Source organism: Culex pipiens, chromosome 3 (genome assembly GCF_016801865.2).
Source record: "Culex pipiens pallens isolate TS chromosome 3, TS_CPP_V2, whole genome shotgun sequence".
In the NCBI taxonomy this organism is placed as follows: domain Eukaryota; kingdom Metazoa; phylum Arthropoda; class Insecta; order Diptera; family Culicidae; genus Culex; species Culex pipiens.
In genome coordinates, this window is record NC_068939.1 from 32,551,564 (window position 1) to 33,128,279 (window position 576,716).

The window sequence follows — 576,716 nt, forward strand, 5'->3', positions numbered from 1 at the left end:
AAAACCTGAAGTGGCACACTCTTGCTTTTACCCCACTATTAACCAGATAGGCCTGCTCCACCGCCTGCCGAAGTCGAGGCTGCTGCTGAGGCGCCCGTTAGTTTTGAATTGGATTTTCCTATTCCGGTGGCCACTACTGGTGTTTTCGTGACCGAGATATCTGGTGTTTGGGAGTAGCATCCACCCTTGGATGTACCCCTGGTCAACCTTATATTCACCACTTTTGATACCTTCGATCCTCTCTGGAGAGATCAATGACGTCACCTAGGATTAGCTCATTATCTCTGGATTTTGGTGCTAATGTGCGTGATATGGATCGACTTGTGGGTTAAAGGTGACCTGCAGGGGAATTAGGTTTAAACACACACAGTCCAATTACACAAGTTGAGCCGATAGGAGATCGCCAACAGGAGGGCCTCTGGCCCGCGCTGCGAGCGCAATTTACTTGTACTTTTTGTTAGATATTAAATGTTAATAAAGTGACGATTTTTACTCGGTTATTTTACTTAATTCCCGCGAGTTATTACTGTGCGATATCCGGTGTGGTCTAACGAGTCCTCGGTGGACTCTGGGAAGAATTGGCCGCTGCTGTTCTTGGTAAATTGACTCCGAGTGTGCACTGGACGTGTACACCCCCCCCCCCCCCTACCTGCCGCACCTACCGGTTCGTGTTGGGGTCTGGTGAACGCTGCTCAGGTTCTATCGAAGGAGGATTTCACGGTGAGAAGGACCAACCCCAACATTTGGTCCTTCGAACCGGATAAGGTGCCTACGGACAGTCTGGACCAGGTGGGGGTACGGAAACCCGCGGAAAGGATTCGCACAAAGTTGGAGAGTCGGTGCAGCAGTGATGGTGGAGGTCGCCATCTTCTCGCGGAAGGACAAAGGTCATAAGGACAAAAGGACCTTCGGAAATGGACGCCATCATTGGAGGTTGGCGTACTTCAGGACTGGACATCGGTACCGGAAATGGTTTGCCAGGTTAGTAGAACCAAGAACTATATGTCCAGCCGAAGCATTACATCCAGTCGCTTTACTAACACCCACACCTTTTCCGAATTCACTTGGACGGCAATCAATCAACCCATCGTCAACGGTGACGGTAACGGACCACTGGGAGTGGTGGTCATGGACATCTACGGTGCGAAACGGGAACATCGCACTTCCGGAAATCGTCTGGTTCGTTTTGGCTACTCGAACCACCAACCAATCAATGGAAAATGGACTCGCCATTCATCGGCAATCTACAATGGACATCCGCCATTGTCCGTGTGAGAGTAACCACGTGTGGAACGGTTGCTACCTGGTACGAGATTCGACGGCTCGGTCTCAACAATCACCAACGACCTGGAGCGTCGTGAAAGGAGCGGATTGGCAAGCTCGGATTTCATCAACTAACTTCACCCGGAACAACTGATCCCGCGAGGATTCCTGTTTTCTCAGGTAATTTAGCATAGATCAGTATATGTTTCCGCCGAAGCTTGGGCAATCACCGCATACTCACACAAATCTTCGTTCTACAACTCATTCCGAACGCGAACGACCTGGAAAATGCCATCTTCCTCGGGCGAGGAATCGATGACGTCAATGGAGCACTACCACGTGGTGAACCGCTTGGTACAGCGGTGGACGGGGCCTACCCGAGGTTACCTGTTATCATCAAGCCACACCCCATCACGTGGACATCACCACCTTATTCACCACCCCACGGAAGGCTGGTTCGCTCTGACGAGTCCACCACGCGATCGTCACCCGACAGGATCACCACAACAACCCCACGAAGGATGAGGCTACAACCTGCCAGAGCACCCACGCTGGCAACCCACTCAACCAACCATGCATCGGAGTCGAAGAGGTGGCACCATGGACTTTTCTTTAAGGTAAATAGCACGTTGCACGGTATATGCCTTGCCGAGGCATTACACTCTGGATATTACACCAAATCCTCTTCTCTCGATTGCATCATCAACCAATTTGGAGGCACGTCTCGGAACGGAGATTCCCGAGATGACGACACAACTCGCTGATGACGTCAACCCCATCGAATCAGCTGATCGCGGTTAACAAAGGGATCGCCAGCCAGGGCAGCGAGGACAAAAGGCTACCACCCCGCGGCAAAGCAGTGGAGCAATCAAACATGGTTTGTCTAGACCATGACGTCATCAACGATCGGTTTGTTTTGAGGCAGTAGGAAAGGTAGTTGCGAAAGGCACTTGGATAGGGCCAGGAACACGTACACACTTGTAAGCTGTAACATTTACACTTGGGATCAAACTACCAATACACATGAGGGTTGATGGGGATTCAACCACACACAAGCGTGACGTCACGGGACGTCGCCAACCATCTCGGACCGGCGAATGGTCGCCGAGTGTTACGTCATCGGGACGAGACACACCTACCACAGCGTGACGAGGGACGTTACGTTGGCAACCAAGGAAGAAAGCAGTCAACGGTGCACTGCAAACTCCACGAAGCACGGGCTTCGGTAACTACCAACTCAACCGGTCGACAGACATGGTCTCCTAATCCAACGAGCAGCCTAAGATCTTCCGTCTGGGACGACGGAGCAATGGTTTTACGAAGGAAGCAGTCTCGGATGCACTGCGGGTTACAACAAGGCGTCACTGGGACGTCAGACCTACGGAACGGTCACCCTAACCAAGGATCTTCAACACTTCTCGGAGCGTGACGTCATCGGTGACGTGCATGCATGTTCAACACCCATTTGGATCAAACCACCACCCCAAGGCCGGAGCAATGGGCTCCAACCACGGCCTATCCGGAGCAGGGCTCCAAGGAATCACCGGGACCGAAGCATAGGGCTTCAATCATGGTCAAGCTGGAGCAGAGCTTCACATTCCCACCCAAGGCCGGAGCAACGGGCTCCACCCACGGCCAAGCTGAAGCAAACCTCCACACATCCCAACCCAAGGCCGGAGCATAGGGCTCCACCCACGGCCTATCCGGAGCAGGGCTCCACAAGGACTATCCAAGGTCGGAGCATCGGGCTTCTTCCACGGTCAACCAAAGGTCGGAGCATCGGGCTCCTCCCACGGTCAACACCGAAGGAACTCACCAGCTGGAGATGGTCTCCACATTTCCAACCAAGGTCGGGGCAACGGGCTCCATGTACACACAACCTGAAAGCTGAAGCAGGGCTTCACAAGGGACCCACGGGCGGTCACACGGAGGTGCAGAGATTATGCGCATTCTCACACCTAGCGGACGATGCAAATCGTCACAAGCACTCACTTTGAGTCAATGCAATTGGTTTTTATTTTTGATTCACTCGGAACGCTGAACACCAAGATCTTCCAGGCGGACGATCAGGCAAGGTTGGCTTTAGACAGCAGGACGGCATCACTCCAAGGTTGACGTGGCAAGGTCACGCAGGTATCGCGGCAGATGTGCAGGTGTGCAGGTTTACAATTCCAAGACGGTCTGCTTCCAATTATGATTCCGATCACAATAGTTGCGTGGCAAGCACAAACGATCGGTAAGACCACTTCAACTATACATCTCACAACCACATAGGATCGGATTACAACGACATCGACAGCGGTTTGTCGATGGTGGGTGAGCTGGTATGCACACCACAGGAACGGTTTAGACACGATCGCAACGATCAACACGACGGTTTGCGCGACTGCTGTTTGCAGTTGGGGTTCGCCATGGGCACGCTCACATCCAGGATCGAGCACGGCGAACTGGACTTCTGTGTGTAGGATACATGCAGAAGTACTCGGCGATGGTCAACGGTGGGTGAGGTTCGGAGACACTCACACACTCACGCAGGACACCAATCCAACCAAGAAGATCAACTCAGCGTAGACACGATCTGCTGGAGCTGGTCAGCAGTACAAGGAAACAACAACATCCCGGGCAAGCAGGCAGCACATCACCATTTGGTTTGGTTTGGTCGACAATTGGTATTGGTTTCGGGGTAACCCTTAAGCTGCCATGGAATGGAATTTACACAAACGGCACATGGTTAGGCAAACACCAGTTTCGGGAGTTTTGGGTACTTGGCTTGTCGTGGTCCCCGATCACGACAGTCAGTACATGGGAATTTTGGTTGTTCAGAAATTTTAGAAATTTCAGGGTGGGTGAGGATGTTTGGGAGTAGCATCCACCCTTGGATGTACCCCTGGTCAACCTTATATTCACCACTTTTGATACCTTCGATCCTCTCTGGAGAGATCAATGACGTCACCTAGGATTAGCTCATTATCTCTGGATTTTGGTGCTAATGTGCGTGATATGGATCGACTTGTGGGTTAAAGGTGACCTGCAGGGGAATTAGGTTTAAACACACACAGTCCAATTACACAAGTTGAGCCGATAGGAGATCGCCAACAGGAGGGCCTCTGGCCCGCGCTGCGAGCGCAATTTACTTGTACTTTTTGTTAGATATTAAATGTTAATAAAGTGACGATTTTTACTCGGTTATTTTACTTAATTCCCGCGAGTTATTACTGTGCGATATCCGGTGTGGTCTAACGAGTCCTCGGTGGACTCTGGGAAGAATTGGCCGCTGCTGTTCTTGGTAAATCGACTCCGAGTGTGCACTGGACGTGTACACCCCCCCCCCCCCCCTACCTGCCGCACCTACCGGTTCGTGTTGGGGTCTGGTGAACGCTGCTCAGGTTCTATCGAAGGAGGATTTCACGGTGAGAAGGACCAACCCCAACATCTGGTGTCAGGTGTAATGGTTCATGTTTTCGGTGGAGGAGGAATCTTAGACGGAACATGCAAGCAACGGGGAGGACCAGTGGTGTGGTCTCTGTCATTGTGTTTGTCTTGCATCGGAACCAACCGTGGAACCGACCCACCGTCATTTTCGACCGTCGGTCTTGATTTATTTATTTTGATTATGTTACTGATGATCAGCAACAACAAAATTATTTCGAAACAGCTGTTAATGTTTACAATCGTTAAGGCTTGATTGTCTCACGCATACACTGACATGACACATGACAGTAATGGGTTTGTATTGGTGTGTTTGGGCTGCGCTTCGGCATAAGCTCACCAGGCAGCGCTGGCGTCGCCGTGATTTGGTGGTTTGATGAAGGACGATGGATTTCAAAAATAATTTTTATGGAGAGTCACGTCTGTTTGTCTGTGCTTGAACATTTTGTTCGCTTTTGGGTAGCATTATCGTCTTCTATGATGATTACTGACCAAACAGCCTATCCTAATAACAACTTTTCAGGTTCCTTGCGCTTGTTGGGTGTAAGCACAGCTGGGTAAACCATCTGACATGGCGGGCGCCGTTGGTGATCAATGACTGTTACCTATTCGCAACTGATCTAGTTTTAACAATCATGGTGTTTTATCTTTTCGGCGCATTCATACATGCTGTTGATAAGGGAAACACCACATGATCGTCGAAGCATATGATCAGTAGTGCTGAAAGGTTATTACGGTACTGTTTAGCAACGGAGGGGCAACTATGGCTGGCCTTTTACGCGCATATGCTCAATAGTTCTAGAGTTTTTTTTATTAGGTCCTGTACTGCCCCTGATCGCATTAATGTCCCATATGCATTTTCATCGATTTCGAGTTATTGATGCAGTTTGGTTCAAAATTGTGTGCTCTTTCAAAAGAGCCTATAACATCCAGTACTTTGTTCTAGAAATCAGGAGGAAATCCAGTTTTTTCGCGAAAACTTAACACGTAGCCTGTATGGGACAAACTTCAAATGCGTTTTTCTCAGCATGCTGTTTTTGCATATGGGACATTTATGCGAACAAGGGCAGTATAAACATATGAAAGACAATAGTTTAGTGGTCCTTTAAAAAAAAAACTCTGGAGTTGGATTTTCACAGCATTTTTAAAACTTAGTACTGGATATTTTTTAAGCATTTCTAAAAGAGCACAATGATGCCAAGCCAATCTGCATCATTAATTGAAAACGATGAAAATGCATATGAGACATTTATGCGAACAGAGGCAGTGTTGTGAGCAGTGCAGTTTGGTTCAAAATCGTGTGCTCTAGTACGTTGTTCCGTAAATCCGAAGGAAATTCAGCTTTTTGGTGAAAACTTAACATGTGCGGGACAAACTTGCCTTGCATCTTCACACACACACACACACACACACACACACACACACACACACACACACACACACACACACACACACACACACACACACACACACACACACACACACACACACACCAATTTCTCATTACTGTATTCAGTTAAATTTACTGAAATCTGCGCTACTGAAATTTTCAGTAAATGAAAATTTGCTGAAATTTCAGCAAACTTTGGCAGCTCCATACAAATTTTTACTTAAGTTGAGCGAAAAACTAACTGAGAATTTCAGTAGTGCAGTTTTCAGTAAATATTAACACTGAAAACGAACATCAGAATTTGCCAAGGAATTTGCTGTGCAGCTTACAGAACAGAACATGACTGGAGTTTTTTTAAAGGTCCAATAAATCTAATTTCCAGTTTATGCTTTTTGGGTGTTTTTGAAACCGCCCCAATCACGAAATATTCTAGCAGAGCTGGTTCTGTCAGAATCCTGTACTCAGCCAAAAATCTTCATACCTGCCATAAGTATACCATATAGATTTTTTCCATATGCTGGCCATATAAATTTCATTGGATTTCGGAATGGATTTTTTTCTGTAAGTAAACCTTATAAATATAATACATGGGAAATTGTTGCATTCATAAGCAAACCTTATAATATTCAAATGTGAGAGGTTGGCATTTAAATGGAAACTTATGAATTCATTTTTGCCTTCCTCACTTTACTGAGGAAAGGCTATAAAATCACTCGAAAAACGAACTTCTTAATTTGACCTCCTAGACCCACCTTCACATATACATATCGACTCAGAATCAAATTCTGAGCAAATGTCTGTGTGTGTGTGTGTGTGTGTGTGTGTGTGTGTGTGTGTGTGTGTAGGGATATGGGTCTGTGCACCAAAAAATATGCACTCGATTATCTTGAGACTGGCTAAACCGATTTGGACCGTTTTGGTCTCATGCGATCCGTCTTGGGGTCCCATAAGTCCCTATTGAAAATTATGAAGTTTAGTTAAGTACTTCAAAAGTTATGCTAAAAAAACGAGTTTGACTAAAGTTCGGAAGATTGTAAAAAGGGTGGTTTTTTGTAAGAAACCCCGTCATGCTATACATTTTTAGAAAGGTATTTGAAAGACCTTTCTAACGCGTCCAAGACATTGAAGATCTGACAACCCTTTCAAAAGTTATAAGCACTTAAGTGTTATTTATGCACTTTTTGGAGGCCGGATCTCAGATATTTTGATGAAAACGTTGTCCGGATCTCTCATGCAACCTGTCGTTGGATAGGTCATCAAAAGACCTGTCCAATGCGTCCAAGACATTGAAGTCGATCTCGGATCTCAGATATTTTGATGAAAACGTTGTCCGGAACTCTCATGCGAATTGTCGTTGGATAGGTCATCAAAAGACCTGTCCAATGCGTCCAAGAAATTGAAGATCTGACAACCCTATCAAAAGTTATAAGCACTTAAGTGTTATTTATGCACTTTTTGGAGGCCGGATCTCAGATATTTTGATGAAAACTTTGTCCGGATCTCTCATGCAAATTGTCGTTGGATAGGTCATCAAAAGACCTGTCCAATGCATCCAAGACATTGAAGAACTGACAACCCTATCAAAAGTTATAAGCACTTAAGTGTTATTTATGCACTTTTTGGAGGCCGGATCTCAGATATTTTGATGAAAACGTTGTCGGGCACGAATTAGATTGGAGATCTGACTACCCAATCATAAGTTGTAAGCACCTAAGTGCCCTGCAATATGAAGCTCTGACTACCCAATCTAGTGGTATGAATAATAAGTCAAATTGATAAAACACTGAAAAACACCGCCCTTTTGTGTCTTTTTTGGACAGCACCCTTTAAATGTGAGGAAGGCACCAACCACCCTAGGGTGGGTTAAGTAACGTTTTCTCATTTTATTACAAATACAATGTTTTTTTTTGGTTTTTAACATGCTCATGTTTATATTAACCAGATTAAAATAATAACTAATGACTTTGAGTGTCAGCTCTGACAAACAGTCCGTCGGCTGTGCCGCAATGAAATTAATATTGCAGTCAAAGTAGTCCTGGAATGGTAATAAAACATGTTAGTTGCAGTAAAAACGAGATAACTCACATAAACTTACGTTTTCCCAAAAAATACTATCCTATGCCTTCGGCTTCGTCTGCTTGTTTTGCCATCATGAAATTTATTTCCATAAGGTTGGCTTATGACTTTTTCACATTAACAATATTGATAGACTTCATACACAAACCTTATAAATTATAAAAGAGCAACAACCAGTCATATAGTAAACATATGGACTTAATAAAAGGAGATTTTGATAGCGTTTATATGGTTGGCCTTATGAAATTAAAAACTTTGTTTGGCTGAGTGTGCTAGAACGGTGAAACATTTCTGCTAGAATGCTGTAAGAATATCCAGTTCTGTAAGAACTCTGTAAGAATCCTGCTAGATCGTCGTGACTGGGGCTTTGAGTCAGGGGTATTAACAAACACCCAAAAAGCAAAAACTTAAAATTTGGTTTAATGAACCTTTAAAAAAAAACTCCAGATGAGCAGTTTAGGACCCTATTTAATCTTAATCTGCACTGTAAAAACAAAATTCGGTTGGCTATTCCGAATTTTGACAGCTGTCGTGTCCTACAGACGTTTTTGTTTCCAACTGGCATCACTTCCGTTTGACAGTTAACGTTTGACAGGTTGCCAAAAAAAAACTTTTCTCGCCCGCAGACGTGCGTGAGTTTTTCGACTGGTGATCCAGCTGCAATTCGTGTGTAATTTGGTGCCGTTTTTGACCTTTCAGGCCCTCCGAAAGCAAGCCCCCGCCAGCAAAACCACCAGCAATGGCATCCGCAGTGTCCAAAACTCCGATGCTTCGTGCCGCAGCGGTAAGTTTGAGGGGTGGAAAACTCGCAGTCTTTTCTTTTTTGCAACCTCTTGGAGCAATGTCAAAATGTTACGTAAATACCGAGGGTTGTCTGGATGGGAGCTTAATTGGACCGTTTTTTGTTGCGGTGTTCCGCCTTGATTTTTGCAGGCTCGTGGATTTGCCGCCCAGGCAAAGGCCGCTAGCGCCGGATGTGGTTCCGGCGAGCCCCAGTGCTCCAACCTGCCGAACAAGCTGGCCGTTGCTTCCGCTGAACCGAACGCTGCCGTCGCCCGGGTGTCCATTGTTTATCGGTGAGTTTGGGAGAGATTCTGGTATTGAATCACCTTGATTGATATTGTTTCGCTTTCAGCGCCGGATCCCGTAACGAGTCCGGTGACAACCTGGGAGCTTCCCATGTTCTGCGTGCCGCTTCCGGTCTATCCACCAAGACGGCGACGTCGTTCGGTATCGTGCGCAATCTGCAGCAGGTCGGTGGATCGTTGACCACCACGGCGGACCGTGAGACCGTCACGTACACCGTGGCCGTCACCAAGGATCATCTGGAGACGGGTCTGAAGTATTTGGAAGCTGCCGCCACCGGCCAGGTTTTCAAGCCGTGGGAGTTGGCCGATTTGACGGCTCTGATCAAGACCGACTTGTCGCGCGTTCCTCTGGAGGTTCGTGCCGTTGAGTCGCTGCACAAGGCCGCGTACCACTCTGGACTGGGCAACTCGGTGTTCTGCCCCAAGTACCAGGTCGGCAAGCACTCGTCCGAGACCATGCAGCATTACTTCGAGGCTAACTGCAGTGCCAGCCGTGCGGCCGTTGCTGCCGTTGGCGTTGACCATCAGCTGCTGGTTGGTTTTGCCCAGAGCCTGAACCTGGGCTCCGGAAAGGGTTCGGACAACAAGTCCTCGTTTAACAGCAGCGAAGTCCGACACGAACGCGGAGGAAACCGTGCTGCTGTGGCCGTTGCCACCCAGGCTGCTGGCTGGGACAACCTGAAGGATTGCATGGCCTATATCGTTTTGCAACATGCCGCTGGAACTGGACCGGTCACGAAGCGAGGCGGTAACAACGGTGCCCTCACCAAGCAGCTGTCCGGAGTCAACAGCAGCACCCTCTGCTCGACCTACTCCGACAACGGTCTGTTTGGATTCGTTGTGGCCGGTGACGCTAAGGCAGTTGGCAAGGCCGTCGAAGCCGGAGTTAAGGGACTCAAGTCGTTGAACGTGAGCGACGAAGATGTGGCCCGTGGTAAGGCCGCTACCCTTGGCTGGGTTGTGGACTACGTTGAAAATCACTCAACGCTGGCATTTGACCTCGGTGAGCAGGCCGCTTTGCTTGGACAGGTCTACAAGAAGGCCGATATGGTTGCTGCCATCAACGGAGTCAGCACCAGCGATGTCCAGTCGGTCGCCAGGAAGTTGGCCTCGGCTAAGCTGGCCGTCGGTGCCGTTGGTAACCTGAACAGCGTGCCGTACCTGTGCAACCTGAACTAAGGGGCGTTCGCGCGCGTGCTTGTGAAGGCAAAGTTTAGCTTATTATTGGAAATCCTTCCCCCTCCCTTTTCGATCCTTATAACAAACGATATCTAGAAGCCGTTGTATGACTACCGCTGTTCTACGCGCTTAGGCGCACACATGTAAAGGGATTGTACGAAAAATAAAATATCCACGGTAACCCTAATTTTTTTTTGATTTTATTAATCCGAAATTTCATTTAGTTGAATCATGACTAACGTTTAAGAGGTCAATATTTATTCTGATTTATATTTGAAATAGAATCAATAGAATAGAATGTTGGCTGATATGCCAACATTAGGTGCCCGATGGAATTAAATCCAGTCCCCTATTTCATCTAGGAATAACGGTTAATTATTATATGAAAAATGATACATTTTGAATGGACTAAATTATTACACTTCCCACACCCTACAATCAACCAATGCAATCATAAATCGAAGCGTTTGGTACTGTTTTTGCATTGCATTTGCACAGAGGGTACATATCGAGCCAAACATTTCATTAGGGCACAAAACCAAAAACCGCGATTCGAGAAAAACGCTGGCAAAAAGTGGACAACAGTTACTTGTTTTAATTCCTATTTAAAAAGAATGCTTGACTGGTGGTATTTTTACTAATGATACGATAAAACACATCATTATCCTCAACTCTGCTTTAATGCTTCTTAATTTATGTTGATTTTCGCAATAAAACTCATAATTTTATTGGGCCCTTTTAACTTTCCAACTGTTGCTCATAATGGGCCCTTTCTATATGCAATTTCGAAGAGAACTGAAAGGGCACTAAAGCGCTGTCACCTGATTGTTGTTTTTAATGATGTTTATGGGCCTTTTTGTTTAGTTAGAAATAATGAGGAATTCAGCGGAAATTTTGATAATTGGTGAAGTTTTGTGATCGAATGGTGTAGATAAGGTATGTGAAACATAAAAATTCTTCAAAAGTGTACTGAACAGCATCCGCGGGACCGTATTAAATATTGTGTTTCGACGAAGTTTTTTTTCTGCAGAAATCCTTGGTGAAACGTAAACCAAACTTTGTTTTGAAGTGAATTAGTGTTAAGAATGTATGAAAAGTTCACTTTATAACATAGAAAGTTCCTTAACCACGAAAAACTAACGAAAAAGAAAAGGGCACAATTGAACTTTTTTTCTGGTTTGGAGTGAACATTGTTATGTGCCCTTTTGTGTTTTTGATTTTTTCAATAGGAAATTGTTTGCTATCAATCTGATTCTTGGAGGCGTGTAGGGAGTGTACTGAATGGAATAGTGGAATAATCCCAAATGTTTACGTTTTGCTTTTGTGCCCTAATGAAATGTTTGGCTCGAATATATCTTCTCAGTTTAGATTTACCTTGTTGAGTGCACTTTTAGGGAAAATAAATTTTGAATTGGAACCAATTTTAACCTAAGACTTTCTAGCATGCCTTAATCAGACTGCGTTTGTGTTTGATGGACTGCTCCGATGGAATCGCTGGCGGTGCAATCCAAAGGTCGTCAGTTCGAAGCCTGGGTTGGAAGGTTCCTAGGAATAAAAAGTGGTTTGGGCTCTTCCCAGCCTTTGGACTCCATGGTTCGAGCAGAAACTTGCAATAGAGACCACAAAAGACCTTGGGGTCGTTAAAGTAGATGGTTTGATTTTTGCCTTCCTCGCCTCAATGAGGAAAGGCTATAAAATCACTCGAAAAATGAACTTCGTTATTTGACCACGTAGACCCTCCTTCACGTATACATATCGACTCAGAATCTACTTCTGAGCAAATGTCTGTGCGTGTGTATGTCTGTAAGTCCGTGCACCTAAAAAAATGCACACGATTATCTCCGGACTGGCTGAACCGATTTGAACCGTTCTGGTCTCTGGTTTTTTTTTTTTAGAAAAGTGCTTCAAAAGTTATGCAAAAAAAAAAAACAATTTGAAAAAAAAAGACCGAAAGATTGTAAAAAAGGTGGTTTTTGTAAGAAAACCCGTCATGACATACATTTTTAGAAAGGTATTTAAAAGACCTTTTCAACGAGCCCAAAACATTGAAGATCTGACAACCCTATCCAATGTTATAAGCACTTAAGTATTATTTATACACTTTATTGAGGACGTCATTCACTTTAAGAACGTGAATAAGGCACCAACCACCTAAATCTGCCCATGTTCGCATAAATGTCCCATATGCAAAAACAGCAAGCTGAGAAAAACGCATTTGAAGTTTGTCCCACATATAAGACTACGTGTTAAGTTTTCGCGAAAAAAACGGATTCCTCCTAATTTCTAGAACAATGTAATGGATGTTATAGGCTCTTTTGAAAGAGCACACGATTTTGAATCAAACTACATCAATAACTCAAAAACGATGAAAATGCATATGGGACATTTATGCGATCAGGGGCAGTAAAAGGTGAATTAAGTAACGTTTTTTATTTGTTTTTGATGAGATTATACTAACCCATAACATTTAAGCTGTTTATTTGAATTTTTTTTGAACATTTGATGAAAAGAAAAATAATAAACTTTTTTTATCGCTTTGTGCATTTTTTTAATAAATGAATTTGAAGTAAACACTGAACTCTGTATGATTTTTTCAAGGCTTTCTCAAAAATAATTGTTAATCGCTGTGAAAGTTGTTAGTATAATAAGATATTGTTTATATATTTTTGATATATGAAAATCAATTGCATCTTGTAACACTGATATCAACGTGGCTGTATGAAACATTCAAGATTACAGAGATTGACCATGTTATAAGTATTATAATAGTAATATTTGGGTGCACAATACAACTTTTCAGCTTTTCATATAGGTATTGTTATCATTGATTAAAAAGAATGGGCTTCAACCACACTTACCCTTCATGCTTGCCTCTCCCTGGTCGTGTTTACGCAAAAACTCTCGCCTTGACTGGACCGCCGAAAGCATCGATCACATCGCCATCTCCTCTGTCGCCCGCCGCCTCCCCTTCGAGAGACCCCAGCACCATTAGCTAGGGAAGGATTGCCACAATTATGATGGCAGCAGCCAAAATGCCAATAATAGTCCAGTAGCCCCAGGTCGAATCTTGGACCGTAACTACCCCAATCTGGCGCGTTTCTCGATCGAGTCGGGCATCCGTTGTTTCCATTGTGGTGGCCAGATCATCCAGAATATCTACAATAAATTAATCGATTACTTATTGCAGGGAGAAACATCCCCTCGAACTCACCATTATGTCGATCGACTTCTCCGCCAATCCTCGAGGCCAATTCCTTCTGCCGGGAAATCACCTTCGAAAGTGCATCTAACCCTTCGTTCTGATCCTCCAGGATGCGTGTCTGTTGAGCGCGCAAATCGGCCACCGTGTAGCTCGATTCAGGCCTAATAAGTGCCGGATCATCATCGTCGTCATCAAAAAGCCGCGAACTTCCGGAAGCAAACAGACTGGCCCTCTCAGCCGATGCCTCAACGGAACTAAACTGCCGCTGCAGCTGGACCAGTTTTGACTGCAAACCCTCAACCAGCCTCTGGCGACGTTCCGCCTCAGCCGAGGTCAACGAGCTGGAGATGTAGCTTAGCTTTTTGTTAAGCTGTTCTAGTTCCGATCCGAACTGCTTCAACCGTACGCGCACCTGTCCGGAAATGGACGAATATTGGCGCGACAGTTGCCCTTCCCGGTTGCGGGCCACCAGCTGGGACTGAATCTCGTTGCTCAGGCGCTCGCATGCATCTAAATCACTTAGCCTAACGCGGGTCAAGTTCAATTATTGACAAGGGTCAGAAAAGGTTTCTTTGTTAATTGAATAGAAAATTGAGAATGTCTTACCAAGGATCACCGTCGATGTTAATTAGCGCCATCGCAACGGTTTTGTGGAATCTGTTTTGCAGAAAATCACTGTATCTGGAAAACAAACAATGGTCACGGCCTCGGGGGAATGAGTAATCGATTTGAATTTTCTATCTTGTAAAACTGATAAGAACTTCGCAGCAGCAAAGAAACGGAAGATGTTTTGTTTTGGCACTTTGACTTTTGTTGTGACGGATGGTGAAATGAGTGCGTTCAATGATGACATTGATGAACATTTCGACGGTAACATTTCAAAAGGCATCATGTACATTTTGACACTTTCTGGGTTATTGCATATTCTGAAAGTACTCCTAATAAGCTACCTCTCCACCAAAAATGAGCAAAAGTTACTTCAGTAAAGTCTGTTTAATAATGATTTTAAATAAAGTAACATAAACAAAATCTCTGCCATCAGCAGTCCCTGTTTATATAGCCCTGTCAACCTGTCAAACAAAAGACTACATGAACCTCGTGACGAAAAAAAAGCAACATGAACAAAGCGCCATGTACATTCGGCGAAGAAAAACGAATCATAACAAAGCGTCCCCCTCAATGACAGCAGGGTGATATAGACGTTGGTGATTTCAAAAGAAGTTATGTTTGTTTTTCTTAAATAAAACGACGGAAATAATGTTTTATTGAATTTGGATGATCAAGTATCAATAAAAGCAACGTTTTTCATCGTTTGTTATCATTAGAACATCTTATTTTGCTTTTATATTAAAATGGGAATTGAAAATGGATGCTCAACATTCAAATGCGTTTTTCTCAAAACGCACGGTTTGTACATGATGCTTTTTGAAATGTTGGCATCGAATTGTCACTAAGATATTTGGATCTGTCATGCGACAGTTTGCATTTCCATCATTTGCGCAAATCGCTTCAAGATGACGTAAATAAATATGTGGCAAGATACAGATTTTCATGAACAAGAAACTGCAGATTATCTGTGTAAAACGAGGCAACCCTGCCCGCGAGTGCGTTCAATCCAGGGATGCCACATTTGAAGATTTTCGAGCACAGGCTCAATGCTCAAACGTATTGTTTTGCCATGTTATTCGATGATTTTTAATTAAATAAATTACTCACGAAAAAGATAACAATGTTTTGCTTCTTTTGCCAAAAACAGATTTGTAAAATATTTGTTTGCCATCAAGTTAAACTCATTTGCGTTTTTGTGATGTGCCCGAAAATCTTCAAAATCTGGCATGCCTGGTTCAATCCCACCCCATCCATAGCTGTCATCGCATCGCTCCTCTCGCTCTCTCTAGCACTTTGCCAAACTTCAAAAACGTTCAAGAAAAGCATCATTCGAGTTCGAGACGTCGTCATCGCAAGGTCCGTGTCACACTTCTTTGTCCGCGTACGTGTGCGTGTGCGTGTGTGTTTGTCCGTGTCCGCAAGGGAGGATTTTCTCGAAACGGGTCCAGTCCACTTCCGGGCGGAAGGATTTTCCAGGTGAAAATTGGTTGCACCGTGCACGGGAATCCGGTTCCGGGACGGGGGTGACCGTTGGCAGGAAGAAAGGTGCGATTTTTGTGGCATTTTCGCTGGCAGCTGGTGAAAACAAGGTTCTTTTTTTCTTTTCGTGCGAGGGAGGGTGGGTGGTGTGATGGAATGAGCAGAGGAAAAAAAGGGTTTCTGGCCATACGGAAGTGACCAAAGGGTGGAAAATTGCGTTCGATGGCAAAAAAAGTGAAAAGTTAGCAGGTTTTTAAAGCAAACTACTTGCATGTGTGTGCGCTGAAACAAGGTTGTGAAAGGTGTCCTTCATCGCCCACTTGGATCCTGTTTTCCTTCGGTGAGGGGGAATTATTTTTGACAGTAGCAGCAGCAGCTTTTCTGCAGCCAGGACCAATCAATAACACGCAAGGATAAGAAAGGTGTCACATCCTGTTTGGTTTGGGGCTTACAACCAGATGGCCCCCAACTATAGAGACAAAATGGTAAGCTTGTTTCCACTTTCAAATATTTGTACTCTAAAAAACAGTCATTCTCTTTGTGCTAATTAAATCAATTAATAATTTTGATAGCTACATACTACCTACATAGGTAATTCTGACAAGTTGTTTGTTTTGATAAAGTCATAGGATTGGCGGTAATAAAAAAGCGTGGTCTGCATTATGAAAAAAATAAAGTAGCGTTTTGACCAAGAGAAACAGTGTTGAGGAAATTAAGGATTTTGTAAGTAATTTATTATTGCTATTTTAATAATCTTTAATTGATAAATTTGACTATTTATTTTTGAAACTGGTTCTAAACTAAAGTTCCTAACTAAATAATATTACTTATGTTTAAAAATATAATATTCTTGATAGCATATTCAAGTTCAACAAAGCAATAACTAATTAAATTCAAGATGACATTCTCTAAATCGGCGCCAATGAACACCATCAAGGCAGCAGAGTTTAAACTTATATTAAGCGTTGAGCAAGTGCTATGCTAAGATAGTTCATCGCGAAGTCGTAACCGAGTCTAGGTATAAACTCGCACACTAGAAAAAACAAAACTAGAGAGCGCGTTTGTTACAAGCAAGAAAAGCAAGAGTAATTGCTGCTACAAGCTGTAGAGAGCGACTACGGCCGAAACCAGTCCACTGCAGCAGCAGCAGTACTAGTTGTGTAGTAGATGCTATAGTAGGGAAAATGTGTGTCAGATAGCATCATCTACAGCCGTGGTGGCGTGTCGATAATTATGCTCGGTTGGCATTTAGTAGAAACCACTTTGGCGACTCTCGCGCTGGATTCGACGCGGAAAGTTGATCCCACCCGAAATTTCACCACTTTGAAAGGGTGACATTGACCGCCGCTGCTCCGCCCCATCATCAGATGAACTTTCATTTTTGCGGCCTCCGAAATACTGGTTCCAGTGAGAAGCAAAAAAACTGAGCTGCTCGAGTCACTCACTAGGGGACAGGTCTGAGTCACACAGGCAGATGTGTTCGCGATAACCTTGCGCTGTGGAAAGTGACGCACTTTGCCAGGTGATTTGCAATACCTTTATAAATAATCTATACACCAATTTCTCATTGCTGAATTCAGTTAAATTTACTGAAATCTGCATGACTAAAATTTTCAGTAAATGAAAAGTTGCTGAAATTTCAGCAAAATTTGACAGCTCCATACAAATTTTAACTGAAGATCAGCGAAAAACTAACTGAAAATTTCAGTAGTGCAGTTTTCAGTAAATATTAACTGAAAACGAACATCAGAATTTGCTGTGTAGGTTGAGGCTGTGTATCCACAATAAAACGAATGTAGTTTAAAACATAGTTTGTAACAAGGCATAGATGTTTTCATCTTAACAAGAGTAGTTCAGCATACAGCTCAGATAACACCAAACATTATCAGCTGACAAACACTTAACCGGATTGGGAAGGTTTGGTCCTCAAAGAGGAACACCTTATCAGTTGGTAGATTCCTTGTCGATGTCTGTGCCCAAGTATTTCCCGATAACAACCCAAACCCTTCTTATCAGAAGCAGCTTGATTATGCGTTTTGCCAATCGATGAGCGAGCCAAGTCTATTGTTTCCATCACGTTAATTGACCTCAAATTAAGAATAGCTATAAAATAAAGCGCACGATCAGTCGCATGCTTTATGAGTGAAGCCTTCTCGCGGAAGCTGAGAATTAGACCCACTCCGCTCAAGTTCATTCCACTTCATGGCAGCGGCACTTGGACAATGGAACGAACACGTCATGATTCCGGTATAGGTTTAATTTGACCGCGAACAACGTTCACCGAAAAAAAAACGCCAAGGTCCAAACTGGTAGAAAGATTGTGGCCATTCTTCTAGCCGAAAAAAACACATCAATTTCTAACGGTTTGCAGCCGTTGTGCTTTTGTGTAAAATAATGAGGAAAATCCCTCACTCGGTGGCCTTTAATGGTACACCATTAAAAAATGAAGATGATTTTTATTGTGTGCACGTTTCAATTAGTACAGTGATGAAGATCTCGCTAGATAAAATATTTGAAAGTAACAAGTTTTAGCTTGAGTGACAATCGTCAACTCTAAGAGGTGCAGTTTAAACCAGCACGATAACAGACAGAGTTTAATTACAACATTGCTCACAACAGTCACCAAGAGTAAGATAGAAGAAGTGTAAAAATAAAACATATAAAAATCATCCACCAACGGAGGTTGCGCGAATTTTGGCCATCGAAGCGTAATGATGGAGTTGCTCGCCATGATGATGAGAGCCGAGTCGAGCGAGTGTGAATGTTGCTGTTTTTATTCAGTTTATTGAAATGTGTTTTCGTTTGACCAGTTGGTGGAACGGCGAAATGGTTTTGTAATAGTTTTCAATGGTCATGCACATTTTTTCGCCTTTTCCCCCTCTCGATCTCGCGTGTGAATGACTCTTGCAAGAGAACTCATGAATATGTTTGAATAGGTTAAAATTAAAGCAACTGAGAGGTGTTTCGATGGAAGCTTTTGTTTTCCAACATGAACAGCTTTGCTGCGAAGAGTTTTTGGTGGTCAGTGATGTAAGATGATCATTCAACAGAGCAAGTTCTCTAGAATGCAACCCTGTCTTTAAATCGAATAAATCTGCATTTCGCCGAGTATTAATTTTTCAGTCATATTTACATCTTTAAAAAGCATTTCACGGACTTTTGCCAGGTCTATTCTTATTTTTTTTCTTTTGTCTTTTTTATTTTTCGTTTTGTTTGATAATATTGTTACAATTTTAGCTCGAAAAGGGTTTGCATCGCACAAATTCGCAGAAAGATTTTCAGCACAGAGGCATCGATATGTCAAAATTGAAACCAAAAAGTGACATCTTGTTGGCAAAACTAAACCCCTTAACGCCTTTTCACCTGTCTTAAAAACAGTAAATGGTTAAATTTGGGTCCAATATATCTGGAATAACTTTACTTCGGCCCACAAACGTTGAATCCATGCAACATTTTTTTTTTTTTTAATTTGGAATGATGCACCAGTGCTCCACCAAGAAGATAATTAAGGAACTCTTTTTCTCAACCGGCCGGGACCGTGGTGTAGGGGTAAGCGTGATTGCCTCTCACCCAGTCATCCTGGGTTCGATCCCAGAAGGTCCCGGTGGAGTTTTTCGAGACGAGGTTAGTCTGATCACGCCTTCCGTCGGATGGGGAAGTAAATATTGGCCCCGGTCTAACCTAGTGGTTAGCTCAATCCAGGTGTAGGAGTCGTCAACCTGGGTCCTGTCTCGATGGAAAGCTTCGGTGTTAAAAGAGGATTGCATTTGCCTCAACAATCAGGCCTTCGGACACCTAGTTTCTAGTAGGAATCTCGTAATCGAGAACGCCAAGGCAATGCTGTAGAGCGAATAATTTGATTTATTTTTTATTTTTTCTTAACCGGCAAGAATTCTATCTTTACAAAAACAAGATTTCATGGCTAATATTTATGTAAAATTTGATAAAGTAGACTGGCACTATTTCCAACATTAGTTTTAGGGATAGTGATTTTTCAAGGCAGTAAATTTGAAATTATGCGGCACGCCAATTTCAAAACATTGAAATTTCACGGTTCTCTAAAATCTTTCTTCAAAAACACAAAAATGTGTTATTTAAGAAAAATTGTGTACAGGAAAGTTACTGAAAAAGTCAGCAGTTGTTTAAGATACCAAATTTAATCAGTTTTCTAATCTAATCTAATCTAATCAGACCCTAGCGTAGCCAATCTTTCGAAGGGATCCTGGAGAGTGCCTTAGGTTAGATGACGCCTAGCACTCTTCTTGTCATTTATTAACATTTGTAGTGCGCCATTGCATCGGAATGCATTGAAACATCACAAGCGTTAAAGCGGCCAGGCCTACTGAGTAAAGCCGTATCGCAGAGATGACTCGTAATTGGGTTGTGTTTGAGCACTAAGTGTTCGAACAACAATACAATTCTGAATCGACAGGGGAGGAAGAAGCGTGGGGACACACCACCACACGCTCCGTGATTTGGTTGTATTCGTTGGGAGCACCATGCTAAGAAGGTTTGGTACTCCGGGACCCTCTGGGATGGGACATTGTATTTCCACGAATGCCCTGGACACTATTTGCCGTGGTTATAGCGCCACAACTCGCTCTCTGTAACTGTATTCCTAATTCCAGTCCACGCTCACCAAGTCGTCATGGCCTAGTGGTTAGCATTTTTGCTTACCAATCCAAAGGACGGGGGTTCGAACCCCGCCTCGAGCGACTTTGATTTTTCGTTCATATTTATCATTTCTAATTTCTGTGTTCTAATCTTTCTCGTTGGGAGCAGATGGGCATCGAACCCAGAACCATTCGCTTACAAAGCGAACACCGTAACCAGTCAGCCACGGCCGCTCCCTAAAATTATAAGCTCAGTTTTGTTAACAACACGTATTGCATTTTAAATCAAATTGAAAGAATAAAAATTATGGCCAATTTTTTAAAGTTTCCTTCCGAGCAGACGGTAATAACAAAATTCATGCCATTTCAATAACAAATACTGCTAAAGTAACAGAAAGTGTTGTGAGATCTTCTTGAAAAATCCATTTTTGCATAAGGGTTCAATAACAGTTTATGTTATCATAACAAAATTTGTTATTAGTCTGATATTGGTTGAAAGCCAAAACTACTTTGGAATAACATTTATTGTTATGGAAGAATACCTCCTACTGTTATTGGGATGATTGGATAATTGTTAAAATAACAAAAAATAATAACAATGATTTGCTCGAAAAACAACTTAAAATGTTATTATTCTGTTATTACAATAACAATTCAATATTCATAACGACGAATAACAAATCTTGTTATAAATAACATAAAATGTTATTGGCCTAGTATTTTTAAATATTATAAAATGTTGTTCCCAATTTATCTCCGTCTGCTCGGGCTTGCAATTTTTGCAATTTGCTTATCGTTATTTTAGTAAATTTAACAAGGATTAAACAATAAAATAGCTAAAACTGCTTTGCGTTTTCTTTCTTCAATGTATTGAAGCTAGCACTTTTACATTCTTTTTGACATTTGGTGTTATAAAGAAAAAATGTGCATGTGTTATAACATGCTTTAAACTTTCGCTTGAACTTTTCGAAAACATTGTACTAAACTGTATCTTCAAAAATGAGTTCCAAAATGCCAGTTAATTTTTTTTTGTGAAATGTTTGAATAAAAATCTATATTTAAATACACTAAGGAGTAATTTGACAGTTAATTATTTCAAATTTTGCGGCATTTCGCGGTATTTACCGAAAATTCACGGATTACGCGGCTTCCGTAAAATCGCGAAAAATCACTAGCCCTATTTAATTTTATTTTCTTACAATTTATTCATTGCTAAACCATTAATAAAACTATAGTTAAACTTCTTCCAATAATTCTGTGATTTTCCCATACAATTCGAAGAATAACTAAAATATAGAAAAAAATTATGTTTTACAATTTATATAGCATAGCATAGCATAGCATTGGTGTCTACCCGTAGTTGCTACTCTGTTATTGACCAGGACTTCCAAGAATTGCTCCGTGGACCAAAGATGAAGAGTAGGAACCAATCATCACCTCTTCGCAGCTTTCAAATGTCCCTATCATGCTAGTCAATCACAGCGCCCGCCACGACCAGTGGTAAGACACGGGGAAGTGGATGGGAATTTTAGTCCGATACTTGATTGATGAAGACCGCTAAATCGGCTGCGTCTTCGACAAAGTATCACGTGAACTTGAGGGGGTTAGTAATATGGGTGTGAAGCCAGGATTCACTGTGGTAAGTGATGTGGCCGGTCAATGTTATTTATAGTCCTTAATTCTTCGTAACATATATTCTTAGATTCATCTTGAAAGCTTTCCAATTCGGTTCACAAAGCTTTTTGTGGTGAATTCTGGTCGTGTTGAAAGTTCAACAAGTTCAAGTTCTTGAATTCAACTTTGCATTCAATATTGCATTGTCTGTTCTTAGGTTCTTAGATTCCAATCAAGTTTATTAAATTCTTATAGCATTCTTAATCCTTCTAGTCAAGTAAGCCTCGATGGACTGGTGGTTAGCATTTTTGTTTGCTGACCCAAAGGACGGGGGATCGAACCCCGCCGCGAGCTAATGAATTTTTCGTTCATATTCAAGTGTTCTGAATTTCTTCCTTCCATAATTTCTCGATAGGAGCAGATGGGAATCGAACCCAGAACCTTCCGCTTACAAAGCGAACAGCGTAACCATTCAGCCACGCCTACCCCTCAATGATGTTTTTCAAACTTATTTGTCAAAAAACTATTGTTTTCCTTATATCAAATGATGATCTGGTGCACTTTTTTGAAAAAGCCGTAAAATAAATTAAATGAGTTAAAATTTCAAATTCGGTGTGCAAGGACTTTTAAGAAGGGTCCAAATGATTCCTTTTTTGTTTCATCTACAATGCTTTCGTTTCGGTTGTGTCAGCTTGTAAAAATAGTGTTTCATTCAAATCGGAGCACCTCGATACAACCTCTAGAACAAACCGAGCAAATCTACGAAAACTGCACTGTTTTTTTATTTATCAACAAAATATTCCTGATTGATCTATTTAAAAAAAATCATTTAAAAACTTCATAGAGTACCGTTTGCTGTCAGGGATTTCCAGAACGAACATTGTTCAAATCCAAACACATATTTCTGTGAATGATAAAAATAAATATAAATTTAAAGGTTGTCTCCTGCTCCTCACCCCTAATAAATTTTTGATGTTCATCAAATAATTTCCACGAAATCCTAATGCTCAAAATGTTTTTTTTCTTCTTCTACCATTTCAGTGTTGAAAACAACCATCCTGGGAACGCGAACTGCCTCTGCCGTGGGAAAAACGACGAGGAAAACCTCTGCCAACCAGAAGAAACGAAATCCGTGCCACCGTTTGCTGCTGTCCCAAAACTCCAGCCCGGCTGTTGGACTACATTGCGCAACAAATGGAATAATTTCCCGGCTGCCAGTCAATATTGTGGCCAACTGTCACCCCCGATTTAAGAAAAGAAGAAAAACCAATATCGGTGTTGCTCCGTGTGATGTGTGCTGATTTTTGAGGAGGGAGGGGGGGCATTCCGTTACATCAGAAAGGATCAGCTGGGCGACGTTACGACGGTGATTGTTTTTTTTTTTCTTCTGCTATTTCAGGTTTCGTTAGTGAGAATCAACAGTGTTGACGACGAGCGGTTGCTCGCGTGGTGTGACAAGTGTTGAGCCCCTCCCCGGGAGAGCCCATGGAAGAGGTGCGCCCGGAGTGCGCGTTCTAGATGTGGTGAAAAGGGTGGAAGAAAATTTCAGTTTCCAAAGTTCCAAGCGAAGTGCAGACTAGTGCGCCAAGTGCGTGAGTGGGGTAGCCAGGCATGAGCACGGAACATCCGGTGGTCGCAGCGGCGATGGACCTCCTGAACGGGACGGCAACGTCCACGGCGAAGCCGAACGTGGTGGGCCGCATGACGGACGCTCCGGCAGCGTTGGCCATCGATCCGCTGATTAGCCACGTCGGAGATGGCATCTTTCTGCAGACCAAAACCGCCCAAGGACTGGCGGGGATCTTCGTGTGGATCGCGCTGTTCATCACGTGTCAACAGGTGGGTGTGAAGCAAACAGCACTAGGCCGAATTACTATGCACTTTTGCTGAGAGAAGAAGAAGAGAAACAAAGCCGTAATTATTGCGAGATTGGCGAGTTTCACTCGCCATTTTTTTTTTGTACCTACACATAAAAGCATGCCTAACGTCCATCGGACGCATCTGGCGGATGGACGAAGTCAATCAGATATGAACTGAAGAGGAACGAACGAAGTTAAGTGGCCATCTCAATCAATGAAAAGCTTTTCTTGAGCAATGGCAGTCTTTTGCCTACTTGGCATACTGGAAAATATATCATTCTATGGATGGCTCGAGATTTTTTTGGGCTATTTTCAAACTCTTTCAAAACTTTGTTATGAACACGAACATTACGAGCACTGTCCGGAAAACTAATTAGGCAACTTTAATTACACAGAGTAGTTGCACTCCGGTCTACAATCTACCCAATCTGCAGTTGCAGTATGCTTTCAACCCAAAATCTTGATAACCGCAGCAGTGCGGTGCAGAGCCTTCAATCGAATTGCAAAACTTTTCGACGACGACGGACTGCACTGTGCATAATAATGATAGTTTTTGTGGCTTTTCAGGCTATAGCGTTTTGAGATCTGACTCGCACGGATTAGAAGACAAAGTTCACAACAATGGCATCGCATCACCCTGTCGTAACTAATTGCCCGTGATGAATCAAGTTATTCGTTAGTGTGGCCGCATGAAGATCTGTTCAGAATTTGACAATTAAAAGCTTTCAAAGTTCCGCGTTAGACAACGAACAAAGAATTTTGTCCACGTTGTTTGGTTTGTTTTTGTTTGTACAAACTTGAACGAGAGAGAGAGAGAGAGGTCATGATGACTCGCTGCGAGGTGAAAAACCAGCTAGATAAAAGCGGAAAACATTGCCACGACTGCCAAACTATCCGGACACATTATGTTAGCTAATGCCACGAGCAGCAGTACCGCGGGACTGCTTCTGCGTTCGTTCGTTTTTTACTCGCCAGTGGTGTTCCGGCTAAAAAATGGTTGCTGAATTTTTGTACGTCTAGCACGTAACGTAACTACTTGGTATGGTAATGCGTTTCCATTAGAGAGGTGCTGTTGCTAGTGGAGTAATTTTTCAACCAGCTTTCTTGGAATACGTGCGAAACTTGCTGGGTGGAAAGGGAAATGAGCGAAAGGAACTATTTCAAATGATTCTTGATGAAATAGTCGATTTTTATTTTTTTAAAGATTAATCTATTTGTGCCATGTTCAAATGAGCCACACTTGGTTTTAGGCATTCTAATAAGCCAAGGACGTTATAAAAAACGTTACTGAATCCACCCTTAGGTGGTTGTTGCCTTCCTCACATTTAGAGGGTAATGCTATCCAAAATAGATACACAACGGCAGACTTTTCAGTGTTCTATCAGCTTGTTTCATTATTCATACCATCTGATTGGGTAGTCAGATCTTCATAATTCAGGGCACTTATGTGCTTATAACTTTTGATAGGGTTGTCAGATCTTCAATCTTTTGAACTCGTTGGAAAGGTCTTTTGATCACCTATCCATCGACAGGTCGCATGATAGATCCGGACAACGTTTTCATCGAAATATATGAGATCCGGCCTCTAAAAAGTGCATAAATAACACTTAAGTGCGCATAACTTTTGATAGGGTTGTCAGATCTTCAAACTTTTGAACTCGTTGGAAAGGTCTTTCGAATACCTTTCTAAAAATGTATAATGTACTTCAAAAGTTATGGTAAAAAACAATTCTAACAAAAGTCCGGAAGATTGTAAAAAAGTTTATTACAAAAAAACACCTTTTTTACAATCTTCCGGACTTTTGTTAGAATTGTTTTTTAGCATAACTTTTGAAGTACTTTACTAAACTTTATAATTTTCAATAGCGACTTATGGGACCCCAAGACGGATCGAATGAGACCAATACGGTCCAAATCGGTTCAGCCAGTGCCGAGATAATCCAGTGCAATTTTTTTTGATCAACATCCCACCACACACACAGACATTTGCTCAGAATGTGATTTTGAGTCGATAAGTAAGGTCTAGGAGGTCAAATTAAGAATTTCGTTTTTCGAGTGATTTTATAGCCTTTCCTCAGTAAGGTGAGGAAGGCAAAACCTCAAATAACAACACCACACCGAAAACGACGTTTAAAAAAACTGGACTTTTCGAAATATGTACAAAAATTTACCATGGTGTAAATTCAACAGAAAATAAATGATATTTTCAGGAATTAAAAACATCAAAAAATGGTTTTGAGCAATTTTGAAAACATGCTTATTTTTGCCAAAGTCAAAAATTACTCATTTTTGAAAAATCTTAGAAATTGTCGATTCTTTGAAGCAAAACTCCTCTGAATTACACGAGCTTTTTTTTAAAAAAAAAACGAAACGCAAACATTTTGGTGTGTTTGCATAAATGTTTTAAACTATTTGTTTTTTAGATTCAAGTTTTTATTTTAAAGTTTTTTTTTTATGGAAATTTGGGTTTGGGATTGAAACCTGACTAAAACGACTTCGTTTACAACTAGGGAGTGTAAGTATGAGTTAGAGGTGGGTAAAAAAAGAGCGAACCGCTCAAAGAGCGGGTTCACTGAAAAGAGCGAACGAACCGTGGCTCACAAAAAAAGAACCGCGGTTCTTTTTTAAACTCCAGTCTTTTGAAAGAACCGTTTCAAAAGGGCATGATTTTTTTTTTGTAAATATAATTTAATGAATTTCCAGAAAAAATAGTATTAAATTTGTTTTTGAGAATTGAAAGTGCAGTTTCAATAATTTCAATGCTTATAAAAATTAATTCCAAAAGTAAATGATTTTCTTAAAAAAATTAAATAAACTTTTAACTGTATTACTGAGTGTTCATTACAACTGGACTACAAATTTGAGCATTTCAAATAGCATAATTTGTCAAATATTACCAAAAATCTACTGAATATTTGAGAGATTTTCGAAAAAAAAAATCATTTTGTCCGATTAAACTTAAGCGTTTATAGACTTTATCGATTTAATCAGAATGTAGAGAAGTGTCCACAGAATATTTTCTCCAAATAAATTATCAGCATTAGTTCAATTCTTGCAGAAATATACTCAATTTTAAAATTATTAGCAATTTTTCCAGCATCCTAAATTTAAGTTTGGATGCCATTCAATTATTCGAATGTTTAGTTTTGAGTATTTGACATGACGAAAGTTTAGTTTTGACATAGAGACCACCAAGACCTATGTTTTCAAGGCCATCTTCTCGTTTTTAGTTTTATTAATTTTTTTTTATCAAATATGGCCGTTACAAATATTTTTCAAAGTTTATGTCACCCCTCCCCTTCAAAATCGGTCCGAAAAATCAGGGGGCAAAATAATATTTTTTTCGAAAAACTTCCAAATTTCAATGGAAATAGAAGTCTTATCCACTAAAAACAAATTAAAAAGCATTTTTGGATTGATCAAAAATATTTTGAATTGTTCTGGAAATCCTTTGCACAGTAATGCAAAAAGTTTATTTTTCGGCTTGAAAAAAAGTCCATTAATTTTTCGATATTTTGAAAACTAATGATTGCAATACAACTGGGAATGTGTAAAATGCATTTTTAAACTCTTTTTTCCTAATTTTTTTTATAACATGGCCTGTTTTTTTTGTTTTGCGACTTTGGCCAGAGTGGAGGGACATAAACTTCAAAAAATATTTGGTACGGCCTAATTTATAAAAGTCCTACGTGAAATAACTTATAAAATCGCACGACCCGAACCCTTTTCATCCAAATCTTGAAAAAAGAGCCGTTCAAAAGAGCGGCTCTTTTTAAAGAGCGAACAAAAAAAAACAGCTCCTTAAAAAGAGCGGTTTGGCCACCTCTTATGAGTATTTCCGGACTCGGTTTCTGAACCTTAAACTTGCAAATCGAAGAACAACTTCAATCAATCGATTCAATATCACGGTGACTAAACTTTCCCCTAAACTGTCAAAGTCGTCCGTTAGGCGTATAGTTTCACCGAAATGGCATGCAAATTGAACGTTGGCCGTGACAAGAAACAGAGAAACCAAAGTCCATCGGTGCGTAAAAAATTGGCACAAAAACTTGTTACAACTTTAAGGGTTAACTTCCAATAGTAGGTGGTAGTTTTGGCGTGATTTAAAAAAAAAGTTTTTCGAGATGTAACAACCCGCACAATTATGCTTCTGTTTAAATTAGATTTTTACCAAAGTATATGTCTGCCTTCCGTCCTTAAACACTCGCACTCAACAAAGTGCTGACCAAGAATCAAACAATGCCTTCTTGGAGGACGGAAGGCAAAACCGGGTTGGTCGCTGCTAGCCAACTCGTACCAAAAAGCCAACAAAGACATGGACAGACCCCCACGGTTCAAACAAGAGCGAAGCCATTAAAACCCCCTTCCACAGTTCTCTCTTTCAGTGTAGAGTGGAAGGTCAGCCGCGAGTGGTGCTCTATAACAGTCTTGGCGCAAGAGCTAGGGGTGTTCCTTATTGGTTTGAGATAACATTTTTTTATTATCTGAGAAATTTAAAAACTTTTCAAAAGCGCTTTTAAATCAGTCGGCTTACTTTATTAAATTGTTGACATCCCCAGTTTGGCAAAATGTTGGTGGCAACAACATCAACAACACCACTACAACAGCTTGCGAATGATTCGAATTCGCAAGGTGGTCGTTCTTTAGATGACTGGCACATACAAAAAACAGCAAAACATGTTATTTACCTGTTTCTTCGGGGAAGGGTCAACGATTTTTATTGGCGCAATTTTTGCTATTTTCAAGTTCAACATTTTATTATCCGTGGTCCTATCTTTTTTGAACATGATTGAGAATAAAAGGTATTTTCTAACATTATCTGAAAAATTTTACCAACATTTGTAACTTACCCTAACATCCTGTATCGCAAATCGTGACGACGTGGTTTTTTAAGTTTTATGTTATCGAAATGTAGTCACATTGTTATAGTAGTCTACATTCGACATGATGTCATTTTTGTGCTACGTATACCCCAAACTGCTCTACATGAATGTTCTTCATTTCATTTTGCAATTTGAGTTCTTTTACAAAAACTGAAAATACTTTATTCTACAACCTCAAAAGAAATCCAGTTGTAATTGCGAAAAGTGAACACAATACAAACATCATATTGACGCAGTTGTTCAGCACTTGTTTTGCACCGATTTAAGCCAACGTGTAACAAGATGAACCCCAAAGGTGAATAAAATTGCCCTGACAAACGTGTCAATCAGCCTTCAGTTTCGGCTAAATTAGGTCCAAACAAAGTTTATCTAGCTCAAAAGCAAATGAGCATGAGCATGAGCATGAGAGATCACCCATGGTTGCCCCTCCGTTGCTGAACAGAACCGTAATATCCTTTCAGCACTACTGATCATAGGCTTCGACGATCTAGTGGTGTTTCCCTTATCAACAGCATGTATGAATGCGCTGAAAAGATAAAACACCATGATTGCTAAAGCAAGATCAGTTGCGAATAGGTAACAGTCATTGGCCACCAACGGCGCCCGCCATGTCAGTTTGTAGATCTCGATTTTAAGGGACGGGAATGTTAGTTAGCGCAGGTTGCTACTAGGGCAGCTGATTTACTCTGTGCTTACACCCCACAAGCGCCAGGAACCTGAAAATTGGTTAGTAGGATAGGGTGTTTGGTCAGGATTCATCATAGAAGATGATGATGCGACCCAAAATCATAGTGTTTGTTGAAAGGTATTATGTTTTATTCTCAAGGCAAGCAATCGGATGCTGCGGATGAGACATTTCCCGTTTAACTGTTGTTAAATTTTTAATGAAATGGTTTAATCTTAGACAGCCGGCTGTGGAAAGATAAAACCAAATAATATTTGTTTATAGTATGAGGTGTTAAACGCAATGCTGCAATGATAGCGTAGTCTGATTTTTAATTATATAATCATTTAGTTCATGAATTTGTTACGGAATAGACGCGACGAACTCAATCATCAAGTGCCTTCCTATCTTCTTTCTATTAGCTAGATTAGGTATTGATTTTCGTTGCCTCTCGAGCTACGATGCTATGGAGAGGGCTTAACACACAAACAACCGACGTCGAGCCCTCCGAGCTACGGAGCTATGGGAAGGTCTTTTCAACACAAAAAAGACTAGCGCACCACACGACGTTCTTGATGAATCAAAATAATTTTGTTACGCGATAAACCTAACGAACTCGGATCGTTTTTATCGAAAACTATATCACAATTCACGACAAAAATGCGAAACAAAAGGAACAAACAAAAAAAAAAAATCACTTTTCACTCCGAATATTTTTTTACGACCACGCGCTCCCTTTGCCAATTATGCACTGATGCGCTGCATTTTCAGAGGGTAATCTTCTCCTCGCAGCGCACAATTCACGACAAAAATGCGAAACAAAAGGAACAAACAAAAAAAAAATCACTTTTCACTCCGAATATTTTTTACGACCACGCGCTCCCTTTGCCAATTATGCACTGATGACGCTGCATTTTCAGAGGGTAATCTTCTCCTCGCAGCGCACAATTCACGACAAAAATGCGAAACAAAAGGAACAAACAAAAAAAAATCACTTTTCACTCCGAATATTTTTTACGACCACGCGCTCCCTTTGCCAATTATGCACTGATGCGCTGCATTTTCAGAGGGTAATCTTCTCCTCGCAGCGCACAATTCACGACAAAAATGCGAAACAAAAGGCACACACAAAAAAAAATCACTTTTCACTCCGAATATTTTTTTACGACCACGCGCTCCCTTTGCCAATTATGCACTGATGACGCTGCATTTTCAGAGGGTAATCTTCTCCTCGCAGCGCACAATTCACGACAAAAATGCGAAACAAAAGGAACAAACAAAAAAAAATCACTTTTCACTCCGAATATTTTTTTACGACCACGCGCTCCCTTTGCCAATTATGCACTGATGCGCTGCATTTTCAGAGGGTAATCTTCTCCTCGCAGCGCACAATTCACGACAAAAATGCGAAACAAAAGGAACAAACAAAAAAAAAAATCACTTTTCACTCCGAATATTTTTTACGACCACGCGCTCCCTTTGCCAATTATGCACTGATGACGCTGCATTTTCAGAGGGTAATCTTCTCCTCGCAGCGCACAATTCACGACAAAAATGCGAAACAAAAGGAACAAACAAAAAAAAAAATCACTTTTCACTCCGAATATTTTTTTACGACCACGCGCTCCCTTTGCCAATTATGCACTCTTTATCTAGCTCAAAAGCAAATGCAAGAAAAAAAAAAAGAAACGACATTTGATTTGGGACACGTTGAAAGGCCGCACGTCCACGGAATTGCCGCCGAACCGTCTCTTCAACAGTTGAGGACTATACCAGTGGTGGTGACTTTTTTGTCCCTCGATTTAGTTGGATCAAAATTGAGCTCACGTTTGGAAACTTGCGGGCTCGATTCGTGAAATGGCAATCAGCTGGGCTGGGGATGTTTTTGCTGCTTTGCAGTTTTAAAACATATTTTACATATTTGGGAGGATAAATTGAATGATTGAATATCGATGCAATGCTGCACTTTGCAGTTATAGTTATTGCACGGGCTAGGTTATTGTATGTAAATAAAATGTTTTTCCTCTTTCTGTTCCTGTGTTTCAAACCGATTTTTCATAAGTATAAACTACACAAAATGTGAGTAAAATTACATAAAAACGATGTAAAGTAACAACTAAAAGTTTAGCTCGTTACATTGTTGTCTTTTTTTTCTATGCAAAAAAATGTGATTTTATCGAGTTTTCATGAGTAAAGTGATAGGATTTTTCCGCAAAATGATGAGTACAAATTAAATACTTACGAAATGGTATGGAAATCACACTGACAGAGTTATGGAAGTGTAATTCAAAATAATTAAGTAATTAAGTCATTCCAGAAAAAAAGTTTTCATGAAATTTTTAAATGTTTAGAGAATTAGTTAACTGTAATTAGGAATATGTCGATGAATAACATGATTTTAACATTCTCAACGCATAATTAATTTCTCAATAAAAAAATGTTTCTAATCGGAAAACGGAATGCATTTTCTGATTCTCTGGATAATTTTCCACTAGAAGAAGATGAAATAAGTTTGTTAAAAGTAAATATTACAGTCCAGACTCAATTATCTGAAGGCCTCGGAAAACTTTCACTTCGGACTATCGAATCACGAAAAAAAATGTTTTTTCGCTGTCTTATTTTTTATTGTCGAGCATGGCGGCCAAAATTGCAGTGACGAAATATTGAAAAAATACATTTTTTTATTTAATAAGCAATCAACTATTCAAATTTGACTGAAATGGGATCGCAGACCTCGAATTTGATGTTCAAAACGAGAAAAAGAAAAAAAAACGAAAAAAATGCTGCTTCGAGTTCAGTTCAGAATGCAATATGAATCGACAATTTTATAAGGGTAATTCTCCGCCAACTCACACAGCAGTTGCCCCGACCCCTCTTCGATTTGCGTGAAACTTTGTCCTAAGGGGTAACTTTTGTCCCTGATCACGAATCCGAGGTCCGTTTTTTGATATCTCGTGACGGAGGGGCGGTACGACCCCTTCCATTTTTGAACATGCGAAAAAAGAGGTGTTTTTCAATAATTTGCAGCCTAAAACGGTGATGAGATAGAAATTTTGTGTCAAAGGGACTTTTATGTAAAATTAGACTCCTTATTTGATGGCGTACTCAGAATTCCGAAAAAAACGTATTTTTCATCGAAAAAAAAACACTAATAAAGTTTTAAAAATTCTTTTATTTTCCGTTACTTTACTGTAAAATTTTATGGAACATGTCATTTTATGGGAAATTTAATGTACTTTTCGAATCTACATTGACCCAGAAGGGTCATTTTTTCATTTGGAACAAAGTTTTTAATTTTAAAATTTCGTGTTTTTTCTAACTTTGCAGGGTTATTTTTCAAAGTGTAACAATGTTCTACAAAGTTGTTGAGCAGACAATTACAAAAAAAAAAATATATAGTAAGGGGTTTGCTTATACACATCACGAGTTATTGCGATTTTACGAAAAAAAGTTTTGAAAATGTATGGCCGTTCATGGTCACCCGCGACAGACACGGACGACGAAACAAAGAGAAACGCAAAAAGTAACTTTTTCATAACTTTTTCTCGTAAAATCGCGATAACTCGTGGGGTTTATTAGCAAACCCCTTATGTCTACATATTAAAATTTTTGTAATTGTCTGCTCTACAACTTTGTAGAACTTTGTTACACTCTAAAAAATAACCCTGCAAAGTTAGAAAAAACACGAAATTTTAAAATGAAAAATTTTATTCTAGATGAAAAAATTACCCTTCTGGGTCAATGTAGATTCGAAAAGTACATTTAATTTCCCATAAAATGGGAAAATGGGAGAATTTTTAAAACTTTTTTAGTGTTTTTTCGATGAAAAATACGTTTTTTTCGGAATTCTGAGTACGCCATCAAATCGGGCGTCTAATTTTACATAAAAGTCCCTTTGACACCAAAAAAATAAAAAATATAAAAATTGAAATTACAAGCCTAGGTTTCAACATTTGGATGAAAAAAGTGTTTTAAAATGCATTTTACAGGCGCCCAGTTGCTTTCCAATCATTAGTTTTGAAAATATCAAGGTATATACGGATTTTTTTTTCGCAAAAAAAAACTTTTCGTGCTACTGTACATTGGTATTTCATGAATTAAAATGTTTTCAAAGGAGTTCAAACATGCTAAACATGATTATAAACACTGGAAAATGCATTTTAATTTGGTTTCAGTTGATTAAACTTTAATTTTTATTAAAATTTTGAAGTTTTTCGAAAAAATATTTTTTTGCCCCCTGATTATTCAGGCCAACTTTGAAGGGGGGGGGGGGGGGGACATAAACTTTGAAAAATACTTGCAACGGCCTTAACCAAATTTCCAGTTTTTGCTTTTTGGGTGTTTTCGAAACCGCCTTGAGTCAGGGGTATTAAAAACACCCAAAAAGCAAAAACTGAAAATTTGGTTTATTGGACCTTTTCAAAAAAATAAAAACTCCAGATTTGAATTATAAATTTGCAGGTGTCATGATAAGGTCCAGCTTGTGACGATACACTACCTTCCCTTTTCTAAGCAATCGAATCCAGAAGGAAAAGATCGTCAGTTGTGTAGATCCGAGCTGGGACTTGAATCCTGATCTACCGCTTACGAGGCGGAAGCGTTACTTCTACACAGAAAAAAAATGTGTGAATTTTCTCGGCACGGAAAAATGAATTATGTACATGTAAACTCAGTTGATGCAATTTTGAGATTCGACGTATACGGTTGAATCACACGTAAAATCAAGTGTTTACGTATAATTTGTTGCAATCATCAAATTGCATTTAAATTTGAATGTTTAATGACGGGCAAAAGTGTTACATCATAAATGATGTAACATTCGGAAATATTTTTTTGTGTGTAGGCTACGTGGCTCTGAAATTAATTGTTTCGTTTTATAAAATGTTTGGCATATCTGGGCTACAAATTGGAATTGATGATCTAAACAGGCCTTCATTTCTTTGATATATTTAGAATCATTCTGCATAAAGAATACTGTTAAAATATTTGATGATTACATTCTCTTACTTGTATCAGTATTTTGAATGTGCCTGCATTTGAAAAAAAAAACAAACTATACACGTTGTGTTACCTGCACAATCCCGTCATATACCATTCTAAACCGGTCTTCTTCTGGCCGCTCACAGGTCAGCGCCATCATCGGGCCAGAACCTGTCGAACTGTGACGATGGCGACCGCCAATCGCGCGCTCGCCAGCTAGACTCTGTAATCGCGTTTTGTTTCTGTTTTTGTTCGAAGCCCGCGTAATGCAGTTATAAATAACAACAGCTCACCATCGTCGTCGGTCGGCCGTCCATTGACGATCCAGAATACCTAACTGTCACACGGTAACAGCCCAACTATTACGGATAGTTACTGGTTGGGGTGGTATGATGGAGCACAGTTATGGAGAGCATTCCGCGAAGAAGGCAACGACGACGACAGTCCAGAGAACACAACGTGAACTCTAAGTAATACTAACAGTTTGACGATGTTGTCGTTTCTTGCGGTTACTCTGGCTTTATGGGGTAGTTTACAGAATATCAGACGATGTTTAAATTATTTTGAGAATATTATAACAAAGTCAAATTTTCATACTTAAAAATTAAATAAAAATAGTTTAAAATTTCGTGTTCTTATTTAACGTTCAAAATCTAGCAAATCGCCTCGGTTAGCCGTACAAACCACTGGCAGGAGAGTCCGTTATGCAGAACGTGGTCCGGGCTAGAGAAGTTCGCCTTTCTCCGTTACTGCCGAGCCAAGAGCTTCTCCAGGCGATGGACTCGGTGGTACCACCGGCAAGAACCCAAACAAAATAATCTAGTTTTTCTTCTCTCTCGCTCCGCTGGTCGATGATGAAATCGACTACTTGGCCATACAACGAACAACAGCAGTCAAGAAACATCATCTTACATCATCATCGTGGGGAGCAGCGCAGTTTGGTGGTGGCTGGCATTGCAGCGGTTCGCTCGATGGAGTACACCACAGCTGTGCGATTCACAATTCCAGCAGGGAAGCCTCGGCCGACCCACGCAATCTTGTTTTCAAACTGGGAAAACCAAGCTGGCAAAAAGTAATATTTGCTTTTTTCGGTCACGTTGTAATTCAGTTGTGATTCTTGTGTCGTGGTTTGACATAGTTTCGTGCTTTCTCCGTAAATTTGAAGCGATGTCCAGCTCTATATGCGAGGGTTCATGTTTTATCTAGGTCAACTTCGTTGTAATCTGAGAAGTTGAAGTTTGCGTTCCACCGGATAGATGGAACAGCGCAAGTAAACAAATTTTCATAGCCAGCGTTGTCAGTATGATGAACTTTGTGTTGACGCCGGAATGTTTGACATGAAAGTTTAGTTTACGTTGCTTATCGCTGAGTCATAAAGATTAAATCTTCTTCTATCATAACATTTACGTATAATTATGCATCTATCATAAAGGCAACACGTACTCATCACTGAGAAGAACTAAAAATCACAAAAAAATCTTCTTGATTAGTTACCCTTTCAAACCTTTCAAGTGTTACGAGTTATGCAGCTTAACTTAAAGAACGTTTGAGGAGTTGTTTTTTTGGGTACTATATAAATGTGAGGAAGGCACCAATCACCTTATGATTAGAGCGTCCAATGTCCCGTCCCGGGAATTCTAGGAAAAAAATATTTCCCGTTTCCCGGGAAATTTGTATATTTCCCGGGAATTCCCGAAATAAAAGTGGAATTATACATTTTCCTAACTTTTTGGCATCAATGTTTTGAAAGTATACAAAAAATAATAATTAGAGAATTTAATTCATTTCAACCTTGAAATGATATTGAACTAATCAGCTTGTCTGTGAATTTTATGTCAAGGTTTTAATTCAGATAATATTTATTTACAGTCATCCCTCATATTCGGAACAGTTTATAGATATGCCAATGTTCAACAAATCATAGAAAATCGATAATTGAACATAATGTTTTGCTTTTTCGTTCATGTGAAAGCTTTTCTTGCGATCTTTCGATTGATGTATAGACCGGCTGTACATTTTTTCGTTTTATATCAAGTTTTTAAAGAAAAACATTGACCCTTGAAATCCACAAATTCGGAACACTTTTTTCTTACGATGTAAACAAACTTTCTTTTTCTCTCCAGGAGTACATATTTTTTACAAAAAAATGACTTCACACTCTGAAACCAATAAAACTCAAGCTTAGTGATGTTTTGAACATGGACTGATAATTTTTTTGTGAAAATATCAATTAAATTCAGGTGTTCCACAATTGTGGGAGGCACAATAACATTCCACAATCATGGAACAGGAAATTTAGAGGCAGTGTTTTGCTGCTCTGGATAAAATAGTCAAAAAAGAGGGTTTTTGTTCAAAAAGTACTATTTTTACTAGACTACAAGAGAATGTCCTAAAAAGCAGGGACGACAGAAAAGTTGCATTTTGCATCTTATTGACAAATTACCACAAAAGTGTTCCGAATTTGTGGGTGTTCCGAATATGTGGGATGACTGTATTTATTATTTAGGAATATGCTTATATGTTGGGCAACACAAATTACACTATTATGGATTGAATATAAACTATTTTATTTTCGACAACCTATTTTAACGATTTTTTTTGTTACATCATTCATATATATTCACCTTTTCCGGCCAGAATTAAAATTGAGATTTGTTTGACATTTTTGATTATTGGTTGAAAATTTAATTGATGTAATTAAATTATTCAAAAAGAGTTGTTCGATAAGAATTTGTTTAAAAGTATTCGAGAAATTACTGTTTGTTATAAATTTATAAAGCACGTGAGCTACCAAGGGCATAAGAGGGTTAAATATAAATAAAATATCGTTTAATTTCAACCACTTTTACACTATGAAAATTATTTTAATCTATTTAATTAATTAGCCCATTTAACCATATAACTAAAATCATACCATAATTGAAACCATGAAAAATAATTAAAAACAACCCATAGAATGCAACTATAATTTAAAAACTTGCTCCAAATATTTTAAAACATTGAATGGGACCATCCATAAACCACGTGGACACTTTTTTGGGAATCTCGTACCCCCCCCCCCCCCTTCGTGGACAATTGTCCATACAAAAAAAACTTTTTTGTATGGATCGTGGACAATCGTCATAACCTCCCCCCCCCCTCCCCTCCTAAAGCGTCCACGTGGTTTATGGATGGTCCCGAATGTTGATTTCATGAAATAGTGTATCAAGTTAAATAGCGCTAGAAATTACATGTTAAAGGCAAATTTAATGATAATCTATTTATTCACAAGTTGAAAATACTTGTTCTGGAATAAGTTTTTTTGCCATGAAAAACATTATTTTTGCATGATTTTTTCACTTTCAACTTTATGGTCACTGAGGCAAATTTAAAAGCAATTATATTGTTGTGGAGCATAGATTTTCACTGTCCAAACACTTTGAATAAAAAAATGCTGCTCAACAAAAAATACTAATTTTTTTTTAATTTGGTACGGTTTGAGAGACAGCATAAAAAATTAGAAAATCTATATATTTTCTCAAAGTTGCATGATTTTTTACAAGCAGTCAAACCATTGAATGATCCTCAGACTCATTTTGACCATTGAAGTTGCTGTTCTATACAATTCTGTTGCAAAATATTAATCAGAAACAGGATCAGAATAAATTTCGTGAAATTTCAAATTTCCCGGGATTTCCCGGGAAATTTGTTGAAAATTTCCCGTTTCGCGGGAATTTTGTAACCCCGGTAAATTGGACGCTCTACTAATTATAGATTAAGTAACGATTTTGAATAAAACATCGATCAATAGCATGATGCATTCCTCAAATATAATGGTAAATGTTGATCTTTGATCATAAAATTGTTGTACCTAATAAATACCAAACGCCTCTCTAGAATTAGGTCAAGCATTGAAAGTCATCCGCTAACCTGGTTGTTTACAAGCGATTTACTCAGTGTGATGCCTGATTGCACTTCAAGAAGGTTCCTTGACTTATTGCTTTGCTGAATAGAGAAGAAAAAGCCAAAACCGTCCAACACACACCGTAGAGTATAGGGGCTACCTTTGCGTTCCAATACCGGTTGTAATTATTACTAGCGCCCGAAGCACGCGATGAGGAAACGTGCTCCAAGCGTTCCTGAAACTCGCGGGCACCAAAACAACACCTGAGCTGTATGCACGTCGGTCGTCGTGTAAAACACGTAAAACCTCCGGTGACGTTGAAAAAGTAGCAAGAAGTTATGCTGGTATTATGTGGCATCGGATCGATCACGTTTGCAGCGATATCGATATCCGTGCTTCAAGCAGTTCTTCAAGCTGGTCCAACTTCGCAACCTCAATTAGAGTGTAGCTCATCTTCTCGAGAAGCACTCTTTGCGTATCAGATTCTCAATTACGTCTGAAATGAAGCGTTCCGGACTCGACACCACAATACCACTGCGCATAGATATTAACCATACGAGCCCCAACGCGTATAATGATGCAATCGAGGTTTCCGTCCGAGCCGGCTACTTCTCGATTTGAGCGGATTTAATAATTTTACTGCCCATCTCGGCGAGCGCGGCCAAATGTTTGGCAATATCCCACGTTCAAGTTTGGTGGGGCGGCCATGAGGAAAACCGTTTTCCGCGACTGTTGCGGCCACACACTCGCAGATCTTCATCCACCCAGGGTCGTTTGTAATTGGTGATTAGGCTTTATTGGACGCCCGGCCGCAGAACGCAGTTGAGCAATGTGTGGTAATGAATCACACTGCTCACTGCCCCTGTGAATGGGTGTAATATCGGACTAATGACCTTTGCTTTCGAGTTCGGCGTGAGACGTTCGTGGGGTGACCTCGAGGAATTTTGACGAAATCGGAGCTTTCTACAAATGTGACAAATTTGGTCAAATTTGACATCCGCAGCGCCCCAAATGGATCACGCACGCTCGAGAGCGTCGAGTTGGGATTCGTTTGTTTACTTTAGAATTTATGACCCTTCCGCGAACGAAATTAGGACGAAATCACTTCTCAGCACGCTAGCTGTTTGTGGTTTCTACAATAGTAAGGGTTGTGTGTGTACGTTATACTTTGTAGAGACTTTGCGCGATTCTAATTTACGATAGTGATGCGGAAAGTGACGCAGAATCAGAACTCGCCGGGCATCGTAATTCGCAATGCGCTAACTTGAGTGTTTTGCTACATCAATGTTTGACGTTTTTTTTTTCATTTAGTGGAAAGTTGTTTTGATATGGTGATTGTTTTCAGATCTCCCACGATGATTGGTGAGCTTGAACAGTTCATGATTCATGAAGCAAATTTCAGGTACAATCTCACGCCGGTTAAAGTTATACATTTCCCTACTTAGTTCATAGACCTTCTCCCAGGGGATTCAAGTCTACAGGTATTATGTCAACCAGACCGCACATTTTCACAAAAATAGAACGATACACGCGGGGGTTGTATTTATGAGCCTTTTTGTAAGAAGTACCAATGTCGCTTCCTTATCGTCCCGGATTCGTGAGCACATCCTCACAGGTTGTGAGAGCATTCCTTCATTGTGTCACCGTTGCGGTAGTTCAGGAAGATGCCGGCAACGGAACTCGTGCACCAGTATACTCCTGCCATGCATTGATAACGAAAGTACCGGTACACAAAGCGTATGTTTTCAATGGTTCTTTTTCGTAAACACCTGAGATTGCGAGAGAATATTGTAGGGCGCACCGTTGTCGCTTTTTTTTGTTGTACTATTTAGTATAACAAGGGTATTTGTGTTATTTATACGTAAAGCGGCCTGTCGGCCTGGGTTCGATCCCAGAGGCAAATTTTGCGACGAGATTTGTCTGATCACGCCTTCCGTCGGACGGGGAAGTAGATTTTGGCCCCGGTCTAACCTAGAGGTTAGGTCGTTCGCTCAATCCAGGTGTAGGAGTCGTCTCCATGGGTCCTGCCTCTGTGGAGTCGCTGGTAGGCAGTTGGACTCGCAATCCAAAGGTTGCCTTCGGACACCTAGTTTCGAGTAGGAATCTCGCAATCGAGAACGCCATGGCGATACGTAAAGCGTTAAAAGTCATTAATTGCTGCATTTGGTTAAATCTTCCTAATCTAAAACGTTTGTTTAAACTCTTTGAGGTAACTGTTTAATAACTTACAGTATGACTCATAAAAAATGTGACAATGTTATTAGATAAAAATCGGACCTGTTTTTACTATTTATTATGTATGTAGCATGTGTACATGTTAAATAGGTACAAAACAAACCATCAATGTATTAAAAACAAGTCCCATAACATTAAAAAACATTACAGCTAATTGAAATTTTTAATTTTCCAATTTGCTCCTCGCCAAGGCCATATAAACAAAAAAAAACATACTTTTTTCATGTTGGTCGATCTGGAGAGTCTATTATGATTTGTTATGCACTAAAAAGTAAACAGGTTGCTGTTTTTGAGAGCTGTAACAATTAGTTCTACTGAATTTTACGCATTCCATAAACCAGTTCTACTAAAGTAGTGAACTTTTCGAAAATATCCCGATTCTGAAAATGCATCATTTTTTTAGGATTTTTTGGTGCCTGCAATGTTTCAAAGAAAATTACTCATGCTACTAATGATTGTAATTGATAATAACAGATGCCCTGATGTAATTTTTAACAGTATAGAGCTGTTGGTCACTCTTTAGACCCATTAGCATAGTTTTATGTTATTGATTTATTCTGACAGAATCACACAAAATAATAACCAAAATGGCATTTTTTCACTCAGATTGTCAGTTTCAGCAAAATTTAAAAACATTATTGATTGGGCGTATTTAAGAGGGACTTTTGACGATGCTTTTGGCTTAGGGTTGGATATTTTCAACAATTTCGTTTTTAAATAGAAGGTATTTGAGCAACTCTCTACGAAATCGGCCGATTTCGACCATTTTTATTTTTTGTATTTTTTTTATTTGACTTGAACTTTGTGGTGCTATTTTGCGTCATTGGTTCACCGATACAAGTCTCCATACAATTTTGGCTGCTGTCCATACAAAAATGGTATGTAAATATTCAAACAACTGTAACTTTTGAGTGAATTTTCTGATCAATTTGGTGTCTTCGGCAAAGTTGTAGGTATTGTTGAGGACTTTTCAGAAAAAATACTTATACGGAAAAAATTGCAGATTTTTTAATCAACTTCTTTTTCACTAAAACTCAATTTCCCAAAATACGTATTTTTTGATCTTCGAGATTTTTTTATATGTTTTAGAGGAAAAAAATCCGAAACTTTTGAGCCATAGAGAAACATGGTCAAAAAATCTTCCGCTGTGTTATGAACTTTTGAAAAAATAGTGATTTTTGTAAAAAAATCGAAGTTTTATGCAAAAACAAATTTGACATAAATTTTTAATGCAAAATTGAATTTGCAATCTAAAATTACTTTCCAGATTTTTTGATAAAGGACTCCGTTTCAAGATATAGCCACCGAAAGCTCGATTTTAGCGAAATATTTGCAGTTTTTCGATTTTTAAAAATTGTGACATGAGTTACCATTTCTAAACATATTTTTTTAAAGTTCAGAAAATTTGCTATAAAATTGTCTAAGAGACATTGAAAATTGAACCTCGGGTTGCTGAGATAGAGCCGCTTTAAGAAAAAGAAACACGAAAATTGAAGTTTTCTATTTCTCACCAAAACAACTCACCATTTTCTAATGACGATATCTCAGCAACTAATGGTCCGATTTTCAATGTTAATACATGAAACATTTGCGAAATTTTCCGATCTTTTTGAAAAAAATATTTATTTTTTTTAAATCAAGAGTAACATTTTAAAAGGGCCAAACATTGAGTATTACGCCCATTTAAAATGCTAGTTTTGATTTAAAAAAATCAAAATATTTTTTTCGAGAAGATGGGAAAATTTCACGAATGTTTCATGTATTAAAATTAAAAATCGGACCATTAGTTACTGAGATATCGTCATTAGAAAATGGTGGGTTGTTTTGGTGAGATTTAGAAAACTTCAATTTTCGTGTTTCTTTTTCTTAAAGCGGCTCTATCTCAGCAAGCCGAGGTCCAATCTTCAATGTCTCTTAGACAATTTTAGAGCAAATTTTCTGAACTTTAAAAAAATATGTTTAGAAATGGTAACTCATGGTCACTATTTTTAAAAATCGAAAAACTGCAAATATTTCGCTAAAATCGAGCTTTCGGTGGCTATATCTTGAAAACGGAGCCCTTTATCAAAAAATCTGTAAAGTAATTTTCGATAGCAAATTCAATTTTGCATTATAAAATAATATCAAATTTGTTTTTGCATGAAACTTCGATGTTTTCCAAAAATCACTATTTTTCAAAAATTCATAACTCGGCGGCAGATTTTTTGACCATGTTTCTCTATGGCTCAAAAGTTGCGGATTTTTGTCCCCTAAAACATATCAAAATATACAAATATAATCCATTTCCGGTTTTGGTAGAGAATTGCTCATTTAATTAAAATAAATTTGTTCCAAAAATACATCCATTATTGTAGCCCGCCTGATTACAGTTTTGTTGAAGTGCGTGGCCGAATGGTTACGCTGTCCGCTTTGTAAGCGGATGATTCTGGGTTCGATTCCCATCTGCTGCAACCTTCCATCGGATGAGGAAGTAAAATGTCGGTCCCGGCCTTGGTTGTTAGGCCGTTAAGTCATTGCAGGTGTAGGAGTCGTCTCCATGCCATAAGTACAAACAACACACCAAACCAAGCCTACTCCGGTGGAATCGCTGGCGGCGATTGGACTCGCAATCCAAAGGTCGTCAGTTCAAACACTGGGGTGGAAGGTTCCTTGGAGTAAAAAGAGGTTTGGGTGCCCTCCCCATTCAAGCCTTCGGACTCCTAGGTTCGAGCAGAAACTTGCAACAGAGACCACAAAAAGACCCAGGGGTCGTTAATGTGGATGGTTTGATTTTTTTTTTTGAACTGCAAAAAACTATCATGACAATACCTTAAAAACATACTAAACTAACACCATAAAATATAAAAAAATCAGTTTGTTAACTACATTTTAGAATACGGCCGCTTTTCTGTGAAAAAAATGCAATTGTCGCATTTTTTATGGGCCATACTGTATAAATGTTTTATATGAATCAGCGGTTCTTAACCTTTTCTAGGCTAGGTACCCCTTTTCTGTTACTTAAGCTGCTGGTACCCCCTCGTGTACATATATGAAATTTTTCGTTTGCATGAGTTTTTTACATTCCAATTTTGTAAATTAAATTTTCATTGTCATTTTCATTTCTATAAACATATTTCCTAGCAAAAAAAAGCAAAGCAATCCACTTTAACGATCCCCGGGTCTTTTGTGGGCTCTGTTGCAAGTTTCTGCTCATTTCTAGGCGTCCGAAGGTTATGTATGGTGAGTCACCCAAAACCTCTTTTTTTTATTTCCTAGCATATAATCCATATATTTTTTTTAAATTCTTATTCGGGAATAAAAATGTAAATTTCTGATGACAGACGAATTGTTTTTGAAACAGAAATTTTGAAACTGCCCAAAATATACATTTATAATTTTAATTTAATAGTACTTTTTTTCAAATTGTAGCTATTTTCAATAAAAATACTTATTCTATTTTTGATCTCTAAAAAATCGAATGGTTGAGAAATTCTTTTCTGCTTTCTTTTTTGAACATTTTTGTTCCATTATTTTGTTGCTGAAATACAGGCCACGAAAAATATTTTAAAAAGATGTATTTTGTTTGACAATTTGAAGGAAAAATCTTTAAATTTAGAAACATATTCACTGTATTGCTGTTTTCGTACCATTGAGATCCATAATTTCCAAGATATAACAGTTACAAAAAAATCCTAATTTTTTTTTTTTTGCTAAACTAACATTTGAGCAAAGAAATGTCGAATTGATAATATTCAAAATATGAAACATATTTTTTCCAACATTTTGAATGTTTTAAATAAATGGTAGTTGGCACAATTTACAAATTTCAAACAAATATTTGTAGAAAACAATAAACAAAAAACTCAAAAACGGTGCACTTTCTTTCAAATTTTTAAACTTTCTTAACAAATGCAAATATTTTTTTATCATTCAATATGTTTTAAACATTTTCTGATTGGTCGAAAACAATTCGCCCGTAATTTACTTAAATGTGGTATTATTTGTTTGCTTCAAATCAATTTGCAATTTTTTTCAAATATTATGTTTAAATGTCCGCCATTACGGCGTTTGTTTCCCGGTACCCCCTGAGACCGCCCGTTGTACCCCTAGGGGTACATGTACCCCCTGAGACCGCTGGTCTAATATAAGTAGTAGGTACTGCTCAATCTTGAGTGCAGCATAGAGCGACAGCGTTCACGGTTCAGGTATCCCGGTTAAGGACATACTACAAGCATCTGAATAAAAATCCTTCACATCTCTGCGCACCAGAAGCGACGGGTAGTACAAAGTTAGCTGAAAAGAAAAATGCTTTCCATGTAGCGATTAAGAAAAAGGATCACTTTTCCCTTTTCTGTGTGAGCAACGAACTGAACTCAAGTTTCCCCTTATTGTTCCGTTCAAGTTCTCTTCTTTTTTTGCAAGTGAAAGTAAACCGTGCCAACTTTGTACACTGTACTAGCACTATTACAGTGAGCCAACATAATTGCTTTGTTTCTGCTGAGCCGGCAAACCCCCCAAAAGCGTTTACTTTTAAAACAACACGAAAGGTTACTATACCGCCAGCGCCGAGAGCTTGTTGCTTCCAGTAGTGTTATTGATCGTTACCCACGGTCTCCGGGGGTGTAGATACAGTGTACGCTCGTAACCTAGTGCAAGCAAAAAAAACAACAATGAACGTACAACCAACTGCACCGAGTTGTGTACATACAAACCTTTGGGAAACTGTACCGAATGAAACGCACGAGTTGTCTGGGAAAAAGTTGTAGCGATTTACTCGGGTGCGCACCGCGGCTACTTGTGGGTGATCTACATTTTGTATAATTAAAAAAAAAACTTCCAAAAAATGTGATACAAACTGTAGTGCACCAGTTTCCTTCCTTTCAACACTTTTGTTTTTACTTGCCTGTATACGACTACGAGGGGGTGGATCCAAACAAACCCCACTCTAAATTGATGGAATATTAATAAACTAGCGACGCGCTGCTTCTTCCGTTTCTGGGTTTGCGTTGCCCTGAACACGATTTCTAACACCTCCTGGGAGACAGACACGTTCAGTTCAAGTTTAATCACACGAATCAATAATATCGATCGCGCGTTTGTTTGGTCGAGGAGTCGAGGATGTCATTTGGCGCGATGATGGGAGAGCTATAACCTCACGTCTGTTGAGGGTGGTTTTGGCTTAAAAAAAAAGGTTTGAATATATACACACCAATTTCTCATTACTAAATTCAGTTAAATTTACTGAAATCTGCACTACTGAAAGTTTCAGTAAATGAAAACTTGCTGAAATTTCAGTAAACTTTGACAGCTCCATGCAGATTTTAACTGAAGTTCAGCGAAAAACTAACTGAAAATTTCAGTAGTGCAGTTTTCAGTAAATATTAACTGAAAACGAACATCAGAATTTGCTGTGATGTTTCCTTGTAAATACTTACTTTTTGTAATATGACTTAAGCTACAAAAAAAATCGTGTTTTTTTTTCAATTTTTCAAATTTTGAATAATTTTACTTAATCTGGATCATACGAAGTCCTCGCCAGAATTTCATATTTTTTGTCCTTATTTGTATATGCGTCGTAATGCTCTCTAATGCCCGAGCAGGGGTAAATAACACGGGAATACCAAATTTTGGTATTACTTGGGCAAATAACAGCGACCAAAATGTGCACATGGTTGCCCAGTAATAGATGGTAAAATACCATGAAATCATACCAAAATCTTGTATGTGTAAGGGCACAACAATACCAAACCATGTTATTCCAAGGGTAAAATAATACCTCAAAATAAAACCATTTCAATACCAAGTTGAGGTCTTCTGGATTTTTGAACATTGCTTGAATACCAAAACTTGGTATTGCCATGGTTTTAATTTTAGGTATTCCTGCGCCCTTGGAAAATCATATTTTGGTATTTCTGTGGTCTTTCACATACATGATTTTGGTATGATTTCATGGTATTTTACCATCTATTACTGGGCAACCAAGAGCACATTATGGTCGCTGGTATTTGAACAAGTAATACCAAAATTTGGTATTTTCATACCATTTTTAGTGCAGCAGTTGCAGTTAGTGAAAAAACAGAAATTATTCATATGCAACAGCCAAATCTACTCACCTGATGATTCCATGTTGTTATTAGTGATATTCTTCACCACACCGAATGCATTTGTCATTGATGAACGGCCTGTGCTTGATGTTCTTGAAGCTTCTGAAAAATAACAAGATTGAAAAATAAGTATTATTAAAATGAAACTGAATTGAAATTCACCAAAATTCATTAATCTGTCGATTGATTCGTTTTTCAAAGTGTTTGGTTATATTAGTGGGTATATCACACTAATTTTTAAAATCATCTTTAACATTTTTGGGTTTCAAGTCATTTTAGCGCAAAATTAATTAACTCGTAAAATTTTTTTAACAAATTTCCCATAGTTTCAGAGAAAATTGATGAAACCTTTCAATATTCAAATAATACCAAAATGTGAAAATTTTCCACAATTTCAAGTCATTTCTGTAGGGGGTATATCAAAAATGTTTAAAATCAAGTTTGAAATTTCCGGTTTTGAATGAAAGCATTCGCTTTGATACATCATTTTAGCGCAAAATTAATTATTTTGTCAAAATTGGTCAAAATTTTCCCATAGTTTTAGAGGAATTTGATAAAACACTTTAAAACCAAAATAATACCAAAATGTGCCATCCTAACTTAGAATATTTTCCACAATTTCAAGTCATTTCTATAGGGGGTATATCAAAAATGTTTAAAATAAAGTTTGAAATTTCCGGTTTTGAATGAAAGCATTCGCTTTGAGACATCATTATAGCGCAAAATTAATTATTTTGTCAAAATTGGTCAAAATTTTCCCATAGTTGCAGAGGAATTTGATAAAATACTGTAATACCAAAAGAATACCAAAATGTGGTGTTCGATCATTGACAAATTCTGCAATTTTGCAATATCAAAACAATACCTTAAATTGGTATGATACCACATTTTGCTCTTGCATAATCCTTAAGACAAATTTTAAAGGGTCCAGGAATACCAAAATTTGGTATTGATACCAGAGAAAGGTATTATTACGCATTTCCCTTGTTATTTACCCATGCTCGGGTGCAGGGTGACCATTCAAATCCCATTTTAAAATTCTCGACTTTTCCAGGTACTAAAATAATAGGTATTTTTAATCAATTTAAAAAAATCAATATCAATATTAAAAAAATCTATTGAAAATTATCCTAAAACAGAAACAACAAATTCCTAAAAAGTACTTAAAAAATGTAAGCACTCATTATCTTGATTTTGAGTAGAAACAATAAAACAATCAATCAGTCAGTCTTTGACAAATAACTGAAAGCTTAACAATACTTGACAATACTTGCAATTTCAATATTTATGTTGAAATTTGAATAAACGTATAGTTTTTGATACTTCGTTTTAACTGGAAATGGCAAAAAGTTAAAGATAACGGAATTAAAAAATGTATTCTTCATTTAATTTTATTTGCAATCATAGAACGCTTAAAATATGATTATTGTTATTATTCTTTCAAAGAGTTTAGAAAAATATCAAGGAATTCGCAAGAAAAAAGTTTTTTTTTGCAATTCCGTCGTGACACTACTTACTTTTCCTGTCATTCTTTAACGACGAAATAGCCTACTTTTATGTACCAAAAATAACAGAATCGAATAGCAACACTTTTCAAAATAAATGCTGAAAAGTTCTACTTTTCAGCACTCAAATGGATGCTGAAAAGTTGAACTTTTCAGCACTTGTTTCGAAAAGTAACACTTTTCAACATTTTTTCTTATTTAAACGATTTATTGACAAAATACATGAAAATTTGTCATAAAATTTCACTCAGTGTGTGTTTTTTGGAATTGCAAAAAATGTTGTATGGAACTCGTTGCAAAACTTGATTTTTCAGCACTCTTCGTATTTATCCAACTCGGTGAACCTCGTTGGATAAATGTACGACTCATGCTGAAAAAATCCTCTTTTTGCAACTTGTTGCATAAACTACTATTATCAATCCCCTTATCTATTTTGTAAATTTTTATATTGAATTTTTGAATCAATGTTGAGTTATCTGGTTGTCAGTACTTAACCGTTTTAATTTTTTTCAATAAAAAATTCATTTTGAAATGGTTCCATATTTTACCACTTTTTTATTTTAAGTGACATGTTTGAAGAGACATATTCTTTAAACATATTTGCAATAACTTGAATCAAAATTTCTTGGATTTATTTTATGACAATTTCAGTACTTTTTTATGTTTTCAAAACGCAAAAAAAGTTTTTTTTTTTTTTTCATTCAGACCGAACAACGATTGGATTTTTTATTCGATATTTAAGTTTTCCGACAACTGAAAATCATGCTATCTTTAGTTATTTACCCATACTCCCAAATAATTCAATGGTACCATTTGGAAAAAAAATATTTTAAGCGACTTAATAAATTTAGTTAAAAAATAATTAAATATTATGCAAACTTGTGTCAAATGCATACTGTATTTATTCGAATTGAATTGATTTTCAATTATTATTTGGATTTTTAATGCCTTAAGGGTGCACAGCAACCAAGGAAGCCAAAATACCAAATTTGTCAGACTTACAGACCCAATCCTGCAAGAATCTGATTGTAAAAATAGTCAAACTTTGTTGTAAATAACTTCGAAGACTGTAATTGAGGGGATAAATCATAAATCATATCGATAGATCCCGTAGTTTTGAAGATACTAAAATGTCTGTAACTGAAATATGGGTGCAAAAGCTATGGTTGATGTGCACCGTTAAAAGCATTAACATTTTCAAAAAGATTGAAAATGTGAAAGAAATCCTAAATTCAAAGAAGATTTGTGTGAATTTAATTTGAAAATTGTAATACAACATTTGTTAAGAGTTCAACAATAATTTTCAAGCAAGTATGCTTAGAATTCCTGACTCTCCTGACTTTTTAATAAAAAAATACCGGGGTTTTCCCGATTTTTGCGGATTTGGCGAATTTCCGACTTTTCCCGACTTGAGTGGCTACCCTGCTAATGTGATCTCGATGTAAACAAAAAGGTGGAAGATAATAAGGCAATGGAACAATATTAAAAATATGTTTAATCACAATAGTGCTCTATTTTTTTTTTTTTTGTAAAAAAAGTCGTAATCGTTGTTACTTTATAAAATAAGTACAATACAGGTGATATAATCCATTATCGACTCTCCTCAGATTTGATTTTCCGAAGGTTTCCATGGAGATCTCGGATAATCGAATCTTAAAAAAGAATTTGAGTTCAGTGAACCTAAATCAGTTGAGGTCGACCTGTTGGTTGCCATTACAGACTGCTGACGTATCCTAATGCTGCCATTTTAGATTAATTAAAATGAAATCACTTAGGAGTATTTTTAGAGTTATATTTTAGGTCAGAAGTCCAATCTTTTTTATGATATTTTATAAATAAATCTTGATGGAAGTGTACAGAAATATTCAGGAAGTCAATAACCACTAAAGTAAATATTTACCCCCGTAATGTGGACCATATTAATTTTTGCGTCACAAGCTCTTTTTTTTAGTTCAGCTGTTTTAATTGCTGTTGCATGAACAAACGTTGACATATATCTAGCACGTGCTTCGATTGGCAACATCCATTATTGATCAGTTTTGCGCTCTTTGCTGATTCTGCGTCAATGAAAACTCAATTCTTTTTAATTGGAGCAAACTGTGACGAAGAGGCGGCTTGGAAGCAGTTTCGCGCGAGTTGCGTCAAATTTTTTCCACCATTTCATAGTCTGAACAGTCTGAAATGGCATTTCCCACAACAACGCTATCTCAAGACCGTGACGAAACGACCCACATTAATTGTCACTCTCGAGTCGCAATTGATTTGTTGTGTACGGCCTGGGTGCCCCAGCACTATTAACAGGTATGCGATAATCCCTAAAGTGCACTCAATCTCCTGGCACCGCTGCTGAGCGCTGCAGTGTGTCGTGGGGGATGAATATTTTATCACCTTCGCGCCACCGGCTGTCGTTGGACGATCTTGGACGGATTGGTATCTACTCTGTATAGCTATAGGGCATGTTGTTTGGGGTCTGCTGTGTCATCTATAAAGAGAAGACAAAGTCGGCAAAGGCCAGGTCATTGTCGTTGAGCCTGAACGAAACTGGTATGACAGCTTTTAATGTAGTTTGTTATTAAGCAATGTACTACTTTTCTTAAATCTGTTCTATAAAGTTCAAATATTTGTGTTTTTTTTACAATTTTAATAACCCTTACGAACACGCCCGTCGAGTTATATGTAAAATAGAAACGATTTATTACGAAGCAAGTTATACAACTTTTCACAAATTAAATTTCCCCCTAAAACCTACTACCGTGATAAACTACAAACGATCCAATGTTATGGGCAGTACTAATTCGTTGTTTTTAAATAAAAAAAATAGTATTAATTTTGATGTTCTACATATAACACATCACATTTCTCAAAAGGTTTTTCACAAATTTTCCCCTTTCCAAATGTTAGCCAGAATTCCCAAGTAGGTAGCAAGCATCGAAAAGGATTCGCAACGTCAGTGTTGCCCAAGGAATGGGTCTTATACGGCTATTTTTTCAAACCCAACCCGACGACTAGGTGATGTACGGCAGCACCATAAATTGTAAACGCTTTTCTTCCGGCTTTCTTCTTCCATGGGGTTCTTTCGTTTCACCTTGTACTGTGGGTGGGTGGTGTGGCGTGGTACACACATTTGGGTGAAGGGTTTACTTGAGTGGAGCTGTACTAACTAATTTCACTTGTCCTTTTCGTGGCGCACGTGCAAGGTCACCGGACACCGGAACCACATGAAGGCTTTTCTGCAATTTAATTGACCATCTTGATACCCACTCTGTTGGATATGGCGTTTACGGATTTTGAATAGGGTTTTTTGAAGCTAAATCTAGCTGAAATAAAATTTTAATCTAAGTAAATATAGCAAGTAAATATGGTGAAGGTTTTTAATTCTTAGCAAAAACTATTAACTGTAAAAGTAGTTTTTTTTTTTAAATTATGCTATCTCGACACAGCCTAAAAATTGATATAAGTGCGACAATTGGTTAAAGGAATTTCAGGTCAGAACGCGTTTGACACAGGTACAAACTCGACTACCATAAACATTTGTAATCATAACTCGGGACTCCAGCAACCAAATAAACCAAATTTCAGAACAATGCACAGAATGGTCAACTAAATGAAACGTGTTTGTTATTGTTTACTTTGCGTGCTCTTGTTTTTGTTTATTCAAGGTCAAACATTAAAACGCGTTTTTCTCGGAACGTCAAAAAGCGACGTACGATAATTTGTTGAAACTAACCTTGTTGAAATGTCGTTTTTTCTCTTTTTTCAGGTTTTTCTTCATTATTCATTAAATTTTTGTATGCATCAACACAAAATAATTAATCATATCTTGTTTAGTTTTATTTTTTTGGTTTATTGATATCATTATGCCTATTCTACAACCTCAAACCTAGTTTTTCTTAGTTGGGACAAATTTTGTCTATGAGCACTTCTCTACGAAATCGGTATTTTTTCTTAAATTTTAATTTTTGTATTTTTTAATCCGACTGAAACTTTTTTGGTGCCTTCGGTATGCCCAAAGAAGCCATTTTGCATCATTAGTTTGTCCATATAATTTTCCATACAAATTTGGCAGCTGGCCATACAAAAATGATGTATGAAAATTCAAAAATCTGTATCTTTTGAAGGAATTTTTTGATCGATTTGGTGTCTTCGGCAAGGTTGTAGGAATAGATATGGACTACACTGAAAAAAAATGATGCACGGTAAAAAATTTTTGGTGATTTTTTTTTAACTTTTTGTCACTAAAACTTGATTTGCAAAAAAACTTTTTTTTTATTGATATGTTTTAGAGGACATCAAATGCCAACTTTTCAGAAATTTCCAGGTTGTGCAAAAAATCTTTGAGCGTGTTATAAATTTTTGAATCAATACTGATTTTTTTCAAAAAAATCGAAAAATTGGTCGAAAAAATTTTTCAACTTCATTTTTCGATGTAAAATCAAATTTGCAATCAAAAAGTACTTTTTTGAAATTTTGATAAAGTGCACCGTTTTCAAGTTAAATTCATTTTTAGGTGACTTTTTTGAAAATAGTCGCTGTTTTTCATTTTTTAAATTAGTGCACATGTTTGTCCACTTTTGAAAAAATATTTTTGAAAAGCTGAGAAAATTCTCTATATTTTGGATTTCTGAACTTTGTTGAAACGACCCTTAGTTGCTGAGATATTGCCATGCAAAAGTTTAAAAACAGAAAAATTTATGTTTTCTAAGTCCCACCCAAACAACACACCATTTTCCAATGTCGATATCTCAGCAACTAATGGTCCGATTTTCAATGTTAAAATATGAATCATTCGTGAAATTTTCCGATCTTTTCGAAAAAAAATATTTTCAAAATTTTTGAACCAAGACTAACATTTTAAAAGGGCGTAATATTGAATGTTTGGCCTGATTGAAATGTTAGTCTTGATTTTAAATTTTTGAAAATATTTTTTTCGAAAAGATCGGAAAATTTTACGAATGTTTTATGTTTTAACATTGTAAATCGGACCTATAGTTGCTGAGATATCGACATTAGAAAATGGTGTGTTGTTTGGGTGGGACTTAGAAAACATCAATTTTTCTGTTTTTAAACCTTTGCATGGCAATATCTCAGCAACTAAGGGTCGTATCAACAAAATTCAAAAGTGCAAAATATAGAGAATTTTCTCAGCTTTTCAAAAATATTTTTTTCAAAAGTGGGCAAACATGTGCACTAATTTTAAAAAATGAAAAACTGCGATTATTTTCAAAATAGTCACCTAAAAATGGATTTAACTTGAAAACAATGCACTTTATCAAAATTTTACTAGAGTACTTTTTGATTGCAAATTTGATTTTACATCGAAAAATGAAGTTGAAAAATTTTTGCGACCAGTTTTTCGATTTTTTTAAAAAATCAGTATTGATTCATAAATTCATAACTCGCTCAAAGATTTTTTGCACAACCTGGAAATTTCTGAAAAGTTGGCATTTGATGTCCTCTAAAACATATAAAAAAAAATAGTGTTTTTTGCAAATCAAGTTTTAGTGACAAAAGGTTAAATTAAAAATCACCAAATTTTTTTTACCGTGTACCTTTTTTTCAGTGTAGTCCATATCCATACCTACAACTTTGCCGAAGACACCAAATCGATCAAAAATTCCTTCAAAAGATAAAGATTTTTGATTTTTCATACATCATTTTTGTATGGCCAGCTGCCAAATTTGTATGGAAAATTATATGGACAAACTAATGATGCAAAATGGCTTATTTGGGCATACCGAAGGCACCAAAAAAGTTTTAGTCGGATTAAAAAATACAAAAAAATCGAATGACCGAAATTTGAGAGAATTGCTCCTATGCATTTCCTATGTCAAAGGAAGACATTTGCAAGGTCACATGAAACAAGTAAAACCAAAAAACTCAAGATTATCTTTAAAAAAACGTACAGCTCCTCTCTAATGCTTTTAGAAGATTCAAAATTGGCTTAAAAATTGTTTTTTGACGAATGATCATATTGAAGCCCGTCTTAGAACGTTAAAAACTGAATCCGACAAAGACAGAACTGCTCTTTTTTAAAACATTTCAGAATACGGGAAATATACTATTTTTTGGCACACTACACAACCTCCCCTGTAGGAGCCATGTTGGCATCGGTCGCGTTTTGCTTCGTCGGAAATAAGTGTGACTATTTTGTGATGTTTTTCGGTGTTTTAAGGCCAGATATATCGTTAATCTGGGAGATAGTGATGAGATCTACTTCGGGATGGTGAAGTTTTTGTAAAATAGTTTGGTTTATTGTGCTTTTCGAGCGATTTATTTGGCGGTTCTGCGTGAAAGTTTTTTTTTTTTTCGGCAGAATTCTTCTCTCCGAGAGTGAAAGTTTAAAGAGAAAGAGTGCTGTGAGTGGTTTTTTGGTACGACGATGACGGACGTGTGAATGGCTTCTTCAAGTAGATGCTGTTGCAGCGTCGTCATCATCATCATCATCCATCATTGACGACGTGACCAGCCAGTATTTTAGTGTGCCCAAGTTTCCGGTGAGTTCGCTCCAGGTTGTTTGGGCCTGTGACCCCTCTAAACAGCCTACTGTTTTCCGATTGGAAATGTGTTTGCCTCTCTTTATGTGAGTCCAGCTCCGAACTCCGAAGAGTGGCGCCCTGCTTTGTGAGTTTAACATGCGAGAGTTTGACAGATCGAAGAGATCTCCCTCCTCCCTTCTATGTGTGTCACTCAATTTACCATTCACATATTGCGCAACGGTACTCACGGCACTCACATCTGACAGTGATACAGGAACAGCGCAATCTTGATCCCACATTATTTATCTACGTTTTTTTTTTTGCTTTTTCTAAGTTGCAGTCTTTCTAGCCACTTGATAGGAAATTTTTCGTCAATCGGTTGAATGCTTGGCTAACAGCATTTACTTTGTCCATCCGTACTCTCTACCCTTGTAAAATTTATAGTATATAATTTATTTTAATTTCCATACTGCTGAATAGCAGTTCCATATGAAAGTTAAGCGGGGCCACTACGATTATGAGCCAAGTCGAGGCACTTATATTGTATTTATTTTTGTTTGTTTAACTTTCATATGGAACTGATTTATTATTAAATTAAAGTTTTTTTTTTATTTTACAACTTCCTGGACTACCCCTGATCGCATAAATGTCCCATGTGTATTTTTTATCGCTTTTGAGTTTTTGATGAAGTTTGGTTCAACATCGCGTCCCTTTCAGAAAAACCTACAACATTCAGTACTTTTTCCTATAAATCAGGAGGAAATCCAGTTTTTGTGCGAAAACTTAACACGTAACACATGTGAGGGACAAACTTCAAACGCGTTTTTCTCAGCTTGCTTTTTTTGAATATGGGCTTTTATGCGAACATGGACAGTGGAATCATTTTAAATGAACTGCTTTTATGATTTATTCATTCACTTCATGATTTTATATTTTCATATTATTCTTCATACAATTCTTTTCAATCCTACCATCCTCCAATACCATACGATCAAATTGCATCAACTAACGAAAACAAATTATAGTTTCTTAGTCTAAAGCTTCCAGGAATCATCTTTAAATTTATTGCTCTTATGTATTTTTCAAAAAATCAGCAAATGGAACCATTTGGAGCATTGTGCTTTTAATTATATTATTCATTTTACAGCTTCCTTGAACCATCTTTAAACTAACTGCTTATATTTGTCTATATCTATATTTATCTATACTCCATATAATTTATTTATATTTATATATAATTCCTTATCCTATTCCCTTTCCTTTTTCCTACTTTTCCTCCAAATCATATACGATAAAATTACATAAACCCATGACACTTAAAAAATCAGCAATGGAACCATCTGGAGTGATTGTGCTTTTAAAAATAGTTATGCATTTTACAGCTTCCTGGAATCATCTTTAAATTTACTGCTTATATGTATTTATTTGTTCACTATATAATTTATTTTAATCTTCATATCATTCCTTATTCTATTCATTTTTGTTTATCTTACCATTCCCCCATACCATATATGATCAAATTTCCATATAATTCCTTACCCTATTCCTTGTTCTTTATCTTATTATCCCCCATACCATATATGATCGAATTGCAAAAACTCACGACACTTACAAAAAAATTCACTCACAAAACACACCACATCAAAACTGATCCGGAGCGTTTGGTACGGTATGTCCACGCATCCTTCCTCCCCTGTAGATTCTGTGAAATCCGTTCTCAGAATCCTCTCTGCGGTAAACACAACGCAGTAGGGCTGGCCGTTTTAATTTTTGTATTACATTTTCGGGTGTTCTCGGATGTAGTGCAATTATTAATGTTGACAAGAAAAGTGCTTGGGGCGTAATCTAATCACAAGACTTTCCAGCATGCTTTCATCGGACTGGCTGCGTTTGTGTTAGATTAGATTAGATTAGATTAGACACTACACAACCTCCCCTGTAGATTCAGAACTGTATTGCTGTTTGAACATTCGTGTTCAAACTCAATCCAACTCAACGAATCATCTTTGCGGTTAACTTTACGCAGTTGGCCTGGCCGCTTTACGTTTGTGATGTTTCAATGCATTCTAATAACAAGGGGATGCTAGGCATTGATCAACCTAACGCATTTTTCAGGATGCCCTCGAAAGACTGGCTGCGCTAGGGTTAGATTAGATTATATTAGAAAAAAAAAATCTTGAGAAAGAAACCCTGCAAGTTTTGATTACTTAAGTGATATTTATGTACTTTTTCGAGGCCGGATCTCACTTTAATGTATGTTAATTACGTCCGGATCCATCATCCGACCCATCGTTGTTTAGGTAATCGAAACGCTTTTCCAACGAGTCCAACACATTGAAGATCTGGCACCCCTGTCTCATGTTATGACCACTTAAGTTATGACCACATACATTATATTTGTGTTCTTTTTTATTCCGGATCTAAAAAAAATCAGCTGAAATTTGTGTCCAAACCCTTCCTATTTTTGGTAAAGAGTGAGGAAGGCATCAACCAAATAGGTGGATAAAGTTAGTTCTTTAAACATGTTTTAACGGCAGTTGTTAGTTGTTAGTTTTAGAAACAGATTCTAATGTTTTAACATGTTTTAGAAACGCCAGTGTGAAATGAACATTACTGCAAAAAAGAAGAGATGTTATCAAACCTAAAAGGCAACAAGCTGTCCTGTTCCTTGGCGTCACTTCTATTACGAAATCCTTGAAATAATACCCAACCCACCCACCGCCCCAATGGGAGATTTGTAAGCACATATTTTACTCGGCAACCGGCAGTGTCCTTTTCCGCGTCACATGTGATACAAAGATATCCAGCTTCTTCTTGGGGACAGTCATTCCCAACGGGGGTGTTTTATTATAGCTGTGTTCTACTGGTTCTACTAAGGAACATTGCAATTTATATTTATGTGCATTTTACGAATTGAAAACGCTGCCCACGGTAATAACTCATGCTAATCCAACGGTTTTGTACGTTTCTCTGTTGCGTTGCAGATCTACCAACACCTGCGATGGTACACCAACCCCCAGGAGCAGCGGTGGATCGTCCGGATATTGTTCATCGTGCCCATCTACGCCACCTACTCGTGGATCAGCTTGCTGTTCTTCAACTCGGAAAGCGTCTACGTGTACTTCTTCACCGTGCGGGACTGCTACGAGGGTAATTTCAACGGCAACGGCGGGACTTCCTGCAAGGACCGTTTTAAAATCTCCCACTAATTGTTCGTTGCAGCGTTCGTGATCTACAACTTCCTGTCGCTGTGCTACGAGTACCTCGGCGGCGAGGGCAACATCATGTCGGAGATCCGCGGCAAGCCGATCAAGTCGTCCTGCCTGTACGGCACGTGCTGCCTCACCGGCAAGACGTACACGATCGGGTTTCTGCGGTTCTGCAAGCAGGCCACGCTGCAGTTCTGCCTGGTGAAGCCGCTGATGGCGTTCATCATCATCTTTTTGCAGGCGTTCGGGCACTACCACGACGGTGATTGGAGGTGAGTTGGGTTGGGAGGGAGGGGTTGGTACGCAACTAGTATCGTCACCGTAGATTGGCTTGTTTTGCGGGCAAGGAGTGTCGACAGTTCGATAAGGAACTGTGTGTTTGCCTTCGGGTTTGGGCGAACTTTTCAACAGCTCTCTGCAGTGTTATTGATTTTGCAATTATGAGAGTTACCGTGCTTCGTGCGACAAATAGACGATGGCCGATTTCCAAAACTTGTTTGTACCAATGGCCATGCTTTCCAACCGCAAAATCTGTTACTACCTTCTTATGAAACGAAGCAAGATGGATGTCTTCCTCGCCTGGTACGGCAAAAATGCAAAATCTGTGGTGGCATTTCTTTCCGGTGTGCCTAATGATGCGGTTTCCCCCCTCCCCTTTTCGAGCTAACCAACGATGCTAATCCAATTTCAGCGCTGACGGTGGCTACATCTACATCACGGTGATCTACAACATCTCGGTGTCGCTGGCCCTGTACGGGCTGTATCTGTTCTACTTTGCCACGCGGGACCTGCTGACGCCGTTCGACCCGGTGCTCAAGTTCTGCACCGTCAAGTCTGTGATTTTCCTGTCCTTCTGGCAAGGTAAGCGGGATTGACGATTGCCGATGAAAGCACGAAGATGCGATAATTGATTCCCTTTTTCTTCCTTCCCAAATCAGGTGTCGGGCTGGCCATCCTGGAAAAGGCTGAAGTAATCTCGCCCATTGTGGACGCCGGCGGTTCGACCACATCGGCCGGTACGGTGTCCGCCGGGTACCAGAACTTTTTCATCTGCATCGAAATGCTGTTCGCGGCGATTGCCCTGCGGTATGCGTTCCCGTATCAGGTAAGTGTGGGTTTGAGGGGGCGTGCGTGTGCACAAAACGTAATTGAGTCGTAATTGCCTGCTTGTTTCAATTTCAGGTGTACGCCCAGAGTTGCATGACTGATGCCCACGGTCGCTCTGTGACGATGCAGTCCATCTCGAGCAGTTTGAAGGTTTGGACACATTGTAAGTTGGACCTAATCGCTGGTCGCGCTAACTTTGTTTTGCTTTTGTAGGAAACCATGAACCCGAAGGATATTATGACCGACGCGATACACAATTTCCATCCGCAGTACCAGCAGTACACGCAGTACAGTTCAGGTATGTGACATGTTAAGGAAACTTTATTAGTTTTGAAGCAATTTCAAACCAAAATATCGCTAGTACTAGTATTTGTTTTTCTTTGAATAAGAAGTTCGCTTTCACTTTTAAATCATTTCATTTCGCACGCTATCAACACTTAGAGACACTTAGAGAGTCTCAATTGCAATTGATACTGAAATCAAATCTAAAGCTACGCTACTCTAATGCTTGATTTGTTGTTCTGGAATGCCTTTGAAACATTTTGTGTCTCAAGCTGGTACATTCGCTTGACATTTTTTACTCTTTTTAGGTATTATGTTAATGTTGTTTCGATGTTATTAATTTTATTCTTGTTATTTTTTATTGATAATTTCTCTTTGCATGATTGTTTAAATTTGTTTCATGTTTTTTGCACGTAATCATGTTATAGGGACGATTCCCAACAAAATTATAGGGATAATTGTGATTATACGTATTGAAAGATGGAACAAGAAAAATAATTGGAAAACCTTAAGAGTCAGTACGCTTTGGAATAATTAAAAAAAAATATGATCAATTTAATTTTGTTGTTGTTTTGGGTGAAACTTTTCTCATCGATGTCCTAATAAGCCATTTTACATCATTGAGTACACAGAAAAAATGATTTTGACCCCACCCTCTCGTAACGCGTAACGCCTTCGCCAGCCTGATTTTATCCAACCATCATACTGATCGGGTCTTTACAATTCTCAGTAGGTATCGGCTCTGCCCAGTTTTTTTTTGCTCTTTTTAACCCTTTACAACCAAACCCTGCCTCTAGACGGGCTTCTATCTTAAAATTCGACAAAAATCATATTTTCAACCAATTTTTGATCTTTAAAAAGCAATGGAAAGAATAACTCTTTTGATTTTAGTGAATTTTAGGGTTGGAAGTTTTACTTGTTTTATGTGTCCTAGACCATGCATCTACGCATTTTTTTCTTTTACTATTTAAATGATAATTGTGCCATTCTAGAGCAGAAAATGTAAAAAACAAGCAACACATTTAAAAATTAACTGTTAAAACACGAACAAATTAGAAAGGCAAAATTTAATGATAGAAGTTGGTAGAATAGGCCAAATACTACCAAGAACAAACATAAACTAAACAAGATAAACGCAAATTAAAATACTAAAAATGAAACAAGAAAAACATAAAACAAGAGAAATAAAGTTTTTCGTGGAACAAAAGTTGCTCAAAACAACCTCCTCAACACGGGAAAAATAAAGAAAAATGAAAAAATTGGGCAGTTTTTTACATTTGCCCATTTTTTTCATTGATTTATTGATGAAATCGGGGTTCGGTCTCGTTTCACCTTAACCAAATATTTTCTAAATTACAAATCACGACTAACATTTCAGAAACTCGAAATGATTAGTTTCAAGCCCTTTTGAAAAGTTAGCCGTAATTTAGAACTTTTGAAAATATTGGTTTCTAAGAGATGAGAAAATTTCACAAATTCGTTCAAAAGTTTGGAAACCGTTGTCGATTGAAAAATTTGGGGCTAATTAGACACTGAGAAATAAGACACGGATTTTCTAGCGACAACTTCAGTTTCACCCAAATAAAAAAAAATATAACGAAAAGTTGATTTCCGAAAACGAAGAGAATTGTTCTACAGTTCAGACTCGATTATTCGAATTCTTTGTTAGTTTGTCATGTTTTTGATTGTCGAGCTTAAGTCCCTACGTTTAAGTGAATTAGAATTTTGAATTCCAAGATGGCGGCCAATATGGCGGTGGAGAAATATTTAAAAATGCATTTTGTAGTTCAAATTTGACTAAAATTGAGTTAAAAGTAAATCTTTCCCAGTTCCTGAACTCCTTGAAGAGTATCGAGGCCGGCAGCGTTACGAGGCGGAAGCGTTACCACTGGGCTACGTGGCTCGGTCTAAAATTGAGTCGCAGAATTCAAATAACTTATTTTCAACTTGAACAATGGTAATTTAATTGATTTTCGTTTTGTAATATTGGAAAATTAATAATTTTCATGCAAAAACACATAATTAGAATACCTTTAGCACTATGCCAGTATACCCAAATCATTAGTTCATGTATCTTTCGGACTAGCTAATGCAAAAGTCACCATCAGAAAGTATGTATTCTCTCGCCAAGTAGAAAGCCAAAGCTATTAACAGAGAATCTCCGGTCTAAAACGCCGCTCTGCCCGTTTTCCAGAGTGCCCATCTCCGATGAGGAACTTCACTACCGGTCAGTTGCAGGCAGCCCAATATCTCAAAGATTACTACCAATTGCGCGAGGAAGAGCTGCACAGCATTGACCAAAACGCTCGCATTCCGGACAAGTTTGGCCACAGTTGCAATCTTGGCAGCCCCTTTTGATTGAGAGTTGTCTGATCGAACACATTTTTTTCATCACAAGATTAAGATTTTTTCCCTTCAGTTGCAATTCAATTGCACTGCCAAACACCGAATCACCTAAAAAGCAATCCTCACGTAACTTGCAGTTTTTTGGTTTTTTTTTTAGTTTCTCCAACATTTTCATCCCTATTCAAATTATTTTTAAGTTCACTAATTTCGTTTATTTTTTCATGTTTGCCCCCCTCGCAAATCCCACCCACCCCATTTAATCCGTCGTTTCATTCGTGACCAATTTGCAGAGGTGGTTTCCCAGCAGTCCTACGAGAGACTTTGAGCGGACCGAACGTCCTGGCGAGCGTAAATCTTCAAATCAAAACAAACAAAAGGCGGAGAAAAAAAACTTCTAAGTGATCTATACAATTATACTGCTGAAACCGTGCGCCTAGCCTTAAGTCGCGAAACTTGTTCTTCTTTTGAGATAGAAAGCATGAATCAAAAAAACAACCGGCAGTTGCATATGTAGGACATTGCAAACTTGCTAACTCGGTCTAGCGATCAAAATTAAAAGCGTTCTTTAGTAGGAAAAGCTGTGTTAAAAGAAAAGTCTTACAAAAATGAGCAAACCTTTTAGAATGGAAACAAACAAACGTAATGAACACAGTCCCTCGTGTCTTTTTAGATTGTAAACGTGCTGCTGTTTAGGAATGAAATGTATTATTTTATAATTATTTTACGTATTTTTTTAAAGCAAAGGCAACAGCATTATTACTAAGCAGAACAAGCGTGTACGTTAAGACGTTTTGACCTACTGAAATCAATTATTAGGAGATAGGAAAATTGCAGCAAAAGGAAAAAAAGAGCAAACAATCGGAAAACATTACCTGTGTAAGCAATATGTATCAATTAAGGTCGAAAAATTTCTCAATCCCATTTTTCAAAGTGTACTTAAAGCTCCCAGAAAACATCGAATTAATTCCCTTCTGCAGTCAGAGGGGCTCCAAATCTTAGCCAGGTCATGTTTGCACGCCGAACTTCATCCCTAATCTATGTTCCTTAAAATCATTCCAGTTTCCTAACCTTCGCTTTGCCTGTTCGCGATCTTTGAATCTATTTAACTGTTCGTGTGTTATAATGAATGTCTTTCGCCCTTTACACTCTAGTCTTGTTAAACCTTTTACTCTCTACTGTTATCGGCCTGCAAATATTACTGCTTGGATTTGTTGTGCCCTTTTTGCTTGTCTTGTTTAGAGTGTGAAGCATTTTGGAAAGTCTTTCCCCCCCTGCTCCGAGAAAAGGCACGCGAAAGAGAGTAGGTATTTCCCGGAAGGAAGGTAGAGCAGGTCAGGTGATTTCAGCACTCTACCTTTGTGATAGGGGATAGTTTCGGACCGATATTGGATAAGTCAAGAACTGGTTGGTCTCCCCCGGGGGCCAGAAAGAGCAGATGGAGAAGAGAACTCGAACTGGTGCAGCCCTACCTGCTTGTTGTAAGTACCTTGTAAGATGAGTAAGTAAAAAAATCTTGTATTTAATTATTTTTTATATTTTTAATTTATTACGAAAGAACGACGCCCTATAACGACCCCATAAAAATGTAAATTTTGTTTTTTTAATTATTTAAGCATTTCAAGGTAAGTTCTAAAAAGCATGTCAAATTAGCTGGTGTAACTTGATGTTGTTGCATTGCATCGTGTTCTATGAGCTATTGAAACGTTATATTTAAAAAATATCGCCTATTCAACAACTTTCCCTAACAAAAAAAAACAAATTGATCCCATTTCATCCGCAGGTGGCAAGAACTCGCGCGGCATTCGCGTGTCCTCGTACGATCCGGACGACCCCAGCAACCAGCTAACCCAGGGCAACGGCAACGGAACGAATGGGGGCTCGCTGTCCAGCAGTCAGCAGCAGGGCGGCGGTGGACGCGGCGCCGGGTACAGTTCGGCAAATCAGAACAGTTACATTGCCCCGCCCACGCTCGGTAGCCAGCGGAAGTTTATGCCAACAGGTGGTGGCGGCGGCAGCAGCGGAGGAACCTCCTCCCAGAAGGTGGCCACCATCAGCCAGAACTATAACGAAAAAACGATGCTGCTGAGCAGTGACGACGAGTATCAGTAAATTTGTTGAAAACGGGGTGGATTATGTTTCCCTTTTTTTTAATTACCCCCCGCTAATGTTCAACATAAAGAGAATTCACCCTCAGATTCCTCCGCGTGTAAATGTTACAACTTTCACCGAGAGTAAAGACACTTGTGGACTAGCCTGCGGGATGTGTTTAGGGTAGGTGAAATATTAACTAATTAGTGGCGTGCTGCTTTTGCTGGTTGACGTGGCAGCAGCATCAGCAGCGTAGTTATTTATAATATATGGATTAAAAATGTCTGTTTTTGTGATTGCAAAACTGGTAACAATTTATCTTTGTCGAAGTTCGATTCACACATGTCTCTCTGAATTTCTGCAGCAGATGTAAAATAAGATTTGAGAATACACACCATAGAGAGAGATTTTTACGAGTTTTTCAAACACAAGACACTAGATCTAAACCATTGCAGATTATGTATAGATTGCCAGTTGAAACTAAAATGCTAAAATCCAAGGTTGTTATCAATAACGATGACCGATGGCGAGAATACTATCGTTGTCGTCTCGGCGATATCTTCATTTTAATTTTTCTCGATCCATGATTATTGTACTGCCGCTCTAATCGAGTCCGTCCCATAAGTAAAACTAGCAAGCCGAGAAAAACGCATGTCAAATTTGTCCCGCCCATAAGGCTACGTGTTAGAGTTTCACGAAAAGGTGGAATTTCTCCGGTTTTCTAGAACAAAGTACTAAATTTTTTATTAGTTTTCTGATAGTTTACATGTTTTCGAACCAAACTGCATCATTACCTCAAAATTGACGAAATTACATATGGGACGGACTAGCTTCGAGCGGCAGTGTAGCGAAGGTATAACTTTATAAACGATAATTTACCATAGTCCATTCAAATAACTTAAGCAGTTGCGCCAACGATGCCAAATTGTTTTATGGGAGATCTGTAGTTGATATGTATCATGTCAAATTCGTAAACACAGAAGAAACTTTTGAATTTTAAAAAGCAGATTTAAGCTTTTAAATCATATGCTTTATTCAATAACTAATTTGTTGAAATTTTTAAACGTAAACATTTTAAAAAATATGTATATACCAAGGTTGTTAAGCGGTAAAATTTTCGTCGATAATATTATCGTCGGGACGATAACGAGAATCTATCGTTATCGTCATTTCGATAATTCTATCGGCGATATCTCATTTATATTTTTTTAAATCGATTAATTCAACCATATCATGTTACATTTTCAATGATTTCACGAAGAATATATTTTTTGAAAATGTAGTAAGTTTCAAAGCATAAATATATACTCAAAATTGTTCACAAAATACCATATTTTTTTCGAAAATACTCATTTTTTTTATTTTTTGCAATATGGGTATCAAACGAAGCGAAATTTTGAATATTTCTTTCACTTGATTAAAGTTTTTTTTTGTTAAATCATCAAATTTTCACAAATTACCTTATTTCTTCGAAAATACTCAAATTTGCAATATAGGTGTCAAACGAATTGAAATTTCGTATGCTTTTTCAATTTATTAGAGTTTTTTTGGAAAATATTAAAATTTTCGCAAATTACCGTATTTTTTAAAAGTACTCAAATTTTGCATGCTTCATACATACATTCAAATTGTGTATGCTTCATATCATACAAAATTTTGCGTCGTTGATACCCATATTGCACATAAAGAAATGAGTATTTGCGAAGAATACGGTAATTTGAGATTTTTTTTTAAATATTTTCGAAAAAAAAACTCTAATAAATTTAAAAAGCATACAAAATGTCGCTTTGTTCGATACCCATATGGCATATTTTGAAAATTTGGCTACTGTGTGTGTGTGTGTGTGCAACCAACCAAACGGGACCACGCGGTCGCATCTTACAAATTGAGTTGTTTCCATGTGTTTTAGATTTCCATTCTATACATGCAAATAACTCGCATAGGCATTTGGAGGGTGTTAGCTCTGCCGAGCTTCGGTGACCCATTTCTACGTAGGCTAACCGTACGCGAGGTACCTCAGCTTGAACCGACAAGCCCCGCTCTAAAAAACGTTTGCATCAATCGGATACAAACGTTATTAAGAACTTCCGATTTGGATAAGAAATCAGCGCGTATTTAGTAAGCAGATTTTTATTTTTTATGTTTGTTTTAGATGGATGTCTTAATTGGTGTGAGCGAATGTTAGAATATAAGTGAGAGGGTTTTCTGTTTTATATAAAAAGAACGGGCTTACCGAATAATAATATCTTCAAGACAAGCTTCATTTGAATTTCGGGAGTTGTCCGATTTGTTAAACTTGCGATCCGCTAAACCTCCATCGCCAAACTTGAAACAGCCGACGTTGACGACGGACCCACCCGTTGTCCGTGGAAGTGTACCAAATGCAGATTGCCATCTGCTGATAAGTTTCTGCTGCTGGAGAATTCTGACCGTGATGATTCCTCCGTTGGAATCTTAGAACCAGCTTTGATTTCTGCAACAGGCTCGAGCTTACACCATACTCCTTTTTGGAAAATCCAGAAGGTTGTGCTCCTAATTTTCCGCTGCAAATCACCACCTTTTCCACCGGATATCACCGTAATTTTTGGATGAAAATTAAAAAAAAATTGAGTAGGAGAAAAACCACGGAGTGAAATTTGCAAACGTCAACGCGCGCGCACGGTTTGCTTCGATCTCCATATTTTGAAAATTTGGCTAGTTTCAAAAAAATACGGTATGTTGTTAAAAATGTTGTATTTCAAAAAAAAACTCTATTAATGTGAAAAAGCAAACTTAATTTCGCTAAGTTTGATACCCATATTGTACATTTTGAAAATTTGTAGTATTTTGGAAAAAATATGGTAATTTTTGAAAATTGTGGTATTTTCCAAAAAGCTCTAATCAAGTAAAAAAGCAAACGAAATTTGGTTTCGTTTGGTTCCCATATTGCAAATTATGAAAATTTGAGTACTTTCGAAAAATACTGTGTTTTGTGAACAATTTTGAGTACATGTTTTACTTTGAAACTTACTAGATTTTCAAAAAAGAAAAATTCTTAGTGAAAGCATTAAAAAATTTAACATGATAAGGTTGAATAAGCGATTTTAGAAATGAGTTATCGTTCATTATCGGCGACAAGATTGTTGAACTATCGTTGTCGTTATCGAGCCTCGATAATTTTATCGTTAACATCCTTGGTAAATACATCTATGTGTGTATATGTGTATATTAGAGTGTAACAAAATGCGAAATGCGAATGCGAATATTAGAGTGTAACAAAAATGACTTTTTGGCGGGCATTCAAGGGTTTGTTCCGGTGGGCATACTAAGCTCAAATCCAAAATATGAGCTTGATTGGACGTAACAGGAGCTGGCGCTCCGCCCTTCAATTTTAAATGGGATTTAACCCGTAAAAAAAGATTTTTTCAAAAATGTCACTTTTTGAGGCATTTTGGCCACCAATGCGTTTACCAAAAACATCACTGCCGTGTAGGCCAGATCCTTGCGCATCTTTTGGTATATATAACATTGACATTTGGAGCACCCTGGAGCTCGGTACAGGCCTTCAAAGTTTGGCATTTTTTCGAAAAATCGGTCCCGGCAAAAAAGATATGCGTCGCGCCTCGCGACGCCCTAGACGCCATTTGATTTTGCCAGAGCCTCCAAATGTCAATGTTATATATACCAAAAGATGCGCAAGGATCTGGCCTACACGGCAGTGGTGTTTTTGGTAAACGCATTGGTGGACAAAATGCCCCAAAAAGTGACATTTTTGAAAAAATCTTTTTTACGGGTTAAATCCCAGTTAAAATTGAAGGGCGGAGCGCCAGCTCCTGTTACGTCCAATCAAGCTCATATTTTGGATTTGAGCTTAGTATGCCCACCGGAACAAACCCTTGAATGCCCGCCAAAAAGTCATTTTTGTTACATCCTAGTGTATATCTGTAAAATACAGATTTCACTTTATATCTGGCATGGCTGTGTTGCACACATTTTTTAAAGTTTTTGTCAGTTTTTTTTTTTGTTTCGATATGTCTCACATTTTTTTTTCAAACTAATGATTGCAAATCAACTGTACGGGTGGGTAATGCACGTTCCGACAATTTTTGCATTGAAGTGTTAAAATTTTGGCTTGCAATTGAAACTTTTATATTTTATTTTTATTTTTACAAATGTTTGCATCTGCCTCATTAAGTTCACATACTTAATTAAAATTAACCCCTGAGCAAATATCACAAGAACGACATTTTTATTATTATTTTACTTTTGACAGATTCAAAAAGTTAAGATCTGAGTTCTACGTCAATAAATTTTGTTAAAGTAAAATGTGGTCTCTTTCGACAGCGACATTTATAATTATTACAATTCGTTTTTGAGGGAATTTTGTGATACATAGTACTTTGAAATGATTATTTATCATGAAATAAATTATGACTTTACTAAATGTCTTTTCAATGGATTATCGTAAACTATCATTGATTAATTAGTTATAACTCGATGGCGATAACGATAGTACTACGGGCGATAATTTTATCGAAAAACAACGTTGCTAAAACACAAACACTCAGACTTGCTGTAACGTAACAAAAAAAAACCTTACCACACTCACAGGAAGCCGTTTCGAGTTGACTATATTTGAAGGAAAATAGTATTCAGATAATATTTTGTGTAATAGAGTACAATTCATAGTGAAGCAGAAACGTTTGTACAGACTTGTGTCGAAGCATACCATTACAGCAAAAAAAAAGTAAGTCAATGTGGTTTAAAATGTAGTAGACAAAAGCTGCATTCTTAGTAATGCTTTTTGCTATCAACTGAAGAGCAAAACATTATAAAAATATACATTCAGCTACATAACGCAAGAGTACAATATTCCTGCCATTTTAACTACACAACACTAACAAAAAAAAGGCATCCAAATTATGTAAAAACACAATTTATTAAAGATTGCCCCGTCAATCTGGAGAAAAACTAAGAAGAAACATAAACACTAACGTAATGTGTCTAATCCAAAGGTGTAATCACTCTTCTCTTTTCTAAAATAAATGTGGTCGACATTTTTCCCCGGACGGAATGAGCTTTGCCAAAAACAAAAATCAATCTTTCTATCCTAAGAACGTAAGCTGTTGCCGTACTGGACAGTTGTGTCGTGTTTCAGGATCGTTAAAATGTACACACCTTTGTTGATATTTGTTTAAAGTGGCGATGAATTGACGCAATTAGTCAGTACCGCAAGAGCTCACGTACTATCAGAACAGTCGTTCTTTGTAACATAATTGAAGCGGAATACTTTTTTCTTTTTCTCTTCAATGTACGTAAAAGTTTCCTACCAGCGTTTTCTTAGTCAGATTAGTCATGCTTGGAAATGTGTTCGAACAGTCAAAGCTGATGTCTTCAAAGAGTGACTCGCTTCGCAACTGAACACATTTCTAATTCAAAAGCAGAAATTTCTCTCTAATTCTGGGCGCTAATAGGAAACTGATCAGAGACAACAAAAATGTCCCTTATTGGCTGACTAGGAAAACATACATAATAAACACAGAAAAGAGAACCAGAAGCGCTATTATTTCCAAAAAAGGCGTATATAATATATATACATAAATAAAAAGTGAATATAATTTTAACATGTGGTTAAAAGAGATCAATTCAAAGATATCACGGCCCACTTCAAACCAGGGGTATTTTATTCGTGCCTTTCCTTATCGCTCACACAGTACTTCGTAGCTCTTCAGCGATACTTCCGCTCCGCCGTACGGTATGTACAGGCAGCCATGCGATCGATGGACCTTCCCGACGGTTAGCGCGACGTCGTGACATCCCCGCCCAACATACAACGGCTCACCGTCGGACGTCTTCCCGCCGGCCACCGCACCCTGGGGGATGCTGCCCCCGCAAGATCGTTCCCAGATCAGCTCCTTCCGGCACAGAACCTCGAAACACCGCACCAGAACTTCGTCACCACCGTGCGCAACGTAGGCCGCGTTCTTCTCGGGAATCACCTTGGCCGGCAGCAGGTCACCGTTGCAGCTGGCACGGCCCACGAAGATTGTGGAGCAGTCGCTGTCCTGACCACCCTCAACCATATTCTTGGGGAACGGTCCGCAAGCGTTTGCGGGAGTCCACTTGAACGCTGAGAATGTGAGTAGGATATTATTTTGCAAGGTTGAGTTATGTTCATAGTTTTAAGTACCCATGTAGCTGGTTGTCCTTATTATAATTGATTACAGACGATACACAGTTTCGGTTGAATGGTCCAACTTCGAACTTTTACTGAACCGCAGCATTCACAAACGTTGCTTATAAATGCATTGCAGTTTCTGCATTTTATTCAAACAAAAACAAATTTTCAACGTAAGACTCACTCAATGACGAATGTTATCAAAAAGTCGGGAAACCCAAGCATATTTGTTTGAAAGTTATTTTCGAACTATTGATTAAATTTGTCATATTTTGTACAATTTTCAAATTAAATTCACAAAAAATCTCTAAATAACTTATTTTAAATTTAAGGTTATTTCAGAATGCAAAGGCCATTTAAAAAATTAAAAATACTCATAAATATTAAATGCATTTAATACAGAATTTCATAATATTTTTTTATGAATCAACAGATTTTTACTAATTTTTGTTTATAAAACAAGATCTATTTATCAAACAAACCTAACTAAAAATAACAACAAAGTTAATTAAAAACTAACAGAAAAATTGAACCTAATTTTTACGATTATGACCACTGTAAAGTGAGGTTTCTGTTCTAATATTGGGTGAATATTTGAAAAAAGATTCCAACTTGAGTTTGGCAATGGTGGCATTTGGTGGAAAAATTTCATTAAGTAACATGAAAAAAGTATTGAAAGGCAAAAAAGATAATTTTAATATAAATTATTGCGAATATGTATGTTAAAAGCATTTGTATCGTTGAACATTTCGCATAAAGTAAGCTGAGCAATTCTCTACAAAATCGGTCTATTTTCTTAAATTTTAATTTTTTATTTTTTTAATCCAACTGAAACTTTTTTGGTGCCTTCGGTATGCCCAAAGAAGCCATTTTGCATCATTAGTTTGTCCATATAATTTTCCATACAAATTTGACAGCTGGTCATACAAAAATGATGCATGAAAATTCAAAAATCTGTATCTTTTGAAGGAATTTTTTGATCGATTTGGTGTCTTCGGCAAAGTTGTAGGTATGGATACGGACTACACTGCAAAAAAATGATACACGGTAAAAAAATTGGTGATTTTTTATTTAACTTTTTGTCACTAAAATTTGATTTGCAAAAAAAGACTATTTTTATTTTTTTTTATTTTTTGATATGTTTTAGAGGACATCAAATGCCAACTTTTCAGAAATTTCCAGGTTGTGCAAAAAATCTTTGAGTGAGTTATGAATTTTTGAATCAATACTGATTTTTTCAAAAAATCGAAAAATTGGTCGCAAAAATTTTTCGACTTCATTTTTTGATGTAAAATCAAATGTGCAATCAAAAAGTACTTTAATGAAATTTTGATAAACTGCACCGTTTTCAAGTTAAATCCATTTTTAGGCGACTTTTTTTTAATAGTCTCAGTTTTTCATTTTTTTAAATAAGTGCACATGATTGCCCACTTTTGAAAAAAATATTTTTGAAAAGCTTAGAAAATTCTCTATATTTTGCTTTTTTGAACTTTGTTGATACGACCCTTAGTTGCTGAGATATTGCCATGCAAAGGTTTAAAAACAGGAAAATTGATGTTTTCTAAGTCTCACCCAAACAACACACCATTTTCTAATGTCGATATCTCAGCAGCTAATAGTCCGATGTACAATGTTGAAAAATGAAACATTCGTGAAATTTTCCGATCTTTTCGAAAAAATATTTTCAAAATTTTTAAACCAAGACTAACATTTCAAAAGGGCGAAACATTCAATATTACGCCCGTCAATAATCGAATGACCGAAATCTGGAAGAACTGCTCAGCTGTAAAACATGGAATCTTATCAATCTGAATTTTTAATTGAAAAAATAAAACAGTTAAATATTGACAACTAGATAAATCAGATCAAAATTCACAACATTTAAAAGGGAACTTAATTTTTTTCATCAAATTCCTATATATTTTTTTTTTTTGAAATCCTGTTGTAAGCGTTCTTTAATTTTAAATAAAATAAAATTAAAAATAAAATGTTATATCCAATAACATATTTCTTAGACCATTCACCTTCCCAAAAACCGTCCAACTCCAAGCGAAACTAACTTGAGGATACCGTGGAGATTTTCCCTTAATACTCTGCAAAAAGTGGACCATCAGCACTTCCGATCTACCAAATCCCTTTACTTGTCCCTCGGGCGCGGTGGAGATGGGAGCGGCCGGCAATGGACGGCTGCCATGGTGGTGAGGATCTAGTTCAGGTGGAATCATCATATTAATACGTGATATTAGGTGACAGACATTTTCATTGAGTAGGGTATAGGGTAGTCGTCAATGAGACACTTTTAGTTTTTAACTTTCAACGAATTTTGTATTTTTTTCATCAGCATGTTTTAATGAGCTTTTGTTGCATTTTCTTTCTTTTTATGTGTTCTAACATTGACCAAAATATGAGATCGATCTGACGTATATATCCAGAGTTCTTCAACTGTCTCATTGTAGACGCACTTGGCAGGAACTATGAGACACTCTACGAAAATCATTAATACTTTTCTTGTAAAACATCATGTTTTGGTGTTGTACCATTGCAAGTGACTTGCGTTGAACATATTAAAGCAATTTTACCAACTTGAAAGTTTAATTAATAAAAGTTATGCTTAAAAGTATTCAAATATTGTAAAATTCATATATTTATACCAAATAACTTTATATTTTTGGTTAAATCAACTTCCAATTCATGTTTTCAAAGATTTCCATAGATTTTGAAAAGTTTTATTAAGAAAAATCCAAGTGCTGAAAGAAGTGAGAAACAATGAGACAGCCCTGGATTCTATGTTTATTCTTAATTTTGGTCAAACCTAATAAAAGGACATTGTAGCCCAACTGAGAAGTCGAAAGAAATTTGAAGAAATATTAGTTTTGGTGTTAATGGCAGCCTACGAGCGAAAAAGTAAGTTTTGTTCATAATTTACTTTTACACCCTAGAACGAAACATGTATGAATAACAGACGTGTATCCAGGGTGACCACTCAAATCCCATTTTCAAATTCCCGACTTTTTCCAGACTTTTCCAGAATGCTCAAATAATACGCATTTGTTATCTAAAGAATGATTTCAAGCAAAAAACTTTCTATAAGAAAAGTCAATATTAACCACCGAAAAATAATTAAATGAAATTAAAAATAATGCAAATATAGGCATTTTTTGTAAATACAGAAACTAAACAACAATCGAAAAAAACTTCACAAATGGAACTTCAGTATTATGATTCAGAAGAGAAACACAAACAATTAGTCTTTGAAAAAATTATCGAAAGTTCAACAATACCTATAACATTCATGTTATTTTTTAAATTGGCAAAAGTATAGTTTTTGATACTTCGTTTCAACTGGAAATGACAAAAAGTTAAAGATAACTGAACTTAAAATTTCGTTCCTATTTTTTTTAAACTTCATCATCATTTTAAATCAAAGAATGATTAAAACATAATTGCTGAAATTATTCATTCAAAGGATTTAGAAAAATGTCAAGAAATTCATAAAAAAAATTGCCTGGTTCCCTTTTTAATTTTGTAATATTTGATATTGTTTTTTTTAAATCAATGATAATTTATCTAGTGGTCAGTAATTAACTGTTTTTTTTTTCAATGAGCATTCAGTTAGATATGATTTTATGTTTTACCACTTATTTTAAGCAAAATGTTTGAAGAGACAATTTTTTTAAACAGTTTTGCAATAACTCTAAATTTCTTGGATTATTTTTTTTGCAATTTCAAAATTTTCTTTATGTTTTCAAAACGTAAAAAAGTTTTTAAATTTTGGATTTTATTCGATATTTAAGTTTTCCGAAAACTGAAAATCAAGCTTTATGTATAGTAGTAATTTAACCATACTCACAAAAAAAGTTGACCGGCAACATTTAAAAAAACATATTTTAATTACTTAAATAATTTAGTTAAACAATTAAAAATATTTACTAAAAAACCATTCCCGACTTGAGTGGCCACCCTGCGTGTATCCCATAGACACATCTTTCCCCCAAATGTTAGCCTGATTGGTTGAAACTACGGCTTGTGAGAGTCATTTTATCATAGTTCCCCGTGTCTCATTGATAACTACTCTACCCTAATTTACTATGAAGCAATTGCAATAGTGTGGCAAATGGTGGAGTTTATAGAACTTTTCATGTTTGTAAGTTTTCAAAAACATGAAGCAACATAGTGATCGCACAATTTAGGATTTTTCCATATTTTTTATTTGTATAGTTCCAGATTTATCATTCACATTATTTATTCCAATAAAATAGTATCAATCATTCATCATTTCAGCAAAAAATCCTCTAGCAAATTCCCGCCATCTTATCGCTCGCACAGCACCTCGTAGCTCGGCAGAGACACTTCCGCTCCACCGTACGGGATGTAGATGCAACCGTGCGTCCGCTGCACCTTGCCCACCGTTTGAGATCCCTCGTGGTAGGCGCGACCCACGTACAGGATCTCCCCATCCCCCGTATTGCCACCGATGACCGCCTCCTGGGGAACACTTCCCCCTGTTGCATGCTCCCAAACCAGCTCCTTCCGGCAGAGAACCTCAAAATTTTCCACGAGCACCTCCTCACCACCGTACGCGACGTAGGCCGCATTCTTCTGGGGAAGCACCTTGGCCGGCAGCAGATCACCGTTGTGGTTCGCCCGGCCCACGAAGATCCCACAGCCGTCACTGTCCTGGCCACCCTGCACCATATTCGGGGGAAACGGTCCGGCGGAGTTGGTCCAAACCCATTTGGTTGCTATTTGAGGTGAGTAATGTATAGTTTTGTTTTATCTGAGTTTAATAGGTATTCCCTGTTGTAATTACCCATGACGCGGATTTAGTAGATTGATATGTTCGTTCCGGGAAGGTTCCAACGCGAATGATGATTCGTGGCGCGAGTTTGTTGAGTATTCGAAATGGGGTACCATCTGCCGGTGAGTTCTTCACCCTCCTCGCCACTTTTAAACAAACTGTTGAATTGTATTGGAACGTGTGTTTGGGTGTGTGTTATCAAAAGCCGACAAGAACCGGTGTTTGCTCAAGATTGGAACAAGTGTCCCATTTATGTGTATCGTAGGTTTGTCTCTTCTACCTTGAAGCACTTTCGATCGCATCCGTTGCAGAGAGAGGTGTTTGATATTTTCGATTTCAATTTGAAAAGTTTATGTAATAATTCCAAGAAATAAAAAAAGGAATTTGATAAAGCATTATGAAAGAAGGGGATTCACATTGATATAAGATAAGATATCGCTGCATTGTTCAAACATTTATGAATTTATTGCATTAAATTAAATTTCAACTAAATTAACTTAAAAAAAATATTTTGTATGAATTTTGAACTTAAATGCTGAATGAATCATCTGGGAAAAATGCATGTTCTCAAAAATTATGTGTAATAACAGTTTATTTATCACACAAAGGTTGCTTGCTCAAAGACGTGGTATCAATACGCGATAGTAACAAAGATAAAGTTGTCATCGGTTTCCGTTTGGTACCTACATGAATAACATCCAGCTTTGATGAGACATCTGGAAGGACCTACACAACTTCAAAATTCGCGAAAAATAAGGTAAAATCACCGAGATGTGTATTCGTATATGTATTCAGGTGTTTCGTTTACGTGCAACTTTTGAAATATATAACACAAGATAACAAAAACTGCAATTGTCCACAGAAAATGGCCACACCGAGTGATAAGATATCGTATCACACAACCGGTACATTTCGGGAGTTGAAAAGATGGTAATTAGGCCGTGCTTACGTGGGACTGCTAGCTGAACCTGGCGAGCAGTGTATCGAAAGGTGCGGTGCTAGAAACATCTCGAAAAGTTTAAATTTTAAGTAAGGATACGAATATATCAAGGATCCGTTCACAATGACTGGTGAGTATGGCAAAGTTTTTTCTACAAATTAGAAAAAAAAACATTTAAATTTTTGCTGGGATACCTGCTAAATCTACCTTTGAAATTACATCAAAAGATTTGATCGTAAATTTTACACGAGAAAACTTTTAAAATTTAGAAACTTGTGCTTTTGCTTTCTTCCTTGAATTCATACATGGGTTAACTAACAAGTTATCACAAGAAATTACAAATTACTTCGAAAACAACACCAATAATACGATTGGATTACATATTAATTATTGTCAATAATTGTATTTTTAATAAATAGTTGTTTGTTAACAATAACAAATAAGCTAACAAATAAACTTATTTCCCAATTTATTAAGATTGAAACTTGTTGGAAACAAAGATTGAACCCATCATGAATTTTCATATATCCTGGATTATAGAAATTCAAAAGCTTTGACAATTAAGAATTTACATTTGATTTGGGGCCATCTACAAATTACGTGCACTCATTTATAGAAATTTTAATTTGTTTTTTTTTACAATAAATGCCAAGTTATTTTGACGCCTTTTTTGGAGCAACATTTGAAATGGATGCATACACATTTTGACAGCTGAGCAATTCTCTACGAAATCGGTATTTTTTTAATTTTAATTTTTGTATTTTTAAATCCGACTGAAACTTTTTTGGTTCGTTCGGTATGCCCAAAGAAGCCATTTTGCATCATTAGTTCGTTCATATAATTTTCCATACAAATTTGGCAGCTGTCCATACAAAAAAGATTTATGAAAATTAAAAAAATCTGTATCCTTTGAAGGAATTTTTTGATTGATTTGATGTCTTCGGCAAAGTTGTAGGTATGAATAAGAACTACACTGAAAAAAAAATGATACACGGTAATTTTTTTGTGATTTTTAATTTAACTTTTTATTACTAAAACTTGATTTGCAAAAAACACTATTTTTTTTTTTTTTTTGATATGTTTTAGAGGACATCAAATGCCAACTTTTCAAACATTTCCAGGTTGTCAAAAAATCTTTGACCATGTTATGAATCAAAAAAACAAAATATTTGCAATCAAAAAGTACTTTAGTTAAATATGGATAAAGTGCACCGTTTTCAAGTTAAAGCCAATTTTAGTTTGTTTTTTTTTTTCAAAATAGTCGCAGTTATTAATTTTTTTTTTTAAATAAGTAAGAGTGCACATGTTTGTCCACCTCCGATTTTTTTTAATGAGAAAATTCTCTACGTTTTGCTTTCTTGAACATTGTTGATACGGCCCTTAGTTTCTGAGATATTGCCATGCAAAGTTTAAAATTTTTTTTAAATCAATACTAACATTTTAAAATGGCGTAATATTGAATGTTTGGCCCTCTTGAAATGTCAGTCTTGATTTAAATTTTTTTTAAATATTGTTTTCGAAAAGATCGAATTTCACGAATATTTCATATTTTAACATTATAAATCGGACCATAAGTTGCTGAGATATCGACATTAGAAAATGGTGGGTTGTTTGGGTAAGACTTAGAAAACAACGATTTTCCTGCTTTTTAAACATTTGCATGGCAATATCTCAGCAACCAAGGTTAGTATCAACAAAGTTCAAGAAAGCAAAATATAGAGATTTTTCTCATCTTTTCAAAAATATTTTTTTCAAAAGTGGGCCAACATGTGCATTGATTAAAAAAATGCGACTATTTCAAAAAAAGTTATCTAAAAGTGGCTATAACTTGAAAACGGTGCACTTTATCAAAATTTCACTAAAGTACTTTTTGATTGCAGATTTGGTCCAAGGATGTACACGACACGGGACAAACTTTTTTCGAAAAATTTCGCCGAGACATCAAAAAAAGTCTTCTGGACGAACTCTCTAAACCCCGGCGTTCAAAAGTTACAAGCTGTTGATGTTTGAGCATTTTGGGTAAAAATGTTCAAAAAATCGTATTTTTGCTATTTCTAAAATCATTCATAAAATCTACATTTTATTATGGATTTCGATCATCTTGATTTGTATGCTCACATACAAATTTGCCCATTCTCCTTTGAGTTTACATAGAAAAATGAAGTTGAATTTGAATTTTTGTGACCAATATTTAGATTTTATGAAAAAATAAGTATTGATTCAACAGTTCATAACTCGGTCAAAGATTTTTTGAACAACCTGAATTTTTTTGAAAAATTGTATTTGATATCCTCTAAATAATAAAAATAGTGTTTTTGCAAATCCAGTTTAAATGAAAAAAAATATATTTAATATCACCAATTATTTTTTTACCGTGTATTTTTTTTCAGTGTAGTTCTTATTCATATCTACAACTTTGCCGAAGACACCAAATCAATCAAAAATTCCTTCAAAAGAAACAGATTTTTGAATTTTCATACATCTTTTTTTTGTCTTGACAGCTGCCAAATTTGTATGGAAAATTATATGTACAAACTAATGATGCAAAATGGCTTCTTTGGGCATACCAATGGCACCAATAAAGTTTCAGTCGGATTCAAAAATTAAAAAAAATCGAATGACCGAAATCTCAGAGAATTGCTCAGCTGCAACTATTTTTCAATTCCCCAGGCAATATGCAACAATTCTACAAAACCCATAGTAGTTAATAGTAACTAGGGACGAGGTCAGCTATTGTTTCCCATTTCGAATTGTGAGAAAAAGTTACCTGAAGCTTGCGAAATAGCAAGATAGTCTGTCAATATGCTTATCCGCCTTTTTCTCGTGTTACTCCAGATTTATTTAATCAAAAATGCAAGATAATAAAATAATTCATAAAGTCCAAATATTCTCGAAAAGGTCCTATAAGCAAAATTTTCATTTTTTGCTTTTTAGGTGCTTTTGAATACCCCTGACTCAAGGCGGTTCTAAAAACATCCAAAAAGCAAAAATTTAAAATTTGGTTTATAAGACCTTTAAAAAAAAAACTCCAGAAATGTATTAAATTTGTAATCATTGCATCACCCAAAGTTTCGTAACTTTAAATAAACCACACCTCCAGCTAGAAACAGCTTTGAGTGGATTCGACTTTGTAATCCTCGGTTTATCTCAGAATTAAAAGAAGTAAACTCACCTCTTATCACTTGGTGCCGGTACCGATTGGGAAAGTGCAAAAATATCGCAGCCACACTCTCTCCGTTAGCTACAGTCTCTAATCTACAATAATACCCCGACTTTGAAATCACACTTGTGTAGGACCACCACCGCCAATCGGGTTCATACACGACCACCTGCGCTATAGCGGCGGTCAACCCAGCGGAGTTGAACTCTCGTACGGATTTCCCATGCCTTGTGCGACCTTCGACCAGCAACCCCCGAGTTCTTCCAGCAGTAGTAGTAGTTCAGACGATGAAAGTGCGTCAGCAGGTGGCGGCCGTACTTTCCAGAGAGTTCTCTTTCAAGATGACTTGGACGGTAATGAGCTTACGCAAATATTACTAAACCACGCGCGTGACTAACCCCGCTTGAGAGCAGCACACATTCTTCATCAGCTAACTGGGTCATTCTTAAGTAGGATGGGTATTTTGTATGGGAATTTAACTTTTTTTTGTTGACACCAGAGTGCACCACAGTGCGACTCATACAAAGTAGCATTGTTCTTGTGTGAAAAAATAGATGGCAGCACGATCTCCCAATTTTCACTCACATCACACCACATTCCAGGAGGCTGCTGGCAACACTGCAACGTCGGAGGACCCTTCCCGGCGAACATGGTCCGAGCGGGGGTTGATGCCGACGGGTCGGTCATTTACGCCGGACGTGCCTTCCACGAGGGCGAGATGATTCCGGCCAAGGTGATTCCGTCCAAGAACGAGGCGTACATTTGCTTCGGCGGTGAGGAGATTCTCAAGGAGGATTTTGAGGTCCTGCGCGCGGGCGATTTTGTTTGGGAATTTGCGGCAAACGGCGTCGTTCCGGAGGGCGCCATTAAGATGGGTGCGACCGTTGACGGGGAACCGCTGTACATGGGACGGGCGCTGCACTGCGGAACGCAGACGCCGGGTAAGGTTCACTCATCGCACGGATGTTTGTACATTCCGTTTGACGGAGCCGAGATTAGCCTGCCGGAGTATGAGGTGCTGTGCATCAAGTAAGATTTCGGATGTTGAAAGAAATTAGGACACTTGAGTGTTGAGTACGGTGAATAAATTATATCGAGTTTATATTATTAGGGCAGAGATTTTAATTCCTTCTTGGAAAGAAAAGTTCCATCATAAAATCTTCAGAAACTATCAGTTAAACATGTATAAAAGTTGTCGTTCGACTATCGGTTAAAAGTGGTCTGCAAAAATACTGGATTGTGTGCATCTTGGTTTTGTAAAAGTACGACTTTAAAATCAATAAAACCTGACGTTTTCGTCCTGGTTGCACATACAGACCCGATGCGGATACAGCGCTCCGTGGCAGAAGCTGTCGCACTGGTGGCCACACTCCTTCACCACGCGGCACATGTCCTGGCAGCCACCGTAGCTGACCTTTTCAAAGTCCTCCGGTTGTTCAATCTGGACGAGACACATGTGCTCCTCGCACATCAACTCCAGGACGCTTCCGATGGCCGAATGTGCCTCCAGCCGCTTTCGGATCGTCTGCCACATCGGGTTTGTCTTCGCCAGCAGGTCCATGTTGCCGACGATGTACAGACCGTCTCGGGCACGGGACAGCGCGACGCAGATCCGGTTGCGGAACGCCAAAAAGCCGATCGAACCGGTGTCGTTGCTGCGCACAAGCGACAACAATACGATTTTCGCCTCTTCGCCTTGATAGTTGTCCACCACCGTAATCCGGATGCCGTGCAACTTCTCGTGACCCTTGCGTTCCTGCCAGAGTAAGTTACTTGGAATAATTTCGAAAATCAATGTGATATAGTCCTTACCTGCACCAGATGCAGCATCTGCCCATTGTACGCCGTCAGGATGACGATGTCCTCCGGTCCGTAGCCCTGCGCCACCAGGTACTCACACAATCCGAGCAAAAACTTGCACTCGTACGAGTTTCGCTTGGACTTTTCCTCATCGCGCGAAGGCCCGCTGTCCTCGGGTACGTTGTGCGTAAAGAAGAACAAATTGCGTCGCATTCCGCGCACTTTCGGCCGTTCCCGGACCGTTTCGTGGTCGGTCAGTTGGGCGTAGATTCCCGGTCGAATCAGGTCGGCCAGCTCGGGACGCATTCGGTGCTGAACGGACAGACACGCCGCGTTCACGTTGTTCCGGATCATCCGTTCGAAGAGCGAAATGTCCAGCTGGTATTGGCGGGAAAGCGCGTACACGCTGGTAGTTGGGCGGAGCTGGAAGTGGTCCCCGATCAGGATGCAGTGTTCCGTGGCGGGTGTTAGAGTGGCCACCAGGTGTGACTCCAAGACTTCGGCGGCTTCCTCGATGAGGACGATTGGGGTGCGCAAGAGTTGGAGTAGGGTGTGGTTGCGGGCAGCGAACGTGGTCGTCATTCCGATCACCCGGATGTTCTTCACAAACTCGTAGTTGGACAGCTGGTTAAGCTCGTGAATTCGACGCGAGGTCTGCTGAAGAAGGTTCAAACACTTGAAGATCTGCTCGGTTGTCCCGTTTTTCTGCAGCGCTTCGAACTCTTCCATCAGCTTGAGATATTCCTGCTTGGTGTTGTAGTAACAGGTCCTCAGGCGTTTATCAATAAGGACATCTTCGTTCAGTTGCTTCACATTGTAGCTATCCAGCGTCGAATGCTTCGACTGGCTTCCCATCCGAACCAGGCTGGTAGTGTAGTTCAAAACACCGCATAAGAACTGATCGAGCGCGTGGTTGGTCAAACAAATCAACAAGATCTGGTGATCGGTGTTTGCCACCAGCGCTGAGATAATCTCCTGACCAATGAACGTTTTGCCCGTCCCGGGAGGTCCCTGAATCAGCGCGAATTTGCGCGTCAACGCCAGCTTAAACGCATTGTACTGTGAAGGATTGAGCCCAATCGGGGCTCCACTTTCGGGCCACTCGCTCGGGACCTTTGCGTTGAACTGCTGTCCGCGATGGGTGAACAAAGCTCGGCGGTCACGCGACACGTAATCCGGAGATTGCTGCTGTGGCTGCGTGTCCACGATGTAGGACTTGAGAGGAAACGTGTCGGCCCGAAGGTTCTTCAACACGTTGAAGACATGGTGGTACGGTTCGAAAAAGATCTCACTCTCAATCATGAAAAGATCGCGCTTGAAAATATCGTTGATATTTTCCATTTTGATTATCTCGACGCAAACGTACCCATTGTACAGCTGCTCATTATCTCGGTGGCTAATAATAGCCACGATCAGGTCTTCAAACTGGGGACTGCTCGTTAGACAAACCATCGATCCGTGCATCAGCCGTTTCGAGTTTTGGAGCGCCAGCTTTTGGTATCGCACAGACCTACCAGTCGATCCACGATCGTGCGGATCCAGATCGACGATTACCAGCTCTTCCTTGGCGGACCGGCGATTTACGCTACCGGGTAGCAACAACTGAACGCACCGGTGAACCCGGATATTGTCTCCGTAGAATGGTTCGTCTTCAGACGATCGCTCGCAGTGCGCCTGGAAGTGTCGGATTCCCTCACGCAGCGGAATCATAAAGTCTTCTCTCAACAAGTTCAGGTGAACTTCCAGATAGTGTTCGACACTTGGAAACTTTCCACCGACTATGTTTGGCTTGAGGTCAATTCCTGGTCCCTTCAGGTCACTCAGCGTTGGGTAGATCTAAAGCCAATAAAATAAATAAAAATAATTACAAAATCGATCAATCATATCGATCAATTCTCACCGTGAAATTTCTACAGTTGGTCCCCGCGCTTCCCGATTGCTTCAACTCATCCGCTTTCACATTGGCCTTGTTCAGCACGTCCGTGAGTTGCTCCACGAACCCGGCGATCTTCTTGCGATACGCTCCAAACTTCCGAACAAGGGTCAACGTTCGCCCAACCGCCCCCAGCATATCCATCGTACCAACTCCCTGTACCGCCGACTTGGCTTTAACCTTCTTCTTGCGACTTTCCATCTGATTTGTGCTACGCTTGAAAAACACCACCAGATTGTCCCAGAATTGATCGTGCTTCGCCAGAATCCCGAACAACTCCTCGTTTATCTCAAACATCGGCAGCGATCCAATCTTCTGCAGGATTTTCATCGTGACTAGCATCAGCTCGTCACCGGCATTTTCCTGCGTAATTGTCCTGATCCAACTGTCCTTCTGGCTGTAAATATCCAGAAAGAGCTCGTGGCCGTCGTTCTCCGACAGATTCAGCAACTTCGAAAACGGAATCTTCTGCACGTATCGGTCACGCTCGTCCGGGAGGTGAAACTTGGTCTGGGACGAGGCCCCCGAGGATGTCGTCAAAAATGGATCAAAATAGTTCCCGTCGATGTCTGTGAAAGCACAATCGTGACAAACCCATTACAAATTATCAGAATCAAAACACACTCACCGTCAAAAAACTGTTTCGGTTTAATCTTCAGCGACTCCAGGAGTGATGTTCCGGTTTCCGCTTCTGCGTCCCCCTCCGATGGTTTCTTGATGTCCGGCACATCAAAGTCGTCAATGTCCTTGGTGAACCAATCGTCATCGTCCTCTTCCGGTTTGGAACTCATCTTCGAAAAAGATGCCTTGTCCGCTCAAAAACAATCGCCGGATCAGATGATGATGCACTTGATTGTGTGGTGGTCAGCGGCAAACAAAATGCACCCTTACCAAAAATCATGATTTTTTGAGTTCCAAATCCCACTTTTCATACGATTTTTTGAGTTCAGGTACTACAACCATAAAAATGGTTATATGGGTTGAACTGAAAAATTCGTATGAAAAGTGGGATTTGGAACTCAAAAAATCATGATTTTTGGTAAGGGTGTGCTAAACATAAACAAATATGTTGTGACATCCATCGAAAAATTTATTCACCACGCACGGTGGGGTTATAACTGCAGATTGCTCGTGTGAAAAATAGGAAAAATAATAATAAAAATCCTGGAATTTTTTTTTAAAGAGCCGAAGAGTGCGAAAAGATTCGTCAACTATTAAGAATGTTACAGAATTCATAACACCGCCGCTCAAAACTTCAAATTTTCTTCGAGCTCTTTTTAACATTTCTTAGGACTTAAATTTAAAAAAAATCATCACCAAAATTTAAACAGATTTTGTTTTTTTCTTCTCGGTGTGTGGTTAGCAGAGGTCAGTCGAGCTGTGTTCGGTCAGCAGAGGTCAGCCAGCAAACAAAAGGCAAAACATAAACAAATCTAGAGTTTTTGTTGAATAGGTCCTACAAACATATCTTGACTTTTTTTTGATAAGGTCCTATAAACAAATGTAAACATTGAGTGTATCCCTTTCACACCTTATGTCAAAGTCCATCGTAGTAAGCAAAATACACTCAATGTTTACATTTGTTTATAGGACCTTATCAAAAAAAAGTCAAGATATGAAAGACAATAGTTTATAGGATGTGATTAGAAACACAAATTTAAAAATAAAATTAAAAATTCACAACAATCTCTAAAAAATATTATAATTTTTCACTGATTTTAACAGCCAGTCTATCCTACTCACGTCAAAGGAAATTTAACATTAATAAGTAGTAGGAAAGACTTTGGAAAGACTATTTCTGGAGTTTTTTTTGAAAAGGTCCAATGAACCCAATTTCCAGTTTTTGCTTTTTGGGTGTTTTTGAAACCTTTACTGCCCATGATCGCATAAATGTCCCATATGCAAAAACAGCAAGCTGAGAAAAACGCAAGGCAAGTTTGTCCCACACATAAGGCTACGTGTTAAGTTTTCACGGAAAACTGGATTTCCTCCCGATTTCTAGAACAAAGTAGGGGAAATTCCACGGAAATTCTCGTATGTTTGGCAGGTTAAGCACTCGCTCCTAACTCCATCTAATTTGCTGATTTTCACTATTTAAACAACTAATTTTGCAAAACTTTTGATAGAAACTTGCTTGCTCACTTCTCATTGAGCTATTTATCACTCGATTTCAGTTGAAAACGATTTTAATTAGCTTTAATTGAATGTCAAAGTTCTGACCTGCCAACATTAGAGGCACGCTGGAATTAGATGCTGTTCCCCCACTGGATGTTATGGGCTCTTTAGAAAGAGCACACGATTTTGAACCAAACTGCATCAATAACTCAAAAGTGATCAAAATGCATATGGGACATTTATGCGATCATGGGCAGTTTAGGGGTGTTAAAAAACACCCAAAAAGGAAAAACTGAAAATTTGGTTCATTGGACCTTTAAAAAAAAACTCCAGATTTGTTTTCACTAACTTCGTCCTTGGTCAATTTGCATTGTTTTACTTGATACGTAATATTTATTTGAAAAGGTCATAAATAAACATAAAGAATCCTATAGCTTATAGGATCTTTTTATATATATATAAAAAAAAAACATATTTTTAAAAAACTTATGAACAAAATTAAATATAATAATTTTTGATTTAATTTTCTCGGTGTCCTATTTGTATTCACCACACCTTCGCTTCAGACTACTGTCAGGTCACCATTCACCTGTCATCACTTTCATGTTTGTAAATTATTGCCCGACAGCGAAACCAAAACCAGACCGAACTTTTGCATTTTACTTCATCAACCGACGGAACATCCGGCACAGTGTGACCATGCCGTCGCGCCACAACCGTCCCGGACGTTCCAATCGTTCGAGTCGTGATATGAACTGGAGCAAATTGGTCAGGGAGAAACCGCTGGGCTTCGGAAGAATGCTGCGAAAGGAAGCAGATTGGGCTGTGGAGCAGCAGTTCAAGAAAAAGTTTCAGTTCCGACGGCCGGTCGAACATCCACCGGGACTGCCTCCGCTCGAAAGTGTCTTTACCGTACCGGCGTATACCGTGGACCAGTTACAAAAGGACAAGTCCGACCTCAACGCGGTTAAGAACCGATTGAACGACTTCGAGATCGGCGAGTGGCATCAGCACACCCGGCGACGGTCGTCACTGTTTCCGATTCTACAGGAGCTGCGTCACCGGATCCGGGGGGAGTTCGTCACGCAAGCGTTCGCCAAGCTGTACGAATGTGTCGCCGCTTACGAGCTTGTTCCGGGGGACGCGGCCGAGTTCTATAGCGTGCACCTGTGCGAGGCCCCGGGGGCTTTCATAACGGGACTGAACCACTATCTACGGTTGACGCGTGGGGACATACGGTGGCAGTGGTTCGCCAATACGCTGAACCCGTACTATGAGGGAAATAGTATGGGAAACATGATCACGGACGATAGATTCATTTTGGAAACACTGGACCGGTGGTGCTTCGGAGAGGACTGTACCGGGGACATAATGAAGCGGGAAAACTTGGACGCGATCACGCGTCGAGCGAGCGAGTTTCCGATGGTGAGTAATCTTTAAAAATTTCTTTTGCTTGTCAGATTTTTGCAATAAGTTTTTTATTTAGTTTTTTTCTTTATCAATTTGATCCTTCTAAATATTCCAACAATTTCTCCTGGGCCGCTTCTTTTGCCAAATCAACAGGACTCTTGCCATCCGCATCCCTGACGTTCCATTCCAATCCTCCATAGCGCTCCAACAGCTGTACCACATTAATGTTGCCTCTTTCCGCGGCGTAATGCAGTGCCAACCTTCCCCTTCGGTCGGTCACATTCTGCCGAACGCCCACCTCCCGAAGCAAATACTCCACCTCGTGCAGGTGTAAGAATCCTTCGTAGATGATCTTTTCGTGCAGAACTGTGCGTCCCTCGTTGTTTCGAGCGTTCACGTCCATTCCGTAGCGTTCGACCAGATACCGGAACAGGTTCATCGCGTTACTTTCCAGATAGAAAGCGATCGTTTGCCCTTGGTTGTCCCGCGAATCGATGGCAATGTGGTACTCGGTCAGAAAGAGGTCCAGCAGGCGTTTGTTGCTTTGCTGGGCTGCGAGGTGGAGTACGCTTTGTCCGGTTTTGGCACAGATCTTGTACGCGTCTGCACCGGTTTCTAGCAGGATGTCAACAAATTGCGCTTTATGAGCACGAATCGCTTCCAGTAGTGGAGTTCGACCGGTAAACTTGCTCTCTAGATCTACGTTGTCGTATTGAGTCAGGAGAAATTTTAGAACTTCAACGTCCTCATGGTACTCGATGTAGTAGTGGAGCAAAACATCGCCGTCTTCGTTCTCCGTAAGAAAATTATATTCCAAAGAGCGTAATTCGTCTAGTCCTAGCTCAGAAAGATACTCAAATGTAATCGGGGGATCGTACTGACAGTGATCCTTAAGATATTGCCGAAGTTCAGAATTGTTTGGAGCATCCTGTATCTTTGAAAAGTCTGCGCCACGCTCTACCAGAAACTTTACTATCGGAAGATGCTCGTACCGCACTGCATTCACCAGCGCCGTACACCCGGTGCTATCCTCGATGTCCAACTGATCTTTGAATCCCTTTTCATACAAATACTCCACAATTGAGAGATTTCCCCACGCGATCGCGTTAATGAATCCGTATTGTCCACGCTCCGGATTCATGAAATCATGTCCTTCTTGTTCCACGCAGTAGCGAACCAGCTCGAGATTGTTTGAATTGCAAGCCCTAATGAACGCTGAATCTACGACGTCTTCCTCAAGTTCTGCATCGGACTCTGGCTCCCTTTGATCTTTCTGCAAACTCTTCAAATAAGTAGCTACCTCAACATCGCTCGCCTCTCCAAGCGCCGTTTGGCCGCTGTAGTCCTGTAGATCCGCGCTAAAGCTGAGCTTTTCCACCAAGAATCGACACACGGCGAGTGATCCGTTGTACGCGGCCATGTGAAGACCGGTGGAGCCCCACATGAAGCGGTACGGGGCTTCTCGCTCGTGGAGCTTCTGCTCGTGAGCGCGATTAAGAATACGAAATAGTAGATCACACTGCATGGTATCGCTGCAAACGCTTACGCTGTAGATGTTTCTCTGCGTTATCTGGTAATCCGGACGGTTTGTTAAGATCCAGTCGAGAAGGCGATGAAGGGCAGTGCTGATGCAAGACTCAACCACTTCTTCCAGTTGATCCGTGTGCATTGTGCGCAGTCGTAGGGTGGGAAAGTCATGCCGTGCGTTGTTCTGCAGCAGAAGATTGACAAACTTCCAGTCCTTGCGTTCGTCTGCCAGTTGTAGCGGAGTGTAGTCGGATAGTAGACAACGTTGCTCGTGCTGTAGACCGGCAGCGACGAGAGCTTCTTGAATGGCGAGGCAGTCGTGACTTGTGTGTAACGGATTCCGGTTTAGGTCGTCTAGCGATTCCTGGTACGAATCCAGCATGGTAAGTACCTGTTCCGTGTCCTTATTCAGCACGGCTGTGGCTATTTTGTCATGTCGGGATATTAGTTGGTCCAGAAAGCTGGTGACCCTGGGGTGTTCTCGGTAAAGTGTGAGATTGACAAGTTCTACGTGCTTTGAGAGATATCTAGCAGCCATATATTCAACAACAGTTGTGTACTTGCATTGTTGGAGAATCAGTAGAGCGGATTTCTTCTCCAGACAGAAACTGTAACATTCCCTCTCAAGATCTGCAAACTCTGTAAGCTGACTTTCGATGAAAAAATCCAACAAATCGGGGATATAAAAAGACTTTTTAGATTCATCAACTTGTTGCAGCATATCGGCTATCAATTTCAAGTTGAAAACATTCTTCGTGATGGGATATTCGACGCACGTTTCGTGAAACGCAAGCTGGACATTGCATGTTCGAGCGATCTTCAAAGTCTCTTCAATGAGTGCCGCACTCAACTCCGGTAGGAGTGTCTCCAAAAAATCCTCCTGCTGCATCTTGTCCAATTCGGGAAATTCGTGGGCTACGATTGGAAACTTGTCCTCAATTTGCTTCCGTAGTTTGTCCCTCGCAGCGATCCAAAATTTTACACTCGTTCCAAGATCACGTTCCACTTCCTCCAAAAACGTCACCAGCAAGTCTCCTACATGATTGGCATGGTCAATCAGCACCATAAGAGCACCCTTCTGTCGAGCCAACACTTCAACAACTTTACTCTCTAGCTGCGATTCCATCCGGAACAATTTTGCCAATTTTTGAACCGTTGACAACGATCCGTCGGCTAAAGCAGCTGCCAGAACTGTTCCGTCGATCAGCCGGACTAGCCCGAATGGTTGAGCTTTGCGAAACCCTTCCTTCAAACGCCTCAAAAATGTGCTCTTTCCAACGGTCTGATCAGCGTGAATCACGTTCAACCAATGCAGAGGAGGTGGGCGTTGATCGTATTCTTGAGTGTACGCACAGGTCAGATATTTGCGCAGGCTGCCCGTCCCACCGCCGGAACTTCGCTGCCAGTAGACAAGACCATAGTCGGGTCGATAGATGACCTCGTGCACCACCGGACACAATCGGCAAAGTTCGGCGTAACTTATGGTATCGCTTACCACGAAACTAGTCGTGGGTGTCAGATCCTTCAAGTCACGAATCGGTTCGACGTGAGTTATCAAGGCACCACCCTTATCTGCGTCGCGAATCAAGAACACTCCCAGGTTGAGCTTTTTGTACTTGATATCTTCGTAGAGATCCATCAGACTCATACCGTTCTTGACCACAGGGTCAACGGGATAATAATTCCGGAACGTCTCTCCAGGTCCTGCATCGTGGGTATCAAGCAACAGTTGCTGCACCGTCTTCGAGTTCAAACAAAGCTCGAAAACATTCGCACGCCCCAACTCGGAACTCAATCGGATTGCCTGTATCAGCGCAAGCAGCTCAGGCGGGTGCTCAGTCAAGTCGACACCAAATCCCTTCACTATCTCAACGTTTGCTTCGCTATCACACGTTGATTCATTGCCCAGAATAAGATATCGCTTAGCAAGCTCAGCGTCGAGTGGTTTATCGCCGGGAAAACTCCGCACGAGTCTATCGATGTCAGCTTCTCGAGAGGGCACGTGCCGGAAGTCCTCGATCGAGACTCTGTACTCTACTATGGTCAGTTCCGGCGAGCTGTCTTGCACAATGAGGACATACTTCTTCAGCTGCTCATCGATGGCTTGTCCCGAGAGAATGTGCAACCGCTTGGAGTGTTCAGCATATCTACAAAAACACCAGTTTGTGAGCATCGTAGTTCCTCCAACTAGGCAAACTTCAACGTACCTTCCGGCCAGCGACAGTAGGAACCTGTCCAGGGCGATTCCCATTTCGTCACACGTGAAATACATGGCTGTTTGTTGTACCTTCACACACCGGGAGCGCGAGCAAAATAATCAACTTTCTTTGGCTGTTGCTCTCGCTACACTGCGAGTATGACGCATCGACTTGAATTGTATCGTATACAAAGTTGAGAACCGTCGGTGATGACATTACCGGAGGTTTCAAAATTAAGAAACACAATACAATTATTTTTTTTAATAACATCCCAATTTCTTATGAATCAAAATATTTAATGTATATTATTATTAATAATTATATTATATTGTTATATTTTGTACAAACAATTTGTTTTACTCTGACGGTACTCTATGCCCTGCAATCGCTGGAAAAATCCTAGTGATATTTTTCTAATTTTCATGGGGAAAGCACAAGGGAATGAATTATGGGACCGCTCAAACAAAATTTGAAAATTGTCCAACTACCTAAATGTTTTTGCCCTCCTCACCTTACTGAGGAAAGGCTATAAAATCACTCGGAAAATGAACTTTTTAATTAGACCTCCTAGACCTACCTTCATTTGTACATATCGATTCAGAATCACCAGCTAAGCAAATGTCTGTGTGTTTGGCTGTATGTAGACATGTGTACAAAATCAATGTCACTGGAATATCTCGTCACAGGCTCAACCGATTTTGGCCGGAATGGTTTTATTCGATCCGTCTTAACGTCCCCTAAGTTGCTATTTAAATCCATGCAGTTTTATCATGTATTTAAAAAGTTATGTTAAAAAAAACTGTTTCATATTAAATTAAAATTATGGCAAAAAGGGTGGTTTTTTCATGAAACCCTCACATGTTATATATTTTTAGGAAGCATATGAGAAGACCTTTTAGGTGGAGTAAGAATTTTTAAGATCTGACTCATCTATCTTAAATTACAAGCAGTTTAAAAAATGATCTGAATTCACATAACCTCAACTGGTCGGGTCTGATCGCCACGAAAAAGCCGTGTAGAGGGATGCCATTTTCCTCAAAGGCCGTGTCTGTATAATCTTGACAAAAAGTCTGTAGGTAGTCTGTTTTATTAATCATCATTTATTTTTATTAGGACCTCTTAGGTGCTGCGAACGTTAGGGGAGATCCATAAACATGTGGACACTTTAGGGGGATTGAAATCACTATAAATGAGAGGAAGGCACCAACCACCTAAAGGTGGATTAAGTAACGTTTTTTCATGTAATTTTGCCCGCTGAATGCAGGCCAAGGATTGATACTTAAGAGCATGCAATGGCACTGATCTTATTGCGTGCTCTTTGGTTGACGTCCACGTAAGGAACATCCTGGAAGAAGCGCAACTAACTAGGGGAATTATGCCTATTTTCAGCCTATTTAGCGGCGACTCTTGATTTCTTTAAGAATTTCTCAGCTATTCTCAATTAAATCATCATGTTTTTATGTTTATTGAAAAGAGCAACTCTTCCTGAACATTTGAATATAAAATAATATGAACTTCAGTTATTTAATCTATTTTTAAAATCATTTTTAATTCACTTCATGAAATTTGTATATTCAGCCTAATCAACCCATTATAATCACTCCCAGATACCTATTCTAATCAACGCCTTTTAAGCACCACTACAAAGAAAATCTGCATGAAAGCCATAATCTCGAATTGCAAAGGGCCTGTGAAAACTGAGACAGTTTTAAAATTAGTTTTCAAAATGACCGTTATTTTGGAAATAATAAATGCTATATTTTTTCAAAATCAAGCAGCGTAATTTTAATAGAACTGCAATCTGGGGTAAATAGGGACAAAACTGACTAGATTTTATTGTAATTTAATACATATTACAAAAAGAGCATGAAAATATATCCAAATACTATAACAGCGAATATTCAGAAAATCAATTCAAAAGATCCATATCGAAGGATTCCGATCTTTTTGAACAGCTGAAATCGTACACAGCCGAAGCACTTAAAGAAAAAGACATAAAATCTAGTACTTTATTCGCAAACCCATTAAAAACAACATCAAGTCTGTTAAATCGTTTTACTTCTATGCGAAATTGTCCCACCAAGTTTTTTTTTTCGCGAAATCATCGGCTTTACGAAGTTGATTCTGATTCTGCTGGTGGTGTAGGTTCTGGGGCCGCCTCCGGGCGGGTTAGTCTCAAGGAACACCAGTTTCAATCCCGGTGCAGCAATGCACTTAGTTGCTGTTTCTGTTGGTGGCGTAGGATCCGGGACCGCCTCCGGGCGGGTTTTTCTCGAGGAACGTCTTGATTCACTCCGGTGCAACGAATGCACTCACGTTGCTGATTCTGCTGGTGGAGTATGCTGTTCCGGGGCCGCCTCCGGGCGGGTTAGTCTCGAGGAACGTCAGGTTCAACCCCGGTGCAGCGAATGCACGCATGTTGTTGGTTCTGCTGGTGGCGTAGGTTCTGGGGCCGCCTCCGGGCGGGTTGTTCTTGAGGAACGTCTTGTTCCCCTCCGGTGCAACGAATGCACTCACGTTGCTGATTCTGCTGGTGGAGTATGCTGTTCCGAGGCCGCCTCCAAGCGGATTGTTCTCGAGGAACGTCGCGTTCTCTTCCAAAGCGCCGATGTCGTCATGTGGGCCGGCAGTCACTGATTGTTTTTTGTTATTCCGGAGGTCAAGTGGTAGAGTTGCTTGGAATAAACAACGCCGATGAGGATTGTTGTCCTGGTTGCTTTCACAGCCCGGAATGGACAAATCCGGAGGGATTTCTTCGGGTTCTGAAACAAAAGATTTAAAAAATTTATTATTTGCTGCAAAATTACCTTTTTTTAACTCACCAGAAATAAAAAAAAACAACACGCCACGACAATTTTCACAATGTTGACACTGCTGAACTGTCAACCAATTTTACAAAGGGTCTAATCAGTTTTCAAGTTGAAAATGACGCATGAGTTGCCAGATTCGTGGCAAACTTGGGTTGCATGGGAGGAAAAGATTTAGGAGTCATAGAAAAACAAGAAAAATAATGTGTGCTCGTTTGGCAACACTGCAAATATGTTAGTGTTTGTGCCAGCTTGAAAGAATGCCGAAGTTTGATGAAAATATAATTGCAGCTGGTGTTTTTGAATATTTTTTAAAGTAAATTTTCTTACTAAAAACTAACATTTTCATGAAAAAAGATATTTCAGTGTAAATGTGGAAATGATTCTTTAGACGTTAGCGTCGAAAAAAGTTGTGAAGTGTGTTAGAATAAGTAAGAAATAATGAAAACAAAATGATGTGTTCCAAAAGACTGTGCTTAAGCGATCAAAAGTTATTTTCAAACCTGCCTAATCGATGCTTTCCAGACAAAGGAAAAATCGATCACAATCATGTTTTTCGCTAATTTTAGTTAAAATAGCTTACTTTTGGCTCTGAAACATTTACCAGACTGCGTGCTTACTCGTCTTTGATCGTTTGGTTGATATATTACAGTGAAAACACAATTTTTGAAGCTTTAATCGAGCAACAAACTCTCCATATGGCGAAGATAGGTGTTTGATTAGAATACATATATTTCCCCTACATCCGTAGTTCTGTTAGATTATTCGAAATATCTTAATCAGAACAGTACAGCTCTGGTTCCTTGCAAGTGTCCTATTTTCTTACCTCCACGTTGGCTTGGTTTAGTCATCATAATGACACGGATCGTAATTCTTTGACCACCGCAGGTCAGAATCGAGACGGCTAAAAGAAAGGGGCGCGACAATGTCGGAAAAGGAAGTAATTTGTGATTGTAGACGGTATTGTTTTGATTCGCAGTATGTTGAGTCAACTGCTGTGGATGTACTGAAACATCGCACAACGGGGTTTCTCTTCTCTTCATTCTCAGCTACCGTCTACCTCCAATTTTTAATAATTCTTTATATGTCCTATAAATTATCATAACTACAATCTAAGCTTGTTTTTGTTATCTCTTTTTATTAACTGTTGTCTAATTTTACATCTACTACATCCAGCTTATCATTTTTATTCTTTGAAATTCATTCTCATTCTCTTGTACTATCGATTCTTGATTTTTTATAAAATATATTCTCTTTTACTGTCTATTGTTTTCAATCTTCACCCATTTCTTCAAACAAGTGAGGTTCGAGCCCTTACTCAATTTATGGAATGGTTAAAGGATTAACACAAATATTACTATTGTACTTTTGGTAAACTTGTACAACATGCTTAAGACCAAAAATTGTAACAAAACACCGCGACAAAAGAAATAGCAGCATATAAACACGACTCAACACTACGCAAGATTTCAGGAAAAAACAATACACAGTAAAATAACAACTAGTTTTTGAATTCAAATTAAAAATAAAACAGTTTTTGCTTTAATGAAAATTGATACGCTCACTTTAAATGGTTAGGCGCTTATACTTACATCAAACCCAACACAATGTACCACCCCCGGAACGAGTTAAAATGCGTAACCGGAAAAGAAGGTGTGCATGCCTGGCACGAACACTCAAAGCGTGTTCTAGCGTGTTGCTCGTACTGACTCAGAGCATGGTTGAGATATAGGTGTAAGGGCAGTGCGTGTTCGTCGGGAACCTAGTGCATAAGATCGGTCAAGGCCCGTTCTTACACTGACAATTGCGAATTGCGAAGATATCTCGAGACTTAAAGAAAAATACAACTAGGATTTTCGGCGTTTTATATGTTACATCTCCTTTTTCAAATAGCGCTGGCGCTTTAAATTTGGACCGTGCTTTTCCGAGATATTTAAGTTTTCAATTTTTTTAAATCTTTATTACTTTACTTACGTTCAAATATCTGTGTTTTTTCTAAGCTAAAAGTTCCAAAAAAGTCACTTTTCTCCAAAACTTAATCGTGATTTGTAAAGTTGAAAAAAACTGATCCTTAAAATTTTCTCCAAATTTGGTCGTAGAAGGCGTAGATTGCGAGATAAAATGTTGGTGTATTCGACAAAGTTGCTGGGATTGACAAATCCCAACAACTTTCTAAAAGACAAAAAAAATCCCAAAAATATTCATGGAAAGTTAGATTGTTTTCAGATTTTGATGTCATTTATATGTACTTTTTGACGTTCCGAGAGCACGCAAAGTAAACAATAACAAACATGTTTTGTGTGGTTGATCATTCTGTGCATTGTCCTGAAGTTTGGTTGAATTTGGTTGCTGGAGTCCCGAGTTATAACTGAAAATGTTACTGTGTCAAACGCGTTCTGACCTGTAATGCCTTTGGCCAATTGTCGCACAAAATTTAAACTTCTTTCATATGAAATGTGACAAAATGCACGGAGTTTTTATTGAATATCTCCGGATTGAAATCAAATTTTTGGGATCTGTGAAGGTCAAAAGGTGAGACATAGTGAGCTGCACAAAATGGCGTTCTTAACTGAATTTGGCCCAAAATCGATATACGACAAGCTACTTTAACTGATTAGTGAACATTATTTACTATTTCAGTCAATTGCGGGCGGTGAGGCGACGCGGTTTCTTTGCTTTCTCGCTAGCAATGATAAAATCAGCCCTTCCTTTATCATCGTTGATCGGAAGGCACGCCACCGCGGTTGAGTTTGTCGAAATAGTTGTTACATAGCATCCTAAGTTTGTTTCTTTTTAATTTTTATTATTTCTAAATTCGTTGAAATCAATATTTTATTCTATTTTTGTAACTTTAGTAGTCGTTTAGTAAAGAGTCAATCGTCTTTTATATACTATTTTTAAATAGGCACCGTCATCTGGGCGAATCGGGACACATGGAGCGAATTGGGACAGCAGATTTTGATATTTTTGAGTGATTTTGGGTAGACCAGATTCGGAACAACAAAATGTGTGCCTTCAATTCTAAATGTGAAGCTTTAAAGTGCTCTTAACCCTCTAACGCCCATGGTTACTCCAGAGCACCACTTATTCAAAATTTAATTTTTCAGCATCCATGCATTTTTTAAACCTGGTTCAACTTGCATTAGTATATGTAGTATGTTTCAAAATTTCATCCAATTTGGTCGATCCAGTTTCAAGTAATGTAGAAAACGTAGAAAAATCTTGATTTCGCTCTGGACGGGAAGGGGTTAAACGCGCTGTCCCTGTTCAGACTGTAGTCCGGATTTGCCCCAGTTGAAGGCATTGATTAAATTTTGTAGAAACATACAGAAAAGTCCTTTCCGTATTACTACTGCTCGGTTGGCACGCGTTTTAAAACTTATCAAATGATTAATATTGTATCTTTCCGCAAAAGACTGCCCAATATTTTTTTAAAATTTCAACCGATAACACATTCCTCATGGTCGTATCACCCACCATAGTGAATCCTGACCTCATCAAGTATCTGACTAACATTGCTATCCACTTTCCCATGATCTTACTACTGGCCGTGGCCGGCGCCGTGATTGATCAGCATGATAGGGGCATTTGAGAGTTGCGAAGTGATGATTATTGGTTCTTACTTCCTTTTTTTCTGAAAAGTTCTGATCATAACCTACAACTAATTCTCATGTTTACTTATTCTGGACTGTAATGACTTTTTACTGAGTCAACAGTTGTAGTTGACCGAGCCACGTAGCCCAGTGGTAACGCTTCCGCCTCGTAAGCGGTAGATCGGGGTTCAAATCCCGGCTTGGACCAACACAACTGGTGATCTTTTCCCTTCTGGAATCGATTGCTTAGTAAAGGGAAGGTAGTGTATCGTCACAAACTGGACCTTATCACGACACCTTAGGGAGGCGACCTATGGAATGTTATCATTAACCCTAACATGTTAACATTAAGTTGAGAATGAAACTGCCACTGAATCCGCTTTGTAAATGCCAGCCCCGATACTCTTCAAGGGTGTTCCCCTCAGGAACTGGGAAAGATTTACTTTTACAACAGTTGTAGTATTACTTCGGTTCAGATTATTTAAACAATCCCTTGCTCTCCTTCAACAGGTAAACCTCGTCACCGCCGACGGCTCGATCGACTGTCTGGACGTGCCGGAATCGCAGGAAGAGCACGTGGCCCCGCTGCACCTAGCAGAAGCCGTAACGGCGCTGAAAATGCTCACCCGAGGCGGTTCGTTCATCCTGAAGATGTTCACCATGTTCGAGCATACGAGCGTCGATTTGCTGTACCTGCTGTACGTGTGCTTCGACGAGTTGAACGTGTTCAAGCCGTGCACCTCGAAGCCGGGCAATTCCGAGGTCTATGTGATTGCGAAGGGTTACCGCCGGCCGGACGGCATTGATGCCTATCTGGATCGGATGTTTGCAAATTTGAGCTCGACGAAGGCAATGTTCGATTTGGCAACGTTACCGGAGGATTTTGTGGAGCAGGTTCACCGGTGTGCGTACATGTTTTTGTGTTTTCAGCAGGATGTCATTGAGCACAATATTCATTACTATCGGAAGGTGGACAGTGAAGAAGAGCAAAAGTTAGAGTGGGTTAAAAGCCAAATGTGCAGGAAGTTCTTCGACGTGTACCGGATAAAGCCGATTCGTCCGTCGGAGGCAATCTTGAACGGGGTGGACATTGTGAACGGTTCGGTGAATATTAACCCACGAGATCACACCGGAACGTACAACGAACGCAGTACCAACAGTTCGTTGAGTGGTGATCTGAAGCGCAAACAGCTGCGGGACAAGCTGAAGAATCTCACACTGAACAAACCTCGTTTCAACCCTCGCTCCAAACTCAACGATCGTCCGTTTGGTCCGCGCAAAACGTGCCACGAGTTGATCTCGTTGAGCTGCGGAAAAACCATCGAAACTCTGTACAGCAGCAAGTTTGCGACGCTTTCGTACGTGAAATTTCTGAGCGAGGTCATCGACGCGGCTGCAACGTGGAATGTGCTGCCCAAGGACGAGCCACGACCGCCGCTCTTCACTTTGACCCGTGCCACGTACACTCTCAAGATCGACATTCAGATGTACGCCGCCCTTACCAGCTACAACCTGTACGAGAAAGAACTTTTCCGGGTCCTCCTCAAAAGCATCACGGAACTACCCCTGCAAGAGGGTATCGACCATCTTATCGTGGAAAACTGGCTGCCGTTGACGCAGTTTAGCGCGGGACTGGTATTTTTCCTCAAAACCTACGTATTTGACGGGGTCGAGTGTACTAGCGAGCCACCGATTCAGCTAAAGTTCTACGGGCTGAAAACTGACGGCATCGCCAGCTTGCAGCACTTGAACGAAGGCCTCCAGTCGGAGGACAGTCGAGAGTCGCCGGCGAAAACGGTGCTCGGAATCGTGCCCATCCGATTGCTGTTCGACGGTGGCTTCTACTACGCCCTGCTGAACTACAACAACAGACTGTGCCTGCAGTATTGCTCGGAGCTGCTTGGGAAGTGAGCCTGTTCGGTTTTGACATCACATCAAAGTGAGAGTGATTTTCACAAAGCATTTCGACTTTAAGCTTATCTTTAGAAAGAGGAAAAATGGTTACCTTAACATTAGAGTAACTCGCCTAAGTTTATTTATTTTTGTTTGTATGCTGAACTGAATAGATTCGTTGAATTCGACCAGAGATCCCACGCGTGTGAAAATTGTTCCGAAAATGTCCCTTCTTGAGTGCACGAGATATCAACAAGTCGCCACACCCAACGGTAAGTGAAGCTTTTCCTTTCAATCTAATGAAACAAACCGAAAACAATTTGCAAAACAAAACCAAGTCACTTCTTCTTATCTAGCCACTTTGTGTGGTTGTTGTTCATAGCAGGTATCGGACGTCGACAGATAAAATTCCGCAACCAAGAATGATCTTATCAGTTATTCTATGGCAGAGAATGATGTGATTTTTTGTTTTGATGTCGATTTTTCAAATAGTGGAATTGTACAAGTTCTTTCTTACTATAAAAAAGTTCTTGATTTTCATAAATAATTACTTTTTATTATGGTCTCCCACCAAAAAAAACATAAAAAATAAATATAATAAGTAATTTTTTCCACCCCCTCAAACGTAAGAACAAAAGCACCTTCCAATTTGACACTTTCCGCTGCGATAGCCACGTCCTTTGCACTGCGCGCTACAGTTGGGGTTTGTGCACGTGAGAGTTTGAACAAACTGTCGCTTCGATACATCTGTTCGACAAAAAGAAGGTATCAGCTCATTAATTTTACTCCAAAAATAATCCTTAATCAGTGCACATACTGATGGGGGCCACCTTTTCCGCCTCGGGAACATCCTCCGCTGCCCAGGCCAAGGTCAGCCCGAGCAAAACAACCAGAACGCAGCAGTAAACGTACTTCATCGTTCAAACTTCCAAATGATAATACTTTTAAAAAAATCTAGCAACTTGTACACCCGAACCTCACCACAAGAATTTTTTAATCAGACTAAAAGCAATTTTGTGCGCGCCTTTTCACTTATAGATTGATAACCGTCGTCGGCTTTCGTCCAGCAGAGACGGAGTCAATTTAAAGACGTGACGTGCAGCATTTAAAGAGAGAAGTTTCGTGGTGATGCGGTTATCGGAACTGGTCGTGAAGGAGTGGAGAATTTGTTGTTTACGAAAAAACACACCCATTTGAGGGTGAAAATTTCACTCATCAGGTGGAAAAAGCGATAAAAAGATTTCGAGCCAACTAAAAAGTATTTTTGATTGTAATTTTTACCTAACTCAAAAGCTTGTTGGCTAAATATTGAATGAGATGGTATGGAAGATAAGCCGTTCACAAACCTTATGAAAAATGACTAATAAAAGTGTCATTTCGACTAGTTTTCCCATTTTGTGTCAATATTCGAAAATCTGTAAATTTTGAAGGAAGTTCAATTCAAGTTCAAGGTCAATTTGGTGTCTTTGGCAAAGTTGTATTCAGCAAAGTTGACAAAGTTAACTATTCATAAAAAAAAAATAATTTCGCGGATTTTTTTGCCGATTTTTTTGATGATTTTTTTTTGCAAAAACTCAATTGCTTAAAATCGTAATTTTTTGATTTTCGAGTTTTTTTTCCTATATGTTTTAGTGAACCAAAACCCGCTAGTTTTGAGCCATATGGTCAAAAATGTTGCCGCCGAGTTATGACATTTTGAAAAATAGTGATTTTTAGAAAAAAAATCGTACATTTTCCATACAATTTTTTGGCCTCCTTTTTTGTATAATATTGTTTAGGCCGATGCAAATATTTAAAAAAGTTTTTGTCCCTCGGCCCTGGCCGAGGTCAAGGGGGGGGGGGGCAAAAAAATAAAAAAATATAAAAATTTAAATAACAAGCCATAGTCTTCACATTTAAATGAAAAAAGTGTTTTAAAAGGCATTTTACACTAGTTCAGTTGTTTTGCAATCATTAGTTTTCAAAAAATCTAAGATCTGACAAAAACAAAAATTGTATCGAAAAAAAAGATTTTGCATCGAAAATTTTCAAAAAATCTTAAGATTTTTTAATAAACCCAAACATGCTAAAAATGATTTTAAACGCAGAAGAATGTGTTTTAATTTGATTTCAGCTGGTTGCACTTGAATTTTAATTGAAATTTTGAAGTTTATTGTAAAAATATTTTTTTTGCCCCCTGATTTTTCGAGCCAATTTTGAAGGGGGGGCCAGCCTTATATTTATAATAATATAATATAATATTATGTAAATTTGAATTTGGGAGGGATTGGCTCTGCAAAAAAAAAATGAATTTGCAATCGAAAAGTATTTTACAGATATTTTAATAAAATGCCTCGTTTACAAAATATAAGCCTCCAAAAGCTTGATTTCAGCGAAATGGTTTTATCCCTTATCCCTGAATCCCACTTTCCCGAATCCCATATCCCCGAAAATCTTTTTCCCGAAAATTCCACATCCCCGAAAATCATTTCCCGAACATTCCATTTACAAAAAAGTGTCGACGTGGTTTGTGGATGGTCCCCAAATGATAACTTAGATATAAACTAAATTGTTATTTTGGGATTTTTTTTTTTAAATAAAAGTATGACGTAAATATTAAATTTTCCTACGTGTTTTTTAAGATTAAAAAAAAACAAATAACCGTAGAAGTCCATTAATAAACCACGCGGACACTTTAAGAGTGCGGGGTATTGAGATCATCCACGTTCCATAAAAAAAAGATTTTTTTTAAGCGGCCATTTTCAGCAAAGGACAATTTTCGAAAACGGTATCTACTTGTTAAAGATAGAACAGCAACGATAGCTTTATGCGACGACTCGATGCGCAAGATTCAGTTTGTTCTAGATTTTGTTTAACTGAACTGATTTGTCTTTATCAATTTTGGCTGGATGAAGGCTTTGATTTTTTTTTTTTACGTCCAAATCGAGTTTTGCGACCAACCCTTTTAATCAAATCTAAATAGTTGATTATTGAATTACAAAATGCATTTTTTGAATATTTCATCACCGCCATTTTAGATTTAAAATTACTAAAGAAGTTTAGGGGATATACTTAAGCTCGACAGCTGATTTTGGTTGCCAAGGTCCCGAGTAACAATCAAAAATTTTGTGGTAGTCGGGCCTGAACGTGTTTCAAACACGTTCTGACCTGAAATTTCTTTGGCCAGTTGTCGCACTTACATCAATTTGAATATTCGGGTATGGCCGTTGCCCAGAACAGCGCGCGCGCCTTCTGACCGGGTTCGGGGAAACGGCCGTTCGGGGATATGGTCATTCGGGAAAATGATTTTCAGGGATGTGGAAAATTTGGGGAAGTGGCCAATTGGGAAAATGGTATTTAGGGGAAGTTGTCATTCGGGGATGTGGCCATTCGGGGAAATGGATTGTTCGGTGAAATGATTTTCGGGTAAATGGCATTTCGGGAAAGTGTCTTTTCGGAGATGTGGCATTCGGAGAAATGGCTCTTCGGGAATGTGTGTTTCGGGGAAATGTCATAGATTCTTGAAAGTTCAGAAAATTTGCTATAAAATTGTCTAAAAGATTGGAGTTTTTACCTTTGGTTACTGAGAACTTACGCTTAAAGAAAAAGAAACAGGTAAATTGAAGTTTTCTAAGTCTCTCAGAAAGTAGGTAAGGTCAGATTTTCATTGCTAAAAATGAAATATTCGTAAAATTTTCCAATTTTTTCGAATACAATATTTTTAAGTTTTCTGAATCAAGACTAACATTTTAAATGGGCGTAATATTGAATGTTTTTCTCAATAGAATTATTTGGCCCTTTTGAAACCTAAGTGTAGTAGGCCATGCTAACTACCAGCACTCCCAGCACAGTTCGTTCCCGGCCACCCAACACGCCGGACGGAATAAACAGTTTTCTCAGTAACAAACTGTCTTTCACTGTAGCCTAGCAACAGTTACAACATTTGGCGACGAGGAGAAGAAAATTTTCCTGGAACATTCTCGAAGTCAACTCAAGCCCCCCAGGAAAATGTCTGATGTGGATCTTCGGCAAGTTATCCTCAGGCTGGACGCGCTCCTTGCAAAGCAGAACCTGATGTTGGAGAGATTTCAAGTTTCGCCAAGTTCCGAATCTGCCAACAACGAGCCCCAGGAGGAAGCACACATCTCTGTGTCTAGCGCACCGGAGAACCACGCTACGGAAGAGTGCCACCGTGTGGCCAACCTCAAGCAGGTCGTGCAGACGGACCTGAAGCAGAAGAAGAAGCACATCCGCATCGCGCTCAACGGGACGACCGTACCGATGCAGCTAGATACTGCTTCCGACACGACGCTGTGTGCCATGAATCCGGATCAACACCACGAATCGCTTGGACGCTGCAAGACAGTTCTGCGTGCCAAGAATCTGGAAGCATCCTCGGAACGAGGCCGTCATCGATCCAGATCAACCCGTCGATCTGGCCGTCTCAAGTCCAACCTACGAAGATCCCCGCACGGAGCCCTCCGACAGTGTTCCCGGACCCGATCATCGTCCGTCGCCGGCATCGAGCGACTCCATCAAGCTTGCCAACACCAGTTCCTACGCCAACTACGTCCTACGTCCTCATCCTTGTTTGGCCCTGCGGACATTCCGGAAGCTCTCAACGAAGATCAAGCATCGCATCTCTCCCACGGCTGCAAGAGGTCTCAAAAATCTTGTCGAAGGAGGAAAAGCGGTCACAGATCATCCCACAAACATCGCCTGGTTGAAGAATCATCTCGAGCCGTCATACGTCAATCGCGGACCACACCTGGCTTGGCCGCCGCGAGACGATCGGAAACGGCTACAACCGGAAACTGGTCCACCGGTGAAGCAGTTCAGTAGAAGGAAGATTGGCCGTCCGCCAAATCTCCTAAAGGGGGAGATGTAGTAGGCCATGCTAACTATCAGCACTCCCAGCACAGTTCGTTCCCGGCCACCCAACACGCCGGACGGAAAAAACAGTTTTCTCAGTAACAAACTGTCTTTCACTGTAGCAACAGTTACAACACTAAGTCATGATTTTTAAAAATCTTAAAAGTGTTTGACCATGAAATCAAAACAACAATTTCCATGATAGCTTCTTGTAATTCCGTAGCGATGAATAGGCCTAATTAAAAAAAATAGTACTTTTTTAAACTCCGCTGTTACACTATCAAATTTTACTCTACTTCAGAAGAGACGAAACGACATACTTTTCAGTACAAAAAAAAAAAGAATTGAAAGGTAGAACATAGTTTTATTGATGCTTTTTCTTGTTTTTTTTCAGTAAAACTATTTAGCTCTTTGAAACGTAAGTCATAATTTTGGAAATCCTGAAAGTGGATGAGAAAATTCCAATCGGATTTACACTATTTTAAAAGAATAAAAAAGGTTCAAGAAAACATGTTAACCTGAACATGGCTTTACCTAGAAAACGGTGCACTCTATCTAAAAATCACAAAGGCATTTTTTTATGCTTTTTTCGGGTAAACCTTCAATGCTTTCCAATTAAGGCTAATTAAAAGCGTTTTCAACTGAAATCGAATGATAAATAACTCAATATGAAGTGAGCAATCAAGTTTCTATGAAAAGTTTTGCAAAATTAGTTGTTTAAAAAGTGAAAATCAGCAAATTGGATGGAGTTAGGAGCGATGAGCTTAACCTGCCAAACATACGAGAATTTCCCCTACTCAAAAAAGTTTTCTTGAATTGCAAAAAAAAAAATGTTGTGTGCGTAGCAAAAGTCGACTCTTTTAGCACTCATTGTATATGAGCCTTGTTGGCAGGCAAATAAGTAAGTAGTTTCAAAACGGAGTTGCAAAAAGTTCTTAATAAGCTTATGACACTAATTTCGATGCTGAAAAGTACAATTTTAAAGGATTTGAAAGAAATGTATGTAACCACGTGAACTCCTATTTGCAGATTGAATTGCATAGATTCAGGTTTAATTGTTAAATGTATTTTTTTCTGGGAAACTTCCGGTTGTTGCCTATCTACAGAACATTTGTGCTAGTCTATAAATTACCAATAAAACGTTCTCAAAAATGTGTCTAACAGTAAATTAAGTGTTTGTTTGCCCCTACGGGCACATGTATTTGCACGGCACTGGGAAAGTTAGCTTCACTTAAATGGGCTGTAATCAATTCATTGGATTGATGTAATGCACCAAATAAAGCAAAGCAGAAAATTTCAAAATCAAGTTGATTCATTCCACCCTTACGGTTTCTGTATGAAATACCTCAGTGAGGAAGGCAAAAAATAAAAAAATAAACAATTTTAGCTTGAAACCTTCATTCTAGGAATCATCTCTCCAGTCAAATATTAAATTTTATCCTCCAGTTTGCTTTACGTGTTCGGTCCATTTTACGACTGGATCAAAGGCGCAAAAACAGCGGCACAATTTTGGGTGCTAATGATTCAAAGTTGTTTTTCGTACAGCTTTATGGCACAGCCGGTCAGTTAGTTTCTGAGTATCGTTATTTATTAGTGAGGGGAGGGAGGTAAAAACTATTTAGTCAATTATTTTTCTTTCTACGGGTTGTTGAACTCTCTTTGTGGTTGAAAACTTGTGATACCAAGGCTCAAATTTTCACATCCACGCAATCAAGCACTCGATATGCATTGAACACAGAACAACATTTGATTTAATCCTTGGCCCCGTGGGGAAACATTGTGTTGTTCAAACTCACTCAAATTACAAATTCATCAGAGACTCATCAATGAACATGATTGCTGCTCTCTGCCAACATTGGTAAAACGGTGATTTTTATTAATTACGATATTATTTTAAATCGATGAAAATGTGAAATTCGTTTGAAATCAGCCTCCATTTGAAAAGCTAATCTTTTTCCAATACACAAAAAACGATATAGCAAGAATTTCCTGTCCATTGCTCTTGCCTGTTATCAGAATATCGTCAGCATCTTTACGTATCTTTTCCATCATCAACTGTGGAAGGTACCACGTGCCATTAGTCACTCAATTCCCGGTGGAAACAGAGAGCATTGTATATTGCGCGTAGAGCAAGAGCAATACACTTTTCTCTTGATATCTTTATTATGTCTTTATACTGAAATACAATTTCTCATTGTACAATTTGCAAACTAATGTTTGAAAACTTCAATTACATCATCTTTAAATTTGAAGGTGAATTTTTCTCTATTAAATTCTAATTTTATTGGTAGAGGTAATGAAAAAGTGTGTTTACAGATATATTTTAACATTTAATACAACTTAGTATTTAATTTGATAAAAAATAAATGATCAATATTTGACTCATATTTTACAACCAACCATGAAAAATATTTAGATAACATACGTTTTTATTCATTATTTTTTAAACGAAATTGATAATATCTAATACAACGCACATTTAGTTCAAACAAATCTGACTTTTTGATAACTTTTCTAAGCTAAGCCAGTACTCAAATATTTGGACTCTTTTTGCCCGACACAACCATGGTGAGCAGTGGTCCTCAGCCAAACCGATATTTCGGGTAGCCTTGGCATTTCCTGGTGGAACTGTTGTTAGACACAACTCAAGATTTGGGCCCAGCTCAGCTGAAATTTTCTAGCACAACCGAACAAATGCAATTTTTGGAAAGAGAAAACAAATAAAATAATCACTTTTTTTTTGTAATGAAAAAATCCAAATCAAATTATTCGCTCTACAGCATAGTCTTGTGGCGATCTCGATTGCGAAATTCCTACTCAAAACTAGGTGTCCGAAAGCTTGATTGTTGAGGCAATTGCAAACCTCTTTTTACACCTAAGCTTCTATCCACCCCGGGATTCGAACTGACGACCATTGGATTGTTAGTCCAACTGCCTACCAGCGACTCCACCGAAGCAGGACCCAGTGAGAAACTGTCTAGTAAAATTAGAACTCATTCAAAATGTTCTATACACGAGCAATTCTCTGAGATTTCGGTCATTCGATTTTTTCTGTATTTTTTAATCCGGCTGAAACTTTTTTGGTGCCTTCGGTATGCCCAAAGAAGCCATTTTGCATCATTAGTTGTCCACATAATTTTCCATACAAATTTGGCAGCTGTCCATACAAAAATGATGTGTGAAAATTCAAAAATCTGTATCTTTTGAAGGAATTTTTTGATCGATTTGGTGTCTTCGACAAAGTTGTAGGTATGGATATGGACTACACTGAAAAAAAATGATACACGGTAAAAAATTTTTTGGTGATTTTTTATTTAACTTTTTGTTACTAAAACTTGATTTGCAAAAAACACTATTTTTATTTTTTTGAATTTTTTGATATGTTTTAGAGGACATCAAATGCCAACTTTTCAGAAATTTCCAGAATGGGCAAAAAATCTTTGACCGAGTTATGATTTTTTTAATCAATAATTTTTTTTTCAAAAAATCGAAATATTGATCGCAAATTTTTTTCAATTTCATTTTTTGATGTAAAATTGAATTAGCGATCAAAAAGATTTGATAAAAGGCACCGTTTTCAAGTTATAGTCATTTTTATGTAACTTTTTTCAAAATAGTCGCAGTTATTGATATTTTAAAAATAGTGCCCATGTTTGTCCACTTTTGAAAAATATTTTTGAGTTTCTAATGTTGATATCTCAGCAACTAATGGTCCGATTTACAATGTTAAAATATGAAACATTCGTGAAATTTTCCGATCTTTTCGAAAAAAATATTTTCAAAAATTTTCAGAGATTCCTACAAAAAAAAATCAATTAATCTTAGAGCAAAAAAATAAAAAAAAGTCTTCTCAGTCAAAGCGTGTTCGATCTGAAATTTCTCGAATGAAGATTATTTTGGAAATATATATTTTTTGTAATTGATAGACGCAACTTTTGGTTTCCAGGAAAGTATAGGTCATCTTTTTAATTTTAAAGTTTTAGTGAAAAAGTTTCTTGCTCCTGCGCGTGGCGCGTCGAGAATAAATCTGTTTTTATTTTCAAAAAATCGAATCTCAGAAACGCACGGGTTGATTCGGGTTTTCATGCGATTTTTGCAAATGTTTAGCTGTTTTTTTCCGGATCTCAAAATATTTTGCCTTAAAGGGAAACTAATCACCTTTTATTTGCGTCCAAGACAGCAAAAATCGGTTGAAATGGCACAAAGTAATGAATTTTTGAAAAATGTATTTTTTTTTTCATGGCGAAAATTGCCGTTTTTGGGACCACTATAGCACGGTGTAAATCACCCTAATGGCCAAGCATAAAAATACGGATCTAATTATTTCTGCCGAGGAACCCCAGATGTTTTTTTTGGTTATGCTCTTTTTAGATGGAATTGCATTGTTAATTTTATTTGCAACAGTATGAAGTAATTCAACCAAATATTTGGTGATCACTGCCGTATAGAAGAAGAGAAGGACACAACATCCCACGATTCAGGTTCATTCATCCGTTTTCGCTATCAGTTGAACTCTAGTCGTCGCGTCGGCGAGTTGTTCTTCTGCCCGCGGGCTAACTCTCGCAAAGTTTCGAATCTCAAAATTATCGCGCTCGCGCCAAAATCGTGCTAAACCTCCGTGGTGTTAAAATAGCTATTTTTTTTTAAATCTCGTGTTTACTCACTAATCGCTCACTTCCTAAATTAAGGAGAGTCGCGTGTGATAATTATGGCGCCGGATGACCCAAAAACCTGGCTTTGGTTGATATCGTTTGCGGTGTAAGTGTTGTGGGTTGTAACGAAATGTTATCCAGAATTTGATGCACAATATTCGGAGTGGACATGCGATTACGTGATAAGTTCAAGCTTGTCCTGCGGGGTGTGAATGTCACCGTTTGTTAGCATCACGCTGGCTGCAGAACGATTAGCTGGCTTGTGTTAATTGAATGGAGATGATTTTGCCGGTTTTTACTGCGAGTTGTTTCTTTTTCCATTTCCTTATCTGCTGAAATTTGTGTTTGGATTATTTTTGTGCAAATATGACTGTAGCCGAAAAGTGCTTCTGGAAAGATACAACAGCTATTTTTAGAGTGAATGATTGCTAAGCGCTTCTTTTGCAACTTCAACAAAAACAAAAAAATTTTAATAAAATTTCAGCAAACGATATTCACTAAGAACCAATCTGACTTTGCACGGTAAGCGAAAAATTCTCCGGTGAAGTTAAAAGGAACCAAAATTTTGAATTTTGTCGCTGGGCTATTAAAAAAAACCGCAACGCGTCCTTGTACTAAACGAGAGGCATCGTGACCCCAATCCAGACCAGATTTTGATTAACCCTGAAGCGGGCGTTCACACTGTAGAGGGGAAATTGATTTTTTTTCTGCTTTTATAGACAGAAAAAAAATCATGTAACACGTGCACGTGACTTGCGCTGATGAAATTGCGGTACAAATACGTTGAAATTTACGAACGCTGAAGAATTTGAATCGAAGAAAAAGTCTGATAATGAGATCATTTAGGTTTTCATTTTGAAGTTGGTTTAAAATAATGTTTTCATTTTAAATTTGTTCTGATTGGTCGGCTTTCTCAGTCGGTTAAAATAATCAAGCGATGTTTATATTAAAACTACTCGTTTCGACCGGTTTTGTCGGTCTTCTTCAGGGGAAACTGTAAATTTATTCACAAAATTGGCAAGGGGAACACAACGAAACATCGAAACGACTTGTATCAGAAGAAAGTGAGACATTTTCGCTAGTTCTCACTGTTCTGTGTTCTGCGTGCACGTCCGCAAATATCGACCACACACATACTAACACAAAGCGCCACCAAGAGGCAAAAGGTAGTTACGAATATTTTTGGCACTTTTGTTAAAAAATATGCGGTTTCGCAAAAACAAATAACAAAACCAACTTTTAAGTGTAGTTCGACTATCAAACTTGTAATTCGTTGCTGATTGGTTGGGATTTTTTTAAAAATAAAAAGTTTTTTTTGCAGCACCCCTTTTGGGCGGACATTTCTGTTGTCACCTTTTGGTTCCTTGGATTTTCCATGGATAATTTCACAGTGTAATAAACAGGGCAGCTACCACCACGCGGCGCCACCGTTTTGATTGAAAAAATGATACAGGTTTTTCAGACGAGTTTCAATCCCGTGCTTTTGTCTAGTCGCTATCGTACTGTTCGTTACTCTCCAACGGTAGGGTGTCCGGTTTGTAATAGTTAGATGGTGGTTTTCCCTAAGTAAGTGTAAAAAAAAACTATGAGAGGAGAGTAACGAACAGTACGATAGCGACTAGACAAAAGTGAGTCCCATATGATGTTTCGTTGTGTTCCCCTTGCCAATTTTGTGAATAAATTTACAGTTTCCCCTGAAGAAGACCGACAAAACCGGTCGAAACGTCGGGCAGTTTTAATATAAACATCGCTTGATTATTTTAACCGACTGAGAAAGCCGACCAATCAGAACAGAACATTCCAGTCAAAAAATCATCCATTCATTTTAAATTATTTTGGCAATAACTAATATTGTATAGCTTTTGCTTCTCTATTTTCATATCGGCAACAAATAAATTGGTACTACACCAACATTTATTTTCGTTTAAAAATCTTTTTCAAACAATTTGTTTTAGCTTTTTCAAGATTTTTTTTTCAAGATTGAAAACAGACATGAAACTTAATAAAATATTTCAATGAACTCTTTGACATTTTCCTAATTTTGGTAGTAGTACAATTCTCTACGAAATAGGTCTTCTTTCTTATTATAAATTTTTGTATTTTTTAAGCGGGCTGAAACTTTTTTGGTGGCTTTGGTATGCCCAAGAAGCCTTTTTGCATAATTAGTTTGTCCATATAATTTTCTATATAAATTCGGCAGCTGTCCACACAAAAATGATATTTGAAAATTCAAAAATCTGTATCTTTTGAAGGAATTTTTTGATCGATTTGGTGTCTTCGGCAAAGTTGTAGGTTGTAGATGGATAAGGACTACACTGAAAAAAAAATAACACTTTCACTTTTTGTCACTTAAATTTCTTTTTCAAAAAAACACTATTTTTTATAAGTTTTAGGCAGGCCCGTAGCCAGGGGGGGGGCTTCCGGGCTGCAGCCCCCCCCGAAATTTTTTCCATTTTTTTTTTAAATTGAACTACCTTAAAAAAATCTTAAATCAACGATTGTGTGTTCTCTTCCCAGAAATAATTTGTAAGATAGAGAATCAAGAATTGATTGATCAAACTAAGTAATTTGCCTGTCCATTGCCGGGCTCAGTTTTTGTAGATTATGGATCCAAAATTTGGATATTTAAAAATTGAGCTGCAGATTTGAACATTGTTCCATTCAGTAACATCTCATTTATCTTGTAGTTTTAGCATTACATTGGTTAGGATGGTCCAAATCTGGGCTTACTTGGGGCTATCCCCTGAAATCAAAGATTTACGCATCACTAGCCTAAGTTCCAAAATTTGAGCTTTTTCTGACCACTGACCACCAAGTTTGGGCAAAATCGTCAAATTGTATGGAGAAAAGCAACTGTTTCAGTTTTTGACCAATGGAAGGCGCAATAACTATCCAGTTCTTATCAATTTTCAGAACTAATATCTTCTTTAAATTTGGAAAAACTTTCCCGAAGACACCTTATTTTTTTGGGTTTTTTGCTAAAAAGTTATTAACCTTCGAAAATAGCAATTTCCGAGCGGACTGCTCTAAGGGGCTACATAGAAATAATTACCGTCATCTGGGGCGAATCGGGACTACAGTCTGAATAGGGACAGCAAAAATCCTAAGATCTTGTTGTCTTATTTTTGATTGTAGAACTTAAGTATGACCCCTGAAGAACCATAAAATAATTTAGAATTTTTGGATTCAATGTGGCGGTCAAAATGGAGGTCAAGAAATATTTTTGGTGTTTTTTTTAAAGGTTTAATAAACCAAATTTCCAGTTTTTGCTTTTTGGGTGCTTTTGAAACCGTCAGGGATATTAAAAAACACCCAAAAAGCAAAAACTTGGTGTATTGGACCATTAAAAAAACAGATGCCGAATTTGATGTTAAAAACAAGCAAATAAAACATGCCGATTTCATTTGTTCCTGATTCGGTTATCCGAAGTCCTTCGAACTTCGGATAATCGAAACTTTGGATAATCGAGGCATCGGCTAGTCGAATTTGGGTTGTAAAATTAATAGCCCTCCTTTATTTGCATTAAAACCTTTAAACTGTTAATACATGTTTTTTCTCTACATTTTTCAAAATTTATCATAATTTCTCAAAAATATTTAGATTTTGTTTTCAAAAACGAAAGCATTTAATATGAAAAACATTTGAGTGAATTTTGACTATTATCAGAAATACAATTCTAATTTTATCGTTTTGGTTTTAAGAATATGGATAGTTACATATCTAAGACCTTAGAGAAAAATGCTTGAGAAATATCTGTGTGTACTTTTTTTATTACTTTTTCGTAAACCTTTTTTCCGAAACCACTCGTCCAAAATGCTTTCTTTTGGTCACATTTTTTAGTTTCCACCGTGGCCAATCTCCAATTTTTATTTAATATATCAAAAATCGGAAGATCAACTAAGTGAATACTTATTATCAACTAATTTTCACTTTGTGCATGAGCTTGCGATTTTTAATGGAAGAAATAAAATGATAAAAATATTCAAAACGTTAAAAAAATTTAAGCTTGGATTCAAAAACTCTGAAATTAAATTAATTAAACATCACTTTCAAATTATATAATTTCTGATCAATAATTCATTTTTAAACTATTTAATTTCTATTTTTTGGATTTTACAGATTAGAATTTTGAAAATTTTAAAATTTCTTTATTATTTTTTTTATAATTTCTTATTTCTGAATATCAATTGTAAATATTTTCCAAAGTTTATGTTGCCACCTTTTCAGAATGGACCAAAAAACAGAGAGCAAATACAATATTTAAAAAAAAATAGCTTCACAATTTTAATGGAAATAACTTATTTCGATTAAGTCTTTTTAGGACCAGCGACCAGGTCGGTCCGGAAAACAAATTTGAAATGTTTTTCCTGCTTTGATAATCATATACGACATGTTTGGGCTCGTTTAAAAATATTTAGAATTTTTGTAACATGTCGCGGAACCGCGGAAAGTTTTTTCTCACGAAAAAAGGATTTCGCCATCAGCTAGATATTTTGAAAACTAATGATGCAAAACAACTGTACTGATTTAAAGTGTGTTTTGAACACTTTTAAAATAATAAAACCATAGCTTGTAGTTTTGATTTGTAACCCTCTCAACTTTGGTCAGAGTTTAGTGACATAAACTTCAGAATAATATTCGCAACGGCTAATTGAACATTTAAAAATTTTACACTTTCAAATTTCTGAATTTTCATAATTTTTGATTTAAATTTTTTTTGGTATAAGACAAAGAAATGCCAGAAATCAAAAATAAAAATAATAAAAACATAAAAAATTTAAGATAACAATTCAACAGAATAATATCAAAAAATCTGAAATTCCAAAAATTAAAAAATCTAAAACTGAAAAATTAATAAAATAATTGATACTTAAGAAATCCTAAACTAAAAAAAATATCATTTTAAAATTAAGTTATTCAAAATCCAATAAATTATGTTTTTTCAATCTTAATTTTTGGATGCTTTAAATATTTTTATGTTTGAATTCTAGTATTCCTAAATTAATTTATATTTACCAGAAAATTAAGTGATTTTTGTAATGGCTTTTCCCTTATTTCAGCATTTTAAGATTCAGCGTGTTGATAGTCAGCTTCATGAGGCAATTCTTCAATATTATTTAAGCGAAAACATTATTTTCAAACGTTATTTTCAGTCGCATCCAAATAAACAAATCAAAATCTCATCAACACATATTGCTCCCGAAGAAATATCAAACGACGCTTTTTGTTTCTGTTCCTTTTCAGCTGCGTACCGCTTAAGAGAAGTCTTTTCGTAAACCTTTTCTTGACCGTTCCTTGAGATTTTTTTGTATGGAGTTTTAAGAGTCTCCGTACTACAGGACATTTTTTAAAATTTTCGTTTGAAAGTAAAATATAGTTCTTGTAGCAAAATTCAGACTAAGATTTGATTTACAGGAAAAATTTAATTGATTTAAGAATTCTTACATAAAGTATTCTTTACTTTTAAAACAAAAATTTAAGATAATAATTACACATGATAATTTCAAAAAAATCAGAAATTCCAAAAATGAAAAAAATTAAATACATAAAAAAATATAAAATAATTACAACTAAAAATCCTTAAATTATAAAAAAAAACATTTTTTATCATTTTTAAATAAAGATATTCAAAAAATAATTTTCAATCAGAGTGCATAATTGGCAAAGGGAGCGCGTGGTCGTAAAAAATATTCGGAGTGATAAGTGTTTTTTTTTTGTTAGTGACTTTTGTTTCGCATTTTTGTCGTGTATTGTGATATAGTTTTCGATAAAAACGATCCGAGGTCGTTAGGCTTATCGCGTAACAAAATTATTTTGATTCATCAAGAACGTCGTGTGGTGCGCGAGTCTTTTTGTGTTGAAAAGACCTTCCCATAGCTCCGTAGCTCGGAGGGCTCGACGTCGGTTGTTTGTCTGTTAAGCCCTCTCCATAGCATCGTAGTTCGAGAGGCATCGAAAATCAATACCTTATCTAGCTAACAGAAAGAAGATAGGAAGGCACTTGATGATTGAGTTCGTCGCGTCTATTTCGTAACAAATTCATGAACTAAATGATTATATAAATAAAAATCAGACTACGCTATCATTGCAGCATTGCGTTTAACATCTCATATTATAAATAAATAGTATTTGGTTTTATCTTTCCACAGCCGGCTGTCTAAGATTAAACCATTTCATTAAAAATTTAACAACAGTTAAACGGGAAATGTCTCATCCGCAGCATCCGATTGTTTGCCTTGAGAATAAAATATAATACCTTTCAACAAACACTATGATTTTGGGTCGCATCATCATCTTCTATGATGAATCCTGACCAAACACCCTATCCTACTAACAAGTTTTCAGGTTCCTGGCGCTCGTGGGGTGTAAGCACAGAGTAAATCAGCTGCCCTAGTAGCAACCTGCGCTAACTAACATTCCCGTCCCTTAAAATCGAGGTCTACAAACTGACATGGCGGGCGCCGTTGGTGGCCAATGACTGTTACCTATTCGCAACTGATCTTGTTCTGGAAATCATGGTGTTTTATCTTTTCAGCGCATTCATACATGCTGTTGATAAGGGAAACACCACTTGATAGTCGAAGCCTATGATCAGTAGTGCTGAAAGGATATTACGGTTCTGTTCAGCAACGGAGGGGCAACCATGGGTGATCTCTCATGCTCATGCTCAAAAAAATAATTTTCAATCATTTCAATAAATTATGTTTTAATAATCTTATTTTTTTGATGCTTCGAATATTGGTATGTTTGAATTCAAGTGCAGACTAAGATTAGATTAACAGGATAAAACTAATCAATTTATGAATTCTTACATAAAGTTTTCTTTATTTTTAATTTAGCAAGGTTTCGTAAATATAAAATTTCTAAACCATAAAATATGCAGGATTTTGTTTCTAGAGTCAAGATATTGCTTGAACAAACATCGATTTTAATAAATGGTTACAATCCTAAATTATTAAACATGTATATAGATTAAAATTTTATTAAAAAATTATCTTTAGAATTGAGATCTGATTAAATTTTTTTGTCATGTTTTAAAATTTTATTTTTGCTCAAATTCTGGACCAATTTTCAGAATACAATGAGTAATGAATTTGAAAATGGCGTTTAGTCAGAATATTAAAGTTAAACATGATTCGTTTTAATGTTTGATGCAATCGAGGAAAATTTTAACGGTTACATATGCATTTAAAAATGGTTACATATGCATTATTAACAACTCTTCCAGTGAATATTTTGGCGTTAAAAATTAATTTAATACATTTTGTCTAAATTTTTTAACACATTAAAATTAAACACAGGCACTGATTTTTTTCCTTCAAATATATATTTATTATAGGCCTACACAGAAAAAAAATGTGAATTTACTCGACACGGAAAAAATGAATCACATGTAAACTCAGTTGATGTAAACTTGAGATTCGACGTAATTTTTTTTTTGTTGCCATGGAGACACTTCAGAAGCTGAAATTTCAACGATTATATTTTTTTGTATTTCATTAAAATTATTTATTTTTGAGAGCACCAGGAGCTTCGCAAAATATGAAATGGCTTCAATAGCTTAGAACAATTAAAATAAAACATTGTTTAAGTTTGTTTATAAAATTTTAAGAAAAACAAATATTCCAGTTATGAGTTTTATGTTGTGCTAGAAAAAATGAAAAATGTTAGATAAACCATCACAATTATCACACAGCTGAAAATGTAAATCCAGACGGTTTAAAATTTCTCTCAGTATAAAATACAGAAAACATAATACTTATGGTTAGATAATTCGATATTTCTTTAAAAAAAATTATGCTTTCAAAAATTTGATTCAAGTTAAGTATATTTTAAATTTAGCGACGTTTATCACGAAATTGGATTACAATTAAACAATTCAAGAAAATGTTAAAAAAACACTTTCTCTACTCCTTTAATACAAACTAGCTGTTAAAATAAAGAAAAAAAATGACGAACGAGTTTCTTCAATAAATACATTGATAACTTAATATGAAAATCTTCGAAAACTTTTTTGCATACATTACATTAAAATTTTACAATTCATCTCAATAATTATACCACAAACCAAGTGATGGTATAAATGATTTGCTGATTTTTATACTCCTTGAATTTTTGCACCCAAGCCCCCCCCGAACAAAAATCCTGGCTACGGCCCTGGTTTTAGGGGACATCAAATGCCAACCTTTCAGAAATTTCCAGATTGTGCCAAAAATCTTTGATAGAGTTATGAATTTTTGAATCAATGCTGTATTTTTTCTTTCAAAAAATCGAAATACTGGTCGCAAAAATTGTCAACATCATTTTTCGATGCAAAATCGAATTTGCATCTAAAAGTATTTCAGTGAAATGTTGATAAAGTGCACCGTTTACAAGTTATAGCCATTTTAGGTAACTAGTTTGAAAATAATCGCAGTTATTCATTTTTTTTTTTTAAATTAGTGCCCATGTTTGCTCACTTTTGAAAAAAAATATTTTTGAAAGCTGAGAAAATTCTCTACATTTTTTTTAATCAAGACTAACATTTCAAAAGGGCGTAATATTGAATGTTTGGCCCTTTTGAAATGCTAGTCTCGATTATTTTTTTTGAAAATATTGTTTTCGAAAAGATTGCAAAATTTCACGAATCTTTCATATTTTAACATTGTAAATCGGACCATTAATAACTGAGATATCGACGTTAGAAAATAGTGTGTTGTTTGAGTGAGACTTAGAAAACATCAATTTTCCTATTTTTAAATCTTTGCATGGCAATATCACAGCAACTAAGGGTCGTAGCAACAACGTTCAAATAAACAAAATATAGAGAAAAAATTGAAAGTTGGTTTATTTGTGCACCAATCCAATTTATGGGGCAGCGAATGACCGAAAGGTTAAAGCTGCCGGAAATAAAGTAATTAACAACAACAACAATCCAATTTATAAAAATTAAAAATTGCGACTTTTCTTTTCAAAAAAGTTACCGGTGTTAGTTAAAAACGGTGCACTGTATCAAAATTTCACTATAGTAGTTTATGCAACAAGTTGAAAAAAGAGGATTTTTTCAGCACGAGTCGTGCATTTATCCAACGAGGTTCACCGAGTTGGATACATACGAAGAGTGCTGAAAAAAACAAGTTTTGCAACGAGTTCCACACAACATTTTTTGCAATTCCAAAAAACACACTGAAGTGAAATTTTATGTCAAATTTTCATGTATTTTGTCAATAAATCGTTAAACAAGTGCTGAAATAGTAGTTTATGGAACAAGTTGCAAAAAAAAAGGATTTTTTCAGTACGAGTCGTACATTTATCCAAAGAGTTACACGACGGAATTGCAAAAAAGTACTTTTTGATTTCGAATTTTATTTTACATCGAAAAATGAAGTTGAAAAATTTTTGCGACCAATTTTCGATTTTTTTTAAATAACTAGTATTGATTCATAACTCGGTCAAAGATTTTTTTTTGCACAACCTGGAAATTTCTGGAAAGTTGGCATTTGATGCCCCTAAAACATCAAACATAAAAAATTGAAAAATAGTGTTTTTTGCAAATCAAGTTAAATAAAAAATCACCAATTTTTAACACCAAATTTGTAAGGAAAGTTATATGAACGAACTAATGATGCATAATGGCTTCTTTGGGCATACCGAAGGCACCAAAAAAGTTACAGACGGATTAAAAAATACAAAAAATAAAATTCATAAAAAGACCGATTGCTCAGGAGAGGGAAAGTATTGTTACGTTTGTTTTTTGTATGGTCTGTTTTGTGATGATATTTGTAAACGGAACCAGTTAGTCTTTCTTAATTTTAATGTGTAAGCACAATAGCAGAATAGATAGATTATTTCTTTCTGTGCGCGCCGACATAAATACGCCACCAGGGATTTGTTACATCAAAGTTTTCTTGCAAGCAGAAGGCGGAAACGAAATCCCCAATCGCCTGCACCAACACCCTTAACTCATCGTGAGGCAGAGAACGCCGAACGACAACCAAGCGCGCAAGTGGTTTCATTTTGTGCGAGATTACGTTCCGGCAAAGTTGGGTTTTGCACGCTAGATCCAACTTAGAAGTGAAATTGAAACGGTCCGCGTCTTCTGCAGCGCTGGAAAGATTGTGTTTGGTCATTTCCTCCTATTTTGGCCAGAACAAGGTACGTGTACACGAGCATGTGGATTGTCTTCTCTAAACGGACGCCATCTCCACAGCATCGGTCCGCAGAGAAGCAACAGGAACTGTCCGCAGAGAAGCCGCAGGATCAGCAAGCTTTCCGAGACGATTATCACGGCAAGACGGCGCAGACGGCGAGGATTAATCAGCTCAAGTGTAGCCAAGCCGAGGTAAAACTACCTTGACCTTGATTTGCTTCCATTAACTAAGGTCGATCTCTACATATATAGATCGCCTGGCCGGAAGGAGCAGAGCATCCCACAAGACTTCCAATCGCTGGCACTGATACACAGGACGTTCATCCTCTTTAGAGGCCGTATCAGGTACGTTCCATCAACTGCTGGAAGAAAACAAGTTGAAACTAATGGAATCATATCTACAATAGCTAGCCACAAGCGTTCACGACCGAGTGGGCCACGAGCGGTCACAACCGAGTGTAGAACGCCGAACCAACCCACGGAAGTCGTGCACACATTGGACAACAGAAAACCCTCTCAGAGGTAAATTTGTTCTCGTTCTGGCTGAATCCACTCCTAACGCAACTATCGCTTTTAGGGTTTTCTTTGGGAGTGCTAAGCTGTTCTTTTGTCGCTCGCTGGCGTGACGCACAGCTGTCCATGAGTGAACTTCAATACGTCCTGCCGAAAATCGGCGGTGTGCGGCGACAAGTGTGTGTGTGCCGAAAGCTGTAGGAGAAGAGGCCAAGTGAAGTTGCGGTTTTGTTGGGACGGAGCACTGAGAGAGATTCTGTTTCGGTTGAAACCGATATGAGAAGAAACCATCTCGAGCGGAATTGGTCTGGCGAAGTCGGCGCGCGTAATGTCAGTGAGTGCTAGAACTGTAAGATTAGGGTGCACCCAAGTAGAACTAGACTAAGCAAAACATTTTGGCCAAGAGCCCCTGGTATTCGATGTTAGATTAAGGAAAATATTTGCCATTTTTGGCCGTGCAATAGAAGAATGTTAAAAGCAAACGTTGTTGGTTGGTATTTATTTTGATGAGCAGCCAAAGGGTAAAGAGCTCTCGTTACAGTATTTCTTGGAGCTTTTATAAAATTTTACCATCACCTCCGTTTAATGTAGTTCATATTTCATTTCGATGCCAACATTTCAAAAAGCATCATGTTCAAACCATGCATTTTGAGAAAAACGCATTTGAATGTTGAGCATCCATTTTCAATTACCATTTTTATATAAAAGCAAAATAAGATGTTCTAATGATAACAAACGATGAAAAACGTTGCTTTTGTTGATACTTGATCATCCATATTCAATAAAACATTATTTCCGTAATTTAATTTGAGAAAAACAAACATAACTTCTTTTGAAATCAACAACGTCGATATCACCCTGCTGTCCCGAGGGGGGCGCTTTGTTATGATTCGTTTTTCTTCGCCGAATGTACATGGCGCTTTTTTCTTGTTGCTTTTTTTTCTTCACGATGTTTATGTAGCCTTTTGTTTGACAGGTTGACAGGGCTATATAAACAGGGACTGCTGATGGCAGAGATTTTGTTTATGTTACTTTATTTAAAATCATGATTAAACAGACTTTACTGAAGTAACTTTTGCTCATTTTTGGTGGAGAGGTAGCTTATTAGGAGTACTTTCAGAATATACAATAACCCAGAAAGTGTCAAAATGTACATGATGTCAAAATGTACATGATGAAATGTTACCGTCGATTTATGCTTTTCTTCACCGCCCTATCTGCCTTGCTTTCGCAATCGCTGCTGCCTGTTTGAATTTTATCTTAACCGGTTCCTTACCAAGTGCGTACTCTACTTGTTCAAGAATATGCTGCTGGTCAAATTGTCGTGATTGTCTATGACTCGTGTCATTGCTTTTTCTAAGAGAGCACCTGCTTGCAATAGGAAAAATCTCCCTTCCAAGAATGTTTTGTTTGTTTTTCTATATGCAAATTTACCTCATCGGGATGCTCCATTGCTCTTCCATAAATTGGCAATATCCGTTGGGCTCTTGTATTCATTAAATTTGAATTTTTATTACAGTTTCTGAAATAAATTGTTAATCTTTGCTAATTAATCTCAGTCTTATTATTATTTTATTTTTATTTTGAAAAAAAAAATTACGTACAAATGGCACTTAACATCGATCCCATCGATGTTGTAAATCATGTTGCCTCTCATAAATAACTACACAAATATTCTCCCCTACGGAATCCTGGGTCGCGGGTTATATTTATAACGCTGTAAGTTTGTAAATTCGGTAGCCAAAGAAGCGTTGCGCGTACACGCCCAATCAGCTGGTTGTGAGTCGTCCATCCATCTGTTTCTGCCAACGAAAGCTAGCCATTAATTAAAACTTGGCGTCAAAGTTTCGAGCTCGTAAAAGGCCAAAAACAAACACAAAAGACACACACACACAGCAGAGTCTTATGGGGGGCCCAGCCCACGCAAAATGTAGGATCAATTTACTACACCAAACACCACGCAACTTTATCGGCAGCTAGGCTTCTAATTTAGCCTTTAATTACTGTGACGTAGGATTTCGGTGTAATTTAATTGGTTTAACTTTGTCAGATAGATGTTAGATGATGCTGGCTGGGGCGTTTATTTCTAAAGTGAAACATTTGTAATTATTTTGTCTTTTTTGCAACCTTTCTCACTCTAGCATTTATATAAACCTGAATGCACCTAATATGGATCTCTTTTTCAAATGTTCTCTATTTTCCTAAAAAAAAAACCTCATTCGTTTGGCACTTTCTTTAACTCTAGCTCAATAGTCCCCTAAAACATTTTAACAAAAAATTTAAATTAAAAAATCGGAAAAATATTTTTGCGATTCCATCGAGAAATTATTTACCGTAAAACGGGGTGATTTTGATAGGTTCGCGATTTTTCCGCAAAATGAAGAGTACAATTAAAATACGTACGGAATGGTTTAGAATCATACTGACCTGACCGTGGTATTGAAGTGTTCAAAGTACTCCAAGAAAAACTTGTCATAAAATTTTGGAAAGTTTAAAAAAGTTAGTTAACTATAGTTAAGATGTTGATTAAAGTCATTATTTTAAACTTCTCAAAGTGTCATGATTTTCTCAATGAACATGATTTTGAATCGGTAAACGGAATGCATTTTCGGATTCATTGGACAATTTTCCACTAGGAGAAGGTAAAATAATTTTGTAAATAATAAATATAGTCATAGTTTTTCTTGTTAAAGTCATATGTAAGAGGTTCAAACTTTATTTGTACGTTAAATGTACCATCACTAAAGTAGTTGATAAAGTTTTTAAGAAAAAAAAATCAATGTTAATATTTAGTTAACTAAGTTTATAAGCTTTTTAACAAATTTTGCCTACAATTAGGCAAAATTGTTAAAAAGTCGGAATTTTGCCTAAAATATTTTGTTAAAACTTGCTTTGTTTATAAAATTATCGATTTATATTGCATTTTATACTGAATTCGAAGCACGAATCACAAGTTTTCACATTTTACATGATATTTGTTCAACTGAAATTGCTTATAAATTTGAAGATTATTTTAAATTGTGTTTCAAAAACACATATATATTTTTGCCTAAAATTTAAATGTATTTTGTTAAAAAGCTTATAAACTAAGTTAACTAAATATAAACATTGATTTTTTTCTTAAAAACTATATCAGCTACTTTAGTGATGGTACATTTAAAGTACAAATAAAGTTTGAACATCTTCAATATGATTTAAACAAGAAAAACTATGACTATCAAAGTCACCCCGGAATTTAAACTAAGAACTATTTTTCTAAACACTATTAAACAAACTTTTTTTTAAATAGTGCATGGACTTTGTGTGGCCTACCCCAGTACATGTTTTAAAAATAATAATCTTGAGAAAAACCTTACCTGTTGTAAAATAATCCAAAAACAAATTGAAATCCTATCAAAGTCACCCCGGTTTACGGTACTTTACCTGAATAAATCTTATTTTTGCAACTTGTTGCATAAACTACTATTTGATGTGCCCATTTTTTATTCAAATATTCAACATTCAAGTTAGCCAATTTTTATAAAACTTGTGATTTAACCGAAAATTACCTTAACATTGTAATATCCGATGTAATATTTTTTTGAAAATACTTAAAAAAATTCACTAAATTACGTATTTTAAAAAAAAATACTCAAAATTTTAGTTTTTTACAATATGGGTATAAAACGATTGGGATTTTTTTGAAAATACAAAAAAAAATTGACAAAACTACGTATTCTCAAAAAAATAAATACTCAGAATACTCAATTACCCATATTGAGTATTCTGAGTATGATGATCAGATGATGGATTTTTTTATACATTTTTGAAAATACTACAAAAATTCACAAAACTACGTATTTTCGAAAAAATACACAAAGTTCAGTTTTTTTTTCATGATAGGTATCAAATGATTGGGATTTTTTAATACATTTCGAATGTGGTAGCATTTTTTTTAAAAATACTGTAAAATTTCACAAATCTACTTATATTTGAAAAAAAAATACACAAAATTTCAGTTTTTTTTTACAATATGGGTATCAAACGATCGAGATTTTTTCACACACTTCGAAAGTTGTATCACAATTTTTTGAAAATACTATTTTTTTTACAAAGCTACGTATTTTCTAAAAAATACTCAATATTTCAAAGTTTAAAAATTCATTACATTCTGAATGTATAAAAAAATTCCGATCATTTGATAATGATGATGATATTGTAAAAAACTGAAATTTTGAATATTTTCCGATAATACGTGTTTTTGTGAAATTTTTCAATATTTGAAAAAAAAAATTCTTACATTCCAAATGTATGAAAAAGTCCTGATTGTTTGACACCCATATTGCAAAAAACTGAAATTTCGAGTATTTTTTTTAAATACGTAGTTTTGTGAAAATGTTAAGTATTTTCAAAAAGTTTTGTTATTACATTCAAAATGTACGAAAAATCCCAATCATTTGATACCTAAAATTTTGAGTTTTTTTTTTTAAACATAGTTTTGTGGAAATTTTTAGTATTTAAAAAAATGTATGACATTCGAAATTTATGACAAAAACCCGATCATTTGATACCCATATAAGGCTTTCTAGTCAGAAAATTACCAACACATTGAAAGTATGTTTACATGACAGCTGGACGTTTGTTTGCATCTGGTTATCACTTTCTAGCAATTTTTTTTTGTCTGGCGACTTCTAGCTGGTTTTTTTGACTGACCGCCCGATATGTCAGCCAATATACTTCGCAGGGCTGTGACAGCTCGAGCTCGATCATTGTTTGCATCAGGGCACTGTGACGAGGAGTTCATCATTTTTGGGTTAAATTATATTTTCTTCACTGGGCCTAGAAAGTCTTATTGCAATAACAAATATTTTGAGGTTTTTTAGAGTAAGAAATTGCATTTGCAAAATACAGAAAAAATACGTCCTTTGTGAAAGTTTTCATGTAACTTTTAAAATTAAAATGGATAGCTGCCATCCCGATTCCAAAACACTATAAATTTTTGATGTTTGTATGATTTTTCATTTGATTATAGCCAATGTCTCCCATATAGCCAAAATCCCATAATTTCGGTGCTTCAGTTATGCGGTGCTAAACCAAGGCATGACTGTAGTCGCTTTTTTTCAATTTTCATACAACACCCATAGGCCAAATGGTTCCCATGCATGAATTTTTCTTGAAATTTTGAATCGACCACTAAAAGTTCAGATCGTTCCGAGGAATTTTTTGCAAAACGAATCACGCTAATGGTGAACAAACTGTTTTACAAATTCTCATATAAAATGGACGCATGATTTTCCAATGTTTATATGAAGTTTAGGAGGGATTCGTACCTTGTACTTGTTGCATGCAATTTTTTAGTCAAATGGAGCTGCCGCAAACCATCCTAATTCTTCACCAATTATATATGACCCTTGAGACCTTTCAGTTCTTTCTTCGTAATATTTTAGTGATGACTCGTATGCATTTTTTATGTATTGACGTTTAAAACTGACCATGACTCTCACATCCTAAATGAATTTGTCAGGTGAACCCCCTTTTTGGATCCGTGTTCAAGAAGAACTGCAAAATATCAACCTGTCCCAGCTACAGGGTAAACAACGACCTCTTGTAGAGGTATTTCTCATTTATCACTTTGGCGCGCCAATCGAACTGAATCACGTGTCGTGCTCCATCCAATAAAGACATGACAAGCCATTTACGTCCAATTAGAGATGCATCGCCACAACACACAAATCAATTTACTCAAACCCGCCATGATATCGATGAATTCCACAGTTTCGTCCCCCCGACAGTGGCCGAACTACCGATGAGTCTGAAGAACCTGGCCGTTGACAACGTGATCATCGCGGAATGTTCCGACCCGGCCCGGTTGAGGATGTTCGAGGGCAAACAGCACTGTAGCTTTGAGCCGGGAGGAAGAACCGTTTGCTTCCGAGGGTTGGACACCCGCAGGACACTGCACAGCCAGGGTCGTTTCAACCGGACCAAGGAGTTGATACTGTGCGATTGGCCAACGCAACGGTTCGACCCGCGCGAGCTGGCGGAACTGGTTCCAAACGTGGAGAAGTTTGCCATCACTGGAGAGCGGATGTGGATGCTCAAGTATGACTTTCCACCGCTGATGAACCTGTGGGCGATTAACATCACCGGAACTAAGCTGAACCAGACGAGGGCGTCCTCGTTTCAACGACTTCCGGCGCTGAGGCAACTCAACATGAGGGGTAACGCGCTGGTGGAGATTGTTCCGTTCGTGTTTCGGAGCGCCCACGTGGACATCTATCTGCAAGGTAGGTTTGCAAAGTAGGTGACCTTTTAAAGATTAATTTTGTTGAACTCAATTTGTCCCGAATGATTAACAAAATAATTCCCGATGTGCGAACAAAGCCGGATCAGACGGATAATAATTAACGAAATGTCCATTGACTGTGAACGGCTTTCTGGAACATTAACCTCGAATCCCCCTCGCTGATAATGAAAAATACTTGTTTACGTAATGGATTTTGCGGTCGGCCGGTGCGCAATTCACTGTGGCCAGTCAAGTGCATGTTCATTGTCATTTGTTCCGCCCAAAAATGCCCTCTGGAGCTGCATGTTATTATCACAGCCAAAGTACAGTATCGAGGTTATTCTGTCCAACTTTACCACAGGATGTTAACATTTTAATCATCTCATTAGCAAACAGTCCCAGTCTGACAAAAATAACCTTTTTTAGGCTTCATTTTCTAATGTTGGATACCGTAAACCGGGGTGACATTGATAGGATAGGCCCCACGAGGTCCATGCCTCGGTCCATGCACTTGTTTTCGAAAATAGTTTTTCAATAGTGTTTTAAAAAAATGATAGTCTTGTTAAAAATCAGATTTACTTTATTTTCACGTCTAATATACCATCACTATAATAGTAGTTAATGCAACAAGTTGCAAAAAGAGGATTTTTTCAGCACGAGTCGTACATTTTTTCAACGAGGTTCACCGAGTTGGATAAATCCGAAGAGTGCTGAAAAAATCAAGTTTTGCAACGAGTTCCATACAACATTTTTTGCAATTCCAAAAAACACACACTGAGTGAAATTTAAAGACAAATTTTCATGTATTTTGTCAATAAATCGTTTAAATCAAAAAATGTTGAAAAGTGTTACTTTTCGAAACAAGTGCTGAAAAGTTCAACTTTTCAGCACCCATTTGAGTGCTGAAAAGTAGAACTTTTCAGCATTTATTTTGAAAAGTGTTGCTATTCGATTCTGTTATTTTTGGTACAGAAAAGTAGGCTATTTCGTGGTTCAAGAATGACAGAAAAAGTGAGTAGTTTTACAACGGAATTGCAAAATTAGTTTTTATAGTTTAGTTTTCATAGTTTTTAAGAAAAACATATTTTTATTTTGTTAACTAAGTTTATATGCTTTTTAACGTAATACTTTTAAAATTTAGGTGGAATTTTTGAAAAGTCAGAATTTTGCCTTAAAACCTAGTTTTGTGTAAAATTTTCAATTCATATTGTATTTCTGAAGTTTTTTTCATTTTACCTGAATTTACCTGATATTTTCACACAAAAAAGTCATCAGACCATATATAAAACATCACTAAGCGACATAAACTTTGAAAAATATTTGCAACGGCCTGACGATATCTATTGGTCCAATTTTCAATGGAGTTCTTTTATGGAAAAATATGTTTTTTATACCCCGATTTATCGGACCGTTTTGAAAGGTGAAGAGGAGAATATAAATTTTAAAAATTTTAGGAAGAAAATTATAGAAATTTGTCAGTTTTTGCTGATGCTTTTCTTTAAATAATTATTTTTAAATCGATAAACTTGACTCAATAAATCGAAAATGAATGTCTAAAATTAGATTAAACTCAAAAAACGGTAAATTTGATGATCAAAAAATACAGTTTAGTTTTAGTTAGTTTTTTTCCCCAAATTTTTGATATTTTCCAAAAAAACACTATTTTTTCTTTTTAAATTTTGCTGATTGAATTTTTATCATTTTCACTGCCGTTCTACGCATATTTGTCCCATGTTCAAAAAAGTGCAACTGAGAAAAATTCGATTGAATTTTTTCGACCGATTTCTGTGTTTCTACGCGTAATTGTCCCGTGGGTTCCTATTCGCCCTATGTGTCCCTAATCGCCCCAGTTAGCAGTTTATCACCCTTATTTGTGATCCTCTTGCTATACAACAGGTAAACAAGGCATAATGCTTAGTAAAACTAATGATTCCGTGTAAGAAAATACTTGGTGGGACAATCATGCGTAGAAGTTCAACGATGGGACAAACAGACTTGGTGTTGTTTTTGATGAGTTTCCGAACAAAGTACCAGATTTTATGTGTTTTTCTTAAAGTATACATCAGACTAAACTTAAAAATGGCATAAAGTCAAAATCGTCAAAAACTGACATGGGACAATTATGCGTAGAACGGCAGTTCACTGCTCTGAAATAGCCACAGCTTGATCAAAATCAGGGTTATTAGGGTTTTTGTAAAACATAAGCTTTGATATTGCGCGTATTCCCGAAAAGAACACGCGGCATACCAGCCTAGAAACGACGCGCCGCGCTTTCGGCAAATGCGCGCTGTCAAATCCATACTGTGCGTTTTGTTTTTGTTGATCTTCTTTTTCGAATTGCATGGCATTGTTGCCGGGAATGTTTTTTATTGCACCAAAAGTGCAGAAAATCGCTGGCAACAGTGTCTGCGGCACATTCTAAAATGCCGCGCGGCGTGTACCTTCGAGAGAAACGGACAATATTTTTTGCCTTCCTCACGTTACTGAGGAAAGGCTATAAAATCACTCGAAAAATGAACTTCTCAATTAGACCTCCTAAACCCACCTTCATGTATACCTATCGACTCAGAATCAAATTCTGAGCACATGTCTGTGTGTGTGGTGGGATGTTGATAAAAAAATTGTCACTCGATTATCTCGACATTGACTGAACCGATTTTGTCCGTTTTGGCGTCATTCGATCCGTCTTGGGGTCCCATAAGTCGCTATTAAAAATTATGCAGTTTAGTTAAGTACTTCAAAAGTTATGCTAAAAAAACGATTTTAACAAAAGTCCGGAAGATTGTAAAAAGGGTGGTTTTTGTTAGAAAACCCGTCATGCTATACATTTTCAGAAAGGTATTCAAAAGTTATAAGCACTTAAGTGTTATTTATACGCTTTTTGGAAGCCGGATCTCAGATATTTTGATGAAAACGTTGTCCGGATCTCTCATGCGACCTTTCGTTGGATAGGTATTCAAAAGAGCTTTCCAACGCGTCCAAAACATTGAAGATCTGACAACCCTATCAAAAGTTATAAGCACTTAAGTGTTATTTACGCACTTTTTCGAGGCCGGATCTCAGATATTTTGATGAAAATGCTGTCCGGATCTCTCATGCGACCTATCGTAGGATGGATATTCAAAAGACCTTTCTAACGCGTCCAAAACATTGAAGATCTAACAACCTTATCAAAAGTTATAAACACTTAAGTGTTATTTATACGCTTTTTGGAGGCCGGATCTCAGATATGTTGATGAAAACGTTGTCCGGATCTCTCATGCGACCTATCGCAGGATGGGTATTCAAAAGACCTTTTCAACGAGTTCAAAAGATTGAAGATCTGACAACCCTATCAGAAGTTATAAGCACTTAAGTGTTATTTACGCACTTTTTGCATTTTGGATAGCACCCTTTAAATGTGAGGAAGGCGCCAACCACCTAAGGGTGGATTAAGTAACGTTTTATTTGTAATTTTTAAGCATAACTCTCAACACATTTTTTAAGTTTTTAATGTCTGTTATATGTACTTACAACTCAGTTCCAAATAATCCCCGAAGATTCTCCCTTTTGCCCACTTTGCTAACCCGCAGGTAATCCCTGGAACTGCACCAACGACATGATCTGGCTGCTGGAGGAACGCAGCGGCTTTTACGCGGACAAATCCCTGCTGGTTTGCAAAGACTGGAAGTACACCGGTCGGCCGATGGTGACGGCCATGGAGTACAAACGAGTCCTGCGCGAGCACTGTCGAAGCCACGAGGAGATTCGCAACTGCACCTGCCGCATTTCGTACCTGCGGTTGAGCGACAGCGGGAAGGCCTTTCAACCGATGGTGACGGTCAATTGTACGGGGAAGGAGTTTTACAGATTGCCGAGCTACTTGCCGCCGAACACGACGGTTCTGCACGTGGCCAACAATCGGATAACCGAGGTGGAACTGCTGACGCGGGTGGAGATGTACATGCAGGTGAAGGACATCTATCTGGACAACAATAATATCACTTCGATTGATATTTTGGAGGACAGTGAGTGGTTGGACAATTTCCGGATTTTGAGTCTTCGAGGGAATCAAATCAAGAGGGTGAGTGATTGCAATTTTTAAATTGACTCGGAAAATTGTAAAAAAACAACTTCCATTGCAGATCCGCGTCTACACGATGGAACACGCGCTCCAGCGGAATGCCCACGTCGGGATGCTGTTCCTGTCGGACAATCCGTGGCGCTGCGGGTGCCGGTTTGCCACGCGAATGCAGGAGTTTCTGCGCAAGCACGAGTCGGTTGTGGTGGACTCGCGCAACATCACGTGCTACACGCTGAACGACGAGGGTCACAAGTCGTTCCTGCCGGTGATGACGCTGACGCCGAACGATGTGTGTCGGGAAACGGAAGATAACCGGGCGGCCATTTACGACGTGATGAGCATTGTGTTTGCCTCGTTGATTGCGTTGATTTTTACGAAGCTCGCGTACGATTATTACATCTATCGCAAGTACGGGAAGCTGCCCTGGTTGATAATGAAGATGCCCTAAAAGTGTGTGTTTGTTGCGAATGAACGTATAATTGTGATATGTAGTTATAGTGTGTCGCCAGGCGAAAGTTATCTCGAATCATTTGTACTTAATTAGTTTTGTTTGATTGCTCCGAATGCATAAAGATCTGTTAAGTTAAATTGGGTGTGATATTTAGCAATAATTTAAGATGACAGGCCCACTTTTTTCAAAAGTAATTTTCTTTATTCCTACTCGATGCACTTTATAAACTATTTGTCTTAATTTGCTTTACAATACAGTTAAAAATGAAGGTTTGTAGAAATTAAACAATCTTAAATTGCAAGACACTGATTCACTTACTTAGAAAAGGCACGTTGGCGTAAAGATTTGGACGGATGGCGGCTGCACCCAACGCTACCTGGACGGTTTCTTTATTACACGGAATGATGAGATTTATGAAGCTTTCTGAGAATTTACTCGCGCTTAAAACAGCAACTTGAGTAGCAACGCGGCCAGCGACACCACGAACGCGTTCATCGTTCCGCCGAGGCTGCTTGGCACTCCACTTCGGTAGATCAACCAGGGAAAGACCGTAATGTAGTTCTCACCCTCCTGCCAAGGGTTTTCACCGTCGTCAAAGTGCATCGGACACTGGTCCCGTTCACGTTCGTACTCGACCATGTCCAGCGCGACGACGGCTCCTTCGGTGTAATTCCACGACGTTACATCCTGCCTGACGTCGCAAAAGGCGCCCGTGGCCTGGGACATCAACACTCGGTTCAAATCGGCACGCTGATAAACCCAGCAACGGTACTTGGACAGCGGATCCAGATCGTCGTACGTCACCAGGTAGGACTTGAGATTTTCCTGCCAATAGCCAATGCACTTCATGCGGTAATCCGGATCGCTGTAAATGTCAACCGGTCGTCCCAGGTGGTCCACCGACAGGCAGTAGTTGGCATCGATTGCCATCTCCTTCTGGTCTGTGTCGCAAACGGAGAAATCGGAAATATTCTGCTTGCAGCGGATATCCGGCCGAGGACTGAGCGTCACACCGCCGAGAATTCGAGTCTTGAACGGTGACTCTCCCTTCTGGGTGAAGTTAAACTTTCCGGCCACCGGACAACGCACCGGCGTCGGTTTTGCGTTCAAGAACAAGTCGTATCGCCATTCTTCCCTGTTCGGGAACTGCACCCACGAGCAAACGGTGCTAAAATCGTCCTTGATGACGGCCATTCCCTTGCGGTACCGAATCACGTTGTGATGGCGCGGAATAAAGTCAAAGCACACGTAATCCTTCTGACAACCATCCACCGTCAGTCGAGCCGTCATGATACGACTGTCCCGCTGCTCCCTGCAAACGTAGATCGTCCTCCGGAATCGAGCCCTATCCGGGTAGTACGTCTCGATAATATGTGTCTCGTTGACCTGGACTTCAGCGTCGATGTTGGCCGTATTGATCCAATCACCGGTGAAATTCTGCGGGAAACGACAACCCGGCTCCACAACCTCACTCTTCACCGGTGTAACGCGGTACCGCTCCGGAGACTTTTCCACCGTCTTGAGCGTGTTACACTCGGCCGTGATCGACCCACCAATGTACAAATCATCGTCACGATTCTTCAAGAAACACCTATACTTTTCATCCTCTCGAGACTCCTTGGTGTTCACAACGGCAAAATAGTGATTCTTACCAATGAACCAATCGCCCAAGCAGCTGTACTCGACCACGCCGTTGAACGTGCCATCCATTCCCTGGCACTGCCGATACGTTATGTTAAACTTTTGGTTCTGGATCAAAAACTGCGACCCGGGCGTCTGGCAGGACTGGATACGCGCGTCTGGACTGTCGCACTCGCCGGTGAAGCGGAAGCGGTTCTGAAAGTTAGATATTCCAATAAAATATCAACACAGACACGCCCCAATTAACCCACTTACCTGGTACGCAAAGTGCCACACTCCTTCCAGCGACGAACGACAGCTCATCGGGTGAAAATTCTTGTTGAACAACGTGATCAGCTGCTGGTCCTTGCGCAGCGTCCGACAAATTCGCTCAATCGTAGGCTGCTCATTCCTGTCCAGCGTAATGCAGGGCGCTAGAACAAATAAATCAAACCGGTTTAGAACACCATTGCCGCGTACAAAAACCCCCCAATCAACCTACTCTCAAACTTCTCGAAAACGTTCAGCGTCCGGGGAAACGCCTTCACGCAGGAGTAGCAATCGGCACCCTTCAGAATGAAGGTATGATTCGAGCCAACCTTCTCGCTGTCAACACACTCGGTCCACACGCGTCCCTGCGTCGGACCCTGCCGCTCGTAGGACCGCGCATCGATGGTCGTGGCCGTGGGCTCACCAAACTCCCAGCTGAACCAGGTGCCCTGAAGGATCTTCGGAATAACACACTTCCGGGCGGCCGACGCTGTAATCGAAAAAAAAAACAGAAGTTGTTTATACGCGCTTTGTCTCGCACACGACACCGTGAATGCTCCTTAATTTCACAAGAGGGAGAAACAACGCAGGGCGTGTCTGGTCAGGCGTTCAAAATTTAATTCTTCGATTTTCCGCACTTACCAAACCCCAGCGTGGCCAATAATACTGTCAACAGGTGCAGCTTCATGGCGGGTGCGCGCTGCGCGTAAATTAAACTACTTTAAAACGAAACACTAAACGAAAAATCGACAAAAACCGAGGACCGAATTCAATGGCATTTGTGTTTGCACCTGAAATTCTGAATCACTCCGCACCTTCGTCGCCCCTCATTAATGACAGTTGCAAGTGCTTGAATGGGCCACAGACAACAGAGTGGGCACTTCATGATGATAGAAAAGCGTAACGCCTGTGGACGGAACTGGTGTTTGATTAGTCCGACAATGATGTCGGAGTGCATTAATCAAATTCTAAAGATTTTTTTTGTAAAAGTCCCCATATTGAAAAAAAACACTAGAATTTAATTTAGCACTGGTTGTTTAAACAATAGGGTCCTAAAGCCCTATGTTAATTTTTATGTACAGTGAAACATGGTGAAACCTCTTTTTACGTGGTGCGTTACGTTTTTCTATTTTGTCGATTTCTCTGAAACGGCGCACTATTTCTGCAATGATTTAAAAGCAATTTGTAGGTTTTGTTCATATCTACAAAATGCTTTTTAAAGCTTGCAAAAATATTGTATGGTTTAAGAGCAATCTACGAAACAAAAAGCGCGATTTTGACATTTCGGAGGTTCACAATTCGAACGCCATTTTCACTTAAAAATCTGGATAATGACCCTTTATACGACCACAAAGGTGTCAGCTGTATTTTTAAATCAATTTAAAAAAAATACTTCGTGGTCTATTTTAAATCCTTTGTGGTTGGACAAAGGGTAATTGTTGAGATGAACAACCCTGTAGTCGTCATCGAGTCGACCTAGTCGGCCGAACCCCCTGTCGACCTCACGCGCAGCTGTCAGAGCTGCAAAACAACAACAGCAAATGTGTTGCGTCATCCGTTACAAAAGCACGCGGTTCAATAAAGTCTCCAGTTTATTTGAAACAACTTACGCGTTTTTCTCCGGAACAAATCCGACCAACCTGCCACTCTGCTCATCAGTAATTGTACTCAAAAAGCAAGCTTTATCTTAGTGAATAACATTATCACAATTTCAAGTCACTTTTTACACGGCGCTCACGCACACTATCAAAACAAACGTTAGGTGGTGTGTGTGAACTCCGTGTAAAACGGGTTCCAAACTAAAAAGTGACCCCGTTCGTTTGACAACAGTTGGTGTCAAACCATCGGGGTTTGAGTATACAACGGTAAAAAGCACGATCAAAAACCATTACTGATCACTTTTTTCATTTTAATGCAAAACAAAGTTTACAAGACAACATTTTTTCGATGGATCAACTATGGTCCCCTGGCAACGAACTGTCAAGTAGGAGCTTTTCTGTCAAGAAGGACCGCGAGGTTAATTTTTCAAAATTGATTTTAAAATCCATTTTAAACTCTGTGTGGTCGTACAAAGGGTCATTGTACTCAGAAAAATAAGCTTTATCGCTGTAAACAAAAATATCAGCAATCTAAGCTTCATTTTAGGACCCAATTATAAGACCTTCACTGCCCATGTTCGCATAAATGTCCCATATGCAAAAACAGCTAGCTGAGAAAAATGCATTTGAAGTTTGTCCCACACATAAGGCTACGTGTTAAGTTTTCGTGAAAAAACTGGATTTCCTCCTGATATCTAGAACAAACTACTGGATGTTATAGGCTTTTCTGAAATATCACACGATTCTGAACAAAACTGCATCATTAACTTAAAACAACGAAAATGCATATGAGACATATATGCGATCAGAGGCAGTTCAGCTTATAGAACTTCGGATAATCGAGACTTCGCAAAATCAAATCTGGAAATAGTAAATTTCTACAATTTTTAAATTCGAAAATTATCAATTCTAAAAAAATATTCTGAATTCTACAATTTAAAATTCCAAGATTAAAATTCAGAAATTCGGGAATTCTAACTGCATTATTTAAATTTATAACTGTCAAGAGTTAGCGAGACCTGACTGTATCCACAGTGATTGCATCAGCTTATCGGACTAAGTCCGTTTCGACCTAAATGTCAAAATCCACAAAAATGTGGCAAATGAGCTGTCACACAACGTCAAACGAGCTGAAAACGTGAAAGCAAATTCGTCGGCCGTGCAGTGGACGTGATTTATTTTGGCAAATCTTCAAGTATTTCGCTGAATTATGGTATTATTTAGCATTTCATCACTATAATGTTGTACTGTTTTAGTTTTAACCGGATTAACCAAACCCCTTCCTGGTTGTGCTAATCGCGCTACCGAGCTCTGCACGAATCCTCGGACCTCTTTCCCCTCAACCAGAGCTGCCCGGCGTAGGAGGAAGAAAACGAACAAAAAATGTATGCTCTCAAGCCGATCTTAAAGCCGGTGGAAGTAGACCTTCCGTCCTGTATGTACTCAATGAAACCGGTCATCGGAAGTGCCAGTCAGCAGTCTGCCTCTCAGAACTCGGTATTTATGGATAATTTGACCGAAAAGCTAAAGGCTTTATTTCTCCAGGTTTTGTAGAAACTTTCGTACCATATTTCTATTCTATTATTTTTAAAAACACTTTCATTTGCCTCAAACCGCATCAGTTTCCGTTCTGTTATATGTCCTACACACGTGTACCTCTTCGTCAATGATTTTCTGTTCATTTTGCTAACCTGTGAATGCCGACTAAGCTTTTCTAATTATAGATCCGCAACTCGCTCGTTGATGCACCGTTTAATAATTGCTCCCACTTTTTGCAATAGAATGATCAGGAGACTCTGCAACTGCTGGCGGCAAAACAGGACAAGGTCCTGAAACAACTGGCCGAGCTGCGCGAACAGCTGGTTTCTATGAAAACCGAGCTTAATCTGTGCAGCAAACCCGCTCAGCCCGCTGCTGCGGGAAGTTCTGGTCCTACGCCGAAATCGGCCGCGAAAGTCGTCTCGAAGCCGCAAAAGATTGAACCAATCAATGTAAGAGTTGCGCTTTGGAATTTTAATTGAGCTAAGAATTTGATGATTTTCTCATTTTAGCTCTCCTACCTGCAAGATTTCGTGGTGAATGCTTGTCCAACAAATATCCCTTACGGATTGCTGGCGCTTAAGAAACTATGGATCAACAGGTTGAATCTGCAGGTTGAATGCTTCACGCACTCGACTGTACCGAAGCTGAGTGAAGAAGCGCTCAATTTCCAAAAGGTTATCACAAGTCTCGAACCGAAGATTGAAAATCTGCCTCGTCTCAAAGTCACTCTCATTTGGAAGAATGGTAATTTAACAAACAGCGTTAATTTGTTGACCAAAACTAAAAATATTTCAAATGGAGCGGCCGTGGCTGACTGGTTACGGTGTTCGCTTTGCAAGCGAATGGTTCTGGGTTCGATGCCCATCTGCTCCCAACGAGAAAGTTAAGAACACACATAAATTTGAAATGATGAATATGAACGAAAAATCAAAGTCGCTCGAGGCGGGGTTCGATCCCTCGTCCTTTGAGTTGGTATGCAAAAATGCTAACCACTAGGCCACGATGACTTGATGAGCTTAGACTGGAATTAGGAATACTGTTACAGAGAGCGAGTTGTGGCGCTATAACCACGACAAATAGAGTCCAGGGCATTCGTGGAAATACAGTGTCCCATCCCAGAGGGTCCCGGAGTACCAAACCTTCTTAGCATGGTGCTCCCAACGAATACAACCAAAATCTCGGAGCGTATGGTGGTGTGTCCCCACGCTTCTTCCTCCCCTGTCGATTCAGAATTGTGTTGTTGTTCGAACACTCAGTGCTCAAACTCAACCCAATTACGAGTCATCTCTGCGATACGGCTTTACGCAGTAGGCCTGGCCGCTTTAACACTTGTGATGTTTCAATGCATTTGAATGCAATGGCGCACTACAAATGTTAATAAATGACAAGAAGAGTGCTAGGCGTCATCTAACCTAAGGCACTCTCCAGGATCCCTTCGAAAGATTGGCTGCGCTAGGGTCTGATTAGATTAGATTAGATTAGAAAACTAAAAATATTTCAATCTTCCAGTTGGAACCTACACCGAAATGATAACGTCCCCTACCGCGTACGTCCCCATCTGCGGCGAGGTGAACATCCTGCGCTTCCTGTCGCGCTGCGGCCCCAACGAGTTCAACTACGAGCGGCAGGACGACCTTACCGAAGCTGATTCCATCCTGGACACGTGCTACCTCCTGATCAACAAGCAGAACGTCAAGGACAAGAAGCAGGTGCTGAAAACGCTCAGTTCCAAGCTGGGAAAGGTGTCCTGCTTCGGGGGGAGCGGCACGATCTCGTTGTGCGATATTGCGGCGACCAGCGCGATCAAACAGGTGCACCAGGTTCTGGCCAAAGACATTAATCCGAACATGGCGAAGCTGGTGACGCGAGTAACCGCCGAGATTGGCGCTTAGAGCAATGAAGCTGTTGCGCAAATTAGCATTTTTTGGATCGCGGATCACGCTTTCGAAACTCTGCCGACACACACATGTTAATGTAAGCTTGCAAAATTGAACAGAATAAATGTTGGAAAACTCTATTCGATGTTATGTTTTTATATCATTCAAGCGTTTTTCAAAACAATGCAGTTTTTCATCTTATTATTTTCTGCATCGTTTTAAATACACCGAATGATTACTCCAGAACCTTTTAATTTTCATCATTAAATTTGTGATATTATTCTTCACAGCGATAAAGCTTATTTTTCTGAGCACAATTACATTTTATACGACCGCAAAGGATTTAAAATGAATTATTAAATCATTTTTAAACTTTTTAAAAAGAACCCTATTCGTTTGGTTGTTCGAACAAAATTAAGTGAGAATTTTACCTTTTAATCCTGGAGTTTTTTTTAAAGATCCAATAAACCAAATTTCCAGTTTTGTTTTTTAAACCGCCTTGAGTCAGCGGTATTAAAAACACCCAAAAACAAAATTTTGAAAATTTGGTTTATTGGACCTTTTTAAAAAACTCCAGAATTGGGTACTAAAGCCCTATGCCAATTTTTATGTACAACGGTAAAAAACACGATTAAAAACCATTTCTGATCACTTTTTTTCATTTTAATGCAAATTTTTTTTTGACAAGACAACATTTTTTAGATGGATCAACTATGGGCCCTTGGAACGACCTGTCAAGTAGGAGCTTTTCTGTCAAGAAGGACCGCGAGGTTAATTCTTCAAAATTGATTTAAAAATCCATTTAAAGCTCTTTATGCTCGTACAAAGGGTCATTGTACTCAGAAAAATAAGCTTTATCGCTGTGAACAATAATATCAGCAATCTAAGCTTCATTTTAGGACCCAATTATTGAAGGAATTATATTTATTCGACCTTCCCAGCAAACTCCCAAAAAAAACAATCCGTCAAAATGTGTAACGCCTTGGCGTTACCACATCATGACAGATCTCCAAGCAAATTTATGCTGGAATTTCAAAAGCATAAAAAATGTAAATAAACCAGATCATTGCGCCAATCACTGCCACAGAGTTTTATCAGCTAAATTTTCTTTATAGTAAATTTACGACTTGCAGCAATTCAAATCAACCAAACAGTATACGCAACTACCTCAGATTTATTGGCTAAATCAGTGAAAATGTTAGTGGGCGCCAGTGTATCGAAGCTGTTGCCAATCTCCGGACTCAGGACCTTTGCCACCTCATCGCCTTCGACGTCGATCCAGAAGCGAATCTGCATCGTCGGAGCGGGGCCAGCCGGATTTTACGCGGCACAGTACCTACTCAAGAACCTGCAGGACGCACAGGTTGACGTCGTCGAAAAGCTTCCCGTTCCGTTTGGACTTGTGAGGTAATTTTATGGTTTTTAGTAAATTTGTTAGTTGTTAAAATTGAATTTATATTGTAGGTTCGGAGTCGCACCGGACCATCCGGAGGTCAAGAATGTCATCAACACGTTTACGAAGACGGCGGAGAACCCCCGGGTACGCTTCCTGGGCAATTTGAGTTTAGGCAAAGATTTCACCGTGAAGGAGCTGAGGGAACGCTATCATGCGGTGCTGCTGGTGAGATGAAACTTTCTCTTTTTTTGATCTGCTTTGTTAGAGCTAATTTATTTCAGACCTACGGTGCGGATCAGGATCGAACGCTGGGCATTCCCAACGAATCGCTGCGGAACGTGCTTTCGGCGCGGGAATTCGTTGCCTGGTACAACGGATTGCCCGGCTTTGAGGAGCTCAATCCGGATCTGAGTGGCCGGACGCTCACCTTGCTAGGGCAGGGAAATGTGGCGGTCGATGTTGCCAGAATCGTGCTTTCTGGGGTGGATCAACTCAAGAAAACTGACATTACGGAATACGCGCTGGAGGCGCTGTCCAGAAGCAATATAAGGAAGGTGTTGTTGGTAGGTCGTCGAGGTCCGCTGCAGGCTGCTTTCACGATTAAGGAACTGCGGGAGATGATCAAACTGCCACATTGCGCCACGAACTGGAGGCCAAGCGACTTTCACCGTATGCTTTAAAATCTTTGAGTGTTGGATTGGGTTCTTATTCTTTTAAATATGTTTCAGACGTGGAAGAAAGCTTGCCGAACCTAGCTCGACCTCGGAAACGAATCACCGAGCTAATGTTGAAAAGTTTATCAGAACAGAATGCACAAACCGATTCTCGCGGATGCTTCGAACCGATTTTCTTCCGTTCTCCGGTGAAATTCAACGGTACCGACCGCGTACAATCGATTGATTATGTCGTAAACGAGCTGAAAGACGACAGAGCCATTCCGACGGAGGAAACGGAAACGATCGCCACCGATCTGGTGTGTCGAAGCATCGGCTACAAATCCATCAGCCTGGACAGTGATGTGAATTTTGACGATCGCAAAGGTTGCATCTCGAACGTGGCCGGTCGTGTGCTGAAGAAAACCTTGACCGGAAGTGACCAAACCATCGACGACATCGAGGACAAGCACGAGAAGGGCTTGTATACGTCCGGATGGTTGGCCACGGGACCAACCGGCGTAATTCTGACCACGATGAACAACTCGTTTGGGGTGGCGGACCAAATTTGCAAGGATTTCCACAACAATGTGATTCGAGTGAAGGAAGCCAAACCGGGACTGGAGCTGGCGGGAAAACACGTGGTTTCGTGGAACGGCTGGAAAGCGATCGACGCTGAGGAGTGTCGGAGGGGAGCGGAGAAAGGTAAGCCGCGGGAAAAGATAGTCAAGATTGACGAGATGCTAAGCATAGCTGGTGGGCTGTAAAATTCACGACTTCTTATGGTAAGTTAGAAAGTTTATTAGAACTATTCCAAAGTTTATATTTTGCTACACGCTGGCGTTGGGATTTATTACTGTATCAAAAATGTTGCTTTTATCACAAAAAATGTCGTAAAATTTACTGTTCCGAAAGCATTTAACTAATCTTCGTAACACTTCTTCAGAACCTTCTTTGCATCTTTGCTGTCATTTCCGAAGGTGTTGCCAAACCTAAAACAAACAAAAAAAAATCTCATCACTCCCAACACGCATTCCAACCCAAACCTCACCTAAACATCGCCCCAGGAACGTGCCCCTTGTAGCTCGGCAGCAGCCCAATGTTCTTCATGTAAATCTCGTTAACCTGGGCGCTCGGTTGGCACGTGCCCGAACCCGCCGGAGCGATCGGAACCCACTCCGTGTTTCGCCGATGCTGGTAGCTGTTGGTAAAGTCGCACATCGACTTTTTCGTCAGCGGAACATTGGCCTCCCCGAACCGGGGCCACAGGAACGGTTTGTGGCCGGTGTAACCTGAGGAGCACAAAAGTTAGTGAGCTTTCGGAACGGGAGAGCCAAATTTCTTCACACACGTGTGGCGTACGACATTCCTGAACGCAGTGAAAAGCACCGTTTTGAGAGTGGCGCCGATTATTGATCAAACAATTGTTTTGGGAATTGGCTGAGCCTTTCGGTGATCTAGTTTTGATATTGACATTCATTAATCAACCCTCAAAACGAGCTTTCACGTGAAATAAAAAAATATATTTTGAAACCTGGTTAAACTTCAATTTATTAAAGTGACTAATGGTTTACTTTCTAATTCGTAACATGTAACCATGCAACATTGGGAAACATCACTTCCTAATCCGCCCATCTTTCAAACTGTATTGAGTGCAAGGCTAGAAACTAGAGCAGAAGTTTACCTAGTTTGGTGTACTTTTCGTTGTCACCGTTCTCCATAAAGTGGGGCGGGGTGTGGCGCGAGTAGGGCAGCTCTGGCAGCGGTGGCAGATTCTCGACGGGGACCTCTTTGCAGACACCCGAGGCGTCTGGCCGGGTGGCCTCCAGCGGGAAACGGTAGTCCGTTTTGTGAAACTAAGAAAAAAAAGTGTAAATTGGCAGATTTTTTTCTGTTTTCAAACTAGTTTATTATTAATGTGTTGAGAGTTGTAGATTATAGCAAAAAATATCCATGAGATTTCCAAAAAAAAAGCGTACACGTGGTTTGTGGATGGTCCTTTTTTAATATTTCATCACCGCCATTTTGGCCGCCATCTTGGATTTAACCATTCTAAATCACTTTAGCATCACTTTCGAAATTTTGCCAAGGCCTTCAGATAAACGAGTCTGGACTGTATAATTTTTGATGATAATCATACCCTACACCTTTGTCGAATACACCAAACCGAACAGAAAATCCCTCTCAAGATACACAATTTCAAAAAAAAAAAGTCGATTTTCGAAATCATAGAGAACCACTCCGTTGTTGAGTATTCTGCACTTTTCCATATAAACAATTAAAAAAAATTAATAAAATCAAGGCTTACATTTTCAGGATGTCAAAAGAGTGATTTTTGCTCATTTCGAATGTTAGGAACTCAAAAAAAGTAGGTTTATCGAAAATAGTCAAAAACGTTTTTAATACTTCAAATCTGGAGCAACATTTGAAAAGGGCGGTACGACATTGCTCTTACGGCCTTTCGTCACATTTAAACGCGTGTAATGAAAGGCCGTAAGAGCAATGTCGTACCGCCCCGTTCAAATGTTGCTCCAGCAATGGAACCAAATATTTTCCGAGATATCGTTAGTAAAAAAATGAGGTTAGTCTTAAAAGAAAAAATGCTGGAAATTTTCTCAGCTGTTTGAACGAGGGGGATGACACTCCCGCGATGAGCTCACGATTTAGCTACGATGGACACGATTTTCTTCGATTAGCCGCGATTTGGCGCGATGAGCGCGATCTGGTGCGATGTGCGCGATTTGAATACGATGAGAGTGCGATGCAAAAAAATCTCACGATGTGAGCTGTCAAACTGCTCGAATGGGAATGACAGCCACGGAATGTAATTTTTTTGCTGTCATCACATTCGAGCAGCAGAATATAAACAAACAAAATAAAAAACGTGGTCCGAAATTTGCCGCTTTGATTCCGGGTCCTACTTTTTGTTCGTTTCCGAGAAAGGATCTAGAAGAACCAGCTTGTGTGCGTTTCCAAGGCCATCAAGAATTGGATGGCGAAGTTGCACGAATCAGGCAACCTAGACGGTCGTATTCCGTGTCCGAGATCGCTCACAACAGTGCAATCATTCCCGTTCTTACCCAAACATTCGCGGTGGTGGAGGACGTGGCACCTGGTCGCGCTCTCGTGGCAACCCTGCGGCCAATGGTCGCGCTAGATTTACCAGCGCTGCCGGGAACGGGAATAGCGCCGGGCGTCGATAGAGGCTGTGGAGAAGCATGTGTGCATGATCCGTCTCGTACTTGACGGGTTGTGAAGCAACCGTAGCCCCCTTTTGCAGTGGCGAATTCAGCGTTGGTGTCACGCGTAGTGGGATTTGCCGACAGATGACGAGGACCACCCTGCAGAGACGAGTTCGGTTTGAGGCTCGCAACGTTGATGGCCAAAATTGTGAATGTTGGGAATGTTCCGCCGCCCAAAACGGCTCCACAACCTTCGCCGTAGCAGCACCCACAGCCGGTTCCAGTCGCTTCTGCGACTAAACAAAGCATCTCCTATCGCCTCTGGACTCGCAAGTAGGTAAGTTTTGTGGACTTTCAGTGCGCTGATTTTGGTATATATTTTAGTCTATGATTCCAACGTCCGAACACAACGTGCAGGTCCTTCAATGGACGCTTTCGAATCTGAGCCCGGGTGGGCGGGAATCGAGTCCGAAACACCTCCAACAACAACACCACTGGCAAAAGTTTTACGGTCGCGGCGAACAAGTCTACGGAAGTGGCAGCGGCCTACAATATGGTTCCCACGTCGTCCTCGTCCAACATCGCCGAACGCCATCCAGAAAATGAACAATCTATTCAGCCAACCGGTCGCACAACCATAAGCCGGCCGATGAAATCACCGGCGGCCACGAGCAGCAGTGTTTCCGGTGGACTTAACAATGAAAGTAGTACCGAAAGTAGCAACCCGGTTGGTAGCAGGTAGAGATGGAGGCCACACCACGACTACGACCAGTATCAATAACAACAGTGGTCCGGCAGTACCGGTTGGAGCTGTAAAGGCGGCCACGGCTGGTGCAACAGCAGCACCAGCTCCGAGCACGAGAACCAGTTCTACCAGCTGGTTCGGAATAAGCTTTGCAACCAGACGGTCCTGCAGCGGATTAAGCAACTATGTATGGTGGACCCGCCCAAGCCCCCGTCAGAAAAGCAGCCGCTCAGCTACCCATCCGGACGGACCGTCGTCGCTACCGCACAGTGGTAAAAGATTGCCCAACAGTGAGGACTCACCCGTGCTCTGTCGCCGCGAGCACGGCTCCACTCGACAGCCGTAACTAACATTCTCGCTCTCTTCTTGTTTGCACACTTTTCAGACGCCAAACTGGTCGACCTGTCGTGAATCTTCTGCGAGGTCATGCACGATATCCGGTCGGACCTACTGCCCACATCCGAGTTTGTCCAGGTGCACCAGCACGTGTCCAACATCATTCAGCACAAGAATGGAGCACGACCAGTACATGAAGGACGGTTCGGACGTGCATTTGCAGATGTCCAACAATGACAACTAGGAGATCATGTCGCTCCAGAGGATGACTGTTGACGTCAGGAACGTCGTCGCCGATCAACGATGACCAGGCACACGCCGACCAGTGTGTTTTCGGCAGGAAGCGGCCGCGGCTGGCCAGCTGATGACATTCGACTTGAACCGTCTGATCTCGCTGGACAGGCTTCAGCAGCGGAGTCGTTCGAGACGCTCGATACAATCTAGAACTACGAGAGGGTCGAGTGAATTGACGAGGTAATCTGCGCGAACTTGCACAAGTGATCGACCATGAATTGCCGCTGTCGAGCCAGTGGAAACGGATGCACTTCTGATACAACCAGAAACGCCGTTTGACCAGCTCAGAAAGACACCAGCTCGGAGCAGAAGACGCGCATTCAGTAGAAACTTGAAGAAGCAGTTAAGCGTGTAATTGTAGTCGTATTCAGGCTTCGCGTTAAATTTACCAAAGTTAAAAAAAATTTATTTAAGCAATTAAGAGTTTTTTACATAGATTAAACAATAAAACAAATCCAATGCTCCTTCTACCAGTACGCCGTTGCAAACCACGTAACGTTCGCTGTAAACCAACTCGACGATCTAGACAACAAATTTCTGATTCTAACGCTGCGGGTCAACACCTTCAAAGCTTTCCCTGCGACCATCTCCCTTTCTCAAAGACTGCCGCGAAATCTGGCTCGAATTTGACGCTCAACTCATCTTTTACGGCTTATTCGTCACTCAGGGCAGCTTACGCCCTTGGACACTTTGTGCTAGCGCGAACGAACACAAAAGGCAACCAGCACCACCTAGACGCACTTGTACAGCCTGCTGTTGATCCGCTCGGTGCACGCGTCGCAGCACACCTTGCTGTTCCCGACCATCAACTCGTCTTCGCACTGGTATCGCGGTACCAGCGTTTTGCCCCAATCGGCATGACTCACGGTCCGTTTACGTCGTTCCTTGGCCTTCGCTTTCTGCTGCTCGATGCTCATCTATCCATCATATTGGCCACGCCCTCGGCACTCAGACCCAACTCACACACCATATTCGATTCAACCTCTTTGCTCGGATTTTCCGGCGCATCGTCAAGCTTTTCCGGCCGCCCGACGACTGATTGCTATTCTGAGTCACGATCTTTTTCGACTGCCAATCTTCGGTCAGATCGACCTCGACGTCCGTGTCCAACATGCCGTCGTCGTCCTTGTCCGATTCGACAGCGCCTTTTTCGTCACTTTCCGGAACGCCACCTGCTGCGGTGGCGGTGCAGTTGTTGTTGCGGCTGCTCAGTGGTTTTTGGGTGGCTTCGCTGGAAGCAGACGCACTGTTGCCGTAATCCGATTCAGGGCTGCCTTTCCGACGGATGGGGGGTTGCGGTTTTTCCAAGTTGATCGGGAGTGACAAATCCAGGAAGGACTCGTGCCGCACCAAAATGTGACAGCAGTCCTGGCAGGTTATGGTGGACACGAGGAGGCCACGGAACACCGGTTCGGGATCGAGCATGCGGTCGGATGCGTGTCGAAGAACTTGATATTTTTTCCATCCTGTCCTCAACCGTTTTCGGGCGCTTTCCGTACCCAAGCGAGAGTACGATGGCCAGCTGGTAACGTATCAAATCCTCTTTGCGTACACTTTCCAGCAGGTGCTGCAGCAGCTCGTGCTAGTCGTACTGGTCCATGCCGATAAATTGGGGCCATTTGTTCGTAAGTTGCGAAAACAGTGTCCATAATGAGAAGAATCTACCGCCGGATTGCAGCTCAGACAGCGAACTTGCGTGAACGATCCCCACGGGTTCAAATCGCCGATGATTGGACTCAACTCCGTAGCCGTCCCCTTCTTGATGTTGAGCGACCCTTCAGGAAGCTGGAACTTATCATTCTGAACGGTAGATTCCCGTAGGACATCTAGTAGACACAGCGCCCGTGTCGACGATGGAAGCTGATGGTCGAACCTTCCGTTCCGTTCTGCCGCTAATGTCCAACCGAATGTCACAATAATTCGGCGCCGCGGCCGACAACGTTGCCATGCTGTTCCGGTTGGGCTGCGACCCGTAAACCAACGTCGCTAGAAGCGGCCGTCGAAGCGCTATCTCCATCGCTCCCCTGCTAATCTAAGTCCTGTCGAAACGAAAGGAAACAATTTATAAATCCGAAACATGCTGGGTCCAGGTCCTCGCAGGGGGAAAAGTTCCGTCTGAACGCCTTAACAATCCAGTTTCATGGAACTCCCGCAATCCGTCCCGAAATATCGAAGAAATCTTGTTTATTTACCTTTTCGGACTGCTCGAATCAATAAAAATAAACATTTCAACAGTGCGGCCAGTTTCATGGAAAACTGCTTGAATGAATATTGAATGGCAACTCTGACTGCATGAATGCAAATTTTCATTCGAGCACGATCTATGCACGATGAGCACGATGTGCGCGATCTGGCGCGATTTGGCGCGATGAGGCGAAAAACGACCACGATGAGCAATGACGCAAGAATTTAACGCGATTAGGTGCGATTTGAATGAAATCGCGGAGTGTCATCCCCCTCGTGTTTGAACATATTTTTTGCATGGCTGATTTTTTTTTCACGTTTTTTTTTCAGGATAGCCAACAAAACTGAACATTTTTCGACAATTTTGAATCAAGCAATTCTCTGAGATTTCGGTCATTCGTTTTTTTTTTGTATTTTTTTATCCGGCTGAACCTTTTTGGTTCATTCGGTATGCCCAAAGAAGCCATTATACATTATTAGGTTGTCCCTTGGTTTGTCCATATAATTGTCCATACAAATTTGGCAGCTGCCTATACAAAAATAATATATGAAATTGCAAAAATCTTTATCTTCTGAAGGATTTTTTATCGATTTGGTGTCTTCAGCAAAGTTGTAGGTATAGATAAGAGCTACACTGAAAAAAATGATTTGTCACTAAAACTTACCAAAAAACACTATTTTTAATATTTTTTATTTTCTGATATGTGTTAGAGGACATCAAATGCCAACTTTTCAGAATTTTTCTAAATAGGGAATCAATACCGATTTTAAAAAAAATCGCAAAAAAATTTCAACTTCATTTTGCGATGAAAAATCGAATTTGCAATCAAAAAGTACTTTAGTGAAATTTTGATAAAGTGCGCCGCTTTCAAGCTATAGCCATTTTAGGTAACTTTTTTGAAAATAATCGCAGTCATTTATTTTTTTAAGGGAGTGCCCATGTTGCCCACCTTTGAAAAAAATATTTTTGAAATGCTGCGAAATATCTCTATATGTATTTTGCTTTTTTGAGCTGCGACTATTTTTGAAAAAGTTACCTAGTTAATGGCTATAACTTGAAAACGGTGCACTTTATCAAAATTTCACTAAAGTATTTTTTGATTGCAAATTCAGTTTTATATCGAAAAATGAAGTTGAATCATTTTTGCGACCAATATTTCCACTTTTGAAAAAATCAGCATTGATTCAAAAATGCATAACTCGGTCTAAGTATTTTGTCCATTCTGGAAATTTCTGAAAAGTTGGCATTTGATGTCCCCTAACACATATCAGAAAATAAAAAATATTAAAAATAGTGTTTTTTTGTAAGTTTTAGTGACAAAAAGTAAAACTAAAAATCTCAAAAAAAAAATACCGTTTATCATTTTTTTTTCAGTGTAGCCCTTATCTATACCTAAAACTTTGCCGAAAACTCCAAATCGATCAAAAAATTCCTTCAAAAGATACATATTTTTGAATCTTCATACATCATTTTTGTATGGACAGCTGCCAAATTTGTATTGAGGTTTTGCAGCGCGACTGTGTTTCAAATGTAGGTGGCGCCAAAATGAGGTTACTTGCCAAAAATCGTATTCCTTTCTGCTGGATTGAAGAACAAAATCCCTTATTTCTCATGATTCCCGGCATCAATCTTAATCAATCTGATTGCAAAAGACGAGAAAAATTTTTTGCTTTAAAATAATGAACATCAATTTTTGGGCGCGCAAAAATTTGTGACCTTTTTCTTTAAAAAACATGTTTTGGAACACGAAAAAATGAGTTTCCCCGATTATATCAATGAAATAAACAGTTATATAGTTGATAACAGATGTGTTAACGTATATTCAACAATGTTTATTGATTTTTGACAGACTTGCTTGCCAAATTGTCCAAATTACTATCTTTTTATAAATTTACAGTTTTCTCATATAAAAATCAAACAAATATTGGAAAGTTGTACACCAAATTGTTGAAAATAATTTTTCTCATCCGAATCCGGCATAAGTTTTATAAAAATGTTGATTATGAAGGAAAAAACACATTTTTTTCAAAAAATCATAGGTTTACGCTATTTGTTCATAGGTGGCAACATGTGTCTTTTAGCTTTGCTGCAAATTCTCTATGGAAAATTATATGGACAAACTAATGATGCATAATGGCTTCTTTGGGCATACCGAATTCACCGAAAATGTTTCAGCTGGATTAAAAGTACAAAAATTTAAATTAAATAAAAAACCCCGATTTTGTTCCGTTTGAACAAAATCCTGAACCACCTGGAGCGAAAATATCGATTTTGCCTAAAGTGTTTAAAAGCCAAAAATCTCACCTTCATCCGATCCCCCAAGCTGTACTCCGAGATGGTGGAAATGGGCTGGGCAGTCCGATGCCTAAGCTTTTTCATCTGAGTTCGCGTTCGCAAACATTCCCGCTCAAACTCGCTGAGCCCTTCGGAGGTGACCACAGCGTACCGGCGTCCGTATTTGCTCTGCGTGCGCGGAATGTAGCCCTCGTAACCGGGCATGAGCGGCTTTTGGTAGATCGTATCCCGCAGGTCTTCATCCTCGTGCCGCGGGACAATGGTTCCGGTGGCGTCGATTTCCCTCAACGTTGGACGGGTTACCTTATCAATGACGGAGAATTGAATAATTTTATATTTTTTAATTTCAAATATCATCATAATCTTGCCTGGTACTCGTCCGTTGATCGATCCGATAAAATTAACTTTTCCGAGTGCGAAACTGAAGGGTCAATCAAAAGCCGGTGGGAAAGTGAGGAATACGTGTTACCAATCCTGTACATCAACTGCGGGCAGTATCCGGTGTAGCTGAAAGATAGTTGAGTAAAAGTTCTATTTTAAATCTCTAACCCAACAGACACGCAATCACGCGTTCCCTAATTGTAGGGAACCGCATTACTCCACGTAGAGCACCCCATCAAGGCACATGTTCATTTCCAACAGACAGCACACAGTTCACACATGCCTGCGGTTAAGAGGGATGAGTCTCCACCATATGAACACATCAAATCGCTCTGACATTTGCCACCCTCGGAATGGTGCAATTGCGTGACTAGCAGGAATTGAGCCTCTTTGGAAGCTCCGTTTACGCCCACCAGCCAAAAATAGAGGTACTTTGCTTTCACCCAAAAGCTCAAAACCACACACAAATCAACATAACATTTCCTTTATTGCATCGCCAAGAAAAACGCTCTGATCGTCCGTTTGTCTGTGGCCCTTCCTCGAAAGTTTGACTCGCGCCAACGGAAATTGCTGCCAGCAGCGAGCCGTGTGCTTCCGGGCAGGAAATTTAAAACGTCAGGAGTTGTGTTTTTTCATTGCCAGCCGTCATCATAGCTTTGTGTCCCAGACTGCAGTTTTATCGGTTGGGAGGGCGGACTGGCCTGGCGCCTCGTTCAAGTTCATGTGCTTTGGCGGGCTCTTTCAATGATGTTCGATTTTACTGTCGAACTGTTTGCTGTTTTGGATGCAATTGACACGTCCTTCGAGCGGGGGCGAAAGCTTTTACCTTTTTCCACTGTTTTCAAGGTTTAGAATCTTCGTCTGATAAAAAAACATAGATTTTTCGTTTGTTTTTTTTCTGTTTTGATAAAATAAGTATTTACAGAATTTGCCATTTTTCAAAGAATTGTGTATTCTATGAAAACGATAAAAAAAATGTGCGCCTAATCTGACATATTTTGATTTATACTGCAAATATCGGGAAAGAGTCTCACTCACAGTATGGCAGAAGGAAAATATTATAAATCGAGATGACCCATGGAGATTTATACGTAGAGAATTGATTTTCATTTTTCTGATTAAAATACATATGTTCGTTTCAAAATGTTCTATCGGTGCAAATAGCAATTTTTAGATAAAAATGGTTTTTCATCTTCATTAGTACTAAATAAAAATTAAAAAAATCAAAATTGCGTATTTCGAAAGTTTGTACAAGTCAAAAGGAAATGTTTACCGAAAGAATATTTTAGATCGAAAATGTTTTCATCAGGAAGGTCATCTTGATTTATAAATTGCTTCCGTCATACCGTGGCCTCTATCACGGATCCAAATATCAGATTTGCAACAAAAAACGTTACTTTATCCACCGTAAGCTGGTTGATATCTTCCTCACATTTTTTTTTGTATAATACAAATGTCTAACCTACAAATGTTCTCTAAATGAAACTTCATATACTCATAACTTGATAGGGTTATCAGATCATCGATGTCTTCGGCTCATTTGAAAGGTCTTTCGATTATCTTACTAACGATGGGTCGCATGATGGACCCGGAAATCATTTTTATTGAAAAATCTGAGATCCGGCCTCCAAAAAGTGTATAAATAACACTTAAGTGCTAATAACTTTTGATAGGGTTGTCAGATCTTCAATGTTTTAAGCTCATTGGAAAGGTCTTTTAAATACCTTTCTAAAAATATGTAACATGACGGGTTATCTTACAAAAACCACCCTTTTTACAAAGATGGATCGAATAAGACCGGACTGGTCCAAATCGGTTCAGCCAGTCCGGAGACGGACGGACGGACTTGCAGACATACACACGCACAGACATTTGTTCAGAATTTAATTCTGAGTCGATAGGTATACGTGAAGGTGGGTCTACGAGGTCGAATTATTAAGTTCATTTTTTGAGTGATTTTATAGCTTTTCCTCAGTAAGGCGAGTAAGGCAAAAATGGGCTTTGTATTATTTCAGTTTTTTTTTTCATTTTCACAATTCATGAATTTTAAGAGCGAGTCCACGAGCAAAGTATACCCGTCTCGCGTCGACCTCACCAATATGCCTGAAATTTTCAGGGGTTGTTTGTACATGTAAAACTAGCATCTGACCAAAATATGAGCACTTTAGGTTAACGGGAAGTGAGGCAAATCCGGACAGAATATTTTATGGTTCGAAAATTACAAAAATATTGAATAGGCTGTAACTTAGGCAAACATTAAATTTAGAAATTCAAAATGCATCTGAAAGGGCTTAAAAAATCCAACAAAATGCGGGGTGGAGAATCCCAATTGATTAGGCCGATGCAAATATTAAAAAAAGTTTTTGTCTCTCGGCCCTGGCCGAGGTCAAGGGGGGGGGGGGGCAAAAAAATAAAAAAATATAAAAATTTAAATAACAAGCCATAGTCTTCACATTTAAATGAAAAAAGTGTTTTAAAATACATTTTACACTAGTTCAGTTGTTTTGCAATCTCTAGTTTTCAAAAAATCTAAGATCTGACAAAAATAAAAATTGTATCGAAAAAAAAGATTTTGCATCGAAAATTTTCCAAAAAATTTAAGATTTTTTAATAAACCCAAACATGCTAAAAATGATGAATGCAGAAGAATGTATTTTAATTTGATTTCAGCTGGTTGCACTTGAATTTTCATTGAAATTTTGAAGTTTATTGTAAAAATATTTTTTTTGCCCCCTGATTTTTCGGGCCAATTTTGAAGGGGGGGGGGGGGGGGGGCCTTAAATCTAAAGGGAGTTATTGGCATTTTAGTGAAAAAATAGCACAATTTTCAAATTTAAATGAAAAAGTGTTCCATCCAGATATCAACTCGACTCGACCTGGAGCGTGTGGGGGACATTTGGGACTACCATCTGAGACTGATATCGCTTTGGGTAAAACAGTTTAACATATAACATAAATAGACACTTTTACTTTTAGTGAATTTTTTGGTTGTAAATTTTTGCATTGGAAAACTTTTGTATTCCATTTTATCATATTCGTGTTTCTGAGTCAATTTCACAATAAAAACATGCATAAAAATGTTTATTTTCATCCATTTGAACCATTCAAAAAATTAAAGTTTAAAAAAATCCTCGATTCACATTTATTGAAAATCAAGTCCGTTTCCAAGGATACTAGATGACATCAGAAAAGCAGCTTCTTTTTTTTTTTTTTGAACTTTAAATTTTTAAATTTCAGGCAGATTGGTGAGGTCCAAACGACGTCCCATACAAAGGGGTATGCTCTGTTCGTGGACTCGCTCTGAAAGTTTTAAGAATTAAAACATTTTTTTTTAATTGAGTAATTGAAATTTCAGCATTTTAGAATTTAGAAAATTTGGAATTTCAGAATCTTAAAATTCTGAAATTTTATTTTTTTTAGATTTTTAAATTTTAGATTTTTTTAAATTTAGATTACGAACCGTTTGATCAAGCGAACACTTGTGTTCTGGACCAAGCTGCCGAGATTGTTTATTCATTAAAATCTAAATATTAGAATTTTTGTGTTCTAGAGGATTTGAAAAAGTAAGCGAGAAGTTAACATTATTCGTTTGCCCAAGAAAACGCCATAATGAAAATCTATTACGAAGATGTTGATGAATGACAAGAAGAAAGCTAGGCGTAATGAACTTTCAGGATCCCTGCGTTGGAGTTTTATTAAGGTAAAATAAGGTTAGAAAACATAGATCCGAAACTGTAAACAATTTTATGCTGATTTATGTTGAAATAAAAATTAAACCCAATATACTAAAGGAGGTATTAGACAATGCCAAACTCGCAAAAAAAGCCGATTATATGCAGGCTGACGTTTGTACAAACAAATCAAGGCAAACAAACATACCAGGCAAACTGTCAAAAAGCTTGTTTGTTTGCGAGTTTGTTTGCTTGTTTGTCAGAGTTTAATACGTCCTTAAATAAACTGAAAGGTGCATAAATTTAATTCTGGGCAAAAACTAGAACCAAATTTTCTGAGTTTTAAAACTTGAGCTACCTTCTTTAAAAAAAAAAAAAACAAATTAAAAATGGTTACATTTACAAATTGAACAACACTTATTTTTTCCTGTTGGTTTTCCGAAGAACACGAGGTTGTGAGGTTGTGATTGAAAGAAACCATTTTCAACGATTTCCATCAAAAAATGTAAAAAAAAACAAAAATAATATTTTTATTTCCCAAGGACGTCATTAGATTGTCAATAAATTAAAACGTTTTTTTTTTCACTCACCCAGGAATATAATGCGGCTCCGGCGTGGTTATGTGTCCCACATTTAACGCCGGCATCTTCATTTCGCCTTCTTCTACTTCAATAAAAAAAAACACACAAAATTTGAATGTACTGCTTGAATTTCCCCCGATATTTTCACTCCTCTCAAAAAGCGAAACTTTTCCACAACTGATTCGCATCCGCGTCAACGGCCAGCTCGCAGCCGACTACGATTCGGCGGCACTCGACTAGCAGCCACCAGCCATCGATGAATAATAGAAGGTCACTTTTATGTCGATTTCAAGTGCCTTCTTTGTTTCACTTCGATCGCGCCAAATTGCACCACCCACCGCGAATCCCTGAACCACGTTGCCGATACCATGCTCGTCCTTGAGCTGCGCCTTGCTGATAAAACAACAACAAATACGGAAAATGTGGCTCGCAAAGAAGAAGCACCACGTGTTTAGTTCGTACGAGAAGTGAATCTCATTGGGATTTCGCGGCAAACGATTCGATTTGATTGAATTTAGCCTTTTTATGAGGCCCTCAACCTTCCCAGTGTTTCGCGGCACGGTTGTCACAAAAAAACGGTCACGTTTTGTGGTGCATCTCTTTGGAAGTACTAAGCTCAGGTTGCGGCACCAACAACCGGCAAGGTAGAGCACCGGGCGTGCTCTGAATCCGCGGACTAAATTCAAGCATGGACAAGCCTCCCCAGTGTGCTTGATTCGCGTGCTATCGCCCTGCCACGGCAGAAGCAACAAATCCTCCTCTCTCTTCTAGAAAGCACTTTCCGTGCGACGTTAACAAGACATTTGTCGGTGTGCCGAAAAGTGCTCCAACAGTCCATGTGAACCATCGCCCTACTAGTACAAAGAGCATTATAAGTTGGCACTGAAACAGCCATCAACAAAACGAACACTTCCAAAGGACGTTGGATAAAGCCCAGCATGGAACTATCAGACAGCATAAACAATCACGACCCGTTCTTTTCAACCTATTCTTGGAAGGTATCGGCAGCCATAAGTTGTAGTGGGTGTCTAGTGCTTGAACTTGAGGACCGCGAGCTTTTTTTTTGCTGCGCAAACAGCTGATGATGGATGGCTGGTATCGATGCCGTGTTTGTGGTCTTGGCTGTTGAAAATTTATCACAGCTGATCACGCCGCAGTATGGTGAGACATATAAATTGCTCGATATAAATAAATTTAGAAATTTCACGAGGTTTTGACTTAAATTGTGCAGCATTTAATCAATCGATACTTGGTTGGGGTACCCTAATCCAAGCTAATTATCGCGCGATGGTGATGGCACTGTTCATTTCCGATTGGCTATAGTTTATGTCGAGGAGAACAGTTTTATTTTATCAAACGATGGCGTGATTTGCAGTTGATGAGCTGAGCCTGGAAAGTGATAACTTTTTGATTGCTCATAAAATACTTGGTCAGTTCTTTGCTAATCAAATTGTCGACTATTGCAGCCAAATTGTTATAAATTAGGTATTTTGATTCAAGTAAAACATAAAAAATGCACCATTCTTTGAATATGTTACGAAATACATGCTAAAATTTCATGAAAAAATATTTTCAGCTGTCCAGCAATTTATTTGAGCTAAACTGAGAGGCACTCACACTTACGCACAATACTGTAGTTTTTTGAACTTTTTTCCTATGGGGCAAAATTTCGTCTATTTCTTTTTTTTTATTTATATTTATTCAGTTTTCTATTCCATGTATGTCCAATGTCCAATCACAATCGATGACTTTTCACCTCTATTTTAAATACTAGAAACATTCATTTATTCATGAAATATTGTAGCTTTCGCTATTCAGTGAGAATACTGTAGTTATTTGAATTCACTGTACAGTCTTGTTCAGTTTTCACATGGGATTTATGGAATATTCCTCTGAAACTTAACTTTTAAAATACATTCAACATTTCTGTTTTTTAAAGGTCCACTGAACAAAACAAAATTAGTTTTTGTGTGTTTTTGAATACCCCAGACTCAAGGTGGTCTAAAAACCCCCAAAATCACATTTAAGCATTAGACAATGCAAAACATACATTATTCGGAGCTTAACATTTCAAAAGGGCACACACTTTCACTCGGATGACAGTTTGCATAAAGTGTGCGAGGGATACACTCTTGTTTACAAATGTGTTGTGCCCTAATGAAATGGAAAGCACGATTTCATTAATTAAAAAAATCTCTTTATTACTCAATAACCTCCTAACATTATTTGTTAAATCATCATACTATACACTATAACATTTTAAAACATTTTTGAATCAAACACATTATAGAGAAAAGTTTTTTTTACAATTGTGTGTGTGTGTGCAACCAACCAAACGGGACCACGCGGTCGCTTCTTACAAATTGAGTTGTTTCCATGTATTTTTAGCTCTCATTCTATACATGCAAATAACTCGCATAGGCATTTGGAAGGTGTTAGCTCTGCCGAGCTTCGGTGACCCATTTCTACGCTGGCTAGCCGAGCGCGAGGTACTTCAGCTTTGTCGACAAGCCCCGCCCTGAAGAACGTTTGGACCAATCAGATTCAAACGTTATTTAGAACTTCCGAACCCTTGTCAAATGGACAAGGACCCAGCGCGTATATAGTTGATGGTGGTAACAGTATTCCTAATTCCAGTAATAGCTCACCAAGTCGCGATGGCCTAGTGGTTAGCATTTTTGCTTACCAATCCAAAGGACGGGGGATCGAACCCCGACTCGAGCGACTTTGATTTTTCGTACATGTTCAGAGTTTCAAGATTTATATTTCCTATACTTTCTCGTTGGGAGCAGATGGGAATCGAACCCAGGACCATTCGCTTACAAAGCGAACACCGTAACCAGTCAGCCACGGCCGCTCCTTAGAGAAAAGTTTTTTTTTACAATTTCCCTAAAAACATTATCAGTTTTGAGATATGCCCAATTTCGTAAAATAAAAAGATACTCCTTCGAGTACTCCTTCCAAAATTTCTGGATTTAAATACCTTTCACATGATTGACATGATGTACCCAGGAAGGTGCTGTGTCCTATCCCTCGCCTAGACCAGACCAACATCCATGATAAACCTGTCAGACCCAAGGAGATGAAGTAAGAATAAGATTCACAATTCCGCATACTTTATTGCAAGATGCTTTAGGTAAACACCGAAAATTTGGTTAAAATTTTAAATAAACAAAAAGTGCTATAAATCTTTTTATTTTATCTGTTATCGATAAGAAGTCGATTAATTGAATCATTTTATAGGCGATAGACTATTTTTCTTAGCTCCAAAGTATATTTTTTGTTGATAAAATATTTTTGTTGCAAAATTGTCTTGCCTTATTTGTGTTCACCAATATCAGTGTCTTGAGTTTGTTTATCTTTTGCTCTTTGGTCTGACAGGGGGATTGGCTGCCAAACCCGCTTTGGTCTGTCAGCTTTATAGAGTTATCTAAGCCCGATCTCACGCACACTAGCACGCCATTTGTTTTGCTGGCCGGTACAAAATTTAACCTCAATCTTTTTCGTGTACGTACACGCAATACATGCGCACGTAGATAACTCTATAGAGATCTCCACGGTTTCTCTCACGCACACCATGATTCTGTGTTAGTATTCGTATTTAAAGTATTGTTTTGGTTTTGATCGATTCCCGCATAATCAAATACCAAAGGTGAAACTGTCGAAATCATAAGAAAATTATTTCTGGTATGGTTACCATTTGTGATATTGTTGATATAATGTCACGACCATATAACAAAATTAAAATGGTACTATTTCCCGAATTGTTGCACTTATCTTGACATATTCGAATGGTTGATTTTTTTTCCTACAATTTAATGAACGGTATCTATTCGTCATACGATTAGGATGGTTCGAAACAGCTATTGTTAGAACATAATAGTACTGTAGCCGGTATGATAAAAGTTATGATACTTGGTATGATTTAGTCAAAGAAACCTAAGCGGAAAATTTCCTAAATTTCCTAAGTCCTCATAATTGAAACAATTGCACAACAATTAATGGTACGATATAATTATTCCTCATATGTTTGGTATTATTTCAATCCGTTTTTGTATGATTGAGCCAAAAATGAATTTTAGCGAAAATTTTCTTAAGTCCCAATGATTCAAACAATTGTTGAACAATTCATGGAGAAATATAACTTTTCGCCATATGGTAAGGATTTTTCGGAACAGCTATTGTTAAAACATAAGGGTACCATAGCCGACGTAGTATTTCCAACTTGAAGTTCAGCGAAAAACTCTTAAGTCCCAATAATCCAAACAATTGTACAACAATTCATGGAACGATATAACTGTTCGCCTAACGCTTAGGATTATTTGAAACAGGTATTGTATGATTGAGCCAAATGAACTACAGCAAAAAAAAAATCTTAAGTCCGAATGATTCAAATAATACTTTAACAATTCATGGAACGATATACCTGAATTCAGCGAAAATTTTCCTAAGTCCCAACAATTCAAACCATTGTTCAACAATTCATGGAACGATATACCTGTTTGCCATATAGTTTGTATGTAAAGCTAATTTATTTTCGTGATAATTTTTATAAGTCCAAATAATTTAAACAATTGATTGACCATTATCAGAACGATAACTGTTCGCCATGTGATTGGTCTATAATTAATTTGTATGGTTCTACCATACATGTTACGATATATTTATGATAAATTTTGAGGCCACATTTCATAATAAAATGCATTTTAAACCGCCAAACGTAATGTAACTGAGATAGCTCAATTAGATAAGGCGGCAGCAACCACAGAAGAATCAACAGGAGACATCATCATCAAGCGGTAACAAATCCCGGACATTACAAAAAAAAGCTCACCATTAATAATCATATACTTACCATTCCCATTAAATCCATAGTTCCCAGAACATTTGTAAAGTTTTTTTTTTGGCTCCTCCCTTTTCAAATGGTGTCGGTAAGTGTCGGTAAAGCAGTTCACCATTTAAAATCATATTTTATTAATTTGTGGTACGGTTCACATAAAATAAGAATTGAACAGTTTGGGGTAGGGTATGCCTATGATCCACGAAAAAAATCCCTTGTAAAAATGTATTGTAACATTACCTAACGACCTATTTAATAAATTGTAGGATTGTTTGGGGAATGGAAAATGTACGGTTGCACCCTATTTGGTGTATTATTAAGATCATTTAGGAAAAATCATTCGACAAATGGTGACTGTATGGTTGTTGACTATGCGGGTTGTGATTGGCTGAATTTCAAGCAGCTGATTTTGTTTACACTATTTTTACGCAAACATAGGCAAATCGAGTAGACTAGTCGCCTGCACTGATAATCAACATTACACACTGTTCAGTTCACTTTTACACACATGTATGGGATTTTTCAGTTCAAGTATGATTACACGAAAGTGTGTAATCATACTTGAACTGAAAAATCCCATACAAGTGTGTAAAAGTGAACTGAAAAAAGTGTAATGCTGTTTACCAGTGTGTAAAAACCAGCTGTTTACCACGTGCTCGTGGTATAACAAAGGACACAGCTGATTTTGACTGACGAATCATTCTACTCGATTTGCCTGTGTCTGCGTGTAACTAAACTCCAAACTAACACACTCTCGCGCGTGGATATCTCTATGCTGGATTTTGGTCTGACAACGCGGGGGATTGAGTTATCTACGTGCGCATGTATTTCGTGTTTGTACACGAAGGATTTTTAGGTTAAAATTTGTACCCGTCAGCAAAAACAAATGGTAAGCTAGTGTGCGTGAGATCGGGCTCAGATAACTCTATTGGCAGCCACACCCCCTTGGTCAGACCACAGAGCAAAAAGTAAACAATCTTGGTCTTCGACGTAGGTGTACACAAATCAAGAAGAGAAAATTTGAAAAAGAATTTTATTTTTCCTATTCAATGACTGGGTTTGGACTGCAAAATTGAATGTACGTCAGAAAATGATTAAACAGTGCGGTGTCCTGTACACCGACAAATAAATAAGCAGTTAAAAGCCTAATTCTTCCACTTTAATTTTTGATCGCGTTTTCAGTTTACACCTGAAAAATCTTGAAATAATTTATACGGATTTATGATTCCTCTCTTTCCATCATTCCCTTGGATGTACCCCACCTACTCATATATTTTTTAAAAATTAGTTAAAACTAAAAAATAACATCAGATTTTGACAAAATTTATGAAAATTATTTTTTTTAAGCCGCTGTAACTTCACATGGATTGGACTTAGGACAATGGTCAATACAGAGACTTTATGTAAAATTGGCTGGAGGATCGATTCCAGTATTCGGTTTTTTGAAAATTTAGAAGTTTGGAGCACTTCAAAAAACACTGAGGAAAGGCTATAAAAACACTCGAAATATGAACTTCCTTGTTTGACCTCCTAGACCCACCTTCACGTAAACATATCGACACAGAATCAAATTCTGAGCAAATGTCTGTGTGTGTTGGTCCGTGCACCAAAAATATGCACTCGATTATCTCAGCACTGGCTGAACCGATTTTAACCGTTTTGGTCTCATTCGATTCGTCTTGGGGTCCTACAAGTTCCTATTGAAAATTATGAAGTTTAGTAAAGTACTTCAAAAGTTATGCAAAAAAAAAAAGATTTTGGCTGAAGTTCGGAAAATTGTAAAAAGGGTGTTTTTTTGTAAGAAAACCTATCATGTTATACATTTTTTATTGAAAAGACCTTTCTAACGAGTACAAGACATTCAAGATCTGACAACCCTATTAAAACTTATAACCACTTACAGTGTACCTATCAAAAAATTGTCCGTACAGCCCTGTACGGAATCATTATTCGCTGTTATAATTCCTAATTTTATAGTAAAGTTCCAACTTTTATAAACCAACCGACGTGGGAAAATATCCTCATTACAACCTTGACATTGATTTGCCAAAAAAATTCAAATAAAAAATAACAAAAATAATTTACTAATGAAAGTCTCAAATCTAGGCCAAAAAAGTGTCCGTACACCTAATTAATCTACTAAGTTTGATTGAATTTTGATAAAGCATTTAATTAAATGTTGTAAGTTTGTCATTTTAAAGTTCCTCCAACACACTTCAAGCGATTTTTAACTTTTGATATCTTTGTTTGGTTTATATGACAATTCAATAGAAATTTCTTTATATATGTTAAACATTACGAAACATGAGTATTTCAAACCACTATATTTGGAAAATTGTTTTTTAATGCTAAAAGAACACCAACCAAACTTTTTCCATAAAAAAACCGTCGAAAAAACAATGTTACACATGTTTTATTGTCATTTGGGGGAAAAAAATAGCGTTTCAGAACAAAACCGTAGAATAATCCGGATCGATCCGGAACCAGAGTGGCCGGTTGGTTTGATTATTTCCGATGGTCAAACAGAGGATAAAATATCTTTCTTTTGCAACTTGAAGCATCCAAATCTGTTCACTACAGCCCGATTAAGACACTATAGCACGTGTTTTTTTTGCTCGAAAATCACGTTTTAGACGAGTTTTGAGGACGCTGTATCTTCTTTCAGAAGCAAGCTAGCACCATACTGTCTTGGAGAAAGTTGTAGAGCACCTTCCAGAGCATCCGAATATGAATCCAGCAAGATCGCCCCAGCAGCTGGTCACCGAGTTGCGGCTGAGGACAAAACGCAAAGGCCAGCAGAGCCAACCAAGACCCCTACACAATCCCCCTTCCCTTCCCACGCCTTGTCCTTAACATCAATCCCTTCCCTACTAACCCCGAGTAGGCCGCGGGTAATCGGCTCCCCTCCCACTAACATTTACACACAAGATCCTCTGTAATTATTAAGTCAAATGTAATTACAAAAGCCGACTCGGTCCTAACCAGGTCCCAGTACCGAAAAGGACCTAATAAAAATAATTTTATGAAAAAAAATATATATGAATCCAGTTTAAGTACAGCGTGAAACGTGGATTTTATAAACTTAAAAATAAAAAAAAGGGTTTTCCCATACAAATTGAAATTTGAGAGGGCCGGGTACAACCGATTCCTTATATTTGACATGGAATTGCTCAACATCTTTTTGGATTAAAAAAACTAGATTTTATTTGCGAAGGTCAAAGCTCCGAGGATTTAAAGTATGGTGCGTCTCCACCTGAAAAAAGCTCTTTTCATCAGAGAGGAAAGCGGAGCATAAAAATTCGTACCGCTGCAACTAAACTCAGCACATGCGCTATTTCTACGTAAACAAAACAGCATAAACGTCAATTTTTTTTCATTCGCTATCGTCAGCTGTGTTGATAAAAATTCAAAATTCCTGCGTAGTTCCAGCAAATTCAAACATTTAGAAAATTTAGACCACAAAGTAGGTAGTTCGCCAAGCTTTGCCTGAACTGACATTGAATTTTTGTTGTATTTAGTTGATAAACTACAGGATGAGCGAATTAGAGAACATCAACCCCAATGTTTACAAAAGGAGTGAAGAGCGCAAATACACGGAGAACGATGAAAACGACGACGTAGCTGATCCGTTTGACGAGCGGGAGATCTTTGGTAAGTGTGAAGATTTGTTTAAATTCAAAGAACTTTTTTCAACTTGTTCTAAATTTCCAGATCTTATCCGCAACATAAACGACCCCGAACATCCCCTAACGCTGGAAGAGCTGCACGTTCTCGAGCAGAGCCTAATAACGGTGGACAACGAGAAGAACTTCGTCAAGGTCCTGTTCACTCCGACGATTCCACACTGCAGCATGGCCACCCTGATTGGCCTGTCGATTCGCGTGAAGCTTTTGCGGGCCCTGCCACCGCGATTTAAGGTTTCGGTCGAAATCAATCCGGGTACGCACGCGTCCGAGAACGCCGTCAACAAGCAGCTGGCGGATAAGGAACGGGTCGCTGCGGCTCTGGAAAATACCCACCTCATCGAGGTCATCAACCAGTGCATTGCGGTGCCGATTCAGTAGGGGGAGGGAGAGTGAAGTGTTGGTTAAACAATAAACTACAGCTTTATTTTTAATTGTTTAAAGTAAAAGTCGCTTTGTATTCACATTGGGAAAGTTCTCTTCCTGCTTCTACCGTTTCTTAGCATTGATGGCGTTTCCCGCTGGTCGTGGCGCCGTAGGGTCGTACTTGTACGTTTTCACCAGTGGGCCTTTGCCGGCTTTCTGGAAAGAAATTTCGTCGATTCGGGCACGTTCTTCCAGCTCGCGGGTGATTTTCATGTTGGTCCAGGCTGGAAAAAGAGTAAATTTGGCTTAGTGCCTGCTTAATGATGATAATTTTAAAACAACTCACATTCTTTAACGCCCTCCGCAAACTTCTTCTTCTTGATGGGAAGCGTTTCCGGTTTGTGGGTGATCAACCGGTCAATCTTGAAGTAATCTCGCACGGCGGGAATCCTCAGGAAGCCAACCTGCACCAGCGAGAAGAAGTTGCTAAACACCCAGTACAGACAGATGGCGCCAGGGAAGTTGATGGTGAACGGCAGGATGAACAGCGGCATCGCTCGCAGCACGTACCGGACGGTTTGCATGTTGGCCGCCGACATTCGTGCGCTGTCCGTGCCCAGCTCGATCGTCAGGAACATCGTGATACTGGTGATGATGGGCAGAGCGTAAAACTGATCGCAGATGGTCAAATCCGGGAACCAAAAGAGACCTCCCTCGCGGAGCGAATCTACCGGTACGTTCGCCATCTGGCGTAGGCCCATGAAAAAGGAAATAAAGATCGGAGCCTGTGCCAACGGAACCAGCATGTTCTTCAGCGGGTTCAGGTCCTTCTCCTTCATAAACTGCACCATCTCCTGGGCGTACCGGGCGGAATCGATCGCGTTTCCAGCCTGCCGCGCTTCCGTCATCTTCATCTGCAGCACCTGCATCTGTGGCATGTTGTTGTTCATTTTGGCCGCGTTACGCTGACTCGCAATCACCAACGGAAACAGTAACATCCTCACGCAAACCGTTCCGATGGCAATACAACCCCACCAGGGTAGATCCGCCGTAATGTGCAGGAACTCCATACAGTTCTGAACCATACCAACCGGGGACCACCCTCCAAGCCCGAGCGAGGCAAACGTTGGCTCTGCTCCAGCCACCAGGTCAGCCACTTCTGGCGCAACCGGTATTGGTGGCGGTTCCGGAATATGTTCGAACAGACTCTTATCCGCATCGTTGGTACTGATATTACGCACCAAAACGGCAGCCATCGCCGGGTGAACAAAACGGTTCTGCCATTTCGTGACCTTATTTGTGTTCAGACCCTCGAACCGACTTCCGCACGCAGCTATGTGATAACACCGGTTCGCTCCAGACCCGGTCACTGCCAGCTCCTACGAAAAAGGTAAACATTGTGGTTATGAAATCACTTCCACCCAGAAAGGTAAATCAACTCACCTGAATTGTGCTGATTTTGCCACTCAGCGAACTGCGGACAAGGATTCTTCCGGCTCGGGACAACATTCTGTGGAAATCCGGTCAACTTCCTGGTGAAACTTTTATTGGAAAATCCAATTTTTAAAGACAATCCGCTCACGCAACAAAACAGACTGACACCCCGAACTGTCAGAAAAGAGGGGAAGGTGGGATACACGGAAAGAAATGTGAAGGTGGAAATGTGATTTGTTTGCAGCGGTTTGGTATCGATCATGGTAACCTTTGGTAACGCAATCAGCAACATAAAAACATAATGTGTTAAATGGAGCAACATATTTTTTTTTAAAGGGGCGGTACGACAATGCTCTTACGGCCTTTCATTCCATGGTGTGCAGGTGTGATTTTCCATAATCCATGATTTTTTTGTAGGTAGAGTACGCAGTCGGGCACGCAGTTTGAAATGGGCAGATTTAGGATCATTTTTTATTATTTATTTATTTCCATGCATAGTTTTAAGGTCTTATTGTTTAAAGAAAAACTTAAGTACAATAAGAGTTCATTTCTAGGCGTACTTCTTCAACTCAGCACGATTCAAGAAGCCCGCGATCGAGCCTATATCTTCGCAGTCCGGAATGATTTTCCCTTTGAACTCCAGGCACGCCTCGGCACAAACCTGGCCGTCGAAGAACGTTCCGTACATCCGTTTGCACTGGGCACAGTTGGTCATGCACACCGATACGATCTCGTAGCCGCCGAAGAGGTCTAGAATGTGCAAAGGTTCTTATCATGTAATTATAAAACTCTTCAACAATTTCTACATTACCCATGGTAGGATTAGAATTCGCCACTTCTATAAATGCAAATACACAGAACGCAATCAGAACAGTTGAGATTGAAAGCTTTGACGGATTCATTTCGATTTATCTTATCGAATAGTTTGTATCACAACTGATACCACCAGCTTGGAAGGATTCACCATTTATAGTCAAATGTCCTGCTGGAATCCATGCTTGAGAGTATGACTAGAGCACTGAACGATAAGGTTCGTTAGTGCCCTGCATGAAACATCCTTGCCCTTGCCATTAAATACATCAAGCTGGTGTGGCTGGGTCGTTGCTCTTCTATCATAGGTATCTACTACCAAATAAAAATAATACCGAGATTTGGTTAAGGCTGTGAAATCTGGCCAAATTTAACCGTACTAATATCCCAACAGTATTTTACAAAAACTGTAATTGTTCTTGAATTGCGATTGATAGCATAAATAAATTATTCAATTTTTATTTTCGAACGCAATACAGTCGACTCTACGGTTGTCGATCTTCTCGATATCAATATTGCCCCATCTGTCAATTTATTTTCAGTCCCTTCAAACAGCATGCTTTGATTTTTCATTAGTTTGTCCATATAATTTTTCATACAAATTTGGCAACTGTCCATACAAAAATGATGTATGAAAATTAAAAAATCTGTATCTTTTGAAGGATTTTTTGATCGATTTGGTGTCTTCAGCAAAGTTGTAGCGACGTCCGTGATTGTAGGTATGGATAAGGACTACACTGAAAAAAATGATACACGGTAAATTTTTTTGATGATTTTAAATTTAATTTTTTGATCGGTACTTCAAAAGTTATGCAAAAAAAAACGGTTTTAGCTAAACTTCGGAAGATTGTAAAAAAGGTGGTTTTTGTAAGAAAACCCGTCATGCCATATATTGTTAGAAAGGTATTTCCAACGCGTCCAGAAGATTAAAGACAAGGGGTTGGAAACCGCCAGTATACTTACCAATATACTGAGAGTATCTTAATGTACTAACAGTTTATTGATTTTCGGTTAGTATACTAACAAGTATACTAGAATATCATTAGTATACTCAGTATTCCTAAGTAATATTATAGTTTCCAGCCCCTTGATTAAAGATCTGACAACCCCATCAAAAGTTATGAGCACTTAAGTGTTATTTATACACTTTTTTGAGGCCGGATCTCGAATATTTTGATGAAAAAGTTGTCCGGATCTATTAGGCGACACATCGTTGGGGACCATCCATAAACCACGTGGACACTTTAGGGGGGGGGGGGGGGGTAAGCGATTGTCCACGCTCCATACAAAAAAGATTTTTTTTGTATGGGCAATTGTCCACGAAGGGGGGGGGGGGGGGGGTTGAGATTCCCAAAAAAGTGTCCACGTGGTTTATGGATAGTCCCGTTGGATAGGTAATCAAAAGACCTTTCCAACGAGCCCAAAAAATTGAAGATATGGCAACCCTATCAAAAGTTATAAGCACTTAAGTGTTTTCAATACACTTTTTTTGAAGCCTGATCTCTGATATTTTGATAAAAATTAGTCTTATTTATACGCTTTGTTGTGTATTCACTTTATGACTGTGAGGAAGGCACCAACCACCTAAAGGTGGATTAAGTAACGTTTTTTTTTATTTAAATAAGTGCCCATTTTTGCCCACAAAAAAGTTTTTACCTTGTATATTTTTTTCAGTGTATCCATATCTACAACTTGGTAAAAAAAATCCTTCAAAAGATACAGATTTTTAAATTTACATCCATCATTTTTGTATGGACAGCTGCCAAATTTGCATGGAAAATTATTTGGACAAACTAATGATGCTAAATGGTTTCTTTGGGCATAACGAAGGCACTCAAAAAATTTCAGCCAGAATAAAAAAATACAAAGAAAAACTCGAATGACCGAAATCTCAGAGAATTGCTCATGTATCAATTTATATATCAAAAAATCAAAGCATGCTATTTCAAGTGACAACAAAGAAAGGATGCAGCACTCAAAATACATTTAGGTTTAGTAATAAGCTAGTCTATTTCTGGAGTTTTTTTTAAAAGGTCCAATAAACCAAATTTCCAGTTTTATCTTTTTGGGTGTTTTTAGAACCGCCTTGAGTCAACCGCAAAAACTGTAAATTTGGTTTATTGGTCCTTTTAAAAAAAACTCCAGATTTTTATGAGAGCAAAGCTGTTTTTGTCCAGAAAATCTAATTACTCATCTTTTTTCAGTCGAACGTGTGCAAATCCATAGGATAACAGCAAGTTCAATGTCAAAGGGGGTTGGGAAGGTCCTTAAAGCAGACGCATGGTTGTTTAATGAGCTTTGATCGAACACCGTTACCAACCGTTATGCTACCGGAAAAGCTCTTGGCAACATCGAAAGCTCCTCTCTTATTCTCTATCTTTCTACACAACCCACCTACAGCCCACTCTCCCCACTGAAAGAGGGGGGAACCCAACTTCGAATGCGAATACAGTGGAATGGATTAAGCATGAAAACATACTAAACCATTCATACGGCGCCTGAATGACTAAATGACTTGTTTTTATTTTGCCACATCGCGTATACAGAATGTGGTGATTGCGTTTCGTGTAGCCGCACACTATCTTCTCCCAGCCCAACCCAGCTCAGCCTCCTCTTATCTTTGAACAATTTGATTGCGGTAGATTGAAGTGGAGTTTAAATAGATTCGAATTATATTATGTAATTGGGTAGAACCCAATTCAGTGGCATCGACAGCAGCAGCAGCAGTGCCAGCAATTTGTCCCCAACCTTGGAAATATCACAAACGTCGATCAACATGGAAGCCCTGGCCGTGACCCTGGAGCCTTACAAGGACCGGATCGGGATGAGCGCAGCCATTATTACGGTAGTCCAGTTCTTCAGCGGAGTTTTTGTAATCAATGATATCCGGAAGCGTGGCAGCACCGAGGGTTTTTCCGCCGGGCCGTTCCTCGGCGGAAGTGTGTTCTGCTTGCTGAACATCCAGTTTGGACAGATGCTGCGGGACGATGCGATGATCCAGGTGAACTTCATCGGGCTCGCGCTGAACATCGTGTACGTGTGTGCCTTCTATCTGTTCACGGTGGGGGCGGCAAAAACCAAGGTTTGGGGACAGATTGGGGTTGCGGGAGCGGTTGTTGCCGGAATTTTATCCTACGTACAGTACGAGGATCCGCAGTTGGTGGAGTTTAGATTCGGCGTGATATTGACCGTGATTCTGCTGCTGCTCGTCGGGATGCCGCTGCTGGGATTGGTAGGACCAAAATGGCTTGTTTTTCAATTATAGGTAGGAAATAATTTATTTTTTGTCGTTTCAGGGAGAAATTTTGAAGAAAAAATGCACTGAAGGACTACCATTCCCCATTATTTGTGCTGGTACTTTGGTTTCTCTGTCATGGCTGCTGTATGGAATTGTGTTGCGGAACGATTTTATTGTGGTAACTATAGATTTTTTTCTAAAATCAAAATTTAAATACACTCAAACCTCGTTGGTTTGACAACAACTGTTGTCAAACAAACGGGGTCACTTTTTAGTTTGACACCCCTTTTACACGGAGTTTACACACACTACCAAACGTTTGTAATGATAGTGTGCGTGAGCGCCGTGTAAAAAGTGACAGTTCGTCACCAACGGGGTCCAAACAAAAAAGTGTCAAACGAAAAAGTGACCAACCACCGGGGGTTGAGTGCACTGTTATTTTTTGCATTACGTTTTGAAAATATTTACTTTTCCTGTAAAAGAAAAGGTTAAAACTTCATTAAAGATCTAAATTGAGAGCTGAAAAGTTCAACTTTTCAGTATTTGTATTGGAAAGTAATAAAAATACACGGATTCCAAACAAAAGCAGGTATTAGACTATGTCAAACACAAACACTCGCATTTTTCCGTATTTCACAGTTTTCCAAATTCACAAACTTGTTTGCGGCAAAACTCAAAACGTATGCAGGCTAACGATTCGGCAAACAAATGCAGGCAAACAAACAAATAGAGATACTGTCAAAACGTGCGAGTTTGTTTGTCATAACCTAATGCCTACTTAAAGGGTAGAAACAAACTCGATTTTTTTGACATTCATCCGCCATACTTAAGGACGTATTAGACTATGGCAAACAAACAAACTTACCCTTCGCGATTGACAGTTTGACAAACTCGAAAACAAATTGTATGCAAGCTGACGTTTCTGCAAACAAATGTTGGCGAACAAACAACGCAGACAAACTGGCAAACTGTCAAAATTTACGAGTTTGTTTGTTTGCCGTAGTCTAATACCTCCTTTATCCAACTCGGCAGAGCCTGTACGATTCGTGCTAAAAAAAACGTAATTTTGCCACTTGCTGCATAAACTACTATTATCGTTTCCAGGTTCAGAATCTCATCGCTCTGGCCCTCTGCTCGGTGCAGCTGGCACTTTTCGCAATTTTCCCCAGCAAGCCAGCTTCGAAGGTGACCCAAAAACCCACCACCAAAAAGACTAACTAAACTAAATAACTACTGGAAAGGATATGGCCGCGAGTTGACTGTATCATATGTGGGGCGAGCAGCAATTCAACGAAACCGTTGACAATAATAGGAATGTGTGTGATGTTTTGGGGGTAAGGTTCTGAAATTTAATTTAGGAAAATTTCCACGAGTTTTACATAAAAACACAATAAGGTAAAGTTAAAAAACGATAATTTTAACTTTTTGAAATTAAATACATTAAATGTAGTCAAGTTTAAGGCTTTGCCAACAGATTCCGTAAAATCTGACAATAATAGTTTAAATTTAAGCTAATGTTTCTCCTTCAAAAGGTGTTGCTCAAATTCTCAAAACAAGTTTATTAACTATATTGTTATACATAGCTTTAAATTTAATATTTCGACAATAAAGGCTAAATAATTACGTAACAAAGTTGTCTAAATTTAACCATCCGAAATCAAAAGCTTCAAATGAATGACGAAACAAACGTGTTTTAAGTCCGGTTAATGCAGATACGAAACTAACAAAAAAAGGTTGCGATGGGGAGCCCGCGAAAATTTGCATTTTGGCAAATTTGTTCCAAACGAAATCTGCGTTTCATATCTTGGAGAATGTATCGAGCCATTCGTCGAAATCGAGTTCACCAATTAACTATCGTCGACTGTTGTGTAAATTCAACCTTGTATTTTGTTATGCAAAAATGAGTCCTTTTATTTGAAGTGAGCTAATGTGACCACATCTGGATTTGAGATACAGTCATCCCTCCTATTCGGAACAGTCGGCCAATGTTCGAAAAATCATAGAAAATCGATGATTGAACATAATGATTTGTTTTTACCTTCATGTGAAAGCTTTTCTTTGGATCTTTCGATTGATGTATAGACCGACTGTAATTTTTTACGTTTTATATCATGTTTTTAAAGAAAAACATTGACCCTTGAAAACCACAAATTCGGAACAATTTTTTTTATTACGGATGTAAACAAACTTTGGTTCTCTCCAAGAGTACATATTTTGTTTACAATATAATTACTTCACACACTGGAACCGATGAAACTCAAGCTTAGTGATGTTTTATGAAAGATCTGATAACTTTTTTGTGTGAAAATATTAGTTAAATTCAGGTGTTCCACAATTGTGGGAGGCATAATAATATCCCACAATTATGGACCAGGCAATTTGGGGGCAGTGTTTTGCTGCTCTGGATAAAAAAAGTCTTGAAATAAAGTTGTTTGCTCAAAAAGTACAAATTTAACTAGTGAAATAGCAAGAAAATGTCCAAATAAAGGTTCTAAAAATAGTAGGGTCGACAGAAAAGCTGCATTTGGCATGCTATTGACAAATTATCACGAAAGTTTTCCAAAAATGTGGAATGACTGTACTCAAATACACTCAAACCCCGATGGATGGGAACGGGGTCACGTTTTAGTTTGACACCCCTTTTACAAGGAGTTCACACACACTACCAAACGTTTGCAATGATAGTGTGCGTGAGCGCCGTGTTTCCTGAAGTCTCCGCCAGAGACGCTGTCAATGTTGTTTACGTGTGGTTTTTGAAAAGGTCGTATGTCGTATGAAATAAATACATACATTTTGTTCCCAAATTATTTTTAGTTAGTTTTTTCTATCTTTTGCATGTATTTGCGAGATAATTAAAATTATTACGTAAATTTGACAACATTTATATTTATTAGATCAATAAAACCAAGTTCTATTGGGACCATCCATTAACCACGTGGACAATTGTCCATACAAAAAAAAAACTTATTTGTATGGAGCGTGGACAATCGCCATACTCTCCCCCCCTTAAGTGTCCACGTGGTTTATGGATGGTCCCATTTGACGATTTAAGTAATACAACACAACACTCTAAACTAGACTAAAAAACTCAATAGCTTCTGTTTTCGACGGTAACATTTCAAAAGGCATCATGTACATTTTGACGCTTTCTGGTTTGTTGTATATTCTGAAAGTACTTCTAATAAGCTTCCTCTCCACCAAAAATGAGCAAAAGTTACTTTAGTAAAGTCTGTTTAATAATAATTTTAAATAAAGTAACATAAACAAAATCTCTGCCATCAGCAGTCCCTGTTTATATAGCCCTGTCAACCTGTCAAACAAAAGGCTACATAAACCTCGTGACGAAAAAAAAGCAACATGAAAAAGCGCCATGTACATTCGGCGAAGAAAAACGAATCATAACAAAGCGCCCCCCTCAGTGACCGCAGGGTGATATCGACGTTGGTGATTTCAAAGAAGTTATGTTTGTTTTTCTCAAATAAAATTACGGAAATAATGTTTTATTGAATATGGATGATCAAGTATCAACAAAAGCAACGTTTTTCATCGTTCGTTATCATTAGATCATCTTATTTTGCTTTTATATAAAAATGGTAATTGAAAATGGATGCTCAACATTCAAATGCGTTTTTCTCAAAACGCATGGTTTGTACATGATGCTTTTTAAATGTTGGCATCGTTTTCTTGAAATAAAAAGAAATGAGTTTGATTCTTCCTGACCGTTGGTTTAAAATGAATTGTGCTTTTAGAATACTTTCTAAATTTCAGTCGAAAATGCTTTAAACTAGCTGTCACTTAACACCACTAGCGTGCACAGGGTGGGGCAACATGGGGCAACTGCCTCACCATCCTCGGAAATTTGTTCTACATTTGGTCAGGGGGTGTCCACAAATGACGTATTTTTCAAAACTTCCATATTATTGCCCCACCTTCCTCAAAGAGCTGGGCACGCTAGTGCTTAACACCACAGTGCTAGGTGCTTGACGGAATAAAATACTGTTCCCCCAGTTGTCCCCTGAGATTAATTGTAAAAAAGAAAAAAAAAACTAAAAAAACTTTTTATTTTTGTAATTTATGTCCGATGAGCATACGACATTTTCAAAAGCCACGCGCCAAAAACTTGGTTCGATCTTGGTTCGATTTTGACTTCACTCGCTTTATAGGGAGCGTTCTTTTATTACGTAACGCGAAAAATCGGACTTTTAGACCCCCCTCCCCCCCCCCCTCGTAACAAAATTTCCATACAAATTTTAAAAATTTTGTATGGAGCGTAACACGGCCTCCGACCCCCCTCCCCCCCCCCCTACTGCGTTACGTAATAAAAGAACGCTCCCATATGTGGATGACAGTCGTGACGTAGCCGTGGTAAAAAGTGACAGTTCGTCACTTTTTAGTTTGACTTTGACCAACCAACGGAGTCCTAGAGAGCCTGGAGCTTAATAAGCTCCAGGCTCTCTACGGGGTCCAAACAAAAAAAGTGTCAAACGAAAAAGTGCCCAACCACCGGGGGTTGAGTGTAATAATATTTGCGAAAGTGACTTCAACGCGACACAATTAATCGAACTTTTGCGATCATTCTTTTTTGGCTTCTTCCGTACATATGTTTACAACAGGCAAAATTTAAGAGGAACCGGTTTACTTAAAACCGATTTCTTTTTTTGTAACCCGCTTGTATCCGTTACTTTTTTAAACTCACTGTTAACAGCCTTTTTCCGGCTGACGATTGCGACGTTTAGTGGGTCAGCCAATGACGACGTTTTTGCTATCGAGGGTAGTAAATCTTGAACTGATTTGGGGTTATGATGAAACGAAACCCCAAACTGTTGAAAGAACTTCAGCAGTTTTTTGATTATTATATGAGCATTTTATGTGCAGTAAAATACATAGTTTAACCAAATAATGACAGGGATAGTCTTCAAGCAGTAATATATTTTATCTTTGCAATCCTCCAAACACGACAATTACTATGTACGCTACAAAACATCCAATTACATAACGAGAATATTTACTTCCGGTTTGCGATTTGAATTCAAATCCAGCGCACAGCAAGTATCCTCCCAGTTGAACTTGAAAATGGATAGAATATCAAGTAGCATTTATTTTTGCGCCCAGGGTCATTGCCAACTTCTGAGAGAGAATCCGAAAACGCTCTCGTTAATGCCTACATTTAACTGCTGGCTCGGTCAGCCACTTTTATCCAGCATGACCAGCACACCTCGGAGGAGAACTGGCTCAACTTGAAACAATGTGTGAGCAAGTGCGAGAGAATTTCCCATCGCAAACTGATCAGATACACCTACTGCTACGGCAGGTTTACACCCTGTAATCAGATTTGTGAGTGGACGCACGCGAGCTGAGAACAGATAATGTTGTTTAGTAGGATTATTGTCATTTTTAATTAAATTACTCGCACGAAACGAAATCTTTTTAACAAATTTCAGTCTTTCAGGTTCGTTTGTCAAATACAAAACGTTATTTAAGTTGTCATTGAACCCGATTTTGTTTTATATTTAAAACCCTCACTTCAAGGATTTTCATCATAAATAATAAGAGAACGAACAAGTCAACGGTCTAAGGCACAATCACAAAATATACAGAAATCACCAGAACCTTCCACATTATTGTATTCAGCTATCTTTATTCGACAAATATCCACACAAAACATACTTTCTAAAGCTATTTATGCAGTCTCATTACAATTTAAACACCGTTCATTGGCACCTCACTATAATTGCCACTTTTTCGCATCGCAAGTTCAAACATCCACTATCCATCAACCGTTTCTTCTCGATTCGGTCATGCTCTCTTCACTGGAAGGCGTCACCGCGGTATTCTTCCTACATATATGTACTTTCACAAGTGCAAACATCTCCAGAGTGCAATGCGTATTTGACTCAAGCCACACTTCAGGAGAACGCCACTTCCCGCCAAGGGCGCGCCTGGACCATTTTGCGACCACCATCCAGCAACATTCCACAGAGGACATCCCCAACGACCGCGACGACTGCGAAGGCTCCGAGGAGAAATTTAAGGACGCGGCGTAGTGCGCTCATGGTTTTGTATGGGTTCACCGTGATAACGAGCCACGTGGTTTGCACCTGCCGATATACACGTCCGGACGAGGTGACGACTAAACTCAAACTGAGCTCCTCCCGCAAGCTCAGTGGAGTGGATGGGGAGCTTGTTTTGCGCCATCCCATAACAGGCGCCAAAACGCCAGTCACGAGTGATTGTGATAACTTTATGCTGTGCAGCAAGGAATCGGATAAACGGGGTCGAGTTTGAAAAAAACTAGTTATCCGATTGTTTAAAAAATTATATATAAAAATGTTGTCGATTTATCAACTTCAATTTTGCATTTTTCAAGTTCATTAAGTGCGTTTCGAAAAAAAAAACCAGTACAATAGGGGAAAGTAGGGCAAGTGTAACAGGCTAAGGAAATGCTCGTTAAAACACATTACACATTACATTTTTTCATGGTTTCATTGATGGAATCGGTTCTCAGATGACCAGTGAACATAACTTTTCCAAAAGTTTGAAAAAATATTTATGCAAGTCGTTTTTATCTACATTTTACGTCAAAAATCAATCCGGCCCGCGGGCCGGACCAATTTTTCACTTAAAACTTACATAAAAACAACCTGCAAACACATTTTTTCAAACCGATTCCATCAAAGAAACCATGGAAAAAATAACAATTGTAATTTTGACGATCAAAAATGTGAAAATTGAGCCGAAAAGGTTGGTCAGGCCGCTTTAATAGAACAGGTTTTTAAAAATTCTTTTGTAAAAAAATGTTTTTTTTTAATTTTTCCTGCGTTCTACTCAACTAGTGGGGCAAGACGAACAACTCGTTGGGGCAAGAGGAACAATGCAACATGTTAGTTGGTTAACAATTGAACACATCAGATTAGAATGTATTTGAAACGTTTCTTTCATTTAGGGGTCATACTTAAGCTAAAAAATAAGGCAGCGAAAAAAAATTTGTGATTCGATTTTCAAAAGTGAAATTTTTCCGAGGGCTTCGGATAATTGAGTCTGGACTGTTTCACGATATTTTGCATGGACAATCTTTTTAATAATCGTTTATCAGTTTTTAGTACAGTCATCCCTGAGGTCATCCCTCATATTCGGAACAGTTTACAGATCGGCCAATGTTCAGCAAATCATGGAAAATCGATAATTGAACATAATGATTTGCTTTTACCTTCATGTGAAAGCTTTTTTTGCGATCTTTTGATTGGTGTATAGACCGTCTGTTTATTTCAACATTTTATACCAAGTTTTTAAAGAAAACCCATAAATTCACAAATTTGGAACACTTTTTTCTTACGATGTAAACAAACTTTTTTTTCTTTCCAGGAGTACTTTTTTTGACAAAATAATGACTTCACACTCTGAAACCAATAAAACTCATGCTTAGGGAGCGTTCTTTTATTACGTAACGCGAAAAATCGGACTTTTAGACCCCCTCCCCCCCTCGTAACAAAATTTCCATACAAATTTTAAAATTTTTGTATGGAGCGTAACACGTCCTCCGACCCCCCTCTCCCCCTACTGCGTTACGTAATAAAAGAACGCTCCCTTAGTAATGTTTTATGAATGGTCTGATAACTTTTTTGTGAAAATATCAGTAAAATTCAGGTGTTCCACAATTGTGGGAGGCACAATAACATCCCACAATTATGGAACATGCAATATGAAGGCAGTGTTTTGCTGTTCAGGATAAAATAGTCTTGAAGGGCACACTCAAAATAATCCACACGTTGATGCTACGTGAAAAATCACGTAACCCCGATTTTCCCCTCGCTAGGCTCGTTTTACGTGACACACGTAAAAATAATGTGAAAGTGTACCGGCAAAAAAATGTTTTCACGTTGAAGTTACGTGAAAATCCTTATAGTATTTTTCCACTAGGTTTTTTCATGTAGCTTCTATGTGTTTTGAAATGTAACTTCAACGAGACTCGAGTGTGCCATTCGGCCGAATTTCTACGTGATACTTTTAGTATGAAAATTGATGGCGTACGGTGAAGACCTGCTGCCAGACTTGTGCTAGTGAAATTTATTTCGAAATGAAACAGACGGTAAGTTAAGTTAACTTTGAATAATTATATTTATAATTAATGATTTTTTTTTGCAGAATCCGATCTATGCATCTTTTTCCCGGCGGCCACTGGAATTCTGGCCAATTTGAACCTTACCAACCGGTGCTTCCGTGGTGCAAAATGCCACGGATGTGGCCAACGGGTTGCGATCACCCTCTCGTCGGTCCTGGCCAGTCGACGCCAAAGGTGTTCCAACTTTAGTAAATCCTACGCAGTTTGGCGAAACCGTCGATTGGCGACTAAAGTTAAGGTTAAGGTTTAGACTTTTAACATAGCTTCGTGTTAGTTGAGCCTCAATGTATCTCCCATTTCAGTACCCATCTCGTGGCCAACAGGACTGATGTAACGCAAGACCATGAACTGGTTTCGCTGCTACCGGTGGTAATTCTGCGTGTGGCCAAGAGACTCGACAGCACATCGCTGAGGTGACGCGATCACCGGCAGCCAACAGCAGCGCCGAAGGTCACGACCCGCGTTCTTTGTAGGGACAGGCCGAGAAAGAAGTCCTTTACGTGTTATCGGTTTGTTACCGACGAAAAAGCAACAGAAAAATTCAATAAAATTTTGATTTTAAATTAAATCTTGCATCGCCCTTCTTTTTCGAACAAAAGAAAAAAAATGAAATCAGACCACAGGACTAAAAGGTTCCTATAAAGTTTACTAAAACGTTCATATAGGTTTCACTAGCTGAAACATTTAGCTTTCACATGTCAAACACGTAGATTGAACGTGAATCGACCGGTCCAAGCAAATTTCATTTCTACTAAAGCTATCACGTAGAAGGTACGTGAAAACTCTAGTGGAAAAATACTACATAACTTTTCAGGTAACCTCAACGTGAATATTTTTTTGAGTGCAGGTTTTTGTTTAAAAAGTACTAATTTTACTGGTGAAATCGACGGTAACATTTCAAAAGGCATCATGTGCATTTTGACACTTTCTGGGTTATTGTATATTCTGAAAGTACTTCTAATAAGCTACCTCTCCAACAAAAATGAGCAAAAGTTACTTTAGTAAAGTCTGTTTAATTAATGTTTAAAAAAGGCTACATAAACCTCGTGACGAAAAAAAAGCAACATGAAAAAAGCGCCATGTACATTCGGCGAAGAAAAACGAATCATAACAAAGCGCCCCCCTCAGTGACAGCTGGGTGATATCGACGTTGGTGATTTCAAAAGAAGTTATGTTTGTTTTTCTCAAATAAAATTACGGAAATAATGTTTTATTGAATATGGATGATCAAGTATCAACAAAAGCAACGTTTTTCATCGTTTGTTATCATTTGAACATCTTATTTTGCTTTTATATTAAAATGGGAATTGAAAATGGATGCTCAACATTCAAATGCGTTTTTCTCAAAACGCATGGTTTGTACATGATGCTTTTTGAAATGTTGGCATCGAAATAGCAAGAAAATGTCCAAATAAAGGTCCTAAAAATAGTAGGGTTGACAGAAAAGTTACATTTTGCATCCTTTTGACAAATTACCAAATAAGTGTATTTACCTATTTCCCAATAAAATAGCGTAAACCTATGTTTTTTTTTTTGAAAAAATGTGTTTTCACCTTCATGGTTAGTATGCAGATCGGAAGGAAAGGGGTCAAGAAACAGCTTTACGAACAGCAGAACAAAGGAGAGGGAGCGATTTCTTGGGGCTTTTCTTCACCCTCTCTGACTTGCTTGCGCTGCCGCTGCTGCCCATTTGATTTTTTTCTTGACCGGTTCCTTCCGAAGTGCGTATACCGCTTCAAATTCAACATTTTTTATAAAACTTATGCCGGATTCGGATAAGAAAAATTATTTCCATCATATTGGTGATTTTTCTATGAGAAATCTGGAAATTTAGAAAAAAGATAGTGATTTGGACTATTTGGCAAGAAAGTCTGTCAAAAATCAATGAAAATTGTTGAATATACGTAAACACATCTAACTATATAACTAACTATATAACTCTGGAGTTTTTTTTGAAAAGGTCCAATAAACCAAATTTCCAGTTTTTGCTTTTTGGGTGTTTTTAGAACCGCTTTGAGTCAGGGGTATTAAAAAACACCCAAAAAGCAAAATTGAAAATTTGGTTTATTGGTCCTTTTCAAAAAAAACTCCAGAACTGTTTATTTCATTGATATAAACGGGAAACTCATTTTTTTGTGTTCCAAAACATGTTTTTTAAAGAAAAAGTTCACAAATTTTTGCGCGCCCAAAAATTGATGTTCATTATTTTAAAGCAAAAAAAAAATTCTCGTCTTTTGCAACCAGTTTCATTAAGATTGATGCAGGGAATCATGAGAAATAAGCGATTTTGTTCTTCAATCCAGCAGAAAGGAATACGATTTTTGGCAAGTAACCTCATTTTGGCGCCACCTACATTTGAAACACAGTCGCGCTGCAAAATTTCAATTACAAAGAATTTTCCTAAGATTTTTTTTGCATATTAATTAAGATCAGTAAGGGAGCGTTCTTTTATTACGTAACGCAGTAGGGAGGGAGGGGGGGTCGGAGGCCGTGTTACGCTCCATACAAAATTTTTAAATTTTGTAAGGAAATTTTGTTACGAGGGGGAGGGGAGGGGGTCTAAAAGTCCGATTTTTCGCGTTACGTAATAAAAGAACGCTCCCTAATTAGGATCAGCTAGAAAAAAAGTTTTTGTTCAATGCATAAAACGGGAATTTAGCTCTGATTTTAGAACCTTATTTGGGTTAATGATAGTTACTCAAGTATAAGCAACAATTCCAGATAAAAAATATTACCTTCTGTCACGAAATATTCAATGCAGTTTTTTACAAGTTATTTTCTTTAATTTTACAAAAATTAGACTCAACCATTGATGAATCGAAACTACCTGTTTCCAACGGTAGTAAAAAGGTATAGAACGAGTAGGTATACCAGATCGGTAGTGTATTTACTACCGACAAATTCAGGGCGAATATTTATATGCCTATTTTCGCATATTTAAACAGTGGTAGGATAACTTAATTTATTCAGTTTAAATCATTTCTTCCAACTTCAACGAACAAATCTACCGATTTGCAGTCGCCTTCCACCCGAGTACGGCCCTGTCATCGAATAACAGTAAAGTGAAAAAAAAGTGACAGCCTGTCAGTTGGCTTGGCTTGGTTCAGAACAAAGCCTCCATTTTGCTTAAAGTGTAAGTTCAGCAAATTGTAGTGCGTGCTTGAATTATTGGTGTAAAACCTGTAAAAAGAGGGTATTTCTGGTAAATTTTACATTTAATTTGTAGTGCTCTTTTCGCTCTATCGTTTGCAGCTGTTTGCAGCAAGTTTCTGATGTTTTTTAAAGCGTAAAATTGAATATTGATTTTCTTCATTTTCTAACCTAATTTTTCGCAGCATATTTTACGGGCAATCGAAATGAGCGCAGTCGAAGAGAAAACCGCGGCGGCACCTGCTGAGCAGCAGAAGACCGAAGACAAGCCGGAGGCCACTCCGGCGGCTGTCGAAGCACCGAAGGCAACCGAATCGGAAACCCCGAAACCGGAAGCCGCTGCTTCGGAACAAGCTAAGCCAGAAGGCGGTGACGCCACGGCCACTCCCGCCGCGACCGATGAGAAAAAGGCGGCCGAGGGCGAAAAGAAGGAAGACGACAAGTCTTTCAAACGCCTGAACGGTGCGGCCCGCAATCGGTTCCGCTGGTTCATCAAGAACGGTTACAGCCGGGACGAGGCAGCTGAGCTGGCCACGGATCCCGAAAAGATCAAGGAAATCAAAGAGCAGCGCGAACTCAATGGCAACGGAAAACGACCGGCGAACGAATCCGGCAACGGTCCAGCTAGCAAGCAGGCCAAAGTTGCCAATGGTCCGATTCGCATGGTTGTGGCCACCGAGAAACACCCCGGCGAAAAATTGACAACCGACCAAGTGAACCAGATCAAGTCCGCTATTTTGAAACAGGTGGTTCTCCAGAAGGATTCAATCGACGTCAAACCGCACTTTGAAGATTGCTCGTTCGTTGATGGCTATCTGCTTGTGCAGTGTTCGGACGGTCCAACCGTCACCTGGTTGCAGGACGTGGTTCCGAAGCTGGAGCTCTGGGAAAATGCAAATGTTAAAGTCTCTTCAGAGAAATTTTTGCAAAGGGCGGACATTTACGTTGGGGTCTTTGCCGACAGTCTGCAGGACAGCGACAAAGACATCTTGAGCTTTGTCGAGTCCCAGAATGAAGGTATTGCCGCTTCCAACTGGACCATTCTTGGTCGCAAGGAGAACAAGCCCAAAAAAGAGGTCGAGCTCATCCTCACGATGGACGGTCCCTCGAGCAAACTAGTGTTCAAGCAAAAGTTTGAACTGAACTACAAGTTCTCCAAGGTCACCCTGAGCAAGAAAAAGCGTATCGCCGGACCTCCTCAACAGAACAAAAAGGCCAACAACAACAACAACAACTGGGGCAATAGCAACAACAGAGCAAATGGTCAAGGTGGCCAAGGTGCCCGCAGGATCTATAACGCAGCGACGTCGTTCGTTCCGATCTGGGACAACAACCTGCCCAACTTCAACGGTGGCCCACAGCGCTTTAACAACAACCGCAACGGCGGCGGATTCAACGCGAACCGCGGCCAAGGCCCGCGTAACGATTCCGTCTTCCGGAACCAACGGCCAATGAACGGAAACGGCAATGCGTTCGGCTTGGGCGGAAATGGTAACGGTCCTCGCGGAAATCAGCGCGGCGGTAACAACCGTCAACCCCGCAGCCTGATCGACCAGTTGATGCAAACCGTCAACAGTGCCAGCAACGGCAACATGGGACAGCGACGTGGCGGCCCCAATAACGGACCAGCCTTCAACGGCGGAAACGCCGGCGGAGGTCGGCCAAACAACCGCAATAATCGCAACAACCAGTCAAGAGCGCCCAGACCGGGATTTTTCTAAAGGTGAAAAAGCGTACTTGACTTTTGCGTATTATTCGGCTATTCTCTTACACACTAGATATAAATAGTAGAACGTAATTGAAGTACTGCAAAATATCGATCAATGCTTTTATGAGGCATTATATTCGAAGTAGGATTTGCTTTGATTAAGGCAAACATTCGGATTTTATTGATACAAACCCCCCCTTTAATTTAAGGCACCTATTGAACTACAACCCAATAAACTAGTGAAACCATTCTTATCTAACTGGTAACTGAGTAATTGTTCATTATTACTGCCAAACTATCCGAAAGTCCCAAAACACAAAAGTGGCGATGTTTAATGCAACGTCTAACCAGGTCAGGGCGGCCGAACCTGTAGCCCGCAGTTCAGATCCGGCATGTCCAATCACATTGTGGCGCACAGAGATACGACCGACACGAGAGAATCTGATGTTCTTCGAGGCCCTTTCTCTGCCCATTTTTAAAGTTTTTGTCCCTCGACTCTGGCTATGGTCGGGTCAAAAAATATAATATCTGAGATCCGGCCTCAAAAAAGTGTATAGATAACACTTAACAATCTCGTTTTTCTCAGTTGCACTTTTTTGAACATGGGACAATTATGCGTAGAACGGCAGTAAATTTGGTTCAAAGTTTGAATTCATAACTAAGCGTTCAAATATCTTGAGAACAATGTAAGTAAGTTGTAAACGAAGCCGTTGTTTATCTGTTTCCGATTAGGAACAGACAGTGTTGGAATTCGAGCGAGAAGAAGGAAAGCATTTCTCGCTCGCGAACGAGGGAGAGAACTTGTAGTACTTTTCTCTTCTCGCTCGCGCTCGCATTTTCGTTCGCGTTATTGCTCCCGCCGCGAGCGCTCGCGAGCGCCTCGTGCTAGCCGTTCGTCCCAAACTAGCAATTTGTTTAGGCTGGTACAAATATTTTTAAAAGTTTTTGTCACCCCCCCCTTCAAAATTAGCCCGAAAAATCAGGGGGCAAAAAAAATATTTTTACAATAAACTTCAAAATTTCAATGAAAATTCAAGTGCAACCAGCTGAAATCAAATTAAAATACATTCTCCTGCGTTTAAAATCATTTTTAGCATGTTTGGGTTTTTTAAAAAATCTTAAAATTTTTTGAAAATTTTCGATGCAAAATCTTTTTTTTCGATACAATTTTTGTTTTCATGAAATTTTAGATTTTTTGAAAACTAATGATTGCAAAACAACTGAACTAGTGTAAAATATATTTTAAAACACTTTTTCATTTAAATGTGAAGATTATGGCTTGTTATTTAAATTTTTATATTTTTTTATTTTTTTGCCCACCCCCCCTTGACCTCGGCCAGGGCCGAGGGACAAAAACTTTTTTAAATATTTGCATCGGCCTTATCAGGCTTATTAATGCAAACCAGGTGATGGTATAGAGGTGTAACTTCAATCGCTGTGTTGTTTTTTGTTCGTTTCTAACACGTTCAACTTCTCGCGAACGGGGAATTGGGTACTAAAGCCCTTTGCCAATTTTTATGTACAACGGTAAAAAACACGATTAAAAACCATTTCTGATCACTTTTTTTCATTTTAATGCAAATTTTTTTTTGACAAGACAACATTTTTTCGATGGATCAACTATGGTCCCCTTGGAACGACCTGTCAAGTAGGAGCTTTTCTGTCAAGAAGGACCGCGAGGTTAATTTTTCAAAATTTATTTAAAAATTCATTTTAAGCTCTTTATGGTCGTACAAAGGGTCATTGTACTCAGAAAAATAAGCTTTATCGCTGTGAACAATAATATCAGCAATCTAAGCTTCATTTTGACTTTCTCTCGGCAGCTCGAGACTTGTGGCGAGAACTCGAGAGAGAGAAATTTTTCTCGCGAGAGCGCGAAAATACCAACACTGGGAACAGATTTAGGATTTTACATCATCATGTTCTACAGATTCTACAAACTCAAAATTAAAAAAAACGTTTTTATTTTTTAGAATAACATAAATTATTTTTAGATAGCAGGAAATGGAATTTACAAGAAAAGATTTGCAAAAATACATTCTCATCTTTTTGCACCATTAGTCCAAACAAAAATGTATACACTTTGGCAGCAGTGCAGGAAAAGTGCCATACAAATGTAAATACAAAAATCGGTACCTTTAAATCGGTACCTAGTACAAATTTAATTTAAAGTTTTGTCGCCCCCCTTCAAAGCTGCCCCGAAAAATCAGGGAGCAAAAAAATATTTTTTCAAAAAACATCAAAGTGAGTGCAATCAGCTGAAATCTGTTTAAAGTTCATTCCCTTGCGTTTAGAATCATTTTTAAGCATGTTTGGGTTGATTCTCTTGAATTTTTGAAAATGTTCGATCTTTAGTATCGCAAAAAGTTTTTTTTTCCGTTGACATTTTTATTTTCGTCAAATCTTACATTTTTTGAAGACAAAGGATTGCAAAATAACTGAACTAGTGTAAAATGCATTTTTAAACACTTATTGCATTCAACTATGGTCATGACTATGACTATCCCAAGTAACATTTTTTTCCAGGAGTTCTACAAGAGCTCTTCAAGATAGCTACAGCATAGCAGTTTGGACAGCGGTAGGATAAAATTCTCTTCAAAACTTCTTCAGGAGTTTGGAAGAGTATTTGAAGAGAATTTTATCCTACCGCGGTCCAAACTGCTATGCTGTAGCTATCTTGAAGAGCTCTTGTAGAACTCCTGAGAAAAAATGTTAAATATATGGCTTGTTCTTTAAATTTTTATATTTTTTATTTATTTATTTTTTGCACTGCTGTGTAACTTTTCAATTGATGCTTGAGACCTGGATTTTGAAGCATTGAAATGTCGTAAAAAATGTGTTTCAATGCTAAATTAAATATTGTTGAGAAGATAAATCTTGGTTCTAGAGTTGTTTAAAAACTTGTACTGGATAGGCCAAACAACAGTTTTCTCAATAAAGCTTCATAATAAAATGTATTTCTTTATTTCTTTTAAACTATCTACTGAAAATGTTAAAATTGGAGATATTCCTTTTGTAAAACAAATTTTCATTGACTTATTCATTTCTACAAACATCTCCCATATTTTTTCAATTTTTATTTTATGTAAATTTCTGATGTCAATTCTGACGAATTGTTTTTGAAACAGAGATTTTTGAAACTGCACAAAATATACATTCAAAAGATTTTCACGAACTGTTGTGATTTCAGATTTAAACATGCTATTAAATAGTACTTTTCAGAAGTTGTTGCTATTTTCAATAAAGAATAATTCTATTTTATCTATAAATATTGAATGTTTGGCCCTTTTGAAATGTTAGTCTTGGTTTGAAAAATTTGAAAATATTTTTTTCGAAAAGATCGGAAAATTTCACGAATGTTGAATATTTTAACATTGAAAATCGGACCATTAGTTGCTGAGATATCGACATTAGAAAATGGTGTGTTGTTTGGGTGAGACTTAGAAAACATAAATTTTCCTGTATTTAAACCATTGCATGGCGACTAAGGGTCGTATCAACAAAGTTCATAAAAGCAAAATACAGAAAATTTTCTCAGCTTTTCATTTTTTTAAAGTGGGCAAACATTAATTAAAAAAAAATGAAAAACTTCGACTATTTTCAAAAAAGTCACCTAAAAAGCATGAGCATGAGCATGAGAGACCACCCATGGTTGTCCTTCTCCGTTGCTGAACAGGACCGTAATATCCTATCAACACAACCGGTCATACGCTTCAACGATCAAATAATGTTTCCCTTATCAACAGCATTCATGAATGCGCTGAAAAGATAAAACATCACGGTCATCAAAACTAGAGCCGTTGCTAATAGGAAATAGTCATTGGCCACCAACGGCGCCCGCCATGTCAGTTTGTAGATCTCGAGGGAACGGGACGGGAATGTTAGTTAGCACAGGCTGCTACCAAGGGTGGGTTCTATACGATATCCACACCCCCGCGTGTGCCGGAAAACTACTTCTACTTGGGATTTTGTTAGTGGGAAAGGGTAATCGCCAGGATTCATCATAGAGGATGATGATGTGGCCCAATAATCAATGAATTGCGTTGAGTGATAGGGTGATGTATTATGTATTCTCAAGGCAAACAATCGGATGATGCGGATGAGACCATTCCCGGTTATTTGGTGTTGAGTTTAGCACAAATGATTTAATCTTAGACAGCCGGCTGTGGAAAGATAGAATCAACATTGTGTGTGATTAAAAGGTGAAATATTATACTCAGCGTAACACATTTACGTAGAGTTGACCTGAGACTATTTATACTTTTAAGTTTTTATAAGATGAGCGACCAATTAATTACTGATGAGTTATGAGTTATCTGAAGGACTTGAACAATCGCGTTGAAACAATATTTGTCACCGTGCTTTACGAGCTATAATGCTAAAATGTGATTTCGCGGGAAACGAAAGGTCAAATATAATTTATATTATGCTAACGCAATTAAGAACGAATCTTCCCATGAAACAATCGCAAATCATAGAACAAAGAAACTCGACTGACTAACGAGAAAGACGATCGCGATATTTGAACTTTACAATCTAACTAAGAAGAAAAAAAAGCCACGTCAATAGAAAGGAATAGACAAACATACAGGTAACCACAAAACGGACTGCCTCAACTGTCATCGTGACAACCAGAGCAAGCCGCATATTCACACACACACACGCGCGCACTCACCCGACAAACTCACCGACGACGAACGACGCGAAAAAACATGCGATCCGTCGGACAGGCATCGCAAAACGGACTCTTTTCAAAAAAGTCACCTAAAAATGGATTTAACTTGAAAACGGTGCACTTTATCAAAATTTCACTTAAGTACTTTTTGATTGCAAATTTGATTTTTGCGACCAATTTTTCGATTTTTTGAAAAAAATCAGTATTCATTAAAAACATCATAACTCGGTCAAAGATTTTTTGCACAACCTGGATATTTCTGAAAAGTTGGCCTTTAATGTCCTCTAAAACATACAAAAAATAAAAATAAAAATAGTGTTTTTTGCAAATCAAGTTTTGGTGACAAAAAGTTAAATAAAAAATCACCAAATTTTTTTTACCGTGTATCATTTTTTTTTCAGTGTAGTCCATATCCATACCTACAACTTTGCCGAAGAAACCAAATCGATCAAAAAATTCCTTCAAAAGTTACAGATTTTTGAATTTTCATACATCATTTTTGTATGGCCAGCTGCCAAATTTGTATGGAAAATTATATGGACAAAAATGATGCAAAATGACTTCTTTGGGCATACCGAAGGTACCAAAAAAGTTTCAGTCGGATTAAAAAATATAAAAAAAAATCGAATGACCGAAATCTGAGAGAACTGCTCTATATTAAAAAAAAACGATACTCAATCCACCTTTAGGGGGTTGGTGCCTTCCTCACATTCATAAAGTCAATACATTCAGTAAAAATAGCAACATTCCCTTAACATGTTTAACAAATCAATTTTATTACTGATTTCTTTTGAATGGGTTCGCAGACCTTCAATTTTTCTGGCTCATCGGCAAGGTCTGATAAAAAAAACCTATCCAACGAAAGTTCACATGGAAGATTCAGACAATATTTTTATCACAATATCTCAGATCCGGCCTCCAGAAAGTATATAAATAACACTTAAGTGCCAATAACTTTTGATAGGGTTGTCAGATCCTTGATGTTTTGGGCTCATTTGAAAGGTCTTTCAATTATCTAACTAACGATGGGTCGCATGATGGACCCGGACATCATTTTTACTGAAATATCTGAGATCCGGCCTCCAAAAAGTGTATAAATAACACTTAAGTGCTAATAACTTTTGATAGGGTTGTCAGATCTTCAATGTTTTGGGCTCATTGGAAAGGTCTTTTTAATACCTTTCTGAAAATGTATAACATGATAGGGTTTCTTGCAAAAACCACCCTTTTTACAATCTTCCGGACATTCGCCAAAATCGTTTTTTTAGCATAACTTTTGAAGTAGTTAACTAAACTTGCTGATTTTAAATAGAGACCTATGAGACCCCAAGACGGATCGAATGAGACTAATACGGTCAGATCCGTTCATCCAGTCCGGAGATAAACGAGTGCCAATTTTTTTGTCCATCAGACATTTGCTCAGAACATGATTCTGAGTCGATAGGTATACGTGAAGGTGGGTCTACGAGGTTGAATTAAGAAGTTCATTTTTCGAGTGATTTTATAGCCTTTCCTCAGTAAGGTGAGGAAGGCAAAACAAATTCGCCAAGCAAAAATATCATAGGATACAACAGAAAAAAACATCCATAGTGAAGAAGCATGAGTTTATTACACAAACTCAAACATAGTTTTCGCGAAGTCTTCATTTAGGATATTTCGGAGAAAATCACTCAAACGCGTTTCGTTTTGATCACTTTTTATTATAAATATTCCTATTAATGTCTAACTGTTTTTTTTTTCCTTTCTTCTCTCTCTTCCATTTCATCATCTTATCCTGCTTATCATCAGCTGATTTTTTGTTTGTTTGTTTACCTTGTTCTTGTGTTTTCCATATAATGCCAAGCTTCACCGCTCGCGAGCGCGCATTTTCTGCATCGCTCTCTCTCTCTGTCTCGTATTTGCTGCGAATTTATTTGTTTTGTTCGGTGTTTATTTGATCCTGCATCAACTGAGTCGATAATTTAGCGCGGACCTGCTGCTGCTGTGCCTGTCTGCTCGCAGTCAAGTTTGTTTGTTCTTTCTTTATGTTTTTTTTTCTGTTTTGCTGCTGTTTGCATTATTTTTTTTTACCATATAATTACTGTCAATTCGTTTATATATTTATAATATTTTTTGTTTGTTTTTATTAAAAGACGTCTCCATGTCACTTTTTCTTCTTGTTTTATCTTTCCATTATGTTGTTTTTTGATGATAGACTGTAGCGTGTGTTTGGGTGTGTTTGTGTGTGTAGATTATAAGAGTGAGTTTGTGGCTGGTTGTAAAAATGTATGCAAGTGGGCGATTGTTCTCTCTTTCACACACTTTGTTCAGCAGCGTGTGTGGAGTGGGGTATGATTTTTCCTTTTTTCGTTTTGCTATTATTCGAGAAAAGCGTACGCCTAATTTAATAAAGATATGAAAGTGATAAATTTGTGTTTCTTTGCTTCCTCTAAGAATACTAGTGAGTGTTTGTGTGTGTAGCTGATTTTGGGCGTTTGCATGTGTGTGTGTGTGTGGGTTTATGAGAGTGGGAATATATACGTTTAAATGGATTAATGATGATGGTGTGTGTGTGTGAGGGTGACGAAACTAACGGGTCGCGAAAATGTTTGCTGAATGTGGTGGAACTATCACTGTTGTGTTTTCATTTCTTTTTTTTATGTGAATCTGTGTGTGTTAATATTGGTTGAAGGCATTTCTTTACACGATCCGCTATTACTGTATGGTGTGTGAGTGAACCTGCAAAAACACGTTCGTCCTTTCCGGTTTCTTTTCTGTTCCTAAATGGTTGTTTGGATTTCTGTTTTTTTTTCTTTCTCTATTTAAAAAATTTGTTTCTATCGTTTTCCCTTCTTACAATTATCTATTGTATTTTTTTCTTTATTATCCGCTAGAACTGTAATTAAACAAACGCTTTCGTGTGTGAGAGTTTGAGTGTGTGTTTCATAAACTGCTATCTGCACTATTGTTTGCGCCACCATCTACTGCTGTTTAGTGAGTGCACATGTGTTTGTTGCTTCAATGTTTAAAAAAATGCTCTCCAACTGCGCAAAGTGATAGATCGGTTTCCAATCGAATTTTGCTCAGACTTCGTTTTGTTTGTTGTTGTTGTTGTTCAGATTGACTCAAGCAACGGTATAATGACCCGGGGACAGATATTGCACACAACTTGGGAGAGGAAAAAAACAGGAATAAATAGCGAAAACAGAAAATGGCACTTGTTGAAATAACTCAAGGTAAGGAAACACAGAGAACATGAACGGTGAGATTGATGAAATAGTACAACCAGTGGTTTGGACGCGACAACAAATTTTCAAACAAGGTTGCTTTCCTCAGTTATAGTGCGATTATAAGCGAGAAAAAAAAGTATAGCGTTGTATATAATAAAAAAAAATAAACAAATAAAAATATCAATCTTTCGCTTCTTGTTGTTTTTGTGTACATAAAAAAAAGATTCTCTAAAACCAAACAAATAATATAAAATAAACTAACTTTTTATTCGTCGGCACAGTTTGCGCGAGACGGTGAAAAAATTAAGGTTGGACTACCACGCAACAACACGTGTCTGGAATTCGCTCGGAATTTTCGTGGAGTCTCTGGTTTGGGTTCGCAGGAAAAAAAAACTGGCTCCGTTTTCATGGTTGGTTTTAAGGGGGTTTGATGAAAAATAACGACGGAAAAGGGCACCTTGCGTTCCAAGCTCCATCTTACTTATCAGCTTCAGAGTTAAGGTGTTAGCGAAGTACTAGATTAGAAAAAAACATAAACTAAAACATCAATGGTTTGACACCGACTGTTGTTAAACGATCGAAGTATTTTTTTTTGGTTTGATACTGCCAATTAAATTTGCTCGCTAGCAAATCACCAAACTTTGTTTTTTTGTTTTGTTGAAATACTACAATGACGTTTAAGGGTGTCTCCACTGCTGGGGGCAAACACAAGAGCGAATCAGATTTTGCACCCGATGAAAAGCTCACACTGCTACAAGAAAAAACTTATTTTTTTTTTCTAAATTTAAAAAAGCAAGCAAATCAAGCCAATGCTAATTAAATTTTAAGTTGATGTCTTCCTCTTCTTCAACAATACACCAAAAAACCAAAATTTTTAAAATTTGGGAAAATAAAAGAAAAGTTGAATTTTTCATACCTTAAAAAAATTAAAAGAATGATAATAAAAAAATAAAATATAATCCAAATTAAATAATTGAAAAAAAAAATAAAACAATTCAACGTAAAAAATATGTTTTAAATGAACAATTATCTATTTTTATGTTCAAAAATATTGAAAATTCAAAAATTACAAAAAATGATAGTCTCAGCTAGCAAAATCTAAACGTAGAAATATGTACCCTCCCAGCAAAGGCTTATGAATTGATCTCAGTTGAAAGGTTCTCCAAATCTCTGAATTGAATAGTTTTTTTTTAATCTTATGAATTTTCAAATTCTTAAATTCAAGGTATTTTTTTCTAAATTTAGAATCAATATAATTTTTGCAGTTATTTTAGACGTTTATTGTTTTTGTTTCTTGTAATTTTAAATTTTTAGAATACAAACGCTTATTTTTTTAAATACTTTAATCTTATGAATATTTTTTTAATTGATTTTTTTGGGGTTTCAAATGTCTTTCATTAATGTAATTTGAATAAAATTTTGTTTTATAAATAAATAATTTATGATTAAATAAATTATTTGCATTCAAACTAATTATAGTTTGAGTCACAACTAATTAATTTATGATTTGAAAGTATAACGAGACCAAAAATGTCACATTAATTTGGGTGTTGCCAAAATCGGGAATATTTGAAGAAATTGTTGCCAAAATCCGGTGTTGCGAAACAAGCGATAGCACTGTTATTGAAAAATTAAATAAAAAATAATCCAAATTAAAAAAGGAAAAACAATCGAAAAAACCAATCTTAGGAATTTAAACAATTCAAATGAAAAAATATAAATATTTCTTTAGTTTATTGACTGACGCCAAAATAATTTTAGACATCAAATCTTATATTTTTCAAGATAAAAAAAAACAAAAATAAAAAAAATGTTTTTAAAATGCTTGCATAATAATTCTTTTCGTTTTTTTTTTATTTAAAAAAAAAGATTTTTCTAAATTTAATTTTCGTTGAAATTCAGAAATACAATTATTGGAATAATAAAATAACGAAATACTTTAAATTTTTGAATATTCCATTTTTTAACATTAAATGTTGAAATTTCTAGGAAATCAAATGTCTCGAATGTCATTAATGTAAATAATTTAAATAAAAATATGTTTTATAATTTTTTGAATTTATAAATGTTTGAATTTGTTTGTTTTGTAAGTTTTAAATTCATAATATTTAATTACAATTGTTTCAAGTGTCTCATATTTCTATTTTTTTAAATCTTTTATCCTCGGAGGCAAGCCAGTGAGAATCAAATCAGCAAAAGGACTAATTTTCGCCGCTATAAAATTTGTACTCTTTAAAATAACAATATTTATGACAAGTTTCATACTATTGAAGCATTTTATTATAGAAATGGTGGCGACGCCCTTATTAAGTCATACCAAAAAGTAATTCAAAATGTACACAGTCTAATCTAGTACTTCACGCGATGAAGGGTAATGGAAGCTATTAAGCGGCAACTGAATCGATGGGGGGAAAAATACGACAAAGAAGAACACTGAATTTGATTAGCGCTGAGGTGCTTGTGTTTGATTGATGTGGGTGTGTTTTGCAGTTACGTGCGCGCACAGGAAGAAGTAGATTTTGATTGTGGTTTAAGGGGAGGGAGGAAAGCTTTCTCGCGAACTTTTTTTTTTGCTTTCTTGGTTGCAGGGAAGGATAAAAGGGGAAACGGGGAATTGAAAACCATGTTTTGTTTTACGTAAAGGACTGCTCGCTTCAATCCTTTCTTGATTTGCTTTTTTTTTTCTTCTTAATCGCTTAATAGTATAAGTAATATATACGATTTCTGCTTTACACTTGTCTCACTAACACATGTTTGTTTTACTTGCTTTACGTTCTGTGCTGCTGCTGCTGCATGCTAGAGCTTGCTTGCCTACTCGTAGATTCTTTAAATACCGGGAAGAAAAGTCAACGAAACTACCATAAAAGAGCTTTTGTATAAAACACCATTTGAATGACTTACTGTTACACAGCGCACACTGGCTGCGCCGGCTTGTTGGTTTCTCCTCCTCCCCACGGTTTACTTGCTTTTTGTAAATTGTATAGAACGGGTAAATGTTTTTTGACTCTCACGATTCTCACGCGAACAAAAATAAAATAAAAATAAACGAATAACACACTGCCACATTCACTCTGGTTCTCGCGCATTCCTACTCGTCGTCATCCTTCTGGTGGTCCTGATTTACCAGTTGGCCATACCGGGCTTGTTCAGCGTCATGAAGTAGATCTGACACGACGAACCACCTTTGGCACTGCTGAAGAACACCTTGTCGTTGCGCTCGCACAGGAACTTGAGGCGCTGGGCCTTCTTGTGCATGAACACCCCGTCCAGGTGGCCGGTCTCGACCGACCGGATCTGCAAGAGCCAACGGATTAGCATACATTGCTCAAATTGCGCGCCGCGTTTAAAAACCTCACCTCGATTGCCTTGTTGCCCCAGCCCATGATCTGGCCGGTGCCGATGTACGCGACCGACGTCGGCATTTCGCCCCACTGCAGCACGATGTTCTTGGAGACGCGGCCCATCGTGTTCACGTAGACGCCCTCGTTGTCGTAGCACAGCAGCAGCTGCATGCCGTTCGAGTTGGGCAGCGTCACGATGCAGTGCGGCGAGATTGGACCCTGAGTCTGGGAAATTGAAGACGTTAGTCAACTTCTTGCAACTCGGAGATTCACTTTCAACTTACATGCTTAGGAAGGTAGATGTCGTAGACCGTGGCCGAGTCGAGGTCGACCGCGTGGAAGCCTTCCGCCGAGCCGTAGATCACCTTCAGCCGGGTTTGCTCCTCCACGGTCAGGTCGACCAGCAGCGGGCGGTGCATCAGCTCACCGAAACTCTGGAATGGAGAGGCGAATTCAAGTTTTAGTGAAATGATTAAACCAAACAAGTTGCATTTGACTTGGTTCAGGGTCCCAAACTTTGCTATTGAACTGTTTGAAGTTTCGATTAGAAAAGTTCAAAATTGATGTACACTCAACCCCCGGTGGTTGGTCACTTTTTCGTTTGACAGTTTTTTAGTTTGTACCCCGTTGGTTGGTCAAAGTCAAACTAAAAAGTGACGAACTGTCACTTTTTACACGGCGCTCACGCACACTATCAAAACAAACGTTTGATAGTGTGCGTGAACTCCGTGTAAAAGGGGTGTCAAACTAAAAAGTGACCCCGTTCGTTTGACAACAGTTGGTGTCAAACCATCGGGGTTTGAGTGTATAATGTGTTTTCACATATATCCGGATGGTAGGGGAAATCTACCCTTTCCAATCAAACACCTATCTTCGTCATATGGAGAGTTTGATGCTCGATTAAAGCTCCAAAAATACTATTTGGGCTATAAGCTTACCAGCAACAGCACCGCCTCGAGTAAGCACGCAAATGTATGCCACTTACTGGCCAAAAAGATCACATTTAATGCACTTTTGATCATAATTTGTATTTTGCGAGACCACTTCTCATCATTTTGTTGGCACACACAGTGACACACACGAGAATCCCTCAAACGCTTAATGAATATCGCCAAAATTAACTTTTCACTTTCGCTTACTTTTTCACGGCGCTTAAGATATGAAATTGCTTCCAACTACCGGCAACATGTTCTTTTGATCATTAGTAAGGCACTCACTTGAAGAATAATCCCGAAAAATGTAATAAATTAGCAAGCGCCATCAAAAAAACAAACGCGCCAAGTCGTTTGACGTTTCAATTTTCACTTTGCATTCCAATCGAAGGCTGAAGAAAACCGAGCGAGAGACGAAGGCAAAAAATAACAAAGGCTGGCCGTCAACACTACCAGCAGCACAGCCAGCGATGCCAGGAAACTTTCCCTATAAATGCCACTTTTCGTGAGTGTTCGTTTGAACTGTCAACGCAAATGGCAACACTCGACAGAGTGTTTGAAGAAAAAAGAACTAAGCCGATATTAGAAAAATGGGCGTGGCCCAATGCATTCGCCTCGATTAGAATACCCTTGGGAATTTTTTTTTGTTAAATGCTTGGTAAAGAAATAGAATAACTTTTGGTGAAAGTGAAAATAAACAGAAATGTTCACAAAAACTTGCTCTACTCGTTGGTGTACTTGGTTTTAGTAAAATTCAAGGGAGACTCTAGATTATCCAGCATCATTCAAACACGACCGCTTAATAGGATTAAAATGGGTAGATTTCCCCTAAATAATGGAGGTTTAGACTATGACAACCAAACAAACTCGCATTTTTTAAAGTCTCACAGTTTCCCACAGTTTGTTTGCCTGCAGCCTGGCGAAATGGCCCAAAGGGTTCGGGCGCGGACTTGGGAATCGAGAAATGACTCTCGCCGGGTTGATATTATTTTTGAGGTTTCCAAAACCTAAATATTTTTTCGTTCATCCTTTTTGTGTACACGTTTTTTTCATACAATATAACATGATTTTGCTCACAAAGGTGATGTGTATTAGGGTGGTCCAAATCCTGGTTTTCTCGGGGCTACCTGCGCAAAAGTGGTGATTTTCAGAAGCTAATAACTTTGCAGGAAAAATCCTAAAAATATGGTGTCTTCGAGAAAGCTGTTCTAGATTTAATGAAGGTTGATAAAGAAATTGATTGAAATTGAAATTGAATTGATAAAGAAAGGACGACTATTGTGACGTCCACAGGTAAAAAACTAAAACGGTTGCTTTTCTCCATACATTTTGACGATTTTTCCCATACAAACTTCAAGCGATTAGAGGGAGGGGTTCCCGTGGTCAGAATGAGCTCAAATTTGGAATTTAGCCTGGTGATGGGTCAATCTTTGATTGCAGAGGGTAGCCCCGAGAAAGCTCGGATTTGGACTACCCTAATGTGCATGCCTTTGCATGCGATTTTGTGTATGCTTTAAGTTCAATCAGTGTACCAAAGTTCAATTTTTTATTTTTTTTAAAATCATATCTCGGTATCCTGATAATAGAGTTATCTACATGCGCATGTATTGCGTGTACGTGCGTAATGAGGTTAAATTTTGTACCGACCAGCAAAACAAATGGTGTGCTAGTGTGCGTGAGAGCGGGGTTAGATAAATCTATAGAATATAGAGTTATCTAAGCCCGAGCTCACGCACACTAGTCGCCAATTTGTTTTGCTGGCGGGTACAAAATTAAACCTCAATCTTTTTCGTGTACGTACACGCAATACATGCGCACGTAGACAACTCTATACCCAGTAACAACGTTCTAGCAGGATTCTTACAGAGTTCTCACAGAGCTGGATATTTTTACAGCATTCTAGCAGAAATGTTCCACCGTTCTAGCAGGATTCTGGCAGAACCAGTTCTGCTAGAATATTTCGTGACTGGGTAGTTATATAAGGCCGATCTCACGCACACGAGCGCACTATTTGTTCTGCTATCCGGTACAAAATTTAACCTTAATCTTTTTCGTGTACGTACGCGCAATACATGCACACGTAGATAACTCTATTCACTAGTTTTCAGGGTGGCCACTAAAATTCCGACTTAATCTCGACTTTTCCTGAATAACAGACATTTCCAATCCAAAAATGATTACAAATCAAAAACTGTCTATAAAATGTCAATATAAACCAACATTTAAAATTTCGTAATAAATTTAATTAGATTTCAGTTAATTGCACTTAAATGTCCATTGAAGATCAAAACATTATGGGGTAAAAAAAATAACACCCCTGATTTGTCGTGCTGATTATATGACTAAAACTTTAAACACAATTTGTACCAGCCTGCCGAATCACGCAAAAAATATTTTTAGTCTTTTTTTTATTGTGGAGCATTACTAGCGGCAAATGACCGGAAGTGATCCATTTTACCACGTTTAGCCTTTTTTGGGGTGTTTTTTTCGAATATCTTCAACTGACGTTGTTTGCCGCACTTGTAAAGTATCTTATTTTATGTAAAAAAATGTCGATAAAATGGCAAGGGGCCATTTTGCCGCATTTACCCCTTTTTTATATGTTTTTCTTTAATAACTTGAATTGGTGTAGTTTCCTACAGTTTTAAAGAATGTTATTTTATGTAGAAAGCACGAGGAATCAATTTGTGACATTTTCATTGGCGGTAAATGACAGCATTGACCTATTTTGCCCTAATTACTCCATTTTATGTTTTTTGTCAGTATCTATATGTGCCGTTGTTTTTAAAGTTTAAAAGTATATTAGGTATTTGTAGAAAATCACGAGGAATTGTTGGCGTTCCTAAAACGGCAAACGACGACAAGGGCCCATTTTGCCCCATGTACCCCCTCTTTATGTGTTATCCCTAATATCTTGAATGACCCGTTTTTTTTACTGTGAACACACAGGGACCACTTGCGTATCTATTGTAGTATGATCTGTTACTACGCCACCCGTGGTTTACTAGTTAAAAATATATTTTAAGCAGAAAATCACGAGGAATCGATTGGAAACACTCTAATTCGCGGCAAATGGCGACAAGGGTCCATTTACTTCCTCTTTAGGTGTTTTCACGCGTTTCACACCATGCTCATGTCGTGCATTATAAATAAGATTCTTTAAATCTGTATAAGAAATCAAGGCACGTTTAATATACTGACTAAAACACATGAAATGGGGCAAAATAAGCCCTTGTCGCCTTTTTTTGAAATTCAAAGCTTATTTTTATTAGGTCTTATTAGGTGCTGCGACCAGGTTGGCACCGAGGATCAGTTTAAAATTTAATATATAATAATAACAAAAATAACTCCTTATACTCCGTACTTCGAGATCATGTAACTGACGAGGATTGCTTGGTACAAGCGGGTCTTGCAGGTCTTGAACCTGGCGATGTACTGGGAGAAAATGCCCCACAGCTCAGCCGAACTGTAGAGCACCTCCCCGGCGTGGCTCAACCGTCTCGGGAGCCACTGCTTCCTTGGCTTCTTCCTGCGGGACGAGGGCGTTCCTTCGATTTTCCGTCCGGAACTCCGCCGGCATGAACGCCGGAACTGCTGGACTCTGCTTGTCCGCCTTCCTTGCCGGCGATTTCGGTTTCGACGCCAGCTGGCGCCTCTGGATGAAGCCCGCACGCTTGGGGCAGCTGCGGTCCGTGGCTTCGTGAGCTCCAGAGCAATTGGCACACCGCTTCGACTTTGCTTCTTGGACTTGGCACTCGTCCGTCTAGTGGGGACCCCCACAGTTGTTGCACCTCCCCTTGAGGTGACAGTTCCTGGTTCCATGACCCAGCTGCAAGCAGTTCCTGCACTGGGTCACGTTCGGCCGCTTGTTCCGGTAGGCCTCCCACCGGATGATAGTGCTTGCCACAACTTTCATTGCAGAGAGCTTCTTCAGATTGGTGTATCCCTTGGAGAAGACCACAATGTACGGAGTTTCGTCCACGGTGGACTTTTCCTTCCGCTTGATGACATGTACCTCCAGCGCGTCCAGCTTGAGATCCCTATTCAGCAGGTACTTGACCTCATCCGGTTTCAGTTGATCAGGTAAATCACGAACAACGACCCGGTGAAATCGTTGGCTTCTTCGGCCGTGGGTGTAGAATTCCACATTCTTCTTCTTGCAACTTGTCAAAATCTTTGACAGAGAAGCATCCTGCCCATGTTCGCATAAATGTCCCTTATGCAAAAACAGCAAGCTGAGAAAAATTGCGTTTGAAGTTAGTCCCACACATAAGGTTTTCGCGAAAAAAAAACGGATTTCCTCCTGATTTCTAGAACTGGATGTTATAGGCTTTTTCTGAAAGATCCCACGATTTTGAACAAGCGATAAAAATGTATATAGGACATTTATGCGATCAGGGGCAGAGCAGGTCACCTTGGTTCCAAATCGGGTTAGTTTGTAAATCGGGTCGAAACCAGATTTACAACTTTCCACTATCGCCACGAGCTTGTAAAAGTCCGTGGTGTTCTTCATCATCAAGGGTGGTTGCTTATGTTTACTTGCCGACTGGCCGGGTGCTGGAACCCCTCCTACTGGCATGGCTGTGGTTTTCCGCGGGCTGAACTTGTTGTTGTTGAGTAGATTCTGCTCCACTTTGCTATCGTTCTCTTTCTTCCTTTTGCGCTCGATCGCCTCCATTCCTTGGAATGTTGGGGCGGAAAGTCCACCGAAAGAACCACGACGGCCACTATCGGTACTTTTGACCCGCAAAACACGACACCTCCAAACGTAAACAAAGCCGCGAGCGCGCGGCTGCCACACGTCCGTCACACAAGAGCACAGCGGAAGAACTGCCCTTGTCGCAATTTGCCGTAAATTAGACTGTTCCTAATCGATTCTACGTGATTTTCTGTACATATAATAAAACTTTTTTGAACTTTAGAAAACCACGGCAAATAAAGATAGTAAAGAAAACACACAAAGAGGGGATAAATGGGGCAAATTAAGCCCTTGCCGTGATTTGTCTGCAATGAAAATATCACAAATCGATTTCTCATGATTTTTTACATAAAATAAAATATTTTAGAAGTGCGGCAAGCTACAGCAGTTGAAGATATTCTAGAAAAACATCCCGAAAAAGGCTAAATGAGTTAAAATGAACCATTTTCCGTCATTTGCCGCTAATAAGAGTATCACCAATCGATTCCTCCTATTTTTTACATTGAAAATGATACTTTTGATAGGCAGAAACTGACGGCATCGAAAGATTCGGTTTTTCACCCGTTTTTTGCCCACTTAAATGCACACGTCACTCACCTTAAATGCCATGAATTTGTGGTACGGTTTGGGCGCCCACGCGTAGATCTCGATTGAGTCCTTGAGCGCAATCACCAGAAACTTGATCCGTTCGTACTTGACGATCTTGAAGTGGACCGCACCCTGCAGATCACCCACGTTGATCCACCCGTTGCGGCGCTCCACTTGTTGCTGCAAAGAAACAAAAAAAAAAAACAAAAAATTAGCAAGGTGGTTGACCGTCAGCGACGGTCGAGACTTACATCTCCCATTCCGTCGGTTCGCAGAATCTTGGACTTGAGCCAGGACAGGTAGTACACGCGGACGCGGTTCTTCTTGCCGGAAATGGTGACCAGAATGTTCTGGCCCTCGAGCACCTCCATCTGCTGGAACCGCCGGCGCGAAATCAGCTGGTACACCTGCAAGAGCACAAAAGCCCTGATTAGCCAAACCCCCAACAACTCCAACCCGCCCCAAGCTAAACACACCTTTCCCTGGCCAGACCGGTCCAGCAGCATCAGCCCGTTCTCGGTGCCGATCAGCAGGTTGACGCCCCACAGGGCCGCACACAGAATCTCCGAGTTGAAGCGCTTCTTGTACTTGCGAATCTCGGGCGTATCGCTGGCGGCGTCGTGCGAGGTCGGCGTCACGTTGACGTTGACGTGGCTTTCACGCCGCGTGGCCGCCGAACCGCCCGAACCCGCGCTAAAGCCGAACGTCAGGAAGCTCCGCTGCTTCTGTTGCAGAGCCAGTGCGTACGGGGGGAGGGGCAGGGGCGTTCCGGCACCGATTCCGGAGTTTAGCGACGCCGGTTGCGACGATTGTTGTTGAAGGTGGTGATGTTGTTGTTGTTGTTGGTGGTGGTGGTGCAACAGATGTTGTTGATAGGGAGGTAAATGATTGTTGTTGTTATTATTGCTACTATGCAAGAGTTGGTTATGGATATTTAGTTTTCTTATGTTAATCGAGTGGTTTGGACTGTTATGGTGGGAGGAAGAGGACGAGTTCGACACCGTCGAGTTGGGCGACGAGTTGCCACCGCCGCCGCTGCTATTGTTAAGGTTATGGTTATTGCTGTGGCTGATGTTGTTGTTGTTGCTACTGTTGTTGTTGTTGTTGTTGTTGTTGTTATGATGATGGCCACCATTGTTGTTGTTGTTGTTGATCTGGCCGATGAAGGATTTGGAGGGTGTGGAATTGACGGAGGAACTGACGGCTGCCCGGTACTGTTAGGTTTCGAATTGGCATTTTTGTTTGTTTGATTTGCATTGTTTTGTTTTGTGGTTGTTGGCGCGTTTCACCGGCGGTTTTTGTTTAATTGTTTCGTATGGCGGTAAGTTGAAGAGAACCAAAAAAGGTAAAAATTAGTAAATCAAGCAAATTAATCTAAGCTGAAACATTGAAAAATAAACTAAGAATAGAACACATGCAAACTAATTAAACAAACGCAAATGATTAACGTGTTAAAGAAAGCATAACATAACTAAACAATACTGTTAGAACGAATGAGGGATAAGTAATGAGTAAATGAACAAATCAGATGATTTCATGAGTTTCCAATCTAGTCCATACGTTTTGTTAGAACAAACAAATCGAAATCATGGATGCATTGAAACAATATTATATTAAGATTTACGTATCAATTTTCGTGTGCTCTCTTGTTCTATCTAGAAAGGAATCCCAGCAAGCTTATGGTACGTTCATTTGAGGGCTAGTCAAAGTGCAGAGCTGTCAAAAAGTTTCTTTGAAGAAACTCGCACTAGTTTTGCCACAACCTTGGAACTGAAACTCTAGTGCCGCCCTCGATATTTTTTCAGTTTCAGATTTTGTTTGTTTACATTTCAGTAGTAACAGTTCAAAAAGGCGAATCTGCGATTGTAAACAAGAAGTCTATCCCTTTTGCTCGAGTAACAGTTCACGTCAAGTAAGAGGGGGATAGACTGCTTGTTTACAATCGCAGATTCGGATTTCACGACAACCCCGGGAAACATCAATCTATGCGAATTCGTATGGAGGAAAACAAAAATATAAAAATTGAAATTACAAGCCTAGGTTTCAACATTTGGATGAAAAAAGTGTTTTAAAATGCATTTTACAGGCGTACAGTTGCTTTCCAATAATTAATTTTTAAAATATCGACGTATTGACAAATTTTTTTTTCGCAAAAAAAAAAAAATTTTTTTTTCAAAAAAAACTTTTCGTGTGACTGTACATTGGTACAGTCGGCTCTCTGGCTGTCGATCTTCTCGATATAAATATTACTCCATGTACCGATGAATTCTTCAGTCCCTTCAAACTGCATACTTCGATTGTCTTTATTCCTCGATATTTTCTCTTGCTTGAAGGATCTCTTCCTCGACGATCCCTTGGATTCTATTTGCTTTAAACATCTATTCCGGTTGTCAATAATTTCACTTTCTCATGGCTTGCATAGACATTTTTCTTTGAGAAACGAAGCTTTGAAGGGTGTTTGACATTTCTTTGTTTTTGTTTGCTGGACGTTGCCATGATTCGCTCGCATAGCTGGTTAGCAAGAAAAAACAAATTTCAATCGAGCCTTCATTTTGCATCGTTCTGTAAACTGATGCTTCTCTTCCTCGACGGCCCCTTGGATATTGACAACCAGAGAGTCGACCAGGCCAACTTTGAAGGGGGGCGACGTAAACTTTGAAAAATATTTGCAACGGCCTAAATATAAAATTGAAAACTAAAAAAAACTGATATGTATCAATTGGAAAATACAAACAAACGAACCCAGAACAAAAAAAATATAAAAATTTCTTTAAAAATTTAAAAATATAAAATTAAAAAATTCCATATATTTAAAAATTCAAAAATCGGAAATTTCAATGTTCAAAGACTCAAAAATTCAGACATTTTATTTTTGTAAATTTGGCTCACACTTTGTGGGGGCCTTCCCTATGACCAAAGAAGCATTTTGTGTTATTGGTTCACCCATACAAGTCTCCATACGATTTTGGCAGCTGTCCATACAAAAATGGTACGTAAATATTCAAACAGCTGTAACTTTTGAGTTAATTTTCTGCTCAATTTGCTGTCTTTGGCAAAGTTATGTATTTCTGAGGACTATTGAGAAAAAATAGGTACACGGAAAAAATGCCAATTTTTTTTTTACTTAAAAAAAATATGTCAAATTTTGTTTTGTATGTAATTTTGTTTTTTTTTTAAATCACTTTTTTCCAAAACATCATAACTCGGCGGCAGATTTTTTGACCATACTTCTCTATGGCTTAAAAGTTGCGGATTTTGTCTCCACAAAGTTTGAGCCAAATCAAAAAATACAAAAAAAAACGTTACTTAATCCACCTTAAGGTGGTTGGTGCCTTCCTCGCATTCATGTTGTATTTTAGGTGGTATTTACAAATTAATTTAGGAGTTTTTTTGAATTTTTTTTTTCATTTGATTTTTTTTTAAATTATTGATTTTACTTGAACAGCAATTTTCAATGCTGGAGTTTTTTTTTTGAAAAGGACCAATAAATCAAATTTTCAGTTTTTGCTTTTTGGGTGTTTTTTAATACCCTTGACTCAAGGCGGTTCTAAAAACACCCAAAAAGCAAAAACTGGAAATTTGGTTTATTGGACCTCTTCAAAAAAAAAAATCCAGAATTCTTTTTTTTACCAACGCTTTAAAATAAAGGTGAAAAGTCTCATGAGTTATATATTTCAGTAAAAAGTTCGTGAAAATCTTTGTCGAGACAAAATTATGCAGCAACATAATTAATACAGATTTTTTCCAGAAGAGACGCAGACACTGCTTAAGCGATGTGGCAACCGGGCGATACGCATGCAAGGGGGTGTGGCTGCCGATCCCCCGCGTGGTTAAAAAGTCAAAAAAGCAAAAAGACCCGGCCTTTGAGGTTATGCAAAAAAAGCCACAAAAAAACTTTTTCTTGGCATAACTTCAAAATTACTTCACTAAACAGAATAAAATTTAATAGGGTCTTAGGGGACCCCAAAACGAACAGAATAAGGCGGATCCGGCCAAAATCGGTTCAGCCAGTTCTGAGATAATCGTGTGGAAAAAAATCATGTCTACACACATCCCCACAGACATTTGTTCAGAATTTGATTCTGAGTCGATTGGTATACGTGAAGGTATATCTAGGAGTAGTATTTAAGAAGTTCATTTTTCGAGTGATTTTATAGCCTTGCCTCAGTGAGGTGAGGAAGGCAAAAACTAGTGAAGTAATGTAAAATTCTTCTTTTAACCAAGGGACAATGATTCAACAAAATAAAAAAAAAATAAATACGGAATTTATTTTTTTTTGTCACCATAGAATACAACAGTCTAGACCCGATTAAACGAAGTCATCGCAAATGCGATTTTTTCCGGAAAAAAGAATCTTTGAATAATCGAATCTGAACTGCCATCAACTCTTTAAAATATACTGATGATTTTTTCATTAAGCTTTACTAAATGATGACCGATTACTAGCAATTGTTAATTCTGGAATGTTATTTAAAAAAAGATGTGTTGAGTTGATGTTACAGAACGAGTTCATCGCAAATGATTATAACTAAACCAAAAATATCAAAATGCATTTTAATAGAAAAACTAAATTTGAGTAATTATTATTTGTTTTGTAAGCCTAAGTAAATAGAATTTTGCTAACTATTTAAACTAGAAATTAATCGAGCAGTGTCTTTAAAAGTGTAGTACTAGATTAGTGATTAAATAAACTGCTGCCTGCATTATGATTGCTCAATTTAGATTTTTAAAATCTAGTACTCCACTTCTATTGAACCTAACGAAAGGACGTACACATGGTCAGTGAAAATTAAAATGATTCAACTACTGTTAGTAGTAAAAGATCGCTAACTTAACAAAACTAACAGAAGTGCGGCGCGTCAACACCGGTTGTCACACTACAGCATAGAGCAGAAGTAGTAGTCAGTCTGTGGTAGTTGGTTAGTTTGTGTGGTTTGCCCTGTAAGATATAGGTTTTTTGCGTTTCATGTTTGTGCGGTTCGCGTCTTTTCCGTTGAAATTACTTACAACCAGTTCCGATATTTAAATGCAGCCATCAGTTCGGTTTTGTATACGAGATCTCCGAATTTTTGGGGGAGATTTGCGACGTGTATTTGTTATTTATTTTGAAACAATGGTGAACAATCTTATTGTGGTGAGCTTATTCAATTCAGTGATCAAACAGCGGTGGATGTTAATGTTGGCACACAGCAAAAACTTTTCACTCTTTTTTGTTGGATTAAGTCACAAACGAAAGCATTGGTGTAGAGAGAGCTGGAAAGCACTGATAAACAGAGGAAAATTTTCCGAGATTTTACATACAAAATTGGGAATAAAAAATTGCTCAAATAATTTCCTCTGTTTATTTTCAGTACAAAAGGAGTTGAATTTGTAGTACTAGAATATCATGAGCATAATTTATTATTATGTTAGTTCTTAGCTTTACAAAAAATATAATACTCAAAATAAATAATATTCTAGTACTACACTTCATTTCATGACTTAATCGACCCCAACACCCCCAAAACCCCCGTCTCAAAACGAAGAGCAAACAGCCGGGCAGGTAGGGCAAACAGCAATCGAAAGCATCAACACGTGTGGTGTACGGCGGCATTTGTTTGTGGTGTTTTTTGTTTGCTCTCTCACACAATGACATAAATGACAGGTGGTGAAATGGATGGAACGGAATGGGGTGGTGGTGGTGGTGTAGTACTAGATTACAGTTCAATACTGACCTCTTCACTGGCGGACTTGTCGTGGCGGGGTGGCGTCGCCGGGGACGCTTGGCTCAGTAGATCCGGCAGGACACTGCTGGTGCGTTGGCCAGGGGTTCCCAGGCTGCTGTTTTCGCCGCCGACTCGGTTCTAGGGTGGTTTTGGGTAGGCGGTACAAGAATGGGAACGGTTAGATCGGTTTGAAATGGTTTGGTGTGTGTGTGTTTTATTTTTTTTCTGGGTGGATAATTTGAAACAGAACTCTCGACTACTGAAAAATTTCCTTTGATTGAGGTTAGGTCGTAGCTTGGGTGTACAAAAAAGAGAATTTAATAAAGGAGGACAAAATTAAGCAAAAATAAACGTTTAAATATACTTGAAAGACGAATAAAAACAACAACTGTTTTCGGTAGTTTTCGTAGTGTTAGTAGCGGATAAGCGGTGAGTGTGAGTGGTTAGTTTTGATTTTAATAATTTTGTGGTGATTTTCAACGGTGGTGGTGGTGGTGGTGGAATAAAAGTGTGACACAAAAAGAATCCCATTAGTAGAGAGTTTGCACTGGCAGAGGGAAAAAAACTTTTTTTTTCAATATTTGTGATAAAAAATGGCCAGCACAAACACGCAGATCACGCAGTTATCCAGGTGTAAAAGCAAAGCGCGCAACAACACTCGAAAGCGTATAGAGGGACCATCCATAAACCACGTGGACATTTTAGGGGGGGGGGGGGGTATGGCGATTGTCCACGCTCCATACAAAAAAGATTTTTTTTGTATGGACAATTGTCCACGAAGGGGGGGGGGGGGGGGGTTCGAGATTCCCAAAAAAGTGTCCACGTGGTTTATGGATGGTCCCAGAAAAAGTTTTGTTAAAAAGCGTAACAAATCCTGTACGGTTCGCACGATCCGGTCTTACAAATGGTTGAGGTTTGAAATATCTATTTTTTTCGGTTTGAGAAAATTGTAATTTCTACGAAGCACACATTGACACAGCAGCATGACAGATTTTTTTTCTGGTTTCGCTAACAAACAACGAATTGTTTCACTTTTTGACACTACTTTTCCCCCTTTGAGAAGTGGTCCTAAACGATAGCTGACGGGTTAGTAGTAAAAGTCAACACACAGTTTGTTAGTGGTGGTCGAAACAAGGCGTTCCAATTATTTACATTCCATTTACATACACACACATAGTTTTTATTCGGTCAAACATATACAAATGCAGATTATTTACACAGTGGTACTAGATTAAGGCGACGAGCGCGTTTCGGTTTTGTTCGATGCTGTTAAACATGCTCAGACGATGCGTTGTGATTGACACTCGCACAATGACGTACTAGAATGCGCAGTACCAGATCTTTGACAACCAGAGCTTTCCAAGGCTCTCGGTAGGAAGTACTAGAACTGATGAGTTCATACACAATGAAAGCACACGCATAACAAGAAATGAATTGGTTTTTTGTTGCATAACCCGACGATGAATGAGATGAGTCTTTTGGAAATGGGAAAACTAACGAAAATCGATTCAATTGGACACGAATGGTTAGGAACAAACCAAAAACAAAATGGACGGGAGCGAGCGTACAGGTCGAGCGAGGTTGTTCAAAATGGCGACATAGTGGACATGGTTGGGCCGCCATTTTGAAGCGCCTCGTTCGATCTTAATGATTTTCTACGAGCAGCCACGTTCGTTAGTCACACGTGAAGATACGATGATGGCCTAACGTCCACCAGATGTCCTACCGTATCAGGTCGTTACGTTGGTCCTAATTTAACTCTTATCCAAGGTTGTTAATCGAAGATATTTTTGCCGTTTTTTTTCGAACAGCGATATCGATGATGGAAATCGGGACATCGCTGTCGATATAACCTTAATATCGTAATTTTCATCATTTATTTTTGATCATAAAACCGGCGATATAATCGATTATCCGAAGGTTGGTTTGTGACTTCGGATAATCGAATCACGATTTTTTTTTACTTTAACATAAAATTTAGGTTCTGTGACCTGATTTTAGTGAGTGGTTGATTGTCTATTAAATTATGAAATGGAGTTAACTCAATATTTCATCACCTCCATTTTGGCTGCCATCTTGAATTTTTAAATTCTAAATCACTTTAGAGTAGTTCCTTAGGCTCTTTACGATCAAAAATAGGACAACAACAAAAAATTTCATGATTTGATTATCCGATTATCCGAAGTAAATTTTTTCCAAGGCCTTCGGATAGTCGATTCTGGACTGTATTTAAAAACTAGAAAATCTGTATCTTGCGAAGGGATTTTCTGATCGATTTGGGGGTTGATGAGGAGAACTCGGGAAAATGGTTACACTCTTAAGAAATAAACCATTTATTATTATTGGTTTTTGTGAAAAAATATAATTACCAAAAGCAGTGTTTTTTTTAACTTTTGGTTTTGATTCAAAGCCTAATTTTTTTTTAGCTGGTCGAGATTTTTTTGCACAGATTTTAGTAATTGTATTGCATAAATATCACTTCAAACTAAATTTTCAATTAATTTGCATTTTTTTAGATGAAATACAAGTAGCCAATCAATCGATAAAATATGGCAAACATTAAAAAAGAAAAAAAAGAACTCGAAAAAAATTGAAAAAAAAAAATCCTCCTTTTTCTCGAGCTTGGGAGTTAAGGTGTTAAACAGGCTGAAAAATATCTTGACAATTATCATTTGTGGACAATTAGGCAATTATTTGCATGAGTACAAAAAGCCCAGAAAAAACCCGATTTAATATCACCAGAGGTGAAATAGAGCCAAAATGATGAAACTCCGACAAATATATTGGTGCAATTAATTTTTCAGAAACAAAATGATACCACCCAGTGAGAATTTGACCTAAAGCTTCGAATATTTTAGGCTAAACCTCGAATACCATTTTTTTTAATTTCAGAAGTATATTATGGGTCGCAAGGTATTAAAATTTAATTAAGAAAAACATATTGGCTTGACATTATTAGCAAAATATAAAGGGTACTCAGTCTTCAATGTTAGTCTATGATTAACTTAAAAAAATATGTATCGCTATTGCACTTTGTCGATCTATTACCAAAAGCCAAAAAGAACACTTTCACGCGCAAGCGTTAATGTGCTGGCGTTTTTGCTTTGACTTGACGACTTGTCGATCTTTCGAGCAAGAACGTGCCGGGACTTCGAATTTGATGTTCAGTATGGGTCATTCCACCTGAAGTGTGCAAGAAAAAATGCAAATTTGAAAATTACCATCTCCGATTCTGCTCAAATTTGGCAGAGCTGTTGAGACTATCAAAACATGCAAAAATCCCGAATTTCATCCAAATCGGACCACCCTCTCCATTTATGTACCCTCCAAAAAAAATCGACTTTTTGGCGATTTTTGAGCAAAACCCCTATCTTCAAACGACGATAACTCAGGAACCGCAAATCATAGAGGGTCGGTCTTATACTCAATTTTGAAGGAAATTGGACGTAGAATCCATTTCCGTGATCAAAATTTAGATTAAAATATGTTTTCTTCATGTATTGCGCAATTGAAAACTTTAAATGGCCGTATCTCAAAACAGCCCTATTTATTTTTTAAATTTGACCTCACCATCGTATTCCCCGTCCGATTTTACATAAGAATCACTTATCGACAGAAAGGAATATGTTTCGTTCCAGAGATATCGAATTTTAAAGTTTTTAGTTTTTGAGATTACCTACATTAGCTTAATTCGCCACATATGCTAGAAGCACTCAGAAGCGCTGTTCAATAACTGCTACCTGGTTATTTATTGAATTAAGATTTCATCCCAAATAATCATTAGCAAATAAGGCAAAAATGTAATGTACACCACTGTAGGAAACTGCTGTATACGGTGAATTTGTGTGCTAGCCCACAGTACAAAGCAAGAACGACACGCAATACAGGGCAGAATGGAATTCCCGCAGAGCTAGCAGGAAATTGTAATTGATCTTGTAACTTAAGAAAAAGTGTACGATACATTATCGTGTTAAAAATTATGAATTAATATGAACAAAACTCTCGTGAAGCATGATTAAGGAGGAGGATTTCTGGAAAGTATAAAACTGGAAAAAGGTAAGAAAATCACAACGATTAATCTGATTTATTATCTAGTTGTGTTATTATTCAGTTGTGTTCATTTTGACACCGTCCGAACAATAATCTTTTTTTTTGTTTGCCAATCATTTCGAAATCTTGGAAGACGATACAGCTGCTATCCACATGTATCAGAAGTATATGGTATTGCTTTTGAAATTAAATGTACCAGAATTGAAAAAAATAATCAATTATTCTGATGAAACACATTATAAAAATCGGTTTAATATGATCAATCTTTCAAACCCTAAGGCAGAATTTGGGGTTTTTGCTGAATGGCACTATTTCGCTACCGCACATGGCAAAAGCTCTAGAACCCATGAGAATTATTTCATCTACTACAGCCAGCTCTACATTTGTTCTCGTTTCAAATAAAAGAAGAAATAAAAGAAATAATTTGAGAAAGTGGGAAGAAATGAGGAATTAGAAAAAATATGAAAATAATAGAATAATGAAAAATTTTCGAAAATTGTATTGTAAAAACTCTGTAGCATTTGCAAATAAATATTAAAAGTTCAAATTTTACTTAATATGGTTCAATGACACTGAGATCAGGAAAAATAGTGCATTAAAAATTACCCAATAAATATTCCTTAAACAAAAAATAGATTGTTCAAGGTATTGATTATCTCAAAATCGTATAAAATTGAAAAAATAATTCATCTTACAGAACACCAGGTAGTTATTATTGATCAGCACGACTGAGTGCTTCTAGCAGATGCGGCGAGTGTAGATATTATAATTATAGGTAATTTCAAATACCTAAAACTTTAAAATTCGATATCTCTGGAACGAAACATATTCCTTTCTGTCGATAAGTGATTCTTATGTAAAATCGGACGGGGAATACGATGGTGAGGTCAAATTTAAAAAATAAATAGGGCTGTTTTGAGATACGGCCATTTAAAGTTTTCAATTGCGCAATACATGAAGAAAACATATTTTAATCTAAATTTTGATCACGGAAATGGATTCTACGTCCAATTTCCTTCAAAATTGAGTATAAGACCGACCCTCTATGATTTGCGGTTCCTGAGTTATCGTCGTTTGAAGATAGGGGTTTTGCTCAAAAATCGCCAAAAAGTCGATTTTTTTTGGAGGGTACATAAATGGAGAGGGTGGTCCGATTTGGATGAAATTCGGGATTTTTGCATGTTTTGATAGTCTCAACAGCTCTGCCAAATTTGAGCAGAATCGGAGATGGTAATTTTCAAATGGTGTTCCGCTTCAGGTGGAATGACCCGTATATGATTCTGTATAAAACCAAACAATTTAATAGGAAAAAATAGGGTAAAAATAAGACGAAAAACACTAATATGGCTATATCTCTGGAAATACATTTTGGAAAAGCTTAAAATTTTGGGCCCAATCAGTTTATGACGCATGTTTTCGAATGGCTTTTTGTTTGAAACTGAATTCTTGTAATTTGATAGTGTTATCTGTAAAATTGTCCAAAAAATACCTCTAAAAATGGCTTTGACCACATTTACTGGTCAAAAATTGTGAATCGAAAAATAAAATGTTCGTCTCCGACCCCATGGCTACAAATCTGAAATATAAAAATTGTGGGTTTTACGTGCGGTTTTTCAATGATGAAAGACACAAATTGTTAAAAGCGGATACAGAAAAAAAACGGAATCGACGTAACACCTTATAATGTGGCCCTCTTAAACCTTGCGGTTTCGTCAACGGATCCACAGGCGTGTATCGTTCTTTTTGCGACAAGACTCCGCCTCCCGGGTCTCCTAAGTGTGAAGGTATGGGCACGGGGAGAGGGCACCGAATACCGAATAAAAAGCGGATACAGACATCGCTCAAATATTTCAGAAAAAGAGCTCTCAAAAATCAGACTTTGAGTTCCGGGTTTCGGGCCAAAATTCAATCGAAAGAGCGCATTTAAACCTTCAATTTAGTAATAGGATTTTTTTCTGGGACGACTCCTCGCCGCGCACGAATTTTTTAAGATTTCTGAGAAAAGTGTTTTTCCAAAAGCAAACCTTAAACCTTTATTTTGCAAGAAAGGCAAAAGTTTTTCTCCAGTGTTTTTTTTATAACTATTCTTTTTTAATCGAACCAAAAAATTCCCTAAGAATCATCTTCATCAGTGGAAAAAAGAGGTGATACTGAGCAAAACACATTTTTTAAAAATTTTACCTTAAGGGGTTACATACATGTAAATCGGCAAAAATGTCAGAGGTTGGTTTGAGCACAAACTTAAACTTTTTTTTTAATCTGTTTTCATTACATTTTAAACTTTCGTCAAAATACATTTGATGACATTTGGTTGTATCATTGCCGAGATACAGCAAGTTAGCATTTTCAAAAAACGGGTGCCTCGATATCTCAACACTGTCTTGACCAAATCGGCTCAAAATTTTGGCGAAGACTCATTAAACCGGTGCCGTGTGCATGACGAAAGCCGATTTTAAATAAGTTTATTTTGAAAAAAGTTAATTTTTTTATGTATTTCATATTAAAAATCGTCAGTTTTAGATTTCTGTATTTTTTTAAAATGCAAAATTTCAAAATCGGGCTTCATCAAGCACACGGAATAAGTCTTGCGAGTCTTCACCCCAAATTTCAGCCAATTTGGTCTATCCCATCTCGAGATATCGTGGCACCCTTAAATCAACTCGGTGTTCAGCGAAAAACAGTCGGAAAGTTTGACATTTCGCTTTACGCATGGGAAATTTTTCAGGCCAAATCATCTCGGAATTTGTTCCAGTTGTCTAAATGCTTATCAACCCTTTTCTCGTAATGCTCCAGAAATAGAAAATGGAATTGTTTAAATATTTTTAAATTGGCCAAATTTTTTTTTTCAGAGCTTGAATATGATTTTGCATAAAAAAAAACTTGAACAATTTTGTATTTTCATTGGATATTTTTCAAAAATCTTCATTTTCAAACAAAGGAACTCGCACTTTTTCGTGTTTGACAGTTTGCCAAACAACAAAGCAAAATGTATGCAGGCTGACGTTTCTGCAAACAAATGCAGGCAAACTGCCAAACTATCAAAAAGTGCTAGTTAGTTTGTTTGCCATAGTCTAATACCTCCTGTACTCATCTACAACATTGCCAAATCGATCATAATTTCCTGTTAAAGATACAGATTTTCAAAACAAATATTTATATTTCTTTCGTAAAAGATAAAAGTATGAATAATGTATAGAAAAAAGAGTTCAAAAACTAAAAATCGACGGAGTAAATTACTCGAAATTTAATCAAATTCGTTCCAATGAGCATTTCCCAGCAAAAAAAGTTTAATTTTGGAGGGTTGAAAAAATTTGTTGGTTGAATTACCTCTTATTTGAGTAATATTACCTTAAAAATGTGTGAAAAAGGGAACCTAATGAAAATTCACCAGAAACTGATAAAAAAAGATCAGTTTCAGGTGTAACACTACACAGAAAAAAAGTTGAATTTTGGAATGTTGAAAATTTGTTTTTCATAAAAAATGTGTTAAAATGTGAACCAGATGAATATTCATCAAAAACTGATGAAAAATCATCATTTATGGGGTAAAGTTAATCATTATTTTTGGCACAAAATCTGTCACCATTTCCTGATGATTACCATCATTTTTTTCTGTATTTATAATGACGGCAATATTACCGCCAACAAATTGATCAAATACCGATGACGATAACGACAATATTATGGATATTTACGGGTCGATCATCGTTAACAACCTTGCCTTAACCTATCACGCGGAAGAGCAAACCAAACGTTAGCTAAACATATGGGGTAGGGGAGGAGTCACGCACGCAACTTCGGTTAAACGTCCTTAAGGGGCGGGGGGAGGCACTCAACAAACGGAGAACGCTCTCGACTATTGTTCGTAGCCCGAGAGAGAGAGTTATTGGCGCAGTTCTGCGGTAGAGTTGGTTTTACCTGACTGTCGATCAGTTGCTGCCGCGTGGGCGAATTACGCACAAAAATCACGGATTCGGTTTTCTCGCGGCGAGGCCTCAGGAAGTCGAGATTTCGGGACGCCGGAGTGGCTTGCCGGCCGTTGGAGGCGGGAGCAGCAGCAGCGGCCGTCGTCGTCGTTTGCCGTGGAGGCGTTCGCGGCCTGTGGTCATCGCCATCGGCGCCCCGTTTGGTCACGGTGAAGTCCGTCAGAATGGGTTCGCCCTTGGAGGTGCCTCGGTTCCGCGAGAATATGGCACTGGACCGTTGCTGGTGGTGGGGGTGTTGGTGCTGAAGTTGCTGGTGGATCGCACTGGAGGACATTTGCTTGCCGAGTCCACCGCCGACGACGGTGGGTGCGCTCTGGTCTCCGAGGATGGCCGAGTGGCGCTTGGACAGTGGGAAAAAGTCCGAGTTTTCCCGCCGGAAGCCGCGTACAAAGTTGAGCGAGAGTTTAGAGTCAGACTCCTGACGTTTGTGAGATTGGGACGGAGCAAGGAACTGTTGTTGCGGGCCGGACTTGCCGGGAGATTGCTGACTGCGGTACTGGCGGGCAAAGATCTCACTTTTGACCCGTTCCTCCAGCCGGATCTTGTTGTTCATCTCTTCGACCTTTTTCTTTTCGGCGTACGCCAGGTTGGACACTTTGCTGTTTTCGCGCTCCTTGCGGAACTTGTCCAGGCCTTGGCCTGCGGCACCGTTCAGCCGACTGCTGGATTCGGCCGGCGAAGACGACGAGGACTTGTCGGACATTGAGTGGCGCTGGTGGGGTCGTGGTCGCTCGTTGGACGGAAAGAATCGCTCAAAGTCCCAGTCCCGCAGCAGGACGGCTTCCTCGCACTCGGACGGGGTCGAGCCGGTGGAACCGGTCGAGGAGGTCGTGGTTCCGATCGACGAGGTCGACTTGTTGTCGTAGTTCTAGATTAGTGGCGGGGATTTTAAGAGGGGGGGTTCGAGTTTTATTGCTATAATGGATGTGGGCTTGAACTCTTAACAATCTAAAAGGCTGCACCCGCACAGTGGTGACTTGAACGCTCAACCAGGAGGGGAAACTTGGAAGGTGGGGGATCTGTATGCGTGTGTCTGTGGCTATTAAGGTGCGCGCATGGTGTGTCTACCTTGCTTTGAAGAGGGCTCAGAGCAAACGAACGTTACAAACTATTCAACAAGCCGAACAAACTAGAACAGCTTTGCCGTCAACACACACGGCGCGTAACGCGTGGCAAAATGTCAGACAAATAAAAAAAAACTGGGTGAAAAACAAACACGAAAATATTACAAACCACTACCATTTGTACCAGAATGTCGCTTCTTGTACACACAGATCTGAAAAGACAATGTTTAACAAAAGGTTTTGTTGTGTTTGCATGTGTTGATTTTTTGTTGGATTTGTACACGACATACCATGTAGATCTGCATTTATGTGTGTGTGATTTTTTGTTTGTTTGTTTTGCGAAATATCGAGAAAACAGAAACCCTTCTCCGTAGGATGGAAAGTAGACAGGATTAAAACTATTAAGAGAGTTAGCTAACGGTTTTTAAACTGCGATTTGTTTTTTTTATTTGGCAAATGCAACGATTAACGATTATGCAGAGAAAGAGTGATAAAAGTGGGAAAAGGGTAGCGACATTGTTTGAGATATTCAATCTGTTTCACTTTAAATCAAGCATGACGGACATTTCGATCGACAGATGGCACTTAATTTGAAGAAAAAGTGTTTTTCAAAACAACGGTGTGTTGTGAAGTTGAGCGATTTGAACAAATCCAAGTGCAAGATTTAAATAAAAGTGTTAACACCACAGGTGAACAGACCAAGCTTGTTTGAATCCTCTTCACTGTTGGTCAACGCCATCTAGTTTTGATCATGCGTACTATGAACTGTCAAATGCTCGAAGAACAATTTCTTGGTGAGCGAAAATCAAAACTTGCAGATGAATTGTGTTTTTTAACAAATAGACAACCGTGACAAAACATAACTATTGCAGAATGTTCTAACTAACAGTACGAAAAGAAATAGTTGAAAAACCCATCAGCCCTAACCTCAAACTTTTAGCTACCAAAAGGGCTACCAAAAATATGGAGGTGAAACTAAAACGGCATTCAGTACTTTTAACTTGAACTTTGAGGAAATGTGGTCAAACTAAAGATGAATCAAAATTAAACGAATAAATGAATTTAAAACGAAAAATCGGTGGAATGGAACACAACTTCAAGCAGCGGCAAATGAGTGGTTTGCTTTCTTTACAAAATGAAATAGTTGAGAAAAATAAGCATTTTTTTCGAACGGGGGGAGGAATCCTGAATTTAAATGGTCTAAAGTGGTAAACAATAACGGTAACAATAATAAATTTTGGTTTATTACGTTTTGGATCTCGAAATTTTTCCATTTAACGTTAAAAATCTGGGAGGAAGAGAGTTTCGAGAGAAAATGAAAAAGAGAGAGAGAGAAAACACAGAGAGAAGATCTGTCTTTTAGGCTGCAACCAACATTTTCGGAAAAAAGGGTGGGAACGTGTCGTTATTTGTTGGATGTGAAAACTTGAAAATGAAAATACGAAACAATTGGAATGTTCGAAACGGAAACCAAATGACTGAAAAAAAACATATCAAAAACTGAACAAAAAACCAAAAAAGAAACAATACAAAAAAAGTGAAATGGCATTTTTGAGGGAAATGTTGTTTTCGTTTCCTCGTGGTCGGAATTGGCAGCACTTACCCTCTTGATCAGCGTCCGGTCGCCCTGGGCGTCGTCGTCGTCGGGCGTGGGTGGCAGGGGTCGGTTCGGGGGGCCGCCACCACCACCCCCACTACCGCCACCCGGAGGCGAAAGCACGCTGCCCCCGGGTGTGGTCGTCGTCGCCGATTGGTTGTTCTGGTCCGACTCGGCCAGCACTCCCAGTCCGCCGGGCCTATAGGAGAATTCGGGACTGAACATAAAAGGGAACCAAAACGAAAAAACGGAAAGAAAACGGAGAGGCGAAGAAATCGGAGCAAACAGACGGGGAAAGAACGGAAGAGAAAAGGGTTTCGAAAAGAAAAAAAAAACAGGCAAAACAAAGAAAAAGCGCAACAATCAAAACGGAGGCAAAAGTAACGAGTAAAGAATTTTGTGTAATTGTTTGTTTTTTTGTTTAAAGAAAAAGTAAATCAACAGTCAAACGGAAAACAAAGATAAAAGGTAAAAGAAAAAGATAGACACAAAAAAGAGTGAAATGGTTAGTGATGACGATGACACAAATGACTTTAAATGTTAAGTTTTTTTTAAATGATTTTTATAGGGTCAATTACTTGTAAAATTGAACATGGTAATGATGCTTTTGAATTTCTAAATGGTCAAAAAACCCTTGCTAAACTACCCTCAAAAACCATTAAAATTGTAATTGTTTTCTTGCTCATGCTGCTTCATGTATATTTTTAACAGTTTACACATATAACAAAGCATTGTTCACTAAAAAGTAGTTCGACCAGACAAGTTTCCTTACAATTTCTGACATATTTGGAAGAGATTTTCTGATCAAATTGTTGTCTTCTGCATTGTTGTAGGTGATAATGAGGGCACTTAAGAAAAAAGGTACACTCTTAAAAAACTTACTTTTTTTTACAGAGTGTTAATTTTTATAAGTTTTAGGGACCAAAAAAGGCAACTTTAGAGCAAATAACGATATAAAATGGCTTTTCTTATTTTTTATTCTTTTCATTTTTTTTCTGAAAATCTCCTTCCTGTTTTTTTGACAGCTGGAAATCCAGCCTTACCTTACCTAATCTATATGCCTTGATAACAAATCAAAATGATCGAGGGGTGAATGAAAATCACATAAATTTTCTATGTTAACATTTCATTACATTTCTTGTTATGTAGGATATTTCGCTGGTTAGTTTGCAATACTCGCTTACTTTTTCAAAAGGTCGTTTGAACATAGAACAGAACTCATGGCCTATTGGTTGTTTTGAAAAAGTAATCTAGAATATGTCGTAAGAGCCTCCGACACTTAATTGAATTTTTTTCTCTAAAACAAATAGAATTTTTATTGCTTTCTAGTAAAGAACATTGATATTCCGTGAATTGAACGAGAATTGATCGAAAAGTTGCTTAGTTTACAAATATCGTCGGCCCGATAGCGATAATCTATCGTTATCGTTATTTTGAAAATTCTACCGGCGATAATGTTATCGCCGATAATGGACGACAACTATTTTTTTTAAATCTTTCTAATAACATTTTAATCGACCAAATTCAACCATATCACGTTAAATTTAAAATGCTTAGAATATATTTTTTGAAAATGCAGTTAGGCCGTTGCAAATATTTTTCTAAGTTTATGTCGCCCCTTCACAATCGGTCCGAAAAATCAGGGGGCAAAAAAATATTTTTTTTTCAAAAAACATTAAAAATTTAATGAAAATAGAAGTCTAATAAACTGAAAGCAATTTGGAATGCATTTTCCAGCGTTTGAAATCATATTTAGCATGTCTGGGATCGATCGATATTTTGACTTATTTTGAAAACTAATGATTGCAAAACAACTGGGCAGGTTTAAAATGCATTTTTGAACATTTTTTTTCATGCAAATGTCAATAATGCTTGTAATTTCAATTTTTCTATTATTTATTTTTATGCCCCCCTCCTCGACTTTGGCCAGAGTCGAGGGACATAAACTTCAAAAAATATGTGCAACGGCCTAAGTTTCAAAGTATAAATACTCAAAATTGTTCACAAAATACCGTATGTTTTCGAAAGTACTCATAATTTGCCATATGAGTATCAATAAAAGCGAAATTTTGTATGCTTTTTCACTTTATTAGAGTTGTTTAGAAAATATTGAAATTTTCACAAAATGCTGTAATTTTTCGAAAATACTCAAATTTTTTAAATTTGCAATTTAATTCTATGTATGGGCTTACAGATATAGGCTTAATTACAATTCTCTACGAAATCGGCTTTTTTTAAAGAATTTTAATTTTTGTATTTTTTACTTCGACTGAAACTTTTTTAGCGCCTATGGTATGCCCAAAGAAGCCATTTTGCATCATAAGTTTGTCCATATAATTTTCCATACAAATTTGGCAGCTGTCCACACAAAAATGATGTATGAAAATTCAAAAATCTGTATCTTTAGAAGGATTTTTTTGATCGATTTGGTGTCTTCAGCAATGGGCGTAATATTGAATGTTAGGACCTTCTGAAATATTAGTCTTGATTTAAAATTTTTGAAAATATTGTTTTCGAAAAGATCGGAAAATTTCACGAATGTTTCATATTTTAACATTGAAAATCGGACCATTAGTTGCTGAGATATCGACATTAGAAAATGGTGTGTTGTTTGGGTGGGACTTAGAAAACATCAATTTTCCTGTTTTAAACACTTGCATGGCAATATCTCAGCAACTAAGGGTCGTATCAACAAAGTTCCAAATAGCAAAATATAGAGAACTTTCTCAGCTTTTCAAAAGTTTTTTTTTTTTTTAAAGTGGGCAAACATGTGCACTAATTTAAAAAAATGAAAAACTGCGACTATTTTCAAAAAAGTCACCTAAAATGGATTTAACTTGAAAACGGTGCACAAGTACTTTTTGATTGAAAATGTGATTTTACATCGAAAAATGAAGTTGAAAAATTTTTGCGACCCATATTTCGAATTTTTGAAAAAATAGTATTGATTGAAAAAATTAATAACTCGGTGAAATATTTTTTGCACAACTTGGAAATTTTTAAAAAGTTGCCATTTTACGTCCTCTAAAACATATCAAAAAATAAAAAAAATCAAGGTAGTGTTTTTTATTTGCAAATCAAGTTTTAGTTACAAAAAGTTAAATAAAAAATCACCAAATTTTTTTTACCCTTTATATTTATTTTCAGTGTAGTTCATATCGATCAAATCGATCAAAAAATTCCTTCAAAAGATACAGATTTTTGAATTGTTATACATCATTTTTGTATGGACAGCTGCCAAATATGTATGGAAAATTATATGGACAAACTAATGATGCAAAATGGCTTCTTTGGACATACCGAAGGCACCAAAAAAGTTTCAGTCGGAATAAAAAATACAAAAAAAAAAATCGAATGACCGAAATCTGAGAGAACTGCTCACATGGCTAATAACTGAAAATAGTGTGTTTTTTTAAGTGTGGTAGATATCTGGATAGTAAAAAAGCTTGCGCAAATATTAAAACGAGTCAAATTGAAAAGCTGTCAAAAGCAAATTTATGAGAAATTTGACGAGCTTTTCGGTAAAAATATTTTCGAGACTAAAAAATCAAGTCTGTCATATAGAAATTGCCAAAAACCACAAAAAAAACTATTTTTTAACATTTTTTTTAACCGCTGTAGCTTCACAAGGATTGGACATTATAGGACAGTGGTCAATATGGAGACTTTTATGTAAAATTGTCTGGGAAATCGATTCCCACTGTCGGTTTTTGAAAATTTTGACGTTTCGCCCACTTTTAACAAAAACAGTTTCAGTAAATGATTTTTGTATTTTTTTAGGAGAGACATACCATCCTGAATTTTTCATGGGTCTTTTTGTAACATCTTAGGCAAATTTCTCAAAAATTTTGAACGAAAAAAAAAAATCGTGACATCACCTATAAATTTAACTTTAAAACTTAAAAATTGAAAAATCTTATAGAAGTGGCATGTTTTTTTCTTTCAGTGTATTTTTTTCAGAAAGCCCGTCCAATTTCCTACAAGTTTGTCTTTGACCACTTTTTGATACGATGCAACGGCCTCGAGATACAGTAATTTTTAAGTTACAAAATTCAAAAATATTTAAATAACATACACTCTTCTCAAATGTAATTTTTGAGCACAATTTGCTCCATATACACAAAAATGGCTTATATAGGCCTAGGATAATATTTCTAAAAAGTTTCATTGAAATCTGAGAGGGTCGGGTACAAAAGTACCAGAAAAATTCTTGATTTGAGCTGGAATTGCTATACAAAATTTCGCTTCGTTCAAAAAGCAGCTTAAACAAAAATTAGGATATTTTGGGATAAATTTAGTGATTTACAACAAAATAAATTATAAAGTGAAAATGCAATTCAAAATTTTGCTTCCTTGCGAATTTTGAAAATTTTAGTATTTTCCGAAAATACAGTATTTTGTAAAAAAATTAGTATATCAACAAAAAAATCTAGTAAGAGGAAAAAGCATAAAACATTTCGTTTCGTTTGATACCCGTATTGAAAATTTTGAAAATTTGAGTATTTTCGAAAAAATACGGTATTTTGTGAACATTTTAGTTGGGGAAATTCTCGTATCTTTGGCAGGTTAAGCTCTCGCTCCTAACTCCATCCAATTTGCTGATTTTCACTATTTAAACAACTAATTTTGCAAAACTTTTGGTAGAAACTTGCTTGCTCACTTCTTATTGAGCTATTTATCACTTGATTTCAGTTGAAAACGCTTTTATTTAGCTTTAATTGCATGTCAAAGTTCTGACCTGCCAACATTAGAGGCACGCTGGAATTAGATGCTGTTCCCCTACTAAACAAAAAAAAAACTCTAATAAAGTAAAAAAGCATACCTAATTTTGCTTCGTTTGATACCCATATTGCAAATTATGGAAATTTGAGTATTTTCGGAAAAATATGGAAAAAAACTATTGAACTATTTTGAGGATTTATAGGGTAAATTCTCGTATGTTTGGCAGGTTAAGCTCTCGCTCCTAACTCCATCCAATTTGCTGTTTTTCACTACTTAAACAACTAATTTTGCAAAACTTTTTATAGAAACTTGCTTGCTCACTTCTTATTGAGCTATTCATCACTCGATTTCAGTTGAAAACGCTTTTAATTAGCTTTAATTGAATGTCAAAGTTCTGACCTGCCAACATTAGAGGCACGCTGGAATTAGATGCTGTTCCCCTACTTTGAAACTTCCTACATTTAAAAAAAAATATATCAAATCAAATCATTCGCTCTACAGCATTGCCTTGGCGTTCTCGATTGCGAGATTCCTACTCAAAAATTAAGTGTCCGAAGGCTTGATTGTTGAGGCAATTGCAAACCTCTTTTTAGCTTCCATCCACCCCGGGATTCAAACTAACGACCTTTGGATTGTGAGTCCAACTGCCTACCAGCGACTCCAACGAGGCAGGACCCAGGGAGACGACTCCTACATCTGGACTGAGCTAACGACCTACCCTTTTAAGGTTAGTCCGGGGCCAACATTTACTTCCCCGTCCGACGGAAGGCGTGGTCAGACAAATCTCGTCTCGAGATCGAACCGGGACCGTCTGGGATCGAACCCAGGCCGACTGGGTGAGAGGCAATCACGCTGAATCGCTGAATAAACTTTAACGAAATTCGGTGATTGAGTCCTTACATGTTTTTTAGATGGTTCAAAGCGATCGACCCTTCTTGACTGACAATTATTTGAAGAAAATATCTTTCAAACGATTTTCTAAACGATAAAAAAATGATTCAAGACTGACCCCAAGATGATCATGAGAAGAATGTGACGATGACCCATTTGTCTGTTCTAACCCACCCCAATACTTACAGTGGCTTCGGCGGGTCGCTGGCCAGCAGCGTGCCGTCGTTCCGCGCCCGATCGTTCGGCTCTTCCGGTTCCGAGTCCGAGTCGGAGCTCTCGATCGGATCCAGCGGGTTGATCGGTTGACCGACGCCGCCGCTCGAATGGTGGTGGTGATTGTTGTTATTGTTATTGCCGTTGGCGGCACCACTGCCAACCCCGGGCTTACCACTTCCGCTGGACTGCTGCTGAGGGAGTTGGGGAAGCGGCTGCTGCTGGGGCTGTGACTGAGACGACGACTGTTGCCGGTTGTTCCGGGGCGGGGCTTCCGGTTGCGCCTGAGGCTGTGACTGTTGGGAGACGCCCAATTCATTTAGTTGTGCGGCTAACATGTCCAAATCCTATTCGACGGGCAGGACATGGCGTGGGGAAGGGTTGTGTGGCGTTGGATTGTGGGTGTGGTTGTTTGTGTGTGTTTGTGTTCAGTTTTTTTTTTGGAGAGAAAAAGTGCGGTTGGGGAGCGCGGGGTTGGACGGACAAAAGTGAACCGATTAGGAAATTGTGAATCTCTTACACAGCGAGTTTGCAACTCTTTCGTTGATCCAGTTAAAGATCCTTTTTTAAACAAATTTTACTTGGCGGAAGAATGTTTATGTAGCGCGGAAACTAAACAAAATCAACACTAAAACTTCAAGCGGTTACTTCAACGATAATGTTTATTTTTTTCAGTGTAGATATCACAAAGGATCGTTAAGATTTTTAAACTACAGCAAACATCAAAAAATAGAAATTAAAAAGGAAAACACATCGAAAGCGTTTTGTTAATACACCGAACAAAGTTTCGTTCAGATTTGTTTCGGTACAGTTTTATTAGAAATTGCGGATGCAAAGAGAAGCTGACATCGTTGCGAAAGGGTTGTGGATGAAGGTGTTCATGGGTGGATGCGTGTGTGTGTGTGTGTAGTGTGTATGATTATGAGGGTGATACATGGATGATAACGACGACGACGATGAAAGTTTGAGCCCTCCGGGCGCGAAATTAGGCCGCCAAACAGGTGGTGACAAAATTGTTACGTAATGACATCTCATCCCCCTTCCCAAGTTTAAGAAGATTGGGGGGGTGAACGAAATTTGGCCCCGTCAAAATTTGAAGCGAAAATGGATTTGCCCAAATGGAAGCATTTCCATGTCGTTGGATGCAGCAGTAGCAGCTGCTGTTCCTGCGAGTGGGGACAAATTTCCAGGAAATGTGTACCATCCACATTTCGCCGGAAGGCTGCAAGACGGGAAATAGAAAATTTCATCCGCGTGGGGGTAACATATTTTTCGCATTCTCGGGGGGCCAGCGTCGTAGTGCCTGTAGGGAACAGTGGTTGTCACAGTTAGGGGACGATTAGATCTAAGCAAGTGAGTAATAATATATCAAATACATCAAACAATGACGAAAAAAAAAATACCGAGATAAATAGCCAAAAAATCTAATTTTAAACAAGATCATAGACAGCTAATTTCTCTAAAATTATTTTGAAGAGTTGCAATGAATATGCTTCCAAGTGATTTGTATAGAACTCTGATCATAAACAATTTTAAGAATGTCTTTAAATGTTTTAAATATCTTCAAATTATTCTAATAAATGAATGGGGTCAAAAGCTCAACTAAATACTTAAACAACTCTGTAATGAGATGTTTTTTTAGTTAATTTTGCCATTTCAGAATTTTAGTTTAACTTTGGAATTTTGAATAACCGTCAAATCGGAAATCACCTAAATTTTAGAACATGCTTCTTATGGGGTTACATACATGTAAATCGGCAAAAATATCAGAGGTTGGTATGAGCACACATTTTAACTTTTTTTCTAAATCTGTTTTCAGGGTACTGAAATATACATTTTCATCTGTTAACAAAATAAATTTGAAGCCATTTGGTTGCATCATTGCCGGGATATAGCTATTTGAAGTTGGCAGTTTCAAAAACGGGCGCCACGATATCTCAAAATTGACTGCAAAAGTCAATGTTGGCGAATACTCGTTGAACCAGTCCCGTGTCATGCACACGGCCGAAGGCCGATTTTTAAAACATTATTTAAAAAAACGTTACTTAATCCACCTTTAGGTGGTTGGTGCCTTCCTCGCATTCATACACCACACAGCCTCAAAAAAGTGTAATAAATAAAAAAGTATAAAATTCTTTTATCAAAATATCTGAGTCCGGCCTCAAAAAAAGTGAACTAAAAACACTAAAGTACTTACAACTTTTGATAGGGTTGTCAGATCTTCAATCTTTTTGGCTTATTGGTCTTTTGATTATCTATCCAACGATGGGTAGCATAATAGATCCGGACAACTTTTTCATCAACATATTTGAGATCCGGCCTCAAAAAAGTGTATAATTAACGCATAAGTGCTCATAACTTTTGATAGGGTTGTCAGATCTTCTATCTTTAGAACGCGTTGGAAAGGTCTTTCAAATACTTTTCCAACAATATATAGCATGATGGGTTTTCTTACAAAAAACACCCTTTTTACAATATTTCAAACTCTACCCAAATCGTTTTTTTTAGCATAACTTTTGAAGTACTTTTCTAAACTTCATAATATTAACTAGGGTCTTGTGGGATCGAATGAGACTAAAACGGTCCAAATCGGTTCAGCCAGTCCGGGGATAATCGTGTGCATATTTTTCGGTGCATGGACTCACATCCAGACACACACACAGACAGAATTTGATTCTGAGTCGATAGGTATACGTGAAGGTGGGTCTAAGAGCTCGAAAAAAGAAGTTCATCATTAAGATCATTAAGATGAGGACGGCAAAAACTGGATATGTATTGAGAGTCTTCACCTTAGAGGTGGGCAAACCGCTCTTTTTGAGCCGCTCATTTTCGTTTCGCTCTTTTTCAAAATTTTGAAAAAATGGTTAGTTTTTAGAATGATATGGTTTTTAAAGTTATTTCACATTGGAATTTTATGAATAATTTGATCTCTATGTCAAGATTTCTACTCGAACCAAAACGTTGAAATAATTGAATGGCATCCAAACTTAAATCTAGGATTTTGAAGAAATCGCTACCAATTTCAAATTGCATTTATTTTTGCCAAAATTGAACGAATGCATTTTATTTGGTGAAATATTCTGTGAACTCTTTTCTAAATTCTGATTTAATCGATTAAGTCTATATAAACGCTAAAGTTTAATCGGACAAGTGAATTAATTTTTTTCTTAAAGTAGATGTTTTGTAATATTTGACAAGTTAAACAATTTTAAGTGCTCAAATTTGTATTTTGGTAATAGATTAATGTACAATTAGTTGCACAATAATTTTTTTTTCATTTTTTTAGAAAATCATTTACTTTTGGAAATTCAAAGACAAGTAGGAAACTGAAAATGAGTTTGAATTTTTTTCAAGTGGTGTTTGGCAGCAATCATATTTTGGGAATATTTTTTATAAAAAAAAATATATTTCAATTTCAACTCTCAAAAATAAATTGTATGCTACAATTTGTTCGAAATTCAATAAATTATATTTATAACACGTTTAAAAATCATTCCATATTGGCACGGTTCTTTCAAAAGATCGAAGTTGTGAGCCATGGTTCATTTGCTCTTTTCGGTGAACCGGCTCTTTGAGCGGCTCGCTCTTTTTTTGCCCACCTCTACTTCACCTCAAATTTCAGCCAATATGGTTGACAACATCTCGAGATATCGTGGCACCCGTTGATCAACTCGGTGTTTCGAGAAAAACGCTCAGAAAATAAGACAGTCCGCTTTGCGCATGGCAAAATTTTGAGTTTAAAACGTCTCTAACTCAGTTTATTCATGAAATATCTTCATGAAACTTTCAGGAGTGATTGATAATTATCTTAGCAGTGAATTCAATATTTTTTGTATGTATGTAACCCCTTAATTTAATGGTTAAAAAGCAAAACAATTTATTCGCGTTTTTTCAATTTAAAAACATTTTTTATTGTGTGGTTTGGTTGAGCGTTCTAGGAGTTTTTTTATTTGATCATATAGTATATAAAAAAATTGCAAAAGTCAATGAACTCATAATAAAACATTTTTTTTTCAAAATTTGACTTTTATTTGATTTTATTTTATGTATTCATGTTATAAAATGTATTCTGAATACTTTACACAAAATTTAAACCTAAATTTAACGCAACCCAGCAAGGCTAATAGAACTCAAATGGAACTTTTTTTTTGTTAAAAAAAAGCTTTCAAGGATTTGTTATTGCCTTGCATCCATTTGAAATTTTTATTTAGCTAATTTGGTTCAATTTGGTATTTAAAAAATGTACAAGTAACTCAAAGTTGAGATTTTTTTATCAGAAGGGCATTTGGTTGAGGAATCTTTTGCCTTCCTCACTGAGGTAAGGCTGCTCTAAAAATGAACTTTTCACATAACGCTGGTAGAACAACCTTCATGTATACCTATCGACTCAGAATCGAAAACTGAACAAATGTCTGTTTGTCTGTGTGTTACCAAAATTGTCATTCAGTTTTCTCAGCATTGGCTAAACCAATTCAGTTCAGGGTCCCATAGATCGAGTTTCAACAAAATTTAAATTTCGATAAGTAGTTCAAAATGTATGTATACAAATGTGTTTTCGCATATATCCGGATGCTAAATAAATGACCTGAAATCGTACCAAATATCATCATGTTATAAATCGTTGAATAGGTAATTCAAAGGTAATTCAAATACCAGTAGAATGCGAAAAAAAACTCTACCGGCGCAGTACTAGATTAGGAAATAGCTTCACTTGGCTTTTATTTTTAAGAATTTAAATGTGAAGAATAATAATTTATGGAGTTTTTTTTTGTTGGACCACCATTTTTTCTCAAATTGAAAATTTAAAAAAATCGACCAAGATGGGAAAAAAAATAAGTGAACATTACAACTGAATAAATGTAGTACTAGAATAACGTCCAGTACAACTCTTGATTGCTTATTATAATCGTCAAAATTTCCACATGCGATTCTTCTCCAACAATTTAACCACTGTCCCTCAAGGCCACCAGCACTGTTCGATCGACGGCGAAAATCGTGGCGCAAAAGTGTTACTCTGTCTGTAGGTATGTGTGTAATGATGCCAAGTTATGATGTATCTGGAGCGCGAAATTATGTCCTTCGGGGGTGGTGGTACATGTAATCGAGTTTGTCACAGGGGTGAAGTGATGAGATGTGACGCGTGATGTGTCTCTTTTGCTAGTCTCTCGGCGGTCATATGGCAGGTAGATACTTTTAAAATATTAAACAACAGGCGACAGGGTTGAGAGGACAGACAGACAGAGAGAGAGCGAGAGAGGAGGGCTAGGTTTTTGGCAACAGATTTGGAGAAGGCAGGTAACACTAACAAGAACTAACATAACGTAACAAGTAAGAGCTAATAGTACGAAGCAACGGGCTTACCTCTGGTCGTCGTGGTGGCAGCTGCAGCGTACCGATTTGAGCGATTTTTTTTTTATTTCGCGCGTGTATGATTGTGTTTGATTATGTTGAAATGGTTGGTTTTTGGTCCGTATTTACATTAATTGGAAACGCCCCCAAATCCAGTGAGTCGCAGGATTTGGCGAAGGGGGCGTGGTCAAGCCAAACAGTAGTAGTAGATTAGGTGGTAGCAAAGGTAGTAGTAGATTGTAGTGCGTAATTGGTGTTTGTGAGTGTGTGCGATATTTGGTTTGTTTGTTTTTTTTGGCGGCATGGCGTGTGTCCATTTTGAGGGTGGTTCCATCATCGAGAAATCCGTACGGTTTGAGAGTTTAGGCGTGTGTTTTGTACATTAACCGAATACACGACAGATACATAAAAAAGAAGAAAAAGAGAAACAAATTGTTCACCGAAACCAATTTTTTTACTAGGGAAACTTCCAGAGTTAAACGTAATTTGGTCCAGTTTTTTGGTAGCGTCTTGTGGGGGAAGTGCGGTAAAACCAGAAACAATCTGTACAGGTTGCGGTCTACGGGTGCTGCTGGGTTGTCGTTCTGTGCGGTCAATTAATGTGATTTTGTGGGGTGCTCCCGAGCGTAAGCGTTCAATTTCTCTGCGTGTTGGTGGTGCTCGAGTTATGTGCTGGTAGTGCAAAAGGTCCTTTGCTGTAAGCTGATTTCATCGTTATGTCACTTCTATGATGATGTAGTGTCGTATTTTGGGAATATCAGAGTATTTTTTGAGCTTTGTAATAACGTCTGGATCTACTACTATTTGTAAAAGAGGATTTAAGCATAGCTTGGAAATGGGAATAGTAAAGTTTTTGGAAAAAAGGAAGTACTAGAACGTCTCTAATAGAGTAATACACAATAAAACAGCGAAACATCGAGCGTAATCTATAGTCAATTGAGTCGATTGATCAGCTAAACAACGAACAGACGACGAACAAACGTTCTAACAGGTCAACAGAGGACAAATGTCGTTATTTTTATATGTAGAAATACACATCATACATAATTGGATAAAGAAGCATTAGGCAAAGGGGGGGAGGAGGGGGCAATGTCTAGAGTCGTCGCAAGGGACCAACTGCCGAAATGGCAGGCAGCGAGCGAGGTCAGGACAACGGGTACTTACCATTGGCTTGAAGATGTTCTGGGAGTTTCGCGGGGGTTGCTGAGGCGTCTGCTGCTGGGACGATGGCTGCTGTTGTTGCGCTTGCTGCTGGGAGGACGATCCGCTGCCGGACCGAGGCGTCGGTGGCAGCGGCCGGTTCGCGTTGGCATTGGCCGGCGGGTCCGGTACCACTATCAACCGCTGAGGTAGAACTGGCCGCGACGGAGGACCGGGCTCCTCCACCGATTGCTGTTTACTCCGCTCGTCTCGCTGAAATAGAAAAAAAAAACCAGACCAATCAATCCATGACCATCTTCTTGGACGACCCTGCTCGCAACCGACCTGCTGTGGCTTCTGGTTCCGGTTGGCGTTCGGCGGCTGCTGCTGTTCGGCGTTCTGCATTAGCGTCCGGCCCTCCTGGATCTGCTGGAAGTTCCGCCGCAGCGTGTCACCGCCGGGCGCCTGGATGATCGACGAGGGCTCCCCGGCCGTAGGCAGTTCCTCCTCCTCGTTCTCGGAGCCCGAGTACCGGTAGTCGTCCCGTTCCTTTTCCTGCTTGCGCTTCTTACACCTGCAAGATGGATATTAGTTAACCAAGTACAACAATCGATGATTAGTTGACTTACCTATCGATATGGTCTTTCAGCTGTATCCGCACTTGTCTTTCCGTGGGCTGCTCCTTGATGAACGGGTGCTTCAGCAACTGTTCCGTGTAAGGCCGTTGATGATAGTCTTTAACTGCAAGAAACAAGAAGATTTTTGTCAGAAATTAAATTCTCAGAATAAACTAATCTAATTTCCACAGATTGCTCATCATTTTTTCGGTTCACCTAGCAATTTCAACTTGGCAGAAAAGCTTTTCCACGTGTCTTCACTTGAGGCACTCTGGAAAAATTAAAAAGTTTTTTCGCGTGAACTATTTTTCCCGCACCTTTTTGCGACTTCGTCGCTGAGGTTATTGTAATAAATTTCCCAAACAACTTTGTCTTTTCACCGACACTGGCTAAACACACTCCAGATGGGGCTGAAGTTCTTCGCGGAAAGGTAAAGAAAAGTAAAAAAAAATAAGAACTTCTCCACCCCATGGCACCTGCATTTTTCCAACAAGAGAGATCTATTTGATAGTTTGTGATGACTTTTAAGTGGTCCACCGCCGTAATTTGGCCAATCATCTGCGTCCCTTGCGACCGTCAAAATCAATTTATCGATCTAGCACACGTTTGTGAAGTGTTGGTTCCTCTCATCTCGACAACCAATGACCATCGCGCAAGCACTACTGAATAAATCATACGCGGTGGGGCCCAAACAGCGCGATTGATTAATGGTTATTTAATGATTTCAATTACGGCCATCAAAATCGCTGCATCCGAGAGAGATCCTTGTACGCGACGCTGCCCGGACGAAAAACACACGCAGATTCATAACCCTTCGATCGGTCAGTACTTCATGGGTTGATCAGATTATCGTTTATGGGCCGTAACTTTAACGAAGGTGATGAAGGTTGTTTAACCTGTGTAGGAGCACAAACACGCGGAAGTTTCACCGCCACAACTCACCTAGCACCGTATCGATGAATCCGTGGAACTTCTTGGACCACTTCTTCGACTTGAGCCGGGGCGGCGGATTGCGGGGAATGAGGAAGAGCGCACGCATCGGGTGCAGGTCGCACAGCGGAGGCTGTGACTCGGCCATCTCGAGTGCGGTGATGCCCAGCGACCACAGGTCGGACCGATTGTCGTAGGTGGCGTCCCGGTTCTCGTCGCATGCGATGACCTCCGGCGCCATCCAGTAGGGCGTTCCGATGAAGGTGTTCCGCCGGCCAATGGTCTTGTCCAGCTGTGCCGACACGCCAAAGTCCACCAGCTTGACCTCGGCGTTGTCCGTCAGGAGCACGTTCTGGCCCTTGATGTCCCGATGTATCACTTTGTTCGTGTGCAGGTAGCTCAACCCCCGCAGGATCTCCCGGCAGATGTACGCGATCCACTCCTCCTTCAAGCTCTGGCCCTTGGTCGATTTGACCAGGTCGGTGACGGAACCGGCCCCGCAGTACTCCATCACCAGCCACAGCTGGTCGTCCTTGCCGGCGGACGTCTTTTTGATAAATGCACCATAGTACGTGGCAATGTTCCGGTGGTTGGAGTACTTTTTGAGCACGTTGATCTCCAGCTTGATCTCCTCCTCCTCCTCCTCGGTGACGTCCATCACCTTAATGGCAGCGAGTTGTCCAGTCTTTGTGTGGCGACCCTGTGGGGGGAAGAATTGAAAAAGCGTTAGTTAGTAAAAGTGTAAGATATTTGGCAGTACAGGGTTGGAAGTGTTAAATTAGATTAACCCTCTAACGCCCAGAGCTGTTTGCTTATCGTAAAAATAGTAAATGGCTTAATTTTGGTACAAAAATGCAGGAAATACTTTACTTTGACCCACAAACATCGAATTGGGACAAAAAAGTAGAATTTGAAGTGGTGCTCCAGAGCACCATCAGGAAGATGAGCAACTTTTTTTTAAACCACAAAATCTCGTTTTCTTCAAATCTATTGGTCCATTTGTTTGAAAACGCTTTGAAATGTGTTAAAAACTACTTATTCTTTGCTGTAAGACCATATTTCTAAAGTATTAACTACAAATTCTAAAATCTCTGCATCTTCAGGTTTCTTTGATTGGCTCATTCTAAACCCACAAACAACCATTTTCATGAAAAATGAGGAAAATAATAAAATTATCGGTCTAATAACAATGTTTTGTCTTGTTTATGAATAGTCAAAACGTTTATAAACTTTTTTTTTGATAAAAATAAGCTTTTTCTGTAATTTAGAAAAAAGTGCTCCTGAATATTTAGTTGCTCATATGCCTAGGTGGTGCTCTGGTGCACCAAATGAAAAAGGTTGAAAAACACTTAAAACCGGTCCAAACTCACAATGTTATCCACAGGGGTTCTTGTCCAAGGTTCAAATGATAGCAAAACATTTTTTGTTTCATAAAATTTTGTGCTTGGTATTTTTTACGGGCTTTCGAAAACAGGTCTTATTTATTTCCCTAAAATTGGCCCATTTTTGTTTACATTTCACACTGTAACTTTGCTTGTGCTTAACCAAATTTGATGAAATTTGGGAAGATGTTAGTATACATTCTACATGAACAACTGCAACTTAAAGCACCATGAAAAGTTGTGTCAGTTCCGAGATATTTGAGTTCAAAGTTTTGGTGCTCTGGAGTAACCATGGGCGTGAGAGGGTTAAGGCTTGAACCTCAATTTATACTGAAAAAGTGACATTACACCAGAAAAGGGGTAAAATTACACATTTTCAGAGGTAAAATTACACATTTTTCTGACATAAAAGCTCCTTCACAAATGTAATATACCAGCCCAGGATGTGGCCAATTCTGTCAAAATGTCAAAGTTTAAGATCAGTTTCAAAAACCGTGAAGTTTGACATGCTGATTGGCAGAACATGTATAAATTTTCACCCATCGGAACTTTCCTTGAAGGGACCGACCACTTCCGAATGTGTCCAATTCTGGCAAAATGTAAAATTTCAATTCAGTATTAAAAACCATGCCAATTTTGTCGAACTGTCAGCGTACAAGTTTAGTATCAAAAATGTTAAGTTTTATTTAAAACCCATATTGCCTAAATCCGTTAGATTTGGCAAATGGGTCCTCAAATTAAGCTTAAATTGGTTAAATTTATTTTCTGAGTAAACCTTTTTTACGACCACAAATTGATTTTAAAATAACTTCGTGGCCCTTGTTGACAGAAAGCATCTTATTTGACAGCTTTTTCCAAGAGGACCTTAGTTGACCCATCGTAAAATGTTGTCTTAATAAATAACTTATTATTTTTTTTTTCATTGCAATTAAATATTGTACGATCAGTTCCTTACTGGACTCGGTGGTTTGAAACGACCGACGGCCCAACGACCGTCAAAACCTTGCTGCAGCTTTGTTGACAAACAAATGGAGCACGTGGTTGTATGACGGCGGAATTGAGCCAGAACTAGGGATGATCATAAAATGAAAATCGAAACTATTTTCGAGAAAAATAATATTTGGCAACATGACAAATAATTTGACAGTTTTTTTTTAAGTTGAATTGGCACCCATTAGCCTATATTCAATCTTTTCCTACGACCGTGAGAAGATGCAAGGTGTTTTAAATCATGTTTTTACCGTGGCACAAAACAATTGACATAGGGTTTTAGGACCCTATTGTCCCCTCATCAGAGGATTCTTAAGGGAACGAAAAAAACTGATTTGAAGCCCACGTAGTTTATGCACGATCTCTAAGATCAAAGTTCTTTATCAAAAAATTAATAACTGTTTAAAATGTCTATTTTTTTTGTTTTCAAATAAAAGAATGTCAATTCATTTTCAATAACAATAATACAGCAATTTCATTTGAAAAGAGCCTAAACCGAAAAAAACGTGCTCCGATCGGGCTTAAATTTTCTCTGGGGGTTCCTTGGCCAAAATAATCAGACCCATATTTTTTTGTTTGTCTATTAGGGTGACCTACATCGTGCTAGAGTGGTTCAAAAATGGCAACTTTCGTCATTTTTTTTTGCAAAAACCACTTTAAAAAAAACAATCTTATCTCCGCGTCATTTCATCCGATTTTAGCTGTCTTAGACGCAAAAGAAAGGTGATTAGTTTGGCTGTTTGAAAAACATAGTAAGAAGTTTCAAAAATCTAGCTTAACATTTGAAAAAGTCGAATGAAAATTTAAAATGGCATTTTGACCGTGTTTGGACCAAAGAGCCTATGTCTGAAAATATTCTTATCGGAATCCTCGGAAAATTTCGCATAACATATCAAAATATTAGCGATGTCGAACCGTACGTTTCCGATATATGATTTTTGAAAATAAAAACTGACTTTTTCGACGCGCCACTCGCAAAAACAGGAAAATGACAGAATAGGCAAAACACACTTTTTTCACTAAACCTGCGATAACTTAAAAATTTGAGCGATGACCATGCTGGGTGCCAAAAGCTGCGTATTTTAATTTTTTGGTTTAGGCTTTTTTTTGTTGATAAAGGGAACATTAAACAATTTATTAATAAAAATAACTAAAAAAGACTATCAATTCATCAAAACAAAATGTCCACCAAAAAGGTGGTTTGTATCGAATATAGCTGAAACCGCGAAATCTCTTTTTTGCTTTACAACCCAGGTTTACCAAGGTCAACCTTCTTTTAGTATCATCCTTTAAGCGCAACTTAGTCATGACGATAGCAAAAAATAATAATTTGCTCATATTGAATACACAGCAAAAAATTCTGTAAATTTGGAAGGCTCAATATAACCTCTTTTATGATGTAATTTTACGTCAATTTAGACTGAAAAAGTGACATTACACCAGAATAGTGGTAAAATTACACATTTTCAGAGGTAAAATAACACATTTTTTTCTGAAATAAGAGATGTACCCCTTTCCAGATGTAATATTACCATAATTTTTTTTTTCTGTGTACATTGCTAGCCATCATCTGAACAGATCCAGCTAGCCAGGGTGACCAACATCGAGTGACATTGAGGCTAGTATAAATTCCACAACCAATTGAATCAAAATCATCTTTCATTACAACAAAGACGACAACTTCAAACGCCTTCCCTGGGGGCGAAGAACAAAGATCATTCCGAATACCCCCTCTGGTGTAATAAAACGTCCAAAATGATGACTGGCCACAATTCTTGGCGCGCGCCAGAACGGAATTGTGGAATGTGTTTTGTCCGACCGCCTGCTTCGAGGAGGTCTCTCCCGTGGTACATAATCTGTGTGTGATCAAATTTATGCTGAGTTGTGGTATTTGGCTTTATCTCACAGCTATTTTTCTGTGAGTCATCCCGAGAAAAAGTGCATGCAGGTGCACAAAATTTTGCACAAGATAGTTCCCGATGCAAGGTGAGTCATCTCGGCGACTTTTATTTGCTGCTACTCTCTCGAATAAAATCAAATAACAGTGATATTATTCGAGGTATACCACTTGATTGATGCTGCAATAGTGCAACATTCTTTGAGCAATTTTCCAACCAACCCTGCAAAGCGTTACCCACTTCGCGAGTAATAAATAATCAAATTAAAACCGACCTCCTGGCAAAACAAAAAAACAGACTTCCAAACTGTCAGCCATAAATCGTCCACCCTGGCCGGGGTCGCACTTGCCAGCCGCGAGCTGGTGCCAAGTGTTATCTATTTTCCACGGAAAATTTATGCTCGGAAAAGAAGTGCAGGCCCAAAACATGCCACACCACGCGAGCGATCAGCTGAGAGGCTGAGTGCATTCGCGCGATACACGAGCCCGAAATCAGCTGGTTTCCGTGGTGTAGTGGTTATCACATCCGCCTAACACGCGGAAGGCCCCCGGTTCGATCCCGGGCGGAAACAGAAATTCTATTTTTTTTTGTCTTTTTTTAAAGAGTGATTTTCAATCAAATTTGTGTTATCCTAATTCTGATAAGTGCAGTGCTTCTGGGGACGCGCAGTCCTGTTTTTTCGCGATAATTTTCGTCGTAAATGATCGTAAAAATGATCGTAAAAATTTATTACAACTGGCAGTTTTAGTATTAACTCATCAAACTATCGATTTTATGAAGAGTAAAGCGTCATTTATTTACTATTTTTGAAATTTGCTCGCGTTATTTAAATTGTAAAAACAGTAAAAATATACTGTTAAGTCCAGCCCATAGCACTACTGCTCGGCTGGCACGCGTTCGATAAAAAAAAACTTTTTAAATAATCAATTATCTATCTTTCCGCAGCCGGCTGCCTAAGATTTAAAATTTTCAACCGATAAACAAAATGCTCATGGTCACATCACTGCCACTCGATTGGGCGGTCTCTATCACTCAAGTATCGGACTAACATTCCCATCCACTTCCCCGTGACCCTACCACTGGTCGTGACCGGCGCCGGTATTGATCAGCATGATAGGGGCCTTTGAGAAGTTGCGAAGCGAGGAAAGATAGCTCCCACTTATCTTCCACGGCTCGTGGATGTAACTTCTGGAGGTCCTGGTCAATAACGGAGTAGCAACTTCGGGTGGGCACCTATGCTTATGCTCAGGGTTGTTAAAATATCAAAATATCACCTCTCGGCAACTACAATTATCTCGCCTGAATATTCATGCCTCAAATACAACTGCTCTTCTCTCTTCATTGAAACTCTCAGTGCCGAACATAGCCGAACACGTTTTTGTGTTTACCCACTCGCGATTGACATTTTCCTTTTCTCTCTCATTCACGCTTCCACGATCATCCTACCGCAACAGCGTTTAACCACAAAAGCCGCCACAAAACCAATTTCGCAAACGTAGTTTGAAGGGGCGTCATGCGTGGTCGGCTCCTAATCGCCATCTCGCGTTCTCTCATTGCAGTTTTCGGAGAGGTTGAGAGACTCAGCGGTGAGAGCGCATAGTCGAGGAAAAGGGAAGGAGTGATAGAGAGAGAATGACATCGCTGGGAATCACGAGACACAAGAAGAGATCTCACAAGCTATAGTGACGGCCGCTATACTCTCGGATATTTTTGGTGCAGAGATAATCTATTGATAGCTTTTCTATCACTCTTTTGCAACACTGCTTATGCTTAATTTGTTTACAACTTATCGTTCGGCACAAAAAATAAATAAATTATATTAGTTAAATTAAAAATAAAGGGCAAACTTGTGAAAATCAATTAAACATAACATTAAAAAAAGTATAAGAGCAGTTCTCTCAGATTTCTGTCATTTGATTTGCAAAAAAACACTATTGTATTATTTTTTTTCATTTTTTGATATGTTTTAGAGGACATCAAATGCCAACTTTTCACCATTTCCAGGTTGTGCAAAAAATCTTTGACCGAGTTATGATTTTTTTAATCAATGCTGATTATTTAAAAAATTCTAAATATTGGTCTCAAAAATTTTTCAACTTTATTTTTCGATGTAAAATCAAAATTGCAATCAAAAAGTACATCAGTGAAATTTTGATAAAGTGCACCGTTTTCAAGATAAAGCCATATTTAGGAATTTTTTTAAAAAAATAGTCGCAGTTTTCCATTTTTTAAAATTAGTGCACATGTTTGCCCACTTTTGAAAAAAATATTCTTGAAAAGCTGAGAAAATTATCTGTATTTTTTCTTTTTTGAACTTTGTTGATACGACCCTTAGTTGCTGAGATATTGCCATGCAAAGGTTTAAATACCGTCAGTGGGGGTGACTATGGGTCAAAAAACGATACACCTCTCGACATTTCTCAATAACAAAAACAATTTAAACAACATCGAAAATCTTCCAACGTAGATTTGTTCTTAGATAGTTTACTAACATTTTCCGAAAATATGGTGGATTTTGATGAACACTACCTTAAATGCCAATAAATTGAAAATTGACCCAATCTCACCCCTTAGAGGGGGTGACATTGGGTCAAATGAAACTAAAATGATGCTCAAATACAACAATATGGTAAAAACAAGTCATCCAACAGTGTTTCTTGTTCGAGGGAATCGTATTGACATGCTACAATGTTTGAAGTGGAGATTTTCAAACATTTGGGTAGTTTTTGAGCAATCCCAACAAAAATTTTAGAAAAATGATTTTTCAAGAGGTTATTTTTGGCCAAAAACGTACCTCAACTTTAGACAGCTGTCAAAATAACAGGATTTGCTCTAGGAACGAGATTTTTTCAGCGAAGTCATCTTAAAATGTCCCCTACACAACCCTTTTAACAGAATTCAGTTTAATTGAGAAGAATCTGAGAAATGGTGAAATCCGTAAAAAAACACTTTGACCCAATCTCACCCCCCAGACCCAATGTCACCCCCACTGACGGTACAAGAAAATTTATGTTTTCTAAGTCTCACCCAAACAACCTACCATTTTCTAATTTCGATATCTCAGCAACTAATGGTCCGATTTAAAATGTTAAAATATGAAACATTCGTGAAATTTTCCGATCTTTTCGAAAAAAATATTTTAATTTTTTTTTAAATCAAGACTAGCATTTCAAAAGGGCCAAACATTCAATATTACGCCCTTTTAAAAAGTTAGTCTTGGTTCAAAAAATATTTTTTTCGAAAAGTTCGGAAAATTTCACGAATGTTGAATATTTTAACATTGAAAATCGGACCATTAGTTGCTGAGATATCGAAATTAGAAAATGGTGGGTTTTTGGGGTCAATTTTCCTGTTTTTAAACACTTTCATGGCACATCTTAGCAACTAAGGGTCGAATCAATAAAGTTCAAAAAAGCAGAATATAGAGAATTTTCTCAGCTTCTCAAAAATATTTTTTTCAAAAGTGGGCAAACATGTGCAGTAATTTAAAAAACTGAAAAACTGCGACTATTTTCAAAAAAATCACCTAAAAATGAATTTAACTTGAAAATGGTGCACTTTATCAAAATTTTACTGAAGTACTTTTTGATTGCAAATTTGATTTTACATCGAAAAATGAAGTTGAAAAATTTTTGCGACCAATATTTCGATTTTTTGAAAAAATCAGTATTGATTAAAAAATTTATAACTCGATCAAAGATTTTTTGAACAACCTGGAAATTTCTGAAAAGTTGGCATTTAATGTTTTCTAAAACATATATAAAAAAAAGTGTTTTTTTGCAAATCAAGTTTTAGTGACAAAAAGATAAATAAAAAATCACCATTTTTTTTACCGTGTAACATTTTTTCCCAGTGTAGTCCGTATCCATACCTACAACTTTGCCGAAGACACTAAATGGATCAAAAAATTCCTTCGAAAGATACAGATTTTTGAATTTTCATACATCATTTTTGTATGGGCAGCTGCCAAATTTGTATGGAAAATTATATGGACAAATTAATGATGCAAAACGGCTTCTTTGGGCATACCGAAGGCACCAAAAAAGTTTCAAAAACGAAGTTGACTTTATAGCTGTCGGCCACCATTAAAGTTTCAGCCGGATTAAAAAAGAAAAATTTAAATTGAAGAAAAAAGACCGATTTCGTAGAGAATTGCTCATTATCACTATTTGAGTAGAATCATTCCCAACTCAAATTTCACAAACGTTTCCAAATTAACATTTTGACTGTCACAGCATAACAGAGTACGTAACTGATAGCCACTTTTTTCAACGCAGCATAACCTCTTTCCCCCCTACCTATAGTCGCACCCAAAAGAAAAGTTACGCGGGAAAAGTTTCCGTTCGTCGTGACCTTTTTCAACGTCCAAAGAGATCTTAAACAATGCCGGTTCAAGAGTGGATCTTCCCACCCTGCCACGGTTACGACACACAGCATTGGTGCACTGAACAAAAAAATTAGCACCAAGAAGCTGGTGCGAAAGCGAAAGGAAAGCTCACTTACTTGGGATGGGGGTGGAAAAACCCCCCTGCGTTGTGGGGTGGTCTCTTCCCCCAGTAATACCAACTAATCATCTTCCCGCGCTTGAACGGCTGGTGCCGATTTGCTGGCAAAAGACGCAAGGAAGGACCGACCGGCCGGGTTGCGGCGTACATTATTATTATTTTGTTATTATTCCACTGACTAAATGGTAATAAAAAGTTTCACTTTTCTTTTGGTCCGAGCGTTCGGAGCCCATCCGGACCATAGACAAATGGATGGAGCTCAAAAATAATACTCAACTCAAACAAATTACTTCTACGTTTAGCTAAAACTTCAAAATGTTCTATTTAAATTAAAAAAAAAAAATTATTCGCAGATTGCAAAGCAACAAATCTGCCCATTCTGTGGCCGAAGAAGCGCACCAAAATGTTGCAGTACAGATCCGTCGGTTTGACTGTGTTTAGTTCATGAAAGCATTCAATTAAGATATGGTGCGGGCTCACGTAACGCCGCGCCAAAGTGTGAGCATAAAAATGTGCGCGATGTGGAAAACTGTTGTTTGCCGGCCACAGATAACGAGCCTCTTCTTCACTCCGGCAGGTATAGGCGGCGCAGGGCAAACCGATAAATAATGGGAGGGAATTAAAGTTTGGACATTTATTGGGTTTTGTTTTGGGAGTTTCCCAGCAGACAGTAAGTTGCAATTGTTTTTTTTTTGAAGTAATTGTTTTACAAAACATTTCATGTATTTTTTTTAAATAAATAAGTGTAGGTCGGTTTCAAATGTAAGTAAAACCTTTTTAGGTAGAGATTGAATCAATTCTAAATTGAACTTCAATTGTAATATTCAAAGAAAATAGGTACAGTCCAGACTCGATTTTCCGGAAGTTCGATTATCCGAAGGATAGTATGGGACTTCGGATAATCGAATCAAGACCAAAACATTTTCTTTCTTTTTTATCTTGCTTTAAACATAAAATTCGAGTTCTGTGACCCCATTTTTGTCAAATTTGAATACATTCCAGACTCGATTATCCAAAGGCCTCGAAAAAAAATCACTTCGGATAATCGTAACTTTGGATAATCGAATCAAGAAAAAAAAATGTTTTCGTTGTCTGTCCCATAAACTAAGCTAAAATGATTTAGAATTTTAAACCCAAGGTGGCGGCCAAAATGGCGGTGATGCAATATTAAAAAAATGCCTTTGATTTTTTAATAGGCAATCAACAACTCAAATTTGAGTAAAATGGGGTCGTAGAACTCAAATTTTACGTTTAAAAAAAATAAAAAAATACGAAAACAAAATTTTTTTGTTCGTGATTCGATTATCTGAAGTCCTATACAAACTTTTGGATAATCGAACTTCGGATAATCGAGTCTGTATTTGATAGCCATTTTGGCCGCCAAATTGGATTTAAAAATTGTAAATCATTTTAGAGTAGTTTTTGGGTCATCCTTGAGCTAATAAATAAGACAACGAATAACTTTCTGCAAAGAATTGAAATTAAGGAGCTAGGGGAGCTGGGGGTAAGACGGCCAGGCGGGGTAAGACGGCCACCCCACTGTATTAATAAGTATACTAATGAATATTACTAAAATGTTCAGCAATACTGTTCCTCATGCTAAATAATGCATATGGAGTCACCTTTGCCAGAAATATTGTTTGAAATAGTATAAAAATAGCTCAAAATAAACAAATAATTTTTGAACTTGAAACTTAGGCATTTTTGTTAAATAACAATATGTTTTTCTGTCTTCAAATTTTTTTTCATGTTAATATGAAGTTTTCCCTAGATTATGTCCCTCGAAAAAGTTCAAAAAATGCGATGAACTGTTTACAAAAAATGTTTAAAAAAATTATTTATTTGGGGGCAAGACGGCCACCTCTTCCGGGGGTAAGACGGCCACCCGTAATTTGAAGATTTTATTTGATATAGGTTATATTTTTGACGGTTTTTGATTATTAAGACATATTTGTAGATAAAGGAAAAGCATTTTCAATAAAACTATCCATTTTTAATCAAAATGCTGTTAACTACCGTTTCGACAACATTCTTTACTGTGATATAGCAAAACTCATTAAATAGTCAAACTTTTCATTAAAATCGCTAATTAAATATTGTTTACATAATTTTTATTTACTTATTCTAATCGAAATACACAAACTATTTTTTTGTATCAAATTGTGTTTGTTTTGTAGTAAAAATTCATAGTTTTTCATAAAATGTGGTCGCAATTATATGAAATTCACTGAGCCAAAATATTAATTTTTTTAAACAGCATTTTTCTTCACATTTGAAACCTGATTTTTTTCAACCAAAATAGTTATGATGTTCAGAGAAGTCTGTTGAACCAACCATGTAGGTGTTTGGGTGGATTTAGCAAAGTTATTAAGTTAATTTATAGCATTGGCCGTCTTACCCCACATGGGTGGCCGTCTTACCCCGCGTATTTCATATATATACGATTTCGATTATTTTTTAAAAATTACTGAAAAGTATTGAAAATTGGTTTTTAGACCAACTAATTTATGTCATTTCTATAATGGACTAGTAGTAGAACAATATGTACGTAATTTGAGATCAAAATAATCTGTTGTGCAAATTTTATTAGACTTCTCCCTTAGGGTGGCCGTCTTACCCCCATCTCCCCTACATACATGTGAATCGCTAACTTTTCACATGAGCTTTCAATCAAAAATTTCCTTTGAGGATATTTAAATAAGCAGATTTGATAGAATCTGACTGAAAAATGACCATGTGAAGGTTACTGATTACGATTTCGATTTTTTTAATCAACTTTTTTTCACTAAAACTCAATTTCCCAAAATAAATATTTTTTGATTTTCGAGATTTTTTGATATGTTTTAGGGGACAAAAATCCGCAACTTTTGAGCCATAGAGAAACATGGTCAAAAAATCTGCCGCCGAGTTATAATTTTTTGAAAAAAACGGTTATTTTTTGGAAAAAATCGAAGTTTCATGCAAAAACAAGTTTGACATTATTTTTTAATGCAAAATTGAATTTCCAATCGAAAAGTACTGTACAGATTATTTGATAAAGGGCTCCATTTTCAAGATATAGCCACCGAAAGTTTGATTTTAGCGAAATATTTGCAGTTTTTCAATTTTTAAAAAAAGTGACCATAAGTGACCATTTCTAAAAATATTTTTTTGAGAAGTTCAGAAAATTTGCTATAAAATTGTCTAAGAGACATTGAAGATTGGACCTCGGGTTGCTGAGATAGAGCCGCTTTAAGAAAAAGAAACACGAAAATTGAAGTTTTCTTAATCTCACCAAAATAACCCACCATTTTCTAATGACGATATCTCAGCAACTAATGGTCCGATTATCAATGTTAATGCATGAAACATTCGAGAAATTTCCCGATCCTTTCGAAAAAAATATTTTGAAAATTTTTAAATCAAGACTAACATTTTAAAAGGGCCAAACATTAAATGCTAGTCCTGATTTAAAAATTTTCAAAATATTTTTTGACCTTTTAAAAAAATGTGAAAGGGCATATCCGATCTTTTGATACCCATACATCCAGGTTTTCTATAAAACCCACGTTTTTAAATACTTTAGCAAAAACGTTGGTATGGTTTCGTTTGAGCAACCTGCCAAAAATGTATGGAATTTCGTAATTTTTGTTCTCGTGGATCAAACTTACTTTTTGCCCAGGTATTTAAAAACGTAGGTTTTAAAGAAAACCTAGATGTTTGGGTATCAAAAGATCGGAAATTTTATGCCCTTTCCGATGCCACATAGGTTGACTTGTGAAACGTGGACCGGTTCGGATGCCGGCGGATTTTCCGACGACGTAATTCCGGGCTGGTACGAAATTCCAACGAAAAATCTATTCTATCGATACAAATACCCCTAAAACGGTGTTATACCCACTCAAAAATGTTAATTTAGCAATTCTATGGTAATATATTGACATTTAGTTGAATTAAAAGTTTGCAAAATTAAGTTTAGATAAGTTTTATATAGAAATTCCAGAGTTATATAAACTTTTACACTAAGTAGTTAGTAAACTTTATATTCAATTCAAACTATTTTTTTAATCAGTTAAGGATTTGGTGTTGGGAGACTGGATTTATGGTGATTTGTCAACAAATAACATTATTTATGTTTATTTTTCGAAAGGTGTACAAACTTTTTTTGCACCTTTTTTATTTTCGTAATAGTATTTGTTATTTAACATTTTATAGAAATCATCTTTTCATTAGCGAGCAAAATGTTTGGCATGAGTTTCTGAACAAAACGTAGTACTAGGTTCCTGTCAAACTTTAAATTTTTTACATGTTTCATCACAAAATGTGCACAGTACCCAAGGGGTGTAAACACTTTTTTTTCATACTGTATATCGAGATCGTACAGAGAAACAAAAAAAAAACATTTTTAAAGCAAACTTATCCTGTCGAGACAATAATTTACTAACTTCTCAATTCCTAAAATCCACCTCGACACCCATCAATCATTCAAGTGCAGTGCCCAGCTGGTCACAGAAGAGAGGGACGACAAAGTTCACTCAAATTCGCTACGCTATCGCCGACCTGGCGTGGCTTAGTAGACAGCAATAAAATCGCGGTCACTTTCGGACAACTTTACCCCTTTCTCGGCGTTTCCCTCAACTCAACGATACCCCTTCTTCAGTGGGGTGTGGCACCGCTTGAGAGAAGGCAGTAAAAAAAACAAACATGAAAACATGACTCTTTAGACGACCGTTTCGCTCTCGTCAAAAACAAGTGTGGCGTCGCCTGGTCCAAAAATAGACCGCTGACCGCTAGCAATATCTTGCACCAAGAGCACCCGTTTTTCAGTGCAAGTTTCCGTGGTGTAGTGGTTATCACATCCGCCTAACACGCGGAAGGCCCCCGGTTCGATCCCGGGCGGAAACAGAAATTCTTTTTGGTTTTTGCAACAGTAAAACTGTGACTGGCTGACAGTTTGGATCAAAAGTGCTGCTGTCGATTTATTCGTCTAGACGGACTCCAAGCAGAATGCAACAAGGACATTCACAGCGAGGCAACTTTGTCCTGCGAGAGCCCGACCCAAACTATTTTCAATGTTTTCGCCGTATTCGCAAGTGTAGTATGCCTTTTTGGAGGGGGATAGAATAGTTTTAAAAATGTAAACCTTATTTGGAACTTATGTCTGGCATGGGAGTAGGGGGATTCTGCTGTTGTTGCCAAATGTACGGAAGTGTTTGCTAACGAATGGGTGACATAGAAAGAAAGGGGAGGCTTCCACACCGCACAGAATATAAGAAATTCATGGCGGTCTCAGGGCAATGGTTTTCGGTGTGGGGTTTCCTTTTTGGCTTGCGGCTGCATGAAACGATTCTTGCCAATGGGTTGCGGTATAACTCTTCCATGATTGATGGAAAGTGTTTAATGATAAACCTAGTAGACACATATTTTACGTGATTGCTTAATAGTTATGTTTACAACTGTTACTATTTCTAGCAAAACTGATTGAACCAAGAAGATTCTCAGTATATGTTAGAGCAATTCTTTCCGAAATATAAGTTTAACATTTGTTATTTGGATAAAACTTTGCGGGGCTTTTCCCTATGACCAAAGCCTTGAAAGACTTCTTATCGATTTGGTGCCTTCAGCAAAGTTGTAAGTGGAGGACAATTCTTACAAAAATAAACACTCTAATAAATTACTCATTTTTTCTAATTAATTTTTCACAAAGACTTTAAACAAAACCTTGTCAAAAGACTTCTCATCGATTCCTTCAACACAGTGTAAGTCAATTCTAAAACAAATAAACACCTTATTTTATTTTTATTTAATTCTTTGATTTTGCTAAATTTGAAAAAAAAAACTATTTTTTTTCTCTCTATTAAATGCACCGAGTTCAATTTTGTCATTAAGGACAATCCTCCGCCAACTCACACAGCAGTTGCCCCGACCCCTCTTTGATTTGCGTGAAACTTTGTCCTAAGGGGTAACTTTTGTCCCTGATCACGAATCCGAATCCGTTTTTTGATACCTCGTGACGGAGGGGCGGTACGACCCCTTCCATTTTTGAACATGCGAAAAAAGAGGTGTTTTTAAATAATTTGCAGCCTGAAACGGTGATGAGATACAATTTTGGTGTCAAAGGGACTTTTATGCCCGATTTGATGGCGTACTCAGAATTCCGGAAAAACGTATTTTCATAAAAAAACACTAAAAAAGTTTTAAAAACTCTACCATTTTCCGTTACTTGACTGTAAAATTTTTTGGAACATGTCATTTCATGAAAAATTTAATGTACTTCTCGAAATCTACATTGACCAACAAGGGTATTTTTTTCATTTAGAACAACATTTTTCATTTTAAAATTTCGTGTTTTTTCTAACTTTGCAGGGTTATTTTTTATAGTGTAGCAATGTTCTACAATGTTGTAGAGCAGACAATTACAAAAATTTTGATATATAAACATAAGTGGTTTGCTTATAAACATCAGGAGTTATCGCGATTTTACGAAAAAAATTTTTGTCTGCTCTACAACTTTGTAGAACATTGTTACACTCTAAAAAATAACCCTTGCCGGGTTAGAAAAAACACGAAATTTTAAAATGAACATTTTTGTTCTAAATGAAAAAAATGACCCTTCTGTAGATTCGAAAAGTACATTAAATTTCCCATAAAATGTCATGTTCCAAAATGTTTTACATTCAAGTAACGGATAATGGCAGAGTTTCTAAAACTTGTTTAGTGTTTTTTTTTTTATTGAAAAACACCTCTTTAAGCATGTTCAAAAATGGGAGGGGTCGTACCGTCACGAGGTATCAAAAACGGACCTCGGATTCGTGAGCAGGGAAAAAAATTACCCCTTAGGACAAAGTTTCACGCAAATCGAAGAGGGCTCGGGGCAACTTTTCCCGATTTCGTGTGAGTTTGTAGAGAATTACCCTTCTGCGACCCCATTTTAGTCAAAAATAAATAGTCGAATGCTTATAATACTTTTTTGAAATTCCGTCGTGAAACTACTTAGGCGTCATCCATAAAGTATGTCACGCAAAAATCGGCCAAAATTAACCCCCCCTCCCCCCTATGTCACACTTTGTCACACAAATTTGAACCCCCCCCCCTCAAAAAGTACGTCACATTTTGCCAAACCCCCCCCCTTGTTTTCGATGGGATTTTTTTTATAGTTTTTATGTCTTTAAACTCTCATAATTTTGCCAATTTTAATATGAAAAAAAAATTGTCTAATTATTCATTTTTTAGAATAAACATTACGAAACAAAAAACAGTTTTGTATCTTTTAAAAATTATAAGACCTGGTATAACATTCAAGTATTAAAAAATCTTGAAAACTGTTTTTCACAGCTTTGTATCTAATAAGTTCAAACCATTTATAGCAGTTTTCTTATGAACACCCTGCTTTCAAAGCATTTATTTTTATCAAGAAGAATTTTCAAAATATTGAAGTTCCAGCTGCAAAAAAATGTGACAATATAATATTATAATGTGTTACCGTCATCAGGGGTGACATTGGGTCTGGGGGTGAGTTTTGGGTCATACAAAAATGCAGAAATTTGTATGACCCAATCTCACCCCCCAGACCCAATGTCACCCCTGATGACGGTTCTTCTAAATAATAGTAAGCAAACAATTTTAGAAACGAGGATTTAATTTAATTGTGTACATTTCGAATTAATATTATGCAATCATAAAAAACAACCTAGCGTGACGTCACAGTCTCGCAAACCCCCCCTCCCCCCTTGGTCACATCTTGTCACACCTACGGTAACCCCCCCTCCCCCCCTAAGAGCGTACGTACTTTATGGATGACGCCTTACTTTTCCTGTCATTCTTGAACGATGAAAAAGCCTACTAACAAAATCGAATTGTTTCGAAATAAATGAAAGGTTGAACTTTTCAGCCCTTGTTTCGAAAAGTAACACTTTTCAACTTTTTTTTTATTTGAACGCCTAAATGAAAAAAAATTAACATTTGACCTATAATTACACTAAAAGAGTGTTATTCGGAATAACAAAACATGTTGTATGGAACTCGTTGCAAAACTTGTTTTTTTCAACACTCGTCGTATTTATCCAACTCGGCAAACCTCGTTGGATATATGTAAGACTCTTGCTGAAAAAATACTTCTTTTTGCAACTTGTTGCATAAACTACTAATTCAACATTTCGTCGCTAACATTTCAATAAGCGCCATAAACATAGGCTTTGCGTGAGACATAACGCATATTGAAATGTGCCAGTTTTAAAGGTCATACTAGAGTTCGGCAGTCAAAAATAAGACAACTTGGTGAGTCGATCATCCGAAGTGAAATTTTTCCAAGGCCTTCTGATAATCGAATCTGGACTGCAATTATCTTTAACTAAAAGAGACTGAGACTAGAGACTGACATGGCGTGCGCCGTTAGTGACCGGAATATGAGACTTTTTACTGTGTTTCGCAAATTGATTGATACCAATCGCGCAATCTTCAATCTACACAAACGTCCCCGCAGGGCTTGCCAATTTATCCGCACCGCAAACGGAACGTGTTAAGCTTTTGAATGAATTATAACTTCCGGCCCATCTGCTCGATGCGTAGGCGTGCCTAGTGCGTGTAGGACCAATTAAAAATCCAATTAATAACGCTCACTGGTGAAGAACTACCGGGGGGTGCGGTGCGTCCCGCGGGAACTCCGAGGTGTTCCACGGTGGCAAAGCTTCCGGTGTGCGTAACGCCCGCGTCGTCATCGTTATTTTTAGAGTTGGGCTTGCGGTTCGGCAACAAAACCGTGACTTCGGGTAAGCTTGGTCCAATCAATCAGCTGCGATGCTGATTTCTCACGCTGCCCACGTGGTCACGCTCTCGCGGGGATCGTGTGTGATGTACAGAACTGCGCAGTTGGACGAAAACTCAAAACCTGACTCCGAACACTTGGCCACACTATCTGCACTGATTAGCAGAACGTGGAGTTGCAGGTTCGACCGGCGTGGGCTGATCCACGACCACGTCTCGGCAAGGTTACGCGAGAAGTTGGGACGTGGGCGAATGCTGCCATAACTGGGTTGCCCACACAAAACGCGTCGTCGTGGGTCGGGGACATTCCGGGCGGCGCTACGTTAGTATCCTTCGGCGGCGCTGGATTAAAAGTATCGAACCACGAAGACGGTGTCGTCTTGCGCGTCGGCGGGATTTATGGCTATCTTGGGGTGATTACTTTGGGGTGGTTTCTAAATTCTGACCGTGACGGTCGTGATGGGACAACTAGGTTCTTTAATATATTGCTTGAAGAAGATATTATCAAAACTCTCGCCGAGTTCTTCATATAGTAACGCAAGATTTTATGTAACTCAACTTGACACAAAGGAGATCTAATCAGTCTGATTGCCTCGCACGGTGCAGTTATTTGCATAAGGTCCTTGAATGTTTATGTTTTCCCTCCAGTTCCACCCAGAGTTATTTCTAGAGCGACCATGCAACGCGCGTAGGTTGACGCGCTGGAATCCCACCGAACAACTTCCTGCAAATTGAGCAAACTGGGCTAACGCCGAGATGCTGACGATGCCGATGGGGAAGAAGAGTTGCATTCCCACTTTGCAGCAATTTGTAGTTCTCGACAATTGGCGTTCCCTCCGGCAGCTGAGCTAAGTTGAATATTTGCGGTTGATTTCCGCGAGCAAACTCTAAATCAAATTACCGAGCACTCACGGTTTATCTTTGCTGTGCGGGATTCGCGCTGGGTTACGGCAACTTTAGAGACATTTTGTGTGATGAACTTTGTCGGCGTGCAACCGCGTATGAACAGGACAGAAACAAAGATTTGCATTTTAGAATGTTTGAGACAATTTCAAAGAGCTTTTAACTTACAAGTATCTTTACCAAATATGATAAGTTTCAATTGCCAACATACCTGAAAAGAAAAGAAAACAGAAATTAGTTATTGAACGCACTGTTATTTGAATGGCAACCCTGTCATGAATAGTTACAAGGAAAGTTACAAGTTGTTTTACACGTGATCATCTTCTAGAGCATTGGTAAGGGAAATATACCCATTTTAAGCCTAATAAGCGGTCGAGTTTGAATGATGCTGGATAATCTGGAGTATTCCTTGAATTTTAAAAAGAATCTAAAAAAATCATCATATTGATTATTCGGCGGAATATCTTTTTCAATACTACACTAGCAAGTGTAACGGCACACGTCGAAATATGTCCTGTCACATTTTGTAGATGAGCAATGTTTGTAAACAATGTGAAATAAATATTTTTAAGTGGCGCTGACAAGGAAATTCACAAAAAACCATCAGCAGATTGATTTTTTTGGAGAAGTTCGGGAGCGATTTTCTTCTCCGTGATTTGCCTCCTCTCTCTTTCGCGGGTGAAGAAAGTTCGCAAGCGAAATTGATTTTTTTGCGATTATTCCATCCCTGCCCAAATGTATTCTAATCAGACGAGAATGCAATGGGCCACGCCCATTTTTCTATTTTCAGCTTAGTTCTTTTTTTCTTAGAGCGCTCTTTTGGGTCTGCTTAGTGCTGCCAATTGTGATGAAATTTTAAGCGAACACTCAAGAATTTACTTTTAAAGTAGCTAAGTAAATTTCCTGGCATCACTGGCTCACTCCAATAGGCGCTGCTGGTGGTGTTGGTGACCACCCTGTGTTCTTTATTTGCCTTCGCTTCTCGCTCGGTTTGCTTCAGCCTTCGATTGGAATGGGTCGTCAAAAGACTTGGCGCGTTTGTTTTTTTGATGGCGCTTGCTAATTATTTACATGTTTCGGGATTATTTTTCAAGTGAGTGACTAACTAATGTGCAAAAGAACATGTTGCCGGTAGTTGGAAGCAATTTTATATCTTAAGCGCTTTGAAATCGTTAGCGCAAGTGAAAAGATATTGATGGCGACTTTCTTTAAGCAGTTAACCTCTCATCTTGCGTGTGGATGTGTGTGCCAACAAAATGATGAGAAATGGTCTCGCAAAATAGAAATTATGATCAAAAGTGAATTAAATTTGATCTTTTTGGTCAGTAAGTGGCATCCATTTGCGTGCTTACTCGAGGCGGAGCTGTTGCTGGTCAGTTTATAGCCTAAATAGTATTTTTGGTGCTTTAATCGAGCATCAAACTCTCCATATGACGAAGATAGGTGTTTGATTGAATTCAACTCAATGCTTTTTTATCAGGCAGGACAAATGCTCTTAGAGTTCACTGTCCACTGACTAATTGAGTTAATTTCTATCGCCAAAGTCATTGTCTTTGCTTTTCCAAATTACCGGACAGGCCATCAACCTTCAACGCGTGGATTTTCCCAACAGTTTTCCGTCCTTTGTTACCGCATTTTCACCCGGAAAAGCGTAAGTGTGCGGTCAGGGCACACTGAAAAGGAAAGTTCTTTCTTTGGTACGAAAACAAAAACAAAGCAAAAAAAACCTACGAAAGGCCGTAAACATCTTAATCTGGCTTCATTTCCTAGGAAAAAAAAAGTGAGTGCGTTTGACCCATGGCAGTCGGTTGAAAGTGTCGAGAGAGAGATGACAAAGTCTTTGGAGGAGCAAAAGTGGTATACCTAATAGTGGAAGAACGCAACTGGTGGTGGAAGCAAGGAGAAAGGAGACCGGAAAGTGACTATAAATAAGAGTGTATAATACGACGAGCTTGTGTGACTAGCTATATAGCACGGGACTCTCGCATACCGGCCATGCTTGGTTTATGAGATAATTTCCGAGGACTGAGGTCGAGGATGGGAAATGCAAATGACACTACTGACAGAAGAATGAGTAACGAGCGTGTGGTTGGGAAATTCAGAAAAAAATTGTGAATGGGAAAGGTTGAAGATGCACCTTTTTAACTTTTCTGTGAGTAGCGAAGATTTACCGTTCGATAGATCTGCTGTAAGAATGCGTAGTTTCGCGAGGAAAAGAGACGAAAATTTACAACTTTGAGTTATCTAAATCTGATTCATTTCCAAAAAATTCAGCATGTTACCAAAGAAAGAAAAGTCAAACTAAGCTCTTGTCTCGTTGAAGAGCAACGTAGGTCAAGTTTCATTTTGCAAATTCCTCTTTAGGCTTCGAACAATAGGCTTAGCTGGTCCAACTATCAGCGGATTACCCTAATTACTAATCGCACTCCCCCCCATCAGCGAAAAGCCTCTCCTCCCACGATTGTCTCACGTCTCCGCACTATATTTGCAGAGAAGAGATATTCCGACATTAGGAATGTGGAAATCCGCGCGCGCGCTCGGTAATTGCATCAACTAGAAAGAGAGTCTCTAAAATCTTGCGACGGGGGGTACGTCTCGAAACGCAAAGTGCACCCCTCGAAGACGACGACGACGACGATTTGATTTGAGCTCTGGGAAACAGCCGTTTCTCCATCAACTTTTCCATTGTTCAGCTAGTTGTTTTAATCATTTGGCGAGGAGATTTCCCAAACTTGCCCCCTGAAACGGTGCGTCTGTATGGTGTCTGTCTATATCAGTGTTTCTCAACCTTTTTCGTTTCATGCCCCCCTTGGCTAATTTTCATGAACTCCATTCCCCCCTTAAATTTGGAACAAATTTCATAATTTAAGATTAAATTGTTATCATAAGACTGAAGTTCCAATAAAAAAAAATCATGCAAAACATATAAATATGCAGTTTGTGAAATAAACTTCACAATGTAGTCCAAAATTAATAAAAATTTCATTCAGAGAGATTTTTTCACATATAGTTAAAATAATCTGGATGTGAAAGAAACGTTTGAAAAGTTTATAAAAAAAAGTATAATTTGAGCAAACTTAAATTAACTGGTTATATTTATGATTTTGAAAAAATATTCCAATTTTAAGCGATAAGTGCAGTTCAGTTATCTTCAACATTTGTATATTTTTCATAAACCAACTGTTCCTGATTGAACTTTTTGATTAAGATGCAAATGCTTCCTTGAAAAAAATCCGACTTTGTTTTCGTGTATGAATCTATACATAACTGACAATAATCATAATACTTTTAAAAAAAAAAGATCACAAAAAATGTAAAATGTACTGTTCAAAATGCAATGCAAAAACTTTCAGAATTTCTAAATTAACAATCTTTTAGAAATAGAACAAAAACATGAAAAAATGTGTTTACAAATATTTCTGTATGTTTTTTTTTTTAATTTTTCTTACTCTTGCTAGTGCCTTAGTTAAAGAAATAATTGTTCCAAAATGGATAATGATGCAACACACAGCTGAAAGGAACTCTGTTATGCACTTCAAAATAACTCATTGTATCTTGATTATTCACCAAGAAAACCGAATTGAATTGAATTGAATGTGTAAACACTATTCTATTTTGTAAAAACCCAAAGGACTTTTATTTTAAAAGTTCTAATATTCTTTCCAATTCGATAGATTGGTTGAATGTTCTAGACATGGATTATTTTTGCAAGCTCGTTGTTAAAAGGCATTACATTTCTATTGCATCCCCATTCCCCCCCAAGAATGGCCAAATTCCCCCCCAGGGGGGAATTCCTCACCGGTTGAGAAACACTGGTCTATATAATCAAGTGTTGATGTTGGTTTATGTTTTGCGCGGATTGGGCGAAGACAAACAGCCAGAACTAAACTTTGCAAAAGTTTTGGGCGCCGTCACATAATTAACAGACTGGTTGAAATGACTGAGTAGCAACGAAGAATGAAGAAACAACATAAACTTTGAAAATATTTAAAGCGGGGCATGTTGAAAGATTTTGTGTAAACAAGGTATTATTTCCATGGAATATGCTTAAATGTACATCATTCATTTAACATAATCACATTAATTGAGACAAAATACATCGAAATATGTAATATTCAATCATGAAAATTTCAATTATTAAAAAAATGGCTATTCTAGTTAATTTTACTAAACTGTAAAAAAAATCAACCTCTCAGTATTATGATAAATTTTTCACGCAAAAAGAAACTGATTAATATTAACTGTTTCAAAATGTGATTGCCTACAAAGTAAAAAAAAGTTGTAATATTATGGTGAACGGTAACAGATTTTATGTAAAAAAGTTTGTAATTTTACATGAGAAACTGGTAACTATTCATCAGTTTCTTTTGAATTTCACATAATTTAAGGTAATACAGTCCAGACTCGATTATTCGAATGCCTCGGAAAAATTTCCCTTCGGATAATCGAATCAGTAAAAAAAAAGTGTTTTGCTGTCCTATTTTTGATTGTCGAGCTTAAGTATGACCCGTAAACTACCAAGATATGAAGATTAGATAAGGCAAGGCGGGATTTCCCAGCTGTCAAAATAGTTAGCACGAAACCCGGATTTCATATGGAGATTTTCAGGGTAGGGTTGTTAAGCATTCCAAACTGAGCCGAAAAACGCGTTTAGATTAATTTAATTTTTGAAAAAATATTTTTGTATTAAAAGCATTTTTTTGATTTAACCGGCTTTGGGCTTGGCAGTGTTGCGTTCCTCACGCGCTCACGCGCTCGTGAGCGCTCACTTTTCGCTCATTCGTGAGGAGGAGCGCTGCGCGAGCTAGTTCACGTTTGCCCGCGCTCACGTTTGCTCCGATTTTTTCAGCTCGCGTTTGCCCCACGCTCGCGCTCATTTTTCGCTCACGGAGCGCTCACTTTGGAAGTATCGCGAATCGTTTTACTTTTTGAGACAGTTTTTTTGTTTTTCAATCTTAGTTAGATTTTGTACTTAAGGCGCAGCATGTCAGTGGAAACAAAGGAAGGGTATGAGCGCGTGAACAAAAAGGACTGTAATCCTTAGAAAAACTTAAAAAAACAATGAAATAATTCAAGAAGATTTATGCTGGGGTAAGTTTGATTCTATGTTATATGCTTGGTTGATTAAAATATAAAATTAAACTGTTTTATGTACCTAAACAGTTTGTTGGCTACCATTCCAGCGTGCGGATCAGAATGAGCAACCATTAAACAAAAGTCATACCATTTAATAAATCGTTCAGTGCTTGGAAACGGATGATCATTTTTATTAAGTTAATCTTTCTCATTCTAGAAAATAGGGTAAAATTGTTGAAACATTTATCTTTTTACAAAAAGCCTCCAAATTGCTAGTGTTTGAAATAACCCATTTGAATGAAATAATATAAATTGTCATTGTTACGTTTTAGCACATAAAGGGTGGTTCCTCTTCCGTCAAGAAAATTATATCTAACACTTCCGCTACCAAGCCTCTGAAAATATTCAATTACAGATTCAATTAATGATTTTTTGAATGTGGACATTCTCTAAAATGATCCGAATATGAGGGATGATTATTACTTTTATAAAGCTCACTGCTGTTTTTTATAAAGGTTCAATAAAACAAATTTTATTTTTTTGGTGTTTTTAAAACCACCTTGAGTCAAAACTCCGGATTCTAACAACTTAAAATAAACATTTGTCAATTAATTCAATTTTTTATACATATCAGTGAATCTCTTCACGTCAATGATTTTTCACATTAAGAATGAGTTAGCTCTTTGTTAGCACACTCAAGAGTAAATCATTCTACCCCTTGGCTAATTCTGAATTTAAATAGAACGTATATTTGGGTTCGCCGACTACATCCATTTTATTGCTTACTTTTGTTTGTTTGACCACTTTCTTGTTTGTTTTTGCTGCCTGTGCTGAGATAGGGGAACTATGCCCTTTCTCAGCCTATTTCTATTATCGGCCTATCAGCACTTTGATCATGAATTACAGCTTTTATAAAGTGTTTTTGACAATTCTGAAGTAATAAATAGCTCAAATAAAAGTGAGCAAGCAACTCTCCATTGTTGAAACATCTGAAAATGTTGCTTTAGTAGCGGAAAATGGGAAAAGTGATGAGAATGGGTCGAACGGCTTAGTGTGATTAAAATGGGTATATTTCCCCTAGTTCTAGAAACTTCGTTTCAAACAGGCAGATGCTTCAACAGGGAAAAACAACTACCTACTTTAGCTCACCAGCTCACGTGAGCGCAAAACGCTCCGGTGAGCGTGAGCGAGCACGAGCTACCTGATAAAAACTCACGCTCCAGCTGGAGCGAGCACGCTTTCCGTGAGCGCTCGCTCATTCGCAACCCTGGGGCTTGGTGCTAAATAACTATTTTGACAACTGGAAAACCCGCCTTACCTTGGTAATCTACATACCTTGGCAAACTACGCTAAATTGATTTAGAATGTTTCAGTCCAACATGGCGGCCAATACGGCGGTGACAAAATATTGAAAAAAATCAATTTTGTAATTTAACAGGCAATTAACTATCCAAAACTTATTAAAATGGGGTCGCAGAACTTATGAATATGATGTTAAAATTAAGTAAAATAATACGATTTTTTGTCGTGATTCGATTATCCAAAGTCCTTTACAAACCTTCGGATAATCTAAACTTCGGATAATCGAGTCCGGACTGTATTTATCATTTTCTACCTACAAAAATACAATTTTCTTTACTGGATAGGGGTACAGCATCTAATTCCAGCGTGCCTATTATGTTGCCATATCAGCACTTTGACTATCGTAATCAGCCATAAAACGCGTTTTCAACTGAAGTCGAGTGATAGAAAGTTCAATAGCAAGCGAGTTTCTATAAGCAGCTTTACAAAATAACTTGTTTAAATAGTGAAAATCAGCAAATTGGATGGATTTAGGAGCCAAACATACGAGTATTTCCTCTATAGTACAAAAACTGACTGACTGACTGATCTTTAATAAAAGATCTGTTGTATCAGAAACTGGTAAATTTTTTATCAGTTTCCATTGATTATAACTTTTTTACAATTTATTTTTGTAAAAATTGCAACAAATTCAACCATAAAATATTCAATCTTTAAAGATTAAACTGTGTATAATGTGCTGCATCACCAACAAATATTACCTCTGAAAATGTGTAAATTGACATCGGAAGAATTGTAATTTTACATGTTCTCTATATGTTTTGAAACCCTTACATTCAAAAAGAAGCTCAAACAAAAAAAATCATCCTTCCAAAATTGAACATTTGTAATTGTGTAATAGACCACTCAAAAAAAGTTTAATTGAAAAAAAAAAACTTAATAAATCTCATACAGTCATCCCTCATATTCGGAACAGTTTACATATCGGCCTACTTAATCTTTTATGTCAGAAAAAGGGTTTAATTTTACCTCTGGAATTATGTTATTTTACCACTTTTCTGGTGTAATGTCACTTTTTCAGTCCAAATTGAGGTAAAATTACATCATAAAAGAGGTAATATTCAACCTTCCAAAATTACAGCTTCCAAATTTAAATTAATTTTTACTGTGTACTGAAAGCTAGAGAGTGTCTAAATAAAGGTCCTAAAAATAGTAGGGTCGATAGAATAGATGCATTTGGCATGCTATTGACAAATTATCACAAAAGTGTTCCGCGGGACACAAAAATCAACTCGCGGGACCCCTGTTGAATGTAGCTCTCTCGAATGGAGCGTGTTCACAAAGCCACAGATTCATACAGAATCTGACTCGAAAACTACAGAAAACAAAATGCAAAATGTAGAGTTTTGGAATTGAGTCTGTGCTTGAATATCCCTGTTAAGGACGCTCACTTTAACTTTTAAGTTGTGCCAACTTCAACATCATGCTCTGGTTAGAATAAAAACCTCAAAAGGGATGAGTTTCCAGCTGAAATCGCCGGCAAACCGGGAATGACAGAACCAAAAAAATATATATCGATTTAGCATATTCCACTTTGTCTGCAATCAATAAATATTTCAGAACGCTGCGGTGGCAGTCTTTCTTTTTTTTTTTGATGCAGTAATTGGGGTGGATTGGATACGGGACTTATATTTTATTTTGCGTGTTTTTTGGGGAGTGGGTCCCGTATTAGCATATGCGAGAGTGAAAATGACACTCCTTGGTGAAGGGGGCGCGATATTAGCTGGGATGCCACGCCCCACTAGACAGTCTGTTGGTAAAAGGGTTGTAGCAGCTGGACTTGAACTCTGCAAGGTCAAGCAAGATTGAGGTGTACGTGATATGACTTTTTTTTTAAATGTTTCAATGTCGAAATTTAAAGCAGATCGAAACAAAACTACGAAACCGGTATTTTTCTTAAATTTTAATTTTTGTATTTTTTAATTCGGCTAAAACTTTTTTGGTGCCTTCGGTATGCCCAAAGAAGCCGTTTTGCATCATTCTGTATCTTTTGAAGGAATGTTTGGATCGATTTTGTGTCTTCGGCAAAGGTAGAGGTATGAATAAAGACTACACTGAAAAAAATATACTCTGTAAAACAATTTTGGTGATTTTTAATTTTACTTTTTGTCACTAAAACTTGATTTGCAAAAAAAACACTATTTTTATTTTCTGATATGTTTTAGGGGACATCAAAAGCCAACTTTTCTGAAATTTCCAGAAAGGGCAAAAAATCTTTGACCGAGTTATGAATTTTTGAATCAATACTGATTTTTTCAAAAAATCGAAAAACCGGTCGCAAAAAATTTTCAAGTTTAAATTTGAAATCAAAAAGAACTCTAGTGAAATTTTGACACAGTGCACCGTTTTCAAGTTATAGTAATTTTTAGGCAACTTTTTTGATTTGTTTTCTTTTGAATTGCTCAGCACCGACTTGCGAATCCGTTAACTTAACGAGTAAACGTTTATCGCGTAATCGCGTTTTCATGATTCTCGATCGGATTAATTAATGAAGCGTTTTTTCTGCTCCAAGCTGGGCATCTTGACCAGGTAAATTGGGCAAGAATTTCCGAGACCCGCTCTTCCAATCTCGTGCACGCGGATCTGTTTGGATCGAGCAATATATCGGACATCCGCTAATTACGATCAAATTGGGTTAAGGTGTGCAGAGAATGAGGTTCGAGAGAACGTTGAAAACGTTTTTTTTATCTCAAGATTTGGGCAGCGAAGTGCAGTAAGGTCAATTATTATTTACCGCGGAGTTTTTATGAGTTTTGAACCCATCGTTCGTAATAGGTCATGTTGTGGATAGTTATTCAAAAAACCTAACTTTCAGTCTTAATGATCGGGGGGATCTGACAGCCCAATTTTATGTAATGGGAACGAAAATTAAAAGAGTTTTGAATACAATTTATATTTAAATAAAGGATCAAATCATCCCAAAGTAAATAAAGTTACTTTTTCAAACGATTTTTGAAATTCCTTATGTTTACCAACAAACACCGATGACGTGCACGAAGGAAAAAAAACTAAAACAGCTGTTTTGACTGCAATTCAGCTAGAAGTCCGCCGGAACGCTATGAGTCAGAGTGGAAAAAAGATACACCAGTCTAAAAGAGAACCAGCGTATTTTCCGGCAACGAAAGCAACTCCAAGTGTAGCAGAGTTTATATATATTTGGGATAGAGAGGTACGGCGGCAAATGTTGTTCTAAATTAGGGATAACATTATGTTACGGAACGACGAAACACGACCGTTTAGTATATGTACTACACGGCTCCGGTGCCCGGCGAGCCCCGTGCTGGGTGGGATTATAAATTAGATTTGTTTATTTGATGACTTGGGAGCGCAGCGGCTGTACCGGAGCTGTGTTATGTTAATTCGTTCTAAAATTTTGCACTCAGCTGATGTTTTGAAATTTTCATAAACCACCCAACATTCCTGTTGGCGTATTTGCTTTGATGTTGGTCGTAAAATTAATCTCTCAGTTGACCTATTCGGAAATCACTTGGGGGTTTTCGCTAAGTGAAAATTGAACCTTGAGTGCAAAATTGAGCCATACTGGTCACGTGTAAACTCAATGGCCAAAAGAAAGTCGGAACGAGACAGGGGGCGCCATAAAGTCAACAAATGAGACACAACGTTTATTGGTGAAATAAAATTAAATCAAACTTGTGTCTCTTTCCGTCGTCGCCGTCGCTACACGCTCCAATACGGCCTAACTGTATTCGCTTTGGATCGCGCGCTAGTTGTTGTGTTCTGGGCAGAACCCATCTCGTCGCCGGCGACGACACAAACACTGCAACGAGGGTTAAAAATAGCGCCGGCCTTTTGTGTGGGTGACAAAGCCGTTCCAGAATTGTGCCCACATACGGTGTGCATGCACACTGTGTGTGAGTTGATTTAGGTCTCTCAACTGCATAAATTATGAGCCATTTGGAGCATAGTAGTTCGTCACTGGAATTACCCTGCTCGTCAAAATTGATTGTGTCAAATAAGTCAACTCGATGGCTTCGGTGAAACTGGCACCACCGCGCGGGTTTGACGTTTATTGAGTCGTCAACCGGGTTGCCAGCCAGGCCAAACTTTCGTTTGACCCGGAAAAGGTCGCTAAGTTGACAGTTATTCGTCGTCTTCGGCAAAGGGATCAGCGTGACGGATTGTGTCCAACGTTGGAATTATCCGATTCTTAACCCGTGGCGTAGACGACTCAATTGACGACGGGGGACCACTAATTATCCGGAGCGATAATCCGACCGCCGCGGGAAGGCTTTTTGGAGATTTCGACCCTTGTCAGTCAGCCGGAATGCTGTTCGAACTCATTGGATTAGCTGAGAATCGGGCCAAACACGTGACAGTGCTGACTCACCCCCCAAGTTGGGAATCGGGTTGAAGAGTTTTCAGACCGTCTGATCACCTTATAAACGATGAATCATTCCAGCATTTCGAGGAAATAGTTTAGCAAGGGTCACACCGTTGCACTTGACCGACTTCTCCGGTGCGAAGAAAGTGGCCATGTTTACCTTTAAAGTCGCATTGCTCCGGACAGCTCAGTAATGTCTCATTTAACGCTTCAATGCCAGCACTAATCCGGGGAGGGTGGACCAAATGACATTCATTGGGTCGTGTCGAGAAAGTAAGGCTGGATATTGGGGCTTACAGCTTGAGTTAGAAAAGATGATTTTTAAATTGAAACCGTTGAGCAGTTCTCTACGAAATCGATGTTTTTTTTTGAATTTTAATTTTTGTATATTTTAATCCGGCTGTAACTTTTTTTGTGCTACCGGTGTGCCCAAAGAAGCCATTTTGCATCATTAGTTTGTCCATATAATTTTCCATACAAATTTGGCAGCTGTCCATACAAAAATGATGTTTGAAAATTCAAAAATCTGTATCTTTTGAAGGAATTTTTGGATCGATTTGGTGTCTTCGGCAAAGTTGTAGTTATGGATATGGACTACACTGAAAAAAATGATACACGATAAAAAAATTTGATGTGTGTGTGTGCAACCAACCAAACGGGACCACGCGGTCGCTTCTTACCAATTGAGTTGTTTCCATGTATTTTTTTAGGTCTACATTCTATACATGCAAATAACTCGCATAGGCATTTGGATGGTGTTAGCCCTGCCGAGCTTCGGTGACCCATTTCTACGCTGGCTAGCCAAGCGCGAGGTCTCTCAGCTTGAGTCGACAAGCCCCGCCCTGAAGAACGTTTGCATCAATGGGATTCAAACGTTATTTAGAACTTCCGAACCCTTGTCAAATGGACAAGGATCCAGCGCGTATATAGTAACAGTAACAGTATTCCTAATTCCAGTCATAGCCTACCAAGTCACGATGGCCTAGTGATTAGGATTTTTGCTTACCAATCCAAAGGACGGGGGATCGAACCCCGACTCGAGCGACTTTGATTTTTCGTTCATGTTCAGAGTTTCAAGATTTATATGTCCTATGATTTCTCGTTGGGAGCAGATGGGAATCGAACCCAGGACCATTCGCTTACAAAGCAAACACCGTAACCAGTCAGCCACGGCCGCTCCTTACACGATAAAAAAAATTTGATGATTTTAAATTTAAGTTTTTGTCACTAAAACTTGATTTGCAAAAAAAAAAAAATATTTTTTTTTATGTTTTAGAGGACATCAAATGCCAACTTTTCAGAAATTTCCAGGTTGTGCAAAAAAAAACCCGACCGAGTTATGAATTTTTGAATCAAAACTGATTTTTTTTTTCAAAAAATCGAAATGTTGGTAACAAAAAATTTTCAACTTTATTTTTCGATGTAAAATCAAATTTTCAATCAAAAAGTACTTTAGTGAAATTTTCATAAAGTGCACCGTTATCAAGTTATAGCAATTTTTAGGTACTTTTTTGAAAATATTTGCAGTTTTCCATTTTTTTAACTAGTGCACATGTTTGCCCACTTTTGAAAAAAATATTTTTTTTAAAGCTGAGAAAATTCTGTATATTTTGCTTTTTTGAACTTTGTTGATACGACCTTTAGTTGCTGAGATATTGCCATGCAAAGGCTTAAAAAGCAGGAAAATTTAAGTTTTTTAAGTCTCACCCAAACAACCCACCATTTTCTAATGTCGATATCTCGGCAACTAATGGTCGGATTTACAATGTTAAAATATGAAACATTCGTGAAATTTTCCGATCTTTTCAAAAACAATATTTTCAAAATTTTCAAATCAAGACTAACATTTCAAAAGGGCTATACATTCAATATTACGCCCTTTAGAAAAGTTAGTCTTGATTTGAAAATTTTGAAAAAAATGTTTTCGAAAAGATTGAAAAATTTCACGAATGTTTCATATTTTAAAATTGTAAATCGGACCATTAGTTTCTTAGGTATCGGCGTTAGAAAATGGTGGGTTGTTTGCACAGAAAAAAATATCATGGTAATATTACATCTGGGAAGGGGTACTTCTTTTATGTCAGAAAAAAGGGTAATTTTACCTCTGAAAATGTGTAATTTTACCACTATTCTGATGTAATGTCGCTACACCCAAAGGAAAAATATATCTAAAAATCTGCAACATTGGATTTGCTGCAGAAAATGTCATATTTGATAACATTTTTTGCAGCAAGCCCGTAGATCATTTTTGCCCGCGTGTAAAAATTTCAGCGATCTGCAGTTCTCACCAACACATATAAAGCTGGCCCGTCCCCGAGCAACACTCCAAAGAGAAGCATATATTGGTGCTCTTTCACTCACTTTTCATCAAGCGTCCATGGCGCGGTGGTAGCGTGTCGGATCAATTACCAAGAAGTTGGTGGTTCAATCCTCGTTCTGCTAAGTGTTTTTTTTTGTGAAATACAACCAAAAAGTCGTCGGTAATGTCGATAATTGTCGGTAACGGGCAAAAATGTCATACTCCTATATCGCAAAAAATGCATGAGGACAGATTTCATGCAGATTCTGATATACTTTCATGCCGCCATGCATCACAATCATGCGACTGCCAGTTGGGTGTATTTCAGTCTAAATTGAGGTAAAATTACATCATAAAAGAGGTAATATATAAATTTACACAATTTTTTGCTGTGTGGGTGAGACTTGGAAAACATCATTTTTTTTGCTTTTTAAGCCTTTGCATAGCAATATCTCAGCAATTAAAGGTCGTATCAACAAAGCTCAAAAAAGCAAAATATAGAGAATTTTCTCAGCTTTTCAAAAATTATTTTTTTTTACAAATGTGGGCAAACTGCGACTATTTTCAAAAAAGTTACCGAAAATTTGCTTTAACTTGAAAACGGTGCATTTTATAAAAATTTCACTAAAGTACTTGATTTGACATCAAAAAATGAAGTTGAAAAATTTTTGCGAACAATATTTCGATTTAAAAAAAAAATCAGTATTGGTTCAAAAATTCATAACTCGGTCAAAGATTTTTTGCACAACCTGAAAGTTTCTGAAAAGTTGGCATTTTATGTCCCCTAAAACATATAAAAAAAAATTAAAAATTGTGTTTTTTTTTTGTAAATCAAGTTTTAGTGACAAAAAGTTAAATTAAAAATCACCATTTTTTATCGTGTATCATTTTTTCAGTGTAGTCCTTATCCATACCTACAACTTTGCCGAAGACACCAAATCGATCAAAAAATTCCTTCAAAAGATACAGATTTTTGAATTTTTTATGCAATTTTTGTATGGACAACTGCCAAATTTGCATGGAAATTTATATGGACAAACAAAGTTTCAGTCGGATTAAAAAATACAAAAAAAATCGAATGACCGAAATCTGAGAGAATGGCTCAATTTTGGAGTTCCTACTTGATACGTTCTTCATATTTTTAATCCGTTCTTGTTAAGATATTGCATGACATTGAAACGAGTTTGGCCAAGTAAATCGTGATCTTTTTGAAATTCATACCAGTACTTTCAAGCCAGCATTAAAGTTTCCTCCAAGAAGAATGCAAAATTAGCTAGCTAGAACCGTTCCATCTTGCTACTCCCGCGAAGTCCAGCAGTTCCGAACCACAGTAACTCATTTGCATGATTCGCTCGCTATTCTCGGCGAGCGTCCATTTCACCGTACTTTTACAGCCAGAAAGAGCAAGTCACACCATATTTATGGCCGTCATCGTACGACGGTGATAGTCACCATCTTGCCTGGACTCGTTCACTATCTCGCTACACAGTAACAAGAATTAGGGTAATATTACATTGGGGAATTTGTACATCTTTTATGCAAGAAAAAATGTAATTTTACCTCAAGAAATGTAAATCTACATCAAAATAGAGTTTTTTTTACGGTGTACCCGGAGATTGTAGTTTGCCCATTTTACGACCGCAACACAAGCCCCAATAGTTGGCCGGAGTCATCCCGGGGCGTCGCCGACGTATTCACAGTATGCATATATCGGCACTTAAAATCAATTTCATCGCCGTGCAAATCGCCTCTGGATATGGATATTTTCCAAAGCGGGATGCTCTCTTGAACTGCGCGCGGCCGCATCGTGCCTGCTGTAGAGGACGTTCTGAGCGGGTTTTATTGTTACAACTACAGGCACTAGGAATCTAGAATTTGTAAGGTTAGAAACAAAGTTTAGTTGGTTGAGTTTCTTATAAATAATTTCTTCCAGATTTGTTTGTTACACCAACCTTTCAATTCGGTATCTTGCACCTTCCAAGTAAGTGCAGCAATATGGGTAGAGCGGTTTATTAAAATTGTTAATTCGTTCGTGCCCCGGAGATAATGGATGGGCACTTGAACGAACACGGAATGGTAGCTGAATTGGAATTAGGAGGTTAATGTGTTTTGCATCCGACAGTGCACAAAGTTGTACGAACTCGCTTGCAGTCTCTGCAGTGACGTGTGCTATGATCGTGTTTTAGTAGCTAAGCTGAAATCCTGTTGTCGACTCGACGGTCAACTCGAAGATCTGTTTTATTCAGAGTGTCTGACGACACTGCCCGAATCTCGCCCAATCCCTGGCACCATCTGTTCCGAGATACCGAAAACGTGCGCGAACTCCAACAAGAAAGCAGAACAACAACCGACGACGACGACGACCCCGAAGAAGGAAAGCTGCTGCAAAGAGAAAAGAACCTTGCAGTTCCCTGCCCACCTCGGTCCGTTCCGTTGGCCAACTTGGGAGAAACATGAAAAACGAGTTTTACAAATTAATAACCAACTACTGCGGCAACAACAACAACAACAGCTCAAGTAGAAGGAAGTGTTCCCTGCGCGCGATAAGCCAAACCTGCAGAACTTGTTCGTCCACAGAGGGAGGGTGAGTCGGGATCATCCCGTTTGTTCGCCGACGAAGTTTGGATTTTGGAGCACTTCTCGGACGACCGGTTAAGGTGTCGCGCTGCGAATTTGCACTTGCGGGATTTTAAGGGGTGTTGAAGTTGGGAAGATTAAAGGGGGTAGATTGGGCATGATCCCGTTTTTTGGAAGAAATGTGGGATCGGCAGTTATTTTAAGATCGATTAGATCGTATACGGAGACAGGTCCAGTAGCATTCCAGAAATGCTACACTTTCTGCGCAAGACTACATATTCCAAGAGGATCGTGACAGACAATGTTGTAGTAACATAATTAGAGTAATATCTATTCGTTTAAGCCATGATGAGGTCAGCTATCAAACTTCGATCCATTAGTTTAGTTTTCACATTCGCATGGAGATGGTGATCTTAGCGGGTTGCAGACTGGATTTCGTCATGTATATGTGATGACTTTCCAGCCCAAGTTGCTTACTTCGATTCGTTAGTTTAGTTCGCTGCAATTTCATGACCAATTCCCAAGAAATCAAACTATGACCACTTTGTTTTGAACTGCATCATCACATTCACAATGTGATATCAGCGTTCTTTCTGTCTGTGTTGTTCTGATACTACAGACACACTCACTAACGCCCGCAAACGTGTGTGAGTTGGGTCGGAATCAACGAAGAAGTGGCGGAGAAACAGAAACGTCCTCATTATCGTCATCTTCTGGCTCTTCTGCCTGCACACGAGGAGTTCATTGTCCGGGATTCACCATCACACAGGCCTACACGGAAAAAATACACACTTACACACATTTCTCTCACGCTTATAATAACAATAACGCTGATGCTGCAATATTGCCATGATGGGGAGCCACTTTCCTCTCACCACGGAGTGCACACTCTAAATTTCGCATCGGATAGCCCTTAATTTGTACCACCCGCAGGGTGGACGGAATGAGGTAGGTCGTCAACAACCCTTCCCAACCACATTTCACCTTGAAAGTTTCGGCCACCGACCTGCCCGTTGACCTGCTCTGCATTCCTGCGCGCACACATCATCATTGACCAGCGCACGTTCTGCGTGGAACCTTATTAGCCAGTGCTAAATGCACCCGAAATGGCTTAAGTGGCCGGACGGACGGTCCGGTTTTGGCAAGTGGCACTTAAAATCGCAACGACGACGACCGGTCCGGTTTCCGCAAGTTCAGCAGTGATTCAAGGCAGAGTTTGGAGGGATTTTCAAGTAGACGACTCTCAAACGCAAGTTTTTACAGCTGACCTAGAAGAGTGTTATCGGGAATTCTTAGAACCAAGTCGGTAATGCAGCAAAAGAAACGTAATCCGTATCGAAAGCTGGATTACTTGCTAGTCGATGTTCATTTTCGAAGAGACTCCCCACAAATTGCAATTAAAGTAGCATTATGGATGGAGTTGAACTTCTTCGCTTGATATGAATGAATCCGGGGCGCGGTATGAAGTGGTTCGCCGGAACGTGCCATCCAAAAAGAATGAAGAAAAATAAATCCACCAAGCAATAAGTACCTTCAGCCCGACGCTGACTTGAGCGGCGCCGAGACTGTGTCTCTGAGAACTCTTGTGCAAAGTCTGGACGTGGTTCACTGAGACGCGTTCAATTTCTTCGAGGGCGGATTAGGCGTTCGGGAACCAGATATCTGCGGGAAGAAAGTCTGCAGCGGATTTTAACGTAGCGGAAGGTTCTCCTGAGATCCTGCTTGAAATCAGTACTTAAAGCTGCTGTCCTGCTATATGACTGAAAAGTCCAATGTGCATCTCTGCAAGCCCTGCCCATACAAATCTTCTGTTTTGGAAGCAGTTCATACAAAAAAATCTATGAAAATATATTAATATAGAGCAATTCCAGCTCAAATCACGAATTTTTCTGGTACTTTTGAACCCAACCCTCTCCTATTTTAATGGAACATTGTAGACATGTCATCCTAGACCTACACACAAAAAATATTTCCGAATGTTACATCATTTATGATGTCACACTTTTGCACGTCATTAAACATTAAATATCAACCAGAGCTTTTGCACCCAGATTTTTGTTACAGACATTTTAGTATCTTTAAAAGTACGGGTACTATCGAAATATATTTTTATTCATCCCCTAAAGTACTGTCCGCAAAGTAATTTACAACAATGTTTGACTATTCTTAAAATCACATTGTTTTAGGATTGAGTCCGTAAGTTTGACAATTTTGGAAAAATAAGACAACAACTTCCTTCGTTGCTGTGTACCCTTAAATGCAATTTGATGTAAATTTGCAACAAATTATACGTAATAACATGATTTTACGTCGTGAACCGTTTACGTCGAATCTCACGTTTACATCAACTGAGTTAACATGTAATTCATGTAGGGCGTAAGTTATTTAAATATTTTTGTATTTTGCAATTTAAAAATTACTGTATCTCAAAGCCGTTGCACCGTTTCAAAAAGCGGTCAAATTCAAACTTGAAGGAAATTGGAGGGCTTTCCGAAAAAAATACACTGAAACAAAAATACACGCTACTTCTATGCGATTTTTAGATTTTTAAGTTAAATTTTAAGGTGATCGAATCGAATCGATCGATCGATCGAATTTTTTGAGGAAATAGCCTAAGATGTTAGAAATAGACAGACGAAAAATGCAGGATGGTATGTCACTCCTAAAAAAAATACAAAAATCATTTACTTAAACTGTTTTTTTTTGAAAAGTGGACTAAACGTCATTTTTTTTTTTGAAAACCGATAGTGGGAATCCCCAGACAATTTTACGTAAAAGTCTCCATATTGACCATTGTCCAATCGTTGGGAAGATACAGCGGTTTTAAAAAAAGAAAAATGTCGAAAAAAAAAATGGTTTTTTGGTGGTTTTTGTCAATTTCTATGCAGGGTTGTTACGAGAGAGTCGAAAAATAATCCGCGCCAAATCCACGCCGACCTAAAATCCGAAACCGCGCAAAATCCACGCCATATAAAAAAATATCGCGACCAACATTTAAGAAATTTTAAATTTTTTAATGAAGAAAAACTAATTCAGAAAGTATTTGATTAAAAAAAACTCGTTTTATGTTTAAAGGCTCCAAAAGAATGAAAGCAATAAATCCATTTAAAAAAAATCCTCAAGAGACGTTCAAGACAAGGGTCATGAAGAAAAAATCTTCAAAATAGAAAAAAAAACAATATTTAAAAACCTTAAAAAATTAACTTCAAAAATATAACCTCAGAATTAAATCAAAATATAAAATTATAATATGATAAAATTTTAAATTTCGAAAGTCTAAATATTCAAAATCTAACATTTTTTATACAGTTTGTAATCCAAAATCCTCGCTAAAATTTCACTCCGAAAGAAATTTAATTTCTGATATTTAAAATAATGTCTTCTCAGAATTTCAAAATCTCTTACATAAAATAGGACTTCAAAAATTGTGGAATTCAAGAAGAATTTAAGAACTAAGAATTTAAAAATAAAAACATTTAAGAATTTACGAATTTAAGAATTTAAGAATTTAAGAATTTAAGAATTTAAGAATTTAAGAATTTAAGAATTTAAGAATTTAAGAATTTAAGAATTTAAGAATTTAAGAATTTAAGAATTTAAGAATTTAAGAATTTAAGAATTTAAGAATTTAAGAATTTAAGAATTTAAGAATTTAAGAATTTAAGAATGTAAGAATTTAAGAATTTAAGAATTTAAGAATTTAAGAATTTAAGAATTTAAGAATTTAAGAATTTAAGAATTTAAGAATTTAAGAATTTAAGAATTTAAGAATTTAAGAATTTAAGAATTTAAGAATTTAAGAATTTAAGAATTTAAGAATTTAAGAATTTAAGAATTTAAGAATTTAAGAATATAAGAATTTAAGAATTTAAGAATTTAAGAATTTAAGAATTTAAGAATTTAAGAATTTAAGAATTTAAGAATTTAAGAATTTAAGAATTTAAGAATTTAAGAATTTAAGAATTTAAGAATTTAAGAATTTAAGGATTTAAGTATTTAAGAATTTAGGAATTTAGGAATTTAGGAATTTAAGAATTTAAGAATTTAAGAATTTAAGAATTTAAGAATTTAAGAATTTAAGAATTTAAGAATTTAAGAATTTAAGAATTTAAGAATTTAAGAATTTAAGAATTTAAGAATTTAAGAATTTAAGAATTTAAGAATTTAAGAATTTAAGAATTTAAGAATTTAAGAATTTAAGAATTTAAGAATTTAAGAATTTAAGAATTTAAGAATTTAAGAATTTAAGAATTTAAGAATTTAAGAATTTAAGAATTTAAGAATTTAAGAATTTAAGAATTTAAGAATTTAAGAATTTAAGAATTTAAGAATTTAAGAATTTAAGAATTTAAGAATTTAAGAATTTAAGAATTTAAGAATTTAAGAATTTAAGAATTTAAGAATTTAAGAATTTAAGAATTTAAGAATTTAAGAATTTAAGAATTTAAGAATTTAAGAATTTAAGAATTTAAGAATTTAAGAATTTAAGAATTTAAGAATTTAAGAATTTAAGAATTTAAGAATTTAAGAATTTAAGAATTTAAGAATTTAAGAATTAAGAATTTAAGAATTTATAAGCTTAAGGATACTACTACTTTTAGATTTGAGAACTTTTTATGTATATTGTTTTGAATTTGATATTTTTTAGTTTTTAAATTTTTACTTTTAATTTTGATTTTCTTAAATTTTCAAATTTTCGATTACCCAAATTTTTGGTATTTTGAATTTCAGATTGCTAAAATTTTGAATTTCGAAATTTCAGATTTTTTAAATTACGATTTTAGAAATTTTGTAAAAAAATAATATGTATTTTGATTTTTTGTTATTATAAAAACTATTAAAACATTTTTTTTCGAATTTTTGAATTTCTGAAGCTTTGAATTTGGAATGTTCTGATCTTTTTATTTTCGCCAAGAATGTTTAAATTTAGAAAAAATATATTTCTACCGATTAAATTCCATTCCAAAATTCGAAAGTGGAGGCCAGCTTCTGTTACGTCCAATCAAGCTCATATTTGGCGCCCACCAGAACAAGCCTAAATAATAGTTTTTGTTTCACATTCTAATGTCTATATCTTCGGGAAAAGTTTATAATATTTGATTTACAAAATTAAAAATTGAATAAATCCAGTAAAAAATTAAAAATAAAAAAGGTTAAAAATCATTACTCAAAACTCAAAAGAAATTAAATATTCAGAGCCGGAGATGTTAAGAAATGACAAGAAACATATAAAAAATAATTGCTACATAATCTTTATCTTCATTTTTCGACGTTCCGTACTAAGAAAATACAAACAAACATTTTCAAAACTGCCATCCGCGCGAAATCCGCGCCTGAGCAAAATTAGCCAGCAAATCCGCGCCAGAACCGCGCCATCCGCGCGATCCGCGCCGTCCGTAACAACCCTGTATGTGGCAGAATTGATTTTTCAGTCTCGTAAATATTTTTACCGGAAAGCTCGTCCAATTTCCCAAAAGTTTGTGTTTGACAGCATTTCAATTGAATGTATGGGCTTACCTATTTTTTCGACATTTTTATTTTCAAAACTGCTGTATCTTCCCATACGGACAAAATAAAATTCCACGTGATATTAGGGACTTCTGTTTTACGAATCCTCATATATTGAGAAAACAATTACGAAAAATAAAACATATGAGAAATTTTATGATAAGAAATATTCATCAAATTTTAAAATTCACGCTGGCATTTGCAACTTTGAATAAACCCTACTTAAAAGCTGACTCTTACCTTATAAACCTGTCCGTAGGTTCCATTTCCGACCACTTCGATTAGCTCGAAGATCCCGGCGGGGTCCTGCAAAGTAAAAAAAGAGAAATAATTGATTAGAATCTTACTCTGGATATGGTCTTTTTTTTATTCGGATATGATGAAAGTTAAAACCAAATTTCCTCATCTTGAGGTTGATACAGAAAAAAAACCCGAAAATAGGTTAACTGGTGTCACCAACCGGTAAATGTAGATAACGACGGAAGAAACCGATTGACGTCACACTCAATTTGTTGCCTTTTCTGGGAACCGACTTAAACCCTATACTTGACAAAATTCACTACAGTTTTGAAATTAGATAATATTTGAGGTCGTGCCCGCCCACTTAGAGAAAACTTGTGGCAAGGTTACCGCTTTAATCGGTGGCCCCGTGCGTTGATCAATTTACATAGATGTCATGAGAAACCGAGTGGATGACCTAGATCCCGATCAATGTCTGGAATCAATCAATTGTGCCGTTCGCCCTCCACCCGTAGAGAGTTCGGTTACGAAATTCAAAACAGTCAATACGTTTTGGAGAGGGGTGAAGTAGAGTGAGCACTTCGATCAACGATTGCAAGCAAATGCCAAGAGGTGAGAGTTGCACTTATTTATACACAGTATTGGGTATTTTGCAACTGGTATTCTGAATCAGCAGATATTGATTGCGTAAATTTCCACCACCCGCCATAACAAGGCGCTGAAGAACTTGAACACGTAAAAAATCCTCTCTCCAAGCTAAGTGGAGATGATACTCAACTTTTATGTTGTATTTCTAGTGTACTTTTTCATGCATTATAGGAAAGCCTTTATTTTTAAATCGGATAATTCGAAGTAAGCGGTCCAGCTTTTTCGGCTGTGCAGGTCAGTTCTGCACAAAGATCTATCCTTCATCATGCGGCGTTACTTACGCCTCAAGATCTCGCCAACATCCCCGCTGTTGAACTTGAATTATGATCTAAACCGCTAAATCCAATCATTAATCGACATCTAGTGGACGACAGCTAGGCCGCACCAGTAAGTAATTCGGCCGGTTCAAAACCGTTTCTAATTGCAGACCTCACTGACTGACGGACTGTGCGGCAGGTTGACCTTGCACTTCAAACAACCACAGTGTCCAAGTCGCGGACCAGCGTTGGCCATTAAAACGGGCCGTGTGCGGACTTAAGCGGCGGCGATTGATCCGATTGGATGCGCATTTCAAAACGGATTTCCATACGGTTGGCGCGGCAGTTGATTGATTGACGAAATCGGCAACTCGCGTGGCCCCGCCGAAACGCAACTTTAATAACTCTCAATGACTCAATCAATGTCCACCGCGCGGCTTTGCATGCCGATGACTCTCGCGGGTGCAACGTTGACTGGTGAGGTGGCTGATGGTCTCTCAAGTTCTATTATACGAAGATGATGAGTCGCGATGGTACTTGGAAGACTTTCGAGGCTCATTCAAGAGGTCCAATTGACATTTCGGCGCGCGCGCGCTCGATTTCAAACACAGGCTATTGAACTACTTTCGAGCCTTTCACGAACACGTCAGTCTCCGAACAATTGGGCAACCCCCTAAACTGCGCCACTCGTTCAAGCCTCAAAAGCGCCAATTATCATAATAATATGACAGTCCACCAGGTGGCGCGCGCTCGCTGGAGAGACAGCTGAATTTGCCCCCGTTGACAAACCTCTATCTATCCTGCCATCTCGATTGTGGTGGTGCTCGGTTTTGGCAAGCCCCCTCGCCCCATGCGAATGGCAGTGTCTAATGAAATGATTTAATTTACATAAGATTTCCAATTTTATTTGCCAGCTTTGTTTCTGTCGCCACCGGATTTATGGAGGGGGGGTTCTGAGTTTGGGACGGACCAATAAAAAGTGGACACATGTCTCGGGCTGCCGCGTTTCTGGCCGTTTTGGGGCGCTGATCTTGAATTTCACACCGAAGGAACTCAGTCGATTGATTTAAGCCACTGGTCTAATCGAATTTTAATGACGTGCGCCCGGAATGGGAGATTTATCCCACTCACAATGTGATGTGGGAAATATGGCATCAGGTGTCGGAAAGTGTTATTTTTGTGAGACTTAAGTTTGAGTGTCACGTTTCATTTTTCAATGATTTGAATATTTCCCATAAGAAAAAGTTGTAGGGAACATGGTTATGAATTCTGTAACATTCTTTAACATTGTTCAGTGTGATTGAATCTATTCTTACTCAGTTTTTTTCGAAGTATTTTTTGTATTTAAGTAGGTATTTTTACTGTTTTAAATTTTTTTAATACTAAAAATACGTAGGGATCATCCATAAACTACGTGGAAACTTTTTGAAATCTCAAATCATCCCCCCCCTCGTGGACAATTTCCATACAAAACATATGGGTCATTCCAGGTCAACTGAGTACACTTTTGGACTCGACCTTCACCGATTTGGACCAAACTTGAAGGGAACGTTTATCTATCGATAGTTAACAGAAATCCCAAGTTTGGTGCTGATTGGACCATCCTTCTATTTTTGGCACCGCCCTCTTTTTTGGCGATTTTCTAAAAAACTTTTTTTTCTTTTAATCATAACTTTGCAACTATTTGAGCAAAAGACTTTCTACAGGTTGCATTTTATAGAAAATTGTCCAAGGAATTCGATAAAAATAAAATTTTAACCCTTAAATGCCCACTAATATTATATTTTAACGTTTTTAGTATAAAAATTCAGTTTTGACCAATTGATTATATTTTTATTTTTTTTTTATTTTATCGTCATCGTGTTCCTCGGACAATTTTACATAATAATCAATGTAGATTTCAAATTAAAATGAACTATTGGCGAGATATAGCGATTTTACTGAAAAAAGTTTGATTTTGCACTGCACTCTGTCCTATGAATTCAAATCCGAAATAAGTTTCTCACAGATAAAACCCGAATTATGCGAGATTCATTCCTTTTTGTTGAAAAGTACACCATGAACTTCTGAGTGCTGCGCAAAATCAAACTTTTTTCAGTAAAATCGCTGTATCTCGTCAATAGTTCATTTTAGTTTGAAGTCTACATTGATTATTATGTAAAATTGTCCGGGGAACACGATGGTGATAAAATAAAACAAATGAAAATATAAGCAATTGGTCAAAACTGAATTTTTATACTTAAAACGATAAAATATAATATAAGTGGCATTTAAGGGTTAAAATTTTATTTTTATCGAATTCCTTGGACAATTTTCTATAAAATGCAACCTGTAGAAAATCTTTTGCTCAAATAGTTGCAAAGTTATGATTAAAAGAAATTTTTTTTTTAGAAAATCGCCAAAAATAGAGGGATGGTCCAATCAGCACCAAACTTGGGATTTCTGTTAACTATCGATAGATAAACGTTCCCTCCAAGTTTGGTCCAAATCGGTGAAGGTCGAGTCCAAAAGTGTACTCAGTTGACCTGGAATGACCCATATCTGTTTTGTATGTAGAGTGTACTATCGCTGAACCACCCCCCCCCCCCCCCCCTAAGATGTCCACGTGGTTTATGGATGGTCCCCTACTTAGGCCGTTGCACACATTTTTCGAAGTTTATGTCGCCCCTTTCCCCCTTCAAAATCGGTTCGAAAAATCAGGTAGCAAAAAATATGTTTTTCAAAAATTACAAAATTTTAAAGCAAATAGAAGTCTAACCATCTGAAAACAATTAGAAATGCATTTTCGATCAAAAATATTTTCATTTTTGTGGAATTCCAATGAACAGCACCTCAAAAAGTTTTTTCTTCAGCGAAAAAAAAATCTCTCCAATAATTGGATATTTTGAAAACTAATGATGGCAAAACAACTGGGCAGGTGTAAAATGCCCTTTAAAACACTTTTTTCATTGAGACCATAGCTTGTTATTTCATTTTTTTTTGCCCTCCTCCTCGATCCCGACCAAAATCGAGGGACATAAACTTCATAGGGGGCAGTGGGGCAAGTGTAACAAGCTAAGGAAATGCTCGTTATAACCCGTTAAAACCGTTAAAAAATCTGTCGGATTTTTTCATAATCATTTTATTCCAGGTCTTGACTAAGACTTTGATAGAACAAGTTATTTTTAAATCCTGTTTTGCCTTCCTCACTGAGGTAAGGCTATAATCCTGCTCTAAAAATGAACTTCGTATAAAAACGTCGTAGACCCACCTTCATGTATACATATCGACTCAGAATCGAAAACTGAACAAATGTCTGTGTGTATGTGTGTGTGTATGTGTGTGTGTATGTGTGTGTGTATGTATGTATGTGACCAACAAACTAGCTCATGTTTCTCGGCACTGGCTGAACCGATTTGATCCGAACTTGTTGCATTCGACTTGGTTTAGGGTCCCATAGATCGAGTTTTATACAGATTGAAGTTTCGATAAGTAGTTCAAAAGTTATGTATAAAAATGTGTTTTCACATATATTTGGATCTCACTTAACTGTATGTAAACTATGTCCGGGTCCATCATCCGACCCATCGTTGGTTAGGTTATCAAAAGACCTTTCCAACGAGTCCAAAACATTGAAGATCTGGCAACCCTGTCTCGAGATATGGCCACTTAAGTGATATTGATGTACTTTTTTGAAGCCGGATCTCACTTAAATGTATGTAAACTATGTCCGGATCCATCATCCGATCCAACGTTGGTTAGGTTATCAAAAGACCCTTTCAACGAGTCCAAAACATTGAAGATCTGGCAACCCTGTCTCGAGATATGGCCACTTAAGTGATATTGATGTACTTTTTTGAAGCCGGATCTCACTTAAATGTATGTGTACTATGTCCGGATCCACCATCCGACCCATTGTTGGTTAGGTTATCAAAAGACCTTTCCAACGAGTCTAAAACATTGAAGATCTGGCAACCCTGTCTCGAGATATGGCCACTTAAGTGATATTGATGTACTTTTTTGAAGCCGGATCTCACTTAAATGTATGTAAACTATGTCCGGATCCATCATCCGACCCATCGTTGGTTAGGTTATCAAAAGACCTTTCCAATGAGTCTAAAACATTGAAGATCTGGCAACCCTGTCTCGAGATATGGTCACTTAAGTGATATTGATATACTTTTTTGAAGCCGGATCTCACTTAAATGTATGTAAACTATATCCGGATCCATCATCCGACCCATCGTTGGTTAGGTTATCAAAAGACCTTTCCAATGAGTCCAAAACATTGAAGATCTGGCAACCCTGTCTTGAGATATGGTTACTTAAGTGATATTGATGTACTTTTTGGAAGCCGGATATAAAAAATAGATGAAACTTGTGTACAGCCATTATTGTGAGGAAGGCTCCAACCACATAGGTGGATTAAGTTAGTTTTTAATGTAAAAAATTGATTTTAATTTTTTTGATTTTCCGTACGTTCTACTCAACTAGTGGGGCAAGACGGACAACCCGTTGGGGCAAGAGGAACAATGCATGAAACAATATGTTAATTTGCTAACAATCGAACTGTTATCACTTAGATTCATCAGATTATGGACAATTTTTTTTAACGATTGTTTATCACTTTTTATTACTTTTATGTATTTATTTTGCAAAAAAATATGTTGTTCCAGCAATTCGAAATTTTTTCCACACTAAAATTCCATGTGGTACATTTGTCCCACCTGAACAAGATTTTTCAAAAAAAATCAACAAAAATAACCAAAAATTAAATCACACTTTATAATAGGTACAAGTCATTGGTTGGAACACTACTGATCTAGGAAAAATAGCATTTTGATTAAATTTGGAGTTTTTTTTTTTGAAAACGTCCTATAAACCAAATTTTTATTTTTTGCTTTTTGGGTGTTTTTGAATACCCCTGAATCAAGGCGGTTCTAAAAACACCCAAAAAGCAAAAATTGAAAATTTGGTTTATAGGACGTTTCAAAAAAAAAAAACTCCAGAAATGAACCTTAAAACGAACCCCAAGCCTTATTTTGTACTTTCCAAATATTATAAGAAAACAAAGGCTTTGAAAAAACTTCATTAAATCTTATGCCCCGTGGCGTTTACGTCGTTTTGGCGGTTATGTTGTATTATAATCAGCTAATTGCATTGCTAGCAACAATTCCTCATACTGGAAATAATCAAAATTGTAAAAATTACGGCCGTACGAGCGATTGTTCCTCTTGCCCCACCTTCCCCTACAATATTTGCAACGGCCTTAAATACAAAAAAAGTCTAATCAACTCAGATTTTTTTTTATTTGTTTAGTATTTTTAAGTTTATTTTAAATTGTTACATGTTTGTTTTTTTGTAATTTTTATATTCGAGATAGTAGGGGAAATTCTCGTATGTTTGGCAGGTTAAGCACTCGCTCCTAACTCCATCCAATTTACTGATTTTCACTATTTAAACAATTAATTTTGCAAAAAAATTGATAGAAACTTGCTTGCTCACTTCTCATTGAGTTATTTATCACTCGATTTCAGTTGAAAACGCTTTTAATTAGCTTTAATTGAATGTCAAAGTTCTGACCTGCCAACATTAGAGGCACGCTGGAATTAGATGCCGTTCCCCTAGTTTTGTATTTTTGTTTTTTTTTAAACAAAACATCAGTTTTGTATGTTTGATTTTTTTTGTCACGTCGGCAACATATGATAATTTAATATCTCGGCAGATTGACCCCATATTCATCTGAAATCATGGTGGACAATTTTATTGACAAATTTAATTAAAAAATTAAACAAACTGTTGAAACAGTCGAAAAACTAGCTGAACAAGCAAGATTTACGGATGCAAGGAAATTTTCGAAAAATACTTCAAAAAGCTAGTTGGAATAAACGAAAAAGTAGCTGGACATACCAAAAGCGCTACCAAGAGACACGAAAAACAAGCCAATAACACTGGGTAAAAACAAACATAGAACATCTATCTGGGCTAATAAAAAAAAACAGGTAAACAGGTCAAAAAGCTTTTAACCTGATAGTATATTTCCGACCTGAAAATTAAAAAAGTCACCTTACCTTTTACCATTTTTTTTGTTGGTTTTATGAACTGATCGCACTGTCAACTACACGATTTTTTGACCTGAGATTTAAAAACATTTTTAAGGACTTTCAACTATTTTTTTTTGTAACCCACGAAAAATCTCCTTTCCGTGTTTACGAAAAACGAATCATTCATAATCAACAAGCCCTAAAATTTAATATTATCTTGATTTAGGTATTGCGGACAAAACCAATCGACAAAATAATGTTTGTCTTCTCAATTGACATTCTGCATTCTTTTATAAAGAACATAAATTTGTAAAAAAAGGATGAAATTCACACGTTGTTAGACATGTTTAGAAAAAAAAAATCAGCTCATTTAAGCTTTTCATTAATAAATAGACATTAATAGTCACGGAGAAAATCATTCCCAAGCTCATTCTTCTTCTCAACATTCTCCTTTAATTTAGGCATGTGAGCAGTTCTCTAGGATTTCGGTCATTCGATTTTTTTTGTATTTTTTAATCCGACTGAAACTTTTTTGGTGCCTTCGGTATGCCCAAAGAAGCCATTTTGCATCATTAGTTTGTCCATATAATTTTCCATACAAATTCGGCAGCTGTCCATACAAAAATGATGTATGAAAATTCAAAAATCTGTATCTTTTGAAGGAATTTTTTGATCGATTTGGTGTCTTCGGCAATGTTGTAGGTATGGATACGGACTACACTGGAAAAAAATAATACACGGTAAAAAAAATTTGGTGATTTTTTTATTTAACTTTTTATCACTAAAACTTGATTTACAAAAAACACTATTTTTAATTTTTTTTATTTTTTGATATGTTTTAGAAGGCATAAAATGCCAACTTTTCAGAAATTTCCAGGTTGTGCAAAAAATCACTGACCGAGTTATGAATTTTTTAATCAATACTGATTTTTTCAAAAAATCGAAATTTTGGTCGTAAAAATTTTTCAACTTCATTTTTCGATGTAAAATCAAATTTGCAATCAAAAAGTACTTTACTGAAATTTTGGTAAAGTGCACCGTTTTCAAGTTATAGCCATATTTAAGTGACTTTTTTGAAAATAGTCGCAGTTTTTCTTTTTTTTAAATTAGTGCACATGTTTGCCCAGTTTTGAAAAAAATATTTTTGAAAAGCTGAGAAAATTCTCTATATTTTGCTTATTTGGACTTTGTTGATACGACCTTTAGTTGCTGAGATATTGCAATGCAAAGGTTTAAAAACAGGAAAATTGATGTTTTCTAAGTTTCACCCAAACAACCCACCATTTTCTATCGTCAATATCTCAGCAACTAATGGTCCGATTTTCAATGTTAATATATGAAACATTTGTGAAATTTTCCGATCTCTTCGAAAAAAATATTTTTCACAATTGTTTCATATATTAACATTGAAAATCGGACCATTAGTTGCTGAGATATTGACGATAGAAAATGGTGGGTTGTTTGGGTGAAACTTAGAAAACATCAATTTTCCTGTTTTTAAACCTTTGCATTGCAATATCTCAGCAACTAAAGGTCGTATCAACATAGTCCGAATAAGCAAAATATAGAGAATTTTCTCAGCTTTTCAAAAATATTTTTTTCTAAACTGGGCAAACATGTGCACTAATTTAAAAAAATGAAAAACTGCGACTATTTTCAAAAAAGTCACTTAAATATGGCTATAACTTGAAAACGGTGCACTTTATCAAAATTTTAGTAAAGTACTTTTTGATTGCAAATTTGATTTTACATCGAAAAATGAAGTTGAAAAATTTTTACGACCAAAATTTCGATTTTTTGAAAAAATCAGTATTGATTAAAAAATTCATAACTCGGTCAGTGATTTTTTGCACAACCTGGAAATTTCTGAAAAGTTGGCATTTTATGTCTTCTAAAACATATCAAAAAATAAAAAAAATTAAAAATAGTGTTTTTTTGTAAATCAAGTTTTAGTGATAAAAAGTTAAATAAAAAAATCACCAATTTTTTTTTTTACCGTGTATTATTTTTTCCAGTGTAGTCCGTATCCATACCTACAACTTTGCCGAAGACACCAAATCGATCAAAAAATTCCTTCAAAAGATACAGATTTTTGAATTTTCATACATCATTTTTGTATGGACAGCTGCCGAATTTGTATGGAAAATTATATGGACAAACTAATGATGCAAAATGGCTTCTTTGGGCATACCGAAGGCACCAAAAAAGTTTCAGCCGGATTAAAAAATACAAAAATTAAAATTGAAGAAAAAAGACCGATTTCGTAGAGAATTGCTCATGTAATAACATCCTAACCCCAAAATAATCCCCACTACGTCAGAAGGTGTCTTATAGAAGGATTCTTCATGGAAATGAGGCACGTACCTAATAAACCCGGACCCTAATTTCCTTCACTGACCATTGGCCACTATCCCACAGGATGGATACACGAAAGGTACAAATGGATTCCCTGTGGTTTGCACCTGTCCACTAGCCTGTCCCATTTTGAGGTCATGTCGAGGAATTTCAGGTGCTCACTTCTTAAATGGTAGATTATGATGTTAGGAACAATGTTTTCTTAGACAAGAAAAAATAATAAAATACTTTCTCGCACCCCCTAGTCGATTTACTGAAAAAAGTCACTTTTTTGAACAAATTTTCTAAAATCGCTTGGAATCAATACAAAAACTGTTTCGATCAGGTGTGTATTATCTTCAAACGATAGGTTTTTGTCCATAGATTAAGATGCACTATCAATATTGGACGAAAATTTAAGTTTTTGGACTCTCCCAGGCGGATTTGTGTCGAAAAAATCGCATTTTTTCGAAACTTTTTTCAGAAATGTTCATTTAATTTAGGGTAGCCTATTTTTCCCAGTAAAACCAATACGTGCAGCTTGTAGGAAATTTCATGGCGAACATTTTTCTCTCTGAGAAAATGCAATTTCGACACTCCAGAGCCGAGATATTTGAGTTTTAGTGAGGAAAAAAGTGCCAATTTTCAAAATTTCTCAGAATTCTGAAGCAAGGCCTACTAATTACACGATGTAGCAAGCATATGTCTCAAAGGTCAGGGTATGCTTTTTATAGTAATTTTGGCCGCTGAATCCGAATCTGAAATCAAATTTCGTGCAAACAGTGATGTTTTGGAGCTACACCCTTTTGGAATGTTATTTGCGTGTTTAAGAGGTAGTTTTTGTAAATATTGCTCGGTTTGTTGTCGTATCAAGGTGCTCCGATTTGGATGAAACTTTCAGCGTTTGTTTGTCTATACATGAGATGAACTCATGCCAGTTTGGAGTTTGAATTTTCCGAGGATTTCGAATATGACAAAAGTGAGACTAAACAACAGGACAATAACTAACATTGTAAAATGTTTGTTATAGAAAAATCGAAAAATTATGAGAAAAACTGCGATTGGCCAAAAAAGTTATTACCGTAGGCTTATAGTCCATGAAATTCCCTAACTTGAACTAAAAGAGTATGGGTGTTGGAGGCTGTTGCAAAAATATATTGAGGTTTAAAAAAAACAATTTTTAACAGTAATTTGCAAAAGCTATGAGAAAAAGTTAAACCAATCTTGGATGTCTATGGCTCATTTTGAAGTGCTTCAAAAGACCATTCAAATGCATCTAAGATAGTTGAAATTGATGAAGTTTTACTTAAATACGAGCAATTTTAAGATTTTTTATGTTTTTTGGACCTCAATCTTCAATGCCCGTTTTACCCCACTTCCCTTTGTCTTAGAGGGCTCATTTTTGGCATGAGTTTATCTCATGTATAGACAAACAAACGCTGAAAGTTTCATCCAAATCGGAGCACCTCGATACGACTCTAGAACAAACCGAGCAATATTTACAAAAACTGCCTCTTAAACACGCAAATAACATTCCAAAAGGGTGTAGCTCCAAAACATCACTGTTTGCACGAAATTTGATTTCAGATTCGGATTCAGCGGCCAAAATTACTATAAAAAGCATACCCTGACCTTTGAGACATGTGCTTGCTACATCGTGTAATTAGTAGGCCTTGCTTCAGAATTCTGAGAAATTTTGAAAATTGGCACTTTTTTCCTCACTAAAACTCAAATATCTTGGCTCTGGAGTGTCGAAATTGCATTTTCTCAGAGAGAAAAATGTTCGCCATGAAATTTCCTACAAGCTGCACGTATTGGTTTCACTGGGAAAAATAGGCTACCCTGAATTAAATGAACATTTCTGAAAAAAGTTTCGAAAAAATGCGATTTTTTCGACACAAATCCGCCTGGGAGAGTCCAAAAACTTAAATTTTCGTCCAATATTGATAGTGCATCTTAATCTATGGACAAAAACCTATCGTTTGAAGATAATACACACCTGATCGAAACAGTTTTTGTATTGATTCCAAGCGATTTTAGAAAATTTGTTCAAAAAAGTGACTTTTTTCAGTAAATCGACTAGGGGGTGCGAGAAAGTATTTTATTATTTTTTCTTGTCTAAGAAAACATTGTTCCTAACATCATAATCTACCATTTAAGAAGTGAGCACCTGAAATTCCTCGACATGACCTCAAAACGGGACAGGCTACTGTCCACTATGCTCCCATCATATTATGTGGTCCAGCTCGGACACAGACAGATTGCTTGTTAGCACAAAGGATGAACAGAGGATTTGTTTCCCAGATATTTTATTAGCTATTTTTAGGGAGGCGAATCTAGTGTGGTTTGAGTAGGAAAATATGCTCCTAGATTCGTAAAGAGAAACGAAGTATCGACCACCACCCAGTGAAAGTTGTTTCGAACGACTTGCAACGCTTTACGATCGAAAACTTTGCATCCAACTTGAGCAGTAAAACAAAGACCATCCCAGCTGCTCACAACAAACATCTGGAAGTCGCCAAATGGGGACCACTACTTTAGATCTGGTGCAGATTTTACGACCAAAATCGTCCCAGGGAATGATCCAATAAATCACCAAAGTCTTCCCAAATGCTTGAGCATCGAAGGGAAAGGTAATCAATCAGCTTCAATTAGTGAACGATTCGTGTTCCGTTGTGGTCCGGCGGAGATCTCCCCATCAGCTGAAATCGTTGTGAGGTAACTCGTTTGCTCGCGGATCTTCCTGCTCAAGTGTGTTGTTTACAAACACCGTTTCTTAAAGTAACCTCAGCGCGAACGAAACAGCAACAAAAAAAAAAAAATAGAACCAGAGGAAAAAAATAAGGAACGCGGTCATAAATCAAAATAACGCTGTTTGGATTATAACTGGCCACGCGAACCTCAGATGAGCGCGCTCGGCGAGATCTGGTTTTTCTTTTTCGGCGCGCGAGCTCACTCACCAAAAACCCAAGCCAAATTGGCCGGCCACCTCTCGGTCAGTAGACCATATTGAGCAGACAGCAGTTGAAGTTGGTGTTGAGGAGAGCGCGCGATTGCCTAATAGGAATAGGCCGAGGATCTGCCGGGCCGTCTGCCTTGGTTGTGTGGATTTTGAGCGGAATAAAAAAAAAACAGAGTGTAAAACGGTTTGGGTTATCGTGCTGGACCCATTGTGTGTGATGAATCATTTATGTCACTTATTATGTCACACCGCTCAAGACTCGGGTAGGGGGGCTTCCTCGCGCGAATTTATTTTCGGCGGTTACTCGAGCGGAATGGCAAAGTTAAACGACGTTTATCGAAGAGAATGTGGTTGAAGATGTATTGCTGATACTTAATAAAAATGATAGAAAAAAAACTTGACAACTTGACAACCAATGTACTGTCAGCCCACATATTCGTAACAGTTTACGGATCATCCAATGTATGTACGAGAAATGCTTTCAATTGAAAGATTAAGTAAGTTATCAAGTTTATGATTGTTATGATTATTTTATTCGATTATTTTTTGGGTTGCAAAATTATACGTGCTATGTGAAAATTTGAAGAAAAAAAACACTAACCTGAAATCCACAAAGTTGGAACACTTTTTTTTAGAGATGTAAACAAACTTGTGTTCTCTGCAAAAGTGTATATTTCCTACAACAGAATGGCTGCAAACGCTTATACCAATCAAATTCAAACTCAATTATGTGTTTTTTTATTGTTTTTTTTTTTTGGGAGGGTGGTCCAGCCGCACATCGTTGATGTTGAAACCTCTAAACTGGGCCCTCGTCCTGTCACGTCCGTCAGTAGTCTTGTCGTACATTTCAACTAGAATCAGATCTGCCAATGAATTAGTACACTTCGACCAAATAAACACTGACGCTGTATGGATCTGACTCTAGAATAAATGCACAGTTGCGTGTTATTCATAAGTCCGAATTATTCAATTATTCATATAAGAGCAGTTCTCTAGGATTTCGGTCATTCGATTTTTTTTGTATTTTTTAATCCGGCTGAAACTTTTTTGGTGCCTTCGGTATGCCCAAAGAAGCCATTTTGCATCATTAGTTTGTCCATATAATTTTCCATACAAATTCGGCAGCTGTCCATACAAAAATGATGTATGAAAATTCAAAAATCTGTATCTTTTGAAGGAATTTTTTGATCGATTTGGTGTCTTCGGCAAAGTTGTAGGTATGGATACGGACTACACTGGAAAAAAATATTACACGGTAAAAAAAATTGGGGGATTTTTTTATTTAACTTTTTATCACTAAAACTTGATTTACAAAAAAACACTATTTTTAATTTTTTTTATTTTTTGATATGTTTTAGAAGGCATAAAATGCCAACTTTTCAGAAATTTCCAGGTTGTGCAAAAAATCACTGACCGAGTTATGAATTTTTTAATCAATACTGATTTTTTCAAAAAATCGAAATTTTGGTCGTAAAAATTTTTCAACTTCATTTTTCGATGTAAAATCAAATTTGCAATCAAAAAGTACTTTACTGAAATTTTGATAAAGTGCACCGTTTTCAAGTTATAGCCATATTTAAGTGACTTTTTTGAAAATAGTCGCAGTTTTTCATTTTTTTAAATTAGTGCACATGTTTGCCCAGTTTTGAAAAAAATATTTTTGAAAAGCTGAGAAAATTCTCTATATTTTGCTTATTTGGACTTTGTTGATACGACCTTTAGTTGCTGAGATATTGCAATGCAAAGGTTTAAAAACAGGAAAATTGATGTTTTCTAAGTTTCACCCAAACAACCCACCATTTTCTATCGTCAATATCTCAGCAACTAATGGTCCGATTTTCAATGTTAATATATGAAACATTTGTGAAATTTTCCGATCTCTTCGAAAAAAATATTTTTGGAATTTTCAAATCAAGACTAACATTTCACAAAGGCCAAACATTCAATATTACGCCCTTTTAAAATGTTTGTCTTGATTTGAAAATTCCAAAAATATTTTTTTCGAAAAGATCGGAAAATTTCACAATTGTTTCATTTATTAACATTGAAAATCGGACCATTAGTTGCTGAGATATTGACGATAGAAAATGGTGGGTTGTTTGGGTGAAACTTAGAAAACATCAATTTTCCTGTTTTTAAACCTTTGCATTGCAATATCTCAGCAACTAAAGGTCGTATCAACATAGTCCGAATAAGCAAAATATAGAGAATTTTCTCAGCTTTTCAAAAATATTTTTTTCAAAACTGGGCAAACATGTGCACTAATTTAAAAAAATGAAAAACTGCGACTATTTTCAAAAAAGTCACTTAAATATGGCTATAACTTGAAAACGGTGCACTTTATCAAAATTTCAGTAAAGTACTTTTTGATTGCAAATTTGATTTTACATCGAAAAATGAAGTTGAAAAATTTTTACGACCAAAATTTCGATTTTTTGAAAAAATCAGTATTGATTAAAAAATTCATAACTCGGTCAGTGATTTTTTGCACAACCTGGAAATTTCTGAAAAGTTGGCATTTTATGCCTTCTAAAACATATCAAAAAATAAAAAAAATTAAAAATAGTGTTTTTTTGTAAATCAAGTTTTAGTGATAAAAAGTTAAATAAAAAAATCACCAAATTTTTTTTACCGTGTATTATTTTTTTCCAGTGTAGTCCGTATCCATACCTACAACTTTGCCGAAGACACCAAATCGATCAAAAAATTCCTTCAAAAGATACAGATTTTTGAATTTTCATACATCATTTTTGTATGGACAGCTGCCGAATTTGTATGGAAAATTATATGGACAAACTAATGATGCAAAATGGCTTCTTTGGGCATACCGAAGGCACCAAAAAAGTTTCAGCCGGATTAAAAAATACAAAAATTAAAATTGAAGAAAAAAGACCGATTTCGTAGAGAATTGCTCATAAGTCCAAATATTCATTTGCTAAATAACTTGAATTGAAAATCTAAACATTAATCCAAAATCCTCAAAACTTAATGTTCATAGCTAAACATTCCTTTAACTGTTGTAGTACTACTTCTATCAAAAACAATACAAATTTATGAACAGTAACTGATATACAAATTGGATAAAATCACGATTTGAAAAAGAAATTACCATTTACGTCAAAAAATCCGTAGTTCCTCGATTCGCAACAATGGTCGAAACAAACCTAATCCGAAAACCGTTAGTTCAACAGATCAACGAATTTTGTCCGATATCATTGCATTATTGATTGATCGAGACTCTATGAAAATTTTGACATAAAATATGCCTAGTAGTCTACATCAATCAAAGTTTATTGACAGCATTACTCTTGCTTAACAGTTGCAACTAACTTTAACTTTAAATAGATTTTGAAAGAATACAGATTTATTTTAAATGCTAATGCTAATCAACAAATCAATTGTACTATTCTGAAGTCCCAACCTAAAACCCACATTGTGATAGTGAAAAAGTCACAGAAGCAGCGGTGTCTTGTGCAATTGTGGTATTTTCACTACCGGAGAACTACCTAGTTCACGAAGACAGCTTATCGGTCAACGCTTAAGCCCTGGGGCTGCGACAGAGCGAGTTCTCGTAGCATGAAGTGGTGTCCATACTGCCCACCATCGAAAAAACGGCTAATATCCACTTTTGGCAAAAACGAGATATTAGCACCAGGTGATAGAGGATGTTCCAACGCATCTTCTGACCCTTGAATTTCACTGAAATAGTGTATAGACTTGGCTGTCGATGCGAAAAACCAAACGGCTAATATGCCACTCTTATGGGAAATTGCCTTGACGGAGATTTAGTGACAAACACTAAAACGCGTTTTTCTCGGAATACTTGATTTGGCATAATAGCCGGATTTTCAATTATGGGCAGCATAGTGCTTATAAAAAAGAATGTATACAGCCATCCCTCATATTCGGAACAGTTTACAGATCGACCAATGTTCAACAAATCATAGAAAATCGATAATTTAACATAATGATTTGCTTTTTTCTTCATTTGAAAGCTTTTCTTGCCATCTTTTGATTGATGTATAGACTTGCTGTACATTTTTACTTTTTATATCAAGTTTTTAAAGAAGAACATTGACCTTTGAAATCCACAAATTCGGAACACTTTTTTCTTACGATGTAAACAAACTTTTTTTTCTCTCCAGGAGCACATATTTTTTTACAAAATAATGACTTCGCACTGTGAAACCAACAAAACTCATGCTTAGTAATGTAAATATCAGTTTAATTCAGGTGTTTCACAATTGTGGGAGGCACAATAACATCCCACAATCATGGAACAGGCAATTTGAAGGCAGTGTTTTGCTGCTCTTGATAAAATAGCCTGGAAATGGAATTTTTGTTTAAAAAGTACTACTTTTACTAGTGAAATAGCAAGAGAATGTCCAAATAAAGGCCCTAAAAATAGCAGGGTCGGCAGAAAAGTTGCATTTTGCATCCTATTGACAAATTATCACAAAAGTGTTCCGAATTTGTGGGTGTTCCGAATATGTGGGATGACTGTACCCAAATTTTAACTAATGCACTAGGATCAAATCATGCCCCTTGACTTTACAAGGCCCAGGGAATTATGTGTTTTTTTATTGTGGAACTATTTCTCAACTCAGGTGTTTCGTAATTGCGGGTGAAAAAAATGTATTTTCATAAATTATATTCCATATTATTTGAGTAATTCTCTAAAAACTCACACGAAAAATGCTTCGACCCCTATTCGATTTGTGTGTTTTTTGATATTTCGTAACGGAGGGGCGGTACGACCACTTTCATTTTTGAACATGCTAAAAAAGAGGCGTTTTTCAATAAAAACGGTGATGAGATAGAAATTTGGTGTCCAAGGGACTTTTATGTAGAATTAGACGCTTACTCCAAATTCCGAAGAAAACGTTTTTTCATCAAAAAAACGTTACTTAATCCACCATTAGGTGGTTGGTGCCTTCCTCACATTTTGAGTGTAATGCTAGGTAATATCTGAGATCCGGCCTCCAAAAAGTTCATAAATAACACTTTAGTTCGTATAACTTTTGATAGGGTTGTCAGATCTGCAATCTATTGAACTCATTGAAAAGGTCTTTTGATTACCTATCCAACGACAAGTCGCATGATAGATCCGAACAACGTTTTTGTCAAAATATCTGAGATCCAGCCTCTAAAAAGTTCATAAATAACACTTAAGTGCTTATAACTTTTGATAAGGTCGTCAGATCTTCAATCTACTGAACTCGTTGGAAAGGTCTTTTGATTACCTATCCAACGACAGGTCGCATGATAGATCCGGACAACGTTTTCATCGAAATATATGAGATCCGGCCTCTAAAAAGTTCATAAATAACACTTAAGTGCTTATAACTTTTGATAGGGTTGTCAGATCTTCAATCTTTTGAACTCGTTGGAAAGGTCTTTCGAATAACTTTTCTAAAAATGTATAACATGACGAGGTTTCTTACAAAAACCACCCTTTTTACAATCTTCCGGACTTTTGTCAGAATCGTTTTTTTAGCATAACTTTTGAAGTACTTAACTAAACTTTATCATTTTCAATAGCGACTTATGGGACCCCAAGACGGATCAAATGAGACCAAAACGGTCCAAATCGGGTCAGCCAGTGCCGAGATAACTCAGTGCAATTTTTTTTTGATCAACATCCCACCACACACACAGACATTTGCTCAAAATTTGATTCTGAGTCGATATGTATACATGAAGGTGGGTCTAGGAGGTCAAATTAAGAATTTCGTTTTTCGAGTGATTTTATAGCCTTTCCTCAGTAAGGTGAGGAAGGCAAAACACAAAAAAATGTTAAAAAAAAACTCATATTTCGCTACTCAACTGTAAAAAAAACATGTCATTTTAAGAGAAATTTAATGTATTTTTCGCATCTACATTAACCCAGAAGGGTAATTTTTTTTATTAGGAACCTTTTTTTCATTTTGAAATTTCGTATTTTTGGAAACGCGAATCTTATTTCAAGATTTTTAAATTTGTATTTTTTTTATTTGGATGAAACTTTGTCCACACATTCCATATGTTAAAAGAAGCCATTTTACATCATAAGTTTTTCCATACAATTGTGCCGATGGTCATATAAATAAGGATAATACAGTCCAGACTCGATTATCCGAAGGCCACGGATAAATTTCACTTCAGATAACCGAATCAGAAGAAAAAAAAATTGTTGTCTTATTTTTTATTGCTAATTTAAGTATAAACCATAAACTACTCTAAAACGATTAAAAATGTTTAAATCCAAGATGGCGCCCAAAATGGCGGTGATAAAATTTAAAAAATGCATTTTCGAATTGAAAAGGCATTCAAATATTGAAAATTTACTCAAACGGGGTCGCAGAACTCGAATTTAATGTTAAAAATGAGAAAATTGAAAACAATTTTTTTTCATGATTCGATTATCCGAGTCCTATACAAACTTTCGGATGAAGACCTTCGATGAAAATTAGTTTTTCTAAGTGCCACCTAATAAGCATGTAATTTTCAAGTGACGATATCTCGAAAACTGTTAGTTTGATTTTCAATGTTAAAAAAAATAAACTTTTGTGATATTTTCTGATCATTTGAAAAAAAAAATCATTTAAATTATTTCGAACCATAGCTTTCGAAAAGGTCTAAAAATTCGATAGTTCCTGGATGATGGATAATTTTCCTCATTTCATATTTTAAACCAAATTTTAAAATTGTAAAGTTTAAAACATTTTTTTTTTGTGTAAATATGATTTATATACCTATACTGTTATTATTGTTTTAAATAATAAATTACTTTTGGATGGTTTGCCAACATTAAATATGTTTCTTCCTATATGAAATGGAATTACAAAAATTGTAGTTCTGGGCACCTGGTTCTGGGTTCCACTGGTGCAATTGATATTGCTATTAACATAAATTTTATTTGGGAAAACGTATGATTTATAATCAAGGGGAATGATGGACGCTCAGCCTCAGCAGATTAGATCGTATTTGTCTAACTGTAATTGAAATTTCTCATTCAGAATCCATTTACCGACACCCTTTTTCCCATTGAGAAATGTAAACATGTCAGCGATGCTTCCCCCTCTTTTTGTGACAAATCCCATCACAAAAGGAAAGCCAAGAAAACGCATCCACCAGACGCATCCCAGACGCTTGTAAACTCTCGAAATCCACTCACACAAATAACAACAACAAAAGGAACCTCTCTATCCGCCATCATTCAATGCACATCCCGTCGTTTGTTATTGTCGTGTACTCTGCGCCGCCGTCGGTTATTGCATCCTTTTTGGTCCTGTTTTCATTCATCAAACCCAAACAAAAAAAGGACGTCGCACCCGTCTCTTGGTCGGGGCTTATAGAGACCTTGACAATGAAAGTGTGCGTACCATCGGCTTCGTTGTCGTCGGAAGGATTAGAATGGCCCGTAATCACCCCAAGTTGACAGATTTATGGATTTCCAAATGAAAAACGCCAAAGTGATTTATTGGTTGTTTACATTACGATTTGAGAATCTTTTTTTTTTAATTTTGGAGAATGGTTCCACTTCAAGACTTAAAATTTATACTAGCAATATCTCAATTCTTCCTCTTTCGTAAACATCCGATCGCACGGTCTCTCTCTCTCAAACCGCAACTAACTGGCGGTGCGATCGTCGTTACTTAAGACTTAATTAGACAATCCACTTGAACATTTCATGTTCGGGGGTCCCCTGTTTTTGGCGGATGGTTCTCCTCATGTTTAATCAACCAGCTTTTGCATCGAAAGAGAGAGACGCCTCGCCCGGCTTTCCCAGCGGTATTGCGTTTCCAAAACAAAAACCGACACTCGCGGAGATGCGCGCTGGGGAAGGTGTTGAAAATTTGAATTGCAAACAGTGCGCGTGACAACCGGTGGAACGAAACTTTCGAAAGCAGGAAGAAGATTGCATTTTTTGGCGTCATGGCATGTACGGTGGGATTTTCCCGGGGTTTGGAAAACGTTGGGGGTTGGCACAGAATGCAACAATGAGTGTTGGTGCCGCAAAATTGTCTGCCAGGAATGATGAAACGTCGGGCATATTTATTTGGGAACTGGGAAAACACACGATCACGCGATCTGTCTTCGTAATATGATTTTGAAAACTTGAAGTAGTGATTGCCTAAGCCCCCAAGTTGCCTAGGAATTAATAATTGGGAATAGAACCAATTCCACCTGAACCAGATTCTCACAACCATGACAGCCGACAGGACAAGGAAATGAATGCTCATTTTTTTATGGGATAAGGGAAAATCTCCACGGATGGTTTTTGGGAAGGTATAAAATCTAGGAAACGCTCTAATCAAGCGTTGCAACCATTGGCATACATGGGCTATCCATAAACCACGTGGTCACTTTTCTGAAAATTAAGTGTTTCGTGACCCTCCAGGGTGGGACATTGTTGTTCCGAAAATGATCTGGGCATTATTTGCCTTGGTTATACCGCCACAACTAGCTCACTCCTTTGATGTTATTACGTGGATTTTTAAACCTTTCTTTGTGTAAAAAATAAGTAACCCAAGTGCAACCGACGACGGTGCACTCACATAACCGTGCACCGCAAGAGTGTCGAGTACTGATGTTCCGACACTGCCGAGCATGAACCGCGTTGATAAGTCGTAAAGTAATTAGCTGGCAGGCGCACGGGAATAAAAGTTATGACACGATAGTGGGCAATAAAATGAAAGTTAAATCGCTTGCAGCTCATTGGAACTCGCGCGCAACTCGACAGTTATTTACCTTTATAACTAGTAATAATTGCTAGTGAACGAGATGGCTCGTAGTTAACCTCGACAAAATGTTACAGGAATCTTGCAACCGCTTCGAAAAGTGCATATCAGTAAATTACAAACAGTTCATAGAGATATCTATAAAACTTCACTCGCGCTGCACACTCAACTGATAACGCTCCAAATGGCCGGCTTATCGCGAACGAAAACAAGGAACCACTTGTGGGGTACGCGTTCTTATCAGCTGCAGCGTTTCCCCCTCTTAGTCACGGCACCGAATTACGTTGCAGGCTATTTTTTTTAAGAAATCAGATTTCTTCCACGTCGATATTGATCTATGAAGGGGATTTCTGGGAAACTGTGTCACTGCAGTTGTGGCACTCAAACAAACCAAAAAAAAAAAAGTTTTGCACACAACAGACGAGCTCGCCATCGCCTTATCAGTGTAAAAAGGCAAAGTTGACAAACAAACCGGCAGAACTGGTTGCGGTTTGCTGGTAGTGGACTCAGACGGATGACGAATCGTGGGGACCTTAAACTAGAACGGATGATCCAATTTGGAGATTGAGTTCGGTGAAAGATCAATTTTTGGGTTAGCTTTAAAATATTTGTTAATATACAATTTTAAGATCAATTCTCTGCCATGGTAAGAATAAGCAACTTGCTGACATTACACTTTAGAACAATGAAAACTATGTTTTACACCAACAGGAAATAAACGATGCAGAAGTTGTTATTCCGATCAGGCTACATTAAATGAGCAGTTCTCTAGGATTTCGGTCATTCGAATTTTTTTTGTATTTTTTTTTGTTTTAAAAGGGCGTAATATTTTGTATGTTTTGCCCTTTTGAAATGTTAGTCTTGATTTGAAAATTTTGAAAATATTGTTTTCGAAAAGATCGGAAAATTTCACAAAGATTTCATATTTTAACATTGAAAATCGGAACATTAGTTGCTGAGATATCGACATTTGAAAATGGTGGGTTGTTTGGGTGAGACTTAGAAAACATCAATTTTCCTGTTTTTAAACCATTGCATTGCAATATCTCACCAACTAAAGGTCGTATCAACAAAGTCCGAAGAAGAAAAATGTAGAGAATTTTCTCAGCTTTTCAAAAATATTTTTTTTCAAAAGTGGGCAAACATGTGTACTAATTTAAAAAAAATTAAAAACTTCGACTATTTTCAAAAAAGTCACCTAAATATGAATTTAACTTGAAAACGGTGCACTTTATCAAAATTTCAGTGAAGTACTTTTTGATTGCAAATTTGATTTTACATCGAAAAATGAAGTTGAAAAATTTTTGCGACCAAAATTTCGATTTTTTGAAAAAATCAGTATTGATTCAAAAATTCATAACTCGGTCAATGATTTTTTGCACAACCTGGAAATTTCTGAAAAGTTGGCATTTGATGTCCTCTAAAACTTATCAAAAATAAAAAAAAATAAAAATTGTGGTTTTTTGCAAATCAAGTTTTAGTGTTAAAAAGTTAAATAAAATAATCACCAATTTCTTTTTACCGTGCATCATTTTTTTCCAGTGTAGTCCGTATCCATACCTACAACTTTGCCGAAGACACCAAATCGATCAAAAAATTCCTTCAAAAGATACAGATTTTTGAATTTTCATGCATCATTTTTGTATGGACATCAGCTGCCAAATTTGTATGGAAAATTATATGGACAAACTAATGATGCAAAATGGCTTCTTTGGGCATACCGAAGGCACCAAAAAAGTTTCAGTCGGATTAAAAAATACAAAAATTAAAATTGAAGTAAAATGACCGATTTCGTAGAGAATTGCTCAAATGATAGTCTTTCTATCATAATATACATAAAGACAATCTGAAATCCTTTAAGTTAGGGACAACAACCTAGGTTTCAAAGACACTAACAGTAAAAAAATCCCTCACGGCGAAGCTTCAACCATGTGACCCTAGAAAACCCTCAGAAACCACAACCCAAGACCATAATTTAAGCGTTTGCTTTTGCTAAGTACTGCAGCTGCGGTCATCTCGCTCAACTTATGGCGAGCAGTAAATCTCATCTCATCTCCTAGGTGCACAATGACCAACGGAATGGGCTCATTAAAAAGTCGCACTCTTTCGCACCGGCTGTGTTGACATAAGACACCTGGCATCAGGAGCGCCCCGTCAGGTTGATCATCAGTAGGGTTAGTGAAATTTCACGATTTCGCGGACAGCGTGAAATCCGCGAAATTTGTCTTTTTCCGCGAAATCCCGTGAAATGTTATGTTTGTGTGGAACTGTAACGATTTTTCTCAAAATATTCTATCAAACTCAAATAAGAATAAAAATAATCTTAAGAACTACACCCAAAATTCAGAATCGAGATAATCGTTCTCTCAAAATTTATTGAGGGCTCAGTGCCAAAATCGATAGAATAATGGTACCAACTCACACCATCATAACAAATTCATTCGTTAGTTGAATCAATAAATCTCCAACAAGTGTCATACATCGACTTCTGACTTCTCCTCGGTCACCAAGCTGTGGTGGCCGAGGCAGCTAAGTCATTGGATTGGTTTGTCAAATGTCTCTGGTTCGATTCCCGTTGTCGACACTTTTGGTTTTTTGTTTGACGGATGAACTTTTTTTGCAAATGAACCTCGAGAGAATAATTCTATCACCCATCTCGAGCTGTGTTCTCTGCGTCCGTGAATGGTACCACTATTCTCTCGACTCGAGACCATCATTCTCTCGGACTAGCGCTGCCAGTTTTGGGTGTACTGTAGATTTAAGCGAATGAGTACCCTATTCAATTACTAATATGGGCTAGTGAATTTTGACGATTTCGTGGACGGTTTGAAATTCTTGAAATTTATCAATTTTGTCAAATCATTTTTTTAAATAACATCATAATAAATATTTCAATCATAAAGACTATTTGGGTAATTTTTATTAGTTTGAAGAATTTTTCGGATTTTTCAGTTCAGTTTCATATCTTTTTCTGAGTCCTTTTTAATTTTAACGATGTAAGTCTGTTCTTTTTTGTATAAAAATTTCGATTTCGTAGGCAGTTTTATTATTTTTGCTTATTGATTTTAAATTTAGTTTATGAAATGAGAGATGTAAGCCTTGAATTTTTTTTTGAATGGGCTATATGTCGCAGAAAATTCAAACTATTTTACTAATTTTGGCTGAACAAGATTGTTGAATCTTACTTTGCTATGAAATTTAATAAAATGAAAACTTTTTAGCTTCATTAGTCTAACATAAAACAGCAGTTCAATAAATGAAAATAAAAACGCATGCCCTACATTTTGTTTCAAAATATAAATAGAGCCCATCCATAAACCAGGTGGAAACTTTTTTGATAATTAGAAGATTTGTTTTTGGGTCACGTTCAAATTTAGTGAGGATTGTTTTGTTTTGTTTATTGAAGAATAATTTATAATGAAGCACAAAAAGTGGTTTTTGTGATTTAAACATAAGATTTTGAGAGTAATTTTAACATTTTTCACGTTCCGCGAAATTTACGTGAAATTTGGTGATTTTAAATTGAGGTCCCCGTGAAATTTGCTATTTTCGAGCGTGAAAAATCACTAAGCCTACAGCAAGGCAAACCTGTGGGGCTCGTCGTGATTGAATGATTGATTCGTTTCGTCTTTGTTTTATATTTATTATTTTACAATTACCCATATATCTCGCATGAATAAATACATACACGAAGACCACAGACAACAATTCAACGGTCAATTTGAATGATAGAACTCTCACCACAACTTATTTAAATTCACCACAGCTCATTTAATCGCATTTGACAGTTTGACAGTTGGTGCGGTGCACGCGTTCACAACAAGATGGCTCTTCTAAGAAGTCTGTTTGTCTGTGCCTTAACCGTTGCAGTTAAAACCGAAGAAAACAGTCACGCGTTGCTTTGCGCTGACTATCGTCCATCAGCAGCAGCCGTCACAAACGGACAAAAACGAATCAACCGGTGAGGTGAGGTTAGGTTAGAGAGCACGTCGTCACCGGGTGATCGACAGAACAATCATGTCGTCGCCATCGTGCTAACTTGTCGTACGTGCATTTTGGGCCAAATTGAGTTAAGAACGCCATTTTGTGCAGCTCACAATGCCTCACCTTTTGACCTTCACAGATCCCCAAAATTCGATTTCAATCCTGAGATATTCAACAAAACCCGAAAAAACTCCGTGCATTTTTGTCACTTTACATATGAAAGTAGTTTCAATCTTGTCGTGCTATCTTGCCACTCCATGAAAATTGATGTAAGTGCGACAAAAGGCCAAAGGGATTACAGGCCAGGAAAGTCAGGATGCGTTTGTCGCACGTACAAGCTAGACTACCGTCAACATTTGTAATTATAACTCGGGACTCCAGCAACCAACTTCAACCAAACTTTGGGACAATGCACAGAATGGTGAGCCAAACAAAACGTGTTTGTTATTGTTTACATTGCGTGCTCTCGTTTTTGAATATTCAAGGTCAAACATTAAAACGCGTTTTTCTCGGAACGTCAAAATGGCGGGTGCGACAAGATAGCACGACGACGTCGATGTGCGGACATGTGCGAACTGGTTTGTTCCGTGCCGTGACCACTACCGGTTTTGGTGTCGTCATTCGCATGATTATTTTTCATTATCTTGGCGATTTAAATTGGAATATTTTTGTGTTCGGTGTTTTGCGTATGCGAAGTTTGGGAAAGTTACCTCCTAGCCTGTTGCATCTGTCAATTAAACGTCAGATGCACAAATGTAAAAATCGTTAAAAGGAATTAATTGTTATTGCATTCTGTATAACAATAGCTTCATTCAGCTTTAGTTCGATTTCGATTCAATCGCCAGTGACTTTTACGAACAATACAGACAACATTATTAGGATTGATCAATTCGCCACAGAAGAACAGACGTGAATCATTTTAATTTTTAGTCATTTTGATTCTGGTTATGTAACATACACATGATATTAAATATTTCCTAATAATTGAAATATTTTGAAAACTTGACACAATAAAAATTCGTGAATCTTTTAGTGTTTTGCAAACAAACGCGATTCGTCACACCATGCTTACACTCACTTCCACAAACTATTGATTCACCTAATCGTCCGCTGATCTCCGCTCCGTACGCTCGTGAGACCATCGCGGGAATCGCTCTTTTGGAGGCAAACAACAATCGGTCGATTGTTGTGCACAACCCGTCAGCTGCAACCGCCGGCTAATTCTGTGGGAAAAAATATCAAACCCCCTTTTCGCTCCCCCTCGTTGTCGTCGTTCAAACTCTGACGAACCACTCTCTGACAGTTAATCCCAGGAAGGTGGTTCACAGTTACGCGGAGGAAAAACCGAAAAAAAGAGCAACTTGGGGGTTTTAACCCGGCGGTGAAAGGCGGTCCAGATTTACACGCGAGATTGGTTGAGGTTAGGAAAATCGAAACTCCGAAATTAAACCCCTTCGGAGTTGGAAAAGCACATTTCAGCACTCTACTTTGTCTGTGCATTGTTATTATGCGGTGGCTATTATCGTGTCTCTCGGGAATCAGATCATCAAAAGGTACAACCCATCAACCGCTTCTTCGTCATAACGGGGGAGGAGGGAGATATTTCGTTTTGCGCTTCCAACTTTTCCAACCTTCGGAGAAAATCTAATTAAAATGCTATCAAAGCCTTCCGTTTTGCGGGCGACAGCGGGGTGGTCTCTGAGCCGTATGAATCAACCAGTGTGACCGATATAAACAAAGCAGGTTCAACAGGGGGCGGGTAGATGCGGCGAGTTACGTAATTTGCGGTATGGTCATCGTTGTCGTTTCCCAAAATTTGATAGCTTATTCATTGCGCTATAATTTCGGAATGGGGTGATGAGCCGTATAATACTGATTCTTGGCTCATTTGTAGCCGATCCAACGAACCGTCATCTCCGGCCATCATCTCGTTCGCATGGTTATGCATAGTTCTGTCTGTGTTTAAAGATGGAAAGCAAACTTTCTGGTGACATTTCGGTTCTCTCTAGGGGCAAGCGAGTTGTGAAAGGAGTTGATAACGAGATCCCAGACCGCTTATGACAGAGATATCAAATTTGGGTCTCGGCTGATGTCAAGTGGCCTTTTCGGTTTAGTGATTCATATGCGGGCTTGGAATTTGGATCAGGGTTGTTACGGAAAAGTCGAGAAAAAATCCGCGCCAAATCCGCGCCGACCCCAAAACCCAATCCGCGCGAAATCCGCGCCATATAAAAAATATCGTGACAAACATAGAAGAGAATAACATAATGAATGAAATTTTAAACGAAAAAAAAAATAATACAGAAGGCATTTGGATCAGTACCGTTGATCAGTTGTGGATTCATATCCCACCTGTACCAAATGGAACCTTTTTTGCCATTTCTGAAACAATATTAGCATTTTTAAATATCGTTGCTTTAAAAAAAAATCAGGAAAAAAATTTAAAACCATAAAATAAATCACGAAATTATAAAATAAAATCGAAACACGAAATTTCTATTATTTTCTTCTCTAAACTAAAATATGACTCCGAAAATAATCCGAACTGAGAAAAAACAAAAAAATAATCATTTAATTATTTAAAAATTCAATAATTCAATAATTTAATAATTTAATAATTTAATAATTTAATAATTTAATAATTTAATAATTTAATAATTTAATAATTTAATAATTTAATAATTTAATAATTTAATAATTTAATAATTTAATAATTTAATAATTTAATAATTTAATAATTTAATAATTTAATAATTTAATAATTTAATAATTTAATAATTTAATAATTTAATAATTTAATAATTTAATAATTTAATAATTTAATAATTTAATAATTTAATAATTTAATAATTTAATAATTTAATAATTTAATAATTTAATAATTTAATAATTTAATAATTTAATAATTTAATAATTTAATAATTTAATAATTTAATAATTTAATAATTTAATAATTTAATAATTTAATAATTTAATAATTTAATAATTTAATAATTTAATAATTTAATAATTTAATAATTTAATAATTTAATAATTTAATAATTTAATAATTTAATAATTTAATAATTTAATAATTTAATAATTTAATAATTTAATAATTTAATAATTTAATAATTTAATAATTTAATAATTTAATAATTTAATAATTTAATAATTTAATAATTTAATAATTTAATAATATAATAATATAATAATTTAATAATATAATAATATAATAATTTAATAATTTAATAATTTAATAATTTAATAATTTAATAATTTAATAATTTAATAATTTAAAAATTTCTAGATTAAATTTTCAAAAGGTCCTATCTGCATAGGAAACCCATGAGGGATAGGTTGTTTTAAAATTTTAATCTAGAACTTAATAATCTAATAATTTAAAAAAATTATAATTTAATAACTTGATAACTTAAGAACTTTCTTAAAAAATTAAAAATTAACAAAAAAATTAATTGTAATATTTTCGTAATTTTTCAATTGAAAAGTCCGTACTTTTTTACGTTTTTTGAGTCTGTAAGTTTTGACAATTTCAAATTATGAATTCTATTTTTTTTATTATTTGAATAAATAAATTCTGAAATTTCAAATTGTTGAATTCAAGATTTCTTATTTTTTAATTTTAACACTACATTTCACTTTTAGACGGAGATTTTAGCAGATTTCTAAGTGGATTTCGTCATGTTGTGATAATTGGGAGTAGAATCAATTTTACCTAAATCAGAGTGGCAACAGAATTTTAATTTTTTCAATAAACCAAAAATTAAAAAAATTAAATTTTTATATCAAAATCATAGAAAATCTGAAAAGATTCGTAGCTTCAAATTTTTAAAATTCTGTAATTTTTCTAATTTTGTTATTTTGAATTTCATAAAATTGGTGTTTATTTGAATTGTTAAGCAGATGTTTTAAAAATAATGAGTTGTAATGTTATGTTAAATTTATTTAACAAATCTCAATACATTCAAAATATCGCTCCTTGAAGATTATTTCAAAGTTTCGTATTTAGAAAAAAAAACAATCAATAATTTTTAGAAGAAAATTTTCTTCATTAACAACTTCTTAGAAGTTGATGTTTTCGCAATAAACGAAAAAGATTGAATTTATTTAATTCCTAATAATATTTTCCTTTGTAATTTGAAATAAATTCTATCGTCCTCAATTATTTTGTTTATCAAAATTGCTATACGCGCGAAATCCGCGCCTGAGCAAAGTTAGCCAGCAAATCCGCGCCAGATTCGCGCGAAACGCGCCATCCGCGCGATCCGCGCCGTCCGTAACAACCCTGGATATTTGTTTATCACTGCTGGAAATGTGTTGCTAATTTATAACATTTCTTGGCAGCAATCTATCTAAATGGAAGTGATGAGTTAAAATTACAAACAAGAACCTAGCACCGATTCTCACCCCTCTAGAATCCCAAAACTATACACTAAACCACCACGTATGACTTCATCTCGACTCCACGCTTGGACTCGCAACCAACCTTGACCACAAATTCTCCACGACCAAATCGTTTTCGTTTCCTTCACTTCTTTCGAATTTTCGCAATTGTCCATTCGTCGTCGTCATCCAAGGAAGGCGATTCCACCGCACTTCAGCACGCCACCACTTTGCATGTGTTCCATTACAACGCCGGACCGGAGGGTAATTGGTTCTCACTGACCGCGGAGATCCGAAAAAAAAATCATCGGACTTACGAAATCTGCCACTCGAAGCAACAAGCAATGTGGCTCCGATGTGGGGGGTAGCGCGTCAATTGTTGGACGGCAGGAAGGTGACTTGATCAAAGACAGATCTACGAGGTATCTCATTTGATCAAGGTTGTTCGAAAACTGTCGAAAGACTTCACTTTGAAACGTGCAAATAGCCGGTGGGAGCTGCGATCTGCAATCCATAAATTTGGATCTTTACAGTCGGGATGTTTGTTTTCACTTGTCCAGCTGTTGAGCTCGGCGTTAGGTTTGCGTACATTTTTTCGCGATTTTTTATTTCGTCCAGCGATGGTGATCAAGCCGTGATGGCTGGTAACCTTCACCTAAAATCGCTGTACTCACAGCACAACCAAACAACGGGGGGGAATTGCTACTGTATTATTGTTACTGCTAGTATGGTAAACAGAGGAGTCAAGCTGAGCGATCAGAAATCGTAAGATTACTCAACATGATACTCGCGCTGCTTGGGAGATCGTTTGCTCTCGTTTTAGTAAATTCACGCAACTCTTCGCCATCATCCCTTCAAAGTGCAGCGCTAAACAAAACGTCTATCCAACTAGGCGGCTAATCGAGCAGACTGATAGTGTGAATCACTCTCGTCTGTACTAATCGTGCTGACGAGTGAACGAACGCTGGCCGGCTGCTAATCTCTGCATTGCGTCTCCGATGTTTACACCAATCACCACCCATCGAATCGCAGTCTGGGGTCTGGGCGTTAGGCCAAAACTGTACCACCACAACAGCACGCCCAGCTCCCGCTGTATTGTGGGTCGGAGATGTTTGTGTTTACACATGTTTCTTATTAAAATCTCATCGCGCGGTTGCACGCACTTATTGGATGGTATGGATTATTCCTTGTAGTTAGTGCTATCAACTATTTATTGCTCTTATTGTGTTTGGAAGGTGTGTGTTTTAAAGAATCCGTAGGATATTGGCCGGAACACTCAGGGCTGTTCCTAAGGAGAATATTTAGTTTGGGTCATATGGGTATCACGCTCCATGGGTTTTATACAGGACGAAGATATTAAAATTTAAATTTATGTGTCAGGGCAAGACGGGTATAACCATGGTTTTCGATACTAAAACAAATTAACATTTCGGCAGAGTTCAGCTCAATTTTTATATTATAGGTGGGTAATTCTCTACCAACTCACACGAAATCGGGAAAAGTTGCCCCGAACACTCTTCGATTTGCGTGAAACTTTGTCCTAAGAGGTAACTTTTGTCCCTGATCACGAATCCGAGGTCCGTTTTTTGATATATCGGCCCCTTTCATTTTTGAACATGCGAAAAAAGAGGTGTTTTTCAATAATTTGCAGCCTGAAACGGTGATGAGATAGAAATTTGGTGTCAAAGGGACTTTTATGTAAAATTAGACGCCCGATTTGATGGCGTACTCAGAATTCCGAAAAAAACGTATTTTTCATCGAAAAAACACATTTTTTTAAGATTCTCCCATTTTTCGTTACTCGACTGTAAAAAAATTGGAACATGTCTTTTTATGGGAAATTTAATGTACTTTTCAATTCTTCATTGATCCATAAGAGTCATTTTTGCATTTCAAAAGTTTGTGTTTTTTCTAACTTTCTAAGGTTATTTATTAAAGTGTAATAATGTTCGACAAAGTTGTAGGGCAGACAATTACAAAATTTTTGATATGTAAACATAAGGGGTTTGCTCAAAAACATCACGAGTTATCGCGATTTTACGAAAAAAAGTTTTGAAAAAGTTACTTTTTGCGTTTCTCTTTGTTTCGTCGTCCGTGTCTGTCGCGGGTGACCATGAACGGCCATGATCGACGACGACCAATCGTTTATAAATCAACAATTTTGTAATTGTCTGCTCTACAACTTTATAGAATATTGTTATACTTTAAAAAATAACCCTGCAATGTTAGAAAAAACACGAAAATTTCAAATGAAACATTTTGTTCTAAATGAAAAAATGATTCTTCTGGATCAATGTAGAATCGAAAAGTACCATAAATTTCCCATAAAATGACATGTTCCAAATTTTTTACAGTCGAGTAACGGAAAATGGGAGAGTAAAAAAAAAGTTTTTTCGATGAAAAATACGTTTTGTCGGAATTTAGAGTACGCCATTAAATCGGGCGTCTAATTTTACATAAAAGTCCCTTTGACACCAAAATTCTATCGCATCACCGTTTCAGGCTGCAAATTATTAAAAAAACACCTCTTTTTAAGCATATTCAAAAATGGAAGGGGTCGTACCGCCCCTCCGTCACGAGATATCAAAAAACGGACCTCGGATTCGTGATCAGGGACAAAAGTTACCCCTAAGGACAAAGTTTCACACAATCGAAGAGGGATCGGGGCAACTGCTGTGTGAGTTGGCGGAGAATTACCCAGGTTAATTTTGTATACGAACTATTATAGTTCGTATACAAACTATTATAGTTCGTAACTATTATAGTTCGTATACAAAATTAACCTGGGTAATTCGAGCCAAACATTTCATTAGGGCACAAAACCAAAAACCGCGATTCGAGAAAATCGCTTGCAAAAAGTGGACAACTTGTTTCAATTCCTATTTAAAAAAGAAGCTTGACTGATGGTATTTTTACTGATGATACGATAAAACACATCATTATCCTCAACTATGCTTAACTGCTTCTTATTTTTTGTTGATTTTCGCAATAAAACTCATAATTTAAAAAAATGGTTATTGGGCCCTTTTAACTTTCTAACTGTTGTTCATAATGGGCCCTTTCTAAATGCAATTTCGAAGAGAGCTGAAAGGGCACTAAAGCGCTGTCACCGGATTGTTGTTTTGAATGATGTTTACGGGCCCTTTTGTTTAGTTAGAAATAATGAGGAATTCAGTAGAAATTTTGATTATTGGTGAAGTTTTGTGATTGAATAGTGTAGATAAGGTATGTGAAACATAAAAATTCTTCAAAAAACTACTGAACAGGAGCCGCGGGACCGTATTAAATATTGTTTTTTGACGAAGTATTTCTCTGCAGAAATCCTTGGTGAAAAGTAAACCAAACTTTTTTTTGAAGTGAATTAGTGTTAAAAATGTATGAAAAGTTCACTTTATAACATAGAAAGTTCCTTAACCACGAAAAACTAACGAAAAAGAAAAGGGCACAATTGAACTTTTTTTCTGGTTTGGAGTAAACATGGTTATGTGCCCTTTTGTGTTTTTGATTTTTTCAATAGGAAATTGTTTGTTATCAATCTGGTTCTTGGAGGGCATGTAGGGAGTGTACTAATGAATGGATTAGTGGAATAATCCCGAATGTTTACGTTTTGGTTTTGTGCCCTAATGAAATGTTTGGCTCGAATTCTCCGCCAACTCACACAGCAGTTGCCCCGATCCCAACATTGTTCTTTGTCATATTGGTCATGTCTGTAACAGAAACACCCTCACCTTCTATTGAATAGAAAATATATGCAAAAAGAAGTTTCATCGATAAATTACGAATTAAATGAGCTGATTGAAAATTGGTGAAAATTTTTATTTTGGTTTAATTGGCAAATATGTTAGGCTGTTGTAAATATTTTTCAACTAATGATTGATCAAATATTGGAATTCAGGCTTGTAATTTCACTTTTTTATTTATTTTTTGATCCACCTGTATAATGCAGCGGTTTTTTTTTTTTAGAAATCTATGATTAACTTTTTAATTTAAACCATATCTTCAACAGGAATTTGGGTATCAGTTTTGAGACTAAAACAGATATATACACCAAAATTTAACGTTTTAAAGATATTGTTCAGTGCAATGCAAATAAAAGTAAAGCAATGCTTTGATTGAAACAAATGTCAAGGATGGTTAAATGAGAAGTTTAAATTTGTGTTTATAGTCCCTGAACATTTTTCTTTATCACAGAAAACTCCAAAAATAATGTGAAATAATGTTATTCAAAACTTTATTCAAGTAAAATTCAATGCAGCTGGAGCTATTTTATTTTAAAATCTCTGTTTAAATTAGTTGAATGAGTATAAAAGCTGCATATAACGTGAGAAAAATATAAAATAATATGAATATTTAGATTACTACAGCAATTCCCAGCGAAAACAGCATGGAAAAAAACAAAAGTCCTCGGATCGGGTTCAAAATTTTTCTGGGGCTTCCCTGGCCGAAATAATAAGACCCGTATTTTTTTGTTTGGCCATTAGGGTGACCTACGCCGTGTTAGGGTGGTCTGAAAAATGACCATTTTCGTCGATTTTCGCAAAAACCACTTTTTTCGAAAAATCATAACTCCTCGCCATTTTAACCGATTTCAATTGTCTTATACGCAAATGAAAGGTGATAAGTTGACATTTCAAAGAAAAATAGTAAGAAGTTTTAAAAATCTAGTCTAACATATGAAAAGGGCTTATGAAACTTTAAAATGCCGTTTTGACGGTGTCTGGACCAAAGAGCCTATGTCTGGAAATATTTTTATCAGATTCCCCGGAATTTTTTCATAAGATACTAAAAAATGGGAGGAGTTCATTAACAGGATTCCGAGATATGATTTTTTGAAAATAAAATCCGTGTTTTTTGACGCGCCGCGCGCAAAAACCGGAAAATGACGAAATTGGCAAAAAATCAACTTTTTTCACTAAAACTGCGATAACTTTAAAATTTCAGCGATGACCTATACATGTCTGGGTACCAAAAGCGTCTCTTAATCACGAAAATTTTGGTACCCAAACATCTATAGGTCATCGCTGAAATTTTGAAGTTATCGCAGTTTTAGTGAAAAATGTGGATTTTTTGCCAATTTCGTCATTTTCTGGGTTTTGCGCGCGGCGCGTCAAAAAACACGGATTTTATTTTCAAAAAATCTTATATCTCGGAATCCTGTTAATGAACTCCTCCCATTTTTTAGTATCTTATGTAAAAATTTCCGGGGAATCTGATAAAAATATTTCCAGACATAGGCTCTTTGGTCCAGACACCGTCAAAACGGCATTTTAAAGTTTCATACGCTCTTTTCATATGTTAGGCTAGATTTTTGAAACTTCTTACTATTTATCTTTCAAAGCCCAACTTATCACCTTTCATTTGCGTATAAGACAATTGAAATCGGTTAAAAAGAGGGTCTGTTTAGTCTGTGGTAGCGGGCGGTTCATCGGTTAAAACGCGGTCCATTCATTTCGTGATTTAGTAGTGAAAAACTGTTTTAAACGAGCCGGATTTATGTGCAAAAGTTATGATACGATCCCTTTTAGTGTTTCCATGAGAAATTTCCAAAAAAAATGAAGGATTTTGTAGTGCTTAACACGATTTTTCAAATAATTTAATGTTGTCTTCTTTGTTTTCTTCATTGGTGCATCGCGTCGCGTTTCGTTTCAACGTGTTCCTTTCGCAAATGTCAAAACGGGTCGATAAGGCAAACGGTGAAAAAGCTGGCAAAACGTTCAAAAATGTTTTAATGTTTATGTTCGTGAAATACTCGGATATTCAGCTGTATTGATCGGTGTTTTTAGTGTTTTGTTTTGAAAAACTGTCCGGAATATTAGTTTAATTTTGCGGCAGAACTGGAGCTATGCTCTCCAGAAGTTTTGGCTGGTGACAGCTTGTTGTGCGATGTTTTTTTTTCTCAGACGTGTGTGATTTATGGTGTGATAAAGAAAAGCATTTACGTGTCAAAATCAAAATAGTGTGGGAAAGAAAAGTAGTGCCAAGAAGAGAAGAAAGAGAGCGCAGATGCTTAGACGGCTCTGACGGCTACTTGAAAAAGGCTATGAAAGGAAGAGTTGCCAAATGAGATTATGGTTTTAGGATTTGTGAAGGAAAAAGTCGTTTATTTGCTGGCAACTAAAAAAATCTGTGTTCTCACTCTGTCTAGAGTTGTTGCCGTGGTGCAAAAGAGTGGAAGGAAATGTTTTTTATTTTTTTTATTTCTGAGTGCTCTCAGGAATTCTTAAAAGGGAAATTTGAGTGTTAAATGGAAAATTATCAATACGTTTTTTTTTACAATATTGGTGAACGACGTGCTCTGCCAATTTTCGTTTCGTAAGCGAATTTTCAGTGAAATAAAAACAAAAATATTGTGTACATTCACAAACATCTCGACCCTAAGAAAAAGCGAGTGTTTGAATGAAGGTCTAAACAAATAACGTGACAGAGTATAATCGAGTGATAATTTGGTGAGGCAATTCTAATTACATGCTTTTCTTTCAGGATTTTTCGCGGGTCATGTTTCCTCGTTCCATATTGATAACCTCCTTTAGTTACATCGCGTCTTCATTTAATATTACAACACTTAATTCGAGTTTAAAATGTTAGGTTTCTGCTTTTTTTGTGCCTTTAGAATTTTAAAATTTGAAGTCATATTTTAAAATATTTTGATAGGAGTATCAGGTGAGCAACACTGCCCGGAAGATGGATATTTGTGGAGTTCTTTTTGTGCTGTATTCGTGATCGTGTTCATATCGAGTTCTGTGGAAGGTGCGAAGCCGCGTGGTTGGATACTTGTGTCTCTGTTGTTTTATTTGTTCCATCTGGAGTATTAGTTTTTAAATTGTTGTTATTTTTTACAGCTTCCTGGAATTATTTTAATTTAACTGTCTACATGTAATTTTATCTACTCACTATATAATTTATTTAAATGTTCATATTATTCCTTATCCTATTCCTTTCTTGAAACATACCATCTTCTCATACAATATATGATCAAATTGCTTAAATTAACGAAACTTTCTAAAACAGCACGGGAACCATCTGGAGTATTTATATTTTATATTACTGCTATTTTTTTTACAGCTTCCTGGAATCATCTTGATTATATTTATAATATTTATTATATTTATTCTTTTAACTATATTTATTATATTTATTATCTATTATTACTACAAAACTATATGCTTATTAGATAATACACTACAGACTCACATTTACACTTACAAACATCCAAATCATTTAATACATTACGCAATCAACCATTTTCATCGGCCCGATGGAATTCCCCTAACCCCCATTCCAAACCTCCCAAAAATATTCCGTTCACTTTTAAAAGTCGCATGGGTTCCCTGCACTTTTGCCACTAGTGAACAACAAAAACATCCCCTCCCAAATCCCCACGGGACTGTATGGGCGTAGCCTTGGAGCACAGTGTGGAAATTTACGTTCTTAGATATTTTTGGTTGTACCGGGCAGCAATCAAATTGTCTAAGAATATTGAATTGACCATTGTGGCACCCCCTACAGCGTGGTGCAGACCCGTAATGCTATGCTATGCTATGCTAAGACAATTGAAATCGGTTAAAAAAAAATTGACGAAAATGGCCATTTTTCAGACCACCCTAACACGGCGTAGGTCACCCTAATGGCCAAACAAAAAAATACGAGTCTAATTATTTCGGCCAGGGAACCCCTAGAAGAATTTTGAGCCCGATCCGAGGACTTTTGTTTTTTTCCATGTTGTTTTCGTGGGAATTGCTGACTAATGAAATTTGATTCCAGTTTAATAAGTGAATCGTTGATTCTGTTGATAAAAAATTTAACAAATTTCAGAAAGTTTATTTCAAGCCCATAAGACCCTATTAAAAATTATAAAGTTTAGTGATGTATTCCAAAAGTTATGCTATGAAAAAAGATTTTTGTAAATACAAAAAAGGGTGAAAATAGCAAAAGTTCCGGCTGTGGAAGTAGGCCAGATCCTTCAACGCAGTGCATTTTGAGATTATTCTTCGAATTTTCAATAGTTGTCAGCCTATTCAGTTCATTTGCAGCAGCGTAAGTAAGATTTTATAGCAATTTGTTTCATACACAATTGTTCTAAAATAACACATTGTTTTTTCATTCATTTCGAAGCAGTTTCAAGAATGCCACAAACCAAACGTCGTAGCGAAGATAACAGAACACTAGTCAAACCAACTGAAAGGTCATTTGAAATGACCCAGCTTCAAATCTGACAGCATAAAGACCAGCAACTAAATAAGCTTAATTTACCAACTTGTTTTAGCAAGATTCAACAGTTCTGGAGTTTTTTTTTTTTTTGAAAAGGTTATATTTTTGACTCAAAGCGGTTTCTAAAACACCCAAAAAGCAAAAACTGGAAATTTGGTTTATTGGACCTTTTCAAAAAATTCCAGAGTTCTACAAGTCAGATAGAACTTTCAAATCCAGGTTTTTTTTGTCATCGTTTTATAGTACGGGTGAAAAAAGCATTTTTTTTTATTCTGGCTCTTTTTTTATACATTTCGTACAGCATAAAGTAATGATTTTCTCTAATTTTGATCTGGAAATTTGAAGTTGAAAATTTTCACTGTGATAAATGTTTAACACAAGGAAAACTCATGGACAAATGAAAAAAAATATTTAAAAACGTTTTTCCAAATAAAATCGACATTCAAGCACATCGCGCTAGTGACGATTTGTTTGAAAACTGTTTACACGCACACCGCTGCTGCGCTGACTCAGACTGCGCGCGAGTTCAACTCTTGGCGAGAGTTTGGTTGCAGCGAAGAAAATAAAAACAACAACTAAACTTGATAACGTAAACACAACGCTCGGAAATCTTACCGCGAGCAGTTCAACCAGGCAAGCGAATAAAAAGAAGAAGACTAATCTGTCACCGTATGACAAGTTTATTGCTTTTTTTGTTTGGGAAGATGTACCGCGGGATTATTATTGCTGCTGCTGCGTTGTACCCTCTCACAGTATGGTTTATGATTTTGAATGTTTCGCTTTGGCTGTTACAATGGCGGCGACCTATCACATCTCGACAATCTGTTGGTTTTAGAAATTTTCAAGGAACATCAAACCGAATTCCACCCCCGGCTTTGTTATGGAAATCCTAGTGTTGACAGTCTTAATTTAGAGCAGCATAAGAGACGTGCGGTTAAATCGAGTTCTTTGTACTGTTGAGCTCAACTTCTAAGCTTGTTCCGCTTTGTCTGCCGGTGTAACCAGTGTGCGAGAAGGTGTACAACTCCGTCAGAGATGGATGCTTGCACGTTCTAACAACTCGCGCGTACGACGGCTAGGAACGTCTCGCGAAATTTTCACGATCAAGTTCAATCACCACTCTCGGCCATAATAAAGTGCAGCAATTCTACTAGCAAAAAGGAAGGTCTTGCGCCGTGGTCGTGGTTTATGGCTTGAGCTGTGTTCTGGTGTCTGACGTGAATTACGACGACGAGGACGAAGCACGGCGTTGAAGACCAAGACGACAGCTATGGATGGAACGGTGCCAACCAAGCAGCAGCATGTCGAGTTGTGGCGTTTAGTTCGAGAAAAGCGAACAGAAAAGCCCGGGGAATGATTCACGCCGTTACGTTTTGTGTTTGTTGATTTAGCGTTTTGCCTTCCTCACTGAGGTAAGGCTATAATCCTGCTCCAAAATTGAACTTTTTATTTTAAGCTCGAAAACCCACCTTGATGTATACATATCGACTCAGAATTTAAAACTGAACAAATGTCTGTGTGTATGTGTGTGTATGTGTGTGTGTATGTGACCAATAATGTCACGCAGTTTTCTCAGCACTGGCTGAACCGATTTTGACCAAACCAGTCGCATTCGACTTGGTTTAGGGTCCCATACGGTGCTATTGAATTGTTTGAAGTTTCGATAAGTAGTTCAAAAGTTATGTATAAAAATGTGTTTTCGCATATTTTCAGAAGTTGAATAAATGGCAGTAAACTGAACCAAACATCATCATGCTATACATCGTTAGTTAGGTAATTGAAAGACCTTTCCAACGAGTCCAAAACATTGATAATCTGGCAACCCTGTCTCGAGTTATAACCACTTAAGTGATATTTATGTAATTTTTTGTAGCTGGATCTCACTTAAATGTATGTAAACAATGTCCAGATCCATAATCCGACCCATCGTTGGTTAGGTAATCGAAAGAACTTTCCAACGAGTCTACAACGTTGATAATCTGGCAACCCTGTCTCGAGTTCTGACCACTTAAGTGATATTTATGCACTATTTTTGTAGCCGGATCTCGCTTAAATGTATGTAAACAATGTCCGGATCCATCATCCAACCCATCGTTGGTTAGGTAATCAAAAGACCTTTCCAACGAGTATAAAACATTGAAGATCTGGCAACCCTGTCTCGAGTTCTGACCACTTAAGTGATATTTATGCACTTTTTTTGTAGCCGGATCTCACTTAAATGTATGTAAACAATGTCCGGATCCATAATCCGACCCATCGTTGGTTAGGTAGTCAAAAGACTTTTCCAACGAGTATAAAACATTGAAGATCTGGCAACCCTGTCTCGAGTTCTAATCTAATCTAATCTAATCAGACCCTAGCGCAGCCAATCTTTCGAAGGGATCCTGGAGAGTGCCTTAGGTTAGATGACGCCTAGCACTCTTCTTGTCATTTATTAACATTTGTAGTGCGCCATTGCATTAGAATGCATTGAAACATCACAAGCGTTAAAGCGGCCAGGCCTACTGCGTAAAGCCGTGTCGCAGAGATGACTCGTAATTGGGTTGTGTTTGAGCACTATGTGTTCGAACAACAACACAATTCTGAATCGACAGGGGAGGAAGAAGCGTGGGGACACACCACCATACGCTCCGAGATTTGGTTGTATTCGTTGGGAGCACCATGCTAAGAAGGTTTGGTACTCCGGGACCCTCTGGGATGGGACATTGTATTTCCACGAATGCCCTGGACACTATTTGCCGTGGTTATAGCGCCACAACTCGCTCTGGCAACCCTGTCTCGAGTTCTGACCACTTAAGTGATATTTATGTACTTTTTTGTAGCTGGAACTCACTTAAATGTATGTAAACAATGTCCGGATCCATCATCCGACCCATCGTTGGTTAGGTAGTCAAAAGACCTTTCCAACGAGCCTAAAACATTGATAATCTGGCAACCCTGTCTCGAGTTCTGACCACATAAGTGAGATTTATGCACTTTTTTGTAGCCGGATCTCACTTATATGTATGTAAACAATGTCCGGATCCATCATCCGACCCATCGTTGGTAAGATAATTGAAAGGCCGAGTCTAAAACATTGATGATCTGGCAACCCTATCTCGAGTTCTGACCACTTATGATGCAACTTATGAGCCCTTGAGTGATATGTGTGTTTTTTTTTTGTGTTCCGGAACTTAATGAAATTAAACGAAATTTGTGTCCAAACCCATCATATCACATATCACCCATTGTTGGAAAAGAGTGAGGAAGGCATCAACCACATAGGTGGATTAAGTTAGTTTTTTTTGGCGTTGTTGTACTTTTATTTATTAGACTAATATATACCTCGACGCGCGTTGCAGAGTGGACAGATGCGTGTCGCCATGGCGGAAGCTGAATCTTATCGCATGCTTTTATTGTGGTTTGTGGTGTAAAACAGGGAAGTTTAATACAAAATTACTTTGAGCACTGAATTCTGTGCAAATTTAAAAGTCACATTCACATCGAAAAGTAAGAAAATATTAAAAATATGAAAATGTTCAGGGTCGATGACAAACATACAAACCTTCGGATAATCGAGTGTGGACTGTATCTTCAAACTGGTGGAACAAAATGAGTTGAAACTTAGAGCGTCTGTTTAACAATACTATTTGAACCGGTTTCTTATAAAAGATTGACAAAATCAGAAAATGGGGGAAATAAATCCATTTTAAGCCTAATAAGCGGTCGTGTTATGCTGGATAATCTGAAGTGTTCCTTGAAATTTACTAAAACCAAGTACACCAACGAGTAGAGCAACTTTTTGCGAACATTTCTGTTTATTTTCACTTTTACTAAAAGTTCTTCTATTCCTTTTACAAGCATTTGAAAAAAAAATATTTTTAAAATGCATTCTAATCAAACGAATGCATTGGACCACGCCCATTTTCCTATTTTCAGCTTATTTTTTTTACTTTCAGCGCTCTTTTGGATCTGCTTAGTGCTGCAAAAATTGATGAAATTTTAAGCAAACATTCACGAAAAGTAGCATTTATAGAGAAAGCTTTCTGGCACCACTGGCTCACTCCAACAGGCGCTGCTGGTGGTGTTGGTGGCCACCCTTTGTTCTTTATTTGCCTCCGCATCTCGCTCGTTTTTCTTCAGCCTTCGATTGGAATGGGTCGTCAAAGGTCAAACGTCAAAAGACTTGGCGCGTTTGTGTTTTTGATGGCGCATGCTAATTATTTACATGTTTCTGGATTATTTTTCAAGTGAGTGACCAACTAATGTGCAAAAGAACATGTTGCCGAAAGTTGGGGGCAGTTTGGTATCGAAAGCGCCGTGAAAAAGTGGAAAATAGTAATTATGATCAAAAGTGCATTAAATTTGATCTTTTTGGCCAGTAAGTGGCATACATTTGCGTGCTTACTCGAGGCGGTGCTGTTGCTGGTATGTTTATAACCTAGAAAGTATTTTAGAGCTTTAATCGAGCATCAAACTCTCCAAATGACGAAGATAGGTGTTTGATTGGAAAGGGTATATTTCCCCTAGTGTCTTCAGAATAGTTAGGAAGAGGCAACTTTTGACTTGTTTGAAAATTAGGATGGCTCACGATGAGGGTGCTTTATAAGATCTAACTTTAAAGGAATACCGCTGTTGGTCATTCGGATCCAAGGTTGGTGTCTTCAACAATGTTAATTTCCCTCGCAATCCACGGTTTCTTCGACTAATTTTGTCATTTGAATCAGAGCAAATCCTCAAGAAACAGTTTTTTGAACGTAGCAGTTGGCGATTAGAAGTAATGTTTTGAGCACTTTTAGCACAGAGAACAGATGTATATCATTGAACAAACAGCATTGAAAAACGTGTGTAAAAATTCAAACCAAAATACGTTGAAAAGAGCTAGGGTGTGCACCATCCGCCTAGATAGCGCCACTTCCAAAATCATGATGGCCTACAGTAGCAGAACGTTGGACCATCTAATCACATTCCGTATGAACGACATCAGACCAATGTCTGACTGCCCTTCATCAGAGGGTTGTAATTTTACGCGCCAAAGAAGGTAAACAAAACGAAATCGGACATAACATGTGTAAAGGGACTATTTTAAGTTGTCGCTTGAAAAATAATTTTTGAATGAATTTTCTCTTATGTTTTCGTTAATGTTAATGCATTTTTGTATTATTTTTAGTCAACTGGAATTATACAGAAATGAATTTTATATTTAAACGAGATTAACATTTATTTTCTTTCGAAATTATTGAGCCTTTTTAATTGTTAAGTCAAGTATTCTCAGCCGCGACGGTGGCGCCGCCAAGCGTATCCTGCACACTCTAATTTCTTTGATGCAAGATTGTATGCACCGCATTTTTTTAGTTTACACGGTTTACACACAAGTTAGAACCAAGATGTACATCTGTTCTCTGTGCTTTTAGATCTATAAAAACGAACATTTTCGTTTCGAAAAAATGCTTTGAACGTAGGGTTCAAAAGTTATAGCCATGTTAAGGTAAAAAAAGATGCATAAAAATCTCAAACAAGCGCAGGTTAGATTTGAAGCGCAAGGTTGCATTAAAAAGAGAAGATTTAGCACTACAAACGCATTGAAAATGTCGTATTTCCAAGGGAAAATTTTATAGGACCACCCCAACAAAATTTGAAAATTCTGAATACAAATTTGCTTCCAAATTAAGCCAAAATGACAAAATATTGATGTTTGGTGTTAGCTGAAGCAACACGAGAAAAGGGAGCATAAGTATTTAGATAGCTAGAACTATTTTGCAAATTCCAAGCCAACAAGTAGCTTTTTCACAAAACTCGAAATGTTAAACAATAATTGGCCTTCTCAGCTACCTTTTAACAATGTGAGTTTTTTCAAATAGTTACTTGATGGCTCGGAATTTGCAAAATTGTTCTAGCTGTCAAATACACCTTTCGTATCAAGGTACGTAGATTAGAAACTAATTAGATACAAATCTACATATTAGGCTTTCTAATCAGAAATTTACTAACACATTCAAAGTATGTTTACATGACAGCTGGACGTTTGTTTGAATCAGATTTCCTATCTCTTTCTAGCAAAAGTTTTTTGTCAGGCGACTTCCAGCCAGAAGGGTGCTGTGTCCTATCCCTCGCCTAGACCAGACCAAAACCCATGATAAAGCTGTCAGACCAAAGAGTAAAAAGTAAACAATCTTGGTCTTTGTCGTAGGTGCACACAAATCAAGAAAAGAAAATTTGAAAAATAATTCTTTTTTTTTTAGATCAATAACTGGTTTTGAGAATTTTAATTTTTGATCGCGTTTTCGGTTTACACCTAAACAATCTTGAAATTATTTATGCGGATTTGTGATTCCTCTCGCTCCATCATTCTCTTGCTTCCAGCTGTTTTTTTGTTTTTAACTGATCGCCCGATATGTCAGCCAACTTCGCATGGCTGTGACAGCTCGAGCTCGATCACTCCCAGTCACGAAATATTCTAGCAGAGCTGGTTCTGTCAGAATCCTGCTAGAACGGTGGAACATTTCTGCTAGAATGCTCTAAGAATATCCAGCTCTCTAAGAATTCTACTAGAATCTTGCTAGAACGTCGTGACTGGGCTGTTTGCGTCATTACACTGTACTACCTTCAACATGGGCTGTCACAAGCTCAAGGCCACCACCCCTTCTCCTATTTACGGACGTAATTTTTGAACAAGCCCTTATCGTAATGCTACAAACAAGTATTTTTTTTAAGTTATGATTTAGACTTTTCTAACTAAAATCAAACCTGAAAAAGTGGTTAAAAATACCCAAAATAAAATTTCGATGTTTTGTTAGAACATCCCCTTTATGTAAATCTCTATAATTTATGTTAAGAAATGAAACATAATTACCGTGGAAGCGTAAGTACCCAAATTTTGTGATAATTGACAATAGCGTTACACCCATTCGTTGCGCAGCCTCACCGAAGAACGCGGAAAATGTTTTAATTATTCACCAGAGAGAAACAATACTCTCGAAACCCATTTCCCTGCCAGCCCACTTTTAACGACGTTCCATCGCTGTTTCCAATTGGATCCGGTTCGCTCGTCGTCGTCGTCGGAAGCAAAACAATAAAATCTCGGCAACACAACAGAACTCGGGCGAGCGAGCAGGCGAACGAGTGCACCCATCGAACCGTAACAATTAGCCGGCCAGCGCAGCAGTGGCCACTGAACCGAACGCCGCGCCAAGGTTCAAGGTCAGGAACGGGGGGGGATGGCACCGTTAGACACCGGACACCACACCACCAGTCGGGGCGGCGGCCACACCTTAATCCGGTTCCGGTATGTTTGTTTACATGTGGTGAAATTGGATGACAGATGTTGGGGAGGGGTTTGTTTTGACAGATTGATACAGTTTGTTATGGTAATGGTTGTGGGGTCACTTCGAATTCGATTAGGATCCGGCGGAGCGCCCGGGTACGTACCTTCAACGCGTTCAGATCGATATCATCCAGTGAGCAGTTCACTGACTGGGGCATCATTTGATGCGCCATTTTGACGTAATCGTAGTAGTCGTCGTCGTCGTCGACTTCCCTCCGTTGATGATGGTAATGACGACGGCGGTGGCGGCTGCGATGACGGTTTTTGTGTTCAACTTTTCGCTGGTTGCTGCGTTTTCACCGTGTGGTGGGATTTATCCAACAAACAACCCGATCAAAAAAGATTTCAACACTGTTTTCGTATGAGTGTATGGAACTGTTTTGCATGTGTTGTTCTCGACAACGACGGATGAATACTGTAACTTTGAAATATTCAGCCCGCAGCACGATTTGCACTCTCGACACAACACTATTCTTGTTCTTCTTCTTCTTCTCCGGGGTGGTTTCACGCAAACAACGGAACCGGTCCCGGTCAATCCTTGCTGGCACGCTCCGCGCGACACTTCCGTCCCTCTGGATCTCTCAGAGGACAACCACGGCACAATCAGCAATCGGTTCCACCATCTGAAAACATTCTCCAAATTCTGACACCTCCAACTTTTTCTTCTTCCTTTCTTAAACACATCCAAACTGCAAAATCCAGTGAGAAGCAAAAAAAATTAACACCGAGAAATTATGAATGATTCTAGACACTCACAACGGGGCTAAAATGCCCGACTAACAGTTCCCCCAACTGTCCATCGGTGAAATCTTCCTAAATCCAGCGAAATCACGCCAATTTTCCAAACTATTTCCCTTTAAGAACCGCAATTTTCCACACCCGACGTCGCGCGAGATGAATGAAACACACGGCAAAAATTTTCCTTCTGATTAATCAGAAAATCTCAAACGTGAATGAAAATAGACACCAACACGACGACGCGACGGAGCGTTGGCACACGCACACCACCGTAGCCACTCCTTGTTGCCCTATCCACACACGGTCCCGAGCAGGTGGCAATAACAGGGGCAGTTTGCAAGGATTGTTGTTATCATTTTGGGGTTACTAGCACCAAAATCTTGCGAAAAGGTCGAAAATTTCCACATCGAGAAAAGAAATCTGAGTCATGCAAAATGAAGTTTACAGGCTTATTAAACTTTCACTCCATATTGCTGCTACCCAGTCACGACGTTCTTGCATGATTCTAGCAGAGTTCTTACAGAGCTGGATATTCTTACAGCATTCTAACAGAAATCTGGAGTTTTTTTTAAAGGTCCAATAAACAAATTTTCAGTTTTTGCCCTTTGGGTGTTTTTTGATACCCCTGACTCAAGGCTGTTTCATAAACACCCAAAAAATGAAAACTAAATATTTGTTTTTTTAGACCTTTAAAAAAAACTCCAGAAATGTTTTACCATTCTAGAAGGATTCTGGCAGAACCAGCTTTGCTAGAATATTTTGTGACTGGGTATTTTGACATTTCGAGATATTCTCGTTTTGTGGCGAGCTTGGAAGTCTAGAGAAACGCTTTGCACACTTTTTTAGCACCTACACACACCAAATTCTGAGTTAACATCTAGAGCTCTTTTTTTTTCAAAAAAAAGGTCCTACAAGTAGAACCTCTTAAATACAATTCTTGATATTTACTGAAATCAGTCTGCCCTGCTTACGTCAGTGGATGTTTACATTAGGAACGAGCAGGATAGACTCTTTGTTTACATTCGGCTTTGGCCCAATTACATTGTTTTGCTTGAATTATTGAGTTATGTTTTCGCTAAAACTCGAAATATATTTATATCGAGCTGTCAAAATTTGCTTAAATTTCAGAAATTATTCATTTACTTAAAATTTCAGTAGTGATAATTTCCGTGAATGTAACTGAATTTAGTAATGAATGTTTGGTGTGTAGATTTCTTCCTCCTCGCGAGTTGAACTGGTGACCTTTCGATTGCAAGTCCAACAGCCGATCATCTGAGGCACTGAGGAAGGCTGGTTGATTGAGGTGCAAAAGTCTATCGAACAATTAAAAGTGCAACATATAGTTAAACTTTCTGTCAATTTCTGTGAAGTTTACCATGACAGTTGCGAAAGTTTAACTCCATTTTACCGGCTCACATCTCTCTTTTTAATTTCTCGATTGAATCCAGCGCTTTTCTAATAATCAAATATTGAAACTAATTTGTAAGGGTTTGACGTTTGCTGAGGGTGCCGAAAGACTCGCTTAAACGATAACAACACATCCCGTCACCTAATCACAAGTTCGGTTCTTGGCCAGTTATTTCCGCCTGCTCGGGGTGTCACGCACGTGCACGTGTTGGTGCGATCCCACCGCTTCGCTGCTAGTGTGCGTGGGTCAGAATCAAACTGCACGAGTGTGTGCGATTCTATTCCAGCGGCGCACTGATTTTCTGATTGAACTTTTTTCTTTCTCTCTCTCCCACCCTCTCTCTCTCCCAAGTCGGACACACACCCTGATCCGTTGTTCCGACGGTGGAAGGAAAAAGTGGCACCGATTCGCCACCGAAAGTCCCGCAAAAACCGTTCCTCCGACGGGAACCCACTCGAGACCGAAGAATCTGGAACGGAATCCGGTCCGCAACGCCCCGTAGAACTGCCCAAATGGCCGAATTATGGCCACACGGCGCACGAACACACACACACACACGGTCACAGTCAGTCACTTACAGAGAGAGAATCGGTAGGAAAGTCGCGGACGCGCGTAGAAAACCAACTTGACGACCAACTCGGACGATTGCACTTTGCTTTCTGAGCGTGCGGCGGACAGAAACCCGCAAGTTCGGCCGTGTGTACAGTTGGTTTGGGTGGTGGTGTGTGGCCCACAGCGAGAGAGGGAGAGAGAATCGGACACGAATACGCGAGGATTTCTGTCAATGAATTGAGTGACGTTTTGAGTCGAGGGGGTTGTTTTGGTTCGCAAATTGGATGCAGTGGTGTTGAAAATTGAACCTGCACGTGGAGATGACCTTGTTGCAATTTTGCATCAGGTATCAATGGACAGTGGGGGTAATTTGGACACCTGAGTTAAGAATCATGTTTAACATGTTTGGGTTTATTAGAAAATCTCTTGATCTTTTTTTGCCTTTCTTACAAAAGAAAGGTTTAAGGCTCGGTTTAAGGTTTGCTTTTGGAAAAACACTTTTCTCAGAAATCTTTAAAAATTCGTGCGCGGCGAGGAGTCGTCCCAGAAAAAATCCTATTACTAAATTGGGTACTAAAGCCCTATGTCAATTTTTATGTACAACGGTAAAAAACACGAACAAAAACCATTTCTGATCACTTTTTTTCATTTTAATGCAAAAAAAAAATTATGACAAGACAACATTTTTCGATGAATCAACTATGGTCCCCTTGGAACGAGCTGTCAAGTAGGAACTTTTCTGTCAAGAAGGACCGCGAGGTTAATTTTTCAAAATTGATTTAAAAATTCATTTTAAACTCTTTGTGGTCGTACAAAGGGTCATTGTACTCAGAAAAATAAGCTTTATCACTGTAAACAATAATATCAGCAATCTAAGCTTCATTTTAGGACCCAATTGAAGGTTTAAATGCGCTATTTCGATGAATTTTGGCAAGAAACCCGGAACACAAAGTCTGATTTCTGAGAGCTCTTTTTCTGAAATACTAGAGCGATGTCTGTATCCGCTCTTAAAAATTTGTGTCTTCCATCATCACGCAGAAAAATATTTTGTAGAATCAGCCTGTACGAGGTTTGATTCAACAAAATTTTTGTTGAATATAATCAACGCCGATTTTGCGTTGAAACAAACCTTAATTTTCTCAATTCCACAAAAATCAATTTTTGTTTTGAAAAAGTTACTTTGACGTTTAGCGTTGATTCAACAAAAATCTTGATTTTCAAATCAACAAAACGATTTGTCCACCCTGGCCACTCAAGTCGGGAAATCGGGAAAGTCGGGAATAAGTCGGGAATTCGCCAAAATCCGCTAAAAGTCGGGAATTTATGATTTTTTGTCAAAAAGTCTGGAAAAGTCGGGAATCCCAAGCAAACTAGAATGTTTTTTTCTAATTCTTGAATAATTTTGTAATATTTTGAACAATTTTCAAATAAATTCAATTCACAATTTTCATTTCAAATATAATTTTTTTCCAAATGATTCCCTTGAATTGTTGTGAGTATGGGTAAATTACTTAAGATAAAGCTTGATTATCAGTTATCGGAAAACTTAAATATCAAAAAAATCCATTCGATGTTCGTTCTGAATGAAAAAAAGTATTTAATTTTTTTTTCATTCAGAACGAACTTTTTTTTTTAAAATGAAAAATTATTGAATTTGTTAAAAAATAATTCCAGCAAATTTTGGATTAAGTTATTGCAAATATGTAAAAGATGTTTATTCTTTCAAACATTTAACATAAAATAACTGTTTTTTCATTGAAAAAAAATTAAGCAGTTGAATACTGAAAACTAAATAAATAAACATTAATTCAAAAAATTAATAACAAAATTATCAAAATTCAAAAGGAAATTTAGTAAAAACATTTGTTTTAGAATTCCTAGATATTTTCAAAATCATTTAAAATAATATTAACAGCAATCATATTTTAAAATTAAAAATAAAATTTTAAATTAAGTTATCTTTAACTTTTTTTTCATTTTCAGTTTAAACGAAGTACCAAAAACTATTGCCAATTTTAAAAATAAACATTGAAATTACAAATATTATTAGGCTTTGGTCTATTTTTCAAAGACTAATTGTTTATGTTTCGGAATCAAAATAATGAGTGCTTCAATTTTTAAAAATGTTTTTTTGAGGAATTTGTTGTTAAATTTCTGTTTTTACGAAAATTCGCAATAATTTTAGATTTTTCAAATGATTTATATTGACTTTTTTTGTAAAGAGTTTTTTATTTGAAATCATTTTTTAGAACAGAAATGCCTATTGTTTAAGATTTTGGAAAAGTCGGGAAAAAGTCGGGAATTTCAAAATGGGATTTGAGTGGTCACCCAGATTTGTTGATTCAAATATGCCTTATTTTTCTGCGTGATTGAAAAACCGCTCGTAAAACCCTGTAAAACCCACAATTTTTATAGAGTTATCTAAGTCCGAGCTCACGCACACTAGCACCCCATTTGTTTTGCTGGCACGTAGATAACTCTATACTTTAGATTTGTAGCCAAGGGGTCGGAGACGAAGATTTTATTTTTCGATTCACAATTTTCGATCAATAAATGTGGTCAAAGCCATTTTTAGAGGTATTTTTTGGACTATTTTACAGATAACACTATCAAATTACAAGAATTCAGTTTCAAACAAAAAGCCATTCGAAAACATGCGCCATAAACCGATTGGGCCCAAAATTTGAAGCTTTTCCAAAATGTATTTCCAGAGATATAGCCATATTAGCAACAAAGACAAACTTGTAGGGAATTTGACGGGCTTTCCGGAAAAAATACACTGAAAGAAAAAAAACAAGCCTCTTTTATGAGATTTTCTGTTTTTTAAGTTTAAATGTCAAATTTAAAGGGGAGCCCACGATTTTTTTTCGTTCAATTTTTTGTGGAAATAGCCTAAGATGTTACGAAAAGACTCATGAAAAATGCAGGGTGGAGCAACTCTTCTTAATAAATACAAAAATCATTTACTAAAACTTTTTTTTTTGAAAAGTGCTCTAAACGTCAAAATTTTCAAAAACCGAATAAGGGATTCGATTCTCCAGTCAATTTTACATGAAAGTCTCCATATTGATCACTTTTTAAACTTAAAAGCAGAAAAACTCATAAAAGTGGCTTGTTTTTTTCTTTCAGACTTTAAATAAAATTTGTACCAGTCTTATCTCACAAACAAAAAATAGCTTAATCGTGGGTAAAGAAAACAACTATTTTAAATTTCGATCAAATTTGGTTTTATTTCAATACATTATCTTCTTGTCTTGGTTTGCTTAGTATTACAATATTCTTTTCTTGTGTGTCGTCACTTGATAGCTCAGTGTGTCGAACGTTGTTCCACCGTATGTGAGTGTATTTGCGTAAATGTTCGTGTGTGTGTGTGTGTTGTGTTTGGTTTTACGCAAAATTTGCCTATCCTTCAATCATTCATCATTCGCAAAAAACAGTCTAATGGCATTAATACTTAACTGTACTGAAAGTCACTTGAACGCCTACACAGTTCAGCTGAGTTGAACGGAAAACAATTTCAACACGTTTTTTTTTTGTTAAATCAACAAATTGATGCTCAATGCAGTCGTATGGTAAATAGGGCGTTTTTGTTATTTTATTTATCTAAGTCTTTTACAAACAAGGTTGCTCATCGCAGCTAGTTAACTTATTATTTCTTACATGCTTAATCTTATTACAGCTCGAATCAAGAAGGAAATGAAACATTATTTACATCACATGAGCGCTTTAGAGTAGCTTGCGTTAAGTTTTTTTTATGCTAAGTTTTACGGTTTTCTATTAGTTTTTTTTTATCATGGGGTTTGACTATGTCCTTAGTAAAATAGTTCTGGTTCCGTTCAATTCGTCGTCGGTACGATTTATCATTGTTTTTGTGCCACGGTTATGCTTACAGATGTAGTTTGGTTGGTTAGTTTGTTTAAACTATACATGAGTTGGATTGAAGAGGAAAAATCAATCTATCTTGGTTATCTTGGTGCGATGGTTGCATTCACTAGGTTTTCGATATTTCATATTTCATCTTAATTGGCACTTGAAATTGGTTACAAAAGAACGCAAAAATGACACAGTTCTAGTAAATTCGGAACGTAAATCGATTCCTACAGTATCACCACTGAGCCTAAATCTAGATGGGTTAAGAGAGTGAGAGAAAGAGTAAGGTTATAGTTTAGCTGGGAGATTCGGTTCAGATCGCTTCAAGCTTAACGATTAGGATGTTTTTTTTCACTCACGTGTACGATTAAGGTAATAGCGTTTCTAGTTGGTTGATAAAAATGTCACATTTTTTGTTTTTAACTGTTTCTTTTAGTTTCTCAGAAAAGCACATTGGTTAACGATTGCGCAGACCCATCAGTGGTCGCGTCGTTTGCTTAAACTTTCAGTTTTAGATCTTCCTGCCTTCACAGGAGATTGTGAAATTTTGTGGGAGTGTGTGTGTGATTGAGAGAAATTGTGAATAAGCTAACTCGTTGGTAAGAGATATTTTTTTCTTATTATGGTTTATTTTAAGAGTATAAATATCAGTAAAAGCTCGAATTGGATTAATAAGATATAATAAGTTGGTAACAAGGGGTTTCGACGTTTTTTTTCATTAAATGCTAGTGTAAAACACAAAATCGTTGGACAAGGATAACTCGCATCATGCTCGTAATGAGGGTTTCGGATTTCGATTGGTTTGTTTAAAAGTAGCGTTTGTTTAGTTTTCTGTACTCATTTAAAATGGTTCATTTAATAATACTTTCTTTTGTAGGTTTGCTTCTTGCTTTTTAAGAACTAGTGATTTTTCTTTGTTTTGTGTTTAAGTAGTAATCTCAACTCTTAGTTGCTTCAAATATCATTCGTTAACTTTCTTCACGGCTTTTGCTGCACGATTTTCAATTATTTTTTCCTAGTGTTGATAGGTTTATAAATATTCCAGTTTTGTTTTTGTTTTGTACAGTTTCATTTTACAGGGAGCTAAGTTCAATTACTGGATAGGGTTGTTGTGTTTTATAAATGTCTTGAAGGTTAAGGTATTAAGGGAACAAATATATGTATCCTAAATTTTCTAAGGAAACTGCAATAACAACACAATATTTCAATAAAAATGTAGAATTCCCCACTGCATTCCCCCTGGCTGCAAGATAACTTTTTGCGTCAAGTCTTAATACAATTTTGGCAGCTGTCCAGTCAAAAAAAAAAGGAATGCACTGAAACCCCGATGGTTTGACACCAATTGTTACTAAACTGTTACTAAATCCACTTAATAAAGCAGTTCTCTCAGATTTCGGTCATTCATTTTTTTTGAACTTTTTAATCCGGCTGAAACTTTTTTGGTGCTTTCGGTATGCCCAACGAAGCCATTTTGCATCATTAGTTTGTCCATATAATTTTCCATACAAATTTGGCAGCTGTCCATACAAAAATGATGTATGAAAATTCAAAAATCTGTATCTTTCGAAGGATTTTTTGATCGATTTGGTGTCTTCGGCAAAGTTGTAGGTATGGATATGGACTGCACTGAAAAAAATATAATACACGGTAAAACAAATTTGATAATTTTTAATTTAACTTTTTGTCACTAAAACTTGATTTGAAAAACGATACTTAATCCACCTTAAAGGTGGTTGGTGCCTTCCTCACATTCATGTTGTATTTACAAATTTATTTAAGAGTTTTTTTTCAATTTTTTTTTTCATTTAATTTTTAATAATTTTTTTTACCAGAACAGCAATTTTCAATTATCATTATTACCAACTTTCCAAAATAAAGGAGAAAATGGGGGGCTGTAATTGAATTTAAAAGTGCTGATATGCCAACATTAGGTGAACGATGGAATTGCATGCTGTCTCCTTAGTCTTAGTAAACAATGTCTTATGAGTTGTATATTTCAGTAAAAATTTTGCTGTAAATCTTTATCGAGACAAAATGATGTATTCAGCAACATTATTAATACAGACTTTTTCCAGATGTAACGCAGACACTGCTTAAGCAATGTGGCAACCCGGCAATACGAATTATGCAAAAAAAATTGACTGAGTTAAGATTTTTTTAATCAATACTGAGGCCGTTGCAAATATTTTTCAAAGTTTATGTCACCTCTTTAAAATTGGGCTGAAAAAAAACTTCATAATTTTAATGAAAATCAAAGTTTTACCAACTGAAAACCAGTTCAAGTGCATTTTCCCGCGTTTATAATCATATTTAGCATGTTTTAACTCTATTGAAAACATTTTAAATTTTCTACAAATACAGTCCCATAAAAAAAATTGTTGGGGAAAAAAAATTCCGTCGATGCCTCGATATTTTCAAAATTAATGATTGGAAAGCAACTGTACGCCTGTAAAAAGCATTTTAAAACACTTTTTTCATCCAAATGTTGAAATCTAGGCTTGTAATGTAATTTTTTTATATTTTTTTGCCCCCCCCCCCCCTCCCCTTTCGACTTTGGTCAGAGCTGAGGGACATAAACTTTGAAAAATATTTGCAACGGCCTGATTAAAAAAAAAAATTGGTAGCAAATTTTTTTCAACTTCATTTTTCGATGAAAAATCAAATTTGCAATCCAAAAGTACACGAGTGGAATTTTGATAAAAGGCACCGTTTTCAAAATATAGCTATTTTTAGGTAACTTTTTCGAAAACAGTCGCAGTTTTTCATTTTTTTTAATTAGTGCACATGTTTGCCCAATTTTGAAAAAAAAAAAATATTTTTGAAAAGCTGAGAAAATGTTCTATATTTTGCTTTTTATGAACTTTATTGACGAACCTTAGTTGCTAAAATATTGGCATGCAAAGATTTAAAAACAGGGAAATTGATGAAATTGATGGGCGAAATATTGAATGTTTGGCCTTTTTGAAATGTTAGTATCAATTTAATTTTTTTGAAAAAAATGTTTTTGAAAAGATCGAAAAATTTCACGAGTGTTTCATATTTAAACATCGTAAATCGGACCATTAGTTGCTGAGATATCGACGTTATAAAATGGTGGGTTGTTTGGGTGAGACTTAGAAAACATTAATTTTCCTGTTTTAAAAAATGAAGTTAAAAAATTTTGTGAAAAATATTTCGATTTTTTTTAAATATTGTTGATTTAAAAATTCATAACTCGGTCAAAGTTTTTTTGCACAACCTGGAAATTTCTGAAAAGTTGGCATTTGATGTCCTCTAAAACACATAAAAATAGTGTTTTTTTTTTTTGCAAAAAACGTTTGAGTGACAAAAAGTATAATTAAAAATTGCCTAATTTTGTTCCATTGTATCATATTTTTTTAGTGTAGTCCTTATCCATTCCTACAACTTTGCTGAAGACACCAAATCGGTCAAAAATTCCTTCCAAAGATACAGATTTTCGAATTTTCATAAATCATTTTTGTATGTACAGCTGCCATATTCGTATGGAAAATTATATGGACAAACTAATGATGTAAAATGGCTTTTTGGGCAAAACGAAAGCACCATAACAGTTTCAGCCGGTTTAAAAAATACATAATTAAAAATTCAAAAAAGACCAATTCCGTAGAGAATTGCTCAATAGTAAAAGAGAAGAAATAATATAATATATTATAAAAAAAAACTGTCCGTCGCAATATTCAACTGATTTACGTTTAAGAAATAATAAGGAATTCTTTATTTATTGCACGCTCTGAAAAGGAAATAAAAGAAACAACCAATTATTTGTCTAAAGAAAATAATTTATTAACATAAAAATGGTAAATATTGTAACTTATACAATTTATGATAATGTTAGTTCATACAAGAAGACAATAAAAGTAATTTCAAACCGTTTCACCACAAAAGTAAGAAAACCATACACTAACTAATACTAAATTTTGTTATAACTTGTCAAACATTCCGAAGCAACTTGAATTCTTAAGTCTAAATTGTCTGAAAATGCTAACTAAAAAAGAACAATATTATTTAAACAATACACTCGATAACACTGTTGTGAGATTCTTGCTCTGTGGACCGACCGGAAGCCAAACAGCAAATTACGTACGGAATAATTTCATTCGAATCATTTTTACGCGAAAAGTGCCTGCTGCTAAGCTAAGCCAAGACGCAAACCACGTCGGCGGCGGCGAAAAGCTTCCCCGAAAACACTGAAATAAATACGTCCACAGGTTCGATTAAGTACTGTGCGTGAAAAAATGGGGGTTTGTTGATGGTGGAAGCACTTCGAGAATTTGGTAACATAAAATTAAACTTGAGTGTTAAAGTATGCAAAACGAAGCGGTGTGTGATGCAACGATTGTGTGTATGTTTGGGCGTGGCTGTGTGATTTGCTGCGTATAAAAGTGTGCGAATTCGTTTGTGGTTAATGTTTCCCGCCTTTTCTAAATCGCATTTAGCTTGTTTGCGGCTCACTTTGTGCTTGTTCGCTTAGGTTTGCTTTATTTTTTTAATCTATCGACTTGGATTGATTTAAACACTCCTTAACAATTAGATTGATTGTTATTTCTTTTGTTTGTTTGCGTTTTAACCTTATTTTGCGTTTCTATAAAATGACGTGTTCGTTACTTTTGTCAACTTTTTCTTGCGTATCTGCGTTTTTTTTGGGTTGTTTGTGTTTTTTACTGTGCGCGCACTACCGGGAAGAGATTGGATAGGAAAAAACGAACGAGAACAATAGAAATAGGAAGGTTTTGCTTTGTTTCTAGGAGTTGTAGAAGGAAGAAGGTGTTAGGAACAGATGGGAAGAGTGAGAAGTGACTGAAAACCGCTTTGCGAGGGAAGAAACCCAACAACAACAACAACGACGGCGACGACGCCAACAACAACGGTCATAAAAACGGAACACGGGCCGACGGACCTGCCGGAGTAGGAGAAGGAGCAGGGTGGGCAGAATCGCACCGGCGGCGGTGGCGGCGGCGACGGAGGACAGGAAATCTTATTTTTTGCTCCGGAACGGGTTCCCGGTGGACTCGAGCAGGGAGCTGATCTTGGCCGCGGCTTGCTTGTTCACCACGCTGTCGGTGGCCTTTTCGAGGGCCTGCTTGAGCAGCTTCTTCGAGGCGGCAATTTCGGTGGCACTGTACGTGGGCGATTTTGGCGGTGGCGCCGGCAGGTGCATGTACAGCGGGTCCCGCAGCCGGCGCAGGTCGTGCTCGATTTCGGCGATCTGTCGCTTCACGTCGTTGTACTCGGCCAGGTTGATGCCGGCCTTCTTGGCGGACTTGTGCAGCGTGATCAGGTGCTGGCGGTCCTTGACGTCCGGGAGGATGTATTCCTGGGGGGTGGGAGGGGAAAATTATGTTAGAAACGATATTTTCATACAAAATTCAAGGTAGTTGTGTCGTGACTCGTGACGTTACGTTGACGTAACGTGACGTTCTTGAAAATGTTATCCAACCCCTCGATTATTCCCTCGACTATATCTTATTGTATTTTCTCACTTTCAATATCAAATTCAAGTCCTGCGACCTGTCTGTGAAATTAACAAATGAACAACTCTCTACGAAATCGGCCGATTTCGACCATTTTTATTTTTTGTATTTTTTTGTTTAGCTCAAACTTTGTGGGGGCCTTTCCTATGACCAAATAAGCTATTTTGCGTCATTGGTTACAAGTCTCCATACAAAAATGGTATGTAAATATTCAAACAGCTGTAACTTTTGAGTGAAATTTCTGATCAATTTGGTGTCTTCGGCAATGTTGTAGGTATTGTTGAGGACTTTTGAGAAAAAAATAGGTACACGAAAATTTTTTTTGCAGATTTTTTAATCAACTTTTTTTACGACAACTCAATTTTCCAAAATACGTATTTTTTGATTTTCGAGATTTTTTGATATGTTTTAGGGGACAAAAATCCGCAACTTTTGAGCCATAGAGAAACATGGTCAAAAAATCTGCTGCCGAGTTATAAATTTTTGGAAAAATGGTGATTTTTGGAAAAAATCGAAGTTTTATGCAAAAACAAATTTGACGTTATTTTTTAATGCAAAATTGAAATTGCAATCGAAAAGTAATTTACAGATTTTTTGATAAAGGGCTCCGTTTTCAAAATATAGCCACCGAAAGTTTGATTTTAAAAATAGTGACCATGAGTGACCATTTCTAAAAATATTTTTTTTAAGTTCAGAAAATTGGCTATCAAATTGTCTAAGAGACATTGAAGATTGGACCTCGAGTTGCTGAGATAGAACAGCTTTAAGAAAAAGAAACACGAAAATTGACACTTCTACGCATAATTGTCCCACCAAGTATTTTCTATCACGAAATTATGAGTTTTACGAAGCATTTTATCTTGTTTACCTATTTATCTGCAAGAGGATTACAAATAAGGGTGATAAAATGTTAACCGGGGTGATTAGGGACTTATGAGGCGCATAGCGACCCACGGGACAATTATGCGTAGAAACCCAGAAATCGATCGAAAAATTTTAATCGCGTTTTTCTCAGTTTCCCTTTTTTGAACAAATCGTTGTTTTATGAAAATATTGAATAAAAAAAATTATATAATTTTTTGGAAGAAAAGTCAAATTAGCAATCCAAAGTACATTTACATTTTTTGATAATTTTTTTTTTCAAGATATGGCTACTTTTAGGTATAAACTTCGATATCCTTTCGATTGGCTGCATTTTAAAAATACTTTATGAAGGAAAGCCCCCCCTGAAATAATATTTTTGACGGGCTGAAAAAAAAATTCTACAATTTTTCTGAAACTTTGAAAATTGGGCAATTCGTTTCGGAGATACAACCTCACAAAAAATTCGAATCGACGAAGGTGAGTTTTTTTTAAAGTGTTACCTAATTAGCCCATAATATTCAACTACCGATATTTTGGAAAATATTAATCCGATTTTCAATGTTTAAAAAATTAAACTTTTTGGAATTTTCTGATCAACAGATAACTTAATTTCAAAATTTTAAACCAAGCTTTGCAAAAGTCAATAAATAAATTTTCAAAGTCTTAGAGGAAATTTTCCAGGTCTTTTTTATGGATTTAAAGAAGAATTTTTAAATCGCAAATAAAACGAAAAAAATCGAAAATTTGTAGTAGCAAAAACAAAGTTAAGTAGTTTTCGATTGTAAATTTGGTTTTGCTTCCAATATAACATTTTGATACTTTTTTTCTCCTTGTTTTGATATTTTCAAAAAACAAAACACGATTTGTTCAAAAAGAGATGTCTTTTTTAGTCACCTAAAAATATAAAAAAAAATCGAAAGAAAAAAACGTGTTTAAGAAATCTAGTTTTTAGTGATTTTAAATTAAAAGAAAACAGATTTTTTCCGTGTACCTATTCTGTCTGAAAAGTCCTAACCATAAAATATAACTTTGCCGAAGACACCAAACCGATCAGAAAATCCCTTTTCAAGATACAGAATTTCATACATTTACATACCCATTTTGATAACCAGCCCCAAAATTGAATAGAGACTTTTTGAAAAAGGAATGGTGCAAAATTATTTCTTTTGACATAAGGAACGCATGGACGAAGTTTCATAAAAATCAAAAAATGAAAATTAAATCGTGCTTACCATTTCATTAGGGCACAAAACTTGTGTAAACAAGAGTGTATCCCTCTCACACCTTATGCAAATTGTCATTTGAGTGAAAGGGATACACTATTGTTTACAAAAGTTTTGTGCCCTAATGAAATGTTAGGCTCCAAATAATCTCGAAAAAAGCGAAATTATAGAGAATTTTTTAAACCAAGACAATATTACGCCCTTTTGAAATCTTAGTCTTGATTTAAAATATTGTTTTAGAAAAGATCGGATAATTTCACGAATGTTTCATATTTTAACATTGAAAATCGGACCATTAGTTGCTGAGATACGACATTAGAAAATGGTGGGTTGTAATGGGAAGAAAACATCAATTTTCCTGTTTTTTAATCTTTGCATGCCAATATCTCAGCAACTAAAGGTCGTGTCAATAAAGTTCAAAAAAGCAAAATATAACAAATTTTCTGAGCTTTTCAAGAATATTTTTTTCCAAAAGTGTGCAAACATGGGAACTAATTTAAAAAAATAACTGAGAATATTTTCAAAAAAGTTACCTAAAAATGGTTATAACTTGAAAACGGTGCACTTTATCAAAATTTCACTGAAGTACTTTCTCATAGCAAATTAGATTTAATATCGAAAAATGAATTTGACAAATTTTTGCGACCAATATTTCGATTTAAAAAAAAAAAACAGTATTGATTCAAAAATTCATAACTCGGTCAAAGATTTTTTGCACATTCTGGAAATTAAAAAAAAAATAAAAATAGTGTTTTTTTTTTGCAAATCAAGTTTTAGTGACAAAAAGTGAAATTCTGTAGTTTTTTTTTGAAAAGGTCCAATAAACCAAATTTCCAGTTTTTGCTTTTTAGGGTTTTTTTTGAAACCGCCTTGAGTCAGGGGTATTGAAAAACACCCAAAAAGCAAAATCTGAAAATTTGGTTTATTGGACCTTTTAAAAAAAACTCCAGAATTAAAAATCATCCAAATTAATTTAACCGTGTATAATTTTTTTCAGTGTAGTCCTTATCCATACCTACAACATTGCCGAAGACACCAAATCGATTAAAAAATTCCTTCAAAAGATACAGATTTTTGAATTTTGTAATGATAATTATATGGACATACTAATGATGCAAAATGGCTTCTTTGAGCGTACCGAAGGCACCAAAAAAGTTTCAGCCGCATTAAAAAACACCAAAATTTAAATCAATAAAAAAAGACCAATTTCGTAGAGAATTGCTCAGTTCCAACTTAACCGCATTTCAACCCTAAAACTCACCTGCTTGGTCAGCACAAAGTACGCGTACGCGGCCATCGCCGTGCCGTAGGTGACAAAGTACGTCACCGGTTCCATAATGTCCCACGAGTACTCCCACCAGGTGAGCCGCGCCAGCACCCCAAACTGCACCGACATCAGCCCGAGGCCGACCCAGGTCAGGTAGCTCGTCCGGCGGGTGGCCTGCTGGTCCAGTTCGCCCTTTTTCTAAAAAAAGTTTGCGAGGGGAAAAATGTTAGGCTTTTGAGGTGGGGGCATTGTTTGTTATATTAAACGGATGTGTTACCACTTCCAGCGGTCCGAGCTTGACGTTGAGCTCCTCCAGCTTGCTGTTCAGTTCACGCTCCTTCCGGATTTGGTGCTCGCCGACGTTGAGGGTCTCGTAAAGCTGGAACAAGAAATGAGAGGAAGTTTTTAAGATATTTTAAAGCTCTGAAGTTCGGGCTACATTCGCTGAAGTCTCTCTCGAAAGATCGCAATCACGGTTGGAATTAATTCCCGTCATAATTTGAAATACGCAATCCACTTCATTCCCCAACAAAGATGATGATGACGCCGACGTCGACGAGGATAAAGTTTTTTTGCGCCATTTCTTCGTCAAAATCCGTCTTTTTGTTGTGGGTTAATCGTTCTTTCCTCACAAGTTTCTACCCGGAGGAACGCTCGGAAAATGAGCAGAAATTTAGAGAAGAAAGGAAATAAATGCTAATTTTAATTTTTCTTCATTTGCAAAGGGTCTGACTGGCGGAGAAAAAGTCCTGGAGGGAGAAATTTACACAGCAAATATTGGGCAAAACAAACAAAAGTAAGGGTGATGAAGAAAGGGCGTTGAAAGGGGATCCTTTTCAAGTGTTTTGAGGGAGCCGCAGCCGTGCGAGTAAGGCGGTTGCTTTACAACGCAAATTCCTGCTTGTGAAAAAACTCGGGTTCAAATCCTTGGCTCCCCGGCCCAACCTTCCAAGCGTTTTTCGAGTGCAAATAATCGCCTAGCATTTATCACCCGGTGCAAAGGTTGTGCTCAGAACCTAGCAGTGCTGTGTAAGAAGCTTGGCCGCGCGCTGAGAAGAGCTTATATAGCAATACAATACTGCTCTGGTTCTAGCGATGCACAATATAAAGAAGAACGCATGGAAGGTGGTCTACAAGAGTTACGGCTTTTCGGCTGGTCGACACACGCGTTCACCCAATACAATGGTGTTTGCGTGCGAAGTCAACAGAAAGGCCCAACAACAGTAAATTGGGCAATCCTACAATAGACCTATAATCAGGTTTCAGTGGTAGATTACTCAGACAGAAAAAAAAAAAAAAAAAAGTGTTTAGGGGAGCTAGTGTTGATTGTAACGATCGTTATCAACTGAGTTCGGGATACGATGAAGGGGAGTTGACAATACTTTTGATAAGATTTAGGAAAAAAATAATTTGAACTAGATGAGGGGTGTGGAAATGTCGGAATTAAAATGGCGACCAAGTTGATAATTGTGATTATACAGTCAAAATTATGAAATGGGTTCAGTCTGTTGGAATTTGATTTGGTTCATTAAATATGAATCATTATGGGTACAGAAACGTACACGGATAGAAATCTTGTAAGCATATTCGGTAACTCTATGTTGTCAAAATCGAAAACAGTATTGTTCGAAATCGGAAAAAAATTGTTGGCGATTTTGGAAACCTTTCAATGAATTCAATTCAATATCATAGAGTTAGCGGATTAGTTTGCAAGATTTATATCCGTGTAGGGATGCAGATTTGTGGATTTAAGACTGGTTTAAAGTAGTCGTTTTGGTAATGAAAATTTAATCTATTTTACGAAATAAGGTTTTCAGAATATTTTAATTGGCGAAATTCTCGCAGGCAAGAATTAGAGCTATTTACATTTAGTTTTAAATGATTTTTTTGCCTTTCTTACTAAAGAAAGGTATAGGTTTTACTTTAAGGCTGGACGTCATTTCCATCTTCGTAAATATGTCGATTCAGCATGAATTTTAATCGGAAAAATCGTCAAAAAATCATACTGCATCAATTTTCGACGCTCTATCGATTCACCTTGACAGAACTCGTCTATCTCGAACCCTCGAATTTTGAGAAAATAAATTCCATGGAGGTCGAGTGATGCAAAATTTGCAAAATTTTGTGTCGCGCCGTTGTCAGCTCCCATAAATCCGATTTCGATTCTTCTAAATGCAGATGAAAGCTAGTGTGCTGAAACTGGGCGAGTTGCCGCGCAAATTTCGAATTATCCATCTGTTTTCGGATGCGGCCAGACTTTTCAACAAAATACACAGTTTTCAAATGAAAATATGGTCCATTTTTTTCATTTTCATATCTTGTATTTATCTCAAAAACTGCATTTTTCGAGCTCTACAACCTCCCAAATTTTCATCCAGATTCATAATATGGTTCTGGAGTTAGAGCCGTTTGATTAACCTACCATAAGAAAAAAAAACCCTTAAAAAAGGTAATAGCCCACCTGGTGACATTCGCCAACATTTTTCATTTCTGATTTTATCCAAAATTTCTTGCTACATTCATAGTACAGACCATGAGTGAGCATCTGAAACAAATTCGACATCGATCGGCAATTCCGATCAATTTTTAGAACGATTTACTTTTTGCCTTTCTTACTAAAGCAAGGTATAGGATTTACTTTAAGGCTGGACGTCATTTCCAGCTTCGTAAATATGTCGATTCAGCATGAATTTTAATCCGAAAAATCGCTAAAAAATCGACAAGTTGTCAAGTTGAGCTTCGAATACTGGCGCGAGAATGCTGGCGCATATGTTTCGGCTCGACTTATATTCGTTCGTAGTAGCTTGTCTACCGATGTTTCCTTCAACATGTAAGATATCGTAGCTTTTCGGTTTCTTTGATCTGTCCGTTTTTGCATAACTGTCCAATGCTTATGCAAAAACTTTTTTGACATAGGACATTCATCCGGGTACAAACAATTTGTTTCCCGTGTGCTCCTCAAATCGCCTTTAAGTAGGCTTCATTTGTCGTGTCGTTTTATTTAACAGAGTTCATTGGATTCCAATAGGAACTTTCGAAGCTTCTAAGCTTTATATCGTTTTCAAAGTTTTCAATGCTCGCGACGCCAATGGCGATTGAGTGTGTAGTGGTGCGGTTGTAAAAATAGCTATCTCTGACTCTCTCACTTTCGTAGACGCTGAATGGCAAGCTTCCCACTGTGATTGCTCCGGCAGAAGTCTCAGCGCGTAGTCGTGTTTTTTCGTGCTCTATCGAGTTGTGTTTGGCGCGTTTTTCACGGCGATTCCGAGGCGTGTGCGAGCGGACAAGCCCGTTCCGGTGGTCAGAGGAGCCACAATCTGGTCGTCGTGGACACGGCGGCGGTGCAGAGGCGGAGAAGGAACGAGTTCCCGAATCCGAGCAGCAGCAGCAGGAGGAGTGAGCAGCAGCGGCTGCGGAGGCAGCTGAGACGAGAGACGGTCGTTGGCCGGTGGAATCGGCCCCGGAGAGTCGACTGCGGTCGGCGGACCAGTTTTCGGCCAGGCCAGGTCGGAGACAACCCCCGTTGTTTACGTGGCTGGCAGCAGGCAGCACAACAACAACAACAAGCGCGCGCAAACGAGCTTCCCGCGCATCCCGCTGCGGGCGGCAGCCAGTGCGGCCAGTTCGGCGGTGAGTGCGAAAGGCGAGTTTTTTGTTAGCGTTTAGTTTTTTTTTTCTCATAGTTTTTTTCTCGGTTAGTTTTTTTTTTTCTCTTTTTCTCCTTTTTTACTTTTGCGTTTAGTTTCACAATTTTCATTTTCGTTTAGTTTATCGCGTTTCTTCGCAAACATGGATCCGACCAAGTCGGACCATGAGGAATCCGATTTCGATTCAACCCTTGAGGGTGACGAGGACGTGGAAATGGAGGACTCCGTTTTGGGAGTTCCTTCAAACACCACCAACAGGGACCTCTTCCTGAAGGATAAGAATGATGGCGGTAAAGGGGGATCCACGGACGGGTCTAAGAGGACGAAGCGAAAGCGTCCTAAATCAGATCCGAATCCGGTTCCCCCTCAACCACCGATTCCTCCCTTGACTCCAGACCCGATTCCTCCCTTGACTCCAGACCCGATTCCTCCCTTGACTCCAGAACCGATTCCTCCCAATCCAGATCCAATTCCTCCTAAAACACCGGTGCCGAATCCGGATCCAAATCCTCCCCCGCCCCTGAATCCTCATTCTCAAAAACCGATTTCTCGTCCTCGTCAGTATCAAGAGGGATCGCAAACGGAATGGGTGGTCTTCTTCCGGCCCAAACAGAAGCCGCTAAACTTTGTACAGATCACCAAGGATTTGCAGAAGCACTATCCTGGGGTGGTCGAATGTACCAAGCTGAACAAGAGCAAGCTCCGCGTGATCGTGAACTCCGCGGTGCAAGCTAATCAGATCGTAACTGATCTGCGGTTCAGCATTGAGTATCGTGTTTGGATTCCGGCCCACAAAGTCGAGATCGACGGCGTGGTGACCGATGACAGTCTGTCGCTTGTCGACCTCTCAAGGGCGGTGGGACGCTTCAAGAACCCTAAACTTCCAGCTGTGGAGGTACTCGAGTGCCGGCAACTGGGCAACGTCACCACCGAGGGTGGCCAGAAGAAGTTCATTCCTTCTGCCTCGTTCCGGGTGACTTTTGCAGGGTCAGCTCTGCCGGACTACATTGAGCTGTACAAGCTTCGGCTTCCAGTCCGATTGTACGTTCCGCGTGTGATGAGCTGCGAAAACTGCCAGCAGTTGGGACACACCAAGACCTACTGCAGCAACAAGAGCAAGTGCTCAAAGTGCGCAGGCCCCCACAAGGACGTGGAATGCCAAAAGCAGGCTGAAAAATGCCTGCTTTGTGGCGGGGAACCGCACAAAACTCGGCAGTGCCCAAAGTACAAGGAGCGCGAGGACAAGATGAAGCGATCCTTGAGGGAACGCTCCAAGAAGTCCTTCGCGGAAATCCTTAGTCAGGTGACCCACCCCAATCGCTTCGCTCCTTTGGCGGACGAAGATTCGGGGGACGAAGATTCCGATGTGGAGGTCCTCTTCCAGAGAGACGAGGAAAGTGACTCTTCCGGACCAAACCCGAAGCGCAACAAGGCTTCCAAGTCCAGAAAAGCCGCGGGCGGCAAGGGTAAGGAAAGTGACTCGTTGAACTTCGAGGAGGATTTTCCTTTCGGTCCGTCGGGTAAGCCCGCTCCGAAGCCGGCACCGAGGCCGGCACCGAGGCCGGCACCGATTCCTCTCAAGCCGCTGAAGCCCGTTCCCAAGCTGCCAAAGATCCCCTTAAAACCGGTTCCTAAACCGAATCCGATAACCGATGCCTTCAAACCCCCCCCCCCCCCCCCCCCCCCCCCCCTCCCCCCCTCCCCCCCCCCCTCCCCCCCCCTCCCTCCCCCTCCCCCCCCCCCCCCTCCCCCCCCCCCCTCCCCCCCCCCCCCTCCCCCCCCCCCCCTCCCGCCCCCCCCCCCCCCCCCCCCCCCCCCCCCCCCCCCCCCTCCCCCCCCCCCCCGCCCCTCCCCACCCCCCCCGCCCCCCCCCCCCCGCCCCCCCCCCCCCCCCCCCCCGCCCCCCCCCCCCCCCCCCCCCCCCCTCCCCCCCCCCCCCCCCCCCCCGCCCCCCCCCCCCCCCCCCCCCCCACCCCCCCCCCCCCCCCCCCCCCCCCCCCCCCCCCCCCCCCCCCCCCCCCCCCCCCCCCCCCCCCCCCCCCCCCCCCCCTCCCCCCCCCCCCCCCCCGCCCCCTCCCCCCCCCCCCCCCCCCCCCCTCCCTGGAGTCCTTACTTTTTCCACAATCGTGGAATGGCTGTGCTCTTTTGTGAGTGAACCGACGCGTTTAATCATAAAGCGGTTTGAGCCTCTCGCTAGACACATCGGGAAACAGCTTGCTAGCACGATGCCCCTCTTGTCGTTCATTTCCTTTGATGGGTAATACACCAAAAACGAAAAACGGCATCTCCTTTCTACAATGGAATTGTAGAAGTTTAACCCCCAAGTTAAACGATTTTCAACAATTCGCATTCGAACGGGACTGTGATGTGTTTGCGTTGAGCGAAACGTTTCTTATCGGAGATGAGACGCCAGCTTTCCGGGGGTACAACATCATCACAGAGAGCAGGGCAGGACCAAATAGAGGTGGAGGCGTACTGATTGGGGTCAGGAAATGCCACACTTTTAGAAAGGTCACGCTCCCGAAGCTAGGAGGAATCGAAGCAGTCGCAGTTCAGGCCAGGATCAGAGGACTGGACATTTGCATTGTGTCCGTCTATGTTCCCCCACAGGTGTCGTTAACTCGACAAAAGTTGTGGGGTATGCTTGAGCTGTTGCAGGCACCGCGACTGGTTCTGGGTGACTTTAATCTTCACAGCACCGAGTGGGGAAGCCACAAGACAGACCCTCAAGCATATCTGATTCATGAACTGTGCGACGACTTCCAGATGACCCTCCTAAACAGGGACAAGCAAGTTACGCGGATTGCAACACCACCAACGCCAACTTCGTCCGGTACGAAGGCGAGTGCCATCGACTTGTCGCTCTGTTCCAACAGTCTGGCAGTTCTTTGTGACTGGAACGTGCTTCAAGATCCTCGTGGCAGTGATCATTTGCCGATCGCTATTCTGGTTAGCCATGGCCCACAGCAATCGACAACGGTGGAGATGCCTTACGATCTGACGCGAAATATCGACTGGAAACAGTACGCGGAGGCAGTCTCTATTGGAGTTGAGTTGCGAGATGGGTTGGCACCGCTTGAAGAATATGCGTATCTGGCTAATTTGATCTATGACAGTGCGTTACAAGCTCAGACGAAACCCGTCCCGGGACCGTACATCCGAACGCGCCCTCCACTCCCTTGGTGGGACAAGGAGTGTACGGATCTCTCGGCGGCCAGGTCTGTAGCTTATGTGGACTTCTGCAAGTGTGGAATCCGAGCGAACTTCCAAAAGTACAGAGCTCTTGATCGCAGGTACAGTAATACTCTGAAGCGGAAGAAGCGAATGTACTGGCGGGAGTTCGTTGAAGGACTACCAGCAGATACGTCCATGAGCACTCTGTGGCGCGTTGCGAGGGCCATGCGTAGAGGTTCCGTTCCGAACGAGAGTGTGGAAAAATCGGACAGGTGGATATTGGATTTCGCCAAGAAGGTGTGCCCGGACTCGGTGCCGACACAACCATCATTCGACGTTGTTGATGGGAGCGATTCTAATCCTCCCTTCTCGATGGTAGAGCTCTCCATAGCACTATTGACGGGCAACAACACTGCTCCTGGTCCGGACAAGATCAAGTTCAGCTTGCTGAAAAATCTTCCGGACGTCGCCAAGCAGCGTCTGTTGAATCTGTTCAACACGTTCGTGGAGCAGAACATAATTCCACACGAATGGCGACAGGTCCGGGTGGTTGCCATTCAAAAGCCCGGTAAGCCAGCGTCCGACCACAACTCGTATCGTCCAATCAGCTTGCTGTCGTGTCTACGCAAGCTGCTGGAGAAGATGATCCTCGACCGCCTCGAACCATGGATGGAACGAGAGCACTTGCTGTCAGACACGCAGTATGGCTTCCGGAGAGGCAAGGGAACAAGCGACTGTCTAGCGTTGCTGGCCACAGGGATCGACATAGCCCGTGGTAAGAAACAGCAAATGGCTTCTGTCTTTCTAGACATCAAGGGTGCATTCGATTCAGTCTCCATCGATGTGTTGGGAGTAAAGCTGCGGCGGAGCGGTCTCAATCCGACGATGTGCAACTTCCTCATCAACCTGTTGTCAGAAAAACACATGCACTTTGTGCAAGGTGATCTGGCAATCACCCGGATAAGTTACATGGGTTTGGCACAAGGCTCACGCCTTAGCCCATCCATGTATAACTTCTACGTCAGCGATATCGATGATTGCTTGACCGGAGACTGCACCCTTATACAGTACGCAGATGACGCAGTGGTTTCAATCGCTGCCAAGAAGGAAGTCGATCTGCTAGAACCCTTGCAAGATACCCTGAACAACTTGGCCCATTGGGCAGTTGGAAAGGGTATTGAATTCTCTCCGGAGAAGACGGAACTGGTCGTTTTTACGGGGAAGCATGAACCGCCGCAGCTCAATCTTTCTCTGTCGGGAAAGACTATCGAGCAGTCGGACCACTTCATGTACATGGGTACCATCTTCGATCAAAAGGGAACATGGGGGAAGCACATTAACTACCTGAAGCAAAAGTGCCTGCAAAGAACTAATTTTCTGCGCAGCGTCTCTGGCAACCGGTGGGGTGCTCATCCTTCTGACCTGCTTCGACTGTACAAGACAACGATACTCTCGGTGCTGGAATATGGCAGTTTCTGCTTCCAGTCAGCTGCGAAATCACGCTTGTTGGTTCTCCAGCGGATACAGTACCGAAGTCTTCGCATTGTCTTGGGATGCATGCACTCAACTCACAACATGACCCTCGAGGTCTTGGCGGGAGTATTGCCTCTGCGAACTCGTTACTACGAACTGTCTTACCGGTTCCTGATCCGGTGTGATTACAGGAATAAACTGGTAATTGACAACTTTGAAACGTTGCTGAACCTTCACGTTGAGTCTCGGCGCATGCTTCTATATTATGACTTTATGTCATCGTGGGAGTGGAGCCCGAGCACAGCGGTACAGCGCACGCCTCCGTTAACCAGCAGCACCCTGATTGGCTTCGACACGTCCATGAAAGCCGATACTCGCGGTATCCCAAACCATCTTCTGCGGGGAGTTGTACCGTCGATCTTCGCATCTAAGTACAACCATGTTCCTCCAAACAACAGATTCTTCACCGATGGCTCCAAGCTTGACGGCTGTACGGGCTTCGGTGTTTATCATGAATCTTATCAGCTGTTCTTTAAGCTGAAGGACCCGAGTTCGGTTTATGTCGCAGAGTTAGCCGCGGTTTACTGCGCACTGCGAATCATCGAGACCATGCCACCTGACCACTACTTCATCTTCACCGATAGCTTTAGCTCTGTTGAGGCTATCCGGTCTCTGAAGCCGACCAGGGAGTCTACGTTCTTCCTCACGGAAATACGTAAGACTTTAAACAACCTGGCGGCTCAGTCCTTCAGCATCACGGTGGTATGGGTCCGCGCTCATTGCTCGATTCCGGGTAATGAGAAAGCGGACTTGCTCGCCAAGAAGGGTGCTGAGAGTGGAGACATTTTTGAAAGGCCAATTAGCCTACAAGAATGTTACGGTTTCCCGAGGCAGCGTGCGCTTCTGGATTGGCAAACACAATGGGACGGCGACACCAAAGGACGTTGGATGTATTCCATACGACCTAAGGTGCAAAGAAAAGCCTGGTTCAAGGGAATGGACTTGACGCGTGGATTCATCAGAACGATGTCCCGCCTTATGTCGAACCATTACTCGTCCAAGGCTCATCTGTACCGTATCAACATGAGTGATACGAACCTTTGCGACTGTGGGCAGGGTTATCAGGACATCGACCATCTCGTATGGGCGTGTCCAGATCACCAGGCTCACAGAATTAAGTTGAAAGATACCCTCAGGGCCCGAGGAAGACCACCAGAAATCCCGATGCGAGACGCGTTATCTCAACTTGACCTTGATGTTCTCTATCCGATCTATCAGTTCCTCTCAGATTCCAAAATATCCATTTAGTTTTCTTCCAGTTAGTTTTCCTTCAGTTAGTTTTCCTTCTGTTAGTATAACTCGCCTTCGCACAAAGCCGTCGTTTCTGGATTGCACCGGAAGCAAAGCAAGAACGCCCCAGCAGCTGGACACCGAGTTGCGGCTGAGGACAAAACGCAAAGGCCAGCAGAGCCAACCAAGACCCCTACACAATCCCCCTTCCCTTCCCACGCCTTGTCTTTAACATCAATCCCTTCCCTACTAACCCCGAGTAGGCCGCGGGTAATCGGCTCCCCTCCCACTAACATTTACACACAAGATCCTCTGTAATTATTAAGCCAAATGTAATTACAAAAGCCGACTCGGTCCTAACCAGGTCCCAGTACCAAAAAGGACCTAATAAAAATAATTTTATGAAAAAAAAAAAAAAAAGCTTCCCACTGTGCGGTTAACTCGGTTTTGCTTTGCGCCTGCTTTGTTCGGTTTTTGGGCTCGTACCAAAACTAGAAAACCAAAACCGCGGTGTGTGTCGTCACTTGCGCATTGGAAGCTAGCTATGCTAGCGTTTGTCATAAACGCTTGTTTGATTAAGAATTTGCACGATTAAAAATATTCTATTGGTGAAAATTGCGTTTTCAATTTCTTTTAGAAAACACATCATTAATAATACCTTGCTTTCATCATAAGATTTTTTTGTATCAAGTCGATGTTGTGAATTGAAAGAAGTTATATTCTTTAGTAAGAAAGGCTCTATCTCACCCCTGGTGGGATTAAATCGGGTTTTAAATAGAAATTGTTTTTTTTAATTGAAATTGTTAAAACATTTAGCAAAGCAGAGCATGATAAAAATCAGGCGAAAAGCCAGAAAAAATGTAATCAAAGGTTGTTGTGTTGTGACTAGGGGAACAGCATCTAATTCCAGCGTGCCTCTAATGTTGGCAGGTCAGAACTTTGACATTCAATTAAAGCTAATTAAAATCGTTTTCAACTGAAATCGAGTGATAAATAGCTCAATAAGAAGTGAGCAAGCAAGTTTCTATCAAAAGTTTTGCAAAATTAGTTGTTTAAATAGTGAAAATCAGCAAATTGGATGGAGTTAGGAGCGAGTGCTTAACCTGCCAAACATACGAGAATTTCCCCTACTACGCGAAATTTTGGGTAGCAATTAAAAAATTAAGATTATAAATCAAATACGCACGGAATGCTATGGAATCATACTGACCGTGGTAGAGAAATGTTCAATGTACCTCAAAAAGAACTTATCATAAAATTTTGAAAAGTTTAAAAAGTTAGTTAACTATAATTAAGAAAATGTTGATGAATAGCATTATTTAAATCATCTCAAAGTGTCATGATTTTCTCATAGAACATGATTTTGAATCAAAAAACGAATTGTATTTTTGGATTCTTTGAACAATTTTTCGCTAGTAGAAAGTAAAATAAATTTGTAAATAATAAATATTATGTGTTTTGAAACATCATTCATAAAAATTTCCAGATTTATAGGCATTTTCTGTTGAACAAATATCATATAAAATGTGAAAACTTTAGATTTTTGCTTTAAATTCAGTTTTAAATTCAATATTAATCTTTTTTTAAATTTTTTTTATTTTTTTTTTTATTTTTTTTAAATTCAATATTAATCGATAATATTAAAAACAAAAAAAAAGTTTTAACGAATTATAGGCAAAATTATGACTTTGAAACAATTTTACCTAAAATTTATATGTATTTTATTAAAATCGCACATTAACTTAGTTAACTCAATATAAACATTGTTTTTTTCCTTGAAAACCTAAGTGATAGTACATTTGACTTAAAAATAAAGTTTGAACACCTTATATTTTAATTTAACAACAAAAAAAACTATGACTAGCGACGTCACCCCGGAATTCAAGCGAAGAATTTTTAACGTCATTTTTTTAAACACTGTTGAAAAAAACTTTTTTTCAAAAATGTTGTGTGGACCGTGTGTGGGCTACCCCAGTACATGTTTTAAAAATAATAATCTTGAGAAAAACCTTACCTGTTGGAAAATATTCCAAAAACAAATTGAAATTCTATCAAAGTCACCACTGTTTATGGTACACAAAAAAAAAAACTAGTGCAAGATGGACGAATAGAATATGTTAAAAAAAAAATCCAAAAACTTCGGGAATAAAACAAAACTTGATATTTTATTGAAATAAATAAAACGACATTACGGGTTTAATGAAGGCATTTTGGATGATTTTTAACGACCAATGGAGACAAACTTGAAGCTTAAACAAAATAAAATAGCATAGCATAGCATAGCATAGCATTGGTGTCTACCCGTAGCTGCTACTTCGTTATTGACCAGGACCCCCAAACATTGCTCCGTGGACCACAGATGAAAAGTAGGAACCAATCATCACCCCTTCGCAATTTTCAAAGGTCCCTATCGTGCTGATCAATACCGACGCCGGCCACGACCAGTGGTAAGACACGGGGAAGTGGATGGGAATGTTAGTCCGATACTTGAGTGATGGGACCGCCAAATCGACTGCGTCTCCGACAAAGTATCACATGAGTTTTGAGGGGTTAGTAAGATGGGTATGAGGTCAGGATTCACTGTGGTAGGTGATGCGACCATGAGCAATTTGTTTATGGGTTGAAATTTTAAAAATCTTAGGCAGCCGGCTGCGGAAAGATACCTATCTAGGGATTTAAATATAGTATTAATTCGACCGCGATTCTCCCGAAAAACTCCGTCGGCGTGCCTTCCGATCAACGGTGATGTAGGAAGGGCTTCATTCATTAAAATTATTTTATATCATAAGCCTTAAAACATATCCGTCGACGTGCCTTCCGATCCTCGATGATATGGAAAGGACTTAATCCAGCAATACGACTTGCTTGTCTCAAAAACAAAAATCGGATCGTTTCTATCGAAAACTATATAAAGAGAACAAAAATAAAATTCATCGGCCAACGAACGCGCGAACAAAAAATAAATGAAAAAAGAAGAAGAAGAAATCCAATCACCCCATGTACACAAATAGCGACACAAAAAAGACGGAAAATAACACAAAAAAACAGGACTGCGCGTCCACACAGGCACCGCACTACTGATGCCATTATTTAATTATAATGACCAATCACCCCATGCACTCGAACAGCGACATAAAAGAGACGGAAAATAACACGAAAAAACAGGACTGCGCGTCCACACAGGCACCGCACTACTGATCTACTGATCTGAAGCTTAAACAAAATAAAATTTATAGAAAGTCTATAAAATAGAAAATATGCCTAATTTTAGCTTAGTGTTATGTCCAAATTCTACAAACTTTTCATTAGTAAATTGATGAATTTAAGCCTTTTTTGTCTAATAATATATTTCAGCATCATTTTTTAAACAATTAAATACAATCATACAATTTTTACTGTAAATGTAAATGTTTTCTTTTGGCTTATATATTCCTGAACGCATTAATAATTACTATTTTTTAACGATACACATCAAGCAGAGCTTTTGCACCAAGATTTTTGTTACAGACTTTTTAGTATCTGAACAATTCTCTGAGATTTCGGTCATTTATTTTTTTTTTGTATTTTTTAATCTGGCTGAAACTTTTGTGGTGCCTTTGGTATGCCCAATGAAGCCATTTTACATCATTAGTTTGTCCATATAAATTTCCATATAAATTTGGCAGCTGTCCATACAAACGATATGTGAAAATTCAAAAATCTGTATCTTTTGTTGGAATTTTTGAATCGATTTGGTGTCTTCGGCAAAGTTGAATGTATGGATATGGACTACACTGAAAAAAAATGATACACGGTAATTTTTTTTTGATGATTTTTAGTTTCACTTTTTGTCACTAAACTTCATTTGCAAAAATCAATCAATGCTGATTTTTTCTTCAGATTTCGAAATGCTGGTCGCAAAAATTTTTCAACTTAATTTTTCGATGTAAAATCAAATTTTCAATCCAAAATGCTTAAATGAAATTTTGATAATGTGCACCGGTTTCAAGTTATAGCCATTTTAAGGTAACTTTTTTGAAAATAGTCGCAGTTATTCATTTTTTTAAATAAGTGCCCATGTTAGCCCAATTTTGAAAAAAATATTTTTGAAGAGCTGAGAAAATTCTCTGCTGAGTTGCTGAGATATTGCCATGCAAAGATTTAAAAACAAGAAAATTGATGTTTTCTAAGTCCCACCCAAACAACACACCATTTTCTAATGTCGATATCTCAGCAAGTAATGGTCCGCTTTTCAATGTTAAAATATGAAACATTCGTGAAATTTTCCGATCTTTTCGAGAACAACATTTTCATTGTTTTAAATCAAGACTAACATTACTAACAATATTACGCCGTTTTGAAATGTCAAAAAATTAAGTTAAAAAATCTTTGCGACCAATGTATTGATTTTAAAAAAATCCTTATTGATTCGAAAATTTATAACTCGGTCAAAGATTTTTTGAACAAAATGGAAATTTCTGAAAAGTTTGCATTTGTTGTCTCCTATAACATACCAAAAAATATAAAAAATGAAAAATAGTTTTTTTTTTTGCAAATCAAGTTTTAGTAACAAAAAGTGGAATAAAAAGTCACCAATTTTTTTACCGTGTATCTTTTTTTCCAGTGTAGTCCTTATCCATACCTACAACTTCGACGAAGACACCAAATCGGTCAAAAAATTCCATCAAAAGATACAAATTAATGAATTTTTATACATCATGTTTGTATGGACAGCTGCCAAATTTGTATGGAAAATTATATGGACAAATTAATGATGCAAAATGGCTTCTTTGGGCATGCCAAAGGTACCAGAAAAGTTTCAACCGGATTTAAAAATACAAAAAAAAATAAATAAAAAAACCGATTTCGTAGAGAATTGCATTGTCAGAAAAATGTGTAATTTTACCTCTAAAAATATGTAATTTCACCACTTTTCTGGTGTAGTGCCATATTTGTCTAAATTGAGGTAAAATTACATCATCCTTCCAAATTTTCACTATTTTTTACTGTGTAACTAATATAAACTCACCTGTGCAACCAACGCCTGCACGTCGCCCAGTCTGGTGAGTTCCTCTGAGGTAATTTTTTCACGTTTCGGTGGTGTCACGTAGTATTGTCTGTCGTTGAGGCTCAACCTAGAAAAAAGGAAAAATGGAAACAAATTTTAGTTTTTTTCCCCAATCCAGCAGCAACAAAATTTATATTTCACGATGTTGTAAATTTCCTCCTCTCAAAATCCAATCATCAAGTGGAGAATTCGATTAGCTAATCGCGCACGTTCTCCGCTGGCAGCACCATCAGTAACGGAAATTAGTTTTTCCGTCGCAATCAGGCACGGGGCTCCGCAGTTGAAAATCACGGCAAATTTGCATAAATTTTCAAACTGTTATTGGGGCGAAATTTCGACTGAACAATTTTAGTCGGACTCACTAATTTGTCCAACTCTTGCGTTTATTCGTCCAAATAGAGAAATAATTCTGCTCGTCCACTTAGTCCTGATTTGCATAAAACACGATATTTCACGTCAACTTAGCACACCAAAGGAAGACAAACTATTTTGGGACACCATCTCTCTCGCTCTTGCTCTGAACAAGTCGTTGCAACCGAAATAAATACATAATGGAAAGGCGAGGAAAACTTTTCGCCATTTTTACTGTCTTTATGCACACTTTTTGGCGAAGGGAAAAGTTTGCGTTTTCTCCCGCATTCTGTTTCGTCTTTATCGCGTTTGTTTTACGAGGTTGGATCCACAAAAATTGGTGGCAAAAATTGAATTATGACCATTTTCCACACATTTTCCAAGAATTGCTGAAGCGAGAGAGGGAAAGTCGACGCGAAAAGTTTTTGTAATGCTTTCGTTGGTGGAGTGTTATTTTGCATCGCTTCTTTTTTGTAAGAAGTAACCGTGCTGGAGGTACAAAGACCACCCCAGGAGGAACGAGTTTGTTGAACAAGTTGAGTAAATTTTCGTGAATTGTTCTGAGCAGGGAGGGGGAAATGCATGTTTTGGCGATGTAGTGTTGAAAGGATTAGAAGGTTATTCAGAAGTTTTGCTGACGTTTTCACCTCGAAAGGTGTGTTTTCGAGGATGTTTAGTACTCTTTTCAAACAAACCTGTACTTTTTAAAGGGAGGTGGGCAAAATCGCTCTTTTTTAGGAGCCGCTCAATTTCGTTCGCTCATTAAAAAGAGCAGCCCTTTTGAACGGCTTTTTCGCTCTTTTTCAAAATTTGGATAAAAAGGTTATTTTTAAGAATGTTGTGATTTTAAAGTTATTTCAGATTGGAATTTTATAAATCATTTGCGTTTACTTTTGTCAAAATTGAACTTATGCTGACATTTTATTTGAAGAAAATATTCTGCAAACTCTTTTCTAAATTCTGATTTATTCGATGAAGTCTATAAACGCTGAAGTTTAATCAGGCAAGAGAGTTATTTTTTTCCATAATCTCTTAGCTATTTAGTAGATTTTTGCTATGCTATGCAATTTTAAATGCACAAATTTGTATTCGGATAATACATTAATGTACGATCAGTTATTAAAAAAAGTTTTTTAATTTTGTTTAAAAAATCGTTTACTTTTTGAATTTCAAAGAAAAGTAGGAAACTGAAAATGAGTTTGAAAAATTTTAAGAGGTGTTCGGCAGCAATGCTATTTTGGGATTATTTTTTATAAGCACGTATTTTTCAATTTAGAATTGTATTTTCAATTCTAAAAACAAATTTTATGATGCAATTTGTTCGAAATACAATAAATTATATTTATAAAAAGTTTAAAAATCATTCTATCTTGGAACGGTTCTTTCTAAAGACCGGAGTTTAAAAAAGAACCGCGGTTCTTTTTTTGTGAGCCATGGTTCATTCGCTCTTTTTAGTGAACCGGCTCTTTGAGCGGCTCGCTCTTTTTTGCCCACCTCACATTCGAGTAATTAATGGCATCCAAACTTAAATCTAGGATTTTGGACAAATTGCTATTGATTTTAAAATTGCGTTTATTTCTGCAATAATGGAACTAATGCTAATATTTTATTTGGAGAAAATATTCTGTGTTTTTTTTTCAAAATCTCTAAACTATTTAGTAAATTTCTGGTAATATTTTACAAAGTATGCAATTTGAAATGCTCAAATTTGTATTCCGGTAATACTTCAATACACAATCAGTTGCACAATGATTTTTTTTTCATTTCGTTTAGAAAATCATAAATTTTTGGGATTAATTTTTATTGGCATTAAAATGTTTGAAATTGAATTTTCAATTCTCATAAGCTAATTTAATGCTACTTTTTTTGGAAATTCATTAAATTATATTTATAACAAAAATCATGCCATCTTGAAACGGTTCTTCCAAAAGACCGGAGATTTAAAAATAACGTGGTTTTTTTTTGTGAGCAATGGTTCGTTCGCTCTTTTCAGTGAACCGGCTCTTTGAGCGGCTCGCTCTTTTTTGCCCACCTCTATGTTAAGAGAACACATTTTTTTCATAATAAAAATACTAAAAATATTGAAAATACTAAAAATACTAAAAATACTAAAAATACTAAAATACTAAAAATACTAAAAATACTAAAAATACTAAAAATACTAAAAATAATAAAAATACTAAAAATACTAAAAATACTAAAAATACTAAAAATACTAAAAATACTAAAAATACTAAAAATACTAAAAATACTAAAAATACTAAAAATACTAAAAATACTAAAAATATTAAAAATACTAAAAATACTAAAAATACTAAAAATACTAAAAATACTAAAAATACTAAAAATACTAAAAATACTAAAAATACTAAAAATACTAAAAATACTAAAAATACTAAAAATACTAAAAATACTAAAAATACTAAAAAAACTAAAAATACTAAAAATACTAAAAATACTAAAAATACTAAAAATACTAAAAATACTAAAAATACTAAAAATACTAAAAATACTAAAAATACTAAAAATACTAAAAATACTAAAAATACTAAAAATACTAAAAATACTAAAAATACTAAAAATACTAAAAATACTAAAAATACTAAAAATACTAAAAATACTAAAAATACTAAAAATGAGCAATTCTCTACGAAATCGGTCTTTTTTCTTCAATTTTAATTTTTGTATTTTTTAATCCGGCTGAAACTTTTTTGGTGCCTTCGGTATGCCCAAAGAAGCCATTTTGCATCATTAGTTTGTCCATATAATTTTCCATACAAATTCGGCAGCTGTCCATACAAAAATGATGTATGAAAATTCAAAAATCTGTATCTTTTGAAGGAATTTTTTGATCGATTTGGTGTCTTCGGCAAAGTTGTAGGTATGGATACGGACTACACTGGAAAAAATAATACACGGTAAAAAAAAATTTGGTGATTTTTTTATTTAACTTTTTATCACTAAAACTTGATTTACAAAAAAACACTATTTTTAATTTTTTTTATTTTTTGATATGTTTTAGAAGACATAAAATGCCAACTTTTCAGAAATTTCCAGGTTGTGCAAAAAATCACTGACCGAGTTATGAATTTTTTAATCAATACTGATTTTTTCAAAAAATCGAAATTTTGGTCGTAAAAATTTTTCAACTTCATTTTTCGATGTAAAATCAAATTTGCAATCAAAAAGTACTTTACTAAAATTTTGATAAAGTGCACCGTTTTCAAGTTATAGCCATATTTAAGTGACTTTTTTGAAAATAGTCGCAGTTTTTCATTTTTTTAAATTAGTGCACATGTTTGCCCAGTTTTGAAAAAAATATTTTTGAAAAGCTGAGAAAATTCTCTATATTTTGCTTATTCGGACTATGTTGATACGACCTTTAGTTGCTGAGATATTGCAATGCAAAGGTTTAAAAACAGGAAAATTGATGTTTTCTAAGTTTCACCCAAACAACCCACCATTTTCTATCGTCAATATCTCAGCAACTAATGCTCCGATTTTCAATGTTAATATATGAAACAATTGTGAAATTTTCCGATCTTTTCGAAAAAAATATTTTTGGAATTTTCAAATCAAGACAAACATTTTAAAAGGGCGTAATATTGAATGTTTGGCCTTTGTGAAATGTTAGTCTTGATTTGAAAATTCCAAAAAAAATTTTTTCGAAGAGATCGGAAAATTTCACAAATGTTTCATATATTAACATTGAAAATCGGACCATTAGTTGCTGAGATATTGACGATAGAAAATGGTGGGTTGTTTGGGTGAAACTTAGAAAACATCAATTTTCCTGTTTTTAAACCTTTGCATTGCAATATCTCAGCAACTAAAGGTCGTATCAACAAAGTCCAAATAAGCAAAATATAGAGAATTTTCTCAGCTTTTCAAAAATATTTTTTTCAAAACTGGGCAAACATGTGCACTAATTTAAAAAAATGAAAAACTGCGACTATTTTCAAAAAAGTCACTTAAATATGGCTATAACTTGAAAACGGTGCACTTTATCAAAATTTCAGTAAAGTACTTTTTGATTGCAAATTTGATTTTACATCGAAAAATGAAGTTGAAAAATTTTTACGACCAAAATTTCGATTTTTTGAAAAAATCAGTATTGATTAAAAAATTCATAACTCGGTCAGTGATTTTTTGCACAACCTGGAAATTTCTGAAAAGTTGGCATTTTATGCCTTCTAAAACATATCAAAAAATAAAAAAAAATAAAAATAGTGTTTTTTTGTAAATCAAGTTTTAGTGATAAAAAGTTAAATAAAAAAATCACCAAATTTTTTTTACCGTGTATTATTTTTTTCCAGTGTAGTCCGTATCCATACCTACAACTTTGCCGAAGACACCAAATCGATCAAAAAATTCCTTCAAAAGATACAGATTTTTGAATTTTCATACATCATTTTTGTATGGACAGCTGCCGAATTTGTATGGAAAATTATATGGACAAACTAATGATGCAAAATGGCTTCTTTGGGCATACCGAAGGCACCAAAAAAGTTTCAGTCGGATTAAAAAATACAAAAAAAATCGAATGACCGAAATCCTAGAGAACTGCTCAAATACTAAAAATACTAAAAATACTAAAAATACTAAAAATACTAAAAATACTAAAAATACTAAAAATACTAAAAATACTAAAAATACTAAAAATACTAAAAATACTAAAAATACTAAAAATACTAAAAATACTAAAAATACTAAAAATACTAAAAATACTAAAAATACTAAAAATACTAAAAATACTAAAAATACTAAAAATACTAAAAATACTAAAAATACTAAAAAAACTAAAAATACTAAAAATACTAAAAATACTAAAAATACTAAAAATACTAAAAATACTAAAAATACTAAAAATACTAAAAATACTAAAAATACTAAAAATACTAAAAATACTAAAAATACTAAAAATACTAAAAATACTAAAAATACTAAAAATACTAAAAATACTAAAAATACTAAAAATACTAAAAATGCTAAAAATACTAAAAATACTAAAAATACTAAAAATACTAAAAATACTAAAAATACTAAAAATACTAAAAATACTAAAAATACTAAAAATACTAAAAATACTAAAAATACTAAAAATACTAAAAATACTAAAAATACTAAAAATACTAAAAATACTAAAAATACTAAAAATACTAAAAATACTAAAAATAGCGAACCTACATTTAGTTACAAGACAAAAAAGTTACATTACTTAGGATAAAAAAGACTAAAATTTTTTCTCGGGAAATAACGACATATTTTCTCGAACAAATTGGCTTTGATTGAATCACAACCAAAAACATTGTCTAGACTTTCCCCCACAAAAAAAAAGTGCGAGCGAAAGCAAATAAAAATCCAGAGCAGAACGTCCACAAAACAGACAAATTAAAGGCCCCACTCAAAGGCGGATGGAAAGTAAACTCCGATTTAAAGTAGTCTTGAATAATTTATTGCAAGAGGACGCGTCGCGACATTCCGGCAAATCCCGGTCCCGATAATGTCCTTCAAAGCCAGTACGAGAGGGATTGGTGAGAAGTTTTCTGTTTTGGGGGGGATCCTTTTTTTTCGTTCAATTTGTTTGCTTTGGAAAAAAACCAGAGCAAAAAATACTCGCCACGGAAGGCCTAAGAGGGCACTCTCTCTCATCGAGTGGGCTTTTGTTTTACGTCAATTTTTGTTATCTTGTGTTTTGAGTTTTATTGAAGTCTTCCGAGTGGATTGTTTTTTTTATTTGATTTGAGGTATTCTGAGAGTATTTCTCTATCTTATGTTTCAGTTATTTTCTACTATTTTATCTTACACCATAATTTTAAAAAAATCATAAATTCTTTGAAACTTTCAAACATCCTTCCATCAAAAGCTCACATCTGGAGTTTTTTTTGAAAAGGTCCAATAAACCAAATTTCCAGTTTTTGCTTTTTGGGTGTTTTTAGAACCGCCTTTAGTCAGGGGTATTGAAAAACACCCAAAAAGCAAAAACTGAAAATTTGGTTTATTGGTCCTTTTCAAAAAAAACTCCAGACATCAACTTCAACCCATCACACACACACAGCGTGACTGATAACAAAAGACGTCCTTCGTCGCGGTAGACGACAAGAGGAGGCATTGTTGGATCCGCTCAAAACCTTACAACACATCCCCAGGCGGAACGACCGCAATCAGCTTGATCTCCCAGCACTAAAGTGTGTGTGTGTGTGTTGGTGCTGATTCTGCTCAAATTCCTCTTTTTTTCTAGATTAGATGAAGACAAAAAGCTACCCCCTGCTCGCTTGGAATAGAGTTATCTACGTGCTCATGTATTGCGTATACGTACACGAAAAAGATTGAGGTTAAATTTTGTACCCGCAAGCAAAACAAATGGGGTGCTAGTGTGTGTGAGAGTGGGCTTAGATAACTCTATTGTGAGCCGAGAGGAAATGAGCCAATTTCACGCGTTCGCCCCCGTTTTGTAATAAGAAGCTCTGAGGCTGTGGGTAGCGCATACATTCAGGCGCTTTCGTTGATAAGCGTCACCTCTAGGCGGTTAGTGTGTGACCTATCGCGTGATTCTAATCTCTAGCAAAAGGGTGGCACTTAAGGAGCAGTACGTAGCTTAGCTCGGAATCTTTGAGGGGATTTTAATATAATTTGAGATTTTTTTTTATCTTGATTTAGATCCGGATTGTTTGTGGATTTAACACTGATAGAAGGGTTAAAGTTAAAACTTAAAACCGATGCTATAATATGAAAGAAACAATTTGATTTTCAAATAGAATGACTTATTTGACGATTCATATTTTCGAAATTTTAAATATTGAAGTCTGAATTGCTATTGTTAATAATGCATTCCCGAGCAGACGATAATAACTTTGGAATAACATTTTTTTTATATATTATATTTATTTTTGAAAATACTAGACCAATAACATTTTTTGTTATTTATAACAAGATTTGATATTCGTCGTTATGATTTTTTGTGTATTCTTCGAACAAATCTTTGTTATTATTTTTTGTTATTTTAACAACTAATCCGATCATCCCAATAACAGTTGGAGTTATTCTTCCATAACAAAAAAAATTTATTCCCATGTTGTGTTTGCTTTCAATCAATATCAGACTAATAACAAATTTTGTTATGATAACATAAACTGTTATTCAACTCTTATGCAAAAATGGATTTTTCAAGAAGAATTCATAACACATTCTGTTATTGAAATAGTATTTGTTATTGAAATGACATGAATTTAGTTATTACCGTCTGTCCGGGTTCATAAAATTAAGGGCTCATTTTAATTTCCAGGTTGAGTTTAATAGTGTACAAATAATAAAAAACTGAAATTGCAAGCCATGGTTTCAACATTTCAATGAAAAATGGGTTTTAAAATTTACAGTGTCTTGCAATTGCTTGTATTTAAAAATATAAATTTTAATGATTATATTTTGTGGTACAATACATCGATTTCACAAATAAGACCAGTGTAAATTTTCTCACTATTGATTTGATTTACATGGGTCGTCCCCAATCAACATGCATACATCATCAAAAGGTTAAATCAAAATTATTTAATAATATATTATAAAATATAATATATTTTTTTTTTGTTTCTCAACTTACATTCTGATGTTTTTAGCATATAAAAATGTTCAGTCAATCGAAGCCATATAATTTTTAATGAACTGGAAGATTGGCCAAGACAAGCCGAACAATCGATAGCTTTTGTATGCCAAATTAATCGAATATATATTGCTTAACCCATTAAGGCCTGAATTTTCCAGAATTTTTTTTATTTAATGATTGGAAAATGGTCCTGAGGACCATACAAAAATTATAGGCTAGTTTAGAATATTTTGATTTTTGGGTCATATATAACCTATCAGGCCTGAAAGGGTTTTAAAATAAAATATTTGCGAAAATAACATCGAAACAATATTTTAAATTCAAGGATGTTATCGATGAAATTATCGTTATCGAGTACGATTTCTGTGTCAGCGATTACATTATCAACGAAAATCGAAGATAGCTTGTTTAAAATATCTTACTAAAATTAAGTAATTAAAACCAAATCCAGTTAATCTTTTAAAATTAAATAAAACATTTTTGAAAAAAAGAAATAGATCTTATTTACTCTGTGGTCAATACGACAAATGCTGTTTCAAGTAACAAAAACCTGTCTAACCCCTAATCCAACAAATTGTAAAAAAAAATTTAATTCATTCTAAATGGCAATTTTTCCAATCAAATTTACCACTCCAATACTTCTGACTAACGTGAAATTTTCCGAGGATTTCGAATATGACAAAATTGAGACCAAAAAGTGCCGCAATGGAGGCCTACAGGGCAAAAACTAACGTTGTAAAATGTTTGTTGTAGAAAAATCGAAAAACTATGAGAAAAACTGCGATTGACCAAAAAGTTAATACCGTAGACTTATATTCCATGAAATTACCTATCTTTTGACCTAAGGGAGTATGGGTGTTTGAGGCTGTTGCAAAAAGATATTAAGGTTAAAAAAATCAATTTTTGACAGTAATTTGCAAAAGCTAAGAGAAAAAGTCACACCGATCCTGGATGTCTATGGCCCATTTTGAAGTGCTTCAAAAGACCTTTCAAATGCATCTACGAGAGTTGGAATTGATGAAGTTTTACGGAAATTCGAGCAATTTTAAGATTTTTTATGTTTTTTTGACCTCAAACTTCAAAGCCCGTTTTACCCCACTTCCTTTGTCGTAGAGGGCTCATATTTGGCATGAGTTCATCTCATGTATAGACAATCAAACACTGAAAGTTTCATCCAAATCGGAGCACCTCGATACGACCTGTAACACATTGGTGAAAAACTCGCTCTTAACTCCAAACTATGTAGAATGTTGATTGGGGAAATTCTTGTATGTTTGGAAGGTTAAAGACTCAAATTGAATTCGGTCTAATTTGCAAATTCTCCCTATTTAAACAAACTATTGCAAAAGATTTGATAGAAACATGCTTGGTGACTTCACATTAGCTATTTATAACCTGATATTGATTAAAAATGCATTCATGAAAAAAATAATAAAATTTAAATTACAAGCCAGAATTTGAATATTTTAGTGACAAAAACCATTGAAAAATGCATTACACGCGTATAGTATGCATGTGCATCATTAGTCTTCAAAAAATGTAAGATTTTCCAAGAAAAAAAATGTAAAAAAAGCTTTTTGCGGTTATGTACATCAAAATTTCAACAAAATTCCAAAGATTTTTGAATTAATCCAAACTGGCTAAAAATGATTCTAAGCGTAGGAGAATGCATTTTGAATTGATTTAATTTGATTGCACAATTGCACTTAAAATTCCATTAAACATTTGAACCAAGGGTCCAAAATCAACCACTCCATTCGTGAGCACAAATAGCAGGCGACGCGATACTGCCCTGATGAATTCCTACCGTTTGTCACTTTCACACCATTCGCTCCCGAACACACTCTCTTCTACTCTCCTTCTCTCTCTGATCGGCTCAGTCTCCGAACGGCTCCGGCAGGCCGATCGTCTCCGATCTGATCCGATTTGATTTCATAACATTACAGACACCATTCAAAGAAATTTCCACCAAGAAAATATCAAATTGATGGCAAACTGAGGGCGTGAAGACAAAAAGATTGCCGCTCTGGCATTTTGTGAGAATGGCTCTTCGCTGCAGCCGTCCCCTAACATGACAGTTTTCGTGAGTTGCGCGTATCCACCGACAGATGGCAAATGGGCCTCGTAGGAGTCCGCCCAATAAAAACGCAACTAAAAATTTGCATGGGAAACTTTTTTTTTCGTGACGGCTTTCGCGGCATGCTCCCTCCAACTGTTCGAGACTAATATTTTAACGTGGCGTATCTTTAAACAAGTTTTTCAAGAAAATGATTCCAGAATGCTTATTTTGACGTTTTAAACCGAAACAAGGCAAAAACTATATTAATTTAAACTATTCGCCATTTTCAAATGTTTGGCTAGATGATATCAAAGCTCGCCATCTTAGGCCCACTGGGCCCACAAAAAGGGGTACGCTGAGTTTGTATGGGAGCTGTCAACATGCTCCCGGGCTGCTTCGCTGAGTATGGTAGTGTGTAAGTGTCGTCGAGCGACGGAGTAGGCAAAAATTTTTAAGATGTAGGGGAAATATGCCCATTCTAATCACTCTAAGCCGTTCGACCAATTCTCATCACTTTTCCGTTTTCCGCTATTAAATCAACATTTTCAGATGTTTCAACAATGGATAGTTGCTTGCTCACTTTTATTTGAGCTATTCATTACTTTGGAACAGTCAAAAACACTTTATGAAAGCTGTAATTCATGATCAAAGTGCTGATAGGCCGATAATAGAAATAGGCTGAGAAAGGGTATAGTTCCCCTATTTGTTTGCTGAGTGAACAGTTCGGGCCACTCGCTGGTTGCTTGCGAGTATCATTCGCTCATGAATGTTAGCGGGTTGGAATAGGCGACGAATGGATAGGCAATGAGTGAGTGGTTTCTGTTCATTGAACCGAAAATCATGACCCTTGATTTGAACCTAAAAAAAATGGTTTTAGCTCGCTCAAGAACCCTTCAAAATTTAAGAATATTCAAAAATCAAGGAATTGAAATGAAAGCAAAATTTATGAGAAATTAATGAAATTTAAAAAAATATTTAAAGTTCAAGAAATTCGAATAATTTAACACTGGAACGCCCAACGCATGTCCAACTTACACGGACGCCCAAGCCTCTCAAAAAATTTGGAACGGTAACTTCAACACGCCCGTTCTCGGGCATAACTCAACCAATCGGGACGATTCTTGTTCCCAGTGATTTGTAAGAATGTCTAGATGATCCTGAAATTTTGCAGAACTTGATTTGAACAAATCTATAATTTCTGCGACCGAAAACATCGTTCCAACTTTTTTTAAACGACTGCCTCTGCGGAATTTTCGGCGAATTTTTTTTACACGCGAAAAAAAAAGTTGGAACGATGTTTTTGATCGCAAAAATTACAGATTTGATCTAATTAAGTTCTGCAAAGGTCTAGAATCATCTAGACATCCTAAAAAATCACTGGAAAGAAGAATCATCTTGATTGGTTGAGTTATGCCCGAGAACCATTGAGTTGAAGTTACCGTTCCAACTTTTTTGGAGCCTTGGGCGTTGGAATGTTAATAAAATTCGATAAATACAAATAAGATTATAACATTAATTACATTTATAAAATAATTATTAAAAATTTAAGAAACCCGCGAAATTAAAATTATTTAAAACAAGGAATTCAAACGTACTCTATCGAAAAAAAAAAACTAATTCGTGCTTGTACTTGTGGCACAGAACTTAAAAAAATAAATTGAAACAATTAAAAAAATCAAGAAATTTCAATAATTTCATGAAATTTCAGAAATTTGGTATTTCCAGGAATTGACGAAATTCGAGAAATTTAAATATTTCATAAACGAACGAAGTTGACTTTATAGCTATCGGCCACTATTGCTAGTACCAACCACTAGTGTCTTTCTTTTATCTACAAGGACTTCGCCGCCCTGGGCTCCTAAGTGTATGAAAGTATGGCACGGAGCGACGGGCCGAATACTCATATTTACACAAAGAATTTTAGAGCGCCCGGCGGGATTCGAACCGGCGACCTCTGGATTGTAAGTCCAGTGCGCGGTCCGATTGATCCCACGGGCGGGACGGGATAAAATACATAAAAAAATCATAAAACTCAATAAAATTCAAGAAATTTTAAAACCAGCTTTAAAATTTTGATTAATAAAAAAAGAAATTCAAGCGTACTTTGTAAAGAGGTTTAATTTTGTTTGTAAATTCGGAAAATTATAATAATTCAATAAAATTTAAGGAATTACAATAAAACATTTAAAAAAAAATCTAGATGTCCCGGAAATTCGGGAAATTTCAACAAGAAGTGATTGAATCGTATTTTATTAAAAGGTCTAATTTTTGTTTGCTAACGGTGACAAAAAACATAAGAAGATAATACCGTAATTTAAAAATAACCTAGTTTCATTAAAAAATGTAAGATTATTAGATTATTAAAAAAAAAAAACAAACCGCAAAAAATCGTTCATTATCATTCGTCAATTTATTTTTGGGGAAAATGCAAAAAAAAAACTCTCAACAGTTCTGACTTCAAATTCTTTAGAAATTTTTCTGCATAAAAACTTTCAACAAATTCCACACAAGTGAAAAACCTTCAAGACTCGTTACCGTCTGCCTTTGACTTTTATTCGCTCGCATTAAGATTCCTCTCCTTTTCGTTTGATCGCCGCAGAATCTCCTCACAATAGCAACAAACGCAGTACTTTTGCTCTGTTTGGCACTCACCACACCCTCTGCGAGAGAGTGGGTTGCGAAAACATACCGCAAAATACAATATTTAAATGAGCTTTTGCTTCTCGGTATGGGGTCGTGAGCGCCATTAGATCGCAAACAGAATGGTTTCGCGTTATGCGGGTTTCTTTTTTATTTTTTCTTGCAGTGAGTCGTGTCCTGAGCAAAGTTGAAGGAGTTCTTTTTTTTTTCTCTGCGATTTTCTTTTGCATTTCCACTTGGCCAAGCGCACAAAGCTTCTTTAATCGTCTCTGCAAGGCGACTTTGTGTCGTGTGCGCCTTTTGTTGTTGCTACAAGTCAATCCGTAAGCTCTTCCAAGACGACAGCGTTGAAAGAGGCTTTGCCATTTTCCTGCCGTGTGGCAGCCATTTGTCATATTCATTAGAGATAGATTCCGATTTGAGCCTCCTGATTGGAAACCCCTTTTGAGGGAAAAGGGTCATGACGCCTTTTTCCCCAAGTTTTCCCAATTTTCCAAAAACCAACACGCCAAGCTTGAGCTGGCCAATTTAGGTCGATTTACTACGGAGTAGCAGCTTTTGTTTGAGTTGATCGTTTCAAAATGCCCGAAAACTTTCCTCCCCTTTTCCGCACCCTCAAAGAAGGGAAATTCAATTAAGTTTCGCACTCCTGCATGCGACGGACGAATTCAAATGACCGTAAATCAGAACCGGAGCTCTGACTTCGTCCACAACGCCGGTCTACCTTCCTGGTGGGAAACAAATGCCACTAATGTTCTTTGCCCGGATCGGGATAGCCAAGAGAGAGACGATGAAAAAGACGATTCCTCCTGGGGAAGCAGGGAAAGTCGGAAAATTGTTTAATTAAGCTTCTTTCCGGACTCGGTTCTAAGTTGTCGTGAGCAGGAGGAGGGATATTTTTCTTATGGCACACCTACTTAAGTTGAACGAATTCCGGTGGTTTTTGTGTACCTGGAGCACTGCTGTTGGGAGTGATGGAATGGATTAGTTGATTTTATTAGATTAGTTGGGCGCTTTATTTTTTTGTGGTATTTCGAGAGAGATGCTTTGAATTTGTTTTGGGTGTTTGTTTGGTGATGGATTTAGCTGATACTGAGCGACAAACATGAAAAGGTTCTACTTCTAATGTAAATATGTTTTCTAGTTGTAGGCAGTTTTCTGGATTTTCATAAAAAGGTTTTAAAACACTTGGAAAAACATTCGATTTTTTGTTTACCACATCAACCACTTCCAACGTTCTCACCAGCAACGAATATGAGATGCTGAGTGGAGAAGAAAACAACACCGATAATGTTAGCAGCAGTGCTGTATCTTGAAGCCGTTGCGTCGTATCAAAAAGTGGTCAAAGACAAACTTGTAGGAAATTGGACGGGCTTTCTGAAAAAATACACTGAAACAAAAATACACGCCACATCTATGAGATTTTTTTTTGTTTTAAGTCTTAAACTTAAATTTAAAGGTGATATCACGATTTTTTTTCGTTCAAAATTTTTGAGGAAATGTTACCAAAAGACTGACGAAAAATACAGGATGGTATGTCTCTCCTAAAAAAATACAAAAATTATTTACTACAACTGTTTTTTTGAAAAGCTGCTTTGTCACTGGCAAACTTATGGATAATTGGACGAGCTTTCTGGTAAAAATATTTAAATATTTTAAATCGCCAAAAACAATATTTTTTCAACATTTTATTTTTAAAACCGCTGTAACTTCACAAGGATTGGACATAGGACAATGGTCAATATGGAGACTTTTATGTAAAATGTTCTGGGGAATCGATTCCCACTACCGGTTTTCGAAAATTTTTGACGTTTACGCCACATTTCAAAAAAAAAAACAGTTTTAGTAAATGATTTTAGTATTTTTTTAAGAGAGATATACCATCCGGCATTTTTCGTCAGTCTTTTGGTAACATCTTATGCTATTTCCTCAAAAATATTGAACGAAAAAAAATCGTGACATTACATTTAAATGTAAAAATCAAAAAACTCATATAAGTGGCGTGTATTTTTGTTTCAGTGTATTTTTTTCCCGAAAGCTCGTCCAATTTCCAACAAGTTTGTCTTTGACCACTTGTTGATACGACGCAACGGCTTCGAGATTCAGTAATTTTTAAATTGCAAAATACAAAATTACAAAGTTTCATCGAATCGGAGAGGGTTGGGGTCAAAAGTACCAGAAAAAAACCTGATTTGAGCAGGAATTACTCGCAAGCAAGAAAAGAAGAAAAATTGTAACCCTCAGAAGGAACGACGACCACCTTATTTTTTTGTTGGTGGACGATGTTGACGAGTTGCTTGAGGGACTCCAATATTGTCTAAAAAATGTAAAATTTCTGTGAACATGATTACGCGTAAAAACAGAATTTCGACCTGGTGGTCAAGAAGTTGAAGTGGCGAAACTTCCAGTTTTTTACATTTGACCCGGCAGAGAAGGTCAAAGGGCGGGCGTCCAAGTCAAGTCTCGAGAGATAAAGGTGCTATCGAAATCGAAAACGGTCACAGGTACGTGCACCTTGTATAGCCGATTAAGAGAAAATTGTCCGCAATCTGCTAAGAAATCAAGGGTTGGCTTGAGATATTTCTCTGTTATGATTGACCTCCTGTACTTCAATCGTGGGTCCGTCAAAATCCAGCACCTATGACGGATCAAAGCGCTGGGCGGCTACACCAAGAATCCGGCCGACCCAACCCAATTCGGACACGGTTCCAGAAACTGTAATCTCCCATCCCGGTGCGTAAAGTGCGGTGAGTCCCACTTCACAGAAAGGTGCAGTCTTCCGTGGAAAGACCAGCTGGGGGAAAACACCCAGCAGCACAAAGCGCGTGTCAAGTGCGCGAACTGTGGTGGAAACCACACGGCGAATTTCCATGGCTGTGCCGCGTGGAAAAAGTACCTCGAGGAGCAGGACAAGCAGAAGAAAGCGCCAGCGTCCCGCCAACCTCCGAAGACTTCGAGCTCGAACGCTGCAGCAGCTGGCGGCTGAGCGGTTCCATCGACCAACTCAGCGTTCCGAGTTTTTAGCTCTTGCTGGCAGAAACAATTCCAAGCTCGCAGTGGGCTGATGATGAATTTAAAAAATGATCGTGACTGTGACTTGATTATTTACTAATAAAATTAATTGAACTGAATTGAATTGAGTATCTTGAAGAGGGATTTTATGAATGATTTGAAAATAGGTCTACGGAAAATTTACGATTTTTGTATTGGACTTTGTATTAGGTACTAATCGTCGAATTCCCAAAAAACGTGATTTTTCAGTTTACAAATTTTGGAATACAGTTATGCCTCGGTTTAGCACCGCATACGAGGGATGCAAAACCGAGGCGTGCCCAACTGAAGCACAGAGCTCATGCGAGTTTGGCTATACGGTAGAATTGGCTATAATCGAATAAAAAATAATGCAAACATAAAAAAATATAGTGTTTTGGAATCGGGATGATGGCAGCTATCCATTGCAATTTTAGTTACATGAAAGTTTTCACAAAAATACGTATTTTTCTGTATTTTGATACTGCAATTTTTAAGCTCTAAAAACTCATTTTTTTTTCTTATTGCAATATCGATATCAAATGATCGGATTTTTTCAAACATTTCGAATGTAATAACTTTTGAAGCTTCAAAATTTGGAGTATTTTTTGGAAAATACGTAGTTCTGTGAAAATTTTGAGTATTTAAAAAAAAATGTTGTAATTCAAAATTTATCAAAATATCTCGATCATTTGATACTCATATTATAAAAAACTGAAATTTTTAGCATTTTTTCAATAGTACGTAGTTATGTGAAAAATTTGAGTATTTTCAACAAATTGTGTTACAACTTTCGAAATCCAATCATTTGATACCCATATTGAAAACAAAACTGAAACTTTGAGTATTTTTCCGAAAATACGTAGTTTTGTGAATTTTAGAGTATTTTCAAAAAATGTTGTTATTACACTCAAATTGTATATAAAACAAATGAAAAAATAATTTTTTTAGTTTTTTTCAAAACTACGTAGTTTTGTGAAAAGTTTAAGAATATTGAATTTTTTTTGTTACAACTTTCAAAATGTATGAAAAAATTCCGATCGTTTGATATCCATATTTAAAAAAAACGAAAATTTTGAGTATTTTTTTTTCAAAAGTACTAAGTTTTGTGAAAATTTTCAGCATTTTTTCGAAATGTATGAAAAATCCCGAACAATAACAATAATTTTGAATATTTTTTCCATTGACATTGCATTTTCAAAATCTAGGAAAAATAAGTATTTTGTGAAAATTTTAATGTAATTATAAGTGCAATCGAAAGCTGACATCATCCCGATTCCAAATAACACTATAATTTTTTATGTTAGTACGATTTTTCATACGATTATTTCTGATGTCTCCATGTAGCCAAAATCCCATAAGCTCTTTGCTTCAGTTAAGCACTGAGCCTGAAATTACAAGCCTAGGTTTCAACATTTGGATGAAAAAAGTGTTTTAAAATGCATTTCTCAGGCGTACAGTTGCTTTCCAATGATTAGTTTTGAAAATATCGAGGTATTGACGGAAAGTTTTTTCGCAAAAAAACAAAATTTTCGTGGGACGACTGTACATTTTTTTTTATTTATAAATTATTTTTATTAGGTCCTTTTAGGGCAAAAAAAAACTCTAAAAAGCATAAATTGGAAAACGGTGCAATTTTCCAAAAAAGTTGTAGAGTCGGTTTTGATTGCAAATTTGATTTTGCATTTGAAAAATATTTTTGATTTTTTTTTACAATAATCACATTTTTTTCAAATGTCGTATCTCCGTTAACAGATTTTGCTGTAGAACGAAAGATGACTTTGAGTTTTCTTGAACATATAAAAAATCTAAAATTTAGGAATTAAATTTTTAGTAAAAAAAGTCAAATAAAAAATCGTGAATTTTCCGTGTAATGTTCTCTTGGGCAACTTGGGATAGCTGTTTTAGTCTTGTTACTGTACAATATTTGGATATTTTTGACAAATTTGAGATAGAACAGACACAGAAACAGAAAAACAAAAAAAGTGCATTGTTTCCCTGATTTCATGCTTTCAAGTGCTCTAAAAAAAGCTGTCCCTATTCAGACTGTAGTCCCGATTCACCCCAGTTGACGGTACCTATTTGTTCTTAAAAATCCTTATCATAACCTAAAGTCCCCAAATCGATCAGATATTCAATTTTCAAGAAAAATATATTTTCAAATATTCAACATGCCCATTTTGTATTTCAATGGGATGGAGCCTTGGATGGAAAACTATGATCACTAAAAATGTGTTTTATTCATAGGAAATTTCTAGAGAATCACTCGACAGTTTCAAATCTTTTTCTTTCGGCGATTCTTTGAAGTGAAACTGTACGCCAGTTCTTGACAACTTCTGTTCAGCTGTAATCAATTTCTGAACACGACAGATTGCTCGCTATCTTTATATTTATCGTCTGCAACAGACAGAACTTGGTTTAGTTATGGAATTTTTCTTAAAGAAGTTCAAAAAACTCGAGTCGTCAAAATGGTGCTGCCTTCCCGTTTCACCTTAAAATCTGTTGTATGATAAATCTGCGAATAATCTGGTTAAGAAAACTGCAGGAAAGAAGCAAAACAACAAAATTTAAGTACGGATTCAGCTTATTCCGCCCCAATTCCGACCCATAAGTACCGGGTTCTGCACAGATTTGCCAGCCCAAAGTGTCTCCACTTGAGCAAAAAACTCGTGTCTGTCGAAAGGCGACGAGAGGCACTCATCATCAGAAATATCTGCAGCCATCGCCTCTAGCGAGCTGATAAAAAAGATAAACTCAATCTGGGTGTGGTAGTGCGCGTTCGCAAATGTTTTCATCTCTTATTTGCTCCGGCGTCCTCTCCAGGGATGGACAAATGATTGGGTGGATTTTGAAGAGTTGGTGAAAACGACCAGAAACTTTTTCTGACGATGGCGTCAAAGAAGCCTGTGTGTTGGGGGGCGGGTGTGGGGCTATCAATCGCCATCACGGACGTTAAGAAGTTTGTTATTTCTGGTGGTGGAGCTCTGCTATCTTCCCTCTTAAGCCGGTTTTATCTTTGCAAGTGACGTTAGCGCGGACAAGCGAGGTGGAAACGATATTGAGTTGTTGTTTTTTGTTTTCTGCTTGAGAAATTGAGCCCAAGAGGTTGATGTTGGATTTGAACTTTTTCAAGTGGAGTCGTTAAAAAGTTTTCCTTTCGATTTCTTCTGACAATTAATGCCGCTACGTTGACAGTTGTGTCGGTATAAAAAATTATAAATTATTAAAAACATGTAAAAGTAGGCATGTTTAAAAAACCAGAAGCACCTTTAAGCTAGTTCACCTCCATCGTTCGCTGCCCATTTACGATCTGTTGAATGGTTGTGTTTAGTGTCCTTTAGGTGCCTAAGGAGGGTGTGCCGCCTTCACGTGGTTCACATAAATATAAATTTTGCCGTATTTTGTGCAAGACACAGACCTGCCCCCGAAAGAAGGAACTACTATTCGGTCCGAGGAAAAATACACACACACACACATACAACACCGCACTTCCTTCTTTTCATTTTTCGTTGTTAGTGACATAAACATTCGGAAGAAAAACGACACCCCAAAGGAGGTAAAAGCCCAAGGACATGGAATAAGTAAAATTTCATACATGTCACGTAGGAGAGCAAAAAAAAAATGGAAGCAAGCTTAGGTAGTGAACTACCTTAACAATGTCCAAAAATGCTGGTTTTTCCTTTCCTTTCGTCGGTGAAAAGAGTGACAAATACTAACCAATATTTTGTGAAAAAAATTGTCAGTGAATGAATTTTATTTTATCGGGGTCGAAACACTTTTTTTAACATTCCGAAGTGCAAGGCTTGAATAAATTATTTAAAAATATTTGTATTGAAAAGGTTAGAAATGTTTCCCATAGCTTTCGTTTTTGGTGTCTCAGCAACCAACTTCAACAAAGTTTTTCAAGCCCTTTTCGGTTTGCAATTATTATTTTGCATCCAAAAAATAATAATTAATTTTAAACTGGATTTTCCCCTACAACATAAATAAAATACGTACCATAAACTGGGGAGAAATGGATAGGATTTAAATTTATTTTTTGAAAATTTTCGAACTGGTAAGGTTTTTTCAAGACTATTATTTTAAAATATGTACTGGGGTAGGCCACACAAGGTGCATACACTTTTTTTGAAAAAAAAAAGTTTTTTCAATAGTGTTTAAAAAAAAGTTGCGATAAAAATGCTTATTTTGAAATCTGACTTTGATAGTCATATATGACTATCAAAGTCTATAGCTTTTCTTGTTAAAATCAGATTTAAAGTGTTCAAATTTAATTTTTACGTCAAATGTACCGTCAATAAGGTTGCTGATATAGTTTTTAGGAAAAGAAATCAATGTTTATATTTGATGAACTAAGTTTATAAGGTTTTTTTGAAAACAAAATACATGTAAATTTTAAGAAAAAATATTTAAAGTCGAAATTTTGCTTGAATTTTGTTGAAACTAGTTTTGTTTATGTAAATATCAGTTTAAATTTCATTTCAAACTGGATTCGAAGTTCGTATTAAAAGTTTTCACATTTTATATAAAATTTGTTCTACTGATAATGCCTATGAGCAATTCTCTGAGATTTCGGTCATTCGATTTTTGTTGCATTTTTAAATCCGACTGAAAAATTGTTGGTGCCTTCGGTATGCCCAAAAAAGCCATTTGGCATCATTAGTTTGTCCATATAATTTTCCATACAAATATGGCGGCTGTCCATGCAAAAATGATCTTTGAAGGAATTTCTTAATCGATTTGGTGTCTTCGGCAAAGTTGTAGGTATGGATTAGGACTACACTAAAAAAATAATACATTGTAAATTTTTTTTTCGAGATTATTAATTTCACTTTTTGTTACTGAAACTTGATTTGCAGAAAAACGCTATGTTTATTTTTTTTCATTTCCTAAAAGGTTCAGGGGGCATCAAATGCCAACTATTTAGAAATTTCCAGAACGGACAAAAAATCTTTTACCGAGTTATGAACTATTATTAATCAATACTGATTTTTACAAAAAATCGAAATACTGATCGCAAAAAAAATGAACTTCATTTTCGATGTAAAATTGAATTTGCTATAAAACAAACTTTAGAGCAATTCCAGCTCAAATCAGGAATTTTTCTGGTACTTTTGTACCCGACCCTCTCCGATTTCAATGAAACTTTGTAGACATGTTATCCTAGGCCTATATAAGCAATTTTTGTGTATATGGAGCCAATAGTACACGAAAATAACATTTGAGAAGGGCGTAAGGTATTTAAATATTTTTCAAAAAGTGGTCAAAGACAAACTTGTAGGAAATTGGACGGGCTTTCTGAAAAAAATACACTCAAACAAAAATACACGCCACATCTATGAGATTTTTTGATTTTTAAGTCTAAAACATAAATTTAAAGGTGATGTCACGAATTTTTTTCGTTCCAAATTTTTGAGGAAATAGCCTAAGATGTTACCAAAAGCTGTCAAAGGCAAACTTATGGGAAATTGGACGAGCTTTCCGGTAAAAATATATTTACGAGACTGAAAAACCAAGTCTGTCATATAGAAATTGCCAAAAACAACAAAAAAACGTTTTTTCAACATTTTTATTTTTAAAACCGCTGTATCTTCCCAAGGATTGGCCATAGGACAATGGTCAATATGGAGACTTTTATGTAAATTTGTCTGGAAAATCGATCCCCTTTACTGGTTTTTAAAAATTTTGACGTTTAGACCACTTATCAAAAAAACAGTTTTAGTAAATGATTTTTGTACTTTTTTTAGGAGAGACATACCATCCTGCATTTTTCGTCAGTCTTTTGGTAACATTTTAGGCTATTTCCTCAAAAATTTTGAACAAAAAAAATTCGTGACATCACCTTTAAATTTAAGTTTTAGACTTAAGAGCGAGTTTTTCACCGATGTGAAACAGGTCGTATGGAGGTGCTCCGATTTGGATGAAACTTTCAGGGTTTGTTTGTCTATACATGAGATGAACTCATGTCCAATATGAGCCCTCTACGACAAAGGGAAGTGGGTTAAAACGGGCATTGAAGTTTGAGGTCCAAAACACATGAAAAATCTTTAAATTGCTCGCATTTCCGTAAAACTTCATCAATTTCAACTCTCTTAGATGCATTCGAATGGTCTTTTGAAGCCCTTCAAAATGTGCTATAGACATCCAGGATTGGTTTGACTTTTTCTCATAGCTTTTGCAAATTACTGTTGAAAATGGATTTTTTTAAAACCTTAATAACTTTTGGCAACAGCCTCCAACACCCATACTCCCATAGGTCAAAAGTTAGGGAATTTCATGGACTATAAGCCTACGGTATTAACTTTTTGGCCAATCGCAGTTTTTCTCATAGTTTTTCGATTTTTCTAGAACAAACATTTTACAACGTTAGTTTTTGCTCTGTAGGCCGCCATAGTGGCACTTTTTGGTCTCAATTTTGTCATATTCGGAATCCTCAGAAAATTTTACATTAGATTGAGGTGTTGGAATTTTGAATTTGATTGGAAAAAATACCATTTAGAATTAATTAAAACATTTTTTAACAATTTGTTGGATTGGGGGTAAAACAGGATTTCGCCTACTTGATACAGCATTTGACGTATTGATCATAGGGTAAATAAGATCTTTTTCTTTTTTCAATAATGTTTTATTTAATTATTTTTTAAATCAAAATTACAACTCCAATACTTCTAACTTACGTGAAATTGTCTGAGGATTCCGAATATGACAAAATTGAGACCAAAAAATGCCGTCTTCTTGGCCTACAGGGCAAAAACTAACATTGTAAAATGTTTGTTCTAGAAAATCGTAAAACTTTGAGAAAAACTGCGATTGGCCAAAAAGTTAATACCATAGGCTTATAGTCCATGAAATTTCCTAACTTTTGACCTATGGGAGTATGGGTGTTGGAGGCTGTTGCCAAAAGTTATTAAGGTTTTAAAAAAATCCATTTTCAACAGTAATTTGCAAAAGCTATGAGAAAAAGTCAAACCAATCCTGGATGTCTATAGCACATTTTGAAGGGCTTCAAAAGACCATTCGAATGCATCAAAGAGAGTTGAAATTGATGAAGTTTTACGGAAATGCGAGCAATTTTAAGATTTTTCATGTGTTTTGGACCTCAAACTTCAATGCCCGTTTTAACCCACTTCCCTTTGTCGTAGAGGGCTCATATTTGACATGAGTTCATCTCATGTATAGACAAACAAACCCTGAAAGTTTCATCCAAATCGGAGCACCTCGATACGACCTCTAGAACAAACCGAGCAGAATCTACAAAAACTGCCTCTTAAAAATTAAAAAATCTCATTGATGTGGCGTGTATTTTTGTTTCAGTGTATTTTTTTTCAGAAAGCCCGTCCAATTTCCTACAAGTTTGTCTTTGACCATTGTTTGATACAACGCAACGGCTTTGAGATACAGTAATTTTTAAATTACAAAATACAAAAATATTTAAATACCTTACGCCCTCCTCAAATGTTATTTTCGAGTACTATTGGCTCCAGATACACAAAATTGGTCATATAGGACTAGGATAACATGTCTACAAAGTATCATTGAAATCGGAGAGGGTCGGGTACAAAAGTACCAGAAAAATTCCTGATTTGAACTGGAAGTACTCTTTAGTGAAATTTTCGTAAAGTGCACCGTCTTCTAGTTATAGTCATTTAAAAGTTTTTTTTTTGTTTTTGAAAACAGTAGCAATTATTCATTTTTTAAAATTAGTGCCCATGTTTGCCAACTTTTGAAAAAAAAATATTTTTTATAAACTTAGAAAATTCTTTATATTTTGCTTTTTTGAACTTTGTTGATACGATTCTTAGTTGCTGAGATATTGCCATACAGAGATTTAAAAACGGAAAAAAATGATTTTTTATTAGTCTCACCCAAACAACATAATGGTTCTACTAATGGTTTGATTTTTATTTTTAAAATATGAAGCATTCGTGATTTTTTTTGAGGTTTTCGAAAAAACTATTTTCAAATTTTTTAAATCAAGACCAACATTTTAAAAGGCCAAACATTTAATATTACGCCCTTTTGAAATGTTAGTCTTGATTCAAAAAAAAACTAGTTGAACTTCCATTTTTTTCATAAAAGTTAAATAAACAAGGTTTACATTTTTAAAAGAGTAATATCCAATTCAATAATTACAACTTTAAAGATATTCAATCGATCCAAAAATGTTTTCGCAAGACACGTTTATACATTTACATGCTAGGGTGTCTCAAAAAAAATTGTTTTGCGAAAAAAATTAGCTCACCCTGGATTTGATAAATAATTGTGTGTCGAACAATGATTTTAACAAAAAAAAAAAAAAAAAACAAACAAACAAACGAAAATCGTTTCGATCACGACTTACCTAAAGATGACTAATATCCAGATAACATTTCAAAATTTATTTTGAACATTGCAAAAGTTGGTTACAATCGCTTTGTAGTTTTCGTCACAAGATAATAAGCATTATCAACTATAAATGAAGTTTAATAATGTTTTGGTGTAAATAAATAAGTTTATTTTTAAGTACGCTACACAGCAAAAAATCCGATGGTAAAAAAGCATACAAAAGCATGCGAATCATCTACACAGAAAAAAATCAATTCCCGTAATCGTGAATTAAGTTCACGAATGTGAGATCCACGAAGGAATTTATTCATGAGTATGGTGCATTTGCACCATAAACGTGAATATATTCCTTCGTGGTTCTCATAATCGTGAACTGACTTCACGGTTTCGAGAATTGATTTTTTTCTGTGTATGTCAAAAAAGACACTTAATATTACACATTGCATGTAAATTTTTTGTAAACACAAAAAAAGTCGCAACCGCCGGGATTCAAACACAGCACCTACAGTAATGACTTGCGCCTTAACCCGTTCGTCCACGATACCGATGAGGATCGGATGGGCTACATATGGCAGGGTGTAATATTACAAAGAATTTTATAAAATAATGCAAAATTTATTTTACACTCAGGCCTTCGTAGCAGGATTATTACTTTTTTTTGCTGTGTAGTTCTTATCAATAAATCTTTTTTTTACTTTTCATCATTTTTTTTTGTGGCAATAAAAAATGACTGTCTGGCTAGAAAACCTAGCTATCATTAAACGGAATTTTCACAGCTTTGTTGAACATCTCGGGTTTGAAATCGAGTTTGTAAGTAAACCCACTGTTCGAGGCCCGTAATGTTGCTCAAAGTTTTCCACTCACGTTCCGCCGTTGTCGCGACCGGAATGGGAGGAAAAGTCAAGGTAAACCGGACGCAGCTTTTCATGTTCCTTATTTTTGCTTTATTTTCAACATCTCCGTGTTGGAGGCTAGCCTACATTTTCACGGTTTCACGCGGTCGATGAAAAGCTTTTTTCTTGGGAAAACCATTTCCGAGGCGAACGGACCTGGTTCTATTCATAACTGGGGACTGGCAGGTTTGTGTGTAAGTTCTTTTTTGTTTTTTGTTTTTTTGACAACGGACATTGAAGCAGGTAAAACATGTCAGGGATGGTCAGTTTTTTTTTTTCAATTTCATAGCCTAGACAAATCTGTAGAAAATCATGCTATTTCCAATGTAATTCAATTGAAAAATCATTAATTTGCCATTAAACAAGGTAAAAACTCACCAAAAGTCGTCCTCCATGAGCGTTTCGATCGAGCAGGACGATGCTATCCGGACGCCGTCCCGGTTGAGGACCGCCGCCCGGTCGATGCCGCGGTCCTCGTCCTTCAGCATGTCCAGAAAGTTGCCGACGCTGTGCGTTACGGGCCGTAACGTGAACTGGCACCGCTCGTTGCGGCTTGGCAGTGGGACGGTGATGTGCGGCAGGCCCCTCACGTATCGGACGGTCACGTCTGCGAAGAAAAGTGGTAGATGGGAGGGAAAGAAAAGTTTTTAAGGAATTTGCTCGAGCTTTGGTGAAGGGGGGAAGAGAAATGCATTCCACCGAAAAGTGATCAATTTAGTGGAAGAGAGGCATTTCTTGGTTGACTTTTGATGTTCTTTTGGTTGAGTGAATGAGCGATGTTCTTTGATTTTTTCTTCTAGGTTTTTGGACAGCGATTCTCAATTTTCTTTCACCAGATAGTTTTTACAATGTAATTACAGATGATTAGTACTAGGAGAAAAGAAAAAAATAATGAAAATTATCCTAATCAATCTACGAAAATATTCAACAGAGTTCTACTGGAAAATGCTGGTAATAATTGAGGAAGCACGACACAAAATAAAATTACTGAATCGTTGATTTCTCAATTTCCGATTCCGTTGCTGCCTAGAACCCCAAAATAAATTGGCTGAAAATCGAAACATTTGTGCTTGTTTAACGGGCCCAAAATTGGCCTTCCGGACTGCGGGTGGAAACCGACTGAGGTTAAGGTTGGCTGCACGTGGAAAAGCCAGTTCTTTGATGTTTCTTTCCAGCGAAATCGACAAAAAGGCATTGTTTTCGAGTCGGGACAGTCCAACAGACAAGGACCCAACAACCTGTTTAATAAAAACAAAACTCTTGACAAAATCTAGGCCGAACAAACACGCAAAAAAGAGCAACTTGAAGTTCGGAGAACATTGCAAACATATACCAAACTCTTCAAAAACGTTCCAAGCCCGATACTTGAGCTTATTGTTGTTTGCCAGAAGTAAACATTCACGTGTACCAAGCAGGAGCAGAGAGAGAAAAAAGAAGGATGAAAAACGGGAAAATGAGATTTCCGAGCAGGAGACCGGCTGACAAAGTCGAGAGGAACCGGAACGGGAACAGAGGGCACACACAGCACTGATAGTAGCAACGCAGCAAGTACCAACACCAGCGTGCAATCCGTAGGAGAACGGCGTTAAGGGCTGAGTGAGCTATGAGGGTCTGTTCTATCAGTCAGCAAAAACAAAGAGCTGCTAAAAAGGCAAAATACAGTTTGGGTGGTGACAGTAAATTTGAGGCAACGTTTAAAGAAAAAAAAAATAAAATAAATACGTCATTAAGAATTATTATTATGTCCATTTTTTTGTGTTATTTACAAAAGTTGCTTGAAAATAGCAAAAATACCTATTTGGGTACAAGTGCAATTCTCTACCAACTCACACGAAAACGAAAAAAGTTGGCTCGACCCCTTTCCGATTTGCGTGAAACTTTGTTGTAAGAGGTAACTTTTGTCTGTGTTCACGAATTCGAGGTTCGATTTTTGATATCTCGTGACGGTGGGGCGATACGACCCCTTACATTTGTTTCCAATTTGCAGCCTGAAAAGGCGAAGGAAGTCCAATTTCATGACGTACAAAAAATTAAAAAATATATATATTTTTCATCGAAATATAAAAAGCGTTTTAAAAATTCTGTCATTTTTCGTAACTTATCTGTAAAAAATGAGGAATGTGTCACTTTAAGGGAAACTTAATGCTTAATGAAGGGTAATTTTTCCATTCAGATTTTTTTTTTCATTTTATGATTTTGTGTTTTTTTTCAAATTTTGCAGGGTTCGGGGTTGTTACGGAGAAGTCGAAAAAATCCGCGCCAAATCCAAGAGAGTTTCATAACAATTTCATTTTTATGAAATAAAAAAGAATTCGGGAACAAAAAACAAGAGCTCCATCAGAAGGAACACAACAATCACAAACCATTAAAGAAAGTTTTATTCAATAAACACAATTTTTAATCCAGAATAGGCGCATGAGGCCGAATCTCAGAACGCAGAATCTTAAAACGCCGAAGATTGGAATAGGCTGCAGTAAACCAGAAGGAAAAGCCAAAACGATTATTTTGGCAAAAAAGGAATTCAAAATATAAATTAAAATTAATCTTTAAATTTAAACAATGTAAAGATCATAAAATTTATGGAATTGAAAATCTTTAAGAATTTAACTAAAATTCGAAGGCGAAAGCCAGCATCAGTTACGTCCAATCAAGTTCATATTTGTGATTTGAGCACGGTACGGCCACCGAAACAAGATCCAATAATAATTTTTGTTACATCCTAATGTATAACTTCGTGAAAAGTTTGACATTTTTACAGTTGAGTAACGAAAGATGGCAGAGTTTTTGAAACGTAAAAAAAACGTTTTTGTGTTTTTTTCGGAATATTGAGTACCGTAAAACGGGGTGACTTTGATAGCCGGGGTGACTTTGATAGGTTTGCGATTTTTTTACAAAATGAAGAGTTCAATTAAAATACGTAAGGAATGGTTTAGAAACATACTGACTGTGGTAGAGAAGTGTTCAAGCTACCTTAAGCAGAACTTTTCATAAAATTTTGACAAGTTTAAAAAGTTAGTTAACTATAGTTAAGAAAATGTTGATGAAAGTCATTATTTTAAACTTCTCAAAGTGTCATGATTTTCTCAATGAACATGATTATTAATCGGAAAACGGAATGCATTTTCGGATTCTTTTGACAATTTTCCACTAGGAGAAGGTTAAAAAAGTTTGTAAATAATAAATAATATGTGTTTTTAAAACACAATATAAAAAAATCTCCAAATTTATAGGCAATTTCAGTTGAACAAATTTCATGTAAAATGTGAAAACTTGTGATTCGTGCTTTGAATTCAGTATATAATGCAATATAAATCGATAATTTTATAAACAAAACTAGTTTTAACAAATTTTAGGCAAAATTCCGACTTTTTAACAATTTTACCTTAAATTTATATGTATTTTGCTAAAAAGATTATACACATAGTTAACTAAATATAAACATTGATTTTTTCTTAAAAACTATATCAGCTACTTTAGTGATGGTACATTTAGCGTACAAATAAAGTTTGAACATCTTAAATATGATTTTATCAAGAAAAAACTATGACTATCAAAGTCACCCCGGAATTAAAACTAAGAATTTTTAACGTAACTATTTTTCTAAACATTATTGAAAAAACTATTTTCCGAAATAGTGCATGGACTTTGTGTAGTCTACCCCAGTACATGTTTTAAAAATAATAATCTTGAGAAAAACCGTACCTGTTGGAAAATATTCTAAAAACAAATTGAAATCCTATCAAAGTCACCCCGGTTTACGGTATGCCATTAAATCGGGCGATCAATTTTACATAAAATTCCCCCTAAAACCAAATTTTTATCACAAATGGAAGGGGTCGTATCACCCTTCCGTCACGAGATATAAAAAATGAACCTCGAATTCGTGATCAGGGTCAAAAGTTACTCCTTAGGACAAAGTTTCACGCAAATCGGAGAGGGGTCGTTGCAACTGCTGTGTGAGTTGACGGAGAATGACCCTTTTACAATCTCGTCTCTTGTATTTTTTTCAGTTTTGGTGAAGTTTTATAATTCAGAAAGAATTTCCAATAGTTTTTAATTGAAAAAAAACTTAATAAACTTAAAATGTAGTTTCAGAGGTCGGAGATTTTCAGCGTTGTTAGTGCCAGACCTTTTGTCCAAATCGACTTGTCAAAAAATAAAGCTTTAAAAGTACCCAGAAAATTATTTTTCTTTACCATTTAACCGTATATGTTACGTTAAAAAAAAACTGATTTTTGAAGGTTTACTCATATACTTTCTCTAAATTTGGATGTAGAAGGCGTAGAATGCGAGATGAAATTTTTGAGTCATCGGCAACTTTCTTGAAGACAAAAAATCGTCCCAAAAATATTTCTGAAAAGTTAGATTTTCGATATCACTTTAATCGTTAACCACCCTAATTAAAAAAAACAAAAGGTTGCCCCTTATTATCTGCACTTAACTTTTCAATTTAGACCACTGTGAATTGTGAAGCCCAGGTCAGTTTAGTTACAAAAATATAAATCATGAGAATAGTTTTACGACTAAATAAAATTTGAAAAATAAATTGAAATCCTATCAATGCCTAATGGTTTATGGTACACCCAAACGGCGGTCGCATAATTGTGATGCATGGCGGCATGAAAGTATATCAAAATCTGCATGAAAACTGTCCTCATGCATTTTTTGTGAAATAGGGGTATTACATATCGACATTACCGACGGCTGTTTGGTTGTATTTCACAAAAAAAACCTTCATTAGAACGAGGATTGAACCACCAACTTCTTGGTTATAGATCCGACACGCTACCACCGCGCCATGGATGCTTGATGAAAAGAGAATGAAAGAACACCAACATATTCATCTCTTTGGAGTGTTGCTCGGGGACGGGCCTGCATTATATGTGTTGGTGAGAACTGCAGATTGCTGAAATGTTTACACGCGGGCAAAAATGATCTACGGGCTTGCTGCAAAAAATGTTATAAAATGTGACATTTTCTGCAGCAAATTTACTGTTGCAGATTTTGAGATATATTTTTCCTTTGGGTGTACAAAGAAAATACCCGATTTGATTTGATTTTCAAGATGTTGACCTGATTCAAGCTGATTTGTCACCAAATTTTAGCTTTAGGAGGATGTATCTCAGAAACCAGCAGTCCAATCAACAAAGTCAAAAAGAGAGAATTGTAAAAAACTTTCCCAGTAAGTGTTGAAGAATCTTTTTTGCTAAAAATAAGTTTTACAGATGCTGTACATGAGCAATTCTTTACCAAAACCGTAAATAATCGAAAATATATAACTTTTGAATAAATTTTCTGATCAATTTGGTGTCTTCTGCAAAGCTGTAGGTATTGTTGAGGGCTATTAAAAAAACAGGTACACGGAAAAAAAATTGACAATTAAAAAAAAATAGTTTTTTTTTTCACAAATACTCCATTTTCCAAAATTTTGCCGCCGAGACATGCATTTTGAAAAATAGTGATTTCTGGAAAAAATCGAAATTTCTCACATAGAATTGTGTTGACTCAATTTTGTCATGTAAAATTTAATTTGCAATCTAAAAGTACTTCACATATTTTTTGATAAAGGGCCCCGTTTTCAAGATGATTGATTTCAGCAAAATATTTGCAGTTTTTCGATTTTGAGAATATGAACGTGAAAAGTTCAGAAAATTTGCTATAAAATTGTCTAAGAGACATTAAAGATTATACCTCTGGTTGCTGAAACACAGCGGCTTTTAGAAAAAGAAACAGGAAGGGAAGATTGAAGTTTTTTAAGTCTCACTAAAACAACTCTTCATTTTCTAATGCCGATATCTCAACAACTAATGGTCCGATTTTCAATGTCGGCAATCGTTAAAATTTCCGCACTTCTCGAAAACAATATTTTATTTATTTTAGAATCAAGAATAACATTTGAAAAGGCCACATTAACATTAAATATAACGCCCTTTAGAAATCAACAGAAGACAATTTTAAGTATGAAATTTGTATGAAATTTTAATTTTTTTTTACAAAAATCACCCTTTTTCAAAAATTTAAATTTTTTTGACCATACTTCTCTATGGCTTAAAAGTTGCGGGTTTTGTCCCTTAAACCATATAAAAAATATGTTTTTTTTGAGAAATTAAAAAAAAAATCCCAAAATTCATTCAAAAGTCACAGATTTTCGCATATTTACGAACCATTTTTGTATGAACAGCTTTCCAAATTGTATGGAGACTTGTATGGTTAAACCAATGCTTCACTTCAAAAAGTTCAAAAAATATTTGCAACGGCCTTACTATTTTTCAAAAAATCACATATTTCGATAGGTGATTACAAGTAAAATTTAAAATAATATTACTAACTCCTTGATCATCTTTTATAGTCTCTCTATAGTTTTGCTAGAATATGGAATACCTAAAACATATTAGACACTACAAATTACTTACGAGGATTTGAGACGTTACATACTCTCAGACCCTCTTCCTTCAGACAAATTGATTTTAATTGGTTTAACCTGACTAAGATACCATTTTAGAAATTGTATTTTGTGCGTTTTTCAAAATCGTGATCCAGAGTCCAAAAATACATTTCGGAACTAAGTTTCACGAAAATCGACGTTAGATCGTGACAGCTGACAGCTGTGTGGGCCGAAGGAGTTTGACCATAATAGATTTAATCCGAATCAATCATTTGGAAGTTAATAATTTGTTGGTGAATCGATACGTTTCTAACACTTAATTGTGCAAATTGTCTTCTTATGGATTAGTCCAATTAACTTTGATATTTAGCTCACGCACACACACTCAGCAGTACAGGATGATTAATTCATCCCCCGGAAAGGCCCATAAAATTTGCAGAAAATTTCTAGACGCATTCAATTACGAGCTCCGAAGGAAAATTCACCACGCGGGGGTGGTGTTTGCGATAATGAATGAATATCAAGTAAGTGTGTGTGTGTGTCTATGACACGCTCTCTCTTCTTCTACTTTCCACACAGCCGTAGCTTATAGTTAAGTGTAGTCAACTAACCTAGCAAAAGTGCGACTTTATAACGCGTACGGGCGTAATTATCGTATAATCTTTATCACCGCCCCCACCCACCTTGGTGCTAGCACACAGAAAAAAAAAATGATGGTAATATTCATCAGGAAATGGTGACAGATTTTGTGTCAAAAAAAAAAAAAATGATTAATTTTACCCCAGAAAATGATGAATTTTCATCAATTTTGAAGAATATTCATCAGGTTCACATTTTTACACATTTTTTATGTAATATTACTAAAAAAAGAGGTAATATTCAACCGACCAAATTTTCAACATTCCAAAATTCAACTTTTTTTCTGTGCAGAGAGCACATTTGTTCTGGAACTGCACTTGAGCTAGTAATTATGGGGGCCAAGTGCTCTTCAATTATGCTGCCGTCGAAAGCGTGCAGCATTTATTAATTGTACTCTTGTTTGTTTGTAGAAGGAGAAAAACTTGAGTGTCCCCCCCACAGTTAAACAATGTATCGTTTGATTCAGCAGAAAACAAAAAGAAGAGCGTTGATTTTCCGGATTAGAACGCACTTGGCGAAGCGATGAATTCAATTTTCGACGCGAGTCTGCCCTGACAAAAGGGATCCTGTTGCTTGATTAAACCGCTTTTTCCTTTGAGTCCTAGGGGACCACTTTTTTCCGGGCAGAGAGAAAAAGATCCGAAGGTTAGCTGACGAAGTGGAAAATTGGACGGGAAATTTGGGGACCAAATTTACAGATAAGGTACAGTTAAGGATATTTTCTTAGTTTTTTTTTGTGATTTATGATTAAATTTGTTTAAATAAATTCGTATCTCAAAGAAAACTTTATTTTGTTATTTTTGTTTTTTATAATTTTAAAAACAGAATTACAATACTTTCCTTTCACAAAAGAAAATAACGTAAAAAATCCTTAACATTCCCTGAGAGCATCCTTATTCTTCCCCAACTACCCACATCCCCCACCAAACCCCATGTAAAAGGACCAAACCAGAAAGCAGACAGCCTGAGAACCACCGTCGAACCGCTTGTTAACGGTGGCGCTTGTTCTTCCGTCAGGGAATTTTCTGCCAGCGCCAGCATCCATCAATTATCCTCCTTTTTGGAAGAAACAACACACCGGCAAGAGCGCTAACTAACTTCTTCAATCACGTGCAAAATTAATCTCAATTAAGCTGCTTTCCCCCCGTCGGCGAAAAGTGGGAAGGGGTGGGCGCTTTCAAAGCGTTTTGTCACGCTTTTCGGCAAACCAAATGATCCTTACGTTTGCAACTTTCTTCACTCGAAGGAGACTCAATCGAGCAGATATCTTTTTGAGGGAAATAGAGCCGTGAACGGTTTAATCTAGTCCGGCGTTCAATGGCCGATTATAATGAGAGAGGGTTGATAATTTTGCATTTATTAGTAGCTGCCAGCACTGGGCTTTAAACTCGAGAGAAAAGTAAGGTAAGTTTCGTGCCAAGATGGTATCGATGCTGGCGGTTTTAACGATCGCGAAGAAAACAATGAATATTTTGCAAGGGTCTTTACATGAAAAGAGTCATACCAGGGAGTTACTCTGTGGTTTTACACCTCCTGGCCAGTCAACGGTTATTTATGAATGGATGAGTGGAAAGCGTGCGTTTTTTTTGTGTGGTGCTTTCAACATGGTCGAAGATTCCAAATACCGATACAGCAAGCAATATTTAAATTTATCCATTCAACCATGTAGTTTTTTTTTCAACCATTTGTTTTGGTAAAATTTATGCACTACACAGCAAAAAAAGTTTAATTTTAAATGTTGAAATTTTGGCTGGTTGAATATTACCTCTTTTTGAGTAATATTACTCAAAAACTGTGTAATAAAATTTGAATCTGATGAAAATTCACCAATTCCTGATGAGGCCGCCCTAAAAAAATGAAAAGTCGTCAAATCTTCGGTGCTCACCCCTACAATGATAGATAAAGATGTCAGAAACAATGTTTTCATACAACAAAAAATTCCCAAAAATGGTTCACAACTCGCGCGCGGAGCTTGAATGAAAAAAAAAAAAATGCATTTTCGAGTATTTTTCAGAAATGCGTGTAACAATCATACTAAAGTCATTCAAATTTGGTCGCCTTGGGCTTCAAGTTATAGTTTAATGTCCCCTGAACAAATTCCTGTATAGGCATAGTCCATAAAAGCTTATGTTTGGGCATGGCAGGTCGTTTTTGGGAGAAAAATTGTATTTTTTAGCTAAAAAAATTCAAAAATCACTCCCCAAAACGAGCCAAAAAATTTTGCAGCCAAAACTAATGCATTCAGCTTATAGGAAATTTTACGAAGATAATTTTGCTTTTTTAACATTCAATTTACGTTTACGCAAAGCCATGATATTTGCATTTTAGTGAACAAAAATTAACCAATTTTCAAAATTCTTAGTATACAAACGCTAAAAACGTTTCACACTCGGTGAACCTCGTTGGATAAATGTACGACTTGTGCTGAAAAAATCCTCTTTTTGCAACTTGTTGCATAAACTACTATTATGCAACAAGTTGCAAAAAGAGGATTTTTTCAGCACAAGTCGTACATTTATCCAACGAGGTTCACCGAGTTGGATAGATACGAAGAGTGCTGAAAAAATCAAGTTTTGCAACGAGTTCCATACAACATTTTTTACAATTCCAAAAAATACACACTGAGTGAAATTTTATGTCAAATTTTCATGTATGTTGTCAATAAATCGTTTAAATCAAAAGAATGTTGAAAAGTGTTACTTTTCGAAACAAGTGCTGAAAAGTTTAACTTTTCAGCATTTATTTTGAAAAGTGTTGCTATTTGATTCTGTTATTTTTCGTACAGAAAAGTAGGCTATTTCGTCGTTAAAGAATGACAGGAAAAGTAAGTAGTTTCACGACGGAATTACAAAAAGCATCTTACATATCGATTTCAGTGTGCTATTTTGTACGAAGCTTGCTGAGATTCCTATCTAGATAGTACAAGAGAGCTTCGCTTCGCTTCGCTAGGAGACGGTGATTTTAGCGGATTGCAGACTGGATTTTCGCCATGTGATGTGATGATTGTCTAAGCCCAAGTTGCCTAGGAATCGATAATTGGGAATAGAACCAATTCCACCTGAACCAGATTCTCACCACCATGGCAGCCGTCCATTGCCGGCCGCTCCCATCTCCACCGCGCACCAGGGACAAGGAAAGGGATTTGGAAGACGGAAAGTGTTGATGCTCCACTTTTTTCAGAGTATTGAGGGAAAATCTCCACGGTATCCTTGGAGTTGGACGGTTTTTGGGAAGGTGAATGGTCTGAGGAGCCACCCTAGGCGAGTGGTAACGGCCGTTTTGCATTGTTGTTCGAATTCTCCGTGGGTTCTCATTTCTAATGGCAAAGCTTTCAATTCTTCTCATCTCTTATTGGATGAATTCTATCAGTCGCTCAGGTTATTTTTAGCGAGGTATTTTTAGATTCAATTTCAACTGCGCTTGCAATCTTGCATGCAATCATATTTGAGTTCTGATATTCAACTTGCATTCAATTTTTATTCTTTTTCCGATTCTTGGATTCAACTAAATCAGTCTCAGTCCTCCTCAAGCTACCAATGATCCACGGTTAAGTGGAAAGCATTTTTGCTTGCCAATTCTAAGGACAGGGGCTCGAACCCCGCCGTGAGCTTCAAGTTTTTCATTTAATTCAAATTTTAATGAGTCCATAACTTTCTCGTTGGGAGCAGATGGGTATCGAACCCAGGACCATTCGCTTATAAAGCGAACATCGTAACCATTCAGCCACGACCGCTCCCTTTCCTATCTAGATAGTACAAGAGAGCACATAAAAAGATAAAGTGTATTGTTTTAACATTCTATCCACCTGAAAGATATTTTTTGTATAAAAATTCTAGCTTGAAAAAAAAAACTCAAAATGTTCAGAAAATGTACTAGCCAGGAGTTTTCTTTTCCTTCTGATGTTTTTTTTTATCAATAATTTTGTAAATTTATGAGCAATTTTCTTAACTTTTCGATAAAATATTTTCCAGGATGGTCAGGTTAAAAACCTAAGGGGCCATCCATAAATCACCCGTAAACTATACGGGTGTATAATGCATTTGAAATTGCGGCTTGTAATTTTTTTTGAACATTAAATAGTGAATAGTAAAACAAAATTACATTTAAAACATAATTAGAAATAGGTTTGACCACCTTTACCGGTCCAAAATTGTGAATCCACGATCTCACACAAATCAATTGCAGCTTTAACGGTATTAATTTTAGAAAAAACGCACTAAAAATCAGGCTTTCGGGTTTTGCGTCAATGTTAAATCGAATGAGCATATCAAATACAACAAATAATTTGGCAATAAAATCTTTTTTACGGTTTTTTAAATCGAAAATTCAGCGAGATTAAAAAAAATTAAAGTATCTCAAATATGCTTAAAATATTTTCTTTTCAAATTTTCAAAGATTTCATATTACAACGTTTTTACAAAATCAAACCTCAAACTTCGATCGATCAGAAAATTGCCTCTCAAGTTACAAATGTTTAACATACCTAGCAAGCTCTGTACAAGAGCGCGCATAGGCATCGTTATATCGTCGCCATCGTGCTAACTTGTCGTACATGCATTTTGGGCCAAATTGAGTTAAGAACGCCATTTTGTGCAGCTCACAATGCCTCACCTTTTGACCTTCACAGATCCCCAAAATTCGATTTCAATCCTGAGATATTCAACAAAAACCGAAAAAACTCCGTGCATTTTTGTCACTTTACATATAAAAGTAGTTTCAATCTTGTCGTGCTATCTTGTCACTCCATGAAAATTGATGTAAATGCGACAAAAGACCAAAGGGATTTCAGGTCAGGAAAGTCAGGATGCGTTTGTCGCACGTACAAGCTAGACTACCGTAAACATTTGTAATTATAACTCGGGACTCCAGCAACCAACTTCAACCAAACTTTGGGACAATGCACAGAATGGTGAGCCAAACAAAACGTGTTTTTTATTGTTTACATTGCGTGCTCTCGTTTTTGAATATTCAAGGTCAAACATTAAAACGCGTTTTTCTCGGAACGTCAAAATGGCGGGTGCGACAAGATAGCACGACGAAGTCGATATGTAAGTTTAGGTACTTAAGTGCAAGTGCAACCATCAGCTGCTAATGGTGCAACTGTCCGAACCAACTTCCGTTCTTCTCTGCACATCGAAAGAAAAAAAAACCTACAGGCCAATGCACTGAGCAGTCCCCATGACTGCACCATTTCCAAAGACTTTGTATCAGACAGCTGGGCCGATAAGAAGTCGGACGTAAGATAACTGCATAAAAATAACAAACAAACTATAGACCACCCAGACTAGAGTACTGTGCCACACGACGACGGACGGCACAGACTTGGAACATCGAGCTCGCATGTTGGAAAGTGGGCGAAAAAGGGGGCCGAACCAACTGGTGCAGCATAACCGGGGCCGGCCTTCCCTCCCTCCTCCCTGCTATCAATAGAAAGTCTTGGAGAAAGGAGTCGCACGAGCCTTAATTACACGGCGGTGGCCAGCATAGGCACACGAGCGGCTTTATGACGAATAGTGAGTCGAGTTCGGGACAGGAACTTCGTTCTACACAGAAAAAAATATGTGAATTTACTCGACACGGAAAGAGTGAATTACATGTAAACTCAGTTGATGTAAACGTGAGATTCGATGTAAACGGTTGAATCACACGTAAAATCGTGTTTTTACGTATAACTTGTTGCAAATTTACATCAAATTGCATTTAAATTTAAATGTTTAATGACGTGCAAAAGTGTTACATCATAAATGATGTAACATTCGGAAATATTTTTTTGTGTGTAGAAAAGCTGTCATGCAAGTTGAGCGCGGCAAATGGATGAATGATGAATTAATGAATGTTTATAGTTTGCCAACAGTTTTTTATACAAACAAAAACAAGTGCATCAAGTGTACCGGTGTGCACCTTTGAACGATGATAATGCTTGAAATGGTGTAGAACATAAGAGAGCAGGTTAGTCGACATTCAGCGCACAATTACGTTAAAATTTTAATGAGCTCGGATGGTCGTGCAAAAACGGTGCGAAGTGAATTCCAAAAGAGCTATCAGGATTCACGGGGTACACCCAGAATTAGACTTGTTTTATAGCATTGAAATATGACTTGAGTCTTTTTTCAGTTTTGAATTTTGGGATCACAGAGTTTCCGACAAAACATTTTAGAAGTTCAAAAAAACTAAAAATTAAGCTTGAACATGAAATAGTAGTTTATGCAACAAGTTGCAAAAAGAGGATTTTTTCGGCACGAGTCGTACATTTATCCAACGAGGTTCACCGAGTTGGATAAATACGAAGAGTGCTGAAAAAATCAAGTTTTGTAACGAGTTCCATACAACATTTTTTTGCAATTCCAAAAAACACACACTGAGTGAAATTTTATAGCAAATTTTCATGTATTTTGTCAATAAATCGTTTAAATCAAAAAAATGTTGAAAAGTGTTACTTTTCGAAACAAGTGCTGAAAAGTTCAACTTTTCAGCACCCATTTGAAAAGTGTTGCTATTCGATTCTGTTATTTTTGGTACAAAAAAGTAGGCTATTTCGTCGTTCAAGAATGACAGGAAAAGTAAGTAGTTTCACGACGGAATTGCAAAAAATACATTTGACCGCTCATATTTTTACTTTTCAACATTAGACGATAATAAGAAGTTAGGTCAATTCTCGAATCAGACAAAAACAAATGAAAGAAGCCTCTAGGGCAGGAGTGATCAAAGTATGGCCCGCGGGCCAAACGTGGCCCTCGAGATGATTTTTTATGGCCCGTGGACTCATTTTGAAAGATCATGCAAAATGGCCGTTTGACCCATCTGTAAATTGATTTAATTTTTCATAAAAAAATTGTTTAGTTTAAGCTTTTTTTAACTTTTTATATTTTGTTAATATAAAAGAATTGATTTATCCAAGCTTTGATCCGAAAAGTTTAAGTGATTGAAAATTATTTTTTGCCCAGAATTTCATCAAAGATTTTTTAATACGAGTAATAAAGCATTAAAATTTGATTAAAGTATGAAACTTTAAAAATAGCTAAAAATATTGGTATTCCTTACTAATTTCAAGGTTTTTTTTCGCACCATTTTTTATGAGCCGGCCTTTAAACTTGTATTGTATTTAGAAAATTTCCACCTCGAGATTCAAACTCATGAAATTGGGCCTATCAGAGGAATAATTGTTGGAAAATCCATCCATGATTCATCACTGTAATTGCAGCTTGTTAAAAAATAAAATAATACAATTTTTACAAGTTGGTAGAGATGGGCAAAACCGCTCTTTTTAAGAGCCGCTCATTTTCGTTCGCTCACTAAAATGAACCGCTCTTTTGAACGGCTCTTTCGCTCTTTTTCAAAATATTGAAAAAAGGTTATTTTTAAGAATTGAGTGATTTTGCGAACTCTTTTCTAAATTCTGATTTAATCGATGAAGTCTATAAACACTGAAGTTAAATCAGGCAAGAGAATTATTTTTTTCCATAATCTTTCAGCTATTTAGTAGATTTTTGGTAATATTTTACAAGCTATGCTATGCAATGGTAATATTTTACAAGCTGAAATGCCCAAATTCGTATTCGGATAATACTTTAATGTACGATCAGTTATGGGTAATTCTCTACCAACTCACACGAAATCGGGAAAAGTTGCCCCGACCCCTTTTCGGTTTGCGTGAAACTATGTCCTTAGAGGTAACTTTTGTCCCTGATCACGATTCCGAGGTCCGTTTTTTGATATCTCGTGACGGAGGGGCGGTACGACCCCTTCCATTTTTGAACATGCTTAAAAGAGGTGTTTTTCAATAATTTGCAGCCTGAAACGGTGATGAGATAGAAATTTGGTGTCAAAGGGACTTTTATGTAAAATTAGACGCCCGATTTGATGGCGTCCTCAGAATTCCGAAAAAACGTATTTTTCATCGAAAAAAACACTAAAAAAGTTTCAAAAATTCTCCCATTTTCCGTTACTCGACTGTAAAAATTTTTGGAACATGTCATTTTACGGGAAATTTAATGTACTTTTCGAATCTACATTGACCCAGAAGGGTCATTTTTTCATTTAGAACAAAATTTTTCATTTTAAAGTTTCGTGTTTTTTTAACTTTGCAGGGTTATTTTTAAGAGTGTAACAATGTTCTACAAAAATGTAGAGCAGACAATTACAAAATTTTTGATATATAGACATAAGGGGTTTGCTTATAAACATCACGAGTTATCGCGATTTAACGAAAAAAAGTTTTGAAAAAGTTGGTCGTCATCGATCATGGCCGTTCATAGTCACCCGCGACAGACACGGACGACGAAACAAAGGGAAACGCAAAAAGTAACTTTTTCAAAACTTTTTTTTCGTAAAATCGCGATAAATCATGATGTTTATAATCAAACCCCTTATGTCTATATATCAAAATTTTTGTAATTGTCTGCTCTACAACTTTGTAGAACATTGTTACACTCTAAAAAATAACCCTGCAAAGTTAGAAAAAACACGAAATTTTAAAATGAAAAATTTTGTTCTAAATGAAAAAATGACCCTTCTGGGTAAATGTAGATTCGAAAAGTAAATTAAATTTCCCATAAAATGACATGTTCCAAAATTTTTGACAGTCGAGTAACGGAAAATGGGAGAATTATTAAAAAAATTTTAGTGTTTTTTTCGATGAAAAATACGTTTTTTCGGAATTCTGAGTACGCCATCAAATCGGGCGTCTAATTTTATATAAAAGTCCTACTGTCACCAAATTTCTATCTCATCACCGTTTCAGGCAGCAAATTATTGAAAAACACCTCTTTTTCGCATGTTCAAAAATGTAAGGGGTCGTACCGCCCCTCCGTCACGAGATATCAAAAAACGGACCTCGGATTCGTGATCAGGGACAAAAGTTACCCCTTAGGACAAAGTTTCACGCAAATCGAAGAGGGGTCGGGGCAACTTTTCCCGATTTCGTGTGAGTTGGTAGAGAATTACCCATAGGCAAAATGTAATGACAGTAGGTGGTAGAATAGGCCAAATACTACCAAAAACAAACATAAACTAAACAAGATAAAAGCAAATTAAAATACAAAAAGTAAAACAAGAAAACAAAAAAACATGAGAAGTAAAGTTTTTCGTAGAACAAAAGTTGCTCAAAATGACCTCCTGAATACGGAAAAAATAATAAATTTCGAAAAAAATTGGGCAGTAGAGGATTAAAGCACATGATTTATGTTCAAAATATTAAAATGCAATTTGTTCGTCGTTGTTTGATATCGTTGAATAATTAAAATAAATTTTACAAAAAAAGCTTTTGTAAAAAAAACTATTTGCATTTTTTTAAATGTTCTAATAACAATATTTTCAAAAAATTGTTGTATATCTGATATGAAAAACAGTTCTATTTGTAAACTGCTTTTAAAATGCTTGTTAGAAATCTAGTAAAATGCTTGAATTAAAAGAAAATATAGCTTAAATGCACTGAGTAGCAATTCATCAATTGAATATGGGAAATTTCGCGGCATTTCACGGCATTTCCCAAATTTCACGGCCACGGGTCGAATTTCACGGATTACGCGGCTTCTGTGAAATCGCGAAAAATCACAAGCCCTACACAGAGGATTCGGAAGTGTTTCGGAATAATGAAACACTTCCGAGCCCTCAAAGTTATCCTTTCATGTCAATAACTTCAACCTCGAGTGCACCACTTCCAAGAAGAAGGAAAGAAATAAGAGCGAAGCGCCCCACATCCTCTCGAGCTTGAGCGTGATGAATTCACAATGACCACCGCCATGAAGAGCCACAGGGGAAGTACTTTACACGGTGTGACTTCGGCCCGAGTCAAGTGTGGTGGTATTCAACTCGTGAAAAGGTGAAAAGGGGTTTCCAACCCCAAGAGTCAGTGTGCAACAGGTCCTCTTTTCACATATCCGGCTGGGTCATCCCTGTTGCATACGCGTGAATGATTAATGGTTGTTTTGGAGGGTTCTTTTTTTGGTGGTCATGGCACGAGTGCGGTTGAAGTAGGTTGACAGATCTCGGCGAACCTTCACGGTCGGGCAGGCAGGGCAAATCGTCGGCGATTGAAAGATTAACGAATCGCCTAATGAGCGGTATCTAATCGGACTCAACGCCTTCGAAGGTGGCCCCTCAGCATCTCTTCATTACCGGTGCGCTACCGTTAGTCACGAAACTGGAGCTTTCGGTGCAAGATGAAAAAAAAAATAGAAAGTTGAGTTTTCAGCGTCAGCCGATGGTGAATAGACGGGGCAATTTTGCGGATCAATAACACAGTCCAACAAGATTTTGTCTCTGAGACGAGTATATGTGTTCCTAGTAGAATTTTGCCTGCTGAATCCGAATCCGGGTCCAGAATTGCTCCAAATGGTCCCAATTTTGAGATACACCCGTTTGAAATGTTAGTTTAGGTCAAAATTAGCTACTTTGTCGACTATTTTACAAAAGAACTATTGAATAAACAACTGAACCAATACATGTATCTTATAGTTCACGTTTTCCCCTTGCTGAAACACCCCTGGTTTTTAAAATTTGATTGTTTCTACGCATATTTATAGCCATTTTAAAATTATATTTTCAGTTGGTTCTCATTTAAGTTTTTCCAACTTGCATGCAAGTCATATTATGCTGGGATATCAATAATAAAAATCAAAAATGCTTTGCAGAACGTTAAATAAGTATGTCTCGATAATCTAATTGATCATATTTCATGTAATTTTGTCTGCTGAATCCATTCCTATCATTAGATTTTTTCAAATAGGTCAGCTTTTTGAGTAAAAATTGAATTTTCGATGATTTTTTCAAAATAAAATCTATTTTATGCTAAAGTATGAATTAGAGATAACTAAATTTCGATGTCTCGTCAGTTTAATTGATCATTTTTAATGTATTTTTGTCTGCTGAATCCATTCCCATCATTGGATTTTTTCAAAAAGGTCAGCTTTTTAAGTAAAAATTGAATTTTCGATGATTTTTTCAAAATAAAATCTATTTTATGCTAAAGTATGACTTAGAGATAACTAAATGTCGATGTCTCGTCAGTCTAACTGATCATTTATAAAGTATTTTTGTCTGCTGAATCCATTCCCATCATTAGATTTTTTCGAATAGGTCAAGTTTTTGAGTAAAAATAGATTTTTTCAAAATAAAATCTGTTTTAAGAGCAGTTTTTTTCGAAATCGGCCGATATCGACCATTTTTATTTGTTGTATTTTTTTATTTGGCTCAAACTTTGTGGGGCCTACCCTATGACCAAAGAAGCTATTTTGTGCCATTGGTTCACCCATACAAGTCTCCATACAATTTGGGCAGCTGTCCATACAAAAATGGTACGTAAAAATTTAAACAGCTGGAACTTTTGAGTGAATTTTCTGATCAATTTGGCGTATTCGGCAAAGTTGTAGGTATTTTTAAGGACTATTAAGGAAAAAATAGGTACACGGAAAATTTGCCGAATTTTTTATTAACTTTTTTTCACAAAAATTCAAATTCCCAAAATACGTATTTTTTGATTTTCGAGATTTTTTATATGTTTTAGAGGACAAAAAACCCCATTTTTTGAGCCATTGATAAATATGGTCAAAAAATCTGCAGCCAAGTTATGAATTTTGGAAAAAATGTGATTTTGGAAAAAATCGAAATTTCATACAACACGAAATTAGACCTAATCATTTTATGTTAAATTTGATTTGCAATCGAAAAGTACTTTACAGATTTTTTGATAAAGGACTCCGTATTCAAGATATAGTCACCCAAAATTTGATTTAAGCGAAATATTGGCAGTTTTTTGATTTTTAAAAATATTGACCATGAGTGACTTTTTCTAAAAATATCAATTTTTAAAAGATTCTGATCTTTGAATTGTCAAAGAGACATAGAACAGCGGTTTAAACAAAAGAGAGAAAAATTGAGGTTGTCTAAATCTTACCCAAAAACCCCATAATTTTATAATGTCGATATTTATCTCAGCAACTTATGTTCCGATTTTCAATGTTAAAACATAAAACATTCGTAAAAAAATCCGATCTTTTCAAAAACAAAATTTTCAAAAAAAAATCAAGAATAACATTTTTAAAGGGCGCAATATTGAATGTTTGGGTGGCTATATCTTGAAAACGGAGCCGTTTAACAAAAATCTGTACTTTTCGATTGCAAATTAAATTTAACATAAAAAATTAAATCAAATTTTGTTTTGTATGAAATTTTAATTTTTTTCCAAAAATAACTGCCTTTTCAAAAATTCATAACAAGGCGGCAGATTTTTTGACCATACTTCTCTATGGCTCAAAAAATGGGGTTTTTTGTCCTCTAAAACTTTTCAACATTTGGGAATTTGAGTAATTGTAAAAAAAATGTTAATAAAGAATTCGGCAATTTTTTTTCCGTGTACCTTTCTTTCTCAATAGTCCTCAACAATAACTACAAGAAAATTCACTCAAAAGTTCCAGCTGTTTAAATTATTACGTACCATTTTTGTATGGACAGCTGCCAAAATTGTATGGAGACTTGTATGTTCACCCATACAAGTCTGGCACAAAATAGCTTCTTTGGTCATAGGGAAGGCCCCCACAAAGTTTGGGCCAAATCAAAAAATATAACAAAAAAAAAAGGTCAATATCGGCCGATTTCAAAGAGAATTGCTCATAAAATAGATTTTATTTTGAAAAAAATCATGGAAAATTCAATTTTTACTCAAAAACCTGACCTTTTTGAAAAAATCTAATGATGGGAATGGATTCAGCAGACAAAAATACATTAAAAGTGATCAATAAGACTGACGAGACATCGACATTTAGTCATCTCTGAGTCATACTTTAGCATAAAATAGATTTTATTTTGAAAAAATCATCGAAAATTCAATTTTTACTCAAAAAGCTGACCTTTTAGAAAAAATCTAATGATAGGAATGGATTCAGCAGACAAAATTACATGACATATGATCAATTAGATTATCGAGACATACCTACTTATTTAACGTTCTGCAAAGCATTTTTGATTTTTATTATTGATATCCCAGCATAATATGACTTGCATGCAAGTTGGAAAAACTTGAATGAGAACCAACTGAAAATATAATTTTAAAATGGCTATAAATATGCGTAGAAACAATCAAATTTTAAAAACCAGGGGATTTTCAGAAAGGGGAAAACGTGAACTATAAGATACATGTATTGGTTTAGTTGTTTATTCAATAGTTCTTTTGTAAAATAGTCGACAAAGTAGCTAATTTTGACCTAAACTAACATTTCAAACGGGTGTATCTCATTTGAAGCAATTCTGGACCCGGATTCGGATTCAGCAGGCAAAATTCTACTAGGAACACATATACTCGTCTCAGAGACAAGAAACATTTGATTTTTTGTTGAACTGTGTAATGGACGGTAGGGCTTTGGGACGCTGAGAGTCCTTGAGTTTTAATTAATTTGTACCGCGGGTATCGAAGAACGAGCACACTTTTGAAGGATTGTTGCGGTTTTGCAGAATTTCGCTCTGCTCTTAATTAACAAAATGTGGTGAGCTGTCGAAGCCGTCAATGAGTTCGAGGAGCGTCGAAATCGATGCTTTAACTAGCAGATCTTAAATATGTCGGATACGAGAAGGAAGAACTATGTCAATAAATGTAACGAGTTTGGTCTATATCACGAACACCGACATCTACGATTTCTTCGTACATTTCCAAACCAAGTCAGGATTTTTACCAGCTCCTAGGATTCGATTCTCGAATTCGTTGACCAGCTGGTACGGTATTCAACCAGACATTGTACGTAGAATATAGAGCAGAACACTTCTCTGTTGGACATGCTTCCGCAGCAAGGTGTTCGATGGAGCTTGCGATGTTCGCCAACTGGGTGTATACACAGATAGCTCTACATCGCCTCGAACATGCATTTTGAGACTTGCCTCCTCTATAGGGCTGCAGCACGTGAAAGAGAGCGTATAGGATGAGATGCACATCGCCGCAAATGGATCGGGGAAAATCAGCTGCATCCTACGGCTTTGCTTACGGGGGTGGTGTGTGGGCTTTGCGGTTTCGAGAGCGAAAATTAGAATTCGAAAACAGGCATGAACAGTTAATGATTTAATTGATGCATGCGCAGCATGGATGCAGTTGAGGATTGTGTAGCTCGGTGCTAGCTGGTATGATGAGGCCAGACTTAGCATTTCCAAGCATTTTGATGTTGGAGTAATATTAGAAGATGTTGGTATCGCGTACATAGTTCCTTTCTATATTATCGATACTTGGATGGTACTCCGACTGTTGATTCGTTGAAATCACGTTACTTATAATAATCTTCTTAAATCATCCTCACACACGGAGAAAAAAGAGTTCCCAAAATCGTGAACAAGCGTTCATGAAAATGGGAACCTCGAACAAAGTGTTCAAATCCCATGGTACGATTTTGAAAAACGTACCATGAAATTTGAACACTTTGTTCGAGGTTCCCATTTTCATGAACGCTTGTTCACGATTTTGGGAACTCTTTTTTCTCCGTGCAGCATCCCGAAGAATGACTGGGTTACACCAAATCCCCCTCTCTTAAGAACTGATCTCATTCGACTGTGTTGTCCTCGTTGGTCAGCCACCGCAATTTGTAGTGCAGCAGTGTACCGCTCTTCAAGACTGCATGCTGCTGAGCGACTTGTGTAAAACGTGATAAAACATTCATTTAAACTGCACTTCATGAAGCTCTCCGATGGCTCATTGCCTGCTGGTCTGGCTACTGGTTAGTACATACATGTTGGCTACCTTAAACGGAGCGAGGATTACCACTTGGATTGGCAGCAGTCAGTCAGTGCACCGCAGGGTAAGTTTACTCACTGTAGACCTAACCCAACACAATAAGTTCCTAGCAACTTCAAGTCCGCATACGGCGGCCACTGCCCGGAGAAACCGCATCCACCCGTCGGACAGGAAGTCAACGGACCCCAACCGGGACGGCTCCTTACAAACAAGTGGCGCGATAGTGGTGCAGCAGCATACCAGAACGGGCTAAACAGCCTTGCCGCACGTGGAACGAGGGGAAGTTCTGCAGAAAAATAGCTCAGGAAAACACCGTTGGATGGGCGGAAAAGCGAAACTCTGTTGCAACGTCCATGGGCGCTGATCAATCATCGTGAGCTTTTATCGTTTTTTTTCTGCAGCGTTGTGAAGGAGCGTGTTATTTAACACTTTTAAAACCTTAACGATTTTTAATGAAATGGATTTTAAGTATTAGTATTTTCATACATAACCTAATTTGTTTTATTTTTGTGGACATTGGCAATTTCCAATAAACACAACAAAAAAAATATTTCTAGAGCTCTTTAAATAAGGGGCAATTCTCTACGAAATCGGTCTTTTTTATTGAATTTTTTTTTGTATTTTTTAATCCGTCTGAAATTTTTTTTGGTGCCTTGGGTATGCCCAAAAAAGCCATTTTGCATTATTAGTTTGTCCATACAATTTTCCTTACAAATTTGGCAGCTGTCCATACAAAAATGATGTATGAAAATTAAAAAAAATCTTTTTCTTTTAAAGGAATTTTTTGATCGATTTGGTGTCTTCGGCAAAGTTGTAGCTATGGATAAGAACTACGCTGAAAATAAATTATACACTGTAAAAAAATGTTAATTTTTAATTTAACTTTATGTCACTAAAACGAAACGAAACTATTGGCACTACGCCCCCCGGGGCATGGCCTTCCTCTAACGTGGGATTTCTGCTCCAGCGCCTCTGACGAGACAGGAGAAACCGGGACCGACGTTTTACTTCACCATCCGATAGAAGCTCAGTGGATAAGGCGGGAATCGAACCCGCGTCTCATAGCATCATCGGGATCGGCAGCCGAAGCCGCTACCCCTGCGCCACGAGACCCACATGTCACTAAAACTTGATTTGCAAAAAAAAAACACTATTTTTATTTTTTTTTAATTTTTGATGTTTTAGGTGACATCAATTGCCAACTTTAAAGAAATTTTTTTAATCAATACTGATTTTTTGCAATCAAAAAAATAATTTTGTGAAATTTTGATAAAGTTTACCGTTTGCTAGTTAAAGCCATTTTAAGGTAACTTGTTTGAAAATAGTTGCAGTTTTTCTTTTTTTTAAATTAGTGCTCATGTTTGCACACTTTTGATAAAAATATTTTTGAAAAGCTGAGAAAGAGTTCAATTTGTTAGGTGGTGACGCGCGGTCAATTGTGTGGCATTGTGTGTGAAAAGAAAAGTATTTTGTTTCGTGTTTCATTCTGGTTGACTTGCCAGCAAGCAGAAAAAAATCTGGTGTGGTACGTTAAAATAGGTTTAAGTGTTCAAAGTGATTAAATTACTGTAAAAAGTCCTTCCTATATCATGATTGATCGAAAGGCACGCTGGCGGTTTAAGTCGTCTGGGTAATCATGGTGCAAAATTACATTTATTTAGTATTTAAATATCTGTGCGCGAGTGTATTGGTGTGCTAATTAGAAAGACATTCCCATAGCATCGTGGCTCGGAGGGCTCCGCGACGGGTTTATTATGGAAGTACTCCCCATAGCATCGTAGCTCGGGAGGCATCGAAAAGCTTATACCTTATCTTTATCCTTAAACGCTCCCGCACTCCACAACTACTACGATCATTTTTCGAAAAGCTAATCCTACTAACAAAAAAAAATCATGTGATGTTTGAAGGCAACGATGCCAGATTTTTTTTTATGGGAGATCTGTATTTTCTTAAAAATAAATCTGTATTTTATCTGTATCATGTCAAATTCGAAGCCACCGAACATTTTTTTGAATTTTTTTACAGTAGATTTAAGCTTTTTTCAAACTAAAGCATAATTCAATTACTAAATTGTTGAAATTTTTAAATTAAACAATTTTTGAAAAATCTGAATATACAGATTTTTGTGATATTTGTGATCAAAAAATCTGTATAACTGGCATGCCTGTTTGAAGGAGACGCTGTGGATTCAACGGTATCAAGCGGTGTCAACGGGTATATAGCGAAAAACTATGTGCTTGAAGTCTGCAACTTCAACTATCGGACTAACATTCCTCCCATTTGTTGAATTGCAGGCTTATTGGGAGGGCGCCGGTATTGACTAATAAAGTCGGGGTCTTCAGGGGTTAAACAGTGAACGGATGGTTGGCTCTCACTGATCATTTTTGATTCATTGTTTAACTTCAGCTGATCATGCTCATGCTCAAATATTTTTGAAAAGCTGAGAATATTCTCTCTTGAACTTTGTTGATACGACCCTAAGGATGCATAAAACAGGAAAATTGAAGTTTTTTAAGTCTCACTCAAATAACCCATTATTTTCGATCGACGATATCTCAGCAACTAATTGTCCGATTTTTAATGTTAAATTATGAAACATTCGTGAAATTTTTCGATCTTTTCGAAAACAATATTTTCAAAATTGACAAATCAAGACTAGCATTTTAAAATGGTGTAATATTAAATGTTTTTTTTTTGTTTCAGCTGGATTAAAAAATACAAAAAAAAAATCGAATGACCGAAATCTCAGAGAATTGCTCATATGTTGGTGCTCTCATCAAGCGTCCATGGCGCGGTGATAGAGTGTCGGTCCAACAACCAAGAAGTTGGTGGTTCATTCCTCGTTCTGTTAAGATTTTATTTGTGCATTACAACAAAATAGCCGTCGGTAATGTCGATAATTGTCGGTAACGGGCAAAATTATTATACTCCTATATCGCAAAAAAAATGCATGAGGACAGTATTGTAGCGAAATGATGCGACTGCCGTTTGGGTGTGAAAAAATAATTTCGCCTCACCTCCAAAGTAGGATTTTATCCATTAAAACATCAAAATAAAAAAATCAAACCATCCACATTAACGACCCCGGGTCTTTTGTGGTCTCTATTGCAAGTTTCTGCTCGAACCTAAGAGTCCGAAGACTTGAATGGGGAGAGCACCCAAACTTCTTTCTACTCCAAGGAACCTTCCACCCCAGTGTTTGAACTGACGACCTTTGGATTGCGAGTCCAACCGCCGCCAGCGATTCCACCGGAGTAGGCTTGGTTTGGTGTGTTGTTTGTACTTATGGCATGGAGACGACTCCTACACCTGGAATGACTTAACGGCCTAACAACAACTAAGGCCGGGACCGACATTTTACTTCCTCATCCGATGGAAGGCTGGAACAGATGGGAATCGAACCCAGAATCATCCGCTTACAAAGCGGACAGCGTAACCATTCGGCCACGCACTGATCTCAATTAAAACATATAAAATTTTTAAAAATGAAAGGGTGTCTTGAAATATATTTGAAATGGCTTTAAGAAAATTAACAAAGAAAAATTCATATTTTTGATGTTTTAAGAATTAATGAAAAAGTGAAAAGTTCTTTCATTATATTCTGTTTTTTTTTTAATTCCATTGTTTGATTCGGTTATTGAATGACAATGCTCTTTGAATTCAGAATTATTTGTAGAATTGCTATTCACAACAAAAACGTTGTTATTTTATTCAATTTTTATATTTTTGAAATTTTAAACCTAGGCTTTACTTGAGCCTACTTGATTGAAGTGTCAAGCTGATACAGGCGTTTATCCATTCAAAGCTTCAACGGTCTGCTAGCTGATCGTCTTGTCCCACTTTCCCCTGCAGCTTTTTGAGAACAAACGCTTGCATAAAAAAATGTGATTCTTTTAACTACCCCATTTCGAAGCAAATATTTTTCAAAGGCTGCAAAAAAATATAAATATTGAAATAACCAGCAATAGTTTCAGTATTTGCATGGAAAAGGTGTTTTAAAATGCATTTTACACTAGTTCAGTTGTTTTACAAGAATTAATTTTAAAAAATGAAAGATTTGACGAAAACAAAAGTTTTAGCAAAAAAAACTTAAGTGTCGAAAATTTTCAAAAATTCAATAGATTTTTAAATCAATTCAAACATGCTAAAAGTGATTCTCAACACTGGGAAACGCATTTAAATTGATTTCAGCTGACTGTACTTAAATTTCCATTGAAATTTTGAAGTTTTGTGAAAAAATATTTTTTTTTGCCCCCTGATTTTTCGGGACAAAAACTTTAAATAAAATTTGTATCCGGCCAAATAAAAAAAATGTGTCTGATTTGAGTTTTAAATTTTAAGGTTTAACTTTTATATGATATTGCCGTTTAAAATTATACGAAAAATGAATGTTTCGTCATATTTTCGTCGTATGAGAATGACAGGAAAAGTAAGTAGTTTTACAACGGAATTACAAAAAAAAAACATTCATATTTAAAATGATATTGCAGCCGAAGATCCTACTCAAATCAAACCAAGTTCTTCCAAAACAAATCTCTCCACCAGCTCGTTACCTCTCTGGCAGCAGCGCCAGGAATCACACCCATCAACTCGTCCAATTATTCACGGAACATCCACCTCCCAAGAAAAAGGGGCCCGAAAGAAAGTGTTTTCCGGAGAATACCCGTGCCAGCTCGCGCCCAGACCCAAATTAACTGGGTACTTTACACCACCTGAACGTTCCACGGCCGTGCCCGGAGAGCAGAGCATGAACAGGTGCCGCCGCGGTCACACCCGGCTGGGCACGCAACTCGGGGCCGGGCGTCTAAGCTCTTCGCACAGGCCTCCGATGAGAGAGTGATTTTCAAACGAATTTAGTGTATGTTTACATTTCGAGTCTATCGGGTTGGTGGTTGGTCGCGTCCGCCGTCGTCGTCGTCGTCGAATCGTCGGGTTTTCTGTGGTTCTCTTAAGGAGATTGGATCCTGGAGGATTCCCTTGGAGAGTGGGACTTGCGAGGGATCCCGTTTGGATCCGGGTGTCGTCGTGCGTGAATATCTGTCATCTTTCGGTTTTGATCCTTTCGAAATTGCTATTGAAGTGACTTAGTGGAAGATTTGGCTCAAGTGCGTGGCAGATTGCTGGATATCCTTGGAAGGGAAAGTTCGTCCTTTTAAGTGTGAATTATGTAAGTGAATCCGGATTCGGGGGACGGAAGATTCCCTCTAATGTATTCTTAGCCAAAGTCAACCAACAAAAAGGGACGGGGAAGTTGCTCCAAGTCTAGCAACAGGAAGGAAAAACCACGTCAACGTAAAGTTTATTACTCTTCGTTCAGCAAAAGAAAAGTGAAAAGTTTCTGCCCAGAAGACTGCAAACATCCGCCTCGAGTTCAGGAAGATTTATGAGAGTGGACACTCGACCAACATGGTCCGCCGGATGTGGTGGTGGTGGTGAGGTACCCCCAAAACAGTTGTGTGACTATAAATTTGGTTGTCAAAATATCCTGGGAAAAAAAAAACCACCACCGCAAGTGTACCCAAGTCATTGTGCCGGAAAATGTGCCCAAAGAAGTGGAGTGCGATTTTCCGGCAGGCCAAACATTGGATAAGCCGGGGCTGAGCTGAAATCGGTGTGTTTTCGCCGTTGATTACGAACAAAAATTGCAAATTGGCAGTGGAAACATAAAAAGTAAAGCAATGCAAAGTGTTGGGTAAAGTGCGTGTCCCGGGTTGAACTCGGGCGATTGATTGAACAAAAAACGGAAGTTTCGAACATGGAAATGTGGTCGAGTGAAAATGTGGAAATTATTTGTGCCACCGGTTTGGTTTGATATGATTGCGAAAGTGGCCGATTGTCGGATTGTTTGAGGCATAATGTTGTGTTAGGTTTCGTGACTTGAGAATTGGAAATTTACTTGTCAGTTCTGGTGGAAGGTTGAGACGTTGATTGGTTTAATTGTACAACATGATTACAACTTACAAAATAAGTCTGCTTTTTTTCATGATTAGAAGGATCAACTCACGAAAACTTTTTTTTTTCTTTCAAGTATTTTTAATTGCGTTTGTTTTGGGTTAAAAATAGTGACTCAATCTTCCATATTAAGAATGTTTTTCTCATTTTGGCTGTGAAATTATATCACTTGTTCTTAAATTAAAAAAAAATACTGAAAAAATGAAAAAATACTATATACCAAATTTGACTGCAAATATAAAGGAAAACATGGTCAAAGTAACCCCATAAATCATATTTTTAATCTAGAGCGTCCAATTTCCCGTTCAGGGAAAAAAATATTTCACGTTTCCCGGGAAATTTGTAAATTTCACGGGAATTCCAGCAATACATGCGAAAGTATACATTTTCCTACCTTTTTGCCACAATTTTTTTGAAATTATACAAAAAATTATAATTAGAATAGCTGATATGATTTTATTTTTTTCAATCTACTGTTCATATTGAACTAATCAGCTTGTCTGCAAATTTCGTATCAAGGTTTAATTCAGATAATATTTATTTCTAGGGCGTCCAATTTTCCCTGGAAAAATATTTACTGAATCCCGGGAATTCCCCGGATCCCGGGAAATTTTAGAAACAGTCATAATATGTTTTTACTATATTTAGTATGTTTTTTAAGCTTGAAAATCCAATGATAGCTCAATATTATTAATTGGTGATAGTCTACACTTCAATCCAAACAAGGATAGCAGTTTTTAGACAGTCGAAAAGATTTTTGTTTTTTTTTATTGAGCTTTGAATTTTAAAATGCACAACAATATCTAATCCAATGTGATTAACATTAAATAAGAGATTATAGATATTTTTTTCTTTTATGACATAACTAATATGAAAAAAAATATGTGAATTTACTCGACACGGAAAACATGAATCACATGTAAACACAGTTGATGTAAACTTGAGATTCGACGTAAACGGTTGAATCACAAGTAAAATCATGTTTTTACGTACAATTTGTTGCAAATTTACATCAAATTACATTTAAATTGTAATGTTTAATGACGTGCAAATGTGTTACATCATACATGATGTAACATTCGGAGATATTTTTTGTGTGTAGAAAAGCTTGAAAATTATCTTTTAAAATTAAAAAAAAAACAAAAAACTACAGATAAAATAATAATAGTCCGTGTGAAATTTTAGACATGTTTTACATTTTTTTTTACAAATTATCTTTTAACCACTTTTCGCAACTGGTGAAAATCGAAACTACAGCCTAAATAGGAACAGGAGATTTTGGAGCAATAAATTTTGAAATCTGTATACTAATTGTTTTGTTCTGTTCACGTTTTGACAATCAACAACTGTCTTAATTCGATACATTTATCCTGATTTACCAGAGAAGCTGATGTTTTAAACTAATAAAATTTGATATTATTTTCATTTTATAATCCTGAATATAGGTTGTATACCCAGTCTTTTCAAAACTATATAAAATTACATATCGGATCTCAAAACTCAAAACCCTTATAAACCAAATGAATGCTGGTATAAGTTGAATAAAAATTTTAATGCTTTAAAATTCTTATGAATTTCTCAGCATTCAACTGTTCTGCTATTTTCTACAACCTAATCTGAATTTCCAAATTAAAATTTGATTTTTTTCAATTTCGGGAATTCCCGGGACAAAATATAAAAAAAATCCCGGGATTCGGGAATTCCCGGTTTTGGAAAAATCCTGGGATTTTTGTCCCGGGAACTCCCGTGATGGACGCACTATTTATTTCTGAAGCATTCCATTCAAAACTAGGAATATTGTTTGCTTATATGTTTGGCAACATAAATTACGCTATTATGAAATGAAAATTAAGTGATTTATTTTCGACAACCTATTTTAACGAAATTTGAAGTTATAAATTTATTAAGCTCGTGAGCTACCAAGGGCGTAAGAGGGTTATATTGTACTATTAAAATATTGTTTAATTTCAACCATTTTTACACTATGAAAATTATTTTAATCTAATAGATTTACTAGGACAGATAACCATATAACTTAAACCATCAAAAAAACAACATCGTATCATATTGAATTTACCCAAAAAATGCAACCAAATTTTATAAACTCGCTTCAAATATTTTAAAACTTCGAGTTGTGATTTCCTGAAATAGTGTTTAAAGATAAATAGCGCTAGAGATTAGATTTTTAAGGCAAATTCAATGGTTATCTATTTATTCACAAGTTGAAAACACTTGTTCTGGAATGGCAAATAACTGCCATGAAAAACATTATTTCGGCATGATGGTCACTGAGATTGATTTTTTTTTGTCACTGAGACAAATTTAAAAGCAATGTTATTTTCATTTTCACTGTCGCAACACTTTGATTTAAAAAATACCTCTGAACAAAAAACGCTAATGTTGTTTTTTGATTTGGTATGATTTGAAATACAGCATAAAAAATTAGAAAATTTATATATTTCCTCAAAGTTACATGATTTTTTACCAGCAGTCAAGCCATTAATTGATCCTTACACTATTTTTACACGGGAAATAATAATAAATCATTTTATTATACATTTCTAAATCATATTAGCTAAATAAAAAGTGCACACATCATTTTCATTAATTAAGACAAATAATTTTAAAATTAAAGCAAGGTTAATGCAAATCTTCACACATTCTAAGCCACACAAATGCTCGTTTACACATCAGACCACAGAGTACCTTAACAGGTCGTAATCCCTTGAGAGCTTTTAAGGGTGGGTGGCAGAGTAAGATAACAGCAGGTACGACTTTGCAAAGCCAAGCCACAAACCCATTTTTCCCTCAGAATTCTTACAAAAAAAAAAAAGAAAAACTTGGAAAAAGTACCCCAGGTAAGTGAGCGCTAAAAATTTAACACCAGATAAACGAAGCCATCACAAAGTGCTTTCGGCCAACACCCGAGACCCTCCCCCTCTCCCTCTCTGCAGGTCATTCCCTCACTGACCTAATCTGGCCATTTGGTCACTGCCAAGAGGTCGTCCTGAAAATGCTGCTGCAAAGGGGTTGCGAAAAAAAAACTCGTTACTCGCGCTCACTTCTACGAAGTCTGGAATCCCCCGCAAAAGTATTCCCAGACAAGGATAAGAGACCGGGCAGAACTTTCGGGCCCGTACACGACGTAGGCCGGCCTGTTCCAATAAATATCGAATTAATTGACCATTAGAAGTGGTCGGTTTCTTTTATCTCTACCCCGGGCCTATCCGATTCCGGCGCGCTGAAATCGCTTTTCCGGCTGGTGTGGGGGCGGAAAAAGCCGCAACTTTCGGGGCACGGATGCTGTGGGAGGCCACTTTGTGGTACACGATAAATTCCGGGAGCAATTATTTTGGTTAGCACATGAGTTGGGCAGCACACGTCGTGCCTTTGAAGTTGCGCCTGGCGAAAGTTGCCAGAACCCCTCACTCGTATCCAAATTGTTTCTAGTGGATCTGCAATAATGTGCAGGATTTATGAACTAACTTTTCCGCTGGCACAGATTTTCATACGAGAATGGTAGTTTAACCTCTGACTAGCTCAAGTTACGTTGACCCACATCACGAAATTTATCTCAAACTTCACGGCCTCAACCTGAACGGGCAGAGATCATAATGAAACCAGCCCAAGGGGCTCGACTGCCAGGTGGCAATTTAAGCGCGCCTGATTTAATTATCCTTTATCATCGTTGGACCCGTCGCCATCATCACCAGGGAAGTAGCAACAGTGGCCGGTGATAAATAGTGTGACCAGGTTTTTTTTAACTCTTTGCTTTGAATAATCGCGTAGATTTTAATGTGTTGTTGTTTTAGTGTTGTGATCATATTGTTTGAATTGCAACGAATCATCATGCCGGTTACTTTACGAGGTAGGCCTGGCTAGTGAAAAAGAGTTGGTAGTGATAGATTTTCAAGGATTATTTTGAATAATTGGCTATGCAAAGTTAGACAAGATTGACAAAATAGAGCGAATAATTTTATTTTATTCCAAGTATACAGCACCGATTTATTTTAGTTTTCAAATTGGTAAATTGTGAAGTTTTTTTTTTTGTAATTCAGTGCAGTAAATCAATTTGACTGCTTCTGGCTTTGAAAAGTTCAATAAATTCTACCTAAGTATAGACACCTAAGTGAGATATCTATCATTAAAGTGTTTCCAGATAATCAAACTTTATCATTCATTCAAATATCTTCAACATTCCTATTTAATTATTTACAAAAAGGTGTTTCTAGATGTAACTCTCATAGAGAAAAAAAAAATTGAATATTATTATCATTATTTGATTCGTTAAGGGCTTCGCAGACATATTTAGGAAGTGGAGCATCTTGTGAGTGAAAAAAAAGGAAAATTATATGAGCATTTCTTTTCGAATTCGGCCGATTGATTGATAACTGATGTTTTTGTTTCGATCGTTATTAAGTTATAGCCATTTGAGGGCCAATTTCAGATAAAATGTAAATTTTTGATTTTTCAAATGGAGTGTTTGTATCATATCCAAAAATATTTATTTTGTCAAAAAAATTCTGGAGGTTCCTTGGCAAAAATAATAAGACCCGTATTTTTTTTTTGTTTGGTCATTACGGTGACCTAAGCCGTCTTAGGATGGTCCAAAAAATTGCCATTTTCGTCAATTTTCCTAAAACCACGTTTTTCAAAAAATCATATCTCCGCGCAATTTCATCCGATTTTAGCTATCTTAGGCGCAAAAGAAAGGTGATTAGTTTGGCTATTTGTGAAAAATAGTAAAAGGGTAATTCTCCGCCAACTCACACAGCAGTTGCCCCGACCCCTCTTCGATTTGCGTGAAACTTTGTCCTAAGGGGTAACTTTTGTCCCTGATCACGAATCTGAGGTCCATTTTTTGATATCTCGTGACGGAGGGGCGGTACGACCCCTTCCATTTTTGAACATGCGAAAAAAGAGGTGTTTTTCAATAATTTGCAGCCTGAAACGGTGATGAGATAGAAATTTGGTGTTAAAGGGACTTTTATGTAAAATTAGACGCCCGATTTGATGGCGTACTCAGAATTCCGAAAAAAACGTATTTTTCATCGAAAAAAAACACTTAAAAAGTTTTAAAAATTCTCCCATTTTCCGTTACTCGACTGTAAAAATTTTTGGAACATGTCATTTTATGGGAAATTTAATGTACTTTTCGAATCTACATTGACCCAGAAGGGTCATTTTTTCATTTAGAACAAAATTTTTCATTTTAAAATTTCGTGTTTTTTCTAACTTTGCAGGGTTATTTTTTAGAGTGTAACAATGTTCTACAAAGTTGTAGAGCAGACAATTACAAAAATTTTGATATATAAACATAAGGGGTTTGCTTATCAACATCACGAGTTATCGCGATTTTACGAAAAAAAGTTTTGAAAAAGTTGGTCGTCATCGATCATGGCCGTTCATGGTCACCCGCGACAGACACGGACGACGAAACAAAGAGAAACGCAAAAAGTATCTTTCACGAAACAAAGAGAATCGCAAAGAAGATTCGAAAAGTACATTAAATTTCCCATAAATTGACATGTTCCAAATTTTTTTACAGTCAAGTAACGGAAAATGGGAGAATTTTTAAAACTTTTTAAGTGTTTTTTTCGATGAAAAATACGTTTTTTCGGAATTCTGAGTACGCCATCAAATCGGACGTATAATTTTACATAAAAGTCCCTTTAACACCAAATTTCTATCTCATCACCGTTTCAGGCTGCAAATTATTGAAAAACACCTCTTTTTTCGCATGTTCAAAAATGGAAGGGGTCGTACCGCCCCTCCGTCACGAGATATCGAAAAACGGACCTCGGATTCATGATCAGGGACAAAAGTTATCCCTTAGGACAAAGTTTCACGCAAATCGAAGAGGGGTCGGGGCAACTGCTGTGTGAGTTGGTAGAGAATTACCCAAAAAGTTTCAAAAATCTAGCTTAACATTTGAAAGGTCCTATGAAAACTTAAAATGCTGTTTTGGAGGCCTCGGGACCAAAGAGCCTATGTCTGAAAATATTTTTAAGTGATTCCTCGGAAAATTTTACATGTCATATCAAAAAATGGTGAAGTTATTTTTTAATATTTTCTGAGATACGGTTTAAAAAAAAATAAAAATTGTGTTTTTCGACGCGCCACGCGCAAAACTGGGAAAATTACGAAAACGGCAAAAAATCGACTTTTTCACTAAAACTGCAATAATTTGAAAATTTCAGCGATGAACGATACACAGTAGAGTGTAACAAAAATGACTTTTTGGCGAGCATTCAAGGGTTTGTTCTGGTGGGCATACTAAGCCCAAATCCATAATATGAGCTTGATTGGACGTAACAGGAGCTGGCGCTCTGCACTTGAATTTTAAATGGGATTTAACCCGTAAAAAAGATTTTTTCAAAATTGTCACTTTTTGAGGCATTTAGGCCGCTGATGCGTTTATTTTTAACATCATTGGCGTATAGGCCAGATTCTTGCGCATCTTTTGGTTATATATCATTGAAATTTGGAGTACAGTTTGGCATTTTTTTCGAAAAATCGATCCCAGCAAAATCAAATGGCGTCTAGGGCGTCGCAAGGCTATACATGTTAGGATACCATTTTTTTTTTAATTATAATACGCAATTTTTGGTACCCAAACATGTACAGGTTATCGCCGATATTTTCAAGTTATTGCAGTTTCAGTGAAAAAAAGTAGATTTTTTGTCGTTTTCGTCATTTTGCTATTTTTTCACGTGGCGCGTCGAAAAACCCAGCTTTTATTTTTAAAAAATCGTATCTCGAAAAATTGAAACATAACTTCACCATTTTTTTGATATATTATGTAACATTTTCTGAGAATCAGGTAAAAATCAGACATAGGCTCTTTGGTCCCGATGCCTTCAAAACAGCATTTTAAGTTTTCAAACGACCTTTTCAAATGTTAAGCTAGATTTTTGAAACTTTTTACTATTTTACCCAAATAGCTAAACTAATCTCCTTTCTTTTGCGTCTAAGACAGCTAAAATCGGATGAAATGGTCCCGAGATTTGATTTTTTGAAAAATGTGGTTTTTGCGAAAATCGACAAAAATGGCCATTTTTTGGACCACCCTAACAAGGCGTAGGTCACCCTAATGGCCAAACAAAAACATACGGGTCTAATTATTTTGGCCAAGGAACCCCTAGACAAAATTTGGGCCCGATAGGAGAACTTTTTTTTCGAATTAGGCTGTTTTCGTGGAGAATTGCTGTTTAATTTCTTTGTTATGTTTGTCCAATTTCATAATTTACAAATAAAATTGTAGAGATTTACCTGCCTTAAAATCGATTTTTCTAGAGTTGTTTTTTAAGTCCAATAAACACATTTTTTATTTTATTTTAGTTGGTTTTGATTGACACTATAGGTGGTTTCAATAATACTCAATAAGCAAAAAAGCAAATCAAAAAACTAACTTAATCCACCTATGTGGTTGGTGCCTTCCTCACTCTTTTCCAACAATGGGTGATATGTGATATGATGGGTTTGCACACAAATTTCGTCTAATTTCGTTAAGTTCCGGAATACAAAAAAACACACATATCACTCAAGGGCTCATAAGTGGTATCATAAGTGGTCATAGCTTGAGACAGGGTTGCCAAATCTTCAATGTTTTGGACTCGTTAGAAAGGTCTTTCGATAACCTTACCATCGGTGGGTCGGATGATGAATCCGGACATTGTTTACATACATTTAAGTGAGATCCGGCTACAAAAAATGTACATAAATATCACTTAAGTGGTCATAGCTCGAGACAGGGTTGCCAGATCTTCAATGTTTTAGATTCGTTGGAAAGGTCTTTCAATTACCTAACCAATGATGGGTCGGATGATGGATCCGGACATTGTTTACATACATTTAAGTGAGATCCGGCTACAAAAAATGTACATAAATATCACTTAAGTGGTCAGAACTTGAGACAGGGTTGCCAGATCTTCAATGTTTTAGATTCGTTGGAAAAGTCTTTCAATTACCTAACCAATGATGGGTCGGATGATGGATCCGGACATTGTTTATATACATTTAAGTGAGATGCGGCTACAAAAAAGTACATAAATATCACTTAAGTGGTCAGAACTCGAGACAGGGTTGCCAGATCTTCAATGTTTTAGATTCGTTGGAAAGGTCTTTCAATTACCTAACCAATGATGGGTCGGATGATGGATCCGGACATTGTTTATATACATTTAAGTGAGATGCGGCAACAAAAAAAGTACATAAATATCACTTAAGTGGTCAGAACTTGAGACAGGGTTGCCAGATCTTCAATGTTTTAGATTCGTTGGAAAAGTCTTTCAATTACCTAACCAATGATGGGTCGGATGATGGATCCGGACATTGTTTACATACATTTAAGTGAGATCCGGCTACAAAAAAGTACATAAATATCACTTAAGTGGTTATAACTCGAGACAGGGTTGCCAGATCTTCAATGTTTTAGACTCGTTGGAAAGGTCTTTCAATTACCTAACTAACGATGTATATCATGTTGATGTTTGTTTCAGTTTACTGCCTTTTATTCAACTTCCGAAAATATGCGAAAACACATTTTTATACATAACTTTTGAACTACTTATCGAAACTTCAAACAATTCAATAGCACCGTATGGGACCCTAAACAAAGTCGAATGCGACTGGTTTGGTCAAAATCGGTTCAGCCAGTGCTGAGAAAACTGAGTGACATTATTGGTCACATACACACACACATACACACACACATACACACACACATACCCACACACATACACACACACATACACACAGACATTTGTTCAGTTTTAGATTCTGAGTCGATATGTATACATTAAGGTGGGTTTTCGTGCTTTAAATAAAAAGTTCAATTTTAGAGCAGGATTATAGCCTTACCTCAGTGAGGAAGGCAAAATAGAAATAAAATTCCCTTCCTATTTTCATTAAAATGGATTTTTTTAATATTAAAAAGTTGCACGTCGTCGTTGTCGTGCTATCGTTGTCGCATTTTGGGCCAAATTGATTTACGAACGCCATTTTGTGCAGCTCACAATGACTTACATTTAGACTTTCAGAGATCCCCAACATTAGATTTCAGTTCTGAGATATTCAATAAAAACTAAAAAAAACTCCGTTCATTGTTGTCACTCTTAATATGAAAGATGTTTCAATCTTGTTGTGCTATCTTGATATACTCTTAAAATTGCTGCTAGTGCGACAACTGGGCAAAGGGATTTTATTTCAGAACGCGTTTGACACTCGTACATGCCCGACAACCGTAAACATTTGTAATTATAACTCGGGACTCCGGCAACCAAATCTAACCAAACCTCGGGACAATGCAAAAAGCGACGTGCGATAAGATAGCTCGACAACGTCGACATGGCTGTCAAAATTTATTCAGCGCAAATTAACCCAATCAAAAACAAGATAAATTATAATAAACAAAACATTAGACGAATGCGAAAAAAAAACATTGAAAAGCCTTTATCATATTTTTTTTCTTTTGAAATTCATTTAATGGTCAATTGTTGTCAAATAGAAAAGGCCACCCTAATGTAGAGGTGTCCTTTCAATTGTCCCTTTCCCTTCTGATTTTGCTTTAAAAAAGAGTCGAGGCACCTTTAATTTAAATTAATTTGAGCAGCTCTTTTCAACCTAGTGTTACCCAAAGCTTTGACTGGCTGAACCGCAAAATATCGTCCGTCTCCATGGAACTAGTTCTTAGAGAATTTTAAGATGAGGATCAGACAGTCTCGAACGATGAAAACAACCACATAAATCAAATCCCTTAGGAAGAGACTTATTTAGCACTTTTTTTGAACTTGTGGAGCGTCCAGCAAGTACGTTGTCTATACATGTATTACACAGAAAAAAAATCATGGTAATATTACATCTGGGAAGGGGTACATCTTTTATGTCAGAAAAAAGGTGTAATTTTACCTCTGGAAATGTGTAATTTTACCACTTTTCTGGTGTAATGTCACTTTTTCAGTCTAAATTGAGGTAAAATTACATCATAAAAGAGGTAATATTCAACCTTCCAAAATTAAAGCTTCCAAATTTACATTATTTTTTTTTTGTGTATCTAAATACTTTTCAAATGTATAAATTTGTAAAAAAAATCCTCTTCAAAACAAACCACGTGGTTTATGGACGGCCCCTCGGAGAAGCTTCCGATGGCCATGACCTACCACCAGCAAAAACAAAAACAAAAAGGGTAGAAAGAAAAGCAAAACAATGCACCGAAAAGAGGAGGAAAACGACAATAACAAGCCAGGGGGGAAGTTAAAGGTGAGGCGCGGGTGTGGGCGGTCAGACAGGCTGGAGAAAAGATTGGAGACACGCAGTCTAGCGTGCAAAATTCGTACTCACAGAACCGTTGCAAGCTTGTTTTGGAGACAAAGTTGAGGTTGGAGGGGGGTCACTAATGGCCGGTGAGATGTCTCGTGGAAGATGAAGATTTTGTGGGAAAATGTTGCTCTTAATTTTGTTTTCAATTAGATGGCATTTGGATTAGCAGAAGCTCTTTAGAAAGGTCAAGCCGAAGAAAAGAGAACAATAATAATAGTTTCAATTTTTGTGGTACAGTAGACTCTCCGAATCTCAGATTTATCAAAATTCTTTCCACTTCGATGGATTCTTCAGTTCCAATGATTATTCATAATTTGATATCTCTTTTCCTCGATGGTCGATTCGATATCGACACATAGAGAGTCGACTGTATTATTATTTTAAGATTTTAAGTCTTACTTCTGACCTTCTTTTGTGATTCACTTTCGGTTATTGTTTTCAACAAAAGCTTAAAAGCGATCATTTCTAGCTGATTAATGTCTGAGACTTGTTATCGGATTTTCGTTTTGTGCTTCCGCGAGTATTTTCCAAATCTCATCTGTCACAAAGCTGAAGCAAGGCAAGGTGGGAAAAAAACTGAACAATAATTATATTCTGATGTCCGGAACAAAAATAGTTTCAAGCCTCAATGGAAGCACACAAAAAAAACAGAATTAAGCGAAATTATTCCCTCGAGTCATGGAAAAGTGACGTTGATTAGATTTTTTTTTCTTTGCTTCTTCGACCCAGTTTGGAGCGGGGTACAAGTGACCAGCAGTCATTTAGCTTGAAGGCAAATTGTATTTATTGTACCGTGTCACCGTGGCAAGTCAGGGAAGACAAAAACAGCACTCTTGGGAGAAAACTAAGGGGAAACAACAGAAAAAAAATAGCAGAAGCTAATTGAATGTCGCACATATTAATTATGTGAGGAAATAGAGAATGACATAAAATCGAGAGTTTTAAGACGAAAGCGAAATCGTCTTTACCCTGGCAGAGCATTAAAAGTGAAGTTTGCAAAGGGCAATTTTAACTGTCGGGAAAATCACACCATAGAACGTGTCGTGGGTGGAAATGTCGATAAAATGAGAAATATTGAAAGGTTTATGGGTGTAAAATTTGATGGCCCCATAAGCGGGGTTGTCACCCGCTGGAGTGCGTGGGAGTAATCGGGAAAATATGCTTTAGAAAATGGTGAAAAAGGTACGACCTTTCGGCGACATTGGCACGTGACGATCGGGGACGATTGTAGGTTGGAGGGATGTTTGTGAACCCTTCGAACCTCTTTTCGCTTTTTTTTTAATTCGCTTGTCAAGATAATGAGAGAGGTATTAAATTGGATGATTTTGTTTTATTGTCTTTCTTTTTGTGAGGATTGTAAATTTTTGTATGTTTGAACTATGAGTAGAAGAAATTTAGTCAAATTTTGTCTGGAGGAATTAAAAAAATAAAATATTTTATAAGCAAATTTCTCATGTAGTGCGTCCATCCCGGGAATTTCCGGGACAAAATTCCCGGGATTTTTCCAAAACCGGAAATTCACGAATCCCGGGATTTTTTAAAAATTTGTCCCGGGAATTCCCGAAATTGAAAAAATAATCAAATTTTGGTTTGAAAATTTAAATTTTTTTGTGGAAATAGATGACAAGTTGAAAACTTAGTAATCGATAAGAATTTTAAAGCAAAGAAAATTTGTTTTCGGCATGTTTCAAAATTAATTTGACTTTTTAGAGAAAATTGTTAAAAATGCCAAACGCTTCAAATATTTTCTATATAAATTTTCTATATTTTTTGAAGACTGTACATTATTTACGTAAATTCATAATTTTAAATTTTGAAAATCATTCTGCGTGTATCCTCCAGAGCAAGCAGCAGTTAAGTGCTCGGAGCTCTAAAAGTTTTTTCGAATTTTCCGCCGTAATCGACCTTGATTACCCGCGAGTTTGCTCCACCAGCATGCCGAAGGCCGGCCGTGGCCGTGGCAGTTCGAGTGCGGCCTCGAAAAACCCGCGAAGTTCGTCTACCGGCCGAGTGCAAAAAGGTAAACAAAACAACGCCGCCGCGTCGTCCGCCATCGCGCAGGGGAGCGTGTGCGCTGATGGATTCAATCCGGAGTTATTACACGCTAATTACCGTGTCCAGGATCGCAGCCCTATAAGAAGCAGACTCCGCTCAGGTACTTCCGGCAATCTGTCGACCGCTGGCGCATCAACATCCGCCAACATTCCCACCAGTAACAAGTTCGCGAGACTGAGTGACGAGGAAACCAACAACAACAACACCGACGGTAGCAGCACTACCGACGACGACGACGACGACGATGGACGTGCACGCAAAAAAGGTAGTACGACAAAAAAAGATAATTCTCCGAAGGAACGGTGACCACCTCCAATTTTTGTTTTGGATACGTTGGCGGACGATGTTGACGAGTTGCTGGAAGGCCTCCAATATAGTCTGAAAATTGGGAAATCGAAGGTATAAGTAATTACTTTCAACAAAAAGAATTTCGACCTGGTGGTGAAAGAACTGAAGTGTAGCAACTTCAAGTTCTACACATTCGATCCAGTTGAGAAGACCGCGGTTAAGGTAGTCCTGCAGGGCTACCAAGATCGCCCAATCGCCGACCTGAAGGGACACCTCTCGGGTGCCGGAATAACGCCACGGGAGATAAAAGTGCTCTCGCGCAAGACAACAGTCACAGGTACGCACACTCTGTACCTGTTCTACTTCGACCGCGGCACCGTCAAAATCCAAGACCTGCGACGGACTAAGGCGTTGGACGGTTTTTGGGTAAACTGGCGGTTTTACTCCAAAAACCCAATGGACGTAGCGCAATGCCACCGTTGCCAGAAGTTCGGCCACGGCTCGCGGAACTGCAACCTCCGGCCCCGCTGTGTGAAGTGCGGTGAGTCACACCTCTCGGAGGCGTGCGCACTGCCACGAAAGGCGGACTTGGGGGACAAGACAGAGCACACCAAGGCGCGCATTAAGTGCGCCAACTGTGACGGCAACCATACCGGTAATTATCGCGGATGTGTCGCGCGCAAGGCGTACCTCGAGGAGCAGGAAAAGAGGAAGAAGAAAGCAGCAGCATCCCACCCTTCTCAGCGGAATACGAGCGCAACCGTTCCTGCAGCTGGACAGCGTACGGTTCCCATAAACAACTCAGCGTTCCCTCCTGGATGGGGGCGATCGTTCGCCAGCGTGGTCGCTGCCGGTAGCGGTGATGCGGCCCAGCAAGAAGTAACCGGGGAAGATCTATTCACCATGCCGGAGTTTTTTGCTCTAGCGGGTGAGATGATGACGCGGTTCCGGACCTGCCGTAACAAGGCGGAGCAATTTCTGGCCCTCGGGGAGCTAATGATTAAGCACATCTACAATAGATAAAAAAAAAACTGTGATCTAGTTTAAGCTTTTTCTATTTCTATCCCCTTTCCTTTGCAATTTCAGTAAGTTTTTTCTAAATTTTTTCTTACTTTTGGTAATCTCTTAGTCATAAGCAATAATCGTTCCAAAATGGATTGAGATTTAACACACAGTTGAAAGGAACTCCAAAACTCTGTTATGTACTGCGAATGAACTAATTGTAACATGATTATTCACTAATAAAACCGAATTGAATTGAATAAATTTTGAAAAAAAATATTAAATTATGTTTCTTCAAAAACCGGAATCTGAGGCAAATCACGACAAATGTAACGAGTTAAGACAGCTATTTAAGCAATTTTTTTTGCATAATCTTTTGAATGATTAGTACACCGCTTTAAAACTTATAGATAATTTGTAAATATATAAAATAAACATATTCATAAAAAAATATTTAATTTGAATCACATTGGATAATTTTTTTTGGTTCATTTAAAATCTAAAAAACAAAAAAAAAAGATCCATTTTTAATTTTTTTAAGCTTTCTTAAAACTGTCGTACTTGTTTGGATTGAAGTATACATTATCACCAGTTAATATTATTGTGCTAATTTCATAATTTTAAGCTTGAAAAACATAACAAATAAAATAAAAACATAGATTTTATTACTGTTTCAAAAAAATCCCGGGATCCCGGGAATTACCGGGATTTGAAAAATATTTTTCTCGTTTCCCGGGAAATTCAAAACTCGGGAAAATTGGACGCCCTATTTCTCAACATTTTTATTTTTAACAATTTGATATTTGAGCAATTTTATACGAAATCGACCAATTTAGATAATTTTTTTTGTTGGCTCAAGCTTTGTGAGCACATTCCCTATGACCAAAGAAGTCATTTTGTGTGTTATCGATTCACTCATACAAGTCTTCATACAATTTTGACAGCTATTCATACAAAAATGGTACGTAAATCCTTTGAAGGAATTTTCTGATCGATTTGATGTCTTCGGCAAAGTTTTCCCTCATTTTCGAATGCCAATATCTCAGCAACTAATGGTCCATCTTTTAATGTTAAAAAATGAAACCCTTGTGAAATATTATGATCCATTCGTTTTTTTTATTTGGAGTCAAGACTAACATTTTAAATATTTTGAATATTTTCGATTCATATTTTAGGTTAAAGACCCAAAATTTGATAAAAAAAAAAAACATGATTCGATTATAGGAGGATTCGTTGCCTGAAGCTTTTTTTTACTTTAAGAGTTGACTCAAGATGAGCCGTTGGCTAGGCATTTCCGTCTAGAGAAATCTCCTAATCATTAATTAAAGCTGAAGGGAAACCAATATTGGTTTTATTTATCGTAAAATTTAAGCACGCTGGTAACATTAATTTCATTTTTTACTTCTTTCATTTCCAGGCCAAATCCCACGCCAACTCGCTGTCTTATCAGTGGATGACGCAAAGTCGTAAAATTCGAGCACCACCCTTCGATAGCCCAAATCGAGCACTTTTCGGCGCTGTCACCTTTGACACGCGAGCACCATTAAAATTCTTACACACACACACACACACCATTACACTCGCACTCCCCTAGAGGGCGTCTGACGTCGTGACTTTTCGCAGCCAAACGCCGGTTGTGGCGGCAAAACGTGCAAAATTCGGAAAAAGCACAAGAAACCGTCCCGGCTCCACTTTGGGCTGTCCTCCTGGTTCCGGCGGCGGCGGCCCCTCTTCCACTTCAACATAGGTTCTGGCCAGAGTAACTCGCTCTGCCATGGAGGAACTGGAGTGGGAAATCTGCGCGGCTCGCAGAGCAAGAGTCGGAGGAGGTGAGTTTCTCGTTTTTTTTTATTTTCATTTAATGTAAGTTTTAGTTGAAAAGAAAAATTCTCACAATAAAAAAAATGCAAACACATTCCTGCAAACAAAAACAACAGCAGTTCAATTTGCTCGTTCAACAAAGCGAACTCTGTTCATTTTCACCTGAGAGTTAATCTTGTACGAAAAACGTGCTCCACGCGTAATTACCTTAAATCATACACACGATTATTGCCCGCCCCCCTTCCCCAAAAAAACTCCCTGCTAACGTGTCACACTTGCTGCACAGATTTTCCCCTTTTACTTTCGTTTTAAGTGACAACAAAACGATGACAAAGTACCGGCAGGTACTTGCCTAAAAAGCAATACATTTCGTCAACCACTTTCAGTTTCAAGCCCATGAAGGCAGTGAAAAAAAAAAGATAATAGGACACAATTTGTTTGGCAGGAAAAGTAAAGTATTTCCTCTCCAAATTTTCCACCCCACTCACGCAAGGGATGAAAGTGAAAATGAAAACAAATCGATTCTATTTTGACAGCGTCCTCACTTTTGCCTTAACTTCCAAAGGGAGAACAAACAAAATCCCCGGCTACACTCCCCAATGGAGGAAGAAAAACTTTGTTTTCAGAGGAGTAGGGCTTTTGTTTTCTTTATGGTGCCTTAACAAGGGGATTAGGGATTGATTAGATTCAAACGATGAATAGCTTGTTTTTGGGTGTTCAATACCATGTTGTTTTTAGTTATAAATTGAGCTATTGGAAAATTGTAATTAAACGATTTGAAGTATTTCGCGTACTTTTTCATATATTTCATGCACCCCGAGAACACAGCAAAAAATCCGATGGTAAAATCGCATGCAAAAGCATGCACATCACCTTTGTGAGCAAAAGCATGTAATATTGTATGAGAAAACGTGTGCACAAAAAGCATGTACCCAAGAAAGCCGGTCTGCTTACCCAAAAACTAACATCAATCCGGCGAGAGTCATATTCAGATTACCAAGACCGCGTCATTTTCACAGCGGCGAGATAGCCGAGAGGGTTGGGGCGCGTACTTGGTAATCTGAATATGACTCTCGCCGAATTGATGTTATTTTTGGGGTAAGCAGACCGGCTTTTTTTTTCTTCGGTACATGCTTTTTGTGTACACGCTTTCTCATACAATATTACATGCTTTTGCTCACAAAGGTGATGTGCATGCTTTTGCATGCGATTTTACACATTTTTTTTTTACTGTGAACCTTAAGCTAGTTCATAAACCATTTGGACACTGTTTGTGGAAACGCTCCAGTAGAACGCATATCAAGCAAAACAATATAAATGGGCCGATGACGAAATAATAAAGAGTCTAAATTGCTTACGTCAGTTCATGTTTACATTAGGAACGAGCAGGATAGACTCTTTGTTTACACTTCGACATTTGCCCAATTACAATTTTTGCTAGATATAACTCTACGATTTCCTTAAAACTTTGGTGTACTTTTGTTTCTTGAACTCGAATCCGACGCAAAGTAATAAAATAAAAAAAATAAAAATATTGCGCCTTGCACCAATTCCTAGAGTTTTGTGTCAATCGTGCTAGGCCGAGATTTTTTCATCACACTGCTTTGCAGAACTGAAAACTGTCAACTTTGCGCACTTTGCACCGCATGACACCATCAAAACAAAGCAAGCGAATGCAACGACTTCTGACCACAGTCTGGTCACCAAGCTGTATTAGCCGAGGCAGTTAAGTCATTGATATAGTCTGTTAAAGGTTCCCGGCTCGATTCTCGTAGTTGGAAATTTTGAGTTTTTTTGACGGGCTATTTTTTTATAATAAGCTCGAGGGCATAATTTTGTTCGCTGAGCCCGTAAACGGTACCATTATTTTCACGGCTCGAGACCATGATTTTCTGGGACGATTGCTGCCCAATTTTGGGTGATGGTTAATTAAAATTACGTGGAATTGGCTGTAAATTCAACAATATTCTGGAAAAAAACCAATAGATTGTGGACTAAAGAAATCGGTGTTTTAATGTTTTAATGTTTTAATGTTTTAATATTTTAATGTTTTAATGTTTTAATGTTTTAATGTTTTAATGTTTTAATGTTTTAATGTTTTAATGTTTTAATGTTTTAATTGTTTTAATGTTTTAATGTTTTAATGTTTTAATGTTTTAATGTTTTAATGTTTTAATGTTTTAATGTTTTAATGTTTTAATGTTTTAATGTTTTAATGTTTTAATGTTTTAATGTTTTAATGTTTTAATGTTTTAATGTTTTAATGTTTTAATGTTTTAATGTTTTAATGTTTTAATGTTTTAATGTTTTAATGTTTTAATGTTTTAATGTTTTAATGTTTTAATGTTTTAATGTTTTAATGTTTTAATGTTTTAATGTTTTAATGTTTTAATGTTTTAATGTTTTAATGTTTTAATGTTTTAATGTTTTAATGTTTTAATGTTTTAATGTTTTAATGTTTTAATGTTTTAATGTTTTAATGTTTTAATGTTTTAATGTTTTAATGTTTTAATGTTTTAATGTTTTAATGTTTTAATGTTTTAATGTTTTAATGTTTTAATGTTTTAATGTTTTAATGTTTTAATGTTTTAATGTTTTAATGTTTTAATGTTTTAATGTTTTAATGTTTTAATGTTTTAATGTTTTAATGTTTTAATGTTTTAATGTTTTAATGTTTTAATGTTTTAATGTTTTAATGTTTTAATGTTTTAATGTTTTAATGTTTTTAATGTTTTAATGTTTTAATGTTTTAATGTTTTAATGTTTTAATGTTTTAATGTTTTAATGTTTTAATGTTTTAATGTTTTAATGTTTTAATGTTTTAATGTTTTAATGTTTTAATGTTTTAATGTTTTAATGTTTTAATGTTTTAATGTTTTAATGTTTTAATGTTTTAACGTTTTAATGTTTTAATGTTTTAATGTTTTAATGTTTTAATGTTTTAATGTTTTAATGTTTTAATGTTTTAATGTTTTAATGTTTTAATGTTTTAATGTTTTAATGTTTTAATGTTTTAATGTTTTAATGTTTTAATGTTTTAATGTTTTAATGTTCTGTTATCTCAACTACAGATTTAATTTTTTGAAGCATTATTTGCTGGTTTTGAATGAAATATAATGCTGATTTAGTGTCGTTATTATTCTCGGTATGTCAGGGGATGAATCACAAATACCGTGATTTAAAATTATCTCATACGATAACATTCTTAGTAATGTCTATGTAACCTGTGGCAGAGCAATTATCTTAGGGTGTCCCACAAGCCCCCTACTTTTGATTTCTATTTTTTTCTAATACTTTTTTTTCGAAAAGATCAAAACATTATACGAATGATTTAAAAGGATCAAGAGGTGCCTTTTTGGACCACTAAAATACGTTTAAAAAAATCTAAAATCTAAACGGATTTTGAGAATTCAACTTTTAGTTCTAAAAAGTAAATGTCATGCATGTGATTGAACAATTTCCGTAAAGAATTGCTTAGTAGTGTCCCTCGCAGCAACGTGGTAATTACGTCGATTGCGTTTCAATAACAGCTAATTATGATAGCAATAATTCAGTCAAAATCCAAGCACTGACCATTTGTTTGTCATTGCATGAAAGCCAAATTGATTAACCTTCCAAATCAGAGCTCATCAGAGCTGCTAGAACAACGACTCATCAGTGTGCGTGTGTCAAAAGCCACTGGTTGTGGCAGCCAGCGGTTGCAGCCATTCGGGCGTCCATCGGCCGTACAATCACGCCTCGATGTCTGCTTCTGTCGTGACCGCTGCAAGGGACACACAGCACCACATCATGTTTGATGTCACTTTAATGCGCGATTAACAGGCCCCGGTTGTCTCATTTGCCCAATCAGTGAGTGTTGTGTGGTAAGTGGAAGTGGCGTAACATGGCGCACTTGTTCGCCGGCTTGTTACGCCACAATCCGGAATTATCCTCGCCCACGACTTTGTGGATCGAATTTCGAGACTTCCCGATTTCTGTTCGATGAAATCGGGGGGTAATTGATACAAATAGAATTTCAAGGATTCACTTGCGCGCCATTTCCTTCGAAGCTCCATTGTTGGCAATGATTTATCTCTGCACCAGCTCTAGAGTGGAGGAGGGCCAGGATTCGCTCCATCGACCACATTCTGCGAGAGGGCTTTGCAAAGATGATCTGCTTCTGCTTAGCCTGCGGGGGTAGAGAAATGCAGCCATAGATTCTGGGCCACTCCGGTGGCTATAACTCAACCAGCAGGAGGTCCCACACAGTCCTTCTTCTTCGCTGAAAATAACTGCTTTGCTTCTGCAGAAATGTAGAGCTCCAACGAGGCCAGATAAATCTCATTTCTATTCTTGGAACCTTTTTTGTTTTGCAATGATCACAAATAAAAGCTCTATTCTGCTTGTAATTTGATTTAAGGTTTAGAAACATGTGTTGTAGGCTTCATATGCCTATCGAAACTTCACCTCGCCATTTGTCTATGATCTGAAATCGAATTTCGCTCACAACGCCACCCATTCGGATTGCTTGTCCCACGGGGATAATTCCCATTAGCAGTCGCCCTAATACCCTTGCCACCTCATCCGGGCTGAAATTAATAGTCTTCATCAGCCGCCGGCCTTAATTATTCATTCCCGAATGCATTACGGCACCCTTGCGCGTTCCAGCCGGATGCAGTCCCCGGAAACGAACGCGGAAAAATGGGAAGCCAATTGGAGATTCCGAACCGAACGGTGAATTTCCCGCTCCAATGCGCGTCGCTTGTACAAGTTCGCAGAGGAGAAGAAAATGTGCAATGCGCCCCGATGTATGCAACCACGCGCGAACCGCACACGTTTCTCGGCTGGGTAACGCAATTTACCCGCCGCTAGATGGTGCTGTGAGTGGTTTCGTGTAGTCGAGTGGAACGGTGCAGAAACACACGTCTTACAGGAGGGGAGGTCCCTGGAGGACGTAACGCAATAAACTGATAGGTTCTTGATTTTTGTATTTAAACAATCGAAAAGAACGTTCAAATGAAAACAATACAGCAACGTCATTTCTAAATGACCCCCTACTTCTAGGGAAAGCTTCAAAGAAGTTCCTTCATGTAACTTTGAGGTAAAATGATTGATTGCAGGAACATGCGCTTTCGGGTGAAGCAAGCAACATTAAATTTCCTCTAAATCAAATTGATGAGAAGTGAAAAAGTTACCGTTGCAACTTGTTCAAGTATTTTCAGAAAAAAATTCCTGAGTCATTTACGGTAGTCGGGCTTGTACGTATGTCAAACTCGTTTTGATCTGAAATTCGTGTGGCCAGTTGTCGCACGTACAACAATTTTCATGGTGTGTCAAGCACGACAAGATTGAAACTTCTTTCAGAAGAAAAGTGAAATTTCTTTTTTCTAATATTTTTTAGAAAAAAATGACACTTGTTTACATCGGAAATTGCATTAATAGTTATCAAAACATTGTCGATTTTAAAATGAGGTCTATTTTAAATAAAATCATACTTTGAAAATCCATCTTTCAATTATGTACCACAGGTCGAATATACAAAGTCTAAAAAAAACTTTTAGTCAAATTTCATAGCTTTTTTTTTAATTTTCAGAGTTGGACCAGAATTGATGCTATTTTTAAGGCATCTTTTCGAATAAATTTCGAAATTTGACTGAAAATAAACCAAAAATAAAAATATATATATAATAATAATAACCTTCAGAAAATTTCTTATCAAGATAAGGGGTTTTGAACAAATCATGAAACTTTTCAAAAGTTTATACGGAGATTTGTATGATGCAAAATGTCTTGTTTAGACATTAAAAATCGATGGATAAAGTTCACCTAAATAAAAAAAATACAAAATAAAAAACAGCTCAACTGGAAAATTGCTCAATATTTTTTTGCCGATTTTTTAATCAATTTTTTTTCTCGCAAAAAATCAATTTCCCAAAATATGTATTTTGGATTTTCGAGATTTTTTTGATATGTATTAGGGGACAAATCCACAATTTTTGAGTAATAAACAAGAATGGTCAAAAAATCTGCCGCTGAGTTACGATTTAAAAAAAAGTGTAAAATTGAGTTTTCAATCGAAAATACTTTACAGATTTTTTGATAAAGGGCTCCGTTTCAATGATATAGCCATCGAAAGTTTGATTTTAGTGAAATATTCGCAGTTTTCGATTTTTAAAAATAGTGACCATATGCGACTATTTCTTAAAATATGTTTTTGAAAAGTTCAAGAAATTTGCTATAGCGGCTCAAAGGAAAAGAAACAGGAAAATTGAAGTTTTCTTAGTCTAAGTCCCACCATTTTCTAATGTCGATACCTCAGTAACTAATGGTCCGATTTTCAATATTAAAACATGAAATCTTCGTGAAATTTTCCGATCTATATCAAATTTTCTGAACATTTAAAAAAACATATATTTGGAAATGGTCATTCAAGGTCACTATTTTTAAAAATCGAAAAACTGCAAATATTTCAGTTACTTTTCGATTGCAAATTCAATTTTACATTAAAAAAAACACAGGCAAAAATTTGTTTGTATAAAATTTTGATTTCTTTCCAAAAGTCACTATTTTTTCAAAAAAATCATAACTCAGCGGCAGATTTTTAGATAATACTTCTCAATGGCTCAAAAGTTGCGGATTTGTGTCCCTAAAACATAACAAAAAATCCCGAAAATCAAAAAAATACGTATATTTTGGGAAATTGAGTTTTTGTGAGAAAAAAGTTATTTAAAAAATCGGCATTTTTTCCGTGTACCTATTTTTTCGCAATAGTCCTCAACAATACCTACACTGCCCATGTTTGCATAAATGTGCAAAAACAGCAAGCTGAGAAAAATGCATTTGAAGTTTGTCCCATACATAAGGCTACGTGTAAAATTTTCGCGTAAAAACTGGATTTCCTCCTGATTTCTAGAACAAAATACTGGATGTTATAGGCTCTTTTGAAAAAGCACACGATTTTGAACCAAACTGCATCAAAAACTCAAAATCGATGAAAATACATATGGGACATTTATGCGATCAGGGGCAGTACAACTCTGTCTAAGACACCAAATTGATCAGAAAATTCACTCAAAAGTTTCAAATGTTTGAATATTTCCGTACCATTTTTGTATGGACAGAAGCCAAATTTGTATGGGTGATCCAATGACACAAAATAGCTTCTTTGGTCATAGGGACGGCCCCCACAAAGTTTGAGCCAAATAAAAAAATTACAAAAAATAAAAACGGTCGATATCAGCCGGTTTCGTAAAGAATTGCACAGTAGTAAAATTAAAATTAACAAATGCATTATACATCAGTACAGTTGTTTTGCAATCAATAGTTTCAAAAAATCGTAGTAAAAATTAGATTTGGAAACATACTAATGTCCATTGATTTCCATTTTCAGTTTTGAGGTTAGAAATTTCTTAATTTTTTTATCTACATTAAAAAAAGGCTAATTTAAATTGTTTAGTAACTCCATGATGTTCAGAAAAAGAAAGTTCCGGTTTATTTAAAAAAACGTCAGCATCGAGTTACAATTAGATCCACTACTCCACTCAAATCACTTGATAATCTGCGTGGCATAAATTATGCACCTACAAATTCAAAACAACAAACACGCACGCCTTCACTCATGGATAAACAGCAATTACACGCGACGTGTTTCGCAGTTTGGCACATTTGTTTATCTCTATCCACCCACACAAAAAGGTTTGATTTGGGATGATTGAAAAATAGTGTTTAAATTTCACCACAATTCGATGTAATTTTACCTCATTTTATGTGGAATGAGTGAAATAACACATGCAAAGATGTAATTTTACACATTTTTCTTACATAAAATTCCCTTTTGTAATAAAACTATGCTTTTTTTCAACAGTGCACACTACTATCGAAGAAGATTATACACTTTCACGTGTGGGTGTTCGCTGGTTTACCACCCAGATAAGGCTCGGCTAATGATAATGAAGCTCTTTAGTATTTCAATCAACAATTAGTGTTTGCCTCGGCATCTCCGGCGCGGACAGCGCCTGGTGGAAAATTTAGCTTTTCCCCGAAGATTGCAGGCGGAAAATGGCAACACTTTTCACGGCTATGCGAGCGTAATTGGTTCAATTAGTGGTTACGGTTGGAGCGACGGAGGAATTTCTCCCGGATTTGGCCGGTGGTTTGGGAAAGGATTTTGCGGAGATTTGTTGATGAATTACCGAGGGCAACGAGTCCTGCGAGACCGTATCCAAAAACGTTTGAGCTTGTACAATTCCCCGCTGGAAATCCCTGGAATCAATAGCACCCACGACCTACACACTCGCAAGCGAACGTGGCTCGTCGAGTCCTAAATCCAGGGGGAAAATCCTTTTCCCATTTGCCGAAAACGTGGCAGCTTACCTGTAACGAGACACGAAAAGTAAAACGTAGATTAAAATTAAGTTAGTTGGAGCTTCCGAGAGGGGGGTCGCAGCGGACCGGGAGTTTCAACCGAGTTTTTCTAGTCTGGCGCAAAAGGTTATGTCGTCGCCGTCGTGCTACCTTGTCGTACATGAATTTTGGGTCAAATTGAGTTAAGAACCCATTTTTGTGCAGCTCACAATGCCTTATCTTTTGACCTTCACAGATCCACAAAATTCGCTTTCAATCCTGAGATATTCAATGATAACCAAAAAAGCTCCGAAATTTGTTTTCACATTTCATACGAAAATAGTTTCAATCTTGTCGTGCTATCTTGTCACTCCATGAAAATTGATGTAAGTGCGACAACTGACCAAAGAGATTTCAGGTCAGAACGCGTTTGACGCACGTACAAGTTAGACTATCGTAAACATTTGTAATTATAACTCGGGACTCCAGCATCCAACTTCAACCAAACTTCGGGACAATGCACATAATGGTCAGCCAAACAAAACGTGTTTGCAATTGTTTACATTGCGTGCTTTCGTTTTGGTTTATTCAAGGTCAAACATGAAAACGTGTTTTTCTCGGAACGTCAAAATGGCGGGTGCGACAAGATAGCACGACGACGTCGATGTGTACTATGCACAGAAGGTATACAGAACACACTCATATTTGGCTTACCGAGGGAAAAAGTCTCGTGATATAATTAAAGTTTTCGATGGGCACTTTTGCCATAAAGTTTTCCGGTTACAGTGAGAATGTGCTGGCGAAAGTGGCAGGTAACTCAATTAATTTAAAGTTAGTGGAGTTGTATTTTTGTTTGAGCAAATGTTGCTGACAATTGGTGAGCTTTTCTGGTGTGAAATGTACTGGGTTTTAGAAATAACTTTTTGCAATAGAGGATTTGCAACAAAGCTAAAAGTCACATGTCGCCACCTATGAACAAAAAGCGTAAACCAATGATTTTTTGAAAAAAATGTGTTTTTTCCTTAATAATCAACATTTTTTTAAAACTTATGCTGGATTCGGATATTTGTTATATTTGTTTGATTTTTCTATAGAGAATTTGCAGCAAAGCTAAAAGACACATGTCGCCACCTATGAACAAATAACGTAAACCTATGGTTTTTCGAAAAAATGTGTTTTTATCTTCAAAATCAACATTTTTATTAAACTTATGCCGGATTCGGATGAGAAAAATTATTTCCAACAATTTGGTGTACAACTTTCCAATATTTGTTTGATTTTTCTATGAGAAAATTGTAAATTTAGTAAAAGATAGTAATTTGGACTTTTTGGTAAGATCTGTCTGTCTGTCAAAAATCAATAAAAAAATGTTGAAGATACGTTAACACATCTGTTATCAATTATATAACTGTTTATTTCATTGATATATAAAAGGAACCCAAATTTTTCGTGTTCTGAAACATGTTTTTTAAAGAAAAATTTCACAAATTTTTGCGCGCCCAAAAATTGATGTTCATTATTCTAAAGCAAAAAAAAATCTCATCTTTTGCAACCAGTTTCATTAAGATTGATGCAGGGAATCATGAGAAATAAGCGATTTTGTTCTTCAATCCAGCAGAAAGGAATACGATTTTTGGCAAGTAACCTCATTTTGGCGCCACCTACATTTGAAACACTGTCGAGCTGCAAAACCTTAATGAGAAAACTAGAAAATTTAGAAAAAGATAGTAATTTGGACAATTTGGTAAGAAAGTCTGTCAAAAATCAATAAAAAATGTTGAATATACGTTAACACATCTGTTATCAACTATATAACTGTTAATTTCATTGATATATACGGGGAAAGTAGTTTTTTCGTATTCCAAAATATGTTTTTTTAAAGAAAAAGTTAACAATTTTTTGCGCGCCCAAAAATTTATGTACATTATTTTTAAGCAAAAAAATTCTCGTCTTTTGCAACCAGTTTCATTAAGATTGATGCAGAGAATCATGAGAAATAAGCGATTTTGTTCTTCAATCCAGCAGAGAGGAATACGATTTTTGGCAAGTAACCTAATTTTGGCACCACCTACATTTGAAATAAATTCAAGCTGCAAAACCTCAGTCCAAACCAAAAAAAAAAAGTTATCCGATCGGGCTCAATTTTTTTCTTGGGGTTCCTTGGCCAAATTAATTAGACCCATATTTTTTTTTGTTTGGTCATTAGGGTGTCCTATATCGCGTGCTAGGGTGGTTCGAAAAATTGCCATTTTCGCCATTTTTCGCAAAAACCACTTAAAAAAAACATATCTCCGCGCCATTTCATCCGATTTTAGCTACCTTAGACGCAAAAGAATGGTAATGAGTTTGGCTATTTAGGAAAAATAGTAAGAAGTTTAAAAAATCTAGCTTAACATTTGAATAAGTCGTATTAAAAATTCAATGGCGTTTTGAAAGTGTCTGGACCATAAAGCCTATGTCCGAAAAAATCGTTATCGAAAATATTTTTAACGGATTCCTCGAAAAATTGCACTTAACATATCAAAAAATTGGCAATATCAAACTGTACGTTTCCAAAAAATGTTTTTTTCAAAATAAAAACTTAGTTTTTAGACGCGCCACGCGCAAATACAGAAAAATGACGAAATCGGCAAAAAATAACTTTTTTCACTAAAACTGCGATAACTTCAAAATTTCAGCGATGACCTGACGATGTTTGAGTACAAAAGTTGCATCTTTCAATTAAAAAAAAATTGATACCCTTTGGTCCAGACATTGTCAAAACGCCATTTTAAGTTTTCATACGACTTTTTCAAATGTTAAGCTAGATTTTTGAAACTTCTTTCTATTTTTTTTCCAATCAGCCAAACTCATAACTTTTCTTTTGCGTCTGAGGCAGCTAAAATCGGATGAAATGGCGCGGAGATATGTTTTTTTTTAAAGTGTTTTTTTTTTGCGAAAAATGACGAAAATTGCCATTTTTGAACCACCTTAGCACGATGTAGGTCACCCTAATGACCAAACAAAAAACTATGGGTCTAATTATTTCGGCCAAGGAATTCCAAGAAAAATGTTGAGCCCGATTGGAGAATTTTTTTTTGGTTTAGGCTCTTTTCAAATGGAATTCTATTTCAATAAGGTCAGTAATTCCCCACGAAAACAGCATGATTCGAAAAAATAGTTTTCCGGTCGAGCTCTGGGGGTTCCTTGGCCGAAATAATTAGACCCATAGTTTTTTGTATGACCATTAGGTTCACCTACGTGTTAGGGTGGTCCGAAAAAAATATTAAATATTAAATTAATTTTTTTTATCAGATTCCTCGGAAAATTTTACATAACATATAAAAAAAAATGATGAAGTTATGTTTTCTATATTCCGAGATACGATTTTTTGAAAATAAAAATCGGGTTTTACGACTGCTAAAAAAAAAGAAAAATGACAAAAAACGACTTTTTTCGACTTTTTCACTAAAACTGCGATAACTTATTTTTTTTTTTAATGTTTACCTATGATTTGTACATGTTAGGGTACCAAAAGTTGCGTTTTTAAATTAAGAAAATTTTGGTACTCTAACATGTATAGGTCATAGCTGTAATTTTTAAGTTATCGCAGTTTTAGTGAAAATGTCGATTTTTTGCCGTTTCCGTATTTTTTTTGTTTTCGCGCGCGGCGCGTCTAAAAACCCAGTTTTTATTTTCAAAAAATCGTATCTCGGAATATAGAAAGCATAACTTCAAAATTTTTTGATATGTTATGTAAAGTTTTCGGAGGAATCTGACAAAAATATTTTCAGACATATAGGCTCTTTGGTCCCGAGACCTTCAAAAGAGCATTTTGAAAATGTAGTTTTTGCTAAAATCGACGAAAATTGCCATTTTTGGACACCCTAACACGGCGTAGGTCGACCTAATGGCCAAACAAAAAAATACGGGTCGAATTATTTCGGCCAAGGTATCCCCAGAAAAATTTTGAGCCCGATCTGAGAACTTTTTTTTCGAACCATGCTGTTTTTGTGGGGAATTGCTGAATGTTGAAAACCACACAGTAAAAATAGTTAAATTTTAGATGTTTTACGCTTATACGACAAGAAAAAAATTATTATTAATTTTTTTTATTTTATTGTTTTTTACCGAAATAGTTTTAGCAAAAAATTATCAAAATAAAAAAACAATGCAAGGTTTGTGACAAATACTTTTCTCAAACTGCAAGTATTATTCAAAGCTCAGCCAATCGGGGCCTTCATTCCATTTACCTGTTTCCACTATTTTGTTGTCCTTGTCTTCAAAACCCGCATTTACCACAACCCATAAAAATCCCCGGAACACCAGCCCAGTGGCACCCAACATAAATCAATAAAGTGGAGCTTTTTTGTCTAAAGCCCATTCATCTATACGCTTGAAGTCCTCTATTCTCTCCCTCTCTCACCAGAATGTGTGTTCGTGAGTGTGGCCAAAAGTTTTGCCCCGCAAAAAGTCCCACCACCAGGCTGGTGTTTGAACTTGAGCCTGGTCGGTCGAAAGGGTTGTCCAGGGGAAAACTTTTTGAACAACCCTAGGAGGGGGCAACCCCTCCTCCCGTAGAACATGAAACACGATGTTTTTGGAGCTGGCTGGCAGGACACGACTCGGTGAATCGGACTTTGGTTATCTGCGATAATCCGGAGCTTGAATATATCATGATTTTGGGGGGCGCACGCTAGCCTAGGGGTATCTCCGATGTCACCCGGTAGATTAGAGTGGGGCTTTGGAGGTTCGATTTAATTTGCTCGTAGCGTTGATTAATTTTGCAGGAGATCTTTTGAACCTCTCGAAATCCGTTCAATTTTTATAGATTTTTTATAGGTCTGTTTAGTCAGTGCTGGAGGATGAAGCAAACAGAATGTATAACGAAGTACTTTCGACATGGTAGCCACAAAAAAAAATGTAAATTATTTGGAGCGATAAAAATCTCGTCTGATTTATTTTACTTAAGGCGGTGTCATTGAAAAGAGAAAATGAAATTGTTCACTTTGACACGCACTGGAAAGCTTATCTCGAAACAAGATGTTACTGGTTCCATGGAAATTGTATTTATTTTTAACTGGAATAAAAACGAAACTATTGGCACTACGCCCTCCGGGGCATGGCCTTCCTCTAACGTGGGATTTCTGCTCCAGCGCCTCTGACGAGACAGGAGAAACCGGGACCGACGTTTTACTTCACCATCCGATAGAAGCTCAGTGGATAAGGCAGGAATCGAACCCGCGTCTCATAGCATCATCGGGATCGGCAGCCGAAGCCGCTACCCCTGCGCCACGAGACCCAACTGGAATACTGAAGGTGAAAAAAGAACTTCCGAATTTCTTGACAGGTTTCGTCTTTTTTGAATCCAAAAGACCCGTTTACCTCTAAACGCTTTTAAACACGCATCAAGCGGTCCACCTTTGATGACAGAAAGCTCCCCAAACCAACCGACACCAAGTGGATTCAATCGGTGGTGGTAACGACCGAAACGTGACTTGCTCGTTCACAACTCTTTGCTGGATGAGATTTTTCTTCGTGACAGTTCGACGAACGCCGACAATCCTTCGACGAGGACTTTATCAGGTCCGAATGAATGACATTCCGACGTGGTGGAGTGGAGTCGTCACCCCGTAAACGAGCTTGACTCAATCATTTCGGCGCAGGGAACCACACTTCTTGGCCACTCTTTCCCCGCGGAGGACGAGGGGAGCACGGTTTTATCCAATTTCGGGGGGTGGATGATTGACACTCATTCTCGACGTGGAACAGCAGCTGTGAATTAGACAGGCTGTCATCGGAGAGATAGAGAGCACTTTTCAAGTGGGAGGTGTCAAAATGTGGATTTCATTTTGTTATAGGTACGTTTCTAGTTCAAGGATCCTGATCTAGGGCATAGCGATGGGCCTGTCGACGGTGTGTATGTTGAGCTTACTCAAGCAAGATTCTCAGAAATTCTGAAAGCTTTGAATTATCCGTAGTATTCTGAAAATTGTCCAATCAAACCACAAACAAAAATTGGGAGCCATATATTTCCCAAAAAATACTCATAAGTGATTTGAAAATTTAAAAACTAACTGAAAAATGGTGTTAATGAAATATTCAGAAAATACATTTCTTAAAGTAACAAGCGATCAACCACTCATGTGAAAAAAGTACCTAAGAAACCTTCGGAAAATCGAACTTAGGATAGTTGAGTTTCAAACAAGCTAGTCAAAACTATCCTCAATAACGTCATGATTTGAAATCCGGACACTTAGTACCATATTATTTTTGTTAAAGCTGGCAAAAAAATCATGTAACAAGTTGGAAATGTAGAAATATTATCAGGATTTAGTATAAACAGTCAGTTTTAAGAGAATGCATGCAAAATATTTCTTTTCTAACAATTTTTCATCAGAAATTGAAAATTAAAATGACTTGTTGTGCTTCGAATCCCGGACACTGTTAAAAGCTGATTTGAAATCCGGACTCTTTTGCTTCGAATTCCGGACACTCGATTTTGCTTATGAATCGCACAAATTTGGACTGAAATGTTAGTGAAAGGCATTCTTTAGGTCTCAAATAACCTGTTAACATCAAAACAATCGATAGTTTATATAAAAAAATGGCTTGAATTAAAGGAAATCAAAAACATAAATTTCTGCTCTGCCTTCCTGGAGCTTCGGACGGCTATGAAATATTTCCGGTGAAATGTTTCGCATTTTTGGTAAACTTATAATTTTATTTTATTGTTTTGGTATGAAATACAGCGTTTAAACAAACTTTAAATGATAATTGATGTTAGAATTCATCAAATAACACAGTTTTGACATTCATAATGCGGACTTATATCCAAATAATTGATAGTTGAAGTGTCCGGGTTTCGAAGCGTCCGGGAATTGGAATCATGACGTTATTAAACAAGTTTCTTTTCTCTTTTCAGAAAATCATTTTTTTGTGAATTTGCAGTACATAAATCAAACGATTATTTGCTACACCAGTGATTTTTACTGCACTAGCGTTTTCAGTGTAAAATTCTTGAATTTAGGAAAATAACATTTTGTTTTGCAACCATTAATTTACTAAATTTGACGAAAATTTTATTTTTGGGAGGACAAAAAGTTCTCGCGGTGCTGTACATTGTAATTTCAAAATATTTTTAAACGATCTCAAACATGCTAAATATGATTCTTAATGCTGAAATAGTAGTTTATGCAACAAGTTGCAAAAAGAGGATTTTTTCAGCACGAGTCGTACATTTATCCAACGAGGTTCACCGAGTTGGATAAATACGAAGAGTGCTGAAAAAATCAAGTTTTGCAACGAGTTCCATACAACATTTTTTGCAATTCCAAAAAACACACACTGAGTGAAATTTCATGTCAAATTTTCATGTATATTGTCAATAAATCACTCACAAAAAGTCACAAAAAAATCGAAAGGGACATTCTTATGCATGGAATTTGTAATTCGGAAATTGATATTTTGTCAAAAACAACATTAACTAGGCCGATGCAAATATTTTTCAATGTTTTTGTCCCTCGGATCTGGCCGGGGTCGAAAAAAATATAAAAATATAAAAATTGATATAACAAGTCATAGTCTCAACATTTCAATTTCAAAATTGTTTTATAATACGTTGTACACTATTTCCGTTGTTTTGCAATCATTAGTTTCAAAAATTTAAGATTTGACAAAAACAAAAACTTTTTGCGACACTGAACATCGAACATTTTCATATATTCAAAAGATTTTTAAATCAGCCCAAATATGCTAAAAATGAATTCAGCTAATTGCACTTAAATTTCCATTTTCATTTCCAATTTCACGAATGCGAGAACCACGAAGGAATATATTCACGTTTATAGTGCAAATGCACCATACTCATGAATAAATTCCTTCAAGGTTCACAAATTCGTGAACTTAATTCACGATTTCGAGAATTGATTTTTTTCTGTGTATTGTCCTGTGATTTTTCGGGCTAATTTTGAAAGGGGGGTTGAAAAAACTTGAAATAAAATTTGAACCTTAAATTTTTTCATTTGCTTTAAAAAAATATTTTTTTTCCTTGTACCATTTTTTTCTGAATAGTCCTCATCACCTGAGCAGTTCTCTACGAAATCAGTATTTTGAGCAGTTCTCTACGAAATCGGTATTTTTATATAAATTTTATTTTTGTATTTTTTTAATCCGGCTGAAATTTTCTTGGTGCCTTCGGTATGCCCAAAGAAGCCATTTTACATAATTAGTTTGTCCATATACTTTTCCATACAAATTTGGCAGCTGTCCATACAAAAATTCAGTATGAAAATTCAAAAATCTGTATCTTTTGAAGGAATTTTTTGAACAATTTGATGTCTTCGGCAAAATTGTAGGTATGAAAACGGACTGCACTGAAAAAAATGTAAAAAAAAAATTTTTTGTGCTTTTTTTAATCAACTTTTTGTCACTAAAACTTAATTTGCAAAAAAACACTTTTTTTTATTCATTTTTGATTTTTTTATATGTTTCAGAGGACATCAAATGCCAACTTTTCAGAAATTTACAGGTTGTGCAAAAAATCTTTGACCGTGTTATACATTTTTTAATCAATACAGATTTTTTCAAAAAATCAAAATATCGTGAAATTTTCTGATCTTTTTTAAAAAAATATTTTCAAAATTTTTAAACCAAGACTAACATTTTAAAAGGGCGTAATATTGAATGATTTGCCCTTTGAAATGTTAGTCTTGATTTAAAAATGTTGAAAATACTGTTTTCGAAAAGATCTGAAAAATTTCACGAATGTTTTATATTTTAACATGTTAATCGAACCATTAGTTGCTGAGATATCGACGTTAGAAAATGGTGGGTTGTTTGGGTGAAACTTGGAAAACATCAATTTTCATGTTTTTAAACCTTTGCATGGCAATAATGCATTGCTAAAGCAAAATTTAGAGAATTTTCTCAGCTTTTCAATTTTTTTTAAAGTGCAAACATATGCACTTATTTAAAAAATAAAAAAAAACTGTGATTATTTTCAAAAATGGTTCCCTAAAAATTACCATAACTTGAAAACGGTGCACTTTATCAAAATTTCACTCAAGTACTTTTTGATTTTACATCGAAAAATGGAGTTGAAAAAAATTTGCGACCATTATTTCGATTTTTTGAAAAAATCAGTATTGATTCAAAAATTCATAACTCGATCAATAATTTTTTGCACAACCTGGAAATTTCTGAAAAGTTGGCATTTAATGTCCCCTAAAACATATAAAAAAAATAATAAAAATAATGTTTTTTTTTGCAAAACAAGTTTTAGTGACAAAAAGTAAAATTAAATATCACCAAACATTTTTTACCGTGTTTCATTTTTTTCAGTGTAGTCTGTATCTATACCTACAACTTTTCCGAAGACACTAAATCGATCACAAAATTCCTTCAAAAGATACAAATTTTTGAATTTTCATGCATCGTTTTTGTATGGACAGCTGCCAAATTTGTATGGAAAATTATATGGACAAACTAATGATACAAAATGGCTTCTTTGGGCGTAACGAAGGCACCAAAAAAGTTTCAGTCGGATTAAAAAATACAAAAAAATCGAATGACCGAAATCTGAGAGAACTGCTAGAAGTTTTGAAGTTTTTTGAAGAAAATGTTATTTTGCCCATTGATTTTTTTAGACCGAAAACATGCTTAGAATTAAACAATTTAGGATTAGGACAGAAATTAACTAAAAGTAATTTACAACTCCCATCGAACTTCCTCAAACTCAATTGTCCTCAAGCGCTTTCGTTGTGATTAATGTTACACCTCGAAACAAATCAACTCAGCCCCCAAAATCGTCCAAATTATGTAAACAAACACCGAGGCACTTGCTTTATTTTCAATTTCAACACCAAAGCGCGCGCATTTGTCAGCCCCAGAAAATAAATTTAGATTGAATGACAAATCGGACAAATTGCCCACGTCCCTTCGCACTTTGTGTCCTTCCGAGAAATCCACCGAAATTCCGAGGAAAATTGTGTTTCCCCCGAAGGTCACTTCAAAAAAGTAAATCACGCTCTGCTCACTTTTCACCGCCTCCGGGGTCGAAACTTTTAATTGCTTGCCAAGTGGAAGCGCACGTTCGGACGTGATTCGGGCTGGAATTTAATTGGCAAGTCAGGCTACGAGCTCCCGCTGCTTCTGCCGTCGAGTTAGATGTGGCTAATAAGTTGCAAAATAGACAGGTCTGGCTAAGGATGACATGCATGGTGCGCTATTGGTTTGGTTGATTGAGGAAATGCTAATGGGAAATCGATTGACAGTGTGGAAAATTGGAAATCAATTACGGTGACGAAGGAAGGCACACGGGCTGGGTTGAGGTAAACCATGTTAAATTTTTAGGACTTTTTTTTAGACTTTCAGGCTTTTGGAGTTAGAAAGTTTAATTTTTGTGTTTCTTACACAAGATTTATAGACCCAACTGGCAGTCGCATGATTGTGATGCATGGCGGCATGAAATTATATCAGAATCTGCATGAAATCTGTCCTCATGCATTTTTTGCGATATAGGGGTATGACATTTTTGCCCGTTACCGACAATTATCGACATTACTGACGGCTGATTGATTGTATTGGAGAAAAAAAATCTAACCAGAACGAGGATTGAACCATCAACTTCTTGGTTATTGGTCCGACACGCTACCACCACGCCATGGATGCTTGTGAATGAAGAGGGACAGAGCACCAACATAATCTTCTGTCTGGAGTGTTGCTCGGGGACGCGCCTGCATAGGGACGTGGCGTTACATCGTGCTGCCATCTGGTTTTTTTAAGTGCAAGAGTGGAAAAGTGCTGAGTCATCGTCTAAAAATAGACGGCGTCCTATCTCGCCCAGCAAAATGAAGTCGATAAAGTAGTCGGTTTCGATGAGAAAAAGTGGAAAACGTGGTCTAAAAATAGCGACGCCATCCCCCTATTATATGTGTTGGTGAGAACTGCAGATCGCTGACATGTTTACACGCGGGCAAAAATGAGCTATGAGCTTGCTGCAAAAACTGTTATAAAATGTAACATTTTCTGCAGCAAATCCACTGTTGCAGATTTTGATATATATTTTTACTTTGGGTGTATGATTTAAAATTCGGATTTCAAATTATTCTGAAAGCTTCTTACAATCCTGATTTGGAAAAAAATTTAGATTCAACTCAGAATTTAGCAGAGCAGCTTAACTGCCAAGTGATAAATAGCCCCAAGCTCACCACCGTTAAGGTACCACCACGATCGTCGATTTCCCGTGGTTGACAGCTCAGAACTACCCTGGAGATTTATTGAAAGCGAGGGAAATGAAGCAATCCTACGAATAATTGCCTCAAGGACAGGCGGACGGAAATGTTCAGTGGCGGCCATTGAAATTGACCTGGTTATGCAATATGGAAGGTACTTGCCGAATCAGGCTCTTCAGTAAATTGAGTTATTGCCAGATTTGCAGAATGAAGCAGGCTCGAAAGCTAGGTCAGTGGAAGGATTTTTATGTTCGCCGAGTTTTCCTAAAATGAAAAGCTTGTCGCATATTTGACGACTCTTTCAATTTCCCTCCATGCTATTTTTGAGATGTTTTCAAACTGTTCAATAATCTTCCGTAGAGAAAACAATTTGAACAAAAGGAAAACCCCATCTCCACACCTGCATAATTTACGACTAAAAAATTTCCAGAGAAAGACATCGACTTTTTGCTGCTTTGGACAATCGGGCACAGGATGAGGCACGATTCCTTTAATCTCAAGCTTGAGCTTGTCATACAATTATGAAACTTTTCAACCGCGAGTGCGACGTCATTCTCATAAAAGATTTTTCCTCAAGAACGAAAGGAAAATCAATTTCATGACCGGCTTTTGTTACACAAAATTCTGTCCTCTCGTGGGAGCGCGGAACGAAAAGTTTAATTTATCAAAATTGTTTCAAAAGAAAAGAAGCCTGTGTGCTGGAACAATAGAAAGAGTGGATAGGAAACTTTTGACAGAAGTTCCTCTGAGGAGAATTGGATTACACGTAGAAGAATGTGAAAAATGAGTGAGATAGTTTTGGATCACTAGGTTATGGAAGAAGGAGGGATTGGCATTCTTTGGTAAGTATAAAAATTCAAACAACATTTGATCCTATTTTTCCTGAAAATATATTTAAAAAATTAATAAAATAACCTAAAATTGAAAAAAGATCTCGGATGTTTTAGGCTCATTTAAAAGGTATTTCAATTTTTAAATTGAGCAATTTTTTGGGATATCGGCTATTCGATTTTTTTGAACTTTTTAATCCGGCTGAAACTTTTTTGGTGCTTTCGGTATGCCCAACCAAGCCATTTTGCCAGCTGTCCATACAAAAATGATATATGAAAATTCAATAATCTGTATCTTTTGAAGAAATTTTTGATCGATTTGGTGTCTTCGGCAAAGTTGTAGGTATGGATAAGGACTACACTGAAAAAATGATACACGGTAACTTTTTTAAAGCGATTTTTAATTTCACTTTTTGTCACTGAAACTTAATTTGCAAAAAACACTTTTTTTTATTTTTTTTTTATATCAGATGTTTCAGGGGACATCAAATGCCAACTTTTCAGAAATTTCCAGAACGGGCAAAACATTTTTGACCGAGTATGATTTTTTGAATCAATACTGATTTTTCAAAAAAAATCGAAATATCGGTCAAAATATTGAATGCTTGACCCTTTTAAAATGTTAGTCATGATTTAAAAAATATTGTTTTTGTAAACATTGGAAAATTTCACGGATGTTTCATATTTTAACATTGAGAATCGGACCATTAGTTGCTGAGATATCGACATTAGAAAACGTTGGGTTGTTTGGGTGAGACTTAGAAAACATCAATTTTCCTGCTTTTCAATTTTGCGTTGCTACTAAGAACCGTATCAACAAAATTCAAAAAATCAAAATATACACAGCAAAAAATCCGATGGTAAAATCGCATGCAATAGCATGCACATCACCTTCGTCAAAGAAGACACTTAATATTACACACTGCATGCACATTTTTTCTACTCACAAAAAAAAGCTGCAACCGACGGGAATCAAACCCAGCACCAACCTAAGGACTGGCGCCTTTGCCCGCTCGGCCGTCAGACCGATGAAGAATGGATAAGATAAACGCATATATGAGCTTGTCGTTTCGGTCAAGTAGGTTTCCCATAGTGATGGGCTACATATTTCAGGGTGTAATATTACATAGAATTTCATAAAATAAAGCAAAATTAATTTTACACACAGGCCTTTTACACGCAGCTGGATTACTACTTTATTTGCTGTGTAGAAAATCTTCTCAGCATGCACAGCTAAAAAAGTAGTTAAAGTTGCGTGTAAAAGACATGGGTTTAAAATAAACATTGCATTATTTTATGCAATTTTATGTGATTTTACACCCTGAAATATGTAGCTCATATACATAGCTAAAAAAGTAGTAATCCAGCTGGGTGTAAAAGGCCTGGGTGTAAAATAAATATTGCATTATTTTATGCAATTTTATGTGATTTTACATCCTGAAACATGTAGCCCATCAGTATGGGAAACCTACTTGACCGAAATGTCAAGCTCATATATGCGTTTATCCTTACAGCATTTCATCGGTCTGATGGCCGAGTGGGCTAAGGCGCCAGTCCTTACTGTTGGTGCTGGGTTTGAATCCTGTCGGTTGCAACTTTTTTTTTGTGTTTGTAAAAAATGTAGGGTAGAGTAGTCATCAATGAGACACGGGGAACAATGATAAAATGTCTCTCACAAGTCGTAGTTTCAACCAATCAGGCTCATATTTGGGGGAAAGGTGTGTCTACGGGATACACGTCTGCCATTATAGTGGCTTTGGTTATGGACGCTCCCTTGAAAAGTTATTCATAAATGTTTGATTCTGGGGTGTAAAAGTAAATTATGGACAAAAATACTTTTTCGCTCGTAGGCTGCCATTTACACCAAAACTAATATTTCTTCAAATTTCTTTCGACGTTCCATAGGGATTGAGTTGGGCTACAATGTCCTTTCATTAGATTTGACCAAAATTTAGAATGTACCCAGAATCCAGGGCTGTCTCATTGTTCCCCACTCATGTTAGCCAATGGGTAACAATGAGACACTTTGATTTTTCTTCATTAAACATTTCAAAATCCTTGTAAATCTTTCAAAACATGAATTGAAAGTGATTTTGGCATATTTATAGAATTTTAACTTCATTTAACCAGACATACAAAGTTATTTGTTATAAAAATATGGATTTTACAAAATTTTAATACTTTTTAGTATAACTTTTGTTAATTAAAGTTTCATGTTGGCAAAATTGCTCTAAAATGTTCAAGGCAAGTCATCTGTAATGGAACAATACAAAAACATGATGTTTTACTAGAAAAGTATTGATTTTCGTAGAGTGTCTCATTGTTCCCCAGCTGTCTCATTGTTCCTGCCAAGTGCGTCTACAATGAGACAGTTGAATAACTCTGGCTGTAGATGTCGGATCGATATCATATTTTGGTCAATGTTTGAACACACTAAAAGAAATAAAATGCAACAAAAAGCTCATTAAAACATGCTGATGAAAAAATTAGAAAAAACGTTGAAAGTTGAAAACCAAAAGTGTCTCATTGATGACTACCCTACCCTACATGCAGTGTGTAATATTAAGTGTTTATTTTGACGAAGGTGATATACATCGTTTTGCATGCGATTTTACCATCGGATTTTTTGCTGTGTGGGCACTAATAAAAAAAAATGCGACTATTTTCAAAAAAGTTACCGAAAAATAGCTATAACTTGAAAATGGTGCACTTTATCAAAATTACACTAGAGTACTTTTTGATTGAAAATTCAATTTTACATCGAAAAATTAAGTTGAAAAAATTTTGCGACCGACATTTCGATTTTTTGAAAATAATCAGTATTGATTCAAAAATTCATGACTCGATCAAAGACCTTCTGGAAATTTCTGAAAAGTTGGCATTTGATGTCCCTTAAAACATATCAGAAAATGAAAACAAAATGAAAATAGTGTTTTTTGCAAATCAAGTTTTCCTGACAAAAGGAGAAATAAAAAAAAAACAAAAAAAAATTACCGTGTATATTTTTTTCAGTAAGGACTATCCATACCTACAACTTTGCCGAAGACACCAAATCGATCAAAAAAATCCGTCAGGCTCATTGAAAATGTCTTTCAAATACCTTTCTAAGTTTCTTACAAAAACCACCCTTTTATACAACCTTTCGGACTTTGGTCAGAATCGTATTTTTAACATAACTTTTGAAATACTTTTCTAAACATCATAATTTTAACTAGGTCTTATGGGACCCCATGACGGATCGAACGGTCAAAATACCATCATATCACAGATTGTTTGACAGGTAATCTGGAGAGTTTCCAAAAGAGCTAAAAAATTAAGAATCTAGCAATCCTGTGTCAAGTTATGATCACTTATGTGTAAGGAAATTAAGTCCAGATCCATCATCCAGCCCATCAATGGATTGGATATTATCTGGACTTATCCATCTACAAAAAATGGTTGTTCAAATCCAATCGAAGGTGGAAAATATTGCTGACATTTCAATATTTCTTTTTGTAAATCAATTTATCTCAGACACTCTGTTTAATTATCTCCTCGTCCCTGTTATTGCACTCAATTGAACCGTGCAAGATAAGTTCCCGCTATAAAAAATATTGGCACCAAGCCATCCAGACAATTCATTGTTCGGCAAATTGTCGTGGTAAAACGCTACCAGAAAAAAAAGAAAACCATGTCCCAACCAGTTTCTTACACAAAAATTTAATTAAAAAGTGCTCTGGTCCGAACACTTCCGTGCTCCCGTGGAGGGCAGGCAAAATCGGTGGCAAAATTGACCATTCTCGGCCGTCGGACCAGAAATGGCTTTTCAATTATCTACCCAGCCATCTGACATTCTTTTTTTTTGGAAAAGTTATTCCGATGAGTTGGGGGTCCAGGGGGTCCGAAACAGATTTTTTTTTCTCCCCCAGCAAGATGTCCTGGACACAACTGGACAATGATCATCGTGTTGGTTGTAGCTGGTCGCTGGCTGCTGTTGTGGAGTTCTTCTACCAAGAGTACAAGAAGGACTATCGTCATGTCATAAATTTTCCCGGAGCACGCCGGCTGCGCTCTGTAGGGCGATTTCGATGTACATTTTTGGCAACGACATTTTCTGCTGGGTAGGGACAATTTCGGTAGGATTTCGTTTTTTTTTTCTTGTATTTTGAGTCGTACCCACTGCGGAGATTCGAGATTTGTGAGCACGTAAAACAATGAATACCGGGGCTTTGAAGCAGCAAACGGAAGAGGAAGATTTATGGCGTCAATTTTAATTTAGACTAAAGGACGTTTTTAGAATGAAATTAAATTACGAATGCAACAAAATCTCCCCACCCAGAAAACCCATCATTGGAAAGCTACATTTTGCTACACACCACAAAAGCAGTCCATTAGTGGTCCCGCTCAGCAAGTCACCGAGATGACAAAGTTTTTCCGGGCAACCTAAATTGGTCACATCTCCAAACAAACCATCCATAATGCAGCGACGACAACGACGGATGATGACATGCTTTGAAGATCCCTTTCCTAACCGGGAAGGACGACAATCCTTATGTCCGTCTCTCCACCGGTCCTTCCTTTTAATACAAATGACTAGTGCAAATGTTTGCTTAATGTTAGTACTGGATGATGGAGTTTGTTTGCACGGTGGGAGAAAAAAGCATTTAACTGACAAAAAAAAAATGTTTTTTTCTAAAAAAATATGATACATTACAAGCAGTTACTAAAATCATTCAAATTGTTTTTTTTTAGTGCATAACTGTGCCTCTTCTTCACAAACTTGCACATTTTTATAAACTAACTCCTCCCATTCTGAGTGGTTTGTCTCCCGAGTCGGAAAAACGGAGGAAAGTGACACCCTTTGGGGGCGCACACAAACACAGAGAGAGATAGTTAAGTCATGAGCGACATCCGACGTGCAAGGGGGGAAACACAGTGATTGTTCAAGTGTGGCGTGTTTGCAGTTGTGTATGTAAACATTTACACGCTCGGTAAACGTCAGATTGCAAACAGTTGATATGCAGTGCATCATGGCAGCGATGATGGCTCTATTCTGAGAGAGTTGGCTGAAAAATCTATTTTTTTCTAATTTTTTGAGGTTTAATGTTGCTTAAAGGGACCGTCACGACAATCGGGGGGAGACATTGACGATGATGGAAGGACTTAACTCTGAAGAAGCCAACGTCAAACAGTATCCTTTCACAAGATGCTGGTATCTTGTCGGATTTGGGAAAGCTTTTGAGGCGGGGTGCATCCTTTTGAAAGGGAAATATTTTGGAAATTTTCCACTCCTTTGTGAATAGGATGATGGCGGGCGATGCTAATGGCTTTTGATCGCATTCGTACACGTTAACAGACTGACATTATGGAAAAGTGGATCTAACCGTTTTGGGAGTCAACTTCTTAAGTGGATAGTTTCAGCATAAGCGGATTGAAAGATAATGCATTATTTGGAAGGAGTCGTGAAAATTGTTTGCTGAACTTAATATTTTTCAACATTTGTAAAAAAAAAATAGAATAATTTTTCGACCCAAAATTAATGTTTCAGAGATGGTCAAGCTTGCTCATGACTTCTACAGATAAAATAGTCACGTTTTTTTACGTATAATTTTAAGGGGCTATACCTTGGAACCAGTTCGTGATATAAGTTTTTGTTTTGAAGTATTTATAAATGCAAATTTTATTTTTAAACCAAAAAATAAAATTCAAAAGAGAATTTTGAATTTTTTCCACGTTTTTCAAAGATTTTTTTGTTGAAAAATTGGCAACTCTGCCAAAATAATTTTGACCAATTTGTGCCATAGCTGAAAAGATTTTTTTCATCTAAAACCTTTCCAAAAATGAGAGTTCTCAAACATTTGTTTTTTCCTATGCGATTAAAAAATGATTGGAGTTTTTTTATTTTCAATAGTCTAAAATATGGAATAAAGTACAGAACAAACGTCAACTGGCAAGTTTTGCTCAGTTGGTACAGTTTTGTTAAAATTATGATCTATCCTAGAGGTTACAAAGCTGCATGCGTCTAAATGTTTTTTTTAATTATATCTTGCCTAGTTTTATTCAAGAATTTAAAAAGTTATTAGCTTCGATGCATCCAAACAGCAATTTCATTTGAAAGTTGAAAGTTCTTTGATCGGGCTTAAACTTTTTTTGAGCACGGCGTGTTTTCTGGGCAACCTTAAGGAGAAAAAATAGTCATCGCTACTGTCAAATGTGTCTTATAGGAAATTTTCTCAGCTTTCCAATGCTTCTAAGAGCGAAATGTTTCATCGGGAAATTTCTGAGATATCTATTTTTTAAGTTTTTTGTTCTAAATTCCTTTATTATTTATTGTAAACTTTATAATAACTATTCTGGAAACTTGTCAAATTATGTTTTTCATGTGTCATTTACTCATCAAAATGTGCAAAATAAGGCAAGAAACAACTTTAGAAAGGTTGCAAATCGCTAAACATTTTTAAAATTAAGTTTAACCGAGTTTTTGAATATATGGGATTTATTCAAAAATTAAAATCATAAAACCTTCTTAAAAATATTATTTACAAGAATTAAAAGATAATTACACAATTTTTGTGTACAAATATCACGTGTCTGCTCTTATTGAGCTGATACAATCGATTTTTTGCAGGTTTGAGATTGTTAAGTTTATTAATGGATTTTTATGAATAAATACTTAACACTAAATAGATACTTCTTAAAGCATACATGAACCGGGAACATGGATCCAAAAGATGATTTAAAATCGAAAATGAACTACCAATTACTGTTGCAAGGTTCAAAAGTCATATTCTCATGTGTATGAAATAACGAAAAAAAAGTTTTACTGTTGAAAATGCATTTAAATGTAGGAGTAAAATTTGTGTGTTTTAACTCTGAATGTTGAAAACACTACATTATACATTTTTTGGTTTAAACAAAAATAAAATATTATTAAACAAAAAAATCAAACAGAGTCTTCCATTCCAAACTATTTAAACAAAAATCAAAGTATTTTTAAAACGTTTTAAAAAGATAAGATAAGACTTCTATAATATTGCTAATTCCTTGATCATTTCATACAAAATAAAAAATAAAAATCATTTCATACTTATGAAAAGTTTTTCTCCTGAAACTCGCCACAGTAATTTTTAGTTCGATTTTGAGTATATAACATGTTTTGTATCCATGCAATTGATTGATGTTTGGTTAAGGAAATATGATATTTTTTTTTCATAAAAATCTAGTGATATCCTAATTAATCTCAAACTTGCAACAAAAAAATCGGTTTTATCAGCTTAATTCAAGCTAAATCCGAGCAGAAACGTGATATTCGTACAAAAAAAATAATGTTATTATCTTTTGAATATTGTAAAACATATTTTTTAATACGGTTTTATGATTTTCATTTATGAATAATTTTCATATATTCAAAAACTCGGTTAAACTTAATTTTGAAAATATTTAGCGATTTGCAACCTTCTCCAAAGTTGTTTCTTGCCTTATTTTGCATATTTTGATGAGTAAATGACGCATGAAAAACATCATTTGACAAGTTTGCAGAATAGTTATAACAAATTTTACAATAAAAAATACAAGAATTTAGAACAAAAAAAACTTTAAAAAAAGATATTTCAGAAATTTCCCGATGAAACATTTCGCTTTTAGAAGCATTGGAAAGCTGAGAAAATTTCCTATAAGACACATTTGACAGTAGCGATGACAATTTTTTCTTGAAATATTTGTTCTGAAAACACGCCGTGGAGTGTTTCTTGGCCAAAATAATGAGAACCATACATATTTTTTTTTGCCGGGGTGGTTCCAAAAAATGGTAATTTTTTGCAAAAAAAAAAAAAAAACAATTTAAAAAACATAACTCCACGCAATTTCAATCGATTTTTGCTGTCTTGGACGCAAATGAAAGGTGATTAAAAGGCCTTTTAAATAAATAAATTAAAGTGGAGGTGTTTCTTCCTGATGGGTACCAAAATTTCGTAATCTAAAGACGCAACTTCTGGTACCCAAACATCGCTGAAATTTTAAAGTTAACGCAGTTTTCCTTATATTTGCGTTCAAGACAACTAAAATCGGTCGAAATTCCGTGGATTTACGATTTTTTTAAATGCTATTATTCAAAAAAAAAAAAATTAAAAATGAGTAAATTTCCATTTTTGGGACCACCCTAGCACGGTGTAGTTCTCAGAAAAAATTGAGCCCGATCGGAGAACTTATTTTTCGATTAAGGTTTTTTTCAAATGGAATTGCTGTTTATATTTTCATACATTCTTCTTATGTTCCATAAACCTGATTTCGCATTTTCTTCTTTTCCAGGTATGTATACCAGTTTCTTCATAGTAAAAGCAAGTATAAACATCAGATAGTAGGTATAACGAGCGGAACATCACAAAGCATGCTTTCCATTATCCAGATTCTCCGAAATTGTTATTTTCCCACCGGGATGCTCTAAACCAAAGTTTGACCTTGCTCAGAATGCCGTACGAGGTCATATCGATACCAGACAAGAATTTCAAGCTCCCTATCGTGCATCGTGAGAGGGAGTTTTTCACCGAACAAGGGGGATGGCTCTAGACTTTTGCGAAAAAGGGAAAAAATCGAAAAAGCTACGTGACGGGATTTTCCAATCTCTTTTTTTAACCTTAACGTCAAAAGGTCGGCCACCTTAACACAGTTTGAAGTGTGAGGCAGTGTATCGCCGGGGAGAGCGAAATTGACAGATTCAATTTTCTGGGAAGATTTAATTCCCCAGCAGAAGTCATGTCTGGGCCAAATGTAAACATCGAATCAAGTAGTCCTGCCAGCCGGTCAGCTTCGACTCGTACAATGTTGTGACTCTGTGGCCCGGAAGGCAAACATCTCGTCCCCTGTTGTGTGTATGTGTGTCACTTGCCGGCGACCATACCAGGTTGGACGCGCCGGAAGTAAACAAGCATCAATCAGTGACGAGACCGTGGGAAACGCCCGGCTGGCAACAACCTGAACTGTAGCTGATGACGGTGAAGACAACTCAGCGCCCAGACCATGTACGGCTGGAGGGCGCAGAGAGTCTGGGCCGAGTATCAATTGCCGTTTGGTAAACTGTTTTGGCCACGGTGACGACGAGGCGATGGTGCGAACGCGAGGTGCGAATCGGCCTGGAGGGACGACATCCGGAAACGGGGGGGGGCTGAGTTTTGCTTCCGTTCCGTCAGGGGGGGTTTCGTAATCAGATTGCACGTGTTACGTGTTACAGATCAGTCATGATATTTTTTTATAACTTTTCCTCATATCTAGCTTACTTTTTCAAAAGGAAGGAAATCATGGAAACCCATGGCTCATTAGGGTGTAAAAACAAAATCGTTTTTCCAGCACAGCAATTTTTCAGTTCCTTTTGGAATCCTAAACAACTACTCAAAGTTTGAGACCGATTGGTTAAGTCTCCACTTTACGCAAAACGATTCCATTATGTATGGGAAAACCATTTTTTGTATTTTTGGTTTGAAAAAAAACCACGATTTACGCTTTATTAAAAATTTTACAACTTTTTTTTTCATACGATGATATTACACCAATTTCATTTTCCAAAAAATATAGGTAATCGCCAAAATTTAAAAATTATTGCAGTTTGAAAAAAATATATTTTTCTTCCTCAATTTCGCCATCATCCCGTTTTGCGCGTCATAAAACCCGTTTTTATTTTCCAAAAATCGTGGATGTATTATGCTAAATTTTTCGAAGAATACGATAAAAATAATATTTTTAAATATACCTTGGCCATTTGGTCCCCAGTATTTTAAGTCTTCATATAACCATTATAAATATAATAAACCATTTTTTGAAACTCAACATTAGTTTTTCAAAAACCCAAGCCAATTATTTTTTTCTAAAAAAATGCGAAAATTGTCAAAAATGATAATTTTTGGACCAATCCTCGGCGTAGGTCATCCTAATGTCAAAAAAAAGCCCAGTCCAATTTTGGGCCCAATCGGACAACTTTTTTTTAGAATCGAGTCTTTTTCTTGTCATAATTTCACAAAAGTCTTTTTTTCAAAAAACCGATTTCAGCCCTATTCGGTGAAATGTAATCAGCTAAACTTTCAAGAAAACATTTGAAAATAGTTGTACGAAGCATGCCGTTTTGAAGGTGTCTAAATCAAAGATCATATGATCAACTCTCTACAAAATTGGCCGATTTCGACCATTTTTATTTTTTGTATTTTTTTATTTGACTTAAACTTGGTGGGGGTTTTCCCTATGACCAACTAAGCTATTTTGCGTCATTGGTTCACCCATACTAGTCTCCATACAATTTTGGCTGCTGTCCATACAAAAATGGTATGTAAGTATTCAAACAGCTGTAACTTTTGAGTGAATTTTCTGATCAAAGAGAGAAAAAAATAGGTACACGGAAAAAAATTGCAGATTTTTTTATCAACTTTTTTTTTCACTAAAACTCAATTTCCCAAAATATGTATTTTTTGATCTTCGAGATTTTTTTATATGTTTTAGGGGACAAAAATCCGCAACTTTTGAGCCATAGAGAAACATGGTCAAAAAACAGTGATTTTTGAAAAAATGGAAGTTTCATGCAAAAACAAGTTTGACATTACTTTTGAATGCAAAATTGAATTTGCAATCGAAAAGTACTTTACAGATTTTTTGATAAAGGGCTCCGTTTTCAAGATATAGCCACCGAAAGTTTGATTTTAGTGAAATATTTGCAGTTTTTCAATTTTTAAAAATAGTGAACATATGTGACCATTTCCAAAAAAATTGGTTTGAAAAGTTCAGAAAATTTGCTATTAAATTGTCCAAGAGACATTGAAGATTGGACCTCGGGTTACTGGGATAGAGCCGCTTTTAGAAAAAGAAACACGAATATTGAAGTTTTCTTAATCTCACCAAAATAACCCACCATTTTCTAATGACGATATCTCAGCAAATAATGGTCCGATTATAAATGTTAATACATGATACATTCGTAAAATTTTCAGATCTTTTCGCCAAAATTGTAATTTGTGAGACTTGTATAAATGAACCAATCACACAAAATAGTTTATTTGGTCATAGGGAAGGCCTCCACAAAGTTTGAGCCAAATAAAAAAAATACAAATAAAATCCATTTCCGGTTTTGGTAGAGAATTGCCCATATGTCTGAAAAAAGTTTACCAGATTCTTTAAAAAATAAATGAATTGAAAATATTTTAAATGATGACCAAGGATGACCAAGAAAACTAAATTTATAATTTTTAGCCTAAATTCAATATTTTGAAGCATTACAAAGCATTTCAAAATATTACACAATGCTTTTTAACAGTTTTACGTTCTTCTCCGATTCAAATTCTAAATAAAAACAGAATAAAACGTTTTTCTACACATAAAAAAAATGATGGTATTATTCATCAGAAAATAGCGACAGATTTTTTTTTGTGAATAAAAAGAAAAAGTGTAATGTTACACTTGGAATTGATTCATCAGTTTCTGATAAATTTTCATCTGGTTCACATTTTTACACATTTTGCCTTTCTTACAAAAGAAAGGTTTAAGGTTTGCTTTTGGAAAAACACTTTTCTCAGTAGTCTCAGAAAAAAAATCCTATTACTAAATTGAAGGTTTAAATGCGTTTTTTCGATTGAATTTTGGCCCGAAAGCCGGAACTCAAAGTCTGATTTTTGATAGCTTTTTTTCTGAAATACTTGAGCGATGTCTGTATCCGCTCTTTTTATATTTCAGATTTGTAGCCATGGGGTCGGAGACGAACATTTTGTTTCGATTCACAATTTTCGAACAATAAATGTGGTCAAAGCCATTTTTGGAGTATTTTACAGATAACACTATCAAATTACAAGAATTTAGTTTCAAACAAAAGCCATTTGAAAACATGCGCCATAAACTGCAAGGGCCCAAAATTTGAAGCTCTTCCAAAATGTATTTCCAGATATATAGCAATATTAGTGTTTTTCGTCGTATTTTTACCCTATTTTTCCTATTAAATTTTTGGTTTTATACAGATTCATATACTGAACATCAAATTCGAAGTCCCGGCACGTTCTCGCTCGAAAGATCGACAAGTCGTCAAGTCGAAGCATAAAAGCCAGCACATTTACGCTTACGCGTTTTACGCTGCGCATGAAAGTGTTCTTTTTGGCTTCTCATAATAGATAGACAAAGTGCAATAGCGATACATATTTTTTAAATTTAATCATAGACTAACATTAAAGACTGAGTACCCTTTATATTTTTCTAATAATGTCAATCCAATATGTTTTTCTCAATTAAATTTTAATACCTTGCGACCCATAATGAACCTTTGAAATTAAAAAAAAAAACATGGTATTCGAGATTTAGCCTAAAAATATTCGAAGCTTTAGGTCAAATCCTCACTGGGTGGTATTATTTTGTTTCTGAAAAATTAATTGCACCAATATATTTGTCGGAGTTTCATCATTTTGTAAGAAAGGCTCTATTTCATTTTTCTATTTCTTTTTTCTATCAAATCGGGTTTTTATGTAATATTACTAAAAAAATAGGTAATATTCAACCAACAAAATTAAACTTAAACTGTACTAAACATTTTTTTTTTAATGCCTATGCGAGTTATTTGTATGTATAGAATGAAGATCTAAAATTACATGGAAACAACACAATTTGTAAGAAGCGACCGCGTGGTCTCGTTTGGTTGGTTGCACACACACACACACACACACAACTGTACTAAACATTTTTCAGAAGATTATCATGAGCTACATCTGTTTATTGCCAAACCTATTCCTTAGCTAGGACTTTAATCAAAGACAAGATCCTATCATCCCCGACTTTCATCTTCCCAGAGCACGCAACAACGAGATCGTCACGAACGAAACGTCAATCAACGGCGGTGACGGTTAGCCGTTTGTTTATGACGCAAAGCTTTCTATTATTCCCCCGAGAAACGCTCGAGGTGACGACACCCACTTCTTTCGTCCGTTCGCAGTTGTGTGCTGCCACTTTTGGTGGATTAATGCCCGAGACTGACAAACGAAATCCACAAATTTGCGCTGACAGTTTTATTATATTTCGGAAGTCTAGTGAGTCTAGCCCGTAGCATAAGCACACACACACACACGCACACAAAAAGCTTTTTTTTTGATTTATTGTGGGAATCTTTTTCAAACAGAGAGAACAAAAACACTTCACTCAAACACACACAATAGCGAAAAATATTCAATATTCCGGTTTCGTTTCCGTCTGCATTTGTCAGATCCATCCTTCCGGTTATCGGTTGCCCCACTCCCCCTCATTGTTTGCACATTGTGAATATTAATGGGAGTGTATTAGGGTGCCCACAATATGGATTTCTTTTTCGAAACCTCGCTCCACCAGCTAAATATGTTTCTTTGAGTTCCTTGAAAGTGCAGTTTGTATGGAAATGTCGAAAAAAGGCATGAAAAACCTCAATTTTCTTACAGTTTTGTCTGCAGGGTGCGCTACTTCCATCCAATTTTTTCCTAAAGTGAGATTCTTTTTGGAAGTTTGATGCTCTACAATTTTGTAGAACATACCATTATAAATCTCGATCCTGAAAATTTATTTGCGATTTAAAAAAATACATTATTAATGAAACCTATTATTTCACCGACTTCGAGCACGATTTTTGACGGCTCGAAATACTTCTAGAGAATTTAAAAGTTGTCGTTTCACATTTTCTTGTGATAAGATTTTCTACAGTTTTAAGTGCAACTTTTTTGTTAGAACCTCCGAACCATGGGGAAATATTGGTTGAGAGCGGACATACTCAGTGCAAAAGTGAAAGTGTTCACGTCAAACTTACGGCCTGTCTCCTGTAAAGAACCTGGAATCCGACGATCGTGATACCGCATCGCGGCGTCTTTTGAAGATTTGAGCTTTATGTTAAAGATTTGCTGTTTCTTGGTGAGAGCTTTCCATCATAAGTTGTTAAATCATTATATTCCCCTTTATTATGATATTATAAATTAAATAACCCTTCTATCCCTTCCCCATTATCCCTTTCCCAATTCCCATTTTCCCCAACTTGGATTGTCCAATTCCACTTCCCTCCTCAAATATAATTATTTGCCAATTTACACTTACACACCACACCTAACTGATTCGGAGCGTTTGGTACGGTATGTCCACGCATCATTCCTCCCCTGTTGATTCTGTGAAATGTGATCCGTTCACCGAATCTGTCTCTGCGGTTAATGCAACGCAGTAGGCCTGGCCGCTTTAATTTTTGCTGTACATTTTTGGGGTTACTCGGATGTACTGCAATTATTAATATAGACCAGAAAGGGCTTGAGGCATAAACTCACCACAAGTTCTTCCAGGATGCTTTCTTCGGATTGGCTGCGATTGTGTTCGATTAGATTAGATTAGATTAGATTAGATTAGAAACCTATTATTTCACCGACTTTAGGATCTATTATCAACAACCGGACCCTAAGATGACAGTTTTCGTGAGTTGCGCGTATTCACCGACAGATGGCAAGTGAGCCTCGTCGGAGTCCGCCCATCAAATACGCAACTCAAAATTAGCATAGGAAACTTTTTTTTCGGGACGGCTTTTGCGGCACGCTCACTTCAACTGTTCTAGCCTAATATTTGAACGTGGCGTATCTCTAAACATGTTTTAATAGAAAATGATTCCAGAATGCTTATTTTGTCGTTTTATACTAAGACAAGGCAAAAACTATATTTATTTTAACTATTCACCATTTTCAAAAGTTTGGCTAGATAATATCAAAGGCCGCCATCTTAGGCCCACTGAGCCCACAAAACGGGGTACGCTCAAATTGTATGGGAGCTGTCAACATGCTCCCGGGCTGGTTATCAATTAGTTAATCATGAGCAATTTCGCTCAAAATTGGCACAGATGCTTAACTGGACACCCTAGTGTGTATGTTGTGCGTGTGTATAAATGCAGGGGGTGGCTTGTGTATGGGGAAATCACATAACTTTAGGCGCGTCGCGAGAACAAAAACAATGCGCCAACGCGTCGGCAGATCGAAAAGTTCGACTGGTGCTGGTGCATAAATTTGAACCCCTTTTGTGCAGAAGGGATGAATATTAAACAGCGATAACAATTAAAATTTACGGAGCTTGTGAATGCGCCTTTAAGTATGTAACACGTGCTGCATGGGGTGGGCTGTGTGCAACGGAGCGAAAATGTTGGTTTGGAGAAAAACCAGACAAACTTTATGCATGAACAAGCTAATAGCAACCTTGAATAATGAAAGCTACCCCGGCACGTCCTAACACTTGGGTGCAAATGAGAAATTCCACCTTAATTGGACACCAAATTTGATTACCATGATTTTTTTCTTTGCAAATTTTTAACATTGGTTTCTTTGAATTATTTTTTTTGATGACTGCGATTTTTTTTCTAATTTCCAATGGAATTTCCCCTACACGATAGTCATTACATTTTCGACTGTATGCCGGCGACGACCGCCAAGATGGCAGCACAAGAGCATTAATTTAATACTGCTGCAGCTCATTAAATTATGCCAGAGACCGGAATCGGTACCGTACGGTACGAGTACTAAGGGTTGAGTTCATAGCTGTTGTTGCTTTTCGGGGAAAGATAATGCGTTCCATTTGCATATTCATGAGCATGTAATTACATCGCTGCAGTCGGTGTAGTGGGTAGAGTCTACTTTGAGGCGAAATTTTTCCAAGCTTCCACCCTTGCGCTGAAAAGTAGTGGGATAAAATAATCACATGTTGGAGATTGGAACTTTTCCATATCTGCTCAATTTTGGCAAATTATACAGACCTCAACCAATCAACCAGGTTAGAATTACTCACAAAATTCAACAAATAATTCCCCCCGGCTCACACACGTTCCGCTCATAAATGTTTGCAAATATTTGCTTAATATATGATTCACACACGCGCGAGCCGACAGAGAGCTCCGGACGTCGAACGTGATGATTATGATTTTAATAGCGCCTAAATCGCCGCAATGCATGCGATTGTGTAGTGTCAATATTGGAGCAACAGACCAAGCAACAGGAAACTCGGAATGGGTCACAAATTAGTGAACTGCACCACCGCGGCAGCAATTAACCTTAAAAGATATCTTCTATGACATTGACATTGTCAAAAACAAGCATTTTTTCAAGAAATTGAACATTTGACAATGAGAAAAACAAAAATAATAAACAAAAATTGGCCAACTAACTTCTGCTGTCACTAAACTGTCGGATACTTTCACCACGTACGTCTAAGGCTTCAAACAGGACACCTGTTTCTACCCGGTGTACAAAAGTATGTACAACACAAGCAACGAAAACAAAACCGACATCGCGACAGCAAAACGAAAAAAAAACAACAAAACTATCAAACCTCTCCAGTAGCGTGGTTCACGTTTCTATGAAAAAGACAAAAGTTGTTATTTTTTCTTGCATCAACCGGAATTTCGTTCTTTTATGTCCCCAGAAGCACTCCTGAAAATTTGAGCCCATTTGGTAAGGTCTAGGAGCTCCAGTTTTAATTTGAAATTTATATGGGATTTTGATTTATTTTCCATGGGAAACTATCTTTTTTTACATTGTATTAGGAATTATTTTTTATAAATCGATTAAATGACTTGATTCTTATAGTAGGAGATAGGTTTTGAACTGGGGAACAACTTTGTAGAACATACCAACATGCTAGGAAGTGACCCTTTAAAGATACAGATACTTTTAGATGGTGGCTTTTGAAGGGGCTTTACTGTGTGGGGTGAAACGGGCTAGCTGGCGTAAGTTCAAGATATCTTTGGTTTTTCATCGATGGTGCTTTGACTTTTTCTAGTCATATTTACAAAGTTATTTTTAGAACGTTTATTTATAGACAAGCATGGGCTACGGTTTTGGCCAGCAGTGTTTTGTGAGTTTTCAACGATAGCAAAATCTTTTCCTTGGACAATCTGGCCACCGGTGTTGTTCCAGGTTATCAAATGGATGATGAGACAGTTCGGACACCGGCACTGTTCCGGGTTGGCGGTTTGCTGTTTGTCAAATATGTTTTACAAGAATTGGTGGACAGTTTCGACACCGGCATTGTTCCGGGTTGGCGGTTGGCGGGTTATCACGTGTGGAACATCGTTCGATTGCATCTCGGACTCTTAAGCAGCACGTGAACGACGCAACGATGACTTCCCAGAAGACGACCGCTCACTCCGGATCGGTAAGAGTTAGTTCCACTATAGCTGCCAAAGTGTATATCCATTACATTACCCGCAGATATCACAGCTCTCTGAGCCGGACCGACCATTAGCGCTCTGTAGAGGTGGACCAGGTGAAGAGCACGAGGCCATACAGAAAAAAATCAGCACGTCGCAAATCCCGACAACATCCAACGAGTACTTCGGGAAGGTCAAAGCGGAGAACAACGAGAACCTCGCCCTGTATGAAGCGCCGAGAACGACGTTTCTGAACACCGCCAGCTGGATCGGACGCACGACGTAGGTGAAGGTATTTAGGAACAAGCTGGCAGACAATAATTAAGACCCTGTCTCAGGTGAGCAAGAGCGTTCAGACGCACACGGAGACACACCGGCTATGCCCCTTAGGACGACTCCGATCTAGATCGGACGCGCGAGAGTGGAGACGGCAGGAGAGACGAATCGCAGGCCAGAAATCAACCGTAAGCGAGTCAGCAGCAAATGACGCCTATCTCTGACCAAGTTTTCCTCATTCTCAAAAGTTAAAGGTCACCACTGCAAACACGGGTACAAGTGAAGCACGGCCCATTATCAAGGTCAAGCAGACATGGAAACAAGATGTATGTTCGCTGAACCACGCGGAGTCTCACCGACACCAATAAATTGCCCAACTCAGACAACAAGAGCGGTACTCGAAGCACACGGATAACTACAGGAGTTACTGAAGCTAGAAAAAACGCCCCATGGACCGAACGGGGTAAGATCAAACTAAGTTCGAGTGAGAACATTGAGAGCTAACTACATCTGTTTCCGTAGGTTTGGTGTTCCTGTCCCTGAGCGCGAGGACGGATCAATCGTGCACAGGTTGAGCTGATTGGCTGGTGGATTCGACTAAAGCGCTTCATTCGCTCCAAGCATCTGGTAGAGCAGGGCCATGCGCGCTGATGGAGTGCTCGAAAATCGGGCGCATCACGTGGACGCAGAGCGGAGTGCGTGCCAACACCGTACGCGCAACAATATCCTACGCGTCGGGCGGACGCAAAGCTTCGTGCGCGGCAACACCGTACATCAGAGACATGCGAGGTTGAAGTAGGAGTTTTGAATCTATTTTCAACCTTATCAACAGCTGTTAAAATGAGTTATTGCGTTGATTGTTTTAATTATTTAAAAAACTGAAATACACAAACAATCGAAACAGTGTTGTTTACTTTAGGTTCTGTCCCGAAATGCAATTCCCAATCTGAAACTAACCCCTGATTAAATCGACTCCCAAACTATATCCTTCAATCCCGACCAATTTCGTAAGCGTGACCAGCCCCTCCCCGTCCTCCCATCTTTTCAAACTTCTTAACTGATCGAAAGACAACTGTGTCGATCCCCTAACAAGAACAGTCTTTGATAACCCGCCAACCGCCAACCCGGAACAATGCCGGTGTCGAAACTGTCCACCAATTCTTGTAAAACATATTTGACAAACAGCAAACCGCCAACCCGGAACAGTGCCGGTGTCCGAACTATCTCATCATCCATTTGATAACCTGGAACAACACCGGTGGCCAGATTGTCCAAGGAAAAGATTTTGCTATCGTTGAAAACTCACAAAACACTGCTGGCCAAAACCGTAGCCCATGCTTGTCTATAAATAAACGTTCCAAAAATAACTTTGTAAATATGACTAGAAAAAGTCAAAGCACCATCGATGAAAAACCAAAGATATCTTGAACTTACGCCAGCTAGCCCGTTTCACCCCACACAGTAAAGCCCCTTCAAAAGCCACCATCTAAAAGTATCTGTATCTTTAAAGGGTCACTTCCTAGCATGTTGGTATGTTCTACAAAGTTGTTCCCCAGTTCAAAACCTATCTCCTACTATAAGAATCAAGTCATTTAATCGATTTATAAAAAATAATTCCTAATACAATGTAAAAAAAGATAGTTTCCCATGGAAAATAAATCAAAATCCCATATAAATTTCAAATTAAAACTGGAGCTCCTAGACCTTACCAAATGGGCTCAAATTTTCAGGAGTGCTTCTGGGGACATAAAAGAACGAAATTCCGGTTGATGCAAGAAAAAATAACAACTTTTGTCTTTTTCATAGAAACGTGAACCACGCTACTCTCCAGACACGTGCACGCGGCTCATCATAGTCGGCGAGCGGTGCTGTCGTCACGGAAAAAAGTGCACTGTTTTCGCGAAACCGTGTGAACTCGTGACGAGGTTGACCAGCGCTGCCTTGAGCAGTTACGCAACACTTGGTTGTAAACGGTATTAAAAAAAAAAACAAATTGGTGTAAATTTACATATTTTGTTATGTACAGTGATTACAGGAAAGACGTAATATTACACTGTCAAATGAAGACCATCAAAAAACTACACTTTTTTACTGTGAATATGTTGGCTGCTACCGAGCAAGTGTTGCATACAAGGATCAATTTCATTGTTGTTGTTTTGGGTAGTGTGTGTGTGTGTGTGTGTGTGTGTCCAGGTGAGACAAAAAAAAACAAACGGACGGTTCATGTTTTCCGGGCGTAGCCCCTTTGTAGGCACTAAACGGTCCTACCCAGGTTTTTGCTTTTGCTGTAATACTTGATAGTTATTTATGACGGAGGTATAGTAAAGGATTCTGAAGAAGGTGCAGTCGCACAAAGTATTACAGTTTACGTCCTAATACGTTCGATTTTTAAATCATCAAAAAATATTTTTTGCATGAAAAAAGCGAACTTTTAATCAAAAAATTCTGTTGTAAAAAATAACAAAGTGCTCGTTTGCTTGTTTAATCTTTATTTTTTTCATTGCTAAATTTACGGTTCTTTAGTTTTTTCCTAATTCATATAAATTTCAACTCTTTTCCATCTCTGGAAATAATAAATTAAATTTTCGATAATATATTCCTTATGGCAGAATTGTCATTCCAACATTCAAATCCGGTTCTCTATAATTCCTCATTTTTCAATCCACGATATCTTGGAAATTAATGATCCGATTTCCATTGTAAAAAAGTGTGAAATTTTTCAATCATTTTGAAAAAATATGTATAAAATTTAAAAATCACGACTAGCATTTCAAGAGATACATTCTATGTTTTTTTGGAATGTAGTCTTAATTTTTGCAAAGATATGAGAAAATTTCACAACATTTAATGTTCAAAATTCACATTTATTGTTAAAAATTCGAGAAAAGAAAATGATGTAACCTTTCTGGGATATGACAGATTCGAATAATTAATTACAGTTGAGTAATGAAAAACGACACGAGATTTAATATGGGAGATATACCATTCTCATACCATTTCTCTCATAGTTCTATCAGCATTTTGACTATAGACAGCTTATAACCATGTTCTGAGGTTCGTTTTCAAAATTTGTGTAGAGCTGTCAAATTTTCCACAAATTTCACTAAGTTTTGATTTACTGAAAAAATCAGTAGTGAGCAATTCCAGCCCAAAACAGTAATTTTTTAGGTACTTTTTTCTCGACCCTCTCCGATTTCAATGAAACTTTGTAGACATGTTATCCTAGGCCTATAAAAGCCATTTTTGTGTATATGGAGCCAGTTACACTCGATAATGACATTTGAGAAGGGCGTAAGCCGTTGCATCGTATCAAAAAGTGGTCAAAGACAAACTTTTAGGAAATTTGACGGGCTTTCCGAAAAAAATACACTGAAAGAAAAAAGCACTCCACTTTTATGAGATTTATTGATTTTTAATTTTAAAAGTTCAATTTGAAGGTGAGCCCACGATTTTTTTTCGATCAAATTTTTTGTGAAAATAGCCTAAGATGTTGCAAAAAGACTCACGAAAAATGCAGGATGGAGCAACTCACCTAAAAAATACAAAAATCATTTACTGAAACTGTTTTTTTCAAAAGTGCACTAAACGTCAAAATTTTCAAAAACCGTACACGAGAGTCGATTCTCCAGACAATTTTACATAAAAGTCTCCATATTGACCATTGTCTTAAGTCAAATCCTTGTGAAGTTACAGCGGTTTTAAAAATAAAAATGTTGAAAAAATAGGTTTTTTGATGGTTTTTGGCAATTTCTATATGACAGACTTAATTTTTCAGTCTCGAAAATATGTTTAACGGAAAGCTCGTCAAATTTCCCATAAGTTTGTGTTTGACCACATTTCAATTGGATGTATGGGCTTACAGATATAAGCTAATTTACTATCCAGGTTACTACACTACACTGAAAAAAATATTATGTTATTATATTTTTTTCGGAAAACCCGTCAAATTTCCTACAAGTTTGTCTTTGACCACTTTTTGATACAATGCAACTGCTTCGAGATACAGCAATATTTAAATTACGAAATACAAAAATATTTAAAACACTTACGCCCTTCTCAAATGTCATTATCGAGTGTAACTGGCTCCATATACACAAAAATGGCTTTTATAGGCCTAGGATAACATGTCTACAAAGTTTCATTGAAATCGGAGAGGGTCGGGTACAACCGATTCACTATTTGACATGGAATTGCTCTAGTGCAGATTTCAGTAAATGTAACTGAATTCAGTAATGCGAGATTGGAGAGAGCCGCTCATTTTCACTCGCTCTTAAAAATGAGCCGCTCTTTTAAATGGCTCTTTCACTTTTTTTTAAATTTCGAAGTGACTGTTTTAAAGCATGGCGTGATTTTTTATGTTTTTTTGGACTTTTACACTGAAAGCTAAAAACGAGAAAATTCGCTTGAATTTAGGTCTGAACGTTGGAATAATTGGATGAGGAAAGCTCCCAAACATAAATCTAGAATTTTTAAGAAAAATGCTATTTATTTTACAAAATTCGGATATTTCTGCTAAATGCCCAAATGTTTTTTTAAATTTATGTTTATTTTTTTCTTTGTTCATTTTGAGAAACTTTTGTTCTACGAAAAACTTAACGTCTCTTGTTTTAAGTTTTCTTGTTTCATTTTTAGTATTTTAACTCGCATTTATCTTGTTTAGTTTATGTTTGATTTTGGTGATATTTGGCCTATTCTACCACCTCCTATCATTACATTTTGCTTATCTAATTTTTTCATGTTTTTACAATCACTTTTTCAATAATTGGCTTGTTTTTCACATTATCTACTATGAAATGGCACCATTATCATTTAAATTAAAAAAACTGCACAGAGACATAGTCTGGGACACTACAAAAATTCCAGCATACCTTTTTATTCTTAAAATATAGGAAATGTTACTAAAAAACACAGCCCATGTTGAGCCCTAAAAAAAGACATTTTTAAAACATTGGCAAAGTCACATAAAACAAGTAAAACTTCCAACCCATAAATTTTCTAAATTTTTTTCTTTCCAATGCAATGCTATTAAAAAATCAAAAAATGGTTGAAAAATTTATTTTTAAATCGAAGCCCGTCTAAAGGCGGGGTTGGGTTGTAGAGGGTTAAACAAATGAGTAATTCTCTACCAACTCACACGAAATTGGGAAAAGTTGCCCCGACCCCTCTTCGATTTGCGTGAAACTTTGTCCTAAGGGGTAACTTTTGTCCCTGATCACGAATCCGAGGTCCGTTTTTTGATATCTCGTGACGGAGGGGCGGTACGACCCCTTCAATTTTTGAACATGCGAAAAAAGAGGTATTTTTCAATAATTTGCAGCCTGAAACTGTGATGAGATAGAAATTTGGTGTTTAAAGGGACTTTTATGTAAAATTAGACGCCCGATTTAATAGGGTACTCAGAATTCCGAAAAAACGTATTTTTCATCGAAAAAAACACTAAAAAAGTTTTAAAAACTCTCCCATTTTCCGTTACTCGACTGTTAAAAATGTTGGAATATGTCAGGGAAATTTAATGTACTTTTCGAATCTACATTGACCCAGAAGGCTATTTTTTCATTTAGAGCAAAATTGTGTTTTTTTTCTAACTTTGCAGGGTAATTTTCTAGAGTGTAACAATGTTCGATTTCCGATTCAAACCAAATAATATTTAAAAGTTATTTTTGGAGAAGGCCGTTTTGGGATTCAAAAGCGACAGGAAAAGTAAGTATTTAGTTTCACAATTGCCCAGGCCGTGCTAATGAACTACGCTCGTCGATGACGTCGAACTTTACGACTATACACCAGAGTCGACAAAGTTCTCCGCTGCAAAACTCCAAACTACCGTGTAACACACCCCAATTAGATTTCATGTATTGCACAAATTTGCACTAATTTGCACACACACACACGCATCATAGTCGACCGTTTAATTGGTGAATGCATTTTGGTTCCGTTGCCGCAATACCTGAGAAGGGGCGTTTAAAGTCTAGGAAAAAGGTGAACTATTTTCTTCTTTCGGGGGTTTTACTGTTTTATTTTTTTCGCAAATGAAAAACCTTTCGCCACCACCATCACCACTGCTAGGGGGCCATAATTGTCTGAATCATAAACAACAGCACATTCGGTGTTGTACCGGGGGGTTTCTTTTTACGATCTTATGGCATATGAACGCAACGACGAAAGAATTATGATATATTTATACACAACACATTATTCAAGCAATTTAAGTGAGTGTTATCGAGCATCGTACGTTTAGTTCAGTGAGCTTTCCATTCCGTATTAAGATACAGCTAGACCGGTAGTTGAGAGGGGGTCATTATGATTTAATTTAGTCGGTTCATAATTCAGTAAGAATAGATTATTCCAAGCTTTTTAGTGATATGCAAATTTAATGCTCAAAAATGATTCGGATTTTTCTAAATAATCAAATCTTCCAATCAGAAAGTTTGTTGACCAGATGGCCTCAATGATGAGTCCTCATAATAGTATACTCTTTCCCAGAACACCACAACATGATTGCCAACTCTCGTTTTCAACCACTAATTTCCTATGCTGTACTCCAACTGGAAAGCCCATAATTATCAGTTCTCGGTTACGGCTTTCTGCAGAAGCACCAACTCTGAACGCCATTCATGGTTATGGTTTTCATGTCAAATGTTGTTTTGCTAGGGACTGAGGGGGAAGGAAGGGGTTCGTATTTTGTTCTTCATTATTGTCATCATCGTTGTTGTCATTGGAAAAGCAGCTTGCCGGTAGTATCATGTCGTGACGATCTTTGTCATCGTCCGACAGTCCCGGTCGGATTCCGGCCCGAGTGGGAAACAACTTCCGTGACTGACCCGGGCTCGGAGAGCTTCCGGTGATGATGGGGGAGGGACGCTTTGATCGGAAAGATAGAACGATGAAAGGAAAATGCTTTGAAAGCTGCGGGATTATAAAAGAGCAGGGAAGAAAGAGTTGTAACATAGAAGTTGGTTTTTTGATTTAGGGAAGCTTACCAACTTTGTTATGAGCTTATTATCCAAACAATTTAAATTATTACCATTTTCACAAAGAATATCTATTAAATTCTGAACTTTCAAAAAATGTGAAACATGGTAAATTCTCATCATTAATAAATTTTAAGAAACATCATACTAAAAAGTCTTCTTAAATCAGCTCAACTTTATGTGCATATCATGCGATAAAATTTATGCACACCTTGACACTTTTGCCCTTTTTGTTGACAAAAACTTCACCTAATCCACGAGTCTATGTGTGTGAGTGTGCAACGCGGTTATTTATAGCCACATGACGGAACAAATAATAGATCTTGAAACCTCTTCCCGGCATCACTCTTACTGAAAGCAAAACTTCAGCAAATGACCTACTCTATTGTCTTTTCCCTTTTCACGACTGTCGACACTCAGTTGCAATTTTAAAAAGTGTCGATATTAGTGAATGCCTCAGTTCTGACTTTAAGTAACAATTTTCTAAGATTTTATTTAGATTTTTATGAACATGACAATTTTATAAACTCAGTAAATTTGCTCTAAATTTAAAATTTACGTGAAACGAAGATTTTCTAACAATTTGTCGCTCGAAATGAAATTGAGATAAATTTGATATTGGTAATTCTCCGCCAACTCACACAGCAGTTGCCCTGACCCCTCTTCGATTTGCGTGAAACTTTGTCTTAAGGGGTAACTTTTGTCCCTTATGACGAATCCGAAGTCCGTTTTTTGATATCTCGTGACGGAGTGGCGGTACGACCCCTTCCATTTTTGAACATGCGAAAAAAGAGGTATTTTTCAATAATTTGCAGCCTGAAACGGTGATGAGATAGAAATTTGGTGTCAAATGGACTTTTATGTAAAATTAGACGCCCGATTTGATGGCGCACTCAAAATTACGAAAAAACGTCTTTTTCATCGAAAAAAACACTAAAAAAGTTTTTAAAATTTTCCCATTTTCCGTTACTTGATTGTTAAAAAAATTTGGAACATGTTTTTTAAGGGAATTTTGATGTGCTTTTCGAAACTACATTGACCCAGAAGGTCATTTTTTCACTGAGAACAAATTTTTCATTTTAAAATTTCGTGTTTTTTCTAACTTTGCAGGTTTATTTTTTAGAGTGTAACAATGTTCTACAAAGTTGTAGAGCAGACAATTAAAAAAATTTTAGTATATAGACATAAGGGGTTTAATGGAATTTAATCGATCCACGAACAGAATTTTTGTTTTACTTTTCTTTTATTTTCTTACTTAAAACATCAAATTCTATTTCTGCAGCCCCATTTTAGTCAAATTTGAATGTTTGATTGCCTGTAAATATTTTTTTAATATTTCATCATCGCCATTTTGGCCGCCATCTTGAATTTAAAATGCGTAATCACTTCAGAGTAGTTTAAGGGTCATACTAAAGCTCAACAATCAAAAATAAGACAAAGAAAAAAAAATTACAAATTTAAACATTTCAAATGGCTTAACATGTCTGGAGTTTTTTTTGAAAAGGTCCAATAAACCAAATTTCCAGTTTTTGCTTTTTGGGTGTTTTTAGAACCGCCTTGAGTCAGGGGTATTGGAAAACACCCAAAAAGCAAAAACTGAAAATTTGGTTTATTGGACCTTTTCAAAAAAAACTCCAGATGTAATATTTTACCAAAAATCTACTAAAAAGTTGAGAGATCTTGGAAAAACAATAAATTCTCTTGCCTGATTAAACATTACCGTTCATAGACATTATCGATTAAGGCCGTTGCAAATATTTTTCAAAGTTTATGTCGCCCCCCCCCCCCCCTTCAAAATTGGTCTGAAAAATCAGGAGGCAAAAAAAATATTTTTCAAAAAAACTTCAAAATTTCCACGAAAGTAGAAATCTTATCAACTGAAAACAATCTTAAATGCATTTTTCTGCATTGATTATAATATTTAGCAGGTTTGGGCTTGTTGAAAAATGTTTTAATGTTTATGAAATTCCAATGCACAGCACCGCAAAAAAAAATTTTTTTCGCGAAAAATAAAATTTTCGTCAGTACTTAGAAATTTTGGAAACTAATGATTGCAAAACAACTGGACAGGTGTATAATGCATTTTAAAACACTTTATTATTGAAGTGTTGAAACCATGGCTCTTAATTTCAATTTTTATTCTTTTTTATTTGTAAAAACGGAAATTTTGAGTATTTTATTCGAAAATACGTAGTTTTGTGAAAATTTTGAGAATTTTCAAAAAATGTTGTTTTGCATTCAAAATATATGAAAAAATCCCGATCGTTTGATACCCACTTTGTAAAAACGGAAATTTTGAGTATTTTTTTTTCGCAAATACGCAGTTTTGTTAAAATTTTGAGTATTTTCAAAAATATTGTTTAGCATTCAAAATGTATGAAAAATCCCGATCGTTTTATACCCACGTTGTGAAAACGGAAATTTTAAGTATTTTTTTTCGAAAATACATAGTTTTGTGAAAATTTTCAGTATTTTCAAAAAATGATGTTATTACATTCGAAATGTTTGAAAAAATCCCGATCGTTTGATACCAACATTGTAAAAACGGAAATTTTGAGTATTTTTATCGGAAATACGTAGTTTTGTGAAAATTTTGAGTATTTTCAAAAAATATTGCTATTACATTCGAAATTAATTTAAAAATCCGAATCGTTCGAAACTCACATTGTAAAAACGTAAATTTTGAGTATTTTATTCGAAAATACGTAGTTTTGTGAAAATTTTGAGTATTTTCAAAAAATATTGTTATTACATTCAAAATGTATGGAAAATCCCGATCGTTTTATACCCACGTTGTGAAAACGGAAATTTTAATTATTTTTTTTCGAAAATACGTAGTTCTGTGAAAATTTTCAGTATTTTTAAAAAAATGATGTTATTACATTCGAAATGTTTGAAAAATCTCGATCGTTTTATACCCACGTTGTGAAAACGAAAATTTTAAGTATTTTTTTCGAAAATACGTAGTTTTGTGATTTTTTTTAGTATTTTCAAAAAAATATGTTATTACATTCGAAATGTTTGAAAAAATCCCGATCGTTTGCTACCAACATTGTAAAAACGGAAATTTCGAGCATTTTTTTCGAAAATACGTAGTTTTGTGAAAATTTTGAGTATTTTCAAAAATATTGCTATTACATTCGAAATTTATTAAAAAAATCCGGATCGTTCGATACCCACATTGTAAAAACGAAAATTTTGAGTATTTTATTTGAATATACGTAGTTTTGTGACTTTGGTCAGAGCCGAGGAACATAAACTTTGAAAAATATTTGCAACGGCCTTATTTCACAAAAAAAACTGTATTTTTAAAGTTTTTGATATTTTTAGATATGTTTTAGGGGTTTTTGAACAAAAAATGCAAATTTTAGTCATATTTTTTTAAATTTTTAAAACAGTTTTTAATGTAAAATCAAACTTGCAATAAAAATGTACTTTATAGGATTTGGTAAAGGGTAGAATATAGTGAGTCGTGTGGTGTTCGTGGGGGAGATCGGTTCGTAAACCGACGCGCGAGAACCCGCGAGAATGTGATGGAAGTTTCTGGAATCTCTTCAAAAAAGTGTTCGCGGTGTGGCCATGGAAATTTGGCCTTCAATCGTTTGGTGTTCGTGGGGGAGATCGGTTCGTAAACCGACGCGCGAGAACCCGCGAGAAAGTGATGGAAGTTTCTGGAATTTCTTCAAAAAAGTGTTCGCGGTGTGGCCATGTAAATTTGGCCTTCAGTCGTTTGGTGTTCGTGGGGGAGATCGGTTCGTAATCCGACGCACGAGAACCCGCGAGAAAGTGATGGAAGTTTCTGGAATTTCTTCATAAAAGTGTTCGCGGTGTGGCCATGGAAATTTGGCCTTCAGTCGAGTAGTGTTCGTGGGGGAGATCGGTTCGTGAATCGACGCGCGAGAACCCGCGAGATAGTAGTGGAAATTCGGGAATTCGTGTCGTTGTGTGAATTTTGGCGCTGTGTCGTGCGCGGTGTAGCAGAGCTATTTCATACTTTTGGGATATTAGATTATGAACTGCACGTCACGGATTAAAACGTTAATCATAATAACTCTTCGTTTCAAAAGCCCTTCCCATAGCTTCGTTGCTCGGATGGCACGCCGACGGCAAGAATTAAAAAAATGATTTTATGAATTTCACGTTACCTAATAAAACGATTATTATAATTACACTTCCTTTCAAAGCCCTTCCCATAGGTTCGTTGCTCGGATGGCACGCCGTCGGTATGAAGTTATAAATAAACAAATATGTTATGAATTGCACATCGCCGAATAAAACGTTAATTATAATTACACTTAGTTTTAAAGCCCTTCCCATAGCTTCGTTGCTCGGATGGCACGCCGGCGGTACGAAGTTTCAAAAAATACGCGATTGAATAAGTCCTTCTCATAGCGTCGTAGCTCGGAAGGCAAGGATCATGTTTCATTTTCTGGTCATATCATCTACCAAGATGAATCCTGACCTTCCCTTTCCTTCCCCTACTAACACAATTCCCCCACTTCCCGTGATGCTTGAAGGAGATGCTGTGGATTCAACGGTCTCATGCGGTGTCAACAGATATAGAGCGACAAACTCTGTGTCTGATGAGTCTGGAACTTCAACTATCGGACTAACATTCCTACCTTTGTTGAACTGCATCTCCTTGGGGGGGGGGGGGGGGGGGGGGGGGGGGGGGCGCCGGTATTGACTTAAAGCAGTGATCTTCAGGGGTTATACAGTGAGGATGATTAGCTCCCACTACTCATCTGTTGGTTCATTGTGTAACTTCAGCTGATCCGTCAATAACGGAGTAGCAGCTCATTGGCAGTCAACCATGCTCATGCTCATGCTCATGCTCATGCTCTTGGTAAAGGGTAGAATATAGATAAAGATAAACTTAATTTTTAACTGAAAAATTTCCGTTTTTCGATTTGTTAAAATAGTGTCCATGATGGTCTTGAATATATTTGTTTCGAAAAGTTCAGAAAATTTACATTAAAATTTTCATAAGAGAAATTGGAGATTGAATCTCTGGTTGCTAGCTGAATAAAATGTAAGATTTTTCAACATTAAAATTAAATTATTTAAATCTTTTATGTAAAGATTTCCGCATTAAAAAATCAATAAAGAGATTGTTTTTTAGAGAATAACAACTGAGTGTACATTATCTATTAGAGCGGCCAACAACGTTCGCTCTCTCTCGTCGAAGGGAAGCGTGTCAAGTAGAGACGTTGAGATATGGGACGCCGCCGACCAGTTCCAGCCATCGGAAGGTTCCCCGTGGGGCAAGGAAGAAGGCGTAGAATTTATATTTGCGCGGAAAACAATGACAAAATGGAACGCGGCGGCCCGGAAAATGGTTCCCCCCACCCAACACCTTTTCCTCGCAGGCCGGCCGGCAAACACCTGTGCGGACAGCGGCCATAAATCTCGGGTCCCGGGGCCGCGCCAGCCAGGTCATTGCAGGTCTTCGTCGCGATATCGCTCTGATATAGACGACGATGATGACTTTAGCGAGTGCAGTTAAGTGTTCCGCGTTCAGATAAGAGCGGGCTTCATTTGTTTTGCTGGTGAACTCTGGGTCGATGCGCTGAGCAACTGATTCGGCGACGGAACTTTTGTCAACTTCACTGAAATCGTTTGATGAAGGGAAATATAATTGGTGATATGACCATTTCAATGGCATATGGCCTGATGGCCTGATTCAAAAGCTTAATTAAAAAAGTTTTAATAAACTGTGGTAAAGAACCCAAGACTAACCTGGTTGCATGCAAAACGAATTTAATTTGAGTTTTAGGTTGGCATTTCCCCTGTGAAGTGCACGATTCAAATTTAGTTAATCTGTTTCGTCTGTCCGCCTTAGAATCACTACCCATAGGTATAAAAAAACGTCAACTGATTACCTCCAACAAGCGCCACATTGTTCTACAAACGACTTCTGAGTAATACCGAGAGCGACAAGCAACTGGTTGAAGTGTTTGCATGTCGATATAACCAAGCTCATCACGTGCCACAAATCTATTACTTAACCCAAACCGACAGCAAAACTATACAATTTTGGAATATATCACTCCGAGCACAAAGGGGAACGGAGGCTATGGGGGGACCGACTTCCGGAGCCTTCAACTTTCAACCGGGCCGCCGCCACCCGCCGTCATATCTGACAAAAAGGGCGAACCTCAGCGAGTCTTTTTGCATGTCACGAGCCCCACGGAAGTCACGCGACTTGACGACGACGACGACGGCGGGAATAACGATTTGATGTGTTACAAACCTGACCCACCTGATGCATCAACAAGAGCTTGGGCTGTGGAAAAGGGGACGACTGCTTGCCGGCTGGTTTTTAAACTCAAACTGTGATCTACGCGATAGTCAGCGACGACGACGGTTTGTTCAACACGTAGCGTCGGTTAACGACGGATCGTGCCGTAAATGATGAAGTAAATTGGTCATTCTGAGAACAATTCATGACCGTCGGAACTGGCTTCAGATAAGATTGGGTCATGTTTGTGAACCCTGCCAAAGTTGGAGATCTCATGATTGTAGGCAGTGCCAAATCATTGACACATATCTGATTAAATTAGGAAGATCTTGAAAATATTTTTCTAATTCAATGCCTTCGTCAACAATTTTTTTTCGAGAAAACGTAAAAGTACAATAAAAGAATTAACAATTTTTCAACAATTTGGCGTAATATTTGTTGTTTTGAAAAGTTCAGACTCTGCCTTGATTATCTCATGTTTTGATTATCCAATGGTTTCCAAAAAATACTGCAGATAATCGATTCTTGTTTTTTTATTTTCTTATTTTTTGAATAAAATTGTATATCAGTGACCCCAAATAAGTCAAATTAGCAATAAATATAAATTTTAACTGCCACCAAAAACAATTTTGTAGCATGAAAAAAAAAAAAATATTTAAGATATTTAATATTTAATTTCTATATGATGATGAATCTTTACGATTTCGCAAATCGACTTTTCTTTGTTTTTTTTTATTTGGATGAAACTTTGCCCACGCATTCTTTATGTCAAAAGAAGTCATTTTGCATCATTAGTTTTTTCCAAGGTTGTTAACGATAAAATTATCGAGTTTCGATAACGAAAGTTCTATCGTTATTGTCGGGACGATAACGATAATCTATCTTTAGCGTTATCGATATCCGATAACTCTATCGGCGATAATTTTATCGACTTAAATTCAACATAAATTTTCACAAAAAATCGTATATTCTTGAAAATACTCTAATTTCTAAAATCCAAAAGGTTTCCAATTTTGAATCAAATTTTACATGTATTTTAACTGTTTTAGATGTTTACCGAATACCGTTGTTTTTCGAAAATACTAAATATTTTATGATTCGCAATAGAGCAGTTCCCTACGGAATCGGTATTTTTTCTTTAATTTTAATTTTTGTATTTTTTAATCCGGCTGAAACTTTTTTGGTGCCTTCGGTGTGCCCAAAGAAGCCATTTTGCATCATCAGTTCGTTCATACAATTTTCCATACAAATTTGACAGCTGTCCATGCAAAAATGATGTATGAAAATTCAAAAATCTGTATCTATTGTAGGAATTTTTTGATCGATTTTGTGTCTTCGGCAAAGTTGTAGGTATGGATATGGACTACACTGAAAAAAAAAATGTCACACGGTAAAAAATTTTTTGGTGATTTTTAATTGCACTTTTTGTCACTAAAACTTGATTTGCAAAAAAACACTATTTTTATTTTTTTATGTTTTAGAGGACATCAATAATGAAAATTGATGTTTTCTAAGTCTCACCCAAACAACAACTAATGGTACGATTCACAATGTTATAACATGAAACATTCGTGAAATTTTCCGATCTATTCAAAAAAAATATTTTCAAAAATTTAAAATCAAGACTAGCATTTCAAAAGGGCGTAATATTGAATGTTTGGCCCGTTTGAAATGTTAGTCTTGATTTTAAATTTTTGAAAATATTTTTTTCGAAAAGATCTGAAAATTTCACGAACGTTTCATATTTTAACATTGTAAATCGGACCGGACCAAAAAATTAAAAATAGTGTTTTTTGCAAATCGAATTTTAGTGTTAAAAAGTGAAATTAAAAATCACAATTTTTTTACCGTGGATCATTTTTTTCAGAATAGACCATATCCATACCTACAACTTTGCCCAAGACACCAAATCGATCAAAAAATTCCTTTAAAAGATACAGATCTTTGAATTTTCACATATCATTTTTGTATGCACAGCTGCCAAATTTGTATGGAAAATTGTATGAACGAACCAATGATGCAAAATGGCTTCTTTGGGCATACCAAAGGCGCCAAAAAAATTTCAGCCGGATAAAAAAATACAAAAAAAATCGAATGACCAAAATCTCAGAGAATTGCTCAATATGGTAATAAAACGATTCAAAATTTTGCATGTATTTTAACTGTTTCAGAGTTTTTTGAATGAAAAAGCAGGTAAATTTCTATATTCTATTGCGAGTAATAAAAAATTTGAGTATTTTCGAGAAAATACGATATTTTGTGGAAATTTGAGTATTCCATTCAGAAAACTCAAAAACAGTTAAAATATATGCAAAATTTCAAATCGTTTGATACCCATATTGCAAATTAAAAAATTTTGAGTATTTTCGAGAAAATATAGAATTTTGAGAAAATTTAAGTAACGTCATGATTCGAACTCCCGGACGCTTCGAAACCCGGACACTTCAACTTGATTTATCAATTGTTTGGATATAAGTTCGCATTATGAATGCCAAAACTGTGTTATTTGATGAATTCTAACATCAACTTTCATTAAAAGTTTTTTTGAACGCTGTAGTTAATGCCAAAACAATAAAATAAAATAAAATTATAAGTTTACCAAAAATGTGAAACATTTCAACGGAAATGTTTCATAGGCGTCCGAAGCACCGGGAAGGCAAAACAGAAATTTATGTTTTTGATTTTCTTAAATTCTAGCCATATTTTATATAAACTATCGATTGTTTTGATGTTGACAGCTTATTTGAGACCTAAAGAATGCCATTCACTAACATTTCAGTCCAAATTTGTGCGATTCATTAGCAAAAACCAGTGTCCGGAATTCGAAGCAAAAGTGTCCGGATTTTGAATAAGCTTTTAACAGTGTCCGGGATTCGAAGCACAACAATTCATTTTAATTTTCAAATTCTGATGAAAAATTGTTAGAAAAGACATATTTTGCATGCATTCTCTAAAAACTGACTGTTTATACTAAATCCTGATGATATTTCTTCATTTCCAACTTATTACATGATTTTTTGCCAGCTATAACAAAAATAATATGGTACTAAGTGTCCGGATTTCGAATCATGACGTTATTTCATTCAAAAAACTCTTAACAGTGAAAAGACATTGAATATTTCGAATTGTTTGATACCCATAATGTGAGTATTTTCGAGAAAATACGATATGTTGTGAAAATTGTAGTATTTCATTCAAAAAACGCTAAATCAGTTGATATACATGCAACATTTCGAATCGTTTGATACCCATATTGCCCATTATAAAAAAATGAGTATTTTAAAGAAAATACGGTATTTTAGGGAAAATTTTAGTATTTCAAAAAAAAAACTCAAAACAGTTAAAATACATGCAAAATTTAGAATCGTTTGATAACCATTTTGCAAATTATATAAATTTGAGTACTTTCAAAAAAATACTTCGTTATACTTTGAAACTTACCATTTTAACAAAAAGATATTTACTAAGAGGAAGCTTGAAAATTCAACATAATTTTATTGATTTAAGTCAATTTTAGAAATATATTAAATATAAGTTATCGTCCATTGACGTCGATAAATTATCGTCGATATAATTATCGGAATAATGAAAACGATAGATTATCGTTATCGTCCCGACGATAACGATAACCATTACCGTTATCGTTAGACGATTATATTATTGACGATAATTCTATCGATTAACAATCTTGGTTTTTCATACAGGTCTCAATAGAACGGTTGGGGTCTTACAAATGAGTATGTAAATGTATGAAACTTAGTATCTTGACAAGGGATTGTTTCATAGATTTATTGTCTACGGCAAAAATGTAGGTTATGATTGGGATTTTTCAGACACGGAAAATATAAATTTCCCTTTTTTAAACTTTTTATGAGTGAAAGATGAATTTCCACAATTTTTTTTATTTTCGATTTCTTACACGAATTAGGGGACTAAAAAGACATATTTTGAGCCTTATACGTCATGGGAATCAAGAGTCGGCAGCGGGGCCACGTTATTGCTCGGCCCGATTGTTCATGTTCTCGGCGTCTGTTTTTCTCGTTAGCAGTGATAAAAAAATCCTTTATCTATCATCGTTTATCGAAAGGCACACTGCCGGTTGTGTCCGTCGAAGTTACTGTAACAAAGTAACATGTTAAACGCAGTCGATTGCAAGCATCGAAGCGACGCGGTTATTATTTTCTCGACGGAGTGGATTTGAGTTTTTTTGTTTAAACAGTTTTCGATAGAAATGAGTTTTCGTGTTTATGATATTGTACAAATCGTGTTTACACATGAAGTCTTCCCTTCATCACCGCTGATCGGAAGGCACGCCGGCGAAGAATCTTTACATCAGAGCTATCTTTCCGCAGCCGGTTGTCTAAGAATTTAAAGATTCTTCGTCGGCGTGGTCGTAGCTAACGCTGGTACTGAACAATTCTTTCCACTCTATTTATAATTCAATCATAACAATTCAAATATTTGAAGCAATTCATTGAGCAAATAAAACCCCGTTCAATAACCGGATTATTCGAAAACTAATCCAAATCGCATCGCACTTCATAAACCAACAAAACCACACCGATTGCACTCTGCACTAAAAATTAATCAATTATAACAAACACTTCCCACCGTAATCCTGCCTAGAATCAACAACCCATTTCATAACGTCACATAAATGTGGAAGAGAAATAACCCAGTAGCTAAACCATTAACCCATGCGATCACGCTTGACAGCTACATTGAGACCAATCTGGTGACAGTTTTATTGGCCACACTGGCACTGCTGCAGCAGCCGTTGGTTGCAATCCACAGTGGCTGTTTTCGCCACAAAAGCCAGCATAAATTCCTGCGGGGGCGTTGTTGAGCGTTGCGAGTCCAGAGCGGTTGGAGGTTTGGTATTCGAGGCAAAAATAATGTTTAAATATTTGCTGTGCGGTGTAGGAAATTGGAGAAATGTTTCACTTTTAGTGGGGGAGAGCGCAATTTAATGTTCTGAGTGGTGGGTTGAAATTTGAGTCATCGACTCTGCCAAATCATTATTTCGATTTTATTTTTGATGTCTGCGAAATATTTGCATAATAATCGACTGCGATAGCACCGCCCTGGTGCGCCATCTATAACAAAAAAGTTCCAAGCTTGAAACATTCAGCGGAATGTGTGAATTTTAAATTGGATGACAACAATACCGGTAAACAACACAGCAGCGACCCGGTACGTCACAGCGCGTGATTTGGTAGCAGAAGGGTGCTTCCATGGACGACGAAACGGCACGCGGAGCTGCGATGTGTTGTGACTAATATTCTTGGAGCTGTTGTTGGTTGCGCCGCGCAGTTCAAGTTCACGGTCTGCTGGTTCTTTTCACAGCTGGTCCAACTTCCTAGTCGGGTCCAAGTGTTGGTGCCCGTTGGCTGAGGACATAAAGTTATAAAATGAAGACGCAAAATGAGGGAAAATAGCTGAATAATACACAAGTTATAAATAGTCCAAAAGGAACAAAATACAAAACAAAGCCGTTTAATAACTGAGAAAATCAACTTCGATAGTATTTTTTCCGTAAAGCTGGAAAAAAATAAAATCAATTTATGAAAAATATCAATGGTATTCTAACACTTTCGAACAGCTTCGAATTGGTCTGATCCATTCGGCCATTATTTTTGATTGATGCACATCACCTTTGTGAAAAAGACACTTTACATTACACACTGCAAGTGAGCAATTCTCTACCAAAACCGGAAATGGATTTTATTTGTTTTTATTTTTTTATTTGGCTCAAACTTTGTGGGGGTCTTCCCTATGTCCAAAGAAGCTATTTTGGGTCATTGGTTCACCCATACAAGTCTCCATACAATCTTGGCAGCTGTCCATACAAAAATGGTACGTAAACATTCAAACAGCTGTAACTTTTGAGTTAATTTTCCTGATCAATTTGGTGTCTTCGCCAAAGTTGTAGGTATTGTTGAGGACTTTTGAGAAAAAAATAGGTACACGGAAAAAAAATTGCAGATTTTTTAATCAACTTTTTTTTCACTAAAACTCAATTTCCCAAAAAAGGTATTTTTTTGATTTTCGAGACTTTTTGATATGTTTTAGGGGACAACAACCCGCAACTTTTGAGCCATAGAGAAACATGGTCAAAAAATCTGCCGCCGAGTTGTGGATTTTTGAAAAATAGTGATTTTTGGAAAAAAATCAAAATTTCATGCAAAAACAAATTGACGTAATTTTTTAATGTAAAATTCAATTATCAATCGAAAAGTACTTTACAGATCTTTTGATAAAGGCTCTGTTTTCAAGATAAAGCCACCGAAAGTTTAATTTTAGCGAATTTATTGCAGTTTTTCAATTTAAAAAATAGTGACCATGAATGACCATTTCTAAAATATTTTTTTTTAAGTTCTAAAAATTTGCTATAAAATTGTTTGAGAGACATTAAAGATTGGACCTCTGGTTCCTGAGATATAGTGGCTTAAAGAAAAAAAAAACAGGAAAATTGAAGTTTTCTAAGTCTCACCCAAACAACCCACCATTTTCTAATGTCGATATCTCAGCAACTAATGGTCCGATTTTCAATGTTAAAACATGACACATTCGTGAAATTTTCCAATCTTTTTGAAAAAAATTTTTTGAAAAAAATTAAATCAAGACTAGCATTTTAAATGGGCGTAATATGCAATATTTGGCCCTTTTAAAATTTTGGATTTAAAAATTTTCAAAATATTTTTTTCGAAAAGATCGGAAAATTTCACGAATGTTTCATGATTTAATAGCGGAAAAATGGTTGAAATCGGCCGATTTAGTAGAGAGTTGCTCAAGTGCAATTTTTGTAAACACAAAAAAGTTGCAACGGACGGGATTCAAACCCAGCACCAACAGTAAGGAATGGCGCCGTAGCCCGCTCGACCATCAGAACGATGAAGAATAGAAAGGATACACGCTTGAGCTTGAAAGTTCGGTCAAATAGGCTTCCCATACTGATGGGCTACATATTTCAGGGTGTAATATTACATAATAATTTATAAAATATTGCAACATTTATTTCACACCCAGGCCTTTTACACTCAGGCCTTTGACACGGAGCTGGATTACTACTTTTTTTGCTGTATAGAAAGAGATACATAAAAATGAGTACCCAAAATCGCGGCGTTCGAAAAAAAAGTGTAAATTTACTCGACACGGAAATCATGAATCACATGAAAACTTGGTTGATGTAAACTTTAAATTCGATGTAATCGTCTGTATCACACGTAAACTCATGTTTTTACGTATGATTTACATGATTAATGACGTGCAAAAGTGTTACATCATTAGTAATGTAACATTTAGATTTATTTTTTCCTTTGTAGAGTTTATGAGACTTTTCCAAATCCCTATAAAAAAACCCCAAAATTCACGAAAGGTCATCTGATTATAGTGAGACCCGAACCCGTGGCCCCGTTGAAGGTCGGCGCAATGAGTCACCCCTCATCGTTAGCGGGGCATTTCCATGTCATTAAAAACTTTATCAAGATTTGGGCACTTTTTGGGGTGTCACTCAACTGCTGGTGCAGCGGTTCGTCGCCAGTTGTTGCTCTCACTCATTTATCAAGTTCTCTTCCGGGGTTGAGGTCAACCATGCCTGGTTAGGTTCTAGTTCCCTGACGAACAATCTGGTTCTTGAGGATAGGCTTACCTGAAAAGAAGGAGAAAACACGCGCGGTTAGATAAAGCTATAATGAAACGTTCGTAGCTGAATGCAAAGTCTCTCATTTTGGTTGAGGTTTTATCAGCGACGATGATGACATCGGCGACTACGCGATGTCACGGTGCTCCAATGTCAACAGAGATGAAGGTTGACAGATAAGAGGAGAAAAAGTTAGGTCAAAATCTGTCTGGTCATGTGAGCGAGATTTTTGCATTAAATTAGTTCATGGGGGATAAAACATCAAATAAAACAACTAAATCAAATAACAGAAGCAATAGCCAATTACTTGGAGGGTCATAAAAGCTCAAAATATAAAAATGTCAATCATAAAAAAAATGAGAAAGATGAAAAGACATAACCAACCATTTCACGTCGTTTCGTTATTTGCATCAGCTGGAGTGCGGAAAATTCGCTGGCAATAAAAAATGCACCCTTTCATAGCTGCAGCCACTCGTGTCTATATAAAGTCCTCTATTTGTCATCACGGGGGAAGCGAAAAGAGAGAGATTTAACCCTTGAAAGTCTGAATTGGTATTATTGTTCTCGACGAGTAAAATTACAGTGCAAAGCAATTCACAGTGAACCAAAAAATGGTACTAATATACTTTTTATGCTTGATTGTACATATTCCACTAACATTTAAGTAAAAGTACATACCTTTTTCTCAATGTAATTTTACGTCAACTTATGTGTAATGTGTGAAATTTTATAATAAAAGATGTTACTGATTTTTCTGTTAGTAACTCTGCAAGCTATCTCCTGAACAGTAAAAAAATGGTATAGTATTTCCATTCATATGATGTAATATTACATGAATTTTGCTTGAAAAAGTATATTTACGCTGGAATAGTGGTGAACGTACACAAATAATGATATTTTTACGTAAGAGATGTACTCAATCTCAGATGGAGTTTACCATGACTATTCAACTGCCTATGTACTTATCTTTTTTACATAATTTAGATATCATAAAACCTTATCCAAAACGTGACTCACTAAAACCTCACCACCCGAGGGTTAGTTTTCCCACATATTGCCCGGACTGTTTGTCAAAACGAATACTACACATTCGTTGCGGGGAAAAGAGGCAAAAGACGTACGACAGTGACGACTTGAACGAGAGACTCGACGTCAACGCAGCGGAAATGGCCTCCCAACTGGAGGACCCCTCGACTACGACTCTCTCGGTGTATACAATAAAGTCACTTTTATGACAAGTTTTTATCGCATTTGCATGTACCGCAGAGGTACTCGCAGAGAGTTAGATGAAGCCATTAGACACGGGAATTGTTTGCGAAGCGGCACTCGCGGACTTTCCCCGCCAGAATCTGGTGCTCGCGGTTTCCCGGAGTCACCTGTCCGGGAAAACGAGAATAAAGTGCATGTCAAGTGCGCGCGGGAGAGCTGAATGCACAATTTATCCCGCGGATTTACACAAGGTCGTTGAGTATAGTCTCTAGTACTAAATGGACAATTCGTGTCAACGTGGAGATTGACGATTACCGCTTCATTCTATGGAGGACTTGGTAGTTTTCCATTCATAAAATGCGATTGTTAAAAATTATTGTCAATTCAGGTTTGAACAAGACATCGAATCTAAAAAAAATAATGAAAATTTCGTTATGCTCATATAAAAAGTATGCAAACACTGTTATTTTTCAATTAATCAACATTCGTTTAATAAAGCGATCAGCAAACTAGTTTCCCAGCATCGTCCAATGCCATCGCTCTAAAGTACATCAAACGCATGCCCTCGGGTCACGGCGCTGCAGCAGGTATGCAATTTTGCACCCAACTCCGGGCTTGATCCGAGCTATCAACAGGCCAGCGCAACTTGGACAAGGTTGATAGACGCGCGAGCCTACTCTCTGCCAAACATCACACCGCGTCATCTGAGTCATGCCGGGTTCAGTCCCGAGCCCAGAGTCAGGTGGTTCAACGTCACCGCACCGGATATTTGTATGTGCGTTTCGTGACTACAATGTTTTAGGGCGATTATTTCAGAGGGGAAATGAGACAAGTTTGATGGAACGAGTGTGTGTAGAGTAGACAAAGAGCAAACACCGAGGGGTCCGAAAGTTTGGCCGAGAAGAATGAACGCATTTTTTGTGAAATAATAAACAGAGTGATATTGTGCGTAGCAAGCATAAAAACAATATTTTCAAACGTGATAAAGCTGAAAATATTCTTAGTGAATGAATCCTTCAAATTGCAAAAAAATAACGACGCCGTTAACAGTTTACAGTTCATCGTGATTGTGCTGTCTTGAAAAAAAAAACTAATTTAAAATCTTTATTAAACTTTTCCCATAGGATTAAGGGGAAGTTGAACGCGCTTGCTCGGATTTACATTTTTTTTTATTTTGTCAGCTCAATCAAAAAACGGGTTAAGATTATTTTGAAAAACTAAGTGCGATAGAGGAGATTCTCAGCTTTCCAACACACTATAGAGAATTTGCAGCAAAGCTAAAAGACACATGTCGCCACCTATGAACAAATAGCGTAAACCTATGATTTTTTGAAAAAACGTGTTTTTTCCTTCAGATTCGACATTTTTACAAAACTTATGCCGGATTCGGATGAGAAAAATTATTTCCAACAGTTTGATGTATATCATTCCAATATTTGTTTGATTTTACTATGAGAAAACTGTAAATTTAGTAAAAGATAGTAATTTGAACTATTTGGCAAGAAAGTCTGTCAAAAATCAATAAAAATTGTTAAATATACGTTAACACACTTGTTATTAACTATTTAACTATTTATTTCATTGATATATATCGGGAAACTCTTTTTTTCGTGTTCCAAAACATGTTTTTTAAAGAAATAGTTTAAAAAATTTTTCGTGCCCAAAAATTGATGTTCATTATTTTCAAGCAAAAAATTTTTCTCGTCTTTTGCAACCAGTTTCATGAAGATTGATGCAGGGAATCATGAGAAATAATCGATTTTGCTCTTTAATCGGCAGAAAGGCATACGATTTTAGGCAAATAACCTCATTTTGGCGCCACCTACATTTGAAACGCAGTCGCGCTGCAAAACCTCAATAAAACATTGAAGTTTTATTGATTATATAAATAGCTGGATTTCGGGCAATACAAATGCTGCACGCTTAAAAAATCGTAAAATTTTTCTTCCACCCACAATAACTCCCGTAAAATTCCATTTACCTTCAAAAAGAATCTCGCAAGGTTGTAGCAAATTTTCTTACGAGTAAAATGATATTTCCCTAATAAAATCAACATTAACAACAAGAGTTTTTAAACCTTTGTCACTAAACTCAAACTTTCGGTGGCTATATCTTGAAAACGGAGCACTTTATAAAAAAAAAATTTTAGTACTTTTTGACTGCAAATTCATTTTTACAGACAATTTCAAAAGTACGTAATATGGGAAATTGAGTTTTTGTAAAAAAAGTCAATTCAAAAATCGGAAATTTTATTTTTCCGTGTACCTATTTTTTCTCAACAGTCCTCAACAAAACGTTCAACTTTGCCGAACACACCAAATTGATCAGAAAATTCACTCAAAAGTTACAGGTGTATGAATATTTACTTACCATTATTGTATGGACAGCTGCCAAAATTGTATCGAGACTTGTATGGGTGAACCAATGACACAAAATAGCATACAAACTTTTAGTCAAATAAATGAACGAAAAATATAAAATCTCATAAAATCAGAGTATTGCCGATCATAGAATCTTACAACCATTCTGTAAATGAAGTAATAACAACAGCTATTCAATAAAATTGCATTGAAATAACACAGTAAAAAATGTGTAATTTTGGAAGGTATAATTTTGGAAGGTTGAATATTACCTCTTTTATGATGTAATTTTACCTCAATTTAGACTGAAAAAGCGATATTACACACATTTTCAGAGGAAAAGTTACACATTTTTTTCTTACATAAAATATGTACCCCTTCCCAGACGTAATATTACCTTTTTTTTTTTCTGTGAAACTGGTGTAACATTGCTGAAAAATGTCCTAATATTTATATTTAAAAGCTTTTTTTGTGCTAAGATTTGTGTAATGTTTCCTGAAATAACGTGTAAAAAGGTGGAATTTAACAGTAAATAATGAATATTTTACTAATTCCTAATGTAAAATTACGAGCTGAACCAACCTCCGGCTGTTAGCTCATAAATAAAGATAAATAATAATAATAATAATAATAGTGTAAAATTACACAATTTTATGTAAAATGACACAAACAAAAAGGAACATTCAACCGTAAAAATTTTAAACCATTCCAAATCAGACTTTTCTCACTGTTCATCAAACCATGAAAAACCTCGAGCTTTTCCCCTTCCAAATCCAGATATCTTGGAGGTAGTCTAAGTTCTTAGGCATCTCTATAGGGTATCCAGTCATCAAATCCCTCCCCCACTTCCCCCGTTGATCGTAAGGAGTCGACTAAAAAGAAAAATGAATGATTTGAAATGAAATGAAATTCCTGACGCATTTATTTTCCTTATCGGCGCCAACCTAGCTTTTGCGAGCTTTTTGCTCAGTTAGAGTACGGTCAACCAAGCTAGGCTAAGTTAAGCTAATTTTACCTCACTTTAGACTGAAAATGCGACATTACACCAGATTAGTGGTAAAATTACACATTTTCAGGGGTAAAATTACACATTTTTTCTGACATAAAAGATGTACCCCTTTCCAGATGTAATATTACCATGATTTTTTTTCTGAGTAACATAAATGAAATTTAGGAAAAAAATATCACGAAAAGAAAATGCATATACTGTAAAAAAAACATTGGAATATTACATCTGGGAAAGGGTACATCTTTATGGCAGAAAAATGTGTAATTTTATAACCTTTCTGATGTAATGCCACTTTTTCAGTCTAAATTGAGATTAAATTACATCATAATTTAAGAGGTAATATTCAAACTCACAAAATTACTTCTGCTAAATTTACACACTTAACACAGTAAAAATAATGTAAATTTTGAATTAATTTTGGAAGGATGAATATTACCTTTGTTATGGTTTGATTTACCACAATTAAGACTGAAAAAGTGACATTACATCAGAAAAGTGGTAAAATTTCACATTTTCAGAGGCAAAATCACACATTTTTCTGACATACAAGATGTACCCAGATGTAATATAAACATGTTTTTTTTTACTGTGTACTGTGTTTTTTTTTATTGTGTAAATTTGGATAGAGTAAAACAGGGGTGACCAAAGTATGGCCCGCGCCAAACGTTTTGAATTATCAAGTAAAATGGTCGGTTGACAACTTGTAAAGTGATTGTATACATTTTCAAAATCAAGGTTAATTTTATTTTTTATGCTCACATTTTTAATATTTTTTTGCTAAAAAACTAATGTTTTTTTAATCTTTTGATCCATACTTTACGACACTAATATTTTGTTAAAAAATCTTAATAATTAAAACAATTTCATACGTTTCAATGTAAGTGAAAAAAGTAAATATCATCTAAAGTTCCTTCAAGCGTGTTTGGAAATGTTGATAAAACATTGAAATTTGACTTAGGTAGAAAACTGTAATAATTGCAAAAATATAAGTATTCCTTATTAATTTGAAATTCTTAATGACCCTTTTTATGAACTGACCCTCAAACTTACTTTGCGCTTAGAAACCATCCCTCGGGATTCAAACTCATGAAATTTGTATAAAGAAGAGATTCAGGCAAACAAAATGTTAAATTGGGGGAATAAAGCTGTTGCAAATATTTTACAAAGCTTTTGTCGACCAACCATCCAACGATTTTGAAGTGAAATGAGCTGAATTCCCCTTGGAACTAGCTATCAATTAAAACGTTTTCTGTCAAGAAGGGCCGCGATTTTTTAATAGATTTAAAAATCCATGTTAAACTCTTTGCGGTCGTACAAAGCGTCATTGTACTCTGTAAAATTAGCTGTATCGATGTGAACAATAATATCACAAATTTAAGCTTAATTTTAGGACCCAATTGTTGAAAATAATGATTGCAAATCAACTTGACTGGCATTTAAAACATATTCTAATATTTCCTCATGACAGCAGTTTCAAAAAACTGGAGTTGAAGAATTGTTTTTAATCTTTTAAATTAAAAAAACGTATTTTTTAAATAACATATTTCATGAATTCGGCCCGCAAACTCATTTGATCTTGAAATTTGGCCCGGCCTGGTCTAATATTACCTCTTTTATGATGTATTTTGACCTCTTTTATCATGTTATATCACCTCACTCTGACTCAAATAGCGGGGAATTACCCATTTAGAACCCATAAGAAATAAAATAAGACATGTACCCATTCACAGTTGTAACATTCCCGAGATTTTTTTTACTGTGCACCGAAATTTTATGTCAAGTCATGGTTTGACAAAAATACCATATGACTAATTTTTGTTTTATCTCAGTAAGGTCACTGCAAATATTGTTTGGGGTTTATGTCTCACGACTCTGACCAAAGTGAGAGAGGGGAAAACAAATACAATAAAAATCTAGAATGACTTTAATTTATATGTTGAATTATAACCTCTTACACAGGCAAAGTGATAAATTTGCACATTTTAGGAGGTAAAATTACACTTTTTTTGACAAAAACACTGGAGTCGTTCCCACATGTAATATTACCATGCTTTTTAAAATGTTTATTAAATAACAATTCGAAGGCCTACTTATAGATTACCATAAATATGTAATATAGAGAAAAAATAATTTAAGTAATTTTCTAAAATAAATACATCTGAGAATAGGCCATCTTTTCAGAACACTTGTAACAAAAAAATCACATCAGAAAAATCATGCATTAAACTCATACCATTAAATGTAACACTTTTTAAATTCACACAATTTTTACTGTGTAAGGTTATTTAATTTTGTACAGAATTTCATATGAAGTCTAGGAATGCAGAAAAAAATTAAGTGATAAATTTAGAATTTACTTCCTGATAAAACAGAACTCTCCACCCATTCTAAACCATCGCGTCACCCCTCTTTTCACTTCCCTTCCGTCACACAGTGTGACACTCGCGGTCATCGCAGCCAGCACTCTCACTGCAGCCGGCACACACACACACACCTACACACTCCCCCATGTTCATGTTCTCCCTCGCTCAGACCTGGTCGGTCCCTTACACTAGCGCCACTTGCCCGCAACGTGAGCCTGCTCGAAACAGCCTGCGCGAGCCACTTCAGTGCTTGATCAACACTTTGCGCGAACGGTTCACCCGCGTCGTAGCTATACGACGCTGTCCAAGTCAGCTCAAGTCCGTTGCTGGTGCCTGTCACGTGACGATTGCTCGATATTCGCGCGATTTTTTTTTTTTTTGGTTCGTGGATCAATCAGCGTATCAGCTGGTAAGCGTGTTTAGTTTTTTTTAAGGCTCAATGCTGTGACGGCAGTGCATTGATTAGAAAGTGTTTGAAACATCAAAGTCCGACCACCAGCAGCACTTCTCAAGGAGAAAGGATTTTGGCGGCATAGCTCGGGGGCAACTGCGCGTGAAGGACTCACGGCACACGGCGGAAAAGATCGAGCGGAACCAACGCGCAGAGAGGATACGGAGTTGGGTTGGGTGGAAGGCGATAGGAAAAAAAGTATGTTTTATGTTCGGAGAGAGTGAGAGAAGGGGGGGGGGGTGGTGTACAAGTCCTCCCACCTTCGCCTTGGACTATTCAAATCAACGAGAAAGGCTTTCTCGCGCGCCAGTGGGGTTGGAAGGGCGGTGGGAGGAAAAATTGAGTTTTGTTAAACTTTTCCAAGGGCAGTTTTTTGTTCGCAAATTTACTTTTTGCGTGGGCGGGAGAATCCGATCGTGGACCGAGTGCAATGTAATTAGAGCTGAGCCCAGCCAGTTTTCCATTTTCTCCCGGCTCGTTATGAGTTGTTTGGTTCGTTTGCTACTGTTGTGTATTTTTTTGTTCGTTCCTCCGTTTCCAAAGTTGATCAAAGTCTAGCAAAAAGCAGAGGGTGTCGTATTTTTAATTTTTACATACATACACAACACGTATCCTCGGCTCGAGCTACAATAATCTGGCGTACCCGCGGTCGTCGTCGTCGTCCAGATTGGGTGTTGTTGTGTGTACAGACATTTTAATTGAATTTTTCAAGCGGAGAGTAATTATAGTCCTGACAGAGCGAACGAAAAAAAAAATGGAATGAACGTAAAAAGTCTGCGAGAAGTGTTCATTAAAAGTGTGGGGAGCAGTCACTGGAAGGTCACGTGTGTTGGCTCTACCGAAGGCAGGGAATATGCAGAGTTCCCTCGGTGTCCCTCTCATCAACCTTCGACACCACCACGTGTGTGTGTGATATAATTAGCTTGAAGTGTGCAATGTGACGGTGCGGTGAATTATGGGTTCTGGATGCAGACGGGGTGTCCCCCGGAAAGAATGGGTGTGGATTTGAACCGATAATTATTTGAGTTGCTGAGCTGAAATTGATCTGAAAATGGATGTGATTATTCAGATGATGGAAAAAGTCCGAAAAGGGGGAAGCAATAATTTGGACAAATTACAACGTTGCAACTCAACGAAATTTTCGATTTTTTTTTTTTCAAAATATCTCTCGTATGATTAACTGTCCCAAATCTTAGAGATTGTTTGGAAACTTTTTAAACTTTTTGGTGTCATACAAAACTACAACTCAAATTTATGTTTTTTAACAAGCAACGATTTATGATTTGACCCAAGAAAACACGAATAAGTATTGAAAATGAACAACCCATGAGCCAAAACGTGTCGTTTTTGTCACTGGTGATTCAGAATGTATTCCATATATTGATTATATAATTTAGATAATTTCGAAATTCTTATGGATAGACATCTATTATAATCTCTAAATAGGGTAGGGTAGTCATCAATGAGACACTTTTGATTTTCAACTTTCAACGATTTTTCTATTTTTTTCTTCAGCATGTTTTAATGAGCTTTTTGTTACATTTTCTTTCTTTTAATGTGTTCTAATATTGACCAAAATATGAGATCGATCCGACATCTACAGCCAGAGTTATTCAACTGTCTCATTGTAGACGCACTTGGCAGGAACAATGAGACAGCTGGGGAACAATGAGACACTCTATGAAAATCAATACTTTTCTAGTAAAACATCATGTTTTTGTATTGTTCCATAGCAGGTGACTTGCCTTCAATATTTTAGAGCAATTTTGCCAACATGAAACTTTAATTAACAAAAGTTATATTAAATAGTATTTAGATTTTGTAAAATCCATATATTTATACCAAATAACTTTGTATTTTTGGTTAAATGAGGTTAAAACTCTAGAAATATGCCAAAAATCACTTTCAATTCATGTTTTGGAAGATTTCCATAGATTTTGAAAAGTTTAATGAAGAAAAATCGAAGTGTCTAATTGTTACCCATGGGCTGAAATGAGTGGCGAACAATGAGACAGCCCTGGATTCTGGGTATATTCTTAATTTTGGCCAAACCAAATGAAAGGACATTGTAGCCCAACTCAATCCCTATGGAACGTCGAAAGAAATTTGAAGAAATATTAGTTTTGGTGTAAATGGCAGCCTACGAGCGAAAAAGTATTTTTTGTCCAAAATTTACTTTAACACCCTAGAATCAAACATTTATGAATAACTTTGTAAGGGAGCGTCCATAACCAAAGCCACTATTATGGCAGACGTGTATCCAGTAGATACACCTTTCCCCCAAATATGAGCCTGATTGGATGAAACTACGATTTGTGAAAGCCATTTTATCATTGTTCCCCGTGTCACATTGATGACTACTCTACCCTACGTCGCGTTTCAGGTCGTTTATGTTTAGTTTATCTCATAAATATAAGTTTGAAATAGCTCCAATAGGGTCCTAAAGCCCTATGTCAATTTTTATGTACAACGGTAGGTAACACAATTAAAAAACCATTCCTGATCACTTTTTTCATTTTTACGTAAAAAAATAAATTGACAAGACAACATTTTTTCGATGGATCAACTATGGTCTCTTTTGGAACAAGCTGTCAAGTAGGAACATTTCTGTCAAGAAAGGCCGCGAATATTTAAAAAAATGATTTAAAATTCAATTTTTAATCCTTTGTGGTCGTACAAAGGGTCGTTGTACTCAGAAAAAAAAGCTTAACCGTTGTGAACAATAATATCTCAAATTTAAGCCTAATTTTAAAACCAAATAAGGAGATCAAGCATTATTTTTGGACACTTCTTGTAAAGGGTTACTTGTGGATAAAATCATTTTTGCAATTCTGTCGTGAAACTGCTAACTTTCCCTTTCATTCTCGAGCGACGAAACGGCCTTATTTTCTCCACTAAAAATAACAGAATGGAAAAATAATACCTTCTAAAACCAGTGCTGAAAAGTTATACTTTTCAGTACTGAAATAAGTGCTGAAATGAAAGTTTTGCAACGAGTTGCTTACAACTTTTTTTGAAATCCCGAAAAACACCCTTTGAGTGAAGTTATAAGTCGAAGGTTCATGTATTTCATGAAAAGTTCAACTTTTCAGCACCCATTTCAGTGCTGAAAAGTAGAACTTTTCAGCATTTATTTTTTATTCGATTCTGTTATTTTTGGTATAGAAATGTAGACCATTTCGTCGTTAAAATGACAGGAAAAGTAAGTAGTTTCACGACGGAATTGCAAAATACTAGTTTATGCAACAAGTTGCAAAAAAGTTTTTTTCAGCACGAGTCGTACATTTATCCAACGAGGTTTACCGAGCCATTTCGAAAAACGCTTCTAGAAATTTTATGTCAAACATTCAAGTATTTAGTAAATTCGCCGTTCAAAACTGAAAAATATTTTTTGCAATTCCGCTGTGAAACTGTCAACTTTTCCTGTCCTTCTGAAGAAATGAAACGGCCTACTTTTTCCTATCAAAAATAACAGAATCGAATAGCAACACTTTTCAAAATGAGTGCTGAAAAGTTCTACTTTTCAGCACTGAAATGAGTGCTGAAAAGTTGAACTTTTCAGAACTTGTTTCGAAAAGTAAAACTTTTCGACATTTTTTTTTATTTGAACGATTTATTGGAAAAATACATGAAAATTTTACTTAAAATTTCACTCAATGGGTGTTTTTCGGAATTGCAAAAAAAAAAATGTATGGATCTCGTTGCAAAACTTGATTTTTTCAACACGCGTCGTATTTATCTAACTCGGTGAACCTCGTTGGATAAATGTACGACTCGTGCTGAAAAAATCCTCTTTTTGCAACTTGTTGCATAAACTACTATTAAAATGTTACTTTTTGATACTAGTGTTGAAAAGTCCAACTTTTCGGCACCCATTGCAGTGCTGAAAAATAGAACTTTTCAAAACTGGTATTGAAAGTGATTATTTTTCCGTTCTGTTATTATTGGTAGGAAAAGTAGGCCGTTTCGTTTCTCCAGAAGGTCAACTTTTCCTGACAGTTTCACAGCGGAATTGCAAACAAAATATTTCTGCAATTCCATCGTGAAACTACTAACTTTTCCTGTCAACGACAAAACAACCTACTTTACTCTACCAAACCCATCAGAATTGAATAGAAACACTTTGCAAAAATGGAAATAGTTGCTGAAAAGTTGAACTTTTCAGCACTTGTTTTGAAAAGTAATATTTTTCAACACTGTTTTGATACAAACGGTGGATTGATTAAATATGTGGACACTTGGTCAAGGAAGGGATGAGGTATTCTGGGTCACGATGACTAAACACATGGCTAATTAGACCGTTGCAAATATTTTTCAAAGTTTATGTCGCCTCCCCCCTTCAAAATCGGTTCGAAAAATCAGGGGGCAAAACATGTCTGGGATCGATCAAAAATATTTTCAATTTTGTGGAATTCCAAGGCAGTTGTTTTTTTCGGCGAAAAAAAAATCTCTTTCATACTTGGGTATTTTGAAAACTAACGATAGCAGAACAACTGGGCAGGTGTACAATGCACTTTAAAACACTTTTTCATTTAAATGTTGGGGCCATGGCTTGTTATTTAAATTTTTAACATTTTTGATTTTTTTATTCTTGTCATGTCCGATTTAACCTGTTCATTATCTGATTCAAAATAAGGAAAAGTTTTAATAAACCAAAACCTAACTAATCAATTGAGAATGTAGATTATTAAAGTTTGTAAATATTTTTTAAAGTCACTTCTACCATAAAAGCAACGCTCTGCTTGAAAAATATTAATTGGAATGATTTTTAAAATTAGCAATCTAACCTCATTCTCGCGTTTTCAATCTGGATCTCAGAATTTTCAATGAAAAGACAACTAAGCAAAAAAATCAAAAAGTCAATCGATAGAACTTTTTATTTCTTACCTCCTGTTAACTTCATTTTATTCCAAAAAATCAATTTTCTTTTAAAAATCTTAAAATAGTTTTCACTCCCTTTGCACTTATCGGGCAAAAACGTAAACGTAACCTTGCTCCAAAGTTCTCCTACTCGAATGTAGGTGGCGAATCGAGTTTTTAGCTTTGGTTTTAGGGACCAATACCTTTGTTTGAAACATTCAATACATTGACAATAAAACGTTTTTTTATTGACATAATTTGTAGTTCATGGTGTAGTCTTAACACATTTTTTTCATATTAAATCATTTTTGAAGGCTTACATAAAAATTTAAAAATCTAATAAGTATTTTTCCATTGCCCTGAATTAATTTCTACTGATAAAATTTATTGTTTTCAAAGTACATTTTCTTAAACAAACAGTTATAAAAAGTGTACTTTGAAAACAGCCAATTTTACCTTGAGAAAAACAAATTTTAACTAGAGAACAAAAAAAACCTAAAATAATTTAAGCAGAGCAATTAAAATTAAGAGCGAGTCCACGAACAAGGCATACCCCTTTCTATGGGACGTCGTTTGGACCTCACCAATCTGCCTGAAATTTTCAAGGGTTGTTTGTATATATAAAACTAGCATCTGGCCAAAATATGAGCACTCTAGGTCAACGGGAAGTGTGGCAAATCGGGACACAAATTTTGGTGGTTCAAAAACGTCAAAAATCTTAAAAAGGCTATAACTTGGGCAAAATTCAATTTAATTTCAAAATTCAAAATGCACCTGAAATGCAGGAAAAAGCATCTCAATTGGTTGAATCTAAAGAGAGTTATTGGCATTTTAGTGGAAAAATAGCATAATTTTCAAACTCAAATAAAAAAATGTTCCATCCAGATATCAACTCGCTTCGACCTGCAGCTTGTAGGGGACATCTGAGACTACCATCTGAGACTAAGAACGCTTTGGGTAAGGTAGTTTAACGTATTAAATAAACACACTTTCTTTAAGTGATTTTTTTGATTGTAAATTTTTGCTCGGGGGACCCCTTAGATCAAATTTTCCGGTGATAATTTCATGATATTCGTGTTCCTGAGACAATTTCACGATAGAAACAAGCAAAAAATGTTTATTTTCATCCATTTCAACCCTTTAAAAATAAAAGTTAAAAAAATTAAGAATCTGTCCTTTTTCTGGTGTCATCTAGTATGTTTGGAAACGAACTTGATTTTCAATAAATGTGAATCGAAGATTTTTTTTTTAATTTCATTTTTTAAATGGTTAAAATTGATGAAAATAACAATTTTTATGCATATTTCTTATGTGAAATTATCTCAGGAACACGAATATGATAAAATAATCACCAGAAAATGGGATCTAAGGGGTCCTCCGAGCAAAAATTTACAACCCAAAAATTCACTAAAAGTAAAAGTGTTTATTTAATATGTTAAACTGCCTTACCCAAAGCGTTCTCAGTCTCAGATGGTAGTCCCAGATGTCTCCTACAAGCTGCAGGTCGAAGCAAGTTGATATCTGGATGGAACATTTTTTTATTTGAGTTTGAAAATTATGCTATTTTTCCACTAAAATGCCAATAACTCCCTTTAGATTCAACCAATTGGGATGCTTTTGCCTGCATTTTGTTGCATTTTTTTAGCCCTTTCAGATGCATTTTGAATTTTGAAGTTAAATTGAATTTTGCCTAAGTTATAGCTTTTTTTAAAGATTTTTGACGTTTTTGAATTACCAAACTTTGTTTCCCGATTTGCCCCACTTCCCGTTGACTTAGAGTGCTCATATTTTGGTCAGATGCTAGTTTTATATGTACAAACAACCCCTGAAAATTTCAGGCAGATTGGTGAGGTCGATGCGAGATGGGTATGCTTTGCTCGTGGACTCGCTCTTAAAAAAAAAACAATCTTTTTACAATTTATGAAAGCAACTTTTGTTCCACGAAAAACTTAACTTCATTGGTTTTTGGTTTCCAATTCCAAATTATAAAACAATAATACATCTACAATAGCGTGGCTCACGGATATATGAAAAAGTCAAAATTGTTCAATTTTGAACGCCTCGACCGGAATTTTGTAGCATTATAAAAATTTTGAACTCATTTGATTAATTTTTAGTTGTTCCACTCTTGACCTGACGTTATAAAGAAATTTCAATGAATTTAATTTATTTATTTTCAACTTTATAACTCTTCTTCGAGAACATTTTCCTATGCCCAATGATTTTTTTTTTCAAAATAGAGGTTTCTTATAGGTTTTGATCCGGGGAACAACTTTGTAGAACATCACAAAGCGCTAGGAATTGATCCTGGAACGATACAGGGAAATTTATAGAGTACGTTATATTTTTTCCATACTTCAAAAAATATCCTGTATCTTTTCGGGATCAATTCCTAGCGCTTTGCGATGTTGTACAAAGTTGTTCCCCGGATCATAACCTATAAGAACCCTGAGATTAAGAAAATTTGATTGAATTTTGGGAAACTTTCTCTAAGAAGAGGTTAAAAGTGAAAATTTCCCATAGGTAATTTTTAGAAGTTCCATACTAACTTCAGGTCAATAGTGGAAGTACTAAACCTTAACCAAATGCGCTCAAAATTTCAGGCTATATTCTGGGGCCATATTGCTACAACATTCTGGTCGAAGCGTTCGAAATTGAACACTTTTTTCTTTTTCATGTATCCGTGAGCCACGCTAATCTACAAGCATTTCATCAGCGGTTCAAATGTACCAACTCTTTCCGGGGACACCCTATCCGACCCAGCAGTGCTGCGAACACCAACCGACGGAGTTGACAATTTCCGGGAGAACCTCCGCTCCTCCGCACGCCAAAAGCGCCTGCTCACACTAATTAACGGTTCTGTAACAATATTCAATGAAGATTATATATGAACGAACACGGACGACGGCGACGGTTTGTTATTGTTTCAACTCGACTGCCAATATCGCACGACGACGACCACACTCGCAAGGTTGTTGAGGGTTGTGTTTCTAAAACTGCTTCCACTGTAGTGTGGCTTACAGCTAGGCGCCTAATTACATATGGGTGACGTCGACGGCCGATGATGAGGTGGTTTTGTTTCGTCCGGTGAGTTGGTAGAATCGGTGCTGAATAGCGACGTTGATTGGGGTTGCTGTCGGGGTGGGATCGACCACCCTCCCCTCCCCCTCTGCGCCGGGCAAGGACATCCAAGAAGGTGAAAACGGCTAATGGCAAATTGTGGCGCGGTCGCGGTTCAAAAGAGGAGGTTGATTGGGTCGGAAAACGCGGGTTTATCGGTAAAATCTCCGGGAAGGACAGCTTTTTAATGGGCAATCAGATGGAGGTTTTGGCTTTGATTGTTGCGGAAATTAGGCTTTTAACATAAATAAATTGGGAAATGAGCGTTGAAATTTTATGATTGCCTACTTTGTTTGTCTTGTCTATCCTCTTGTATCGATCTGTCAAAAAAAAAAATGGATGTTACTTTCACTCTTCACACTTTTCTTTCAAATAATGAAATATCATTAAACCAAAAATGGTCTCCCAAAATAACCTCAATTTCACTCCAAACAAATAAAGGTCACATTTCAGATCCCAAGAACCATTTCAAACTCAATAAAGTTTGATTTACGGCCACTTCCCACCTACCATCTGATCCCTACCTGGGACGACTCCTATGGAAATCCGTTCTTCACGACCCATGAAAGCACTAATCGATAGCCTCAGTTTGGTAGCCCGAAGCGAAAAATTGAATCACCCTTTCACGAAAGAGTTCATATCCATGTGGGGAAGCTCTATATTTTTCACCCGGTTCTTCCCGGTTCCAGCTATCTGCAGTGGTAGCAGCTGGTCCTCCTAGAGAGCCATCATGGTGCTGCTTATTTCCACTCCATTTCCATTTCCGATCGATTGGACCGACAGGCAGGATTTTCGGGGAACAACCCGGTGGCGAATTTTCGGTTCTTTTTTTAGATTTCTGCGCCACTTTATTTAGGGAAATTAGTTCTCGGCAAAACTAAACGATACGTTTCCTGGAGGGATTGAACGATTGGACGGATCCAATAATTGGCGTGTGATTTGTTTGTTTGGCGTGGTTGCACGAAAAAGTGAATTGTACTGGATATTCAACACAGAGTTCTGCATGTTCAAAGTGGAACTCGGTCACCGTTGTGACTATGAAATCTAGTGCACCAGTTGCTGCATAGAGTGCTTCCTTCATTAAAGTTTAATAGATGGTAAAGCGTGCAATAACTGGAAGGGCTCGAGCAGAAAGAGTTCTCAAAATAATGTAAAAAAGGAATTACTTATTTTTATCAAATGAGTTTGAAAATCTAGTTTTACAAAAAAAAATCTTTTGATCTGTCTTTTGGATAACTTTTGTTCCATTTTAATGTTTTGTGTTTTTCTTGTTTCATTTTTAGTTGTTTTGTTGACCTTAGAAAAAAATACATTTTAAAAACATTGGCAAAGTTACAAGTCAAGCTTCCAACCTTAAAATTTTCGTAAAATTTAAAAGTTCTTCTTTTAAATGATTTTTCCAATTTCTATTCGGTTTTATTGGTGAATAATCAAGATACCGTAAAACATTGATAGGTTTGAGATTTTTCAACAAAATGAAGAGTACAAATCAAATACGCACAAAATGGTATAGAATCATTCTGACCGTGGTAGAAAAGTGTTCAAAGTACTTCTAGAAGAAGTTTTCATAAATTTTGAATTGATAAAAAAGTAAGATAACTATAATTAAGATCATGTTAATGAATAGCATTGTTTTAATATTATCATGATTTCTCAATGAACCTGATTTCAAAACGGAAAACAAAATGTACTTTCGGATTCTTTGGACAATTTTCCACTAGCGAAAGGTATAATAAGTTTGTATATAATAAATATTAAGTGATTTTGAAACATAATTAAATAAAATCTCCCAATTAATAGCCGTTTTCAGATAAAAAAAATCACATAAAATGTGAAAACTTCTGTTTCGTCCTTCGAATTCGTCTTTAAATGCAATATGGGTCGATAATTTCATAACCAAAACTAGTTTTAACAAATTTCAGGCGGAATTCTGACTTTTTAGCAATTTTACCTAAAATTTATATGTATTTTGCTAAAAAGTTTCTAAGCTTTTTAACTATAAACTTAACTAAATATAAACATTGATTTTTTTTTCTTAAAAACAATATCAGCAGCCTTATTGATGGTACATTTGACGTAAAAATTAAATTTAAACATCATTCAAAATAAGAATTTTCAACGCAACTATTTTATTGAACACTATTGAAAAAACTTGTTTTTTTAAAATAGTGCATGGACACAAAATGAATAGCAATAGAAAAATAAATTGAAATCCTATCAACGTCACCCCAGTTTACGGTACAATAAGTTCTTTTGCAGTTTATAGCAGAGTTTTGGTGTTCCTTTTAACTGTGTGATGCATCGTAATCCTTTTAGAAACATTTTTTACTAACACTAAAACAATAACAAAAATTAAAAAAAAACTTCTGAAAATCGAAAGATTTAAAAGAACGAAAATTGGTTGAAAAATTGATTTTGATTGAATTTTAAGATTGAAGCCCGCCTAGATGCGGGGTTGGTTTGAAGAGGATTAATATTAAGGGGTTACATACATGTAAATCGACAGAAATGTAAGAGGTTGGTTTGGGCACACACTTAAACTTTTTTCTAATTATGTTTTAAGAGCATTAAAATACATATTTTCAACTATTATCAAAATAAATTTGAAGATATTTGGTTGTATCATTGCCGAGATATAGCCATTTTAAGTAAGCAGTTTAAAAAAACGGGTGCCACGGTATCTCAACACTGCTTTGACCAAATCGGCTCAAAATTTTGGTGAAGCCTCGTTAAATCGGTCCTGTGTGCATGACGAAGCCCGATTTTCAAAAAGTTTGTTTGATAAAAAGATAAAAATATTTTTATTTTTTTCATATAAAAAATCGCCAGTTTAAGATTTTTGTATTTTTTTAAAAAGCAAAATTTCAAAATCAGTTTTCGTCATGCACACGGAATATGTTTTGGAAGTCTTCACCCTGAATTTCACCCAATTTGGTCCATCCCATCACGAGATATCGTGGCACCCGTAAATCAACTCGGTGTTCAGAGAAAAACGCTCACAAAGTTCGACAGTTCGCTTTGCGCATGGCAAAATTTTGGACGTAAATCGTCTCTTACTCAATTTTATCATGAAATATCTTCATGAAACTTTCAGGAGTGATTGATAATCATCTTTTTAGTGGATTTATTAAATTTACTGAAATATGAAATTTTTGATTTTCTACATGTATGTAACCCCTTAAGCAAAAACATTATATTTTTAATAATATTTTGAAAATTTGTGACATGAACAATGTGTAAAACATTGTGTTATACTTTTGTTAAAAAAAACTAAAATAAGGCGTATAATATGAAATTTAGTTACCCCCGATCTTGACCTGAATTGAAGAACAGATGCTTGAAACAAAATTTGTACTGTAATTTGTAATGAGATAAAAATTTTGATAAATATCATACAAATTATCTCCAGACCAAATACCTTTTCAGAAGAACTACAAAAATATATGTACACGGAGTAACAACTTTAACAATTTTTTATGCTGATTTGTTAAAAATCGCCCATTGCAGAAGCAGATATTTTTTTCTAAAAAAATATTTGTATAATAAGCGGCAGTATCTGATTTGCGTTTTTTTTTTAATTTTTGAAAAATCCTCACATATGAACAGTGCACGAGCCACAACAACCGTCCAAAGGGTCATTCTTATGCAAGATTAGCTGAATTTTTTGAAAAAATGCTTGAAAAAGCACACGATTGAGTTCAAAATTAGAAAAACTAGTCAAAAATTGACAAAATCATCACTTTTTTAAAAACCTGTTTGTATAATTCTGATAACTCGTCAAGAATATATACAACACCCAAATGTTTTTAAATATTTTTTTGTTCTTGTCCACTCTACAAGCAACAAGCATTTGTTTTTGTCTAAAAAATTAACCTGCAGGGAGAAAAAAGAGTTCCCAAAATCGTGAACACCCATTCATGAAATTGGGAACCACGAACAAAGTGTTCAAATGCCATGGTACGATTTTCAAAAACGTACCATGGAATTTGAACACTTTGTTCGTGGTTCCCAATTTCATGAACGATTTTGGGAACTCTTTTTTCTCCGTGTGCAATGTTACAAAAAACAGGAAATTAAAAAATGTAAATTTTTGTTTTAAATGAAAAAATAACCCTTCAAGGTTATTTCAGATTTGAAAAGTATATTAAATTTCCCATAAAATGCCATGTCTCACGATTTTCGTAAGTTGAGTAACGGGAAATAGCAGCGATTTTAAAACTATTTTTTAACCTTTTTTTCATCAAGAAAATCCTTTTTTCGGAATTTTGAGTACGCCATCAAATTTACACAAAAGTCTTTTTTACTCCAAAGTTCTATCTCTTCATGATATCGAGCTACAAATCACTGGAAAACGTGTCTTAGAAAAAATCCAGAATACTAAAGGGGTATTACCGCCCCTCCGTCACGAGATATCCAAAAATGAACCTCGGATACGTTATCAGGGACCAAAATTATCTCTTAGAACAAAGCTTCACGAAAATGTAAGTGGGTCAGGGCAACTTTTTCCAGTTTCGTGTGAGTCGGCGGAGAATTACCCAAATGTGCAACGAAACCAATTTCGGTGTAAAAATTGTACAAGATGCTAAAAGTAGTTCTGAGGGATGTTCCAGAAACTAATCTTCAACCTCCCGCTACACGGGGCACTCTCACTGCTCCACTCAACTCCACTAGTGCACGAGATATTGAACATGCAGGAGACAGCAGCAGCAACAGCAAAATAGAAAATACATTGAAGTACCCTTTGCCGTCCCTTCTGGGGTTCTCCCCCCACTTGGAAAGAACCCATTGAACTCGCGTGTGCCCATCCAATCTGATGCACAGGTCGATCGGGCTGCGTCACGGTTCGCCGGCCAGCGCAACAGAGTCCGGAATTGCGTGACCTGGTGTGGACGACCGTGCACTTGGGGACTGCCGCCGCGGCCCGGTAAATGTTTTGTATTTACAGACCTTCGTGCTGTTGCTGTTGGTGTGTACATGACGGAAGTTCAGTGATTTTCAGCGTTTTTTTTTTGTCTCGTTCTGACCCAGAACGAGGTCTGAGTTGGGAAGTGGAAAAAAACTACCGACAGAGCGGATTTTTCGGGCGAGCTGCTCGCAGCGAATCCCTGGAGTTGTGTCTCCACGGGCGAACTTTTATTTTCTGAGGTTCTGATGATAGTGCGGACTGGGCGCAAACTGTATTTAAAGGGAGATTGAAGGGAAAGCAACGGAGTAAATAATCATTATTATTATTTTTTTGCCTCAAAACATTCGTTGATCAGCACAGCAACCGAGAATCCCGAACTTTCTACGGATGACTTCAAACATACATAATACAATTTTATCTAAAAGCTAACGCAATTCGAGTATCTTGTTGATATTCATAACCTGGTATCACAAGATGCTGATGCTGTCGCAATATTTGCAGCTGTACACCACATTGCTACTAGTATTCCAGCTCGTGGCCCCGAAGATAACGCTCCAGATAAGATTCGGCGACATCTCTGCAGCAGAGCTGTGTTTTGCATTTGAATTTAAATTTAAAATTAGCACGGATGACTTTCGTTTACTGTTGGATGAGTCATTCTTGCGTTTTGATTAGCAGCTTTCGACAAATTTCGCATTCACGTGTTGCTCGTCGACCTACTCTGGAAGAGTACTCCAGCGGTGTAGAGTACCTACAGGTAAACAGACACGTGGCCGCCCCATGTGATACGGGTGCTCGATGATTGCAGTTTTCACAGTTTTTCACGCGCTGCACTATTGTCGATTCAGTTGGCAAATTTGTGTTTGGATGTGCGATGTTTGCGCCCAGAGTGTCAATACCGGTAGAACACATCTCGCGGGTGCTAATCGCGAGTGACGTGGTTCCACCAGCAACAGTGCTAATCACGACTCCAATCAACGCGGCCGAATTATCCGACAGCAGTGTCGGAATCACGTCCGGAACTTGCAGCAAGCATCCAGCGCGGAGAGAAGTGTTAATCGATTTGTCACGAATGTGTGATTTCACGGTAATTGAGATTTGGATTGATTGGAAATGTCCCCCAGTGGTGGTGACGGCAAGAGTTGACATTGTTTTGCCATTTTGGAGTGATTTCATTTGTTTGAAAGCTTTGAGTGGATTCTGCGATCAGCGGAACTAATCGACTGAGCCGTGGTTCAGCTCTGCGGTCAATGTGTTGCTAAACGTCTAGACTGTGCCAACCTGACCTTATTCCGGGGCAGAAAAAGCGCAAATTTCACACTTTTTTCCGTCCCATTGAACCTTTCGTCACACAAACAATCCAGCTCGGTACTAATGTAAACCCACTCCCCCTTAACCGCTCCATCAACTCCAGTGGTACTCATTAGTCAAGCCTTTTCCGTTGACACGTGGCGCACACAGTAGCGGGAAATATCAATCTCACTTAATGTCGGCCAATGGACAGAACGCCTCCGCTGGAACCTGCAATCAATCTGGCAACACTGCCTCTTTTTTCCCCCCTTCGTCAGTAATTTCCTACCAATAACAACCAATTCTGCAAAGACACATTATTGAGATGACCGGACTCTTTGACATCACGGTATCTTAGCAAAACAAGTCCCGCTGAGTAATGACCACTTAATTGGGAATCGTTTTTGTACCGTCGTCGCCATCGTAGACGAAGAGCTTGACGGAGAGGGATTACTTGGGGTAGCAATAATTGGAAAGCATATCAACCGCGCGGGGTAAAAACTTGCCAGCAATGACGCCGCAGAAACGAAATCAAAAGTTATTACACGTCGTCGTTGGCTACGGTGAACTTACGGGTTGACCGCGCAGTGGCGCTCTCTTCTAATGGTGATTTATGAAGTCTGAGGGGGGACGGAACTGAAGAAGGGTGGCATTCATAGCGGCACCAACAATGGTACGGTGACGAAATAGGGAAATTTGTTCGGAGTGGTGTCACTTCGGGAGCCATGTGCGTTGAATCCAGAATTAGGGACGTGACCGCGCTGGGAGTTCAACCGCAATTTATATTAGGAAACTTTGAATAATAAATTACGACACAAAAAAAAAACTAATGCCTTCTTCCTCTCCACTCCACTCCAGAAACTCCGACTCCGCATCGAACTACGTGGACCGGGTGCGCATCCGAGACTCGTCCAGCTCATTCGGCGGACCGGGCCGAGGATCCGGGTGGCGTCAAAAGTCCCTCTCGAATATAGATCTGCCGACGAGCTACCGGGGCATCGCCGGGGGTGTAGCCGGCACCGGCGGCCTAGTGGGTGCTGGTCAGTTTCGCTACCGCGACTATGACTCAGGACTGTACGATCTATATTCGCGCATAGACAGTCACCGGGAGGAGTACGATGACCTGTACGGTGTGAACCCGAAGGCGTCCCGTGCAGCCAGCAGCGTCAGCGTCAGCAGTCGACACAAGAAGCAACAGCAACAGCTAGAACATCAGCAGCAGGCCCAAGACAAGGACCAGCAGCGCCAGTCCAAGCATCACCACCACCATCACCATCGGGGATCGGGTGGGATTCACCACCAGGAGTTCTACAACCCGGAAAGCAACGAGGCTTGCAGCTTGCGACGGACCCGCAGCTTGGCGGTGATCCGCGAAGAGTCCTACAACGATCTTCATCTGCACGGAAGGGGCGCTCGGCGTTCACAGCTCATCCCGAGGGCAAAACTCGTCGATCGGAACTTCTTCAAGGAAAGGTAACCCAACACACTCATACTAACCATCTCAGCCGTCCACTAACCCAATCTTTCCCTCCAGATACAACTTCATCTACGACGACTGCGAGGCAACGGAACCGCCGGACAACGAGGCGCAGTACGTCTCCAAGCGCTTCTCCGCTCAAGGACAACCGTTCCCGTGGCACACGGACAAAAGTGACCTCGACAGCATCGATTCGTCCATCTTCAAGCATTCGCTGCACCAGCAAAACAGTTACGAGGGCAGTCTGAGAAATTCGGTGCGTAGCGGCGATTCGACCAAATTCGTGTCCAAGGTCGAAGTGCACAGCGAGTACTCCGGAGCGTCCAAGTCGGAAACCGGCATCGAGGCGGACATTAAACATCTGGATGACATTTCGATCAAGGAGGAACCACCACGTGCCCCAAGCAAGAACAGTACACTAGAAACGATCAAGAAGCGATTCCCGCTCGAAGGCAAGCGTCCCGTCAGGGAAGAGGAAGAAAGTGGAATCACCATCATCGAGATCAAAGACAGTCAGGTGTCGCACAAGAGCTCCAGCGTCATCTCGTACGATTCGATCTACCTGTCGTCGGAAAGTGACGAGAAGGAAGTACTGGACGACCTTCTGCCCGATGTTCGCATAACGGAAGAAAGCGATCTCATCGACATCAAGATCGAAGACTACGACGATCTGTTCAAGGAAACGGACCTAGAAAAAGCGGAGAGTACCATCGATACCCTGTACGGACAGGTGACGAAACCCAAGCCAAAGATAGTTGCAGTTGAACCAAAGATCCAACCAAACGATTCCCTGAAGCGTTACATCAAAAACACTAGTCGTGGTACCATCGAACGCTTATCAATCATCTCGAATCTCAAGCTTCGTCAAGAGTTTGCCGACAGCAAATCGCACCCCAAAGAGAAACCACTCCACGATCACGACTACCAATACAACTCGCTACCGGACGCAGCCGACGTGTGCAAGATTCTTCGCAACTCCGAACGGATCGACGCCAAACTTCGACGCATCTGCGACAACGAGCAGTCCGGAAGGTCAACCCGCACCGAAAGTGATCACTTCGATTCGCTTCCCCGATTAGACAAGTCCAGTCTAAACCTTACTCAACCTCCTTCCGACGAGGACGCGTCCCTAGAAGAATCCGACAAGGGCGCCCCATCGATCGAGGTTGTTGAAACCCCCACCCGAGAGGTCCTCAGCCACGCTTCCTCAAAAGTATACCTGAAGGATTTTGGGCTAGAGTTGGACTACGAAAACTCCGTAGTCACAAACAGCGATCAGGACAGTGACATTACGATCGTAGCCCCGCAGGAAACCATCCCCCCGGAAATTGTCGTAACTCCGGCGGAGAAATCGACCCGCAAACACGCGCACGAAGAGCCGGTTATCTATTCGACGTTCGCCAGCACAGTCGGCAAGCACACGACCAATCGGATCAACTTTGAGAACAAAGAAAAGCCGAAACCAAAGGCGGAAGCGATCGCAGAGGTTAAGACGAAGCTTAAACCGGTACCGGTCATCGTTGATGAGTCCCCAAAGAAGCCGATTGCGCAAGCTCCCACGGTCAAACTCGGCGGTAAGAAGGTAATCGTTGACGAGGTCGCCGCAAAGGCTGCCAAGCGAGAAAAGCAAGAACTAGAGCAAAGTGTGAAGGTCAAGACTCCCGTTGAGAACCGGGCGAACGCGGTGGTGGTGAAGAAGCCTTCAGTTAAGAAGAGTGTGGAAGCGCCTGTCAAGAAGGAAGAGACCAAGCCGGAACCGATTCCAATTGTCAACAGTAGACCGCCGGATCCGAAGCCGCCCGAGCAGAAGGAAGGTAGTCCAAAGGTTGATCATTCGAGTTTGTTCAAGGACACTAACCCGTTTAAGGAGCAAGCTCGTCGCGAGGTCAAGAATCGTGTGGTTGATCGACCGCTGTTCAAAGGAGTCCGTCGCTTCAACAGCACTGAGAATATTTACACTTCGGCACCGATCATAGTGACGAAGACATTTAACAATTTTATAAAAACTAATGAGGTTAAGACCAAATCGTTTGATTCGCTGATTGTGGAAAATAATAACGAGAAGAAAAAGGAGAAGATGCCGAGGCCACAGGTGATCCAGATAGTAGATTCGAAGCAGAACCTGCAAAATGGGAGTAACGGAACATCCCGGAAGAGTGGCCAGAATGGCCAACAAATACAGAAGGAGTTTTTGCATAAGGTAGATTCAGTGCGGAATTACTGGTCGAGGATGTTGGACGAAGCGGAAGCTAGAGAGGACGACGAAGATCAGGTCGATAGCGGGAGTTCTCCTAAAGAGCAGAATGGGTTTCAGCAGTCAAAAAACGGCGAAGGAAAGCCCGATAAGCTCGGGAGTTCTAGCTCAACGGAACAACAGCAGCATCAGCAGCCCCAGGCACAGCCGATCGAGTCTCAGAAAAAGTCCGCCAAGAGACAAAACTCATCCCGGAACAAGTACTCCACCTACCAGATCGACGAAGCAACCGAACTTCAGAGCTTTAGTCCAACGGTGGAGATCATTGAGCTCGACGGGCACAAACAGGCCGCACTGGTGAAGCCAAAAAACGCGCAAAATCTGGACTTTGACCACGTCCGCTACAAGGTCATGAAATCTGAAATGTTTCAAAAAAACTTGCTGGTGAACCATCGAAAAGCGGCTCAATTCGATGGTTTGATGCAGTATCTACAAGATTACAGCTTTCAGGAGTTGCTCGCGCACAATAACGTTGTAATCATTGAGCCGGTCCGCACCAAGATCGAGAAGATATCCGACAAGCCTCCGCAGAGCGTTGCGGCGACCTGTCGGATCACCACCGGAGCGCTTCCCAACGGGGAACAGAAGGGCAACAAGAAGGGCTCCGGGTTGCGGAAACATTTTTTCTACCATCCCATTCGCGTGAACAAGGAACTGCTGGACGAGGAACTGCCCAGTCCCGATACGGTGCGAAACGTCCGGAAGCTGTTCGAGGGAACGCTACGGCTTGGAACGTCGGCAAAGCAGGCTTACGAAGACGCCAAAGCTAACGGAGGTAAGTGGAGAATTTTCTGTGTAGAATAGGTTGGCGTAATACCGAAGCAACTTAAACCATCCTTCACACAGGTATCCGCAAATGGGACTCGGCCAGCCTGTCCAGCGGAGTGTCGAGTGGTGATTTGAGCTCGCCATGTGAGTGTGGTGAGAATGAAATCGACGGTGACTTTGCGGAAGAGAACCTCATCGGGGACGACGAGCTGGAGTCGCACTACGTGAGTCAGGACGTGCTGGAGAAGATCCGAGAGTGTGGCTCAACGGTGACGTATTATGGGGGTCGCGTGGTCGATAAGAAGGGTGAACACGTCAGTACGATGACCAAGGCCATCATGAAGGAGATCCGTGGCCAGGAGAGGAAGTCGTGCCAGGTGTGCCAGCCTAATGGATGTCGGGGCCAGCAGGGGGAAGTCCGTCGCCATTCAGCGAACATTGCGCAAAGCGACAAGCTGGACGGTTTAGGTAATGCTACGGGAATTGTAGTCAGTATTAGTAAGGTTCTTCCGGCCAACTTTCAGCTGAGGGTGTACGAGCCGAGTTCCTATTATGATTTTATCACGGTACCACATGAACGCCCTCTGTATTAGGCGAATCCTACAATTGGCTGCTAGTGGCTAACGATAGCTTTGTTAATGAACGTTGCGTGACTGTTAGGTAGATTTTACGACTGTTATGCGTGACTGTTAGGTAGATGGACTTTTGCGCCGCTAGTGATGGAACAAAATTTAAGGTAATTCGAGTTACTTTTGCTCATGTATGTATGTGCTCTCTTGGTGTAAATAACAATCGGTTGAGGAAGAATCAGTCGTAACTTTCTACCCAACAGTCATCGTAACATATTACAGCCATGCCTATCTCTATACGCTTTGGTATCATGTCCATCCGGAATCATCCATCCATCCTGAGATATCTATCGCATAACTAACGCTTTTTCTGTTCTAGGTGTCAAATTCAAGCTGGTCAAGTCGAACAGCTGCAGCAGTCGGCTCGAGCTGGCCGGCACCGGAAAAACTCCTCCAGATCTGATGAAAAATCAACACGGTAGTACCGATACCGGCTCCGGACGACCCAAATTGCCGAAACCATCTTCCGACGGCAGTAGCAACTCCACCATCCACAACGAACTCAAACTCAACCAGTCGGAACTGCCACCTTCCATCGAAGAACCCGAAGAATCCGTCCGCGACCTGGTCAGCCGGTTGGAGAGTCACACCCCACTAAGCGTCCGCAGCAAACCACGAATCATCGAATCCAAGTGCATCGAGAAGACGGACGAAGGCAAGGCAGAGCCGGCGGCCATCACAATCAACAACCAGTCGATGGAGGTCGTGACGGCCAGCATTCCGGAAGAACCTCCGATGGAGGAACCCCCCAAGGCCGGTGTCACCGTGAACAACCACATCACCGTCCCGGGACAACTGTTGATCCCATCCTTGCTCAAAGGACAGAAGGCACCGGAACCAGCCGCTGTAACGGACCACCGTCCTCCGAAGGTCTGTCGCAACAAGAACGTCGACCTGGCCTTCTCGGCGACCATCACCAAGGCCTCCAACAAACCCGCCAAGGAGAAAGAGAACCTAGCGCGAAAGTCCTCCCTCGTCAGCGCCACCACCGCGGACACCGTCGATTCGCTCGAGCACATCCCAGCGGCGCCGGTCAAAACCGTAACCTTCAAGGACGACGAGAACAACAACCGCGGCGAAGTCGAACAGCACGAGAACCTCAAGCCCAGCGTGATCGCCGAGCAGCGCAAATCGGACGAACTAACGTCGCCGAAGCTGGTCAACTGGAGCTTGCTCGGGACGACCAAGTTCGACGAGCGGCAGTACTTTGCCAACGACAAGAAGCTGATCGAGAAGCGCAAGTACGACGACATGGAGTTTGAGGAGTTTGAGGTGCTGGATCCGAACGGGGTGGTTCAGCAGCAGCAGCAGCAGCAGCAACAGCAAAAGGAAGGAGAGTGTTACGATAGTTTGAACAGTGGAAAGTGAAGGTTGGCATGGTGTTCGTGGAGGAGTTTGGAGAAGTGTATGGTATTTATATTTGTTACAATTATTCCAATAGTATTATATTGTACTTATTACGTGTAGAATGAAACATTATATTACTGTTAGTACGAAGTGTGGTTTGTTCTTCGATGACCAATTCCTGATATATTTCACGAAAAATGTGATTGATTGAACACAAATAAATAGAGGCACTTTTGGGACAATCATTTTAGCGCATTGTACTTCCTTTGTCCTCGAAAATAATACATGTGACGCACCACAATTCATCAACTGCACGCATTTATTATTTGATTCTGCCCAGTGATAACAGAGCAATCGAGCATAAAAATATCGGAAGAATTAATGATAGTGATACAGAATATGGATGGCAGCAAAAAATAATAACCACCCGACAGTGAAATTAATCAATTTTCCAGTTACGGACCCACGGACACATCCGATTGCATAATTAAGCACCTTAATGTGCCGTAATGGATTTTTATCAGATTTTCGACGGTTCAATAAACGATCGGAAGCGCTGAATAATGGATCGGCAAAGTGGGAATTGTCCGGCCTACCTTCACTGACATTACTGCTGGGAGTTTGACTGTCGGTTGTGCTGCTGACACCGCTGCAGTATCCTTTCGTTATCCGGTACCAGGGATCCTGTGGAGGGGTGGGAAACAAACAGACAGAGAAAAAAGAACAGTTAGTAAACGAAGTTTGCTCATACATATGAAGATATGATGATGGCTCAATTCAGGCGGAATCATTCAAACTTCTGCCACCTATCTAGGGCGTCGATACTGGTGAGCTTCAGAACCAAGTCATACCCGCAAGCTGATAACATCTGTCAGTCTCACAATCCTTTGCTTTCCACAAAAAGGGACGTAACTTGCTCGAGGGAAAGCGCAAAAAGGCTACATTCATATCTTCTTGAAGATACTCGGGGGAGTTCCCCCGGACAACTTCAAGACCTCCACTGCTGTCTGTGGTGGATTCGGAGGGCACAAAAAGCACCATGAATATGTTTCGCCCGGTGGCGTCACGCTGGAGGCCATTTTTTGCTGGTGCCTTTTTTTCGGAAATCCTACCGGAACAAGCAAAGCGTGTTTGTGTGTAATGGGATTCGACGGTGGTACGATCCGGTAATGTGTCCAACGTGGTGAAACGAGTTTGAACGATGAGAGGCAATTCTGCTCCAGGGAGAAATATGACTGATTGCCTCTTTTGAGGAGTCCTTGCGCGGACAATGATTGAATATGTGGGATTTGTGCTCCAAAGGGCGACTGTGGGTTAAGGTAAAAGTTTTTTTTTTGAACTCTTGGATCTTTTAGTTCTTGTCAATGCTAAAAACTTTTTATTTCCCAAAATAAAACTGATAGCTTCAGAGCAGTTACCTCAATGACTTGAATTAAATTTCTTGCTCTTCGGAATGTCTGGATTGCTAAACTAATAGTTCAACAGAATTTTAAAGAAAATATATTTATTTATATCTTTTATTACATCCTTGAAATTCACAGAATGTATTGAAATCGTCGGACTGCTAATACCCCTTGCATCTTGGCAATTATTTTATCTGAAGAATTTGTTGAGATTTGAGAAGGCGTAATTGGGCTGAATTTCTTTGAGCAGATCAAACTCCAATTGTTGTGGTAGATCAGCTAAAACTATGTTTATTTTATTAGATTTGGACAATTCAATTTGTTTGGTAAACTTACAATTATTCAGTTTTAAACTGCCTTTTTAATAAATCTCAATTGGCCTCGGCTTCCCGGATCATATTTTAGTTTTCTTCTTTTTGGTTACTTTGTGTTGTTCTAATACATATCTTCACAGTTGGCAAATGAATCTAGTACTAATAACTGGTTGCTAAGGTTTTATACCCACTTAGCCTCCAGAGATAAACAGACTCGTGATTCTCGTCGCAACATTCTCCCCCTCGTAATACGAGCTGTTAACACGAGTTTTACCACAGACATCCTGCGAGCGAATCACTATTTATGTTCATTCATTTGCCTGAATACACACACCAACCTAATTTACACTCGATCGCAATCGGTTCTCCTATTTTGCCTACTCGCGTCTTTATGGGTGCTGTGAGATGTGAATTAGACAACCCAATGAGCAAACGAGGCTTTGCATGCTGATAACTTCTTATATCAGCGCCTTTCAAGTGTTCAAACTTAGACAATAGTGTTTTGCTACTAAGGTTTTGTGTAGGAGCATTTAAATGCCTAACTGTACGGACATTGAGTAGGGAATGCTTCTTCTTTTGACTCATGCCAGATATTAGTAGATCTAAACGTCGTGAATTTGGTTCTACCTTGATCGTACCGTCAAACCACTGCTGACTGAGGTTCTCGTTTGGCCCTTCCAACTGCAGTTCCTCTGCCAGGCTATCCTCCATCATTGTGCTGCATGAGCCCTCGTCGACGAAGGCCAATGTTTCAACTGTCTTGAACTTTCCGTGTAATTTGACCGGGATATACTTCAAGCAGGTTGATACTTCTGCTTCTGTTGTTGGTAAACACGCTCCCGAAGTTGCAGCCGGACTGTCCAGGACAGAATGCAGCAGCTGATGATGCTTGAGGCAGCATCCGTTTATTCCGCACTGCTTTGCCGTTCTACACGGCCAAGGAAGGTGACGGTTCAGACAACTTGGACACAACCGAAATTTGTTTACATGCTCCCAGCGCCTCTCTACGGTGATTGTTTGGAATACTGCACAGATTTGTGTACGATGCCCAAACTCACCACAGATAAGACATTTATTGTTTCTCTCACGGCGGCTCGGTCTGCTGCTCATTTCCTCACGCTCCTCATCTTCTGTGGATTCACTGCAGTTGTCCAGCTCACGATTCTCGGATTGCTCACGAGTTACTAGTGAGGTCACTTGGCTAGCCGCCGTGACGAGCTCGAACATGAACTCACTGAAGGTTGCAATGTTTACCTCACGAAGCTGCATCTTGTGAAAGGCCCATCTCAGCTTCAGTTGTGCTGGTAGTTTCTGGACCATTTCTTGTAGCAGGCACGGGTTGTTGAGGTGGGCTGTCAATCCAGTTGCTGCGATGTGATCCGAAAAGTTCTGCACCGCAAGCCCAAAGTGTATGAGTGCGTTGATATCTTCACTGTTTGGAGGTTTCGTTGCTCGAATTTTGGACAGTAGTGAAGATATCAGCAAATCAGGACGACCAAAAAGTAGTTTCAAGGTGGCGATTATTTGGGGAACACATTCTGGGAGAAGGAGTTTGCTGCTGACTGCATCTCGCGCTGGACCTTCGAGGCAACTCTGGAGCCTAATCAGGTTTTCGACGTTGCTGAACTTGCAGGCTCTAGTTGAGTTATTGTAGCTGCTGTAGAATACTGGCCAATCTTCTGGTTGTCCGTTGAACTTAGGAAGTTCAGATGGAATCACTTGCCGGGCGAACATTTGCTGTAGGTAGTCTTCGCCTAATCTTGATGATGACTTCTTCTGGTCTTGTAAGAATGTGTAGAACTCGTGCTTTAATTCTCCATAGGTTGTTTGTACATTATCTATCGGTGTTCCTGCGCGACATGAGTCCACCAGTCCCTTGGTTTTGGTTTGCAGCGCACTCAGGTGGTTCCCCAGAATTGCATACTTTTGCTCGAGGATTTTCCGTTCGAGAGCAATTTCCTCTTGCAATCTTTGGAGGCTCAATACTAACACAGTTGGAATTTCCGATTTGAGGTTAGAGCACATATCGCATCTCCAATCTGTGTTCGGGATGGAGTGGTGCCCCGTCAAGCAATCTGCGTGGTAATATTGACTGCACTCCTTACAGGTGAAAATGTCCTCGTCTCCCGGATCTAAGCCTGCTTCACACCTTTTGCACAGGTTAATCTTCGGTTGGGACATTTCAGCGAAATTATCGTTTATGAATAATTTTTTAGTGTTGAGATTTGCGAAGGCGTAATTGGGCTGAATTTCTTTGAGCAGATCAAACTCCAATTGTTGTGGTAGATCAGCTAAAACTATGTTTATTTTATTAGATTTGGACAATTCAATTTGTTTGGTAAACTTACAATTATTCAGTTTTAAACTGCCTTTTTAATAAATCTCAATTGGCCTCGGCTTCCCGGATCATATTTTAGTTTTCTTCTTTTTGGTTACTTTGTGTTGTTCTAATACATATCTTCACAGTTGGCAAATGAATCTAGTACTAATAACTGGTTGCTAAGGTTTTATACCCACTTAGCCTCCAGAGATAAACAGACTCGTGATTCTCGTCGCAACAGAATTATTTAAATGCTTGAGATATTTCGGTATACAGTCCAGACACGATTTTCCGAAGCTCTCTATACAACCTTCGGATAAACAAATCATAAAAAATGTTCTTGATAAGTTAGAGTTAGAGCGCCCAATTTCCCTTCCCGGGATTTCCTGATAAAACTATTTCCCGTTTCCCAAAATTCAAGCGGAAGTAGACATTTACTATTTTGTTTGGAAATATTTATAGAAAATGCTCTGAAAAAATAATACATGAACAAACTCAACATGATTTTGTTCAATTAAATGTATTGTTTGGTTTATATATAATTAATCACATTTTCAGAAATTATGATATCAGAATTATGTCTGATAATATTAATTTTTAAAGCAACTGGGAATAGATCTTAGTTAATGAGTATTAAATTATTACAATTAGGTAAGCTGTTAACAGATTGATGTTATTTCATCAAAACAATATTAACTCCTTACCTCCAAATTATAATTATATAGATTTTGTTATATTGACCAAAGACCCATATAGCAGGGCCGAGGTACCCCAACGGAATCCGGAATATCACCGGTAAAAGTGGACTATATTGTCCCCCATCTGACAGTTGTAAATATAGACAATTCTGGATCTTTTGCAACCAGAAGCATAGAAATTGGTCAATTCTACCAAAAGTTATGAGATTTTTAAGAAAAAAAGGTGCAGTGGTAATGTAACTGGCAAAACCAAAATGACGAAGAACGAATAAAGAAACTTTTAGCTGAATTCTTGATTTTTTAACATTATGTGAGGAAGGCTAGCTAGGTTGTATTTAGGGAAGGCATCACCTTGTGGCGAATACCAGCCTTTATATTTCCCGTGGATTTATAGGGAAGCGGGAAGGCCAGTTCCTGAAGACGCCACCTGGTGGCGCTTGCGAGAGGAGCTGAGCTGAATCCAGCCTTTATATTTCCCGTGGTTGTATGGGAAAGCGGGAGGGCTGGCGCTCGCTTGAAAAAAAAAATAATTATATCATTTCAATTTTCAACCAATTTGGTCAAGGTAAACAACAATGGTGAATATCTTATTTTAAAATGATATAAAAACGTTACTTAATCCACCTTAAGGTGGTTGGTGCCTTCCTCGTATTCATGTTGTATTTTAGGTGGTATTTACAAATTAATTTAAGAGTTTTTTTTTATTTTTTTTTTTAAATATTTGTTTATTTGTTTTTTTAATTTATTGATTTTACTTGAACAGCAATTTTCAATTCTTCAAAATAAAGGTGAAAAGTCTCATGAGTTATACATTTCAGTAAAAATTTCGTGTAAATCTTTGTCGAGACAAAATGATGCAGCAACATAATTAATACAGATTTTTTCCAAAAGAGACGCAGACACTGCTTAAGCGATGTGGCAACCGGGCGATACGCATGCAAGGGGGTGTGGCTGCCAATCCCCCGCGTGGTCAAAAAGTCAAAATAGCAAAATGACCCGGCCTTTGAGGTTATGCAAAAATCACCCTTTTTTGTTGCTACAAAAAAACTATTTCTTGGCATAACTTTAAAAGTACTTCACTAAACAGAATAAAATTTAATAGGGTCTTAGGGGACCCCAAAACGAACAGAATAAGGCGGATCCGGCCAAAATCGGTACAGCCAGTTCTGAGATAATTGTGTGGAAAAAAAATCATGTCTACACACATCCCCACAGACATTTGCTCAGAATTTGATTCTGAGTCGATAGGTATACGTGAAGGTATATCTAGGTGTCGTATTTAAGAAGTTCATTCGAGTGATTTTATAGCCTTGCCTCAGTGAGGTGAGGAAGGCAAAAATCGTTAAAATAGGTTGTCGAAAATAAAATAGGTAATATTCATTCCATAATAGCGTAATGTTTGTTGCCCAACATATAAGAAAACAATATTCCTAGTTGTGAATGCTTCAGGAATAAATATTATCTGAATTAAAACATGACATAAAATTTACAAACAAGCTGATAAGTTCAATACAATAAATAAGGTTCTCTAATTATTTTTTTGTATGACTTCAAAACATTGGTGCCAAAAAGGTAGAAAAATTTATACTTCCGTTTGTATTTCGGGAATTCCCGGGAAACGGGAAATATTTTTTTTCCGGGAAAACACGGGAATTTTTATTCCCGGGACGGGAAATTGGACGCTCTAGTTGATTAATTAAGTGGTGGTTGATTTGTGGTTTATTACCAATTGAACATTTTTAATGGTCCATAGCCGCCATATTGTACGCCATCTTGGATTAAATATTCCTATATAAGAATTTTGAAATTTTGAAGTAACATATGGGCTCAACGAGCCAAAACAAACTGACGTGTTGGCGACTCCAATTCATTTAATCAAAGAATAGGGTTCTGTTTTTCAATTTGTTCATTACTATATCTAGCAAATTTAAATCTTTCTTAGAAGTTATATCAATCAAAGTGTCCTGTAGTATCCGAGCTCTGCAAGTCATTTTTGCTCCGTTCCTTCAAGTATTCAACCTTAATCCAACTGCTGCCCAAATCAGCTTGTAACAAAGTGGTTAATTTATTTGGTGATCCATCATCTTGTCAAAAGTCCGGCCTGCGAAGGTTTTCGGGCAAGAATAAAAACGTTGTCCCAAAAGCCCCCGACCGGACACCGTACAAAGCCAGCTGGGGCCACCCAGACTGGGTTATATCTGCAACGGCCCGGAAGTGCTCCACCTCCCAGAGTACTGTGCTGGACACGTGCCAGGACCGTTCCAATCTCGGAAAGCGAAAAAAAAAACAGATGTCATAAAAATGCATAAGCCTTGTTCCGAAATGAAAGTCGTATTTGTTCGGAAGAAACACTTTTTTGGGGCTGCCCAAATTGAAATAAAGCGCGCCGCCATGATGACTAATAAAGGTAAAATTGTCGTCCATTCAGGTTTAATGGTGCCGGCGGTAATTATGCTGCTATAATGAAAATCTGATACCGGAATGAGGCCCATTCCGGACGTCAATTGCCGGACACGGACAGGCCCCAGTGGATCCACCTCAAGCTCAGTGCTATCCTGCGGTGCCACAGGTGAACCCAAAGTAGTTGAGTCAATATTTCATGAACTTCATCGATCGCAATTACAAAAGCTACCCCCGAAAAATAATGAACCGCTCGCGTGCCAGTCATGCCAGCCACGTGGCCCTCATCAACCCGGTTTGACCGACATTGCTGTGCATGGGAAGCGGGCGGGGGGGCAAACGAAACTAAATAATAAATGTCTACTCGGAGAGTCCAAAATTAAACCTGATTTATGCAAATGAAATTCTTCTCCATCAAGACTCGTAAAAGAATCCGGGCTTCTGCATTGGCAGCATTTCTTGGCGGCGGCGCTCTTTCTCGTTATAATTTGGCCGAGACCTCCAATCTCGGAACGAGTTGCACTTTGCCAGACCAACCGGCAAAGATCCGTGCGGCACATTCCGGTACCCCGGAAAGGGATACACAAACAGTTTGCTGGCGATATTGCGTTCCGAAAGTGTTCTGCCTTTGGTATGGAACGAGAGAACTTGGAGTTGCCCAAGCGGCAGCAAGGTTCGTTTATTTGACAAGATGAGAATTCTTGCACATATTTATGCAAGAGATTTCGGATTCTGGGGCAAGGTGAATCTTCAACCTTGCAGAAAGCAAAATATACCTTGGGGACCAAGTTTTGCCGATGTTGACACAAGAAACACAGACGCAGACGTTGTACTGAGTAGGGGGATATTTTGTTGGGTTACGATTTTGGGAGGGGTCCAGAGGGTGAGGACAGCATAGATAAGCGTTGATGAGGAGTGTACGAGTACTGATTGCCACTTGATTCCGGGAAATCTCTGGAGACATGTCGTCGGTTATAGATAAGCAAATTTTACAGGAAGATATGTCTTCAAGTGTTATACATAATTCAGGACTCTTAATATGTCAGGTAACATGGAACACTTTCTCGCGAATTCTTTGCTTTATCAATACTGATTAAAAGTCTTAATTGCAAACAGCGCTGGAATTATTACAAAATGTCTCAATGGCTAAATTTTCTCATATACTTGTGTTTCATAGAAACATACTTTTCAGATAAAAAATATTCATCGTTACCAAATCTTTACCTTCAAAAGTGACTTAAATGATTTTTTTAAATGAAAAAAAAACCAAAATGTTTCCAATAGAAATTTCTGAAATATGTATTTTTATTTTTGTTTTTTTTTTTTTTTTTCATTTAAATTCGATTATTTTCTATTGCTACCTTTTAAGGCCGTTGCAATTTTTTCAAATTTCACGTTTAGGATGATTTTGAAAATCTAACTTTACAGGAATATTTTTGGGATTTTTTTTGTCTTCTAGAAAGTTGTTGGGCTTGCTAATCCAAGCAACTTTGTCGAAGACACCAAAATTTTATCTCGTAATCTACGCCTTCTATGGCCAAATTTACAGAAAGCATCTGAGCAAGCCTTCAAAATCAGTTTTTTGAACGCGGCATTTCAGGGTTAAGCTTTAGAGAAAAATGATATTCGGGGCACTTTTAGAGCTCTAAAAAACGAACATTTTTATTTTTTGACATGTCAATTTGGACTTACGGGTCAAAAGTTACAGCAATTTTAGGGTAAAAAAGCTGCAAATTTAAAACATAAATATCTCGAAAAGGCACAAGCTAAATTTTAAGCAGCAGGTTGCATTTGAAAGAAGAGATCTAGCGCTACAAACGCTGAAAAAATCTCAGGGGTGTTTTTCTTTAAACACGAGATAACTTCATTTGAAAAAGTCTGATTTTCAAGGGAAAACCATATGGGACCACCCTAACGAAATTCGAAAATTGTTTAAATGTATGTTTTTTCCATCTGAATCTGAATTTGCCCTCAGAATTGAGCCAAAGTATCGAAAAATCGATTTTTTGTCATAATTTGGTTTCAAGAATATTTTAGATTTTTTTTGAGTCCTGTTTAATTTTCACGATTTTAGATTATTTGAGTGGATAGTGCCCGTGCAAGTTAGGAAATACTAGGGTAATTCTCTACCAACTCACACGAAATCGGGATAAGTTGCCCCGACCCCTCTTCGATTTGCGTGAAACTTTGTCCTAAGGGGTAACTTTTGTCCCTGATCACGAATCCGAGGTCCGTTTTTTGATATCTCGTGACGCAGGGGCGGTACGATCCCTTCCATTTTTGAACATGCGAAAAAAGAGGTGTTTTTCAATAATTTGCAGCCTGAAACGGTGATGACATAGAAATTTGGTGTCAAAGGGACTTATGTAAAATTAAACGCTCGATTTGATTGCGTACTCAAAATTCCGATAAAACGTATTTTTCATCGAAGTTATCGCGATTTTACGAAAAAAAAGTTTTGAAAAAGTTACTTTTTGCGTTTCTCTTTGTTTCGTCGTCCGTGTCTGTCGCGGGTGACCATGAACGGCCATGATCGAGGACGACCAATTTTTTCAAAACTTTTTTTTCGTAAAATCGCAATAACTCGTGATGTTTCCAAGCAAACCCCTTATGTCTATATATGAAATTTTTTGTAATTGTCTGCACTACCACTTTTGTAGAACATTGTTACACTCTAAAAAATAACCCTGCAAGGTTAGAAAAAACACGAAATTTTAAAATGAAAAATTTTGTTCTAAATGAAAAAATGACCCTTCTGGGTCAATGTAGATTCGAAAAGAACATTAAATTTCCCATAAAATTACATGTTCCAAAAATTTTTACAGTCAAGTAACGGAAAATGGGAGAATTTTTAAAACTTTTTTAGTGTTTTTTTCGATGAACAATTCGTTTTTTCGGAATTCTGAGTATGCCATCAAATCGGGCGTCTAATTTTACATAAAAGTTCCTTTGACACCAAATTTCTATCTCATCACCGTTTCAGGCTGCAAATTATTGAAAAAACACCTCTTTTTTCGCATGTTCAAAAATGGAAGGGGTCGTACCGCCCTTCCGTCACGAGATATCAAAAAACGGACCTCGGATTCGTGATCAGGGACAAAGGTTACCCCTTAGGACAAAGTTTCACGCAAATCGAAGAGGGGTCGGGGCAACTGCTGTGTGAGTTGGTGGAGAATTACCCACTACTTTTTTTTATTTTCTGTTCTGATTTTGGATAACATTTGAAGATTTGGTTACAAATCAAATTATTTTTGCCTGTTGATTTTTGAAATTTAGTTATTTGAAAATTAGTTGTAAACCTTGACAAATATTTTTACTGGCCAAAATGTCGCAGAAAAGTCTAGTTATTATTTTATTATTTTGATCGGATAAGATTTTGTAATCTTGTTTTGATATGAAATCCAATAAAATGTAAAGAAATGAAATAGAAGTTTTTATCATTATTAATCAAATATTAAAAAAAAAACAGTTCAATAAATGAGAAAACGCATGGAGTTGCTTTGGAGGATTTGAACCGTGCGCGTCGCGATTATCACGCAGGATTTTCGTTGCCGTTTCCGTCTTTGTTTTCCCCCCGATTGTGTGTGTATTTCGACCCGGGTGATTTCGCGAATGTTTGACAGTTGCTTTGGAGAATTTGAACCGTGCGCGTCGCGATTATCACGCAGGATTTTCGTTGCCGTTTCCGTCTTTGTTTTCCCCCCGATTGTGTGTGTATTTCGACCCGGGTGATTTCGCGAATGTTTGACAGTTCGACGTCGTCGTGCTATCTTGTCGCACCCGCCATTTTGACGTTCCGAGAAAAACGCGTTTTAATGTTTGACCTTGAATATTCAAAAACGAGAGCACGCAATGTAAACAATAACATACACGTTTTGTTTGGCTCACCATTCTGTGCATTGTCCCAAAGTTTGGTTGAAGTTGGTTGCTGGAGTCCCGAGTTATAATTACAAATGTTTACGGTAGTCTAGCTTGAACGTGTGACAAACGCATCCTGACTTTCCTGGCCTGAAATCCCTTTGGCCTTTTGTCGCACTTACATCAATTTTCATGGAGTGACAAGATAGCACGACAAGATTGAAACTACTTTCATATGTAAAGTGACAAAAATGCACGGAGTTTTTTCGGTTTTTGTTGAATATCTCAGGATTGAAATCGAATTTTGGGGATCTGTGAAGGTCACAAGGTGAGGCATTGTGAGCTGCACAAAATGGCGTTCTTAACTCAATTTGGCCCAAAATGCACGTACGACAAGTTAGCACGATGGCGACGAGTTGCTTTGGAGACTTTGAACGGTGCGCGTCGCGGTCATTACGCAGGATTTTCGTTGCCGTTTCCGATTGTGTGTATTTTTCGGTCCGGGCGGTTTCGCGTTTTCGCATTTTATTTGGTTTTATCTTTCCACAGCCGGCTGTCTAAGATTGAATCATTTATGCTAAACTCAACACCAAATAACCGGGAATAATCTCATCCGCATCCTCCGATTGTTTGCCTTGAGAATGCATAATACATCACACCATTAAACAAAATTTATTGATTATTGGGTCGCATCATCATCCTCTATGTTGAATCCTGGCCATTACCCTTACCCACTAACAAAATCCCAAGTAGAAGTAGTTTTCCGGCACACGTGGGGGTGTGGATATCGTATAGAACCCACCCTTGGTAGCAACCTGTGCTAACTAACATTCCCGTCCCAATCCCCCGAGATCTACAAACTGACATGGCGGGCGCCGTTGGTGGCCAATGACTGTTACCTATTTGCTTCAGATCTAGTTTTAATGATCTTGATGTTTTATCTTTTCAACGCATTCATACATGCTGTTGATAAGGGAAACACCACTAGATCGTTCAAGCGTATGGTCGGTTGTATTGATAGCATATTACGGTCCTGTTCAGCAACGGAGAAGGACAACCATGGGTGGTCTCTCATGCTCATGCTCATGCTCATAAATGAGAAAACGCATGCCCTACATTTCGTATCAAAATATTAAAGAGCTCATTCCTAAAACACTTGGAAACTTTTTTGGGAAATAGGAAAAACAAAAAATTTGTCACGTTAAAATTTAGTGAAGATTTGGTTGTTGAAAAAACTATATAATGAAGAATAAAATGTAGTTTTTGTATTTTTTTAACAAGATTTTCAGAGTCATTTTTAAAAATTTCACGTACCGCATAATTGCCGTGAAATTTGGTGTTTTGAAATTAAGGTTCCCCGTAAAATTTGTTTTTTTAGTGTGAAAAATCACTTAGCCTAGTGATGTGCATGCTTTTGCATATTTTACCATCGGATTTTTTGCTGTGATCTAAGACACTTTTGAAGGTAGCAATGACTATTTTTGCTTCTAAAGGTTGCCCAAAAAACACACTGGTTTCGTTTGAAGAGTTGAGTCGAGGATTTGAAATAAATTTGAATCTAAAAAAATAATTTCTCCAGTATTACTCCAAAGTTTCAAATCAAATAAAAAAAATGCTTTATCACAAAAAAGAACATCTTTAAACGTCGAAATTGTGCTCCAGACTGTTGCCCAAAAGCTCCTCGTTCGTTCGCAACTCTGTCAAGTTGATTCTTTTTTCCACCCTCCCCCACTTGTCCAAGATGAAAAGCTTCTCAGACGATCCAAAGAGGGTTCTATTGCTGCTGCTTAGTGTGTGTATGTGGACGCGTTCGTTTGTGTCTGTGTATGTATGAAACCACTTTCGTCGCACTTCAACTGTATAATTAGGTTCATTCATGAGGGGAGAGAGATCCATCAGGATCAAGCCTAAGTGTGCTGAACAGACGTTCACAAGAGCAAAACACACTCATACAATCTAGGCCCAACTTGAGAGGAAAAAAAACGTTTCTTTCAATATTTACATGGTTTGTGTGACGAGTCGAGCGTGTTTTGTTGTTACCAGCCGGGATATATTCAATCTAGAAAGAAGGACTCTTTTTGCTTCGGTCTTCTGATCCATGGTAATCCTGGGCAAATCCTTTTCCAATAATGGGGTTTTGTACCGCTTGGATGTTACCTACTTTGGTGAAATCGGATCAGCAATTGATGATGGGGTTTTATGGATAATAATTTTAAGGAAAGTTGAGGAAAATTAGAACAATAAATTAATAATAGCAAGCATAATTTAGAACAAACTTACCCTTAGATATTTTTTTATATTATCATTTATTTAATTTATAAAAAACGTTACTTAATCCACCGGAAGGTGGTTGCTGCCTTCCTCCTAAAAGCCTTGCAACCACACACTACGAAAGCTTTGGCTAACGCTTACTTAGTAAAGACACTATACATCTGAGTGCTGCCATCTAGGTATGATAAATTTAATGAACCATTTGAAAGCACTGCAGTGTTTGTGTGCGTGCACTGAGCGTAAAGTTCCGACAGCTATCCGCCGGAGCTTTCAAATTATGTAAATAATGACCCTTTTTAGTATCAACCAAAACAGTTTTTCGAACATATCTTTTAAAGTACTGCACCAAGCCGGATGAAATTTAAAAAAGACTTAAAGAACCTGAAGGCAAATCCAAAAACATAGATCCGGACAAAATCGGTCGAGCCAGTTCCGAGAAAAGTGAGTGAGAAAAAAAATTCTACGTCCATCCACACGCACAGACATTTGCTCAGAATTTGATTCTGAGTCGATATGTATACGTAAAGGTATATCTGGGAGGCTTATTTAAAAAGTTCAATTTTTGAGTGATTTTATAGCCTTGCCTCAATGAGGTGAGGAAGGCAAAAACTATACTAACAAAATACATTTCCTCGATGACAAATGCGTTTTCATCCGACAACCAAACTCATTTCGGGGGATTCGTCATTAAGATAACTTCGAAGCACAAAATCGCCTACATGTATACACCATCATTACCGGCTTTGAAGCTGCGTATAACAGTGCAAACCATACCACCATCACCACCAAAATCAACCAACACGGAAAACCCGTCAGGGGCTTGCTCAAATGAAAGCACGTCCGTTGAATTACGAATAAAACGCGCGTGAGTGTGTGCGAGCTTTTAGTGCGTTCTGGCACGTAATGATGGAATGAATTATTCCACGAAATTTGGTGGCGGGGTGTTCTGCGCTAAGCTCTTCCCAGAAGAAACCTTTTGATGAATTCGACAACATTATTCAAACACACCAAAGGCTCCAATCTTCATAAAGCGCACATTTGCTCTGATTAATCGATTAAACTTTTTCAATATCTCGTCTAATCCCATCGAAAGTTTATTGGAAAGCCTCAGCCTAATACGGCGTACTTCAACCCTAAACGTTAGCACTTTCAACCGTAACGAGATATTAACGTCGTTGGGACATGCCCCTACGTTGAAACGAAAATTAAGTCCCTCCAGGCTGAAAAGCTTTCCGACAACGACATACAACAGTGAATGGCTCTTGCTCGTCGTTATAGAGGACATTCCGACTAGACTATAGAACATGAGCTTCACTCTACCGAAACTAGACAAGAGTGTCCCCGGTCGCCACACAACTCCGGAATAATTGAGGACATTTAGTGGGGGAAAGCGTGATTAGAGCTTGTTGGGATTGAACGGTGAGATTATTAGGGAATTGAAAATAGTTGATTCAGTTCAACAAACAAATCAATAGCCACAAAAAAAAACTATTGAGCACTTCCAATAAAAGTATTGCCAGAAGTGCCCGTATCGCAAACCTCCCCGCCCAATAATCGATTATCACTTGCTGCCAAAGTACCCACATCGAACATTGCCCTCGGGCCACGACACCATAATGTGACCGTCGCATACACAGCGATCTTTACGACCCGGGGAAAACTTGTTCAGCAAAACAACATAAGCCTCCTAACTACCTCCTGACCCCTCTGCACAACAACAACCCCATAATCGTGTGCCCAAGTTGGCCGGAAAAGCCTTCCCAAGTTGACTGTATTGGTGAAAGGTTCCGCATGTTCAACTGAGGACGAAGGGGGCTTCTTTTATAAGATCATTAAAGTGGCGGAGTTTTATGGCGACTGACGAGGACGAGGGCGCCACATGTTCCGGCATACGCAAAAGGGTTACCTCTCCGTTTAGGCGAGCAGACAGAGGTGTGAAGAAGTGAAGAGAGCGGAATGTCAGCGATGCATCTGGAATAAACGTGCAAAAAACAAGCAAGCAAGCTCTGAATCACGTTTATTTTGTGCCATGTTGATTTAGAGTGTTATTCCCATCACTGATCCTCGACAAATACCGGCGACAGAAGCAGCAGCTGCTCGACCTATCTGAACTTGGGACCACTCAATATGAGCTCAACTACAACAATCACAAACATCGTTCCGAGCACGAACTACACCCGTTAGGGAGCGTCTACCGGTGGAAACGCACCGTATTCCACCTACCCCAAAAAACAACCTAAATATTTACATGTAATTTGCAAACTTTACGACCATCACCGGAGAAATTAATTGACCTGAATTTAAATGGGAAAAGGGTAGCGTCATTAGTAATTTTTAAGTATTTTAAGTATTTTAAGTATTTTAAGTATTTTAAGTATTTTAAGTATTTTAAGTATTTTAAGTTTTTTTAGTATTTTCAGTATTTTATGTATTTTCAGTATTTTTGATTTTCAGTACTTAGAGTTTTTTTGGTATTTTGAGTATTTTTATTATTTTAAGTATTTTTATTATTTTTATTATTTAAAGTATTTTTAATATTTTTAGTATTTTTAGTATTTTTAGTATTTTTTAGTATTTTTATTATTTTTAGTATTTTTAGTATTTTTAGTATTTTTAGTATTTTTAGTATTTTTAGTATTTTTAGTTTTTTTAGTATTTTTAGTATTTTTAGTATTTTTAGTATGTTTAGTATTTTTAAGTATTTTTAGTATTTTAATTATTTTTAGTATTTTTAGTATTTTTAGTGTTTTTAGTGTTTTTAGTATTTTTAGTATTTTTAGTATCTTTAGTATTTATAGTGTTTTTAGTATTTTTAGTATTTTTAGTATTTTTAGTATTTTTAGTATTTTTAGTATTTTTAGTATTTTTAGTATTTTTAGTATTTTTAGTATTTTTAGTATTTTTAGTATTTTTAGTGTTTTTAGTATTTTTAGTATTTTTAGTATTTTTACTATTTTTAGTATTTTTATTTTTTTTTAGTATTTTTAGTATTTTTAGTATTTTAAGTATTTTTAGTTTATTTGTTTTTTTTTTGGTATTTTAAGTATTTTTAGTTTTTTCAGTATTTTCAGTATTGTTAATATTTTTAGTATTTTTAGTACTTTTAAGTATTTTTAGTATTTTTAGCTCTTTTAGTATTTTTAGTAATTTGAGTAATTTTAGTATTTTTAGTATTTTAAGTATTGTAAGTATTTTCAGTAATTTAAGTATTTTTAGTTTTTTAGAATTTTTAAGTATTTTTAGTATTTTTAGTATTTTTAGTATTTTTAGTATTTTTAGTATTTTAAGTATTTTTAGTATTTTTAGTATTTTTAGTATTTTTAGTATTTTAGTATTTTTAGTATTTTTAGTATTTTTAGTATTTTTAGTATTTTTAGTATTTTTAGTATTTTTAGTATTTTTAGTATTTTTAGTATTTTTAGTATTTTTAGTATTTTTAATATTTTTAGTTTTTTAAGTATTTTTAAGTATTTTTAGTTTTTTAGTATTTTTAAGTATTTTTAGTATTTTTAAGTATTTTTAGTATTTTTAGTATTTTTAGTATTTTTAGTATTTTAAGTATTTTAAATATTTTAAGTATTTTTAAGTATTTTAGTTTAGTATTTTAGTAAATTTAGTATTTTTAGTATTTTAGGTTTTTAAGTATTATTAGTATTTTAGCTACCTTAGTATTTCAAGTTTTTGAAGTGTTTCGAATATTATCAGCATATTTATGTGTTTTTTTTGTTTTTGTTTTTAACTATTAGTTATTTTTAGTATTTTTTATTTTTTTTAATATTTAATTCAAACTATATTTAAAAAAATTAACGGCAGTTTATGCCACAAGCTGCAAAAAAAGATTTGTCTAGCACGAGTCGTACATTTATCTAATGAGGTCTACCATGTGTTTAGTACCAAACCGTTGAAATCAAAATAGTATTGAAAAGTATAAATTTGCAAAACAAGTGCTGAAAAGTCCAACTTTGTAGCACCCATTCGTGTGCTGAAAAGTAGAACATTTTTAGAATCAGAATATCGAAAAGAATTACTTTTCGTCATTCGAGTTTAACAGGAAAAGTAAGTAGTTTCTCAATGGAATGACAGAAAAGTTTTTTAAACAGAATACTAAAGTTGTAAATATATCAAGTATTTATTATGCTTAAGTATTTTTCAATATTGTGTTTTTTGTGAATCAATTGATTTTTTTTATAAGTCAGTTGCAAATATTTTTGAAAGCTTATGTGACAAAAATGGCACTTTTAAAAACATGACCAAAGTGTTATAAATAAATCAGACCACCAAACTCCTAATTTTTCGAATAATATGTTGAAGTTTTTTAAAGGCTTTTTGAAAATCTACAATTTGTTGAAAAATTTATTTAGGGCAAATTTTTAGATCGAGATTTATCGGGTTGTGTGTGGTTGAATCAGCATTACAAAATGAATGCATGAAACCAGCTATTTGCCAGCTAATTTAGCCAAGCTTCGACAGTTTTTGGATCTGGTATGACCTTTTAGGGTTTTAAAGTTATTCAAGCTATTTTTTTGTACCGTAAACCGGGGTGACATTGATAGGATTTTAATTTATTTTTGGAATATTTTCCAACTGGTAAGGGTTTTCTCAAGACTTTTATTTTTAAAACATGTACTAGGGTAGGCCACACAAGGTCCATGCACTATTTTTGAAAAAAAAAATTTCAATAGTGATTATAAAAATAGTTGCGTTGAAAATTCTTATTTTGAATACCGGGGTGACTTTGATAGTCATAGTTTTTGTTGTTAAAATCAGGTTAAAGGTGTTCAAATGTTATTTTTACGTCGAATGTACCATTGCTAAGGTTGCTGATATAGTTTTTAACAAAAAAAAATCAATGTTTATATTAAGTTAACTATGTTTATAAGCTTTTTAACAAAATACATATAAATTTTAGGTAAAATTGTTAAAAAGTCAGAATTTTGCCTGAAATTTGTTAAAAATAGTTTTGTTTATAAAATTATCGATTCATATTGCATTTTTAACAGAATTTGAAGCACGAATCAAAAGTTTTCACATTTTAAATGAAATTTGTTCAACTGAAAATGCCTATAAATATGAAGATTTTGTTAAACTATGTTTCAAAAACACATGATATTTATTATTCACAAACTTCGTTTTCATTCTCCTAGTGGAAAATTGTCCGAAGAATCCGCAAATGCATTCCGTTTTCCGATTTGAAATCATGTTCATTGAGAAAATTATGACACTTTGAGAATTTGAAAATAATGCTATTTACCAACGTTTTCTTAATTATAGTTAACTAACATTTTAAACTTATCAAATTTTAATGAAAACTTCTTTTAGAAGTACCTTGAACCTTTCTCTACCCCGGTCAGTATGATTCCATACAATTTCGTACGTATCTTATTTGTACTCTTCATTTTGCGAAAAAATCTCAAACCTATCAAAGTCACCACGGCTATCAAAGTCACCCCGTTTTACGGTATCTTGAATCTTCTAGAAAAAAAACATCCATTTCGTGTAATTACGCCATACTGTAGAAGTTTGCAGCAGGTGGTCAAGAGTAAAATTGCTGAATATTTAAACCAGTTTGAAAGATTTTTTAACCAGTAGTTTTGTCATCAAATGTTGTTGCCCCAGAAATTATTATAATTCGTGATAGGGAATTCATAATTCATGACTTTTTTTCTGACCCGAAATTTAAAAACCTTCTCAAAAAAAACCCTGGTATGCCTTCTTCGAAGCACTTCCCAAATTAAGTTCCACGGCGCCCATACCTGCTTTAAAAGCCTAACGATGACTGAAGATGACACAGTCGTCAACGAAGGCACTTTTCAGCAAGAGCTGTCTGCTTGCGGTCAAGTGCCCGCGCCGTCTACCCGAACAACCCTTGAACAGCAGAGACGGGGGGGTGGCGAGTGGTGTGGCAAAGTTGGCCCTGAAATTTCTATGAATATTTATGGGTGTCACCTGTCAAAAAGTTTACAATGAGAAAAGGCTACCACGCATCCCGGCCCTTAGCTTATGAATATTTGAACTTATTACCTGGATGGTCGGTCTATAACTTTTCAGAGGGGTTCCACTCACTCTGGAGGAAAAGTGTAAGGTTATGTTCAAAGAGTTGCAAAATAAAAAGCATGAAAGTTCTCGCTTTGCTCCTCTAGATGGATACTTTTTCTCAGCACGTGACTTGCAAAGTTTGGCCTCCTGCGAAAGTTTGCCTTGCGCGGTGGTATCAATCCTCGAGTTTTACGAGGACTAATTTTTATAAATTGCTCCAACTCTCGGGAAAGATACCAAGTTAAAGCAGGGCTGGCGGTGGTGGCACTTGTGTTTCTTGAAAGTACGCAAAAAAAAATCCCGCAAAAATTCCGCAAACTTGCACGGAAAATATGCAAATGGCAATTTTCCGCCCCAAGTGATTGCAGCGAGGTGATTCAGCAGAAAGGAAAATTTGGGAAATTTTCTGAGAGAGGTTTCTGGTGTCACTTGTGACACAAATGAAATTTGTGTTTTTGTTAAGCTCAAACATGAAAGAAAGTCTAAGTATAAACGAGGTACTTGACGAACGACATGAAAGGGTCCAAGATGACGGGAAAGCATAACCCAGAGATAATACCCTCAATTGATGTTCTGCTCGCTTGCCTCTGGCAACAACCAACAGCTCCCTGGGGACTCGTCATGGAGGAAAAATGTTTTAAATGAATTCTCATTTAATGGCTCATATTTTTATTTTCATAGACTCATTTTTATTGTGCGAAAAAAGTAGAGTGAGCTTCATGGTCCAAACTTTACCCACATTCTTCGCCAAACCAAGTATTTTCGGAAAACACGTTACCATCCAGCCAACCGGCTTGTCTGCCTCCCAAAAGCAAAACAAGCATATGGTCGTAAAAATCGGTGGCCAGAGCCAGAATTTGGCCGCAGTTTGGCTGGAGGCAATCCGGGCAGGAGCTTTCGAACTTGGACCATCAGCAGGGCTTAACATATGTTTGGCAAAATCTACAACACGCCAACGCGCACCACACTACCATTCTGGGGGGGATTATTTTGGGCCTATAAATCAACCGATACTTTCCTGCTTCGGACGATGTTTGGCCAAAGAACGAAAGCATCAGGCTTCCGATGGTGCTTACGTCACTCTGCAGTAATGCGTGCGCGCACTTTTTGGTTGAACGGCAACGGCTTTTTCCCGATTGCGTGGAGGTGATTCTGGCCACACTGCTTTTTGCGTGATTGAGTCACGTAACGGAAATGAATGTTTACGAAAATACATCGGATTTGGACGAAAAATAATTAGTACGGATGGGAAACATTCGCTGGGACAATTTAGACTTGTCCGGTTTACCAGGAGTTTAGTTTGAGTTGGCAAAAAGAATGGAACAATTTTACGAGGCTCTGCACCATAAAGCACAGACAACAGATTAATACCTTCGGAAAAGCCAAAAATAACATTTATGCCGGCTACTGAACTTAACCTTAATCGGCTATAATCATAAAATTGCCATAAAAAAACAGTGACTAAATCACAAAATTGCCCTTTCTTCTACACGAAAAATAGGTTTGTTTACAGCAATGTTCTATTCACGGTGGAAAACAACACCGAACAAACATTTCCGATTTTTCCATCTCATTTCCACGGAAAGTGAGTGGCAACCCCCATTACCAACGCCGCAAGATGGCAAACGCGCGTTTTGCGTGAAAAAATAACGCCGCAAAGATGTAAAAGTGAAATTGAAGGAAGCAATTTGCTCACATTTTGACGCAGGTTCTTCCTGATGAATGAACTGGGAATGTACGCACTTCATTCATTCGTTTTCTCTTCTTGAAAGCATTTGAAAGGTATTTTGAAACGAATGTTGAAAGACAACAGCGTGAATGAGAAGTTGCTAAATTTAAAAGAAGAAGCGTTACTAAGTGAATTTTGGTAAGAGGAATTCTGTCAGAAATAAGTTTTTTTTTAGTTTTTTATTTGAATTTAAATTTGTGTGTTCTTGAGTTGATTTGGGCTTTCGAGTTGGCCAGTCGATCGTCGAGTTCTCCCAGCCGCGCGCGCGTTTGTTAAAAAAAACTGGACTTAACTGAAAAAAATACGAACAGTCTCGCGGTGAAATTTGTTCTCGTTCGTCGTTCGATAGAAATTTATTGAATCGATTAAGTTGTTAGATACAATTCGAGTCGTGTTCGTACTAACTTTAATAATCGTAGTCGCCGTTTGTTTTTCTTAAACACGAAATAATGTATTCTTTTCGAAAATTTTCGAGACATTTAATTAAATGTGTGGTGATATTATATTCTACAATGTTTCAAGCTCAATCCCTTTCCATAGCACCGCCGCTCGGAAGGTTCGTCGTCGAATAGTTAGTAAAACAGGCATTTTCATTTGAAAGACTTTCTCAAAGCATCCTTGCTCAAAAGCACGCCGGTGGGAAGATACGCAGGCGGGAAATACGCGTTTGAGAAATAAATTAGTACTCGCGAGAAAGTAGTGGAAGATTCTTGAATTTATTGAAAGAAGGATTCGTGTCGTCGTGTGTATGTTGAATTTCTATAGTTGAGCCGGTTGTTCGCGGTCCAAACTGGGCAAATTCGCGGTCTGTTGCAAAGAAGTTTGCAAGATAACGAATAATACGTGACTAAAATTTCATTTCGTTTTGAAAGCCCTTCCCATAGCATCGTTGCTCGGATGGCACGCCGATGGTAAGAAGTAAAAAATACGCGATTGATAAGTCCTTATCACTTTCTGGTCATATCATCTACCAAGATGAATCCTGACCTTCCCTTTCCTTCCCCTACTAACACAACTCCCCCACTTCCCGTGATGCTTGAAGGAGATGCTGTGGATTCAACGGTCTCATGCGGTGTCAACAGGTATAGAGCGACAAACTCTGTGTCTGATGAGTCTGCAACTTCAACTATCGGACTAACATTCCTACCTTTGTTGAACTGCATCTCCTTGGGGGGGCGCCGGTATTGACTTAAAGCAGAGATCTTCAGGGGTTATACAGTGAGGATGATTAGCTCCCACTACTCATCTGTTGGTTCATTGTGTAACTTCAGCTGATCCGTCAATAACGGAGTAGCAGCTCATTGGCAGTCAACCATGCTCATGCTCATGCTCATGAATTTAAATTTGTGTGTTCTTTTCCAATAACCAATGATCACATTTTGCGTCATTTGTTCGGCCATGCAAGTCTCAAAAATCTGTATCTTGAGATCGTATTTTCTGCATGATTTAGTGTCTCGGCAAAGTTGTAGGTATTGCTAGGAACATCTCAGAAAAAATTGTACACTGTGAACAAAATTCACAAATTAATAAAATCAATGGATTAAAAAACTTTTCCGTAAAAACATAATTTAGCAAAATGAACAATTTTAAAATAGAATTTTAGGGTTGGACTGAAAAATTTAAAAATATTTTTCATCGATAGATCGGAAAGAAGCCTGTATTTTTCAATATTTTAATACATTCATCCAAATCTAATATACAAAAAAATCAGCGTCAGAAGCTTGTTAGAGAGTTGCTCAAAAATGAAAAATCTGTAATTTAAAAAAAAAGAACATCTGAACAGTTATGAATTACAAGTACTTTGAATAAAATTTAGCATGAGATTTCCTTGGGTAAAAAAAATAAACTGGTTCTTTTGATAGGCGGTTAGGGCCTTAAGCCGAGTTAGAATGGTAAAAAAATATATATATATTTCGGCAATTTGTGCAAAACAAAAACATTTTTTTAAATTACATTTCCATAACCGAATTAATTTTGCGGCGTATGAAAAGTTATTAGTTTTGGAAACAACTGAGAAGTTTATAAGAAGTGGTCGAATACACAAAAATGTTAAATCAATACTTCATTTGCTGATTCAAAGGACCTTTAATGCACCTTGCGTCTCCAGCAAAATGTATTGGGAGCTTAACTTTCAAAGAAGCTTTAACTTTGACTACTGTATCTATTTTTGTTAATCATATCTCGCATAGAATCTTGTAAATTAATATCCACCAATTTAATATTGTTCATATATTTAATATTTGTGTATAAAAATCAACTTTTCGACACCAAAAAATCAGCTGACAGCAGTGCGTTCATCCCTGAAATTTCCGGGATTTTTCCAAACCCGGGAATTCAAGAATCCAGAGAATTTTTGTATTTTCCTGGGAATAACCAAAATAAAAAAAGAATAGTTTGAAAATTCAATAAAAAACATAGCAAGCGATAACGATTTTACATTTTTGTTCAGCATATATCAGCATTTTTTTTGCTTATAAGGGAAAATTGTTAAAATTTTATTCGACGGATCCGCAAAATGCGCTTTGAATATTTTATATTTAATGATATTTTTGAAAAAAAAAAAAACAAATCTGAGTATTATATTCATAATTTTAAATTGAAAAAAAATGTCCAATTTAATTATTCTTCATCAAACACCGGCATCTGTGGCAAATCTGGATGTAAATGCAACTAATTAAGACAGCTGAGCAATTCTCTACGTAATCGATCTTATTTCTTAAGTTTTAATTTTTGTATTTTTTAATCCGACTGAAACTTTTTTGGTGCCTTTGGTATGCCAAAAGAAGTCATTTTACATCATTAGTTTGTTCATATAATTTTCCATACAAATTTGGCAGCTGGCCATACAAAAATGATGCATGAAAATTAAAAAATCTGTATCTTTTGAAGGAATTTTTTGATCGATTTGATGTCTTGGGCAAAGTTGTAGGTATGGATATGGAGTACACTGAAAAAAAATGATACACGGTAAATTTTTTTTTTGGTGATTCCTTTTTTAACCTTTTGTCACTAAAACTTGATTTGCAAAAAAACACTATTTTTATTTTTTGATATGTTTTAGAGGACATCAAATGCCAACTTTTCAAAAATGTCCAGGTTGTGCAAAAAATCTTTGAGCGAGTTATGAATTTTTGAACCAATACTTATTTTTTCGAAAAATCGAAAAATTGGTCGCAAAAGTTTTTCAACTTCATTTTTCGATGTAAAATCAAATTTGCAATCAAAAAGTACCTTAGCGAAATTTTGATAAAAAGCACCGTTTTCAAGTTAAATCCATTTTTAGGTGACTTTTTTGAAAATAGTCGCAGTTTTTCAATTTTTTAAATTAGCGCACATGTTTGCCCACCTTTGAAAAAAATATTTTTGAAAGCTGAGAAAATTCTCTATATTTTGCATTTTTGAACTTTGTTGATACGACCCTTAGTTGCTGAGATATTGCCATGCAAAGGTTTAAAAACAGGAAAATTGATGTTTTCTAAGTCTCACCCAAACAGCCCACCATTTTTTAATGTCGATATCTCAGCAACTAATGGTCCGATTTTCAATGTCAAAATATAAAACATTCGTGAAATTTTCCGATCTTTTCGAAAACAATATTTTCAAAAATTTTAAACCAAGACTATCATTTTAAAAGGGTGTAATATTGAATGTTTGGCCCTTTACAAATGTTTCGCTTGCAAAGACTGTTTAAAAAAAATTCACTGGATTCCAGGAATTCCCGGGATTTAAAAAATAATTTTCCGTTTCCCGAAATTCAAATGCCTAACTTTAAAAGAATGTAAAAAGGCTTCAGGAAGCTCAATGTCATTCATACAAAATTCATCTTAAGAATTTGACCTACACTTCAGAGATAAGTGGATAGTCTTTGAAGCCGATGTTAAAATCAAATGTCGAAAACAGCAAATGTGCTTAAAAAGAGACATTTTACAAGATAAACCAAATTAAAATTTAAAAGTTCGTGCCTCTTGCCAAGATCTCAAATTTGAACAAGCCTAGTGCACATCTTCCATCGATCACATGGAACAAAAAGAGAAGAACAAATCGAAGAAAGTGTAACCACTCTGACATTCCCGACGTGTGAAACGATATGGGTAGTTTACGATCCGATAGGAGGATTTAATGAATACTCGTAACTTACACCCTGATCCCCCCATGCAATCGAAGCCTGGTGGCAGTACTCCATTTCACCGTCATGACGGTCATCACTCTTGTTCATTCAGCTGATTTGGATCTTTCCGGCCAAATCCGAGTTTTATGGCCCACCAGCGAAACAAAGAAACAAATCGATTTTGGGCCAAAGTGGAATCATTCATTTGGAAAAGTTCGAGAAAAAAACCCTTTTTTCACCGGAATGTAAAAAGAAATCAAAACTTTGAACGCTACAATTCCAATGCCAAAGTTATCTCGCAGGCTGGAATCAATTCCAAATCGATAACATTATCATATAAATTCCACCGGCATCACTGCGTCGACAAACTGGCAGCACAGAAATGGTTGAAGCTTTTTCATCTTCCCTTGCATGTACGCTATACACCGAAGAAGTGGAAGAGCAAATATTTTCCATTCTAACAAGAGCCTTTACCGAGAAGGGGGGAAAAAAGGACAACAATAAAATTCCCCACAAAAAGGTCGAGTCCCCGAAAGGTGAAAATCATATTTACTGACCTAACCTGGGCGTAGACCTACAAAAATTGAAGTTGCTTCCCCAGGTTCAACAGTTTTCCATTTGAACACCCCTATGATTTGGCCCCGAGGGGGGGAAGAAAAATGGATCGAACTTTTCGACCTCGAAATTTTCGGTTGATGTGATGGAAAAGTCGTTCGGATGAACTGATTTAATTTGCGCAAAGTGAGTTTTCTTGGGATTCTACCGAAATCGATTGCGTTTTTTTCTGCGTTTATTGCTGAAATTGGGTGATTTTTTATTTAACTTTTTGTCACTAAAACTTGATTTGCAAAAAAAAAACACTATTTTTATTTTTTTTTATTTTTTCCAGGTTGTGCAAAAAATCTTTGAGCGAGTTATGAATTTTTGAATCAATACTGTTTTTTTTTAAATCGAAAAATTGGTCGCAAAATTTTTTCAACTTCATTTTTCGATGTAAAATCAAATTTGGAATCAAAAAGTACTTGAGTGAAATTTTGATTAAGTGTAGCGTTTTCAAGTTAATTCCATTATTAGGTGACTTTTTTAAAAATAGTCGCAGTTTTTCATTTTTTTTTTAATTAGTGCACATGTTAGCCCACTTTTGAAAAAAATATTTTTGAAAAGCTGAGAAAATTCTCTATATTTTGCATTTTTGAACTTTGTTGATACGACCCTTAGTTGCTGAGATATTGCCAATCGGACCATTAGTGAAATGGTGTGTTGTTTGGGTGGGACTTAGAATACATCAATTTTCCTGTTTTTAAACCATTGCATGGCAATATCTCAGCAACTAAGGGTCGTTTCAACAAAGTTAAAAAGTGCAAAATATAGAGAATTTTCTCAGCTTTTCAAAAATATTTTTTTTCAAAAGTGGCCATGCACTAATTTAAAAAAATGAAAAACTGCGACTATTTTCAAAAAAGTCACCTAAAAATGAATTTAAGTTGAAAACGGTGCACTTTATCAAAATTTCACTTAAGTACTTTTTGATTGCGAATTTGATTTTACATCGAAAAATGAAGTTGACAAATTTTTGCGACCAATATTTCGATTTTTTGAAAAAATCAGTATTGATTCAAAAATTCATAACCCGCTCAAAGATTTTTTGCACAACCTGGAAAAAATAAAAAAAATTAAAATAGTGTTTTTTTGCAAATCAAGTTTTAGTGACAAAAAGTTAAATAAAAAATCACCCAATTTTTTTTACCCAGTATCATTTTTTTCAGTGTAGTCCATATCCATACCTACAACTTTGCCGAAGACACCAAATCGATCATAATATTCCTTCAAAAGATACAGATTTTTGAATTTTCATACATCATTTTTGTATGGCCAGCTGCCAAATTTGTATGGAAAATTATATGGACAAACTAATGATGCAAAATGGCTTCTTTGGGCATACCAAAGGCACCAAAAAACCGAAATGAGAACCAATAAATTACTCATTGTTAGTAATTATTGCAACACGTTTCTATCCTTTAATGATAATGGAAAAAACGTGTCATAATGTGCTGATAACCTTGATTTAGTAGCACCAATAAATAGTTCAATTGAAAACGTTCGTAAGTGATAAGATAAGATTGATCGTGTTGAGGAAATAGGGTACACCAAATACAATCAAAAACGTTTTTAAAAAAAATATTTGGAGCATGAAATCAAAACGAACTTCAAGTTCAAGAAATCGCTCCCGGCAATCCCCAAGGGACATTCAGCACAACACTTTCAAAGGATGATGAATGACACCAGATAAACTGCTCTGTCAACTCTCCCTCTATCGCTAACTAAGCCAGTTAGCACGTGGTGGGGAAAAGCTGCCACCACAATTCTAATAAATTACCCATCCTCACCGAAGGGTGGGAGTGCCTTAAGCGGCGCCTTTTTCCGAGCTTTGTCACCTGTCAACGCCCTCGAACAGAAACAAGCTGCTGTTCTCGCGTGGAAATTCCCGTCGAATCAGCACCGGCGGAATCTTTGCTCTTTGAAGAGTGGCATCCAACCAAGTTAAGGCCAGCAGAGAAGGAAATTTTGACACTGGAAAATTTGACGAAAATTTCCGGAAATATTTATTTTAGGATTTAACAAAAAATGCAAAACACTTGAACAGCATTGCCATTTCCCACAGTTTTGCTCTTTTTGCGAGACAAAAAAAAATCGATGCGTCGGCCAAATCCGCCCCAAATCGAGCGTCACGGGGGCGTACATTCTATTATCCGCGCCGCGTCGGAAAATTTATTCCCGTACAGAAGCTTCTTCCTCCGCGATTTCAAATCGAACCACGGTGGTGGTTTCCGCTTCAAAGACATTTAAATTTGTGCCAAATCGGAAATCCTCTCCGGCGAATTTCCGGCGCGACAGGAAAACGAATGTTTGTTTTTGCCAGTTTGAACCTCAACAGACAAATTTTCCCCCTGCCCCTATCGAAAAGGGATTTTCCACTGATTTAGATGTTCAGCGCGGAAGTGACACCTCCGTGCCCGCAGGCTTTGGCGGGGTTCGTCAGCAATCGTTGGTTTTTCACTCGAACTGTGTTGATTTAACACCACGATTAGGGTAGTGATCAACGCGACTAAATGGTACACAATTAATTAAAAAGGATAGCTTTAAGACGCGCGCTCGCTGAAAGACGGTCCCTTTTTTCGCTTCATCGCCTCCAGAACCCCGCCGCTCGCAATTTAAATTTAGCTCAGTGTGGAAAACTTTGACCCAGCTCAACCCAGTAACACCGAGCCTTGCCTCGTCTCCTGCTCAAACACACCGAGCTTTCAACGTCCTTTCAATATCCTGCGGAAGGAGTGCTGTTCGAGCTTTTCACTGAAGTTCACGGAAATTTCTGCGTGGAGTCTTGGAAGGGAGTTTTTGCTACCGCGGGGAAAGAAAATCAATTTGTGATGCGGTTTTGCGAAGGTTACGAAGGACCCCCGGAGGGTGTCAGCACACGCATGCATGGGCCAGGTCCTTCCGGTGGTACGTGGAAACAAGCAATTTACGCCGTACGTGTGAAAATTGTTCGTTTTATGTTCGTGCTGCAATATTGGAAAGGTGAGCGAAGGTTGCTGGTTTTTGGATATCGTTTTTGTTGAATCGTTAAAAAGAAGGAACATGCATTTTTGATGTAAAATAATTGCATTGAAAGTTATCGATTTAGCATTTTTTTAATTAAATTTTTCAGTTGCTTTATAAAAATTATAATCAAAAAAAATCAAACGGAAGCAGAAAGTAAAGTACTGAACTGCCCACCATTGAAAAAACGGCTAATATCCACTTTTGACAAAAACGAGATATTAGCACCAGGTGGTAGAGGATGTTCCAACGCATCTTCTGGAACTTGAATTTCACTGAAATAGTGTTTAGACTTGGCTGCCGATGCGAAAAACCAAACGGCTAATATACCACTCTTATGGGAAATTGCCTTGACAGAGATTTTGTGACAAACACTAAAACGCGTTTTTCTCGGAATACTTGATTTGGCATAATATTCGAATTTTCAATTATGGGCAGTGAAGAGCAATTCTCTGAGATTTCGGTCATTCGATTTTTTTTTGTATTTTTTAATCCGGCTGAAACTTGTTTGGTGCCTTCGTTATGCCCAAAGAAGCCATTTTGCATCATTAGTTTGTCCATATAATTTTCCATACAAATTTGGCAGCTGTCCATACAAAACCCGATTAAATCCCACCAGGGGTGAGATAGAGCCTTTCTTACTAAAGAATATAACTTCTTTCAATTCACAACATCGATTTGATACAAAAAATCTTATGATGTAAGCAAGGTATTATTAATGATGTGTTTTCTAAAAGAAATTGAAAACGCAATTTTCACCAATAGAATATTTTTAATCGTACAAATTCTTAATCAAACAAGCGTTTATGACAAACGCTAGCATAGCTAGCTTCCAATGCGCAAGTGACGACACACACCGCGGTTTTGGTTTTCTAGTTTTGGTACGAGCCCAAAAACCGAACAAAGCAGGCGCAAAGCAAAACCGAGTTAACCGCACAGTGGGAAGCTTGCCATTCAGCGTCTACGAAAGTGAGAGAGTCAGAGATAGCTATTTTTACAACCGCACCACTACACACTCAATCGCAATACCTTAGGTAGATAGCCATTGGCGTCGCGAGCATTGAAAACTTTGAAAACGATATAAAGCTTAGAAGCTTCGAAAGCTCCTATTGGAATCCAATGAACTCTGTTAAATAAAACGACACGACAAATGAAGCCTACTTAAAGGCGATTTTAGGAGCACACGGGAAACAAATTGTTTGTACCCGGATGAATGTCCTATGTCAAAAAAGTTTTTGCATAAACATTGGACAGTTATGCAAAAACGGACAGAGCAAAAGAAACCGAAAAGCTACGATATCTTACAAGTTAAAGGAAACATCGGTAGACAAGCTACTACAAACGAGAATAAGTCGAGCCAAAACATAAATGCGCCAGCATTCTTGCGCCAGTATTCGAAGCTCAACTTGACAACTTGTCGACTTGGCGACGAAGCGTCGAAAATCGATGCAGTGTGATTTTTTAGCGATTTTTCGGATTAAAATTCATGCTGAATCGACATATTTACGAAGCTGGAAATGACGTCCAGCCTTAAAGTAAAACCTATACCTTTCTTTAGTAAGAAAGGCAAAAAGTAAATCGTTCTAAAAATTGATCGGAATTGCCGATCGATGTCGAATTTGTTTCAGATGCTCACTCATGGTCTGTACTATGAATGTAGGAAGAAATTTTGGATAAAATCAGAAATGAAAAATGTTGGCGAATGTCACCAGGTGGGCTTTTACCTTTTTTTAGGGATTTTTTTTTTCTTATGGTAGGTTAATCAAACGGCTCTAACTCCAGAACCATATTATGAATCTGGATGAAAATTTGGGAGGTTGTAGAGCTCGAAAAATGCAATATTTGAGATAAATAAAAGATATGAAAATGAAAAAGTTGGACCATATTTTCATTTGAAAACTGTGTTTTTTGTTGAAAAGTCTGGCCGCATCCGAAAACAGATGGATAATTCGAAATTTGCGCGGCAACTCGCCCAGGTTCAGCACACTAGCTTTCATCTGCATTTAGAAGAACCGAAATCGGATTTATGGGAGCTGAGAACGCGACACAAAATTTTGCAAAATTTTACCACATACGAACATCACTCGACCTCCACGGAATTTATTTTCTCAAAATTCGAGGGTTCGAGATAGACGAGTTCTGTCAAGGTGAATCGATAGAGCGTCGAAAATCGATGCAGTGTGATTTTTTAGCGATTTTTCGGATTAAAATTCATGCTGAATCGACATATTTACCAAGCTGGAAATGACGTCCAGCCTTAAAGTAAAACCTATACCTTTCTTTAGTAAGAAAGGCAAAAATGATATGTGAAAATTCAAAAATCTGTATCTTTTGAAGGAATTTTTTGATCGATTTGGTGTCTTCGGCAAAGTTGTAGGTATGGATATGGACTACACTGAAAAAAAATGATACACGGTAAAAAAAATTGGTGATTTTTAATTTAACTTTTTGTCACTAAAACTTGATTTGCAAAAAAACACTATTTTTATTTTTTTTTTATTTTTTGATATGTTTTAGAGGACATCAAATGCCAACTTTTCAGAAATTTACAGAATGGGCAAAAAATCTTCGACCGAGTTATGACTTTTTGAATCAATAAAGATTTTTTCAAAAAATCGAAATATTGGTCGCAAAAATTTTTCAACTTCATTTTTCGATGTAAAATCGAAATTGCAACCAAAAAGTACTTTAGTAAATTTTTGATAAAGTGCACCGTTTCCAAGTTATAACCATTTTTAGGTAACTTTTTTGAAAATAGTCGCAGTTTTTCATTTTTTAAAAATAGTGCCCATGTTTGCCCACCATTGAAAAAAATATTTTTGAAAAGCTGAGAAAATTCTCTATATTTTGCTTTTTCGGACTTTGTTGATACGACCCTTAGTTGCTGAGATATTGCCATGCAAAGGTTAAAAAACAGGAAAATTGATGTGAAATTTTCCGGTCTTTTCGAAAAAAATATTTTTAAAAAATTTAAATCAAGACTAACATTTCAAATGGGCGTAATATTGAATGTTTGGCCCGATTGAAATGTTAGTCTTAATTTTAAATTTTTGAAAATATTTTTTTCGAAAAGATCGGAAAATTTTACGAATGTTTCATGTTTTAACATTGTAAATTGGACCTATAGTTGCTGAGATATCGACATTAGAAAATGGTGGGCTGTTTGGGTGAGACTTAGAAAACATCAATTTTCCTGTTTTTTAACCTTTGCATGGCAATATCTCATCAACTAAGGATCGTATCAACAAAGTCCGAAAAAGCAAAATATAGAGAATTTTCTCAGCTTTTCATAAATATTTTTCCCATGGAAACACAGAAAACGTGCATCGATTGGTTTAAATGCAAAATGCTCGAAATATGAGTTATCTACTAAAAATAATTCATTGATTAAGCACGTAGTGTGCCATGAGAAAACAACACCAGGTGGCCTTAGTATTAGAGGATGAGCCAATTATGTTTAAAAACAGATGCGATATAGCTGCACTTCAAATTAGGCTTCAATTTTCCTTAATATTGTATGCCAATGATGATTAAATTCAACATTTTCTATTATTCAATATTCTTATATATCTCAGCTCAGAGTTGATGAAACTTCAAAGTTGCTTAGACGAAAATCTTTGGCGGAAAATTTCCTACAAGATGCATGTATTCTCACATATGAGGTAATTTTTGTGTTCAATACCAAGGGAAAAGATTGAAAAAAAGTGAAGCAAAAACTCGTATTTTTCGACATAAAAGCTACCGGGATAGTGAAAACAAGGGTTTCAAAGGCCAAATCGATACATTAACTTGAAATTTCAAAATTTTCCATTTTTTCTAAGCAGATTTTTGAAATTGTCGAAAAAACTGACTTTTTTCAAAAACATGCCCAGGGAACGTGGTAAACGATTTTTCCGAAAGTTTTCATGTATGAGAGAGTTGTTTCTAACATGATTTTCTATCATTTGAGAACTGAGCACATTGAATTTCTCGACTTCGTGTTTTTTTGGGACACGCTAGTAATACATACTAAATCAGGAATTGGCGAATATTCATCCATTTCTAATGAATTTTCATCAGGTTTACATTTTTACATATTTTTAAATAAAATTAATCATAAAAAGAGGTAATTTTCAACCAACCAAAATTCTTCATCAGTCACAATCTAATATGTTATTATTTTTTATTGTTGAATTTTACTCTAACTACGGAAATTTGATATTATTTTTTTGTTTTGCTCAATATGGCACAGAACTATGGGTAATTTTTGTCGATATTTATTAAGGACATTATTTTGGTCATGAAATGTGGTCTATGTACCAAAACTTGTTTTACAATAGAAAGTTGATCCTTTTAATTTTTGATATTGGTATATTCTTTTAATTATTGGTAAATCAATAATTAACAGAATCCAACAGTTTGATCGAAAATGTTGTGCATAACGAAATATTTTATTATTGCTATTTGCTAGAACTTTCAAACATTATGGTTATTTGGTTTTCTTCGATATTTTGCCTGGTACTTGCTAAATTTTTTTTTTCAAATCTTCGACAAAAAAATTGTAAGCTGTCAGCCAATGTTTACTGATTTTATTTAGCATTTGAAAATATGTAATATTTAATTAGAATCAAGTTTCGTTTTCGTTCGTTTTCGTTTTACGGAGCAAGGTGGGGGACGCGGCCTCAAGTCAGTCCAAGTCCGATTTCTTGTGGAAAAAAGGGTAGTGGCCGAACTAGTATTGCATACCAAATGAACACCACCGGAAGATATAGGGGATCGGGAGGGGGGAGGTGAAAGAAAATTAGTGTTGATGTGAGTAGTAAGAACTTGGATGATTTGAGCAGTTACGGTAATCTAAGTTTAACACTGAATAAAGAAAGTCTGAAATTGTGATTCAAAGTAAGAAGGCCCGGAATAAATTAAATTATTAGTTAATTAAATAAGAAAATGTAACTAATCGGAGATCTATACAAAAGAAACCTATGATGTATTCCAAATTTAAAGGAAATAAAAAATACTAGAGAAAAAAAGGTGAAAACTAACTGCCGACCTGTCACGTCCGTCAATAGTCTTGTCGTACATTACAACTAGAAACAGATCTGCCAATGAAATGTTACACTTCGTTCAAATCAACTAATCATTTAAGTCCAATTATTCATCTACGGAAAACTATCTAACTTTAATCAACAACCTAAACTAAACTGTCTGAAAGTAAATTTAATCTCAAATCCCCGAATGTTTTATTATAACGCCAAATAAGGTAAAGGATCTTGTTTTTAAACCAGTCTTGCCGCTTCCAAAAACCAATAAACATAAATGAATAGTTCATAAGTTGAACACTAGTAATTAAGACGACTATTTCATGCCTTTCATTTCATTAGGGCATAGTGCTTTGCAAACAAGAGTGCATCTCTATTATACCTTATGTAAACTGTCATTTGAGTGAAGGAGACACACTCCTGTTCACAAAACCCATGCGCCCTTTTGAAATGTTAGGCTCCATTTGATCGTCAAGGCTCCAGTAGATCCTCGATTCGCAACAATGGTCGATACAACCATAATCCGAAAACCGTTAGTTCAACAGATTAACGATTTTTGTCCGATATCATCGCACTATTGATTGACCGAGACTCTATGGAAATTTTGACATATCAAAATGCTACGTAATAATAATTTTTTTAAATAAATTTCAAAATCTATTCTATCCTACAATGCCTAGAAGAGGCCTCTGTTTCTGTTGTGAGTAAGCGCTGGTTTCAGAGTTCATTTTTCAATTTAAAAGGGGTGGGAGACGACTAATTTTCTTCATGAACTCCTACTCGGCCTTGGGACCACCTCTTAAGACACTGATGGCTCCTAGCTAGGAATTAAACCTAGACACAGCGTCGAGGCCCGCTTCGCATGGCAAAAATGTTGGCTGGGGGGAAGTGATATTATCACGAAATTTTATTTTAAAGCCAACATTGCTAACGGCGTCGAGGTCCTTACTCATGCCCAAGGAATATTTAATTAGAATCAAGTTATAATATTAATATTATATAATAAACAAATAATAAGAAATCAACATCAAAATCAGTTGCTAACTAGCGCAAAAATCATATCTCGCGAATACCAAATTGAGTTATTGAGAACATTTTTTTGCCCTGCTCCTGGGCAGGTGTGAATAACATGGAGAATACCATTTCAATATCGACCCGGGCAGACGGTAATAACAAAATTAATAATATTTCAATAACAAATCCTGTTAAAATAATAAAAAGTGTTATTATTTTATCCTGAAGTTCAACTTCAAGAAGAAAAAATAATAACAGTTTCTGATAAAATAACAAAATTTGGTATTGAAGTGATATTATATTGAAAATGTTTAATAACACGCTAATAAGAGAAAATGTTATACATTTTAAAAACTCTCCTAATAACAAAATTTGTTATTCATTCGGTATACTGACTTAGAAATAAAATTACCATAAATCGCACAAATGGAAAAGTTTCTAAGTGTCCATAATACAATCTGTTTTTTTTTTTCTTTTGTTAAATATGTTTAGATCTTTGGGATAATTTTGTCTAATTTCGTCGGGGTCATTATTTTGGCCATGAAATGGGGTCCTTAAGCCAAAATTATTCTAAAAAGTTGAAATTTTGAAAGTTGATTTTTTTTATTATTTGATATACCCCCTAAGGGATTTTGCTAAAATTGTCTAGAACTATGAGATAATTTTGACCAATTTCTTCGGGATAATTTTTTTGGCCTAAAATGGGGTCCTTAAACTTAAATTATTCTTAAAAATTGAAATATTGAAAGTTATTATTTTTAATTATTTGATATACCCCCTAAGGGACTTTGTTCAAACTGGCTAGAACTATGAGATAATTTTGACCAATTTCGCCGGGATCATTATTTTGGCCATGAAATGGGGTCCTTAAGCCAAAATTATTCTAAAAAGTTGAAATTTTGAAAGTTGATTTTTTTAATTATTTGATATACCCCCTAAAGGACTTTGTTTAAAATGGTTAGAACTATGGGATAATTTTGACCAATTTCGTCAGGGTCATTATTTTGGCCATGAAATGGGGTCCTTAAGCTAAAATTATTCTAAAAAGTTGAAATTTTGAAATTTGATTTTTTTAATTATTTGATATACCCCCTAAGGGACTTTGCTAAAATTGGCTAGAACTATGGGATAATTTTGACCAATTTCGTCGAGGTCATTATTTTGGCCATGAAATGGGGTCCTTAAAAATTATTCTAAAAAGTTGAAATTTTGAAAGTTGATTTTTTAAATTATTTGATATACCTTCTAAAGGACTTTGTTTAAAATGGTTAGAACTATGGGATAATTTTAACCAATTTCGTCAAGGTCATTATTTTGGCCCTGAAATGGGGTCCTTAAGCTAAAATTATTCTAAAAAGTGGAAATTTTGAAATTTGATTTTTTTAATTATTTGATATACCCCCTAAGGGACTTTGCTAAAATTGGCTAGAACTATGGGATAATTTTGACCAATTTCGTCAGGGTCATTATTTTGGCCCTGAAATGGGGTCCTTAAGCTAAAATTATTCTAAAAAGTGGAAATTTTGAAATTTGATTTTTTTAATTATTTGATATACCCCCTAAGGGATTTTACTAAAATTGGCTAGAACTATGAAATAATTAAACCATTTCATCGGGGTCATTTATTTCACCATGAAATGGGGTTTCAAGCTAAAATTAATCCGATAAAATTAACTTTTGAGAGTTCTTTTTTTAATTTTGTTATATTCCCTAACGGAATGGATTTATTTATTGAGAATTTTTGAAGTGTGAATAACAAAAACTGTTATTATTTTCACAGAGCCAGGAAGTCGGAGCTGACGTTGAAGTTCGAGCTAGAGTGAGACCTCGGAGACTGCATCGGATTCATCTAATTTTCAGCAACTTTTACTTGGAGTCGGAATCTGTGAAGTCGGGTATTTTTGGAGAGCTGAAGTCGTCGTTGACGTCATATCCTGCATCCAGAGTCAGAGTTGTCTTCAAAGTATGGATTCAAAGTCGCTTGGAGGTACCCGACTCTGCAGCCCTGACTAGTATAGAGGAGTTATGGCAACTGTAGGTTTATTTGCAAATTACAAATAAATCAAAACAATAACTTTTTTTGTTATGGAGACATCCCAGTTCAATAACATTTTTTGTTATTATGCTGCTCCACCTCTCCGCACAAAATAACAAATCTTGTTATTCCTTCATGATTCCTTCTGTGTTATTGGTTTGTTATTGCAATAACAACATAATAACAGTTTAAGTTATTCTTCGAACAAATCTTTGTTATTGATTTTTGTTATTTTAACAACTAATCCGATCATCCCAATAACATATTTCGATCTTCTTACAATATCAAAATCTGACCTTCCCATGTTATTTCCGTCTGCTCGGGGAATCAGCAATTATCCCAAATCCTGTTATTCAAGTTTCTTATGGAATCGATCCATGAATAATAGTTTGATAACAAGTTATGTTATCATAACAAAGTTTGTTATAATCTGGGTATTTCAATAACAAGTTCTTACCTCCTGTCAACAACAGAACTTGAACTTTTCCAGTTATTTCCACCTTTCGATTATCAATGAAATTAATTAATGATTTTGTACTTTGTTAGAAAGGTTGCTCCATCCTGTAATTTATTCAAACTTCTAAAAATTCAATAGTTTTGAAAGGATTTACTGTATACAAATAAAACCAATCTTGCATTTATCACTATTCCAGCACTTATAGTAGTCGAAATCCAATTTCAATAAACTGGTACCAATGAAAGAATATACACAGAAAAAAATCAATTCCTGTAATCGTGAATTAAGTTCACGAATGTGAGATCCACGAAGGAATTTATTCATGAGTATGGTGCATTTGCACCATAAACGTGAATATATTCCTTCGAGGTTCTCATAATCGTGAACTGACTTCACGGTTTCAAGAATTGATTTTTTTCTGTGTAGCCAAACGGTACAATAAATACACCGATATTTTATATCAAAACATCAATAGTCAAATAAAAAGCGCCGCCATTTTGGCTGAATTGCTTATTTTTCTCCTTAGGCATATATTTGCACTCGATGTTTATTTCTCCGGCGCAGGGTTGATCTCCTCCCCCGGAAAGCGCCACTTTTCCTCCCAACAAACATATAAATGTACAAACAGAGAGAGGGAAAAACTCACAACAGCAGCGCCGCGGTGACACACGACAACATTGCTCTCTATTGAATCTCAGTATTTTATTGTTATTGTGCTTGTGTGTGTGTGAGCCACGCTGCTTTTTGTTATCGCCGCCACGGGCACACAGTGACAATATAAAAGTAAAACATAGTTTGCTTTAATTAAAATTTCGACTGAAAATTTTCTGCCAAAATTTGTACAGTGCAGTCGATTGAATTCCATAAATAGTGTTTACTCTCAAAAAACTTATGTTCCGGCGAAAAGGTGGAAGCCCGTTCGAGTGGAAATGATTCCCAGCGAAAATTGAACTCGTGACGAGCAGCGGATCCGGTCGCTGATTTCGACTCGGGCAATATTTAACTTGCTCGGCACCATGAAAGTCAAACAGTGAAGTTAGGTTGTGGACAAGCTTTTCGAAAAAGTGCTGTTAGAGGACCAAGGAATAGGGTAATTTTTTCACCCTGTGAAAAAATGTCGAAAAATATGTTTAAATATGTTTATTTACATCAAATTTAAACAAGTAGGACAAATTATAAAGTAGCAAAAGTTATGCCCACAGTTTTATTTAAATAATTAAAATAAAATTTTAGACAAAAAAAAATAGTGCAATAACTGACAATTTCCCCCATATTTTTGTTTGCTCATAAAATTTCAATTATATTACAAGAATATAACTGCCGGTCCCGCTATGCTTTTGGAATCCAGTCAACGATACCATTTATGTAGAGCTCTCTGCGAAGAAGGCGACTGCCGCTGCTCCTGATGCAGTAGTAGATTGTACCGGGCCAGGAGGACTCTTTGTTGAGACGGAAAATTTATAAGATGCTTGGAATTTCGATGAAAAGCTGCAAGGTACACAACAACATCGGACCAAAATATAAAAAAGAGGGGGCGGACAGTAAGCTGAAACTAGGACAACGATGTTGGGTAACGATGGTGTGTACTTGGGACGATTTGTTTTTGTTTTCAGGAGAGTAGATTGCGTTTGTTTAAGGATGGATTGAGCGAGACTAGCTTAGTACTGAAGAATAAACAGGAAAAAAAATATTGAAAATTAATATAATTTAATTTGTTAACGAGACTATTATTTCTGCAAAATATTTATTACTTGATTGTTATGACAAAATTGATAAAAAAAAACAACCTTCTAAAATTTTCAGGTTGATTTCCGATTGGCTGCTTTCAAATATGCATCTATTGATGTGTATACAAGGTCTGAGTATCACTTCCCTCCGAGCATTAAAAAAATGTTTTAAAAATCCGGCTAAAGTGACGGTGTCTAAAGATAGGGTTGCCAGTTTTTTAAATTTCACGATTAAATCGATTAAATAGTAAGATGGTTCTTAAAGACATTTTTTTTTCAACACTGAAACTTGAATAGTTAGATGAGACTTCTTAATAGGAGTGAATCCATAACAGAGTAGCCAGAATGTAAGTAATTTATTGGAAAGGTCTTCCGAATACAGTATGACGATTCTAGAAGAAATTTTCATCACAAATTAACGAATTCGGCCATGAACAAAACTATTTTACTAAGTATTCGAATTGTTGGCAGGGCGACCAGATTATCGAACATTTTTTTTTTTGGAAGAAAATTATTTTCAATTTTTTAAATTTTATTAATATTTCAAAATTAACGGTAAACATCAAGCAGAGCTTTTCAACTAGATTTTTGATTCAGACATTTTAGTTTTGAGCAATTCTCTGAGATTTCGGTCATTCAATTTTTTTTTTGTATTTTTGATCCGGCTTAAACTTTTTTGGTGCCTTCGGTATGCCCAAAGAAGCCATTTTGCATCATTAGTTTGTCCATAAAATTTTCCATGAAAAAATGACAGCTGTCCATACCATACAAAAATGATGCATGAAAATTCAAAAATCTGTATCTTTTGAAGGAATTTTTTGATCGACTTGGTGTCTTCGGCAAAGTTTTAAGTATGGATAAGGAATAATACACGGTAAAAATTATTTTGGTGATTTTTATTTCACTTTTTGTCACTAAAACTTGATTTGCAAAAAAAATGCTTTTTTTATTTTTTCATTTTCTGATGTTTTAGGGGACATAAAATGACAACTTTTCAGAAATATCCAATATGGGCAAAAAATCTTCGACCGAGTTATAAATTTTTGAATCGATACTGATTTTTCAAAAAATCTAAAAACTGGTCGCAAAATTTTTTCAATTTCCGTACTTAAGTAAAATTTTGATATATTGCAGCGTTTTCAAGTTATAGCTATTTTTATGTAACTTTTTTTTGAAAAATTGTCTCAATTATTAATTTTTTTAAATTAGTGCCCATTTTTGCCCACCTATGAAACAAATATTTTTGAAAAGCTAAGAAAATTCTCTGTATTTTGCACTTCTGAACTTTGTTGAACGGGAAAATTTTTTTCTCACCCAAACAACCCTCCATTTTCTAATGTCGATGTCTCAGCAACTAATGGTCCGATTTTCAATGTTAAAATATGAAACATTCGTGAAATTTTCGGATTTTTTCGAAAAAAATATTTTCAAAAAAATTAAATCAAGACTAACATTTCAAAAGGTCCAAACATTCAATATTACGGCCGGACCAAGAAAATCGAACCAAGAAAATGGTGGGTTGATTGGGTAAGACTTAAGACTTAAGACATCAATTTTCCTGTTTTTTCCCCTTTACATGGCAATATCTCAGCATTTAAAGGTCGTTTCAGCAAAGTTCAAAAAAGCAAAATAAAGAGAATTTTTTCAGCCTTTCAATTTTTTTTTAAAGTGGGCAAGCATGGGTACTAATTTGAAAAAATTAAAAACTGAGACTATTTAAAAAAAAGTTACCTAAAAATAGCTATAACTTTAAAACGGTGCAATTAATCAAAATTTTACTAATGTACTTTTTGATTGAAAAATTTTTGCGACCAATATTTCGATTTTTTGAAAAAAATAGTGTTGATTCGAAAATTCATAACTCGGTCAAAGATTTTTTGCACAACCTGGACATTTCTGAAAAGTTTGCATTTTATGTCCCCTAAACCATATAAAAAAATTAAAAAAATAAAAATAGTGTTTTTTGCAAATCAAGTTTTAGTGACAAAAAGTTAATTTAAAAATCACCAATTTTTTTTACCGTGTATCATTTTTTTTTCAGTGTAGTCCATATCCATACCTACAACTTTTCCGAAGACACCAAATCGATCAAAAAATTCCTTCAAAAGATACAGATTTTTGAATTTTCATACATCATTTTTGTATGGACAGCCACCAAATTTGTATGGAAAATTATATGGACAAACTAATGATGCAAAATGGCTTCTTTGGGCATACCGAAGGCACCAAAAAACTTTCAGCCGGATTAAAAAATACAAAAAATAATTTCGTAGAGAACTGGTCTATTTGCAAAACTACGGGAACTATCGATATCATTTTTTATTCATCCCCTAAAGTACTGTCTACAAAATTATTTTCAAAAATATTTGTTTATTTTTACAATCAGGTAGTTGCAGGATTAGGTCCGTAAGTTTGACGATTTTGGAATAAGAAGGCTACAACTTCCTTGGCCGCTGTGCACCCTTAACTAAAATCGATATTAATCGTTAACAAGCGTTCATGAAAATAGGAACCACGAAGAATGAGTTCAAATTCCTTCGTACGCTTTTGAAAAACATACCATTAAATTTGAACTCTTTGTTCGCTGTTTCCAATTTCATAAACACCTGTTTACGATTTTGGGAATTCATTATACATTTTTTTCCAAACTAAACCAAAGAAGCTATGTTGCATCATTGGTTCGTCCATATAGTTCTCGATAAAATTTTGACAGCTGTCCATAAAAAAATATAGGTTTTTAAATATAGGAAATTCAGTATCTCAGAAAAGAATTTTCTGATCGATTTAGTGTCTACCGCAAAGCGTCAAGTTAATTTCAAGCATTAATTTAATTTTTTCGGATAATCTAATTTTCCATCATAATCCCCATGACCTCATAATCAATATCCCCAAAATCTTACCATTCCATGTCTACGAAACCACGTGACACCACCCCCAAAACCGGCAAACCCTGTCGGCCGTGAGGTCGCGTCAGCATTTTCCCATTAAAGTTATTTTCACCTGCGACTCGAGTATGTAATTAGTTCCTGCTCTCCGCAAAGACGACGTCGGACTCTTGGAATAACATTTACCCTCTCATGGCGGGCGCACACACACACACATGCCTTGAGACGTGACGACCTTCCCCACCACAGGAACGACAACGAGGCCACCGCGCGGGGAAAGTTCTTCTGAGAAATGGCTTCTCCTTAGAACTTTCGTTACAGAGTGCATGCAGGTGTAATCATAACCGCCGCAAGTGTGACTTTTTAGCTGGGTAAAGAATCATGCTAGGGTGGGTATCACTGTTTTGTGAAGGTTAAAAAAGAATCCATCGAAATCCATCTCTTCAAGAAGAGGTCCCTCCACCCTAAGGTATGACACGTGCTTTTACCCTTTCTGACAAGGGTAATTTATGCATCCATCTGGGTCACACGATGAGTTACCGCAGCAGGTCGTCGTCGTCGCGTTCTCTAACACGTTCTGAGCCGCAACCCAAAAAGGGTGTGGGAAGACACCGCAAACGCTTAGACCAGGTCTAAACGAAGACTGACACTACCGTTTCCGCACTATAACTCTGCATAGCAAAGGGATGGAAATTGTGTTGCATTTTCATCATAGATCTTCGCCTCACCTTCACCCCAGCAGTGCTGCGTGACTATGTAAAATGTAATTTGCAGTCTACAGCTCAACCCGTATCAAAAGCTTTCAATCCGATTAAGCTACTTTGCAACCAGACTTCCTCGAAAAAAAAAATCGACCACCCCCTTCCGTGACAATGTGCGAACATTGCCGTGACCAGGATTCGAACCTGGGTTACTACGGCCACAACGTAGGGTCCTAACCACTAGACGATCACGGCTGTCGGGGGTCGCCGAGTGCACCCACTTCAACGGGAGCTTTTGTGGTTTTTAGCTTCGATCCAATTAAAATGGGTCTCGTGGCGCAGGGGTAGCGGCTTCGGCTGCCGATCCCGATGATGCTATGAGACGCGGGTTCGATTCCCGCCTTATCCACTGAGCTTCTATCGGATGGTGAAGTAAAACGTCGGTCCCGGTTTCTCCTGTCTCGTCAGAGGCGCTGGAGCAGAAATCCCACGTTAGAGGAAGGCCATGCCCCGGGGGGCGTAGTGCCAATAGTTTCGTTTTTCCAATTAAATCGACAACTCGAGCAACTCAGCGAAACAATCGAAAAATACCTGTTCCACGATTTTTTGCCTGCACCACTCCAACCCGACTCGACAGCAGGTCGCGGTCCAATCAGTCAGTCAGCGAAAGCCAATCGACTTGTCGCCGTGGTTGGACAGCCCAAAAAAAAGCACTCGATTCTGCACCACGCAGCACAATATCGACTCCATCGAGGCAGTGGTGGAGTTGGGGTGGCGGTTTTCCATTGCATAAGCACAACCATGCTCGGATAAGTTATATTTAGCTTTCGACGGATGATGGTAAGTCGAGCTTCGGCAGAGCAGCAGCTGGGGGTGGCCAACTGCGGGAAATTCGAATCGGGGCCGAAAATGGAAATCGGAATTCGAACAAGTGTTTGCAGGTGGTCGGTGCAGTCGATTGGCAAATATTGGCGGCTGCTGGATGGTTTTTTGCTTTTCAGTTGAAAATTCATTTTTCAGAACATGATAATGCAATAAAGGCAGCTTGTTAGAATGGTAATCACGGAAATCTATTATATATTTATAAAGATAGTCTTTCTGTTCTAGTGAGATATTAATTAAATTTAGGCCGATGCTAATATTTTTCACAATCCATGTTCCTCGCTGCCCAAAAATTACAAAAAATCAAATGTTCATTGAACAAAATCAACAATCGATTGTAAACTATTTTTAATACATTGTATTACTATTATTTTTGTATTGATAATCTTTTAGGAAACTCCTAAAAAAATTTTTTTTTGAGCAACACATCGGAATAAAACACAAAAGGTTTATTTTCGAATTTTCAAATTTTCGACTATATTAATGTATAAACCACACGAAAAAAAAATCAATTCTCGAAATTGTGAATTAAATTCACGAATGCGAGAACCACGAAGGAATAAATGCACGTTTATAGTGCAAATGCACCATACTCTTCATTTTTTTTTTCAGTGCATTTTGTGATGTTTTGTTTCGAAACATTGTAGATTTTGCTGTATTAAGACTTTTCTTTTTTTAAATTATAGTTTTTTTTTTAAATATTTTAAAGGTGATGCAAAATCTGGTACACAAAAAAAAACAATTCTCGTAATCGTGAATCAAGTTCAAGAATTTGAGAACCACGAAAGGATTTATTCATGAGTATGGTGCATTTGCACTATAAACGTAAATATATTTCTTCGTGGTTCTCGCTTTCTTGAATTTAATTCAGGATTTTGAGAATTGATTTTTTCCGTGTACCGTTGTTATAATTTAAAAAACGGAAAATATCGGTCAAATAAAATTTAAATTTCAATTTAAGGTGGTAAATCAAATTTACGACGGAGTTTTTTTTAGAAGGCGCACCATGTTAATTCGATTGTCCATGTTATTGACTGTTCAAAAATGAAACTTTTGTTGAAATAAGAGCAAACATGTATTTTGGACATTTTTAAATATTGATTTTGACTCAACGGAATCGTTATTAATTTATTAATAATTTATTATTTAATTTATTATTAATTTAATGAATATTCTTGACTGTTGAAAACCGTATCAGTAGCTTCCAAGAAAAGTTAGTTTAAAAATGAAAAGGTGACATTGAAAAAAAATCACAATATTAAAACTTAAGGTCCTAAACTAAATTTAAATTTCACCGAAAAGCATAAATAAAAACCGAAAACCCGGAAATTTTCGGTGATCAATACTATTAAACAAAATGTTAACAAAAAGTATCACAAAATGCTTAAAATATTATTACAGTTACGCTACTATCACGAATTTGCAAAATATCGATAAATGAAAAAAAAAAAACCTAAAGTTCATCACGTCTTTTCCGAAATTAGGTCTTAAAATGTGCAAAAATATATTTAAAAGATTGTAATTGATTTGAAATTCGTTAAAAATTAAGGGGGAATATACCCATTCCCATCACCGTAAGCGGTGGTGTCTGAATGATGCTCAATAATCCGGGGTGTTCATCGAAATTTTCTAAAACCAAGTACAACAACCAGTAGAACAGCATATGAGTACATTTCTGTTTGATTTGACTGTTACCAAAAGTTATTCGTATTTCTTTTACAAGCATTTTACATCATATTTTCAATGTCTATTCTCGTCTGACGAGAATGCCCTGTTGTCCTCCTAATTTCTATTACCGACCTAAATTTTTTTCAGCGCATTTTAGTGACGCAGTTCATGTTATTTGAAACATTCAGCATTAAACTGACAAAAAGTAAGAGGAAGTCTCCTGGCATCACTGGCTCACTCTTTCACGCGCTTCTGGTGGTAGGCCTTTGTTCTTTTTTTTCCTTCGTTTCTCGCTCGATTTTAGTCAGCCTTCGACGAGAAAAGGTAAAACGTCAAGTGACTGAGGTCGTTTGTTTTTAATGGCGCTTGCTAATTAATTAATAAATTGATTCGGTAGGTATTATTTTTCAATTTCTTGAAAACAAATATTAAGCTAAATGACTTATTTTTAAATAGGATGAACATTGTCCAAAAAATCAAAAACAAGTAGGATATCAAATTTTGTTGACATTGGCTGAACCATTTGCTTTAAACAGGGGTGACCAAAGTATGGCCCGCGGGCCAAACGTGGCCCACCAGGTGATTTTTGATGGCCCGCGGACCCATTTTGAATTATCTTGTAAAATGGCGCGTCGATCACTTGTCAAGGGATTTTATACTTTTTCAAAATTAAGGTTTATTTTAAACTTTTTTGCACTAATCTCTTTTTAATTTTTGTAAATAAAAAAACTAATGGTTTATCAATATTTTGATAAATAAAACACAAATATTTTGTTCAAAAATTAAAATAAATAATACAATTTCACACGTTTCAATGTAAGTAACTTGTTAATATCATCAAAACTCTAATCAAACATTATTGGAAATATTTATAAAACGTTCAAATTTGATTTAGGTAGAAAGATGTAATAATTGCAAAAATTTAAGTTTTCAATATTACATAATTTGAAAGTCATAGCTTTTTATGAACTGACCTTAAAACTTACCTAGCACTTAGAAACCTTCCTTCGGGATTCGAACTCGTTACAGTTAGATAACGAATCTGATTGACTATCTACTGATTTAAGCAGACAAAATAATGAAATCGGAGGATCAATGCAAAAATATTACAAAACTTTTGTCGACTTTAGTTACCCTCCCCCGTTATCTAAAAATAGGCTCGAAAAACCAGGAGCAAAAATATTTTTTATAAAACTTCTAAAAATCTACAGAAATTTGAGTGCAATCAGTTGAAATCAATTAAAAATGCATTCCTCTGCAGTTAGAATCATTTGAGCTTGTTTGGGTTTAATTAACATAATTTGAATTTTAGTGAATTTTTGATGAATAAATATTTTTTCGCTAAATTTTTTTTGTCGAAACTTATTATTTATTTGAAAATAATGATTGAAGTTTAATTTAACGAGTCCTTAAAACATTTTCTAACATTTTTTCATTGAAATGTTGAAATTCTGGCGAAATTCTACCTGAAACAATAAAATCAACAATACCGATAGAAAACTGCCATTTCGTGTTTTCTATTAGTTTGAATTAACGGAAATTTTAAAAATTAACAGAAATAAAAATTAAACTTATAGACGTATTTTCTAGTTTTTTTTTAATTTATAAAAACGTTATTTAATTGGTTATTAATTTTGTAAATTGGGCCCGCAAGCTCATTTGAGCTTCAAATTTGTCCCGGCCTCCAAAAGCTTTGAGCCCCCTTGGCTGAAAAGGTGCACGAGATTAAAAAATAAGTACAATTGGTTTAATTTTGGACTAATCGTTTCAAAATGCTTTTGTAATGAATTCTTTTTCGTATTCCTTGTTACTATTTTTGTGTTTTATTGTATTTTTTTTTAAATAGCAATTTTCTATCTCCTTGGAATATATGTAACGTCAGCTAATCGAATCACAAAATGTTTTTTTTTGACGAGCTTTTGTATGACACTTAAACTACGTTAATATGATTCAGAAATATTTGATCTAAGAGAGCGGCCAAAAAGGCAGAGATGAAATATTGAAAAATGCATTTTGTAATTTGATAGGCAATCAACTGATCACACTTGACTAAAATGAGGTCGCAGAACTTGAATTTGGAATTAATTGAAAAAAGTTATGAAAATAAATTAAAATCATTAAAATCTTCGAAAAATCGAGGCTTCGAATAATCGAGTCTGGACTGAATAAAGAAAAATGAGCAAGTATTGAACAGTGCTGAAATATAGTAACAAAGCAATCAATCTAAGTCCCAGTACAGTTCAGTATCAGTATAATTTTTAACAACAACTTCTTACTCTAAAAGTAGAAAAAACAAATTATCTCGATTGTTCCAAAACTTATCAATTCCCAATTAGTGGGATAGTTGTCATACGAAAGTAATATCTATTACTTTCAAAACATTATCATTTCAATCAAAATTCAAGTTCATTTCTAACTTTATAATCCTTCTTGATATTCCTAAGGCCAGCAAAAAAAGATAACCCCCGCCCCCTCCCCGTGACAGTGTCCGAACACTGCCGTGACCAGGATTCGAACCTGGGTTACTACGGCCACAACGTAGGGTCCTAACCACTAGACGATCACGGCTACGAGGGGGAGCTTGCCGACGAATGGTCACGACCGAAGCCATCATCAGCACACATCGGTGTTTGGTTGGTGCACACCTCTAGCAGTGTTTGTTCACACGTCATTAATTTTCACCTGTTTCTCTCGTCGACGTCGATGAAAAACAGGTAGAAACGCGTGTGCAAGCAGTAAATATTTATTCCAGAGCGTTGCAGAGCAACAGCTGCGACACTGTTTATAAATTTGGTGGTGAGTTGTGGAAGTTCAATAGTTTTTTTTTAACTCTTATGTAAACAAATTCATGATCATTGCTTTAAAAAATCTCTCTTTGTAATGAAAAAAATTAGGAAAAGGAATGTCACTTGCTTTATGGGACCTCAAAAGCTGTTATTCCACTGAAAAAGGTTAGCGAAAACAAACTGTTGATTAATGAACTTCCAACATAAATCCGCCGGCCCGGCTACCAATAAATCAAGCTTCTGCTATATCTTGTTTTCCACGTCTTTTTTTCTTAGCTGTTTCCAACTTTTCTGTGCTCAATATCGGATAAAATTTCTCCTTCTGAATTGACATCGAATCCAGCCTGAGTTTCATCTCGCCAGGCGGCTGGCGCGATTCCTCCCAAAGCTAGACCATCAATCATTCAATCAATCAATCTAATGGAGCTCGCCACCAAAAACTGGCAGCAATAAAGCTTTCTATTTTTTTTTTTTTTTTGCTGCGCTCGATTCTGATTGCACAACGCACCCGTGCGAACGATTTTGTCCTGTCTTGTTCAACATTCGTGTCACCGCAGGTTTTTTTTAATTAAACATTGCATTCAGAGTTTTTCCTTTCAAATTGGAAAATTCGTTTTAGCAAAAATAAAACCATCAAAGCCGCGCCGAGCCAAATTAATCCTATTTTCAACGTCGAAATAAAGCAGCAAAAAAATGGCATCGAAAAAAAATTTAGCCCCATGAATATCGCTCAATGAATGAGCGCGCGAGTTTTCTTCAAAATTCAATCAATAGTGCATAATTTGCCCGTTATTCATTGGCCTCTGATTGCCACGCGATGACCCACCAGAATTGGCGATAATCAACGCAGTGCAGCGGGCAGCCCGAGCGAGGCAAGTTAGCATGATGTTGACAGTTTTAAATCAGTTCCAGAGTTTTTTTTTTTTTTTTAAAGGTTCTATAAACCATATTTTTATTTTCGCTATTTGGATGTTTTTGAATACCCCTGACTCAAGGCGGTTTTAAAATACCCAAAAAGCAAAAATTCAAAATTTGGTTCAAAAAAACTCTAGAATTATTTTGTAATAATATTGCGATTTAAAATTCATGTTCTGAGCAAATGTCTGTGTGGATGTGTGTAGGTGGGTGGACACATAAATTTCACTCGATTATCCCCGGACTGGATGAACGGATTTTGACCGTATTAGTCTCATTCGATCCGTCTTAGGGTCCCATAGGTCTCTATTTAAAATCAACAAGTTTAGAACAGTACTTCAAAAGTTATGCTAAAAAAACGATTTTGACGTATGTTCGGAAGTTTGTAAAAAGGGTGGTTTTTGCAAGAAAACCTATCATGTTTTACATTTTTAGAAAGGTATTGAAAAGACCTTTCCAATGAACCCAAAACATTGAAGATCTGATAACCTTATCAAAAGTTATCAGCACTTATGTGTTATTTATACACTTTTTGGAGGCCGGATCTCAGATATTTCAAGAAAAATGATGTCCGGGTCCATCATGCGACGTAACGTTAGTTAGATAATCGAAAGACTTTTCAAATGAGCCTAAAACATCGAAGATCTGACAACCCTATCAAAAATTATTAGCACTTAAGTTTTATTTATACACTTTTTGGACGCCGGATTTCAGATATTGTGATAGAAATATTGTCTGAATCTTCTATTTGAACTATCGTTGGATAGGTTTTTTATCAGACCTTGCCGATGAGCCAGAAATATTGAAGGTCTGCGAACCCTATTAAAAGAAATGAGTGATAAAGTTGATTTGTTAGACATGTTAAGAGGGAATGTTGTTATTTTTACTGAATGTATTGACTTTATGAATGTGAGGAAGGCACCAACCACCTAAAGGTGGATTTAGTAACGTTTTTTCTTAAGGGGTTACATACATGTAGAAAATCACAAAATTTCATAGTACAGAAATTTTTTAAATACACTTAAAAGATTAATTTCAATCACTCCTAAAAGTTTTATGAAGATATTTCATGATTTAACTGAGTTAGAGACGATTTAAGCTCAGAATTTTGCCATGCTCAAAGCAAACTGTCTAACTTTCTGAGCGTTTTTCCCTAAACACCGAGTTGATTTACGGGTGCCACGGTATCTTGAGATGGGACGGACCAAATTGACTAAAATTTTTGTGCAAACTCCCAAGACATATCCCGTGTGCATGACGAAGCCCGATTTTAAAATTTTGAATTTTCAAAAAATACAAAAATCAAAAACTGGCGATTTTTCATGTATAAAAAAACAGAAAAATATTTTTATCTTTTTTTTTAAATAAACCTTTTGAAAATCGGCCTTCGTCATGTACACGGGTCCGATTTAACGAGTCTTCACCAAAATTTTGAGCTGATTTGGTCGAAGCAATGTTGAGATATCTTGGCACCCGTTTTTTAAAACTACTAAACTGCCCCTGATCGCATAAATGTCCCATATGCATTTTCATCGATTTCGAGTTATTGATGCAGTTTGATTCAAAATGGTGTGCTCTTTCGAAAGAGCCTATAACATCCAGTACTTTGTTCTAGAAATCAGGAGGAAATCCAGTTTTTTCGCGAAAAATTAACACGTAGCCTTATGTATGGGACAAACTTTAAATGCGTTTTTCTCAGCTTGCTGTTTTTGCATATGGGACATTTATGCGAACAAAAAAAAAATCAAATTATTCGCTCTACAGCATTGTCTTGGCGTTCTCGATTGCGAGATTCCTACTCGAAACTAGGTGTCCGTAGGCTTGATTGTTGAGGCAATTGCAAACCTCTTTTTACACCTTAGCTTCCATCCACCCCGGGATTCGAACTGACGACTTTTGGATTGTTAGTCCAACTGCCTACCAGCGACTCCACCGAGACAGGACCCAGGGAGACGACTCCTACACCTGGACTGAGCTAACGACCTAACCTTTGTAGGTTAGTCCGGGACCAACATTTACTTCCCTTCCGACGGAAGGCGTGATCAGACAAATCTCGTCTCGAAAAATGCCACCGGGACCGTCTGGGATCGAACCCAAGCCGACTGGGTGAGAGGCAACCACGCTTACCCCTACACAACGGTCCCGGAGTATTTATGCGAACATGAGCAGTAAATAGCTATATTTCGGCAATGAAACAATCCAAATGTCTTCATTTTCATGCCCTGAAAACAGATTTTGAAAAAATAAGTGTGTGCTAAAAAACAACCTCTGTAATTTTTGCCGACATGTAGTATGTAACCCCTTAAAAAGTTTGGATTTGTATACAGCAGCTCCAGTTGAAAAGAGCCTAAACCGAAAAAAAAAGTTCTCCGATCGGGCTCAAAAATTTTCTGGGGGTTTCTTGGCCAAATAATTAGACCCGTATTTTTTGTTTGGCCATTAGGGTGACCTACATCGCGCTAGGGTGGTTAAAAAATCGCAATTTCCGACATAATTTGCAAAAACCACTTTTTCAAAAAATCATATCTCCGAGCCATTTCATCAGATTCTAGCTGTCTTAGACGCAAAATAAAGGCAATGAGTTTGGCTATTTTTGAAAAATAGTAAGAAGTTTTAAAAATCTATCATAACATTGAAAAAGTCGTATGAAAAATTAAATTGGCGTTTTGACCGTGTCTGGACTAAAGAGCCTATGCCTGGAAATATTTTTATCGGATTCCTCGGAAAATTTCACATAACGCATCAAAAAGTTGGCGATGTCGAACTATACGTTTCCGAGATATGATTTTATGAAAATAAGATATGATTTTATGGAAATAAAAGTTGTTTTTTTCTCTTTTTCGTCATTTTTATGTTTTTGCGCGTGGCGCGTCGTTTTTATTTTCAAAAAATCTTATCTCGGAAACGTACGGTTCGACATCACCAATTATTTGATATTTGAAATTTTCCGTGGAATCCGAAAAAAATATTTTCAGACATAGGCTCTTTGGTCCAGACACGGTCAAAACGCCATTTCATGTTTTCATACGACTTTTGAAATGTTAAGCTAGATTTTTGAAACGTCTTACTATTTTTCAAAAATAGCCAGACTTATTACTTTTATTTTGCTTTTAATACAGCTAAAATCGGATGAAATGGCGCGGAGAATTTTTTTTTTTGAAAAACTGTTTTTTGCAAAAAATTACGGAAATTGCAATTTTTCGAACCACCCTAATGGCCAAACAAAAATATACGGGTCTAATTATTTTAGACAAGGAACCCCCAGAAAAAATGAGCCATATTGGAGAATTTTTTTTCGGCTTAGGTTCTTTTTGAATGGAATTGCTATATAATAATTAATTAATAATTAATTTTATTTTAGTTTGATTTTTTCTCCTTAATTTTTTGCTGTTTTTTTTTTGTTACTTTCTTTAGTTCTTGTTTGTTGATTTCATTACAAGTTGATTTTATCTCTTTTTTTAAGTTTTTTTTCTTTTTCTAATATATTTTATTGGGATTAGTTCTTTTTTTCATTTATTTGTTTTTATTTGCTCATATTTTTTTTATTCTTTCTGATCTGTGCTGCCTTTATTTTCATTATTTTGTTTAGTTTGTTCTGTTATAATTTTTTCAATATTTTTTTTTTAATCCTCCCTTCCTTTTTTTTGAAGATGGTCTTTTGTTGTGTTTACCTTTATAAAAATTCCACAATTATTTGCTTTAATACCTCAAATGAATTTTTAGAACTTCCTTCTGCTCGGGTCATTTCCCCGTTCAAAAGAATGAATAAAAGAAAACAAGCACATCCAATCTCATAGAGTGCACATATTGCGCCAATTGAAATTGACACCCCCCCACCCGCCACCCGCCCTCTTAATTTATAGTTGTCGAATTTACCGACCCGTCGCAGCCGATCCTCATCCTTCCTTCTCACTTCTCGAATCCAATTTCAATTTTCAGCTCGATCAACCGGAAGGAACCGGCGGCAGCTGACACCGAATTCCGGATTTTATTCCATTGTTGTTGTTTTGGCTGAAATTTAATTGTTTTTTTGACAGTCACGGGGTGCAACAATTTTTTTTTTCGTCTGAACATTGTTTTTATTTTTGTTTTCGTGTTTAATGTGGACAGGATTTGTGGGGTGTTTTCCTGCTGTGACAACGATGAATTCAATGTTTATCGAGTCTTTATGAGTCTCATTTCCATAATTGAGTATTTGACCACGCAATTACGCTAATGAGAAAAATGTGATGGAGATTTAAACGATTGAATTTAAACAGTTCTAGAGTTTTTTTAATAGGTCCTATAAACATATAAAAGAAAATAGCATAAAGCACCTTTAAAAAACTCAAGTTGTACCTATTTACAAACAAAATCAGATGTAAAAAAAAGGAACAAAGGATTTAAAAAAATTAAAAAATATATGAAAAAATAAATATCCTTTTCTAAAAATGTAGTCGTAATACAATAAACCATGTGAAAGCAAATTTCAAAAAATATTAAAATTCAATTCAGTAACTCAAAAGCATTAAAAATCGCAAAAGCTATGAAATTTTTCCAACACACAGAATATCACTAATCGAGGTCAGGCCCCTCAAGAATGGCCTCACGTGCATTTTTTTCCCTAGATCCATTTTTCATGGCGCCACAAATCGGCCAAGAAGGTTCCGACTGACCTCGCCGGAGAAACCCCAAAAATGAGAAGCAATCCATTTTCGGCACTGCTCATACAGTCTACAGTAAAAAATAAAGTTCAATTTAGGAAGGCTGCAAAATGTTAGGATTAAGAATGTGAATTTACACATCAAATGAGGTAAATTTACATATTTTTACAGGTTATATGAAATATTTCTTCTTTTTCACTGTGCACGATGGATCGGCATCAGAGAAATATTAGCCTTCACATCCGATTATGAAACAACTTGTGAATAATTCAGCCGAAAACTGGCGTGCAAATTTATCTGTCGCCCGGAGTGCAACCACGTCTTTCATGCAATGTCATGTTGCACTTAAGCGTCATTAAATTTAGAAAAAACATTAACATTTAAAAATAAACAGTGTACATTCCTTAACCAAAAAAATATCTGTTAGACTCTTCAAAAATCTAAATTTCATCCATTTAAGTGCTGCACAGTTTCCTTTAAACAAATCATTCCTTCAACCTAGGAAAAAAAATGCATCTAGAATCGTGCCAAAGTGCTGCTGCAGGTTTTCTGGCAGAAGGTTTTCAGAAGTGAAAAAGAATAGCAAAAAAATGCTAAAATACGCTCGTTCTACAATGCATTCAGTGCACGGTGCCAGCCAGCCGCCAGCTGGGAACAGAATGACAGTTTTAACTCAATAGGGCAGCGCAGACACGGTTGACTGGTAGCGAAGAGTGGAACTATCCTTGTTACTAGTAGGATGCTGTCTGTTGTTGGCAACTTACTTTGCGAAAATCGGAATCTGAATTGGGAATGGTTGAAATAACAGGGGAAATGTCTGGTTTGAAAGCGTTGTACTAAAAAAACTATAACTATAGTTGCTGAATTTCAAGATTTTTTATTTAAAATTTTGGTTATCGTGTAAGAGAAATATTGTCGGCTAAATTTAAATCTAACAAATCTAAAAATTAAAAAACTTGACAATCTAAGAACATGAAAACAATGAAAACAAAAATAAAAAAAAACTAAAAAACTTTATCTAAAAATCATAAAAATCATAAAAATCATAAAAATCATAAAAATCATAAAAATCATAAAAATCATAAAAATCATAAAAATCATAAAAATCATAAAAATCATAAAAATCATAAAAACCATAAAAATCATACAAATCATGAAAATCATACAAATCATACAAATCATTCAAATTATTCAAATCATTCAAATCATTCAAATCATTCAAATCATTCAAATCATTCAAATCATTCAAATCATTCAAATCATTCAAATCATTCAAATCATTCAAAGCATAAAAATCATAAAAATAATAAATATCAAGAGAAATTAAAAATCATAAAAATCATAAATCTTAAAAATCATAAGAATCATAAAAATCATAAAAATCATAAAAATCATAAAAATCATAAAAAATCATAAAAATCATAAAAATCATAAAAATCATAAAAATCATAAAAATCATAAAAATCATAATAATCATAATAATCATAAAAATCATAAAAATCATAAAAATCATAAAAATCATAATAATCATAAAAATCATAAAAACCATACAAACCATACAAATCATGAAAATCATACAAATCATACAAATCATTCAAATCATTCAAATCATTCAAATCATTCAAATCATTCAAATCATAAAAATCATTCAAATCATTCAAATCATTCAAATCATAAAAATCATAAAAATAATAAATATCCAGAGAAATTAAAAATCATAAATCTTAAAAATCATAAGAATCATAAAAATCATAAAAATCATAAAAATCATAAAAATCATAAAAATCATAAAAATCATTAAAAATCTAAAAAAAACATAAAAATCATAAAAATCTAAAAAAATTAAAAAAATCATAAAAATTATAAAACTCATAAAAATCATAAGTATCCAGACAAATCATAAAAACTATAAAAAGTATAAATAATAAAGATCATTAAAATCATTAAAACCGTAAAAAAACATAAAAAATTATAAAAATCATGAAAAAATCTGAAAAATCATAAAAATACAAATAAAACTCAAATCTAAAAATCTGGAATACTCAAAATCCAACAATCTTAAACCTTAAAATCCTAAAAAAAAGATCTTTTAAACCTAAAAATCTAAAGAAAATAACTAAAAATCTAGAAAACTTTCAATACAACACATCTAAAAATTTATGAATCGTCAAAATCTATAGACATGAAAAATCTAAAACCTTTCTTATTTAAACTTTTTTGAAATCCAAGATTTTTAATATTTCGAAAGATTTTTTGTATTAAAATTTTAATAAAGTTTTATTTTGCTTTTTACCAAAAAATCTTTCGAAAAATTTAAAATCTTGGATTTCAAAAAAGTTAAAATAACAAAAAATCAATGACCAAACATGGCCACCATTTTTTTTTTATTGGATCAATTTGGCAAATTGGATTAAATAAAGTTTTTAAGATATTTTTTATTTTTTTTTATATTTTAAATAGATGAATAGATGAATAGATACGAATTGAAAAATTAATCCTTATTTAATTATTTTGTCCGATCAAATGCAGTATCCCGAGCAGACGGTAATAACTTTGGAATAACATTTATTGATATTAGAAAATACTAAACCAATAACATTTTATGTTATTTATAACAAGATTTGTTATTCGTTATTGTAATAACAGACTGATAACATTTTTGGTTATTTTTCGAACAAATCTTAGTTATTATTTTTTTTATTTTAACAACTAATCCGATCATCATTTAGTTATTTTAACAATATTTGTTATTGAAATAGCATGAATTTTGTTATTACTGTCTGCCCGGGTACTCAAAGTTGAGTATGGCTTGAACTAAGTATTTTTATTGCAATTTTTATAGACTCGGGCAGACGGTAATACCAAAATTCGTGCCATTTCAATAACAAATACTGTTAAAATAACAGAAAGTGTTATGGAATCTTCTTGAAAAATCCATTTTTGCATAAGTGTTTAATAACAGTTTATGTTATCATGACAAAATTAGTTATTGGTCTCATATTGGTTGAAAGCCAAAACAACTTTTGAATAACATTTTTTGTTATGGAAGAATACCTGCAACTGTTATTGGGATGATCGGATTAGTTGTAAAAATAACAAAAAATTGAAACAAAGATTTGTTTAAAGAATACTAAAAATGTTATTAGTCTGTAATTACAATAACAATCCAATAACAAAAAATCAAAGCGACGGATAACAAATCTTGTTATAAATAACATAAAATGTTATTGGCCTAGTATGTTCAAATATCAAAAAAAAAATAATTCCAAGTTATTTCCGTCTGCTCGGAAATCTCTTATCTATTATCAACTGCAAAAGTTCACGATATTTTTTTAACTTTGACTTATTTTTTGAGCATTTTGCATTAAATAACTAAAGTTTAATTTGGAGAATATTTCTATTTTTATCAACTTTCCATCAGTTTCTGTTTTGACATCAGTTTACCCCCAGAGTTCAGCCAGATGAGTTCCTAATGAACGAATGATGTCACGTGCTGTCGCGTGACTCATCCTAATCAGATTGGGTCGAATCACTGGACGTGACCGATATATACGCTACACTACACAGCGAGCGAGAGCCGCCGTTTGGTCCTGCAAATTGCCACCGACATGACCCCACGTGACCTTCACTCCAGGCACCAGGTCGAGGTGGGAGGTTAACCCTGGGCTGCCCAAAGGTTTACTTTAAATATTTTCTTGATAAAAAAAGTCTTTGAATAAATATGAAGCCACAATTTTTTTTGAATTTTTTTTCCGGTCATCAGATTGACCAACACTCTGACAAACCAAAAAAGTTGTAATTTTAGTCAATGTTGGTGTGAAATCAAACAAAACAAGACAGAGAAAGGGAAGTACAAATTCGTGCGTTTTTTTCTTCATTGGTTTCTGAAGTCTGTGCGCTAGTAGTCAGAGGAGATTGGTTAAAAATAAACGCCACGACGCACCGTCGCAGATTCTGAGAATTTCTTGTCCTGTTTTTTTTTTATTCAAATGCGAGAACCAAACATTTTGCGACTTTGTTTTTCATTTTCAACTTGTTCACGCAGTGAGTTTTTCACGATCCACGGCGGTGGTGTGTACCGAGTGGAAACTCTGCAATTAAGCAGTAAAAACCCAACTCGGGTGGTGGTCCCAGATGTTAGAAGCAACAGCAGCAAAAAAGTTGATAATTTGTCTATTTTAACGTTTATGCTGGGTTTTCCTCGGTCGTCGTTTTGTAGGATATGAATTCTGGTCGACGGATTGGACGCAACATGCCGGCAAAAGTTTGACTTTAGAGATGCCATCAATGTTTTTGGTTTTAATGACGTGCTGCGGGTGTCGATGTAAAAATGTTGAGTACTCTTAGCGAGTAATGTTTTATTTACTCATTTTAATTATGAGCAGTTCTCTCAGATTTCGGTCATTCGATTTTTTTTTTTGTATTTTTTAATCCGACTGAAACTTTTTTGGTGCCTTCGGTATGCCCAAAGAAGCCATTTTGCATCATTGGATTGTCCATATATTTTTCCATACAAATTAGGCAGCTGGCCATACAAAAATGATGTATGAAAATTCAAAAATCTTTATCTTTTGAAGGAATTTTTTGATCGATTTGGTGTCTTCGCCAAAGTTGTAGGTATGGATATGGACTACGCTGGAAAAAATGATACACGGTGAAAATAATTTTGGTGATTTTTTATTTAACTTTTTGTCACTAAAACTTGATTTGCAAAAAAACACTATCCCGAGCAGACGGAAATAACTTGGGAAGATCAGTTTTTGATATTGTGAGAAGATCGAAATATGTTATTGGGATGATCGGATTAGTTGTTAAAATAACAAAAATCAATAACAAAGATTTGTTCGAAGAATAACTTAAACTGTTATTATGTTGTTATTGCAATAACAAACCAATAACACAGAAGGAATCATGAAGGAATACCAAGATTTGTTATTTAGTGCGGAGAGGTGGAGCATCATAATAACAAAAAATGTTATTGAATTGGTATGTCTCCATAACAAAAAAAGTTATTGTTTTGGTTTAGTTGTAATATGCAACTAAACCTGCAGTTGCCATAACTCCTCTGTACTAGTCAGGGCTGCAGAGTCGGATACCTCCAAGTGACTTTGAATCCATACTTTGAAGACAATTCCGACTCTGGATGCAGGATATGACGTCAACGACGACTTCAGCTCTCCAAAAATACACGACTTCACAGATTCCGACTCCAAGTAAAAGTTGCTGAAAATTTGCTGAATCCGATGCAGTCTCCGAGGTCTCACTCCTGCTCGAACTTCAACGTCAGCTCCGACTTCCTGGCTCTGTGAAAATAATAACAGTTTTTGTTATTCACACTTCAAAAATTCTCAATAAATAAATCAATTCCGTTAGGGAACATAACAAAATTTAAAAAAAAAAAACTCTAAAAGGTTAATTTTATCGGATTAATTTTAGCTTGAAACCCCATTTCATGGTGAAATAAATGACCCCGATGAAACTGGTCAAAATTATTTCATAGTTCTAGCCAATTTTAGTAAAATCCCTTAGGGGATATATCAAATATTTTAAAAAATTAAATTTCAAAATTTCAACTTTTTCGAATAATTTTGGCTTAAGGACCCCATTTCATGGCCAAAATAATGACCCCGACGAAATTGGTCAAAATTATCCCATAGTTCTAACCATTTTAAACAAAGTTTTTTTGGGGGTATATCAAATAATTAAAAAAAAACAACTTTCAAAATTTAAACTTTTCAGAATAGTTTAAGCTTAAGGACCCCATTTCATGGCCAAAATAATGATCCGGCCGAAATTGATCAAAATTATCCCACAGTTCTAGCCAATTTTAGCAAAGTCCCTTAGGGGGTATATCAAATAATAAAAAAAATCAACTTCCAAAATTTCAACTTTTTAAAATAATTTTAGCTTAAGGTCCCCATTTCATGGCCAAAATAATGACCCCGACAAAATTAGACAAAATTATCCCAAAGATCTAAACATATTTAACAAAAGAAAAAAATAATAACAGATTGTGTTATGGGCACTTAGAAACTTTTCCATTTGTGCGATTTATGGTAATTTTATTTCTAAGTCAGTATACCGAACGAATAACCAATATTGTTATTAGGAGAGTTTTTGAAATGTATAACATTTCCTCTTATTAGCGTGTTATTAAACATTTTCAAAATAATATCACTTCAATACCAAATTTTGTTATTTTATCAGAAACTGTTATTATTTTTTTCTTCTTGAAGTTGAACTTCAGGATAAAATAATAACACTTTTTGTTATTTTAACAGGATTTGTTATTGAAATATTATTAATTATGTTATTAACGTCTGCCCGGGTTTTTATTTTTTTATTTTTTTTATATGTTTTAGAGAACATCAAATGCCAACTTTTCAGAAATTTCCAGGTTGTGCAAAAAATCTTTGAGCGAGTTATGAATTTTTGAATCAATACTGATTTTTTCAAAAAATCGAAAAATTGGTCGCAAAAATTTTTCAACTTCATTTTTCGATGTAAAATCAAATTTGCAATCAAAAAGTACTTTAGTGAAATTTTGATAAAGTGCACCGTTGTCAAGTTAAATCCATTTTTAGGTGACTTTTTTGAAAATAGTCGAAGTTTTTCATTTTTTGAATAAGTGCACATGTTTGCCCACCTTTGAAAAAAATATTGTTGAAAGCTGAGAAAATTCTCTATATTTTGCTTTTTTGAACTTTGTTGATACGACCCTTAGTTGCTAAGATATTGCCATTCAAAGGATGTTTTCTAAGTCCCACCCAAACAACACACCATTTTCTAAAGTCGATATCTCAGCAACTAATGGTCCGATTTTCAATGTTATTTTCAAAATTTTTAAACCAAGACTAATATTTAAAAAAAAGCGTAATATTGAATGTTTGGCTAACGTAATTTTTGATTGCAAATTTGATTTTACATCGAAAAATGAAGTTGAAAAATTTTGCGACCAATTTATCGATTTTTTGAAAAAATCAGTATTGATTCAAAAATTTATAACTCGCTCAAAGATTTTTTGCACAACCTGAAAGTTTCTGAAAAGTTGGCATTTGATGTTCTCTAAAACATATAAAAAAACTAAAAAAATAAAAATAGTGTTTTTTTGCAAATCAAGTTTTAGTGACAAAAAGTTTAATAAAAAATCACCAAATTTTTTTTACCGTGTATCATTTTTTTCAGTGTAGTCCATATCCATACCTACAACTTTGCCAAAGACCTTAAATCAATGAAAAAAATTCTTCAAAAGATACAGATTTTTGAATTTGATCATTTTTGTATGGTCAGCTGCCAAATTTGTATGGAAAATTATATGGACAGACTAATGATGCAAAATGGCTTCTTTGGGCATACCGAAGGCACCAAAAAAGTTTCAGTCGGAATAAAAAATACAAAAATTAAAATTTAAGAAAAAATACCGATTTCGTAGAGAATTGCTCTATTGGATTGTTATTGTAATAACAGACCAATAACATTTGTCGTTATTCTTGGAACAAATCTTTGTTATTATTTTTTGTTATTTTAACAACTAATCCGATCATCCCAATAACAGTTGAAGTTATTCTTCCATAACAAAAAATGTTATTCCCAAGTTGTTTTGGCTTTCAACCAATATGAGACCAATAACTAATTTTGTTATGATAACATAAACTGTTATGAAACACTTATGCAAAAATGGATTTTTCAAGAAGATTCCATAAAACTTTCTGTTATTTTAACAGTATTTGTTATTGAAATGGCATGAATTTTAGTTTTACCGTCTGCCCGGGACCGCCGCAAGTAAGCACCCAAATGTATGCCATTTACTGGCCAAAAAGATCAAATGTAATGAACTTTTGATCATAATTTCTATTTTGCGAGACCATTTCTCATCATTTTGGTGGCACAAACATCCACAGGCAAGATCAGAGGTTAACTGCTTAACGAAAGTCGCCATCAATATCTTTTCACTTGCGCTAACGATTTCAAAGCGCTTAAGATATAAAATTGCTTCCAACTACCGGCAACATGTTCTTTTGCACATTAGTTAGTCACTCACTTGAAAAATAATCCCGAAACATGTAAATAATTAGCAAGCGCCATCAAAAAAAACAAACGCGCCAAGTCTTTTGACGTTTCACTTTTGACGACCCATTCCAATCGAAGGCTGAAGAAAACCGAGCGAGAGGCAAATAAAGAACAAAGGGTGGTCACCAACACCACCAGCAGCGCCTGTTGGAGTGAGCCAGTGATGCCAGGAAATTTTCTCTATAAATGCTACTTTTCGGGAGTGTTTGTTTAAAATTTCATCAATTTTGGCAGCACTAAGCAGACCCAAAAGAGTGCCAGAAGGAAAAAAAGAACTAAGCTGAAAATAGGAAAATGGGCGTGGCCCAAAGCACTCGACTGATTAGAATACATTTGGGAAATATATTTTCTAAATGCTTGTAAAAGGAATAGCATAATTTTGAATAAAAGTGAAAATAAACAGAAATGTTCACAAAAAGTTGCTCTACTCGTTGGTGTACTTGGTTTTAGTAAATTTCAAGGAACACTCCAGATTATCCAGCATAATTTAAACACGACCAAAGCGGCTTAAAATGAATAATTTTCCAGCAAACTAATGTCGAATTTTGTTAAATTCAATTTTAAGATAAAGATACAATATCTAACTTATTCCCTCCCAAAAAAAACCAAACCATCCAATCATTCCCCGTTCTGAATGCAAAACACAGACATGGTGTTACACACTCTGTTAAACACGGCTCGCCATTCCGGAAAACCACCGAAAGATGTTAGCGACAGGCACGTGGCGTGTGTATTACCCGGGGGCCAACCGAAACTTGCCTTTTCGCCTTCCCCGGATTGAGCCCGGAATGTGTGCTCCAGAGAGTGTAACGACGGTGATGCCGTCAGAACATTTTCCAACCCGCCGCAAAACTATATGGCGTTACATGTTTTGGCATTTTCACCTGGCTGCCCGAAAATGAAACTTGAAATTGTGAGGGAAAGTTGTTCGTTTATTCGGAACTTTGAGTAAATTCAGTTACGAGCAAAAGTAAAATAAATAAATCACAATTATGAAAGACAATCAGACAAGAAGTGACATTTCTCACAGGACCGAGGTGGCGGCATCTGTTCGGCAATATCAAAGCACTAAGGTTCACTTACTCCCTGAGCATACAACAATAAAAAAACAGCGGATTTTTCCCTTTTTGCGTCTTATCTTCGCCCGCCGAAAATGTCGAACACGTGGTGACATTCCCGCGGTGTTTATTGTTCGATTTAATTATGATTATAAGTCGTCGGTCTGGGTTTCTGGTTTTGCTGGGAACACAGACATTCACATTTAGCAAACACTCATCAGACAAAATATGTGCTAATTGGATTTTCTGGTGTGTTTGGGAAGGCATTTCATCTGGGAGGAAGGATTAAATTATTTGTTTTGGTTTATTTGTTTATTTGAAGGATATTCAGATCCATCGGTAAAGGACAGCATTAGATGGGAGATTGAAAGTGTTTAAATAAATTAAATGGCAAATCATACAAATCGAAACAATGTTTTTACAACACTCACAATCAACAAACTTTTTGGAAAGCTTGATTTCAAAGTCATTTTTAATTAAAAGATCAGCAAATTTTACAAATGTTTAATTTATCTGACATTGAAAATAAGGCCAATTGTTTCTGAGATATCGTTAGTCGGAAATTGCAAACTAATAAGGTAACACCTAGAACAGTGTTTCTCAACCGGTGAGGAATAAGATGCAAAAAAAATCCAATGTTTTTAGACGTTTTAGAAAAAACTAGAATCCTTATCTGTAGTGCGTCCATTCCGGGAATTCCCGGGACAAAAATCCCGGGATTTTCCCTAAACCGGGAATTGCCGAGTCCCGGGATTTTTTATACTTTGTCCCGGGAATTCCCGAAATTGAAAAAAAATGATCTGGAAACTCAGATTTGGTTGTGGAAATAGATGATCAGTTGAATACTTAGTAATCAATAAGAATTTTGAAGCATTAACAAATTTGTATTCGACATTTATCAACATAAATTTGGCTTTTAAGGGACAATTTTAAAAATTTAAGTTTATAGATCCGCAAAATGCCTAGCGCTATAAATATTTTTTATAAAATTTTATTTATTTTTAAATACTTACGTTTATTGATAATTTTAAGCTCAAAAAATCAAATTAATTTATTTTTCATCAAAAATCGGCACCTGAAGCAAATTCGGACAATAGTAACGAATTAAGATAGCTATTCAAGCCAATATTCTTTGCATAAGAGCAGTTCTCTACGGAATCGGTTTTTTTTTTCTTTAATTTTAATTTTTGTATTTTTTAATCCGGCTGAAACTTTTTTGGTGCCTTCGGTATGCCCAAAGAAGCCATTTTGCATCATAAGTTTGTCCATATAATTTTCCATACAAATTTGGCAGCTGTCCATACAAAAATGATATGTGAAAATTCAAAAATCTGTATCTTTTGAAGGAATTTTTTGATCGATTTGGTGTCTTTGGCAAAGTTGTATGAATATGGACTACACTGAAAAAAAATGATACACGGTAAAAAAAATTTGGTGATTTTTAATTCCACTTTTTGTCACTCAAACTTGATTTGCAAAAAAACACTATTTTTATTTTTTTTATTTTTTGATATGTTTTAGAGGACATCAAATGCCAACTTTTCAGAAATTTCCAGAATGGGCAAAAAATCTTAGACCGGGTTATGATTTTTTGAATCAATACAATTTTTTTCAAAAAATCGAAATATTGGTCACATTCGTGAAATTTTCCGGTTTTTTCGAAAAAAATATTTTCAAAAAATTTAAATCAAGACTAACATTTCAAATTGGCGTAATATTGAATGTTTGGCCCTATTGAAATGTTAGTCTTGATTTTAAATTTTTGAAAATATTTTTTTCGAAAAGATCGGAAAATTTTACGAATGTTTCATGTTTTAACATGTAAATCGGACCTATAGTTGCTGAGATATCGACATTAGAAAATGGTGGGTTGTTTGGGTGAGATTTAGAAAACATCAATTTTTCTGTTTTTAAACCTTTGCATGGCTATATCTCAGCAACTAAGGGTCGTATCAACAAAGTCCATAAAAGCAAAATATAGAGAATTTTCTCAGCTTTTCAAAAATATTTTTATCAATAGTGGGCACTATTTTTAAAAAATGAAAAACTGCGACTATTTTCAAAAAAGTTACCTAAAAATGGTTATAACTTGGAAACGGTGCACTTTATCAAAAATTTACTAAAGTACTTTTTGATTGCAAAATCGATTTTACATCGAAAAATTAAGTTGAAAAATTTTTGCGACCAATATTTCGATTTTTTGAAAAAATCTGTATTGATTCAAAAAGTCATAACTCGGTCAAAGATTTTTTGCCCATTCTGGAAATTTCTGAAAGTTGGCATTTTATGTCCTCTAAAACATATCAAAAAATAAAAAAAATAAAAATAGTGTTTTTTGCAAATCAAGTTTTAGTGACAAAAAGTTAAATTAAAAATCACCAAATTTTTTTTTACCGTGTATCATTTTTTTTCAGTGTAGTCCATATCCATACCTACAACTTTGCCGAAGACACCAAATCGATCAAAAAATTCCTTCAAAAGATACAGATTTTTGAATTTTCACATATCATTTTTGTATGGACAGCTGCCAAATTTGTATGGAAAATTAAATGGACAAACTAATGATGCAAAATGGCTTCTTTGGGCATACCGAAGGCACCAAAAAAGTTTCAGCCGGATTAAAAAATACATAAAAAAATCGAATGACCGAAATCTCAGAGAATTGCTCATAATGTTTTGATATTTTTTTAATTATTAAGTATACTGATTTTCAAAATTTATTGCTCTAAAATATCCTGTACCAATTAAGACTGCAGTCCTGATTTTTCTATATATAAAACATGAAATTTTAAAATTTTCTTTATTTTTACAGTTTTGGTATCGCTTTATTTGTTTTCAATTCTTGTAATTTTTTAATATTTTCAATCATTTTTTCAGCTTTTGTTTACATTTAAAAAAAATGAAAGAAATATATTAATAAGAATTTAATGATTATTAATCTGAAATAATTTGAATCACATTGGGTAAACAATTATAATTCATCAGAAATCCAAAGCACAACAAAGAACAAAAAACAACAATTTTAAATATTTATTAAACTTACTAAAAAACTGCTGTTATTGTATTGATTGCAAGCTAAAAAAACATATCAAATTTAATGAAAACGTAGGAATTCCCGAAATTTAAAAAATATTTTCCCCTTTTCCCGGGAAATTCAAAACCCGGGAAAATTGGACACTAGGATGTAACAAAAATGACTTTTTGGCGGGCATTCAAGGGTTTGTTCCGGTGGGCATACTAAGCCCAAATCCAAAATATGAGCTTGATTGGACGTAACAGGAGCTGGCGCTCCGCCCTTCAATTTTAAATGGGATTTAACCCGTAAAAAAAGATTTTTTCAAAAATGTCACTTTTTGAGGCATTTTGGCCACCAATGCGTTTACCAAAAACATCACTGGCGTGTAGGCCAGATCCTTGCGCATCTTTTGGTATATATAACATTGACATTTAGAGCACCCTAGAGCTCGGTACAGGCCTTCATAGTTTGGCATTTTTTTGAAAAATCGGTCCCGGCAAAAAAGATATGCGTCGCGCTTCGCGACGCCCTAGACGCCATCTGATTTTGCCGGGGCCGATTTTTCGAAAAAATGCCAAACTTTGAAGGCCTGTACCGAGCTCCAGGGTGCTCTAAATGTCAATGTTATATATACCAAAAGATGCGCAAGGATCTGGCCTACACGCCAGTGATGTTTTTGGTAAACGCATTGGTGGCCAAAATGCCTCAAAAAGTGACATTTTTGAAAAAATCTTTTTTTACGGGTTAAATCCCATTTAAAATTGAAGGGCGGAGCGCCAGCTCCTGTTACGTCCAATCAAGCTCATATTTTGGATTTGGGCTTAGTATGCCCACCGGAACAAACCCTTGAATGCCCGCCAAAAAGTCATTTTTGTTACACTCTATTGGACACCCTACTTATCTGGTATGTGCAATGTAATTTTAAAGTCTTTAATAATTTTTGCAACTTTTCGAGCAAAAGACTTTCTAGTGGTTGCATTTTATAGAAAGTTGTCCAAGGAATTCGATAAAAAAAAATTTAACCCTTAAGTGCCCCCGTATAATATATTTTAACATTCCAAGTATTAAAATTCAGTTTTGACCAATTCCTTATATTTTTATTTTTTCTATTTTATCACCATCGTGTTCCCCGGACAATTTTACATAATAATCAATGTAAACCTCAAACTAAAATGAACTATTGGCGAGATACAGCGATTTTACTGAAAAAAGTTTGATTTTGCGCAGCACTTGGAAGTACATGGTGTGCTTTTCAACAAAAAGGGATGAATCCCGCATAGTTCGGTTTTTATATGTGAGAAACTTATTTCGGATTTGAATTCATAGGACAGAGTGCTGCGCAAAATCAAACTTTTTTTTCAGTAAAATCGCTGTATCTCGCCAATAGTTCATTTTAGTTTGAGGTTCACATTGATTTTTATGTTAAATAGGAGCGGCCGTGACTGACTGGTTACGGTGTTCGCTTTGTAAGCGAATGGCCCTGGGTTCGATTCCCATCTGCTCCCAACGAGAAAGTATAGGAAATATAAATCTTGAAACTCTGAACATGAACGAAACATCAAAGTCGCTCGAGTCGGGGTTCGATCCCCCGTCCTTTGGATTGGTAAGCAAAAATACTAACCACTAGGCCATCGCGACTTGGTGAGCTATGATTGGAATTACGAATACTGTTACTATCAACTATATACGCGCTGGGTCCTTGTCCATTTGACAAGGGTTCGGAAGTTCTAAATAACGTTTGAATTCGATTGGTCCAAACGTTCTTCAGGGCGGAGCTTGTCGATAAAGCTGAAGTACCTCGCGCTCGGCTAGCCAGCGTAGAAATGGGTCACCGAAGCTTGGCAGAGCTAACACCTTCCAAATGCCTATGCGAGTTTTTAAATGTATAGAATGTAGATCTAAAAATACATGGAAACAACTCAATTTGTAAGAAGCGACCGCGTGGTCCCGTTTGGTTGGTTGCCCACACACACACACACAGATTGATTTTTATGTAAAATTGTCCGGGGAACACGATGGTGATAAAATAGAAAAAATAAAAATAAAAGAAATTAGTTAAAACTGAATTTTAATACTAAAAACGTACGTTAAAATATAATATACGGGGGAACTTAAGGGTTTAAATTTTATTATTATCGAATAGTTGCAAAGTTATGATTAAAAGAAACAAAAGTTTTTTAGAAGATCGTCAAAAAAATCGGTGAAAGTCGAGTCCAAAAGTGTACTCAGTTGACATGGAATGTTCCATATGTTATTTACAATCAATTGTACAACTTATTATTTTTCAATTTTTTTTTTAGAAAAAATGCAATTTAAGTAAGTTTTCAATAAATAAATTTTGCAATGGCCTCTCACATTCAATTGTAACATTTGGACTTAAAATTTTATGCAATAATTTATTTTTCATTATTCAACACGGACAACCTTAGTTTTCCTTTAAATTGCTTTCACACTGGAATCATCTTGGATATACAATATACATATATTATACATATTCATTCATCCTCGACCTTGCCCTTTACCCTGACAAGAAATTACAATTGTAAAAGAAGAATCTCTTTTGTTGTGATTCGTCAGTTCAGGGTTAATCCATCGCAAGTGTGTACGATATTCCTACCTCCATTTAGTAGGTGACATTTCTTTTAGCAGAAGATTACAACTTGACAAAGAGAGAGTAAGGAGTGAGAGGAAAAAGAAGGAATAAACCACCTATCCAGCCTCTAATAAAAAGAGGAGCACGATGGTGGTGGTGAGGCGTGACAAGAACCATGTCTGGCTTTCCCTTTTCACGAAACATCACAGAAAAGCGCCACGCAAAGGTGGATTATGGCGGGGGCCGGTTCTTTGTTTTTTTTTTTTTTGACAGTTGTCACACGCGCGCCAGCTTCTTCTCTTATCTGCAACGCGAAAAATTCCTTTCTCGCTCGAAAAGAAAAAAAAATCTGCGAACGGTTCTCTCTTCCCTCTCTCGAGTTTATTTTTCTTTTTTTATTTCTATTTTATCCTGTACTGAACTTATCTTTCGTGGGTAAACAGCAAAAGCTAGGCTAGTGAGAGCAACTGCTTATCGCAGAGTTTTTTTTTCGTGTGGTAGTAATGTGGCTTGTTACGGTGGTGAAAACTGCTATGTGTTCGTTTGCCACCATAAACGTGACAACTCTTTGAACAGAGCTAGAATTGTGTGTGACGGACGCCATATGCTAATAAGCGAGTTTAGGCAAATTGTACGCGATTTGAGTTTTAATGCAGTGCGAATTTATTTGTTGAGTAGTGAGCAGGGGTGCATGGAGCGCGAACAAGAGCTGATTCAGCGACAATCATGGGTTGTAACAATCTGCGATCGTAACAACCTCTGACTGAAAGTTTATTTTTTATCTCGAGAGAGAAAACCCTCATGACTCTCTCGAGTCGTCTCTTGTAACAACCCGCGACTCAACTTTTGCTGTCGCACAGAGAGCGCTACCGATTTCTTTTCCTAGCAATCACTGAAGGTGGAACCCAGTGAGCGCCGGGGTGGTCTTGTCGGCGCGAATTTCCTCATTGGTTACTGTGATTTGCGCGCCACGTGTTTTCTTTTTGCTTGCTTACGCAATGCAATTCTAGCAAGAGTTTCAATGTTTCTTTTGAAAGCTTCTATAAGAAATTGGTTTGCTTGTTTACAGGACATATAAAAAAACCTCACGATTTTTATGCAATATTCTTGAAAAAGGCGAGAAAAGATAACTTTTAAACAGCACCAAGGAACGAATTCAGTGTACAGGGTGTATTTTATAGCACATGTTAGCCTTTCGGAAGCCTACAAACCTCGTGGCTCGTGGTCATGACCACTTATAGTACCAATGGCTAGCATCTTGTATTTTGATACAGACTTTCACACCCGGGTCACCTAAGTGTGTAAGTATGGTTCGGGGAGATGAAGCCGAATTCCTGCGCTTTAATTCGAACCAGCGACTTTTGGGATAGTTAGTCCAGTAAATTCGGATATAAGTCGGCTCTTTTACGACAATTTGCGGTGTGATTTGAAATACAGAGTATCAAAAAAGTGTCCGTGCAGCCCTCTCCTTTGAAGCTGCATATTGGCCATATTTAATAATTTCTTCACAAATTTCATGGCATGGTACAGTATATATTTCACCAAAAACAACTTATTGCTTTAAAGATTTCCAAAACGATCTTTAAAAATCCCCTTCCCAAATATTTGAACCCTAGCATTGTTGTTAAATTAGAGACATTTAAACTATTCTCAGTATCGTACATATCAATTTATCAAAAAGACGAAGTTTAAAGTTGTGACCATTTGATGCAAATCTACACTCAAAGTTAAAATTACTCTTTGTACTAAAACAGATATAAAAATATTAAAAAAACTTATTTTCAGAATAAACCCAAATTATCTAAATACGCTAAACTTAAAAAAAAATATTTATGATTGTTTCCAGATTATTGTAACTATTTTTTTTCAAAAATTGTATTTAAAAACGTTACTTAATCCACCTTAAGGTGGTTGGTGCCTTCCTCACATTCAAGTTGTATTTTAGGTTTTATTTACAAATTATTTAAGATTTTTTTAATAGGCCAAATACTATCAAAAACAAACATTAACTAAACAAGATAAATGCTAATTAACATTCCAACGCCCAAGGCTTCAAAAAAAATGGAACGGTAACTTCAACTCAATGGTTCTCGGGCATAACTCAACCAATCAAGATGATTCTTCTTTCCAGTGATTTGTTAGGATGTCTAGATGATTCTAGAACTTTGCAGAACTTAATTTGATCAAATCTGTATATTTTGCGATCAAAAACATCGTTCCAACTTTTTTTTTTCGCGTGTAAAAAAAATTCGCCAAAGATTCCACGGCGGCAGTTGTTTTAAAAAAGGTGGAACGATGTTTTCGGTCGCAGAAATTACAGATTTGTTCAAATCAAGTTCTGCAAAATTTCAGGATCATCTAGACATTCTTACAAATCACTGGAAACAAGAATTGTCCCGATTGGTTGAGTAATGCCCGAGAACCAGCGAGTTGAAGTTACCGTTCCACCTTTTCTGGGAGGCTTGGGCGTCCGCTTAAGTTGGGCATGCGTTGGGCGTTCCAGTGTTAAAAAACTTAAAAAAGGAAACAAGAAAAACATAAAACAAGTGAAGTAAAGTTTTTCGTAGAACAAAGGTTGCTCAAAATAACCTTTTTCAAAAAAAATGCAATAGAGGGTTAAGGGGATTGACATTCAGGTGTCCACGTGGTTTGTGAATGGTCCCTACAGTATACAGTATCTTATAAGAATGAAACGAATCATTTACTTCCTGATTCCTTACATTTGTCCCGCAATTTCTAAATGAAAAAAGTTTTTCAAAAAATAAATCAAACTACTTTTTACGAAGAGAAGTAATTGAGAAGGAATACTCATATTTCCCTAAAATATGTCGAAACTTGGCATTAATGCCAATCGTTTGAAAACTAGAGATACTGGAAAAAACGAAACTATTGGCACTACGCCCCCCGGGGCATGGCCTTCCTCTAACGTGGGATTTCTGCTCCAGCGCCTCTGACGAGACAGGAGAAACCGGGACCGACGTTTTACTTCACCATCCGATAGAAGCTCAGTGGATAAGGCGGGAATCGAACCCGCGTCTCATAGCATCATCGGGATCGGCAGCCGAAGCCGCTACCCCTGCGCCACGAGACCCACAATACAGGGTTAGGGTTAAATAAAACTGAAAAGTTATAGCATTATGGATTTCAATTGGTTTTTGGAATATTTTCCAACAGGTAAGGTTTTACTCAACATTATTATTTTTAAAACATGTGCTGGGGTAGGCCACACAAAGTCCATGCACTATTGTGGAAAAAAAGTTTTTTCAATAGTGATTAGAATAAAAGTTACGTTAAAAATTCTTAGTTTAAATTCCGGGGTGACTTTGATAGTCAGAGTTTTTCTTGTTAAAATCATATTTAGGATGTTTAAACTTTATCTGTACGTTGAATGTACCATTACTGAAGTTGCTGATATTGTTTTTAAGAAAAAAATCAATGTTTATATTTATTTAACAAAGTTTATAAGCTTTTTAACAAAATAAATATAAATTTTAGGTAAAATTGTTAAAAAGTCGGAATTTTGCCTGAAATTTGCAAATACTAGTTTTGTTTATAAAATTATCGATTTATATTGCAATTCGAAGCACTAATCGCAAGTTTTAACATTTTACATGAAATTTGTTCAACTGAAATTGCCTATAAATATGAAGTTTTTTTTTAAATTGTGTTTCAAAAACACATATTATTTATTATTTACAAACTTATTTTACCTTCTCCTAGTGGAAAATTGTCCAAAAAATCCGAAAATGCATTCCGTTTTCCGATTCAAAATCATGTTCATTGAGAAAATCAGGACACTTTGAGAAGTTTAAAATTATGAGTTTCATCACCATTTTCTTAACTTTAGTTTACTAACTTTTTAAACTTTTCAAAATTTCATGAAAAGTTCTTTTTGAGGTTCTTTGAACACTTTTCTACCACGGTCAGAATGATTCTAAACAATTCCGTACGTATTTTAATTGTATTCTTCATTTTGCGGAAAAATCGCAAACCTATCAAAGTCACCCCGGCTATCAAAGTCACCCCGTTTTACGGTACAAAAAAAAACCCGTTGCTCTTTTGTTGGGAGGTAATTCTTGTCGAAAGCGTTTCACCACATCACGCATTTTTATGCAGTTAACAGCTTGTGCAACTTTGTTCAACCTTTACTTCAAATTTAACTGCATTAACACACAAACACGAACACGTTCTTTGAGCTGAAACAAACGGAAACGCATTCAACGTGCCCATGCAGTTTCAATGAGTTTAACACACTCCAGAAATAAGTAATCTATTAAATTCATTTATTATAATCGTTCATATTAAAACTAATCGTTCTAGAAAACATTAAATATTCAATACAATTATTCTCAATAAAACCGTATAATCGTGGTCCTGCCCTTAAACACCAAAATCGTCTCTTGTAACAATCATGGATTGTTACAAGTCGCGATTTTTGGAAATCGCTCTCCGCTCGCGATTCAAGATTCGTTGCGGTCCCAAATAAACAAACCCCTTGACGACGCGAATCGGGTGAGATCCACCCAGTGGATGATTGTGAACGATCGCTTTGGTGTGAGTTCCTTCTTGGTTACACAGCGGGACTAGCAACGCGTTGTTTTTCTTGAGAACAGTGGCGCTTACTGTGTGTGTATACCTTCACTCATTGATCGCGCGATGTGATTTTTTAGCGACCCTGGTAGTGAGAATGAATGGTTCCAAAACAACTAAAATTCTTCGTCATGCATGTGAAAAAAAGTCTTTAAAAACCTCAAAATAGATCGATAATATCAAATTTCAAAAAACATTTTTGATTCATTTCAAATAACCATGCAGGGCAATATGCACCCCAACTTTGGGGCAAAATGCACCGGGCTCAAGCAGTTTTCACTAGGCACCACTAGATGACACCACTGTTTTTACAACGGAGCATCACAGCGGTGCATTTTGCCCCGATCACGCTTTTTGCAGAAAATTTAATTAAAAATATTTTTTTTAAATATTTTTGGACTCATCTAGATTTTGGCAAAAACTATTTATCAACACTTACAATATTAATAAATGCTTTTAGAAGAAAACACAAAATTTTAATATTTTGCTAATAACTTTTTTTATACTCAAATATTATGCTCAAATTTTTCCAGCAACGTTAGGCTTCCAATTTTTATGATTTTTTTCTCGAAAAATTCTTCCCAATACCAAGAAAGGCAGGGAGTGCATTCTGTCCCGGGGGAGGGGAGAGGCAATTCACTGCAAAATTCCCATTTTGCGATTTTACAAAATAATTCAAATAAAAAAATTAATTAAAATTTTAAAAATGAACATTATGCCTTATATTTGCACAGTGATCCGAAACCGAAATCTAGCGTGACAAAATTGATAGCACGTTAAGATTTAGAGCTTTGTTGTATTCGAAAAAATAATCAGGGTCAATTGGGGCATCTTTTGGTTTGGTGAACATTAAGGTGGTTCAGAATTTTTAATTTTGTGGGACGACGAGATAGCACCTTGATGTCTTCAGAAAAGTTGTAGGAAAGTTATAGCCAAAATACGACTAAAAAGACGCCATTTTGAAATGTGAATAACTGGAAAAGGTGAAAAAGTTTGACCTCGCTCTTAGAAGCATTTGAAAGTACACATTCAAGAGTACATTTTCTAAAAATATCTCGGAGGTCTTTTTTGTTTAACTCATTTAATCTCAAATTGAAACTGAGCATTTTTAAATCGTTTTTTGCCATAACTTTTGATAGAATTGACCAAAATTCGTTTTTCAAGAACAAAAATGTTCATTTTGACAAACTCTACAATTGTTTAGAAGGACCCAAAATGTACAAAATGATCTAGTGTTTGTAAAAGAAGAAACAAATTTAGCTGAATTAGGTATTTCAGGAACCAACAAAATAATTAAATTTATTCCTGAAATCAGAGGCGACTCGTCCACCTGTTCAACCTGTTCATTGAACAGGTAGCCGATTTCATGCGAATATTTTTTTTTATTTAAGTACCGCGGTGCTTTTTCAACCAGCAACATACAATTACAATTTTTGTTTGAATATACGTTAACAAAATCGACGTCCTATGTTCAGCAGCGCTGCATGCACCAAAAAAGCATTGGCCCGCCACCCTTTACTCTTTACCTCTCTTTACAACCCACCAATACTAAAGCGAGCCAGCCTGGCGGGCCACGCGTAAATGCTCGTCGCGTTCACACCGACCCTCTGAACGTCTGGGAAAAAATCTCCATACGGAAAAAAATCAACACATGTAAAGAGCTTCCTATTCATACGCAGCGGCATTATCGATGTGTTGGTAAATCTGGTTCAATCTGAGAGCGTGAACTGACAGCATTTTTGGGAGAGAGCGAAATGCCACCCCCAGGCCCCAGCTGACTTAGCTCGCTCAGCTCTGCAGGGAGCTGCTTGCAAAAGGTAAACAAGCCAGCGCGTTGACAGCACGTTGAGAGCATGAATAAATGAGAGAGCGCGAGAGCACCACAGATATTGCTCTATATTTGGCGCACTTTTAGGCATCAGGCTGTTTTGCGCAGACTGGTGATGGCTTGTTTTAAAACTGGAATGTTCAACTGCGCGCGTTGAACCTCTTCGATCTTCTTGGTAACTAGTGGATTCTTGCTCTACTGGAAAGTGATGTAATGTTAAGTTTAGATAGTGTGATTGATAGTTGAAATAATTGAAACAAAAAAGTACTGTGTTTTTTCCAGACTCAGGACACATGAGAAGAATTATGATCGTAGATTCAACCATGATCGTTATTTTATTTTCAGGATGATTGTATTTAAAGCGGATGCAGTCCTAAAAAGTGCAAGATTTGATGCCATTAAATGCTCCAAAAACGACTGTGTTTATTCAGACTGTTGGTCCGGTTCACTCTAGTTGAATATATTATTATCATATATTGTAGCATGAATTTGTTCTGAAAACTTTTTTTTCACTGATGCTAAAAACAAATATTTTCATTATCTCGGATTCATGTCAATATAGTTTTGTTTTTAACATCAGAAGAAGCTCTTCTTTTTATTCAGAAATTAAATTCCAAAACCATGAGGACATAACAGTGAGTAAATTCAATTCTCTAAAAATTTGACAAAGGATCAAAAGCGATACGACCTGGTTCTAAAAAGTATAAAGTAAAATGTCAATTGAATTTTTAAATAGTAACCAAGTTAGCTCAATATTAGTTGGGCCTTAAAAAGCCCAACAAACAGTTTTCCTTTGTGAAGGATGTGGTATTTTTTCTGAACATCCTGATGAAGAGTTTTGAATTTTAGTACAATGTTCAATAACTTCCCTTGAATTTCGATAAGGATGGCAGAGCGATTGCTCTATTTTTCCACATTCGCCACGCTAATGATTAAGTCTTAAAAATACATTTTAACGAGATAAAAAAGTCTTAATCATAAGTGTAATTAATTATTTGCATAAACAGAAAATTATAATAGTATAAAAATAATAAAACATAAAAATAAAAGCCATTGGAAAGAAAAAAGCTTCAAAAACATTTTTTAACATTAAGATTCAAAAATTTACTACGATCTATTATTATAATCAATATTTATTAAAAACAACATTGTAACCGGGTCGACTTCAAGCACGAAGTCAAATCATCCAAAAGAGTTGAACCAGCCTCCGGCTGAAAAACTCTATAATAAAGAATTTAAAAAAATAACATTGAACAGGTACTACATTCGGGCACGAGTCGCCTCTGCCTGAAATATTTCGTTAAAAACTTGTTTCTTTTTTACAGCATCTAGAACATTTTGTACATTTTTGGGCCCTTGTAGACAATTGTAGAGCTTGTCAAAAAAAACATTTTTGTTCTTGAAAATGGGCGAAAAACAATTTAAAATTGTTTATTTTCAAATTGTCAGTCAGACCAAAGACCAAAAATAAACAATCCTGGTTTTTGGAATAGGTGCTCACAAATCATGCGAAGAAAATTTGAAACAAAAATATTTAAGTTCATTTCAATTACTGATTTTGGGCTGCAAATTGTGTTTACGCCTGAAAATGATTCAATAATTCGGCGTCCTGTACACAAATATTTGAATGAAGTAGGTAAAAGCCTTATTTTTGCATTTAAATTTTTGGTCGCGTCTTTGGTGTTCATTTGAACAATCTTGAAATAAGTTATGAGGATTCAAGATTCTTCTCCTTGCATCATTCCCTTGATATGAACACCTGGGGGATGAAAAGAGAGATTGCGTAACGTGATTTTCGAATGACCCCACTTTGTTTACATCACAAAGTAGGAGGTGGTTCAAGCACAAGCGTAGCTTCTTCCTTTTACTTGAAAAAAATATTTTGAAATCTGTTGTGTGTATTTTTGTAAAAAGTTTTCGCCAGTTTTGGCGGAAAGCTTATTAGGAGTACTTTCAGAGTTTGTAAGAAACCAGAAAATGTCGAAATGTCGGCGTCGTTTTTTTTTCTAGCAATAATGGTACTATAGGTATTGATTCTTCCGATCATTTACTGTTTTCATCATACATACTCATGACATCACCAATCAATTATCGCTACACGAACTATCATCGCACAACAGTGACTTCATCGGATCATTCTTGAATCACACCGCCGTGGCCACCAACAACAGCTGTTACTGTCGGCTGCCAGCTTCGCATCGCGATTCATTAGGAAATTCCTCGCGAGTTAAAAATCGTCACTGGTTGGGTATTTCTTTCAATCTCACAGTCATGATAAGGTTCTGCGACTGCAAATGACCCTGTTGACACAACAATCCGCTAATTTTAAACGAACCCTCCGCTACAGTCACTATCAATGACTTCCTTCCATTCACATGCATCGTTGTTATTGTGGCCTTAAAATAATTCTCTCGCCCGGTCCCGGCACACCCACACAAAGCCATCGCAACGCATGGTGTGCGAGTTCTCTACTCACCGCAGTTGTAACGCTAAAACCAAGCTGCTGCTGCTGCTTTCGTGGAACAAACCGCTGCTGCGGCCGACTCAGCTGGTGGAAGCTGGCCGCGAATGTTTTCAATCCACAGGCGCCAGACAGGTCCAGCCGGAGCAGCACCTGGGCCGCCGACAGTCGGATGTGGGCCACGCCGGGAGACATTTTCGTCGACACTGCTTTAAACTTTAACACTTGACTCACACTTTTGTGATTATTTTCGAGGAAAAGCTAGAAAAAAACACACACACTTGAGCTCGCACTCTGGCTGGCCACACCGTCGCCACTGGCACTGGGACGGGGATGAGGACACGAGGCTTCTCGCCGCGATTCTCTGCTCGCGCTCTCGCGAAATTCACCGCACTTTCACCTCTAGAGGAAATTCTTAGCCAGAATACCTACTTTCTCCCAGAATGCGGTTCCCGTTCAGCGAAGCGAAATTTCAAACGGGGAAATACGCAATTCTTCTCTCTTCCTGAATCACTTGAAGATCTTCACCGCCGCACCGAATTCCATTCAGTAAATCTGCCCCGAGAATTCGTCAAACAGGTTCTGCCACAAGCTCCAGCTCATCGAACCCGTCGTGGGCCAAACAACAGCACACACCTTTTGCCGTCTAAGCGAGCTCACACGCACACGCGTCGGAATTTTTCGCCCCTGCAGCAGGTTCTTCTATTCCTTCCTAAATAAAACCGTAATATTCCCCAAACGCCAAGTGGGACGACCTCAGAGCAGGGGGCTGCTAACCCAACGGAGGGGAATCCTAGGCTGGGACGGCACACACAAACACACACACACCAAACGGACAGTCGAACACGGTTCCGGACGATAAACAGCTCACGCGGGTCCCGATTCCACCAGAAGACTGACCTGCCAGGAATCAAAGCGAACGTTCCGAGTCCCAAGTTCGGAATTCAACACTCACCGCAGCGCGCACCAGGAGAGGACACACGCGAGAGAGAGAGAGAAAAAGAAATTGAGGACGAAAATCTCACCGCAAGGACGTCTGTTTTGCTGTTGCTAGTGAGAGCGACTAGGACACACCGCTCTAGGACAGGTTCCTTCAGAATCACCGCGGAACAGAATGTGGGGGAGCAGCGCACACCAATACTGACGCGGACGGGAACGAAAATAACAACACAGCGCGTGATGAGCTCATTCGCGTGCTTGTGTTGTGGTTGCGTCGTGCGTGTGGCGTTGACAGATGGGTGTTGTTTACGTCGCGCACGGTTGGGAGGAGTTGGTCAGAAATCACTTTGGATGGACACAAAATTTACTCGGAATGGAGCGGTACGAGATTGCTCTCTAACGGCCTTTCATTACACGCAGCGGCCTGTACACCGAAAATTAAATAAGCAGCCTTATTCTTCCACTTTAATTTTTGATCGCGTTTTCGGTTTACTCATGAACAATCTTGAAATTATTTATTCGGATTTGTGATTCCTCTCTTTCCATCATTCCCTCGTTACACGCGTGTGAATGGGACGAAAAGCCGTAAGAGCAATATCGTACCGCCCCTTTCAAATTTTGCCCTAGATATCTCATTAAATCTTTCTGCAACCCAACCAAACAAAACAGTTAGTACCTTAGTATGTACCTAATTAGACCTAGAATTAGACAGAAATAAAAATATTTCTGGAGCAACACGAGAAAAGGGCGGATAAGCATTTTGGTAGCTGGAACTATTCTCAGATTCTCGATGTGTTAAACAATATCTGGCCTTGCCAGCTATCTTTTAACGTTGCGGGTTTTGTTGAATAGTTACCTGTTGCCTAGGAAATTGATAAATAGTTCTAGCTGTCAAAATGCTTATACGCCCTTTTCAAATGTTGCTCCAGATTTTTTTTATTTTAATCATGTTAATAAAATATCAAATACTAATTCTCGGGTCCAACTAACCAAATTTTCAGTTTATGCTTTCTGGGTGTTTTTTAATACCCCTGACTCAAGGCGGTTTCAAAAACACCCAATATTCAAAACCTGGAAATTTGGTTTATTGGACCGTTTCAAAAAAACTACTGTTATTATTAGAATATTCCAACCTAAAATATTTATGCTCCAATGACGATATTGTAACCCATTCCACATGAGCGTGCATTGGGTGGAAATTTCGTTTGACAGCCAGCGGGCGTGTAGTTTACGCTGCAGACGCAGACAAAGTTTCAACAGGGCACGTAGAACTCAAAAATGCCGGCGGAACAGTGATGGAAAGCATGGTTCGCAGCCCCCTATCAATTACTTTTTTATTATCTTTATGAAGTTAAATAAAAAAAATGGAAATGAAAAATGCAAAAACTATTGTATTAAATAATAGTAAACCTTTTATTTGAACAGTATTTTTCTTTGAGAGTTGAAAATTAAATCTGTTCTTTTGATCATTGAGAGTGCGGACTTCTTTTTATAAAAGTACAATACCTTTTGTTCATTCTTCTTTACTAAACGTGTAGGAAGAATTTTAAGTTCAAAATCAGGGATGCCAGGTACACAGATTTGTCTGTGTTTCACAGACTTTTGAAGTTGTGTCCAGAAATTTTGTGATGCACAGACAAACACAGATTTTTTAAAATTATGGTAAAAAGGGTTGCTTTTTCATGAAACCCTCACATGTTATATATTTTTAGAAAGCATATGAGAAGACCTTTCTTGTGGATTAAGAATTTTCAAGATCTGACTTACCTAACTAAAATTACAAGCAGTTTAAAAATTGGTCTGAATCTACATAACCTCAAATGGTCCCGTCTGATCGCCACGAAAAAAGCCTTTTCCTGAAAGGCGGTGTCTGTATAATCTTGACAAAAAGTCTGTAGAAAGTCTGTTTTTTTTTATTTTGATTATTTTTATTAGGACCTCTTAGGTGCTGAGATCACGTTAGGGGAGATCCATAAACCATGTGGACACGTTAGGGGATTGTAATCACTCTACAAATTAGAAGAAGGCACCAACCACCTTCGCTTCGCTAGGAGACGGTGATTTTAGCGGATTGCAGACTGGATTTTCGCCATGTGATGTGATGATTGTCTAAGGGGTCGTGCATAAACCACGTGGTCTCCTTAGGGGGGGGAGGGGGTCCGAAATCCGACCGAAAAAAACCATGAAAAGCCATGGGGGGGGGGGGGTCGACGGCTTACCACGTGGCCTTTATAAAAAAATCTTTTCTTAAAAAAAAAAACAAAAAAATACGCGCTTTGAATTTACTTATATGCATACATTTTTGTTACACTTCAAAACCATACAATTATTGTGTTTAAAATTATTACTTATATTTCAATGTCATAATATTTTCCAATTCAATATTGAATTATGTATATATCAATACTTTGAGCCTGTAATTGAATGTACACTTTTAAATACTCATGTAACTACGTTTTGCAAAAGTTTAAAAGCTGTTAAAAAATAAAGAGACAGTATCCAAAGTTAATATACCCTAAAAAATGCGTACTAAAATGCAAACACAATTTCATTTTTTTTGTTGATGGTATCAAGTAGCTAAAAATGTGCTTGCAAATTTGCATTGAAAGTAGATGTAGTCTTCGATAGTTCTATTTTGGAACAACTTAAAAAATAAATATCGCTGACAATTTTATAAGATTTTCGTAACAAGGCAAAAAACTAAATATGTATTATAAATGAAGTGTCTAAAAATGATTCTCTGCGAAAAAAAAAATCAAAATCTCAGATCTTAGCTAATTACCGTAGCTGGTCCTA

The 576,716-nt window shown here is 37.1% G+C and overlaps 24 protein-coding genes, 3 long non-coding RNA genes and 4 other non-coding genes across 60 annotated transcripts; 14 read left to right on the plus strand and 17 right to left on the minus strand.

Moving 5' to 3' along the window:
* Positions 1–8,729: 8,729 nt before the first annotated feature.
* LOC120430366 (cytochrome b-c1 complex subunit 2, mitochondrial) lies at positions 8,730–10,612 on the plus strand. Its single transcript, XM_039595470.2, has 4 exons — positions 8,730–8,790; positions 8,858–8,942; positions 9,092–9,234; positions 9,294–10,612. Exons 2-4 carry the CDS (start codon positions 8,898–8,900, stop codon positions 10,423–10,425), a joined length of 1,320 nt encoding a protein of 439 aa, XP_039451404.1. The 5' UTR covers positions 8,730–8,790; positions 8,858–8,897; the 3' UTR covers positions 10,426–10,612.
* Positions 10,613–13,060: 2,448 nt separating this feature from the next.
* LOC120430176 (syntaxin-8) lies at positions 13,061–14,448 on the minus strand. Its single transcript, XM_039595260.2, has 3 exons — positions 14,234–14,448; positions 13,637–14,151; positions 13,061–13,581 (listed from the first exon to the last, which is right to left on the minus strand). The coding sequence occupies exons 1-3, from the start codon at positions 14,263–14,265 to the stop codon at positions 13,418–13,420; spliced, it is 711 nt and encodes a 236-aa protein (XP_039451194.1). The 5' UTR covers positions 14,266–14,448; the 3' UTR covers positions 13,061–13,417.
* Positions 14,449–15,553: 1,105 nt separating this feature from the next.
* LOC120429984 (transmembrane protein 184B) lies at positions 15,554–64,310 on the plus strand. 4 transcript variants are annotated; one of them, XM_039595079.2, is made up of 9 exons: positions 15,554–15,712; positions 23,342–23,781; positions 57,495–57,660; positions 57,733–57,991; positions 58,411–58,580; positions 58,658–58,824; positions 58,902–58,976; positions 59,040–59,124; positions 63,235–64,310. In XM_039595079.2, the coding sequence occupies exons 2-9, from the start codon at positions 23,554–23,556 to the stop codon at positions 63,561–63,563; spliced, it is 1,479 nt and encodes a 492-aa protein (XP_039451013.1). In that variant the 5' UTR covers positions 15,554–15,712; positions 23,342–23,553; the 3' UTR covers positions 63,564–64,310. The 4 variants fall into 4 exon arrangements, with proteins under 4 accessions (XP_039451013.1, XP_039451035.1, XP_039451030.1 ...); XM_039595101.2 differs by lacking the exon at positions 63,235–64,310 and adding an exon at positions 61,745–62,980; XM_039595096.2 differs by lacking the exon at positions 63,235–64,310 and adding an exon at positions 61,303–61,706.
* A 3,146-nt stretch (positions 64,311–67,456) lies between these two features.
* LOC120429975 (natterin-1-like) lies at positions 67,457–69,674 on the minus strand. The gene has a single exon (XM_039595071.2). It carries the CDS (start codon positions 69,602–69,604, stop codon positions 69,221–69,223), a length of 384 nt encoding a protein of 127 aa, XP_039451005.1. The 5' UTR covers positions 69,605–69,674; the 3' UTR covers positions 67,457–69,220.
* A 4,000-nt stretch (positions 69,675–73,674) lies between these two features.
* On the minus strand, positions 73,675–74,637 carry LOC120429967 (uncharacterized). Its single transcript, XM_039595066.2, has 2 exons — positions 74,510–74,637; positions 73,675–74,441 (listed from the first exon to the last, which is right to left on the minus strand). The coding sequence occupies exons 1-2, from the start codon at positions 74,511–74,513 to the stop codon at positions 74,011–74,013; spliced, it is 435 nt and encodes a 144-aa protein (XP_039451000.1). The 5' UTR covers positions 74,514–74,637; the 3' UTR covers positions 73,675–74,010.
* Positions 74,638–75,120: 483 nt separating this feature from the next.
* Positions 75,121–79,707, plus strand: LOC120429962 (uncharacterized). Its single transcript, XM_039595059.2, has 4 exons — positions 75,121–75,254; positions 75,360–75,567; positions 78,732–78,950; positions 79,200–79,707. The coding sequence occupies exons 2-4, from the start codon at positions 75,561–75,563 to the stop codon at positions 79,628–79,630; spliced, it is 657 nt and encodes a 218-aa protein (XP_039450993.1). The 5' UTR covers positions 75,121–75,254; positions 75,360–75,560; the 3' UTR covers positions 79,631–79,707.
* LOC120429956 (NFX1-type zinc finger-containing protein 1) lies at positions 79,668–83,199 on the minus strand. Its single transcript, XM_039595050.2, has 4 exons — positions 82,959–83,199; positions 82,298–82,899; positions 80,410–82,233; positions 79,668–80,353 (listed from the first exon to the last, which is right to left on the minus strand). Exons 1-4 carry the CDS (start codon positions 83,119–83,121, stop codon positions 79,874–79,876), a joined length of 3,069 nt encoding a protein of 1,022 aa, XP_039450984.1. The 5' UTR covers positions 83,122–83,199; the 3' UTR covers positions 79,668–79,873.
* A 1,861-nt stretch (positions 83,200–85,060) lies between these two features.
* LOC120430016 (cap-specific mRNA (nucleoside-2'-O-)-methyltransferase 2) lies at positions 85,061–98,068 on the plus strand. The gene is made up of 2 exons (XM_039595114.2): positions 85,061–85,870; positions 96,491–98,068. Exons 1-2 carry the CDS (start codon positions 85,145–85,147, stop codon positions 97,889–97,891), a joined length of 2,127 nt encoding a protein of 708 aa, XP_039451048.1. The 5' UTR covers positions 85,061–85,144; the 3' UTR covers positions 97,892–98,068.
* Positions 85,905–89,748, minus strand: LOC120430006 (uncharacterized). The gene is made up of 2 exons (XM_039595110.2): positions 89,590–89,748; positions 85,905–89,529 (listed from the first exon to the last, which is right to left on the minus strand). The coding sequence occupies exons 1-2, from the start codon at positions 89,652–89,654 to the stop codon at positions 85,944–85,946; spliced, it is 3,651 nt and encodes a 1,216-aa protein (XP_039451044.1). The 5' UTR covers positions 89,655–89,748; the 3' UTR covers positions 85,905–85,943.
* LOC128093651 (uncharacterized) lies at positions 91,622–92,622 on the minus strand. The gene is made up of 2 exons (XR_008212665.1): positions 92,403–92,622; positions 91,622–92,342 (listed from the first exon to the last, which is right to left on the minus strand). It is a non-coding gene; the product is annotated as an uncharacterized LOC128093651 (long non-coding RNA).
* LOC120430158 (protein singed wings 2) lies at positions 98,010–128,928 on the plus strand. 4 transcript variants are annotated; one of them, XM_052711229.1, is made up of 4 exons: positions 98,010–98,145; positions 123,773–124,284; positions 127,856–128,346; positions 128,408–128,928. In XM_052711229.1, the coding sequence occupies exons 2-4, from the start codon at positions 123,804–123,806 to the stop codon at positions 128,792–128,794; spliced, it is 1,359 nt and encodes a 452-aa protein (XP_052567189.1). In that variant the 5' UTR covers positions 98,010–98,145; positions 123,773–123,803; the 3' UTR covers positions 128,795–128,928. The 4 variants fall into 4 exon arrangements, with proteins under 4 accessions (XP_052567189.1, XP_039451179.1, XP_039451183.1 ...); XM_039595245.2 differs by lacking the exon at positions 98,010–98,145 and adding an exon at positions 107,027–107,482; XM_039595249.2 differs by lacking the exon at positions 98,010–98,145 and adding an exon at positions 107,465–107,482 and having other exon boundaries at positions 123,790–124,284.
* LOC120430024 (putative neurotoxin-A) lies at positions 98,408–98,960 on the minus strand. Its single transcript, XM_039595121.2, has 2 exons — positions 98,691–98,960; positions 98,408–98,620 (listed from the first exon to the last, which is right to left on the minus strand). Exons 1-2 carry the CDS (start codon positions 98,788–98,790, stop codon positions 98,493–98,495), a joined length of 228 nt encoding a protein of 75 aa, XP_039451055.1. The 5' UTR covers positions 98,791–98,960; the 3' UTR covers positions 98,408–98,492.
* Positions 128,929–128,973: 45 nt separating the features above from the next.
* LOC120430147 (uncharacterized) lies at positions 128,974–131,519 on the minus strand. Its single transcript, XM_039595235.2, has 4 exons — positions 131,330–131,519; positions 130,920–131,177; positions 130,694–130,851; positions 128,974–130,633 (listed from the first exon to the last, which is right to left on the minus strand). Exons 1-4 carry the CDS (start codon positions 131,373–131,375, stop codon positions 129,239–129,241), a joined length of 1,857 nt encoding a protein of 618 aa, XP_039451169.1. The 5' UTR covers positions 131,376–131,519; the 3' UTR covers positions 128,974–129,238.
* A 1,844-nt stretch (positions 131,520–133,363) lies between these two features.
* Positions 133,364–135,844, plus strand: LOC120430112 (probable aminoacyl tRNA synthase complex-interacting multifunctional protein 2). 3 transcript variants are annotated; one of them, XM_039595200.1, is made up of 5 exons: positions 133,364–133,480; positions 133,542–133,830; positions 134,067–134,276; positions 134,337–134,571; positions 135,337–135,844. In XM_039595200.1, the coding sequence occupies exons 2-5, from the start codon at positions 133,669–133,671 to the stop codon at positions 135,717–135,719; spliced, it is 990 nt and encodes a 329-aa protein (XP_039451134.1). In that variant the 5' UTR covers positions 133,364–133,480; positions 133,542–133,668; the 3' UTR covers positions 135,720–135,844. The 3 variants fall into 3 exon arrangements, with proteins under 3 accessions (XP_039451134.1, XP_039451140.1, XP_052565758.1); XM_039595206.1 differs by having other exon boundaries at positions 133,542–133,782; XM_052709798.1 differs by lacking the exon at positions 133,542–133,830 and having other exon boundaries at positions 133,405–133,498.
* An 892-nt stretch (positions 135,845–136,736) lies between these two features.
* On the plus strand, positions 136,737–138,586 carry LOC120430090 (NADPH:adrenodoxin oxidoreductase, mitochondrial). The gene is made up of 4 exons (XM_039595181.2): positions 136,737–137,111; positions 137,169–137,325; positions 137,382–137,769; positions 137,829–138,586. Exons 1-4 carry the CDS (start codon positions 136,900–136,902, stop codon positions 138,518–138,520), a joined length of 1,449 nt encoding a protein of 482 aa, XP_039451115.1. The 5' UTR covers positions 136,737–136,899; the 3' UTR covers positions 138,521–138,586.
* Positions 138,587–138,627: 41 nt separating this feature from the next.
* LOC120430101 (UPF0605 protein CG18335-like) lies at positions 138,628–152,060 on the minus strand. Its single transcript, XM_039595190.2, has 6 exons — positions 151,433–152,060; positions 147,159–147,297; positions 146,800–147,093; positions 139,438–139,609; positions 138,805–139,045; positions 138,628–138,745 (listed from the first exon to the last, which is right to left on the minus strand). Exons 1-6 carry the CDS (start codon positions 151,609–151,611, stop codon positions 138,676–138,678), a joined length of 1,095 nt encoding a protein of 364 aa, XP_039451124.1. The 5' UTR covers positions 151,612–152,060; the 3' UTR covers positions 138,628–138,675.
* Positions 140,388–144,765, minus strand: LOC120430129 (ubiquitin carboxyl-terminal hydrolase 45-like). Its single transcript, XM_052709799.1, has one exon. The coding sequence runs from the start codon at positions 143,733–143,735 to the stop codon at positions 143,259–143,261; it is 477 nt and encodes a 158-aa protein (XP_052565759.1). The 5' UTR covers positions 143,736–144,765; the 3' UTR covers positions 140,388–143,258.
* A 7,529-nt stretch (positions 152,061–159,589) lies between the features above and the next one.
* Positions 159,590–160,395, plus strand: LOC120430400 (MIP18 family protein galla-2). Of its 2 annotated transcripts, none has more exons than XM_039595511.1 (3): positions 159,590–159,726; positions 159,782–159,914; positions 159,975–160,395. In XM_039595511.1, the coding sequence occupies exons 2-3, from the start codon at positions 159,797–159,799 to the stop codon at positions 160,325–160,327; spliced, it is 471 nt and encodes a 156-aa protein (XP_039451445.1). In that variant the 5' UTR covers positions 159,590–159,726; positions 159,782–159,796; the 3' UTR covers positions 160,328–160,395. The 2 variants fall into 2 exon arrangements, with proteins under 2 accessions (XP_039451445.1, XP_039451440.1); XM_039595506.2 differs by having other exon boundaries at positions 159,592–159,730.
* Positions 160,347–161,939, minus strand: LOC120430392 (mitochondrial inner membrane protein OXA1L). The gene is made up of 3 exons (XM_039595499.2): positions 161,756–161,939; positions 160,659–161,691; positions 160,347–160,596 (listed from the first exon to the last, which is right to left on the minus strand). The coding sequence occupies exons 1-3, from the start codon at positions 161,819–161,821 to the stop codon at positions 160,436–160,438; spliced, it is 1,260 nt and encodes a 419-aa protein (XP_039451433.1). The 5' UTR covers positions 161,822–161,939; the 3' UTR covers positions 160,347–160,435.
* Positions 161,940–162,210: 271 nt separating this feature from the next.
* Positions 162,211–162,676, minus strand: LOC120429935 (eclosion hormone). The gene is made up of 2 exons (XM_039595033.2): positions 162,558–162,676; positions 162,211–162,496 (listed from the first exon to the last, which is right to left on the minus strand). Exons 1-2 carry the CDS (start codon positions 162,646–162,648, stop codon positions 162,297–162,299), a joined length of 291 nt encoding a protein of 96 aa, XP_039450967.1. The 5' UTR covers positions 162,649–162,676; the 3' UTR covers positions 162,211–162,296.
* A 2,370-nt stretch (positions 162,677–165,046) lies between these two features.
* On the plus strand, positions 165,047–167,426 carry LOC120430442 (sugar transporter SWEET1). The gene is made up of 3 exons (XM_039595558.2): positions 165,047–165,788; positions 165,853–165,972; positions 166,899–167,426. The coding sequence occupies exons 1-3, from the start codon at positions 165,333–165,335 to the stop codon at positions 167,013–167,015; spliced, it is 693 nt and encodes a 230-aa protein (XP_039451492.1). The 5' UTR covers positions 165,047–165,332; the 3' UTR covers positions 167,016–167,426.
* Positions 167,427–173,885: 6,459 nt separating this feature from the next.
* LOC128093514 (uncharacterized) lies at positions 173,886–174,751 on the minus strand. The gene is made up of 2 exons (XR_008212548.1): positions 174,219–174,751; positions 173,886–174,140 (listed from the first exon to the last, which is right to left on the minus strand). It is a non-coding gene; the product is annotated as an uncharacterized LOC128093514 (long non-coding RNA).
* A 2,239-nt stretch (positions 174,752–176,990) lies between these two features.
* On the plus strand, positions 176,991–179,037 carry LOC120430349 (uncharacterized). Its single transcript, XM_039595451.1, has 2 exons — positions 176,991–177,115; positions 177,249–179,037. The coding sequence occupies exon 2, from the start codon at positions 177,270–177,272 to the stop codon at positions 178,782–178,784; it is 1,515 nt and encodes a 504-aa protein (XP_039451385.1). The 5' UTR covers positions 176,991–177,115; positions 177,249–177,269; the 3' UTR covers positions 178,785–179,037.
* Positions 179,038–185,451: 6,414 nt separating this feature from the next.
* Positions 185,452–314,004, minus strand: LOC120430453 (serine/threonine-protein kinase mig-15). 13 transcript variants are annotated; one of them, XM_039595562.2, is made up of 19 exons: positions 313,853–314,004; positions 311,233–311,751; positions 266,304–266,369; positions 226,492–227,179; positions 225,562–225,673; positions 225,278–225,506; positions 224,957–225,205; positions 223,805–223,825; positions 218,417–218,790; positions 212,624–212,834; positions 212,270–212,308; positions 209,889–210,824; positions 201,930–202,058; positions 196,692–197,429; positions 196,467–196,622; positions 196,225–196,395; positions 190,281–190,430; positions 190,012–190,221; positions 185,452–189,949 (listed from the first exon to the last, which is right to left on the minus strand). In XM_039595562.2, exons 2-19 carry the CDS (start codon positions 311,299–311,301, stop codon positions 189,776–189,778), a joined length of 4,722 nt encoding a protein of 1,573 aa, XP_039451496.1. In that variant the 5' UTR covers positions 311,302–311,751; positions 313,853–314,004; the 3' UTR covers positions 185,452–189,775. The 13 variants fall into 13 exon arrangements, with proteins under 13 accessions (XP_039451496.1, XP_052566247.1, XP_039451495.1 ...); XM_052710287.1 differs by having other exon boundaries at positions 313,729–313,937; XM_039595561.2 differs by having other exon boundaries at positions 313,638–313,937.
* Positions 231,248–231,320, plus strand: Trnav-aac (transfer RNA valine (anticodon AAC)). The gene has a single exon. It is a non-coding gene; the product is annotated as a tRNA-Val (tRNA).
* On the plus strand, positions 240,066–240,138 carry Trnav-aac (transfer RNA valine (anticodon AAC)). The gene has a single exon. It is a non-coding gene; the product is annotated as a tRNA-Val (tRNA).
* A 7,408-nt stretch (positions 314,005–321,412) lies between the features above and the next one.
* On the minus strand, positions 321,413–574,163 carry LOC120430271 (calcium uniporter protein, mitochondrial). Of its 7 annotated transcripts, none has more exons than XM_039595400.2 (8): positions 574,007–574,163; positions 572,997–573,242; positions 496,494–496,581; positions 366,453–366,681; positions 341,135–341,240; positions 326,820–326,921; positions 326,537–326,740; positions 321,413–323,031 (listed from the first exon to the last, which is right to left on the minus strand). In XM_039595400.2, exons 2-8 carry the CDS (start codon positions 573,174–573,176, stop codon positions 322,693–322,695), a joined length of 1,248 nt encoding a protein of 415 aa, XP_039451334.1. In that variant the 5' UTR covers positions 573,177–573,242; positions 574,007–574,163; the 3' UTR covers positions 321,413–322,692. The 7 variants fall into 7 exon arrangements, with proteins under 7 accessions (XP_039451334.1, XP_039451337.1, XP_039451327.1 ...); XM_039595403.2 differs by having other exon boundaries at positions 573,937–574,143; XM_039595393.2 differs by having other exon boundaries at positions 573,808–574,143.
* LOC120430321 (uncharacterized) lies at positions 445,914–448,815 on the plus strand. 3 transcript variants are annotated; one of them, XR_005607594.2, is made up of 4 exons: positions 445,914–447,009; positions 447,066–447,191; positions 447,258–447,466; positions 447,526–448,815. It is a non-coding gene; the product is annotated as an uncharacterized LOC120430321 (long non-coding RNA). The 3 variants fall into 3 exon arrangements; XR_005607592.2 differs by having other exon boundaries at positions 445,914–446,732; positions 446,789–447,191; XR_005607591.2 differs by having other exon boundaries at positions 445,914–447,191.
* On the plus strand, positions 483,156–496,043 carry LOC120430314 (protein javelin). The gene is made up of 5 exons (XM_052710286.1): positions 483,156–483,193; positions 490,281–490,895; positions 490,957–493,928; positions 494,000–494,389; positions 494,870–496,043. The coding sequence occupies exons 1-5, from the start codon at positions 483,168–483,170 to the stop codon at positions 495,916–495,918; spliced, it is 5,052 nt and encodes a 1,683-aa protein (XP_052566246.1). The 5' UTR covers positions 483,156–483,167; the 3' UTR covers positions 495,919–496,043.
* Positions 538,655–538,726, minus strand: Trnah-gug (transfer RNA histidin (anticodon GUG)). Its single transcript has one exon. It is a non-coding gene; the product is annotated as a tRNA-His (tRNA).
* On the minus strand, positions 543,518–543,589 carry Trnah-gug (transfer RNA histidin (anticodon GUG)). The gene has a single exon. It is a non-coding gene; the product is annotated as a tRNA-His (tRNA).
* Positions 574,164–576,716: the final 2,553 nt, after the last annotated feature.

Bases quoted from the DNA above. Each gene is read 5' to 3' on its own strand.
- LOC120430366 (XM_039595470.2), top strand. From the start codon at position 8,898: ATGGCATCCGCAGTGTCCAAAACTCCGATGCTTCGTGCCGCAGCG. The intron at 8,943-9,091 runs GTAAGTTTGAGG...TGATTTTTGCAG, and splicing joins CGATGCTTCGTGCCGCAGCG to GCTCGTGGATTTGCCGCCCA. The intron at 9,235-9,293 runs GTGAGTTTGGGA...TTTCGCTTTCAG, and splicing joins CGGGTGTCCATTGTTTATCG to CGCCGGATCCCGTAACGAGT.
- LOC120430176 (XM_039595260.2), bottom strand. From the start codon at position 14,265: ATGGCGCTAATTAACATCGACGGTGATCCTTG. The intron at 14,152-14,233 runs GTAAGACATTCT...GACCCGCGTTAG, and splicing joins AACATCGACGGTGATCCTTG to GCTAAGTGATTTAGATGCAT. The intron at 13,582-13,636 runs GTGAGTTCGAGG...AATTTATTGTAG, and splicing joins AGAAGTCGATCGACATAATG to ATATTCTGGATGATCTGGCC.
- LOC120429984 (XM_039595079.2), top strand. From the start codon at position 23,554: ATGAGCACGGAACATCCGGTGGTCGCAGCGGCGATGGACCTCCTGAAC. The intron at 58,581-58,657 runs GTAAGCGGGATT...TTCCCAAATCAG, and splicing joins TTTCCTGTCCTTCTGGCAAG to GTGTCGGGCTGGCCATCCTG. The intron at 59,125-63,234 runs GTATGTGACATG...TTTCATCCGCAG, and splicing joins GTACACGCAGTACAGTTCAG to GTGGCAAGAACTCGCGCGGC.
- LOC120429975 (XM_039595071.2), bottom strand. From the start codon at position 69,604: ATGGTTGAGGGTGGTCAGGACAGCGACTGCTCCACAATCTTCGTGGGC.
- LOC120429962 (XM_039595059.2), top strand. The intron at 78,951-79,199 runs GTAATGAGCTTA...ACCACATTCCAG, and splicing joins CTTTCAAGATGACTTGGACG to GAGGCTGCTGGCAACACTGC.
- LOC120429956 (XM_039595050.2), bottom strand. From the start codon at position 83,121: ATGAGTTCCAAACCGGAAGAGGACGATGACGATTGGTTCACCAAGGAC. The intron at 82,900-82,958 runs GTGAGTGTGTTT...GTGCTTTCACAG, and splicing joins ACCGAAACAGTTTTTTGACG to ACATCGACGGGAACTATTTT. The intron at 82,234-82,297 runs GTGAGAATTGAT...TATTGGCTTTAG, and splicing joins CCAACTGTAGAAATTTCACG to ATCTACCCAACGCTGAGTGA.
- LOC120430016 (XM_039595114.2), top strand. From the start codon at position 85,145: ATGCCGTCGCGCCACAACCGTCCCGGACGTTCCAATCGTTCGAGTCGT. The intron at 85,871-96,490 runs GTGAGTAATCTT...CTCCTTCAACAG, and splicing joins GAGCGAGCGAGTTTCCGATG to GTAAACCTCGTCACCGCCGA.
- LOC120430006 (XM_039595110.2), bottom strand. From the start codon at position 89,654: ATGTATTTCACGTGTGACGAAATGGGAATCGCCCTGGACAGGTTCCTA. The intron at 89,530-89,589 runs GTACGTTGAAGT...GTGTTTTTGTAG, and splicing joins CTACTGTCGCTGGCCGGAAG to ATATGCTGAACACTCCAAGC.
- LOC120430024 (XM_039595121.2), bottom strand. From the start codon at position 98,790: ATGAAGTACGTTTACTGCTGCGTTCTGGTTGTTTTGCTCGGGCTGACC. The intron at 98,621-98,690 runs GTATGTGCACTG...TTTGTCGAACAG, and splicing joins GGAAAAGGTGGCCCCCATCA to ATGTATCGAAGCGACAGTTT.
- LOC120430158 (XM_039595243.2), top strand. From the start codon at position 123,681: ATGACAAGCCATTTACGTCCAATTAGAGATGCATCGCCACAACACACA. The intron at 124,285-127,855 runs GTAGGTTTGCAA...GCTAACCCGCAG, and splicing joins CGTGGACATCTATCTGCAAG to GTAATCCCTGGAACTGCACC. The intron at 128,347-128,407 runs GTGAGTGATTGC...CTTCCATTGCAG, and splicing joins GAGGGAATCAAATCAAGAGG to ATCCGCGTCTACACGATGGA.
- LOC120430147 (XM_039595235.2), bottom strand. From the start codon at position 131,375: ATGAAGCTGCACCTGTTGACAGTATTATTGGCCACGCTGGGGTTTG. The intron at 131,178-131,329 runs GTAAGTGCGGAA...TTTCGATTACAG, and splicing joins ATTGGCCACGCTGGGGTTTG to CGTCGGCCGCCCGGAAGTGT. The intron at 130,634-130,693 runs GTAAGTGGGTTA...TCTAACTTTCAG, and splicing joins TGTGGCACTTTGCGTACCAG to AACCGCTTCCGCTTCACCGG.
- LOC120430112 (XM_039595200.1), top strand. From the start codon at position 133,669: ATGTATGCTCTCAAGCCGATCTTAAAGCCGGTGGAAGTAGACCTTCCG. The intron at 133,831-134,066 runs GTTTTGTAGAAA...TTTTTGCAATAG, and splicing joins TAAAGGCTTTATTTCTCCAG to AATGATCAGGAGACTCTGCA. The intron at 134,572-135,336 runs GTAATTTAACAA...TCAATCTTCCAG, and splicing joins CACTCTCATTTGGAAGAATG to TTGGAACCTACACCGAAATG.
- LOC120430090 (XM_039595181.2), top strand. From the start codon at position 136,900: ATGTTAGTGGGCGCCAGTGTATCGAAGCTGTTGCCAATCTCCGGACTC. The intron at 137,326-137,381 runs GTGAGATGAAAC...AATTTATTTCAG, and splicing joins GCTATCATGCGGTGCTGCTG to ACCTACGGTGCGGATCAGGA. The intron at 137,770-137,828 runs GTATGCTTTAAA...AATATGTTTCAG, and splicing joins GAGGCCAAGCGACTTTCACC to ACGTGGAAGAAAGCTTGCCG.
- LOC120430129 (XM_052709799.1), bottom strand. From the start codon at position 143,735: ATGCTCGATCCCGAACCGGTGTTCCGTGGCCTCCTCGTGTCCACCATA.
- LOC120430101 (XM_039595190.2), bottom strand. From the start codon at position 151,611: ATGCGAATCAGTTGTGGAAAAGTTTCGCTTTTTGAGAGGAGTGAAAAT. The intron at 147,298-151,432 runs GTGAGTGAAAAA...ACTATCTTTCAG, and splicing joins GAGCCGCATTATATTCCTGG to CTACACCGGATACTGCCCGC. The intron at 138,746-138,804 runs GTGAGGTTTGGG...TGTTTGTTTTAG, and splicing joins GTTCCTGGGGCGATGTTTAG to GTTTGGCAACACCTTCGGAA.
- LOC120430400 (XM_039595511.1), top strand. From the start codon at position 159,797: ATGAGCGAATTAGAGAACATCAACCCCAATGTTTACAAAAGGAGTGAA. The intron at 159,915-159,974 runs GTAAGTGTGAAG...CTAAATTTCCAG, and splicing joins TGACGAGCGGGAGATCTTTG to ATCTTATCCGCAACATAAAC.
- LOC120430392 (XM_039595499.2), bottom strand. From the start codon at position 161,821: ATGTTGTCCCGAGCCGGAAGAATCCTTGTCCGCAGTTCGCTGAGTGGC. The intron at 161,692-161,755 runs GTGAGTTGATTT...CCTTTTTCGTAG, and splicing joins GCAAAATCAGCACAATTCAG to GAGCTGGCAGTGACCGGGTC. The intron at 160,597-160,658 runs GTGAGTTGTTTT...CTCTTTTTCCAG, and splicing joins TGCGGAGGGCGTTAAAGAAT to CCTGGACCAACATGAAAATC.
- LOC120429935 (XM_039595033.2), bottom strand. From the start codon at position 162,648: ATGAATCCGTCAAAGCTTTCAATCTCAACTGTTCTGATTGCGTTCTGT. The intron at 162,497-162,557 runs GTAATGTAGAAA...TGCACATTCTAG, and splicing joins GAATTCTAATCCTACCATGG to ACCTCTTCGGCGGCTACGAG.
- LOC120430442 (XM_039595558.2), top strand. From the start codon at position 165,333: ATGGAAGCCCTGGCCGTGACCCTGGAGCCTTACAAGGACCGGATCGGG. The intron at 165,789-165,852 runs GTAGGACCAAAA...TTGTCGTTTCAG, and splicing joins GGATGCCGCTGCTGGGATTG to GGAGAAATTTTGAAGAAAAA. The intron at 165,973-166,898 runs GTAACTATAGAT...TATCGTTTCCAG, and splicing joins TGCGGAACGATTTTATTGTG to GTTCAGAATCTCATCGCTCT.
- LOC120430349 (XM_039595451.1), top strand. From the start codon at position 177,270: ATGAGCGCAGTCGAAGAGAAAACCGCGGCGGCACCTGCTGAGCAGCAG.
- LOC120430453 (XM_039595562.2), bottom strand. From the start codon at position 311,301: ATGGCGCATCAAATGATGCCCCAGTCAGTGAACTGCTCACTGGATGAT. The intron at 266,370-311,232 runs GTACGTACCCGG...TTTACTTTGCAG, and splicing joins TCGATCTGAACGCGTTGAAG to GACCCCGCCGGGATCTTCGA. The intron at 210,825-212,269 runs GTAATAAACCAA...CCACTAATCTAG, and splicing joins AAAATTTCGAGATCCAAAAC to AACTACGACAACAAGTCGAC.
- LOC120430314 (XM_052710286.1), top strand. From the start codon at position 483,168: ATGATGAGGTGGTTTTGTTTCGTCCG. The intron at 490,896-490,956 runs GTAACCCAACAC...CTTTCCCTCCAG, and splicing joins CGGAACTTCTTCAAGGAAAG to ATACAACTTCATCTACGACG. The intron at 494,390-494,869 runs GTAATGCTACGG...TTTCTGTTCTAG, and splicing joins CGACAAGCTGGACGGTTTAG to GTGTCAAATTCAAGCTGGTC.
- LOC120430271 (XM_039595361.2), bottom strand. From the start codon at position 499,795: ATGTCCCAACCGAAGATTAACCTGTGCAAAAGGTGTGAAGCAGGCTTA. The intron at 496,582-498,252 runs GTACGATCAAGG...ACCCCTCCACAG, and splicing joins CAGTCAGCAGTGGTTTGACG to GATCCCTGGTACCGGATAAC.